We start from the raw sequence: 576,716 nt of genomic DNA on the forward strand, positions 1-576,716 counted from the left end.
AGTGTTATGAATTGATAGTTTTGAAATGCTACATATTTATTAGCCAGGTGGCACTTCATAAAATGGTTTCACAGCTTCATTTTTTGCACAGCCTTTCCAGGTCAGCTAGAAGAGCAGCAGCCTGATTCTTCCAACATAACCAGTAGGTTAATAGAGCCATATAAATTCCACATCTGAAGGGAACAGTTTCAGCCTTATTTAAGGCTGCCAAAGCTCCACCAGCAGCAACAAAGCTGTGTTCTAGCTAGTTGTAGGCCTGGACAAGTGGCATCAGCATCTAGAGAAGCAGCTCTGTGCAGCACAATCCACCATGATGGAAAGCCAGCCATGTATTTTGGCCTAGCAGGAACTTTGCAAGTCTCTAATTTTTAGTCTGAAGCTGGTAATGGAAGAATGACATATCAAGCTCCTAGTGTGCCTATTGAATTTGAATTGAATGGTCAGAAGATGTGCAGGCCTAATCCCCTATGCATATTTTGAGAAGGATCAGGAACCAATTTAACTAGTTTTCTCAAATGCTGGGTATGGGAATCTTACTGTGATTGCTAGGCGAAATAGCACTGAGCCATAAGATAGAAACTGAATGTCTGTGTTGTTTGGTACACATATTTCGACACTAAATTGCAGAGTTTAGGTCATTGGTTGCCACAAAGTAGGAGTACAAGATCTTCCTGTGGTCTCAGAAGATAGCCTACTGTAGTACAGGATGGCATTATTCCTGGGTTGAATATCAGGACTGGTTATATCACTAACACTGCATATCATCAGAAACTTTCCTCCATGCTAGTCTCTCTTCCATAGAGATGTAATTAATTTGCCCGTTGCAAGCTACATGCCCTCTGGATTTTTTTTGGAGAACAACACCCATTAGCCTAAGTCAGTGCTTGCTGGTTCGGGTTGATGGCGGTGTAGCCATAATCCAATTTTAAGAAATTATGTGTAGGCTCTGACAGGTTTAAATTAAAATCAAATTTCATTTTAAGCTTTTGTTGTTGTTGTTGTTGTTGTAAAAGGAGACAATTTTAATTGTCTGGTTCCGTTTTTGAAAAGGAAGTCAAATCTTCACTGCTCAGACAACAGAACAATTCCAGAAAATCCAAGGCAGTTCAATGTCCTAAGAAACTAAGAAACTCTTCACCCTTTCAAATCATGTGAAAGTCATTCCTAGAAATCAAAGACTGGAGCCACACTGTATTTCCTGGGGAAATGTTTGAAATGACATTCCTGGATGATGGAAACAGAGGCTTAGATCTCAAAACACCCTCATGTGATATTGGGTTATAGGTCTCTGGAGCAGGTACTGATTCTGCTTTGGGCAAATAGCTATACTATATTGGTTTCTGCTATGCTCTGCATTTGTAAACAAACAAGGTTTGCCCCCTCAAAGGCACCATAATGTATCATTGCCCCCCCCATAAAATGTCAATGGACCTGTACAAACCAGGACATATTCTCTGTTTGGGGGATAGGCAAGTGAATCGGAAGCATACTGATTAAAAAGAACATTTAATTATTGTTGCACCATCTGTTTCCACCCCTCTGTAGTTGTGTACACAAACCTCTCCAATTGTATAACAAATGCAAATTCCATTGTACTGTCACAGGCCCAATTAAACTCTCCAGTTTACTTTTTAAAAAGTTTATCTCCATATTGGTACCTGCTTGTCTATATCTCTTGAGGATTGGCTTGCAGTTCCTTACAAGGCTTTGTTTCTAAAGTAACCTTAAAGATATCTTCTTCCTCTGCTAACATGTGTAATGATTATCACTGATAGGTAGCCGTGTTGGTCTGCCATAGTCAAAATAAAAAAATTCCTTCCAGTAGCACCTTAAAGACCAACTAAGTTAGTTCTTGGTATGAGCTTTCGTGTGCATGCATGGTATCTGAAGAAGTGTGCATGCACACGAAAGCTCATACCAAGAACTAACTTAGTTGGTCTTTAAGGTGCTACTGGAAGGAATTTTTTTATTTTGATTATCACTGAGTGTCACTCAAATGGCATGAGGGCACAAATACTGTATTCATTACACAGTGTGACACTTTGGGTCCTTAGCCAACATAAGAACATAAGGAGAGTCTCTGGATGAGACCAATGGAACCATCTTGTCCAGCTTTCAGTTCTCATGGTAGCCAACAAGACCTATGGGAAAAGATTTCTTAAGATAAATATGTTAGTTAACTTGATCAACAAAGTAACATAAAAATTAAATCAACTTAAAGGTTAAAAGGTTGAGCAACATAAAGTAACAAGAAGAAATTTAGGCATTCCTCTTTGCATGTATAAATGCAATTTTGGACAAAGTTGTGTTTGACCCAGTGTATGTCGTCATGCCCAGCAAGGAAACAATGACAGGACTAAGATTCTCACCAATAACAGCCTGACTTTCAAATGGGGTTTTATATATTATTCCTAGCGAAATTTATGGCTATGACTGTTGCATTGTGGTAGTAGATAAATATGCTTGAGCGTCCTATAACAAATGTACAATGCTAGACGATCACGCATAATGTAACCCAAATATGATAGTGATAAACAGTTCCTTGGCAGTGTTGTTCTATTCATTAGACAAATTCATTGTATAAATGCAAAATAGGGTTGTCAACTATTTTTAACAACTCCCTGCTCCCCAAGCCTTTGACAACACATTGACGTGGCCTAGTTTCATATTGTAATATGGAATGACGTGGAATTTTGTATATGTTTGGTTAGGTTTTGTAATACTTATACGCCACATGAAAGGTTATAATGTAACCACGTAGGCCAGAAGTCTGTTCTGCTACTTTGCATTGAGAAGATAGCCGTGGCTGCCTTTGTAACAGTTACTTGGGTTGGGGGAGGCCTTCAAGTTGATAATGTGAGAAGATACCTTTGTTTATATGTGGGCCAGAATGGGTACTATAATACAACTAGATAGGTGAAGGAGTCAACCAGTTTTATTGGTGGTTAGGAGGTCTCTATTTTGGTTAGTCACCAAAATAAGTCCAGGGTAGTCACTGACAGGTGTACAGTGGTTCTGGAGGTCTGTTCTTAACCTGAAACTGTTCTTAACCTGAAGCACCACTTTAGCTAATGGGGCTTGCTGCTGCTACTGCGCCGCAGGAGCACAATTTCTGTTCTCATCCTGAAGCAAAGTTCTTAACCTGAAGCACTATTTCTGGGTTAGCAGGGTCTGTAACCTGAAGCGTATGTAACCTGAAGCGTATGTAACCTGAGGTACCACTGTGTAAGCATTCACAGTAAGAGAGGAAAGGAGGGGGGGAACCAGTTGGAGACAGCTTGAGTTTGAGAGGGCATTCTGGGAGAGAATCTGAGGACTGATGCTGGTGCTCATTAGGGGAAACCACATAGCTACATGGTAGAGCAAATTGTTTACATGCAGAAGATCTCAGGTACCATCCATGGCCTCTTCAAGCAGGACTGAGAAAAAGTCCTTGACTGAAGCCCTGGAAAGCTACTACCAGATGCTTTAACTGCTTTGAATATTATATTTCTAAATTGTTGTAACCCACCCTTGGACCTCATGGTGAAATTTCTTGTTGTTCTTTATATTGAGTCGGATGCTCCATTGGTCTGTCTTGGTGTAAGGCAGTTCCCTCCATGTTCTGAGGAAAGGAAGGTGGGCTTGTTGTGGTGGAGCTTCAAGCAGAGGCCTGACCACAGGGAGTATTTTATTAAGCAGCCGTTGAAATATCTGCACCACCTTAGAAGCCAGAGACAGCAGGAAGATTGTGCAGCATCTGTTTCTGGTTATGATCAGCTTGGTGCTAGGGAAAGGGGAAAGGTGGAAAGGTGTTGAATGCTTATTTGGCTGAAGGGAGCATTCTCCTGAATCTTATCAATTGTAACTAAGCACATTTAAACCTGTTTGACTAAGAACTATACATTGAAGAAATCTTTTCCTGCCCACCACCTGAAATACTTTACAGTGGCATCTCAGGTTAAGAACTTAATTCGTTCTGGAGGTCTGTTCTTAACCTGAAGCACCACTTTAGCCAATGGGGCCTCCTGCTGCCGCTGCGCCACCGCTGCACGATTTCTGTTCTCATCCTGAAGCAAAGTTATTAACCCGAGGTAATATTTCTGGGTTAGTGGAGTCTGTAACATGAGGCGTATGTAACCTGAAGCATATGTAACCCAAGGTACCACTGTATTCCCTTACGGAAACAATTATCTTAATAAACATATGAACGTTGTTCATTTTATAAGCCTGTCTCTTGGGATGATGTCAGTGCCATACCTAAACCATAGGAATGAGGCAGCTGGTCCCCATAAGGTATAAAGGGTTTATTTCAGTGGCAGCAGTTAAAAGGTTAATGTTAGATTCCCAAACTGAAAGGACTAGCTGAAAATTTCAGTAGGCGTTGTGAGATGAAGTTCCATAGACCCAAGTCCCAGAGTTAATAGAGTCAGCATAAGTGAAATATCCATATTGTTACATCACATGTGGTAGCAGAGCAATGTGATATGATAGCTGCATTTCAACTAGATTACAGCTCAGTTCTATGAGCTGATGGGCATAGTAATTAAATAATAATAATAATAATTAATAATAATTTATTATTTATACCCCTCCCATCTGGCTTGGTTTCCCCAGCCACTCTGGGCGGCTCCCAACTGAATATTAAAAACACAATACAGCATTAAACATTAAAAACTTCCCTAAACGTATAGTGCAGGATTGTACTGATTGTTATACTGAGCCAGTTTCTGACCTGGGCTGCGGTGCTGATGTCAAAAACAAATCCAAAATGGAATACGGTACAGTGGTATCCTAGTAAACATACTCTGCAAGGGGGAGAATGGGACAAGGGTAGTGAAGATTTACTGCACACTCTCTTAAAGTCTTTCTAATCATCTTAGTGACTGCAAAGCTAAGTACATAGGATGCAATCCATAAAAAGTTAGGTGGGCTCAGGTCCAATTGAAAGCACTGGCACAGGTAAATCATGACTAATTTAAATCACACTGATGTCAGTGGGATTTAAGGACAACTTTTTATGGACTGGCGAGATAGGACAGGAATTGCAACCAAGACACATTTGTTTCTTGTCGCTTCTTGTGGTAAAGGGTGAAGCTCCCCATATCAGTTTCATATGGGAAATGTAGTCTAATGTAGGGCTGGATTCAACAAACTCCAGCTGGGTATCACTTCACCTCTTCCAGATCTACTCTAGAGGGTCAGGAAAACCCACAACAGAACATATGGGGAGCAGAGATTTTTATGTTGGTCAAGCATAAATGTTTGCACTGAAAAACAAATTACTTAGCAATATATTGCATTCCAGCCCTACTATTGACCACGCAAAGGATAATTGAGACATAGGAAATATTAGTTCTGGTTTGACCATGATAAAACAGGCCAAACGTGCAGGATATTGTTGAGACCGTGTTGGTTCTGTGGCAGTTCCATACATTTATAATGACACAGTGTTCTGCTGCACTAATCTGGGGATTATAAACTAGATCAAGGATTGTCAATGTTTGGGGCCAATGGGTGTCCCTGGACTTTTGAGAAAGTGTCACAGACACTAGTCCCAAAATGGGCTCCATGGAGGTTTGGCATAACACAAAATGGCTGCTGTGGGTTGTGTGGCATTACAAAATGGCCACTACATCTAAAAGAGCAGAAAAAGATACAAGGACACAAAATGATGTGGATGTGCCTCCTCAAGCAATGAAGAAGAAAAGAGGCACACACACTAGTCATTGCAGAGTTCATTCATGGAGAGAAGCTCTTTGACCTGATCCAGGTCTTATATGAGCTCCGTCCGGGAGCATTGGCAGACTCCTGAAAGACGATAAATGCCCAATGTGGCAATCTTTTAAGTATTTCTCTGTTGAAGCTATCCTCCCAGAACTGACAGTCGGACTACAAGTAAGTGATCTGAAAATATATCCATGGCTCTGATCCAAATCTACAACCTCAGACCTCCTCATTTGTGTCAATGGACTTATGCCTTACCTGCCTTTCACTTGAAGTGAATGTGTACCTTGAGGGCAACGGAGCTTTTGCTCATGCAAGTCCTCTCATGCCCACACAAGGAACAGCTGGAAAGGGGAGGCACCAAGATTGTTCTCATTCATTTCCGGAGGCTGGTTTGTTTGGGGGCATGTGCCCTTTGCAATGGAAACGTGAAACATTTTAACAGAGAAGGCTTTTGAAAGCCAAGTGTGCCTTGAATCCACAAATATTTCTGCTATCCACAGATGACTCATTGTTTATACAAAACAGTGTTTGGATTCTGTTTATTTAAAAAAGGAAAAAAAAGAGAAATGATATTCTTTTTTCTGGAATAAAAAGCTATATTTATAAACTGTGGGTGTAGGCAAGTGTCCCTACATATCTCAACATTATACATTTTATTTTCAGGATACAAATTTACAATATGACTAAGTTAAAATTATTAAGATGGTATCACATTTGACTGAGCACCGTAAGGGCAGCTGAAACATCTGTGTGTCTTTAAATGTCATTATCATAGGTGTAACTCCACTCCCCCCTCAAAAAAAAAAAGGGGCCATGGGGGTAATCATCAGGTGCTTCTCCTGTGTATGTCTTACTGAAATTAACAAAAGTTGCGCAGGACACATTGTGCAACTGGTATTCATTCCCAGAGGTCTAATACCCAATTGTTTAAAGGAAGAGTAGCAAAAGCATTGTGCGGTAGCTAGGCCCCAATCCTGAACACACTTTTTTGGATGCTAACATTCTTGCTTATAATAAAGATGGGAAATAAGTGAGTGTTGGCAGAACAAGATTCTAATACAAGTACCAGTTTTGATGGCACTGCACACACATTGCTCAAATCACACAGCATTCCCAAGCCACCCTACCCAGAAAACAACTAAAAACTGACAATTTTTTTTTTAATGTGTGTGTGATTTGTTTTTGTTTTTTAATGTTGTGCATTGGATTCAAACAGCAAACTGTGTGCACTTCAACTGTTATCACAATGTGGTCAAGAGGTCTGTGTCTTTCATCATTTACACACATCAGTTCATGACAGTATGTTATCAGGCTAGTGGAAACCAGGGGTGTGGTATAGTAAGCGGTATTGGTAGTGCACCTAGATTTTATATTATCTAACTTGAAAATAGTTCTCTTCTAAGATTCCCCCTTTTATTTTTTTACCTTGATAAAAATAGTTTTCACCAAACGTTGGTGGTGCGAACGCACTACCAGTCACTCTTGGCACCACACCCCTGACTGGAACGCAGGTTCTTGAGATTGTTGATTTAAAAAGTATTACAAAAAATTTCCATACAAAAACTATTTTCATAGAAATCTTGCATTTCCACAAATAAACCTGAACATTTTTTCCCCCTTGCTTTTCTGGGGGGAGGGAAAAATTGTTCAAGGGTTTTGCTCATTTGAACACTGTTGACTGTTTTGAGAAATGCAGTCCATTTCAAAGTCCTCCACATTCTGTCCTTTTTTATTTTATTTTTAGACAACCCATCCTATTTCCACCAGTAGCGAGAATTCCACAGGCTCCAGTGAGTGCAATTCAAAGCAGGAACACGAGTTTTCCAAACCCTCTCAGGCATTTAAAAAAAGAAAGGGGGAAAGAAAACCCCACGCCTCCATTGTGTCTTTGCTTCACAGTTAGACAATGAAGAAATTGCTCAGAGACAAGCATCATAAGATACATCTTTCCTTTTAACTGGGGGAAACTTTGTGTATCATCTGAAGCACAGCCCCGCCTTCTTTGGGTTCTCTCACAACAGAGTTCCAGTATAGGTGAAATATTTATTTTTCTACTGCTTGACTTAAGAGTTTGTTTTTATTCAGGTCAGTGACACAAGAGACAGGTCAAGCATCATCTGTCCATTCTTCTATTACCAGGTTTCCATTTTCGTTGCATTGATTTTCCCACTGAATAAGCTCGTATCAGCTAGCCGGAACAACATCATGTAGACATTGGCCAGCAAATATAAGATCTTCGGTGCTTGGCAGTACACAGCAGCCTCTTTTTCTCCCCGCTAGAGTGCTGAGTTACTATTTTTCACAGACTCCTCCGGTAGTTAGTTTCTTTAGCTGTTCATTCCTTCTCCAGCCCCTGGCGACGGATGAACTTCAAAAGGAGCCTGCTAGTTCTCACTGCGGCTGTGTTCGTAGCCAGCCATAAAACAAATAGAACCTTTCGTTCATTAAGGAATGGTGGAACTCATGACAAATGGTGGAATGCCCACCCCCCACCCCTCCCCTCCCCTTATAAACTTGGTTGATCCGTGACGCTTGTGATTCGAGTCTGGCCTTTGCACCTGCTTAGATCACAGAGTCTCTAGTTCATAGACACAGCGGCATGAGGTAACTCATTTTATTTTTGAACAGCTTGCATATTTCCACAGGAAACATTCTCGCAAAAGTTGGTTTGGGGGGAAAAATAAAAAGGGGAAGGGGGAAAGACATCAGTTTGTGCTTGGGGTTGCTTGGCCTCCCAGCTCTATGCCATGGTTTCTTTACCTGGCAACCTTCTGTCATTAAATGTGTGCATGTTGATAACTTCTTCTGTTTTCACAATAACAGGAGCCTGTGGTTTGTGTTTTAACCGACGTTGACACTTCAGAGACATCCTCAGCTCCTCCACCATGGCACTACAGAAGGACCTCTACAGGGGAAGTTTGCAAAAGAACAAAAAAAAAGTGGAAAGAAAGTAAGAATTATTATTATTGTTGTTATTATTATTAATGCATTGATACTTCAATATCAAAATTAAAATGTGCTTCGGGACTTTTTACCATATGAATGAGAGAGGAATAGTAGAAAGGTATCTGTTATTCCTCTCTCCCCATTAATTTCCACAAACCTTGTAAAGCATGCCCATTATTCTTATTTTTAGCTGAAGTTTGGGCCACCCATGTTTGTTCATGGCTTGGCAATATAGGCTTCTCCGTTCCATTAACAACCCAAGTCTATGGACCACAGTGAAAAAAATCTGGCCGTATCACCGAGAATCTTGGCTAATATGGTTTTGTCGCTTCACAAAAGATTCTATGCTGCTGCCATAATCTCATAACAAAATTGTCATCTTTTAAATATGTGTCTCATACATGTCAAGCTGTTCTGGCTTACTGAAAACCCTTTCTTTTGAAAGTAGTGTCTAATGATTAACACTGCATTAAAAAAAAAAGTTATGTCAGAATAGATCATTCATACATGCATGTGGCTCACTTGATGACTTAATGATATGATGACTGAATGAATCACAGCTGAATTATTTTATTTAAAATATTGTGTTTGAAATGTACAAGTGATCTCTCGGTGTGCCCCTCATACCCCGCAGTGAAAGCAACTCATCATCTGATATTGCAAGAATCACGAAGCAATGAGCATACAGGTTAGCCTCATGTGCTCTTTGAGAAATGCCTTCAAATTATGCTGTTTTGCGTTTCCAAAATAATATCCATTTATTCTTAATCAATTTCTAAGTCACAATGTTAATTCCATGTCAAGTGGTGCTAAGTTCATAGTAAACAATAGTAACAAGAAATTACAGTTGAACATAGATGCAGTGGTGCAGGAGATGGTCATCACACTTGTAAAAGCCAAATTAATTACAATATGCAACAGTATTTTGTGCTGAATTCATTTGATTTAAAATACTAAGGTATTTGTTTATAAAGGAAGTGAGTCAACTTAAGACTGAGAAGGAAGCAATAAGACACACCTATGTCAGACAGTTCATATCTGTTGTGTGTTGCTGGAAGCCTCATTTATATATATTTTATATAAACAATTATATATTTTCCCTATTTCTGTATCCCAAACTGCTGACCTAGAGCTCCAAGTACAAGATGACATGAGCAGCTAACTCCATTCTGTCCAAGATCCCTCCACACATTAGGCACACACTGAGCAAAGGGACTGAGGGACCTGCAGCTCATCACAGCGCATGACAAGCAAAGTGAAAAATCTATGTGCTTGACACACTCATCCTTTACATTTTTCAGGTGTACACCACCTGGAGTTACCCTACGAATGCCACCTGAAAAACCTGTAATGCTTGAACTGGTCCCTTTTGTTGGGGCTGAAGGGTATGAATCTCCATGTTCTCATAATACACTCAATTCTATTGTCAGACAAGCAGGTTTATAATACATTAGCACAGCCCAGTGCTCTGAAGAATCTTATACCATACTTTAGTCCTCTGCCAAAAATTTCTTCCTTTCAACTATTCTCCATCAATTAATGAGAAAAGAAACTACATTCTAAAATTGCCAAAGGGCAGGAAGATTTTGATGAAATTATCATAGGTGGGCAGTTGTTGTTGTTATACTTACCATACTTTTGAGCTGGCCAGGGGGTGATTATAAGTAACTTCCTTTAATTTGACAAATAAAATCATGATTGTCATGAAGTGACTGGTATCATGCAGTTCTACCCTTATCTTCCCCAGCTCTTGTGAGATGCATATCTTGAGAGAGACCCTGAGGCAAATGACATGACCCATGACATGACCCCATGCAAGCAGCAAACTGCTCTGGCAAACTAGAGAATATTCTGAGAGATCAGGATGCTTGAGTCCAGAATAAGAGAGTAGTGTAATCCTTCCCTCATGCTAGTTTTGATGTAGATCAAATGTAGAGCAATGTTTACCTGCAGAAGAAAGATTGGTAACTGTATGGTGCCTATATGTTTTCTTCCTCAGGGCAATAATAGGTTGGTTGCAGAAGTGACAGCCCCACTAAGAAACAGCATAGGAGGAAAAGTTTAAACATGCCTTCCCCCAGAGCTGTTTCTCTGAGCCAGTTCAGTTTCCCTATGGCAGCGTTTGAACTACATGCAAACATTCACGCACACTTTGAGCTTATCCACACTTCACTTGAGCCGCACCCAGAAAGTGTCGGCCCAAGCAGTTTTCCAGTTGTCCCATGCTTTCTAGGCACAGGTTTGAGAGGTTTTCCATTTCCCCAGCCAATTTCCCTGGGAAAACCCACTCTTTACCACTGAATTGGAGCAAAACCATTGTCGTTTGCTCTGATTCAGCAGTAAAGAGCAGGTTTTCCCAGGACCAGTGGAAGTGAGCCCTTACAAACATCTAGTTTGGTCCTAGGAAGAGGAAACTCTGCCAGAGGATCCTAGCCACACACCCATCCAGATAGAGACTCGGTTATGATTATGAAACCAAATTACCTAATATTAATCCTTCAATATTCATTTAAAAGAATATGAGAACCAAAAAATCCACAAATTATCAATTCACACAGTTGTCTCAGTTATGCAATCTAAACCAAATTAATTTGCAAAGTAGTAGGCAAGCCTCTACTGAAATTTGGCAAAAACACCATTGAAGATGACATGCAGGCTGCTGGAAAAGTCTAGAAGTCAAAATGTGGGGTATAAAGTTTAATTCATAGTAGAGCAGCGTTCCAGAACAGAACAAGCCAAGCTACATGTGGGAAGGAATGTTTGGATTTTGGAGAAGAGACATTTCCAGTAGTAACCAGAAGAGGCAGAGATCTATGCTTACAAAATCCAAGCTTCATCTACAGTACTAGATCATAAATATATAGCATGTTGAAGATATTTTGATATATACTTAGTCATGTGGCAACAAAAGCCATAGAATAAACCCACTTTCTTCGGAGCAAATGTTAACATTTGCGTCCCAACCCCCTCGGTTATGGCATGCAGCCAGGTAGTTTCATGAGCATGCACAGCCCTGTTCAAGTGCTTCGCCCGCACTTCCCCATTGTGTTCCATGTCACAGGAAGTTTTGAATATGATGGACTGTGCAGGTGGTGCCTGCTTCCTCTAAGATGGAAGAAAGTGACACCGGTGCAGTATTCCACCTGAGCACTGGAGCTTGGACTTGGAAGGTCTCAAATAAGAACATCCTAAAGTAACTATATGAGACTTCAACCCTAATCCAGGCACGGATCCCACTGAATTCAGCAGATCTTACTTCTGAGAAGACATGTTTAAGATTGCATGGAATAAGTATATAATTATACAAAGAAGCTATTATGGAAATAGCTTATTTGTACAATTATATAGACAACGACAAACTAGCTACTGATCTATTACTCTTAGGAAACTACATATTTCTTAGATAATGATCATTATAGAGATATAGCTGGATCCTTAGGTGAATTAGTGCCAACAATGTTATACACAGAGTTTTGGCAATGGGCTATTATCTTAAAAACAAAAAACGGCAAATTGTTTCATAGATAGAAAGCCACAAGCTGAAGATTACAAAACGGAGCCTCCATTACCTTCCATTAACTGATTTTGCCTATCTGCAGAATGAAATTTCTTTTTTTATTAAAAAACCCCACCACATTATGGTTAATATTCAGTACAGAAGCATAGAGAATGAGAATATATTTTCTGAAATATTTTATGAGACAGGCAACTTAAGACTATTTTTGGAGAAGATGTCTAACAATGTAATCGAATCTTTTTTGACAACTTCAATTTGCCTTTCAAACTGCATTATTGTTAGAATAACTCCAAAAGGTTGGCAGGTGGAGCATCAGAAATTCGTCTGTAACTTGAGCTTGGTGAATATGTACAATACTCCCCCTTCCATTTAGTCTAGATGAAATAACCTTTTGCCCTTTACTTCCCTTCTATACTACAATGAGGTTACAAGAAAACCAACCTTTATTGAATTTTGATAAGTGCTATAAAACAGCAACTGGCTTCCTGTTATGCTTCCAGAAAGTAAATGTTGCCTGGAAGTCACTCAAGATGTAATCAGATAGCAGATAATTTTAACATTCGTTGGCCATTAGCATGTTAAAATTGCTACAGTAAAATGAAGCGTTAGTCGTTCATTTATAATCAGCATAAAGGAGCTTGCACTAAAGTTTTAATCAGCAATATCAATGCATGCCCTTAGCCCACACACAGCTGGCCTGGTGCTCAGCGCTCTCTCTCGCTCTCTCGCTCTCTCTCCACACACACACACACACACACACACAATGAAAGTGGTTTCCCTCTATCTGTCATTCTTTAACATCTCTACACAGGCAACAGTAGCCATAACAACTGTGTCTCCTATAAAAAAGGAGAAATCTATGTCATTAAAGAGGATATCTTAGGAATATCAGACTGCATTGTCCACACTGACTGGTAGCACCTCTCGAGATGGGGAGTCTTCCCCCTGTCCTACCTGGAGAATGAACCTGGGACCTTGTGCATGCAAAAAGCAGAGCTGTGCATGCTACCACTGAGCTGTGGCAGTCTGGTGCTGGAACAGAGTATCTTTACGTACTGGCATGCGTCCTTTAAAGGAAGGGCAGGAAGGGGCCAGAGCAGATCAGGGAAAAGAGACGACTGCTTACACTTCTTGCCTGAGAGCATGCAAGGGGAAACACCCCCCAACAGCAGTTTGATCCTAGCTTGGATCTTTAGCTTAGATCTTTTAGATCCAAGGCCAGCACACTTCCCACTTCTCTGGTGACTGCTGAGCTAGAAAAGGCTAATATTTAAAAGAAGGGGAAGGTAGTGGATCTTGACATTTGCCGCGGTAGGTCTAACAGCACAAATGCAATGACTGCTACCAGGTATCGAATCCAGCATCTGTAGGGTAACATAAATCATTTTACAATTGGTGAAGGATCATCGGTCAAACTGATGGAAGAGTTACCCATCTCGTGTTACTGTTCCCTTTCACTTGTTCCTGCAACTCCGTAGCCCTTGACTCCATGTCCTTCCTTCCATTCCAGCCAAGAGCGTTGGCAATTCATATAGATTAGGTGTCAAGTTTTCATTGTTTTCCCTCCCTTTACAATGTACTCAAGTTGCTGCCCAATGAACTAGATTTTCTGGCACACCCGACTGTCTGGGAAACGTAATCTTCCCTATTCGTTGCAGTGTCGTGGCAGCTCTGTACACACAGCAGGGATCATCTTATTCTTTCAAGTGGCTTTTTGAACATGTAGGAGAGCTGATGCACACCTAGCTTATACACACATACAATGGTTTTTACACGTCTCTCATGCTGAGTGAATGGGGAAGAGAAGTGACTTCATGCACCAAAACTGTGTGTGCATCTGATCCACACGTTCCACGAGTCACTTGATGGGTTAATAGCTACAGCTGAAAAAGTGGAGAGTGAATCATATGGGCATACACAAATCAACAAATTTAATAATATTTGTAGTGTGTGTGTGTGTGTGTGTGTGTGTGTGTGTGTATTTTAGAGGGCTTATACCTTATATTTCTAAATTTAAAAACTGACTTTAATCCCATTTTTGTTTCCTTGCATTATCATTATTAAATATCTATGCCTTTTTTTGCCTCCAATGATTAGTTGTGATTGGGCATTCCCACCAGTAAGTGTGCATCTCCAGTGGTGCATTTCCATCATTTAAAATGCTTTACCAACTATATTCTACAGTGGTATCTCAGGTTAAGAACTTAATTCATTCTGGAGGTCCGTTCTTAACCTGAGGTACCACTTTAGCTAATGGGGCCTCCCACTGCTGCCGCACCACCAGCACGCAATTTCTGTTCTCATCCTGAAGCAAAGTTCTTAACCCGAGGTACTATTTCTGGGTTAGAAGATTCTGTAACCTGAAGTTTCTGTAACCCGAGGTACCACTGTATTTATTATTGCAAGTGTTAGATGCCACCTCAATGATTTTTATTGTGCCTTGTATATGATAAACATCATTAAGATATTTGTGCATTTTGCTTATATTATAAAGTAGAATTTCTAGTTCAACATTCACTTACAAAGAAAATTAGCAAAATGCATATCTTGCCTAGTAGATATTACATGAAAGGGGGGAATCCAGCAAGGATTTCCCGTGCTTCTCTGTCTCTTGCTTTAATTCTGAATTGGCCTGCTATTATTTTTCCCCCTCTGGTTTTCTTAGAGAAACATATTCCAATTGTTTGCTCTGTTTAACATCTGTCTCCTCTTTACTTTGATGGAGTTCACACAAAATTGACTGTCAAAATCTAGTATGAATCTACAGGATTTGTTCAGAAGTTCATTACCTCCAGCCTTGCATGTCAGATATTATTTGAAGCCTTGTTAAAATTTCTTAACACAGTAATGGCAGTAATCCTGCAGCTTATAGCTGATGTTATGGGTCAATGTTCTAACATCTACCAGGACACGTCAATCAAAGTGCTTTTCATCTTCCTTCCTTCCTTTTTTTTCAAGTTGACTGGGAATAGATGTACAGTCCTGGCCTTAGCCTCCTTTCTAATCAGCTTCTACTTCCAAATACCATTTCCCCAAGGATATTTAATAGGGAGAGAGAGTTTGGAGCTGTCAGTCTAGGTCTTTAAACCCAAAGGCAGAAATGGACCCTAAGGCAATATTTAAATAGAAGATATACCATCTCTGATGTGAAGCATGGAATGTAAGGAAAAACTTGGCATGTGCAAGTGCCAAAAATTAGTTTTGCTTTGTAGGATTTAGTAGGTTTGATAACTCCTGCATCTGTATCAGCTAGATTTATGTTTTAGAACACTGGTGCCCATTTTCATAATGTCAGGTGATCTGACAGATGATATTCTAAATGATTTACCAAATGTGGGAATTAGAAGCACTGAAAGAGCATACCTGGGAGCCAAAGAATGTGTCGCATAGATGGACCCATCCTAAATTTCTAAACAATCAAAGATGTCACTTTCTATTCCAGCACTAACAATGAACCAAACAAATCTTCATGAGATATGGGCTGATACTCTTGTGGGCGTTTCAACTGTTTCACTTAAGGTTTTTCTTATCCCCTTGAAATTTGACTGTACTATGAGGCGAAGTAACTGAAAAAATTGACTACCCTCTTAATCCGTATAATATTAATGGAAGAAACCCAACTCCACAACAAAATAGTTTTCCTACAGCAATGCCACAATGTTCAGGCCTGCAGATGGTTGACAACCTGGGGAAGCTGCAATGATCTTTACCAAGAAGATGTAACAGGAAATTGATTCCTGACTAGTTCAGATAACTTTCTAGTTGTGTTTTAATGTGATTGTGGATCATTGGCTCATGACCTTCAGGGACGTATTCTAAGCTATCATTGGATATTCCAGAATGTTTTAGGCCCCTTTTTCCTACACCCTGCCAAAGCTTTGCAAAGGAGAATAAGACACCACATTTCCTCCACTGGAAGATACTAGACCAATTCCTAGAGAACTATGTACATTAATTTTCTGGTCTGCCGGTTTCCAGTCTCTGTCTTTCTTTTACTAACAGTGTTATATGTGAGGAGGAGAGCTGTGCCAAGGAAACTTTGGATATACCTGGCATCTTCTGATGTCAACATTAGAGTGCAAGGCAGCTAAATTGATGCCATTAGTTGGTAAGATCCTCTTACTGACTGATGCACAAGGATTTGTCACTGCTGGACAACTTTTGATCAACTGAAGACCTTAGCTGACTCACCTGTAGATCTAGGTTGGGGTTGGTGGGACTGCACTTGTGTAGTTCCATTCTTCCCCCTCAGAGAGATCTCAGAGGATGATACTGGGCAATTGCTCACCTGCCCCGTGGTCTCTCTTTCATGCGGGATTCCACAAGGTTTCATTCTGTCATCTCTCCTTTCAACATGTATGTGAGGCCACTGGGGGAAGATAATGAAACAGTTTGGGCTGTGGTGCATCAGTGGGTAGAAGACACACAGCCCATCTTTTTCTCTCTCTCTCTTGACAAAGCAGAGTGACGAGGACACTAATGCTTCCAGGGCCATACATGCAGGTCAATCCAGAAAAGATGGAGATTAGACTGAACAAGTAAAAGACGATGTGGTGGTTATGGCAGTTTTCTTAGGTTCTGGATTAAACTTTTTTTCCCCCTCTCTGAAGTTCTTCCATATTCTCAAGTGTGCTCCTGGCTGCATTAATGATGGGTAGTGTATTTTCTCTCAGGAAAGTGCCAAAGTCTTTCACATTCCACAAGGGCAACCATAAAGCCATTATGAAAATATAGCTAGGTGCATGTGGTGGCAGAGTAATAAATAACGGAACAGTGTAAAAAAAAACAATTCTCTGTCTGCTTCAAGGTGCACATCTAAGAAAAGATTCCAGTTCACCCAATGGGCCATGTTTTATCCCCATTTAAAGCAAGACTGAGAGAATATGAGATACGCCTGTAAAGGTTAAAGTCTTTTGTATCTTTAGATGTGTAGTGTGACAATTTATGGTGCTACTACTGAGCTTAATATTTTGCTAATTTGGGGGAGTGATGTTGAGACATTCATAGACATTTATGGACTGTGTTGGACAGAGGCATTCTCTTTTGAAATGTAATGCTACAACGTGCTGAGAAACGTAAAAAAAAATGTAAAAACTTTTCTTGGGAAATCCTACTTCACGTAAGAAGCTCTTCAGCAATATTTAGCTCTGCATAAGCAATGCCCGGTAGAGGGGCAATTCTGCACGCACATAATTTTTTTAATGCTTGGCTCTTTCTGTGCCACTAATGTAAACAGAGAAGCATATCTTGCACTAGGGTTAAAAGATCCTATGCTGCCTGCAAAATATTGGTATTTCACAGCATATATCAGCAGTCTATTTATGAACACTAAATTGCAATGCTATATAAATAGGGGTCAATATATCTTAAATCCATGATGGAGTTTTCTCATGTATGTTATAGATTAAGTTGGTAATATAAAACAAGGAAGCTTCATAGAATCTCTGCTCGTTTTATGTTGAGAACTGACTCTTTATCAATCAAGCCTTTATCAAGAGTCACTCGGCACACCATTGGAAAAGCCACGCTAAGGAACCAGGCAGAAGGACCACCCACATATGTACTACTGTATGTGCAAGAGTGACAGTAACTTATGTTTTTAACTTGGTTTGTGGTACACCTGCTAAAGAGATTGCTGTAAGACAATGTAGCACCCAATTCTGTTCTCAGAACAACAGTAAGCAACTTCTTTCTTTGCAGCTGCAGAGAATGTAGTCACATCTGAGACAGGAAACAGTACATTAAGCTGAAGTGAGTCCCCAGGAGGTTTAAAAGAATACAATTTGGTTTATTTATCAGACACTACGGAGCAAGCAGTTAGTTCAGTTCTGATAGTTACAATGGGAACAATAACAATACTTGGCATTTGTATAGCTCAAAACCCTTCATGTACTATATCTCAGAAGATTTTAACAGTACCATCATGTTACAGATGGGAGAAACAGTAGCTAGCCTAAGGTTATTCATTGAGTTCATGCCTGAGAATCTAAGATTTAGAGGACTTCATGCTCTTGACTAGGAACAATGCTCTTGCTCATACATATATTGAATGGATTTTCTGAACTGCAGTATGAAATAATTATTCTTATTCAGAAATAACTTTCCTGAAATATAAAATGAATGGCAAGCAGACTTTGCTGCATTCCCCCCTCCCCCTAGTTCCATTCTTCAATATCCTTTTACTAATAAGGACAAGAAGCTGGAACTCCCAGAATTCCAATGACAATGAGTAGACCGTGCTCCCAGAGTTTGATCACAACATGGATTTGTATAATTGCATTATGATCTCAACAGTTTATTTTCAATTCCTTTTCTAATGATCCCTAACATGGAATTTGCCTTTATTTCACAGCTGCCACGAACTGTGTCAACATCATCATTATCAATCATCTACTACAACCTTAAGGTCTCATTCCTGGTCAGCTATCATCAGTTCAGACTCCACAAGCGTAAGTGAAATTAGGATTTTTCGCTCCATGTTCATCACTTTACAGTTGTTTACACTGCATTTGCTATTTTACTGCCCATTCACCCAGTTTGGAGAGATCGTTTTGAATAATTTGGTATTATCAGCAAATGTGATTATCCCACTGCTTACTCAATTCTAGATAAATTATGAAGAAGTTTAACAGCACAGGTCATAATACTAATTCTCAGGGGAACCCACTTTTTACATCTCTGCATTGGGAGAATGAACTGTTCTTTCCTTTCCTTTTCTTAACCTGTTAATGATCCATCAGAGGATCTCTCCTCTCACTCCATGACTGCTAAGCTTTCTCAAGAGTCCTTGATGAGGAACATTGTTGAAGGTTTTTGGAAGTCCAAGTACAATGTCACCAGGCTCACCTCTATCTAGATGCTTGTTGATACTCTCAAAGATCTCTGAAAGGTTAATGAAACATGACTTACCATTGAAGAAGCCATTCTGGTTCTGCTTCAGCAAGACCTTTTATATGCTTCCTAATTCTATCTTTGAAAATGCTTTTTGTCAGTTTTCCAGGAACAAATGTAAGCTAACTGGCCTCTAATTTGCTAGATTCCATCTGTATCCCTCCTTTTAAATTGCTTTATGTTGGTCACTTTCTAATCTTTTGGTATGGAAGCTGATCTTAGAGCCATATTTACATTTTTTTGTAGCATTAATATACTGCATCACCCTTTTGTCTGACAGGGACTCAAGGCAATTTACCATTTGAGTTCTTAAAGCGCTCTCAGGTGGATACCAACTTGGACTTGGTGATTTCTCAAGTTTTAATTTGTCAGCAAGGCCTAGAACTTTGCCTTTAGTACCGTCTGTTTGCTCAGCTTCTCAGACCCCCCCCTTCCTGTGTAAGTTAATTTGGGCCTTGGGATCTGCTCTATATATTTTGCTGTATGTTTCTAACATGCTACTCAATGGGCACAGAAAGCAGATCATCTCTTCTTTCCCTAGGACAGTTCAAGCTAGGTGTCCAAATGTGAACTTCTGCCTGGGTAAATCTATATTACGTGAATAAAAGGGTATTATAGCCTAGTCTCGTACTAACCCTCACTTGCCCACACGTAGCAAGAAAGAATTACTCCGAGGCAACCAAGCTGAGAAGCATTTGTAATTGGGAATGAGAATTTTTAAAATCTCCTTTAGGCTGCCCAGTGTGCCACTGTCTAACATAGATATGGCTACAAACAGGAATGAGGGGGGAAATTCAGTTCAGTTTGCATTTTAGTGTATTCTTAATTTGCAATTCCCCAAAAAGTATGCAAACAGAGACTCGCCTATCCTTTGAAATTTGCACTTCTTCAATTTTTTTGATGCAGTTCATCAACCAAAAAGTAAATGTGTATTTTAGCGGAAAGTGTGTGTAAAAATGCATATATTATTGAAAACAAGTTGCAAAAATGCATTATATATGTTTTTCCAACATATACTAGGGGGCATGGCTTGCCCAAATGTGTGTTTTAGCCAAAACTGCATACAAATATATGTATATTCTGAGAAATAGGTACTGAAATGCCGTTTAATTTTTGTTGGTAAAATAAGAAGCTGAGAGAAACCAGAACTGACATACCTGTCTATCCTTATATGTGACTTAGCAGGCTAGATAATAAAAAAAAATAAATCTGTGGGTTAGTAGGTTTTGTGGTCTTCTTTAAGGCTGAGAAAGCACGATTTCAATATTTGAAAAGCAGATTGCAGGGTGGGGTTGAACTGCTACATTAGTTAGGAAACTAGGCTGCTACTGCTTACTGGGAGGAAGAGGATAACAGGGAGATCAGGGCAGTGCAAATACACTGATAGGAATGCTGGATTGGCTCCACGGGTGCTGAGCTCCTCCCTGTTGCTTTGCTCCTCCTCCTCTCATTCCTGGTAAGCAACAGTGATCCACCTGCCTGGATGCTAGCACCTGACAAACCAAACCACCGCTGATATCTTACCTATTGCTTACCTATTGCTTACCTATTGCTTACCTATGCTTTTATTGTGTCCTCCTTCAAGGCGCTCAAAGCATTGGGCATGTTTCCCTTGCAAAGTAGCCTTGACTATTAGAGGATGTCTAACCCAAAGTAAGGGATGTGGGTGGTGCTGTGGTCTAAACCACAGAGCCTAAGGCTTGCCGATCAGAAGGTTGGCGGTCGAATCCCCGCGACAGGCTGACCTCCCGTTGTTCGGTCCCTGCTCCTGCCAACCTAGCAGTTTGAAAGCACGTCAAACTGCAAATAGATAAATAGGTACTGCTCCAGCGAGAAGGTAAACGGTGTTTCCGTGTGCTGCTCTGGTTCACGAGAAGTGGCTTAGTCATGCTGGCCACATGACCCAGAAGCTGTACACCGGCTCCCTCGGCCAATAAAGTGAGATGAGCATTGCAACTCCAGAGTCGGCCACGACTGGACTTAACAGTCAGGGGTCCCTTTACCTTTAACCCAAGGTAACCCTTTCATTTCATGGCTGTGTAGAAATTTGAGCACCACTCTCCTTGTCAAACACACAGCACCACACTGGCTCGCTGTGTTAAAAGTCATGAAGTTGTATGTGCACTGTGTAGGCATTAATCCACACCACATCAAATCAGTTATATTAACAATAAACAGATTGGAAATTGTTTAACGTGGGTTTGGTTTCTCAAATTGCTTAGTCAATGGCCTCTAAGTGCCAACATAATGTTACAACCAAGGAATGGGTTGTTTGCTAACAGAAGCAATTATAAAATGCAAATGGCTCTGCACTTATTGCCAAGGTTGTCTTAGAAAACAAATGTCTGCTTAATAACGTGTCTCCAAGAAGATTACATAATTATGTGCTTGCATTATAAATGATAAGGCAAGAAGAAAATGTTGGGCTTTTTTCCTCTATATACTGTATTTGCACTTGTTTGTCATCATGCTGACAAATGCATGTGTGGTAGGAGCAAGTGAGCAGGCAGACAGGCGGCCCAAGCAGGCCTTCCTACTCTCCCCCTGTCATTGCCACCAAACTACCACCACCAAAAGCAAGCCTGCAGATGCAGACTTCTTCCTGGTGGTGGTGTGGCAGGAAGCATCTAGAGGAACACAGCAATAGAAGGGAGGTTGTGGGATCTGGGTGACTGTGCATAGGGGAAGGATGTTGGGTGAGATCTAAAGGGAGGTGAGTAGCAATGGGGTGGGATTGGGAGTAGGCAGGCTAGCAAGGAATGCAAAGAGGAGGAGTAGCCTCTTGTTGTTGTTTTTGAAGGGGTGAATGAACCAAATGTTTTAGGACATTGGCTTGGATCTGAAGTTGCTTCCAGTTGTGCAATGTGGGTTGCTGGTCTGCTCCAGTCAGAGGTGCGCAATACAGCACAAAGGAAGCCACCCACCTTGACTTCCAGTACAGATAAGAAATCAAACACCCAATTAAGAAATTCCCATTTGACATTTCATGGTTATTCATCCTCCTCTTTTCTTGCATTTTCTGCTTCAACGCAAACCATTCATTTGCCAGGTTGATTTTCATTCTGTCAACCCATAGCTTTTGTGTGTAGCAAAAAAGTGACTACTTTACTCTGCAACATTATAGTTGTTTAGGTAAGAATAAACAACATTTAGTGCTTAAGCAGCTTTTGTTTCATGGTATATAACAAATACATTCAAGTTTTCCTTGACTATAGACACAGTCCATTGGTAAGGGTGCCAGCTTGGCCCCACAACGATGGGTGCCATGTAGCTTGCATGGCCCTGACACTGTAATTTGTGGGTGTCCGGCCTCTTCATGCAGAATTCTGTGGGTGCTTGGGCACCCAGGGCCACAGGAAGTTGGCACCTATTTCCTATGTTTGCTTTAAATCACAGTAAAATCTTCTGCTATTACTGTTCTGATGCCATTAAATGCTAGAATCCTGAACTAGAGATCTGCTAGGAAAGCAGTTTTTGTAGGGATCCCTTTCCAACAGAGTAGAGTGCAGCTACATTCCAGGTATATTGGTATCATAACCAGACCAAATCTTTAGAAAGGATATTCTGCTCATTTGCTTACACCTTCTTTGATCAGGGAATTTTGAGGGAAAGGTAAGGGGATTTAATTATATCCTAAAGGTCCTACCCACTAACTCCCCCAACTTAATTTGAAAGACCCTACAGATTTCTAAAAATAGTAAGTACAGGGCAGCACAAAAGACAAGGACATAATTCCAAGATACAGTCTGAAGGCACACAAAGTTAGCATGAGTTAAGTAGGTCTGGTCAGTGCCTGGATATGTGACTGCCTGGGCTCCACATGTTTGTCCCCTTGGGTATCATGATAGAAAAGATAAATGCTCAAAAATAATAATAAATAAGGAACTTCAGCCCCCCTCTAGCCCCCCTATAATTCAAGCACTGATCAAGGGAAAGCAAGCTTGGTTTGAGTACAACTTATATCAGAATTCAGTCTTTATCTGCAAAACGTTTGATACCTTCAGATCTGAGTGTTTACACTGATCTCCCAGTGAAATAAGACCCTGCTGAAACTTTTCAAACAAACAACCTAGAAACTATGTCACAGGTTGGCAGGTTCTCTCTGATCAGGTTAGGCTTGTCTTTTCTTTTTTTAAAAAGCATTAAAATAGACATTCCTTGCTGTCTAAAGAAAGCTGTTGTCAAAATGAACATCTAAAGTGTTCATACTGATATTTGACTGCGCTTCTCACCCCAAATATTTCCCCCCATGATTTTCCTTCACTCAATAAAACCTGATGCAATAAATAAAAATAAAACTATTCAGCTGTCACTTATTCAGTCTTTTATCATGCATATGTGGGCATGTTTTGTTTACTTCCTGAGCCAGACTATTTGCCTACAACTTCTCATTAATGATGTTTTGTAATTTTGTAATGGTATATAGCAGAGCACAAAAATTATCCTATAGATTGCTGGCATGGTCCTCTGTGCCAGCACATAAGACTCTCCAGAACAGAATAAAGAGGACCATAGATAGATAGATATTTTAGAGCACACAAACAATACAAGCACCAGATCGGGGAAAAGTAAATTCATGTCATATCCTTCATAAGATTACTGACTTGTTTGAAATATGCAGCTGCATATCATGTCATATTTGGCAAACATATTGGCACTGATGCCATACAATAATCATGATTTAAAGGAAAGGAGGTATTCCACAAGCTAATCACAATAATCTCATCCATGGCAACAACACTTGCACATTTTACACCTGTAGCGGCCAATACTAGTGCAAATCAGAAACCTATGGTAGCCTGTGGTAGCATGAATTGAACGTAGTACGAACTGCAGTAGGCTGTTAAAGGCCTTTGTGAAAATGCAAAATAGCTTTCCTATTGTTGGTTCCTTTGGCCACCAGTAAGTGCAAGGACCCTCTCTTTCCATGTTCCTCAGCTCCCCTTCTGTTGGTAGCAAAAAATATTAGGATGCACTGGAGCTTAGAGAACTGCAAACACTGGTGACATGTTTGCATGTTTTCTAGGCTTAATTCATGCATCCACTGGCAAAATGACAAGTTGTTATATTTCTGATTAAATCAAACCCAGTCAACCTGCATCTTCAAGGGGAAAGTTTATAGATGCATAAAACCTGACTTGTAGTGATGACTGTTTCACTCACATGATAAGCCCACTGAGAACTAATGTTACATTGTTAGGCAAAATCTTGAGAATCAAGAAAGGGTCAGTGAAGTGGTAGATGCAAAGTATTAACATCTACAACTCCATTCATAGTTCCTGTCTTTGAAACTGACTCCACATGGTGACCAAGACAGGGAAATATCTGTGTGTACTGGCTTGTCAAATGGATATGCTTTCAGAATATTGTTTGATAAATCTAATGGGGTGTCCATAACACTGTCTAGTCCTGTTGTATTGGATGAGTTTCAGTTACTAAGGCTCGAGGATGCAGACAAGATGTTTGGATCAGTCAAGGTGGACCCTTACCCTTCTTGTTTTCCTCACTTACTGGGGTCTGGGAAGGTCATGGACCTCCCAGTGGAACCTCATGGAAATATGATGCAGTTTCTGGACAGTCTTCAAGTCCCAAGTAGAGAACACTACAGTATCAAGTAATAATTATGCTCTGGAAGCTGATCTGCATGACAAGCCAACACACATAATATTTAAGCCACCACAAGGAGCCAGCTTTGATCTATCATCATTGTCTGCCACTGTGCGAGAAACAGTCCGTGGCTAAAAGTACTCAGGCATGATCAAAGCACACTCTCCAATGATGAAATGACAAGGCTGAAATGGATATGCCACGTGCCAGTCATGGAATTTGAATAAAGTGGAAGCCAATAGTCCAGGTAGAATTCCCCATTCTCTCAACCACATGCTCACACCACTAATCTCCATACAGAATAAATCAAACATCCACACCTGGGTGCAATGAAAACAGAGGGAAGAATTCACCAAGGTGCCTAATATCAGACGTGCTCAAACAAGTCAAGGGAAATTTTAGTACAATGTCTAAACTGATTTGTAAGATTACACCACTGCAAGAGGCTGAATTTTTCCAACTTTGTATACTTTTCTGGATGCATCCAGAAGTCATCCTGTTCACAAAATGTTTCAAAATGTCAAGTAAGATGCATCTAAGCCATTTAAAATGCAATTTCAATTAGGAGTACAAAACTCACAATAAAAATGATCCAACTTTATATATAAATTAAAGTTTGTTTGTTTTTTAAAAAAAGAATACAGACCAACTGATACAAAACATGCTGCCACTCATATCTGACACATTCATTTTTCCTTTTTTTAAAAAATGGATAAAGCCATTGTGATGTACATCAATTATTTAAAATAAGCAGTCATTTTTTAAAATAAGAAATTGGTCTCAGTGATTAAAAGGAAAGCTGCAAAATTAGCTTGACAGAATTAATCATCCTACATGATTAGAGAGGAGCTGAATTTTTACTTAATAAATTCTTACTAAAGCACAGTTTAATGAAACACATACATGTTCAAAATAATCCTTAAGGAACTTGTGACCTCACCAAATCTTAAGGTTTAACATCAAAAATTCCTCTAACAATACATTATATTTTTTAAAAAATAAGATATGTATTAATGCTGAAAGTAAATTGGGCTGGATCCTACGCACATTTACTTGTGCCAGTGAAATAAGCAGGGTTACGTCCCAAATAAATGTGGTCAGGATAGAGGTTACTCTGTGGGTGCTTCCAGAATCGGACCTTACATCATGAACAGGTTGCTCAGATTCATTTGTGTCTGTCTGGCATGGAATCATATAGAGTTGGAAGGGACCCTACCATGCAGGAATATGCAGCTGTCCCATACAGGGCTCAAACCTGCAACCCTTATGTTATCAGCACCATGCTGTAACCAAGTAAGCTTCCACACATTCTCATTTTTTCAGTCATAGATATGTATTGTTAGCCTGCTACTTGCCATCCAGACCAGTGAGTGGAGTTTGATAGAATGTATCTGGAGGTATCCCCTCTCCCCTAAGTACCTCCTCTCCCTTGCCTTGTTATTCCTGTTCTGGGCATGCACAGATGTATTTGCATTGTTTGCATGCACCGTAACAAAAAAATCCAGGAAGTGAGCAAGAATAAATGTTACCAGCCTTATTTATCACGCTTTACAATGAGGAAGATGAGGAGGTTTTTTGGGGGGAGGGGTTAATAATAATAATAATACTGTTTACCTAACCAAGTCTTACACAAAAGTGTTAAGAGGTTTTGAAAACGTCCTCTGCATTATATAATTATTGCTAATTATTATTAATTAGTATTAATAATTTATTATTCTCATTCCAATGTATTATTATCATCACCCCAATGTATGCTGCATGATGTTAGTCTCTGAGGTAATTCATCCGCATGTACTGTGTGAAGACCTTGACTTAACAGCCCTTCCTAATGGTTATTGAAATTCAAGCTTGCCTTCCCCATGTGGTAATGAGTGGAGCAAGGGACACTTGATTCATTTGGATTGTTGGAAACAACATGGGTATATTGTGCATTAAATACCACCCACTGAAACACCCCCACCAATGTGATAAATAACCTCCTCCCCTCAAAAAATAATACTACAGTGGTACCTTGGTTCTCGAACTTAATTCGTTCCGGAAGTCCATTTGATTTCCGAAATGTTTGAAAACCAAGGCGCGGCTTCTGATTGGTGCAGGTGCCCCGGAAACAATAGCCGACAGCCACTTCAGATGTTCAGCTTCCAAAAAACATTTGAAAACCGGAACACTTACTTTCAGGTTTTCAGTGTTTGGAATCCTAGGCGTTTGGGAACCAAGGCGTTTGAGAACCAAACTGTAATCAGCTCCCAAAACAGCCTTGACTTCTTGGTAGTGGGGCCATCTCCCTTCAGATGTCAAAGAGAAATAACTACATAAGCTTTTAGAAGACATCTGAAGGCAGCCCTGTATTGGGAAGTTTGTAAGGCAGCCAGATGGGCGGGGTATTATTATTATTATTATTATTATTATTATTATTATTTGCATATATCAAATTATTTTTACTTATTAGATTTTCTGTGGGAAGAAGACATCTGAATCAAATGTAAGTCAAAAAACCATAGGGTGGGTTGGCATTCTGATGTCATGGTCTGGATTCTACAAAAAAAAAAAAAAACTTGCATGCATGAGCAACACTGATTTCACAATAAACTGCCATCTGGAAGCACCCTATATCAGTGCAAATTCAGAAGTCCCAAAACTATTAAAAATAGTTATGTATATTATCCATAGCATCTGAAAAAGGGGCAAAAATCTAAGCACATACAGTTCTTGGATTTACTACCAATTTGAATAAAAGTAATAGTTTTAAAAATAGGAATGTAAGGAAGTCACAAGCTCCTCAATTATGCATGACATATTTTCTCCAAGTTGTAAAAATGTATATTCAAAGTAAGGCATAAAAACAGATGACATAATTTAGCTCAGAGTTATATATTACATATATTCACATAAATATTATTAAAACATAAATTATATGGATGCTTATGTTTCAAAAAGTGGTCATCCATCCACTTGTCGATCCAGTATAGAGTAAGTTCAACATTCTGAGTTTTAAAACTGGAATGTGTCCGAGTTACAAGGTATAAAATCATAATCAGTAGTAAATCCTTCATATATTGATCTAAATGCTTTTCCAGATGCTACCACCATAAGTTTGAAGAGTAAACATCTTCCAGAAAGGACATATAGAAAGAAATTTTCTAGACTTCTGACTTTGGACTGAAAGCAGGTTGTGCCACTTAAAACCCAGATCTATCTGTAGAAGGTTAATTGTTTCCCATTACAGATTTCGCTTTCTTCTTCATCCATAAAATTAACTGCAGTGAACTTCCAGGAGCAAAAAGGTGTCTTTTTTCAAGCTTGAATAAGAGGAGAAATAGTCACTTGTCCTGAAAGCTGGCTACAATTAAAAATATTGAAGACAAATTAAAAGTTGTATAAAGATGACAGCTCCAGTGCTCATTCACTACGAACTTCAATGACGTGTGCTAGACTATTAAAGACATCAGAATGGCTTTTCAGTTGGTTGCCCAGAGGGCTACGAGTATATCATCATGGTAGAATTAATGGCGAAAAGGACAATATTTACCTTTTCCAACTGGGCATTTTTTTTGGATTTGTACAAAAACTCCCCCACTGCCACAAAGACGGAGAGAACCAATCCTGCTGCCAGTACGATGAAGATGCCACCAATGTTTTGTACTCCAAGGGCACTTGCATCCTTGCTCTCCTCTTCTGGGCAACCGTTGCCTCGCCACCACTTCTCCTTCATCATGTGGAGCTTGCCTTCTTCTTGCAGGTGGAGAATTGCGATGGTTATTTTGTCTCTGTAGGGGGACCCTGCAAGAGGGAACACACCGGTTAATGAGTCACACTTGCAAATGCTTCATCCTGTTTCATAGTTATAAGTGGGACCCTCTGACAAAATGTTGCTTTGGTATATTATTTATACCCCACCCATCTGGCTGGGTTTCCCCAGCCACTCTGGGCGGCTTCCAACAAAACATTAAAATACAATAATTCATCAGATATTAAAAGCTTCCCTAAACAGGGCTGCCTTCATATGTCTTCTAAAAGTCAGATAGTTGTTAATTTCTTTGACATCTGACGGGAGGATGTTCCACAGGGCAGGCACCACTCTATTTCACCCCCATCCCCTAAAAACCCCTCCACAGTCAGCACTCAGTCACCACTGAGTATGGTCGGTCCTTGTTCTGTTGTGAGGGTTTGGGGGGGGGCAAGTGGGATAGGATGGACACAATAATGCCCAATACCAGCTGCATTAAACTCTTGAATTTCTGCATTGGTTTCTATAGGCAACTATCACTTGCGTACTGAGGCCCCGTGACCACCCTGCTCCCTAAAGTGCAAATAACTAGACAACACATGGCGTATTGGTTTTGGGATCAAAGGCAGGGGGAGAGAATGGCTAATGGCCATGCAAGCCGGGCATTTAAACTTCCCCTGGGCATGGCACCAAGGGATACAATTGGTCGGTTGGTCCTGCGACCAGGGGAATGCCCACTAACACCTGCCGCCATTGGCCCAGTTGTGGCAGGAAGACGATCTGGCCTGCAATAGGCTGGTATACCGGGGGGGCCTGGGGCCCGCCCACAAAGCCCCCCCCCCGTTCAGTAATGGATGAACGAACTTCCGTATCTGGGGACATTTAAAGATACGTTTACAGTTTGAACTAGGAAATGGCCTATTTAGACACTGAGATTTTATCATTCCCCCTTTTTATATTTATGTGCCTCTCCCTCCTCCTATCACAGATAAAACCTTTCCATTTCTATACGGTTTCCCATTTCTGCCCCCCTTCTAACGTGAATCGGTATTTTGTGGCCGATGGGCCACAAAATTTGGCTGCGCTCTCTCTCTCTCACACATTCCCTTTAATCTGCTGAAAACTCTCTCATGCATGAGTGTTGTTTTGGCTACATAAATGTGACCAATTCAAGACTTGAGTATATAGATTTGAAACTTGCCTACGTAATACTTGGCACCAAGGGATACTTTATTTTCATATAAATATTGCTACCCGCTGTTTCTTTCTCTTCTTGACATGCGATATATCATAGGAATGGCATTCTTTGCCAATAAACTTGTAGGAGAACAGGTCATAGGAACTCTTATCTGGAGCCTCAAGCACCCAGTAATGTGTAAAAAGAATGTCATCACTCTAAACCTCTCCCAATCCGACACTGTCATCTGTCCTCCCCACCCCCTTTCCATAAAGACACTGCACTTTCTCAGTTGGATTTTTCCTTGATTTGTTTCTTTCGCACAGTGCAGTATGAGGAACTTGGGCTGGCTTAAGGCATTTTGCTGCCTGAGACACAGAGAAGAGGGGATCTCCCACTATTTCATGTATAGAAGGTGACCAGACTGGCGGCTGGATCTTATTTCATCAGTGGTGACAAAATAGCACCCTTCACTGAAATAAGGAGGGCAGGCTAGCTTAGGGGGCACGGAGCTGGCTGCACAGCACACACAGCTAAGTCCATTCACTACCTGCTGCCTTGCTCTGCCTAATAGTCAGGTGTTCCCAGTGTAGGTGTGTGCCCAAAGGCTTTTTAAATTGTGGCCTCTGCAATTCTATCAGCAAAGAGCGTTCTGCTACCTCAAGTCAGCATGCAATGCCAATCTTCCACCCCACCTCTTCCCATCTGACTAGTCTTGAAAGACCATTTATTATGTAGAGGGTTTGTTCTTAATTTTAATGAGATATTGTTGTTGAGGGCTTTTGGGCAGCAATGCCCTGAGAGTCGGCATTTTTACAAATTATATGAATTAATAATGTGAGCAAAGAAGGGTTTTATTTTTGGCAAAGCGTAATCACTGACATAAGCACTTTTCATGTTGAGACTTTGTATGGAAGCAGCAATATTTGCTTAAAAACCCGTCATGTGACAGCAGGGCAGCAAGAGAGTATGCAGAGAGGTGGTCATCAACAGCCTCTAGTCACTCTGTAAAACCCAGCACTACCTACTCTCTATAAGCATTCAGGAACCCAGAGCACTTGTAACATTGTGAATGGAAGCTAAAGGTGGCTGTCTAGGGCAGGCATAGGCAAACTTGGCCCTCCAGATGTTTTGGGACTACAACTCCCATCATCCCTGATGACTGGTCCTGTTGGCTAGGGATGATGAGAGTTGTAGTCCCAAAACATCTGGAGGGCCGAGTTTGCCTATGCCTGGTCTAGGGGTTACAACCATGTTTAGGGAGAAAATGTGAAGTTCTTAGGCAGGAAGAACCAGCTGCACAAATATGAGATGGGAGATACCTGGCTTTCCAGTAGCACATGGGAAAAGGATCTAGGGGTCTTAGTAGATCACAAGTTTAACCTGAGTCAACAGTGTGGTGCAGCACTTTGGGTTCAGTCAGTCAACCAGCTACAAATCTACCTAACAGTTACCTCATGCAGCCCACCTTTTACCAGCTTCTCTACAAGAATATCATGGGGACCCTTGTCCAAAGCCTTACTGAATCAAGATACACTACATCCACAGCATTCCCCTGACCCACCAGGCTTGTAACTCCATCAGAAAAGAAACAAGATTCGTCTGGCATGACTTGTTTTTGAGAAACTCACCACCCTGAAGCCAATACCAATTAATTAGATTATATACACCTTAATCCAAAAATTATTCTAAGAGCCACTGAGATGAGTCAGTAACTAGTGTGCAGCACATTTAGCGCAAACATAGCATAACTGGCACACTCATGTCCATAGTAAGATCTAATGCTAGGCCATCTCTTCCCACACATGAACATGTGGTACTTCGACATAATCCCAGTATATACGTCAATATCTTTTCTAACTAGCTGCATCTCTCTAAGGATTCACACATACATTTTTTCGAAGGTCTTCTAAGAACAATCTGCTGAATTAGGCCAATGGCCTGTCTAATTCAGCAACCTTTGCTCATAGTAGCTATCCACATGCCTGTGGAAAGCCTGCAAGGAGGACATGAGCCCTCAAGAAGGACATGAGCACTCTGTCCACTTGCAATTTCAGCAACTGGTATTCAGAGGCATACTCCTGCTTTAACTCTGAGAGACTAAGGATTGAACTCTGGACCTTTTACCTGCAAGACAGCTATGAGCTTGGAGAAGGACACAGTACAAGGACATTTCTATTAGATTTTGTAGGGGTAGGGAACAGATGTTTTTACCCCCATACGAACAACAGGTAAAAGGTATAAGATCTATGCTCTGTCCACAGGCTTTTCAGGCACAAAATCACATTTCTCGAATCACACACGTACACAAAGCATAATCCAGGGATAGACAGTAGATACTAACAGAAGCCCCTTATTAGAATTATTTGCAAGGGTTGGCAGTTTTTCCATGGATAATATTTGAAAGATCTTGCAGAAACATTTCTAGAAATAATCTAGTAATGCAACAACATAGAAAGATTTGCAATGCCATCAAATTTCCCCTAAAGTGAAAAGCAAATTAAACTAGGATAGATATAACTTGAAGTTATAAGAGTAGTGAAATGTTTCAGGGAGGTTTTTGCACATATCTAATGAGAGATATACCTACTGATGTATAACTAAGTGTCTCTTTCCTGCTCTGCATTTACTGATCTATTTTTAGGCATGTTCATGCTGATAGGAAACATGTTTTCTATGTTTGCAAAAGTCATAGCACACGCGATAAATAAGAATCAAAATGATGATAATCATGTAATTAGAGTCTAGCTAGCCAAGATTCTGACACAGAAGAACCAAATGGATCAGGAAGACCAGTGTGCAAACCTTGGGAGGTGCTGGATCTAGACCCAAGCTCTGGCTCAGAGTCAGACAGGAACCCTGCCAGCCAAGTGCCTCTTGAGCAGGAGCTCCAGAATCTGGGACTCCCAGAGACAACACCCCAAGTCTGAAAGATGCCATTACACCATGTCTTATGCTTTCTGTTCCTGGTGCCTTTTCACCAACACTGGCAGCGCTTAAGATGGGTGGTAGAAAGGCAATGGCGCCAGAGGGCATGTTTCACCTAAATTGCTGCATGTGCAGAATGAGGTTTGCTTGTACAATAGAATTGGCTTCCCCTCTCATTCACCCATGTACCCTACATCCTAAATCTGCTCTGGAGGGTGGGGAAAACCCAAGAGCAGGCTGGGGAGCATGTGGAGCGAGGAGGGAGGAAAGACCTGCTATGCAAGCAAACCTCATTACCCACATAAATACCCCACTTACAGCTATGCTGAAGTCCACCTAGAAGCTCTAAGCCACATGATTATTCCTTCCAAGTTATCCATGAATGGAGCAGAGCCTGGAAGGATTAGTTTGGTTCACGATGGAGTAGGCTTCAGTTGAAGTCCAGACTCAGTCTCTTCAGGCATTCCTTTCACCACAGAGTTAAGACTGCGGGGGGGAAGCATGTGGCAGTGAGAGCACTAACCTTGCTTCCTTTCAGTAGTTCAAAGAGGACTGATGATGCAAGGCCACTATAGGCTCTTGTGCCCTTTCGTACCTTGGAAAAAGCATGAAGGCACAAATAGGGGATTGGGGTAGGAAAGAGAATTAAGTTTGGCTTTCAATGTAAACCGACCTAATTTGTGCTTCCTGAAACAGTAAGTAAACTGAAGCACTGCTAACGTCTGAAATTCACACTACTCTCAATTTTGTGATGCAATTTTCCAACCAAATAATGTGTATAGAAACAGGTATAATAGCGGAAAGCATGCACAAATGTGTATTTGTTAAAATAACGTACCAAAGTGCATTATATTAGTGGAAATGGCATAAAGAAAAACATGGCTATTAGGTGAAGATCATACTAAACGCTGACAAATTTTCCCAAGAGCAGTTTTTTGTTTTTGTTTCTTAAAAAAAAATGCAAACTGATAAGGGGATCTGAACTTTAGATTTTAAAAATGGGAAATTGAAAGTGAAAGATTTCCCTATCTGGGTGATACAAGGAGCCCATGGGGTAGTGTAGATACACACACACACACACACACACACACACACACACACACAGAACCGCTGCAGAGAATCGTCTTCCAACTCGAAGACACCAAAGAAAAGATGCACTAATCTTTGCTTCATATTCCAGGGCTCTTGCTGTCTACCTGGAAATGTCCAAGGCAACTTGAGTCTCACTCTACTCACTTAAGACACATGTTGTACCCTGTGGACACCCACTTGTGCCCAAATCCAGAATGTCGTTCTGTGTAGAGAACACTGCAGACCACAGGAGTTGGGAGTTATCCCTATTTGCATCGCTTCTCCTGGAGTTTGTTTTTCTTTGGAGGAATGGGAGATTATAGATGCACAGACATAACTCCCCACAAGGTTCATTTTCTGCTTCAGATTTGCTCCTCTGAAAGCTGCTTTTCCGTGACAGAAGCAGCTGCTCAGGTTTTGTCACACACACATTTAGTAATAAATATTGGGTCTAAAAGGTAAAACCATGTTTTACCATTGTGGTCCCCCTGGATCAGTGCAACTTTCCCCTTTTCACCAATAGATAGCAATATATTATGCTGAAAGCCATTACTCTAATATATAAATACAATACAGACATTAAATATTCATTTAATCTTAATTATAATAGCTCAACATTCCCCATAGATATTTCTGACAATGTGTGTTATCCTAGATTTAATTAAGGTGCTTGGGGAGCAGAAACAGGATCCTAAAGGGAGACCAAAGAGCACATTTATAACACCTCTTATCATTATTATATATTTCAGGCCAAGGGAATGAGCTATTGGGAATGCATAAATGGTGCACAATATAAAGCTGAAGGAATCCGCAAAACCTGAGTTTCCATTTTCTTCTACTTACACCCTGTCCCCATCCCTTTTCGGTCCTGGGGGGACTGTAGCAAATTTTCATAAAACTGATTTGAAAGCAGCAGAAAGGAAATGTAATCGCAGTAATGCTGTTGCTTAAACTACTGGGAACACTGTAGCTTTGTGAAAATATGCACACAAAGCACCTGGGAGCACAATTTTGTTGCATTTGGGAAGAGAGAGCCGCTAAACATCTGTACTGTTTTTTTTTATTTTAGCACACAGGCTGCAAGCCAGTCTGCCAACATAGGCAACCCATAAAGGCTCAAATCGTTCATAGTCTGGCTCATAGCCACCAGAATAATATTTTGCTAAATGGGTATCTGTTTGGTTACTTACGATGCACTCATTTGGATAAAACCATTTTCTCTTTTAAAATAGGATGAAGTAATATTGCGGGGGGGCTCAAGCATGCTCTCACTCCTTACCACACATCTGAGAGCAATTCAGCCTGTATCAACCAATCCTGCCAAATCACATCATTCTTTAAACAGTGCTTGGTGTTGAAGCTCATCTGCATGGTGGGTATGCAAAACCAAATTATGCAGCATGTGTAATACATACTATGCTGATTTCATGAAACACTTGGCACTCTTCCAAGTGACAGAAAACATCTTTGCTCTGTAGCTTTCTGCAAATACCTCTTCTGTGTGTGGCAATGGATAGCTGTCAGTCACAAAGGTTTAATTTGGCTCTCTGAAATCCACCCAAAGGCGAATGCTTCCATTCTTTCCTATGATTATAGAGGAAACCCGTTCTGATGAGTCACTCTCTTCCAAAGTGTCTTTTTGTGTACTAAGTTCTTAAGCTCCTCTAATACAGTGGTCCTGGACTCTGACTGGAAATAGTCACTTCTTTAATAATAGGTGTCATGTCATGTCTCACTTTAACTTCATAGACCAACAAATCAATGTGCACAGCAAAGTTTCTTCTTAAAATGGTACTTAGTCACAACTGAAACTGCTGTTTGAAGTGCTGTAGTGATTAGCTGAGCGCAAGCTATCTGCCCATATACTACTCCTGAAGATGAAAAAAAAAAGTGTTTCCATTATAGGAGTGCTTTTGCAAATGCAGGTACAGAAAATACATGTATACCAAAACAAAAGTCACATTTACAAGCAGATGGCCACAGACAGGGATGTCTCAATAGCTTATCAAGTGCAATGTTTGCCAAGTGAGTTGCAAATGTACAAAGCAATACAAGTAGATTGAAAATAATAGGATGGAGATTGCTGAGTCCAACATTTCTCCTACAGTCTGAGGATGTGGCAGAAATATTAAATGTGCACAGGTCATCCCCCCCTTCAGTGTATGAGGAGCTGAGTCTGTTCACACTCAAAACAGCAACATCTGTCACCATAATTGCATGACAGTAAATAATTATGTCTTGACTGGATTAGCTGCTCTGGCATATCTCTGTCAAATGCCCAGTCTTTCTTCAGTGATTGCACTGAGCTTAGTGATTACAGAGCATCCTGTGTAGTTTAGTTTATGTATATCCACAATGAAACCATGTCTTTTCTTGTACTTTGCGTTTTCTAGGTCTGTGATTTTTCATACATATTCTCTTTGTAAGCATTTATGTGCCTTTTCATTGCATTTTTCTGCAACTTGAACTGTGCCTCCTGTATCCTCATTATTTCCCCCCCGACTCTTTTTTGCAAGGCGTATAGTTTGCTCAGTAAGATAATCCCTAATCAGCTCATCTGCCATATTTCCCAGTTCACATGTAACAATTAGTTTCCTCAGTGCGGCAATAAGTTGCAATATTTGTTCCCCGGTTTCTCTTCACGCTGGCACAATTCATAGATATCGCCAACTACCACATGCACTTTAAGCACACACACAAAACTTGAACTCTGCAGATAAACTGTGTTTGTTTTCATACCACAGACATGTATCTACTAGTGATGGCAGAATCTGTCATTTTCAGCTTCTCTCCATTTCACATTTTTTACAATCCTAATTTCAGTTTTCCGATTATCTACAGCAATTTTTGATTGTTATTTTTTAAAGCCTCATGAAAATTTAGTCTCAGTGTTTTAGTGTAAATTTCCCCTAATAAACATTTTGGCTGTAGTTTTGAGTAATATAGACATTATTGCAAGTTAATTTCTCCTAATGTAATACATTTAATGTTATCCCCATTGACATATATGGATTTTATGAAACAGTCCCCTACTATATGCATTTTGGTACACAACTGTCTCACAAATGTGCACTGCAAAAAAAAAAAAAGCAAAATTTGGAGGGGTATGAATTTGAAAGGATAGCTGTATTTTGGTTCATTTTATAAAAAGCTTTTATTAAATGTATATACTGCCCATCCTCCTAAAAGAAGCCAGGACAACAACAATCTTTGGGTTCAAGAAGTGAGAATCAGGCAGTTTCTTAGCAAAATGCGAACAAAATCAAATTTGTCCTCACCCTCACCCTCAGCATAAGATTGGAGGAAGCAGGCTTATACTTAGTTATATTATTTGTTCTCTGCCTAGTTATGTTATTTGATTTCTGCTTGGTGCACTCTGATGTATTCAGAGACAGAAAAGTCCCTTTCACTGACAGAAAGAGTCCCACTCACTTCTTGCCCATCCTACATGATTGCCATCATGCAAGGTAGAGAACGGGTTGTCTTTAGGGCTCATCTCCACCCAAACACTCCCATTCCTCCATTGTGTGTGTGTGTGTGTGTGTGTGTGTGTGTGTTGGCTATTAAGGCATTATGAAGAATGTCTTAATAGCTGGGAAGTATAACCTGCACTTTAGGCCCCAGTAAGGGAAAGGAGAATTTTGTATGTTAAAAAAAAGTATGGAGAATGTATTAGAGGAGAAAAGAAAGCTGACAAATACCTAATCCCTTTATTGCAACTGCTGAAAAACTGCTAAGAAGCAGAAAAATACAAAATATCCTAATGCAATATGGGCTATAGCTTTCAAAATAATCCTTTTATGATATCTTTTGTCTGGGTGTTTCCATAGAAATACAGATCATTCCTTTGTTAATTTGTTGCTCTGCTGGAAACTTCCGGTCCAGCAGTTGAGTTTAATGCAACAGTGTTTGTGAGGTTTATACAGTGGTGCCTCGCAAGACGAAATTAATTCGTTCCGCAAGTTTTGTCGTCTTGCGATTTTTCCGTCTTGCGAAGCACGGTTTCCCATAGGAATGCATTGAAAATCAATTAATGCGTTCCTATGGAAACCGACTTCAGACCAGGTCCGGGGACCTCTTCTGAAGGCTGGGGGGGGGACCAAGGGCTTTTCTTCCCACCCCCAGCATTTAAAAAAAACCCCGGGACAGCGGGGGACTTCTCCGCTGTCCAGGGCGATCTTAAAATGCTGGCGGGCGGGAGCGAAGCCTCCGCTGCCGCCCGCCAGCATTTTAAAAAGCCCCGGGACAGCGGGGGACTTCTCCGCTGTCCTGGGGCGATTTAAAAGCCCCCGGGAAGGCAGGCAGGGGGGGACAAAGACTTTCGCCCCCCCCGCCAGCCTTCAGAAGAGGTCCAGGACCTCTTCTGAAGGCGGGCGGGGGCGAAATTCTTTGCTCCCCCCCGCCTGCCTTCAAAAGCCGTCCGGGACAGCGGAGAAACATGCTGCGTTTCTCCGCTCTCCCGGGAAGGCAGGCAGGGGGGAGCAAAGACTTTTGCCCCCCGCCGGCCTTCAGAAGAGGTCCTGGACCTCTTCTGAAGGCCGGTGGGGGGCGAAAGTCTTTGCTCCCCCCCCCGCCTGCCTTCAAAAGCCGTCCGGGACAGCGGAGAAATGCAGCGCGTTTCTCCGCTCTCCCGGGAAGGCAGGCAGGGGGGAGCAAAGACTTTTGCCCCCCGCCGGCCTTCAGAAGAGGTCCTGGACCTCTTCTGAAGGCGGGCAGGGGGCGAAAGTCTTTGCTCCCCCCCCTCGCCTGCCTTCAAAAGCCGTCCGGGACAGCAGGAAGCGCTTCCCTGCTATCCCGGACTGCTTTTAAAATGCTGGCGGTGGGGAGCAAAGCCTTTCGGCCCCCGCCGGCCTTCCTGGACCTCTTCTGAAGGCTGGAGGGGAGGGGAGGCTTTGCTCCCCACCGCCAGCATTTAAAAGAGGTCCCCGGAGATTTCCCTATGGGCTTTCTTCTTGCGAAGCAAGCCCATAGGGAAATTCGTCTTGCGAAGCAACTCGCAAACGGAAAACCCTTTCGTCTTGCGGGTTTTCCGTCTTGCAAGGCATTCGTCTTGCGGGGTACCACTGTATATTTCAGATTCTGGCTACCTGCTATACTTGCCTATCCTGCATCTAACTTCGGCCATATTGTCCAACAGTGCACCCAAGTTCTTTTTTTAAACCACTTTGGAAACATTGATCCTTATCTGTTTTCTCAATATTTTCTGGACTTGTTTGTTTGTTTGTTTCAGCTAGCTGTTAACAACTAGCGTCACAGAGGGGTGGATTAATTATAATTCATTTATAATAAATATAATTTGAATTGGTCATTCTACGTCTCCAGCTTTGTGTTTGTAAACCTTGATTCCTAGAGATGGGGCATGGTAGAAATTTATTGTACAATCACCACCACAGATGCTATTTGAAACTCTGGTACCAATCGCTGAGCAAAATCTTCTATCCTCTCTTTCCTCCTTTTTTGGGGGGTGGGGGTGATGAACTAGTGTGGACCTACTATTTCAAATATAGCAGCTCTCTGAAATTCCAGTGACAGCAACAACAGTGATGACTTTCACAACAGCTTTGGACTTAGGCAGAAACTGGCTATACAGTTAACATAAATGTCTGCTTATGAGATATTCCTATAAAAACCATACAGGAAGCAAGAAAAGGAAGGCACTTGCTTTCCTTGCAGTATCAGTTTGCCTAAATGAAGATGCAAATCTGGAGCAGAGTTTGAAAGACGGGTACTTGGGTAAATAATGGGATGAATTCTTGAAAAGGCAAAGCTAGCATTGCACAATTCAGTATCACAAAAGCATGAAGTTTGAAATCACTCCCGGGAGGTAAAAGACAAGTAATGCCGACAGGGTAACCTAAACAGTTTATTATTGGCCATTGCATAGCATTTAAATATCACACAAAATTACACGGTGAGTTTAAAGCCTACTTGAAGCAGGGACTCCTCACACAAAGGTAGAACAGCAGCATTGTAATGCATTCATTACTGCCTTGGATAAGGATAAATAATTCATGAAGTCATATTCCTAGCAGAGGTATGAAGCAGCAGATCATTAATTATTGCCTGAAACCCCTTTTTCTGTGGCGAAGCCTTCAATTTAAGGGAAGGGAGTGTGAGATCCCTCTTTCTAGACGCTATGTCCGATGAAATAATATGAACAAGACAGGTCTTCAAAATGAGCTTATTCCAAACGCCATTTTAATCATGTGCTCCTCAGATGACTGACAACAGAGAAGGAAAGAAAAATCCCCACAAACAATACTAATAATGCTGCCAAAATAGATGCTTTAATGTCTGCCAAAGATTCCTTGAATCAAGGAAGCCGACCAATCTCTTTGTCTGTCCAATCAAGTTTATCTCTCTCTCACTCTCTCTCTCTCTCTGGTACAGATGACAGCAACTAAGCTGGAAACTGACAACAACAGCTGGAAAAGAAATAATAAAGCAATGTACAAAGAAAAGAAAAGTGGAGGTCTACAGCAGAGACCTTCACTCGATCACAGAACCTCCATAGATCACCATACAAAATATGGTGAAAATTGAATTCTAGACAGACACAAGTGATGTGAAAGCCTCGGGGTTTTAGTCTAAACTTTTGAACTTACATGAGTATGCTGGTTTCAAGGGGTTTGAGCCAGTGTAACTCTGCTGGAAGGCTGTGTATTTATTCATATTCTTTTTCTTCTGATAGATGCTGAACAACTTTTAGATGGCCTGACAGCATGAAGCTTTTCTGACAACATTATTTGAAACAAGATGGAAGCAACATTCTTAACAGAGGCAAGAGTTTGTCCACAAGGAAGAGAAGAAAGATTTCAGACCCTATCTATCTTCCACAATTACTTACATTTTAGTTCTTTTTCTTGTAAGAACTTTTGCCATAATCATGGTACAGTCAGGGGAGTGAATCCAGAATTGCTGTTGACCAAGTTATATTGGGTGTGTGTGTGTGTCAAAAGCAAATGGAAGATGTCCAGGAATCAGCTTTGTAAAACTGAAATATTGGCAAGGGTTCCTGTCCCTGTGTTGGAAAGCTTATGTGCAAATGGGTTGGTTCCCTTCAGACTCATCCAATGGTGTGTTGGCTCACAAAGCGCTGCTAATGTATGCATTAGCACCAAAGAGGTAGAACAGAAGAGAGCGCCACAAAAGGCCTTAAGTTCTAGGAGGACCCCCTCTAGAGGAGGACCCTCAAAGTAACTGGAAAATCGGTGGCATTTATGCACCTGAGGTACCTCCACGGAGTTAGGAAAGCCTAGAAGGTCTGCACAGTTTAAATGAAACATGCAAAATCTTTGCAGGCTACTTGTTGATCCTAAACCTCTGCTGCCTTGTGGGATATCTTGGGAGAGGACAAGACTAAGCAGTAAACCCTACACCTATCCAAAGTGGAGTCCCTAAGATGGTTGGATGGCCTTGTACACCTCCTTCCAGCAACTCCTGCAGCCAAGCTGGTGTCACATGTATTTCCTTTGGACCACACTAGTGAGGCCAGGGGGGGGCTTGTTGTCTGGGCAGCCCAGGGTCTCCATTTACACTGCCCAGACTTGCGCCCCAGGGGTACTGAAACACAGTGGTTTGACTTCACCCCAGGAGGTGCAATCCACTGTTTCTCAAGACAGATGGATGCCAACAGCAACTTGCTGATAAGATGAGCAGGTTGCAAGGTTTTTAGCTGGGGCAATTAGAATAAGATCCACTGTTTGACTATTGATTCAAAAACCTAAACTGTATTTTATATAATTGACTTGTTATTTCTATTCTTTGTATATCGTAATGTTGTTTTATTGCTATGGCCGGTAGCTGATACAAATATTCATTCATCCATCCATTCAGCTTGCTGATATGGGTGATACTGAGAGGTAGCTCTCATGAAACATCTGCCACAATGAAATTGTGTGTGATGTGTACCACAGATTCTGGGGTAGATAGACAGGCATGCAGCTTATATATTGGTTTGACTATAATCTTAGGTGGATTTATTTCATCCCTAGTCACACTGGACACATCTTATACAGTAGGTGGATCTGTTGCTGGTGTGAAAAGTCAATGTGTAATTTTGATTTCTCCAAATCCACCGTGGTTGTAATCAAATGACATAACCACATACACATTGGGCATTCTTACAGATCCATAGATTTCTCTCTCTATCTAGGCATAGCAGCCTAGATAAGTAGAGTGAGTTTAGTGTGCAAGCTGAAGCTAAATGTACCACAGCATTTTATTATTCTATGCACTCTGGCTCACTCTGGCAATTTCTTTCCCTCTAGCTTGCTTGCTTATTTTTCCTTGAATGGTCTTGACAAAACTTATTCACATTTTTTTTATTCAGCCAAAAAATGACTCCCAGTGGGTTCTAGATTACTTTTTTTGAAAAGCAATTGTTGCTCTCTGATGTACTATCTAAAAAGACATGACACAAACTGAAAACAGCTTGGGAGGAAGGGGGAGAAAAGCAAACTCATAGTTACAAGGTCTTCTGATGACCACCTGGGGCAGAAAAATTGAAGATAATGTGCCAAAAAAACACAGTTCTCCCTTATACTGTATCTTCCAGGCACCTCTATCTAATAGCTACCTATTGACTTGCACATCCCAGAGGCACTGATATGCAGACATGTTTATGTGTATACACAGTATTTAACTTCTCACTTGCATCACCCACCATCTATTTTCTCAATTCTGAATATTCCAGTGAAGAAGTCTATACATGGGACTTGGATACCTGAAGGGAATGTGCTTGCAGAACATCTCCTTGTCACAAATTTTGCCACTTCCATTATTACATGCTACTTCACAAAATAATACTTATTTTTGTAGCAGGCTGTCATTCACTGTGCACCAATGTGCAGCACCAGATTTAGGGTGGTGCAGGTGGTTCTCCTTGCAGGGCACTGAGCTGAGGGGTGCAAAATAGCGACAACAACAACAGTACCTATATTTATACAGGTACCTACCGAGAAGATCTATTAAAAAGCAACCGTCCCCAAATGAATTGTTGAAATATTTTGGGGTCACCAAATTTTGTCCTCACTCAGGGCACCATATTACCAAAGTCCATCCCTGCACTGTGCATCTATTCTACAGGTGTGTGAAGAAAATAGCAACCATTACTCAAATTCATTGAATAATATATTCAATATTTCATTCACAAATTAGCAACAAATTATCTATTTCCAACATTTAAGGCAAACATTTCTAATAAAATGAATTGTTGGGAATAATTTATCTTTTTATATCAAAAGATTTTTACACGTTCTGGGACGTTGATGGCTGGCTTTCCTATTCGGAGCCCTAAATTCACCTCTGTTATAACACTGCTTAATTACACCTGCTATTTTAACAGCACGGGCTATGTATCTGAAGATAAAATTCTCCCTCATTGAGTTATCAAATTTGTATAACAGTTAGCAACATATGCATGGAAATTTATTTTGGCACACAATTGTGCATAGGTGCCAGAAGATCATGATCATTCCCGCAAGCTAAGAGCAGCTAATGTTTGTTATTTGTTTGTTTATATAATGGGGTGGGAATAGAAATGGAAAATGCTTTAGCTTTACTGTTAATTTTAATGGTCAGATCAAGAGTACATTGTACATTAAAGACACAGCTTTACCTGTTTCTGACTTTGAAGTTGGAATTTCCCTTTTTTATTTGGGACTGATGAGTGGCTTTGTGGTCTTTGCAGGTGGATGTGTTTCTCTAAGCATCTTGGGTGAAGGGGGTTATTTTGTTGTGCTTTGCAAGGGCAAATAAAAGATTTAATATTTGGAGCTCAGACCCAGTCTCTAGCTCATACACAGTTTCTTGAGAATTTATTTTTACCTTTTGACAAGACATGTCCCCAGTAACAACCATTTTGTGACAAGGAAAGCCCCTCCCCCCAATGATAATCATTTTATGGTGGGGGTCCATAGTTTCTCAGGTTACCAAATGTGTCCCAAAAAGTTTGGTATCCCTGCTCTGTCTATGGTTATTAAATGATCATTCATTGAACACTGTGTATGCTGGTGTGAATCAGCTTGCACACAGGTGTTCCAATAAAGCAACTGGACTAGTCTAGATGCTATCCAGCCATGAGTTTAGATATTCCACCAGAGAGGTACATCACTGCCTGGCACTCCAGCAAGGTACTCTCTCAGTCCAAACATGCCACACAACTGACCAGGAACTCATTCATTATCACACCAGTGGGAATAGCAGGGATGGGCAATCGATGGCCCTCCAAGTGCTGTCGGGTTACAACTTCCACCATCTCCAACTAGTAGCCATGCTGGCAAGGGCTGATGAAGTTCAAAAACATTTGGAGGGCCGCCGGTTTTCCATCCCTGATCTACAGCAACCTTTGATGAAAGTTCCCTTTTCAAGGAAAATACCGTATTTGCTTCAGAAAAACACAGACCGCCCTAGAACGGGCCTTGAATTTTACAGGCAACCACAGACTTTCCTATATTACAATGGCAAGACAAATCTTGTGTGCCAAAAACATATACCACACCCATACTGATGGGGGAAAAGTAATTATATTGATGGTGATAATGGCACTCTGAGTATTTACAGCTCTTCATATATATCCCAGTAATGTTCAACATGACCACACAGCTATATAAAAAAGTAAAACTCAAGCAGGTCTTCTCCTAATAGCACTAACCTTCAAGGACTCCCTTCTTTGTAGTATGGGAAGCACCAAATGTTCTTCCAAATGGTGGCTGAAGACTCATGGGCTTCAACAGGCTTTCCCTTTCTTAAGAAGTGATTAAAGTACATTACTAGTAAAATATTTATTATATTATATGGCACTCCCGTGTTTTAGCTTCTTTAGTTTGTTTTGCTTCCTTTTGTAAAGTGCTTATATACTTCTTTATTAAGCAACATATAAATATATTAAATATGGATATATTAATAATGGCACATGGTGCTGTTTTAATCCAGCTAATACCCAGCAAAGGGAGGAAATGGTGCTATTGCTGCACATGCAATTTAACAAAAAGAGAAGAAAGGCATACAACCTACCCATAGGAGTTCCGACGCCATAACCTTTGGAGTCTATGAGGCCACCAATCTGTGTCAGGTTACAGTTCCGCTGTGTAACAAACTCAATGGTAGTTGACTCCATTAGGAAGGCATAATCAGAGGTGAGTACACGCTGGATACCTTCTTCATTACTTTTGACAAGCACCGACTGCCTCCTGCTATTCATAAAGGCCCACATTTTTTCATACGTGGCTATTCTTGATTTCTGAAACAGAAATGGCAAGATTCATGAGCACAATAGAGAGAAAGTGTTCAATAAAGAACAGAATTTATTTGAAGAGAATGGGAATAATTTCAATGGATCACAGATTAAGAAACACAAGCTGAGGCAGGATTGGACCAGGCAGCACACAGCTCAACTATAAATTTGCATTTCATATACCAGGATCAAATTGCTTTAGCTAGTGTGGCTTCAGCCAAAAGTCCCTAAGAAATATCATCTTGTGAAACTAAAGGGTCTTCGTTATGAATCTTTTGCATTCTGACAGGATGACAGTCTGCAGGATTCCTTGAGGGAAGGAAATGAAGACAAATATATGCATAATAGAAAAAAAACTTTTCTGTATGAAAATATCTTTCCTCATCAGGCTTAAACATTCAGAATAAATATTCCAAATTTAAAAAAAACCAGTTTGATGGCTAATTCCATTGGCCTAAACACTGACAAAGTAGAAAATATGCTGGGAAGCAGAAAACGTTAATTTGATTATGAATTTTTCTTCCATAGTAGTTTATTATTTGTTGGCTATATTTTCAAAGAATGTCAACAGTTGGTCATCAGAATCCAAAGTTCAGAGTACAGTGATCTGAACATTGCACAGGATAGTGCCCCCAGACCAACAGGATTCACAAAATCACATCATATGATAATTCCACTTCACTTATTGTTGACAGATATGACTTTTGCATATTGAAAAGCCTCCATTTGAGACAGATAAGATATCATATGACAGGTTATCACATGGGGATGGCAGTCACCAAATGCTGAAAATATAGCAGTTGAAATCTAACATAATAAAACAGTGTTGCAGGCTAAGAAAAAATAACCAAACCGATCACTGTAATGGTAAAAACTATCTTCAATGTGCTAAAGAGTAAAGAAAAAGTGTTTTCCTTGTGAATTACTTGCTGATGAAACCTTGTAGCTAATCCAAGATATATACAAATAGTTTTCAATTTAGTTGTCACCATGCAACTTTAAACTCCAGCAGTTCAATGTGCTTGAGATCTTCACAACATCTAAGAACTCTTCAACTTTTAAAGGATCTCTGGAAGTTGGTAATCTAATAGCATGCGTACATATTACCTTTCGTTTTAATAACAGCAGCAATGTGTAAAGTACCTAAAAACCCCAGACGAAAATTCACAGCAAGATAGCAAGCTATTTAATAAGTACATCGTTACAGAGGAAAAGGTGGAAAATAATGAAGAGGCTCAGACTATTGCAAGTTGACTTGAGCAACTATCTATTAAAAGTTTAAATATGTGATAATAATAGTAAGACAGGAGGGAAATATTTGTGCATGGATGGAGTAATGTAGTTGTAATTTTGAATCACTACATCCAGTCATAGACACAAATAAAAAGGCATGGCGAGTTGTTGTTTTTTACTATATGAAACAGAAAAGAATAGAAATACAAGGTAAAAACACAGAAAAGACAACTCACTAGAGTAGCAGTTGTACAATACTTGCCCAGACTAGTATGATGAGGAGATTATGTTTCTGTTTTGGCACTGTGTTCCCCCCTCCCCAAACAACTTGGGAAAAATCCCAGCTGTGAGTCAGTAAGGGCGGAAATGGGATGGTAATAAGAATGCCTCAAAAGTGTGCTCCCTCCCGCAACAATTTTTGAACAATCGGGAAAAGGGGTGATGATAAGGACAAAGGAGATAATAGCAAGATGCATCTGCACTGAGCATATCACATATTTTTTGGGGAAGAATCCCTGCAATATGGCACGCAGCCAGACAAGAAAAGGTTACCATATCCTCCACCCCATATTCCACTGACGCCCCTCTCAAGTGGCTGCCTGCTGTACGTGCCAGCAGGCAATGAAATAACCCAGCAGCAAGAGGAGGATTCTGACATTTCTTCCAAATTTCAAGAAGCTCTTTAAGAGAAGCTGCATGGTGACTGTACCATGTGGCTGGCAGGCAGCAAGATGAGTGACAGGTGATCCCTGTATTTCCTCCCCCACCCCAAAACGCACATTTTTTTTAAGCCTATGAATAGATGACTGCTCCACATCAATGGCAGGCAGCAAAATAAGAGAAATAAAGCTGCAGACAGGTGCATCTTCACATAATTATGTTTCCATGCTACAAAAGGCTTAACTTGTTGCATTTCTACCTATTAAAATTTACGGCGGGGAAAAGATTGCCATTTTTGTTAATTAAAAGAATTGAATAGATTTTTCATATTTGAATCATTTTATGTTCCCCTCTCTTTTTCTGCTATTTTGGAGGTAGCAACCATTTTATGTTAGGCCACACCATTTTGTGGTGCCCTTCCTCAAAATTCCAAATGTGCTCTCCAAATTGTTGATGACCACTGTTTTATCAGATGAGGCTACATGCAGTATAAATGAATATGAGAAGGATATTTCATTCTGGATCTTCTCATGTTAAAAACACAAATGTCAAGATCCTAGCTCAGCATATATCTGTTGTAGTGTTTATTATTCTATACTGTATTTTAAGGTTTGTATGTGTGTGTTTTCTGTGCCACAAGCAGAACTCAGCTTTGGGTTATAACAGAAATGCAGAAAATAAATAAAAATGAAAGTGCTGTATTATCAATTCATTTTCAGTGAACTCAACTCCAGAAAGCAATAGGCAAGACAAGATGACAAGTTTCTTCTCTCATGTGCTAATATAAACTTTGCACCTAAGTACAACTCCAGCTCTGGGACAGGGATTGAGCACAAGATTGACACTGCAGACCTTTCTAAAGTTGAGCTGACTGGCATCTGTAGCTTCTGCCCCCAAGGAGGATTAGTGGTATATGTGGGATAAAAAGAGGAACATTTATTCTGAATAAGGATAACCTAGTATCCCTGCTGAGATACAATTCAAGGCTTATTTCAATTTGCCTGGGGACTTCTGTAAATCTATCATTCAAACACTTCCAGGACCCAGTGGTAATAAAAATAGAATTTTATATCCATCTGAAAGAACTCACTGAGATGGTGCCAAACTATCATATATACTATTGATCGCAGGGACATTTGAATGAGAAAGATGAGAGAAAGAACAACATATAATGAATGGGGATCGCACACAAACAAAGGTTTGTTGTGCAAGCTGTGGTCTGAAAACAAATTGTGCTTGTATTCATTTTATATCAATATTACTCTGGAAGAAAATACACTTGAGCTGCATGCTGCACAGCAGTTTTCACAGGAGTCAAAATGAGTCTAAAGAACAGGCGAAAAAGGTCAGTGTTCTCAAATAACAAGAAAACCTATGTAACAACATACATGTGCAACTAACCCGCCCTTTTTTTGGTTAAAAGTCTGTCTCAAGTGTATACAACTGAGTTTTGCCCCCAAGGAACAATAAGTATGCCACAGAAACCCAGAAGAAGCAATAAATGGACTGAAGCATTTATAGCGCATTTAACAACTCAGTGACAACAACTAGGAAACAACAGGGGTGTTCAAGCTGCAGCCTACAATGCCCAAAACTTTCTATTGAAAACTGCAGCATTCATCTCTTTTGAAATCATAAAATTCTAGCCCTCGTGTCTGCAGGTGATAGCCAGCATAAAATCTCTGAAACAGGGCATTTTAAAGAGGTAGGGAAGAACCGTAGCTCAAGGGAAGGATGATTGCTTAGCACTGGAGCACCAGCTATGCAAGGACAAGGTCCCAGGTACCATTCACAGTATCTCCAGAAAGGACTGGGAGAGACTCCCATCTGAAACCCTGAAAAGCCACTTCATGTCAGTGTAGACAAATACTGAGGGAGATGGCCTAATGGTCGGACTCAGCGTAAGGCAATCTCACATGTTGTTGTTGTTTAATTTGTACACTGCCCTCCACCTGAAGATCACAGGGCGGCTCACAACATGAAAATACACACAAGAACAGAAAAATACATACTAAAACAAGAACGGAACAGAACCAACAACTCTCCTCTCACAAAAACACTTGAAAGGCCATAGAAAGCTCAATCAGCCAAAGGCCTGGTTGTAGAGAAACATTTCCTATGGTGGATCCACTGGCTCCAAAGCTTATGCAAGTCACAAGTTGCAGCAGGAGTTCTGGGCCGTTTTGCTCTACCAGCTTTCAGCAGGCATAGCAAAAACAACCTACCTTCCCTGACCAGAGTGAGCTCCATGGTTCCCGATGGGGCATTAAGCCCTTCTGTGGCATGGCCAGGGTTAAGACTGCACCCTAAAACCCCTACTCACCATCAGTCCCCATCTGTAAACTTTTCAAAAAATATATAAATTGCTTTGATGGTTAAAAACAACAACTATCAAGCAGTGTATACATTTTGTGAAATACTGTAAGTAATTGATAAATAAGCCATCTTGCCCATCCTTCCCTTAATTGCCAGCAAACTAGGATGTCAGCAATGGTGGCATCAAACAGAGAGCAGGAAGGAGAAGCTTCTTCCTTTCTCCTCTTACACCAAATAGGTTCTGGTCACTTTGGTTTTGAGATTGATACTGATAACACTGTTGCAGACGACACATCCTACCAGTTATATTTGGATCTGATCTAACAGGGAATAATCTGCTCAACTAGAAATGATATCTGGAAGGGAAAACTTGTGGTGGCATAATTTATTAAGCTTATTTTCTATTGTAATGCATGAGGTAATGCAGTTTAAAAGTGAGATAGTTATGATTTGTGACATTTCGCGTGGAAGAGGGAAGACAGTAATGACTCTGAAACTCTGAAGCCCATTCTGACTAGCAAGACAATTAGAGGTGAAGGGAATCAAAGAGTTCAGCTACTTGGTGCTTCAAGCCGAAAGATATCACAATGACATCCAGAGGAGAGACTGCTTTATGGCTTCCTCAGCACTCATAAATTAAAGATCACGGAAAGATAACTACGTGTCAGAGATCATGAATGTAAACGTAATGAAAGCATTGAGCTTTCCCATGGCTGTGTGAATTTAGGATGGCAGGAGGGAAGCATCTTTAAAACTGTTCTGATATTCTTATGCATGATGGTATTGCGGTAAATTCTGAAGTGTAAGAGCGCATCAGGGCAGTCCTCATTGCCACACCCTCAAAAGAAGTCCAGGAATGGCAGAAGCTGTGCTCACCATGTACATCCACTGACAGTAATAAAATAGGAAGTCACTTTCATTTTCTGACTTTCTTGGTGCCATAAACAATAGTAAAATGAGTAAGTATCATTATCACCGCATTCACTTGAAAGGAGAATCCATCCATTACCCTAGGGGATGCTGTCACAGGTTCTGCTCTGAAAAAAGTCTTAGACTGCACTCTTCCAGCTTTCCCTTCCAGTTCACTGGAAGCCTAGGTGTTTTGTATTAAATAAATGAGAACATACTCCACTCATGCTTTATCTCTGTAATCTTTAATTGGAAAACTTTAATTGGAAGATCAGGCAGTAGCCATTCCATGATGGAACAAAGGAACAAGTGTTGGCCATCAAATCACTTGATAGTATGCATGTGCTTTTCTCCCACTTTCCAATTTTGCACTGATAAATAAAATAAAACGTATAAATAAAATAAAAACGTAGTGAAGGGACCACTTCAGATTTCTTTGCAGTCTCTCTTTGCAGCATCTGGTGGGCCTGGGTGTGTGGGTGTGTGGGTGTGTGTGGGTTTGATATCTGCACTGTACAATGTGACACAACCACAGAATAGTAAGATTTGGGTATCAATGTCCATACAATTTTATATTACACAAAACTCTAATGGTTCCATCTAAGTACACCCCCTTTCACCAAATTCACCAGGCATGGGATCAGTTTGTGCATTTGTTCTTGAGGCAAATTACATCTACAAACCATTTTCGTGGGTGCAGCACTTCCACCTGAGAAATGTACAAAATACTACTTCAGAAAAATGCTAATTCACACAACTTCCCTGATGGAAAACAAGATGGTAAAGTCACTGCATATTCAAACATTTCAGAAACAAAAAGTACCAATTAGGTTGTTGTTGTTCCCAGTAAATATATTTAGGATTGAGTTTTTACTTGGCTTGTTTTAATTTTTTTTTAATCTTAAAATCAAGGAAGAGAATGATTAGTGACTTGTAGGTTTGGAAGAACTTTCCACTTGCCACTGCTTTAAAAACAACCTCAAAATAATAATAATTTATTATTTGTACCCAGCCCATCTGGCTGGGTCCCCCCAGCCACTCTGGGTGGCTTCCAACAAAGATTAAAAAGGCATTAAAATGTTACACATTAAAAACTTCCCTAAACAGGGCTGCCTTCAGATGTCTTCTAAATGTCAGGCACATCTGATGTGAGGGCGTTCCACAGGGCTGGTGCCACTACCGAGAAGGCCCTCTGCCTGGTTCCCTGTAGCTCTTCTCTTCTCTTCCACTTCAATCTGAATGGCCATACATCACTTTCCCACACTGCATCCTACACAAACAGTAAGCTAAGATACTCACCTTTAACTGGGTTTTTCATCTGACAAAATGCAGTCACAGATTGTTGGATATATTGCATGCAGTGAAACCTAGAATCCTGTTTAAAATTCCTCTCATTTTCTTTGTTAAAGACAATAAAATATTTACAGCATCATTGTAAAAAGAAAGAATAAAGTCTAGCAATGGAGGTGGAAGTCCAACACGATGTTGTATTCATCAAACATATACTCATCATAATAGGAGACATTATAGGATTTCAAGCAGACAGATGCAGTGATTGGCACTCATCAAGTGGTACTGTGCAGAAGGAAACAACCTTCAATTTCAATCACTTAAAGAAGGATTGTGAAATGATCCCGAGAAGCAAAAGCTCCAGCTGAGAAGCATGAAGTACAATGAAGTCATTCCTTGGCTTTGACCAATCTACAAATTAGGTATGTGTATATAATTTGCATATGTTCCAAATTTTCTTTTAAAAGTCATGTTTAGAAGGCAAGGATTTAAAATGGAAACATGACAGAGATAAGGCCACTAAACCTTTACCCAGTCTGCTGAGTCCTCACTCTAAATTTGTCTCCCAGGTATGTCTTCCTCCTGAGACACTGAAAGGAGAAAAGCTGCTAAGAGCAGGGGCATTGGGAGGAGGAAAAGGTGGAAGCAGGGCTACCTTCAAATGTAGGCATGGGTGGGCATCTGCCAAGATGCCATACCCGATAAGTGGCCCAAAACAGGAGCCCCCTGGGCTAGCTCTTCCTCCTCACTGTTTCTCAACTCACCTCTTTGTTCATCAGCTTTCTGGTAGCACTGGCAAGGAAGAGGAAAAGCAGCACCTGGTGACAATGACAGTGAGATGCTAGATCTACTGAGCAGGGAGGGCCCATGGAGAGTCTCTTGCCTTCGAATGGTGGGAAACTGAATCTGTCAATGTGAAGTTGCCTCAATCCCAATCTTAAATTCAGTTCCCTCAATTTTCTCAACAGCTTGCATGTTTTTAATAAAAAAATACAAAGTCAGCACAAAAATTCAAATGCATTTGTGTGTACTTCTCTTAACAGATGTGCTTTATGCATTTTCCTCGGGGATATGGAAAGCAATTTTCCTGAATATAAAACATTTGTGTAATTGATTTTTATTTGTTGCTAAGTCACTTTGAGACAGTTCTCTTTGTACAAAACAACAATCGAATACATTGTATTATTCTAATCTGTTTATTATTACTTTCACCAAGGTGGGCATGTTTGCACATCAGTAGAAGGGTGTTTCTAAATGCCAGGTGTCAGGAAACAGCAGTGGGAAAAGGCTCTTTGTCCCCTTGTCCTGCTAATGGGCTTCCCATAGGCATCTGGTTAGCCAGTGTGTGGAAAAGGATATCCCTTGATCCTAAACACTTGCAGTTGTATCAGTTGTATTATGCCTGCCACACTGGCATAATACCTGTGGCATACTGTACTGTTCTGGCGCATTACTCACTTTTCATCTTAAGCATTCATTTTCAGGCTGCAAGTCTAATAGATACGATTTTAGGGACGATCATGCAACCAACCAAGGATGGATTTCTGCACACCAGTAATATTTCAGACAATATTATCTTTCGTTAATTTGTCTTTAAAAAAAAGAAAGGGTGGACGTAACCTTCCTTTCTGCCTGAATTTGATTTCCATGCCACCAACAACTAGAGCACCATAGTTTGTCTTCAGTTTTCAAGGTAAGGGATCAAAGATGAAAGATAGCCTTTCATTTTATCTGACTGGTCTCCTCCATTCCACGACCTCGGTTTTTTCTCTCTCCTTCTCTCTTTTATCAGAACTGCTGAGGCCTGTAAAGCTTTAAGTTAACTAGCCGATTTTGTTGTGTCAGCATAAAAGTGATAAAAACACACACGCACACACACCATAGTTCATACAGTGTTCTCTCCCTTTGTAATGGCAGTTTTCATGGTCCATAGAGCACAAATGAAGAAAGGTAGAAAAGGTGTTCCTGCCAAGAATGGTGCTACATGGAATGAAAAATGCAGTGCTGGCCAGAATAAATTCCACTGTGCAGCCTGATTGTTCTGCAAAAAAGGGGGGTGGGTGGGTTGTATGTTTGGCTTTAGGAAGCTCAAGATAATTAGTGTAAGTATTCAAAATAAATACTTGATAACACTAATGAATTCACAGTTAATTCTAGATTACTCCACTATCAGTTTTCTTTGTGACAATGTTAAGTAATAAGATTTCTCCAAAGGGGAATGTTGTGGCTTAGGTTGCGTCATAAAGCAAACTTCCCATGATGCTAGTTTAGAAAGGTATCTGCAAAAAGGATTCACTATACAGCACAGCGCAACACTTGTCTACAACCTCACCATGTATTCAGTCTTATTTGACCTGCCTGAGGTTTCCCCAAAACTGTCATGTGGACTAGCTATATGTTCATTTGTGGGCTCCATTGCCTATCTAAAGGCATTTGCAGTCAGCAATCATGCAGGCATGCAAAGATGTTAACATATGTACCAATAATACCCTGTGAGAAGTGAACTGGACCAATCCTCCTAGGTGTCATATTCAGAGGGAGGCAGAGGTAGTCAAACACATAAAACAGATAATTTCCTTCCTTAGCACATGTGTCTCCTCTCCCACCCAGATTCGGTAGGAAAGCAGAGAGTAGGGCTAGGATGTGTCATAACTCTCCTCTCATAGATCCCAACAGCTGTAGTAATATGGAGTCAGTGTAGATGCGAAGTTAAAAGTATGGTCGGGATAATCAAATCCACACTTTCAAACCATCATATATCCCCACCTGCATTCAGACATGCCCTGACAGTGCCATCTTGTTTTAATTTAGCTGCTACAGCACTTGTGTAAGTCAGAAGCAGCATATGTAATGGATAGTGATTGAATCCTCTACTTCAGAAATACATACATTATCACAAACTATAGATATGCTGTTCATATATATAAATAAATCCTTCCCTCCCCCTCCTTCTGCTTTCCAACTCAGCACTACCACCTGCCATGCTATGCTGCTTTTCCATCCATTGGGGAGAGGGAGAGAGAGAGAGAGAGAGAGAGAGAGAGAGAGAGAGAGAGAGAGATCCCTATATGCTGAAAGGGTCCTGATGAGTCATTTTGATCTGAAATCCAGCTGGAGGTGATAGGGTTTGTTTTCAATACCCCTCTCCTCTGTACATTCAACTGTTCAAATTCAGCTTCCAGAACTGCTTTTGGCTTACAAATAAAAAGTAGGATGTGTGGCTGGCTGTGTCACATCTAGTTTGGGTCTCGGTCTTAAGTAGTGATGTCACTGAGGTTCAGAATTCTTTAGTTCAGAATACAATCCTCCACAATTTCTTAATGCTGTCTTTTAATGCAAACTTACTTTTGTAGGCCCAGGGTTATTCTTTGGCTCAGATTCTTTTCTGTGCCAAATAAAATTTTCCCGTCAACACCTACATATGCTATTGCTGCCTAAGAAACAGAGGGAAAGGAACAACGTTTGTGGGTGGGTGCATCTTTTAGCTTGCTTCCTACAGTGTTCCAGGAAGCTGGGGAAAAGGCAAAACAGAACCACTTCCTGCCTGCCTGCCTGCCTGCCTTCCTTGTTACCATCATGGAAGCAGCCGGAGAACAATGGCAAAGACTTGTTAGATATAGTGCCAATGGAAAGTCTCTGATCTGACTCTTGTGTGGAAATAAATCCTCTTCACCACAAGAAATAAGCTTTAAAGCTTTGCTTGCAGATCTTGGTTTTTAAGCATTTAGTTAGCACACTCTATGAAAAATACCGCCTATATGCCTAAAACCTTTTTTTTGAATAACAAATACAATGCAATTCACTACAGCATTTTATGCACATTTAACTTATAACTTCAACAAGACAATGGGGAAGATAGGGATCCCCTTTCCCTAATACTACTGCAGCAATATCAAGTGAAGTTGCAAGGTAAAAGGGGTCTGAAAACTTTGAGGAAGACAACAATTAACTAATTTAGAATTCTCATTAAAACAATTCCCCCCCCTGAGTGTTTTTAACATTGCTCAGAAACACTAGGCCAAATCAAGTTTTGGGGACAGTATTAGGATCTGAAGTGGATTCATATACCTGGGAATAAGTCCCACTGAGTTTAATATATATGGCGTAGTAAACATTCCTTACATTATTACACCCCTGTGGCTTGCCTAAAGATGAATTAAGAATAATAGACATACAAGGGACTTATTGGAATATAGAAAGCTTGCTTTCATTGTAAATCATAGGGTCATATGCTGACCATTAAACAAATGCAGGATTGCTATTGCCCAAGTAGTATTGCTATTACCCATCAGGCTGAGTGACATAAGGAAGATAAATCAAGAGAGTTGCTTCTGTGCACTGACAAAGGTCTTTTGTTTTACTCTCGAAGGCTACACAATACCACCTGCCTTTAAAGAATTCTTGGTTTCCAGATTGCTTTAGAAAGGAGAATGAAATCTTCACCTCTGCTCATTCTGCCTGCTGTCAAACACAAATTATAATTTAGGACTCAGCATGAGAACACTTAGCCCCCATTATTAGGTTTGAAAGCAGTTTCACCCCATATGGCAGAAAGACGAATCTTATAATGTTTTGTTTCACACCAAGAAGCTTGGACTACACATTGAAAATGCTAGCTTAAAAGAAAGCTTGCCTACACCTGACAGCTGAGAAATTGTCACAAAATCCCAGGCTTAAGGAATGGAATAATGTACACTGGCAAGGAAGCTCTGCATACAATATTCCATGGTAATATGTATCACACTTTACTGGAAATGCTCTGGCATGCTGTGTTTTGAAGCACATTCATCATGGAGAGATAGGATTCAAATTCAGACCACCTTTTGTTTTAACTTCATCAATCTTTAGAAGAAATGATGATGGGAGAGGGCAGCTGGTGACAATAATAGGAACCTTATACACTGCTGCTGGTGGCCACTGAGAGGCCAACTCAGCTAGGAGAGGTGAGTGGACAAATGCTTCTCTCTAATCCAACCTCCTCAAACCTGGCATAGGTGGTGTGCATGTGATTGCTCTTTAAGTTCTGATTTACAAATTTGTCCAGTTCATTTCGGAACTCATGAAGACTGAATTCATCAAATATCCCTACGTCCAAAGAAAACTTACCTCAAGAATGATCTCCACATGGCCCTATCGAGTCTTAGCTAAACAATCATTTTTGTCCATGTGAATTTCATTTCATTCAAATGCAAACCTTTGGGCCTTTCCCCTTTGAGCAAAGCCTGCAATACCATTACTGAAGGGATGCGGGTGGCGCTGTGGGTTAAACCACAGAGCCTAGGGCTTGCCAATCAGAAGGTCGGCAGTTTGAATCCTCACAACGGGGTGAGCTCCTGTTGCTCTGTCCCTGCTCCTGCCAACCTAGCAGTTTGAAAGCACAAAGTACAAGTAGATAAATAGGTACCTTCCCGCGGAGCGGGAAGGTAAACGGCGTTTCCGTGTGCTGCTCTGGTTCGCCAGAAGCGGCTTAGTCATGCTGGCCACATGACCCGGAAGCTGTATGCCGGCTCCCTTGGCCAGTAAAGCGAGATGAGCGCTGCAACCCCAGAGTCGTCTGTGACTGGACCTAACAGTCAAGGGTCCCTTTACCTTTACTGAAGGAATGCTGCAGTCATTTTTGTGTGTGTGTGTCATACTGGATCAGACAATGATCAATGCACAAGCAATTTATCCTGCCTCAAACTTTGGAGAAAGGCAAGTGTTTAATGATTCTAGAACAGACATATCAGTAATCTTCTCACATGCTAAAATGATATCTTCAAACAGCATGTTGAAGCACCTGAAATATTTTTATTACACAATTAACTCCACATTAATTCCACTTTAAGCTTCCTACAGAAGTGCATATGCATGAAATATTCACAAACTGTGATTCCCCTTAGCTATACAATTCATATTTAAAACACTTGTAGAACAGACCACGAGGGAGAGCCAAAAAAGAAAGAAATCAGTTCAAAAGTTTTAGATAACCCTAAAGATCAATGACTCTATTTTCAAATCAATCAAATCCTTGGTGGTGATTGCTGCACAAAATACCAAGTAAACATTTTATATTGTGAACCATCCTGTGATCGTCAGCTGAAGGGTGGTATACTACTACTACTACTACTACTAATAATAATAATAATAATAATAATAATAATTGTGAAGATGAAAAAGGGGTTGAAACAATTTCGACTAAGTGCCAGCTTTCTATGAGTCAACTACATCTTCTTTGGATTGGGTGCCTGAATCCAGATCCCACCTTCCATTATATTAGACCTAAGCACTTTTCTGTCACGGAACTGATTTACCTAATGAAACTTGGGTTTAGGAAGAATCAGTGAAATGCAATGTAAGTGCATTATTGTAAATCACTTCAAGATGCCTAATGTAAAGTGATAAATAAATGAAATTATATTATTATCATTATCAACAACGAATACCCCACAAGTGTCCTGGTATACCCTGTATTTTCATGTGAGAGGATGGTGGCCATTTTGAATGCTGCAATTTCACACCAAAATCTCATGCCCCCCACCAAAGCACTTGGGGGCATATTTTTGGGTGCCCTGAAAAGCGTGCTTTTGGGCCCTGTGATCTCGCACAGGAGAATGGCCACAAAGACGTGCATTCTGATTTTGGGAGTCAACATGTTAGAGAGTGTATTCTGGGAGTCAACATGTTAGAGAGGCAATTACACTAAAAGGATGCAAAGAGACAACTGTTAAATTTAAAATGTAACCCATTGTTATTGATGAGTTTAAATGTTATGTGTTACATGTTATAAGAGTCAAAATCTCAGAAATAAATAATAAAATTAAAGCAATTGTACTAAGTGGCTCAGGCTGAAGCAGTTTTCTGGCCTCAGCCACAGAGCTCCTATGCCAGTGATGGCCAAACTTGGCCCTCCAGCTGTTTTTGGACTACAACTCCCATCATCCCTAGCTAAGAGAACCAGTGGTCAGGAATGAAGGGAATTGTAGTCCCAAAACAGTTGTAGGGCCAAGTTTGGTTATCACTGCCCTATGCAGACTGGCATAAGAACTAGGATTTCCTGCCTATTTCGAATGTCCTGCTAAATCACACAAGGAGACCACAAGGTCCATCAGGTCCCTGCCTTTTTCTGAGACCTCTTGGAGTGTTCCAAATCCCCACCCCCGTACCATACACCATACTTTTCCATTTATAAGACACCCCCATGTATAAGATGCCCCCTATTTTGGGGGACTCAAATTTAAGAGTTGTTGAGGTTTTTTAGGGGAGGATTGCCCAGAGTTGTTGAGATTGCCTAAAATCACTCACCCGCCCAATTATCCGCCCAACTGCCGCAGCATCAGCCAATCAACAACAGCCATTGACGCAGTAACCAATAACACGCTCAACAGCTGCTGACAGCCGTGGCAGCAACCAATCAAACATCCACCCTATGCACTATCCATATATAAGATAATTTCTAAAGAGCGAAACCTAGTCTTATACTGTGGTGCCTCGGGTTACAGACATTTCAGGTTACAGACTCCACTAACCCAGAAATAGTACCTCGGGTTAAGAACTTTTCTTCAGGATGAGAACAGAAATTGCATGGCAGTGGCAGCGGGAGCCCCCATTAGCTAAAGTGGTACCTCAGGTTAAGAACAGTTTCAGGTTAAGAATGAATTAAGTTCTTAACCCCAGGTACCACTGTACACGGAAATGTACGGTATCTATTTTGCCTAATACCTAAACACAGCCCACTGTGCTTTAGCATTATCAACACTACCCATTTAACAAAGTGTTAAAGCTGAGCCTGGCTGACCAAAAGAAAACAAAGAGACTAGGAGTCAGACTGACATGTCCTTACCTCACCCACTACAGTAATTTATTACTACTCAGCCATACCCTGTGGCAAGTGCATATGTTTCAGAACAGTGCCTCGTGACATTCCAGTAATAAGCATAAATTGTTGAGTCAAGAGAGCATCCAAACCTTGACTAAGAGGATTGCCAAGAACAGAAGGTCACATCCTCCTCAAAGGGTCTACAACATCATTCAAATAATCACAGCAATTTTATACAAATGGTTTAACAATTGGTATTGGAAAAGACAGAAGGATAAAATGGATAGAGACCAGAATGAACTGGAAAGAAAAATACTGAACAGAAAGGAATACAGAAATTATTTTTTGCTAAATATATTTAGATCCTCTGTTACATTTTTGGTTTGACAAGAGATACAACAGGATCACATAAATCCTGGTGAAGGGGACATGTATGCTGGTGGATGGTTCCCCTAGGGGTTACAGCTCCCTATCTAAGCTTCCCAGGATCCAAGCATTACACTGGGCAACAATTTTTTACTTTGTGAATGTTGTCTAGATTTCTACAACTGATTTAGGGTATTTTTGCACTGCTGAATCAGGAAACGGCATCCGTTTCTCTCCATCAGGTCAGGTTTTTGTGCTATGTTGATCTGAAAAAAATCAGATCTTGTGACAAATTCGATTACATTTTTGTGGCATTATCAGCTGATTTTTGTCAACACATATCATCCAAAATATGTTTTTAAGAGAAAAAAATGTTTTTCCAGCAACATATATTGATTACCTGATAGAAACATTGATTGCTGTAAACTGAATGGTGGGCATTGATAAAGGTAAGTACACGTAAATTGCATGTTGCTTCACCATTTTTCACACTTCAGGGCTTGAACTTCCGTTTCTTGGAACTCCTGGAATGCTCAGCGGCAGGGAGGTCTCTCTTCAGAGTCCAACAGTAGTCAGCCATCATGACTGCGTCCCAGCAACCCTGATACCTGGTCTCCATCTCTTTCATGTCCTGATGGAATCTCTCCCTCTGCTCGTCACTCATTGTACCCAGGTTCTCAGGAAACCGGTCCCTGTGTGAAAATAGGTAGTGCATCTTGACGCTCATGTTGCAGCCCAGGTTTCTGAAAGCAGTCAGCATGTTGTTGACAAGTTCTGCATAGTTTCTGGCCTTATTGTTGCCAAGAAAGTTCTTCACTACCAGAACAAATGCCTTCCACGCTTCCAGTTCCACTTTGTTCATTGAGTTTCCGAACTCTGGATATCTGATGAGCTGACGGATCTGAGGACCGTCAAAGACGCCAGCTTCAACTTCTCCATGGTCAATCCTGGAAAAGCCTGGCACAAGTAAGTGAAGCAGTCACCATCCTTGTCCAGAGCCTTGGTGAACTGCTTGATTAAGCCGAGCTTGATGTGCAGCGGTGGGAAGAGTATTCTGTCTCTGTCCACCAGAGGGTCGTTGATGACGTTCCTTTAACTTAGTTTTGATCCCCCAACTTCATGCTTTGCCGCACCAATTTATGGAAGATTTCGAGGTTTTATGACTTCAAACTGATCCCTTTTCGACATAATCACCCAGAACTATCAGACCTGAGTACTTCTTGTCATTAAAATAATCATTTCCAATCAAAACAATTATTCGACATGGCATTTTGCCCCCACCAACTTCATTTAAAATGCTCCACATAAGCGTACATGTGAACAAAAATGTAAAAAAGACATGTGGCCATAGCTCAAAAACTAGACCTGATTGAGCAAAACTAATGTGATTTTTGGATTCAGCGCATCTGATTCGTCCTAAATCAACTGACAAAATGCAGACAACAAATTTGTTGTTGACCAGTGTTATGATAACAGATAACTATACCTACTTCCTAGGAATAGAGTGTATAATACAGGGAACCATCCTGCCCAAAAGCTTCATGTTAAACAGAAATGTGTGTGTGCACCTCATTGCTAACCCAAAGGTTTATTTGTTCATTGTGACACAACACTGACTGTTTATAACATGTTAGAAGCTTGAATATTCCACTATCAAACAGAATTCAGCAATACTTTCAAAAGGCGAGCAAGTCCCTCTGACTTCGTGGAAGCTGTCACTGAAAGAAGGGATGAAATTTGTCACCGAAATAAGGGATGAAATCCAACTTTTGCATTTTGGGGCACATTTTTTTTTTTCAGGAAAGAAGAGTTATAGGAGATTGCCAAAGCTCCGATGTTGGTCAATATTTTAGATTTCCTAGAAATCCCCATGTTGAAGGGGGTTTTTGTTTGTTTTTTGGGTGGTGGGTGTTGTGGCTGCTGTCATTTTTTTGTGTGGCAGATGGTATGCCCCACACACCACAAAAAATGTTTATCAAAATGGGATATTTTGGGAACTTAACATGACAGAAACCAGCCGCAAAGAGCTTGGAAGAGCTACAGTAAGATTTGCCTGTCCTGCCACCAATATTTTCTCAGGTGTCAAAGGCCAAGAGAGAATATTGCACAACTTATGGGCTGCCACAGAGAATTACCAAAAGCTCCTGAAAAATCAACATATTACACTCATTTCAACATGAATGGAGCTTTAAAATAGGGTGCTGGTGGTGGTTCACCTAGCCCCAAATAACAGCTCTGGTGGTGAGGTGTCAAGCAGAAAATCAGGAAAAGGGAATAGTGGTGGACTGAAGAGAAGCGGGGAAAGGCAGTTGTGTGAGAGTTAGTTTTTCCTGCATTCCCCCCCCCCCCAAGGCTACAGATTGCTTCATGGGGACCTTGCCTTGGACTCCAAATCCAAAGCAACATTCTGTGCAGATCCTCTTGAGGGGAAGCTCACCTCAGAGGGGTTCCATCTCAACCCAAATATACTGTTCTCGCCTTGGTATTCAGGCAAATTGGTTGCACAGCTTTATTGAAAACTTTTATGCCAATGAATATTATATGAAAGCAATTACAACTGAAATAAGTAGCTTAGCACTGTGAAATCTATTTATGGCTTGTATGTAAATCTGATCTTTCATAAGGAAGATGGATATTCAGTGTCAGAAATAAAACAATTCCCTAATAGCATGTGTAAAACAGTATTATGGGCAGATTTTCTCCATCTTTATTGGTTTTAGAGACTCAGATGAGCTTCATCCTCAAACTGGTATGTGAGAAGATGATAAGTTTTCATTTGCATCAGTATTAAGATAACGTTTTCCTATTTGTATCAGTGAGACCCGATTTGATCAAGACATAATTTCAAATATCTGTTCAGCTGGCCAGCCTTAGAAAGTCTCTGCTGACTTCTTTTCTATATAATTTATAACCCATGATGACCTAGTATTCAAGACTGTTATGTGCGTCACTGAGATATGGCTGGCAAAGCAATCTACAGATTAAAAGTGTCACAGATAAATAAAAATTAACAGACGTTTCAGAGTATTACGCTAGATGAATTGTATGATTCACAAAGGCAATGTGCTTTATTATTTAGGATGAATACGTCAGGTACTGCTTTGTGGCATCACAGTTCTTGGAACACAGAGTGTGTTGATAATTCTATAGAATTTCACAAACAATGACAACAGATATTTCTTGCAAGAAAAACACCATGTACCCGAAGACAGTAGTTTCTGTGCTTCTCTTGTTAAGCTGTCAATCAACAGGTCTATCAACTGACTGTCAAAAAGTCAATGGGCTATTGATCTGACATCTCGCTGATGGCAAATCAAGGTTCTGAGTGAAAGCCGGAGGCTGGGAAGTTCAATTTAAATAAGTACATTCATTAGTTTAAACAAAATCAAAAGTTAAAAACAACAACTGCCTCCTATTATCTTAACAGTTTATTCCAGTGCATGCATTACCAGTATCAATGACATACCATGCCTTTCTAAGATAATGTCTTTATTTCTTGTCTTCCTATCTATTAGGATATGCACCAAAGTGTTGCCAGCAGCATATTAAACCAGCTGACAATTAACTGTTTGCATGAAAGGTCTGTATGCACCTTGAAGTGGATCCAAACTTTGACATGCTTGGAGTAAACCCATCAAAAGCAATGGGGTTTAAGATAGTCAAAAATAGCTTATAGCCCATTGATTTCAATGAATCTATTATAAGCTTGACGAAGGCTACAATCCAAACCCTTGATCCATCATGCATGAGGGAGGCATGCCAGAGTGGTTAGAGGTCGTCCTCCCCACAGCTCAAAATCAGTTCAGCCAGCCCCTGCACATGGAGTGATGCCAGCATCCTCTAGTCTAGAGCTCTCCATTCTGCCTATCAAAAGTAAGGGCAACTGGAAGTACCACTAGCAGGATTCCAACTAGCTGCTGCCTACAAAAAGCCTGGCATCAGGGCCAATCTGGTCATGACTGCTGCTCCAGCTTGGTGTAGCATGGATCAGGGTCTTGTCTCTTCCCTGCATGCGTGATAGGGCTGTGGTACTCTGTCATGTCCTGCTGGTGCCTAACTAGGGATAGGGTCTCTCTATAAGTATGGATCCAATTTTTTATATTCATTGGGTTTCTGTATCTATTATGAACAAATGGGATCTATGTATATTGTTCTGTGCAATGGTCACCAAATATTTTGGTCCACTCACTGGGTGTATGTGTCTATTACAAAGCCATATCCACCACCAAATGCACCCAGATAGGTCACTTTCCTAAACAGCTGGTAGGTGTCAATTCTTGCATATTGTCACTGACATTAATTAAATTTATTTAACACCTTGGCTTTGAGGAACATGCCACTGCCTCACAAATTCCCAACCTTAGAGCAATTGTGTCTCTGTAAACAATTCAGTGTGGGATTTAAAATCAGAAAACGCCTTGGCATTCTAGCAAAATCATCAATCACTCAAGCTTCACCTTGTGCTTTCTGACACTGAGTCTTTTGGATGAATAATAATTGATAGCAATCTGTTCCCCTCATCCAGATGGCAGAAAATCACAAGGATTTCCAAGTGAGTCAAATCCAGCTGCATCTCAACCAAGATTTCTGTTTTGAAGTTGACCTATTAAAGTGAACTCCACAGCATTACAAGAGAAAGAAGAACGTAAGCATTGATCTGTACCAGCTTCCCACAACCTGGTGACATCCAATTGTTTCTGAACTCCATAATCTCTGACCATTGACCATGCTGGGTAGAGCTGATGACAATTGCCGTTCAAAACATCTGCAGGGAAACAGGTTGCGGAAGGCTGATTTACACTAAATTCTTTACTTTAAGAACTAATGAAGATGGCAAACAATCTTTCCTTTTCAGGGCTATTGATGAAAATGATGATAAAGATAGTAATTTTTACAATTCTGCTTGCTCCTTATAGCCCAGTCCAACACTTAAATGCCACAATGAATTGCAGTGGTAGACACAATATCCTGCCACTCTGCTGAAACTAAGCAGTACTTGGATGAGCGAACACCCAAGAGCAACAAGTACACCCCCCTGGGTTCCTTGATGGAAGAAAAGTGGCCTATAAATGTAATAAACAAATAACTAGCTTCACTGGACCAGTATCATTACAATACCCAAGATTTGGCGGCAGTAGCTAGAATAAGAGCTTCAGGGCCAGAAAAAGCCATAAAGACCAGGCAAGTCACTCAAAGCCATTCGGCGGCAGATAAATGTCTAGAAATAATCTTGGTGCAATCACATGTACACACTCAAGGTTCCTGTCCTACAGCAGTTTGTCAATATACAAATGTGACTTTGCATCATACTGCTCATGTTCTGATCCTGGAACTATTTTCTTTTTTTTAAAAAAAATTATATTTAAGTTTGGAATTCAGAAGGAGTAACGCCACGGTTCAAAACAGCAGAAAATTTCTACTCATGGACTGGAGTGGCTAGTGCATGATGGTTCTTGACAGTGTGTGCTTAAAGGCAAATGCCTGTCACAGGAGAAAGTACCCTTGGTGGTTGCCAATAGTGTACACTGGATCACACCAGAAAGGAATCCACAGGACTGTGAACCCATCTGGGCCATGATCCGGCGCATACCTAATCAGGTAAGTCCACTTTAGAAACAGAGGTTTGCCGATTCCTCCCACAGTCCTACCATAAGGATAGACAGCAGGACCCAGGCATTTTTATCTTAAACAATTACTTAAACAATCCTTAAGGAATCCCTTTACATTGTTCAGAAACAAGTGTTTCCCAATTCTGTTTCATCTTCCTCACAATTTTTCCCTTTGCTACACCAAGAATGCCTCATATCTCCAAGGTTTACTTAATCTCAATATATCACAGACCTGAGCACTTGCTACCTTGAAGCTCAGAATTCATTAAAAAAAATTGCCCACAATGCCTCAGCAATCTGATCTGGTAATCTTTATGCTTCAGTGTAAAAATTATAATTCTGTCTTAAATAGTGAGCTTAATGGGGTGGAGAGTGACTTCATTCTTATTTTAGTTAAAAGCTTCCCTATTCACCTCATATGCTTTGACCCTCACCATCATCTTCTTTGATGGATGCATCCATTAAATATTTGCTTCGGCCAGTTATTCCTCTGCTTCATTTTTTTCAGTCTTTTTTATATTATGAAGTTTAATTATAATAATTATGAAGTTTTTTAATACTATGAAAACATCTTATGATGCCCCCCCACGCCATTAAAGCAAATTTATCTAAATATAAATCATTTAATAGTACACAAGTACCCTCTATGATGGTAGCATGGGCTTGTGTGGGTGGATAGACAAAGCAGTGTTTGTTCAAGGCGATCAACCGACCAGAAAAGGATTAATATTAGCTCATCCATAAATTGATACTTCTTTGAGGTTAACTGTATGACCCCCTGTGCCAAAATGGTGATTAAGCTATTCCTTCCTGACTCTGCTGATGTCTCATTCTGATTTAAACAGTATATACCAGTTGCCTTTCTCTGCTCTTTTTCTCATATCTGCCATGAACTGGAATATTTAGTGCGGAAGAGAAAGATAAGTAAGCTAGCAAATCACGTTAATTAACAGATATGAAATGGGGATAAATCTTAACTGCAAAGTCCCGCTCCCAAGTCATAACTGTTTTTATTGTTTCAGTTTTTATGATTTTAGTTTAACTTTTATTTTGTTGTTGCATTAAAAAAAATTCTAATATTGTTTTTTTATTTTGTGTGAAATTTTCACAGATCTGTCCACTATCCTTGGATCATCTGATGAAAGGCAGCTAAGAAATATTTTAAATCAATACAAATTAAATAAATTCATGTGATTGAGAGGCATTTAACTGAAGATAGCAGCATTACTCAGGCTTCCCCCCACTACATGAAAGTGAAGCATGGCCACATTCCCTAATCCCTCTGTCACATTATTACTACCAGCTTCATTGGCCTCCACAAAGTGGAGCTAGCTTTGCTAGCTGGATACACACAGATATTTATTCCATTTCCACATTGTATGTGTGCTTTCACATGATATAAAAGCTACTTCTGGAAATACTTCCATTTGCAAATACCACTGAAATGAGCACTAAATTCTGAACTGTATTCCATTATTTTCCTGAATGTGTCTTTTAAGTCATGTGTAAGCTCAATTATAATACGGGAACTGACAGGGAAATGTCGGGGAAATGGAATAAACTGCTGTGTGGATGAAAGAAAGGGAATTGAGAGTTCTCACGTGGTATCACTAATGCCAAGAAAAAGAGGTGCCAGAACTCACTATGGGATGCCTCCTTTGTTCTCTTACAATGGCAATGGTACCCACCTGAGAGGTGCCAGAACTGAGTTCCAGCGAATTCTGGCTGGAAAAAAAGTGCTGGGTATCACTAATATGTGAGTGACTTTATGGACAGAGAAGCATGTGTGCCTACAGGAAATATGCTTTCATTTTTGTCTCCTCCCAGCATATGCACATACCATTTCCTGGCCAAAAGTCAATTAAATGGGAGGAGCTTAAAGGTAAAGGTAAAGGTACCGCTGCCCGTACGGGCCAGTCGTGACCGACTCTGGGGTTGCATGCTCATCTCGCTTAAGAGGCCGGGAGCCAGCGCTGTCGGAAGACACTTCCAGTGTGACGAAGCTGCTCTGGCGAGCCAGCACCAGCACAGCGCACGGAAACTGCCCACCTAGCAGTTCGAAAGCACCCCTAAGTGCAAGTAGATAAATAGGTACCGCTTTATAGTGGGAGGGAAACGGGAGGAGCTTACATACATGCAGCTTTCCCACTGTACAGTTATGCACATTTCTCTGCTTAAAATATGTAAGGGGGGAAAGGGAATCCACAAAGTCAGAAACAGCAATAAATAAAATAAAGTGCATTGAAGAATCCTACATCACAGTCCAACCATGCACATTCTGCAATCTTACATGGATCTCTTTCCTAATGTAGTATGACTATTTCATTCCTAAGATGAGCTATTACTAAGACCATCAGACTCTTATGTTCTTGATAATGTTGAGCCTACTTGATCCTGTCTAAGGAAAAAAAAAACTTTTTAAAAAATTGTGTAACTATGGCAGCTACCTAGCCCTTCCACTCAGAGAGGCTATTCTACCGTAGATGATGTCAGAGCAATTCCTGTCTCCAGTCCAGCATCTTTCCCGTGACATGACAAATGTCTGGGCTTCCTAGACATTTAAAAACATAAATTCGTCTGGCTCCCTTCTCTGTGCTTTTGGAAAATGACATCCTTCTCATACTAAATCCATTTTTACATTTAAATTCCTGACACAGCTCTCAACATAATGAATGGATGCTACAGAATGTAATTGGAGAGATAGAGGTAAGGCTGCGAGGCTTTTCATTTCATAAAGCACCATGTACAGGATCGTCTGCATTCACCAGGAAATATGTGCATGCTTCCCAACATTCATTAGGAAAAACAAAGCCTGGGCATAAAACAATGCACAGCTGCATTTGTGAGAGAAAATTTCAGTTACTTCTGATGAGGTATTCATTTAGTTATTTATACCCCGCACTTCCTGTACTCGTGGCAGCAAATAGCAGAATCTATTTCACAATCTCATGAAGATTCCAGAGTACAAACTGCACGTGTTCTGCATCAATAATTAAGGGCGCAAGCAGGTTCAAAAGAGTGTTCCCCCCTTCACATACAGTGATTTGGAAAAGGGTCGATTTCTGTCTTTCTTGGAAGGAGAGGCTGTGTTTGAAATGTGCATGCACAAATTGATTTAGACCTACTTGAAAGGTCAAAAAAGAACTTCCAGGTCAAAAATCTGGGAGTGGAGGAGTGTGCTTAAAAGTGGTTGATGTTAAGGTGGGGGTGGTGAAGCTCTGGCCAGAAGCACCTCTCCAGGCCTCTCTATCTGGCCCACAGAACTGCCTTGAGGTCACAAGACCCTCTTCCCAAGCCTTGCTCCACCCTTTACACCTTGAATGTTTTTGTGAGGCTGGAATGTGGTCTTGAATTCTGAAAATGCCACTTGCCTGCCTAGATGGAGGATAGAGAGGGGTGCCTGAAGAAACCAGCCTATAGCACCCAAAGGTATCATTTGTTGCTCTGTCCAACTTTTGCCACCAGCCTCATCCTTGGGACAACACTATATTCTGGTATTGGTAGTGGTGGTGTGGCTATGGCTGCCAACCGCTGTCCATCAAGAACAGTTCTGCTCTAATTAGCTGGCTTACTTGGCTTTAAAAAAAGAAATGGTCTGGAAAATGACAGTCTTCAAAGGTTATTTTAAAATCACTGGCTGTATTCTCCCTGGCCACTATGCACCCTGTTCCATCCTTAAATCTGCTCTGGAGACCTGGGGAAACCATCAGAACATATTTAAAGGGCAGGGGGTGGGGGTGGGGATGTTCCATTGCGCAAGGAGCAATCCTTATGCTGATGGAACAATCTGTTGATGACAACCCACCGTGTTTAAATTATTGCTTGTTCCGCATGGGGTCATGGAACTTTGAATTGTCAGGCATAGCCCTACTGGCTTTAGCCCAAACGTAGCAGAGTTTTCCTGCACAGCGAAGAAGCTAGTCGAGGTGGAAATGACTAGTCAGCTAGACTCAGAATAACTATTTACAGGATTTATTAAAAGGAAAAATAAAACCAGCAGAGTTTCTGCATACAAAGCAAAGCAAATAAATCCTTTCTATCTCTCTCTCTCTTAACCATACACAGCACTTCTAACTCCTAACACACCTAACACACCCCAAACTGTGCTAGCATTTCTAGATAACAGAGTTGAGTGCTGGTCGTTAACCAATCAGAGTAAGTAGTTTCTAGGTCAAGCAGACCTTGGCTTTCTGCCAAGAGTAAATTGACACTACCTTGAGTTAATTGTTTGAAGCCAGAATCTGCAAGTTCCCACAAAATCAATTAACAGAACTGAACACCCCCTCACAGATTCTGCTGGACAATTAACATCAAATAACACCTATGTAGGAGATTATTTTTCCAGCAAACCTAAACCCTTGCACATTTGCTTGTTCTTTATCTTTGCCAATGGTTTAGTTAATACATCTGCTACATTTTCTTCACTTGATACATAAGTACAGGTGATTATATTGTCTTGTACACAGCAACGTACATTTTGGTATTTTACAGAGATATGTTTAGAACGTGATTTGAAACCCTCTGTTTTACTTAAGGTTATACAAGCCTGATTATCAATGTAAACTCGTACTGGTTCTCCACAATTCACATTTAAATCTGCTAACAAATGCTTGAAATAAATCACCTCGTTGCACAATTCACTCAATGCGGCGTACTCAGATTCCGTTGATGACACACTTACAACGTCTTGCTTGCGTGACCGCCAGCTGATTAAAGCTCCACCGACCATTATGACTAGTCCTGTGACAGATTTTCTATCTGGCAAATTTCCCCAGTCACTATCACAGTAGCAACTCAACGTTTCGTCCTCGGAAGAATTTAATTGTAACATATAGCCAATTGTCTGTTTGAGGTATCTCAGAACTTGTTTTACCCCTTTCCAGGCATTTAGTGTGGGTTTTGAGACCAATCTACTTAATATGCCTACTGCGTAGCTAATATCAGGTCTGGACCACTGTGCTAGATACAATAAACTTCCAATTACAGAATGATATACATCAGGATGTTCAAATTCAGAACTCTCATCTATATGAAGTGTTTTTATGAAACCTGGATCCATAGGCACCGCTGCCCCTTTGCAATCCTGCATCCTGTATGTAGTCAGTAGTTGTTTAACTTTGTTCTACTGACTAATTAGGCAGCTGCCATCTTGGGCCCAGCACACTTCCAACCCTAGATATGTCCTAACCGGGCCTAAGTCTTTCATTTTGAACTTACTGGACAATTGCTTGGCAAACCTTTTAGTTTGTTTATCTGTTTTACAGGCATACAATACATCATCTACATAAATCAGACAAAACTCTTGATCACTGCCTGTACCACGTACATAAACACAATTGTCAGCTGTACTCTGCTTGAAACCAAATGACACTAAGGCCTCATGGAAGCATTTGTTCCAAGATCTTGCAGCCTGTTTAAGACCATATAGAGCTTTGTTTAATTTCAACACTCTATTGGAACCTGTCTCATAACCAGGCGGTTCGGCTAGATACAGGTCTTCTGATATTGATGCATGTAAATATGCAGTCTGGATATCAAAATGGTTTAACAGGAGTTTTCTCTTTGCTCCAAGCGTTAAAATCAGCCTTACACTGTCCCCCTTAGCAGTAGGGGGAAAAGTTTCATCATAATCTTTTCCAGGCCTCTGAGAATATCCTTGAGCCACTAAACGAGCTTTGTATTTGTACTCTCCTGTCACCAGAGGTTTAAGTTTGTACACCCACCTGCAGCCTACAATCTTTGTCCCCTCAGGCGCTGCTACTGGTGTAAAGACCTTGTGCTCATTCAGAGAGGACATCTCTTCCTCCATTGCCTGTTTCCAGAGCTCTGCCTCCTCTTTTGGTAACTTTAACACCTCCTGAAAACTCTTGGGTTCTGCAATTACACTAAACACATTTGCAGTATCTGGAGAAAAACGCACCGGAGGCACTCCTTTGTTTTGTCTTTTAGATCTTCTAGGAGAAAATTTTTCTTCTGACCCACTTTCCTCCTCAGAACTACGACCTCTCTTTTGTTGCTTAGCAACTGGTCTCTGGCTAATTCCACTTTCTTGAGAGCTCTTATCTGAACTTTCCTCCCCCTCAGACTCTGATTCTCTATGTTTACCTTCAGAGTCATGAAGCTCCTGGGAAGGTTCAAACCAAACCTCAGTATTGGCATGTAGCCTCTCCCAGCCACTATGTTCACAAAAACTGGCATTCCTGGAGATCACAATGCCATTTGTCCCTTCAGCAAAACGGAAACCTTTTCCCAGCTCCTGGTAACCCACAAACACTAACTGTTTGGTCTTAGGATCTCCCTTCTTTCTCATTTGTTTTGGAATTAATACCCAGGCTTTTGATCCAAACACATGCAAATGGTCAATTTTAGGTTTTTTCTGAAACAATTTAAAGTACGGGGTTGTACCTATTGTTTGATGAAAGAGCCTATTTTGGAGATAACACGCGGTGAGCATGCTCTCCCCCCAATAAGACATGGGCAAATTAGCATCATCAAGCATGGCAAACATCATATCTTGTAAAGACCTATTTTTTCGCTCTGCAACACCATTCTCCTCTGGGGAAAAAACGTTCGTTTTTCTATGCCCAATGCCACGCTTTTGTAACCAATCTCTAAAGGCATTTGACATAAATTCGCCACCTCTGTCCGTCTGAATCCTTTTGAGTTTAATGGACAGAAATCTTTCCACAGATGCCACCCAGCCTTTAAACTTAGTGAACACGTCACCCTTATTCTTCATGGGAAAAACCCAAGAGTAACGTGTGGCATCATCCACAATTGTTAGTGAAAAGCGCGCTCCACCCCTGCTTACAGCAAATGGACCAATTACGTCCATGTGAACCAGCTGTAGCGGTGACTCACTAACTCTGTCACTTCTGGGGTAAGAGACTCTGTGGGTTTTAACCTTTTTACAAACATTACAATCAAGGTACTTGTTACAACTCTTTAAATTACCCCCATCAGCCAATTCAGACATTTTTAGTACACTTTTCCAGCAAGCATGCCCCATTTTCCTATGCAATAAGTGCACACAGTTGTCATGTATAGCTTTGTTAATCACTGCAGGCTGAGATTTACTGACTACTGCTGCAACTTGAGATCCTGCTTTAAGCCAAAACAAGCCTCCCTCTGACTTAGCAGTGCCTAAAATCTCACCAGCCTTCTTAATAATGCAACTGTCTCCTTCAAAATACACTTTAAACCCAGCTTTTAGCAAACAATCTACAGACATCAGATTGCTCCTTAATGAAGGCACACAAAGTACATTTTGCAGGCATTCACGAAGACAAGGAACAAAAACTGCACCCCCCGAAATCACTTCGGAAGTACTTCCGTCTGCTAGAGCCACCTGGCTGCGCTGTGCTGAGTTCTTGGAAACAAACAATTCATCTGAATTTACGATGTGCCGCGACGCTCCCGAATCGACCACCCAGACAGCTTGTTTCTCATCAGCAATCTTGGCCACGGCGGTCACCAGCTGAGCCGACTGTTTTTGTTTGAAGAATTTCTTTTTACGCTGCTGCTGCTGCTGATCTCGTCTCTGCTCCTGCACCGGCAACTGAGACTTGACCAACTCTGGACATTGTCGTTTTAGATGCGCTGAAGACCCACATCGGAAACAACGCCTAACAGCAAACGCTGACTCCTCACCAGTACGCTGCTTTTGCTTCACCTCTGGCACGGCATGAGAACTCCTTCCAAACCGCCCGCCAGTAGAAGTCTCTGCAGCCAACGACCTTTCTTGCCTCTTCTGCCATTCTTCAATCAAACGCCCAGTAACGTAACTGACTGATAAATCACGCTCCTGTATGCCTTCTAGAGACAAAACTAAATTATCCCAGCTTTCCGGGAGAGAACTCAAAATAATAGCCACCTTCTCCTGCTGGTCTAACGCACAGTCTCTTTCCTGTAGCGCAGCAAACTTTAACTGTAAACTGTGTAGGTGTTCCTGCATTGTAACCCCAGGCTGTAACATTGCCTTGTACAATGCCTTGCGAATGAACAGCTTGGAAACCGCTGTCTCACGCACATGGAGTTCTTTAAGTGCTTGCCACACACCTCTAGCTGTCTTGATTCCCCTCACATACGGCAACTGGGAATCTTCCAGCCCCAAGACAATTGTGGCCCTTGCTCTTTGGTCTTTATCGAGGTCTTCATCATCAGGCTTCGTAGGAAACTTACTCACCACTTGCCAGAGACGATCCCTTTGCAGCACTGCCTGCATGCGTTCCGACCACAGCAAGTAATTGGAGTCATTCAGACGCTCAAAAGCCATCTGAACTGGTTGTGAGGCCATCTTGAGAGCGATGTCCCTGGAACCCGGAACCAGCTACTCACGACCACCGAGAGAGAAAACAGGAACCACAGCACCCAGCACTCACACGCTGCAGCTGTTGTCCTTGTGTCCGCTGCGTCACCAGCTCACAACAGTCAGGAACCAGCCAGTGTCCATCTGCTGCATCAACAGGAACAACAACTTCTGGGACTACTGGAACCAACACCGTTGATGCTGACACCACCACAACTCAGGCTGGCAGCACAATGCCCATAACCTCATGGAACTTTGAATTGTCAGGCATAGCCCTACTGGCTTTAGCCCAAACGTAGCAGAGTTTTCCTGCACAGCAAAGAAGCTAGTCGAGGTGGAAATGACTAGTCAGCTAGACTCAGAATAACTATTTACAGGATTTATTAAAAGGAAAAATAAAACCAGCAGAGTTTCTGCATACAAAGCAAAGCAAATAAATCCTTTCTATCTCTCTCTCTCTTAACCATACACAGCACTTCTAACTCCTAACACACCTAACACACCCCAAACTGTGCTAGCATTTCTAGATAACAGAGTTGAGTGCTGGTCGTTAACCAATCAGAGTAAGTAGTTTCTAGGTCAAGCAGACCTTGGCTTTCTGCCAAGAGTAAATTGACACTACCTTGAGTTAATTGTTTGAAGCCAGAATCTGCAAGTTCCCACAAAATCAATTAACAGAACTGAACATGGGGTTATGCATATTTCTCGCTTAAGGATTTGTCATAATTATGAGCCTTCTACATGCATTTTGGAACTGTGTAGAATAAACATGCAAAGGGGAATAGTTGGAATGACTGTACTCAGTCCACTCCTCCCCCACAACAACTGCCATTCCCACTGCCCTCCATGACTGTGTAAAGCAAGGAACCTCCTCTACACATGGAAACCACCACACACTTTAGAAGCCTGAAAAACCAGTGACTGGGAAAACAAGGGAAAACAGAGACAGGTAGCAGTGAAACTGTCAGGCTGAAACATATTCTCATTTCATGCACTTGAAATCCGCTGAATCAAATACCTCTTTCAAAACAGGGACTGCCCTCAGGAGACAAGAGGGTTAAATCCCCTTTCCACACCTCTTCTGATCCCAGTAATTAAAAAGCACATAAGTTATGCTCGTTGCATTTTTTAACACCACAGGTTAGAGACAAGGATGCATTTAACATCACATGCAGTTTAGCATCTACAGAATCACAGAATTGTAGAACTGGAAAGTACCCCAAGGGTCATGAGGTCCAACCCCCTGCAATGCGGGAATCGCAGCTGACAGGTGGCCATCCAACCTCTGCTTAAAAACCTCCAGTGAAGGATGGTCCACCTCCTTCAGAGGTTGTCCTTTCAACTGTCAAACAGCTCTTACCATCAGAAAATTCTTCCCAACATGGAAGCAAGATTGAAATGTGGGGGAAATGACACGATAGCTGCTTCTACTTCTTTACTGAAGAAGGGGAAAGCAACTGTGACCCCTCTAGAGAAACCAGAAGGCTCAGGTGAAGGGTGATCTTTCTTTCTCTTTTCTCTGAAGCCTTGGTCAGAAGGCTCTACAGCAGCGGTTCTCAACCTGTGGGTCCCCAGATGTTGTTGGACTACAACTCCCATCATCCCTGAGCTCTGGCCTTGCCAGCTAGGGATGATGGGAATTGTAGTTCAACAATATCTGGGGACCCAGAAGTTGAGAAAGGCTGCTCTACAGTAACCAAGGCCGATTTTTGTTAACAGTTGGCACAGAAAAGCCTGAACTGGACTGGGACTACTACTACCACCACCAATACTTACTATTAGCAGTACTACTGGCTTCCCAATCACAATGGGTTGGCGCCAGACTAAATTTGCTTTGCTTAGGTTCCACTTAAATAAAGTTATTAATTATTTAAGTTCCATTGGTTTCAATGAGAACGTACACAACTAACTTAAGTCTGCACCTGACCTTATCTGCTGCTTCTTTCAACCCTTTGGATTATATCACCCCTGCTTGGAGTGGCAAAGCACTTCCAGAGAAGAAGATGGGAAGATGAAAATTCCACAGGATAGACTGTTTTCGGTCCTTAGAGATCGACAGAAGCCTTCCTTTCATCTTAAAGATCCTTACCACTAAAGAACACTGTCAATAAGCAATTCATCACAAGTGTGCTTGTGTGGAGAAACAAGAGCAGCTCCAATCTGTTATATTGTCAAAATGCTGTGGACCCAGAGAATGTTGTTGAACCAGCTGTTAATGCCAAGTGTTAATGGGAGCGATAACATTCTTATTATTTTTAAAGCTCCGAACATACCACAGTAGGTCTGTCTCTCAATTGTCCCAACAGTGAGCAGACACAATGCTGTTCTGATTAGCGGTGAGAAGTCCACTAGGAGACCAACTCCAAATGCAAGTTTGCAAGCCCCAAAGCAATAGGAGAAAGAGGACCAAAGGGCAGTCTGGCGATTCTGACAGAACAAATATTCAAGATGATGTGCTTCAAACAGTTTCCAAGGTAACTGGCTGTGAGCCTGGAATCTATAAATAGGGGTACAAGCTGGTTTGCAGTTCCAAGACAGGAAAGCAATCAATGGCATTAAAGAGATAGAGAGAGGAGAAAACAAAATAAAGGAATATAAAAATGTAAGAACACTCAGCTCAATTGCCTGGAAAATCTAAAGGAGATATTAACACTAGGCGACTGGAAAGAGGTGCATTTGCAAACCAAAACGCAGAACCACACATATCTTTGATAAGTTTAATACTTCTGACTCTTACACAACCTGTCGGCTACTGAATGTGCAAACCAGAAGCTCTGGCCAAATTGCTAGCAGCAGCCTATAGTTACAGATGAGGCAAAAGTAGACTATAAGCTGATGTGTATAATGTGCTCCTGACTTCTTTCTTTCCTTTTCAGAACTGGCTGAACAACCTCAGGAGGCTGCTATCTTGAGTGAAGTTACTGGCTCCTTCCCCCACCAGGTTCTTCTACTCAGAATCACCACAGACCTTTCCCCCATGGGTGCAGTACCCAGCTTTAGAGTTCAATGAGTTTAAACAAACAGCTTGCTACACACTACTTCTTGTTTAGATCATAGCCTCCCAAGGTTCAGGATATATTATTGATCTTATCATCATCATCATCATCATCATCATCATCATCATCATCATACCATCCTTCATCCGATAACCCCAGGGCAGTTCACAACAGAAAAAATACAAAATACATTATAAAACCAAAATAAATCAATAATTCCTCTTCCACACATTTAAAAAGCCATAGAATAAATCAGTCAAATGCCTGAAGAGAAACACTTTTACCTGGTGTATGTATTATATAAAGATGTTATGTATTTGATAACCCATAATATATTTCTGTCATAATTTGGCAGAAATGCTAAAAAGTAAATCCCGTTCCCACAAAACATTATGCACCAAAAGTTTATGTGTTGTTTTGAATGTATGCAAACCACCATGAATATTTAATTCACACAATTCACACACAAAGACACCCAAACCCACCCCTTGTTCAAACTGGATGCTGGGTTTGAACTGGGTTCACAGGTGATCTTTGAACAATGAGTGAATAACATATTTCAACTAAATATGTTTTCATCTATATGCTCTGTTGGGAAAGAATGCCATAACGTGGCAATCAGCCTGTCCTTTATGCAAAACGTGGCAATCAGCCTGTCCTTAAAAGGCACACTAAAGGCAAAAGCAGCAACTGACTGACAACTGAGCAGCAAGTTCCTGCGATCATGAAACTTTGTTGAGAAACTCATGAAGATGGGGAATTTGGAAAACATAGAACTGAATAATACTTTATAACGTCCCCACCCCGCAATCAGCAATGTTAGCAGCTTTTTAAATATCCTAGGCGGTATTCTTTCCTGCATTCTTGTTTTTGAAATGCATGTGTATCTGGTGTAATCCTTCCACTGGATTTCACATTAAATAGCAGTTAATAATAATAAAAAAGACTACTCTTGTCTTTGTAGGCCTCATGCATGATTCAATCAAAAAATTTACTTCTTCAAGACCCTATCTTGCTGGAATTAACATTGCAAATTTCTAGTGCATCCTTATGGGAAATATGCACTGGGAAGTTAAATCTCATGGCACCAAGATTGATCTGGAAGTGCACAGGACTGTTCCACATGGAAACATAGGCAACTTAGTATAAGCTATGTATTTCACATTAGCTCCCTTTGTGCCTTAATCATATGAAAGCAGTCCCAAATGATGAGGGGCAGCTGGGCTATGCTTTCACAACCCTGCTTCAGATTACCTCCAGCTTCCTTGGCCCCACACATAATATATTGAGTAAGGAGATCTGTGGTGGGGGAACCGAAGCACACAGACCTTCCTTCCATAGGGTTACATGGAAGCTGTGCAGGTTTCCAGTTCTTGTGGAGGTCTACGCATCTAGGCTTCCTTGCTGCAGAGGTCTACACCCAATGTTCAGTATGAGAAGCATGGTCAACAGAGCTGTCCTGCTTGGAAGCTTACGCAGGTTGCCTCAATGAGATAAAAAAAAGCAGTAGACACATGGCCCTGAAAGACAGTTTACACATTATTATCAGTCTTTCCTGTAATGTTCACGCACAATAGGGCTGTTGCTAAATCTATACTCTGGTTTCTATTTTAGAAATAAAACACTTGTAGCAGCTTACTGTCAGGAAAAAGCAGCAATGCAAAAGCGAGCTGCAGCTGGCTGGAATGCAAAACAGGATGTTGATGTTTGGGACTGTACCGGGGAAACAAAGGGGCAGTCTATTCACTGTACTGAGCACCGGATGTTAGCTCAGAGTGTCACCTGACCTGTACTGGAAGTACAGGGGTAGAGTTTGTCTCTCTACTATTGGAGACTGGAGAGTGCAGACGCGTTTCTCTGTACTGCTGCAATGACAGAAATAAAGACATGTAAATAGATTTCTGTCTGTCTCTTTCTCCCTCCCTGGGGAGGCAGGGAGGAGGGGAGAGTGGTGTGTTCTTCTCACGCTCGAGGAGGATCGCCGATAGTGACCTTGCCTGTATCCTGCCGGGAGTCGCAGACGGGGAGGTCAACAAGGATCTCAAGCCGAGTGCTGGGAGAGTAGCCAGTTGCCTCTGATAAGGCTTGAGAATCCGACATCTACAACATATACAGTGGTACCTTGGTTGTCAAACTTAATGTGTTCTATAAGTCCGTCCGACACTAGGGATGGTTCTAAAACCAAGGCGTGGATTCCAATTGGCTGCAGGAGCTTCCTGCACTCAAACTGGTAGCCACGGAAGCCATGTTGGATGTTTGGCTTCAAAAAGAGTTTGCAAACTGGAACACTCACTTCCGGGTTTGCAGCGTTCAGGAGCCAATTTATTTGGGAGCTAAGCCATTCAACAACCAAAGTACCACTGTATTACAACAACAAAACTAACCAGGTGATGACATGAAGGCACTTTGGATATCAGTGATCTTGTTGTCGTTTAGTCGTGTCCGACTCTTCGTGACCCCATGGACCAGAGCACGCCAGGCACTCCTGTCTTCCACTGCCTCCCACATGCTTAAACAGGTTGAATGAAATCTATCCAATGTGATAGGGTTCAAAAGGACCTCTTTACCAAAGGTGTTACAATAACATCCTTTAGATTTTAAGGCTGCACTGTTTCCTAAGGAGGCATTCATCACTGTTCTTACTCACTTGGCCAGAGTTTTTCTGGCTGTTTCAAGTTGACAGAAAAGGCAAAGGAAGATTACACATGATACTGTATTCACACTTTCAAAGATTGTGTCCACATCTGCCTGATGCGCACATTTAAAAGTATCTCAAACAGCAGGCAAGCTATCACAGGCAATGCTCTTATTGATTCTGCACTAATTGTGGCATCCCACTTAAAACAAATATAAATGGCTTTATCCACAAAGTGTCTTGCAAACTGGTCACAGCAAGTCACCAAGTGACATTCTTCTCTATCTCTGGCCATTCTGAAAAACTTCACCAGATGACGGTGTGAAAATGCAATGGTGCCAGAAAAAGGTATTACTTTGCTGCCATCATCACCTTGTAGCAGATTCCTTTTCTAGGATGCACTGCCACAAACAATACTGAAGCCCAACAGGCCTAGCCACTGCCCCATTATAATTGACAACATATCCCTGAATTCTGTGCAACACACACACACACACTCAGTAGGTAAGCCAGTGCAAAAAGGGTGCCCCGTAAGAAGAAAGTTTTTCAACTACAGCTATATAACAATATACAGATGGATAATGGAAGATCTAAGGGAAGGGCACTAGACAAATCCCCAAACAGAGAACAGCACTCATCATACACACTATTAAGAGCACACCCAGCCAAGCATCAAAGAGAGATTAGACAGGCACCATTCCTTATCCATGAGGTGTTTGTCCCCAGCAAATGCATGTGCTTTGTTCCATGCAATGCAATTTGGACAGTTAAAGAGCAGTCATTGCACTGGATTTATCTGAAACCTTATTGCTTCAAAGTAGCTGACAGATTGCTAGAGTCTGCTTGCTCAAGCTCCTGCCGGGAGATAATGGACAGCAGTGGTGAGGGTCAGTAAAAGGGTGTTAGTAATAATAAAGGCAAGGAATCTATGAAGAAATGAAAGATGAATCAGAAAAATTTGTGCAGCAATTCTTTGAAATCAGCAAACATCTTTTCATGCAGCGTTTCTGCCCTGCTCTCCCTTCCGAATACCGTTCCCCATGCTTGAAAACTAGAACTGGGCCAAAAATTCTTCTGTGAACTTTTTCACAAAACTTTGAGAAGGCGGGGGGGGGGATGACTACACATCTTTGTGAGAGGCAGGAGAGAAAAAAAACATTATTTTTTTTAAGAGACACAGATATTCGCTTGAAAAGCAACATCAGTATCATAAATTAGCCAGTTAGCTGATATCAAATCTGGAAACTCTAGCCAAATTTCAATTAATAAACCAGAGGAATGACAAAATCAGATCACACAGGTGTACAAGCATACAACCATGGCTAGCTGTCTTACTTAGAATATTTCTGATGAGCATACTTTTTAGGGCTGAGACAGAAGGGGTAGCCTCTTCCATAAGGCCTTTTTTGAACATTGCCAAATCATGGCATAACATTGTGCCAGGCACACTGTTGAAGAGGCAAACATGGTACCCGCTTAGCCACCATGTTTCATTCCCAAAAATGCACCTAAAATGACACCAAGTAAGGTCATATCATGAAGTATCACTGTTCAGGTGTGGCAGTGTGAAAAAGACATTGCCATAGGCCTGCTTGAATGTTAAAAAAAAGAACATTCACACATTTTTATTGTGATGATGAGCCACTTGCAGGACATAAGCAATGCAATTTTGAAAATGTGGTATTAGACTGAGTCTTGAAGAGCGCCAGTGGCTTCTTTCAGTTGGTGATCAGTGAGGGGCTGCTGTGGTGAAAGCAGCGAGCAAAGTTCTGTTTGCATGCACTGCACTTTCCTACAGACACCTGCCCTTTCTATGGGTCTCAGCCAAATTCAGAAACCAATGCCATCCAGGTTATATGCATACATAGAAAGAATATCAATATCTTGGTGTTTTTGTTTCTATCACTTCCTTCTTGCAAAGAACTGATGTATTAGGAAATGTTTGATTCCCAACAAGAATAAATTAAAGGCAACAGAGAACTGTCAGAAGGAAAGGAACTGAAGACATTAATATGTTATTTTTATTCCTGGCTCACAATCTCTTTTCTCCTCTTCTCATTCTTCCCTCCCCCTTCCCTCTCTCTGATAAAAACAACGGAGTGAAATATATCCATTTTGGCAGCTTTCAGGCTTTTACTTTTTATCATGAGCTTAATGGAGTGAATGGCAATGAGTTTTAGGAGTGTCTTCAAGCTAGCTTCTGAATATTCTGTGCCACAGCAGACTTTAAATCTCAGGGAAGCAGCTTGCTATAGGCCTGATATGAACCAAATTGAGAAAACGGAATGGACTAAATAATAGCACAGCCTTCAAAACACATTTAGGTGCCTCTTCTCTCCCTCTTCTAGACCAATAGTCCTGGGATGCAGGGGGAGGGGGATGCACAAAGCAACCTGCTAGATCATATCAATGGCCTAACTTGTCAGGCATCTTGTTCTCACAGTGCCCAGCCAGATACGCAAGAGACACACAAAACAGCACACTGCCCACTTGCATTCAGAATCATCAAGTCTCTGGCAGTGGTAGGAGAACATAGTCATTCTGTCTAGTAGTCATTGATAGTCTTTGTCCTCCATGAATTTGTCTAATCCTCTTTTAAAGCCATCACTATCATTTGTGGGAGCAAATTCCACAGTTTAACTATGGTTAAAATAGTTAAAATAGTGTTGTCAGAAGCATAGTTCCTCTGAAACATAGGAGTTGAAGGTACAAGGAAGAAATGAAAGAAGAGCACTTCTCCATTGCTCAAAGCCCCATCCAATATTTCCAACTTCACCTGGGTTCACATTTCTTCTGTGAAACCCCTCTTAATGTGGAAAGCTCCAAAGGGTTCAAAAGGCAACAGACTCTCACCCATACAGAGAATTTCAGAAACCCACTGCAGAAATACAGCCTTTAAAATGCCAAGTTCACCCATAACCAACCCTAATCCTTGGCACCTTAATTTACTGAGAGCCTCTTGAAAAAATTCAGAGAAGCACATACACTTTCTAATGCTATAGCTGTATTCAAAGCATATTTGAGAGCATAACAACAAAAGAAGTATCATTGCTGCTTGCTATGTGAATGTTAGATAACCATGGGGGCCCAGTTTGGATATGCACTGATTTCGCAGTTTCATTTTTATGTGAAGACACTCAATCAGTTATTGGCTAGCTTGAAGTTTGAACACGGTCACTGTTGCTAGCTTTCATTTGCAATTCCTTGCATTAGCAGTCAGGTCTGCAGAAAGGTAAGGAATGGACTTGAAGTAATACACACTAAGATAAATCATCAGGTGTATATCTTAGGTTAGAGTGGAGGAGCAAACGTGAGTATCGAATTCACATTAGGCTCTTCCTATGTTCTTACCACAAGGTAAAGGGTCTTATTTAAAAATAAACATTATTACAATATATAAAGTTGTCATTTATTACCCAGTTCCTAACTCCAAGGGGCTTCAGGAAGTGATAAAGCAATGAGGTGGAAGGAAGGGTTTCTCTTTTCAGGGGGTGGGGGAGAGCACAGCTAGTGGCTTGTTCACACAATTATGTTTGTGGCAGCCCCCCCTTTATCCATTAATATTTAAAGATTCACAATAAGAACCAATTTTGTAATGTGTAATGACCGGTGATTTGTTATAATCAGTGTGTTTCTACGAAACACGAAGAAGCCAAGTCTTCTCAGGCAAAGCAGCCAACACCTACCCACCATAAACCTCTTGCTGCCTTTTAAACATTAAAAAATAGCAACATCCCAACACCATAAAAGCCCTGCTGGATTTGACCGGACCCCTTTCAAATGGCTTTCACCACACCTTTCATCACCCTAACCATTGACCATGTTGATCTAGCTGAACATTCTGTGTTTCATCATCAGATTGGGGTCAATAAAAGCTTGTAAGCAGGACATGAAGGTCACAGGACTTCCCATAGGACTTATTCAGATATATATTGTCTCTGAACGTGAAGAACACTTCAGCTAAGGTCCTCAGCCCTTTTACAGTCTCAGTGCCCTGCCAATTGTGTCCTCTGGCAGCAAACTGACAGTTCCTACCAGTCCATCACATTAGGGAGCTGCCTTGTTAAAACTGGCTTGCAACATCCTTTTCAACAGCTAAATGTATCTGTGAGAAACATGCACTATGTAGTCTTGCAAGAGACAGCCATATAATGGGTCAACATGCACTTTCTTATGTTGCTTTCCCCCATAATAGATATAAATCATTTTTCTGTATTTGGTTCAGTGAAAACCCAGTGCTAAGAATCCAGCTTTATGGATCTGCAAAGCTAAGTACAAGTGACTTAGAGAAAAAGCTCTCTAGAAACTAATTTCTCTGCTCTGTGGGATAATCCATATGCAATATATATTATCAAATTAAATGGGCTTTAGCAGTAATAGGGAAGCACAGCTCTGCACGGGCATGTTTGGAGAGGTTGGGGGAGCCAGCAGCCAGCATTCACATGCAATTTGGGAAGAGCTACCTTTTATCTAATCGGGTATTGATTAGTTAACTGTGGGCAAACTCCGATGACAGAATGCTTTACTATCAAAGGCTTGAGCAACAGCAACAGTGGCAGAATCCGCAGCCAGAGCAGCAGAAAGGCTCACAATGAAGATGCAGCGCTTGGCGGGGCTGCCCATTTCTCCAAGTTCCCCCTGTCAGAGACTGCCAGATTGCTTGAAGGCTATGACACAGAGATAGTGGGGAGATAATAAGCTGAAAGAGAGCAATTTTCTAAAAGAAAAATGAGATGAGGGTGAACATCCAGCAGCTGCCAATCAGAATTAAATGATACTATGAAGGTGCTTACCTGACAGTCTATGAATGGCAGTTCTTTGAAATTCTTCAATCAGACATTTCATTCATAAAACATCATTTTTTTTAAAGAAAGATATAAAGTACTAGAGACGTGTGCCCTTTTTTATAATGAATGAAACTGGGTGATTATATATACATGCATACATATATACATACATACATATATACATACATACATACATACATACACATAGCCAGCTTTCTGGATTAAGTTCTCTCTCCTTCACTGCAGAGTCTTACAGAACAATTTAAGAAAAATCTTCTGATGTGGTTGTTCTTGCTGACACCCATGTCAGACAAACTGGCTAACATTTTGAAGTTCCTAAGTGGAAGGCACACTTCCCTCCCTTTTAATTTCAGTAAATCCAGGGGGAAATGCACGACTGAGAGTTAATAACATTCTCTATTATTTGAAGAGACAGGTAAGCCCCCCTGACTGCAAGTAAGCAGCAATAATATTGAGCTTCATCTTCAAGAGTGACTGCTCTGCCTTCATTCAAAAAGAGTTCCATTCTTCCATGAAAATTTGTCAAGTATTTTACCCACCCCACAGTAACTATTAATATCTGGGTGTTTCTCTCAAATCACTGACCTTCTGTTCTGGAAATGCAGTAAAATTTGACAGGCCATATATTCACACACTTTAAATATTATTGTACAGAAAATGCAGGGTCTGTTCAACGGACCATGGTGCCTTAATAAAGAAGATGTCTTAATTTCTTTCTTCCAGTTTATATCACAATACTGTAAGGACCCATTTTCATAAAAGTCCTTCCTTCCTCTGCATTTCATAGAACATTCAGGTAAGTTCTGGTCTTGATCATCGAGCCTACATTTCGCATTTTCTTTTAAAATATTACAGCTACAGGTCTCCCTGAGTGTTATGGTGATTACAGAGTTCAGGGAGTTTCCTACCCCAAATCCCACAAGCATACAGTTATGAAACTTACTAAAGATGACCACAGTGGCAACAATCAGATTTCCCCCAAAAAAACTAACCACAGTAGTCACCCTAGGAAAAATGTGGGTGGGGGGCTACATCTGGGAAGTATAAACATCACCTCTCTGCCTCCTGCAATCCCTCACACATGAAATTAGAGAATAACAACACATTACGTGTTACTTATAGTTTGACCTTAAGAAACAAATAATTTGAAAGAAAACCAACACATGGTTGAGAGTTGTCCCTATGTTCATGCCCTTACAATGTGCAATATTGATTTGTTTTCATTTTCCATTACAACAGTTAATTATTTCAACTTTCTTTTCTTCATAATATCTCTGAGGCTGGATTTATCCACAGTTATTTAATTGGTGCATTGCTATATCTGTCCCAAAAGTTACTAAAGCAAATAGGTAATAGAACTATCAAGATGGCCCCCACAAAAAGTTGGGAATGTTAATTGTAATGTGGCCATAATGATGGACTGTAGTTAAATGAGATACAAGCTCCACAATGTAGAGAATTGTTGGTGATTTCTTTCATGTTCTACCACATGCCAAAGAGCCTAACCACTTTTCAATTTACAACAACAATTTATTATTTATACCCCACCCATCTGGCTGGGTTTCCACAGCCACTTTGGACGGTTCCCAACAGAATATTAAACAGAATAAAACTTCAAACATTTAAAAACTTCCCTAATGAAAAATAGTTTGTCTCTCAGCAAAGAAAAGAGTTATAACGAAACTTGAAATAAGCCTTTGCTATGCAGAGGGTGAATGCAACAGTTGAGTCCTAATATAAAAGCCTTTCCAGTACCTCCCCACACAGTATTCAACAGTATAGGTAGTAGAAAATATGTTTTGCATTGAGAAGAACCCAAATTCAATTTCCAAAAATCTCCAGGGCAGGCTGGGAATCTTCCCTGCCTGTAACCTTGCAGATCTGCTGTCAAGTCAGTGTAGACAAAGCAGCAAACTAAAATCAAAGACCACTTTGTTAGATTAACTGCATGTCTCTGCCTAGAAATCAAATTATAATTTCAAAAAAGGATATCAGATTTGTTTGGTTTGGTGGACCTTACTCCAGGATCCATTACATGGCATTTCTTTCCATATCTTTAACTATCACTAGCTTTAATATTGGGATCCTGAGTCTTACTTTTTGGTGAAGTCAACTAACATATGGGACCTGTCTATATTTTAAAAATGTATCTTATTAAATACAGCAGTACAATAACAGAATGCAGTGTACTCATCCTAGAAGTCTAAATCAAGTTTTCTTATTCTTCATTACCCATTTTCTGTTTCTTCTCCAGGCACAGTTGACAGCCCAAATAGGAAAGACAAGCACTCAATCTGACTCAGAATTAACATTTTTATTGGGCCAAGCCCGCTGCAAAAATATTGGTGCTCATTTGACCCAGATTTGGAAAATATCTCTCAATATGGAGTATCAGATGCATGTAAACACTTTCAGCATTTATCTGTTCTGCACACTGTAATGGTTTGTCTTTGAGGGTCAAGTATATATTATATTGGCACAGTACATTGAAAAACATACCAGATCTAGGTCTGCTGCAGGAAAGATAATGGCTCATTAGACGACGGAATGATTTTACACTATATCAATTTGCACAAGAGGAAATATGACTGTGTGCCGTGTAGTATCCCTTCTCAAAGAGGTGTGGTGGTGGCAGGATTGCAAGAGGCATTGAAGTCTACTGGCAGAATCGACTTGATTTTTCTCACACTGTATTTTATTGCTATTATGCTATTCTCAGTATGTAAGAGCTGCCAAGATGCCAAGAGCAACACATAAATATTGAGGCATAAACACAAGGACAATTGGACAAAACTAAAAAGCACAGAGACAAAAGACCTCCGGTGTAGCAGTCACACCTTCAGGAAGAGCAGCATCAAACATCTAATATGGTCTGGATAGTATTAGTGAAGTGGCATTAGGTTATTAAGCCAAATAGCAAGCTGTGGTTGTTCCATGCCAAAGCAAATATTGCCAAATGCTCCCTACCCTCCTGACTCTAAAACAGTACTTCCTCCTTTTTTTCAGCTGCCTACAAGCTTCTGAGCTCATGCCAACATTGCTTATGCCATTTCTGTCTAGCTTCTATTAAAGTCTTCCAAAAAAGCAGCATGTTATCAGCTGCAGAGCCACATTCCTTGTGGCGTACAGAAGGCGGAAAAAAGTACTCTCTCTAAAATGCCCAAATTGCATAATTATAGAAGAGTCTGTGATGGCACTTAAACAGGTCCTGAACTATTCTGTAAATAACATGTGTTTTAAGAGCTAATTACTCAACAGTCTCTGATTACAGGCTATTAGGTAAGTATATAATTAGGGAGTCCTTTGTATTTTTTCTGTAATATCATGATCTAAAGGCATACCTAAAGGTACTGTTTTGTTTCTACTGTGGGATGAAATGGTGAAGGCCATTCACCCACTGACCCTTGTGAAGGTGGTCATAGCTGAATGTGCTAGAAGGGAGCATCAATGCACAACTACAAAATGATAATGGTGGAGCTGGAAAATATGCAGAAAAGAGCAACAGAAACAATCAAGAGGCTGGAGCAACTCCCCTATGAGGAAAAGTTGAAATTTTGGGGAATTTTAATAAAAATCATGAGTAAGGAAGAACATGTGTATATATTTACATGGAAAAGGTAAGTACAGAGGATTTTTTCTCCCTCTTCCATGATACTAGAAACCTGGGGTTATCCAGTGAAATGGAAGATTCAGGATTCACTTAAACTATGACACCTACTACTTCAAGATGTAGTGATGGAAAATTGATGGAAAATAGATGACTTTTAAAAGAGGTTTAGAGAAATTAATGGAAGATAAGACTATCACTGGGCACTAGGCATGTGCCAGGGGATGAGAATGGAAGCATCTGCTTTAGAATTTAAAAGTGTAGTGTGTTATGTCTGAACCTTGAATTGTAATTAGCTTAAACTACTGTTTACGAGACACGCCTATATCAGAACCATAATTCAATAAACTACAGTTTAACCATTATTTGTCCTCATTACATGTCGCATCAAGCATCCTTCTGTGACTTAGCAGATGCTTCTGATCTTCTCCTACAGTGAATGGGGATTGGTTGATCTTAAGATTTGAGCAGGCTTCTTGAATAGCCCTAAAACAAATATCAGTATTATGTTTGAGCCTGACTAACTTGTAGTTGTGCCCTTTTTGTCACAGCTATACTACATGAGCTAGTTCTTTCATCACCACTATATAAAACAATTAAATAGTGTCAATTTGAAACATACTTAAAATACATATCAAATATCATTTTCTCTTGCAATTCTTCACTAGGACCATAGAAACCTATGAAGACATGGAACACATGGAGTATAGTTTTGAACTGTAAAATAAGCAATTCACCTAGGCAAGTTACACTTGTTAGCTGTGTGTGTGCGCAGATGGAAAGAAGAACGGTGCTGGAAAAAGTAAAGAAGGAAAACAAATCTATTGCAAGCAAATCACAGAAAATTCATGCCACACATAAAAAAAATGGTTTCTGGTCTGAAGCCTAGGTGCTTTGATGCCCACTGAGCTAGCCTGTGCAGACCCTTTCTGTAAATGTCTGCTGTAACATCCCCACTTGTTTCATATCAAAGCTCTCAGTTCCACCTACATTGAGTCAAACCATTGGACTATCTAAGTCAGCACTCTCCATACTATCTAGGAATGGTTCTGCAGGGTTTATGGGGAAGGTCTCTCACTGTCCTACCTGGGGATGGCAGAGAATGAACTAGGGCCATCTACCATATGTGCAAAGAAGGTGTTCTACCACTGAGCTACAGCCCTAAATCTCTATATTCCTAATTTAGAACTGGTTGTCTATGCCTATGGCACTGGTGCAAGAATTTTCAAGATTCTGTTACAGTACATGCAAAAATTTCACCTACTGATTACATTTCCCAGGCATTTTAATTCCGTCCCCTATAATTGCCATGAAATTACAGATATGAGAACCACACATTTAAAATGGATAACTAAGTATATAGTGTAGTGTACACTATTCCATTCTCAGATTCCATAGTGTAACCTGCTGTGAACCAAAAACCTTTGTTTAACCAACTTCAAACAGTCAAACTACTTGAAAGCAGCAACCGTAATATCTAACCAATCTTGCTCATCTTTGCAATTTGGCCAGGTATGGATTAAGAATCTATTCCACTCTGACACCACAATCAAAGATGGGTTCATTAAGTCTTCATTAATGAGACAGACAAAGGGCTCCCTCAGCTGGTTAAGTGATTCAGTGAGCAATGCGAACTAGGTTACCAGGCCTACTGGGAAAAAGGCTTTGGAAGGAATATAGCGCATGACCAAGTTGTCTGGTGTAGAGCCTGAAGTGAAACATAACAAGTGATGAGCCCCCATATGTTATGAAGATCACTCCAGGCAGAGAAAGTCAGGCTGTTATATGCACGATGTTTCTCTACCATAAGAAGTTGTTGGGGGAGGAGGAAAAGGGGAGAGAAGAGACATGTTTTTCCTTGGAGCATTTTTCCACCATAATTACTTTTTAATTATCCCATCCATCTTCATTTATGGGATGAGGATACACGCACATACGTTTACACACACACATACACACACAGAGAGAGAAACTTTTTTGTATCTTTAAATAACAACCTTAATAGCTATTTTTATTTTCTCTGTAGATTTTTTTTTTCATGTACAACTGCTGTATACATAGGATGCTGATTGCAAATGAAAAGAGAAACACTTCAAGGAATATTTCATCTCTCACATCAATTAGGGATTTTTCTCTTCACCTCATCCCCAAGTGCATATGAATGAAACAGGGCTACTGAAAACAAAAACAGTATTTTCTGCACAACTGGGAGTTTCCTTAGTAATCTTAGTTTGAAAACTAAGAGGGGGGAAATAACATTAGAAAACAGCAAGCAAAATGTCCCTCCCAAAGATAAGTGCTTAGTGACATCCATGACCTAAGGCAGGTGGCGGTAACTTTTTGACCTCCACACCATCAATATCCGTAGTAGGTACATTTCACTAGAGAGTTGTTTACTTTATCTCCTTTTAAAGTACTAAATATGGAAGAATAAAGAGGGGAAACACAGATTTTCTTTCAATAGAAGTAATGGAGTATTGGTAGGATGAGACATACTACAGATGTTCTATGGCAATTACCCATTTAACATTAATACTTGAGTAATTTGTTAACACTGAATGGTGGTGAATAATTAAAGCTGCCCATCATTTGATTTGAACCAGCAATTTCTACTATTTAAAAAAATTAATACATTTTTAGGCAGCATTTTCAATGTCAAAAAGTTTTCTGCTGCTGTACTTTGGAGGGCTAACCCCATATGACTTATTTTTAACTTGGTAACTGAGACTGGGATAAAAATGGAACAAGGGGATACCATTTGTTACATAAGCAAATGCATTTTCTGGCTATCCATATGCTGTATGAATGTGATCAGAAAATAACTGTGATGTTGTATCAGAAACAAATTGATTGGCTGGAGAGTCCTGGCACAAGGCGGGTTTTAGCATAGCTTGGCGGTTAGGCAGACAGCATTAGGTGTACTGTGAAGAAGTTTGGCAAAGGACTCAAGAAACGGCTCTGTAGGTCAAAGGAAGCAGAGAGAGTGAGAGATACTAAAATAGCAGGAAATGTTGACAACTGAAGAATCAAGGCGCCTACCTGGAACCTGAAATCAACTGAGATTAACGTTAAGGAGATCTGCAAGATACGAACGGAAAAGTCCAACACCTGCCTTTGGCAGAGTGGAGACAAGAGTAGCAGTGGTTGGAAACTGACCAGAATGAAGATTTCTAGTGAAGATCTCAGCAAAGCTGGAAAGGTACTTAAGAGCAGTGAATCCTGACCAGAGGGATGACTTCAAGTAAAGCCTGCGAGATGAATTAGGAAGGGTCTAGAGTAAGGTTACCAGATTTTTTTCAATGAATCCAGGGACACTGTTCAACTTCAGTGGATTTTGTATGGGGACTGATTTATAAATCCGGGGACTGTCCCCGGGAAATGGGGACATGTAGTAACCTTAGTCTAGAGCAAGTACCTAGCTGTCTTCTTAAAGCAACACCAACATCCTTATAGTCTATGCAACATTTCCTTAATGCACGTTATTAATATTAATAAAACCTTGTATCTAAAAATAAATCAAGTTCTATTTCACAACTTGCCTGCAAGTAAACATACTATAATTTTTTTACTAAATTGTGAATTGCATTTCTGAGTGAGAATCTCTGCTCTGTTTCGTCACATGCCTATATCCAGCTGCCATGTTTGTAAGATGCAAATGAATGTTGGCAGTGGAAATAGAAAAGGATAAATAAAGCTGGCATTTATGTAAATGTAAGGTTTCAAGTGGAGGCAACTGGTGCGGTAAGAAAGCACTAGGGTCACAGATAAAGTGAGCACTAAGCAGTGGGATGACCTTGGCAGATTAAAATGAAGTGTGAGTCACCAGGGCTGCCTCTTCCTGCTTTAAGGTATTTTCCAAAGCTACCCTAAGAAGAAAATCGGGCATTCAGGATAAGCTTGTGTTGCAGTCAGGAAGGATGTTAGCTTCCTGTGTTGACCCTTCCTTTCATGTGTTAGGCAAACTGTCTGAATATTTAAAATGGTGTATGTTATGAATATTCATTTTCCTTTGCCAGAGAGAGAGAGAGTAGGTGGATAGGGGAAAATGTGTTTGGGGGAATGCTATGGTGTTATGGCCACCTACCTAAAACATCACTTGTCTTCCTTTTCCGGGCTGTGGAAGGGAATGCAGCCTCAACAAGTTACAATGTCAAGGCTAAGATATCCTACTACATACTAGAAGGAACATTATGAAGCATGATCTAGTAAAATGCAAGAGATGGTGTAGTATACAGGCAGAAGTATAGTGTCCAGATCAAGGGAAGTAATAGTGCCACTCTAGGCCATAATTTAAGAAGGATGTTGACAACGTGTGCAGAGGAGGACAACCAAGATGATCAAGGGTCTTGAAACTTATGAGGAGTGCTCGAAGGAGCTGCATATGTTTAGCCTGGAAAAGAGGAGACTGAGAAGAGATACGATAGCCATCTTCTGTTATTCTATGACTGGCCAAGTTAGCAAAACTAAATGAAAAAGGGATCATTAATTAAGCAGCCAGTACTTGGCTTTTATCAGTGATCAAAGCAGGACCAGAAAAACAATGCTATTATTAGCACACTTTTAGTATCTCTAGCCTACTGTAAATTTTTTATTCCAGGTTTTAATACCTTGTTCATAAAAAAAATCCTCTCTTGGCTGAAAATTGATGGACTTAATAGGGCAGATCTCAACCAATACTTTTCATTTTAATTGTCTGAAAAAGTCAATCATACCTCATGGGTCTATTTTTAACTTTAATAAATGTTCTGTAAAATAGACGAACTAAAAGTTTATGACTACCAGATTTAACTGTTTTTCTTCTACTCCAAAATGCTTGATTTCAGAATATACATCGTGAGCGATCTAAGTTATATTACATCATCACATTTCTTTCAATATTTTGAAACGACATAAATAAATTGGCAAAAAACGACTGGCACCACTGCCATACCCTCCCCATCATGGGGGAAACTCAGCCAGTTTTGGATTTTTGTTTATTGGTTTAAGTTTATTATTGTTTATTACCATTTTTTGTTTATTCGTTTAAGTAGCTTTAGTAATTAGGGGTTGTATCCAGCAATGTACCTTAGTTGACAGTAAGGTTTTCATTAGCAGAATGAGGAGGGAAGAAATTTTGGGAAACTTTCCACTCCCTGAAAACTCCTGCCACTCCAAAATCTGCTCCAGAAGGTTGAAGGGCTTTCTAGAGTAGATCTGGAGTGGAGTAGGAATTGCTGAAAATTACTCCCATGCCTGCTGATGAAAACCATACCATCAGCCGAGTATCTCCATTGTGCAAAGTATTCCACCGATTTCAGTGGGGGGTGGGGATAGTCTTAGAAAACTGTGTCATAGATTTTCATCAAATTATTCTCATTTTCTGTACTCTACAATTCACAGCTTATTTTAGCCAAGAAACTTTGTGGTGCCAACCAAAACATTAAAAAGTCTAGAAGGGTTGTTAAACAGAACTGTTCTGAGATGTTCAAAAATAACAAACATATTTTGAGAACATATTTCCAGTGCTTCAAAGGATACTCTGGCAAATCTTTGTGTTGAAAAAATGCATGTTTGGCAGTAAATATATAAGTCCCTGCTACTCTGTTTCTGTTTACTTTGAACAGAGGCAACATGAAGCTCCACCACTGGGAGGAAGGGGGTGCAGTGGGTGTGGTCCGCTACGGGTGTCACCACTGAAGGGGGTGACAAAATTCCAGGAGGCACTCACCATGGGGCCTGCAGCACGCCCAAGCCATATGTCTCTGCTGGGAGAGACGCAGTGGCTTGGGCACACACAGGCTCCACACTGCCCAAACGGTCCCCTCGCTGTCTCCCCCCAGCTGTAGGGTGGCTGAGTGCGAGGAGGCAGGCAGACTATGGAGCCCCCATGGTGTGCCCTGCCCTTATGAGTAGCTCACCCCATCCTTGCCCCGCCTTCACCCCGTGCCACACCAAGTGCCTGAGCAGCTTCCTCCGCCTCTGTGGACATCAGAGTGGGATTAGCAGTGAGCATTCACTTTCGCATAATTTCTTGGTGTTCAATTTACGCATAAGATACACAAAAGGAGCTTAAGCATGCATCTTGCTACTCACTCAGTGAAGCCTTGACAAGCTAAATCTTGTGGTTTTGTGAGTATTTAGTCACTTATGTACCTAACATACTGCATATTAGGAAACAATGTCAGGCTCTAGCTGTGGGTTAAACCACAGAGCCTAGGACTTGCCGATCACAAGGTCGGCAGTTCGAATCCCCACGGCGGGGTGAGCTCCCGTTGCTTGGTCCCTGCTCCTGCCAACCTAGCAGTTTGAAAGCACGTCAAAGTGCAAGTAGATAAATAGGTACCGCTCCAGCGGGAAGGTAAACAGCGTTTCCGTGCGCTGCTCTGGTTCGCCAGAAGTGGCTTAGTCATGCTGGCCACATGATCTGGAAGCTGTACGCTGGCTCCCTTGGCCAATAAAGCGAGATGAGTCCCGACTTTTATTTTAGACTTTTCTACTCTTTTCATTTTTTACTCTTACCAATGGATTGTGGATTTGAAGGACAACAACAACAAATATACATCCATAGATTTGTCTCAGAAATAAAATAAGCACAAGCTAACAGTAGTTGGGCAAATGTCAGGGCAAAATTGTACTGTATGCAGAGCCTAATTAGCTAAAATTGCAATATTTAATACATGAGACACCTTCCTGCAATGGTAATGTCAACACAACACTGAACGATGCTTGGTTTACATGCTGGTTCTTATGTAGTGGTTTCCAGTATGGTAATAAAAACAGGTGTTTTATTCATGCATTGTCAGACTATGCAGAGGGCCACTAACTGACGGCTGATTCAGGACTTTAAATTGTGCTCTTATATCAAATTTCCTTTTCTGTGTATACTGTAATGTTTTATTATTGCTATGGCCATTGGCTAACGTGAATGAAGTTTTATCTTATCAGACTATGCTTAAGAGTTTTCTTTCTGGAGAGGGGAATTCTATGCTACTATATATTGTTGACAAAGCATATGCAATAAAGAGAGTAAGAATTTGCATAGATTTGTTAAGCGTTATAAATATAATCCTGATTAAAGCAAAATATTTTCATACCCTCCAGCCAGGATGCCCCGGCATAACTCACGTAACCCATACAAGATTTCAGCCCCCCCCCAAGACACTTTTTCAGGGTCATGCTCCCAAGTGCTTTGGGCCGCATTTGCGATTACATCCCTGGTTTGCCAGCGATAAAACAATTAAAACATCTTAAAAGATTCCAATACAGATACAGTGTTTATCCCCTGAAATCCAGTTTTATTTGTTTGTATATACTTGTATATGCTTTTAAACTGCAGTTTTATTGGTTTTGGGTTATACAATGGTACCTCTGGTTACAAACTTAATTCATTCTGGAGGTCCGTTCTTAACCTGAGGTACCGCTTTAGCTAATGGGGCCTCCCGCTGTCACCGTGCCACTGGCACGTGATTTCTGTTCTCATCCTGGGGAAAAGTTCTTAACCTGAGGTACTACTTTTGGGTTAGCAGAGTTTGTAACTGGAAGTGTTTGTAACCTGAGGTGTTTGTAACCCGAGGTACCACTGTATTTTATTTTCACGATATTGTTTGTTTTAACATTGTATTACCACTTAAGAGACTTTTAAAATATTAAATGCTTTATAAATGCTTTTAAAAATAAGGCTAATAAATAAAAAGCAGTTTCTCTCTCATGTTTCCAATCTTATGGTTCAGTTCACAAAAAGTCAGCATTTTAGTGTGATTCCCCCCCCCCTCACTGCACATAGGTGTGTGCTTTTTGCTTTTACACATTTTTGGGAGTATTAACTGATAAATCATCACTGCAAATCATTTTCCTTATTGTTTTGGGAAGTGCTAATTAGGAAGGTTTTTATAAAACAGTGAACTAAACAACATTTCTCTCCCATTCTTACCTGGCAGACACTTGTGTAACTCCTAGCATATTGGAACTGAAAGACAGCCGTAATTTTAAGTAAGAATTACTATGAGATATACAGAATTAAGGTAAAGGTAAAGGGACCCCTGACCATTAGGTCCAGTCGTTACCGACTCTGGGGTTGCGGCGCTCATCTCGCTTTATTAGCCGGCGTACAGCTTCCAGGTCATGTGGCCAGCATCACTAAGCCGCTTAGGTTGCATCAAAGACTTCTAATGTATTCCAAGCAACCCACATACCCGGGCAATTTAGCCTGGTCCTTCACCCAGCATTCTCAGTTAGCTGCCATTGGCATGCATACCTCCCTCACCACTGTGATCAGAAACTCCCTGGCAGTGTTTTACAAATGTTTACCCACACACACCTTTCGCTGCCTTTATGGGCTCTGGGCTGCCACATCTTTTTGTCTTCAGATAAAAAAAGCTAGCTCCTGTGTTTTAACCCATCCAGATGGGAAGGTCAGATTTAGACACACAAATAATTTGCCAGCAGATGGTACGGGACTAGATTTTAAATGTAGGGAACTGATTACAAAATGTCATGAGATCCCAATCTAAAGTTCCCAGCCCATTAACAACTTTGAACTTAACAACCAGCATACTTCAGACAAAAAAATAATATGTTGAAGGAATCTTTAAACTCACATTATCAGACATGCATACCTGAATATTCAGTGCTTTAGTGTTTCGCAGCCAAGAGATGCAACATTCAGCCAAAAGTATTTACAGCACTGTCCTTGAGCAAACCTTGGGCCAGTTAGTGTCTCTTAGTCTAAAATACCTCACAGCATTGTTGTGATGATAAATGGGGAGGAGGACAACCATGTATGTCACTTTTAGCTCTTTGGAGGAAATATGATATAGATCAATAAATGAAAATTTAAAAATAGCACACAATGAGGAAAATAACATAGTATCCAGCAGAGGTTGAATAGCAGTGTAATGAAAACAGTGCTGATAGTAATGGACAGACGTTAGAACAGCAATTACAATCTTATTGCATCCCTAGACAAAGATAGTTTCAAAATATATTCAGCAACACACTTTGTCAGAGGCACTAGAGTGGAAAATATGCTCAGGTGAATTCTCTGATACTTTGCTGATAAATAATTTTAGGTAACCTAATTTTTTTACAGATTTCAAACAAATCTAAGAATTGTACCTCAATTATCAAAACTGAGAGAATTTTTTAAAAATGGTGGAAAGCCAAAATCATCTTTGTGTGGTCCTATTATATTGAAAATAAAATCATCTTTTTTGCTTGCTTGCAATTTATATAATGTTTTACTTGGTAAAAACAACTCCTCCTCCAAAGTGTTCTCAACTATTCCTCCGCTTCCTGTTTTCCACCTTAAAATTAAACACTTATTTAACACTGCCTCTAAGTGTAAGTTCTCACATTGACAACTATTATCCATTATCTGTGCCCACTCAATATCTCTCTATTAACTGAGTTTTAAGGCCTTCTTGTCCCTGTGGGACAGTCACTCTAAATCATAGTCCTTTGATTGATAGTGCAAGACTCTCAGTTCTTAAGCTGTGGTTCTTGGACCAAAAAGAGTCTAAAACAATGATATTTGAAAAGGAAAAGTCTTTGCACATCAATGCTCTGGAGAGATGAAGTTATTGTGGCTTCCAATTCTTTGTTTCTGGCACTGGTACAACTTCATTCCTTGATTAAAAAATACATCCAAAGTAGCATTTTCACTTCTGGATAATGCAATGGTCACTGAGGGAGCAAATGTCTGGTCCTCAGATGTCCAACTGAATGAACTCTATTGGCAATAAAAGGAGTTGTGCTATTCCAGTTTAAAGTGCCCTAAAGCTCCAATCATCTACTACAATTCCCCAAACAGATGAATTTCTAACTTTTTAACTATTGAAACGACTTTGGCAGAACTGAGGTAATAAAACCCATCATATTCTAATTTTCTGACAGCTTGATAGAAGCAGCGTTCTTAGTACAGATAAAATGAAATGAAGCACTTTCTTCCCCACAGGAAAGTCTTCCACTCATATTCGTTGATGCCAACTAACCTTCACATCTGCTATTTCCCCACTGGTCCCTAGAACTTGGCATGATACGAACCAGAGTGCCCAAAGAGGAATTTCCATTATAGCATTCCACTTCCATTTTCAAACAAAAGGTAAGGTGGCATAATAAAATAGTTTGGGGAGGAGGGCTGTATCTTCAAGAGAATGGCTGTATGCAAATTTCCAAGATGATTATGTGATCATTCCTCAAGTGCAAAAAAACAGCATGTGCAGAGAGATAAGGGGTTTGATTCCTTTGTGCTAATACAAAATTAAGACTGCTTTTAATGCAGATTAGATATATGTTAATCAAATAAAGGATCACTCCAACTCTCAGGTGAGAAAGAAATCTATAATGAAATGCACAGAGCTGGAGCTGCACACTTTACAAATGAACTTGAAACCAACGACTTCCGACATGTGTTTGTCAGCAGCAAAACTCCCATGTGGTGCAATGAAATGCCTTGTTATATTTCCTAGCACTATTTTTCCCTATTAAAGAAAGAACGAGCAACACAATCAGCTTTAAAAAAAAAAAAAGCTGTGGAATAGACAAGCAATGAAATGCAGCTAATACTCAAAGATCACACAACTATTTTGTCTAGGCTTTAGACAAAGCCTATGCTTTCTTTTCCTCTGAGCCACACTCCCAACCCCCTAAAATCTCCCTTGCCTTCCTATCAAAAGTGTGTAGCACCATTCCTGTTCTTCCCTTGGAAAACCTCTACCAAATCTTTGTCTAGCATTCCTTCGCATGTCCATTTTCCAGCCAATGCCTATTTTGTCCCATATTTTTTAGCCACTTTCTTCTCCCTTGGCACACCTTTCCTTTCCATGTAGCACCTGACCTTAAGTATTGTGTGGCTATTTCAAAGCCTGTTTACTGGTTATTCCCTTCTTGCCTCAAGCCCCAAAGCGTTATGCGTCATTCACACCAACTGAGCAAGTAGATGCCTATGACCATGGGGCAAGCACAATGTAAGGTATCAGTAAGTATCCAAGAAAATAACAGAATCATCACCGCTTCCAGCTTCAAGGACAGAAACTTCAGCAATAATCTGCCTCTTCACCCATTTTCATTTCAGTGTTAACATGGACTTTCTTTTTAAGTTCCATACACTGGACTTTAAGACATGCTCTACATTGAATCAATGAATAAAAACTATAAAATATTTGATCCACAAACAAAACAGTGTTCCACACTAGCAGCTTTACAGCCCACTGTTCTTGAATAGCCATCCTTTTGTGAAAGAGGGGCGCTGCAACCTTAGAATTACTAGCTGCTCAGTTCAAGAAGGATTAGAGAGACACGAAGGCTGAAATCCAGTACCTCCTCAGCTGGAAAATCCTATACCTGGGAGAAGAGTGGCTGAATTAGCCTATTTCTGGACCATGCCACTTTTGCATTACCTTGGGTCAGATTCATTTGTTTTCTGCATTAAATTGCTATTTTAATTTTTTTTTTAATTAAACACATATTTTCAATTAAGTATTTTCCTGAATGTATTTTCTAAAAAAAGATGTAGAACTTGGAAGGAAGTTCCACTTAAGTGTGTATACAGCTTAAAGCCTAAAGTATTCCCCCCTCATACATACATACATATATATATATATATATATATTCTGCTCTGTTCCAGTAACAAGAAGCCGAAAGCACCAGCCTGAAGATGACGAGTGAGACCTCGTCGAAACGTCGCACAGACACCCCGACTCTTACACGGGAAGACACCCGAAGACACCAAAACCTGCATATATATATATATATATATATATATATATATATTTGCTTTCGTAGATTTTCACGGGTACAGGAATGCAGGTTTTGGTGTCTTCGGGTGTCTTCCCGTGTAAGAGTCGGGGTGTCTGTGCGACGTTTCGACGAGGTCTCACTCGTCATCTTCAGGCTGGTGCTTTCGGCTTCTTGTTACTGGAACAGAGCAGAATCTGGTGTTTGAGTTCCTATAAATACTGTTGAGGGGTGTGGTGTATAGCCTCCAACGTTCTGGGCAGAGAGGAAGTTCCTAGATTAGTGTGCCTTTTCTTCTTTTGTTCCTTAATTACTTGAGGGATATCTTGAGTGATTTCATGAGTGATATTCTGAATACCACTGGGTGGGTCATTAAGTGTAGATTAGTTGCTAAAGCTTTCGTGTCTTGACCTCTTGAGCTTGTGAAGAGTTTTTCTGAGAAGATGGCTGTGCTGCATTTAGTTGTGCTCTGGCTTGGCTTCGTGTATAGGGGCGAGCTGTGGTTTTGTGCTTTGTGCCAGCCAGATCTGTGTAGGGATTGCAGGGGGGTGCAGCATCCGGAGGTGCCACTATAGTTTGGCTACTGGATGGAGTCTGTAATATGTCTGTGGAGAGGGTCTGGGTTTGGGTCTGGTGTGGTTGATTGGTGACGGCGTTCTGTGTGCCTCTGGTTCTGGTGTCGGTTTTTGTGGGGAGGGCTAATTTCCAGATGTCTGGCAGGCGGGACGTGTCGTCACGCTTGTTCATGTTGTGAGGGTGTTTCTCTATCTCGATGGCTTCCATGATTATTCTCTTGTGGTGATGTTCCATGTTAAAGAGCAATTTGGAATCTGCAAAATTAATTTCGTGTCCTGTTTCTTTCATGTGTTGGAAAAGAGAGGAAGTTTTTTCTTCTTTTTTGACGGCATTCTTGTGTTCTGCGATACGTGCATTTATTCGTCTGTTTGTTTGTCCAATGTACGTGGCTGGGCAGACTTTGCAGGGTATTTCATAGACCCCTTGGTTTTCCAGCTGGATTTTGTCTTTTGGGTTTCTGAGGATATTGGCTATTTTTTGGTTGGTGCAGAAGGCTGTTTTGATATTGTGTTTGTGTTTATTGTGTTTGTGTTTATTGTGTTTATGGAGGATAACACATTAACACACACCAACCGCTACTTACATGCACAATCACACCACCACCCTGCACAAATAAACTCCGTAGCCAAGACTCTCATCTCCAGAACCAAACGCCTGGCTGACAAAGACCACTTGACAACTGAGTTACAGAATCTCTCAAATGTGTTAATCGCCAATGGATACCAGAAAAACAGGGTTACGAAGCTAATCCAAAAAGAAACACCCCCCAAAAACCAAGACACAGAAGAAAACAATGGCATGGCCCTCCTTCCTTATATCAAGGGCACTACAGACAAAATCAGCAAAATCCTCCATAAACACAATATCAAAACAGCCTTCTGCACCAACCAAAAAATAGCCAATATCCTCAGAAACCCAAAAGACAAAATCCAGCTGGAAAACCAAGGGGTCTATGAAATACCCTGCAAAGTCTGCCCAGCCACGTACATTGGACAAACAAACAGACGAATAAATGCACGTATCGCAGAACACAAGAATGCCGTCAAAAAAGAAGAAAAAACTTCCTCTCTTTTCCAACACATGAAAGAAACAGGACACGAAATTAATTTTGCAGATTCCAAATTGCTCTTTAACATGGAACATCACCACAAGAGAATAATCATGGAAGCCATCGAGATAGAGAAACACCCTCACAACATGAACAAGCGTGACGACACGTCCCGCCTGCCAGACATCTGGAAATTAGCCCTCCCCACAAAAACCGACACCAGAACCAGAGGCACACAGAACGCCGTCACCAATCAACCACACCAGACCCAAACCCAGACCCTCTCCACAGACATATTACAGACTCCATCCAGTAGCCAAACTATAGTGGCACCTCCGGATGCTGCACCCCCCTGCAATCCCTACACAGATCTGGCTGGCACAAAGCACAAAACCACAGCTCGCCCCTATACACGAAGCCAAGCCAGAGCACAACTAAATGCAGCACAGCCATCTTCTCAGAAAAACTCTTCACAAGCTCAAGAGGTCAAGACACGAAAGCTTTAGCAACTAATCTACACTTAATGACCCACCCAGTGGTATTCAGAATATCACTCATGAAATCACTCAAGATATCCCTCAAGTAATTAAGGAACAAAAGAAGAAAAGGCACACTAATCTAGGAACTTCCTCTCTGCCCAGAACGTTGGAGGCTATACACCACACCCCTCAACAGTATTTATAGGAACTCAAACACCAGATTCTGCTCTGTTCCAGTAACAAGAAGCCGAAAGCACCAGCCTGAAGATGACGAGTGAGACCTCGTCGAAACGTCGCACAGACACCCCGACTCTTACACGGGAAGACACCCGAAGACACCAAAACCTGCATATATATATATATATATATATATATATATATATATATATATATATATGGGTGGGTGCACATGCACACATTTTGAGGTGGTTTTTTAGAAGCCCAGAAAGGTGTCAGAACACTCTGGTCATTCAAAAGCCAGCATAGGTAACCAAGTTTCAATCACACACTTTAGCTCACACATGGATCATGTCAGTTCAAAGCAGAGCTCACAAAGACTGAATTATTGAAACATCCCTGTAAAAAAAGATGTTATGGCTAAGTCAGAATCCATTAAGTGTTGCAATAACTGTAACTGTAGCCTAATGAAAATGCAGGAAACAAGACTATCCCTACAAAGTGGAGAAAAGTGACTGCCAGAGGAACTGAATTGAAATGTAAAGTTTGTTCATGCAAATCTATGCATAAAAATCAGGTTTGCCACATGCTTCTAACAAAATATGGGAACTGTATTGAATTAGTGGTGCACGCATTACAAATCTGCACCTGTCACCCTAACTTAATTTAATTTTTACTTTCAAAAAAAATTACTGGTAAAACTTGGGAGTGGGGGGACGGACAAGCTTTTCCACTTTTGGCACAGCTACATTTCCCATGCTGGTGGAAGATAAATGAGATACCTGTTTTTAATATGATCAAGCAAACTGAATTATGTGGGCATACCAAAATAGCAGGCATTATGTTTCCTTTCCAGAGAGAATGGCTTACTATTGCTGCCAGTGAAATTTGTTTCCTATGGAAATAAGGAAAGAATAGACTGATGTGGATAGTTCTGACTCAGGAAGATAGGAAGCAAAGTTAAGCATAAATAGGTGTGTTTTCTAATGGACAGAGCTAAATAGTACAACTGCTCAAGAATATTCATTAGAACCAATGCTTTTTCATAAAGACACTTCTGAAGACAAGGAACAGTAAACTGGTTTTGACTGCACTGCTCTAAGGATGACATTCTTCCACTGTTAACAAAAAGGCTTCCAAGATTTGCAGTGCAGCCCTATGCATGTCTCTCGCTCTCTTCCACAATCATCTGACAGAAAACATCAGGAATAGATTGGCCCCATTCACTCCTTTTGTCCCGCATCTGTATCAATGCCCCCATCCCCTATGTAAGTGATAAATCTCAGGAATGCAATGCCAATGAAAGCTGGATTCCTCTGGTTGGTGAATCCTTTGTACCTGACTTGCTCTGTCTCCAGAGATAGAAAGAGTAAGATTTTCTGTGTTTCTGATCCTTCCCTTGAATGCCTTTGATGAATAACCTGTGATAGCCCATCTTGTTTTGCATGTCAGCCAAAGCTGCCTTTTAAGTTTATCTGCTATAGGATATATGAATATATGTTTTTTCTCTTTTTAAAGTATCTTACTATCTTGTTTCTGCTTTGTGATGCTGATCGAAATAAGTCTGTTGTGGTAATTTGGAGTTAGATTAATTTGGGGTTAGATTTTTCCTGGTAGGGACGCAGGTGGTGCTGTGGTCTAAACCACTGAGCCTAGGGCTTGCTGATCGGAAGGTCAGCAGTTTGAATCCCCGTGACGGGGTGAGCTCCTGTTGCTCAGTCCCAGCTCCTGCCAACTTAGCAGTTTGAAAGCATGTCAAAGTGCAAGTAGATAAATAGGTACTGCTCCGGCGGGAAGGTAAATGGCATTTCTTTGTGCTGCTCTGGTTTTGCCAGAAGCGGCTTAGTCATGCTAGCCACATGACCCGGAAAAACTGTCTGCAGACAAACGTCGGCTCCCTTGGCCAATAAAGCGAGATGAGCGCTGCAACCCCAGAGTCGTTCGTGACTGGACTTAACTGTCAGGGGTCCTTTACCTTTAGATTTTTCCTAGCCATGAGATTTGGTCTGCTCATGTTACCTTGCCTGTTCCTTCAAGCTCTAAGCTTTCAAGGAATCATAGAATAGAATCATAGAATCATAGAATCATAGAGTTGGAAGAGACCACAAGGGCCATCGAGTCCAACCCCCTGCCAAGCAGGAAACACCATCACAGCACTCCTGACATATGGTTGTCAAGCCTCTGCTTAAAGACCTCCAAAGTAGGAGACTCCACCACACTCCTTGGCAGCAAATTCCACTGTCGAACAGCTCTTACTGTCAGGAAGTTCTTCCTAATGTTTAGGTGGAATCTTCTTTCTTGTAGTTTGGCTCCATTGCTCCGTGTCCGCTTCTCTGGAGCAGCAGAAAACAACCTTTCTCCCTCCTCTATGTGACATCCTTTTATATATTTGAACATGGCTATCATATCACCCCTTAACCTCCTCTTCTCCAGGCTAAACATGCCCAGCTCCCTTAGCCGTTCCTCATAAGGCATCGTTTCCAGGCCTTTGACCATTTTGGTTGCCCTCCTCTGGACACGTTCCAGTTTGTCAGTGTCCTTCTTGAACTGTGGTGCCCAGAACTGGACACAGTACTCCAGGTGTGGTCTGACCAGAGCAGAATACAGTGGCACTATTACTTCCCTTGATCTAGATGCTATACTCCTATTGATGCAGCCCAGAATTGCATTGGCTTTTTTAGCTGCCGCGTCACACTGTTGGCTCATGTCAAGTTTGTGGTCAACCAAGACTCCTAGATCCTTTTCACATGTACTGCTCTCAAGCCAGGTGTCACCCATCTTGTATTTGTGCCTCTCATTTTTTTTGCCCAAGTGCAATACTTTACATTTCTCCCTGTTAAAATTCATCTTGTTTGTTTTTGCCCAGTTCTCTAATCTGTCAAGGTCGTTTTGAAGTGTGATCCTGTCCTCTGGGGTGTTAGCCACCCCTCCCAGTTTGGTGTCATCTGCAAATTTGATCAGGATGCCCTTGAGTCCATCATCCAAGTCGTTGATAAAGATGTTGAATAAGACCGGGCCCAAGACAGAACCCTGTGGCACCCCACTAGTCACTCTTCTCCAGGATGAAGAGGAACCATTGATGAGCACCCTTTGGCTTCGGTCAGTCAGCCAGTTACAAATCCACTGAGTGGTAGCAGAGTCAAGACCGCATTTTACCAGCTTCTTTACAAGAATATCATGGGGCACCTTGTCAAATGCCTTGCTGAAATCAAGGTAGGCTACATCCACTGCGTTCCCTTCATCTACTAGGCTTGTAATTCTGTCAAAAAACGAGATCAGGTTAGTCTGACATGATTTATTTTTCAGAAATCCATGCTGACTATTGGTGATCACAGCATTCCTTTCTAGGTGCTCACAGACTGTTTGCTTAATGATCTGCTCCAGAATCTTCCCTGGTATTGATGTCAGACTGACTGGGCGGTAATTATTTGGGTCCTCTCTTTTCCCCTTTTTGAAAACAGGGACAACATTTGCCCTCCTCCAGTCTGCCGGGACTTCGCCTGTTCTCCAGGAATTCTCAAAGATGACTGCCAAGGACAGATGGTGAAAATTGCAGATTGGACTCTGGTGGCATATAAAAAGACAGGAGTCCAGAATATTGTCTCCCTCTTTCAAATCAATGTAAGTACCATACATCTGGATTTCTTTCCTGCTCAGACCTAAGTAGTCTAAAAGAGAAACTGGTTTTAGACCTACCCAGAAAGGTAAATAGCCCCAAAGTGCCTCACAGCCTGACTTACCTCACAGGATCAGTGAAGATCTGCCCATATTGCAACAGCCTTGATGAACTAAATGGGACTTGCTTCTGAGTGACACTGCTAATATACTATGCTCCATTGTGAAGAAACAAAATTATTACCTGAATTTTGAAATAAGCAACTGTGAGATAGCCAAACAAAACACTATTTGAAGATCAGTTATTAGGAACAATACAACACAGCATCAAATGTTCAGCTCTTCAATCTATTCTTAAATACAGATATTGTTTAGGAACTAGAAGAATGACAAGCAGATGATTCCAAAAGCAATTACAGTTGTTGTTGGGGATTCTTCTTAACATCCTAACCCAGCTTAAAAAGTGAGCAACCCCACTAAATTCAATAGCTGATGAAAACATTAAATATGACTTTCTAAAATAACCACCTAGAAACTTCAATAGAGTGAAAGAGTAATTTCAAATATGAATTACTAAATTTTCTTGCTGTGTTCATGCAATTGGCCATTCTCTTCATCTTTTTGTCACCTTTTATTGTTTACATATGGTGCCCTGTTGTTGCTTTATTCCAGCCTTTGATTCTGGAAGTTCTATTTCTATAGCACATTGTGGTTTTCCATCTTGGAGTGAGGTTGGAAATTCAGTATTTTTGCTTTTAAAATCCAGAGTACACTCAAGTGTCACCTCACATGGAGTGCACACAGAGAGATTCCCATAGATTCAACAAGAGACCCTTAGCTCACTCTTCTCTCTGATATGCAAACTGCAAAGGCTTTACAGGGAGCTATACACATTACAGAACACTAATAATTTGAATAATGCAGAAAAGGAGGACTAGATTAGGATGAGAGACTTAGTCTGACTCAAATGAAGCGAGTGCTTTCTCAAGAAAAGAAAGAATGGAAAGAAAATGTGCCATGACTATCTACAATTGTCAAAAAGAGCTCTCCTTCCTGTTACCCTCTCTACCTCCAAAACACCCTTTCCTAGTAGCAACAGCCAATGAGAAGATGGGACAAGAACACTCTGCTATCCCTTCCCAAGCTGCCTGTTGACTTGGTACCTGCAGCAGCCGCAGTGGTGTGTGGAGATGTGGGGTGCCCTTTTCCCTCCCTGTTACCTCGAGCAACTGCACACCAGTAGGAAAAGTGTGATAGCCCTTCAGATGTGTATTGTTGTCAATGGTGCACTAAGGCATCAATGAGGAGGCAGGACAGACCCCTTTTGCTATTGCTGAGAGAAACAAGGGCAAGGAAAAAGTGTTTGGGAAGGGGAGGGGCTGACAGAAAAGACATTCTCTGTATGGGAAGCACCAGTGGAGAGAGAAGCCAGCAATTTTCCAGCTTAAACAAGAAAGAATTTTAAACTTGTAATGCTCCCCTTTTACAATTCCACAAAGATTTTTGAATCCCAGCTCAGGAGAGCACCTCCAAAATCTTTAGCTACAGGAAGAATGCACTTATATTCCATTCCTGTATTTTGAGCATGAGTGGGGAGGAAGACAGATTTATGGGAATTCACTTGTGAAATTTCAACTACACAAGTTTTCATCTCTAACATGGTGACTGTTATTTATTCTGGAATAGAAGATTATTTTTTTCTTTAAGAATGTCATCTCTCTTTAACTTTCCTGTAAAAAACAACAACCAGGAATATCTCTACCAAATCACAGGCCATCTGTTAAACAGCAATGCATATTTCTGCCATTAAATTGTCTTGTTAATATTTTATCAGCACTGAATGAGCAGGGAAATCCATTCTGAACAGTCTGAGTTAACAAAATATTCATGATAAATAAAAATTTATTGCAATATTCACCTCAAATATTTTACTTACCACTTACTGATCTTCATTAACCTGCACTTTTGTATCAGAAACAAATGTGAGTAGTTTTGGTCTGAATAAATTCAGCATATATACAAGCTAAGGAAACCATGTTCTTTATAGTGGAAAACAGAAATGTACAAGATGGTTCTCTGTTCAATGTTCAGCAGATGCAAATTCAGACAAGAATATCAACTACTAGACTATTTTGTTGAATATGTACTTTTAAGCACTACAAAGCTGTTAAGCCAGAATCAGAGCAACACTTGCTTCTCACATCAAAATCTATTATGTGCAGAAAATAGCACATTACTTAGATGTCGGTCAAACAACATACAAACTCTCTGCCCATAAAGGTTAAAAAATAGAGGTATTAACATTCTGCTCTAAATCACAGTGAATAACACAATTTCTCCCAAAAGTAACTTGCCCATGTACTCATCCAATGTGACACCTTTGTGCAATGAGTTTATGAGTTTAAATTTATTTATATTTGGTATCAATAATTTAAAATCCAATTGTCCACATTAAAAGTCCACAATGAAAGCAGAACGCTCCAGAATTTCATGTCTGATTTTTACCTCATAGTACTCCTAAATAGGTACTAGAATTCTAAATCTGGTGATAAACATATCCATGTCAAAGCCAGCTTGCACAATGACCACAATACACATGTCTTGGGAAGGTGAGATAACAGTCTGTGACAAGCATTCTGTTCAAGTCAATGAATAACAGTGGGGAGGAATGTTTTATCTAAGCTACAAAATTCACGGTGGTATTCAGGGCAGTGCTGGCTCTGAAAACATATATAACAACACAAACGTAGTACTAATGCAGTTGGACACCATCCCTCTTACACCATATGTGAACTGACAAGGTAAAAACAGAATTTCTACTAATATAGATGGAAACTCTTCCAACTTCTTTAGCTGGCTAAAGCTTAGACAAAGGCTCTGAATAATGTTCAATTCATCAGATATAAGACAGATTGCTTGAAAATACATTTCATTCAAGGAAATGGCTCGTGCTGCATTGGATCATATTTCACAACCATGGTAGTACACATTCATGATTATTTTTCAAACATTACCGTATGTGAAAATTTAGCAAGTTGCAATAATTCTGAGCAAAGTACAAACAGCCACTGTGCACTCTGGCTGCATAAACTGAAAGCATAGCTAAGAATAAAATGTTTCAATAGACCAAAAAAGAGAGAGTATTTTCATCACACATGCACAAACAAAAGATGCTAAATCAGGACCCTAATGTCCCATCATCCAATGATGTATTTAGGCCACTCCAACAACATGAAGGAATTATTATAGCACACAAAACAGGCACACAATACGGCCAACTATATCCAATCATACAGCACACGTTCTGATATGCACAATATCCAATTCAAAGCCTCTTAGTATACGGTCAACGGATCTATGTTTGGGTATAATTATATTGCAGTTGCATCCAGCTATTATCACTATGCTAGTTTCTATGCAAAGTACTACAGATTTGAAATTCTGCAAGAGCCAATTTTGAAAACATACACATATTGGGAGAAGTTTGAATTTTCATTGAGAGCATTGTGTGAAGAAAGGTTCAAATAATCCCGATCATGGTCTCCCCTTCCCCAGATGCAATTTGGAATGGGGGCAGGAAACATGAATGGACACAAGGAAATGCCATTCAGGAAGTGGTAGACTTTATTCCCAGTGACAAGCTATAGGTCACGTGACTAGAGCACAGTCTATTGGCTGAACTGGCTCTACTACAGGTGACAAATAATACTCATTCTGCATTTGTAGTGTGGCAGCACATACACTTTGGAACTCCTTTGTTGTTGTTTAGTCGTTTAGTCCGACTCTTCGTGACCCCATGGACCAGAGCACGCCAGGCACTCCTGTCTTCCACTGTCTCCCGCAGTGCCTTCCTCCTTGCCTATTGATATTAGGCAGGTGCCTTCACTGAACTCTTTTTGGTGCCTGCTAAAACAAACATTCCTGTTTAGACAAGCCTACTCAGAGGCTTAGAAAGTTGAGGCCATTTTAATCTGTTTTAGTATTTTAACTTGTGTATGATTTAAAGTTTGGCTGTGAGGGTTTTCTTTGTACAATCAAGTACTGTATAAATTTCATGAAATGAATCAATATATAGGCTATTATAGGGTTGCATAGGCTGGAGTTGTTGTGTGATACATTATCTACACCCGAAGGGATTACAACAGCAGTTCCATTGCATTTTGTTTCTTTAAGTCATATTTTCTGAGCTCCGGAAGGGGGGAGGACAGCAGGGAACAGGGAAAACATATGAAAAGGACATTTTGATCACTACACCATGTGGAGCCCCATAAAAAGTGAGTGAACAAGCTGTTCCACGGTAAATGCCCAGTATAGAAGCTGCCTAAGGGTAGTTAAAATAGCTATGTGGGGGGAGGGACAATTTAAAACATGAACTCAAACAGTCACTTCTATTGAAAAGACATTACATAAGTGACACAGGAAGCAAGAGAAGCAATATCATACATACATACTTAGCAGTAGGCAGCATCTGCTACCAGGATGTGACTAATTTAGAATTGTCCCCTACCTGTGAAGATGTTTGGTCTCTTGCCAGCTACAAGGAAAGCAGGGAGGCAAATGATGCTCATGTATCTCTTTATGTTCTTCCTCATAAGAACTGGCAGCTTCCCATTCAGGCAGCTAACTTGGGAGTAATACTTTTATTCTCTTCCACACCTTGTTTATATCCAGTGCTGCCACAGCATGAGCAGAAGAGGCTTCCGATTCTGATACAGGACTTCCACTTCATTCTCACTCACATGCAGCCCCTTGTGAACCCCCAAAATCTTTTTAAGGGGTTGGGGGACCCTCTGGAGCAGAGCTATGAATACAACTCTTTCTGTCCAGCCACAGGACTAATGCAAGCAGCCTTGCATGTTACTAGAAGCATCCATCAGTGTGATGTTAAATTAGTGTAAGTGTCCTGGGGCAACCTTGTAAATAGCAGTGAAATGATACAAACTAGAAGACTTACTCAGCAAGTTAAACAGGCAAGGATGTTCTGGTACAGTGGTGCCTCGCAAGACAAAAAGAATTCGTTCCGCGAGTCTTTTCGTCTTGCGATGTTTTTCGTCTTGCGAAGCACGGTCCGTTGCAACTGCGCCTCTTCAAGCGGCTTTCAAAAAAAAGTGCAAGACGTTTTCGTCTTGCGAAGCAAGCTCATAGGGAAATTCATCTAGTGAAGCAACGCAAAACCGAAAAACCCTTTCGTCTAGCGAGTTTTTCGTCTTGTGAGGCATTCGTCTTGCAGGGCACCACTGTACTATGTTTCTGCTTAGATTCTTTGTCAAAGCCATTCAAGCTTCTGATTGCATTCTGATCAAATAAACTTGCACATTTCCCCCCTTGACTATGATTCAGCTAAATAATTTACACAGCCAAACTCCCTCAATAGTTAATGAGTTTTGATGTCCCTGTGCCAATAAAACTATAAATTAACTATAACAGACACCTGCAAGGAAAGTACTGCATGGTTATTCCAAACTAATATATAAAATTCAGCGCCCTTTTTGTCTTTGTTCTTAGCCCATTCTTGCATGTTTTCAGTTTCTCCTATCTTTTCCCTAAAGCTTCTTTTGTCCTTCACATATGCTTCCATTGAGGTCCTTTCATATTGTCCCTTCCCCCACTTCGGCCACCTTCATTCTTGGTTCCTTGCCATCTTCCCTACATCTTTCTAATCAGCCTAACCCACAAAGCTACTGATATCCTGAGGGTAGACATATTGACAACTTTCCCTTTCCTCAAAAAAGATGGACTACAAACATTCTGATAGCTTTGTTTCCTGAGCAGTTAGAATTTGCCAGGCCATCATGCCAGCTCAGCCATGCAGTGTCAAAGGGATTACTGCCAGGAGCAGTTTAGATTCTGATCATATTCCCAGCTGTTCTTCAAAATTCTGTAATTAGCAATGAAGGATTGAAAAGCAAAGGCAGGAAGGAACTGAAAAACTTATTTATCAGATTTTTGTGTGGGTTTCGGTGAGGGTTATAACAATTATTTAAAAACCCACAAAAATATTAAAATGGTTAAAAAGAGTTCCATGTATAAAGCAACTAAAACAATTCCAAATATAAAACAGTTAAAAGTGTTCCATTACAGATGCAGGCTGGCATAAAGATCTCCACTTAAAAGGCTTATTGTAAGAGCCAGTGTGGTGTAGTGGTTAAGAGCGGTAGTCACGTAATCTGGGAAACCGGGTTCGCGTCTCCGCTCCTCCACATGCAGCTGCTGGGTGACCTTGGGCCAGTCACACTTCTGTGAAGTCTCTCAGCCCCACTCACCTCACAGAGTGTTTGTTGTGGGGGAGGAAGGGAAAGGAGAATGTTAGCCGCTTTGAGACTCCTGAAGGGGAGTGAAAGGCGGGATATCAAATCCAAACTCTTCTTCTTCTTCTTATTGGGAGAGGAAGGTCTTTCACAGGTAACTAAAAGACAACAGAGACAGTGTCTGTCTTTTATGTGATGGGAGGGAAATCCAATGCAGACATTGTAAATACTAATTATGAGAGGTGGAGGATTAAAAAACTGCTTTTTATCTCAATGTTTATGATGTCTTAACAAACCACTTCTTTTATATCAGACTGATTTAGGTAACCCTAACCCTACCACTTGGTTTGAGGTGACTGGAGAGATGAGTCAAAAAGTCTACCCACCACTTTTTCCTACACATAACGCACATTCCCTACACTGATGTATTTTTAATCATCAGAATTTGGGGAAGGTTGGGGGGTGATGAGGATGGGGATGGGGATGGGATAGTTCAGAAAGCAACAAACAGCTCAAGCTCCCAAATAAAATGTGAATAGTAAGTTTTCAATTTCTGATTTAGATGCTTCTTGAACTAATGTTAGCGTTAGCTCTTCCAAAATTTTGGCTATGTTTCAAAGACAACTTTGATAAGCTTTTTACAAAGAAAAACTGCTGTGGGAATTACTGTCAATCACAGGGATAGCTATTGTGCCTCACAGTGGTTGGCTCTAATAGCTATTACTGGGATTTCATGTTTTCATTTAACATTAAGAAACCATCTGGTGTCTTTATATTATGTTGCACTATATGCTACTGTTTTGCTCAATTCTGGCAGTTAGTTATTTTATCTTGCTGTAATGAGATATAGACATAAACACAGAAGCAAGATCAAACTCAGCACTGTCATACTTGCGCATTGTCAATAAACCTGAACTACCAACACTGTTTCATCTTCATTGCCAAATATACCAAGTGCATTTGTACAATGGTGAAGGAAGGCAGTAAAGCTTTCATAGGAGTTGTGCGTCTACACACTGAGATCTGCAAAACAAAAGGCAAGCTTGAGAAGCGACTCGTTCAAACCTTTGCATATGAAGGCAAAAGATCTGAAGGGGGGAACTTTGCATGTTCAACTGAAAGTGCTAAGAATCTTCCACATGAACAGGAACCCCAATCATACAAGGTTCTGGATCGTATGGTGGAATTGTAAGTATGACCAGCTGAAAGGATGAAAATTCCTCTCTTGTGGGAAGATCCAAGGCTGTCGCCTGTGGGGATGGTAGTGCTAGCATTGGGAGCAAGGCTAGCATAGGCAGCCATGCTCCCCACTCCATGTGTGGAGATGAACATCTAAGCAGAGCTTAATTGTCCAAGATGGAATGCGGAATCATTTTCACAAAACTCCACTTAAAAAAAAAAAATCTCAGGCAGTAAGCTTCATAACCATATTTCATAGCAACATTTTGTACTGAATGTACAACTTTTCACTCAACTATAATCCCTTGCAGATGACCGCAATACCTGGAGACAGACAGACAGGTCATGCATCCATAGCAGTGACCAGAGAAGGAATGACCACTGGGAGGAGCACAGAGAGAAGAAAAGCCATGGTGCACCTGCTGCAGCACAACTGGGTGTCTCAATCTGCCACAGCTGCAACAAAATTATGTCTCTCCTACATCAGTCTCTACAGCCCCAGCAGGTGCTATAACCTTCCAAGAGTTTGACGTTACCCCCAAAGACACACTCCTCCACTGCAACCCAAGACAGACAGATGCCAACCAATCTTATTATGATAGACACAACTGCTATTTAAACCTAGACTCAATAATTCTGTCGGTCATATGGTCACGTTCCCAGGACAGTAGGATTTTCTTTCATCAAAATGTGCACACTCTCCCAATCCTCTTTTAGATATCTCCAGGGGCAAAAGATTTCCTGGCTCTTGATCAATCTCATAAAGCACTAACACATCCAGTTAAAACGGTAATAAAAATGGCAGAAAATAAAATAGAAAAAAGTAACTACAGAAGACATTACTGAAAGCTCAAAGGTCAATATTTTATGACTGGACATGTTTCTCCAAGTTCGGAAGGCTACACTAGTTCCTTTTGCACTCATCAGGCCTGGTCACTTTAGTGCTGCTAAGGCAGCGAAAACAATGCAGGAGGCGGCAGTTACAAGTTAGCGGCCTCAGCAGCCGCCAGCAGACGCTGTGATTCTCCAGCAATGTGAGGTGCATTCCATTGTGTCTCAAGACAGACAGATGACAACAAGGCCTAATCCCTAGAACTGCATATCCAATTGCCAGGTTCCCCCTCCCCCAGTGGTGTAGCATGGGTTGTCAGCACCCGGGGCAAGGCAAGTAATTTGCGCCCCCTAACCCGTGGAGCCAGGTAGGGGCAGAGAGCTGCGAGTGCGAGCGCGCCCCCCTGATGTTGCGCCCGGTGCAGCCGGCCCCCCCCTGCACCCCCACGCTACGCCACTGCCCTCCCCCATACCCTTTTCATATTACCCAACCAGACAATATGCTAAGAAGGCATTTAATGTACATCTCTTTTTTTAAAAAAAAAGCAGTTGGGGGGTGTTGTAGTGTACAGATAGGGTGAATTAATTCATTACCACTCCATTGTTTGACCAGCAAAAATCTGCTCACCTGCCATTCTGAGTATGCAAAACTGTTAGTGTGTTTCCCTCTGCTGTCGTTTCTTGTACCAGGTTGTGCTAGGTTTAGTAACGACAGCATCTTACTTCAAAGACAAACATATAATAGACTTCCCCAAGCTGGCTGGTATCCTCCAGGTAATTTGGACTGCTGGTATTATCAGCCATGGTGGCTGATGGAAGTTGTATTCCAAAACCTCTGAAGGGGGACCAGGTTACAGAAGACTAACATATAGTGTAGGTGTAGATGGTACAGTGACAAGACTTCCTTAACTCTTGAGACATGAGGAACTGAGGGCATGCCACACCATAAGATCATAAGAAAAGCCCTGTTGGATTAGGCCAGCATCTTGTTCTTACAGTGGCCAGCCAGATTTCCATCCTGGGAGCAGGACCTCAGTGCAACAGCAATGTCCCCACTTGCAGTCCCCAGCAACTGGTGTTCAGAGGAACACAGAAGGTTCCAACAGTGGAGATAGAACAGAGTCATACATGAATAACCGGCCACACTTATTGAAGATGGACGTTTCCCAAGCTAATTGTTTGGGAAAGTTCTTCCAATAGTCAGGAATGACTCTCATTCAACTCTGTAGTGCTAGAAGGCATAGCATTTCATCCAGGGGTTGCAAAGATACACCCAGAACAAATTAACAAGGAAAATACAAAGAGGTGAAAAGTGAAATAGAAAAAGAAATATGTGCAGAATAAGAAGATATAGTAAAGAAAAAAGCAGCAGCATAACACCATTTGGGCTAGAATATTTTACTCAGAAAAATTGCCCCCACAAAATGCTTTCAAGTTCAGCCTGACAATCAGAAAGAATACAACATCAAAGTCTTCCACTAGTATCAGGCAGACATAAAATAAAATAAAGTCTTGTAGAGTTCTTTGGTAAGACTGAATAAATACTTTGTGTCATAATCTCTTTGTGCCCTGAGACTTTAATCATATTGTTTCATTTTAAAATTAAGAAAACCAGATTCTTTAAACTTTCTCTAAATTTTGTTTTGACAGATTCAAATATCCCTGCCATTAAGGCAGCTTTGATTGATTAGTTACAGTTAACTCCTACAAACTTATTACCTCTATTTCTCATACAGATTTTTGGAAGAAAAAATTCTATAATACTACCTGCATGGTAGCTTGTTTATGGTACTTTTAGCTACTGAATATTAATAAGTTCCAAATTCCATAGTGCCATCAGAACTATGTTAATGTTTACATAACATCTGGGTCTCCACAAAAATAGGAAAACACAAGTGATTATCCATGACATCTTGGAGAGATCTGAAAAAAATCTGAATTGCAACTAGTGGCTCACTGAGGAGAATAACCGCTCATCTGAGGCTCCAGATGGATGATGTTTGCCACATGGCATGGCTGTGGTAGATCCATGGAGACTGCCATCTATCAGTGAGGCCAGGGAAGAGGACGGTCACCTGACGACACTCACCTTTGGCCTCAATGACCTCTCAGGTATGTGTGGGCAGTGCCTGCAAGGCAAATCAGGGGCAGGGGCTTGGGGGTTGCACCCAGCCCACCCCAGTCTATTTAAGGGGGTGGTCAAGTGCAGGCCATCCTGTTGGATGTTCGCCACTGGATTTCCCACCCACCCAATCTGATAGGGGCACGCTCAGTGGGGAGTGGGTATGGGGCTAGCCTTGCTATTATTTACTTGGTCGTTGTATTCAGGGCCAGGGAGGAATTTTCTCCTGCAAGCAAACTGGCCAGCTTGCAGGTTTTCACCTGCCTTATAGCAACCGTCACAACTTTGGCAGATAAGGCATTGGACTGGATCCTTAGTCACAGGGAGGGGTCCAGGAGGGGTGACTCTGTCCAGGAGCCAAACAGGGAATGATGGGCCAACATATTTCACACAATGGCAGCCTGTACAGGATCATGGCACACAATCCATGTCAGGGGCGACTTCCCTACATGAGGTCAACCCCACCAGGTTCCTAACAGGTACCAGGAGGGCTGCCTGATGCTGGATACATGCCCAATGCCTTAGCCAAATCTACTCTTTCCTTAATCAATAAAGTTGTGGCCTAATTCAACCCAATACCAATCTCCTGTGTCCATTCTTGCGGGCCTCTCTGCATGCACCTGCCGCAGCCATTATGCTCCTGTGCTGGCAATGGCCCATCTTTGCAGCATTAATCCTCCCTTTCTAAATGTCAAGATAATCTTAGGTTATATGTATATTCAAATCTTACATAAATTAATAACAGTACCAGTGAATCAATTCATACTCTCAATACCTTCCTATAGCATTTAGCTGCTCACTTTCTCCTTTGATCAGGTTCTTTTTATTTAAGTCCCCCAAAAAGGAACTCACCCAAGTCCCTCATCCCTTTTCTTTTAAAGACAGCTTTAAATTTAGAAGGATTTATGAGAGGAATCCATTCATCACCCATCATTTCATTTGTTTGCTGCCTTTTCAAAGTTAAATCCATGCTCAAGGCCGCTTACAAAAGTAACCATAAACAATAAACAAACATTGGAAAGTACCGTATTTTTCACTCTATAACACGCACCCGACCATAACACGCACGTAGTTTTTAGAGGAGGAAAATCCGTAGGCATGCCACCCGTAGGCATTCCCTCCATAACATGCACAGACATTTCCCCTTACTTTCTAAGAGGAAAAAAGTGAGTGTTGTGGTGCAAAAAATACGGTATACAACCGAATTCCACATAAATCATAAGATACAAAATAAAAATACAAAAAGCATCAAAAGCAGCAACAACCTCTCACTCTCCAACAATCCACCCCCCGCATAAAAAAAACCCCAATACCCCAAGTGGCTCTCATAAATTTTAAAATAACATAAACTCATTTGTAGGTCATTTTTCTTCACCCACACCAATGGTATAAGAGACAGAGTAAGGGGCAGTGGCTGGACAGGCAGTGCACTCCCCTCCCCATTACGCTGGCAGACTGAAGAAAAGCAGGTACAAAGAGCTACCACCACTATCCGTGCATACCATTAGGACATAAATGAATTGGAAAGAATAACAACTGTTCAGGCCACAAACTGCAGTGGGAGGCAGCGAGGGTACTGCAAACCTGCCCATCATCATCTTGATCAGCAAAAACACACACAAAGGAGTGAGTACCCTCTCATTCAGAGCTACTTCCCATCTTCCACAGAAGTGGTGAATGGGGAAGCAAGAGTGATTTGAGCTTCCAGTCCTATCCTAGGATTTCTGCAGAGTCGCTCTCTGGAATGGAGAACATGTGTATGAATCTGCAGATGAAGGGCGGTATATACAAATTTATTAATAATAATAATTGAATGGGTTTTTTTGCAGGGGGTGGGGCAACTATGTACTGAATATGGTTCTTAACTCTTGGGTATTTCCCTATACATTTGTGAATCTAACCTTTAAAGCAACACAAGAAATAATGTGTCTTAACAAATTGTTTCATCTCCGACAGGGGGGGAGATGTTAACTAGCTTTTCTCTTCATACTCTTCTGTTCTCAACAGGAGTTAGGGGACTGACGAAGCTAAACCTGTTCTATCGGGAACACCTGACAGGCTCAGCTGCTGTGTTTGCATGTTGACAGCCTTGCTGCCCCTCCTCCTCAACCTCTTGGTAAGCAGCAGTGATGCAACCAACTGAAGGTCAGGTGAGCATCACTTGCCCACTACACCATTTGCTACTGCTAGTAACATGGTTGCATTTTGAAACTGTGAGATTCCTATGACAGACCTTAGCACCTGGACTGGTTTGACTTTCATTAGTACACTGCAGCAAATAAGATAGCATGAATACTATTTTAGTATATTACAAGCACAAGAAAAGTAACAAGTTCAGCCTTCCAGGAAGAGGTGCCTTAACAGCTTTTAGAACAAGGAATGACGCACCCTCAGTTTCCAAGCAATACAAGAGTACAGGTTCATTCTACTGAAATATAAATTGTTTTTTTTTATATTGCATTGCCATTAGGAATTAAAGAAAGAATTAAAGTCAGGCAAGGAAGAGTGACAATGGGCATCTTCTGTTCTCCTTAACAAAGGAAAACAAAGATATGCAGCTTGACCCTATGGCTATACTCAAAGGTAAATGAGACTTAATCCCAGTTAAGTGGGTATAAGTTTGTTTATGCAGAGAAACAAGCTTACTCTGAATTAAGGTCAGAAGCCGGAACTTGTTAGTGTTTATCATTGTCATACAGTATGCTGCATGAATAGGACATCATACTTTCTAAACCTACCAAAATATGATAATCTGAATGACAAAAGTAATTTCTCCACCTGCTAACCAACTGCACAGTAAGTAATATCCCCCTCCAATTAAATGGCAAAGGGCCTACCTTGAAAAAGGTCATTGTTGCTCCATCTTCAACTGCTCCATATTCTATCTTTGTTTGTTTCGCTAAATCATCTGCTGAATCGATGGGGGACTCCATGCGCTCCACTGTCAGAAAGGCGGCTAGATTAGCGGTATACGAGGAAATGATGATAAGTGTGAAAAACCACCAAATGCCTCCCACTATCCTGGTGGAGAGGGCTTTGGGCATGAGCTCGGAACCTAACGGAAATCAGGGGGGGAAAGATGAATCCAGTGCATAAACATTGTGTTTCTCATTCTTAGAATTCAGTTCTTTTGAGTTTGTTTGCTTTCGTCACAGGGGTGAGAATGGAATCACTGAGCAAAAATAAATAAAGTGACAGGCATACATTTTGCTTATACAGACGCAGAACTGAAACTGAAAATAAAACCAAATTCCACTCAAAAGGGAAGGGTAAAAAAGCTTTTGGCAAATCAAGCATTTATGGGACCCAAAAATATAGCAATGGGAGGTCCAAATCAATATTTGGCCGTGATCTAGTGCATAACCAGATTATTATTTTTAATGAGCTTTAAATCAAGTGACAATGAAAAAATAAAATGAGAAAGAGAAGACACTTAAGCTGTTAAAAGAGAACTAAAAACAAACAGCAGTCCTGAGCCTCCCAGTAAAGTCTTGCAGCAGCTCTTCAAAGCATTTATGAACCACTAATCTGGCAGCTCATAAAATGTTTTGACTTCTGTAACAAATAAGCTGTTGCCCCAAGGAATCAGGAAAAATGTATCAGAGAAACTCTGATACAAAGAGGATGCTACAAACCTGAAAATGTTGCCGCCTTAAAAAAGAAAAGTCACCATAATGAATCTATATGTAGCAAGCCAATGGTAAAATGAAACATCTCCCATCTCTATAGTTAGCCCCACAGCTTAAGATAAATGGGGTGGTCAAGCTACACATTTCATTTACTAGAGAGCAGTAGAACTATTACTCTTACACCTATATTATATGAAGACAGACTATAACTGCATTGCTGGAGTTGCCTGATCATGGCACTAAAACAGAAGGTGGCTTTAGTCATTAATTTGTAATGTACATAATGATTAGTGCTAATTTAGAGCCTAATAGTAGTATAGGAGGCACATAGCCTCCTTTTGTGCTTCATCATTAAAAGCCGTAATATTTTTTTTCTTAATTTGCAAAAATATAAAATTGTAAGTTGGCATGCATGAAATTCTTAAAAATGGAAAACGGAATATTTTAATTAACTAGTATTGGCAAGGCAAATATATATTTGTTCCACAATATGCAAAAGAATGTTGCAAGGCATATATGCAACAAGGTGCTTCAAAAGAAATATATCCATAGTGTCATTATGATAAAGGATTAGAAATTTTAAAAAGTTGGCAAGGGTTTTTTTTTTTTTCATTTTTGTTTTACTTGGGTAAAATGGAATGAAGGCAAGATGGACTATTTTATTCCCGATTAATTATACTGTTTATTTTGCATCAGTTAAGGAACTGGTCCAGCAAGGTAACACATCTTCCGATGAATGGAGCTTATGCCAAACTCAACATCAATTACAGAACAGAAAAAGAAAGGAAAAGAAAGGGGGGAAAGAAAAAGAAAAAAGAAGTGGTATCATAACTGGACTATTCGATCCAAAACAGCCCATCTTACCCTGCAGTTCATCTTACCCTTGCTGTTTCAAACAAAAAAAGCTCTGACAGACTTGGACATGACAGCCAACTCCAGCGCCAGACTTTGCCTAGAATTCTGCAAGGGAAAAAGTAGAAAAGTACCTTTCTGATGTAGTCGCTCCTAGGCCCTGTCAGTCAGACACTTAAAAGACACTAAAATGCTAATACTGCCAAACAGCTTTTACTGCTTTCTCAAAAAAATCGACACTTAGGAAAGTCAAACAAGACTTGAGAGAAAAGAACAGTAGAAATGTTTGCCATAGTTGCCCCAATTACCACAAGTTCATATCTTACCCAAGGATTAAGAGAGAGTGCCACCAAAGCCTGTGAAACAGAGCCTGGTTAGGGGCTGACTGTCATGTACCCAAGGTAACGTCATGTCCAGCACTATATCCCACAATTTCCTGGGAGCAGAGAGGTGTGGGCAAGGAATGAATGAGATTCCTCTATCATGTAGCCTCCAGCATTCATGGAAATGTGTTTGGGGAGGGGGGTGTCAATGATGCAGATATTAGTGTGTTTCAAAAATTATTACACCTTGTCGGGAAACTTTTCATTTGAGGTTATTACCTGAGCTATCCCATTGGCTTAGACCAGGTAAAGAGTAAAGGGGACCCCTGACCTTTAGACCAGGTAGGTAGGATAACTTATATGCCTCTCCCACACTAAACCCAATACAATGCAAGACTATGTCTTAAGGAGACTTCCTGTTTCCTGCCAAGGGAAATGTCTGAGTCCCATGAGATTGGACCCCCAGTAGTGCCAGAAATTCACTAGCCTATAAAAATGGGGCTGTAAAGCATGAAATGTCTTGCTCGTGTGTGTTTTCTCCCCCTGGTTCAATTCAAATGTAACTAAATGCTAATTTGCCACTAAATGGAAAGTGAGTAATGAAATCAGAGACTGTGAGGGAAGAAGGCAAGGAGAAATAAGTGAATGAGCACAATATAGTTTACCTTGCACCAAGCTGTGGTTTGACATTATGTCTGAAACAAACAAATGAAGGTTCTTTGCACTAATCTTTTTCAGAGGCAAGAAAATAATTATAGGAGGAGGAAGACTATGTTCTAATGGACCTCTGGGACCCATGAACATTTCTTATGAATGCCCCATTGTTCATGGTTTGTTTGGTCCTTCACTGTATGTTTGCCTTTTCTTGAGGATTACAAACCTATATGTCTTGCTACCTCCACAGCAAAAAATGCAATCAGTTCTCTTTAGATGAAACCAACTGCATTCCAGAAATGAAATATAGTGGATATTGGGCATGTGCAGGACTCCTTTCCACTCAACCTAGTCTTCTCCTTGTGGTATGGTTTGTAGATAGTCCTATGTTTCATAAAATATATTAATTTTATTTCTACTTAATTTACAGGAGTATGGCATGATATTTACCACTATGCAATATATTTGGCTTATCTATTTGTCAAGTGTTTTTCTAACTCATGATCTGATTGTCGTTTCTGTCTTTTAAAATGTTGATACATTTTGTATTACTCATACGAAAGGATGTTTAAGAATAAAATGTTCAGACTGCAAAGAACACACTGGCCATGTCAGATCCAGCCAGAGTTAAACATTTTTAATTTGAATGAAAGAGTGTATTTAACTCTTTTCTGTTGAAATAAATGGAAATTACAATTGCGTCTCTCTGACTGGATTGTGCCCACTGCTAAATTATATTTATTTTGGGTCTCCACGTATCAATAACTTCAAAAACAACAAGAATCCAGAGCAGTTTACAAGCGTGGTAGAGGTTTAATTAAAGTTGTTCTAACTTCCTGCTCCAGGGCAGTTATATCAATATGCCCTAACTTCTACATGTCTCCTAAGACATTCTGTCAAGTACATTAATTACTTTTCCAAAATGAAATGCTGTTATTTAAAATGAAAACAAAATAAATGCCCCCCCACCTGCACAAGATACCCAAATACACATGTCCACCTTCTGTACTTTTGGTTACCGAAATTAAATGCTGGTTCTAGCACCTAAATGTGTACATATACTCTCCTGCAACTGTCAACTTCTCTTAAAATATTGTTGAAAAATATGCTCAAGAAGGGGACAAATGTTTTTGGTATTCCATGGAAATGTGGGTGTAGTCTACTAAAGGCAAGCAATGATAGCATGAAGAACAATGAATTTTAAAATAAGTAATGTTAATTAGATGACAAACATTATACTGCCCTCCTTTTATATGTGTTGTATTACACTGGGGGAGAGGGGAACCTACTAACAATTTACTATAGATTATATTGTTTAGGACTACCGCTTATATTGCCCTCTTGTAATTAAACAAAATAGGCACAAGAGGAGTGCACTGCATAACCAAAATAAATAAATACCCTGTTGATGTATTATTATCTATTCTCAGATGAGCATCCCTATAATTTTAGCATCCATCTTTTAAAATGCATTTCTTTGCACATACCGTACAGCATGTGCTACGTCGTCAACGTTTGCCTTGCCTTTATTAATTTGCATTTAAGGAATCTCAAACAGAACATGGTTGCAACAATTATTGCAAACTGGGATGGCATTTATTAACCATGCAATAAATGGCATCTCATTTCAGCGCTGAATACGATAAATGAAGGTCTACATCCAAAGTAGACAATAGTAAAGAGGTAATCATGCTTTCAGTTCTTGCTTTGCAAAAATGTCACTGTTTGAAAAATACAGACTAGTGCATCAATTAATGGCAGTGAGATCTACCTATATCCAGGTTAGAGGGAAGTGTCCTGAGAATATTGAGGTTTGGATTTATCTTATTTTGCTGGGTACTCTTTTTCAGAAAGTGGGATTCAAGAATGCCTAGGTGTATTAATGTTAAAAGCTGGTTTATGGTTACATGCACAGAGGCACCCATGCAAGCAATTTGTGCCAGATAAAGAGAGAACTGTCACCCCCAGCAAAAAGTGGGACATGGCACCCAGGGGAAAGAGCAGGCTGAATCGTATACCTTGCTGCATGAGAGCTCCAACTCCAAACCAGAAACTATTTAGCAAGGTAAAATTGTTTTCCACCACGTCTGAGTCGGGGTTGCAAGGGTGTGGGTTATACCACTCATAGGGACTAAACCTGTGGTAATTGACAGAAAAAAAGAACATATTTAACAAGCAGCGAGCAGAAATTCTATCCAGCAAATTTGCTGCAAAAGAAACAGAAAAAATAAGAAAAGTTAAATAGAAAATAGAGAAAGAAAGTTGTCACAGTGCAATTGCAGAATATAAATACAGGAAGCATTACAAGGAGAAGAAAAAATACCAGTGATGAAGTACAGTTTCCTTCATTAATTAATTTGCACATTATATGGCACCAGTAAGTCTTGCAAAAACAAAACAAAGCAAAATCAAATCACAGTAAAGGACTCGGTATCACTTAGACCCCCAATAAATAGCACATCGTGTAGCTCTTAGGCATGTTGACACACACATAAAAAAGGAGGCATTGCAATATAATAATTAGCAAGTTATTACATTGTAACACTACTAAAAACTTTGTACAAAGGCTTTCCGATAATGATAATGAAAGGTAAACTGTTAAATAAATGTGTTAATATGGTTTCACAAGACTAGTAAAATAGCACCTTGAAGCCTAGAGGAATTGTTATTAAATTAAACCTCTAAATGAGCAGGATTTCACTTAATAAAATAAAATAACAGTCTTGCGGGCACAGCGAAAACTAACACATTTATAATGGTGTCAAGCTTGTGTGGAATACAAACCCCATTATCAGATGAACGTGGCTGAACTGGGTAACATGGTCTGGGGATAAGCTACACGGTTAACAGAGAACCATGAAGATGTTGGCCTACTGTTGAATTGTGTGAGTGCCTATTGCTGTGTCTCTTGACCTGATGATGTTCCCCTCAAAGCTGAAGTAATGGTGGGTGAATACAAAGAGATGGAGTCTGGTGGCTAGAAGTCCCATTATAGAATTATAGAATCATAGAATCATAGAGTTGGAATAGACCACAAGGGCCATCGAGTCCAACCCCCTGCCAAGCAGGAAACACCATCAGAGCACTCCTGACATATGGTTGTCAAGCCTCTGCTTAAAAACCTCCAAAGTAGGAGACTCCACCACACTCCTTGGCAGCAAATTCCACTGTCAAACAGCTCTTACTGTCAGGAAGTTCTTCCTAATGTTTAGGTGGAATCTTCTTTCTTGTAGTTTGGATCCCTTGCTCCGTGTCCGCTTCTCTGGAGCAGCAGAAAACAACCTTTCTCCCTCCTCTATATGACATCCTTTTATATATTTGAACATGGCTATCATATCACCCCTTAACCTCCTCTTCTCCAGGCTAAACATGCCCAGCTCCCTTAGCCGTTCCTCATAAGGCATCATTTCCAGGCCTTTGACCATTTTGGTTGCCCTCCTCTGGACACGTTCCAGTTTGTCAGTGTCCTTCTTGAACTGCGGTGCCCAGAACTGGACACAGTACTCCAGGTGAGGTCTGACCAGAGCAGAATACAGTGGCACTATTACTTCCCTTGATCTAGATGCTATACTCCTATTGATGCAGCCCAGAATAGCATTGGCTTTTTTAGCTGCCGCGTCACACTGTTGGCTCATGTCAAGTTTGTGGTCAACCAAGACTCATAGATCCTTTTCACATGTACTGCTCTCAAGCCAGGTGTCACCCATCTTGTATTTGTGCCTCTCATTTTTTTTGCCCAAGTGCAATACTTTACATTTCTCCCTGTTAAAATTCATCTTGTTTGTTTTGGCCCAGTTCTCTAATCTGTCAAGGTTGTTTTGAAGTGTGATCCTGTCCTCTGGGGTGTTAGCCACCCCTCCCAGTTTGGTGTCATCTGCAAATTTGATCAGGATGCCCTTGAGTCCATCATCCAAGTCGTTGATAAAGATGTTGAATAAGACCGGGCCCAAGACTGAACCCTGTGGCGCCCCACTAGTCACTCTTCTCCAGGATGAAGAGGAACCATTGATGAGCACCCTTTGGGTTCGGTCAGTCAGCCAGTTACAAATCCACTGAGTGGTAGCATAGTCAAGACCGCATTTTACCAGCTTCTTTACAAGAATATCATGGGGCACCTTGTCGAATGCCTTGCTGAAATCAAGGTAGGCTACTGCATTCCCTTCATCTACTAGGCTTGTAATTCTGTCAAAAAACGAGATCAGGTTAGTCTGACATGACTTATTTTTCAGAAATCCATGCTGACTATTGGTGATCACAGCATTCCTTTCTAGGTGCTCACAGACTGTTTGCTTAATGATCAGCTCCAGAATCTTCCCTGGTATTGATGTCAGACTGACTGGGCGATAATTACTTGGGTCCTCTCTTTTCCCCTTTTTGTAAATAGGGACAACATTTGCCCTCCTCCAGGCTGCCGGGACTTCACCTGTTCTCCAGGAATTCTCAAAGATGACTGCCAGTGGTTCTGAGATCACATCTGCCAGTTCTTTTAATACTCTTGGATACAGTCCATCTGGCCCTGGAGGCTTGAATACATCTAAACTAGCCAAATATTCTTGTACTATCTCCTTAGTTATTCTGGGCTGTGTTTCCTCTGCTGAATCATTTGCTCCAAATCATTTGCTCCATTAGCAATCAATATGCAAAATAATAAATGGACCAATATCAGAAATGGCAAAATGCCACTGTGGGAGCATTTGAATTGACTTTGGAGTTGACATCCTAGAACAAAGAAACTTCAAGTGAGACTGCAACATGAAACCCCTGAATTATAATACATGAAGAGGTTCAGTGCTATCACTTGTGGACTGAACTAAGTCAATGGTGGGTTTTTGTTTGTTTGATTGATTGCTTAGGACACGGCGTGTGTTCATTGGCTTACCGATGCCTGCATGCCTGGAATATCAATAACTGTTTTGTGACTTGCCAATTATACAATTATCACTTTCTGTGCTTTTCTGCATTTCATTTCCCTCCAACGTCACTGTCTACAATGCCCCCACTACCACACATCCTTAAATCATCATCAATCCCTGAATTGATAATGCCAGTAGAATCACAGTTCACTCAATTGGAGAAGGCTGTCTGGAAGTTACAAAGAGGCAAATCACAGATTCTGGGAAATGGTACTGACCACATAATGTGTGACATTTACATCACTGATGGCTTCCGGTCTGAAAACTTGTTTATCAAATTGTGGCTAAAGAATGCAGAAATGTCAACTCATTTTTCTTTGTTGTTGCCTTGATGTAGACATAAGACACTTGGAAGCAAGTTTCACTGAAATAAAATGGGATTTCCAAGCTAAATATGTTTGAGATCAAGGTGTTTGATATAGACTCCTCTGTTCTTTCCTTTTTTTGCCGTGTTTTGATAAATTACTACTGTGGTGCCATATTATTATTTGTGCTTTTGAGGACAAAACACTCACACAAAATATGCACTTCAGGCACACAGCTTAATGATAGGAGATAAACTTTCTTTCAAATCATGTCTTTTAAATTTTTTGCAGTATGTGAGGATCTTATGTTTAATACCCACAGCACATTAGAAAAAGCAAACACACACAACATAATGCACAATGGACCATAACCACCACAATAATTAAAGAACTCATGCAAGTTTAAGTGCTATACTCATGGTAATGATTTTTTTAAAAGAAAAATAAATTTCTCAAGTCTTTAAAGCCACTCTGTTTGTTACAAACCCAAACTGGAATATACACCCATTATTAAAGGGGGGAACTATCATGTAATTAATGTTATCTGAATAATATTTCTGCCACTTCAGAGAATGCAATTTTCTTCCCAATAATCTTTCCTACACATTAAAATTCAGAAGATCAAACAATCCATTTTTATCCTCTTAATACAATGATAGAACACCTCCTGTCTTAAAAGCCTGTGCTTGAGAAACAAAGAAATGTTTCATTTGGTTCTCAAAAGTAAAACTGACACGCTGCTCACGAAAGGTTGATTGGGTTATAATTAAATATTCTGACCTTATTTCTTCTGCAGCTTTCCAAGAAATCTAGACTGGTTTTACTTCTTTAGTTGTCTACTGTTGTAGCAGGAGTCTTTTTCCCCAACCCATTTCGTGTTTGATGCAGTAAATTATTCACTTGTTTAAATTTAAGCAAATGCATTCCACACACAGCTTTGCCATCTCAATTTTTAAAAGGCTGTGTCCAAAGTTTTCTGTCCTGTAGGGCAAGGGCTCTTATGGTAGCAGACAGGTGGGTTTTAATCTTAGGCAATGGTGGAATTGGACTCCACAGCTGTGCTAGCAGAAACTTCTTGCGCAACAGATTGTACAATTTGCTGCTTATGCATTCTCTTGCAGGCAAAAAACATTTCGACATTAGATGCAACCTAAAATATGTAAACTTCACAGAGAAGATGTTACAAGACAAAAAAATGTAACTTCAAAGAGAAGTTTTAAATTCAGTTTCTTTTAAAACGAAACAGGCATTGTATGTTTTAGGTACTTCCGTCTCAAGGGACACATTCCTTCTCCTCTCAATACTTCTGCTATTCTACAGAAAACTTATGAGAAGAGTAAATATAAATGCACCAGTTTTCCTTGCTTTGTACTGTAATTTGGTCAATTAACTACACCTTAATGGTAAGAAACAGTGGAAAACCATTACTTAGTGCAGGTGGGACATCCCCCCCCACTAAAACCCAATCCCCATAAAGCTATAGAATGGCTCTTTCTATGCTCCTTTCATTCATTTGCAGTACATTCCTTCCTATTTAGAGACCTGCTCCTGCTCATCTCTTGTGCTGGCCAAGCAACTCTGGTGATGATAATCATCCCTAAGGTTTCAACCCTGTCTCCATGGGTAAAAAATCAAGTTTTTGAAATAATCAATTCCAGTATGGGTGGCTTACAGAGGGTGGAGGACCCCTATGAACCTCTATTTTTTTACTTCATTTCCCTTTGAATAAACTCTAGCTGGTCAGGATTCCCTCAGAAATGCACTGAAAGTTTCACAGCACTAGAGCAGGACTCTGAAGAGCCTCTCCAAGCAATCAGATCAACCTAAGCCAAATAGATGCATCCATTTGCAAGCTGCTAATGGCTTTTCTCATAGGTGGAGCTACTTTGCCCTCCTTTTGCAAGCACCAGGAAAAAGCAACGGGAAGCACAATCTCCCCATCCCGGCATGGCTATCCAACGAGTTCACTGTTCAGCTTCCACTTTCATCACTGCCAGATATAGACATAGAGATATACATTTCAGTGAAAGGAATAGTGGCAAATGACTCCAAAAGCATGTTCGGTTGTGTATAATTTGATAAATTCAGGGGTGGTACTGGACCCTTTTTAATGCTAGGGGGGCAGGGAGGGGAGAGGAGAGGAGAGGAGAAGAGAAGAGAGAAGAGATTTGGCTGGCATCATAAAGGGGGAAGGAGAAAATCTTATTTCTGCATGGGCTGAACTGAGCCTTTTTATGGTTGAGGGATAGAAGTGTCTACAAAAAAAGTTTTTCCGTGAGCTGGACTGGGCCTCGTTTATTTTTGTTTAACGCATTTGAAAATATGATACGGGCATATGCAAGAGCGCTAACTCCCCATCAGAAATAAGAGCAATAACTTATCATAATTGCTTCAAATAGAACCAAAAGTGTTATCAGTACTTTGAAGAACACTAGATGTTCATCTTGTTTCTCAGCCCCAGACTACTGCATTAGCAGGGCACAGTTGCTCCCACACTTCCAGCTGCAATCTCACTTTGAGCGGGGAGGTGGAATGGTGTACTGACTGGATGGTCAAAAGGGAGAGGAATTCTGAGCTAAATAAATCCCTGCTTTTATAAAACTTTAAGATACTTTTTGTGAATGTCTGAGTGCCCGCAGCAACAGAGTACTGGAGAAGCTTGTGGAACTTGCTGCTATAGTATTTAGAGCTGATCCTCTGGTGTGTGTGTGGGGGGGGAGAATAATTTTTCTAACATTTTAACTTAAATAAAATGTAATAGTCCTGAACCTAATATTTACTGGAGTGATATACTGTAGTGGTAAACTATACTGAAGAGGCATAGGTTAGCTTCAGTCACTAACATAATCTCATTCATTTTAATGATAATGATAACGATAATGATGATGATGATGATTATTATTATTATTTATATCTTACTTAGAAGTAAGTCCAATTGTACTGAATTATGTGGGCATAGAATTGAAGCCTGCTCTTCCAGGTCCTAGTACAAGAGTCTTAACCATTACATGAATACAACTGCAGGTGTTCATTTAAGATATATGTTTTCTGTTCTTTTTTATTTTTAACTTGAGTTCTTGGCATGGTTTAGGGTTGGCATTGGGGGAGTGCAACCTTTAACAGCTGAGTGGCAGGCAGCAATTATTATGAATGGAAAAGTGCATTGCATGAATTGGAAGTGAACTATTTTGTTCCTTTTCTAAAATGAACATTCCAAGCACTGGTGGTTCATATATTTTATTCAGATAAAATGTCTAACATCTTTTCTACTGCCTACAAATTGTGAGTTTCCAGCAACTCTCTCTCTCTCTCTCTCTCTCTCTCTCTCTCTCTCTCGTGTGTGTGTGTTTTTAAAACAGGATTGAGGGAGCATTACCAAATGAGCACAAATTAAGTTTCTATTCACTACTGAGGAATTATGGCATAACTGCATGTATACTCATGAGAGCGAGCATAAGACTAAATCTCTGTTAAGTGCTAAGTATTAATAAAACTGCAATGTTTAAATGTCCACTGTTTCTTTGCAAAGAAGAAGGACAGAGGGGGAAAACAGAACAGATGGAGGCAACACGTCTATTCGCAAATCAGAGAAGCAACTGTGACAGCAAGGTCCCCTTTGGAACCAAATAATGTTTTCAGCTGAGGAAGTTACTATTTGCAAAACTGCAGTGCTTAAGTGTCCCCAGTATGTTTCCAAGGGGAGAAGTATGGCAGAAAACCAGAACCTGGCCATGCCCTGTGACCTCATTAGCCACACCATGACATTCTGGCAGCCCCACCAGGTTGAGCGGGCACCAATTTATTTTTAATTTTTAATTAAATATAGCATATATAAGGAGGTGTAGTTACACAAGAAAGCAGAATGAATTTTAATGTTTAAAGTTTTATAATCTAAAAAATTAGCACCTCAAACTTAATGTGAAGGACCCCATGTGGAGAGCCATATGCTCAGCAGTCCCTTGGAGATGCTGATGAAGAATCTCAAATGTTCCCACACAGCACCTGGGAGAATTAAGTTAGGGCCTCTTTCCTTTAAGTTTCAACATCGGCCATTCTAATCTTACTTCACTTCCATTTTTTTTAAGCACCAGAAACACTTTTCAGCCCTTCACAATTCAGTAACAGTACCTTTTCCTCCTGTTCTTTTCCTAATTCTAAATGCTTAACACATTTTTGGGGTGGGGAGAATCTTCAAATTCTTTTGTTCCTTCTCTTCCAAAGATTGATCCTTGTGCTCCATTGGGAGAGGGGGGTGGAATCACATAAATATGTAAGTATGTCTCCTTATGCCCATAATAGTTGACTTAATAAGTTTCTCAAATGCCTTGAGAATAAATGTGTTATAAGTATGATACGTTACATCATTTTTCTGACACTAACAAGTGTACTCCCAAACCGTCTTGACACATTCCACACAGAATTCACACCTGGAATACACGTTTGAGGTGTGTGGAGGGGTAAATTTAGTTCTCCAGCAACATATAAATGATGGGGAAATGTGATGCACCCACAACTGAAGAAAGGGGTCATGACCCCTAGTGAAAAAATCATCAACTCTTTTGATTGTAAAGAAACTATTTCCTAAGAAAGGCACTTGTTTCAGCATCCAGGTTTGATCATGTTTAGAGGATTTATTTTATTCAAGAATTAACCCAAAACTCATAACCAAATGTGGGAGTTAAAAAATTGCCTTCAGAGAAGAGTAGCAGAATTATACATGGCTAAAAGCTACTTTACTTTTAAAAATTTGTATATGCCTTCACACATAACACAACAGGATGACAGCCTAATAGGTTTCACTATTCCATTAGGTATCACATGCTTATATTAATATGTCACAAGAGACCCTACCCGTCTCACCTAAGCTTGCCCGTGAAAAATACTAAATGCAAAGTCAGAAATGATTGGATCCAGAACCAAGATGGCAAGCTGAATGTTTAAGTGTGCGTCCCTCCTAATCTCCATGGGTAGATTGTTTGCCATGAAAAAAGAGGACAAAAAAGGAGTGCTTAGATTTCCATATAAATCTTTGCTGCCTATATAATTTTCCTAGTTGCTGCTAACAATCCAGAACTATTAAAAGCCAGTTTTGCACCAAATAATTATTCCTGGATAAAAAGCATGTTCCTCAAGCTTTGAGAAGTAGACTATACTCTAAAAAAGGGGCTTAATTAAATTATATACTGACAAAGTATGGCTGTGGGACAGAACTATAAGAATTGTATTATAAAAAAAGCTTCTGATCAATCTCATCTGTGTATCTAGTAGATCATTCACAACTTAGCATATGCCTCATAATAGAAAGAAAGGGTTTTGTTTTTTATTTGTTAACCTACCATCAGATGTGTGGTGAAGGATGGTAGAAAGCTGGCTTTTCTTTTCCAGTACTATGCTGAAGGATTCTCAGGATTATTTCATTGAATAACCAGGAAGTTATCAGCCCCCCCCCCAGTTTGGATTGACATCCTATTTGCTATTGTGACTTTATGTCTGTTGGGTCACATCTTTTGAGATGCCTAAGTTAGGGCATGTGAGATGGCCTCCTCTGTGGTAGCCTTCACGCTACGCAATGCCCAACCCTCCAAAATTGTTCAGCTTCTGTTGGCAGGCAATGATGTAACTTATTCCCCAGGCTTTAGGGGATGGGGGAGTGTATTGTTATGTGATGCTGTAATGATGTGCTGCTGCTTTTATGCTACTACTATTTATTGTGGATTCTGGTACCACAAAACGCACAAGCCCTTTTGGACCAGGAAGAGGACAGAATGGGGGTGGAAAGGGGTGGGGCAGGCTTATGTATGCCCTGCCAATGCACACAGGAGCCAGGAAGGGAACCCTGGCACAAAATGGTTGCTGCCTGCACTGCAGTTTTGTATTTGACTCAATCACTGTAACCCACCTTGGGTGGAGGGTGGGTAATACATTATATGTGTGTATGTGTAAAATTATATATATAGCAAAACAAAGAACTCCACTTTCACCTTGACTGAACCTTTAGCATATTTCTGATTCTGACTTTCAGAACCATATCAACAAAATCATCTATATTGTATTTATTTTTTTAAATAAACCTTCTGTAGAGACTTTTTTCTCCATTTCATGCCTATTTATTTCCCTGTCTATTAGTACTCTGCTTTCCTAACATCATGGGTGATGTCTGAAATGTTTTTAAAATCTACAAAGGAACAGACATGATTGCATCTGAAACACAAAGATTAAACGTGAACAGGGAGCTGAACTAGAAGATTTATCTGACACTAGAAAACAGAATATTTGTATCTTTGGGAGACTGTGTAGAATTATTTTATACTTCTTAAAACAATAGCACATTGCTTAAAGTACATTGCTTGTGACTAGGGAGGGGTGAATCTGTCAATTTCAGTTTCTCATTTTTACAATCTTAAATTTAGTTCTCCACATCAGCTTGAGATTTTTTTTTTTTTTGTTTTTAAACGCCCTCATGAAAATTCATCAGCAAATTTGTCTGAATATGCACAATATCTGCAATTTTGCCTAATCTACATATTCTGGCAAAGCCATTTGCCCTGATATGATGCCTTTTAATATTATTTTCACCAGCTTTTGCATTTTTATGCCCACTTCATCATGGTATATGCATTTTTTTACACATTACTTGGCTGACGAACTACACTGCAAAATTCAGAGAAATTGGGATTTTAAAGGTTGGTGGTGATTCAGTTCATTTTGGCAAGTATGAATTAGACAGGTTCAAATTTAAATGTGAACTGCACTGAATCATTACTAGTTCAGACATAAAATTACTGCCATGGAAAAATAGACAAATTAAAAGGAAATAAAATCAGGTAATGTTTGCTAGCTTCTCCTCTCAAAAAATGAGGCACACAAATTGGAAAAACCAAACAAAAACCAAGGCTAACTCTATAAAGAGCCCCTGTGGTGCTGGAACCATAGGACAAGGAGGAATTAAGCTGACAACCCTAACATTTACTGTGATCCAATCCCATCTGCTGTTCAAGCTATAGAAAATGTTGAAGATAGTCCTGTACTTCCCAGAAAGGATAAAATTGCTTTTGGATACCTACCCATTTGTTTCCTATCAGTATTTTCTTCTTTCTTAAAAGAAAAAAGCTAGAGGGGAAAGTAGCAAAGCAAAGCAAAGAAAAAAATTATTAGGGAACTGAATGCTCACTTTATAGTAGGGGAAAGCTAGATGGGAAGAATCTGATAAATCACTACTTAACAAACACTCAGAAACTCCTAGGGTACTTAGCTTGAAATTTACTGTAGAAGGAAGATGACTGCAGTAGAATAAGCGTATCCGAAGGCTGCAGAAGGAGATGGAGCACTCTGAAACACTCCAGAAACAGAAACATACCATCTATAAATCTTTTAAAAGTTACAATTGGTTTTACAGATGGTAGAAGTTTCACTGTTGCTCTAGATAGCAAGCATGTGAAAAGAGAGCAGAGAATCCCCCCCCCAAAAAAGCCAAAAGCTGATCATATGCTTTCACCAAGAGTTTGTTGTGTTTCTTTCACCTTCAGGGTTTTTGCAATGTCGTTGCCAATTATAACAAGACTGGGCCATTTGAGGGTTAATACAAGCTATAATACAGTGGCACCTTGGTTCTCAAATGGCTTAGTTGTCGAACAAATTGGCTCCTGAACACTGCAAACCCAGAAGTAAGTGTTCTGGTTTGCGAATGTTTTTTGGCAGCCAAACGTCCAATATGGCTTCTGATTGAGGGCAGGAAGCTCCTGCAGCCAACCAGAAGCTGTGCCTTGGTTTTCAAACAGTTTTGGAAGTTGAACGGACTCCTGGAACAGATTAAGTTTGAGAACCAAGGTACCACTGTATATAATATACTGGATTTGACTATGCCTCAGATCCCAAAGTATATTTGTTTCTCTTCACATAGATCTTTCTGTGAGGCAACTTGCAGGTGAAAATAATTTCTAGACCCAGGAAAAACAAAATCTCATTTCACATTAACTCTGAAACCAATTGGCCCACACAAGTGATTCAGGTTTGATCAGCTCAACCAGACAAACATTGTTGTAATAGAGCCAAAACAAATAAATAAAGTGGAACTGACAGACTCTTTAGCATCTACAATACTTTGCAACAGGGATGGTTAACCTTCACACCTCCAAATGTTACTGAAGTACAATTCCCATCATGTCAGACTATTGGTTATCTTGGCTGGGGCTGATGGGCATTGGAGTTGATCATCTAGAGTGCCATGCATTCCCCACTCTTGTTCTACAAGCACATGCGTAACTAGAAAGCAGGGAAAGGGTGGAAGTAAATTCTCCTACTATTCAGCAAGTTTGGGCTCAGAACTGCAGGTCTTATCTATCCTAGAATCTTGGTCATTCCAAATTATGAAGGGAAATAAAAAAAACCCAGAAATGGCTTCCGTAAGTTGAAACACATTTCTACTTATGCTATGCAAACCAACAACATTCCTTTGATTACCCTGTCCTGTTGCAGTGTGCTATGTCCTATTTTGCAACACTTCAAAGAGTCCTTTGGCCTATAAAGCACCTTGTGGGGCACAAGGAGAAATTGGGGGGGGGGCAGAATCCAGGACCCTAAATGAGTCTGTCACTTCCCAAGAGGAAAAAGAAAGGGATATTATTGGGAAAAGTTCAGGACGTTCCTTTTCTTATTTCTTTATTTATTGGGCTACCTAGAGGAATTTGCTGGTAGGGATTTGCTAGAAATATCCACTCTCTATGTCCCACCTGCCTATGGCACCATCCTTCATTCCCTTCCTACTAGATTGGAGAGGATAATTTTACCATACCTGTGTTTTTCCACATTGGTAAGGAAGCACTGTAACATTTTTTCATTGCATGGACAGATACGTCGGACGAGTGGTTCCCCACATGTATATATGGTACCATTAAATATTTGGTTACTCTCATACCACTTAGATGTCCTGTAGTTTGTGTATATTCTTACATCCTGTCAGTTATAATGAACACACCAAGCTAAATATATTTTTTTTATATAATTTTTGGTCAGGCTAATTATATTCTTAACATGAACATGCTTCATTCTGCATCCTATATACAGTATACAGTGTTGGTGCATGCATCATGTCACAGGAACATGCAGGGTTCACAAGATGGTGCAAGGGCAAAATAACCAACTCTCTGTGAAAATATTTTTCCTAAAATTAAATCAGTAGTAACACAGATGTTTGAAAGCATTTAAAAGTATATGAAATATATCTGAAGAGCCTTTGTCACACATTTTGTTAAATCACAGACTTAAATGATAACATTAAGGTAACTGTTCTAGTAATGACAGATGCCACCTACATACAGCTCAGAATTGATCTGTGAAAAATGGATGGTCTCAAAATCACCAATTCTCCATGCCCTGACACACTCCTGGTGCTATTGCTGGGAGCACCATGGGTCCTAGAGTCTTTCCTAAAGCCTGCACTCCACATGTCTCAGATTGTAAAATCCACAAGTTGAGGAATCATGAGGCAGCCCCTGTGACAGATTCATAGCTGTCAACCTTCCCATTTTTTTGCGGGAAATTCCCTTATTCTAGCGCCGTTTCCCGTCGCTATCCCGGATTGTTAGATATCCCATAGACTGTTCCCAGAACAGGTGAGGCTGCTGATCCCTTATTTTCAAATCTGAATGTTGACAGCTATGGACAGATTAAGCCTAGCACAAGTCCCAATTTGGTCCATAAGGCTGCTTTCCTCATAAACAGCCACCTTTCCCACACTTGACATCATATGTGATGTCAGGTGCCGGCTGGTACTGACATAGCCTTCAAGTACACTCCCGATTGCTCCTTGGCAAGCACAGCTTGCTGTTGCAACAGCAAGTCCCAATTGGGAACTGCATAGTATAGGCAATCCCTGCCCAAAGCACGCTTGCTGTAAGTGAAAATCAGCTGATCAGCACTCACAGAAAGTTGCTTGGGATCAAAGTAGGGCTTGCTATAAGCACAAATATTCATTTGCATTGCCAGCTGGAATTCAAACCAGAAATGCAAAGGATCTTCCTTTGAAGGCTCAACCCATAACCGGGGGAAAAAAAATGTTCCTTTGCACCACTGGGTTGAACTGAAGCTGGCAATGGGAATGATCTTTCTCTAAAGGCACAGTTTAAGCTGCACCAGTAAAGGAGAGAGAAAATACTTTGGGCCATCTAATGTTAATTTGATCTTGGTGATGGGCAGGTGGGTGATATCTAGCAATAGAGTGGCTCAGAGCAGGAGCATTGATTTTAATGGGTCTATTCATAGTAGGACTTCATTGGATATCATCCATTAGTGTTGATCTGTGATCAATCTGCCAAACACAGATTGCATCAAAGAAAAATAAAGCAGCCAAAACTGTGAAAAAGCAGGTACTTTTTAATGACCGAAGATGAAGAATTACCTTGTGATCAGAGCAGCCTGCCACAACATGGCACCAACCTATCTTCTTGTTTACTCTAACCTTGCTTGCCAAAAAGCCCACCCGCTGTGCTTCAAGCTACAGGGTACTGTAAACTAATTACAACATGTCTATCATATGCATACAGAGTGCAAGAGAACAACTTCACATTCAGCTAACCTAGAGTGGAAAACAGCAGCTTGACACTTCAAGTCTTCCAACTGAAACTACAGTATTTAATATTTTAATGTATTTTCCCCTGTGGATTAGGAAGCAATGGATATGAACAATGGGCGACATCGGGTAGATCTGACAGCATCTTGACCCCAAGAGCGCCAAAAACCTGTAGTAGTGTTTCGTAGCAATGACCGCCATAATTTACAACAGCCAGGATTGTGGTAAGTGCTATATAATGCCATCAGTTCACAAAGTGAGTAAGGCTGCCAGGATGTCTAGATGAACAGCCTGAAAGTGGGAGATGGAGTAAAAAAGGCAAAAGCCCACTTTCCCCTCAACGTACAACCTCTGCCTTCCACAGCAGACACTCACACTTATTTTTGATGTCTAAGCATGACAATAGCTGCAAACATTTAATCTTTTAGACTATATAATGTATGCGTTTCCTAGAAATAAAATAATGTAACATTTTTACAATTCCCCACACATTTACATTTCTAATTCTGTCCCTTAGGTAAAAAGTAATACATATGCATACTCCAGAGTGGACACATGTGCTACTGTAATACTAGGGATCTCTTTTGGGAGCATTAAAAATATATATAAAATAATATATATAAAATATATATAATATATTATATTTATATTATATATCTAATGCCATATATATAAAAAATATATATCTTGATGTATTGTCAGTGAGACAAACATAAACCAAATGACTGAAACTGGCTTGTAAAAGATCAATAATTTTTAATGGAAGCAGAGATAAAATGGACAGCTTTGGGGGACATTTTTGCATTATGTAACTCATTGAAATAATTCCATGACTTACATAATGCTTCCATCAATAATTTTCAGAACTAAGCAATGACATGGGAAACATTTATCAAAATAATAATGACCGCTCCCCGCATAAAATGGAGGACGCCCTTTGCGTGGACGCGCGCAGCCCTTGGATCTGGAGCGGCTCCATCAGCATAGGCTTGGTTTGCATTCCCTCAGGTGGGATACCTGGAGGTCTCCACCTACCCCAGTCAGTTGTCTAATCCCACCTGGGGGAAGCGTTACCAAGGAGATCAGGCCAGGTAGGGGAGGGATTACCTGCCCACACAATAGAGGGAGGATCTTACCTGGGAATCCTCACTTGGCTCCAGAGCTTCTCCCACCCTACCCACCCTCAGTTAATGTCTTATTTTGCAGGTTAACTTTTCTTCACAGGTTTTGCAGGTTAACTTTTCCTTCACAGGTATGCGGGCGCTGCTATGTTAAGGTCGCTGTTAAAGGGCCGGAAAGGAATTTCCCTGCATTGGCAGGTTTCGCCTTTCCCGTAGTAAAACGTCACAACTTTGGCGGTATCAGGCCTTGGGCAGAATCCTTTTGTCCATCTTCCTCTTTGCAGCGGCGATACCAGGGTTCCCCCTTAAAGGGGTTTCTGAAGGGAGGTTTTGGTCCCCGGCTGGGGACTGGGGAGGGAGAACGCCCAATGCCTGAGCCAAGGTCTACCCACATTTGAAATTTAATAAAGTTGTGGCCAATTTAATCCCATAGCACGTTGTCTTGAGTCGTTATTTCACATGACAGGGGGGACCGCTTGGGATTTGGGGACTCCGCCTGCCACGCAATTATTTATTATTTATACCCCGTCCATCTGGCTGGGCCTCCCCAGCCACTCTGGGTGGCTCCCAACAGAGCATTAAAAAACAATAGTCTATTAAACATTAAAAGCTTCCCTAAACAGGGCTGCCTTCAGATGTCTTCTAAAAGTCTGGTAGTTGTTTTTCTCTTTGACATCTGGTGGGAGGGCATTCCACAGGATGGGTGCCACTACCGAGAAGGCTAAATTAGTTATACTAAATTAATTATACTAATTATATAAATTATAAACTATATAAATTAGTTATACTAAATTAGTTCCAACTACTACTGCAAATGGTTCCTATATTTATGAGTTACCCAGAATCTACTGCAGCAAGTAGGCCACTAGAATGTTGCATGGATTTGCCACAAAGCTAGTGATGCTATACATCTGAAAACCATTTAGAAGACATGCAGAGAAGCCAAATGTCCTATTGTGCTGTGGCTATTGACAGAATTTTAAAAATGCTGTATAAGTAACACTTCTAAGGGTTTTTCTCCCCATTATACACCCATTATGGAACAATCTTTCTGAATTATTTGCAACAACAAAGCTTGCACAATTTATTAAACCGTTTGGCAGTGTGTCATTTTCCAAATGTCTCCAGCTAACAACGCAATTCATATTGAATGGGCCAAGACCTAAGCTATAATACTCTCCATTAGTTTTCACTGAGAAAGTCTGAAGGGTGCTGGAAGGCTGTAAACAAAATATTAAAATGCATGAATGCCTAACATGGTAGACCGTATAATCTTGTGATAATTGCATCCATTAAAGATGAGGCATCAAAATTGCCACCTGCTCACCTGCTAAAGACAAGCAAATCAGAACCATGTGGATAAAATTTGAAGCTTGCCCAGCCGATGGACATTTTCAAAACACCCTGTGTCTAATTTTAGCTCTTATTCTCCGATAACTCGATTTCATTCTCCAAATATTATAATTGCTATTTATTGAGAAGACCAATATTTAAATGTAGGTTAGAACCAAACTATTCCCTAGTTTGCCATAAAAAAAACCACTATGGCATTTAAACTATATTAAAAATATGTTAAAAATTGCATGGGTAACTTTTCTAGTCAATTGCAAGATTCCCCCCCCCCCTTTACCACATGAGTACTACAAATCTGTATGGGGCCTAAACAGTTCATCAGCTGGAAATATATATATGCATGATATATAATGTGGGTCAGTCTTAATGACAGCAGGAGGTATTTGAGGCTATGAGAAAAGGTACTTATTAAAGTGTGAGCCTCTCAGCCCATTAGCAATCATGGCCAACTTCTTCAGTTTAAGGGACTGTTCAATATCCCTGGCCAAGATGTTCTGTCCATGTCATTAGCACACCCATTCCCATCTGCTGGAATTATTTCACTCAGGAGTCCTTGGCTTCATAGGCCTAAGAATCTGGCAAGCACATTTTTAACAGGAAATCAGATGTCAGCCCAGAAGCCTTCAAGGCAACCTCTGATTTACTGATGGGAAGAGTGCCTGTCAGATAATACAGTAGTGCTTGCACACTGCTTTTGATCTGGTCAGTGCTGCTTTCCAAGCTGAGAAATTACAATGCCTCTGGGATGACCTGTCATGAAGGGCACCTGCCATGTAGCAAGGGGGAAAGGGAAGGTTTAAGCAACAGCCAAGATCTACCACAACACAGGATAGAACACTACCTTATAAAGAATGCAATAATCACAAGTGAGTGGATTCATTTGCAGAGTCCCTTTTCTGGGAATCTCTGCGAGTTATGTGTTTTTATTTGGCTCTATGTTTATTCGGGTGTTAAATGGTCGATTTTATGCTTCTCCACTTGCTGTGGAGTTAAAGTATGTCACTGAGTGATCTATATAATACCCAAGCATTGTGCAGATACTGTACTGGTTTTTGGATTTTAAATATTTCGACTACTGTTATTCTCTGTGGTGTTCCTATTCATGCTTCTATGGTGGCCAGGCTATTAACTGGTCTACTGCTATAATTTCAGGCTTCTAGCTAACTCCATTCCATGGAGCTGCCAAATGTGTGCAGGGGGAGGGGTATTAGATAAAAATCTGCTAAGCTTCCTTTGCCTTTGCCCTTCCTTTCCTTGTGAAGTCCAGCTGCCTTCAAGTCAGGCATATATAGGTATATATAGGATTTTGTTTTAGAACCTATGGGAAGCCAGTCTGGACAACCAAGGATGGATTCATGCATATCTTCTTATTGTAAGATGATTTTTAAAAAAATATTCTATGGAGATTTAATGTACCCTGGTCTTGGTGAAATAATTCGACATATGTGCATGGCTGAGGTGCAGATGAACGGAGAAAGGTTCCAGATCATGGCTTTCTAAGTCCTATTATCCTATGAATGAAATATATTTTGCACCATCCTTTCAGGTAAATTTGGTGGTGCAAGTATCCTGAACTCATCTGAAAGTCAAATAAGCTATACTAGTGCTTCCTAATTGGCAGTCCATGGATGCCAGGGGGTCCACATAACCCACCAAGAAGGGTCCATGGCAAATAACAAAAATAGAGATATCAAAATTTTCAAAAGCACGGTCCATGGCTTAGCTTTTGAAAAACAGGGGGTCTGTAGTACTTAGTTAATTGGGAATCAGTGATCTATACTACAGTGGTGCCTCGCAAGACAAAGTTAATTCGTTCCGCGAGTTTTTTCGTATAGCGAATTTTTCGTCTTGCGAAGCACGGTGTCGGAAAAGTTTTGGAAAAGCTTCAAAAATCACCAAAAACCTCAAAAAAGGCTACCACACCGCGTTCTATGAGTTGCTCCTCGAAGTCAAGTCGCAACTGTATTAACGGTGTTAAGAAAAAGGAAACAAACTTACAAAAAATGCAAGACGTTTTCATCTTGCGAAGCAAGCCCATAGGGAAATTCATCTTGCGAAGCAGCTCAAAAACCACAAAACCCTTTCGTCTAGCGAGTTTTTTGTCTTGTGAGGCATTCATCTTGCGGGGCACCACTGTATTCTTAATTCTATACGAATTAGAACTGCTAATGTGAAAATTCATCAGCATTTTAATGTGAATTTCTCATAGTATACACCTTTTAAGACTACTTTCCCCACTATAGCATGACTGCAAGTAATTTTCCATATAATGCATTTTTGTATGTTATTTTCGTGTGTGTGTGTGTGTGTGTGTGTTTCTACACATTATGCCTGGGGAACTGAAAAGTAAAATTCAGAGAAGTGCAAATTTGGAAGGATTGTTTCACCTTTACGTGTGAGCTGAACCAAATTTCTCCCCCCCCTTTCCAAATTGTCATACATGCAAATCTCGCATTTCAACTCCTCCATCAAAAGTGTATATGGGGACCAATGAGCCTGGGGATCAAAGGAAGAAATATCAGTCAACGGCACTTGGCAGTGGGTGAATATTCCAGAAGCCTTATTCTGCCTCACTACAAATGGTAATACTCTACAACAGAGATACTTCTATAGTTTCTAAAACTCAAAATGCCACAATGTGTGCAGGTACTCTCATTTAGCTTCCTTCTGACATCACAGTGTCACTCACATTGCTTCTATCTAATCTAAGGCCTGCTGAAACAGGCCAGATTGCCTGCCAGCTCTGAGGAAAGGTGTAGAAGTGAAAAGGCCTGTAATTAACTGCAGCATTAGGTTAAACAAGACTGATCAATATCCTGCCATTGCCTTTCAGAGCCACTGCCGGATGCATACACAGCAAGTCTCCTGAAGAAATGAAAGAAGGACCCGACACTTTGCTAAGACCTACATCAAAACCCAACTTAATATATAAATAAGGACAGGGGATGCAGAACAATTAAAGCAGATCTTATACATATTTTTTGGTATTTGATAACGGCTGCAAAAATAGCAACAGCAAAAATCTGCAAAAGGAGTACTTTTTTAATTGATGGGGGGAATGATCTTTTGTGCTAATGACCAAATTAACATATTACAAGTGAATGAACCTAATAATTTTAAGAGGAAATGGGTTTTTAATGCATTGGAATAATAAGCATAATTAAAATAATAACTCCACTGTAATATTTATCTTCACAATATAATAACAACAATAACAATAGTCAGTGCTTTATTTTTCTGGGGGGACGCAGGAGGACGCATACCCCTAAACATTCTGTGAATCTAAGTTTGGCCTCATTGAGGGGCAGTATTTCAATATGAGTAGGAAAATGAGAGCACCCCTAAATGTATTTTTTTTGGAAAGAAAAAGCACTGACAATAGTAAACAAAACATGGTAATCTTCCTTTCCCCTTGAACTGTTTGAGTAACGTTTTCCCCCAACCCCAAAAAATGGCAAAATGCCCTCCCTGCTATGCATCCCCAAGGAACAGAGTGCCAAACTGTGGGGGGAATTACATTTTGCAGCAACCAAAAAATCTGCAGCTGCCCTAAAGATGCAACATTTTTATTTGTGTAGAAAATGTGGGGTAATGATACCCGGATTGCAAAACACATGTATCTGATTGCTTTAAAACTGCACATCTAGCTAGTTTTAAAGCATGGTTAGCACTGGGTCATTTTAATATCTCAGGGGAACAAAAAAAGTAGGCTATGTGGTGTGACAATCAAGATCAGGACTGAAAACATGATTTTTAAACTACTTTCTCCCAAAAATTGGCACACACAAGCTATATTCCCATAAGGGATTCCTCCTTGCGAAAATTGCACATCTAACTGTTGGAGTGATGTGGAAATTCTATCCAGACACTAGAGGGAAGCATGTATTGCTGGTTCCCAATGCATCTATGAATGGATGTTAAAAAACTCATGATGTCAAAAAGCAGTGTCGCGGCAAAAAAGTAGAAGATCTTAGTTTATTGTTCCAAAAATCCTAATAAATGTCATTAACAACATTAACGTTTACTTGCTAGAATTAATTTTGAATTAATTTTGAATTACTTTTGAATTAAATATGTAAGCACAGTTGATAAATGACTTGTAGTGATATCTATCATTGAGAAAGCAACTGAAATTAATCCAAGTTCAGAAAAACAAGAACAAAACTATGACATGTTTAAACCAATCCAGTAAATAAAGAATGCTGAATTGTAGTTTTTAAAATATATTAGTTTACAGATTTCTCCACCACACAACTCTTAGAAGATTTGCTGGCTTGCATATTGATCCATGAAAAGAAGAAATTTAATGAAAAGAGATTCTCCCGTCTTCCCCTCCATTCTTTAGCCCACTAAGCCCTCCAAATACTCTCTAGTCTAGAGGGAGACTCCCTCTTTACAATTCAGCCCCTGCCCCTCAAAACTACTTAAAAGAGTTCTACAACCCACCCAAGAGGCTTTTTGGAGGCAGAAGGAGAAGGAATGTGTCCTTTATGTTGACTTTCACCTAGTCACAGAATCCAAGCCACAATGTCCAACCCAGAGACAAAATGCTGATGCAAATTAGTGAGCTCCTTTCTTATGATATTTGGCACAATTTTTCTATTTGTTTACTATTAAAAGTAGCAGCTTTTCTATTGTGGGACTCTGGCTGACATCCTATAACATCCTTGAGTGGCTTCTATTGAAAATGATGGTATTTACTATTGAGAATAGGCGTGCATAGGGTTGCTTTATCAGACTTCAATTCTATTCCACTAACCTGGGCGCAAGCCTCACTAATATAAACGGGACTTACTTCTGAGTGGGCATCTCCATTTGGAGATGAGAAACTGATGTTGAAGCAAAATATCCCTATTCATAGCACAATATAAGAAGGTATTTCAAAATATATTGTTGCTAGAATTTAGTTGAGAACTCTTAATACCCCAAGAAGCGTCCTGACATTTAGAGCTGCACTGATACATAGTGCACTGCAGTAAACGGTGTTTCTGTGGGCTCTGGCACTTGCCAGAAGTGGTTTAGTCCTGCTGGACACATGACCCAGAAAGCTGTCTGCGGACAAAACGCTGGCTCCCTCAGCCTGAAAAGCGAGCTAAGTGCCACACCCCATAGTTGCCTGGACTTAACTATCCAGGGGTCCTTTACCTTTATGACTTTAGCATGGGAAACAGAAACATATGACTACTTTCTGAAAGTTTGGAAAACTTTATTATGCTACTGATAAAGAGTTCAGTCCTCTAATTTAGCTGTTGCCTGTCCTTAAGCTGCTTTAAATATGTGCATGGAATAATGACAGAATAAAGTAATATTAGCATAAATCACCTTGCTATTTTAGATATAAGACTATACCCACCCAACCACATTGCAGAACGCTTTCCCCTCAGCATTCATATTTAGTTGTTGGCAGAGTGGCTTTAAAGAATTTTTAAAAATGAAATTCCTCACTCTCGTAAAAACACAGAAGCTTAGATTTAATACCTACTATATTCATTTAAAGAATTACCCAGAATCTAATTTTCCATTACAGATTATTCTCAGACATGGAGATACTGAGCACAGAATCCATTATAAATTTCTGTTATGTTAAGTCCTATTGAATTGAGAGCAACTCCAAATGGATATCCTGATTCATTTCAGGGATGACTGTGTCTATGATCCTGGTCAAATGTGGCTAATATAGGCACTATTAATGGAAAATCACATCTTATACTTGAAAATAGGAGTTTCCATCTATGTTAAACTTGCAGTATTAATACAATGACTTTAGTAAACATATTTGCTGTTCTAGCATAAGTGACTTGCAGCAATGTAAAGACACACAAGACATTGTCAATTTTATATCCTCTTCATATCTAACACAGCCTTAAATCATTTGTATTTTAAACATCTGCCTTTACGGATCTTTCCTGCACTTATATAATTATAGGCATTATGTGGAAATTAAAATGTAACCACCATACTTAAATAGATACTAAACACAGTAGCCTTTTCATTTTCTGTATGGCTGAGTGCATACAGTACTGCCCTGAATTTTTAAAGTAAATCTCAAAAGGAGATATAAAAAGAGAAAGAACCAGATGATCGAAATATACACAAACACATACAGTCATGGGAAACAGGTAGAGAGAAAGTCTTTAGGAGAATAACTGGATATATTTTATCTTCAGTGTAGAAATACATTGACATTCATAATGCAACATAACTGTGGGGCAAAAGCAGTTACTGAAGGAAGGCATCCACAAAAGAGAATAAATAAGCAGATAACAATATTATGACAATCTATTTTTTGCCATTTTTCTGTTTTCGTTATTGTATATGTGTGTGTATGTGTGAAAGAGAGAAATTATTTTACACACACACACACACACACACACACACACACACACACACACTAGATTGTTAGGTCAGATATTTTTGTTCTTTGGGTTTTTTATTTTTACAGTTTTACTGTAAAATCCATGCCTCCCACAAGCTTGGAATAGGAAACTATTTCAGCATTAGAAATACCATGCAACATATTAACATTTTGATTGACTCATCATTGCTCAAAAGTTAGAGTGCTTACCTGTTTACCACTGCAATTTATAGCCACACAGTTTCAAAAGTAACAGCTGTCAAGCTTACTGCATGCTGCATAGCCTAACTGAGTAGTAGAGTTAACTTTCAACTTAAGAATTATTAACAGGGGAAAGCAGGGGAAACTTACCTAAATTCTTTTCATTTAATGTATTAAAGTAAATATTCAGGTGCATATTCTGAACCAACTTAGATGACAGTTGCAGCCCTGGATTTGGAATGGTCATAATGCCAGTAACATTTAAAAAAAAAAAATCTACAGAAAAGGCTATCCCTTCTCCATTGCTTCAAATACTAATACAAAAAACTGAACAGAAACACCTTGTTAGTCATACGTTTGTCAACTGAAACACCTTTGCCTAAAATCAGCTGCATTCAAATCCTAACCATTTAGCATCTTGGAAGTGCATACTGAAATGCAACCAACCCTGACTCAGAAAGGCTAGGCTTAGAGAGTCAAATAATAAGCAATCCAAATGAAATGCAAAGTAGGTAGGTGTGCATTTTAGTTATTCATTTATTTGAGTATCTCTATCCTGCCTTTCTAGTATTTGAAATACGGGGGGGACGGGACCAAAACTATTGTCCAGCATACAGGAACAAATGGGAAAGCAGTCATTGATAAGACTGATGTTGTGGACCAGATAAAACAGTAGATCTATTCTTTCTTCCTCTTTTATTCATGCAATAATGCTGTACAGAGGAGGAAAGGAGGGTGAGAGTGGCCCCTCCAACACTGAATGTGTTGTCCTCCATGAGTTGGAAGGAATAGTAACCCTGATCTACCTATGTTGGCTCCCTGTGTGTTTAGAGCCTGAATTTCCCATGGTTCTAAAACAATGAAAGAGAAGATTCCCTGTTACAGACATTCACCCTCCAACTTGTGAAGGCTACCAGAGGAAGTGGGGTATGTATGCTTAGACCAAAATAATATTCACAATTTTATCCCACTGCTATCAATACGGATCAGCACAGTTGTCAAAAGTTTTCTCATCTCATGCAGCATCTCACAGCCTGGCCAATTACTATTATTTTATTACTTATTTGACTGATGTGTTGGTTTCTTCCCACAATCAGAGAAGTTTCAAAGTGACTCAGAGAAACAGGAAGATAAAAAAATAAGGCAACACATAACAAAATAGATCCATTTTTAAAACACACAAAAGGGTCAACAACAAAAATCAGTCATGAAACAGAAGAATCCAGTGACAGGTAAAGCAGCAGCTGCTACCAGGGAAAAGCCACAAAACCCAAGATAAATAAATGCTCCAAAGCCGGGAAGAATAAGAACTTCAGCTGGTGCCAAAAAGATGACAATACTAGCACCAGGTCAGCCTTCCTATGGAGAGTGCTCTACCGGTTTGGTGAGGTAGCATTATTCCCATAAGGTCATTCTCAACAAGGAATACTACCAGGTGGCTGTTGCTTATTGCAGTTCTATAACAGTCCCCCCTCCCCCAGGAAAATAAAGACTGCAGCCTTCTGCCACCTCACATTTTTTCATGGTAAGGCATATTACCCCATACTTTGCCAGCTTTGTCCTCCTTAAAGTCTCCAAAAAAAAAAAAAAAAAAAACTTTCTCCCAAACAACACGCTTCCATGAAAATTTCTCTGGAAGGAACAGTGTTTTGGCTGGCACTACCAAACATATAGGGTGGCCTATAATATTCTTAGTTGTTATATGCTGGGTAGGGATTGAAGGAGCTGTCAGTTTTGTGTCCCTCAGTTCTTAAATTTCCCAATCTTAAATTCAGTTCTCTACATTTGGCAGCAATTTGAGGGTTTTAAAAAAAAATCTCATGAAAATTCATCAGTATTTTACATTAATGAATACATTTTATATGCAGTTTTGACTAATGTACACATTATGGAAGCATTTCCCCCTAATATCTTTATTTTTAAGTTTTTTAGCATTTCCCTAATATATGCATTTTTGTAAACACTAGCTGGAGAGCTGCATCACAAAATTTGGATAAGTGCAAATTTTGAGGGGTGGCTGTGATTCAATCCACCTATTATTTCAGATACAGAAAACTTAATAGATTTTGGCTTGAAATGAGTAGTGAATTTAATGTCTCCTCCATCGTTAATGCTGGGGTTGTAAGGGGGACAGGAACGTACTGGGAAAGAAACTTTATTCTCTTTTTCTTTTAAATGTATGAGTATTTTTAGTACCAGAGATTACTCAAAATGGGAGTGGGCTAGGCTCAACGTGGCAGAGGGCATCACTGGATTGTTTGTTAATTACAACTCACTTAATCTCTGTTCATATGCATGCAAATATAGATCAATCCTTAGAGTAGAATGCAAATTTGCACTTTTTCTACTATAGTTCTACTTTTAAAAAATAAACAAAAAAAGCTCCTTACCACTGCAGGTGTTGGGGAGGAATATGTGGCAGCAGAACAGAATCCAGTTCACTACCAGGCTGGCTAGCTCAGCTGACTCCAGAATTTGCAATGATGCTTCAAGGGCACCTTTTCCGGGTGTGATCATGGCATTTGTAGTTTTCTCTGCCCAGAGAAAACAACAAGAAACATGATTTCAGCTTAGGGACCATCTGGTCTATCAGCTGGCCTGTCTGGTTAGTGAGATGGTGCTCCCTTCTGCCTCTCTTCTTTAAAAAAGGAAACGTTGTGGAAGCTGGGGGTGGGGCAGAGCATGGGAGGTTTATAAGAGAAATACCAATAATTTAAAAAACAACAACCCACAGGTGACTTTAGAGATGAACTGTGAGAGGGTCACCCACTGGAGTTTATAGTAGTGTACACTGTATTATATTGTTTATACGATTGGCTTTCATAACATTTAATGGCAATAGCTTTCGCATTTTGGGTGGGCATTGCTTAAAGAAATATAACTCTTCTATATTTTAGTCTAGATCCCTCTCATTCTTCATAGCAATAAAAGAGGTAATAAAATGGGAAACATTTCTGCCTCTTAAGAGATTTACTTTCTTGCATCAAGCCAGGAGCTCCTGGGCTGCATCATACTTATAGAGCACGAATGAAGTTTCACTGAGGTCTACAAACCTATTTGGGGATCGCGCTGGGATATTTTTGTGGGGGAGGTGGTGGTGGTAATCTATAAACTTTCTTGTCTTTTCTTCCTCCTGATAAAATTCAGAACAGACAGGTACTCTCTATACATGACAGGCACTGACCCATTCATCACCTCTTGTTTTCTCATTTGGTCCCCTAAATATTCACAGAGTTACATCTGCATTATCTTCCCTTCCCAAAGTTTAGATATCAGAAGTGTGCACACACAACTTTGTAGTTAACAAGATTGAACAAAGCCGGTATATATACACAGTTGGAACATCACTTATTATTATATGGTGTAGGAATTTATTAATTACACTCATCTCTCTCTGTGTGTAATCTGCATAGTATTTCTCTGGTCCTTATGTGACCTTTCCATACCCTCTATATACTGTGAGTCACATGGTGATAGCAGTAAAACGCTTGTGCTTCTGTATCTACTGTTTCCACAGACTAAAACAATTAGCTTCTGTGATTTACTTAGCCAGGCTCTGTAGTGCTTCTAAATTGAAACAAATCGGCAGGAGCTGAGTGCAGTTCCCAGAAGCTAGTCTACTGAAAATATTTATTGAGCTGACACATTGCCTAAGACTACAACCAGTCTTCCTGCTCCAGGGAGTCTAAAGATTAAAAAAAGAAAGAAATATAGGAGCTGGAAAGACACTGGGCAGAGGAAAACAAACATCTTCTATTTTCCTCCTTGTAATGTGATAAACATAAGACAGCCACTTCACCAAAATTATTTACAACCATTACTTACACTGATATCAGTGACACAATAACCATATTTCTATGCAAGGCTGATGCTATCTGAAATTGAATTTTAAGGAACTGAGGCCGTATCTAATATCTGTGGTGTAAGTAAGTGCGAGTTTTGTTTTGTTTTGTCTATTACTATTATTACAAATCAAACTGATATTTCACCAGCGCTTTCAAAGTTTACAGCAATCACTCCTTGATAATGTATGCATGCTTCTTAAAGGAAAATTCCAAACACTTTCTTAAATTAACCTGAAGTAAATTACTGTTTTGAGTTTGAATTAGCCCATATAGGTTCAACTGTCAGCAAAAGAAGTGAAGAAGCCATAAAGGACAGGACCAATGTCATGGAGGCCCCTGGAAACACTTCCAGTTGGTGAAGAGGTCCACCATGAGGGCAGTGGGTATCACCTGCAATTCTTATTTACTAAACAAAGCTTATCAGGAAGCTATCTATTGTTGGCTATTCTGATTCGTTCAGATTTGCCTGCAAATGTTGTGTCAAACAGTTGTCACCCCACACTTTCCAGTGCCGTTTTCCTTTCACTTCCTTTCCTGTCAGTTTTCTTTACCTCAAAACTTCCAAGGTTTGTGGGGTTTGTTTCTTTTTATGAAGTGGGAATGTTGATCAAGAGCCACAAATCGACTTCATTATGCAACCTGAAATTGCCCTGTGCAATTGAATCCCACTTGGTAAAACATTAACAGTCTGAAAGCACCTTATATCCTCAAAAATGAGTGCATATCAAGAAAATAGTGGGTATTCTATACCGTTTGTGGCCTAGAAGAAAATATTTTACAGTTTAACCCTAAAGTATTGGTAGCAGTTCGGGCTCTGTTACTGACAGTGGATTGATGTTTAAACTAAAATATAATTACTAAATTATATATAAGGCCTTGGGTTTTCTTTAAAAAAAATATGGTGTACAGATTTCCAAATTCAAGGAGGAACCATTCCATGTAAAATCATACAGGAAAACAGGCATTTCTTTTCAATGTGACATCAACATTCTTGACAGAAGATTAGGTTAACACTGAGCATCCCAGCAAAACAGTTATCCATTTTAGACTGCATAATAATTCATTGTTGTCCTTCACTGTACATTAAATGTCACCCATCATACTGACAGGAATATAAAAATTATTGCACTACAGCCAGAAAGCAGACAAGAGCTGTTAATGTAGGCACTTTGGACATGATCTTTATAACCCAGTTAAATCATCAAAAAAGGGGAAAAAAGGAAGAGGAAAAAAGCCACATTTTGAAAACAAGTGTGTGTTTATGGCAGAGTTTCTATGAGAATGAAAGTCAGATGCCCTTCAAACAAATGAAAGAACTAAGAAGCCCTGTACTGTACTAAACTGATGATGCAACCAAACCAACAGCTGAGGCTAATTTTCTATAAATACAGGTGTGCATATAAGACCCTTACATGAACTTGTGTGATTTCTAGGCTATTTCATTGAATTTTTCACTTCTAGTTATGTGACAACATATTGCACACTAAACCTTGCTAATCCAGTTTGTGAACCATATCCAAATACCATAACCTTATAGGAGATGCAGAATGACTCTGAAAGGCATGGCAGCTACAGTATATGGAAGTGGCACAATAGTTGCATATTACTTTTACACGTGTTTGGTGAGTCGCTTAACATTGGGCTTTAAATTCTCAAAGCCAATCTATATGTGAAAGAAAATGGGACAGTATGACTTTTTCCAGTCTCTGCATTGCTAGCAAGGGAGTCTTCAAAAATGCTGGAAAAACAACAACATCCTTTTTATAGAAAAGGGGTCCTTCTGTGTACAATAATTTGGAAATAAGCCCTACCAATTTCTACAGAGCCCCCTACTCCAGTTGAACTCTATTACTACAGCACTCTAAGACTATAGTTCTAAACAAATTGTGCTTTCAGAATCGCCAAGCCTGATTCTGCGCAGTTTACAACTCACCATTTATACTCCTCACTTAACACTCTAAGTGAAAGGACTGGTTTAAAAGTATGAGGCTCAGAGTATGATTACACCAGTATTTCCTGTTGTTAGCTGAAATACCATACTTAGGATGGACTTTGCATCTTCTTTCCTCTTTTTTTCTTTTTGCTTTCTGAACCAGAAAAATAGATGGCTGCCTGCCTTTAAGGAAAAAAACCCAGCATAGTTCACATACACTGGATCTTCCTAACTCAGGGGTCTGCAACCTTTAAGACAAAAAGAGCCACTTGGACCCGTTTCTGAAGGAAAAAAAACCTGGGAGCCGCAAAACCATTGCGACATTTAAAACAAATATATCTCCGGAGCCGCGATCTGACAGCGGGCAGGAAGGTGACGTTGGGACGGTGCGTGACTAACGCACACACCGCCCCCATGCGACGTCACAGCCAGTACTGCGCCCGCCACAGTGGAGAGTGTGGGGGCGCACAATGTGCCTCCTCCCCTTGCTAGTATCCGCCCCGGAGCCGTGGCAAAGGTGTAAAAGAGCCACATGCGGCTCCAGAGCTGTGGGTTGCAGACCCCTGTCCTAACTGATTTATATTCTGCAGAGAAGTAATAAGTATGTTTTGCATATGGGTATTGTAATTCATGAGAAAATGCAACACAAGAAGCAGGGCTGGGAGTTCTGTCAATCTTTGCAATAGTGAAAAAGTCACAATGGATCCCCTTCTCTACATGGAGGACTTTGATATCTACATTTACAGCCTACATCTAATTAAAGCTGCATTTGAAGCAAGGTGAAAAATCCTCTCATTAACAGCAAATGAAGGGCACCCTCGCAAGGATTTTGACATGATTAACTACTGTCACCTCTACACTAACTGCCTCTTCAGAACAGAAAGACAGAAGGAAAGATAGAAATAAAAGTAATATGTGAAGGACAAATATGGCTAATTAGAGAAGGGTCTTCAATATACCCCTGCTTTTATGGCTTGATATTATCTTTGCCATGCTCCATAAGCACTATATATATATATATATATATATATATATATATATATAAATAAAATCTCTTAACTGCTCCCATTTTTCTTCCAGACAGGTCTCATTGCTTTCTTCTGTCAGCCCTGAAACCAGAGAATTTTCAGAGCTTTCGGTAGAATTTCATTACAAAGAACTTTCCAAAAACCAGATCATTTAATACAGAAGATTTCACCATCTTCACACTAAAATTCCACTAGAAAATAATAAGACCCTCATCAAATAAATTGCTGCAGTCTCTGATTTAAAAATGATGATGGCACTATCTTAGAAGAATGCATTTATGATAGCTGCAAAGGGTAGGAGACAGATCCTGCCTACGAGTAGATATGGATCTTATAGCAATACAGATCTACAGCTGTGTTTACTGTATTAAGGACAATAAAGTCCTGCTAAAGATTGGAGCTCATCTTATTCTGCTGAGAGCTGAATAGTTCAGAACCTGGAGTAGGGAGTGGGGAACAAAGGACTGTCACTTATTTATTTTTTAAAAAACAATACCAACCCAGAGCACATCCTGCATCCTCCATCAGGCAATTATGCCTCCCACAAAAAAAGAAAATTGTTTTCTAAAAGCCCTTCCACCTAGCTAGCTTATCGTGTGTGGATTGGGCAAGTACAAAAGGTGTGTTTTAAGACACACTGCGAAACAAGCATGTTGGCTTACTACAGAGTGCTCTGAAGCTTAGGAGTTCTTGTTCTGCCAAACTTCAGGGAACCCCTGTCCTTTATAGTACCATGATTCTACACTTTCCCCTTACTTAAATAAAATAAAGTAAACGTCCTGTCCTGTTGCGCTAGCTGCAGGCACTGGTTGGCTTCTCTACCACCTTCTTGGCACCTTAAGTGTTTCACTTTTCTCTGCACAATGAAGGTTTCACCCTCCCTGTGGGGAAACACTTAAATTTGCAGACTCTCATCTTCTATCTGAAGTGCTACCTTAATGGCACTTGCACAAAATTCTTGGGTGCTACTGCATCATGATCATCACCCAGTTCTGGGCACCACAATTTAGGGAGGATATTGACAAGTTGGAACATGAGCAGAGGAAGGCAACCAACGTGGATCAAGGTTCTGGAAACCAAGCCTTATAAGGAACGGTTGAGGGAGTTGGGTATGTTTAGCATGGATAAGGAGAGACTGAGGGGAGATATGATACCCATCTTCAAATATCAAAAGGGCTGTCACATGGAAGATGGAGCAAGCTTCTTGTCTCCTGCTCCAAAGACCAGGACCCAAACCAACAGATTCAAGTGACAAGAAAGGAGATTCCAACTCAACATCAGGAAGACCTTTCTGACAGCAAGAGCTTTTTGACAGTGGGATGGACTCCCTTGGAAGGTGGTGGACTCTCCTTCATTTCAAGGAGAGGCTGGATGGCCATCTGCCATGGGCGCTTTAGTTGCAATTCATACATTGCAGGGGTTAGACTAGATGACCCATGGGACCCTTCAAACTCTACAATTCCTATGATCATCATCATACAGGATTTCCCTTTGTGCCAATACACCTGCTGCTGATTTTAAATGACTTTTCAATCCTACACACAGTGTGCCCCTTAGAGGATTAATACTATATATCATCTATCTATCTATCTATCTACACTAATCCTGCCTTATCTACAAAGTCAAGATGGCTAATGAAAGGGAGGAGGAACACAAATACGATAAAAATATTTTGAAAATTCAAATATGACCAAAACAAATCCTAAAAACATTATTGGAATTTTCTTCTCTATGATTTTCATAGAACTCTTGGTATGTGTGTGGGAAGAGAGACTCTTTTCTTTCTTTCTTTCTTTCTTTCTTTCTTTCTTTCTTTCTTTCTTTCTAAAACTAAACCTTGTCTGGAAACAGCAGTGCCTATTTTCATGTTTTGTCCATTGTTGGAGGCAATATGTAAAGAGGAGAGAGAATGAAAATTGTCAGATGCTTTCCATCTGACAGGGTGCAATTTATTCAAATATGCTTTTGGCAACATATTGCTTTGTACAATCACATATGCTCAGCATGGCATACTGATGAATTAGGTTGCTACTGTTGCTGTTACTAAGGCCGAGGCAGAGTGCCGCAATGGACATGTAATGAGTGGTTTGACCACAAGAAAGTTGAATGAGCTATCCATGACACTATAAAGACTATGACCTTTAAAACCAGGACATTAACAACAATAGAAAGGGTGGAGGAGAACCACCTTGCTTTTTAAAAATTTTCACATGCAAGGTTGGCACTTATTTCATTCTCAGTGTGGGATGCCTGTGAACCTACTATGAAAATGTACATGGATTCCAACCCACATGCCTAAAAGATATCATAAATAATAATCTGCTTTACCAGATGGTGATACAATTTGATCCAAGAAAACTACTGATCTTGCAAAGGATGCTGCCATAATTTCATACAAGATTGCATCTATGCTAAGGATAACCAATTCAATGTATTTGTCAAAGTGTCAGGTAACTTCAGTATTCCTCACAATGGCAATTCAGGAACTTTGGATTACTATGAATGCCAAGTGTGGGTATTCAAGTAGTGCCTTAATAGAATAAGCAGGCATTCTCATAATTAAAATTGTCTGAAGTTGGGAGGCAGCAGACAGGACTTTATCAGAAATACTGCCCCTCCCCTCTCACAAACTCTAATATTTGGTAAGTGGTGATAGATGGTGACAGAATGTGGAGGAGTAGAAAATTCAATCAATGGTTTTAGAAAAGTACATGAAATATTGGTATGAGTGGGAGGATGAGGACTTTGACATGGCAGGTCCTATTAACTGCCCTGGCCAAAGACCAGATACAAAAGCTATTCATCAACTGAATAAAAAGTATAGATCCTGCACTGTGCTGGATCCTTTGTCTGCATACATGAAAGTATACTGTTACTCTGTTTAAGAAATGTTTACTTGCAAACAGAACTGATGTTAAAAACAAATATTCCAGAAAAACATAAGGGGTGTTTATTTTTAATATTGTTATATAATTTTAAAATTGTTTATGAGCTCGGTGGAAGAAAACAGGTTTTTGTTTGAAATAGGAGTATGAAAGATAATGAATTCCTGTATTTGCTGCTACCTTTCATTTCCAAGCTGACACAATCAAGCTATATTGCACTTCTGGATAAAGCTGAACTCTGGATAAACCTGAACTGTTCTCTAAAGAGCAGTAATCACTTCTGCACTAGGAAAGATCAATGTATGTTGGATTAAAAATGAACTAAGAAGTTCTAAATACAAACACACACACAAAAACCATCTAGCCCTATTTGCCTAATTGGCTGGATCTGCTTTCCTAATGTAAACCATTGCTATAATTTCCTTAATGGGTGGAATTACTTAAGAACCACCTGCTAGATCAGGCCAAGGGCCTACCTTGTCCAGCGTTCTGTTCCCATAGTGGCCAACCAGGCACTTATCGAAAGTGTCTGAAAGCAGGACCTGGGCACAACAGCACTATCCCCTACTTGTGATTCCCACCAACAAACATTCAGAGGTATACTGTATCTGATAGCACAGATATTGTGGCAAGTAGCTATTGAGAGCCATATTCTCCATGAATCCAGCTTCACTGGTTGTCCATGTTATGAGAGGGCAAAAAGGTTCTCCTTAATTAATTTTCCCCACACCATACAGTGGTACCTCGGGTTACAGACGCTACAGACTCTGCTAACCCAGAAATAGTACCTCGGGTTAAGAACTTTGCTTCAGGGTGAGAACAGAAATCGTGCTCCGGGGGCACGGCAGCAGCGGGAGTTCCCATTAGCTAAAGTGGTACCCTCAGGTTAAGAAGTTTCAGGTTAAGAACAGACCTTTGGAACAAATTACGTAAGTTCTTAACCTGAGGTACCACTGTACCCACTTTTATGTACCTGCATCATGTCTGCTCTTATTAGAGTTTTCTAAACTGCAAAAGCCCAGATATTGAACCATTTCTTCATAGTGGAGTTGCTCTTGATCATTTTGGCTGCCCCTTTCTTACCTCTTCCACTTTTACGATATTCTTTTTCAGCGAGGCATACAGGACTGCACACAGTATTCCAAGTGTGGGTGCACTGTAGGTTTGCATAATGGCATGTTTATAGCAGCTTTTCAATTCCTTTCCAAATGATCTCTAGAACTGAATTCACCTTTTTCACAATTGCCACAAACTGGTTTGACATTTACATTGAGGTATCCACAGCATCTCAAAGGTCTTGTTTTAGGTCAGACTAGGCCATTTAAGACCCCTTGAGGGAATATGTGAAATTAAATTTTTTTGCCCCGGTGTGCATTACTGTACACTTGTTTACAGTTAATTGCAGCAGCCAATTTACTCCCCATTCACACAGTTTGGAAAAGGTCCTTTTGGAGTTCTTCCCAATCTCTTTTTGTTTTAATGATCCTGAGCAATTTGGTATCATCAGCAAATTTGGCTGCCTCACCGCTTACTCTAAGGCATTTATGAATAAGTTAAAATTACCAATTCCCAACACCAATCCTTGGGAGACGTCACTTTCTATTTCTACTGGGAGAGCTGTCCATTTATTCTGCTCTCTGCTTCCTGCTTCTTAACCAGTTACCTCTCCTCTTATTCTGTGGCAGCTAAACTTATTCAGAAGTCTTTGGTGAGGTACTTTGTTAAAAGCTTTTTGAAAGTCTAAATACAAATTGCCAACTGAATTCTTTTTTTGAAAAAAAAGTGGTGTTACATTGGCCACTGTCCAGTCCTCAGGCAGGAGGATAATCTTTGGGACAAGTTTACATATTTTTGTTAGCAGATCAGCAATTTCACATTTGAATTACTTAAGAATTCTCAGGGGGATGCCAACTGCATCCAGTGATTTGCTCGTTTTTATTTTGTCTATAAGCCCTAGAACTTTGGCTGTCACCACTATTTGCCTCAGTTCCTTATACTGTATTCCTTTCCTGGGAAAGACACAAATAATTTATTCCAACCATCTTTCAAGCTGGTCTCCGGCTGCTAATGTATTTAAGTTTTTGTTGTTGTTGGACTTTGTTTTCCACAACGTGCTTGTCAAATGCTCTTTGAGCATCCCTAATTGTCTGCTTCCATTTCACTTGCCAAAGTTTGCATTCCTTTTTGTTCTAATTTGGACAAGACTTCCATTTTCTAAAGAAAGTCTCATTGCCTGTAATAAGTTACTAACTTATTTGTCTGTTAACAATGCATTCTAGCTCAGCTTCAAATATTGTGGCTGTCTCTTTTAATCATTTTTGGGAGTGTTTCTTCATTTGAAGTCAAATGTGATCATGTTGTATTTCCTTGGCAATTGTCCATTTACATATACATTGTGTTTGATAGCACTGTCACCACTGTTGCCAATTGGGTCATTTCATGCAATCCACTGTGCATCTGGTAAAGCTGAGGATCTTCCTCATAATATATTCAACTATCCACTGATACAGAGGACAAGAGGACAACATATGGCTGAGTTGCTAAATATATCTGCTAAATGTCTATTCTACAAAAGACAGACCACTTGATTTTCAATAATGCATCTAGGATAATGAAAAGTTGCTACTTTTTATTGGCATTAGTCAAGGCACAAACTTGATTTATTAAGATAAATGTAATTGATTGCTCTACAAATCTATGAGTATTTTTATATCTTCGACTGTGTTTTAAAATTACCCTCTGAGGTTCCATAATGGCTGCAGGGTAAACAATAAAAATGAAATTGGAATTAAACCTATGAAACTCCTTCCCCACTAGAGACTGCTGAAGTGGGAATCTGATAAATTTCCTTAAGAATGGCTTTTAATAGCCAGGTTTATGAAGTTGTGAGGTGATTTAAAGCCAAGATTTTATTCTAGTGTTATGATAGCATTTTACTTACTAGCTTTACCGATCATTGAGTTTTCTGCTGTTACTAGCCCTTGGCTCTTGGGATACACATTCTAGAATTTCCTTCACTGCAATATATTTTCTTCTTATTTAGCAGCAACTAGTTTTATGAGCCTCTGGTATCATGAGCAGGAGAAATTTTTACACATATCTTGACATGTTGCAACCAGTTCCTTCCCACTTTCTGTTTTATAATCACACTACAATATTTTATTTTAAGGGATCATCTGTTAAGAACAGTAGGGTATGGACACCTTTGAGTTGCTGTAGAGAACCCAAAAGATCTGTTTTAATAATGAGAGCATAAGAAAAGCCCTGTTGCATCAGGCCAAATGGCCACATATTATCACTACGACTGCTATTACTACTAATTTGATTTATACTCTGATCTTCCTGCTGAAGTAGCTGAAGGAAACAGATTCATCAATGACAAAACATTTTTTTCAAAAACAGTTGTAAAACGTTTTTAAGAATAGTTAAAACATACTCCACCAGTGATCTCACGGTTGCAAGGAACACTGCCCTTTAGCCCTCAAACGGCTAGGTATATTCTTGTTAAGTAAATAAAGAGGGAGACAGATGCACCTCACTAGACAGAGTGTTGCACAAATGGGGAACCACCACTGGAAAGAATCTGTCATGTGTCACCACCAACTGGGAAGTCCACAGTTGTGGCACCACCAGCAAGCCTCAGCTGCTGATCATGGGGTCCAAGATGGTTGATATTAGGGAGGCAGCTGGTTTAAATTGTTATAGCTTGCCTGGGATAGAATGAGGTGGCAATAATAATAATAATAATAATAATAATAATAATAATAATAATAATACTGTTTGCTAGTGACCTTGCAGGTAGAGGTGGAACGACTCTAAAACATTACCTTCAGCTCCCTAAGTTTCTCCAAAACACCATAGACAAAGGTGTCAAAAGCTGCTGTTAGGTCAAGAAGAACCAACAGGGTCACAGTCCCCTGTCTCTTTTCTAATATCAATCAGGATGACCATAACTGTTTCATTGTCAATATCAAGTCCGAATCCAAACTGGAATTAATATAGATAATCTACTTCCTCCATGCACAACTGCTGGCTAGCCACCACCCTTTCTATCACATTACCGAAGAAGGAAATATTAGAGACTGGATGATAGTTTTCTAAAAGCTCTGAATGCAAGAAAAACCTCTTCACGAGGGCCCACCCAACAGCCTCTTTCAAGGCACTGGGCATGACTCTCCTGTAGTGAGGCATTACTGGATCATCCAGTAAATCCCCTTCTACTCGGTTTTACCGGCCATGATGTGCAGAGATCAAGAGGGCATGCAGTCTGCCTCACCGCTGCAAACCTCCTGTCCACATCCTTGGACTGCAACAACTGAAACAGATCCCACATGCTATAATTTGACTGGGCTCAAGGGACTTCCAACACGCATGAATTGCGGCATCAAGTTCAGCACAGAGCCAATGAATTTTCCTCTCAAAGTGATTCACAAAATCTTTTGCAGCATACTATTGTGTGGTCCTCTGTTAATGATGCTACACTGGCGGACCAACTGGTTTACCACTCTGAACAATTAGAGTCCTTCAGCCTGCTCTTACAGTGGTCAAACAGTTGCCTATGGGAATTTTGCAAGCAGGATCTAAGTGCAACAAGCTCTCCCCATCTGCAAGGCATACTGCATCCAACAGTGAAGGCTGAAGATAGCCTTATCCTCCATGAAAAGAATAAAACGAAAATAACAATGAAAACATCCAAAGGCCCATTCAGTTGCTATTCATTGAATAGCAGCAAGGGGAAATACATTGGAATTAAATATTCTACAAAACATAGCTAGCCAGTACTCACAATGAAAGTGATACCTTTCCTCAGGCCTGGCACTGTTTCAAACTACTTCATATCTAAGCAGTAGCTCCCTTGATTTTAGTGAAGCAAAAACTCCCTACTTTGATCTTTCTCTGACCAAGGTTTAGAAACCAAGATCCTCCACCAGAAAAATTATGCAAGTTGCACCTTGATAATGAATTCTAACCCATAATCCAAAAGGACAATTCATTACTCAGACAGAGATAATTTGCAGGCATCTTTCAGTACTTTTGAACTGGATGAAGGAACTATTCCTAAAATGGATTCTTTTAGTGAGAAATTTTAACTTCCCTGAAACAGTCAGAATCGAAATTGGTTTCCAGAACATTGTACTTTATACTGTGGTTGCACATTTTATTACCGAAAATGAAAGCGGCTCCCTTAATAAGTAACCTTCTGTATGTGGGGAAACTTCCAATGAGTGCTGCCTTCCCTGGAAACTCCTTAGTGTTGCAGTATGCGTAGTAGGGGTCAAGGAATAATGTCAAGAAAGACCCTGTTGACTTGTATATATAGAAGAGCAAAAATGTCAAGCACACCAAGACCCTATTTCTCCTAGTAGAAAAATGATCAAATGGAAAGAGCAGGTCTCTCTCACTTTGTTGTGACCTTCCCTTGGCTAAAAGTAGCTTAAATGATTTAGGGCCCATCACAAGGAGCATAGAGGAGCTTAAGGAAGTAATCAGTGGGTGAAGGAGAACACAGAGGTGGCAGGTAATCCAGGCTGAATGACTCCTTATGTGAAAATAAGATTTGGCAGAAGAGAATTCCTGAGTGAATCACTTTGATCAGCTAGTTCTACCTGAATTAATAGCATTCTATTGTTTTACTAACTTTTTATCTCAGTGAAGATCAGGTTTTTTTGGGGGGGGGCATGGAATCTATCATCGCCCACCATATAATGAAGCAGTACAGGCTTCTAAGCAGTTTACAACTCTAAAAACCAATTGCACAAACATTAAGTATGGTAGATTTCCCCTCCCTCCTTTAATATATACTGGCAAGCAAATATGGAAAAGGAGTAAAATGGTTTTTACCTCCACATGCCGATTCCCCCACCCTCACCCCAGTAGTCTTAGGCAAGCTGGAAACTTTGTGCATAAGTGGTCCCTGAGTTTGGGAGATTTGGGTCAGTTGCCTGTTCTGGGATGGGGCTGCCCTCCATCTAAATGAATAGGCTTGCAATTTGGGAGTGCTCCCCTATTCAGCATTTTCACTGAAGCCTCAAGTGATTCCTATGTCCAAGACTTTTACCAGCCTTAGTTAGTTCACCAACTACAGCTCTTCCTGGACAGGGACAGCTTGGCCACAGTAGTCCACACACTGGTGAATTCTAGGCTTTATTACTGTAATGTGTTGCCTGTAGCCCTGTCCTTGTATTTGGTCTGGAAGCTTGCAGCTGCTGCAAAACACTGTTACCCATTTGCTCTCAGGGAAAACCTACTGTTGAAATTATTGCACTGGCTGCCAATTTGCTACCCAGCTAGATTCAAGGTTTCAATATTGCTGTATGAGGCCCAGTATTGTTCTGGACCAGGGTATCTGGAAAGCTGGCTCTCCATACATTCCACTCTGGTCACCTAAATCTGTGGATGATTCCACAAACCTCTGTGACTTGAGCATGTGCTTTTAGCACTGTGGTACCAGTTCTCTGAAAATCTCTTAGAAGTAAAGCAAGCCCCAACATTGCTATGTCCTCCAAGTATTTATAAAGTCCATCTATTTTGATTATGCTGTCTTCCATTCTTGATGGTCTTCATGTTGTTTTAAAACTGTTATTATCTGTACTAGGGTTTATAGTCTATTTCTGTATACTGCTTAGGTATTCGGTGGATACAGAGTGGGTTATAGATTCAGATTTTTTTAAAAAATAATATTTAGATTTAAAATAATATTTTAAAACTTCCTGCTATAAGGTAATATTGCAAGTCAATGGCAAACTCAGACATTTGGTGTGGATATAGGACATTTTTAAAATGTGAAAATTGTATAGATAACAAATATTGTTTCTCTTCAAGCATTAAGCAAATTATTTTAGGTTGCAGCATTACACAGTTACTCAACAAATAAGTACAATGACTTTCAGTGGTCCTTGTGGATGAAAAACTGTTCACTAAACTGAATGTTAAAAACAGAAAAAAATCCATGTATATATAAAATTCAATTTAAGATTTTACAGGAGGGAAATCAAATTTCCTTACATGTTATTCTCTGATAGTTGGCTTTCCACTAGCATGCTCTCTTTTCAGATTATAAATATTAGCTCCATCTTTCAAGAGGCAGAAACCATGTCATGAGACCAAACACAAACACTGAACAATGACTATTTGCTAGTAATCTGTATCTATTTTATACTGATTCCCTGCTACTAATGTTCATATGCCAATGTGATATTTCCAAAAAATGACAAAAACCAACAGCAACTGATTTAAAATGTCAGAGCAAGCCTGTTGTATAAATATAGCACAATGAAAAACATGAAAAATTAGCCATTGCAAAATATATGTTATAACTAGTATAAATACATATACTCATAATGTGCCTAACATAAGATAATTACAGGACTTACTGGCAGTCATTATTTTATGATTACAGCTATATAAATGAACACTGCATAGGCATGAACCCATCAGCAGCCTACTACTGTGCTTCAAAGTTAAACCATCTGTGCCACTAAGAAAAAAACCTATGCCAACACTAAGGCTGAGGTTCAAAGAAGAACCAGAGAGCTAAAAAAAACACCTGGTGGATAAAAAAAGCTCAAGAGATCCAGCGCTTAGCTGACACTCATGATGCACAGAGTTTCTTTAAAGCCACAAAGACCATCTATGGGCCAATAAATCATTGCATATGCCCCCTACGCTCAGCAGATAGTACCACACTTCTAAAAGATAAAGAAGCTATTGAACTGCGCTGGAAAGAACATTACCAACATCTCCTTAACCGCAACTCCCCCGTAGCTGAAGTCCTCTCAAAAATCCCGCAAAAACAAATTAGAGATGAGCTTGCAGTATCTCCAAATCTGGGAGAGTTGCGTACAGCTATTAACCAAATGAAAAACAACAAAGCCAGCGGACCTGATGGGATACCTGCCGAAATCTTCAAAGTGGGCGGAATTGAACTTACACAACAACTTCACAACCTCATCGAAAAAATCTGGGAAAGAGAAGAAATCCCAGCAGACTTTAGAGATGCCAAAATTATCAATCTCTTTAAAAAAGGTGACAGAACTGATTGTGGAAACTATTGAGGCATCTCTCTATTAGCTGTGGCCAGCAAAATTCTTGCAAGGATCTTAGCAAACCGTCTCGTAACAATATCCAAGGTGACCCTTCCTGAATCCCAAAATGGTTTTCAGCCTTCTAGGGAGACAGTGGACATGATTTTCACCGCTCGACAGCTTCAAGAAAAATGCAAATTGCAAAACCAACCCCTGTATATGGCGTTTATTGACCTGACTAAGGCTTTCAACACTGTAAATCGTAATGCCCTGTAGACTGTCCTTCTGAAAATTGGCTGCCCAGATAAATTTGTAAACATCATTCGGCTCCTCCATGATAATATGACAGCAACAATCGCAGATAACAATGGCTCTCAAAGTGAGCCATTCACAGTGGGATCAGGTATTAAGCAGGGTTGTGTTATTGCCCCAACTCTATTCATTATTTTCAAAGCTATGATCCTACACTTTGTTGAAGGGAAACTCCCCACCGGAGTAGAAATCATATAATGAACAGATGGAAAGCTCTTCAATCTGAGCAGGCTGAAAGCAAAGAGAAAGGATACCGTAACTTCCGTCATAGAGCTTCAATATGCTGATGACAACGTAGTGTGCACACGCTCAGAGGATGACCTCCAAACCATGTTAAATATCTTTGCAGAAACTTACCAAAAGCTTGGCCTATCACTCAACATCCAAAAAAACAAAGTGCTGCACCAACAAGTACAAAATAACCCCTCTGCACCACCACAAATCCAACTCAATGGTGTAACATTGGAAAATGTTGATCACTTCTCTTACCTAGGCAGTTATCTTTCCACAAGAGCCAACATTGATGCCGAAATCCAGCATCACCTGAGCTCTGCGAGTGCGGCTTTCTCCCAATTGAAGTGCAGAGTGTTTGAGGACCAGGACATTCGCACGGAAACCAAAATGCTTGTTTACAAAGCTATTGTACTACCAACCTTACTATATGCTTGTGAAACATGAACCACTTATAAACGCCATCTCCAACTCCTTGAAAGATTCCATCAACGGTGTCTCAAAAAAAATTTACACATCACTTGGGGAGACAGGCGAACTAATATCAGTGTACTGAAAGAAGCAAAGATCACCACTATTGAAGCAATGATTCTTCAACATCAACTTCGTTAGACTGGTCATGTTGCAGATGCCTGATGATCGTCTTCGAAAGCAACTACTCTATTCCGAACTTAAAAATGTAATGCGTAATGCTGGTGGTCAACAAAAGAGGTTTAAAACCTGTCTCAAGGCAAATCTAAAAAAAGTAGTATAAACACTGGCAACTGGGAAACATTGGCCTGCGAGCATTCCAGTTGGAGAACAGCCTTTACCAAAGGTGTCATGGGCTTTGAAGACACTCGAACTCAGGACGTAAGGGAGAAACGTGCTAGGAGGAAGGCATGCTTGGCAAATCCACACCGTGATCAGCCCCCACCTGGAAACTAATGTCCCCACTGTGGAAGGACGTGTGGATCAAGAATTGGCCTCCATAGTCACTTACAGACTCATTGTTAAAACCGTGTTCATGGAAGACAATCTTATTCAGCTACGAGTGATCGCCAAAGAAGACGACAACTATGCTTCAAAGTTAAACCATCTGTCCCAGCAATAGCTTTAAGTAGACTCCTTGGCAGAGCATTTTACATTCTCAATATTCTTCTTCAGACCATAGTGTATGGGATATAGTAGTTCCGTTTCAATTAGGGGGAAAAATCGGTATTAATTTGGTTGATCATGTTAGCACAGACAGATATTTAATTAAGTACCACCTCCAATTGGGGAGAAGAACAATTTCCCCTAAGCCTTCCTTCTGTGCATGAACTTGGATTATTTACTCATAAAGCTAAGAACCATTTTGTACATCTAACCTGCACATGTATCTGCACATCTAAAGCAGGGCTAGGATAAGCTGTGGCCTTCAAGATGTCATTGGACTCCATCTCCCACCAGTCACAGCCAGCATGGTCAACAGTCAGGGGTGATGGGAGTGGGAGTCTACAGGTTTCTCATCCCTATTCTAAAGTTACAGATAAATCAGATGATATAACTTCAATCCAGCTCCCTGTTTTAACAAAATCTATATTCTCATTGGTATGTTTTTAGAATGGTTTACAATCAGGATGATGCTTTCAACATCTGATAGAATATATCAAGAAATAAATTTTTAAAAAGAAAACACTCAACAATGGCCGTTAAAAACATGGCGTTGGTTACAACAAACATCCCACCATGCTCAGTGAGTGAGAACAAGTGAATATTTCTAAACAAAAAAGAAAACTGAAAGAGTGCTTGAATGCTCAGAAAAAAATGTGTTTCCAGCGTAAGAAAACACATTTTCAAGAAGGTGTACACAAAATCCATCAACATATCATTTTATAACATTGGTGAAATCAACCTGTTGTTTTTTTGAATCAACCAGTGCTAAACATTTTTCAACATGCAGGGAAATGTTCTGTATAGTGGAAAGGTAGAAAGCTGATTTTGCTCTTTCTAGATAGACAGGCAGGTTGTGTATGGTACGACGTGCATTTTTGTTCTGGCTAAAATGCTACACACACACACACACAAAAAAAAAAATCACCTCGGAAATAAGTTTCTACAAAGTTACAATTTATCTGAAATCTACAATAACCTTTATCTGTAAGCTTGTGCTATCTCATTATTCACCATGCTTTAGATAATTTGTGAGTAAACTGAATGCCACTAGCCCTAAAAGACAACATGTCCACACCTCATCACTTTATTTTCATTGTATGCATACTATCTACACTTTGCCTACTATCTTGCACCTGGTTACCCATCCACAGGAATGCCTTTTAACCTTAACCAAATGCAGTGCTTTTTTTCTAGAAAAATAGGTGCCAGTACACACCATGAAGTTGTTATAGTGCCACACTTTTTAAACAAAACAAAAAGAGGTGCTGATACTGCATATCCTTGAGTACCCCCTGGTGGGAGCACTGGCCACATGACTGCAAAATTTATTTGGGGGCTTGTTTGGAGAGTAGTGAATAGCTTTCTGAAAATCCAACTATACAGTGTCTGTGAGATACCTGTCTAGAAGAAGAGTTTGGATTTGATATCCCGCCTTTCACTCCCCTTCAGGAGTCTCAAAGCGGCTAACATCCTCCTTCCCATTCCTCCCCCACAACAAACACTCTGTGAGGTGAGTGGGGCTGAGAGACTTCAGAGAAGTGTGACTGGCCCAAGGTCACCCAGCAGCTGCATGTGGAGGAGCGGAGACACGAACCCGGTTTCCCAGATTACGTGACTACCGCTCTTAACCACTACACCACACTGGCTCTCACACCTGTCTACACACTTGTCGGCACCCCTAAAGAACAGTAAAAAGCTGGTGCTGGATTCAAGTAGCAAACTCACTCGTTGGCCAATACAGCATCACATAAATTATGCAGGGGTGAGCCACGACTGTCACTACTTTCAAAAGACTACTATTTCATCATTGTCCGCGGGAATAATACCATCTCTTATAAAATGGAGACAGTAGTATCGAGGAAATAATATATAACAGGCATGTCCAACAGGTAGATCGTGATCTACTGGAAGATTGCAGGGTTCCTGGTAGATCTTTGGCCCCTCAGAGAGGGAGGAAGCTGAACAACTGTGGCTTAAAGCTCAACAACTTTGGCCCATCTAACAACAATGGGTAGATCACTGCCAGTTTTTTATACTGTGAGTAGATCACAGTCTATTGGGAGTTGGATGTCCCTGATATATAATACTGATGTCAGTTCTGGCATAAGAGAAGTGGATTAAGTGGATCTCCACAGTGAACAGAGATAAACAGATCATGTAAGGCTGCAGGAATAACTCTGTGCCAAGGAAAAAAAGAGAACTAGGTAGATGGACATACAGACAGACAGACGACAGGTAGGTAGACGGAGAGACAGAAGAACACAGTTGTGAGGGAAGCAGCTAACTGTGGTAATCTTAGAACAGCAGAGCAGTATCACTGCAAATGTGCATTGTTGTTGTTGTTGTTTAGTCGTTTAGTCGTGTCCGACTCTTCGTGACCCCATGGACCAGAGCATGCCAGGCACTTCTGTCCTCATAGTAATGTGCATTACTATGACCAATTTGTTACATAAAAAACATTTTGCTGCATATTTAAGTTTATAATAAAGGTTTTCAAACTAATGTCTAATGAACCTTCCTAAGTCGTCAAGTATCCTTAGGTGTGGCTAAATCAAACCAGTGAGTAGGTAATGCTTTGTTTTGTTTGTTTTATCCTTGTGGCTGAGCCACAAGTTAAAGGCTCCCCATCCCTATTCTAAATCCCACCACCCTCACCACTGTAAGTTAGAACATTGGGTGACCAGGGTTCTAAAACATGGGCAAGACAATGCACATAGAATAGGATCCTCTCCTCAGATCTTCCCTCAACACATGGAAAGGGCAGAGCTGGCCCAGCAGAAGCTGGGCTAGCAGGATTTAGAGCACCCAAACACTGCACACAAGGGTCAAGAATTTTGTTTTTAGTTTTCTGATATCCTTATCAATATTCATCTGAATATCTGTTTCATTTGAATGCTATGCCAAGTATGATTCAGTTATCTGTTAGTAGGCATACCAGTCTACAGAGGGTTTTGTGACATAACCAGCAGGCGAAAGGCATCATGGGAGTGTAGGACCCTCCAGATCATCATGTGAGCCCTTTGTAGGACTGAGTGGCCCTCTACAGATTGGGTCTCCAAGGTGGTGTCCACAGAGGTCAGAATGCACACCCGTTTATCCCACGGTGCCTGCAAAAGGCCTCGGCAAATACCTACAGTGCCCGAGAGATTCTTTGCAGTTCCTCTTTCTACTCATTCAGCCACAGCTATACTGAACACTCACCCCTAAGCATTGCCACAATTCACTGGATGCTGCACTACGTTCCCACCCTCCCTTCTTTTCTGAAGCAAGGAGTGCTCCAAAGAGCTTCTCTCTGTGAACAAGTGCACCGATTGAGGGACATGCCTACATCATTTTGTCTTCCTCTTTTTCTGCTCTTTTAGATATGGCAGTCTCCATAGTCACCTTTTTTAAAATGCCAGATCTCTCCACACTAGCCATTTTGTGACTGGTGCCCATGATAGTTTTCAAAACTCCAAATGTGCCCATTGGCCCCCAAATGTTGGAGGTTCCTGCCCTACATATCAAAAAATGAGAACAAGAAAGTAAGGAAGGATTTGTGACTTTTGACAATTATTCTTGAGGGGAAGAAAAGGTAACAATTGCCAAAATACCACAAAGAGGTTTCACATGTTACCTGGCTATGACAAAGAGCACACAACTGACACCCAAGTAAGCCAGCAGAATATACATCCAGATATCAGGGGAGAGAGGATTCAGGAAGGAGAAGACGCCCGGGTTTGTACCATTGGGCTTGCGGTACAATATACTTATTCCGAGAGTCATAAAGGGCTTGGAAAAGTCGATGACCGTCTCTCGAACATACGTAATAGCCAGTGGTGCAACGGCAAGGTCAGCTTTCTGTTTGCAAAGGAAGAAAAGAGAGAAGGAGAGAGGGAGAGAGAAATAGGCCATAAGTCAAAAGCAGCAGACAGAAGCAAGCAATCAAATTAAATAAAACACAGACTTATACACTTTGAGAGCCCTGTCTCGGTACCAATTAAGCTGAAATTTAAAGCTCTGCTTCTGCTCCTCCTCTAGTAAAGAAGCTGATTTATACTGCTACTCTTCCTCCAAGAGTTTTGAACACTGCAGCGTTTACAGATACCATTCAAGATATGAGAAAAAAATCTGAAAAGAAGTGACCACTTGTGGAATTCCATTTAATATTTCATTTATAACATGCTCTATTTGAAGGTTGCGGGGGTGGGGGTCTCCCTTCAAAATATGTACTGGAGGGCTGAATGGATTTTAAGCATTAAAACATTCTCCATTTCATTTAACCTGCTATGATCGACACGCAACAAGAGAATTAGGCTCACATTTTAAACCCTTGAACCACAATCAATACAGAGAACCATGCAATTAGATCTGTGCTAAATAGTGGCATCTTTGACTCCCCCTGATTTTTTTATTTTAAAAAATGCAGTTGCGAATACTAACAAGTTTCAAAAGCAATTTGAAAAGCAAAGTCAGAAACTGCTGTTACTCTCTGTTGCCACTCCTAAATTTACCACTGGGAATGCAGAGGCACTTTCATATTCTTAGGGGAGCTCTCTGGATCATAGTCATGAAGTCTGATTTTCAAGTTCACTTTAAGATGTTCATTTTCCCCCTTAGCAATGTAAAAACTTTGTATTCAAATCAACTCCCCCCCTTTCTGATTCTTGAAAGAAAAGGGTTTGTCATTGACTTCAGAAGCATCAACGATACTGCCATACAGTTGCTCAAACACAGATGCTCCATTTTCAAATGGGTTAATTATTTTCATTCAATTTATTTATTATATTTTTAATCCTGCCCTCCCTTCCATAGGACCCTAGGGTGGCAAACACACCTGTTACAGAATGTAGTGGTTATTTAGTTTGACTCCACAGCCCTATTTGTATGCAGTGCTGGCATGTAAATGCTACACACAACCAGGGAGAGTGGAGGCGCTAAAGCTCTGGGTTGCTTCAACACTGCTATTCCCATCCCCCTAAAAAAAACAGCATTCTAACTCATGTGGGAAGCCTCCATAAGTAGAGGAGCTTCCCTGCTTCAGGCTCAACTTTACATTGCCTTGAGGTTTACAGGCACAGCAACACTAAGGGGAAGAGTTGAGCACATTTGTCCATGCTCCCTGAGCATATCTGTAGCACATTTACATGTGAGCAGCATGCTCTAAAAGAACTTATAAATAACTCTCATACATGGTATGAAGTAGCCGTGTTAGCCTGTTCCTCCAAAAGAACAAAGATTCTTGTGGCACCTTTGAGAACATCATAGGAGGTGCCACTGAAGGAGAAATCAGCAAAAAAAATGTCTCTTTATTCTTGCATCTTGCTGGTTGGAGCGGCCTAAGCAGAACTCCACTCAGGGAACACTACCACCAATTGTAGCACACTCTGGCTACTACTGCTTCTGTTTATCAGCTGGTTAGCCGAACACAAACAAACAGGCCCTTTCACACAGATTTGGAGAGTGGGAATCCTACAACTGGCTTAATATACTGTACCTTAATTTCATTATATTGAAGAGCATTTATGCAAGACCAAAGATTGATTGCCTAACTTGAAGAGGTGAAGTTTGCCATGCTTTCCCCCCTATGCTAACTTGACAACTCCTCCACAAACTATAGCTTCTGCTGTATTTATTGTTTTTTATTAGATACAATATGCCCGCTGTGTTAAACAGATTTTGTGGTGTATTAAAAGTTCAGAGGATCAAGCTTAAGAGCATCACTTCCAACCTCCATAGAGAACCACAACATTAACATGATGATCATTACTCCAAAGAGAATGTCTAAGTTATGCAAAATACGGTTATACCTTCAGCTCTGTGTACCACTACACATTTTTATTGCACCTCTCTTTCCAATTACAGGGCAAAGCAGCCAACTGAGATAATAAAACACGCTTATGGTTGACACTCATGAAGATGTCATGTCATCACTCTGCAAACACCTACATCTCCATAACAAATGAAATCTTTTGCATTTTAGTCTTTCAACTCTATTTGATAGAACAAAATATTATGAGTAAAAGGCTTTTACCATGGCCCTATATTTGGTGAACTTGCTACAGTAGATAAAGGTTTATTTACAGGCTGCTTTTCAGCCAACACAGTTATAATGCAAAAATAACCACAACAATCAAAATTTAAAGCAAAACCCACATATTTATACGCATTTCTGAATCTGCAACTAAAACTCACAGAGATCTCATAGAAGTTCATGAGTATCACAACTGGGCAAAGTCATGCATAAAACCACACCCAACTAATAAAAGAGGAAACCTGATATTATTTAACTATGAAGTTTCAAGAGCTTCAAGACTTTTCAATGTCTGAAAAAACTAACTTGTAGAGTGTGGCAACTTTGAGCTGGTCACTCCTTCAACAGTGGAGCCAGTAGGTTGTATTGAGGCTAGCTATGGTGCTCACCTCTGCCAACAAAAGCATATATTTAAGCAAGTCCATATATCACAACTATCACAAAGAAAACCCTATATAAGAAAACTGCTCAAAGAGTTGTCCATGCAACATATAAGTGGCTAGTTATGCTGGTCTCTATTAGACTGGAAAATTTCACTTCATTTCGTATTTATAACCCACATTCCTATCCCAAAGAAAACCCAACAAAGCAGCTAAGAGGAAAGCCAAGTCTGCAGTCTGTTAATAAACAGAACACCAAAGGGAATATCAATAGTGTAATAAACTTACCAGGCTAAGAAAAGACTCATCCATGACCATGCCAGAAATATCTGTAAGCCGTGGATCACCAAAACAGCACCTGCACCTGCAGAGACCCCTCCCCCTGCTGCAATGAGGCTTCAAAGAAGCATTCCAGCCAATAGAATCCCCTCCCCCTTAAGCCTAATTGCAATGTGGGCCATGCTTTGGGAAAGGGATAGTTAATTAGCCCTCACACCTGTGGCTTCTCACCAACTAATCCCCTCCCTGCTCCCATGCTGGAAACAGGCTTTAGCAAGAGTTTATTGGCTTCAGTAGGAGGCTTCTTTGAAACCTAATTATAACAGAGGAGAGGGGTTTGTGAGGGAAGTTGCCTCTTGGGGAGGAAAGATTATCCCTTGCTTTCCAGTGGTGCCCCTCCCATACTGAAAATGCCTTTGCTTGCCACAATCAGGGTTCTTTGAAGGAGGGGCTATGGCAGTGATGGCCAAACTTGGCCCTCCAGCTGTTTGGGGACTACAATTTCCATCATCCCTGACCACTGGTCATGTTGGCTAGGGATGATGGGAGTTGTAGTCCCAAAACAGCTGGGAGGCCAAGTTTGGCCATCACTGGGCTATGGGGTATGGTCTGTTCCCAACTGTCAAACACACCCTGGCATTTCTATCCCACAAACAGGTTTGAAAAAAAGCTTTCTATTGGCCCCAACAGATAGTAAAAATCAGTGGCATGCGGTCATTGGACTAAGGGGGCCGGCCAGTCCCCTTAGGCGAGTCCCCTCCCCAATCCCCCTCACAAGCTGGCACCTCTGGCCCTAACTCTTCCCCTATGAAAAATTTCACTGCACGCCAAATATAGTTTTAGTAAAAGTAGTTTTAGGAAATATAAAGGCTGTCCACCTGCGAGGGCTGCCTCGCAGCAAACGAGTTTTAAAAGCTCAGCTGTTGTTCCTCACAGCTTTGTTTTATGAAGTAGAGGCAACATTCTGCTTACAGTTTCAACAGGCGTTCGCCAAGGGTGCAATCAATGGCATTGTTTTTAACTGGAGGGTGACTTATATCTCCACAGCACAACCCAGAGTTTATGTACTTATGAAGGCAGAGGGAAGCACTTATTGGATTTTAACACTGTACTTATTTGTTACATTTCTTTCCTGCCTTTCTGCTAAAGAGCTTTCAGCAGATTACACTGTGCTTAACATTGGCTTCCTATACAGACATTGTCCAGGTCCAACATTGCTTCACTTAAGGATTTGCACATGACTTAGGCAAGCCCCTATCAAACTAATGGCACCTCCATTAACCGCAGTTCAAAATGTACATGGCTTTAGTTACCAGTTAATCTCACATTCAACTCCCCTATTTGAAAAGAGTCTGTATTTACATGACACTGAGCTATCCCAGTCTGACTTCTGGAAGAAGAACACAATATTATAATAATTTCTCGGAATGTTTAGCAGTGCAATCCTACACAGAAGCAATCCCATAGACTTCAATGAGACTTTTTCCCAGATATGTAAATAGTACAGAATTGGAGTACAACGTTGGTTTGGTTTTGGCTCTATATTTACCTTTCATGTTTTACATGTCTTTTTCATAATGTACATGTTTAATTAATCGCCCACGTATTTTCAATTAGTTGCTAGCTGTCTAACTTTTAAAATTGTTAACAACAAATTGTTGCCACAAAAGACACAGACAGTGCTTTTATATATCCACTGCTAGTTTGCTTGCATTAAAGTCTACAGTAAAAATGCTAGCCTGTAGTCATGGCATGCTAGCACACTTGTTTGCCTGAATGTGTTTTTTAATAAGTGCTTTATTAAATTTTATCTGGGTTGCAGGCAATGTACAAATATTAAAAGCATAAATATTAGAAAAAATGAATGAAATGAAAACTGCAGAAGTCTATAATCCATAAAGAACTTATCTTGGTTTAGACAAAGTTTCTGGGCCAGATCACACTACTATCAACCAGCAAAATGCTCATAGTTTTGATAACTGCAGGGTGGGGAGGCCTGTGTTTTACAAAGAACTCCTGTGGGCTGCAGTGCATTTGTTGAGCTCGGTTTTCTTTACTGAACATTCAAATCATGTTTGATTTCCAAGAAAAGGAAGAGAATCTGTACCAGCACAGATACACAGGTACCACCACCCTTCCCAGTCTTCTAAAAACAACATAAAATAAATACCATTTAAAATAACACCACACACCTAAAACAGCTCCCATCCTCGAGAGCTTCCCAATTCTTTGGAGCATTTGGGGAGGGGGGGGGGGTAAATACACAGGGAATGGAAAGCCAAGGTTTGAAACTGCCCTTTTCTTCGAAATCTGGATCTAAGTAATTGATTTCCAGAATTTGCCTATGCTCCTGAAATTTAGCTTTTCACAAGATATTTCATTTTACTAAGAACCTGGATAGGAGGAGATGGGATGGGATGGAGAGATGGGTGAGGAACATAGCTGTCAACTTTTCCCTTTTCTTGTGAGGAATCCTATTCGGAATAAGAGAATTTCCCTTTAAAAAAGGGAAAAGTTGACAGCTATGGTGAGGAAATGAGCATCAGATATTCACCAGTGAGATCAAGAGCACAGATTATAGAAAACAGCAAAGGATAAAAAAATTGTATGGAGCTGCGTGGAGCCCCAGAAAACACATTTCTCCCTTTTAATTTTAATTTGGGTTTGCTGAAGCCTCCCAATCCAGTTAAAAATAGAGGCAAAGTCTGCAAGCTAAACTGGAAGGGATGAATGAGAAATTTGACTCAGTACACATTTAAAGCTAATATTAAATTCACAATACACAGCTATTATTTGAAAATTTCACTTTTCTGAATTCCATTGAGTGCAAGGATTGCTTTGAAATGGTTGAGTGGTGACTGAAACTTCCCAGTAAAAATAAGTAAATTTTAAAGGACCCAGAGGGAAAATCACATTTACCATTTTAGATTAATCCTGAAAGCATTTAGTGAAAGCACTTGTTCACAGTGGCATCACATGTTCACAAGACTATTCCAGGAAGAGATGCCCAGCTGGAAGCTGGCTGCCAAGTGCCCCATATCACGGTGAGTGTGAAGGCAGATTTTCTAAACTTTTGAGAACATCAAACTCTTTCCTGATAAACCTTAGCATGAAATCTCTCAAAAACAGCTGCAGAATGAGTCAACATTTTCATGCGCCAGGGGCTGAGCCAAAGACCTCTCTGATCAGTTTGTTACAAGAATCTACCATGCATATGTGTGCTTGCTGGTTGCTTTTTAGCAAGAACACTTAATTGGCTCAAACTATGAAGTTACAAATTTCTGATGCTCTATAGCCACAGACTTCTTTTCAGACAAGTATTTATTATTCTCTCTCTTTTTTTTTTTTAAAAAAAATGCTTTTTAGTGATTTTTCAAAACAAAAATAAATAAAACATATACGAAAACATATATATATATATATACATATATATAATTTCTCTATGGCTCACTTAAATGAGTAAAATGAAGAAGAAGAAGAAGAAGAAGAAGAAGAAGAAGAAGAAGAAGAAATTTGTATACCCACTTCATCCATAGATCTCAGGGCAGTCACAACATAAAAATACATGATAAAAACCATAAAATACATAATAGAAACAAGAACAGAAACAAAAAAATAAACCCTTCCCCCATGCATGTACATAAAAGTTGGTCCAACAGATTGTGTGTTATCTAGTTGTTCAGGCTGACATGAATGATTCAAGCAAGAAATAGTACAGATTTGTTATCTTCTTCTCATCTTTAGCATGTATTGCTTTGTACAGCAGCTTATGCTCTAAATCTACCGTAGCTTAACTGAACATCAGTGCATGAAATAAAAAAAGGAAGTGAAAGTCGTATATTTCAGCAAAATACATTCTAAGTAGTTTTCTCTCCCATTTTACTATGCCATTTTCTGTACAGAAATAAATTGCTGCCTTGCAGTTTTTATTTCTGCTTTACATAAAGACGCAAGCAGACAAATGGGTTTCCACTTGCTGAATGAGATTATCTGGGTTTTGCTGCCAGAATCTTGGTGCAAGAGGGCAGTTTCGCGTTTGAAATATATGACAAAATGTAAACTAATCATTAAGATGTGATTCAGCATAGACAAAATAGAGACAGAAATAAGCCCACCTGCTTCCTGACAAGACTCTGACCTCACTTTATTTGGAGGAAATGTAAAATTATGCCTGTTTTAACACTGCACAAAATTGAGATGCTGAAATAGGACATACCCATTCCACTTAAAAACATTTCAGTGAAAATCCCTCATATGTAAATACATTGAGTATTACTAGAAAGGCAGAGGTTTTTATGTTCTTGTAGAAGACACAAAAATATATGATACTAAGTCACACCAACACATTCCTCTCACATAGGAAAAAGGCTACTGTGAGCTGGCCTAAACACTTCATAGCTCAGTCAGTAGAGCATGACTCTTAAACTTAGAGTCGTGGGTTTGAGCCCCGCGTTTGGCAAAAGATTCCTGCATTGCAGGGAATTTGGGTTAGATGGCCCTTGTTGTTCGTTCCAACTCTACAATTCTATGTGGGAAAATGAAGGCACTTGAGGAAAGTGCGGCCAAAATCATGGAAATGGCTTAAAGATCACACTAGCCTTTATCCACACAACTGTGTGTTACTGTAGCCATACCAGAGCTTGGAAGACTTGGGCAGTCTAAACTTGCTCTGTGTCAGGGATTGACCAGATGCTTAGACGGGACCACACAAGCAGACTGAACTGACGACATGGGAACATGTCTAATCAACCTGCAGCATTGCAATCTGCTTTCAGAATTTCAAAAGTAATCACTCCTCATGCTTACATGCCACTCACTATAATGTATTTATTTTATTTATTTCTACAATTTATATACATCTTCATTATAATTGTCTCTACGCAGTGTTCCAAAAACTCAGTACAATGAAAATCAGTTAAAATTATGCACTTTTATGAAATTATTTTAAAATTCTAATTATTTTCCCATTAGTTTAATTGTCTTCATTAGGGTTGGGGGGGGATCCAAATGGTGCACAGATGTACGCAATGTTGGACCAGTAATGTTGGCATCATATGGCATTATATTTCATTTAGCATTTTTTTCAAATCAGAATTTAAGTCTAATACGACTGAATTTTATATAACATTTTGTCACAGTAATTATATATTACAAGAGAAAGAATAGAATCTTAAAAGGATATGATTATTTCGCACTTCAAGTTAGTAACCAAGGTCAGCACTTTAATAGGATGCTGTCAAGGAAAATTCTGAATAGGAAACTGCAGACAGTTGGTTTTATGGCTATAATAATGCATTGCTTCACTGAAGAGATGCAAGTACTTATTGCATGAGAAACAAGATTAAAGTTGTAGCCACTCACAGCAACTGGATCCTCAACAGCTAATACAGGCAATTGCACAGTGAATTCATTAGTTTGCAGTACTTAACTCTGGTGTGGGGTACAAATCATGCTGTTGTGCAAGGGCTTCCAGTTGTACATGGGAGCCCCACTCTACCCCTTTGCCCATGTGCTGCCCAAAAATCTGCTTCAGAATAGATTTGGGAGAATGGGAGGGGAGGAGAGAGAGAGAGGCGTTCTGTTGTGCAAACAGGTTGACCTCATCAGATCCAACCCATCATTTTCTACCGTATTTTTCGCCCCATAGGATGCACTTTTTCCCCTCCAAAAATGAAGGGGAAATGTGTATGCGTCCTATGGGGTGAATGCAGGCTTTCACTGAAGCCTGGAGAACGAGAGGGGTTGGTGCGCACCGACACCTCTCGCTCTCCAGGCTTTGCGCAACTATCCGCAAGGCGCGGGAGCCCAGCACCGGGCTCCCGTGGCTTGCGGAGAGTTGCCTGTTCTGGGGGCTGGGGTCGGGGGAAGCTTGGGCTTCCCCTGCCCCAGCACTGCGCCTGGGGGGGAAATAAATATTTTTCCCTTTATTTCCCCCCAAAAAAACTAGGTGCGCCTTATGGGACAGTGCGTCCTATAGGGCGAAAAATACGGTAATTGTCATTCATTACCATTGCTGTGATAAACTCAATTCAGACTTTGCACCAAACCATGGCTAGTGCTAAGCAAGGTTAAAAAGAACCTATCCTAGAGGACTGGAGTTTCCAACTCTAAAACAAGCAAACCATAGTTTAGAGCTGTTTGCTTTTGTTTCCCATATGCTCAGTGATAAGCTTTATAAGTTCAACATCCTAGTTTGCTAATCCTTTCCAAACATTGGTATTGATCTAACCGAGACAAAGATCATGCAGTGCTGTGTAGCATAACATGTAAATGCAACCTAGTGTGACATTGCAACTTTTCAGTATATCTTCTCTTTCAGCTGTCCTGGAAATAGTATTACTGAGGGTGAGAGGATAAATGAATTCTCTAATTAAACAAACTGCCAACGCACTGGTACTAGCCAGAAAACGTGTTACAGTGGTACCTCTGGTTACAAATGGAATCTGTTCCAGAGGTCTGTTCATAACCGGAAATCGTTCGTAACACGAGACATGCTTTCGCTAATGGCGCCTCCTGCTGCGTGCACACCTTCCATTTGCATCCTGGGGCAAAGTTTGCAACCAGGAGCGGCTACGTCTGGGTTAGCGGAACTCGTAACCCGGAGTGTGCGCAACCAGAGGCATTCACAACCAAAGGTACCACTGTATTCCTGAGGAGCCCACCATCCCCTTGCATTCAAATTGACCAATTGTTGGTCAGAGAGGACAGTGCTTAGGTGATGAATCAGAGTGTTCAAGCATCAGCTCTCCACCTGGAGGCTAAGAATTGATATATACCCAGTGCCTGAGCCAAAGCCTACCTGCAACTATAACCAATAACATTTTCAAATGTTATGTGGCCCATTTTCAAATCCCAGAACATTGTCTTGTACAGTTTGTTACACCTAACAAGGCCTAGGCCTTTTGTCCCTGGGGTGGGGGGTCACTGCAAGTGAGTCCACAAGTGTTTATACTTTATATGCCACCCAGAGTCTCTGCAACAACTCAGTCAGATGGGCGGGGCACTATTATTATTATTATTATTATTATTAAACAACATATGAATTGAGTATGCAGGAGGTTGGGTATTTGAGAACAGGCACTCTGAACGCACTTTGTCGCTGCACTTTATTACGAACATAGCTTTAATACGTGTGAACGATACTCCTAAGAAAGGTGTGCATCACAAGTTCTTGCAGCATGCATGTACATCCTTACATTGAGACAGGGTCTCAATCAAAAAGACACACACCCAGAGGCATGGCCAGTGGGCGTGACCCCTGCCCCAACTGTAATGCAAAGAAGTCTGAACAAGTCTACACACACCTTTCAGACTTGGCGTTATGCATGGCTGTTCACAATGAATAAGAGCCAAGCCCATTTTAAATTACTTTGACGTGTTCTTCTGCAATTGCACTTACAATGTAACTTTAGGGAGGAACTGTTTTTGCACACTTGAAGAATTTATTCATCAGTTCTCCAAAAATAGCCAAAGAACAACGTGCCAATTTCCTTAATACAATGAGTAAAGCCATGTGGTGGGCACCTTTGCCAGCAGCACGTCGAGCTTTGAAGTTCGGCTTGAAATACAGCTGCAATTTTGGAAATGCCTTGTGAATGACTGGTAATGATCCTAAGAGCTGTACACTTCCCAGTGTTTGGTGATTTAGAGGATAGCTTAAATGTTTATCACAGTTACACTTATTGCAGCTCAGGAGCTCAAATAAATAGTAATGTATGAACAGGGAAGTTTAAAATGTTTGATGTTCTATTATGTTTTTCTATCTGTTACTTTATGCTAATGTGTACCTGGCATTAAAAAATTCTAAGTGTTCATCTATGTACTACAAGATTACTTACGACGGTTGGGTTTGGATGTACATATTTCAAACCTTGTGCCCCCACCCTCTGTCTTCAAGGAGTCCTTCCTTTCTCATTGCACACAATTAACCTAGGATGGTAATAATAATAATAATAATAATAATAATAATAATAATAATAATAATAATATAGTATTTGTACCCTGCCCATCTGGGCAGCTTCCAACAATGTCAGGTAGTTGTTTATCTCTTTGATATCTGATGGGAGGGCGTTCCACAGGGTGGGCACCACTACTGAGAAGGCCCTCTGCCTGGTTCCCCATAGCTTAGCTTCCCACAGTGAGGGAACCGCCAGAAGGCCCTCGGCGCTGGACCTCAGTGTCCGGGTTGAACAATGGGGGTGGAGATGCTCCTTCAGGTATACTGGGCCAAGGTCATTTAGGGCTTTAAAGGTCAACACCAACACTTTGAATTGTGCTCGGAAACATACTGGGAGCCAATGTAGGTCTTTCAGGACCAGTGTTATATGGTCTCGGCAGCCATCCCCAATCACCAGTCTAGCTGCCGCATTCTGGATTAGTTGCAGCTTCCGGGTCACCTTCAAAGGTAGCACCACGTGGAGTAGTCCAAGCAGGAGTTAACTAGAGCATGCACCACTCTGGCGAGACAGTCCACGGGCAGGTAGGGTCTCAGCCTGCATACCAGATGGAGCTGGTAGACAGCTGCCCTGGATACAGAATTAACCTGCGCCTCCATGGACAGCTGTGAGTCCAAAATGACTCCCAGGTTGCACACCTGGTCCTTCAGGGGCGCAGTTACCCCATTCAGGACCAAGGAGTCCTCCACACCAGCCGGCCCCTGTCCCCCAAGAACAGTACTTCTGTCTTGTCAGGATTCAACCTCAATCCATTAGCCGCCATCCATCCTCCAACTGCCTCCAGACACTCACACAGGACCTTCACCACCTTTATTGGTTCTGATTTGAAAGAGAGGTAGAGTTGGGTATCATCAGCATATTGATGGACACCCAGCCCAAACCCCCTGATGATCTCTCCCAGCGGCTTTATGTAGATGTTAAAAAGCATGGGGGAGAGGACGGAACCCTGAGGCACCCCACAAGTGAGGGCCCAGGGATCTAAACACCCACCACCACTTTCTGAACACAGCCCAGGAGGAAGGAGCAGAACCACTGTATAACAGTGCCCCCAGCTCCCAGCTCCTCTAGACGGTCCAGAAGGATGTTATGGTCGATTTTATTAAAGGCCACTGAGAGATCCAGCAGAACTAGGAAACAGCTCTCACCTTTGTCCCTAGCCCGCCGGAGATCATCAACCAGTGCGACCAAGGCAGTTTCAGGCCCATGATGAAGCCTGAATCCCGATTGGAAGGGATCCAAATGGTTCGCATCCTCCAGGCGTGCCTGGAGTTGTTCTGCAACCACCCGCTCAATCACCTTGCCCAAGAATGGAAGATTTGAGACTGGGTGATAGTTAGCCATATTGGCAGCATCTAAAGATGGTTTTTTACGAAGCAGTTTGATAACCGCCTCTTTCAGCGGGTCTGGGAAGGCTCCCTCACAGAGAGAAGCATTCACCACCCTGCAGAGCCCATCGCCCAGCCCTTCACAGCTTGCTTTTATTAGCCAGGATGGGCAAGAATCTGTTGCAAACTGCCCTGTGATCTTCGGATGAAGGGAGGTATATACGTTTAGTAAATAATAATAATAATAATAATAATAATAATAATAATAATAATAATAATGTGAAGGGAGAGGGCCAAATGGTTCCTTGGATAGAACAATAAGGATCATCATTGTGTGGCTCCTCCTCTTTGCACAGCATCTAGTGACTAGATACTGAACTATATTTGGTACTGATGTGTCAACGAGCAAGGTTTGATACATGTCGTGATTACTTTAGGGTCCCTTTGAGAACAGTAAGGAAGCACAAAAGTCAAAGACAAAAATAAAACATATACTTTTCACTAGAGTTACATTGGCGCTGTTTGAAGGAAGTTTAATAGCTGAGTGTTGCAGTAGAAGATGGATTCAGCTTGTCAGAAGCAAAACCAGGGTGATAAGGGCAAAACAAAGAAGTCATGCTTGATGTGCTCATTTGGGTCACAGCTAATAGCATTGGAAATAAAAAGGTCAGAGCGTTTAGTGCAAAGTCTCATGGGTTCAGCAATTAGACCAAACAATGCAGAAGTCACAGTGGTCTCTACTGGCATATAACAAATTTTCACAATAAATTATCTTGTGGATGGCCAAGAGGATAGGGGACAGAAAAGGGATAGCATGCTGTAATCATTTGAAAAAAGAAAATAAAAACAAGAGAATCTAGCAGTTAAGCTGCTGGGGCAAAAGAGAAAGAAAAAGGCTCACTAACCTAGTGTGATATTCAGTGTTAGGCATAGTCTGAGTAGACCCATGGAATAAACACAAGTCCATTGAATTCAGCTGAATTCTGAATGTGACCTGTACACTTTGATATGAAACAATGTTGGTACTAACCAATGTTTATTTGTTAAGCAGTGACCAAGACTGAACAAATAGGGAGGAAATAAATTATGTGCATCTAATATGATTAAATATTGTGAATCCGTATGTATGGCTCCAGAAAGGCTAGCTCTGGAGGTATGCCAAAAAAGCTTAATCAAATGTAATTGATAATGATTAACGGAAATTACTTTAAGTGAAGAGAAATGGTTCAGGCATAAAACAATAATGCTTAATCTACATGCTAAATAAATGTATGCCACAAAATAAAAATGCAGTCTGAACAGATGGTCTTCAAAGGGCTAAAAACATAAATCAGGAAAGAGCTAAATTAGAACATCCCTGTGATGTTTAAAAACAAACAACAAATGAAGAAATAAATAAGAAAATAAAGACACAAAAACAAGCACAAATCTGAGGACGAAGTGAAAACACAATACTGAACAGGACTCTGTAAATGCCTTTAAAAGCTTATCATTTAATAAATTAGAGATTTCAATTATTTCTCTCACTTTGTCCTTCATGTGCCAGGTAACAACTATTCACAGAACTATTTAAATGCCCTTGAAAGAGTTTGTAGAGAGACCTGAACTGAGTTAGACCTGGCTTTCATGTAAGTGGTGGGTTTTTTTTTTTGGGGGGGGGTTGCTTTTTAAAAAAACCATCTAGAAAACTGGCTATCAAAGGAAAGGGTTCTAGAAATATATTCAAAAAATTTTGCTCCCTCCCCCAAATCTACAGTCTGAAGTGGTACAGGCACAGGTATACTATCTCAACAGGTCTTAAGACAAAGCTTTGAATGTCTTATGCAGCCTGAACAGCCCTGTTGCATCTATTTTTCCACTTTTAGGAACATGTGTGGTTCGAGACCTTCCACTTGACTACTTACTCGTGTCTAATCATATTCTGATCTATTCCAAGCCTCAGGGAAGGAGGTAGCTTACAATATGATGGTCACACCCATCATATCCACACCACACATTTAAATCACATTTATAGCTCTGTAAGAGTTATGCCTGTTTTATTGTTGTAACCTGTCCTGGGATCTTGTGGTGAACGGCAGGTAAGAAATATAAATAAATAAATGTCTAGAGCAGGCAAACATTCACTCATTCAATGGGTCACCACCATCAATTCTGTTTTTAATTTGGGTACTGGTTTAGCTTCTTAGTCCCTACTAGAGCTTCCAGGCACTATCCCTGTCTATTGTTGTCACTATCATTGTAATAGCGACAACAGCCTATTCCATGTCTATCCCTGTCTATGTTGCCACTATCATTGTAATATTCCAGACAGCTGGATGATTGGTCCCTGCAGTAGTTTAGAATAGTGCAAAGTAGCCACCCTGTTTTCCAGTTCCTCCAAGCATCTAAGAGGGTTGCTGACAAAGCCATGAGAATCAACATGATCACATCTTCCATTTCTGTCTTAGGGTCATGTAACCTCAGGCAGAAATGGAAATCAGCCTTATCTATGAATGCCTGGAGTTGGTTGGCCATCACACACTTAAACTTAATCATATAGACCCAAAATGGCAAGCTCCTTCTTTTTAAGGTACTAAGGTGCTTTCTATCAAAGGAATTACTCAAGGTACTGAGGATTACGACATAAGGATTAACAAAAGTCCCTGCATACATAACTGAAAATGGATGGAGTATTAGGAATTTTGTCTGTTTACCTAAACTGCAACTTATTTAATAGAAGTTGGTCTGAGAACAAAATGTATGATGTGTCATGATCAGTGCATTTTGCCTCTGATCTGAGCACAGATGTATTTGTCAAATGTCCAAATGTTTACTTCAATGAACCAGCTTGAATATAACATCCTGAGAGAACACCTCATTACCGCTCTACCAGAGAGAGTGTACAGTCAGCAATGTAACGCTTGACACATTGCCCAGCATATGTGTGACAATGCTCAGGGGCTTCACAAGACCTGCAGGTGTGACAGAGTCAAGGCAACACATGTTGTGCTTGGACGAGATGACAGGCTATTGGAAAAAGCCAGAGAAGCTTTTCAAATTAATCATAGGAGCACCCTAGGAAGCAAGCAACCTATATAAATAGTACTCATTTACCAAAAACCAAATAGGAGTCCAGTTTGGGTGAGGGAAGTATTCCAAACCACGTGATTTTTCTTGAGAAGTTTTAAAAGCAGCCTTTGTGTGGGATAACCAGCCTCATATAACCAACATGCTTAAGTCTAATTAATGCATGAAGGGGTTAATTCCATAGAGTAAGCTGTCCTGCCAGGCTTAGCTAGGTCACTCTTCCTCACCTTGGTTCCTCACCATCGTTCAGCCCGGACACTGAGGTCCAGTACCGAGGGCCTTCTGGCGGTTCCCTCACTGCGAGAAGTGAGGTTACAGGGAACCAGGCAGAGGGCCTTCTCGGTAGTGGCGCCTGCCCTGTGGAACGCCCTCCCAGCAGATGTCAAAGCAATAAACAACTATTTTACTTTTAAATGTCATCTGAAGGCAGCCCTCTTTAGGGAAGTTTTTAATGTTTGATGCTGTACAGTTTTTAATATTCAGTTGGAAGCCGCCCAGAGTGGATGAGGAAACCCAGCCAGATGGGCGGGGTATAAATAATAATAAATTATTATTATTATTATTATTATTATTATTATTATTATTATTATTATGAGGGACTAGGTCAGGGGTCTGCAACCTGCGGCTCCGGAGCCACATGCGGCTCTTTTACACCTTTGCCGCGGCTCCGGGGCGGATACTAGCGAGGGGAGGCTGCGCATTGTGCGTCCCGACACTCCCCACTGTGGTGGGCGCTGTACTGGCTGTGATGTTGCATGGGGGCGGTGTGTGCGTTAGTCACGCACCGTCCCAATGTCACCTTCCCGCCCGCTGTCAGATCGGAGGGCAGCGGCGCGCATGCTTTAAATGTCGCAATGGTTTTGCGGCTCCCAGGTTGTTGTTTTTCCTTCGGAAACGGGTCCAAGTGGCTCTTTTTGTCTTAAAGGTTGCAGACCCCTGGACTAGGTAATCACACTTTTGTTCCTTCAGTCGACCTGAGAAGCTGAGTGTGTAAAGAGACTTGATTTGGTTGCTCCAAACTCAAGTGGTCTTTTTCCATGGTAAGGGAAAAGGGGAACTTTGGAAAAAAAATAGAAAGGCATATTTTGAAGACCTAACAGCTTATATTTCCACACTTTATTTTGCCGCATATTTTGTGTTTTTAAATCTCTGCTGGGGTTCTCCCACTGAAGAATACTTGCCCCAAACCTGGGTCTTGGCATCTAGGGAATTCTCTTTTTTACCACTTTGTAACTTTTGATTTAAATTTCTCTAAATATTTGTGCAAACACACGTTTTCTCCAGGTTTGTCCAAATGCAGTGCTCTCTTATTATGAAAAGCCTCAATAAAACTTTAAAAACAAAACAAATGCAGTGATACTCTTGGGCAAAGATTTCCATCTTAAAAACAAAACATAGTATTGTTTTATTCCCTTTACAAAACACCTAACCTAGCTATTTTGCAAGATTCTACACTGAAAAGAGGGGACCCTGTCAAACAGCAGAGTCTGTTCTTTTTAATGAGGAATGAAGTGCAATAGCTAGTCTGTTCAAAAGGAATGCAAAACAACAATTTGGGAATGGAAACAACATTCCTACTGCAGGAATCCTATTTTGTTTTCACATATAAGCATTCTGAAGACGAGATGCAAGACAGAAATTCAGCAAGACAGAAATAAATGGAAAGGCTTTGCACCTTCCCATTTCTAAAACACAACCCTAAAACTCAACATACAGTGGCAGGTGTGTGGGTGCGTGTTGTCCTGTGATAGCAACTGTTCACATGTCTAACAAGTTAAGTATGCAGATTACACACAATAGGAAAATACATAACCATAAACACTAGTTTAAAAAAATAAATAATTCAGGTAAACCTCCTTATCTGGTAGCACGCCCCACTCTCTTTATTTAAAAGGATTATTCCTGGACTATATATTACAATTCTTAAGAGTTTGTTTAATTGAAGAATGAGAAAATGTGTCTGTATACACACACACTTTGGAATGTCATAGGGAAGCAAAAGGGGCGAATAAAAAATGAAAACTGGAATGGAGACAAATAGAAACAGATTGCTTGCTAGCTAGGCACAGAGGCTCAGAAGGCTATACTGATGACCATCTTCATTAATCAATCCCTTGACTTAAAGCAACCACTTCAGGGCTAGATATAAATCAATTGGATTACTTGTGTAAGTGCTCACCAATGTGAGAAATTGGTTGCACAGTCTAGCCCTTCAGCTGAGTTGTATATATCTTTTAACTAAAGAGAGGCTCCTTTAAGGCGACCTATATTTCCTTGTCTCCTGGTTGTGTGAAAGAGAGGAAAATAAACCTTGTGCATGGGAGCAAGACAGAAAGAAGGACAACAGGTGTATACAATGTGGTCCTGCCCAGCAGGGCTGCCTTTCCTTAGAAATAGACTCCTGGCCCTTCAGGTAAAGTCAAACACGAACAGCTTTATTTCAGTACAGTGGACAGGGAGCCCTGCTTAATCCTCAGCCTCCACGCCCACACTGCCACCCTGCTCCCACTCTCCTCTACAGGACGTTCCCTCTTCAGGTACTTCCCCTTGACTCGGGAAATATTTACACATATAATAGACTACGAAGTCCTCAAGTTCCCCTTCCCCCGCAAAATGTGACTAAACTAAGGGTCATCAGTTTTGATTATTTCAGTCTATTTTCAGGAGGGAAAAGAATGGTAAGATACACTAGGTCAGCATAATCTGAACAGGAATAGTGGGACTCTGCTATGGAAGACGATGCAACAGGTACAGGAAAGATACAAGAAATATAGGCTCATGCCATACAATGGAATATAATTCGGGCCTCAGCACTTTGGGGCCATAATCCAAAAGAATATGATGGTAACACTCTCTCTCTCCCTCTCCCTGTGTGTATATATATATATATATATATATGCAGGTTTTGGTGTCTTCGGGTGTCTTCCCGTGTAAGAGTCGGGGTGTCTGGGCGACGTTTCGACGAGGTCTCACTCGTCATCTTCAGGCTGGTGAAGCCGAAAGCACCAGCCTGAAGATGACGAGTGAGACCTCGTCGAAACGTCGCCCAGACACCCCGACTCTTACACGGGAAGACACCCGAAGACACCAAAACCTGCATTCCTGTACCCGTGAAAATCTACGAAAGCATATATATATATATATATATATATATATATATATATATATATACAGAGAGAGAGAGAGAGAGACTACTTTCTTTAACAGTAACTGCATGACAAGAAGGCACTTTTGAAACTTGCAAGGAATTCTAAAAGCAATCTGCAATATAACATGTTGTTACTGCTTAAACTGGGCAGGGTGAGAGATCCTTAATGGGTGGGTGTACACATTCATTTAAGGGGACACCTCAATGAGCTTTCATGGATTTATGCAGAAATGGACTATGTCTGAAGCTCTCAAAATGGGGAATCTATTCTGGAAGATTGCCCCTTTTAGCAAAACCCAGAGAAACAAATCACTAGCAACACTTGAGCTAGAGAGAATGGGGACACAATATTGTAAATTACCGTATTTTTCGCCCTATAGGATGCACTTTTTCCCATCCAAAAATGAAGGGGAAATCTGGGTGCATCCTATGGGGCGAATGCAGGCTTTTGCTGAAGCTTGGAGAGCGAGAGGGGTCGGTGGGCACCGACCCCTCTCGCCCTCCAGGCTTCAGGAAGACATCCGCAGCCTAGGCAGCCCTGTTGGAGTTCCCGCAGGGCTTTCTAGGCTGCGGATAGCTGCCTGCTTCCCGGAGTGCCGGGCACGCTGAAAGCAGAGCGCCCCGGTGCTTCGGGCAGGCATCTGCAGCATGGGGAGCCCTGTGGGAGTTCCCGCAGGGCTCCCTACGCTGCGGATAGCAGCCTGCCGCCCGGCGCATAGGGTGCCCTGAAGCAGAGCGCCCCAAGCACCGGACAGACATCCGCAGACATACGGTATGTTCTAATTCCTCAGGGCCATCAATGCAGTTTATTAATGCTAAATATTATTTTAATTTTTTCTAATATATAATCTGTGGTTTTGAATGTAACTGCTTGACCCTATTTAGGATATTAAGGTACATATATTTGCCAGGGGAGCTTCTTATGGGAGCCACATAACTGCTAGGCTTCTTCCTTGGTTTCAGTTTCAGTATTTGGTGATGAGGGACATCAATAATGTTTAATATTTAAGGAAGGACAAGGCAACCTGAAGCATAAGGAGGAGGTCTCAAACTCCATTACACAGAGAGAGTCTGGAAGATATGCAAACCCTTAAACTAGGGTTCTGAGACCTGAGGTCCTCTAGGTGTTGTTGGACTACAACTTCCCTAAACCCCAGCCAGTATGGTCAGGGGTCAGAAATTATGGGAACTCGAGAACATATGAAGGGCCTCAGGTTCCACATCCTTGCCTTAAGTATATAGTTGACTGCCCTACCCCAATAATAAACTGCTTTTACTCAAGGTAAAAAAAAAAAAAAGGTAAGGAACCCCTGGACGGTTAAGTCCAGTCAAAGGTGACTATGGGGTTGCAGCACTCATCTCGTTTTCAGGCTGAGGGAGCCAGTGTTTGTCCACAAACAGCTTTCCAGGTCATGTGGCCAGCATGACTAAACTGCTTCTGGCACAACTGGACACCATGACGAGTGCCAGAGAGCATGGAAATGCCATTTATCTTCCCGCCGCAGTAGTACCTATTTATCTACTTGCACTGGAGTGCTTTCAAACTGCTAGGTTGGCAGGAGCTGGGACAGAGCAACGGGAACTCACCCCATTGCAGGGATTTGAACTGCTGACCTTCCGATTGGCAAGCCCAAGAGGCTCATTGGTTTAGACCACAGCACCACCCGAGTTACTCAAGGTTCTCCATTCTTACCAATTAAGAAGTACAGTCATGAATGACAGAACAGTCTCCCTTTCTTGTTGTGTTAAATGGCAGCAAGCCTCAGAATACTTGCTTTATTACAAGTGGCTTTGATCAGATGTCTTGCTATTGAGCGGTTTGCCAAAATAAATGCAAATTTGACAAAACACAAAGAAGCCAGAGACAATTGCATAATTTTCAAAGAGACTAAACTCCATTTCCAGGAGACCAAATTCAATTGGCACCACCTACTGAGAGAGTATGTTTTAAAAGCTATAAAATGAAGGGATGCCTGACTTAGTCAATTATAAACAATTGCCTGTAATGATATCTGTTTTGACTCACATTGAATTACCCTGCTGTTTTAGCATGCATTGATATTTCTGCCTTGCTGTCTAAGACTTCCTAGCTGATGCTTTAAACGGACAAGACAGGGCTCTTCTCAGTATATGCTAATGGAAGATAATACTACATATTTTAAAGGTTATATATGGATTCCTTTGAGATGTAAAATCAAGTCTGGTATCACAATGAGGGTTTTGATTGTTCCTGAGCTTCCATCTACAGGTTCACTGTGTATACCATATGCGTTCATGCACTTTACCACCAGAGCGACTTAAATGTAGTATGAAATGTAAAAGATTTTTTCCAGCATTTATTATCCCACTCTTCTTACAAACAATGATTCTCAGCACACCTTGCAGAAAAATAAAATAACCCCTCCCCCCCCCAAAAAAATAGGAACATAGCAGGGAAAAATACCACATAAGACAGACTTTAAACTGTGAGATCTAAAAGACCTGGGGAAATTAAAAGGGCTTTACCTAGTACCAAAAAGTTATCAGATTTGGAATGTATGTGTCAGAAAGAAGATGTCTAATGCAGTTTTCTTTGTGGTGTGTGTGTGTTTAATTTGGATCAAACATGCACAACTCCCATTCTACACACACACACACACACACACACGAAGTAGCGAATTCCAGAATAGTATTTTCCAAATATTCTTCCATTAATATACTTTACTTTATTTCCAATTAATCATTCTTACTCTTGATGGAAGAGGAGGTTAGAGAGAGAGGGGATAAGTCTGCTACCTTTGTCTAATTTATCTGAAATTGCAAATAATATTCACTAAACAACTCAATGGCAATTGGATACTAGTAAATATCAACTTTTTATTTGGGGTGAGCTTCCACAAGTCTCCTGACAAGCTCTACTGAGATAAAATGAAAATGTGGTCATTTGTGATGATAAAACTTTTAAGTAGCAACTTACATGATCAATCAGTTCACGAACCATTCCATTCCACTGTCCGCTGGCATCATCCCGGGCTCCGTATTTTCCATCTTCCACCAGCCTTATCTCATAGGTAAATCCAAGGAAAGTTGATAGTTCCCTGAGGAGGTCAATGCAATATCCCTCAAACCTATCATTCCCATACAAAGGTTTATCAGACTTCTTGAACATCACATATGGCTCTTCCTGGAAAAAAATGAATGTAGAGAGGAAGGGAGACCCTTCAGTCACTGCAGTTCAGAAAAAATGAATTGCAAATACATTTTAAAGATACAATTCTAAATCTGGAAAGATTGATTTGATCATGTTATACGGATACTATCACTGAATACACACAATAATTCATTTTTAAAGTAAGTAGATATAGCTATAGTAGTTTCAGCTAAAATGTATTTCTTTCATCAATTAATTATTGACACCAGTTGTACAGTTTGGCAATGAGCACTGGTGGAGGAAGAGGAGTGCGGGGGGAGCGCACCACCCCTGGCAGTGCGATCCTGGTGGGGTGCCATCGTGGCTGCTCTCTCATCCACGCTGGGAGCGCCACACCCCCAAAACACGTGCCACGCCCCTGTGGGCGGCACGCCAGCCCCCGCCCCCACCTGATCTCTGCCCCCCAGTGCCAAAGCATGAAGCTCCACCACTGGCAATCAGCATTAACTGGTTCAAGATGAGAACATATTAACAATATGATTACTCTGAAATTGAGTGATGTTGTTGTTATTCAAAACCCCATAATTGGAAAAAATGCACGCCAGTGGATTCCTATGTGGTATAAATATCACTGCAGGAGCCAATGGGTCAATTCTGCAAAAAATTGCCATTATCCATAAGTTCCATTCTACAGGAACTTAGCCATGTGACTAGCTGAGTCTAGTTTGCTGGATAATGCTCAATACATTTTAATCTGTATTTACCATGGCAAAAGCCATTGCTCAGTGGTAGAGCACATGTTTGGGGGAAGGGCCATAGCTCAATGTTAGACCCCTTCTTTGCATGCATAAAGTTTCAGGTTCAATCTATGGTTAATCTTGGTGGAGCTGGAACGACTTCTCTATGAAACTCTGGAGAGCCGCTACCAGTTGGTGTAGACAACTCTATGTTATATGGACACTGACATGACTTGGTATAAGACAGTTTCCTAGGTACCTATATTCTATTACAACAGAGCCTAGAATCATTCTTAAAGCTGTGAATGCCAGTGCTTTTTCAAATTATTTCAGAATACTGAGAAAACCTTCAGTTCTCCCACTGTCTTTCATGCACACAATTTTCTGCTCTGCACCATCAGTTTACGCTTCATCATTATATGAAGAAAGAAGCCTATGGACAAATTAAACTGAGGATCACACGCAACCCAGTATTTTAATCTCTTTGAATTTCCAGGAGAAGCTTATGATGCATTTGCAGCTCTCCAGAGAAATGTTTAGTCCATTAAGTAATGCATGAAATGGCAAACACATCCAACAATTGGCAGATCATTAGTAATTTGTTTCATAAGCACTGAGAATGTAAAACAAATACAGGATTTCTGCTGATTTTCCAGGACTGTTTTCAATAAATACAGTGTTCCGAGGCAATGAAGAATATAATCCAAATGAGTACTCAGTTGGTCAGCAATAACTTTTAATGGGACAACCACTTTAAGAAGAGGAAGTCCAACGCATCCAATAAATATCTTATAAAAAAAAAAGGAAGTCCAACGCATCCATCCTGTCCCACACAGATTTTATACTTTTATTTGAATTCGGAGAAGCTCTGCAAACATTTCTGTCAATCTGCTGTTCTCTCGACAATCAGATGTCTTCAACACACACCCAGTTCTAGTCTAGAAGTATACCTATAGTAAAGAGGGCTCTCCCCTGTGTCTCTGTGCAGAAAAACCATGTGAAAATTAAGTAACAGGGCTGCTAGCTTTCCAGCCCAGTTGAGAACATTTCTCTTCCTTGAAGAGCAGTCCAAGCATACTCACAGCTGTTCTCTTAAGGCCACACCATAGAGCACATTCCTATCCTGCCAGGAAAGGGGTGTGGCTACCACTTTGAGCAGCTTCCTTTTTCAAATTAATATTCAATAAGAGAGAACCACAGTAGGCAGATAGTGTGAGCATATTTCTATAACATCTATTTTTTACTTAATCATTTGTATTTATATGAATGTGAAAGGGAGATTGGGAGGAGAAATGGTGAGTTGCTTCTGTGTGCTGCTACTTTCAGTACTTGTGTTTGATTGGAAATGTAGGGTTTGTGTGTGCCTTTTAGATGTGAAAGAAGTGAGGATGTTTTGCATTCCTGTTCTTAAGAAGTGTGTGTTTGTTTGGCTACAGTGGAAACAGGATGCTGGACTAAATGAGCCTTTGGCATGATCCAGCAGAGTCTAGGGTTGCCATATTTCAAAAAATATAGCAACCCCCCCATATTGTTGAGCCTTTTTTTAGACAAACCCCAAAGTTGTCCGGGGAAATCCAGACGTATGGCAGCCCTAGCAGAATCTTCTACTGTGATGATTATTAAAACACAAGCAGAAGTTCCTTATAGGGAAGGCAGGGTCACTATTGAACGCTGATGCCATTTATTTCTGCAGCTTATAGTTCTTAATCATATATCTTCTACTCAAGTCTGTGAGAGTAAGCTGTGGTTTGCAAGGAGGTGGTGCTAACAGTTAACCCCCCCCCCCAAAAGCTTCATAATACTTTGAATAGAATATTGCCTGCACAGTTTTTCTTCCTCAATAAGTCAATTGGCAAGAATCTCCTTGTCAGTTTATACCTTTAAAAACAAGCATACCAGACAATCTGGAGATTTAACTTTAAATTCCTCCTCTGACACTGGCTCATTTTGTGGGGTTGGGTACATTACCCTGGTATCCTTTCAATCAAAGGGGTATTGAACTAGCCATAGCTAAAAGCAGAAATGAAAAAATACTCAAGTAGCAGGTTAGATGCAAAGGAAATATATTACGTCGTAACAAATTTGTTTTTATAAATAATTTTTGTTGATTTTTCCATTTTACATATCAAAACAACTGAACATGCTACTACATAAAGTAGGGCAGTGTAGAGGATGGTTCAGATGAGAACTCAACTGTGCAGGGCTTCTATGTAATACAGTGGTACCTCGGGTTAAGTACTTAATTCGTTCCGGAGGTCCGTTCTTAACCAGAAACTGTTCTTAACCTGAAGCACCACTTTAGCTAATGGAGCCTCCCGCTGCCGCCGCGCCGCCGGAGCACGATTTCTGTTCTCATCCTGAAGCAAAGTTCTTAACCCGAGGTACTATTTCTGGGTTAGCAGAGTCTGTAACCTGAAGCGTATGTGTCAGAGTTGCTCCCCGATCCTAGCTCACAGAGGATCACGCTAGCCAGCGATCATTAAGTAAAAGTCTTTATTGAGTTACAGTTCCCATTCTCAAGCTGCTGCGTGCAACTCTACGTCTTATGGTTAGATCGGCGAAGCTCCGTCTGAGTCTCCGCCCCTTGTGCACCAACTTAATATCCTAGCCCTGCTCCACCTTTTCCGCCTGACTGTTCTCCTCTGGGTCCCTCTGCCCCCCGGGGTCTCCTCCCTCCGGGACTCCTCCGACGCCGACCCCCCGGACCCTTCTGTCTCCTTGCGCCGGGCTTTAGGACCTGGCTCCCTCTCCGGGCTGCCTACTGCGTCACTTTCCTGTGCATTTGAACTTGGCGCGCGCGCCCAACCTTCCACTTTCCGTCTGACCGTTTCTTCGCTCCCTGATGGAGGTGTGGCCACTCCTGACTCGTGCCCTCCCTCCTGTTGTGAGCTGCCAGCGCTTGATCCCTGGCGCCCTTCCTCTTCCCTGCTCTCTGGCGGTGACGCTGGTCCCGATCTCCAACTGCTCCCCTCTGAGTCCCCTCTGGCCCTTTCCTCCTGGGGTGTCCCCCTAGGCTCCCCCCTTGCCCTGGCCACTGGTGCTCCTTTCTGTGAATCTTCTGATTCACTGGAAAGACTCGGAGATCTCGGGTCGTCGTCATCACTCATCTTTTCTTCTGCCTCCTCCCCCTCGCTCTCTGTTTCCTCCCTTGCCCTTGCCTCTGCTCCTGAACCCCTGACAGTATGTCACTTGAAGCGTGTGTAATCCAAGGTACCACTGTACAGGATCATGGGTTGCACTCTGCCTGCACATCCCACCTAGGCAAGCTTCTCCCAGCAGACAGCCACACATTGGGTTTTGCTGAAGACCCACTTGCAAAGCCCAATATTTATAGGCCTGAGTATCCTGATTGTGACCTAGATTCAGTACAACCAGCAGCAGGCTGGCCTAACCAGGAGGTCCAGGTTACATGTTTCACACTCACCCAGCCGCTGCTCTTTATCACAGAGCCCACTTTGCAAACAGCTCAAGATCCAAACGGCAACTATTGTTGTAACTTAGCTAACTTAGCTAATTCCTTTCTTTTCCTGCTTGCCTTGCCAGAATGATAAACCCCACTGGCTATAAATCTCATGGAGTTATGCTCTTTTGCATAAATATAAGCCATGAAGCAAGCAAGCAAACAGACAAAAAGTGAAGAATTCACTGGGAGCAAAATCCCTACTCCGACGCAAAGATTTCAAGAGTCTTGAAAAATGGCCTATAGCCCAATACAATATAAAACATGGTGCTCTAAGGCAAATATGAGATGTGTGGAGAGCCGGTAATATACCAAGCCAGGAATGCTTCATACACAAACACCCTCCAGTACTTCAGAAAAGATAAATTATTTAGAACTCCTAGTCATGTCAGCTCATATTGACTTTGTCTCCCAGTGGAGTTGCACAGAGACCAGAAGCAATCCCAGATCAGATCACTCGCAAGTGTTATGTCTGACCACATTTCTTTGAAAAAGTCGTTAGAGTCACAGAACCTACTTCAGAATAACTTCCAAAGCATTCATTCATATTAAAAGCTGACAATGCTCCAAGCAACCAACTCTATCTATTTATAGGTTACCTCAACGTTTAAACCCTGAAGATGTTTTAATCCTATAGAATTAATCGTGCTGCATGTGTGAAAAGTTGACTCCACTAAGATCAAAGCACACAAGACTTGACCAACTTAACATTCTGTAAAAAGTTTTATTTATCATTTCATCATTTCAACTTTTTTTTTAAAAAAGTGAACTCTAAACAGAATTTGTTCTCTGCTATTGTCAGTCACATTACTCTTGATCAATGGCATGCCACACTAGCGTGATTCCTTATGGCCTACTTCTTGTTTACATTATAGTTTTAATACAGCCAAAGGTTCTCTGGTTTCTTCAAATTAATATAGTAGCATCTCTAATCCAAACAGATTGAATTTTATGCATACTGAAGGTAGGAGATCTATAAATAGATACACAGATACAAACACACACGTTTCCCATAGATACTTTTAAGTTGGTGTTTATCTTCACTAATTACATTTCCTTTTCTCTGCCTGCCTCTGCACTGTGTTGTGCAGAGCTTCCCATGTTCCTATGTCACACCATTAGTCCATCTAACCCAGTGCTGTCTACACACTGGCCATCAGTGGCTCTTCGGGTTTTCAGAAAGGGTCTCTCCCAGCCCTACCTGGAGTGGCTGGGAATTCAACCTGGAACCTGCTTGTGAAGCAGATGATCACATTTAGGGTTTACTTTACTTTAGGCTTTCTTTTTAATGTGATAATCAAATTGATTATTAGTATCTAGTAAGTATGGAATTTCTAAAGAAACCATATATAGTGGTACCTCGGGTTACATACACTTCAGGTTACATGCGCATCTGGTTACATACTCCGCTAACCCAGAAATAGTACCTCAGGTTAAAAACTTTGCTTCAGGATGAGAACAGAAATCGTGCTCTGGCAGCATGGCAGCAGCAGGAGGCCCCACTAGCTAAAGTGGTGCTTCAGGTTAAGAACGGACATCCGGAACGAATTAAGTACTTAACCCAAGGTACCACTGTATTTTCTTATTGCAGACATTCTGCAGTGTTTTTATTCCATTTTAAGTGTGGAAATGTGGTACTGTTAAAAAAGAAAAAAACAAAGATGGTCATATTTGAAGCACAATTATAGCCATGTTTGTTCAGAACTTACCCTTATGTTAGCCATGGATATCCGGATTACAATCTTAGAGAAAGAAATCTACCGCTCACTATGGCTTTGAGAATTTAAAAGAGCTGCCATATCTAATTAACATTTATGTCAGATATGAAGAGTACACAAAGGGCTTTTATATTTAGCAGTTTGGACTTCAGAAAGATAGAGACCTAAAGTTGTCCAAAAACTCATACAGTCAGTCAAAACAATTTAATGTCTTACTCTGACATGCTGCTAGCCACTTGACAAGAGTCTCAGGCCAGGGGCAGACTTAAAGCAAGATGAACTGCTCATACACACTTAGTCTCTCATTGCCATGGGTCTAATTAAACAACTGTGGCTACAATTAGCAGGTTAAGCACTTTTAAGTCCCACTGATTTCAGTGTGACAGATTTGTGCTCATGTTTACTGAAATCAAAACAACTTAAAAGTGTTTTTCTGGGGTTAAGCTGTGCTTCTTCTTCTTCTTCTTTTTCTTCTTCTTCTTCTTCTTCTTCTTCTTCTTCTTCTTCTTCTTAAAATGAAATCCATTTAGAAGCAGTAACATGAACAGTCTCACCAAGTATGGCTAACACTGTGTGTGGATATTGGCGCCTGAAGGCTAGGACAAATTAGAAAGGACTGAGATGTGTGCACTATAAAAACAATGTGCAATATGAAACACAAACCAAATAAAATGGAAAGGTCAAATAATCTGGGTACATTTAGATTTCAGTTGAAGACAGATTTTGGTTGATAACTAGGAGAAACTGCTTAATGGTTAAAAAAAAATATCTTATGGGATCTTAAATATGAAAAAATCTACTGCAGCACACATTTTCATGGGCTCTAATTCACTTTATGAAAGTGAAATGACACAATAAGTCATTCAAAGCTTGACCAGAGGTTTAGGTGCTCCTTGGTCGCCTTGATGCAACCTTTCTCAACCTTGGGTTCCTAGATATTGTTGGACTACAACTCCCATTATCCCTAATTGTTTGGCCCTTCTCACTAGGGACTATTGATAAGAGGGCTCTGGTGTATTGGGGTTGACCCTTCCTGGTATAGAACTCGTTCTTTTTCTATTGTTGATGTTACCACAGCAGTGCTGTCTAGGGTTGGTTTGGATGACATCAAGGCATTGAGGTGATAGAGGTCTGAGGCTTATATGTGTAGTGGAGGGGAAGCCTGATTCTTTATGTGGTTGGTTGTTTTTTGCTCTGTTTTTAGAGCTGCATAGAGGATGTGTGGATGCTTGGAGGTGTTACTTTGTTAATACAGTCAGAGGACATCGAGATCAAGACATGGCATCCAGTTGAGGTTCTCCCAGTATGCTACTAATCCATGTTTCTGAAGGGGAACTCCATTTGTGCAGTCGATCACTGTGGTAAGCTTGCTGTCTGTGCTGATCAGCTGACTGGCACATAAAGCAAGACTGCTTTGGGCAGGGATCGGCTATACAATGGAGTTTCTGACCAGGAACTCTGTAGTGCAGCAAATGCCAGTGGGGCTTGCTGTCACAGCCTATCAAATGAGCTGTGCTGACAGAAAGGCTCCCTTGCCAAAGAACAATCAAGAGCAATTTAAGGCTCTTGATTGTTCCTTGGCAGTCACATTTCTACCACTTACCATACTTTAGATCACGTTTGAAACCAGATGTGCTGTAGTTGGGCATGGAAAATGGCCTCATGCGACACAGTAGGACCCATGCTGCAGGCTGAGGTGTCCTCATTAGTCCTGCAGGCTGAGGTAAATGATGTAAGGTAAAGGTAAAGGGAACCCTGACAGTTAAGTCCAGTCGTGGACAACTCTGGGGTTGCGGCGCTCATCTCGCTTTCCGGGACGAGGAAGCCGGCGTTTGTCCACAGACAGCTTCCGGGTCATGTGGCCAGCATGACTAATCTGCTTCTGGTGAACCAGAGCAGCACACGGAAATGCCATTTACCTTCCCGCCGGAGCGGTACCTATTTATCTACTTGCACTTTGATGTGCTTTTGAACTGCTAGGTTGGCAGGAGCAGGGACCGAGCAATGGGAGCTAACCCCATCGCGGGGATTCGAACTGGCGACCTTCTGATCGGCAAGCCCTAGGCTCAGTGGTTTAGACCACAGCAATGCAGCATCTAGCAAGGAGCACTACCGATGGTCTTCATTCGCATGCATCTGGAATGCCAGCTGCATGATGTTCCATATGATCCTTGACTTCTCCAGTTGGCAGGCTGCATTTATAGCATGCTGCTCTTCAAGGGTTATATTTTTGTTTGAGAGCACCCCTGTGAAACGGGCTAAAGCAGAAACAGCAGAAATAAAAATAATAACCCTTACAATCCTCTGTACCCTTTTGGTTACTTTGCAATGGGTCTTGTGGTGTCTGAAAAGAATCTAACTAGAAAAGTGGTGAGTATTAGCTGAAACACATTTGATTTGAGGTTCCCCAACCCCCAACCCAGTTATCCTAGAGAGCTTTATTCTGGTCGGTCAGAATACAGAACTGAGCTCCTCTGCCAATGCTTTTCTAAATTAGAAAGCACTGTAGAATGAAAAATGAAGGGGTGTTCCATTTTTCGCTGCTCAGCAAAGATGATAGAAGTGAAGCTATTAGTAGTTAAGCAACAATTGAAAGCCATGATTCAGAGCCAGAAGAATGCCATCACGTGCACACAGTTTTTTCCTTCACTGTCATCATATGAGCCTCCACCCTGCCAAAACTCTTTAGCAAACAACAACAAAATGCAAAGAACTTTGCACAGAGCTAACTTCCTCAGACGCTTCATGGTTTATGATGCTGAAGAGCCTTTTGTGGTTCTCTCTTTATCTGCCAAAGTGGGCTGGACTCTGTCTTATGCTCCTACTGTAGTTTTCTTTTTTAAGGATTGTGCTGGAAAAGCTAATCTGGCAAAGTATTGAGATGCAAAAGACTTGTCTAAGATATTTCATGCTGATAATTAAATCTTCTGTTCTCAAATAGACATATTGCATTACTTTATCCCTGCCCTGAGGGCAATTAAAAGTATCAGGACTAAGAAGCTTTACTGATACAAGCTTATTATTATTATTATTATTATTATTATTATTATTATTATTATTTGCTTAAAATGAGAGCTAAAATGGGGGGAAGGGAGTTCAGCATTCTTCTTTTTCTTAAGAGAGTAATGGGCATTTTCCCCACAATGGAAAAGAGCACATATGGGGGGGGGGGAATTAATCATACAGGTTATGTAGGATGATGCTGAAAAGTCTCACTATTGCTTTTGGAAAGAATATCCTGGTGATGAATTGATTTTAAGTTCAGTCTAAACCATGCATTGTCACACACACACACACACACACACACACACACACACACACACACACTATGTATATTACTTTCTCCAAACCGACAATGGTAGCTTTTGCCTAAACTTTAAAATGTTAAGGAACCATAAGATCGCTAAATGATTAGTCAGCTGAGATCATAGCACTTAAAATGAATTGCCATTATCATAAAAACCCCATAACTAAATTAACATTTCAGATCATTCATTATACAGTAATTGCTAAATAAATGTAAAAGACATTTGCATACTGGTCATTGCTTTGTAAGTAATATGCCTTTTCTTCACAGTTTTAATGTTCAGCTGAATTTCAAAAAAACAATTGCACATATGATTACTTACCAAGATGGTGGTTACAGTTAGGGAACGATTAGATAAGGAATCAGTAATGTTTGCTGGTTTTCCTTTCTGGTTCTCAGTCATGTTAAGTCCACTTGCAGGATCCCAAGTTCCAATCTATAAAACAGCATGTGCACTTATATGAGTTCTTTTCAGGCCACTAGGACAGAACAATATAAGATAAAAAAGAAATCTGCTAACACTTATAATTCACCTCTGGTCCAATATCTGTTACCATTTGTGAAAAAGCAGCTTGCTTAAAATAATATTCACTGTGCTTCGAAATGTGTCTCACAAAGCAAAAAATGGTGTTCAGAGTACTGAGTGCTTAATTTTCCACCTAAACATCTATCCTCCAAGAAAAGTACACATCTGCAGACTGATAGCTCACTGAACGTATATTTACAATGCACCTGCTTTCCTCTGCTTTAAATGGATCCGTCCTTTTCTCTTCCAATACTATGGAATTTCCATCGTTATATAGCAAATACATGTTGCATTCTACAAGCATGGTTAACATTTTCAGAGGTCAGTGGAAACATCATGGCCATTACCCAAATTCAAGGAAGTTTTTTCAAGTAGGAACTCCAATACCTCTCTGTCATGTTACAACGATAGATTGTTCCAAGCATAGATAGATTCCTGGCTGCCACATCTGATACACACCAGGAATTAACTAGATAACAAGTTAAAAGAAATTGCTAGGTAAAGGTAAAGGGACTCCTGACCATTAGGTCCAGTCGTGACCGACTCTGGGGTTGCGCGCTCATCTCGTTCTATAGGCCGAGGGAGCCGGCGTTTGTCTGCAGACAGCTTCTGGGTCATGTGGCCAGCATGACTAAGCAGCTTATGGCGAACCACAGCAGCACACGGAAACACTGTTTACCTTCCCGCCGGAGCAGTACCTATTTATCTACTTGCACTTTGACGTGCTTTCAAACTGCTAGGTTGGCAGGAGCTGGGACTGAACAACGGGAGCCCACCCCGTCGCGGGGATTCAAACCGCTGGCCTTCTGATCAGCAAGTCCTAGGCTCTGTGGTTTAACCCACAGTGCCACCCGCGTCCCTAAAAGAAATTGCTAGCTTTTAGTATTTTAACTAGTGAAAATTTTCAACTGTCAGTCTTTAATTTTTGAAATCTGGCTTCCGCAGGGTTTTCTGATACAGCTCGCCTCTAGAACTCTGCACGGAGCAACAATAATTGTTTGTTGATGCTCTAGGACAGCCTTTGCTAACCTGGAGTGCTCCAGATGTTGGGAATCAAATTCCCATTACCCCTGCCCATTGGCAATGCTAGCTGGAGCTGATCAAAGTTGTTATCCAACAACATCTGGCCAGCACCAGATTGGAGAGGGGTGCTTTAGGACTTCTTGTTTGAGGGACAGAGAGCAGCATGTCTTCCTATGAAACATTGTCACTTAAGACCTACAATTCCCTGCAGAGTTTCTTAGTTCATTTTTGGCATTGACAGGGCAGCCAAGCTGGCTGCAGGAAAGGGAACAAGCACAAAGAGAGAAAGACACTGATCCCAGTAAGAGTGGCAGTCATATATGCTGATAAAAAATGTACAGGCCCCAGAAGATTAAGTTAGAGTAAATAAGATATCCTTAATGTAAACAGTTATAAGCCTATCAAGGGATTTATGCCATTGGGATTTTGTGATAAAAATTATTTCCAAATTCTGGACATTTTGAAAGTAGTGCTATGTTTCCTGATCTAACACAGGTTTGGCAAATCATTATTCTGAAAACTGTATGGCAAATTTAACTGTTTTTAAGCAAAGCAGGGCAAGGTCTCAGTAAACAAGAGTACAGTACCTTTGTGGGTTTATGGTAAACTTGCCCATTGCAATTGAAAATGAAAATTCAGCAAGATTTATAAATTTTCACAAATCAACTTCCTTTATAACTAGTTATTCTCTTTTTAATTTGTAACTGAAAATGGAAATGTTTAACTTTTCACTTAACTTCAGCAGGGTGAACAAGTGAGCAGAGCTAGCATACTCATTCCTGCTGTTTATTATACACTGTTACAGAATGCTAGGAGAGGGCTACTGTTGGTAATAAATAAATGAAATACTAATGGTTTCAAAGTAGTATAATTAAAATATGTTTCCTTTGTGTGCTGAATTTTATTTGCTTAGTCCCATAAGGTCTGAGGATTTTTTTAAAAAAACAGAAATCACTTATTTTAATTAACTAGTATCCATTAGTATTCTTTATTTGCCTTTTAAAAATGGTTTAAGAAGTATTTTCAGAAGAGCACATACATGTGCTTGGCAGGTGTGCTACTGAGCAAATTATCTCTTGATGTTACAGGAGAGGTGTGAGCGGAGCTCCAGGATATTATGCCATGGATCCTAATTCACCGCTATTGTTAACCAGTGAGGCAGCATAATAATGTTCCACTAAAAGCTATTTCTCCATGAATGAAAGTTTAAGTGTAAGATTAACCTTGGCATCAAATCTGCTGCAGTCAATTTGCTCGGCACAAATGTTTTAATTCTAAAGCTGCTTTAAAAAAACTGAATAGGTTTGATAATATGTGCTCAACTGGAAGCTAGAAAACAAGTCCCTCTAGCCAAAACATGTGCTGCAATCAAACCCATGTGCTAGCTCAAATCTTAACAGCCTCCAACATTTCATAGATGAAAAACATTCCTGAACATAGGTGGTGAGACTAGGAATAGACAGTGGCAGAAACAATGGCAGAGTATTGGACAAAGGTAGAGTGAGTTAAATGTATATCACAAAGAAAAAGCAGGAACTAAAAGTACAAGGAAGCAAATAATTCTAGATTACAACAGTATACAGCAGGTTTCCTCAACCTCGGCCCTCCAGATGTTTTGAGACTACAATTCCCATCATCCCTGACCACTGGTCCTGCTAGCTAGGGATCATGGGAGTAGTAGGCCAAAAACATCTGGAGGGCCGAGGTTGAGGAAGCCTGGTATAGAGGCAAGCTTCATGCTACATAGCGGGGCATGTTGAACATCTATGTACTATATAAAGACCATCTTGTCTGGGGGACTTACTCCCTGCCCTGCAGGCCTCTTTCTCCTTCTCCTTACCATCTGTGAATATGTAGTACAGATCACATTCTATCATTCTTCTACACAACATGGAGAATATAAGCCAATAGCTATCACCAGGAATGAGTACTGATGTAGAAAGTGAAAGAATTACACAGTCATCCAAACAGCATATTATTGGCGAGAAGACACCAGGCAAAGGCCATTACCGTTTCTAAATGAAACATGTGCCTTTGTTTTTTAAGATCAAATCCCCATCTCTTCTTGCTTGAAGTGGTTCTTTGTTCAAACACACGGCACACACACAGAGTATGGCTTGTTGCTTGATTTATGGCATATGCTGCCTTAGGTGCAAAGAGCTATTACAGGGACTCGTCAGAGATTTCAGTGTGCCCAATGGATTTTTAAAAAATCTTTATGGGTGATATCCAATTTACATTACATGCCCATTGAGTTCCATGGATCTCCTCTGAGTATCACTAATCTTGACTATCACCCTAAAATTCTGAACAGAAGTTTATCATACTTTATCACATGCTGCTTTTGTAACTCTCATCAGTTTCAAAAGAGGTTCGCCAGGTGACCAAGAGAGCTATTCTCATTAACCACATTAAAGGTTTCCTTGGGTATGTGAAAAAAGTAACAGAATACTTTGGATCCAAGTCTATATTATGGCGCCAGGCAGCAAACAAACCAAGCAGACCAATAATAACAACACCCTACTTTGCATCTGGGCATCAGTCATAGCGGTTGTATTAAACTAAGTTATACTCAGAGTAGACCCATTGAAATTAATGAAGCTAAGTTAGTCATATCTATTCATTTCAATGGCTCTATTCTGAGTAGAACATTACAACCCCATAGAAGTAAATGATTTTTGTTATGTTCTTTATTAAAGCTAAGTCCAATATTCTGTCACACACAATGTAGTTCAAACTTAGCTCAAATTGATTCTACCACTAAGTATAAATGGACAAGAGTAGTATTTTGAAATGATATATCAGTTATAAGTAAATCGTATCTTAAGTACCTTTTCAAGGCCTTCCTCCTTCAAGCTAATTACATCTAAGTCAAAATCTGTCCTTAAGCCATTGGTTTTGTTGAAGGTTATCCTGCCAGTGAGGCCTTCCCAGTGAGCCTATGAAAACAGAAAAATAATAATAAATGTCATATGTAAGCAGTAAGAGAGAGTGAAGGAATGAATGAATAAATTAATATCTGCCAAAATGGAAATATTAATTATTCATTAAGTTTAAATGATTTTCCTTCTGGCCAGAGGGTTTTTTAAAGCATATTTCTTGGATTCCCAGCATTCTTTTGATAATTAAACAAACTTTTCCTTAATCTCTGCATACAATTTCTTAATTGCCTTCCTTTTCCACACACACAAAATTCATCTTGCTAGGTTGATAAAAGGCTGACATTTAATTTTTTAAAAATTTTCTCTTTAGTGGGTACAGATTTTTGTTTCACCTTTGCTATTTTGCAAGCTGCAGCCAATATGTATCTCCCAGAGATTGCTGGACTATAACTCCCATCATCTCTAACCTTCTGGCCTTGCTGGCTATGGCTGATGGGAGCTGTAGTCCAAGAACACCTGCAGCGCACCATGTTGTCTATCCTGACACTGACAATTCCACAATGCTATTTGCTAAGAAATCAAGAGCATTTATCTTTACATTATCCAAATATGTTCTTTTTACACAATTAAAATAAAAAAGACTTATTAAGTATAACATGAGAAGAAACTAATAGGTTCATAAAATGTGAATGTCACTAAAGTATAACAAATCCTTTGGTAAAGCAGAGAGCATACTATGGACATATCTGATATAGTGAAAAGGATTTCACAAAATCTGGCATGAAAGGAGTGTAGGCCAGCCTAAAAATACAGCACATAGTTCTTATATTTTCAATTGTTATGATCATTTACCCAACAGAACAGAGGATGTTGCCTAGCAAAATGATTCATTTTATTTGTTTATTATTCAGATCATTGTACCTCTTCCCCACGTTAAACATTTCAGTGCATATTGTTAGCAAAAGGTGTATTTGACTAGAATTTCAAAGCCAAAGGACCTTCAGGTCTGAACTTTCGCAGAGGGAAGACAGGGGGAGGCAAGATAAGTCACATTTGGTTAGTGAGGTACCTCTTTAATGAGATTCATGAAGCGGGTCCCAAAGCGCCATGGTTTGTGCCGATTACACTGCAACGAACTGACAGTCATCTGTGGGAACTGCTGGACAGCCACCGACACCACATGAACGGCATCATACATCAAAGCTGCATCCGTCTGCAATGAGAGCACAAACACCACTGTGAAAATAGTCCAGCTTGTCAACAGACAAGGAAAGAGGAAAACACAAATTCTCCCACCTCTGTTTTGAGGCAACAACAACAACAAGAGCTTATTGAACAAAAGCTGCATACACATCATATACTGAGAGCACCTTTAAAACATGTCCCCCTTCCCCAGGGAAAAAGAGCACTGGGAACGATAGTTTGTTAAGAGCGCTGGCAATTGTAGCTCTGTGAGGGGCAAATTACAACACACATACCGTTCTCTGTTACTGTGTAAAAGAACAGGTTTTTTTTTTAAAAAAAATGCTCAGGACAGAATTGAACAATGCTTTATTCAACTACTTTCATCACCCAAAGTTGACATAATCAATTTCTCCTCTAAATTACAACACAAAGTATCCATATTTATTTCAGCCTACCACTTCCCAAATAAAAGAGTGTGCATATATAAAGTCCCAAGTTAGTACAGTGGTACCTTGGGTTACAGACGATTCAGGTTACAGACGTTTTGGGTTACAGACTCTGCTAACCCGGAAGTAGTACCTCGAGTTAAGAACTTTACCTCAGGATGAGAACAGAAATCGCACGGTGGTGGCACAGCGGCAGCAGGAGGCCCCATTAGCTAAAGTGGTACCTCAGGTTAAGAACTGTTTCAGGTTAAAAACGGACCTCCAGAACGAATTAAGTTCTTAACCCGAGGTACCACTGTATAGTAGAGCAAACGTTTCTGCTGCACACACGTTATTATAATGTAATAAGGCATGCATTTTTCGACAGCCAGTCTGGCAGTGTAATATGCCCATTGCCTCATGCTAGAAAAGCTCAAAATGTTGATCCGGTGGGCCCTACACATCTGAAGCAATACGTGTACATAAACGTTAGGAGTGTGCACAACACCACAAGGAATCATCCCTGCCTACTTTCATGCATCTTCTGAAAACTGTCCTGTTTAGACAGGCCTTCACAATAATGAACTAGTATCTATGGAAGTTTTTAATTATTGCTTCTTTCTTTAGTGTTTTGTGGGCAATGGTTGGAAAACTGCAGACATGAGAGAGGTACCACTGAACAAGAAGACAACAACAAGTGAGTAGAGGGGCTTTTGTGCTAGCCAACTTTAAAGTTGATTAGGGGAGGAAGAACTAAAGAGGTTTTATTTTAAGGATAAATTGTTATTTTTTCTCCCTGATTAAAAGCTTATGACTGGTCACCATTAAGTGTTCCCTCCCCTCTCTTCCCAACACTCTCCCCCCATCAGTCCACTCTAAAGTTATAGCATTATGGAAATCTTAAAGCCATTATTTCTCCTTTCAGCAGACAGTTGTCTGCAGCATTTTAAAGCATTTTAAAACATGTCTAAAGATTGCCTGCTAAAGATTCAAGCTGTCTTGCAGAGGTCTTGCTGTGCCTCTGACAAGCCCAAAATAGCTCCAGAGCACCTCAGTTCACCTCGGGAGTCATCCAAATCCCAAGTGTATCCCTAATAAACAAATATTCACATGCACAAATTGTTTGTGAATACTCCGGGGTATACACTGTAAAAAGAATGAACTATACTTATAAGAAACCTTTTACTTCAACAGATGACAGGAAGCCTCTATCCATACGATGTTTTAAACTGTTCTTAATAACATTTTCACCTGCCCTGGGACCTTGGGGTGAAGGGCAGGAAATAAATAAGCAAACAAACAAACAAACAAATAAATAAATAAATAAATGATAGGGTTGGGTTAATATTCCAAAAAATATATACAGTATGTTGAAGTGTTTAATGGATTTCTGAGTTTGGGTGTGGGAGAAGAACTATTTTTTCCCTACAGGACACAACTCATATGGGATTTACTCCCACAAGATGCTGTGATGGCGACCAATTTGGACGGTTTTAAAAGAAAGATTATACAAATTAAAGCTACCATTGATGGAGACAGTATGCCTCTGAATACCAGTTTCAGGAAAATCCCATGAGGAGAGTGCTGTTGTACTCAGGTCCTGTTTGTGAGCTTCTATTAGACCGGCCAGCTGGGAAGGCACTGCCCATTTAGTGGGGCCTCTGATTGGCCTATTTGAAGCTGGTATTTTGGTGGGGGATCCCCACTCCTTGATTCTGCTGGCGGGGTAGTTTCCGTAATGACTGGCAAGACATGTGGGCCCTAGCTGCCAGGGGGATGGCGAACAGAGGTCCTCAACCATCACCCACCAGAGAAGAAGCAAGCAAGCACTGTGAGCTTCCAATAGGCATCCGAGAACAGAATGCTGGACAAGATGAGCTGTTGTCCTTATATAGGAGAGCTCTTCTTGTGTTCTTATAAGAAGGCAGCTTTGCAGAGTAGGTGAGAAGATATGAACTCCAAACCAGTTGTTCGGAAAACGGGCTTGTTGTGCCGCCTCATGGACAAACTTAGTGAGCTGTGAAATAAGTTCATTAACAATGTGGAGCCTAGTGATGGCTGCATTTGTCATAACGCAACACAATACAGAATGAATGTCTATAGTTCCTTTCATGCAGATGAATCCCAAACTCAGCTTACAATAAAACAAAACATAAAAATGCAAAAGTGCTCTCTATTGTTATAGACCGTAAGTTGATGCTAAAGAAAGAATTTAAGTTTGGATGTAAATGAGCTTCCTGCAGTGGCATTTCAAAACCAAAAAGGTGATAAATCTCAGGCTTGAAATAGCTTGTAGAACAGCATCACATAGTTTCTAAGGCATCTAGTGCTGTGCTCAGGTTTTAACTTCAGTCAAAACATCAGAGTTCCCAAATTGTTCTCTGACTTATAACTCAAAGTGCTTTTAAGGCTAATTTGATACCTTTGTGGGAGCCTATACATCTCCTGAAACCTAGCATGACATGTTGAAGCTGTTTTGTAGAAGTTAAGATTCTGGCAGCAGCATTTCATGCAAGTTAAAGCCTAGGCAGCACTCTTTTCCCAGAGAAGCCATAAAACAAAAAGCAGAGCATACCTGTCTGACAAAAAGGAATGTTCCAGGACCATCCCATAAATCTATATCATCACCTTATTTCTAACTACTTTCCTAAGCTGTATGTTCTAACAATTCCAGGTACCCAATAGATATGTACAGGATATGTACAGTGTATGCTAAAAGAAAATTTAGTCTAAATTCTGGGCAAGAAAATCTGAGCTCTAAAATTGGTATAGATTATGCAAATCAAACCATTGTGCTTTTAATCTATTATTATTATTATTAGGCTTGTTAGTAATGGGAAAGAACAATGAAGTACACTGAAATATTGAGCAGAAATATTATTCATGCATACCCTCCCATGACTTCGCTTTTTAAATCTTCTTAACCATAAGGACTACAAAACTGATTCTTTAAATCAAAGTAAGATTCTCAGAATTTTGTGGCTAATACTACATTCCATACCCAATTAGAATTGAAGAATACTCATATTCCTACTAATTGTCTGAAGAGCTATAGCAAAGCTACTACCTAATGTTCATTTTATTCTCGTGATCACACCAGAAGTCATCACACTGTCCTTGACTCCTCTTGATTCCAAAAGATTTGACTCAATTTTTTGTTCTAAATAGCCCACAATTAATAAATAACTATTTGAGATTTTAAGGAGAACAAAGAATTGCACCTTTTTGGAGAATGATAAAGGCCAGAAATAAATGAAATTATGCAAAATGAAAGTCCTGGAACTGTAACAATTGCACAAGAAGTCTCCAGAAAACCAGAGTGTTGACAAGTTCTCATCACATCTTTCAACTGTTTAATGAAAAAGAAACAAAAGAAACAACAATATTCAGCACAACTTATATGTTTATTCTGAAACAGAAATAAAACGCCACCAACTAAAGTCAAATTGCATTAAACCAAAAGTCTAATTCACAATTCAACTAAACATTGTATCTGTTTTCAAAAAAAAGCTAATAAAATTAGGCACAGAAATGGAAATGAATTTAGCAAGAAAGAGGTTTCTGTGTTTTGTGTTTCTTCCTTTGTTTCTTTGTTTTGTAGATACTGAATTAAATGTAGAACATGGATTGCTATCCCATTCAAATTGTTTAAAAGCAAAAAGACTGATGTTATGGTAGAGAAACTGAAGTGCTGCCACATTTGATAGGCTCCCAAGCAAGATGACTTCCATTCCTCCCTGCTGCTGTTCAACTCTTCTTTATTTCCTTTTAAAAACAAATATCGATAGTAGTGCTCGTTTCCTTCTTTCCTGATTGGCTAGAGAAGCGTACAAGCCTGGACCACAATATTGCACTGCAGAGTTCATCAGCTGACTCCATCCCCTAGGCCCTAGCCGCCTGCACTTTAATTTAAATAAATTCTACTTCAGGGCAAGTGTGGCACTCAGTGGCTCAGCCAATCAGACACCAATTTCGGAGAAGCAGTACCAGACAGGGTGCTTGAATAGCAAAGCGGCTGGCCAAGAGCTTAGTCTAGCCCAGTGGATCCCAAAGTGGGTGTTACTGCTCTATGGGGCTGGTGAGATTAATTTAGGGGGCACTAAGAAGCAAGGGATGCGGGTGGCGCTGTGGGTAAAACCTCAGCGCCTAGGGCTTGCCGATCGCATGGTCGGCAGTTCGAATCCCCGCGACGGGGCGAGCTCCTGTCTTTCGGTCCCAGCTCCTGCCCACCTAGCAGTTCGAAAGCACCCCTAAGTGCAAGTAGATAAATAGGTACCGCTTTCTAGCGGGAAGGTAAACGGCGTTTCCGTGTGCTGCGCTGGTGCAGGCTCGCCAGAGCAGCGATGTCACACTGGCCACGTGACCCGGAAGTGTCTCCGGACAGCGCTGGCCCCCGGCCTCTTAAGTGAGATGGGCGCACAACCCTAGAGTCGGACACGACTGGCCCGCACGGGCAGGGGTACCTTTACCTTTACCTTTAAGAAGCAAGGAGGTGGCAGGGGGCAGGCTTTGAGAAGCTGGCATCAGTGGATCAAGTTCATCGATTTTGTTGAATCAATTAAACTATATAGTTTTAACTGGATTTTAAACAAATGTGGAATTAATTGTTGCTGTTTTGAATTTTATTGTGTTATTATCTTCCTTAGTGGGTCATTCAAACTGCTGTTTTGAACAATGCATTTCTTGAGTAGGGTAGAGAGCACTGAGGATGAATTTATGGAACGAATGGATGCTGGGCTGAAAAGGTTTGGGAACCACTGGTCCAACCCAATCATTTCTGGGGGCCTCATTGGTTCTCTCCCCTCTTAAAAAAGTGACATCTGATTATATTACTTTGCTGCCACTCTCACCAGAAAAGAGCCGGTTTCAAAACCAGACCCTGTATTTTAAAGCCTCATCCAGGCATTATTACTTTCCCACATTAGCTAAATAACTCTGCAGTTGATTCCTTGCGTTTCCAGAGATGTGAAGTGTCAATGCTGTTAAATATGCTGGAAATGTATACTGGGTTTTGAGATTTCTATTGAAAATATCCAAAAAATCTGTGCATGACATTAATTTAGGATGAACACTTCTTTCAAGCTAAAATCTTTTCTTCTTTTAATACTTCAAAAGAAATGCTATTCATCAGAGAGAAAATCCTACTTTAGCTCTCACCATCACAAATCCCAGATTCTTTCAAACCGTAATCTATAAATTCTGTGTTACTGAATTATCAATATAGAAAAACAGTCCATTGTTCAGGCAAGAGATGATTAAGAAATAGCTGGAATGCAGGTTCAAAAAACCCCTATCAGTTTTCAATTAAAATGTGAATAGGCAAATGTGATTATTTTAGTTAATTAATATTTTCATTAATCAAACTCTCCTGAGACGTATGGTCATGAGTATAAAAAATGGTCCCATGGCCTATTTATAGCCATCAGGGTAATAATTTAACAGAGCTTGTGGTTAAACTCTTCTGTCAATGGGATAGATGACTTCAATAATTTAGGTTCTCCTTAGCATTTATGTTTATTAATCCAATATTGATTCCCAAGAATCAAGCCATTCTGGTACTGATAATCTGCACAACAAAGCAGATTATTCATTTGCACGCAAAAAGATTTTGGAAGGTTTGGGATATTCAGCACAACTGAAAGGGATGAATCTTGCCCTCTCCTGATTCCAAGATCAAGAAGTAAGTGAGGAGCAGATCAACTAAACATCTCCCTCAACACTTAAAGCAGGAGTGGGAAATAGGGTGCCTTCCTCATACTGTTGAATCACAACTCCCATCAGTCCTAGCCCGTACAGCCAAATGTCAGGGTTTAAAGGAGCATATTGAGGATGATGGCTTCATGTATAAATAATCCCTAGAAAGCATGATTGTATCTTCTTATTGTAAGATATATATATTTAAAGATATATATATATAAACGGTGGCCTTGCTGGAAACTAAAAATGTTGATATAACAAAAAGATTGCAATTCCTTTCATTGGTAGTTGGCAAATAAAGTAATTTGGGATATATATAATCTGGAGTAGGGGAATTCAGAGAAACATCAGCTGAAGAGGATGAGAGGAGCTCTCAGCCTCTGTCTGGTGACCTGGGTGACCTACCTGGCAGAAGGTGCTGAAAGTAAAAAACAACAACCCCAAAATCAAGCAGAGGCACAGTCTGTTCATTATTATGGTATTTTTATTGCAAGGGACAGAGAGAGGGACACTTGGAAGATTTTCTGCCTCACATACCAAAATAATTTGATATACTCAAACTTGGAGAGGGGGGAGATAATTTGCTCCTATGCCTGCAGCAGCAAAATATATTGTGCTAAATCTAAATTTACAGAGATAAATCTATAAATATGTTAACATACACTGACTTTGTGTAATTGGCATGAACACTCCATTTATTTATTCTGCATTCATCTAAGACTGGTTCTATCTAGCACTATAGTCTTTTTATAGTACTATTTATAGTAGTATCTAATACTATAGTCTGAGCCCAAATGGTTGGCCTGAAAATGAGTCAAGGGCACTCCCATATAATCAGGAAATAGTTTGGTTGTTTCAGTGTCAATCTAGTTTTGGAAATAAAGGGCAACAACAGCATAAAGCAGAATACTTTTCTGCTTCAGATTAAAATCCAAGTTCAAGAGCAGTTTAATTATCCAACACTGCAGTGATTCAGTCTCATCACAAGTAGACAACATATTAAAAGCAACAACTCAAAAAAGTACCAAAAACATAATAACCCATGATTGCAATATGTTATGACACTGAGGAAGAGGAAATAGTTGTGTGAATCCACTTCTATATTCTTTGATAAGAACCACTGACATTAGTATCCTCAAGAATATGAATGAAGCATTTTAATCATGACTTAACCGACAGGCTGACAGTTTAGCAGGAAATGATGTGTTAAAGAATGAAGTAGGAATGTATAGATGCAGCAAACTTGGAACAAAGTACAGTGGTATCTCGGGTTAAGAACTTAATTCGTTCTGGAGGTCTGTTCTTAACCTGAAGCACCAGTTTAGCTAATGGGGCCTCCCACTGCCACCACGCTGCCGCTGCACAATTTCTGTTCTCATCCTGAAGCAAAGTTCTTAACCGGAGGTGATATTTCTGGATTAGCAGAGTCTGTAACCTGAACTGGATGTAACCTGAAGCGTATGTAAAGATTAAAAGCTAAACACTGTTGAATGGAAAAGGCATAGTTAACACAAGGCTGGTTTGGGTGGGGAATATGCCCTATATCACATAGTAGCAGCTTACATAAGGTCTCCTTTCACCACCCAATTTTTGGCGATTTCCCATTCCCAACTGGAAATAATCCATTATTAATAAGATATCAGGAAGATTATTAATAACTAACAGTGCCGGATCAGTGCCCCCCCTTCAAATATTGCAAGGTTGGTTTAGCTCAAAGGCTTAATGGCAGAGACAGACTTAGACCTGATGCCTGCAAGGAATCCAGTGTTGGGACCTGGCAGACCTCTTTGTGGAAGACATTCCAGAGAGTTAGCTATTCTTTGTGAAGAAATGCAGCTTCTTTAATTGTTCATGCCTTCTTTACTGAGCTCCTCTACTCAGCAATTCAAGGTAGGCTAAAAGCTGACACCATTCATCTAATTGCTCCATCCTGCTTTCTTTAGAGAGGCCAGGGCCATTAATTTTCTCCCTACCCCACTAGCTATACTGTAACAAAAGGGGGAAGGAAACAAATATCATGAACAGACTGTTAAACATGTGAGGGAGAGCTGATCATGACAATCAAGTGAGGGGAAGAGCCTAGCTCAGGCTTCCTCAACCTCGGCCCTCCAGATGCTTTTTGTCCTACAACTCCCATGATCCCTAGCTAGCAGGATCAGTGGTCAGGGATGATGGGAATTGTAGTCTCAAAACATCTGGAGGGCCGAGGTTGAGGAAGCTCGGGAGAAACCATAGATAAAATTAACTATGGAGGAGATGCTGTTCTGCATGTATATGATCCCCTTGTGACATGGAACCCTGGGCGCTCAGGGAACCACAGTGATGGTGACACAACGTTGGTGATTGGGGTTAGTGAGTATGGAAGGACTCCACCTCTCACAAGATTGTCAATTGTGTGAGGGAGAATAGCTGAATAGGGCTACATACAGTGGTACCTTGGTTTACAACCATAATCTGTTCCGGAGGTCCGTTTGTAAACCAAAACTGGTTGTAATCAAAGGCACGCTTTTGCCAATGGGGCCTCCCAAAAAAAATTGTTCGTAATTAAAAAAATGGATTGTAATCCAAAAAAAGTTCGCAAACCGGGACATACACTTCCAGGTTTGACGTGTTTGTAATCCAAAACGAATGCAAACCAGACTGTTTGCAAACCAAGGTACCACTGTACATTCTTTTTTTTGGTCCAAAGACCGACAAAAACATTTTCAAAAGCACAATAAAACAGAAATACAGGAAAAGGATTCCACTATGTTTTATCCAGAGCCAATTATGTAGAGTGGTGCATCAGGACACCTGGTGTGGAGAATAGGGCTATTCTCTAGGTATCAACTGATATAGGCCAACCTAAAGCAGCAGTGAGAACCTGTGTCTCTCCAGTTGTGGTTGCACTCCAACCTCCATCAACCCTAATCAGCATGACCAGTGATCTGGGATGGTGGGAACTGAAGTCAAACAACATCTGGAGCGCCAAAACTTCTCCAGCCCTGCTGTACAGTTCTAGCCCTGCCTCCAGTGGTTTCATAGCAATATTGCACTTGTTTCTGTTATAGACCACTCACTCACCTCTAGCCAGAACCAGTAATAAAGGGGGTTTCCTTACATTTTGGAAGTAAACACTTTCCAAAACAAGGGTATTCCTGCCTGTAGCTCTTAGGACACCAACCTCAAGACTCTTATTTCTATGCAAATGTCTACTAGTAGTGGTTTCCAAGGTAACTGTGGGGAAAACAGCAAGAGAATTTTTCCACAGAGAAGAGGAGAAAATAGACCACCAATTATTTTTAAGTGATTGATCGTCTAATTTCTCTAACTCTCTAAGCAGGGGGAAACTGCATTTTAGGTACAAAATAATTTGGATTTTAACACTTAAATTTCACCAGTTGTGAATGACCACAACTGACCTAATGAAATAGAAAATGGTAACGTATTTTGGTCTGCCTTCTCACTATTCGGTATTTCTAGATTGCCTGAAATGGAATCACCCCATTCCAGCTAGCTATTTCACACACACCATTGACACAGCCAGCCAGTTCAGAACATCTCATTCTGATACTTTTATCACCTTAAGACCTTTTGCAACACTGAATATCAGTCGCAATTAAAAAATAAAATATTAAGTTGACCTACTTGTATGGTTCCGAGCCCAATTCAAAGTGCCAATTTTGACTTACAAAGCATTAAATGACTTAGCCCTAAATATTGGGAGGTACGCCTCACTCTATACAACCTGCCTAGGCTTTAAGGTCAGCAGGAGAGGACCTTTTCCTCATCCCCACATCAGGTAAAGTACACAGTGTGATGATGCAGGAAATGGCCTTCTCAGTGGTAGCATCCCATCTTTGGCACTGAAGTTGCTTCCTTTCAGCGCTGGCTGAAATGCATCTCTTTACTCAGACATTTGGAGGGGGATGATGTACTGAAGCTAGCGGCTTTTGGATTTATCACACTGTCTCATTATGAGTACTTAGTCATTTCCACCTCCTTCATCTTAAGCTCCAGCTCCTTTCCAATTTACTCCTCATTTTGGAGCAGGCTGCATTGCTGTTTGTTTGTTTTTTTACTTCATTTAAGAAGAAGAAGAAGAAGAAGAAGAAGAAGAAGAAGAAGAAGAAGAAGAGTTTGGATTTGATATCCCGCCTTTCACTCCCTTTAAGGAGTCTCAAAGTGGCTAACATTCTACTTTCCCTTCCTCCCCCACAACAAACACTCTGTGAGGTGAGTGGGGCTGAGAGACTTTAAAGAAGTGTGACTAGCCCAAGATCACCCAGCAGCTGCATGTGGAGGAGCAGAGACGCGAACCCGGTTCCCCAGATTACGAGACTACCGCTCTTAACCACTACACCACACTGGCTCTCTTAAACCTTAAATTAAGCTTGCTGTTATTGATAGTAATTTTTTGTAGCTTTATTTTTAGATCCTACTATGATTTATGAGGAAATGTTTCAATCTGGTTGTGCACTTTATGATTTATAAAATTTATTTTGTTATGTTTATAATCATGTAAATGTTTTCATGTTGTAAGCTGCTTTGAGCATGGTTTTAAATATGGAAAGGCAATCTATCAAATAAAATGATGATGATGATGATGATGATGATGATGATATGGAAGCTTCCATTCTGGAGTGTTTTACAGAGGGCTAATGTTAATCTTCTAAAGCACTGCAAACGAAGTTTCAAAAAAAATGGTGTTTGGCTTCGAATTGGGGTGAGGGAGGAGGATCATTGTGTGGCCTACCACTTTTCACATCCCAGACAATATCCAAAAAGAACTAAGATGTGATCTGTGATATCTACGCTGCTAAAGTTCATCCTTGATGTCACAGAATGCATAATAGTTATGCATTTATTGTTCTAAAGTATTAGCAAAAAAAAGAGCACAATTTTAAATGTTATGATGATAGCCTCCTTGCCCCCAATACAAACAATAAGTGAGTTTCCAATTGTCTTTTTCACAGCCACAGACTGCTTCTGTTTACATAATCACTTTAAGTAGGAATAGGGAACTTGAAGGGCAGAGAAAAATCTGACAACACACAGCAGTTATTTCAGGTGGGCCACCCACGTTTCAAGGGTCCTTGTTATTAAAGCTGTCTGTTATTTACCTTGAAAGGTGTCCTGTTTGTTCCGAAAACAGTATCAAGCTGACATTAAAATTATAGGATATGAACTAAGGGGATCGATCTGTCAAAGATAGGCTGATGCATATAAAGTCACTATGAAATCTATTTATAAATGTTGGCATTTTCTTGGCTCTGACAGTTAATACTGCTGTTCAGAAAACAATATTTTAAGAGTCAAATCCTGATGCTGTTTGTAGCAGCTTGGGTAGTTTTCCTTGGGTAGTTTTCCTTGCATACTCCCTGCAGAACAGAACTGGTGCAGTTGCTACCCTTTCACATTTTATTTATGTATCACATCTGTACGCTATTTAGTCACGAATCAGTCATTTTTTTCATGCTGTTATATACAATCTGTTACTTCCTATCTGCAGCTCAAAGCTTTAAAAGTGTACCTGCTGTATCCAATGTTAGCTATCTGATAAAGCAGCAACAGTTAACTCTAGTATCGAGATATTGCAGTCTTCTTTAATTGGTAGGAGGAATTGCTCGTCCCTTTATCACATCCACTGAAACACTCTTGTTCAGCAACAATGGTGTAACGTGTCTACTGAAGTACTGTAGTATACCCGGCGCTGTACTACACAACTGCTAGTGTAAAACAAAGCGACACAGCTCTGCTAGCCCCATAATGCACAAAGCATGGGAAATAAACAAGATGAGCTTGAGCTCTTGGTACAGCAAACTAAATATGACATAATAGGCATCACTGAAACCTGGTGGGATAAGTCCCACGATTGGAATGTAATAATGGGGGGATACAATCTATTTCAGAGAAACAGACCAGACAAGAAAGGAGGAGGAGTGGCGTTATATGTCAGGGATGTGTATACCTGTGAAGAGATCCAAGATTTAGATCCTCAAAGCCAAAGTGAGAGCATTTGGGTCAAAATTAAGGGAGAGAAGAATAACAGAGACCTCATTGTGGGAGTTTACTATAGATCCCCAAGCCAAACGGAGGACATAGATGATGCCTTCCTGGAACAGATGGCCAAGCATGCAAAAGGAAGGGAGATAGTAGTAATGGGGGACTTCAATTACCCGGACATTTGTTGGACGTCAAACTCAGCCAAGAGCTTAAGGTCAAACAGATTCCTCACTGGCCTTGCAGACAACTTCATTGTCCAGAAAGTGGGAGAAGCAACAAGAGGAACAGCCATTTTAGATCTGGTCCTAACCAATGTTGATGACCTGGTTAGTGGGGTAGAAGTGGAAGGATCATTAGGTGCGAGTGATCATGCTCTTCTGAAGTTTACTATACAGCGGAAAGGAGCAGCCAAGCATACTAGGACTCAATTTCTTGACTTTAAGAAAGCCGACTTCATAAAACTTAGGGAAGTGCTGGGTGAGATCCCATGGACAACAATACTAAAAGGAAAGGGAGTGGTAGTTTGTTAAGAGGGAGATACTAAAAGCACAACGTCAGGCAATACCAATGAGACGGAAACATGGAAGGTGCCTAAAGAAGCCAGGGTGGCTATCTAAAGAACTTTTAACTGAATTAAGATTAAAAAAGGATGTGTACAAAAAATGGAAAAGGGGGGAAACCACCAAAGAGGAATTCAAACAAATAGCCAGCACGTGTAGACACAAAGTCAGAAAAGCTAAAGCACAGAATGAACTCAGGCTTGCTAGAGAGGTTAAAAGCAACAAAAAAGGCTTTTATGGGTATGTTCGTAGCAAAAGGAAGAACAAAGAAACAATGGGGTCACTCAGAGGAGAAGATGGTGAAATGCAAACAGGGGACACAGAAAGGGCTGAACTCCTCAATGCCTTCTTTGCCTCAGTCTTCTCCGATAAAGAAAACAATGCCCGACCTGAAGAATTTGGAGCAAATGATTCAGCAAAGGAAACACAGCCCAGAATAACTAAGGAGATAGTACAAGAATATTTGGCTAGTTTAGATGTATTCAAGTCTCCAGGGCCAGATGAACTGCATCCAAGAGTATTAAAAGAACTGGCAGATGTGATCTCAGAACCACTGGCAGTCATCTTTGAGAATTCCTGGAGAACAGGCGAAGTCCCGGCAGACTGGAGGAGGGCAAATGTGGTCCCTATTTTCAAAAAGGGGAAAAGAGAGGACCCAAATAATTACCGCCCAGTCAGTCTGACATCAATAGCAGGGAAGATTCTGGAGCAGATCATTAAGCAAACAGTCTGTGAGCACCTAGAAAGGAATGCTGTGATCACCAATAGTCAGCATGGATTTCTGAAAAATAAGTCATGTCAGACTAACCTGATCTCGTTTTTTGACAGAATTACAAGCCTGGTAGATGAAGGGAACGCAGTGGATGTAGCCTACCTTGATTTCAGCAAGGCATTTGACAAGGTGCCCCATGATATTCTTGTAAAGAAGCTGGTAAAATGCGGTCTTGACTATGCTACCACTCAGTGGATTTGTAACTGGCTGACTGACCGAACCCAAAGGGTGCTCATCAATGGTTCCTCTTCATCCTGGAGAAGAGTGACTAGTGGGGTGCCACAGGGTTCTGTCTTGGGCCCGGTCTTATTCAACATCTTTATCAACGACTTGGATGATGGACTCAAGGGCATCCTGATCAAATTTGCAGATGACACCAAACTGGGAGGGGTGGCTAACACCCCAGAGGACAGGATCACACTTCAAAACGACCTTGACAGATTAGAGAACTGGGCAAAAATAAACAAGATGAATTTTAACAGGGAGAAATGTAAAGTATTGCACTTGGGCAAAAAAAATGAGAGGCACAAATACAAGATGGGTGACACCTGGCTTGAGAGCAGTACATGTGAAAAGGATCTAGGAGTCTTGGTTGACCACAAACTTGACATGAGCCAACAGTGTGACGCGGCAGCTAAAAAAGCCAATGCTATTCTGGGCTGCATCAATAGGAGTATAGCATCTAGATCAAGGGAAGTAATAGTGCCACTGTATTCTGCTCTGGTCAGACCTCACCTGGAGTACTGTGTCCAGTTCTGGGCACCACAGTTCACGAAGGACACTGACAAACTGGAAAGTGTCCAGAGGAGGGCAACCAAAATGGTCAAAGGCCTGGAAACGATGCCTTATGAGGAACGGCTAAGGGAGCTGGGCATGTTTAGCCTGGAGAAGAGGAGGTTAAGGGGTGATATGATAGCCATGTTCAAATATATAAAAGGATGTCACATAGAGGAGGGAGAAAGGTTGTTTTCTGCTGCTCCAGAGAAGCGGACACGGAGCAATGGATCCAAACTACAAGAAAGAAGATTCCACCTAAACATTAGGAAAAACTTCCTGACAGTGAGAGCTGTTCGACAGTGGAATTTGCTGCCAAGGAGTGTGGTGGAGTCTCCTACTTTGGAGGTCTTTAAGCAGAGGCTTGACAACCATATGTCAGGAGTGCTCTGATGGTGTTTCCTGCTTGGCAGGGGGTTGGACTCGATGGCCCTTGTGGTCTCTTCCAACTCTATGATTCTATGATTCTATGAAGTCTATTAAAGCAAGAAAATGCTCCTTGTTAGCTGTGTCTTACAGAGCAGCACTAACCAGCCCCAGCACTACCCCAGTTGAAAAGAGTGCTAAAAACTCATGCAGAGAGAGAGAGAGAGAGAATATGAAATTACTGTATTTTTTGCTCTAGAAGACTCACTTTTTCCCTCCTAAAAGTAAGGGGAAATGTGTGTGCGTCTTATAAAGCGAATGCAGGCTGCGCAGCTATCCCAGAAGCCAGAACAGCAAGAGGGATCGCTGCTTTCGCTGCGCAACGATCCCTCTTGCTGTTCTGGCTTCTGGGATTCAGAATATTTTTGTTCTTGTTTTCCTCCTCCAAAAACTTGTGGTCTGGTGCGTCTTATAGAGCAAAACAGTATTTGTTCCATTCAGGGTCTTCTCAGATGTTTTGGTAGTGCATAAGAGTGGTTTTCAAATTAAGCACAGATATCTGAATGGGAATGAAAAGTGTAAAAATGACCATTACTCCCCTAATGATGTGTAGATTCTTCTGCTGCACCATGCTTAAATATCTAATTTCTAATTAAACAACAACAAAACAAGAGTGCACCCAGGAAGAAAGCATCAGGAATAACATATTTCTTTTGCTTCTGAAACACACTCTCGTTTAATAGCAATTAGGAAGAGTTGTGTGAAATTAAAAATAAAACCAGTCGAAAGAAACTAGTCGCCCTGCACCTCAGTCAGGTAATAAAATATATAGCCCCTGAAATAATTTCTCTTAATTCTCACTGCCTCAGTCCATCCCACATCCCACTTTGCTGAGTGAGATTTAATAAATCTCCTGGTCTGGGATTAAATTTTACTGTTTTATGAACTGTTAAATTGCATTGTATGCTTATTAAAGCTGGTGTTCTCTCACTTCTTGACACATTCAAAACTCCACCCTGGGGTACAATTAAACGAGCACAGATATTTTATTTTCACCACTGCAGTCCATCTCAACTGGGACCAAAACATGAGCATCAGCAAGTCATTGAACATTAAATTTTTTTTTAATGCACACTTAATTTTCTGAATATGACTGAAGTGGCAAATATAACTATTTTTAAAGTGGGGTGATTTATCACTTTAATATTAATTTTCAGCTCATGGGGTGCACTTTTAAAAATCACCTAACCCATTTGGATGCTCAAGGCAATATCATGTAGCAGGATTCTGATAAAGGCACTACTGAAATCTACAGATTTGAGGGAAGTGAATTTGGAAGTATTGATAGAAGAACTGAGAAAAATTATGCTAAGTATTTTAAGCCACATTTATTTCAGTCGGTGGGACAAGAAAATGTGTGCTTAAATTTCTACCTTAAAATCAAGGTTGCTTAGCTCTGGAAGGATAATTTAGAATTTTTACAAAAATGTAAGCGCATGATGAGATTATAATCTGGGGAAATTATAGCTGCCTTGTTCAACCTGAGCCTTTGATATCCTATAAAATAAATGCTCAGTAGGGCATGCTCCAACATATCTACAACAGACTCTGAAGTCATAGCAGAAGACATTGGGTTATTGTCAGTGTGGATATTCAAATGGACGTAAAAAATTAAATGATCATTACTCTCCTCGGGATAGATAGATTTATTTTATGCACTGTGCTTAAATAAGTTTAGGATCACTATAGCATCTGGTGAAATAGGTTGTCACCTATAAAAAATTCTGTAGCAACAAACAGTTCTGCATTGCTCATTTACCTTTAAATAAAGGCCATTCAAGTCAGAGGGGATTCCAAGTAAACATGAATACAGTTGTACCTTGGTTTTTGAGCAGTTGAGTTCTCGAACATTTTGGCTCCCGAACGTCACAACCCAGAAGTGACTGTTCCAGTTTGTAAACTATTTTTGGAAGCCAAATATCTGACAGGGCTTCTGCGGACTCCCATTGGCTGCAGGAGCTTCCTTCAGCCAATCAGAAGCCATGCTTTGGTTTCTGAACATTTAGGAAGTCGAACAGACTTCCAGAACGGATTCTGTTTGACTTCCAAGGTACGACTGTAGTTGCATGTCTCAAAGGTGGTACTGGACTCCATTTTTGCACCATGCAGCTACACTTCACCCTTCTAGATCAGGTAACAACATCTTAAAACTAGCAATAGGTGAATTTCCCTTGGCTCATTTCAGTTTCTTTGTGTGTGTTTTTAGCTGTTCTTTCCTTATCTGTTGGGGGGAGGGAGGAAAAACCCTCTAAACTATTTGGGCCTCCTCATTGGATCACAAACATGCAACCCACTTTCCCTCAGTTCCCACCCATCCCATGGATTTGCCTACCCCATCCCTTCTCCAGAACATATCTGAAAGCAAGGCAGTGTAGGCAGCAACAATGCCTTCCTCTCCCTCTCTATCTGATGGCCCTTGTCTGCCTCCCTGGCCTCAGGAGTCCTGAAGGACCAGCATTGTCAGGACACCTACTGAAGACATTTTTATTTCAAAAGCTTTTCCCAGAGGTGCTTTTCCCTTGGGGGAAAGCTTTCCCCTGTTGCTGTAGAATTCTAACTGTCAGGAAAATGGAAGCATAATTCTCCAGGGTGAGAACAAGGAAGAAAAGAAGAGCTTTACAGATCTTGCTGCTGCTATCACTGCTCCACTGTCTGTTTGGTACATTCGCACAGTGGAAAACCAGATACCACAGGGGCAGGATGCAACTAATGAGTCGTATTTGAAGAAGCCCTGAGTATGGACTTCTCCTTGTACAGTGAAGCTTTCCCCCCCTCTCTCTCCCCCCTCTGCACCCCCCCCCCCCGGAGTAGTTAGGAGCCCAGAGCAGCACACAGGAGAGGAGAGGGGTGATCATTCCACCTGTCAAACCAAAAGGCTTGTCCTGATGAAATGATTCAGAACAACACTGAATTCCTTCCGTGGGAAGCCCACTACAAGCACCTGTGTGCTACAGTTCCAGAGAAGCAAACAGCAACTTCCAGGTTGGCAGCAGTGGTGATTTGCAAACACCGATACGAGCCAATACAAGTCCAGGCAAAATTTGGGCTCACCTTGTGTTAAAATCTTGAGATTCAGGAGTCCTTTACGACTGTGCACAGACTAGCTTCAAACCATTGTCAGAAGAAGTCTAGTATGCTAACTGCTGTTCATGCTTGGACAGCTCAGTTGATTAGAGCATGATAATGCCAAGGCTACAGGTTTGAACCCCATATGGGATGGCTGCATATTCCTGCACTGCAGGGGGTTGGACTAAATGATCCTCAATGTCCCTTCCAACTCTACAATTCTATGATTCTATGTGAACTTCTACTCAACAGCACCCACAGAACTCTACACACTGAATTTTAGCATACCAGTCAAAGAAATGTGATGTGCAGATCAATGCATGCACAGAGTTCTCTGCAAAGCACAGCATCATTACGACTGTTTCTGCAAGTGACATTGGTGGTTAGACCTCAACACAAGCAGTGATCAACATGTCATGGTGACCCTTTACTCTTAAGAAACCCCAACAGTTCAGATAAATAACGATTCTGCCAGAGACTCAGGTTACATTACTTTCAAGCTAACACACTTTTCCTTTTCATATTAGAGAAAGGAATAGTTTTGATCACATTATATGTTTTATATTCTCGCAATATATATATTTTCACTATATATCTCACTAATATCGTGCGTTAAATAATCTCACATAAACCCATTGATTTCAAATGGAACACTTTATTTGACTAGAGCAAATCATCTTCAAAGTGTGTTTATAGGATCAGGTCCAGAGCTCATACACCAATGTTCTATGTAAGAGAAAGGGAGACTGAATGATAATGTTCTTTGGTTACCTTGGAAACAAGATGCACTATTAACACTGAAAGCATTCTTCCCAATCTTACCAGTCGGTTCTTAAAATAATGGTACACACTGGAATACTGTGTAGTAAAGAATAATGTTTTGGAGTATTTTAGACTTCAATTTCACAACCTTTTATAGAATATGTAATATAGTCACTAAACAGATGTGTTTTCTTCAGGGAAGAAAAAGAGGCATGTCCAAAGATCATCCATTAAAAGCAGAGTGGACAACTTCCTTTTTTAATAGCAGGTAGAGTAGTAGGGTGATAGTTTTCCCTTGACCCTCATGATAGCTGAGTCACTGCTGCATAGTGGAAAGTAGATGGGGATAGGCAGAGAAGTAGGCATAGGGCAAGCATACTGACAAGAACACCATATTGGCTCCACCAGTGCATTGCACCGCACCAACTTCCTGCTACCTTGCTCTTACTCCTCCAAGTAAGAAGCAGTGGTTTAGCTGCAGGGATTTTGGGTGAGCACCGCTCCTCCACCATTGCCACCTACCATTGCCTTTTTTCTGTTAAAGGTTGTCTTCTCTCAGTGCATGGAGATAGAACAGCTTACAATGACCCCAGGATAAATACTATCCTGCTCCAATTTTCATCATGGATACCTCAAATTAGAGTTACCAATCCTATGCAGGTCTACTCAGAAATAAACCCTGCCATTGGAATTATTCTTCTGATAGGAAATACTCTGCGGAGAGGATACCCAAAAATGGGGGGGTCAAGGAGGGTCAGTTGCAGCGGAGTGTGAAATGTCCCTATTTTTATTTGAGGAATGTTGGAGCCAAGCCCCAATTGCACGTAGAAACTCAATGTCCCAGTTTTGGAAGACCCTTGTTTTGTTATTTAGATCTTATACATGGTTGCTGTGTGCAGGACAACGGAGAAAATATTGATGATCAGTTAATTCACTTCACCTCTTTTTCTTTCATCTCATCCCTCTTTAGCTTCCATCCCTCTGGGATAAAAGCAACATTCCTGATAGCTAAATGCAATCACTATTGCTGCACTTAAGAGACCATTGTATATCATTCAGTTGTGCATGCTTTGGTCTGGGGCTGTAACCCAGTGGTAGAGCACATTTTTTTCAGGAAAAAGCTCCCAGTTTCAATCTCTTTTGTCTCCAAGTAGGGGTAGGAGACCCCATCTGAATGATTGAAAGCCACTGCTTGTCAGTGTAGACAATATTCAGCTAGATGGAGCATGGATCTGGTTCAATATAAGGCTGTTTCCCCTCCACTATATCTACAGTATAAACCAGCCATTTCCACTGTATTTCAGTTTGACCTAATATCAGTGCCCATGTGTATGTTTAACGTATTTTATTTCCTTTGAACCAAAACATATGCTGAAGTTAACTCTTTTTCATTGAAAACCCAAGAGTAGTATTGGATGATTTTTCTTCAAGACGCTGCTTTCTTTCTTGTTCCCTTCCTCCAGTTAAGGTCTTCTCTTGTAGGTGGCCACTTTCTGCCTCAAAGAAGGACCACCCACCATCATATCAGCATTTGGAATGGATACGTCCAACGTTCTGTGCACCAAGAAGTATGAAACATTTTCATTAAAAATCCCACATTTGCAAGCAAATGTTGCAACCACTTTCAGCGTTATATGTGAGGGGTGGAGATGTTGTCCGTTTTGCTTCCACAAAGAGAAAACCATGCTGGTAATGTCAAGTTTCTTGTTGTTATGCTTGGAAGCCAATTTTATTGTATTATGTTTCTTAGGTGCTTTGGAAGGCTTGAGCTGAATACCAATAAAATGTAAAAGGATTTTTTAAATGGGCATATAAAAAGCTGAGGAATTTTTCCATGCTGCACTCATATCTTATGGTACTAGTAGGGTTCAGTTTTTATTACTGAGCAGTGTATTATTTTACATTCATATTTACACATTCATGCTTGATTGCCCTGACTTCACATTGTAAGAATGGTTGAATTATACAACATAAAATAGTTATTATGTCTTGGAAATACTCCCATAACACCACTTGAATTGTATAGAAATCCATTATACCAATGACAAACCTATTAGGCATAAGCGTAATAATTTTTCCACGTTTTATAGTTAAAGACAGCTCAACAGCATGAAAAGAAACACCAGCCATTGTTCCCAAAAACATCGGTGAAGAATATGCTTCCTGAACAAATAAATAATCCTCTGTTACATTGGCCTTCAACTGGGAATCAGGAGCCACAACTGAATCACAGCTTATCCCTAAGGTGATGTGTAACAGCAGCTGCACTACTGTACAAACGTAAGGGGGAGATAAAAGAAGTGATCCCACAAATGCATATTTGGGCCTAAGGTGGGGCCTTGGTTTGAAAAAGGTGAAGGTGACTGCTATATTGTAGATGTGTTCAAGTAGACTGCATGGAGGTTTTCTTCCCGTGCCAGATCAAATTATTCCATTACCCGCATACATACATGCATAAATATTACATTCATATATTTATCAAAAGTATTAGCCCTAATTATTTTTGTTGTTGTTTACTTCTAATAGCAGTTTGACGGGATAGTTTTGGAAACTGTTATGGGGTTTGGAAGTTTAAGCAGTATTTCCTGTATGCTTAGGCTAAGTTTTCATGAGATGTTCAAGTTGAGCATGAACACACGGTATCATATGGATAATACCAGCATGTTGTTAACATTCATGACCACCATGAAAATGCTGAGACTGTCTCAATATGGCTTATGGTTACATGCGTAATTAAGACAACAAACCTTCCTTTGATACCAGAATGCAAGTGGTGATGGCTTCACCACCTGCACTCTTAGAACTCACAGATCTTTCCTGTCAGCAAGATGGTTTGGCAGTCCACTCTAAAAAGTTAATGAAACTATTGGATTTTACAGTGCTCTGAGGAAGAATACTGTCACTCGATAGCCAACAAAGCTGTTTTCTTCCTTTGTCATTGCTCCTATTCTTGACTTTGTGCCTAAAAGGTTTTGGCAGATTTAATTCCATTATAGTTACACACATGAGCATACAAGCAACATAAATGTCAATCTCTTCTGTTTACAAAGGAGGTTTTTTGAAGCAATTAAACTTTTAAGGAGACTAGGATGACGGGAGAGAGAGCTGATTGAAATGAAAGCCAAGCATCATAATTCTCCTACATTCAGACACAATATGACTGAAGATGGAAAGAAGGGTTATTATAGTAGTATATTTATGTATTTAAATGTCCAACTAAGCCCAAGCTAAAGATATGCGGCAATGAGTAATTTAAACGAAGTATCCTCTTTGATAGGCATTAAAATAATTGCGCTTAATGCTTGTGGATGTTCCCTAGAGAAGCATCAACAGTTGCCAAAGAAAGATAAACTGTTCTGAAACTCCCCTTATCTTCCAAATGCCAGTCAATCAGAATGCAACTCTTTAAGCAGACTGTAAGGGCTGTAGAGCTGTAAGTTTTCCTTCCTTTCCTAGCAAGAGTTTTGCTTCCCCATAATTACTCATCCATATTGCCCCATTTCCTTCCATTGAACTGCTTTTCCAGGCATCAAGGTCATGTGAATGCACTGTCACGTCATCTATGAGCCTTTGTTTTGCTGTTTGGACAAAGAGCTCATAATGGTGCCTGGGGAATTTATTGGCTCAAATACACTTTATTTATTATTATTAAAGATTTTCTTGGTTTACAAAAGTGCATGCCTTTTTTCAAGTTGTACAGTCTTTCTTACAGATCAGTTACGCTTTTCAACAACAAATCTTGTCCCTGCAGAGGCCAGAGGAGCAGCTCAGGTAGGCTACTTCTTCTTCTTTGGTAATCACTTGTAGCTGAGTAAGATTGTCTTCCATAAACATGGTTTTAACAATGAGTCCATAAGTGACTGTGGAGGCCAATTCTGGATCCACACGTCCTTCCACAGTGGGGACATTGGTTTCCGGATGGGAGTTGATCACAGTGTGGATTTGCCAAGCGTGCCTTCCTCTTAGCACGTTGCTCCCTTGCGTCCTGAGTTCAAGTGTCTTCAAAGCCCAGTGTTTATACTGCATTTTTTAAGATTTGCCTTGAGACAGTCTTTAAACCTCTTTTGTTGACCACCAGCATTACGTTTTCCATTTTAAAGTTTAGAATAGAATAGTTGCTTTGGAAGACGATCATCAGGCATCCACAAAACATGACCAGCTCAGGTAGGCACTGGGAGCTTGGTAGGGGGATATACGTGGCCCAGAGGAGTTAATTTGTGATTAGTGTTTCTTAACAGGGTCATTGCTAAAAGGGGGTTGAATGCCACTGTAATCTTATCACTTCAATGATACAATAATACTTCTGCTATCTTTGGGGTTCTAAACTAGCACCACAGTTCAGTCCCTAGCTAGCATTTCGAGGCAAACATTAGGAAGAATATTGGCTATGCTCCCATCAGCAGTCACACCTGGCCCCCTCCATGAAAAGGGTCACCCCGATTCAGTCATTATTGTGACATTTGCAACTTTTAAAGATATTAATCTTTTTTCAGCATTTTTAGCAAGGTCTATTAGTAAGATGATATGGATATGTTTGTTTAAAAAACAATAATGACCATACTGAATTTGATAATGATTTTACTGAAATTGTGAAGGTTAAAATCAGAAGGAAAAGTAGCGTTGGTGTGTTCCTGTATAATGCACTGGTATATCTTCCATGTGCACAGTGAATATGTATGTTTTATAATGTGTGTTACGGACAAATAAAATATTGCATTATTAATAATATATCTTTAACATTTTGCATTAAACAAATCACTCCATTAATACATTCTAGAGGAGTAGAAAAAACTGCAGCAATAAACAAAACCAGGATAAAGTAATATATGTTGATAGCTGCTATACTATCCTAAGAAGCTTTCCTTTCTGCAAAACAGTCACGACCTGGAGAGAACTGAATTGCTTCAGCCATCTCTCCAACCACAATTTTAGTTACTTTTCGAAGAATTGGATACTTTACTTGTTTTGGTTCACTGGGCTGACTTCTGACCTTGATGATTTTACTGCGTGCGGGAAATTTCACAAGTGCTTAAGAAGCCCTTTCTAGGAAAGATCATAAAACGTCTCTCACAAGCATCTCATACAAAGGAGTCCCCATTGTTACTAGTCTTTAAAAGGGATGACACTGCAATCCTAACTGGAAGCAAATCACTTTTATTTCAGTAGAATTTATTTCTAAGTGGCAGCAGCTTCCGCAGTTACAATAAAGGCAGAAAGGAAAGTTTGAGTGAGTTGCTGTATTTGAGCTTATCATTATTTATGTATATGCACACTAAAAACATAGAACATGCAGGGATTTGGTTTACAGAAAGATGGGATATGCATGTTCAAGATACAGAAACTACTTTTTAGTGCCACAGAGTCTTCTGTAACTAGGAAAAATGTGCATTATGCTAGAACCATGAAAAGCTGAGCTTCTTCTGTGCTAATTTAATGTGCAATTTAATGTAACATAAGCAGCAGGAATTAAGCCCCTCTTTAAGCCATTGAGGAAGGCACAGCGGCAGAAGGTTCCAGGTTCAGTCCTTGGCATCTCCAGGTAATTGTGGCCCTGTCTGAAAACCCTGGCCAACCAATGCCAATCAGTGTAGACTGAGCTAGATCGACCAATGGTTCAAGTCAGTACAAGACAGCTTCCTATATGTTTCCATATACTATCATCTCTCCTGTGCAAAGCATCTTCACGACTCATGCTGTCATCTTTGTGTGGACGCAAGATCACACCTGATTATCTATCCTTTTAAGAAGAAACTATATCAAGCACCCTGTAGTAAACTTCATTGTTCTGTGATTTGCTTTTCAAAGCAGTTGCTTAATTGCAGGCATTAGAGTAGAACAGAACAGACATTGGGTAGTATTCAACCACATTTTGCTTAGAGTAGAACCACTGAAATTTAAGGAGCATGACTAAGTTGAGTTCATTAATTTCAGTGGGTCTACTCTGAGTGAAACTGAGTTGAATATCACTCAATACTCCAATATCATTCACACATTAAGCTATTCTGAGATGTCTGATATGTGTTGGAACTTAAATACAGCCAAGAATGCAAGTTCCAACAAATTCCTCAATTGCCTTGCTAACAATTATTTTCTAGAAGGTGGAAGAAGCTGGAACAGAGGAATGGACTACCTCAGAAGGTGGTGGACTCACCTTCATTGGAGGTTTGTAAACAGAGGTTGGGTCGTCATCTGTCAAAGATCTTTTTTGCTGTGAGTCCTGCATTGGAGACCCTTGGAGTCTCTTCCAACCCAACAATTATTGATTCTATGATTCAGAATTAGCACAGGCAGTCTCAGAAAGTAGGGAAAACCACCAATGGAATTTCCAGTATGTATGCCTGAATCTGCTTTCAGTTGAGGCACCATTCTGTAATAGCTTCCTGAATAACTGAATATTAAAGTGGATATCAGGACACAAATCTAACTGTATTATTAGACTGCAAGAAATATACTTCAAAGAGCATACACTGTTACAGTCACCTTTTCTGCTGCTATAATTAAATAATCCAAGTATTTATCTACAAAAAATCACCGAGTTCAACAAAGGTGCGATGTTCACACAAACTGAAGTCATTAACAGTACATCATTTTCCTAAGCAGCCTTCAGACTCATTCTTTAATTTCCCCTGTTAGCAGTAAGTGAGTTCACATAGGCTGCCAACTTCATGTTAAGGAAAATAAAATGATGTGTAATTTGCGAGCTGTACTTTTAGATCAATGAATGCCATCCTGAGCCAGGCTCTCAACAAATTGTATTTTTTTAATTTGAACATTATATTACATATTACAAGGATATATTATACTTCAAAGAGTTGGCCATAATTCACCCAGTCATCTGCCGGCAAATGGTACCCATTCCCTTTTAATGTGCGTCACAAGTTGGTCTATTTCTGTTCTTTTTCTGCATTTTAGGCTGGACTGGAAGAAGCCATGCAACACTTGGAGCACAGCCAGAACAACACTTGTCCCCCTTTTCTACACACAAAGAAAATGATATGATTAAACAAGTACACTCCTCATTTAATTTTCTAAATATATAAGCTAGCTTTTTTTTTTTTAACAAGACTGGATGATTTAGGCTATTTACACTATGAGAAAGTGCTTGACTTTATTCACAGCCATTACATTAAATATTTTTTGAGATACAGTTCTGTGTTGGAATGAGAACTAGTAGTCATGGCTACTTAATCCCACCGATTGCAGTGTGGTTACTTTTCTCTCTTTTTCAATATTTTTATTTTTATATCTTTTCTGGAATCCATTGGTACAAAAAAAGGACATATTTTCACTTGCTCATTCTGTTTCCATATGATTAAAAAAAGATACTTTGTTACTGTATTCTGCATAGTCCCATCAGAGTTGGATTTAGGTTTGATGAGGCCCTGAGCTACTGAAGGTAATGGGGCCCTTTATATGTCCAGCTGTCCTTTGTCAACAACAAATTGTCACTGTTTTTTGTGTTGAATATATGCTATATGGTAATTCATGGACCTAACAGGTATCTAAAGCCATTTGCACATAACAAAATATATATTTTACCAAAGTAGTTGTTGAACTGAAATACAATTAAGAAGAAGTATATTAATAGTGAAATGTTTTGGGGGGCCCCAAGAGAGTGGGGCCCTAAGCTATAGCTTGCTTAGCTTATACGTAAATCCGGCACTGAGTCCCATCCACAAATACAACTCTTATTTTCCAGTTCACCATTTGGTATTATTCAACGGATAGATGTTAATCAAATAGTCGCAACCTGAGTAGGAGTGTATAAGTCTGTTGCAATTTTTAGACTCCAATAATAAATGCAAACTTAATTAGGCTACATGGGTTTAATTTAATTTAATCAGTTGACGTACTTATCTTGTCACCTCCGTTTTCCCTTCCTTCTTTTTTGGTCTAGTGAGTCCCTCTCCTGCATCCATCATTTAATATGAAGCTCTTACATCTTTAGAAATAATAGTAAACTTCTCAGACTTGGACTCGCACTCCACCATTGGCTCAGTCTACAAAATGAAAACAAGTTTGGTGAATTCCGAATGACACACCACCTTCAAAATGGACTGGGGTGGGTAGGCAGCAGAACTGCACTTTGTGATTCCTGTGCATTTGAGTGTGATAAATGCATTAGAAACTACAAAACACAGAGAGGGGCTGGATATAATAGCTTGTGTGTGCCCATATATATTGTTTAAGCCTGGCGGATTATACAGGAGAAAATTAATTGGCCAGAAGGCTTAAAATTAGCCATACCTACTAGCCCCATCTCTTCTTTAGGCAATACAGGTGATATGCTGCTGCCATGGGAACTAAACAGCCGTTTAATTTTGATAGAGGGACATTTGAGGGAATGTTTTGAATTGAGAGAACCATCAGAAAAGGAAACAGAGCTTCCTGTTCCTTTAACTGATAATGTGATCTAGATGTTTTGGTGTGAAGAGAAACTGCAATGTGAGGTAGTCTGCGGAAAGGCACAGAGAGCTAAATTTATTCTGTAGAGAAGCAGCAGGCTTTGGCCATCCATTGGCGTGTTTAAGCTGTGCACCCATCAATCTACGTAGTCTACAATAAACACAAAGGGTGATACCCAACTCAGTTCTACCTAGAGTAGGCCATTGACTTTATTCACTCTGGATTCACTCTGTCACCCAGATAATACAAAGAAGCCTTCAGAGACCAATAAAGGAAACTAAATCTGAGTATGAATTGCACTCCTGAACAACTCGCTGCTCATAAAAGAAGGATGAACATAACAAAAAGATGGACGTGGGAAGGAGTGGTTTGAAAGCATGACTCACTGACTAATTTTAAATTAGCAAGGTGGTTCCAAGACAAAGTGTTCTTAAGAGTACGTACATCATTTCTTGGGGGCTGTGAACTGCGGTACAGCAATAGATATAGTGTACCTTTTCACTGCCAAAAAACATAACCCAGTACAAATCACGGCCGTTGTCAAGGGGGGCAGTGAGGGGCAGCTGCTCCCCCTAAATCAATAAAAATACATAGCAAACTACGGTTCTGCCCCCCCCTAACAAAAGCCCTGACCCCCCCCCCAAACAAAAAATCCTGACTATGTCCGTGGTACAAATACTGAACTTCAAGAATTACTGTTTCCAATGACAAAAAATGCATGCCTTGGTCTCTTGTAGTTAAAGAACAGGAAACAGCCGCTGGAAGAGGGAGGGGGCTTATCAATTATCAATGCTCATCACAGTCCTCAAGGAACTGTTCTTGGTAAGAAATCAATATCGCATTTGCCACAATAGCTCATTTAATTATTTCCCCCCTAAATATCCTGTCCGCAAGAGGAAAGTCTTCCTGATTTAAATTAATGTTGAAATCATTGATTCTTACCCCCTTTGTGTGGTGTCAAATGCAGATACAGGTTGGGGGTAGGAAAACTGCATGGAGCAACCGACCTTTAGATTTTGATGTATGATATAACCTATGTATATTGCTGTGTTATAGCGTGATGACTTGTACGCTAGCTTTGAAAGCTTTCCACCCACCAAAAACAGGAAATGCATCTCTGCCTGATGAAAACTAGATGGGCCTACCTGCGAGTGGAAAAGTGTGTTTGCTGAACAATTTTCAACAGAAGAGTGCCTAAGTGAATTGATGTTCATATCTCATATTGACATTTGCTTCACAACTTTTAGAAAGGTCACAAGTGAAATTAATTAAGAAGCAGCTACAGAATCATAATATAACTACAACAATTGGAAGTGACCAATGACCTAAAGGCTAAATGATGGGGGAGAAACCAAGAAATTTTTTGGGGGTACTTAAAGCAGAAATCTATTATTGCTCTTTTATTTACTGCGAGATGGAGCAGTGCGGGGTAGGCAGAATGCTGTCGGAGAAAGAAGAAACAGCTGAAACCAGAATGAGGGTAGAGGGCTGCAGTTGACCCAGACTGTAGGAACAGAAGAAGCCTCTGGGGGAAGTTGGTAAACATACCCTAGGACAGGCTTCCTCAACCTTGGCCCTCCAGATGTTTTGAGACTATAATCCCCATCATTCCCAAAAACGTCTGGAGGGCCGAGGTTGAGGAAGCCTATCCTAGGAGGCATCAGAGCTAGAAGGTGGCATTGAATTAGCACATTTTCTGGCCTCCCTCTAAACCAGGGTTTCCCAAACTTAGGTCTCCAGCTGATTTTGGACTACAATTCCCATCATCCCTGTCTACTGGTCCTGATAGCTAAGGGAGTTGTAGTCCAAAAAACAGCTGGAGACTCAAGTTTGGGAAACCTTGCTCTGAACGTCTGAAAAGCTATCTTAGAACATCGAACATGATATAAAACCTATCCATGAGTTATATTTACTAGGTGATACTGCAAATGCAGAGCAGCTTTCTAAAGAAAAAATAATTTTAAAAAATGTATTCATGGTACCACACTCTCTATCTGGGTACAGACATCTTCTGTTCCATTCTCAACATTAACACTAGTATAGTGAAACTAGTTAAGCAAAGCCTGCCCAAATACGATGGTGCTGCTTTCCCTAGAACTAGTCTTGGGGGGGGGGGTGGATCAGCATGGGAGTAAAATTATGAGAATCTACATCTGCAATGAAGTGGTTGCTGTAACACTATTACAACCATTCTAACATAACTGAGAGCAGCAGACTCTGTATCAAAAGTAAAATATGATCAAATGAATAAAACAGTTAGATGAAACTTTTGCTGTAGTTGAAGGAGCAGGTAGCATACTTTTAGCAGCCTGTCCTTGGGGAACTCAGCAGCGGCAGCAAGACCAAGACAGAAAATCTTTTTGAGCCACAAAACACAATTGTAAAGTACTCTACCCTATGCTAAAATTCCCACGGGAGCTGTTATGTTACTCAAACAAATCCAGCTCAGTAAAATTGACAGTTCTGCTCTGCTCTTTTTCTTAAAAGATTACATTAGGCAAAAATCTAAAGGGAAAAAAATAATTTTATGAAATCAAATAAGCCAAGAGTACATGCACACGTGTGTGTACATATGAAACTGTGCATTTAAATTGTTTTAACTGTTTTAAATTTATGTGAGTTTGTTGTTTGTGTTTGTTTTTATTGAAGGAGGGAAAATTGCATGGAGTGCTTCCATCAGCTTCAACTGGTGGCCCAGGTGTGCTCTAACTGGACAGGGGTAGCCTAACTTCTGTCATCTATGCTCTGGTAACCTCAAGGTTAGATTACTGCAATGTGTTATACATAGGGCTGCTTCGAAAGACAGTTCAGAAACTTCAGCTGGTACAGAATTCAGAAGCCAGGTTGCTCACCAACGGAAGACTGAGCATATTACATCGATCCTGGCCCAAGAGCTCAGGACCACAATACCTCAAGGACCGCCTCTTTCCATATGAAGTTACCTGTACCCTGAGATCATCAAGTGAGGCCCTTCTTCTGTGAGAGGTCCTGAGAGCAGCAACATGAGAATGGGCCTTTTCTGCAGTGGCTTCCCATTTGTGTAATGCTCTCCCCAGGGAAGCTCACCTGGTGCCTTCGCTACATATCTTTGGGCTCCAGGCAAAAACATTCCTATTCTCCCAGGCCTTTGGACAATTAAACAATCTAAGGCCTTTTAAACTGGGGGGTTGGGTGTTGTTTTCATTTGTTACTATCGTGTGAAATTTTGTATTTTATATTGTAAACTGCCCTGTGATCCTCAGATGAAGGGTAGTAGAGAAATTAATAATAATAATTAAACCTCACCTGTAATACCTCTTAAAATAAGACATTGAATAGGAATGTACAGTATGTTCTGGGTCCCGTATTTCATTTCCATTTGGATTAGCTAAGAAAAGGAATCAGAAGCAGATATATGCCATGAATTGGCTGAATGCAGAGAAGTGGTAGGAGGCAGCAATTGGGGAACCCTCTAGAGAACCCCCATGAGAAGGAGGCTCAGAGTCAAGGTGATGGGATGATGTTGAGTGGTCAGAGGAAGAAGGAGCAGACTGGGAGAAGGTTGTCAGAAACTGAATAGGTAGCAGAGTTTGGAGAGCAGGAAGAGCAGTCCAGAAGCAGAGGACGGTCAAGATGCAAAATGAGGGCCAAGAAGTCCCTCTCTCTCCTGCTGTGACCAGCTCTCCTCCCTCCTGGTCTCCCAGAACATGAAGAGGAATGAAGAGGGCAGAGCAAAGAGAGAGAAGACAAAGAGCCTCAGGTTGCTGGGGAAGGAACCAAAGGAGGCGTCTTAGAGAGCGGCGCAAAGGCAGGGACGTTCAGTCCTTGCAACTGCCTCATTGAGGCAAGACCTACTGGGAAGAGTTACTGTAATCACTAAGGCCTGAACTGTTTTGGTTTCTTTGAATAAAGAGTTAACTTCACAGATGTTTTGTTACTGACCTGCTCCTGACTCCGGTTCCTGACAATAGATGAGTTCTCTCTTATACAAACAGGACCATTTCTAGTATTAGAAATTATAATACTGAAAGCCCAATAGGCTTAGAAGCCTATTCTGGCACAGAGCGGCATATAAATGAATAAATCATTAGCAAATAATAATACATGCTAGGCTAGATAATGTAAGCCTCAACAGGCTTGAATGTCCCAAAGAAGCATTTTAAATGGTCACATTACTTTGGAAGGATTTTGCAGACCTAGAGTACAAATCCTAAAGTTCTCTAATTAAATGCATAATCATGGATGCAGATCTGAGTTACAAAGGCTAAATGGCTTCCACTTTAATGAGCCAATTGAAATGAAATGGTTGCCTGCAATTAGACATCTGCATTGGAAGGAACGCAAGCCAGCAACAGAGTCTGGCTTCCAGAATTATAGTTGCATTCCTGAGCAGGACAATGAGAAGAATGGATAACTATAATTATACCATATACATTTTTTTTAGCATTCAATATTGCAGGATGAGAATGAACAAACAACAGCTCTAATCACTTGCTTTCTAATAAGAGGCCTGTCAAAAGAGCTGCAGATTCAATGCATTCCTGTTCCATTAGCAACATCATGAACTAAGGTCATTCACAACCCACCTGAAGGCTGGCCTTTTTTAAAATCACGAAACATGTCAATTGTACACACTGGAATTGAAGAAAGTTTTAGACTGACAGAAAGTCAAAACAGGAAAAAGCACATCCAAATATTTGCATAGATGGTGCCAGCATTATTCCTCCACACACACACCATGGAAATTTGTAAATGTGCTGTGTTTTCTACTTCAAGATATGAAAGTGAATACTGAACCAAAACCATAGTACCTGGCTTTGCTGTTTAGGTATGTATATGTCATTATCAGTGAACTAAATCTACAGCTGTGACTATAAAAACAGCAAAGCTGTTAACTCCTTAGTGCAATATTTGCAACTTATCTGCACCCTACTGAAAATCTGCATTTTCTGTTAACTTCCACACAAAACTTAGAGGTCCCGTGGTACCACTCACCTGACATTAAGGTGATGTATCCTTGACAGCAAAGAAAGTGAGTGGGCACATTTTAACAAGCTATTTATTGAAGCACTCCAGAAGTTTGTTATGCTTCCTGAATTTTGAGTATAATGAAACAGTTTACAGGCAATTATTATATCACATACGAGAAGGGATTTTTTCCTTTGAGAAAACGAAGGGAAAAGATTTGTTGGCAGGAGAGATGAATTTACTATTGTTTTTTTTTTCTAATTGCCATTAAAAACTTATTCAAAACACACTGAGTGAAATCCAGTGCTGTCTGTCTGCCAGTGGAACATCCACTTGTGTGAAGAGATTTTCCCTTCCTCTTGCTAGCATCCCACCTCCACTGCACAGACCCCCAAAATCTGCTATGGAAGGTTGGGAGATTCTATTCCTCTGACACTGGATGCCACTGATGGGCACAATGTCTGAAGTACATCAATAAAATAACGTATTTTTAGCATATTTTGATATTCTCTTCACTTTCTTTGGTGGTGCTGAAACTGGCATGGTTCACCTTTTTCCTAATTAAAGCTTGCACAAATTTGATGGGATTTAAATCTGGAGCAAAGCAACAAATGTCCATGTCCAATAGGTAAAGGTAAAGGGACCCCTGACCATTAGGTCCAGTCATGGCCAACTCTGGGGTTGCGGTGCTCATCTCACTTTATTGGCCGAGGGAGTCGGCGTACAGCTTCCAGGTCATGTGGCCAGCATGACTAAGCTGCTTCTGGCGAATCAGAGCAGTGCACAGAAACACCGTTTACCTTCCCACCAGAGCGGTTCTTATTTATCTACATGCACTTTGACGTGCTTTCAAACTGCTAGGTTGGCAGGAGCAAGGACCGAGGAATGGGAGCTCACCCTATCGCAGGGATTCGAACAGCCAACCTTCTGATCGGCAAGTCCTAGGCTCTGTGGTTTAACCCACAGCACCACCCACGACCCCCCATGTTCAATACTCCAAAGTAAAAACCTTCATTTTGGGCAGTTCTTCTTGTAATTATGACCAGAGGACCACAATCAATCTTCAGTGCTTTGTTTGCTAAACAAAATGCCGCCACAGGGAAGAGTTTTTAAGTTTGATGATGCAAGTGATGCAGAAGCTGGGAACATTTAAACCTCCTTTCCACACACAATTTTCCTGATCTAAATCAACCCACACAAGCTGTGGTTTCCTCTATGGAGGGTGCCTGCCAGTTTGGGGGAAGGTCAGTAAAATAGCAGAAGAAAAAAGGGTTGAATACTCTCATACTAATGCTGCTCCCCTGATCAAATAAGCAGCCTCTGCAGCTGAATTCATTTGTTATTGTTTTTAAAAATGAGCTCAGTCATGGAGGCAAAACTAAACATAAGAGTCACCCTGTATGTAGTTTTCCCTCATATAGCCAGTGTGGTGTAGTGCTTAAGAGCAGTAGACTCGTAATCTGGTGAACCGGGTTCGCATCTCCGCTCCTCCACATACAGCTGCTGGGTGACCTTGGGCCAGTCACACTTCTTTGAAGTCTCTCAGCCCCACTCACCTCACAGAGTATTTGTTGTGGGGGAGGAAGGGAAAGGAGAATGTTAGCCACTTTGAGACTCCTTCAAGTAGTGATAAAGTGGGATATCAAATCCAAACTCTTCTTCTCTTTCCTCTGATTCCAGTGTGTCATTGAGCTACATCTTTTAATGTAAAGGGATGCAAGACAAAACCTCCTCAGGAGATAATAGTATATCTGAAAGTCACATAGTACGAGTAATTCCCTTAAATATGCTTCCCCAGCTACAGTTCACCATGCCTCATCATATTTGATTTCATGCCAGAGCTCAACATATGCAGATTAAAGTACCCCTGGCCTGGTGCAAATTATATTTTCTTTTGAGAAACTACAGAGGCTCCCTATAAGCTTTGAGGGGTTTTTTGTTCTTCAATCAAGCAGTGTTTAAATTTTATGAAATAAAATAAAATAATGAAAAACATCAGGCATAGGCAGAAAGAGTTTCCAACCAGGGAAGAAGGTAACCAGAAATATTTCAAACCTCAGCACTTCAGTTTCAAAAAACTAATCCCTGTTTAAAAGGATATCCCACAGCTTTCAATGGCAATTGCTCCTAAGGAATTATGCTTAAAATGGTGGCCTTGATCCTGATAAAGTCAACAATATTCACAAATGCTCCGGATCACACTCAGTAACAATTATCAGTATTTATGCTTTTTTAAAAAAATAAAAATCTGGCATACTTCATTCTCCACTACCTGCCTAAATAAATGCCCTGTTTATTATCAAAGCACTACTCCAACCAATTCATGAAGACATTATGCAATTTAATCCTCTTCAAGAATTAAATAAAATGTGCATCAGGCTCTATTAGCTACTCCCTTTTTCCCCACTGGATTCCATTAACTGCTGTGAACACAACATCATATTGCTTCAAAGACACAGACAGTTGCTTTCACACAGTTGTTCTCAGCTCCCTATTAAAAGTGAGGCACAGCGAAGCAGAACTGCATTTAATGAGGATTGGATGTCTTCTTTAGACACTGTTTTTGTAAGGGCTCATCCCCATATACAGGGGTCATTGCTTGATTCTATCCAGTAACCAGTGAGAGCGTTGGCGTTATCATGACTGTTCAGAGCAGAGACCTTAACGATGCAAAAGAGTAATGTCCAGAAGGAGCAGCTTGTGATATATATTTCATGTAACATTACCTCTCTAAATGACATCTATAACCAGCTTTGTTAGTTTCAAACGATTAAAACTCAGGAGAAAACTAAACATAAGGGTCACTCTGCACCAAGTTACCCCTCTTCCCTATGAAATCTAGTGCAACCTAGCTATGTGGTGCAATGTCATCCTGTGATGGTTTTCTCCATCTTGAAAGCAGGAAGTGACTGGAATAGAACAGCAGTGGGAGAAACTCAGTGTTTGGTAATTTCATTAGACATATGTGGAGTGGATGATAACTTGGTGGTCACTGTCTTCTACACCCGTGTCTGCAGCATGGTCGCCTTCTGTCCTTAGAAGTGTTGTGGGAAACCCATTTTAAAATGGGTTAAAAGCAAAGACAGTTCCTTGATTGAGAGGCTACTCAAAATATATGATTTGTCCCCACACCCAAATAAAGACACGAGGCAATATGTGGGATAAATAGGCTTACATTGTATTAATAAAACTTAACCCCAGTAAGATCATCTCTCCTTACAGTGTGGGTGCCACTCTACAGATGTGGTGACTGAATCACTAGGTGACTAAATCCTGTCATCGTCCTTGCTGAGTGATCCCACCCTTGCTCCTAGTCTGAGATCAGCCATTGTCTTATCCATATTCCTCACAGGCCACCTTTAAAGGAATTGAGGGAGCTAGAGGCAGTGTCACTAGCCTCAAGCAATCCTGCCTTCAGGTCAATGAAGTGGTCCATGCCCAAGGGAGAATCCTATCCTGGTTGCCTTGCATCAAACAGCTTTGAAGACTGGGTCAAGGTATTATTCCCTACACCAGTGTTCCCCAACCTTGGGCCTCCAGCTGTTTTTGGACTACAATTCCCATCATCCTTGACCACTGGTCTTGCTAGCGAGGGATGATGGGAGTTGTAGTCCAAAAACAGCTGGAGACCCAAGGTTGGGGAACACTGCCCTACACCACAGTGGCACCTCAGACTGTACACCAACATCCATCTATTACTTTCTCCCACCCCACAGCATCTGCCAGTTCTGACCAAATACCAGGGACTCTTTATCTCAGTTTCATCCCTGAAGCAACATATAAAAATAGGCCAAAGAAAGCAGAAGGGGGGGGGGCAACGTTAAGCTGGCAAGGAAAAAAATTCCTACAGGAGCCCTGATGTTCCCTAGGGTGGGTGACTACGTCCCACACTGAAGTACAGGGAGGAAATAGGAACTATTTAACAGTTCTTTGCTCATCCTACCACAACAGCTAGCCAGACCACTTGTGGGATAAACTCCCACCATCCATCTACCCTTCACCCTCAAGAAGTGAGGCAAATTGGTCAATCCTGACTGATGGGAGGGACAGCAATGGTATTTTAAACTGGACATTACAGGTGAAGCATATAAACTTATTATAATCTATGGCTAGTGCTCATTTTCAGCGTAAGCTCATCCATTATTTCCAAACCAATTATTCCATATATGAACAGTAGTTTAATGTCAGGTTGTCTATTTCATTCTCTATCAACTAGATCTTCTACTTACTACAAATCAAAATCAAATCAAATCAAAACTTTATTAGCAAAGCCAACAGGCCACAGCTGTACAAAAGTTAAAAATGAGAATAGGGATAAAAGGAAGAAAAGAACAGACAAAAGGAGGTCCGTCGGGTGAACAGGTCTGTCACTCAGATGGTGGCCCTCAATTTCACAGCTCTCTCGATGTACCTCGCGACCTTCTCTGTTATCTGACTGTTCGTATCAGATAATAGAAAATGCAGTGTAATGTCTGTTGAACGGCCGGGGTTGGAGAGAATGAGTGGAGTAATAATCTCATTCCTTAGGTCTTTGTAAAGAGGGCAAGAAAAAAGGACGTGGGACACTGTTTCCGTGTTACCATCTCCACATGGGCAGAGTCGTTTTTCAAATGGGGTCTTTTGGTAACGACCTTCGAGTACAGCAGAGGGAAGAACATCCCATCTAGCCAATGTAAAGGCACGTCTGTATTTTGGGATGGTTAGTTTAGACAAATATGAGGCTGGAGAGTCAAAATGAGAAGGGGGAAAGTAGGTATACCATGGGCACAGTTTCTTTAAGATAGTCAGGTTGTTTTGTCGTTCGATGTCTTTCAGGCGCTGGCCTATTAGACTCTTTGCTTTGATGAGGCCCATTGATAGTAGGGACTGTGAGTGCAGACCGCATGTAAGGAGTTTTTTATGCACAGTTTTAAACCACTTGCTTTCGTGAGGATCTTGCATTACTAACGGCAGTAGACCAGGAGGATTCAGATTAAGACGAAGCCAATAATTAAATGTTCTCTGCCAGGTCCGAGTTTCCACAGATGGAAGGCAGGCCTCGAGTCGCAATGCTGCGTTTGGAACACAGGGGGGGACACCGAGTATTTGCCTTAGAAATTTGGACTGGACAGTTTCAAGACTGGAGCAATGGGTCCCCGTCCAGATTTGCGCCCCGTACAATAACTGCGCCAGAGGTTTTGCTTGATAAACTTCAAGGGCTGCTGGGATGTATCTGCCCCCCTTCGTATAGAAGAAGCGGGACAGCATCTTGATGCTATGAGCAGCTTTTTCTTTGGCACATTTTAGGTGGACATCCCAGGACCCGGTCGACTGGAAAACGATACCCAGATATTTGAAGGCTTTGACTTGTTCAATTGTCTGGTTATCCATCCTCCAGCTGTACTGTCTGTGTTTCCTTGCAAAAACCATGATTTTGGTTTTCTGATAGTTTATTGCAAGTTGCTCTCTTCTACAGTATGCTGAGAATTCATCTATGAGCCTATTTAAACCTATTCTTGTTCGGGATAGGAGTATCGCATCGTCAGCGTACAAAAGCACTGATATTGCTTTGTCAGCCAGTTTGGGGGCGTGGAAGTCCGGAGATGACAAACAGTTAACCATATCATTGATGTAGATGTTGAATAGAACTGGAGCCAGGATACAGCCTTGCTTGACCCCCTTACTGACAGGAACTGGTCCTATAAGATGGCCATTTAACGAAGTTCTTACATGCAGCACCGTGTCTTTGTATAAACAGCTGATCAGAAATAATAGTCTTTTGTCTATGCTAGAGGTGCTCAATTTGTCCCAGAGTCTTACACGTGGAATTGAATCGAAAGCAGCCTTTAGATCAATAAAGGCTGCATATAACACCCCACGGGATTTTTTGGCATATTTGTCAATTAAATAGGCTAGGGTGAAGCAATGGTCTATGGTGGATCTGCCTTGCCTGAAACCCGCTTGCTCTTCCGCTAGAATAGCTTCAGTTTCCAGCCAGCTAGTTAGCTTGGTATAAAGATGTTTGGCATATAGTTTGCTGAGTATAGGCAGAAGGCTGATTGGTCTATAACTCGCCGGATCTGTCATGGGACCTTTTTTGTAGATTGGGATAATTATTGCCTCAGTCCAACCATCTGGGAGTAAACCCGTTGAGTCGATCCAAGAAAATAAAGACGCCAGCAGGGGGGCCCACCAGCCAATGTTGGACTTCAGAAGTTCGGCAGGGATGTAATCATTCCCTGGGGCCTTGTTGTTCTTTAATTGTACGATTAAGTTCTCAACTTCCTTCGGAGTTACTGCTGGCCAATGAGGTAGGTCCTCCAGTTGAATGCATAGTTTGTAATGTTGGGCTTCCTGGTCATAGAACAAAGATTGAAAATGGCGCAACCACTCCATTGGTTCCACTGTACAGATGGAATTAGTGCGCTCCTGGTCCAGTAGACCAGATATGGTTCGCCAAAAGCAAGTAGTATCTTTCTCGTGCGATGCCTTAACCAACCTGTGCCATGCGGCTCTTTCAGCTTCCAGTTTCTTTCTCCTTAATAATTGTTTATACGACCGTCTCAGATAAATATAAGCATTAAGTAGGAGAGCAGTCCCTGATTTCCTGTATCTCCGGTAGGCTGTTCTCATTTGTCTCCTTGTTTGCCTGCACTCCAGGTCAAACCAGCTAGCTCCGTCCTTTGCCCTCTTTGTAGCGGAGCTATGTATCACTGTTGTTAAATGGGGTTTCAATCTTTCCAAGAGTAATTTAAAGCGTTCCATAATCGCAGCTGCTGAATTTCCTGATACAATAGCGGAGCGAATAAGCTTTAACTCCACTGACTGAAGAAGGAGGGTTAGGTTTTCATTCAATATTGGGGACCATTTGAGTCTTTTGGGGGCTGGTATATCCAAATTTACAGAAGGTATATATTGTGGCTCGGCAATAGAATAGTCAAAAGGCCCGCCTGCAAGCTCTAAAATTAGAGGTAGGTGATCACTCAGAGTATTATGGCCCACTTGAAACTTCCTTATAAAGCTGTGAGCAAATCTTGAGATTAAGATATAGTCTATAACACTTCCCCCAGCCTTGGAGAAATGGGTATATTCCCCGGGGCGGTCCCCCTCTATATTGCCGTTTAATATCAGCAGTTCCCTCCGTCTAGCAGCCTGCACTAAGCAGAGACCTGGGAAATTACTTCTACTATCTTTGGACAGACGTGTCGCGCCAATATCCGTCTGTTCTTCAGTGTCCAAAAATTGGTTGAAATGAGTGTGTAGACTGTTGTCATCTGTTCCTATACGAGCGTTGAAATCTCCACACACAATGGTCAGGGCAGATGGGTAAGTAGATTCGAGTGGCTCTAAAAACGCCTCTAGCTCAGCCCATGTAGCCTTAACAACGGGTTTTTTTTGGCCTGGGGGGATATAGACATTGACCAGCAAGAGAGTAGTTCTCTTGAAGCTAAGTAGGGCGGCTGTTGCTAAAGAGTTGCAGCTGGGTAGGGCTGTTAGGGAGTGCGCTAGCTCCGTGGAAATGAAGCAAGCTAGGCCACCACTAGATCTGCCGCCCCTTTGAGATGGAGAGGCAGGCAGGTAGTGGCAGTTATACCCATTAAGAAATATAGGGTCATTCTGCCATGTCTCCTGAAAGAAGATGATGTCAAATTGCTTAAGGTAACACAAAAATTGTTGATTATTTTTCTTGGCGTGCCAGCCCGCGATATTCCAGGACAGCACTTTTAGGCCCCGGGCCCTTCGGGGGGCTGGATCTATGTCACCACCATGTCCAGCAATTCTTTGGTGTCTAAAAAAACACACCCGTTGGTTCTTTTCGAGGCTGGCTGCTTGGAGAGAGTGTAGTGATCCTCTTTTCTTGGTGATTTGGGGCTGGATTTTGGAGTTGGGGGGGAAGCTAATTCATTCGGAGACAATTTAAGATAGCTGTGCCAGGAGCTTTGAGGTTTCACACCTTGCTTTGGTCTTACTTTATTGTACATCACAGGGGGCTCTGATTGTAATTCCACGTCCACACATTTAAAGGTGCCTCCCACTGTCTTCTTATCCACCAGACATTTGGGAGATATAGGCTGCACATAAGGGTCCTTCATTGTCTCACCTTGATCATCCTTTTTTTCTAGTCTGCTTCGAAGTAAATCAAATCTTTTCAGGATCTCAGTTTGAGCTGGAGAATGCAGTGACCAGAATCGCTTTATCAGCGAGAGTTCTTCCTCCCAAACGGAGTCCTCACTGTCCCACGTGGGAGGCTCGACGCCAGTTGGGTGTGAGGCTTCCTTTTTTTCATTTGGTGCTGTTTGGTGGGGATAATCCTGCTGGAACTTATGCTTTCTATTTCGATGGTTTTGGTGGTTGGTTTTTTCCCTTTTGTGAACTTCCACTCCTATGCTCTTGGGCCCTATCAGAGGGGTTGCAGGTGCTCTATTTTCAAATATTCTTAACAGAACTATTCTTTCTTTTTTGAATAGGTTTTTAGCTCTAAAAATGAAACTGGCCAGATTATGATCTAAAAAAGTAATCAGTGCTCGTACCGAGCAAACATCTTGATGTAGGTACTCTATAGCGGCTATGTCAGTTGCTTTTACTACCCCCGGTAAAATGCCACTTATAATAGACAAAAAGTGGTCTGTACGGTCCAACCCTGCGTAAAATCTAGGCGGTTTAGGGTAATTAGCAAAGACAAGCTTTTGTGGGATTAGGACTAAACTCCATTCTCTTTTGGGACACAACATCTGTCGAACTTGAGAGGAGTGGTTCCCCTCGATAGTTTGGGTCGCCTGCTCACCTCTGTCTACTGATTCTGTGCTGGCCATGAGAGGACTCTGGGGCGATATGACTGCAGATGGATCAGTTCCTTTGTCCCAGCTCGGTGTTGATTCTTCAGAACTTGATTTAGATTCTTTTATGGGAGTATCTACTTTACGTGTCTCTTTGATGGCACTCGACTTGGATTTGTTTTTTCCACTTGTAGAAAGAGATGGAAGAAGGTTAAAGAGCTTCTGCCAATATTTTTTACAGGTACGGTGAGTTGTCTTAAGCCGCCTTAGGTTTTTCATGTTTTTGCTTTTCTTCCTCTTAGGCTCAGCTTTTTTCCTCCGGGGTTTACTGGGGAGTGGTGGATCCGGGCTGGCTAGGGGATTTGTATTCTGGTCTGAAGCGCTCACATGTTGTTTGAAGTTATCCACTAGGGTCAGGAGCAGCCCGTTTGTTATCGCTAGAAATTTTTTAACGTTAAGGAGATCCTTAGAGATCTGGTATATCTGCTCCTGAAGATGATCACCCCACATTTCTGTTCCACAGTCATTGGCTTTCACCCAGTGGGATGAAAGATTACCTCCAAGTTCCAGCGGTGACAAATGAGGATTGGCATCGGATGTGTTGGCTGTGTTAGCCTTTGTAGCATTCTCTGCTATGGCAAGTTCTTGAGCCAGATTTGTTGGATGGTTTGTCCACTTGTTGTTTGTTTGCAAGTCCTTTAACTGTGTTGACCAATCCAGCACTGTAAGTGGCAAAGGCATAGCTACATCTAGGATACTCTCATTCAGAGTTCTCTTGCTCGAGTCTTTTTGGGGAAAGTAGCTGGTAATTTTACTTTGTCTCCTTCGTTGTTCCATCGGCCTCTGTGGTGAATTAGGCAGAATTCCTTGGTCCTTGTAATTTTTCCTGGTGAGGACCATAGTGGGTATATGGGTATATATGGATGTATAGTAGGGGGGTGCTTGCTTACCGGCGGCTTATCTTTTGTTCTAAGCTGGAGTAAACAGTAGCAGAGGTGCCGATTTATGGAAGTTTATGGAAGTTGCCTCCTGAACCTCTCCAACCTCTCCAACCTGTTTAGTTCTCCAGCTATTTACATCGGGACTTGTGAGGTATCAATCATTTGAAATGTTAGAAAATATTACTGGTCTTAAGCTTCTATATTGTGCCTTGTTTCGCAGTGGAGGACAGAAGTGCCTGGCGTGCTCTGGTCCATGGGGTCACGAAGAGTCGGACACGACTAAACGACTAAACAACAACAACACCTATCTCTCCCTCACAAAGGCATTTATCCAAATGGCAGTCTAGCAACACAGGACACTTGGGCCTCTTGTGACAAAGATGTATCTGGGGTTACCAGCATGCTAGGCACTTGCTCCTTCAAAGGAAATGAAACCACACATGGAACACGGAACTTGTCTATTTCCCAGACACAGGAAACGCCCCCTGAAACTGCTTCCATCTTCATGTACTCTCATAGGTCTCATCCAATCCACCACTGCATTCAGAAAGCCTCCCAGCCTGATTCAATTCTAAAGCCAGGTCTGAACCCAGATTGTAATGGGTTGAGATAATCAATCTCATCAATGAATGCCTGCAGTATCCCAGAGTTCTGTTCTGATACGCTTCAAAAATTGCATGCTAACTTCTTTATTCCATGCTGTTCAGGAAATGGTTGCCCATAGCATAAGAAGTTAAGAGTCTGGCTGGATAGACCAAAGGCCCATCTTCTCCAGAATCCTGTTCTCACAGAAGCCAACCAGATGCCTATGTGAAGCCTGCAAGCTGGGACTGAGGGGAACAAGTGTGGGAAAGAGCAGATTGACTTCGAGAAATAAAAACAAAGAATAGGGAATATTGCTCATGTCATTTATCTTTATGAAACTCGGCAAGGGCTTAACATTTCAGCAGATGACAGTGAATTAAGCTCAATCATGTAGCCATTTCCATAATTTAAGCCAACACAAATGGCCAGCCTTGTCCATCTGTATTGCCTTATCCACCTGATAACAATTTTTGAGGGGGCATAAGTAGAAGTTGTATCTTTTGAGCAACATCCCATTCTATTTTTAAAATATAACAGCATATGTGAATAGCTTAAAATAAAGTAGGCCTGTTCAGTGCCAGGGTGGGGAGTGGGGAATAAAGTATAGCTTAGGCAGAAACATATTGCAACTGTGTGTGTCTGTGCGCGCGCAACTTGTATATAAATATCCCAGCCGCCACTTTAAAACCAAGAGATTTGTTGCTGCCCATAGCTCAAATGGAGCTGAATTTAACATAGCAAGAGCACTTGCTCTTGTGGATCAGCAACAAAACCAATTATCATGTCTCTGAGAACAAGTGGGCCCTGTTATATGAATAAATATATCAAGCAATCAGAGCACCCCCCATGTTAATATTTTCCCAGATAGGAAAATGACTGTAAGAACCTACTCAGGAAACTGATGCAGACAATCAGATTTGCAGTGTGGAAATAGTTAGAGGCCAGCCTGAGGGCCGATTCACCTTACTTTCAGCCTGCAGTCTCATGTACACTTTCAGGCAAGTAACTTTACCATTAAGCAGTCTGAAACAGTTGCCTCAGGTGGCAGAATTCTGGTGAGATCTGGAGTGGCAGATTCTGCTGCTGTGCCTGCCGTGTCTGAGGCCTGCTGCCTTGACACCAGTATAGGCGGAGGCAGTGGCTGTGGGGGCCGCTTCACCAGTCCCCTCCGGTGCTGAGGTGGCTGCTGCTGCCTCCCCCAATATGGCGCCAGGGCTGCCCTTGGGGTTCTGCTCTAGGTGCAGCCCTCCTCTGTCCTGTTAATTTTCAGTGTTCTAGTCAGGTCAGGTCACATGATTTTTGTGAACTTTATCAGTGGTGGGGACTACAGAGTGCTTTGTACTGGAGTTGTTTTTAGAATTTTGGTTTTGTACCTTTTCCAGATAAAGCAAAATTTCTTCCACACCATCGCCTCCATCTCACCAAATGGGGTGGGGGGCATTTTTTGGTCTGCCTAAGGTGCTAAAATGTATTGAGCCAACCCTGATAAGTAAGCTTCACTGAAGACAGAGACTTAATTCTGAATATTGAATTGGATTGTGCTGCACATAAGCGATCACAAGTAAGGCAACTCTGCTCCTTCAGGGAAGGAACAACCTTCCTCAAGATCTCTTGCTTACCAGTTTGAACACTACAGAAGAAATTGTAAGCTTATTCTACATGCCAGTTGATTGCAGAAAAATTTCGGGCGCAGTAGTGCATTATTACAGATTGGGCCAAATTTATCTTTTCCCCACATACGCAAGAAGATTTGCAGCAGTGGGGTAAAAAAAGGCACATAAGCAAATGTAGATAAACAGCTTACCACAAGGTAACAGCTATTACTGGAAGAGATTTAAGGTGATTACCATGTGGTCCTTTGTGTTGTTAGCCAATCTGTGTTCCAGAACAGATTATTTTTAATGAATATATAAACAAGTATGACATACATCATTATTTCAGACAACAGTGGGTGGGATTAGTGAGATCTAGTGTTATAACAAAGGGTAACAACAGTTTTTGTTTCCTCTTCACTTTTTCAAACCTATTCAGGGTATTATGTATCTAAATCAAAACATGTCTTTGCTCACTTCTTTCTAAGGTGAAGTGTCATAAAACAGATGTAAAATAAGATATGCTATGAACAAACAAAAAGGATAAGAAATGTAAATGTGTGGATCAAAAGACACTCACAGTTATAAAGGGATACATGTTCTTTAGGCCTGAGCAACCTTCCCACCTCCTGAAGTTAATACAATTTGGAGCAAAAATTGTTCAGTGTTTATAACCATTAAAATACTTTGAGGCAGGAAAAATAGAATTATATATTTCTAAAATTGAAATTTTGTTTTGTTTTGTGGTTTAAAATTGTAATCATCAGGATATAAAAGAATTACATCCTATACACACACACACACACACACACACACACACACAGTTGATAGATAGATGATAGATAGATAGATAGATAGATAGATGGATAGATAGAGAGATAGATAGATGATAGATATGGTGTACACACACACACACACACACACTTTCTTTAACCATTCTCCAAACTCTGCAACCCTCCATAGGGAACAGCAACCAAAACTGTGGCTTTTTAAAAAAAACCAAAGGTAATCAAGCAACTACTCTAGAGTAATGATGCAAGGACTAGAACATTAGCAACAAATTCTAAAGCAACATTATGTGCAAATCAGATGGAATTAAGCACCACAGAGGCATTAAAAAGGGTGCTTTTTAATGCTTTTGGGAGCCTGTGCTAGGTCATCCCTGCAAATATGTTTTTAGCTGGTATATTTGCTGTGACAGAAACCATTTCTGACAAGATAATGACAGCAGTGTCTGTCACTCTTGGCTGCCAAAAAAAGACTACAAGCTTCCTGACCTGCTCTGCTTCCTTGCTAGCCCTTGTCTTCCAGATTTAATGGGAAAGAAATCTAAATGGAAACAGAAACCACATTAATTAGTCTGAATTTTAATCCAAAAGCATGATTGAAGCAATCTCTAATTCCATTGGCAGGGTTTAATAATGTGAGAGACATCTACATATCCCTACAACCTGTTTTCAATGTCAAGAGCAAGGCTTGGAGCCTGCAGGAGAGCAATACTTCTGCATGGATTTCTCTGGCTGAAATGCTATTTCCAGGTTCTGCTTAGCAATCCCTCCTCCCCAGATAATGCTAATCTGATTTAATATCCATATGCCACTTTTCCAAGAAAACAGTTAAGCTCAAACTAGCTTGAAACAGTAACAAAGCATTAGAAAACAGTAACAACTACAAACAGTAACAACATATCAGGAAACCAAGAGACAAACAATTCAATAAACAATTATTCCAATGCAATACAGCATAATAATTAAAAACACATTATCAGAAATGGCTGCTGACAACTAGCCCAGTACAGTTTAGTGACATGAGATGCAAGGGTGGTCAGCTATTCCCCCTCCCCCACTCCCCAATACAACACCCATCTCAATGCTGATTTGTTTATTTGAGTTAAAGGTTTTTAAAAAATAAAAATGGTTTACATATATAGAAATGTATATATATTAAAGGAAGTACTGAAATAATATTAAATTTTTGCATGGCACAAATGGCCAACAAAAGGTATCTAAATCTTAACTGGATAAATGAGTGGCATTTATTAATGGCAAAGCATGCACACACGTTAAAATAATGCACTAATAAAAGGTAGGGGGAAACCCATAAAACTCCCTTTTAGGGGTGTGTGTGTGTGTGTGAGAGAGAGAGAGAGAGAGAGAGAGAATGAGATAAACAGACAAACAGAACAGAGAGACCTTAGGCAGAAAGCTAGCTGTGTCTTCGCATGCTACATAAACAGCTTGAGTTTGATTGTGAAACTAAAATAAAGAGCGCGGCCATCATGGTGGAGGTGATGCCTCTAGGAGGGAAGTCAATGGAGTATTAAATGGGAAATCATCTGTTTTCAGTTTCTCTTTTGCCACTATTACATTCCTCCGGTGAGCCGTTATCTGGTCGAGGGGACCTTAATCTTCTCATTTTCTGGCAGGGAATTTCATTGCACTTAGCACTGCTATTCATATCATAATGTGCAATCACCCCCCTCATAAGAAATTCCAGCTAAAATGTATGCTTTCCCAGCACGGCACTTCCATTAGCGCATCTAACTGCCCACTGAACTCAAAATGCTTAATGTTATTCCATTACAGCCTGTTGAAGGTCTCATTATTTAATCTTGGCCTACTTGATGGCTCGTAGCTATGCAGACGGATTTCTCCCCTCTGTTTCCTTCTATGTCTTCCCAAAGGGCATTATCCCAGTAGTATAAGCTATCAAACAAAACAGGTAAATAATATGAACTTAATGGCTAGAGAGGCCTTGAGGTCATGCATATTGTTTGACTAGTCTGAATAATATTCTTTTCTTTCTTTTTGAGCCAGCCCACGGATTCCTTCTGCCATGAAGTTAATGGGGAGAAGGAAATGGAGAAAGCATAGCATCTCAACAAATAGGCCTGCGGAGAATCTCCTTACTGGTTTCATCAACACAGCTGTTAATAAGACTCAGGGATGCTGTGTGTTTTAGGCAAATTCTATGGAGTTATGGTCTCAAAAGAAATGCCAGAAACCCTTTTCTACTGAACTGCTAATCAAACTGCATTGTCATGCAGTTTTAAAGGCAGATAAAGTGACCAAAGAGCAAGCAATATCCCGCAAGTGATTGCATCCGCTCGTCATCCTAATTGTATATTGCTGCAGCAGGGATTCTGTGAGCATATGCTGATCTGATAATAAAGTCCGAGTTACAAAATTGCAAGGGGCCATGTATGGCACTCTGTTAAGTGCACCATCAGGTCCACTTTGTACATCAGCAACAGACAAACTTATTTTGCTGCAATACAGTGGTACCTCGGGTTACAAACACTTCGGGTTACAGACTCCGCTAACCCGGAAGTAGTATCTCAGGTTAAGAACTTTACCTCAGGATGAGAACAGAAATCGTGTGGTGGCAGCACGGCGGCAGCGGGAGGCCCCATTAGCTAAAGTGGTACCTCAGGTTAAGAACGATTTCAGGTTAAGAACGGACCTCCGGAATGAATTAAGTTCGTAACCAGAGGTACCACTGTATATCACCACCACCTTCTCACACTGAATAGCCTGGTTACTGTGACACCGATCACACCAGAAAATACCTGTAAACAAGCACCTCAGCAGCTGGTGGCCGGATTAAAGGTAAAGGTACCCCTGCCCGAAAGGGCCAGTCTTGACAGACTCTGGGGTTTGTGCGCCCATCTCACTCAAGAGGCCGGGGGCCAGCGCTGTCCGGAGACACTTCCGGGTCACGTGGCCAGCGTGACAAAGCTGCATCTGGCGAGCCAGCGCAGCACACGGAACGCCGGATTGGCAACTCTCAAATCAAGAAGTTGAGCTCACCATTTTTCTCTGTTCATGGAAACATCCTTGCAAAAATGTGTTGTTTAGGTTTTCCCATTATGTAATCTTCCGTAAGTGTAGAGACATAAGCTTTGCTCTTGCAAAGCTGCCCATTCGCCACAAAGCACAGAAATTGGAGAGTACTGGCCACACTCTGGCCCTTGTTTTTTTCAACTGGGCAGGAAGAGAGGGATCTGAAAGTGAGGGATATTGACATCTGCCCTTTGTCATGGTCAAATCATTTCCTGCTGAGATTTAGGCTTTGAGCCCCTTTCCCCCTCTGCAGAGGCAGGGGACCATCTGTAAGGATGGTCCATAGGCATGGTTTTGGAATAGAAACTGCTTTGGTTGCCCTCTGTTGATTACCTCTGTTGGGAGAAAAACAGGTGAAGTGTGTCCCTGTTAATTCTCCTCAACCTCTCAGCTGCTTTTGATACCATCAACTATGGTATCCTTTTGGAGCAGCTGTCCAAGTTAGGGGTGGGTGGAACCACTTTGCGGTGGTTCCCTCTGAAGGAGTGGGTACACAGCTTGGGGGCACTTACAGATCCTTAGCTTGAAGCTCAGGTGGCCTGAGTGGCAATTACTGCCCTTTATCAGCTTTGGCTGATGGCCCAGCTAGTGGCCTCCTCTATGAGAGGTCCGGAGCTTGACAACACAAGGACAGGCCTTTTCTGCGGTGGCTCCCTGCTTGTGGAATGCTCTCCCTTGAGAGGCTTGCCTGGTGCCGTCATTACGCATCTTTAGGTGCCAGGCAAAAACGTTCCTCATCAACCAGGCATTTGGCTGTTTAACCTCCAAAACCATTTTGAATGTGTTGTGGAAGGGGGAATTATTGGTTTGTTTTTTATCTAATTTTTAATATGTATTTTGTCTTTTTTATTTTGTATTTTTATGTTGTGAACTGCCCTGAGATCTGCAGATGAAGGGTGGCATACAAATTAAAGAACTAAATAAATACTGGAAAAGCCATTCCCTCTGATTCGGCCTAGAGCTGTCAATCACGATGGAGCTCTTTTTCTGTGCCCTGTCTCTCTCTGGTGTTTTTTCTCACCTCTCCTATCAACCCACCCTGCTATCATGGTGTTATGGTAAGCTAATTTTCACACCATCAGAAAGAAAACATTGCTTTAAAATAGGATGAACAAACAAACAACAAAGAAGAATGTCACAAAGTTATGAAAGCAGATGATACCTTCTATTATTAGCCTTTTGTGAGCTAATACTACAAAGGTGGTTCACAATGTTGTGTATTCACAAACCCTTTTGTAATAGGTGCCAAGAGGATACATGAGCTACTTTTCCATATCAAAGTGGTGCACAGAAGGCACTATATTTCTGCAGTTCCATGAGAGAAAATAAAAATATTCTAAAGCTCAATTTTATATATGTTGGCAGGAGGTTACACAGCAGCAGGAGAAAACTGTCCCTACTTCCTGATGTGGTGCTTCCTCACCCGAAACAACCTTTTCCTAGATGCCTTTGCTAATTCTAATGCCAAAACTGGCTGAGCAGTTGTTACTGAGCAGTATCCCCAGAGGAGCTATTAAGTACAAGCAAAAGTCTAATAAACCTGATGTTTGGAATTCTGACAACTAAAATTCTCTCCTGATACTGCTTTACTTCCTACTGCTTTATTGACTGACTCTTTCTCTTGATCTCACATGTAAATCAATACAGGCTCCTGACACTCAAGCTACAACCAACGGGGGAGGGGGAAATCAGCTACTTCGTAGGGCACTTTGATTCACAAAATAGACATTCAGATACTTTCCAAAAATAACATTATCAGTACCAGTGACTATATTGACAGAAGAACAAAGTAATATAACCTTTTTATTGCCTGCAACAGCACATGACTTTGAACTCACTGAGTCAAGTCACCATCTCACGAAAGTTAAGTATGTTCAATACCCATTGATTTAAATGAAAAAGTTAAGCATGAACTTAGCTTTCTCCCACTGAAATCAGTGGGACTTACTTAAATTTAGCTGGATCATATACGAAAATCCTACAAACACTAGCTCAGTTTGCATGGAATGTTAAACCAAACCATGGCATAGCACAAACCTTTGAACATCTGCACTCCCAAAGAGAAGATAAAAAAATCCTGGTTACAGTTTCTGGTGTGTCTAGAATGAAAAAAACCCACAAGCTCAGGTTTAGACAAGGAGCTGATCTATGGTTTAGTACATAGTGCTGCAGCAGGAGTAAGACCGGGGAGAAGCTAATTGGCTCAGACTTTCTCTCTGGGAACCCATACACTCATTGCATGCTGCTTGGGCAGTGACTGTGTACAATGTATTGGACTGTGTACAATATCCTCACAAAACTTACACCGCGGCCACAAAAGACAAAGTACTGCTAAAGGCTGAGATAGAAAAAGAGCATAGCTGTAAATAAAATGTGAGCCTCACATAAAAGAGGTCAACATTGGGACACTACCTAAGTAACTAAAGCACAGACGATACGTTTGTATGCATGTGATGGGAATGGGATTAATTGGGAAAGGGTGGAAAACAAACAAGTATAATGCTGGGTATGACCCTATGAAGCTGAAACAGAAGCTGAACAAATGCCACCAAACTCTTTTGAAGAGACGGAACTTACAAAAGAGTGAAGGCTGTGAACTTTTGTTTGTTTACACATTTTCTATAGTTTAATACTTCACCACATATGTGGAAAGTAGTGCACTTTTAAGACTTCTATCTCTCCCAACCAGCACTGTGACTGAAGAGGGTTGGATAAGATTCTAGCCCGCATTAGAGCCTAGATCTCTCAAGGAACAAAGTCCAGCTCTCCTCCTCCCCTCCCCTGACATTCTACTTTTATGGTGCTGTAATTAATAACTGTGACAGTTTGGAGACCATTCAAGTCCACCCAACCCAGCCTATAGCAACTCATAGCTGTCTTGACACAATCTTGATTTGCTAGAAACTGGTGCAAATTGGCCTAAATCAGTTCAAGAATCTGGCAAATCAGTTGCATAGCCCTGGAAAATACTAGGCACAGATAGTGTTCAAGAATATGAAAGTGGGCTGAGTTGATCCATGTTTCAAGATGCTAAAGGGTTTGTACAAAAAACTGTGAAAGGTTAACACTTAAGATTTCATGTTGAAATCTTGATCCGTATTCTACTTGTTCAGTTTTAGTTCTACTGAAGAAAATAGGATGCCACACAAGAGAACTAATGTCCAACAGAGCCTGCAACTTAATTCAATGTGGTCTTATTTATTTACTTCAGAGTCATTACTCTGCCAAGTCCAGGTCAGTCCCACAATAGGTGAGGGGCTTGATCCAGATTACAATGGCTGAAGACTGAAGAGCTCAGATTCTAAATACACTAAATCCTAGGAAATCTTACAAGTAAACATACTTAAGGTTTCAAAGCTTAAAATAAACACAGAAATTAGTGGATTGACAGATGAAGCCACATTCAGTTTGCTATTATTTCAAAATATCTGTGCACAATGCTTTGGTAAAAACAGAAGCATAGAACATAACTAGAAGATGTGACCTGCAACCTTTTTTGCAGTAACAAACAGCACAAAAAAAAAAATTATGAACAGCAATAAAACACTTGCTCAAGTGGGCCTTGCAGAAATATCTGCAGTTGCCATTGCCAACTAACTATTCTTATTTTAACCTAAAATAACCTTGTCACAAAAATCAGTACATTAGATTGATTGACTATGTACTGACAGATATTAAAAATGCTGCTTTAAGTGCATGCAAAATGTAACTGTGATAGAACCAGGTCATTGAAACAAACGGTCTACCCAGATGGCCAATGACAATTTATTGTTTGGAATTGCTAAAATTAGCATAATAAGGAGAGCACCAGCAATTCTAAAAAGAACATAATGCTACCAATTTGTGTTTGTTTTTTGTTTTGAAAAAGTAAATATGATTTTGGAACATTTTATCTCCCTAATATATAAAATTATAAGGATGTCATCATCCTGAAGTTTGCTTGCCTACAAACAGGTGGTGCTATGAACTACAGCGTGGTGAGCTGTAGGGCTGGCTGATGAGTGAACCGGGCATGGAGAGGAAGAGGGATCCAGTAGATAGAGGTGCAGGTCCAGGTGATGGAGGGCAAAACTAGAGAGGGTGGGGGAGTAGAACTAAAGATGTGGGTAGGAGAGTGGCCCAAGGAAGATGAGGGGAAATGAACCAGAGGCTGAAGATGCAGGCAAGTGAGCCAGTGAGTAGCTCAGGAGAGCCACAGATATAAGGTGAGAGTTTTTTGGAGGGGTGAGGTATAAAGAGAGGGGGGGTTGGCCAGATGTAAGGTGTAAGGTGTAAGATGTAAGATGTAAGGTGTGTTGTCAAGGTATGAAAGGAAGGAAAGTGAGTCGGCCAGGTGTAAAGACAGCGGGGTAAAGAAATGTGGAGGGTTTACCTGACCAGATGGAAAGGGAGGGTGAAGGGGTACAGGGTATTGATGAGTGAAGTTTGCAAAGATACTGTCCCTAGTATAATAATTGGTTGAACACACTAGCTACAATAGTCAGTAATGGTTAAAATGTTTCCAGACACATTTCATAATGCAAACAGACAGACAGTATAACCTGTCAATGCAGGGAATATCTAATTAATTGCTTTGTACACTGGTCACATCATATATTAAAATAATTTGTTAATCAGAAGGCTTTTTTTTTTTTACAAAGTGCTTTTTTAAGTCCCAGTTCTACAAGTGGCTAATTTCTAAACTTAGCTATCTGTTGAAAACCAAGGCAACTTGACAGCCAGTTCCTCTAATCTGAAATTTCCGCTCATCCTCATCCACACACACACACACACACACACACACACACACAGACCACACAAGCTGTTATTACAGAGTGGCTGGTGTGAGTAAAGGCAGTTCTCCACCTGCTTAAAGGCACTCCTCCTGCTAATCTCCATGTTTCAGAGCTCAGATCTGAAATCCACAGCAGGTTCTGTCACATCAGCTCAAGCTGAGCCCCACGATTTTATCCTCAAACTTGGCCCAAAGATTTCATAGTCCACAGACTCAAATGTAAGTGGCTTGTGCAGACTGCCATAAAATACATAATTAAAAGGAGCTGGAAGTCTAAGGAAGAAACGAACTTTGAAAGGCAGTATCAGAGAGACTCTTTCTTCTGCCTCCCGTGTTGGCCATCTGGACATCACAGTTCCCTAGAAGTGCAGGGAGACAGGAGGAGGGAAAAGTCACAAGATAACACTTCCTCGCCTGAACAATCTTTAGTATTCAATGTTGCCTGTCAGCTTCTGCAGTGCACAGTGTCCACTGTTTGCCAACACCGTCACTACACTAACAGATTTTCATTCATTGATTTCTAAAGCACTGCTGGGAAAAACTCAAGTATGAAAACTGTGATACAAAGCCAACTCTGTGTAATTAGAGCTTGAAAGATTTACACAGATTTTATGTGTTTACCAACGTGTTAAGAAGACGAAGAAGACACTCATTCTGAGGCTTAAACCTATCAAATACCCATTAAAATAAAACTGCATTTTTAGTTATTGTGGGATACTGATTATTTTTATTACTAGCACACCTGCCCTATACCTTGTACCCTTGGCAATAAGGACAATGTATGAAAAATGGAAAGATGATGAAATGGGTATTTGTAGTGGAGGAGAATACAAGTGTCACCTAGCTATTTACTTAGATAGTGAGACTGAGGAAATGGAAAAGACAGATAGAAAAGGAAGGAAGCACTAATAAGTAAATGAAGCATTTCAATGAGAAGTGGAGGAAATGAGGATTTCACAGCCAACAGCAGAATGAAACTAAAGGAGTCACAGAGTTCAAGGGCCTGCATACGGTGTCAGCTGAACCAAGTGCCTCAGTAATAATGTGTTTCATGTGTCCACATGCTGATAATGATTTGACGGTATTATGTATAAGGATATTTATATTAGTACCCAGCTTCAGTCCACGCCATTCCTTATGACAGCTTCTACAAAGGATCAGCTACGTATCACAGGTAGCCAGCAAGCAAGAAGGAGTGGTACCACACATCTAGACTCCCATCGTTGTGGTGCTTATGGGGGGGGGGCAGCAGGATCCAGTGGCAAAAGAACTTGCACCATGCCAATCTCCTTGCCACATCCCCCTCTCTTTCTCCTGGTAAGCACAGTGCTTCAAGTGCTGTGTTAGATTCTACCCTATGAGGTGATATGTGGACAGTTACAAGCAGAAATTAGATCAGCTAGGCCTGACTTCTTAAGAAGTTATTAACCTATATCTTTACCATCAATTCTGTAGCAGGTTTTTTTTTTTAAAAAAATGATTTTTAGATTACATTATTTTCAAGGGTATCGATATGTAATTAAAATGGTTGTTTTTCAAGTCCAGTAAAAAGAACTTGCATTCCTCTGCCACAAAATGAATATGAATAAATCACAGAGCTTTGAATGTACATGTGCAGAGATATGTAAATTTAGGCCAAAAAACTAAAGATAGTAGCAAGAATATCATATGGCTTAATAGTTCCATTTGCTCTCATATTAATCTTCATGGTATACTCTGCCGCAAGTCACAGTTAAGTATGCATAATTAAGATGACCTACCAAGCTCTGGTGCCTTATTATCATAGTTTTCCTTGCTAATTGCTTTTGCCTATCATCTGATACAGTTATCTCCTTTCATCTTATGTTGATATGAACAGTACGATTTCTAAATATTAATGTCATACTTTAATGTTCTCTTTATTAGCAGACTATGGTAGTGTAGGGAGGCTTTTTGCTGGCTGGAAAATGCTAAAGTAGAAGGTCAATATAGAAGTATCCCCCAAGAAAAATGGGCTTATATTTTTCTAAGCTGCAGAGAGGAATTAATCATGATAGAGGCTGGTTGGCTGAGCATTAAGCCTCAAGTTCTCCTCTCATTTTCTTTATCTATTTTACCATTTTTTTTCATTCTGTCCGTATCTAATCATGTTTACCAGCTCAATTCCCCTCCCCCCCCCCGGAAAGGAAATATAATGAAATATCTTGGCACCTGAGAGCTGATCACAACAGAAATGCAGGGCACCACTAAATACACACAGGTAAAACTGGTAGGATTTGACAGACAATATATGATTGCTTAGGAGAAGAGGGATAAATATATCACTTCTGGTTGTAAATGACAACAAACAAATTAGTAGGAAAGGCGTAAAACCTGGATGTGCTGCCAAGAATCAATGTAAGCATGCAACATTCATTTTTTTAAAAAAAAATGGCATTACCCATTGTCAGGGGATGATTAGCTGCTTGTGCTTAAAATTGTGCCCCCTCAGAGTTTGTGCGGCTCCACAAACCTCTGTGTGTGACAGAGCTCCTCAGACATGTCTGCTCTAGTCACTAGTAGAGTCTGACAGTGGCTGCCTGCGGAAACGTTTCCAGCAAAGAAGCTCCTTAACGGAAACGCGTCTCCTGGACTCACGACGTGGCAGCTTCCGGCGAAGAATGGGTCTCCCTACAGTTGCTTCTGACACCTCCCCGCTATTTTCGCTGGACGTGTCTCTCACCCCTTTCTCTCCCCTGCTGTTTCCTGCCTGGGCTGCTGCGTCTCTCTCAGCATTACTGAGATCCTCCTCCAGAGACCCCTCGCTCCCCCTGCTGGTCCCTGCTTTGGCTGCTGACTCTCTCCCAGTCTCTGGGAGCCCTACCAACTCCCTTTCCTCTGATGTCAGTTCCCTGACACCCATGTAGATTCATAACTGCTTTATATGTAGGGAAATGTTAAGTTCTCTACCACAGCCATAATTATGTACCTTTTAAAGAGAAACCCCAATGATTTACTAGCTCCATGGTCTACCTATCTTTTCTCAAAAGGGAAGGAAAATGTAAAACGTCAAATTTATTTAGGGCTATGACCCAATGAATTCATTTGTATTGTTTTTTATATTGTACTTTGTGTGCAACACTGTTTACTGCATCATCCTTAGTGAATGGGATGCAGTTTTGCATAAGCTTTCTTTCATCGATAAACTTGATACACTGATTGTGAGCAGCATTGCAACTATGTTGCAGAAAAGTTCCTACAAGGGTGATATACATACAAAAACAAATTTCCATGGATAGAAAATGTCCCCTGAAAATGTCCCCGCGCATAAAGCTGAATGCTGCGGACAACTGTGCATTATATGCAAGTAAACTATGCCTGTGCTTCTATAAGACCCTGAAACTATTAACACAAGAAGAAGAAGAGAAGAGTTTGGATTTGATATCCCGCTTTATCACTACCCGAAGGAGTCTCAAAGCGGCTAACATTCTCCTTTCCCTTCCTCCCCCACAACAAACACTCTGTGAGGTGAGCGGGGCTGAGAGACTTCAGAAAAGTGTGACTAGCCCAAGGTCACCCAGCAGCTGCATGTGGAGGAGCTGAGACGTGAACCCGGTTCCCCAGATTATGAATCTACTGCTCTTAACCACTACACCACACTGGCTCTGGGGTTGTGTGGGGAAGCAACTCCTCACCTCCCGCCCCCACACAATTAGGCTAATCAAGGTTATAAGCACCCATCACCTGTCCAGGTCAGGAGAGGGAGAACCCACTCACCCACTACACCATGAGAGGACCTTTCACATGGCCATGATGTCCTGCATCAGCATTACGGCCTCCACTTTGGGACAGGTGCTAGAGTTTACTGGCTAACCTTTTGGAAGAACAAACACTGTCCATGGAGATTAAAGGTTTAATGAAAATTGATTCCGTCCCATTTAAAAAAAATCATTTAATGACAGAAGCGGCCAGACTGTTCATAAAAGTATCTAACCTTAATTTTGATTTGGTATCTTTCCATGTGTCCAGACGTCAGAATTTTATACCTATTAACACCTGGCTAAGTGACATTTAACTAATTGGCACTAGCTAAATGCACACCCATTAGGCAGATTTTTATGCTAATATTGTTCCAAATAAGCAGCCATCGGTATCATTAAGCTAAATCAGTTTCCCAGGAGACATGAAATTAAAACAACTTTCTTGATTTAGCATGTCCCAATTAAATTGGAAACATGCTCTAATAATAATTTATATTTACAGAGTGCATCCTAAACTGCTGGATATATTATGTATAGATAGTACCCCACAGGGCACTGTTCTTGCAATAGATTCCACTCACTGATGGACAGAAAAAGCATGCCCTTTGATACTGAAATTAGCAATTTCACTTATAAAATACATTATGAGATCCTGAATGGCCTCACATGTATAGAAATGGGTGCTTAGAAACACTGAGGTCAAGCCAACTAGACTTAACATTTTTTGCAGAGGTGAATTAATTCCACCTTCTTTAGAGGTGGCCAAATTAAAGAATATCTAGTTTCATACATGTTGTTCGAACTGCATAAACATGGTTATTGTTCACTTTTCATTTTCCTTTATATTCTTCCAATTGCTTTTAATTCTCCAGAAAACAGTTCTACTGAATATATAGAATTCACATTTTAATTCAAAAAGTTATTTCTGGTTACAGCTCTGTAGTTAGACAGCACTTGGAAGCATGACAATTTCTCTGACTTCCTTATTAATAATGATGCAGCGGTTTAGATTTTCTAAGTATCATACCAGCATTGGCTAATTAATCTCTCAGACATGCTGTGAAGTAGATTGAATAAGTGTTTGTATACGACTGCAGTGGTTGGGGGAATCAGAGACATGACGAAAGTGTTTAAGCAATTTGTCCATGGCAAATTAGCTTGAAAATCCTAGTTGCAAACCATTTTCTTGAATTTCCATCAAGACTTAGGTCCCTAGCATCAGCATTTTAGCTCTTTTCTGTCACAGTAATAGTGCTTCTTTGTTATAGCTGTAAGAAGAAAAATCCCCGCCCCACCAAAAAAAAATCCTAATCCGATAAGATCTTGCTAAACCCTTTGCATTGCTTTAAGAACAGGGCAAGCACCTTGTAGGAAATGTTTAAAAAGTACATTTCATCTAGAACAAATTTAATGTTATATAAAAAGCCACTGTGTGTAAAAGGCTGGTGGCATTTGACTCTTCTCTGCTCACCCCTGCCTAGTCTAAACAAAAAGTAACTTGGAATCACTTAGGTTTTGACACTTAAGGGTCATGGCTCAATGGGAGAGCATCTGATCTCTGCATGCAGAAGACCCGAGGTTCAAGCCCCCAGCATCTCCAGGTGGGGCTGAGAAAGACCCCCATTATGAAACTCTGGAGAGAGTCACTGCCAATCAACGCAGACAGTACTGAGCTAAATGGATCAACAGTCTAACCTGGTATAGAGTTGCTTCCTATGTACTTTCTAATATAATGAGGCAGAACCAAACCTTTCTGGAATGCAAACATCAGAGAGCATCATATGTTTCCTCATAAAAAGGGTGAGTGAACTGTAAACAAAGCACATCATCTGACAACGACAAAGTGCAACCGGACTCCCTCTGCCCCCATGAGATGAATGGACAGTTCACATGAAAGAAACAGCACTGTTCCACTACAATGCATCTTATGTTAGCTCCCATCTTGTTCTATAATGAAGAGCCAGGAGTGCAGGAGGAGCTCATCTAATTGTGGCTCCCTGGACTCCTTTTCCTGCAAGAGAGACCTACAGCTAGTAACAGGAGGATAATCCATAACTTGTGGCACAGCAAAGCCCACTGGCTGCTGCCACACTGTCAGCAATAGATTTGAAGATAAGCTTTCGATAGCCAAGAGGAACATCTAACAAAGCAACTTTGGAAATTCTCCCTTACACCACTGCCACCCTACTTGCCCGGAAAGCGCAAAACATTCATTACTGTGGAGCTGAATAGATGGACTCAGATGATAGCTCCTAGGAACCAATTAAAGGGGTTAACTGAGCCATGAGACTTCATAAACGAATCCAATTCCTTTTTTCTTTATTTCCTACTATAGCTCAGAGATAAAGCCAAGGGAAAAATGCATAAGCTCTAGAATCTTATATAGTGACAAATGACTGTGTTAGCACCACCAATAATGGGTCTTGCTTTCAGACACAGGGAACTGCGCCGAGATTCCTATTGCCTTACAACATCAGGAGAAAAAGAGAACATGAAATGTATAAGCAATATAAGCCCACTGCATTAAACAAATGGGAATGCTCCCAGTGTTGACAATAACCCTTTATCTAGTAAGCAAAAGTTTCATTCCCCCCACCCCCGCTTTTCTTTTCTTTCTTTCTTTTTTGCAAATGTAGAGACTTAAATGCTAAATTACAAAATCTTACCCTCTTTCAAAAACCCAATGCAGCAAAGTATATACTAAGGCTGAAAGAAGTCAAATCTAAAATAGAAGACTATGCCAATGTTTTGGCAGTGTGAGCATGTGTGAGGCTGCACAAAGATGGATGAAAACTCTTCTATTCCCTCATTGTCACCACCACAATATTTATGTACCCCTTAAGGAAGAGCCCAGCTTAAATTTTGAGAATGCTGCAAGGTGTATGTGAAAGAAGGCAGCCCCCCTGGAAAATTGCTGGATCAGAGGCACCATTTTTTAATTCCACCACTCAGTGTCATTCCTGTGAAGCCTTCTAGGAAAAATAAAGGCAGCCCATACTTCTGTGCCCACATGCCAGTACTAAACCTCAACCTTCCAATCTTAGTAGTTTTGTTTATTTGTAGTCATCTGGCCATCATGAAAGTTTAACAGTATGAAAGTAAGCCCCCATTTCACATCAGTAGAAGTTCACTCAGACCCAGATAAATTACAACAGAAACTTATAAGCCAAATTTTCCAGGCAGATTACATGAAGCCTCCTAAAAACAGATCCCCCAACCCTCTTTTAAAATATATATGTACTAGAATGAAATTCTAATCTTAGTATCTGGTGCTTCCACAACGAGTTGCATGATTCAGGCCAAACACTCTGATATATACTTCATGTGATTTGCTCAGCTTCACTTCTCAGATATCACAGACTGAGAGATGAGACATCTTGTTGAAGACAGCAAAATAAAGCACTGAGAAGGAAATGTGTAATAAAACCAACTATACAGCTAAAGGGAAGTTTGAAATACTAAAACGTTTGTAGGTCCACATGAACTAAACTGTAGATTGTGCTCCTACCGTCATAAATCCATCCAGCAAACCTGAATCAGGCTTTGGAGGTGCTTGTAATCGTTCCATGGACCACTTTTCAATGATGGATGCCACTTGGCTGTTTTCTGTATTCAAAATCCTGAATCCAGTCATGTTAACCCCACTATACCGATATGGCTCCACATCAAGAGCAAAGAGGTCCTGAAGGAAGAGAAGAAAGGATGGACATTTGTAGTAGCTATGACGCATCCTGAATCTTTTCCATTCAAACAAGTATTTATTGCCCTCTCCAATGCAATTATGGTGACTTTAGAATAATAAACAGTGCTCAAAAAGTCCAGAATACTGTGCATTGAATTAATTGCTAACAACGTTACATGTACATGAAGATAAATGACTAATTTATACTGCTTCTGATTACCTACATCTGCACTGAGAGCCCAAACAAACCTGAATAGCCATTAACAATATGCGGAAAAGTCAAGCAAAGTCAGTGAGCTGCATACTCCATTGTTTACTAAAATTCCATAAACCTGAATTAGGCAAGTGTTACGCTTTTCTGCTTTAATAAGCCAGTTTTCAGTGGTTTGTCAGATATCAGATATTATATGCAGGAACATAATAGAAAGACCCAAGTTCAACAAATTTTCTCCAGTGCTAAAATCTACAAATTCACAAGCAGAACCATATTCCCCTTTTTTGCAACATTCTGCCACTCACAAGATTGTCAGTTGTGTGAGGCAGAATACCTGAATAGGGCTACATACAGCGGTACCTTGGTTTACAACCATAATCCGTTCCAGAGGCTGTTTGTAAACCAAAACAGGTTGTAACCCAAGGCATGCTTTCACCAATGGGGCCTCCAAAAAAAAATTGTTCGTAATCCCCCCCCAAAGGGTTGTAATCCAAAAAAAGGTTGCAAACTGGGGCACGCACCTCCGGGTTTGACATGTTTGTAATCCAAAACGAATGCAAACCAAGACATATGCAAACCAAGGTCACTCTAACTAGTTTGTTCAGCATAGATATGGAAAACGATAAACATATAAACAAAATAAAAAGAGTACAATGAAGGCACCTGCCTGATTTCAACAGGCAGGAATGTCTACTTCTATTAACTGGACAAAAATTTAGCCTTTGTATGGGAAATGTGAAGTTTTATTTTTCTTGCCAAAGGCTGAAATTTTGTTATTAGTTTCTGAAGCAGCAGTGCTTTGGCAGGGATCAAACATGATGCGCTTATTTATTCAGTAAAAGGCAGGGAGAGACAGAAAGACAGACAGAACAGTGCACACACACACAGAGAGAGAGAGAGAGAACGAGAGAAGGCACAGCAGTAGCCCCCTCCCCTTCCAAGACAGTGGCATATGATTAATTGTTCATTGTTAATGCAAGAACCCAAGCTAATCTCAGAGATAGTTAACATTCCAAATTCCAATTAGAGTTTATAGTATCATTTTTCACAATGTGACTAGGTCACGTAGATGCTTCTTCTGGGTCTATGCTACAATGCACAGTGACTTTCCAAAACACTGAGCTGCCCTTCCACCTTTGTTTTAAGACACTATTTAGTTGGTGGGGGTGGGGGCAGAGAAGAAGCAGTAAGAATTATACAGTATTATCACACAGCTGAAAAGTGCCAAGACCTAATTACCTATCTGGCAAGATATAGTCCAATCACACATTAATCTTCCAGTATACATACCCACACTACCACATATAGTTTGACTTAGTCCATCTTCCTGACTATAGTGTTTTAGGAGGAGAGAACAGAAGTGAATGTGCAAAAGTGTCTGGCACTTCTCAATAACAATTTAAGAGATGGCATGACCAAGACATGATAGGAGGTGGGAAATTTCCCCCACAGCATAGGGAAACAGGTTTGGCTAGGTGCAGAACTGCTTGAAATAATGCCCCAAAGTTCTCCCCCCCCCCCCCGACTTTTTAACTTTTGGGTGGCTTCCAGACTACCTTGGACAATAGCATAAATAATTATGTAATTTAAACACATTCCTGTTTACTCAAAACTATAATAAATATGCACAACAGTTCAGAGAATTAATGAGCTATTACATTAGGCTCCAAATCAATCATGGGAAAGTACACTTCCAAACAGCACAGCTAAACAGCGTGACTAGAAAATTTATTGGACACGACTTTCGCTGTGTCAGGTAAGAAGTAATTAATAAAGCAGAGGAGCCAAAAAGTGATAGAAGTTACATGGCTCCGCTGAGCATAAAAATCTATCATCTCCTGGCATGTCCCAAATTATCCTCAGTTGTCAACTGCTGAAGTTTACATTCAATTCTTCAGGGGGGCAAAACACCCACCCTCCCACCAGCCTGCTCCCAAGACCTAATTAGCAAATGGGGATACGTAATTAGTCCAGAAGCCTGATCATGAAGTGCAGAACTTTTATGGCATGTTTATTTTATTATTTATTCGATTCATTTATGGGTTGGCCTGGCCCCTTGCTCTTTCTTCGAAGGAACTCAAGAGAGACAGACTTCCAGCAAGCCAGTTTACTAGGCTTGGTCCAATCAGCCGTAGAACTGCCACCATCTGCCTCCTTGCCATTATTTTGGGCTTAACCACTGGATCACTCAGGATCTCCAGCAGGAACATCCAGAAGAAATCTGTGCCGATAAAGTATGCAGCAGACGGCTGACATTTACAGCAGCAGCAGCATCTGAAAGTGGCTCATTTTGAAATCCACTTTAATCTGCTAGGCTTCTCTCTCCCTTCCACTTCACAGATATATCAAAACCAACAAATGCTGCTTGACAGCAGAAGGCTGCTAACTGGAATAAGGATGCATGTCCCTTTCTAGTCATCTCATTCTTTCCACACAATACAAGCCTCATTGGGTGCATGGGACTATGAGCTGCCTTTTGCCATTGGTATCGCTTCCTCACGACTGTCTACATTGACTGGCAGTGACTCTCCAAGGTTTCAGGTGGAGTTCCTTCCAGCCCTACCTGGAGAGGCCAGGGAATGAAGTTTCCACATGGAAAGCAGATGCTCTACCACTGAGCAATGGCGCTTCCCCACACAGGAAGGAATGCTCCATCAGACACTCTGGATGCAGACAGAATTTAAGGTTTAAAATGTGAAAACCCTTTGAATGGATCTAGAAACTATTGCAAAACTTTCAGGATTGCTGTTCTGTTTCCTATTGTTGTTGTTGTTTAGTCGTTTAGTCGTGTCCTACTCTTCGTGACCCCATGGACCAGAGCACGCCAGGCATTTCTGTCTTCCACTGCCTACCGCAGTTTGGTCAAACTCATGCTGGTAGCTTTGAGAACACTATCCAACCATCTCGTCCTCTGTCGTCCCCTTCTCCTTGTGTCCTCCATCTTTCCCAGCATCAGGGTCTTTTCCAGGGAGTCTTCTCTTCTCAGGAGGTGGCCAAAGTATTGGAGCCTTAGCTTCACGATCTGTCCTTCCAGTGAGCACTCAGGGCTGATTTCCTTCAGAATGGATAGGTTTGATCTTCTTGCAGTCCATGGGACTCCAAGAGTCTCCTCTGTTTCCTATAATGTATATTTATTAAAAGCCTAACAACTGCAGTTTTCTGGTTGTTTGTGAGCTCCAAGTCCTGCCTGTATGTTGGTGAGTTCCTCTAAGGGTGTGGGGCAAAAACTGGAATGCAAGAAAGCTAGAATGCAGATTTTTGGCACGATCTCATTATGACTTAGGGAGGCAAATGGTTAGAGACTTTCCTCCGTGCTCCTGTCTATTCTTTCAAGTGGCTACCAGGTTTACAAAGGGGACCAAAGCTATTCCTATTCAGATAGAACTTTCCCCCATCTAATTACAAGAGCCAAAATACAACAAGCTGTCTAAAAACCCGAAACATTACCAGGTGTTGACAAACATTTTTTTATTGCAAAACAAATAGGATCAAACAAGTCTCCTCCAAAAAGAAAGGAGAAGTGATTTGCTCGTTCTGAACTGCATGCTGTGAGTTTCTCCAGAACAAATAACTGTCTGCAAAACTGTAAAATCAGTTCTGCCCTCCAATTTCGTCGCAAGGAGTGTCAGTTTTCCAGAATAATACTTACGAACATTAATTAAACCATCCTCCAGAGCTTCCGCTGCAACTTATCAAAATCAAGAGGAGAAAACACTCAGTACTTCTTTCTCTTCTATTCCTTAGAGACCACTTTCACTTTGTCAAGCAATATAATTAAGAAACCAAAGGCCTTTGTCTGAGACCGCCAGCAGATTCCTATAAGCTACTTACCAATGTGGTAAAGATGTAATGATAGTATTCTGTCATCATTCCCATTGCTAAAGCCTAAAGGGAAGGGGGGGAATCAAACACACACATTATTATTATTATTTTAAAGTTACATAACATTGCTTTTAATATTTCTAAGGTTACACATAGCATTACTTTTAATCACACCTATATGAATAATGAAAGGCTCTTTGAAGAATACCATTGGGATGAAACTATAGGGCTGGAATCATATTAAAATTAGGTCAAGCAAATCATTCCTTAGCAGTTGGAGCAGATTACTTGCTATTAAAGGAATTTATGAAGCAAATCTGCTGATAGAAAGATTATTAGTGAACTGTTTAGGGCTGCAAATGTGAAAGAAGCTTACAGTTTTACATATTAATGGGAGCTTTCAGCTGCCAACCAAAAATCTGAATTGAGAATGGTTCCATTAATTGTATTTATTATACGTCTTCACCAGAAAGGATACATAATGAGAAAAATGTAGAGTTACTCCAAGTGAGCAATATTACTCAATTAAAAGGGAGGTTGAAGGCTGGCAGCAAACACAGAACACTTCAACACCCTACCCCACAAGCAGCACTTAAGCTTCAAGCACTGCAGGCACATTTTTTAAGCGTTAATGGCTCATATAAAGCACCAGGGCTACTTTCCAACTCACCAGTGTTATTTCCAAATCTTTCTAAGCAGCACATCAGCTTCAGCTGTGCAGTTTAGATTTTCCATAATCATTTCTTGGATTAATAAGTGAGACTGAGTCTAATGTTGCCGTGGTCAGAACTAACTTCTTTCATCCACCAAGATGGTGTCATGTAGACAAATGGATGAAAATAGGAAGAGCTATTGTGAATATATGAGCTGAAATTGAAGCTAAATAGAGCTGTAAAGAGGTACACAAAGGAGCACTGATGAGTCTTGAATGACAAGAATCAGGAAGGTGCCTTGCTTCATCCCTGTGACTGAGTCACACCTTCTCTCTGCAGTGTTTTCCCTCTGTGAGGTGGACTGGCAAAACAGAGAAGAATGCCTGAAAGATCACCAAACAGGGCAGCTCCTCAGAGGAATTAAGGCTGTTCTGAGGACCAAGAGACAATCAAACAGAAGCACAAAGAACAGCCTATTTCAGGCCTTGTTTATCAAAAGACAACACTGATACAACAGGGCAGCACTTTCAGCCCTGCTGCCAAAGTCCTGTGGTTCTTACTTCATTAGTTTAGGTTGAACACCTTCACAGCTCCCTGAGGCTCCCTGCTGCAGCCTAAATATGTGAGAGTCTGGGGAAATTGGTGTGACCTCAGAGGCTGGGGCTAAAAACATATCCCTGAAGCCTTACTGTACCCATCTTCTTTGTTTGGTAAGTAATCATAGAATTGTAGAGTTGGGAGGGACCCTGAGGATCATCTGATCCAATCCCCTGCAATTCGGGAATATGCAGCTGTCCCATACAGGGTTCAAACCTGCAATCTTGGTGTTATCAGCACCATGCTCTATGGCTAATAACTTTATTCTTCTGATATGGATTTTTAAGAATTAAGAGGAAGGGTTGAAAATCAGCATCTAGGACTGCTACACAGTGATGGGAATGTACGCCACATATAGATTAGGGGTAGGGAAGTCTATTCCATTTTGTACCAAAACCCCAGAGTGGGCTTCATTCTCCATTACAAACATGCAAGTGCATCAGACTGCCACTTTCTGGCTCTTAAGCTACAGCAGACGTAAAGGGTAATGTTCTCACCTACCCACATGGGTATGTGGGCTAGAGGTCAGATGCAGCCCAGGAACATATTAGACCCCGGCTCACAAGCCTCTTAAGATTTCAACGGAGAAGGCGAGGTCAGAAAAGGCTGCTAATTTGCTTGCTTTGATATTCCAGAGCAGAGTTGCAGCAGAATTTTTACATCTTTCTCCCCACATCAAAGACCTTGGAGCATGAGAGGGGGCAACTCAGAGGAGGCATTTATGCTGTGCCACCTCATGCTCCAAGGAAGTCAGCAAAGAGAGCTGTGTTTGTTCTTCTCTTTTCCTACACCAAAGGCTTGGGGGGATGAAAGGCTTGGTTCTAGACAACACCACTGAGTCTTAAAGGCAACTTGCATAAGATGTGTGAAAATAAATAGGAGTATTAAAATGCAACTGCCTTCATCCTTTGCCAGCTGAATGCATTGCAGGGCTCTTCATTGCAAAATATATGTAGCATGGATTCAGAATAGGAAACTCTCATCATGCTGTTACCCACATAATCAACTCAAATGCGGGTGGAAAGGTAGGGGGGGCACTTCACATATCAGTGCCAAAGCCTAGTTTTTTTAAAAAGACACAGACACTTGTGTTATTAAATGAACAAGAGTGCTTCGAGTATCAAGAGGGAAAGAAAAGAAATATTTAACAAAATAATTCATATGCAAAAAGTGCTCTCCTAAGAAAAGTAAATCCATGGCTGCATATATTCAAGTCAATGTTCCTGATCTGCTCAAGGAAGTAGCCTGAGAATTGGTTTTGTATATTTGGAGCATTAGGCAGAACAAATCCTCACCATTAATAAGCAAGATGGGAAAGAGATAATTCAGCAAAGAAAATCTTTTTACTGTGTAAAGGAGATGGGAGTGTTAAAGCCAGGGTTCCACTTTGCTCTAATACTTATATAGTACAGGGCTGTTTTTGCTGACGGAGAAACTAATAAAAGCCACAGTTGCTGCTCACCTACAGCCTATTGGTCCATTATAAATAATGCAACTTGGCTGATGGACTAACTTATTGTTCAGGTTGCTGGGTTTTTAGCTAGCACAAAACTAGTAAACACTTTGGACTCAAGTGTTTTAAAGCGTATGAATATTCAAACGACATCAGCAATTTTTGTTGCACTTTTAGGCTGCGATCCAACAAAAGTATGGCTTTGATCTTAACTTTTTGATCTGTGAACAGAGGCAGAACTGCTGAGACGATCCCTTCCGTGAGCACAATTCTCCTCCCATGAACAGACTAAAAAGTTAAGATCTCACCTGTATCTATGAACACAAGTAAGACCACGGGACAGAGGCGACAAAGTAAGTTTTCATTAGTTTCCATCTCCACTGCTCAGGTGGTTGAACAACGGCAGTCTCCAAACAAAAGCTTCAAGGAAAGGAAAGGTGCACATATTTACCCACCTCTTTGCAAGATATGAACTTCTGGCTAGAGCAGACTATCATGTCCAATAAACGAGATATCATAATAAAACCAACGTAATGCACATTTTGTGAGTTTGTGAATAACTATTTTGTAGAAAACACCAAGACTTAGGTTGACATGTGACTCAGACCCAGCCCAAATAAATCTGTCCTGCTAATTTGAATGAAGGGCTTAAGGTTTACATTGCTTTCCTCCAGCAGTGTCACTCACTTCAAGCCCAGGTGGAAATAGTTCTGCCTTCTAGTGGGCAAGTCAGTATGGGACCCAGTTCACCAATGTCATGGTGTGGACCTGTTTTCGAAAACACCCTTACCACATACAAGGCACTCTGGAGACTGCACATGTCCCAATATTGGGTCTATATTATAGACCATAATACTTTCTCAGTGCTTTTAGGTTCTGACCTCCTAGAAATGTTCTCCTCTTCACTTGGAACTCTCTGTGGTGTCAACATTTTAAAGTACTGCTGTTGTTATGATGTGACTGGGGAGAGGTTCTTGGTGAACGCTGACCACATCCAAACAGATGAAACTGTGGAGTGCAAGCAATCTGACCACACCAATTCAGATACCGTATTTTTTGCTCTATAGGACTCACTTTTTCCCTCCTAAAGAGTAAGGGGAAATGTGTGTGTGCGTCTTATGCAGTGAATGCAGGCTGCGCAGCTATACCAGAAGCCAGAACAGCAAAAGGGATCTCTGCTTTCTCTGCGCAGCGATCCCTCTTGCTGTTCTGGCTTCTGGGATTCAGAATATTTTTTTTTCTTGTTTTCCTCCTCCCAAAACTAGGTGCATCTTGTGGTCTGGTGCGTCTTATAGAGCGAAAAATACGGTATATTGAGGCTTTACATAACAACGGTTGGAAGAAGAAGAGGTGAAAATAAATCAGTTTTTCTCTAGGGTAGCAGCCTGCCAGACTAAAGTAAAGAGTCCACGTTATTAGAATACTTCTGGTAGCATATAGAGGCACCTTTCCTGCATATTATGGTTTGGAATTCAAGAGCCATTTGAGGAATGAATGTTTTCCTTTTTCCCTTGATTTGCTTTTGGCATGGGTTTAGTGCAGGGACAGGAAGCCATATATTTGTTTCTTTGCTTTCTTACTTTTATATCACAGTCTCCTATCCAGGCATAGATTCAGACTTCAACATAGTGGTGGCCTCATGTGCCATCAGACTGCACCCTGGAATGATTGAGAACTACATTCCCTCTGGGGCAACCTGCTGGGGTCCATATACTAATCAATAGATGGGGCTGAAGACACATGGGGCACCAAACCAAAGGTGGCTCAGTCTACTTTCTTTTCTGCCACCTCTTTTTCTTGCCGGCTGTCTTTCTGATTTTCTCTCCACCCGCACGCACTATCACTCTCAACTGCTCCCCACCCAGCAGGCTGCTGGAGGAACAAGAGACTGCTCTTTCCAGAGGTCTGAACTAATCACTGACAGAAGGCTTTTGAAACTAGGGCAAGGGCTTCATGAAATTAGGTAGAGGGCTTCATGCAGCACTAGGGGCCACAGGCTGACCATTCCAGAGTCAATGTTTCATGTGCCATGACAATAACTCTAGTTACTGCTAACGAGGCTCCATCATCATAACCAGGTTTCCCAAGCCTTTGCTTCAATACCGTCTCTGGCTTACCTTAGTTTTGTATTTAGGAAAGGGTTGTAATTACCTGTTTCAAAATGCCTGCTGCCATTTCATGACTGCAGTCAAAGATGACGTGGAATTCCTTGCCTCTTTTCATCTCCTTGAGCAAGGGCTTTGCATCCTTTGTGTCAGCTGGTAACTGGCGGATTTTTAGTCGCAGGTTGTACCGCGATGGAGCCTTAATAAGCTCTTGCAATCGAATGAGACCTTTTCAGCAGAAAAAGAGACAAAGGAGACCCAAGGTTAAGTTGTTGAAGCGAAAATATGATCTTGTAAGAGCAGCTGGATCCCCCCCCCTTTTATAGCTTTTACACATTCAAATTTTCCTCCTTTTTGCATTCACTGGCATGTGAATATGGAAATTCATGTTTAAAAATAAAAACCCAACTCCAAGCAGCTTCTCTGCCTCCTTCTTTCCTAATATTGATAGACAGTAAGCAGCCTGAGTTCGGATTACCTTCTCAGATATGGACAAATCTTCCTTATCTGGGAGTTAGGGTATTTTCTACTGAAGAATATGTAGCAATCCTCTAATTCACTTATACCAGTGTGCTACACTAATAGTTTGTAATCACACTAGTTACTCTAAAAGACTAATCTATCTGGTTTTACATGCAGCTTTGGTTTTGTAGACCAGCATGGACATTCATACAAAAACTCTGCACCGGTGTTCTAAATCAGTCATGGGGTTGCCTCATTCACTACAGTCATTCATTCATTAAGTTCTGCATGGAAGGAACTTCAGTCAACCCTGTCATAACATATTAAGAGGTCTTATCATGTAGATTGACTCTTTTGAGTAGAAAGCTTCTATGCCAACATCTCTCAGGAGGGTGAGGCATTTGCATGGGCAATCAAAATAGTAAGCCTCTTTACATAGATTGCACTAGTCACAAGGACCCCTTGCCATGGTGTGTGTGTGTGTGTGTGTGTGTGTGTTGATCCATAACAGCAGCAGAAGGATTAATCAGGTCTTAGCAAAAAAAGGCATATGCTGCATAGTAACAATGCTATAGTATAAAGTGGGGCCATGCAAAAACAAACACTATATTCATATTGCTAAATTCAAAGTATTGTATTCAAAGTATTTGCTTTTGTCTATGGTTTATGTGTGTAGTGAAAAAACATAATATATATAAAAAAATAAGTCTGAATTACTTAAATTTGAAATGTCACTGTTTCTATGCCTATAGGTCAAAGTATAACTCTACTATGGACTGATACTCTGTACAGATAATACTCTGTACGGATGTCTCTATTTTTGAAAATGATCAAAATCATACTAGATGAATGTGAGAAATGGCTGGAAAAGATTTTAGTTCTAAAAAAGAAATATATATTCACCACAACACTCTTAATAGATTTTAGCACCCATTTGCTTTTACCATTTTGGGGGGGAAATAAACATGACTGTCCAGGGCACTGAAAGCTATTTTTAGCTCACACCTAAAAAAATAAAAAAGGCAGGAAAAACGGTTTTCACACTAAGCTGCACAGATATTTTTTTTTACCACACAGGTTTTTAGAGCAGAATGCTAGCGGGAGAAAATCAGAAACGTTATGTGAAAGAATTCAGCCCACGTTATCTGAAAGCACTTTAGCAAGTTTACAATACAATGGATTTGAAGTGGTCTCAGTCCAGTTCCTAGTATAAGTGCTTTCACACTTCAGTGAGCCTAGAGCTAACCATTAGACATAACCAGACATACTTTTCAAAAAGAAAGAAAGAAAGAAAGAAAGAAAGAAAGAAAATCAAGAGAAATCTCAAGCTATAGCTTAATGCAATCCATGTAGTCATTGTCATGGCCATTGGCGATATACAGTAAGATCTACTGACTACTGAAATCCATGTAGGCAAGTGCTGGGGCACTTTTCTACTTGAACAAAGATGGACTGATCAAGGTGGTTCAGGAAAGTGAGCACAGACGCTCCAAGTGTCTCTATTTTCCAGGGACAGTCCTGGATTTACAGAAGCTGTCCCAGTTTCTGATTTGATCCTGGAATGTCCCACTTTTCCTTTAAAAGGTAAAGGTAAAGGACCCCTGACAGTTAGGTCCAGTCACAGATGACTCTGGGGTGGCGGCGCTCATCTCGCTATACAGGCCAAGGGAGCTGGCGTTTGTCCGCAGACAGTTTTTCCGGGTCATGTGGCCAGTATGACTAAGCCTCTTCTGCCACAATGGAACACCGACACCAGAGCAGTGCACGGAAACACCATTTACCTTCCTGCTGGAGCAGTACCTATTTATCTCCTTGCACTTTTTGGCATGCTTTTGAACTGCTAGGTTGGCAGCAGCTGGGACCGAACAACAGGAGCTCACCCCATCGTGGAGATTCGAACCGTGACCTTCTGATTGGCAAGCCCAAGAGACTCAGTGGTTTAGACCACAGCGCCACCCGCATCCCTCACTTTTCCTTAGGACGTCCCTACTTTCATAGGAGAAATGCTGGTGGGTATGGAGTTATCTGATCCCTGAGCCATCTGAAGGCAGCCCTCTATGGGGAATTTTTTAATGTTTAATGTTTTATTGTGTTTTTTTATATGTTGGAATCTGCCCACTTAGATGGGTGGGGTACAAATATCATCATCATCATCATCAAATAGGGCATTCCTATTTTCATCAGAGAAATGTTGGAGGGTACGTTCTTCAATTTGAAGCTCCTGTTCCTACCAAGGGTTTCACTTAACTTTTTACAAACATTCACAATCCTAAGCATAGTGGAAGTAATGGAACAAATCAGAAGATATATTGTGTGTAAAATAGGAGGAACTTACACATACTGCAGAAGTAGAAGGGAGCATTTGTTGATATCATATCTGGCCTTCCAATAAACCCTACACACGCTATTTCTGCACAATCTCTGGGGTTCCAACTGGCACTGCCTGAGGCTTCTTCTACCCCTATTGTTCCCACACAGTTCCTGTTGCTCAAGGCCCATGTTACTCAAAGCACATGGTACTGTTATCTGTAGAATCCCCTGCCTACTGACATATTAAACTCACTCAATCCCAAGAGTCCCTTCAGTCAACAGCATTCCCACTCCCAAACAGCCGGGAGTTATGCTGTCTTGTATTGCTGCCATAATTCTACAGGTAATAGATTCAATTATTTTACCACAATATATTTTCTAACCGCAGAGCTAAAAACAATGTATAATTCATCCACAGTAACAGGTTAGAGGAATGAGAGACTGTGAAATGGGGAGGGAAGGAGGTGGAAGTGTTACAACATATGCAAGAGCTTTTTGTTAGAAATATAACATCAATTTAGATGATTGCTTGACTACAAAGACTTTAAAAACCCTGGGGTAGAAATCCCCTCGAAAATTAAAGTAGCACTTTTAACTAGACTGAAGTAAGAGGTTGTAAAATACCATTTTAAATTCCAGAGGGGAAATAAATGGCTGCATATTTGATAGGGAGAATTACTATAAGAAAAATAAAATGTACCCTTGTAAGATGAATTGCCACTCCAAAACCATTTTTTAAAAACAGGTTAGAAAGAACAGCTGCATAGAACAGTGGTCTGTTCCCTGCCATTGTTTCACCATATGTGTCTCTTTCTGACCCTTTAAATAAGCTGTTCCTCCTCTTTAGGAGTAACTGTGCTTTCAGCTCTACAGCTCAATGGTTAGAAAAATGTGTGAATGGTAGCTCTTTTCAGAAGCTGCCATCAATTTGACTTTAAGGAGAAATAGGAGGAGCGGTTTGCAAGCACTCCAGCTGGCAACTTCTTCTAAAGAGATCAATCACATCGCCTCCTCTTCATGCTCTACTTCCGCCAGCCCTGGGAAACAAGCATCCCAAATTTGCTCCAAATACCCAGGTCTCCTGTTCAGCAACCTTACATGCCACAGCCATGACACCTGGCCAGCCTGTCAAGCTATTTATCATTCTCATTAATGCTGTACAAGAATATTTCACGTAGAACAACAGGCTGCAAACGAAGTTGCATTTTCCTGCTCATCTAAAAGCCATTTCTGCACCAGTTAAGTAGAAGTGTTACATGAAAGACGGACAACCTAGGACCCTCCAGTTGTTGTAGGACTCCAAATCCCATCAGCCCCAACCAACATGGCCAATGGTCAGGGATGATGGGAGCTGTAGTTCAGTAACACATGGAGAAGCATAGATTCCTCATCCTTGATATATGTGCCCCCCCCCACGTGATTACTGGATTGTTTTATATATTGAGGGTAAGGCATAGTTTTTGCTGTTAAATCTCATAAAACTGGTCCATAACTAAATGTACACACACATGCCTTTACAGGAGAGGAAACTTTGACCAACTGTAAAATAGTTAGGCTTCCCAAATTGATGAAACAGTTTGGCTAGTACAAGAATCAGCAAAAGATGGACATGTTTATTGTCACTCAAGAAAGCCAAACTAAATGCAATGGGGAAGTCATACTGTGTCTGCCCCATTCACAGAAAAAGCAGAACTGCAGGATGCACCAGGGGTGGGAAACCTTTTGGCTACCCTGGCCAGGTCCTTATCAGAATTCGTCTCCTGAGATTGCCTACCTGTCAGTCAACTGACATCAGTTGACGGTCAGTCAACTGACATCACAATGACTTCAAGACATGGCTAAAATGAAGGGTTTTCCCCTTCATTTTAGCAAAGGATTCTGACACAAACCCCTTCCTGAATCAGTGTATCTTACTAGTATATTTAGTTACACTAGTACACTAGTCAATAAAAAGGAAGAGGAAAAGGGCAATGATTTAGAATTATCTATACATTAATTTCTACGTGGGACAAGAAGCTACAGTTAGACCTGGATATGGAACAACTGATTGGTTCAAAATTGGGAAAGGAGTACGACAAGGCTGTATATTGTCTCCCTGTTTATTTAACTTATATGCAGAATTCATCATGCGAAAGGCTGGGCTGAGTGAATCCCAAACCGGAATTAAGATTGCCAGAAGAAATATCAACAACCTCAGATATGCAGATGACACAACCTTGATGGCAGAAAGTGAGGAGGAATTAAAGAACCTTTTAATGAGGGTGAAAGAGGAGAGTGCAAAATATGGTTTGAAGCACAACATCAAAAAAACTAAGATAATGGCTACTGGTCCCATCACCTCCTGTCAAATAGAAGGGGGTGAAATGGAGGCATTTTTGGGCTCCATGATCACTACAGATGGTGACAGCAGTCACAAAATTAAAATATGCCTGCTTCTTGGGAGAAAAGCAATGACAAACCTAGATAGCATCTTAAAAGGCAGAGACATCACCTTGCCAACAAAGGTCCGTATAGTTAAAGCTATGGTTTTCCCGGTAGTGATGTATGGAAGTGAGAGCTGGACCATAAAGAAGGCTGATCGCCGAAGAATTGATGCTTTTGAATTATGGTGCTGGAGGAGACTCTTGAGAGTCCCATGGACTGCAAGAAGATCAAACCTATTCATTCTGAAGGAAGTCAGCCCTGAGTGCTCACTGGAAGGACAGATCGTGAAGCTGAGGCTCCAATACTTCGGCCACCTCATGAGAAGAGAAGATTCCCTGGAAACGATCCTGATGTTAGGAAAGATTGAGAGCACAAGGAGAAGGGGATGACAGAGGACGAGATGGCTGGACAGTGTTCTCGAAGCTACCAACATGAGTTTGACCAAACTGTGGGAAGCAGTGGAAGACAGAAGTGCCTGGCATGCTCTGCTCCATGGGGTCACGAAGAGTCGGACATGACTAAACGACTAAACAACAACAACATACATACACTAATTTGGTGTTAACCATATCCTACATACCAGCCAGCAGATATTATCTTTTCTGGGCTGTCATTAGAAAGCAATACACAAAATGTTCTTAAATCTTAGCTACCATATGTTCACAGATCTTGACTACCATATATTAACTATCAGTTGAATCTTAGAGAAGTCTCCATAGACTTTATTTGACTATCATCTTCCATTTGTAAAAAGACTGCAAGAGGTTCTTTTTTTAAAAAAAAGCCTCCTGGGAAGCATCTAACATAATTAAGTCAAGGCTGTGGGAAGTTATCTAATGTGTTTTAAAGTTTAAACTTAGACAAGAAAGAAGCAGAGAAAGATGGTGACACAGAAGATAGGGAAGAACAGAGTTGGCAGAGGGCAGAAGAACATAGCAAGAGAGTCAAGCCATTGGTCCATTTACCTTAGTTCTGTCTATAGTGATTGGCAAAAGCTCCCCAGCATGGATGGAGAACATTTTCCACCCTGAGGGCTGAATTCTGTTCTGGGAAATCATCCAAAGACCACACACCAGTGCATGGTGGGGCAGAAGTGGAAGTGAGCTGAGCAATGATTGCAAATTTTACCTTTGTAGGATAGGCTAATTTCTACAGACATTCTTGCAGCCCTCCCTTTTCTCCATCCAGACATGCAAGAGGCATTGTCAGAGTTCAAGGATGTTCCAGGCAGGCAAGCACATCCAGGGTGTGAAGCCGGCCAGCTGGAAGGCTGCTGCACATGCATAAATTGGAACGAGAATTTCTCCGAAAACAACCTCAACAACAGCTAAAGGAAAGTACATCAAGACGTGACAAGAGTTGCAAGTTCTCCATATATTACACAGTGAATACTCAACTAATGTTCATATCCAGGTAAGACTGTTCATATCTCCTAGCTCTACCTGGACATGCTGGGAACTAAACAAGGGACCTTTGCACACAAAGCTTCTGTTTTACTGTTTATACTTGGCAAGAGGGATCTCAGCTGTCTGGTTTCCAGAGAACAGCAATGGGGAGATTTGGGCCTTTCATTCTGGAAGTATTAGCTGTGGCGTCCTCTTATGAATGAGCAGTTGTTCATACAGATCACCCCACCCCAACTTTAAATGTGAGGCAGGCCGTTTCATCCCTTGCACTTACACAGGCTTTAGAATTCTTTTGTATAGCAGGCACACTTGATCATTATTCTCCCAGCCTTCTGGAAATATTAAAATTATTTTGCTTTGGAGACCTGGGGGTGGCAGTAGGGTGTGTAGGTAGGTAGAGAGCTTGTGCTTTTCTCAGTCAAGTTCTGTCATTATGATTACTTTTTATTATATTTGATCTGTGTTTGGAGTTTGCTTTTTTTTTTGAATGCTACTTTTTGTGCCAGCAGGAAAGTGGGTTACAAATATAATATAATATAGAATTCATACAAGGTTATTGATAGTCACATAACTCCCAGGAAGAACAGAGTGAAGCTATAAAAATGCAGCCTACAACACAGAAATGTTGCGCTTAATATCATGCCTAGCAGCAAACATACACAAGACGAAAGCCAATTCATCAGATATCCCGTCTGGGAATAACTGTATTGGGGGCAACAAATAATACAGCAAGGTGAAAGATTACAAGGGAGCAGAAGAAAATGGAATACCACATTGAAAGGAGCAGGATGAATGGAACAAAGCAGAAGAAATATCAGCAGCAGAGTCAACAATCATGTAATCTCAATAACAGAGAGCATATTGTAATGCAAAGCAATTCTATATGTGATGACAGGAGTGCTCTGTGTTGAAAAACAGAGCTGCCCTAGCAATGTATAAAGAAGGAAGAGGGGATCTGATTTGAAATTGCAAAAGGGGTATGCAAGTTGCAAAACCTTCCCATTGTCTATGGTTCACATCCCTACTGTACTTTCCCTTAGATGGTTTCCAGCCAGGCCAAATTATTTCTAGTATTAAAGTTCGGCTGAGGGAATAAGTGCTTGAGGATAATACTTGTGGTTAGGTAAGCCACTGTAGAGAGGAGAATCTGTTCTCTTCACTATGCACCCCTTTCAGTGTTGAAATCAGACCTTCGTTCCTTCTTTCGATAAGAATGGGACATTAAACAGGCAACATTACATGCATATGTTGGATGATTACTTAACTGGACTGATGGCTTAACATGCCCCCCTCCTAATCCATTATTTTATGTATAAACTGACTGAGCATGTGCCTGTGGAGATGCTATAGCAAAATCGGTCTTGACAGTAAAATATATGAGGGCTGTTAACCAAATGTATGTTGTGAAAACTGTTCCCTAAACTGCCAAATGTTGAGGATGAGGATTTATCACTATGCAGCAAAAAGTGGTGCAGAATCCCAATGAGAACGTTTTCAGGCACAGAAGTTGATGGAGGGGAAACAGTGATCTTCAGAGTGGTTGGCATCCATGTGCAGAACAGCTGACTGCACGAGGAGGGGGAGCGCGAGAGGGAGAGAGGCCAAAGTCATCTGTTACTGTGACTGCAAGAAATAAAATCTCCCGAGATCTCTGTTTCCAGAGTTTATGTATTAAAAAAGAGTGAGGAAGCACATAAAATAATTCAGTCTCAGGAAACCTGCACATTAAATTTATAGTCCCAGTTAAATGAATATTGCATATTCTCTAAATGAATGATAAAAACCAAAAGCTGGAATGTGGACTTTGTGACAGCATACTGAAGATATTTAATTAATTTGCAACCTATTATTTGATTTGTTTAATACTAGTGGGGAGTTCCGGGCACTGCCTGGGAATTGTTAGAAATCAAAAATATATTGTTGTTTTTAAATGGGTAGTGTAATTTGGCGACGCTATCTCAAGAGGCAGCCCAAACTATGTCAAGAAACAGGCTCAGACACATCAAAGTGATGTTTCAGTCCACCATCTTGAATCAAAATGGCACCTGGCACCTGAATGTCAATGAAGAATGTCATCTCAGGAACCCTCATACCAGGTTTAGCAATGATATCTTGAGAGGCTGAGGCAACCCAGTCAGATACAAGGGGTGCAGATAATAAAATTATTACCATTATTATGATGATTATTAGGCACGTGAGCATCTAGAAAACAAACAGACAAACCACTTTCCAAAATATATGCTATAATATAGTTTGATGGGCTTTGTCTTTAGTTTGGAACAGTCCTAAAATACAAGTGGGTGAACAGTGCTTCCAGAGGCAAGTGGGTAGAATGGGGTGGGAAAACACTCCCCTCCCTGCCAGCAAGGACCCCATTACCCCAAGTGGTGGTGGGCTTCCTTTCCCTTGGGGCGGACTTTGGTAATAGCCATCCTGAGTAAGGACAACATTGCTGCAGTCATCCACCAGCTCAGAGGTTGAGTCCTCTTCAGTATCTTCATTTCCCAAGCCTGATAGAGGTCAACAATCAGATGAGCTCCCTTTAAGTACCTAGCCAGCTCCTCTAGGGAGGTGGAGTCAACCATAGGACACACCCTGTCAGCCTATGAAAGGATTCTGCTTCCTGCAGAAGCAGACAATGTATTTCCTGCAGACAATGTATTTCTACAGCTATGAAAGCAGGACACAGCTTCACTCAATGGAGCTATCCAAGTTCCTGCTTTTCTTTGACCTTTGCCTAAAAGAAACTCTGAATGGACTTTCCCTGTCTTGATCGGCTCTTGCCTGCTGTGACTTGATCTTGTTGACTTTTAACGCAACTTTACTTGTTTGATCTGACCTTGCCTTTTGTGCCTTGATTTCACCTGTGAGTCTCAATTGCCCTTACAAGAGATTACCGGTAACTGTTGGGTTATACTAGCTAGACTGACTTAGAGAAATGTGTGACATTAAAGATACACACACATTTGAACAGTAATATAGTGCCCTATTTAAGTTGCATATGATCTTTTTCCTTTACGTTATCAGGCTGAGCATCATCCCCCCGCCCCCTCACAATATTCCAGCTAAAGACTTTTGATGTCAAATCGGTGTCTCTGGCTTCATGGAGTCCCATTTAATTTTTTAGGGGAAACAAAATATGCTATACTTCAACAGTCAGAACCAGAACAATACACCCTTTCCATGATCTCACTTTAAAAGGGGGGGAGGGAGGTACATTCTCTGCTGTCACACAGACAATTCCTGACACTATTCAGCTGCATGAGATTCTTATTCTTTACTTTCAGAACAATCAGCCAGGCTTCTCCTTCCATCAGAGTCTCAATGAACTTCACATGATTTATGGGGATAAAAAAGCAGAATATTTAAATGTAAGTCAAATTAATGTTCACAGTCATGACAGATTCTTAATGCAGAGACGCTAAAGCCATCAAAACAATAATTAAAATATAAATTTTCTCTGCTTTTTAACACTGAGAAACAAATACAGTTAAACAATACTGAACTAATAAAACAATAGCTTTCCATTAAAAGGAAGGCACCATGCAGTAATTAGCTCTAGCACATAATTACTAATTGTGTTTGCCCTTGGCATTATTGCATAGGTCACTTAAAATATTCTGTACTGAGAGGATACAAAGCTACATGATACTACCCAGAATCAATAGCCTCACACCCTACAAAACGGATTGGAAAGTGTTATTTACTAATAGTGTGTTTTACAGTGCCTTCTGTTGAATGCCAAAGTCATTTGGGAGAGGTAAAGGTCTGAGTTCTTTGTGAAATGAAAATGCCATACACATACACATACCTTTTTTTAAATAACAAAAAACACCGTTAACATTTATATTTAGGCTTCTACCAGCATAAATTGCTTTTTGCCAATATCATCTGTAGATTCATAAGAGATGCTTTCTGCCGTACTGAGTTATTATTATTGTAATTCATGTCTTTCTAACTAGACTGCCCCTGGGCTGATTCAAGATGCAACAGTAACTGTGAAATATGTTTCCCCATCAATTTTGAATGTAGTGATCTTATGAAAGAAGCTCCATGATGAGGGAAGGCTACAAGTTACTATTTTCCTGAAAGCTGCACTATAATTGCTGGGCCAACCAAGTAAATCCATAGGTTAAAGAGTCCTGTGGATTGAGGTTAACTTAGAGGTTAAAGAGTCCTGTGGATTGGCTTCTTGGTTATCAAAAGTTCCATGCACCTTGAATTTTTGTACTTTTCGCCTGCAAGATTTAATTCAGATGCATTTAAGTGTAGTAAAAGCTGTAGTACCGTATTTTTCGCTCTATAACACGCACCTGACCATAACATGCACGTAGTTTTTAGAGGAGGAAAACAAGAAAAAAATATTCTAAACAAAACAGTGGATGTATGATTTTTGTGGTTCATGCTGTGGCCACAGACATGTGATCTGACGGTGAGTTTGGGGTAGCCCAATGCAAAAATCCTGAGGATCCATGTGGGTCCATGCTTTGTAACCACGTTTTTGCGCCATTGCGGCCCCATGAAACAGTGGGTGCGTGTGTGTTTTTTGTGCAGGCTGTAGCAATGGACATGCTATGTGATCTGATGGTGAATTTGGGGTGACCGAGTGCAAAAATCCTGAGGATCCATGTGGATCCGTGCTTTGTAACCACGTTTTAAGTGGGGAGGGAAGGAAAAGCACTCAAGGGACAAGGAGCACACGTGGGGGGGGGGTGGAGAAGGGTGCTGCTAATAATGCAGGAGAGGCTCCTCTCCGGCTTTGCTCCTTTAGAACAAGCAGGCTCTGCGTCTCTCCCTCCTCCCCAGCAAGGAAACCACGATAGTAACCACTCTGAGACAAATCAAGAAAAAGTGCGACCAACACTCTCCCCCAACAAGCACAGTGAGGTCAAAACACACACAGAGAGAGAGAGAGAGAGAGAGAGAGAGAGAGAGAGAACTGGCCCTAAAGTTGCAGGGCGCTGGAAGTCGCAGGGGCGCTGGGGAGTGAATGGGAAGCAAGAGAAGGAGAACAATCCCTCACACACACAGACACACAGAGTGTCAATTCTAAAGTCAAAGGGAGAGTGAAGGGGAAGCAAGAGGAGAAGGAGCCCTCACACACACAGAGACACACAGAGTGTGGATTCTAAAGTCGCAGGGAGAGTGAAGGGGAAGCAAGAGGAGAACGATCTCTCTCACACACACAGAGACACACAGAGTGTGGATTCTAAAGTCGCAGGGAGAGTGAAGGGGAAGCAGAGAAGGAGAACGATCTCTCTCACACACACAGAGACACACAGAGTGTTGATTCTAAAGTCGCAGGGAGAGTGAAGGGGAAGCAGAGAAGGAGAACGATCTCTCTCACACACACAGAGACACACAGAGTGTGGATTCTAAAGTCGCAGGGAGAGTGAAGGGGAAGCAGAGAAGGAGAACGATCTCTCTCACACACACACGGAGACACAGAGTGTGGATTCTAAAGTCGCAGGGAGAGTGAAGGGGAAGCAGAGAAGGAGAACGATCTCTCTCACACAGAGAGAGACACAGAGTGTCGATTCTAAAGTCGCAGGGGTGCAGGGAGAGTGAAGGGGAAGCAGGAGGAGGAGAACGATAGCTCAAGCACACACACACACAGCCCCTACAGTGGCTAATCCAAAATCGGACAGCAAAAAACTGCAGGCAGGGACAGAGAGCAGGGGTTGTTTTAAAGCAGCCAACTCCCGCTCTGCTTCTCTCCCTCCTTCCCGGCTCCGCTAGCTGACAGGAGCCTCTTACACCCGCTTTGCTGTTTCAAAGCGAGCCATGGACTGCTCACGACTGCAGCAGATTCCCCCGCCATCTGTAGGCATTCGCTCCATAACACGCACAGACATTTCCCCTTACTTTCTAGGAGGAAAAATCTGCGTGTTATGGAGCGAAATTTACGGTACTTGCTTGTCCATTCAAAATAATAACAATCATATTACTGATGTATGGTAACAGGAACCACCACAGGGCATGTGCAATTATTTTCCACAAAGCTACTTCTACTAAGATAGCAAAATACCCATGTAAATGTTTCCATTTCACATGGCTCACATTATAGGATAGCAAGAGAATAATCTACATGAAAGCAATGCTATGTCAGGGAGGGGGGAATTAAATGGCATGTGTAGCATTAGTGTGTTAATTTAAGTGGCTCTGCTAAGAGTAGAACTTACTTCAATACAACTGTGTTTAAACACACACATACCAAGGGCAGCTCACACTGTATTTTTTCATTCAAACCATCCTGACTTTTCCCAGGTACACTTTCAAAAGCCAAAAGAGAGTGTAAAACAGCAGATTCTGCACATATCCAACAGCAATTTCAATAATTTCAATATAAACGGTGACCTCCTAATTGAGAAGTCACCTTCCTCCAAGCAAGTACATACATTGGATTTTGGTTACTGGTATTTTGTAAACTGGCCCTCACAGCTACAAAACATTGGCTTATAAGTGGAGAAAGGGTGTATAATTAAGAAGTAATTGATGTTTGGATAGCTAACAGTGAAATGCTATACATATTTGCAGAAATCCTATGGAGTTCAATGACTTCAACTTCTAGGTAAATAGAAGGAAGTTCCACTGAACTGACTGGGACTTGCTTTTGAGTAGACATCTATAGAATTGCACTGAACACTTCCCTTCATTGATCAATGCACATTTCCATCCTACTCATGACCCTTGTTTATTTTGATGTTGTTTAATTATGTAAGAGGAGGGAGAGACAAAGAAAACTTTAAAAGGGGAGCCTCTGAAGCATAACTGATATTTTTTTTTTGGGGGGGAGGAGTTTTATTCCAGCACATAACCTTAAAAGCACTTCATTTCTGGAATCATATCTTTCCACCTTTGGCTTTCACTCAAAGGCACAAACAGGCTCTTTCTCGGATGCTTAAATCTTTCACCTACAACCTCAGGAAATGCTAATTGGCAAAATAGAGGAAGAAAATACCCCTTTCAACTTATAGCAACACATTTGCATATGCCATTAGATGTCACTGAACTATGTAACCAAAAGGTACTACCAAGTAATGGCTTATGCAAATCAGGAGGGAAGATAACAGGTTTCTTGTTACCCCACAGAGGCTTCAACTTGAAATCCTGCTTCAAAACTTTACTGTCTACAAAGTACTCTTTAGAACAGGACTGATCTCCTCCTTTCAGCTTAGAGAAGATTAGCTCTTGTAACTGGATTTTTGAGAAATCCAGGGGGAAAGCTGGATTTCATCTTTTTAGACCTTGGGAGGAATACAAGAGATCAAGCTTTGCCATTTGCTTTACCTGACATAAAAGAGGCAGACTTAATTAAAATGTGTGGGTATTTTGCAGGTGCACATCAGGGATGGTATAGTACATCACTAGCACAAATCAATGGATGCTTGCTTAGAATTCTCAGAGAGAGAAAAAGATATTTCCATAGCTACAGCAATGCTGAGATCTGGAGCAAAATTGCAAAGTTTGCCACAGACTGAAATCCTCTTCAGTTGTTGAGCCAAATATGCATGAACTGTGGCACCAACTGCTGAGGGAATGAAGGAGTGTGTGTGCCAATCATAGGAGCCAACTCCTAGGGGCCAAGGTCCCTTTGCCCCCTCATAAAATAGTTGAGGCCTCCCACTCAGTTGATGGGCATTGCCATTCAAATGGTGTGCATGTGTCCATCTTGTGATGGATTATGTGGGTTGGGGCTTACCTGGCCCCCCAATATTGTATTCAACTTGGCACCCCTTGTTCCAATCCTGCCCCAACAGTCCTGCATGTGCTGATCGTGTATGCTCCACCAATCTTCTCACACTGAACAAGAAAGTAGGAAGGCTGAACATGCTTTGAGGCCACTTTCAGACCTTCCCACTGCTGGAACAGACACAAACAAAACCTGCAGATTTGCAGATGACTAAGGCCCCAGGTCTTCCTTGCTGCAAAGACAATGGTCCTGAGATATGTGCTCTGCCATGAGGAAGAACATCACAGGGAAAGTGAGTTCCCTTGATATTAAGGTTTCATTTTCAGGCAATTGATAAACAATGTATCTGCAGCATGCTCATTAAAAATGAAATAGATAGTTATGAAGTACAACAGATAAAATCCCTTTTTGTTATAACTATAGTTTATCACTCCCTTAACAGGTTCTTGTTCAGTGCTTGAAACAAGTGGCCTGTAAATCAGATATTTATTGTTATTATTATTAATTATTTATGATTCACCCTTAAAGTACACAGCACTCTGTAACTGCCCAGGACTGTGCCATGCTTACAACCACCATAAATAGTTTATTATGAATGGCTTCCTATAAAGCATTTATAATATGACTTTTAATACAACATGCGGCCTGTAAATTGTGTTAACAGATTGAAGAAGTGGAGATTTTGCCAAAGGGATGCACACTTTTCAAAGGGTGTAGTCTAATTAGTTTTCCTGCATTCATGGAAACCTGTTTGATCCAGTGGAGTCCTCCTCCAACGGAAGAGATTCCATTGTTGCCACTTTCCCCTGCAGCATCATATGCCACCTTCCCCTCTGTTCTGGAGAGCCCTGCAGCTCTCTGCAGCTGATTTACATTTCCCTTCTTCACTAGGAGAGGCGCCCACTGTATTAATACACCTATAAGTGCAAACATCATAAATATAAGGGCACCAATGGCATACCACCCTTAAGATTTGAATGCCAGGGTTTGGCTAGATGAAAATCACCTAGGATCTCCCTGCTGTTAAATATCCTTCCACTTAGGTTTGTGAATTCTGGGGAGCTATTGTACATATGCACCTATGAGGCTTGGAAGCACATTGATAATTTACTGACTTATTGCTAGGGGAAACAGTGGTCAAATGTTCCACAGCTTTCCCAGTCTCCCCCATGACATTGCTAGTGCTGTATGGAACACAGGAAGTTGCTTTCTATTGAGTCAAGGTAGGTTATCAAGGTAGGCATCAGGTGGGACTCTCTGGGAGAGCATTCTACAGCCAGGGTGCCACTACTGGAAACATCCTCCATCTAGTAGCCATTCACTGTACTTGGTAGGGGAATCACAATAAGAATGTGCTTTACCTCTGAACCACAGCCCTTCCCATTTTTCTGTGGCTAGAACTCTACAGATCTGGAGAAACAAACACACCTAACCAAAATAAAGTAAGACCTATGTACTCATATTTACATCACCAGATATAACTTGGTGCAGGAGCACCCAGCAGGGAGGGCATTGCTGAACACCTGGCCTCCTGGCAACAGCATCACTGTCACTTACCTGGAGAGAAGGAGGGAGGAGAGGCTAGAACAGTGTGGATGCACTGGTACAGCTAATCTAGCACTCCTACTGGTGCACCCAAACAGTGCCAGGCTCCCCACTGCTTCACCCCTCTTCCTTCCAGTAAGCTGGAGTGACACTGCTGCTGGGAGGCCAGGTGTGTGGAACTGACCCTCCCCACCAACTGCCCATCTCAGTGAACCCTGAAAGATGTATAGTGTTCAAAACTCCCTTTGCATATGAAGTTTCTTAGTAAACTTCAGTAAGGACAGGGACAACTGCACATATACATTCAGCACACAGAGCTGATCCCAACTTTGTGGCCAATGCTTCTTAACACAGGAGCTCCTGATGTATATGCGAAAACCTGCACCCTTTGGGGTTTGTTTCCCCCCCCCAAATGTTACAGATGAACACCTCTGGTTTGCTTGCAGTCTTTATGAAAACAAATTGCAGGTTTACAACTGCAAATCTTTCTACAAAATGTAAACGGCGAGGGTCACAGAGTCCTCTGTTTAATAAAGACACCCATACATAAAACAGATAATCTTTCCTGATCTGTTTTCTACCTGGAACAGGAAAAAGGAGTTTGTCCTCATGAAATTTTCAGATGTTTTCCTTGACTTGAGATGCCTAGACAAATAATTGGATAAACCTCTAGCTTTTAATGCGGTGATCTGAAATCCTTCTCTCCCTTTTTCATTTCATTATAAATCAAATATATAGAAAAAGTGATGCATAATGAAGGAGTTGTAGGTAGGATGAATCTGTGCATTTCATTTTCTATTGTTCCGCAACAAAATCTCACAATCACATCTTATTTGCTTGTTTAGAGGAACATGACGCATTATGCATGCCCTCAAATACAGCTACATAATGTCCTACGGTGATACCTACCTGTGCTGTCATCATAAACAACCGTGACAGTTTTCCACTTGAAGAACTGCACAAGGTCAAGGATGGCGCGGCTGAGTGAAGAGAAATCTGGATAAAGACTGACATAGAATGAGTCTTTGTTGTCTGAAACCTGATGCTTCCAGCGCGTCTGTATATGTGGAACCCCTAAAGCATTGCAGATAGATTGCACTGCATTAGCTGAAGAGCTATGTGAAGGTCCAAAGATAGCTGCTACTCCAAGAGAGAGCTGATCACAAGCTGAAAGGAAAGGAAAGTATGATTAACAGTGTGCAGAGAATAACACACACAGTGATAGTTTTTTCAGGCAGTCATCTGCTCAAGCAGGCTTGCTGTTGATGCAAGTCTCTCTCTACAGGCAAAGTACAAAGTAACTACATTTTGAGAATATGTGCTTAAGTATTAAGTTAGAGATGTGCACATTGTGATCTGTCAGTGTCAACAGATCTCTGTTCACCTGTTGTTGTGGCTCTCTGGGAGGCTTAAAAAGGAGGCAGGGATTCTACCACAATCAAAACAGATGTCCATGGGGCTTAGAGGCTATCTAGTGTCCTTGCCAGCGCATCCACTTGGATTTTGGCATTTTTGGTTCCCTTGGCTTCAAACATTTGCATGATCAGTTTTGTGGACTATAGGATCCACACTGCAAACTCTCGTCTTTGCTTCAACATTAGCTTTCTAACACTCAAGCTTGTTATTAGCTAACCCTTAGCCTTGGGGCATCATGTTCACAAGCTGCTGTTTGCATTGTCTTACCTAGTCACCTGTGCATCCATTAAGACTAACCAGCACCACCCAGTTCTAAACATTTGCACACGCTTATCTGCCTGGAGCATAATTTCCCTGACATGTAAAATCAGGGCTTTTGACAATGCCCTAGTACTGCAATTAGCACAACTCATTCTGTGCATTTATTGTCTGTATTTGTTAATACGATATGTAAGCTACAAATGCTCAGTGCATCTCAACCTGCACTAGGTATCACACAAAGAGAAAAGCGATGCGGTAGAAGAGTCCACCTTGGATTGCTAAGGAATTTGATATCTAGCTTGAATTATTTCCTTTTCACCTTGTGGAGGTGAATCCACCATCACTGTGGCTACATTTGAAGCCATTGAATATTGCTTGGGAGGGATCATTTTATTGATGTGCTGTTTGCACATTTTAATGTGTCCATCTTTTCTGGATAAGGAGAATCAAGTTCAGTGAGGGTATCTTTATGCTACATTTACTCCTAAATTCCTTGCTAAGTACATGATATCCATAATCTAGAAGAAATATCCAGATAGAGCCTCTTCCTAGAGAAATAATAATTCTGTCTTTGGTGAGAGGGAGAAGGCTGGTAGTTTTGTTTTGTTTTTAAATTAATTTAGCATTGAAATGCTGTAGTGGGGTTAGCCTCTTTCAGTAATAGTAGAAAGGAGTTGAAGTAAACAATACAATACCATACAGTAAAAATAAGGCGTGCGGTGCTCTTTTCTATGCAGTTCATGCTGTGCAATACAGAACATCCTTCTATGATGTTTGAGTATAAGACACAATTCTGTAAAAGTCATTGGACGCAATCCAATTTGGGTCCATTAGAAACCAGTGGGAAGTCTGTCACAGATTTCAATGGGATACAAATTTCCCCATGAAGTTTGCCGCTTCTAAGCATGGGCACGCACTGTTGTAACTACTAAGCATGAACTTTTTTTGAAGTGTATTGTTCACTAATGCATCTACCTTTTGTACCTGTAATAAAATGCTACAAGATGGAACCTGTAACAAGCAGTGATAGCTGGCAAATTGTTCCCTCCCAGTAGACTTTTAAAGAAACCCCATGAAAGGCACATTTCTTCTGCATGTGGCTTACAATGATTCTATTCTAAGCTAACAGTGTGATCTTAAAAAAAGTATTAACAAGAATTTTGATTGCATTTCTAGCATTCTTAGTTCAAACGACATCTTCAGCAAATTCTGCTCTTGCCCAGGGATTTTTCATCGGTATGGTGCTTTTAAAATCTAATTAATTTCCCATCTGTACTCCATTCCAGGCATCCAGCTGATGGGCAGTCTGATATACAGCCAAATTAAAACTTATTGCAACAGCACTATACCAGCTGAAATCAAAGTATGTGGAGTGATTTAACTGGGTTGAGGTCTAAAATAACAATACTTTTGATAAGAACATTTGCCTGGTCACTAAGCATGAGCTACTGCCCCAGCTGAAAACATCAATATGGTTGTTAAGACTTCTGTCACAATAAAGCCACCATGGTATCTGAACTATGCACCTTTCCTTTCTAACTTCTTCCATCTTATAGAAATGCCCGGCAAAGATGTACTGCTGTTTTGAAGCCATGCAAACTACACTTATGAAAGTGGGCAAAGTGTGGGAATTGTGCCAAGGAGACCCGGGACAACAACCCCTTTAAGTCAAAAAAAGTCTTCCTGCCTCAGGTCCCCATTCCTCAATAAAGGGCATCAAAAGCCTGTCTCACAAGACTGCTGTGAAGATGGAAGAAATAATTACTTTCATTGGCATGGCTTTCAGTCATGTACCTTGCTCTACTTTGTTGCATGTGTATGCAGGCCAGGAGAAGAAGAAGAAGAGTTTGGATTTGATATCCCGCTTTATCACTACCCAAAGGAGTCTCAAAGCGGCTAACATTCTCCTTTCCCTTCCTCCCCCACAACAAACACTCTGTGAGGTGAGTGAGGCTGAGAGACTTCACAGAAGTGTGACTGGCCCAAGGTCACCCAGCAGCTGCATGTGGAGGAGCGGAGACACGAACCCGGTTCCCCAGATTACGAATCTATCACTCTTAACCACTACACCACACTGGCATGGGACTCTCACCAACAGACGTCTGTACTCATGGCTTTTGCCTCACCACTGCTATAGAGATCAGTGCCAGCCATGAATTTTTATACGAGACAAGCGTGTGGGGGCCAGGGCGGCAGAACATAAGCACAATGTAAGCACACCATGTGCGCACGCCACGGGGTGTGTGCACAGCCACCACAGAATTTTGGGAGGCACTAGCCCCCTCCTTGGAAATTTGAGGGGGCCTCACACCCCCATGGCACCTATGACAGGAGAAGTGCACAGAGCTGCAGTTAAGCAGCATACTAAGGTGGGCTTGGCTTCTGTGCTGTAACCAATGAACGGGGAAACCAAGCACCCATTGGCTAACCTCTAAAAGCAGGAGGGAAATCAGGCCTTGTGGCTAAATGTGGCCCTCTAGGCCTCTCCAACAGGCCCACTCCAGACCATGCCCCTCCACCAAGCCATGTCTCACCTCTCCAGACCATAACCCTCACTGGTCCTCCTCTCTATTTTTGAGTGCTTTTTTCCGGGCTGGAATGTGCTGTTGAACTTTGATAGTGACCCGCAAGGGTGGGTAGATATGTATGTATGTGTGTAGAAACTTCTTATTTTTGCATGGCCAGGATGTAGCTTACTGTGCAGAGATAAGTATCCCAATATCCTACCAACTTTTGCTTCAGGCCTTGCTCACCAGGTATCCACTGTGCAGCTCCCGGAAAGTTGCTCACACGCCATTTGGGACTGAGGGGAAAAGAAAGGTTCCCATCCCTGCTCCAAAACTCTTAGAAACATACCTTTTTTGGATGCTTCAAAACTATCATAGAGATTTATCTTCTGAGTATCGTATGTTAATGTAGTGTTTGGCAACAGAGTTCTGTTTCTATTGATTGTGTTCACAGCAAATCTGAAGGCCAGTTCTTCTGCTCCCATTGCTCCCGTTGGGCCAGATTCCACACATTCAAAAATACCCCCTGGAGAAATAAAAAGACAAGAGGGTGGAAATATCACTTAAAATGTCCAAGATCATCAAGTCATGACAACAGATTTTACAGCTGATGTACAGATTGCCCTGTTGAAGTCTGGTTGTAAGGGGTTGGGGGTTTTTTTGGGGGGGATGTTATGCTTAGGTCACAATGCAAAAAAAAATCCAAATACATATGTATATCATGAACTGTGGGCAAGCCGCAGGTCTTCTTGTTATAGACCTGCTGGGATTGTCAAGGCATCTGACCCTCACCTGAATCTCATAGTTCTCCTGACGAGTGCTCTGGTCTGCCTACCAGATACCAGGCACTCTACTATTCAAATTAGGCCCCAGTGTTTGTTACAATCCCCTTCTCAATTAAGTAATCAATATTAATCTAGAATTTGAATTCTTAAAGCTTTCTTATTTGTTAATTTGAGCAAGTAAACTACTGCTCTCACTTCATTACAAACAGTATTTCTACCTGCAACACACCTGAGCAAACCTGCTCCTCTTCCTTTTACAGATATTTTGTTGCCATTTGCAACTCTGATTAGTTACCATTTAACTCTTGGGGAAAATAATTAGCATCACATGTCATGTGCATGGAAGTTACCAAACCAATTAACCAACTAGAAGGATTACTGTTAATAGCACCAGTTTTCCTATAACTTGATATTGCTGGATAGTTTTGATGAACCGCAGAAGCATTTTCAGTTTGCTTTCTGTTGCCACTCTGGAACTTTTCTTTATTAGTGCCACTTTGTTTTGTACGATTCCTTGCACATGAAGGAAAACAACTTTTCTGCTTGTATATGTTGATAATATAATTTTGGTTGCTGAGGACAAACAAGATTGTACAAAAACAAGATTGGGTGCAGGCCTGGCCAGGGCACAGGTGTCCTGACTGTGACAAAGGTGACCTGTGTGTGTGCTTGCTTGCTTGCTTGCTTAACAGCTGTTGGGAATCCCTGCTCTCACTTCTTATGGTCTTTGTACTGGACCTGGAGACTCCAATAGAGAGCTTTATATTTTAGGAAGACTTTGGAAAAACTGGTTGACAAGTCTTATAAGTTGCGGACGTATGAGCGGATTTTATTTGCTGCTATTCTGGGCTCCTGGTGCACCAGCGTAATAGAGTTAGCCAGGACGCCAGAAGGGATACAATTTATGAGCCTTCTCCATTATCTGCACAGCAGGGGGTGTTCAGTCAACAGTGCAAAGGCTGAGCTGAAGCATTCCCTGCTGGTTACCTGCTTTCAGCAATAGGAATCGCTGTTTGGTAGTACCCAATTGGTTAGCTGTCAGATTCTAGATCTCCCTATTGGTGGCTCTTAGGTAATTCACAAAATACAGAGTCCATTCATAAAACACAGCGTTCATTCATAAAGCAGTAACATAAATCTCCATTGATACATATTGGGTGTATATTTCAGCGGTTGAACGTACAGGTTGATGGCCATGCTGCAGTGTAGTGCTTATGCGACTGTGAATAAAAGCTGGCAAGGCTCATTGTCTTGGGGTTTGGGGGGGGGAGAGAGGTGACAAAACTGATTTCCAATAATTTTGGGAGGAGGAGACTACCCGCTGGGGAGCGGGTGGGCTGGCGAGGCCCCCTAGATTTAGAGGCCCTAGGCTTCAGCCTACTTAACCTATACATAAACCCAGCACTGGGACCCTGTCTGTTTTCACTGGCTTTGCAACCTGTGTGTGGATTGATTTGCTTTCTTTCTTTCTTTCTTTCTTTCTTTCTTTCTTTCTTTCTTTTAGGGATCTCACATGTGTCAAGGTATCTAGTGGGTGTCAAGGCTCACTTTATAGGACGGCATCTGACTGAAATTTGGACATGAGAAACAAGTTGAAATGACATGACACAAAAAGAGCAAAGCATACAGGCAATAATGGGCACTTTGTAAGTCCCTCATCACTCTGCTAATTAGTATATTATCAAAGCCCCAGAGAGGTTTAGCTTAGCAAACTGCCTCCTTGCTTCAGCCTCCTGTCTCATCACTAGCCGAAAAGTGGAGTGTTTATGTTTGTTTTTTCTACTGCCAAACCTATAAGAACCCACCCCTTGGGAAATGGATAGTGAAATTACATGAAAGCAAAAAAAATCACATACTGTGAAAGAAAGTGAGGAAATTGCTGTTTAAAATGGTACCTCGTTAGATCTCACAAAGATCCAATGATTAGAGCATGATATTTAAAATGTGCAGATACAAACTGAGCGAGCAGGAAAAGAATTTTCTGCAAATGACTATAATGGGACAATATGAAAGGGACCACAAAAGTTATAAAGAGAGAAGGGAAAAGAAATGGGTCACTCCAGACAACAGTCAGGTGGTGTTAAACAAGAAAAGGGGCAGAGAAGCTGAATAATTGACTAATGCACATATGAATATGAGAGGAAGATGAATATGCTGCAGGTTAATGGACAGAGACATATTCAAGAATTTCTAGTCTCATTAGCAATCCTCTATACTCAGGGCTTTACCAAGGTATTTACTAAGATATTTGAAATCGCACTGCATCCTGAAGATAGATTCTGTTTTGATTTCAGCAGTCTCAAAAAAAAAAAAGTTTTGCAGCAGAACATGGGCAATTATTCCCTTTGCTAGATACCAACTGACAAGGAGAGGAAAAGCATGTTTGTTAAAAATGATCAAGACTTTTAAAAAGGGTATTTGGGGTTTTTTTTTTGAGGCAATGATAACACTGTGAATAAATAAATCCAGGCACACTGGATGAGTTATGAAATAGAATATTATATCCAAACTGACAATAGATTCATATCAACAAAAAGGCAAATTTAATGGGATTCCACACACCCCCATGAAATGTACACTTGGAAAAGCATCACAGTTCTTTTACATCTTAATCAAAAGCTCTGCACAACACTTCTGCCCATCACAAACACACAGCATTCTTCCTGCTATGGAATATATTGCTACTTCTGTGCTCCTGTTTGTATAAATTGTCCCTTAGTTGCTGGATTTAGAGAATCGCGAGTCACAAGCATTAGTAGAACTGATACTAGGCTTGACCACCATGTCCGTAGCAATATTTTCCTTCCTACGAAATGGGAGGGGGAGGGGGGAATCTATGATGCACTAAATTACCCCATACTACCAGGTCCTGCCTTCCAAAAGGCTGTTATGAGTCTTGTTAGTCGATCTAAACTTGTCAGTTGCTTTCCCTACCATTGTTGTGCCTATTCATGACAGCAGTATTAATAACCAAGTAAGGCATGCAACACATGTTCTCAGATAAACAAGGAGAGAGAAAAGTAATAAATCTCGCAATTCTAAAGTAGAAAAGCTGCCAAAACCCTGGCCTATCTCTGTCTCACAGCTTGAAGGAGGCAGAAATGTGACTTGTCCGATTTCCAGGGCATCCTTTGGGACTGAAATAGGTCCTTTATCCAAAACTGCCATGGCTCAAATAATCTAAAATAGCTACTTAAAATCCACCATTTTTACACCCGAAAACCAGGGCATTTCACTTTCCTGGTGTATGGAAAGATTATCTTATTTGCATTCAAAGCTTTGAACTTAATACATGACACTGTGGTTGCAATCAAAACCATTCAAGGACCATGGTAACCCTGTATGCTGCATTTAACAATAAAAGTTAAAAGGTAAAGGACCCCTGGGCAGTTAAGTCCAGACAAAAGTGACTATGGGGTGTGGTGCTCATCTCGCTTCAGGCAGAGGTAGCTGGTGTTTGTCCACAAACAGCTTTCCGGGTCCTGTGACTAAACCACTTCTGGTGCAACAGGACACCGTGACAGAAGCCAGAGTGCAAGGATTGCCGTTTACCTTCCCACTGCAGCAGTACCAATTTATCTACTTGCACTGGTATGCTTTCAAACTGCTAGGTTGGCAGAAGCTGGGACCAAGCAAAGGGAGCTCACCCCGTTGCGGGGATTCAAACCACTGACCTTCTGATTGACACGCCCAAGAGGCTCAGTGGTTTAGACCACAGTGCCACCCTTGAATTTAACAATAAGCAGCCAGGGACAACAGCATATGGAATGTGTCCGAGGTTTCTTATCAAGCTGGAAATTGTTAGACAAAAGATCTGCAAATTCATGCCAGAAAATACACATGCCTTAACACTGACCAAATTCTTTATAAAATATGTGCCATATTAATGAAAATAGGCTCTTCTGAAAGCAAGAATCACCACCTCCTGACTACTTATGATGTTGGGGTCCTATGTTTCATTTATCTAAGAAAATCACATCAAAATAACCGAACACCACTGTGAAGAACTGTTTCAACTGTGTTGTGTTCTATTTTGTTTGTAAAATAGTTGTCTTCTGCTTTTAGTAGATGTGTTCCAACCAAGATGTCCAACAGTTTACAGGAGGCAGCAGTGGACTTGGGGCTTTCAATTTTCAACAGCACCCTGTGCGATGCCAACATTCAGTGTGCCCTTACCTCTTGCCTTCCATTCTAAGTCATTGTTGGGGCACCCAACTCTCTGGAGCAGATTTTTGTGGGCAGCAAGGGACCAGAGATGAAGGAGAAGTCCGCTTGTTCAAGTTGAAATCTGGTCCAGTGTTGAATATAACTCAATATAACTGAGTTATATTGAATATAACTGCAGTGTAGACTGCAGACCATGTGACCACAACCACCATAAATTTTATGGTAGACACAGGACCCAATCAGCTGGGAAGCTCCTCTTGAGCATGCCCTACTGAAATGAGTAAGTGCTCACAAAACTACCATATAGTATTTTATGGATCTTCTGAGCCCATTATATCATCTCTGGCTACCTGCAATTTCACAGTAAACATACAGTAACCATAAATGGGAATTAGTTTGCCCTCTCGATGACAGGATATTCCTTTACATGAGGTAGCACAAGCTGTTGTCTTGGCACTGCCATATCTAAAGCAGATGTGTCCATGGGAAAGTTTAGTAAGACAGACTGAAGTGTTTTATGAATGCTAGTACAGAGGAAGACATGCGATAACCCATCGTCACTGACTTCCATACCATTCTTATCTTCTTGAGATACTAATAGGGTGCTGATTTAAAGGGCAAATGAATTTCCTAGTGCACCATAGAAACACGTATTTCGGGCTACCTAGTGCCTATGCAAAAGCATATCAGAAATGCATACCACATCCTGACCGCTTCTGTATTCTGCCCTCTCTAGCAGATGGGGAACATGAAATAGATGTTTCACATAAAACCTGAAAGCTGCCACTGACCACTTGAACAGTCACACTCAAATGAATTCCAAATGATGCCAGGCATGATAAAGATGGCTAAAATAACCTGATACAAATGCTAATGTATAACTCCTGGGTTCCTAATGGCATCTCACTGAAATGGCTGAAGGATTCCATCTAACCTTTGAGAAATGAACTTTCAGTATGCAATGGAACATGCACATCATGTCACATTACAACGTAATTATGAACCAGATGGATTGGAAGATCATAAATCATGCTAATTCAGTAGGTTGCCTACAGACCTGATCATATTTCATGGAGAACCAATGAAATAAAGGGGATCTCAGTTAAATGTGAATTAAAACAGTCATGTCTATTTCAGTGGGTCTAATCTAAGCATGTTTCAGTTGGGATTCAACCTACTGAATCTAAAATAGGACCTCACTTGTGTAGAGTTAAACATCCAGTACTTGTCACAGTATCTGAAAATAAGTTCGCGTTATCCGTGGTGAAAAAGAATGGTCCTGTTTAAACATATTGTGAAACTTTAGAGGAACATATTTCTAAATTCATTAAAAAGGGGTTTAAACAGAGATTTATATAACAGAGCCATTTACACCCCCACCATCCATCTTTATTTTCTGTCCGGAAGTGATTGGTATGCAAATATTTTCTCAGATACACTGATTATATGTACATAATTAAATCCTATCTTGATTCAGAAAAAGACCAGAGAGACAAAATCAATTGAGTTCTGCAGAGTCATATGCACCAAAGGAAAAGCAGTCAGCTTGCAGTAGGGCTGCTCTATTAGGGTGAATGGGGGGCACTGTCCCACCAGCCTTCATCTACCCTCAACCAGCTCACACTTGCCTGTCTTCTAAATTATAATCAGTCCAAAGAATGGAAGTGACTGCCAGCTTCCTCCTCAGTCCCGCTGTTTTCCTTGTAAATGTTTGCAGGGTAGGATGGGGGCAAAACTAGAATGAGTTGCCTCTGTCCGGCATTGGCTCTGCCGCCACCTACTGGCAGTCTCCCTGACTTCTCACCTACCACTCTCAATGGACAACAGCCGCCATGGTTGGCATGGTATACAAAAATAATTTTAAAAACTTTATTTACCAGAACCCTTTCAAGACAAAACAACCCACCCTACTAAAAAAAGGGGGGGGAATTCTGGCTCAGCTACTTTTTCACTTCTTTCTTTTTGGAAAAAGTGAATGAAAAATAATCACCCTACTTAGATTTTTCTGTATATTTTTATCTGCTAAAGTCCAGTGCTGAAATGGTGGAAAAAACTACATTCTTCCACTGAGCAAGTGTAAATATATTGCTACCATAATTTTAAAAGAAATATGGCTTTCACCACATTAAGAGTTCCTTTGCATGCTCTGAGCAATATAGAGGGACCTTGGGGCAAACTGCAATAAACATTTCTGAGAATTACTCATAATCTAAACAAGACTAATATATATGGTTTGAAGAATTTTTTTAAAAGTGGAAATTAACACACACTGATGGGAGTACGGCAGTAAGCATAATAAAACAGTATTGCAGATTTTCAGTTTTGCTAACTTTTACCATTCAACATTTCCTTCTGCTAAGATATTAATGGCCCATGACCACAAACAATCAACAAGCTCATTTACATTATGCAAAGTAGGATTACCCCAAACATCTTCTTTCTGGTCTTTCACTTTACACAGCACAGCTTGCTGGATGACATGTTTAGTGCCTGCTTTTCTGAATGACAGCCACTGATAGATAGATATATACACGCACAAACATTTTTTTCTCTTCACCCCATCCATGCTTTACAATACAGTACAGTATTCAATGGCACCACTTTTTCACATAAGAGGTGTGCGTGTTTTCACATTCAATGAGTGTAAAATCTATGTTCACAATAGTAAAGCTATACAATTTAGCAAGAGTGTAGTCTTTCACACAGACACTTGTACATGTGTAGATACAGCTTCTACTTATGTTCAGTATAACACGTGAATAAGCACAGACAGTGTATGCTGTATTTTCTCTATAAGCTGAGCTTTCCTTCAACCAGAACTCGCCAGAACTCAGTTCTGTCGTATCTCAAGTAGGCGCCATTGCCTTTCTAAGAGAACAAGGGAGATGTTCATGGTGAGTTCCAGAACCTCTTTTTTCTAGAAAAATAGCACTGTCATTGTCAACAGTTCAACAGTATCTAAAGAAGTGTGCATGCACATGAAAGCTTATACCAAGAGCAAACTTAGTTGGTGTCTAAGGTGCTACTGGACAATTTTTTATATATTTTGACTGCGTCAGACCAACACAGCTACCCACCTGAATCTGTCAACAGTTCAGTTCAGCATACTAGATATTAATATGATTTCGAGCTTCTGCTACATAATTAGCTTCTGATGTTGCTTGTTTTATTTTTTGGCATTTTTAAAGTTTTGCAGTGATTTTCTATTTGTTCGCCATCTTGTGAATCCCTGGAATTTAAAACTGAGTTCTAAAGAGTCCCTATGGCTCATATAGTGCAAAAGGAACCCAACTCTCAGTTTTTCAAGGTTTGTGTGGCAGCTCTTTTTACATGATTCTGTAAAGTCTGCTTCTGGAAAACATAACTCTCTGTATCACCCATTATTTGGGTTCTCCCCCCCCCCTTTCTTTTTTAACCAAAACAGAATAATCAGGACAATCGACAGACAAGTCATCGTACAGAAACACAACATTTACTGCTACCTGTCTATGGTACTTCTATGCACTTGCCGCAGATGTTGGTTAGCCTGAGCCATTAATGCTTACACAGAAAACAGGATTTTGATTACCAGTCCATTATGATCCTTTGGGGAGCCCTTAAGATTCAGACTTCTCTGTCAGCACAGCATTTTTCCCCATCAGTGGTGGTAAAGAGTGAATTTCAAAGCAGGCTCTGCTGAACCACTTAGCTTGGCAATCTTTTCTTTTCAGGCCATAATGGTTTTTGATATGCTTGCAAAGGGGTAGCTGGTTATGTTTTCCTTGATAGACCATTTCTCTAAGTATCCATTTCCAGGCCCATAGAGGATTCCCTAATGCTAATGAGGCTTTTTGTTATGCAGTCACAGAGTGGTATTTACATTCATGCAAATGGGAGTAATATTATCCCACACTTAAAAGACAAACAGGACCATCATTCAAAGCAAATATCTCTGTGCAAGGGTGTATACTACTGAACGCTTAAAGGTGGACATGTGAACATATGGGCAGACAAATGGCTTTCAGCTCATACATTCAGGGTGGCTTCAGACATTACTGTTTCAGAAACTTTATAGACCCATAGTGCATTCCTGTTAAAATGCTAGTGCCAGAATAGCATTATCAGTGCTATTTTTCTAGAAAAAGAGGTACCAGGACTCACCATGAATGCCTCCCTTGTTCTCATATAATGGCAATGGCACCCACCAAAGGTGCCAAAACTGAGTTCCGGATGAAAACTCTGTGCATTATAGTTATAAAGCATGGCTCCCTGCTGAGTGTACCCACAATAAACTTTAGTGGGTTGTTCTATAACAGGGGTAGGCAACCTAAGGCCCAGAGGCTGGATGCGGCCCAATCACCTTCTCAATCTGGCCCGCAGATGGTCATGGGAATCAGCATGTTATTACATGAGTAGAATGTGTCCTTTTATTTAAAATGCATCTCTGGGTTATTTGTGGGGCATTATGGCATAAACTCCCAAATCTCCACTTGATACAGTGTCTCTGGAGAGATGACTTCCCTAGCCCTTGGGCAAAAATAATACATGGGAAACTTGTGTCCATCTGAACTACTAAAATTGGATTTAATTTCTGCCATGAGAATTATAACTCACAAATTAGAGGAGATCGATTTACAATTTAATATTGCGACAAGTGGTGGCACCTGTTCGCCGATAAACCTTGGCTTAACACCACCAACGAAACTTCCATCTTATTTAACTACCTTATCTGTGGTGATGCACAGGTATGCCTTTATAAAGGCTAGATTCAATGTTTTCCCATCAAATGTGTTGGGTAACAGACTCTCCAACGGACAGATCTCGCTCCTCTGTGACTGTAAAAGTGGATCTATAGAATCGTTATATCATATAATCTTCTGTTGTCCATTACATTCGGCTTCACGGTCCAAGTTTCTGGCCCCATATTTATCGAGAATTGCTGACAGACCTCAGGAAGCCCAAATAATATACTTATTAAACGACGAAGACTCAAGTAGATCCCTTGCAGTCGCTAGATACCTGATTAATGTCTTATTTCATAAGAGGAGAAATGGATCACTGTATGACTCTGACAGCTTAGCCAAACTTAAGAACCATCAATAAGTGCCAGAACTAAGACACATATCCCCCAAAATCCGAGGGATTTGAATTGCGGTTGACATAGAGGGAGCTTATTGTATTGTACCCCCTCCCCCAAATACATTCCAGCACCCCACATGGTCTGAGGGATGGTGGACCGGCCCACAGCTGAAAAAGGTTGCTGACCCCTATTCTATAACATGGACCTGCTAAAAATATAGAGGGTGGGCTGGGCCCTTTAAAGAGTGTGTAAGGATCATACCAGGAATCCCAAAAGCTGTAAGTGAAAACGTCAGCCTTCTGCTATTCTCTTACTCTAAACTAGTGTTCGGTAGCTGTCAGGGACTGGGCAGAGGAGAAATGGTGGAGACCGCCTCCCCATCCTGACCCTTCCAGGGAGGAAAAAGAATAAGACAGTATAGATTTACAACAGGGGTTTGCGGGAGGTCACAGCTCAGAGGCAGATGAGGGGGAAAGTTGGGAAATAATGGGAGAGGAGGAACAGGCAGAGCTGGAGCAGCAGTTGGCTGTCACGTTGTCATTAGAAAGCATTCCAGACCCTCCATCTCCCAGAACCCGGCAAGCCTTAAAAGTAGGAGAGCAAATAGCTCAAAGATGGAGGGCACATAGCAGCACCCGTAGAAGTAACAAATGACGAAGTGGGAGAGACGGGGGATGAAGATTCACTCAGGAAAACGCCATTATCCAAGAGACTGGGTTCTATAGCCTCTCTCTGTAAAGACTGAAATAAAAAAGGACAGGAATAAACGTTTCCTTGTCTTTATACTTTCCTGGGCAACCAGCCAGGAGCCGCTGACAGCATCCTGACAGTAGCACACTGCCTTCAAAACCCGAGGCTCCATTCAGCCACCATAGCTAAGAGCCAACAATAGACCTAACCTCTATGAATTTACATAATCCTCACCTACATTGGTGATCATTAATCAATTCAATAAATCAACTCTATAGAAATATATAACTAAGTTTGTTCTTGGTAATGAGCTTTCGTGTGCATGCACACTTCTTCAGATACCTACCTAAAGCAACTCTGTGTTAGTCAGTAGTGGGTAACCAGTGGTCCTACATATGTTGTTGAACTTCAGTTCCCATCAGTCCCAGCTGGCATGGCAAATAGTCAAACAGGATGAGAGTTGTAGTGCAACAACTTCTGGAGGGCCACAAGTTCCACATTCCTGTGAACAAGAACTGTCTTTTGTCTGCCTGTAATCTATTGCCAATCAATTGCATTGAGGAACTGTGAAGTCTCATAAGAGGCAGGGGAATAAATCTCCCTTATCTACTCTTCCAACACCACTCATAAATTTAAGAACCTCTTTCATGCCCCCATCACTTGTCATGTTTTCCTAAACGAAAGAGATCTAAAATGCCTTGCAGGGAGTGTGTGCTCCCCTTGCGTGCTGGTTTCAACTCTTCTTTTGTGGTTTTTTTCATCCTTTCACAACTGGGAAACTATTATTTAATTTCAATTTAATGAAACTAGGAGCATCCTCTTCTAAAGCACCTGGTTACTCACATATTAATTCCCTTACACGTGTTGTAATAGCCATGTGTGTTTTTTCATCATCATCTCATCTTAATACTTTTGCATTGTTATTAGCTTCTGTAAGGTGCCTTGAGAACTCTGCAAAGGTGAAGTGTGTTGTGTTCTGTTTGTTTTATAAAGAAATAAGACTGGAGTTGAAGTTGATTTCCAAACTCCTAGTTAATAAGGACTTTATCAGATACTAGATAATGGATGGTGTACTCCCTCCATCTCCAGTCCAGAATGCATTACCCCTCACTTTCCATTCTAATGTAAGGTAATTGCCAATGTAACACTTATAACAGAAGGGAGAGGGGATTCATGTGAAATGGAATGCACAATCCCATATTTCCCTCCTGATTCCTTAACCACAAGAGTTGCCCCATAACCATGATTCCTAAAGACTACCTCTTCCTTCCAGGTATGTATTCTAGGACTGAGGTGGATAGAAGCTTGATGTTGTAGACTCTGATGCCAAGGAACCTATTCATGGATTAACCTTTTTTTCACCTTCATCTAAGTGTAATTTTTGAATTTCTAGCAACTGTGACTGCAACAACCTTCTCATTTCCATCTTGATTCTTGCTTGATGTCCTTACAGTAAGGATAGCTCAGGAGAGGAACATATGCTGTTTTGAGAACAAGAAGTCCCAGGGTCAATCACAGATATCTCTAGTTAAAAGGATCAGGTAGCAGGTGATGGAGAAGTCCTTTCTCTGCTCAAGGCACTGGAGAACACACAACGCTGGACTAGAATGGACAAATAATCTGGCCTGCATTAAGGCAGCTTTGTGGACGCACACAATGTGCTGGAAGATGTTGTAATGTGCAACTTTGAAGACAGCTTTGTATCAATATTCTGATGCAGTAAGTGGTGCGTTTTAATTGGCATCAACATTGGCACACAAACAATTACAAAATCATCCATATGTTTGGAGACACTAAACTGAGCACTCTTCTACACTGAAACAAAGGGAGTGTTTTCCCTAAACAAGGAAGAAAAATAACACGCAGTGTGCCTAAGAAGTCAAAATATGTGCTTGAGCATACTGTTGTTTTCTTATTTGCTGTGCACAATGTACAGAGAGAATAACTGCTATGCTGAGTCTTGGGTATCTTTCTTTTATTAAAACAATCTCTCTTCCTAAATGAAAACAACTTCCAAACACTGTAACATCTAATGAGCAATCACTCTTTGGAATAATAAAAGCATTTCTTGGATCCCTGGCGTGCAGAAGGATAGTATAATTGTTTTTCCCCCTATTTGGAAAATGTGTTCTTCTGACACAGGGTAGAGTATCATTCTTCTATAACAATACCAGGTGGAAAGAGTAAGTGCTGCACACAAAACAAAGGGTCAGCATTTTGTTATATACCATTTTATATACAACCAGCTATCATTCTCTAATAAAAGAGTGTGTTTCTTTTATATAGGGGTGGCCCAATACATTTGGCTGCCTGAGGCAAAGGACGTAATCCAACAGACTGACAGCTGAATCTTACTTCAACACTGGTGATGGGCACACCTGAGGACAGCAGCAGGCTAGCTTAGAGTGATGGACAGACAGCTGTCGCCCCCTGGGATCTGCTGCCTGAAGCATTTGCCCCACTCTCCCTAATGACAGAACTGGCTGTTATAATGAGGCAGTGTTTAGCAGTGGCTCTAGATTCTAGCTAATTTTGTAAAGCATATCATTGGGAAACCCAGTCAAACTAAAGTCCTTCTATTTAATGGGATGCAGCCTTCTGGTTTTAGCAGGGCTAAACTGACAAACCACATATGCCACTACCTTTTATTAAAATGGCATAATTGATTTTAACAGTTTCTCGCGGCTTCCTAAGGAAGTTGCTAGTTCAAAAATGTGTTTTAAACTGCCCTGAGCTGCTGGAAAAGTAAAGTATGTTTTTCAATAAATAAATAAAGTTTATTCAATATTTGCACATTAGAAGTCATAAAATAAGACAATCAAAACAATTCTAAAGAAAAATTTCCATCAAGACCTGAGATGTTCCTTTTAAATCCTAAAGCAAATTACGGTAGGTTTTGTTCTGGTCTAGTACTGTCTCTACATAATCTGATTTTTTAAAAATAAAGATCTTACCTCCAGCTCTTCCTAAGGCATCAAAACATTTCCAAGCTACTAAATGCCTTTTGCTTCCCTCTTATTCAACCTATTCTGTCCTTCAAGTCAATTCCTGTGTCTCCTGAAGGTGCCCAGATAAGAAATGATAAGGTTCAGAACTGCTCAAAAGTTTAATTTAATTGTATGTCATCTCCAACACACATTATAACACTTTCAGGATGCATAGAAGATGTTTGACTTCAGAAGCAAATGAATCACAAGAGATACGTATTCATACTTTCCACCCTAAAACAGATTTTCACACTTTCCCCCAAGGGGAGCAGTAATTAAAACATAATTATCATATTAGTGGTTATTACTGCATAATAATTATATATCAGCTGCTAACCATCTTAACCATTAGATTCTTAATGAAAGAAAATCTCTGTTCAAACAGGGATTAGCCTGACCATTTGCATTTATGTGGATGGCATGCAGTTCTAAAGAAGCTTCACAGATTGTTTGCAAACAAAGACAAAGCTGCAGTTCTGAGTACTAGGTACCCAAGTACTAAACCAGCATGGCAGTGTAATACAAGGCCACTATCCCTTCCACCATGCACAAAGCTTCCAGTGTGAACTTGACCTCTACCTCTCTTTCAAATTGGAAACAGTGAAGGCGGTGAAGGTCCTGTGTGAGTGCCTGGAGACGGTTGGAGGATGGATGGCGGCTAATGGATTGAGGTTGAATCCTGACAAGACAGAAGTACTGTTCTTGGGGGACAGGGGGCGGGTGGGTGTGGGGGACTCCCTGGTCCTTCACGGGCAACTGTGCCCCTGAAGGAGCAGGTGCGCAGCCTGAGAGTCATTTTGGATTCACATGGAGGTGCAGGTCAATTCTGTGTCCAGGGCAGCTCCATTGGGTACGCAGGCTGAGACCCTACCTGCTCACAGACTGTCTCACCAGAGTGGTGCATGCTCTAGTTATCTCCCGCTTGGCCTACTGCAATGTGCTCTATGTGGGGCTACCTTTGAAGGTGACCCGGAAACTACACCTAATCCAGAATGCGGCAGCTAGACTGAGGACTGGGAGTGGCTGCTAAGACCACATAACACTGGTCTTGAACGACGTCCATTGGCTCCCAGTACATTTCTGAGCACAATTCTTTTTTTAAAAAATAATATTTATTAAAAGATTAAGAATTAAAGAAAAAAGTTAAAAAGAAAGAGAGAAGATAGACAATACAAATCAATACATTACAATACATATAAAAAAGCAAAAGACACAATACATCAAAACAAAAACAAAAGCAAAAACAGTTAAAAACACATTCAAAATTTCCATATCTTTATCTTTCATTAACTTGTTTCATCGACCTCCTCACACTTCCCTTTTTGTGTTCTAGTAATTAATTATTTCAGCAAATCCTTTCCATCTTTCACTGTTTTCTGCCATTTAATTATCTTAATTTATTTTAACCTTATCTTACCATTAAAACCCTAAAACTTATTTATACTTAACTCCTTATAACATTTCTACTAAAGCCATATAATTTCATTCCAGCATTTTTCTAACACTCATTAATTTTGCAACATTTCTCTAAATAAATTTAGAGAAATTTTCTCTTCACCCTGGTCCCGGATTCTGTCAGTCCTTTCTATCAATACCATATGGTCCATCAACCTGGTGACCTTCTGTCCGAGGCTTAACTCTCCTCCATGTCCCTTCTGCAGATCTTCTTCATATTTATACATGCACTTTACTTTATTTTCTGTTGATCTTGTTCTTAATTTCCTTCCTTTGTCACTGAGGAGTAGATCTCGGGGAAACTCCAACCTAACAATGTCTTTATTTCTTCTCGACGGGTCAGCCCATTCTCCATAGTCAGAACTAAAGTCCAATAGATATTTCAGAGCACCACTCTCCCCCTGACCCAAATCCAGATCCCAAAGGCCAGAGCATCCCTGCATCTGAGCACAATTCAAAGTGTTGGTGCTGACCTTGAAAGCCCTAAATGGCCTCAGCCCAGTATACCTGAAGGAGCATCTCCACGCCCATTGTTCAACCCGGACACTGAGGTCCAGTGCCAAGGGCCTTCTGGCGCTTCCCTCCCTGCGAGAAGTGAAGTTACAGGGAACCAGGCAGAGGGCCTTCTCAGTAGTGGTGCCCACCCTGTGGAACACCCTCCCATCAGTTGTCAAAGAAATAAACAGCTATATGATGTTTAGAAGACATCTGAAGGCAGCCCTGTTTAAGGAAGTTTTTTAATGACTGATGTTTTAATGTATTTTTAATCTTTTGATGGAAGCCACCCAGAGTGGCTGGGGCAACCCAGATGGATGGGGTATAAATAATAAATTGTTGTTGTTGTTGTTAACCTGTTACACAGAGACCCAAGTGTGCTGAAACAACGTCGATTCTCCACCAGTCTTTTTTTCCCTTTCCCCAAGAAATATTTCTATTTAAATCATGAAACAAAAACTAAACAGGAAAATCTAATTGAGTTTTAGTTAGCAACACTTGCAGAGCTTCCACTTCTCCTATATTTATGGAATTTCAATAGCCATAAGTAGCCAGTATTATTTTCAAGGGCTGGTTGGTCATCACAAGTGGTCCAACATCAATCAACAAAGTCAATGGGTGATATTCAGCTAGGTTTTGCTCAAAGTAGACACACTGAAATTAATGGGCCTAACATAGTTGTGTTCATTTATTTCAGTATGCCTACTCTGAGTAAAACTTAGTTGAATACCGCCCAGTGTCTCAGAACATTCAGAATCTGGGGATGTTTGAGATTCAACAGCAAAGAGGAACTAGTCACAAGCAAAGACAAAACAGTTCAATTGAGAAGGCTACTTCCATCATCCTAATTTACTGATATTATTATTATTAGTAGTAGTAGCAGTAGCAGCAGTAAATGTATTACCCACCCTTCACCATCAGGTCCAAGAATGGGTTACAACAATTCAAAATTCAATACTACAAATAGTTAAGACAACTCACAGTCACAGGGCTATTCATTACAAAAGGTTCATGCTTTTGCCCTGTCCAATAACTGAACATCTCCCAAAGTAAAATAAAACTGCAATTTCAAGATTGACAACATTATTCAGTACACACTGTGCCTAATACATTATTTATCTAGTGCAAGAAAGGCTCTGCCTCACAGTCACTGCCACTTCATGAGCATGGTAGTTAAATGCATTTGTTTTCCCTCAAAAAAGGGAAAGGGAATTGTGGCTTATCACAAATATCTGGAGGATTTCACACCCAGTTGGCGGACAAAAAGTTTCAGTAAATATTTCTTGATGACAGAAAACTGGATAAAAATGTGTTATTAAAATTTATCAAGAAAGAAAAGGTCACACACTAAATTATATTTTGTACTTTTCAGGGATGCCAAAACATTATTCTACTTTTCCTCTATTTTTGTCAGAATGCAGATAAGATTAGGCACATTTTAATGTTTGTGCACAGCAAGCAAGCACACATTTTGACTCCTGCTTCTCCCCAGTTTTCAATTATAAATTGACCGTTTTCTCAAAGGATTAAATTACTTTTATTTTAAAAAGGAGTCTTTAAACCCCTTGATGTACTTCATGGAAGGATTGTAACACGACAGCATTAGGTTTGAAGCAGAGGACAGGGAAAAGTGAGCCTAGGGGGTGGCCCTGCCTCTTCCTTTCAGAAAGTGTGGTCAAACTGATCAAAACAGAATTTAAGACTGGCGGGGGGGGGGAGAGAGAGAGAGCAACAGAGAAACTGAAATTGACTACCGTAGTTTGTCCATAATCCATATGAAGTTTGTCTGATGTTATTAGCAGGCCCCTATCTTGAATCCAGACACCGCTATGCTCAGAATTCTGTGAGAGACTATTGTGCAATTAACACAAGGCATTCTGAAATACCGGTTTGGATCATGGAAAGGATCTTTCACAAACACTATAGTAACCATATTTATTTTGAAATTCACTTTCATTCATCAGTGAGATTCACTTCCAAGTAGGCAGAAAATGCTTGGAATGTTGCCTAAAAGCTATGTATCAAAATCCATCAAACACCGACGGACTTGCAGTAAGGAAACAAGCCTACAACGTGCCCCTCATGTATATATGGTGCAATTCTGAATTGCACCAACACAGTGCCTATGGGCATACATCCTCCACCTGCTGAAATTAGGCTTGAAACCTAATTGTGTTTTTTCAAACCTGATAGCAGCATGGTGGGAATGATTTTTGTGTTTGTGGGGGGACAGCTGGGAAAGGGAGCTTTTGCATGACATCTGCCAAGTCAAACCAGAATGCAGGTGTCCGGCTTCTGCTCATCTCAGAGTTTCCTTTCTGCATTAAAACACAAGCAATGAAATATAACTTATAGTCAACATTGTTGTTCCCCAGGGTAATATGATGCCAAGAAAAGCATCTTAGAAATAATTCCTTTTCTGTATTCCATTTCCTCCCCCCCCCCTTTTGTTATGATTTTCCTTCCACGTTACATTGGTCACCTGCTCCAAACCCATATGCTATAATTTTCTACATATTTCTAAAATTCATAAATTTGCTTAGTCACAAAACACAGGTTCCTTGACATAAAATTACAAAAGTCCGTCTTAGGAATGCGAAAATAATATAAAATTTGTTTTATTCTGATAATGGCACATTAAATAATGTCTAATGTTGTTCTAATTATAACGTGCGCACACACGAATGTATTGGCCTTACTATGAAAAGAACCTTACAAGATATTCTGCAAAATGATGGTTTTTCTAACTTTAGTAGGGAGAATTTTCTTTTAAAACACACAACAACCTGAGAGAGGCAAAATCAATGGCTTAGCTTCAAGGATGTTGAGATTACTTTGTGGTATTTATAGTTATCGAGATAATTTAAATTAGATTTAAACAAAGTCATCTTAAGTTACAAGCCAATACTTATTAGCAGCCACCCTTAAAAGAAAAGCAGGTTTTCTGATGCAGGATATTGATTTCTTCAACTACTACTCACCCCCAACCTTGTGTCTCGATAATGCAATTCCAAACTAAAATGAGTCAGAGCTGTGGAAAGGCATACTCTGAACAAGCATTGACAGGTTGCTTGATATGCTGCTCATGCTTTGGAAACAATGAAGTGTGACATTTTGTGCATTAAGGTTGGCTGCAAGTTTCCCATGAAATAAAGTCAGAATTGTCTTCCCTCTCCACATCACCCCAGGGAATATGTGAGTTGGTTTATTCAATTTACAGCCCACCCTTCCACACCCACCCACCCAAGGGGGGTTGTCCAGAAATCTGAAATAAAACACTCCAAATGCTGCTATAAAAACCCAATTGAATGCCAAACAATTACAAACAACAGACTGAAAAGTAAAAGCTGTGGGATACATCATTGACTATCATTCTTGCCCATGAATGACAGCTCCTTAAAACCTTAGCCTGCATCAGGTGTAGTCAATGTGATGCCCTCCAGATGTTTAGAGTACAACTCCTGGCTGTTGCCCATATTGGCTGGGGCTGATTAGTCCCAAACATCTGGAGGCCCCCACCTTGGCTACCCCTGCCAAAATAAGTGACAGAAGAATACAGTTGCATTAAAACTCATCACAGCACAGACAAATCAAGAAACATGCCTGTTTCTATTGTACTTGACAAAAACTTGAAATTTCTCTATATTACTAAACATAAATAATATTAGCCTCATTTATCATGCAGTTCTGAATATATCTCTCCCTTTCCCTTATGAGCACTGTGAAATCTAGCAAAGTTTCAATCAAGCCAGTCACCTTGGTTGCGGATTAAATTTTGCATGTCACCTAAGAGCTTACATGCACATTGTACATCTGCTCTCTTCTGCCTCCCAGGTCTTTTCTTGTAAGCCAGCAGGGTAATGAAATTTGCAAATTCAGCAGTAGGCTGTGAGTTGATCCAGCCTTTTTTCTCTCTCCCCTTCATCTTTTTGGTCTTAAAGAGAACAGCTGGCGGACAGAATGGTGGAACTGAAAAAGTGGCACATGGATATCCAAAATCAATTATCCATGGTACATCTAACATTCTGGACCTGTTAATGGAAAATGTAATCAGAACTAGTTTCCTACTTGGCAATCTATGTTGGTTTTTTTGGAGGGGTGAAACTTTCAACACTGATGGGTTTTGGATATCAGCCGCTTCACCTCATAATGACCATGTAAACCATGTCCAGGTACGAAGGAGGCTGTGCTCTTTCTTGGAGAATTATGGCTCACCTCATCTAGTTCTCATCATCATTGATGAGCTGTTAAAATAGAATATGTAGGAAGGCTTGCTTTTGACTAGAGGGCTCTCAGCAAGGTCTCAGCCATAGCAAGTACAGTGGTACCTTGGTTGCGGAACTTAATCCATTCCGGGAGTCTGTTTGACTCCTGAAACCATTCAAAACCAAGGTGTGGCTTCTGATTGGCTGCAGGAGCTTCCTGCAGTCAAGCAGAAGCCACGTCAGACGTTCGGCTTCCAAAAAACGTTCGCAAGCTGGAACACTTACTTCTGGGTTTGTTGCCTTCCAGAGCAGATTTGTTCAGGAGCCAAGCCATTCGACAACCAAGGTACTCTACAAAAATACACAGTGGCACCAGTGGAAATGCTAAAGGTTTATTTTGTAATGGCCAAGCAAATAAGGAAGCTAAAATTGTTTTCAGGTTGTTTAAGTGGAATAATATCCTAGCAATACCAATTTCCAGGATTGGCTTTAAAAAGATTGTTTCCATTTTAATAAGACGTTATGTAATTTACACCTTTTGAACCAATACACAAACTAAAACACAACTAGCCTACAAAATTCCCACTTCTCCAAAAGATGCAATGCAGTTCTCCAACCAAATGATATGTTCCAAAACACCATATGTTATTAGAAAGTGGACTTAAAATTGTATACATTTGTGAAAATAATGTGAAAAAATGCATATAGGTCAAAACTGAATACAAAAAATGTATATATTGGTCATAAAGGCAAGCATATGCATTTATGAATATATATATAATATTGTTTCATAAGGACTTAAAGAAACAAGAAACAGATCACTGTGGAAATGTGGAGAACAGAATTTAAGCACGGAAAAATGAGAAACAAACTGAAATTGAAAAATTTCTCCACCTCTACTTATACTACCTACAATGCTAGGTGTGAAGCATACACTTAGTGCCCAATTTTTTTGAGTGGAAAGTCTCCTTCTCTTTGGCGATCACTCGTAGCTGAGTAAAATTGTCTTCCATGAACACAATCTTAACAGTGAGTCAGTAAGTGACTGTGGAGACCAATTCTGGATCCATACATCCTTCCACAGTGGGGGCATAGGTTTCCAGGTGGGAGCTGTTCACGGTGAGGGTTTGCCAAGAGTGCCTTACTGTTAGCATGTTTTTCCCTTTTGTCCTGAGTTCAAGCATCTTCAAAGTCCATGGTACCTTTGGTAAAGGCTGTTCTCCAATTGGAGTGCTCGCAGGCCAGTCCCAGTTGTCAGTGCTTTTACTACATTTTTTTTTTTTTTAGAATTGCCTTGAAAATGCAATAAGCCCCATCCTGATACTGCCTAATATTAACTGTATCATGCATTCCCTAGCAGGTTTCTAAAAACATTAGCTAAAGAAGCACAAAAGCAAAGAGGCTTCTGTACCTTGTGCACTGTGCACTGTGTGCTGTGCACACCTAGAATCAATGTTTGTTTGTTTGGAAGCAAAGAAAGCTCTTGGGGAAGGAAAGCAGAAGGCACACAACAAAGCCAATTTTACACAACACAGCTTCTCTTGACCAGCAACAGCACTTCAAAATGACTCCCTACAGAAACATCTGTGTCACTGTGGTGTGACTTAAGCCTCTTTGGGTTGATGGACGACAGACTGAAACAGCCCAGCTAGTCTGCACAAACACACCTATAATTTCCCCACCCCCCAGTGGTTCTCTGAAGAAGAACTTTTACAAATTGTTGTAAGTGTTTTTAAAAAGAAAATAGGCTAGTTTTTTATAAGAAAACAGGTTCCTGGCTGGTGTACCTCAAAATAACAGAACATTTTTCTAAATCCCAACAAAAAAAGATGCCTTTGTGACTCCGCCGGCTTTCTGATCTTCAAAAGCACCAGGAGGTCTCCCAAGTCAGAGTTCATGCTTTGGTGACTGTAGTTTTGTCCAAGGGAAGCAGTTATAGGCAAGTCAAACAACTGCCAATGTTTACAGAAACAACATATTGAGCATCCCCACAAACAAAAAAACCCACATAATCCCATTCATGAAAATACCATGCTCATACCTTACCACACACACACACATACCAGGTTCCCAGTTTCTGTACATGTATCAAGTCAGACATGAGAACAAACTTCAGAATTACAGGTACACACTTTTTACTACAGCCATGAAGGAAAAGTGTCCTGTGTGACTGTGAAGTAGCACTTGCCTGCATGGTAAATGCATGCATGTGCACACACACACACACACACTTTAAAGCTGAAGAGAACCGACTCTACTATTGCCAGGTTTGCAAAAAATAAAATAAAATAAAAAATGACCTGTCTCTGCAATCCTTATTATGTAAAGAGTTACAGTGAATACTTTCTCAATATATTCATGCTTTTTAATGGTTGTATTTTCCTCCAACACAGTCTTAAACAGCCTTAGTTATAGACTTTTTAAAAAAGTCAATGAACCATTATTAGGGGATGATTAGCTGCTTGTGCTTAAAATGGTGCCCCTTCAGAGTTTGTGCGGCCCCACAAACCTCTGTGTGTGACAGAGCTCCTCAGACATGTCTGCTCTAGTCACTGTTAGAGTCCGACAGTGGCTGTTTGCGGAAACGCCTCCAACAAAGAAGTTCCTTAACGGAAACACGTCTCCTGGACTCACGACGTGACAGCTTCCGACGAAGCATGGGTCTCCCTGCAATTGCTTCTGACACCTCCCCACTATTTTCACCGGACGTGTCTCTCACCCCTTTCTCCCCCCTGCTTCCTGCCTGCGCTGCTGCATCTCTCTCAGTATCCCTGAGATCCTCCTCCAGAGACCCCGCGCTCCCCCTGCTGGTCCCTGCTTTGGCTGTTGAGTCTCTCCCAGTCTCTGGGAGCCCTATCACCTCCTTTCCCTCTGAGGTCAGTTCCCTGACATCCACCTCCCCTCCAGGGCCCCCTTCCCCCCCGCCCCCTCCCTCTCCTCTGGGCGGTGAGGAGCTGAAACCCCGAAACGAATCCTCTTCATCTTCCGACGTCTCGAACATCTCCCTCCATCGGTCTTTGTTCCGACTCGCTGAATCCTCCTCCACCTCGGAATCAGAGAACCCCTCCAACTCCTCTTCTTCGTCTGTGGTGGCGAAGTATTCCCTCCGGAACCTCGCCACTGGCTGGGGTTTTCGAGGGAATCTCTGATGAAAAGTTTCAATTAGAACCTCGTCATCTACATCCTCTGCTCTGACCCAGGTGTTTTCCGACTCCGGTTCCCCTTCCCACATTACCAAATACTCTACTTGCTCTCCTTTCCACCTGGAATCTAGGATCTCCGCTGCATGGTAGCTGTGTTCTTTTTCCTCCATCGCTGGTCCCCTATTGACCCTCCCCTCTCTGTCCCCTATATACGGTGACAGCAACGATCTGTGGAACACTGGGTGCAACTTCATGTGGTTCGGTAACCGGAGTCTGAAAGCCACTGGGTTGACCTGTTGCGTGACTTCAAATGGGCCCAGTCTTTTGGGTCTTAACTTCTTACAACCTCCTTTAAATGGTAACCCTTGGGTGGACAGCCACACCTGGTCTCCCACCCTAAGGCTTTCCCCTTCCCTTCTGGTTTTGTCTGCCTGCCTCTTATATTCCTCCTTCGCCCGGTTTAAATTAAGTTGGAGTTGGCGATGGATCGCTTCCATTTCTTCAACGAACTGTTCTGCTGCTGGAACGCTCCAGTTCTCCCCCTCCCCCCCTGGGAAGGCTCGGGGATGACACCCGTGATTGGCCAAAAAAGGGCTCATTCCCGTGGACACGTTCTCTGCATTGTTGTAAGCAAATTCTGCCAACGCCAGCTTCTCCACCCAATCATTCTCTCTGTCATTAACATAACACCTCAAATATTGCTGGAGGACACCATTAGCTCTTTCCGCCTGCCCGTTGGTTTCTGGATGACGGGCAGTAGAGAAATTAACCTCTACATGCAGTAAGCTCATGAGCTTCCTCCAGAACCTGGAAGTAAATTGTTTCCCTCGGTCCGAAACCACCCTCAAGGGGGCGCCATGCAACCTAAACACATTTTCCACAAACAATTTGGCGGTTTCTTCTGCTGTGACCGCATGTGAGCAGGCTATAAAGTGTGCCATCTTGGTTAACAGATCTACCACCACCATAATGGCTGTTTTCCCTTTGGACCTGGGCAGATCAGTCATAAAATCTATTGCCACTGCCTCCCACGGTCTTTCCGGCGTGGGTAGTGGTTCTAATAAACCTGCCGGTGCCCGCCTCTCCCCCTTGGCTCGTTGGCAACGGTCACACCCTCTCACATATTCACGCACATCTTCCCTGACCTTGGGCCACCAGAATTCCCTGGTAACCAGCCACATGGTTTTGTGTTGCCCAAAATGCCCTGCTGTGGGGTTATCGTGCAGTTGCTTGAGTACCTTTTCCCTCAATTCCCCTTCAGGTATGTATAACGCTCCCTTGTAGTACAACGCCCCATTTCTCTCCTCAAAACCCCCGGGTTTGTCTCCCTCCCTCCTAAGACTCCTGAGTTTGTCCTGGGCGTATACATCCTGCCCCGTTCCCTCTACCAGTTCCCTTTGCCCCACCAATGCCGCCCCACACACCCAGCGGTCCTCGGGAATGACATGGGTCTCTTCGGGTACACCCTCTCCCTCCAAATATTCAGGTTTGCGTGAGAGAGCGTCCGCCCTAACGTTCTCCGGGCCTGGTACGTAACAAATCTCAAAGTTAAATTTGGAGAACTCCTGGGCCCATCTCAACTGCCGTTGGTTGAGCACTCGCGCAGTTCTCCAATACTCTAGATTCTTATGGTCCGTGCACACTTGCACCTTCTGTTGTGCACCAATTAGTAGGTGCCTCCATCTCCGGAAGGCCTCATAAATTGCAAGAAGTTCCCGGTCGTACACCGTGTAGTTCCTCTCAGACTTGTTCAGCTTCCGCGAAAAGAAGGCACACGGTCGCCACTCCGACCCCTCCTTCCCCGGCTGCAGAAGAAGCACCGCCCCTATGGCTCGGTCCGACGCGTCTGTTTCGACCCTCAGCTTTTTTTGTAAATCCACATGTAGAAGTTGTTCGCCAGAGGCGAAGGCCCTTTTCAGTTCCTCAAACGCTCGCTCCGCCTCCCCCGTCCAAACAAACTTCTTTTTGCTGCTGAGACAGTCCGTGATGGGCGCCGTCAGGTGGGCGAAGTTGCGGATGAACTTACGATAAAAGTTTCCAAACCCTAGGAACCTCTGCACATCCTTCTTGGTCTTGGGTGTTTTCCATTCCAGCACCGCTTGAACCTTGCCGGGGTCCATGGCCAACCCTTTGTCTGACAAGCGGTACCCCAGGAATTCCACCTCCTTGGTATGAAACTGACACTTCTCCAGTTTCACCCACAGTCGGTTGGCTTGCAGCCTGCTCAACACTTCTCTGACGTCTCTCACATGTTGCTCCTCATTCTCCGAATACACCAACACGTCATCTAAGAAGGCCACGCAATTCTTGTAGAGCAAAGGCCCCAGTACGTGGTTCATGAAAGCTTGAAAACACGCGGAGCCTGTTTGTAATCCAAAAGGCATAACTAAGTATTCAAATGCCCCCAAAGGGGTGAACATGGTGGTCTTCCATTCATCCCCTTTCCTTATACGTATCAGGTTGTACGCCCCCCTTAGGTCCAGCTTTGTAAAAATCTTTCCCTTCCGCACCCTGGTCAAAATATCATCAATCCTGGGCATAGGAAAAGCCGCCGGCTCTGTCACTGCATTTAGGGCCCGAAAGTCACATACCAGCCTCGGCTTGTCCGTGTTTTTTTTGTCCACAAAAAACACTGGGCTACCCCCCGCTGCCTTGGACTCTCTGATGAAGCCCCTCTTCAGGTTCTTGTCAATGAACGCTCGCAACTCCTGCATTTCCCTGTCTGACATGGCATACAACTTGCCTACAGGAAGCTGTGCTCCAGGGAGTAAATTGATCTGGCAATCAAAGGGTCTATGCGGAGGTAGTTGGTCAGCTTCCTTCTCGCTGAACACGTCGCTGAGATCAGCATACTGTGGTGGCACCTTCCCCTTCTCCACTACTTCAGTCCCTGCCAGGGTGGCTTGGGCCCCTGCTGACCCCTTTTCCCCCCTGCAGTGTTCTAAGCAATGTGCGGAACCGAAGGAAACCACTATTTGATGCCAGCCCACCAGCGGATCATGTAGGGCTAGCCAGCTCATTCCCAAAATAATGGGAGCACCTCCCAAGGTGGCCACATTAAACGCTATCAGTTCTGTGTGCCTTGCCACCCTCATTATCATTGGGATGGTCTGCAAGCTGACTCCTCCTCCCAACAGTTCCCTGCCATCGATCGTGGTCACCTGCAGGGGGTTGCTTAAAGGGATAGTCTGTATCTGGTGTTCAGCAGCAAACTCCTTGCTCATAAAATTGCAGGAGCTGCCTGAGTCCAACAGTGCCTTTATTTTTAGGGGGTGTCCATTTTGCAGCTCTAGCGACACTTCAATCACTAGAGCCGGTCGAGGAGCTTCTGGCACTGGCACTTGGGGAAGGGGCACTTTCACTGCTCTTTGGCCTGGCTGCAGTGCCCTGATGGCAACCAGGCGTTGGCTTTTACCTGCTCCGTTTCTCCCTGCTCTTCCCCCTCAACAGTTCCCACCATCCCTTGCCATTCCTTCCTCTGGGGGCAGACTCTGGCAAAGTGGCCTGGCTGTTGGCAGAGATAGCATTTCCGGGCTCCCTTTCCCTCCTTCTTCGCCCCCTCACTGGGCTTTGAAACTGCGCGCGCGCGGGCTGTTCCGATTTCCATCGGCTCTGCCGGCGGGAAAGCTGGCTCAGGAATGTCTGGAATGCGTAACTCCTTCCAACGTTCCCCTCTCCCTTCCCGCCTCTCCAAGGCTCTTGCCTCCTGGCGCGCTCCAATGGTCAGCGCAGATTTGGTCAGCTGATCCATAGACACCGCCCTGGGGCTCCTGGCCAGCTCGTCTTTCACAGCTGAAGAAAGACCTTCTTCAAATAGCATCTGAATGGGTGCTGCCGATAAATCCCACCCCAATCTGTGAATCAGCATGGTAAATTCAGTCCAGTACTCACGGACAGATCTGCTTCCCTGCTTGCAAGCCATTAACTGTCTGCGCACCGCCCCTTCCTCAACGTCGCTGGAAAACATGATATCCATTGCACGAAAAAATTTCATAGTGTCCTTTAGGATATCGTTGTGCGTTGCCATCAGGGGTCGAACCCAGTCTCGCGCGCCCTTCTCAAGATGCCCAATTACAAAAGCAACTCGAGATTCCTCATCAGGGAACTCATCAAACTGGACATTCAGGGCATATTGCATTTCAGTCCTAAAGGCATGGTAATCCTTGGGGTCCCCCCCAAACTTCTGCACCAATCCTGGTACCTTTCTGGGGAACTGAGTGGTTCTCCCCTTCTTGTCTGCATCTTGAGCCCTCCTCTCCTCGAGCCTCGCCGTCTGCAGCGCCAGTTGGACCTCCAATGCTCGGCATCTTTCTTCCAAGCTTGGATCAGCTCCTCCCCCTGCTCCGGCTGGGTCGCTCATGATGCTTTCTCCTGCACAGGCAGCGTACAGAGACTGTCGGACTGCTATTAGGGGATGATTAGCTGCTTGTGCTTAAAATGGTGCCCCTTCAGAGTTTGTGCGGCCCCACAAACCTCTGTGTGTGACAGAGCTCCTCAGACATGTCTGCTCTAGTCACTGTTAGAGTCCGACAGTGGCTGTTTGCGGAAACGCCTCCAACAAAGAAGTTCCTTAACGGAAACACGTCTCCTGGACTCACGACGTGACAGCTTCCGACGAAGCATGGGTCTCCCTGCAATTGCTTCTGACACCTCCCCACTATTTTCACCGGACGTGTCTCTCACCCCTTTCTCCCCCCTGCTTCCTGCCTGCGCTGCTGCATCTCTCTCAGTATCCCTGAGATCCTCCTCCAGAGACCCCGCGCTCCCCCTGCTGGTCCCTGCTTTGGCTGTTGAGTCTCTCCCAGTCTCTGGGAGCCCTATCACCTCCTTTCCCTCTGAGGTCAGTTCCCTGACAACCATGTAATTAGAAGTTCGGTGGTGTTCTGCTTTAAACCTACAACTGGCCAATTATTTTATAAGAATATGTCTAGCATATCTACCCTAAAAAAAAGCTTTATTAAGTCTTACTGCATTCAAAGGTGGGGAGGTCACTATTGCTACAATCTGTAAACCATTTTTAGGGTTTACATATGGATATGCACCAAGATATATGGAGCTGTGGGTGTGTATCTCTGTATATAGAAGAAGAAGAGGAGGAGGAGGAGGAGGAAGAAGAGGAGAAGAGTTTGGATTTGATATCCCGCTTTATCACTACCCAAAGGAGTCTCAAAGCACGTAACATTCTTCTTTCCCTTCCTCCCCCACAACAAACACTCTGTGAGGTGAGTGAGGCTGAGAGACTTCAGAGAAATGTGACTAGCGGCTAGCCCAAGGTCACCCAGAAGCTGCATGTGGAGGAGCGGAGATGCAAACCCGGTTCACCAGATTACGAGACTACCACTCTTAACCACTACACCACACTGGCTCCCACACAGTACAGTCGTACCTTGGTTGTCAAACACCCTGGAACGTGGACGTTTTGGCTTCTGAATGCCACAAACCCAGAAGTGATAGTTCTGGTTTGCGAACGTTCTTTTGGAACCAGAACCATCTGACAGGGCTTCTGCGGCTTCCAATTGGCATGAGCTTCCTGTAGCCAATCAGAAGCCGCTATTTGGTTTTTGCACATTTTGGAAGTCGAATGGACTTCCGGAAAGAATTCCATTCAACTTTCAAGGTACGACTGTACTAAGTTAAACCTTATGCAGACTTTGCATACAGTTGAGTTTCATGTCACAATTCCAGTCTGTAGGCCTCTGAATGGTGGGTATTTACAGTCTTTACAAGGTTTTTTTAAAAAAATAAAAAATAAATGGGTGCAATTGCACTGGTTTTTAAAATTGGGTTAGAGCAAAGCTGTGTTTCAATCTGTATTCCTACCTAGATGCTAATAATCTGTGGTCACTTAAAAAAAAAAAGATTTTATCCTCAATACTGTTGTGGAACTAAGCAAGAAGGCAGAAGATGATGGAGGTGTATGGAGAGTGAAGGGGAACGGTGTGATCTGTAAAAGTGCACTGAGGCTCACTTAGCTGCAGCAAGTTTAGTTTTCTAACCACTCTTGCCTAAGATGTCTGTAGCAGGGTGGTTGGGGAAAATTAACTGAGCAAACTTGAATTAAACAAAAGTGGGGGGTTCAGACATTTTGACAAATCATGGTTAATGCAAGCTGAGATTCATAAGGCAACTTCAGACCATTGGTTTAAGGTCATGGTTTGTATTTGGCCAGGACAGAAAGATTACAGTTAAGTAAAACAAACTATGATTTAGTACTATCTCATCTTACCATAGCCAAAATGAATTTTGCAACCATTCATCTTTCCCCAGTCCATGGATGGGGAATCTGTGGCACTCCAGATATGGTTGGATGTCAACTCTCATCAGCCCAAGCAGTGTGGCCAGTGGTCAGATGCGATGAGAACTGCAGGAAGCTGCATCTCAGAGGTCACACATTTCCCACACCAGCTCTGCTCTACAGAAACTTTCCTACTCCATAGAAACTGTACTCTTCTATATCAGAGTGTTAAATATTCTCCTTCTATAAAATAGTGATAAATATTAGCCTAAGCAAGCAATTAAGAGTTTGTAGTGGCATACAAAAGAATAGGAGGAAAAGATTTGGGCAACAGTGGCCATGAAGAAATGATCAGCACTGGAGTCCAATTTAACAAAATTCACCATGAGGATAATGTTAACACACATTTATCATCTTTATTTTTCTTAATAAAGTACAGCAGATATAAACATATGCCATGACTCAGCAAATGTTATGCATTTTAAAATTCCATTCACATCAATGGGAGACTGTTAAGCCTCTGTTTATCTTGCCCTGAAAAATAAATGGGATTTTATAGTGCTTAACAGTAGCTGGGGGGACGCGGGTGGCGGGGGGACATGGGTGGCGCTGTGGATAAAACCTCAGTGCCTAGGGCTTGCCAATCGTATGGTTGGCGGTTCGAATCCCCACAGCGGGGTGAGCTCCCGTCGTTCGGTCCCAGCTCCTGCCCACCTAGCAGTTTGAAAGCACCCCTAAGTGCAAGTAGATAAATAGGTACCGCTTTATAGCGGGAAGGTAAACGGTGTTTCCGTGTGCTGCGCTGGTCTGGCTCACCAAAGCAGCTTCATCACGCTGACCACGTGACCCAGAAGTGTCTTCGGACAGCACTGGCTCCCAGCCTCTTAAGCGAGATGAGCACGCAACCTCAGAGTCGGTCACGAATGGCCCGTATGGGCAGGGGTACCTTTACCTTTAACAGTACAGTGGTACCTCGCAAGACGAATGCCTCGCAAGACAAAAAACTCGCTAGACGAAAGGTTTTTCCATTTTCGATTTGCCTCGCAAGACGAAAACGTCTCGCGACTTTGTTTCCTTTGTCTAAAAACAAATACATGTTTTGTTTATAAAGTTAATTTATTTTCCCTTCAATTTTTGAACTGCTCTTTACCGTATGTGTGACTTTAAAGAGCAGTTAATAAACTGTTGTTGTACCAAATTTGGCTTTGTTTGGACTTTTTTTGACCATAGGAACGCATTAATTGATTTTCAATGCATTCCTATGGGATTTCGTGATTTGCAAGACGAAAAATTCGCTAGACGACAAAACTTGCGGAACAAATTAATTTCGTCTTGCGGGGCACCACCGTAGCTGGATTGTGGCCTTATTGTGAACTCTATGACAGTCAACCACAAAAAGAAAAAAATGACTATTAAAATGACTTACAGAAACATCTATCCATAATAATCAGCTACAGGGACACAGATATTGTAAAAACAGGAGTGGTTAATCTGTGGCTGGCCAGGTGTTTCAGACTGTAACTCCAATCACCCCTGAACAAATTGGATGGGATTAATAGAATTGATGTCCAACAACCAGGTCAAAGGTTGGACACAATGACAATGAAGACCACCTTTTAGGGAAAGGCCTCATTCTCTAGCACATAAGCACAAGACATATCAAGAACCTTTTTACAGCTAGCAATGTCATGGAAGGCTTGGGTGGGGGGAGCCAAACATATCTTCATTTTTCCTGCCATCCATTGAAAATGATCTATTACTAGCCTGTGAATTGGTAGTCACGATTTCACACTAGTAACGCAGCAGATTTGTTCTACCTAAGCGTCATATATATTGTCCACGTTGCAGGAAATGTACACTTTCAATTCCCAAAATCATCTAGTGGTGTGTTCATTTAAAAAATAGATTTTCATTTGACAACTGTGGCAATGTGGCAATGCTCTCATTCTCACTCATCAGAGCCAATGAAAAGATAGGACAAACACCAGTCTGAACATAAGCAAAGGAAACTGTTCTCAGTATGGAGACAATCACCGAGGCCTATTAAATAACTTTTGAACAGCATACCTATCAGTTGACTCATTTAAAATTGGAATATAATTGTAAGCTTGATGCGGCTAACAATTTTCTGCTGTTGAGCTCTTTACTGCTTTGATTTGTATTATTGTGCCTCATTCAAATAACATAATACAGGTTCAGTTTCTAAGATTAGAATTTTCAAAATAGATTTGTTTGTTTAAGACATATGAACACTAAAGTTAGTAAAATGGGACTGATTTAGTCAAGAGAGGAAAGTGGGTTGTTGCTTCACTCAATAGTCAATGCTTGTTTGGGTTTTCTTCATTATGGCACAACCAACAAAAAAGCACCAAGAGGAAGAAAACAAGCCAGACATTGATGTGGATATGACAGACAACCCTGAACACTGGTACTTAGCTGGTACAGAACTTTGGTTGTTTGGTGTTTGCAAGTTGTTTGATGTTTGCAAGTTGCTTCGAGTTGCCTTGGGCAAGATAAAGCATCTAACAAATGTAATTGTTATTAATAAATTTTCCAGCTGCTAGGAAATACCATCAAAACACACAGAACTGAGTGCCACACAAGCACACAAGCTGCTAATGAGAATCTTCCCACCCAAATTATTCCAGTAGATTTTGCAGTTCCATCTGTAGGAGTAGTTTTTTTAATTCCTATATGGCTTATTGTGTGCAGCATCCAAACCATACCTCCCTGTGTGCTTAGACTGAGCACCGAACCATGATGGAAGCTTGCCTCCTTGAAACCTAGCTTGTACTTACATTACAACACATTGATATAAATAAGAGAGGGCTCATCCAGCTTCAGTAAACACTCAGGCTCACTCTTGATCTAAGTGGGAGACTATCAACAGTCTAATAGAGAAGTGTTAATGAGGAGGCAGAGAAGCAATCGCTTCATAGCTGTCAACATTTTAACTTTATCTACCTCGCTGAATCTGTTTTGATGCTCTGAAAGCCTTAACATCCCATCTTCTTAAGACCCATTCTTTATAGTACCCTTTTCAGTGTTGTTTATCATTTAGCACAGAGAATGCTTTACAGTCTTCTCATTGCATTCATTCTCACAAGAGCAAACAAGAACAAGGAGACTGGTTCCAATTTGATCTATTAAAAAACTTAACACTCCAGTCCTTACAGCTGTGGCAACAGAGAAAGGAGCGAGGCTCTCTGTGTCAGTGCAAAGGGCATCTCAGCTCACTCCCTTTGGTATGATGGGGACCTCCTATAATAAATAACAGCATCTAAAAAAAGCCTTGGCTAATTGGCCACTGTAGTCCATGAGCTGGTGAACTCCAGGGCTTTCTGGAGGAGACCAATTAGCAAGCTCCATTTCAGTCTGGTTTCAGGCCTAGTTGTGGGACAGAGATGGCTTTGGTCACCTTGGTGGATGACGTACACAGGGAACTGGATGGGAGGTGTGTATACCAGTTGGTTCTGCTGGACCTCTTGGTGGCTTCTGGGTCACCTTGCTGGGATGGGATGGAAGGCACTGTTTTACAATGGCTCTATTTCTTCCTGGAGGGATGAACTCAGGTGGTGGTACTGGGGAACTCCTGTTCAGTGTCTTGGCTGTGAGCCTGCAGGATCCCCCAGGGTTCTGTTCTGTCCCCAATGCTATTTAACATTTACATCAAACTGCTGGGAGAGGTTGTCCTGAGTTTTGAGGTTTGGTGTCACTAGTATGCTGATGACACCCAGCTGTTTGTAGTCCCGTCTGAGTCCCATTGCCAATTAAGTGGACTATGAGGATGAAATGGTTGTGCAAAAAGCTACTTAGTGGGCCCAACCTCCTGCACAGAGCCATAGATTATGCTAAGTGCCTCATTCCTTTCTGGACAACCTTCTGAGGGCTACATGCTAGTGGTGGTTCGGGGACGGCAAAACTGGGCAAAACTAGTTTCCACACATGCATACTATCCTCTCTAGCCCCCATCCAGGCATTATTAGAGTTCAAGGACACATTCTCATTACACAAAAATACTCATAGTAGGAATCAGGTGAGTGAGAGGTGTGGCCTGGAGAGAAGGGGGTGTGGCCTAGGGTGAATTCTGAAGGCCAGGTAGAAAAGTAACATTGCATTCAGCCCCAGGCCTGAGGTTTCCCACATCTGTCACAGATATTCAGGCAACAGAAAAAAGCACTCTGCAGACACATTAAACAGCAAAGTGACAGTCTAGGCAATAAGATCAGAGGTCTATGCTTTCACATAAATCACAACAGAATAAGATATTTGTTCTTTGTTCAAGAAGGCTGAACAGTGACCTTTTGGTACAAAAGATATGCTCAAAAATAATTTGGAGTTTTCATTGGCAACTGAAGATAAGCCATGTAGTTGAGACAGAGCATTAATCGGAAGACATAGCGCTAGACTAAATAGTCTCATTATTTAAAACTTCCTTTTTTCTGTCTCTCAGTATAATAACAGAGACATTTCTAACCCTCACAGTTTCCTATAAAGACAATTACTGAACTAATTGGGGTCAACAGAAGCTCTTACTGAAGAATGGCTTTATCCACTGAAGGCCAAGTAGCCCAGCCATCAGTGAATAGTTTTTGAGTCACAGTGGACAATAAAACAGCTGCCACAAATTACATTCAGTGCATTACAGAAGAGCAGGGGATTAAGAGTTAAGGACTGTATACTCAAGTCCAATGGAGCATGGCATAGCAAGCTTTTAAAATAATATATAAATTGTCAGTCACTGTACTCTTCTTATGGTCTTGGTTTATGGACTAATAGCTTGATTTATTGGTGTTTTTTAAGCACATGTTGGATGGCCATCTGTCACAGATGCTTTAGTTGACATTCTTGCATTGTAGGGAGTTGAAATAGATGACCCTCAGGGTTCCCTCCCAACTTTACAGTTCCATAATTCTGTGGTTCTATGGTTTGTTAGAATTGTGCATTATTTTATACTTTAAAACTGTGACTTCTTATCGTTAGCCACCTTGATAATAATAATAATAATAAAAAAGTCACAAAATGGATAAACTTTTTGACACAGGACAAGAGCTCAACAAAATATATAGCCAATTTAGAACATTTCTGTATTCCTTGTGTCTTCCCAAACCTGTCTCTAATAGGCTCATCCTTGTATAAGCCCCAACTCTTGTATTTTTACCCTCACCCTCTTGTTCCTAATGATATGTTACAGGGGAAGGGGATGCCTTTTGTCCAAGCTCTCTGTAGAAACAATCTTCTAGTTTTTGAGTTGTTTATTGTTGTTATATTGATTAGGTACTATTTATAAAGGTTAGCAATGACAGCATCTTAAAAAGCAGAGACATCACCTTGCCAACAAAGGTCCGTATAGAAAAAGCTATGGTTTTCCCAGTAGTGATGTATGGAAGTGAGAGCTGGACCATAAAGAAGGCTGATCACCGAAGAATTGATGGTTTTGAATTATGGTGTTGGAAGAGACTCTTGACTGCAAGAAGATCAAACCTATCCTTTCTTAAGGAAATCAGCCCTGAGTGCTCACTGGAAGGACAGATCCTGAAGCTGAGGCTCCAATACTTTGGCCACCTCATGAGAAGAGAAGACTCCCTGGAACAGACCCTGATGTTGGGGAAGATGGAGGGCACAAGGAGAAGGGGACGACAGAGGATGAGATGGTTGGATAGTGTTCTCGAAGCTACCAGCATGAGTCTGACCAAACTGCGGGAGGCAGTGGAAGACAGGAGTGCCTGGCGTGCTCTTCTTCATGGGGTCATGAAGAGTCGGTCACAACTAAATGACTAAACAACAATAACAATAAAGGTTATGTTCCAATATAATTCATCTTTCAGCTTCAAATATCTGGCAATGCTAATTAAGAATAAATCATGTTAAATATACTTTAGATGCTCCCCCAGCCTGGCCTAATTCATTTGTTACGTTATTCCAGTTAACTGGAAATTGCTTTCAGAATTCAAACTAGGAAGATTTGCTGGTTTCACTCAGTATCCTTCAGTGCCCTATGACTGCAAAAGGGGGAGAAAGTTCTTTAAACCAATCATTTCACTTGGCTTCAATGGAACTACTTTGGAGTATGTAATGCAAGGATTATTACATAAATGTTAATGGGTTGAATTATTTATGCCAGCATTTTTTAACATTCTAACTGAAGTTAGCTACCTTTCTTTTCTGGCTGTCATTCCTATCACTGTAGTGGCATAGCTCAACTTATCACAGTAATTCTTTTTTTTTTTTCAGAAGAGCACCAAATTTACATAGATCATGGACTAACCCAGAGTACAGTAAAACAGAGAAAAAAGAAGGTTTTGCACCACTCTGCACTTCAGGAAGTACTGAAGACTTTTTATGTCACATTTTATGTCGTGACAAATGCACATTAGTTACTCTGACTCTACAATGTAGAGTCATGCTCAGCTTACGGTTATGAGCAAATTGAGCTAGTGTGGTATATAGATAGCATGCAGTGTTTGGATGTGGGCATCCCAAGTTATTATCCACTCTCATGTGGCTCTTTGGGTTGAATCATTATTTCTCAGCCAGTCACTTGGGGCTTTTGTTCAGATAAACAATAGTGAACTCCCATGGTTGCCTCCATCTTTTTCCCCGCTCTTCATATAAATTGTTCTAAGAGCTCTCGTGGAAAATGGCATGTTTCAAAATTTACTCATATCTATCTTTTGCCATAGCTAAAAAACAAACAAACCCCTATCTCTACCTAATGTTCATTCATCTACCCTGCAGGAGACCTGTGTAGTTTTCTTATACATGTAAAGAGCTACACATGAGCAAGGCTTTATTGAGTATTAAATATTAATGCAGTAATTCTAGTTACTGAGTCAAATTTACTGTGAAATCCAAGGCAGCCTTATAGTCTCATGGGAAATGAATAATTCCTGTCTGACACCATGCATTTGCAAGTCTTTGGAGGGCCTTATTTAGCACAAATGGAAAAGCAAAACCAGAAGTTAGATTCTCATCCCTCTCTAAAGGTATTTAAGGCCTTCCACAGTTCGCATAAGCTCTAGTAAACAAGAACTGTGCCTGACCTATCCATTTTCATTTCAATAAGTAGAATGTTGTTATATTAGTCCAAATATTAAAGGAAATCAATGCTGAATTATCTAATGATGTCCAGGACATGTGTGAACCTGTCCACAAGTAACAATAAACTCCCATGTGTAAGAAAAAGAGGATATCAGCCATTTGCTGTGTTCCCATGCAATAAGTTGTAAGGTCATCATTGTGTCCAACCAGTGCTTTTTTCGGGGGGGGGGACGCAAGGGTACTCCCAAACATATTGTGAATCTAAGTTTGGCTTCATTGAGGGGCAGTATTTCAATATGAGTTGGAAAATGAGAGTACCCCAAACATTTTTATTTTTATTTATTTTTTTTGGGGGGGGGAAGCACTGTCCAACAATATTGTTTTCAAAAATCACATTTTCAGCCTGCTGTTTCCTTCAGGAGATCAGGGTGACATGTATGGTGGTTCACTGCTTTCTGCTTGTGAATTAAGTGAGAAATGGTCACTGGCCCAAAGACACCAGGAAGCCGAGGAGGAGGACTGAACCTAGGTGAGGTCTCCTCATCTAGTGTTCTACACTACGCTGGCTTTTCATTTTTCTTATTTTGATTGAAGTTCTTAGCAGCATTGAAAGACTGTTTACAGTGGAATTCTGGGATATACACACAGGTCCCACTTTACGAACACAATGTGCTCCCTGGAAATGGTTCATTAGGCAAACGTTTGCATAACAAGTCAACAATTTCCGTTCACATAACAAGTAGATGATTTCCCATTGATTCCTATGGGGAAATCCCATTGATTCCTGTGGCAAAATTCCTAACCACAGATTCTGTGGTGCATATAGTGAGATTTGGATACAATTACTTATGCTCGGATAAGTGAATTTTCGCATAGCGAGTGTTCGTAAAGCGGCACATGCGTGTACAGCTTTTAAATAAATTCGCATACACTCTATCACTGGAGAGCACCTGTTCACCCCCATTTTGTCCCCCACTCCCATTCTGGCATTTCTGTACTGGAAAACTTAGCCTGACCATTGATAATGTATTTAGACATTTTGCGGTGGGGGGTGGGGATGGGGTAGATGGCTATAACCCTAAGGCGTACAGTATTCTCTGCAGAGGCATACCAAGGTCCTCTTTACCTATTCTGTATAGCACATATTGTGGGGGGAGGGTAATCCCCTTGTCTCCTTGGCAACAAGTAATCATCTATGTGTAGAGAAGGAGATAAGTAGCTGCTAATGCAACATCAGCGAGTCAATCAATATGCACTGCTGGCTGCATACAGTATCCAAAATGTGAATGCTTCCCCCCCTTCCCCCTCTGCATAAATGACATTTTAGATTTACTTGCAGAGACCACGGAAACAGCAAAGCAGGGATAAACAAAGAAATGGCACAATTCAAGGATGAGCAGTGCCTTCAACTCACAAGCTCACATCTGCAATGCATTATGAACCAGAGGCCCACAGCTAATTTGCATATGGTAAACTCATGCATAATAAACATACTGGAAGACCACAGCAAAGCCAGGAAGATGGGGGGAAGGCTAGTTGGGCATCCGACTAGGACAAAGAGGGGCTGGGATAATAATAATAATAATAATAATTAATAATAATAATGATGATGATGATGATGATGATGATGGTTGTGATCAAGGGCTATATCTCTCAGGTTGAATAACAACAGTGGAGTAGCAGGGGAAGCAGAAATATACTTCATATTATTTGCAGACAAAGGATTGTAACCAATTAAGCCTGGGGGAGGCTTGTAGGATTGTATTTTTAAGCCTAAGGGAGCTGGCCATGTTTAGCCTGGAGAAGAGGAGGTTAAGGGGTGATATGATAGCCATGTTCAAATATATAAAAGGATGTCACATAGAGGAGGGAGAAAGGTTGTTTTCTGCTGCTCCAGAGAAGCGGACACGGAGCAATGGATCCAAACTACAAGAAAGAAGATTCCACCTAAACATTAGGAAGAAGTTCCTGACAGTAAGAGCTGTTTGACAGTGGAATTTGCTGCCAAGCAGTGTGGTGGAGTCTCCTTCTTTGGAGGTCTTTAAGCAGAGGCTTGACAACCATATGTCAGGAGTGCTCTGATGGTGTTTCCTGCTTGGCAGGGGGTTGGACTCGATGGCCCTTGTGGTCTCTCATTCACACACAGCTACTGGTGAGACTTACTCCACAATAAGTGTACATAGGATTCCAGCCTTTGCATATACTGCAGCTTGCAAAGGTCTATGTTCAAAACTAAGGTCCCATCTGCACTATTTCATTTAAATTAATAGCCAAAAACAGGCCTTTTTTCAGCCAGAAGAACTCACCAGAACTCAGTTCTGTCACCTCCCAGGTGGATGCCATTGCCATTATAGGAGAACAAGGGAGGCGTTCAGGGTGAGTTGCGGCACCTCTGTTTCTAGAAAAATGGCACTGGCCAGAAGATTCACAGGAAAAGGGAGAGCAGTACAGTGGATACAGTATTGGATTTTAAACTGTGGAAGTCCTCATACAATTCAATTGGGTCATCTTAGATGAGTTGCTGCTATCAGAAAAAATGGAGAGTCTAAGTTATGTTTTATTATTGTTGTTGTTGTTGTATTTTATCTTTTAGTAACTGTCCCTGGAAATCTTTGACTATTGGACACTATAGAAGTGTAGTTAATAAATGAGTTGCATGAAGGAAGGGAACTAATTGATAAACCAAGGACTAAGTGCTTGGTCTTATGTACACAATACCCAATAGAGACTGATCTACTGGGTCAAATGCCACACTAACCTCAGTCTGCCCTGACCCTTCCTGCCTTCTTATAACCAGTCTAGTCAGCTTCCCCAGCAGGGATCTGTGCCTGTAACTGGCTTTGGTGCCACATGCTGTTGGCCTCCATGCCTGCTGCCCTAATAACCCCAGTGGGCACCAGCAACCACTCACAATATCGGCTGCATGCAGTCCTACAACCAGTCAATACGAAAAGATCAACAACAGCTTGAGGAGCAAGACGTATACATGGGTCTGACGGGGTGGAGAGGATAAGTCCCTAGTGACTGAAGTAGACCCTTTGTCTGTGATTACACAGCATAGAAGCTTAAAGCAGCAGTGTGGAAACTATCTCAGTATTCCATTATGTGTAGCGAAACGCCAACACAGAAGGCACTGAAACCACTTCATAGCCATTACGTAAGGGGGAATGGCTTAATATCACCAACCGCCGCAAAAACGGTATTCGTTTCAAATGAGCCTCTGCAACTAGGGTCCTTTCAATGTGTCGGAAGGAGGAATTTGCACTTGACTACTAATTTATTTAACTGAATACTGCACAGGTGCTCCCAGGCAACCTAAACAGCCGCAACGTGAGATGTTGCTGATAGCTGTCTGGCTGCGTCTCATTTCAGAAGGAATCATCAGAGTTGGGGAAGAATGAAATGAGGCTGTGATCGGAGACTGCATTTCATTTTCATGCGGCGAAACCAGGCAATTATATGCCATTATTTGACAAGTCCCATATTGCTAACACACTGGGATGAAGTTCCTGTGTTTCATGAATGCTGCTCATTTCTAAACAAAGAGTTACAGTTACTGGCCATAAATATATCGTGTGTTATTGGCTTTTTTAAAAAAATAAAATAAAAATCAAGCATTGTTTCAGGTGATGTATTTGAATGCCACTCCTATTCATTTGTAGTGCGACAACACCCATTTGCTTTCACTTGGATCTGTGAAATATTGTAGGGTTACTGGGGTGTGGGGGGTGTGCTCCCTGCCCCCCCGCCCGCCCTTGTAACCTTGTGGAAAATGTGCCAGCAGAGGGAAGCTGTTTCAGCCCTAAATCATGAGTAATATGTTAATGATGTAGCATAGGGCCTGGCAAAATAATGTCAACATAATCTGCAATCTGTACAGCAAAAATGAAATGTCAGCCAATTCCACCAAATGGCAAATGATTTTTACTGTGCAAAGAAACGCCTTATAAATCTGTTAGCTCAGGCACGACAAAACAAAAATGGGAAATTAAAGACTTTCGCGGAAGAAAATCAATGCAACTACAACTTTTACATTTCCTCAAAGCCAAGGAGTAGGGCTTAGCTGGAAGTTGTTTGTTTTCACAGAGCCTCCCCCTCTCCTGCCCCTCGCCCCTTTACAGTAGATATGCTTGATTGATCTAAAGGCAGAAAGATATAAGAATCAATACTGTGTTAATGTCCAAAAATGAATTACTTTTAAGGAAAGTGTTTGTTTATTTTTCTGTACAAGTACAACACCAGAACAACGCCCTGTATGAAAGTACGATCTATAAGTATTTTGCTAAGGTGCTAAATAAATGTATTGGACCAGTAAAATCAATGGGCTGTGTCTGTAATGCTCTCAGGCAGGCTAGCTATTTCCTGGATCAAGTCCAGCTCATTTTTAAAAGGACAAGGCAAAGGAAGTCTGAATTCAACATTGTCTCTAGGATGTCACAAATGGTATCTCACATCCAGCTGAGAAAGAAGCAGGGAGGGTAACTATCACATGTCCTTCAAATATTAGAGAGAGAAGTCGATAAATTAGCAGTGCTGGATAGAAAGTACAGTGGTACCTCGGGTTAAGTACTTAATTCGTTCTGGAGGTCCGTTCTTAACCTGAAACTGTTCTTAACCTGAGGTACCACTTTAGCTAATGGGGCCTCCTGCTGCCGCTGCACGATTTCTGTTCTTGTCCTGGAAGCAAAGTTCTTAACCTGAGGTACTATTTCTGGGTTAGCAGAGTCTGTAACCTGAAATGTATGTAACCTGAAGCGTATGTAACCCGAAGTACCACTGTAGTTTTCATGGATTAGCGTCCCACCTGGAACCTAAAGTTGCAGAAGACCAGTAAAGCTTTATTACTTAATTTGGGCAGATTGTGACCAACTGGTTTATAGGGACCCAGGTGGCGCTGTGGGTTAAACCAAAGAGCCTAGGACTTGCCAATCAGAAGGTCGGCAGTTCGAATCCCTGTGACGTGGTGAGCTCCCGTTGCTCGGTCCCAGCTCCTGCCAACCTAGCAGTTCGAAAGCACAAAGTGCAAGTAGATAAATAGGTACCGCTCCAGCGGGAAGGTAAACGGCGTTTCTGTGTGCTGCTCTGGTTCGCCAGAAGCGGCTTAGTCATGCTGGCCACATGACCTGGAAGCTGTCTGTGGACAAACGCCAGCTCCCTCGGCCAATAAAACGAGATGAGCGCCGCAACCCCAGAGTCGGTCACGACTAGACCTAATGGTCAGGGGTCCCTTTACCTTTACCTTAACCAACTGGTTACTGAATATTACTAGAACAGGGATAATTCTAACCAGTTTCAGAATCAGTCATAGGAGCATAGGATGCTCTGCCGTATACAGAGTCAGACCAATGGTCCACATAGCTTAGTATTATCTACATAGTGATGAGTAGTGGCTCTCCAAGGTTTCAAGCAGAGGCTTCTTCCAGCCCTACTGTGAGATGCAAGGGTCTGAATCTGGGGCTTTCCGCATGTAAGGCGGATGTGCTATCACCGAACAATGTCCTTCCCCCTATGCTCCTATGGTTTTTGTTGACCAATGTCATCTTCAGGAATCAACCCAATGGCTGGCATGTCAGACTAGGACCTGGGAGATCAGACTTCAAATCCCCCTCAGCCATGAATCTCACTGGGGAACCTGGGGCAGTCACTGCATCTCAGCTTAGCCTACTGAACAGGCTTTTTGTGGGGAATGGGAAAACCATGTAATCACCTTGAACACCTTAGAGGAAAAGGTGGCAAAAAATTAAAATGAATAAAGTGTCTGGTGAGAGTGTACTGGTAAAGAGTATCCATAGGAGACAGCAATTGAAAGATGGGGAAGGAGTAATTGTGAGATGAGGGGTTTATGCGGAGGAAATTATAACTCCTTCTTGGGATGTAAGGATTACAATTGTCCTCATAAAGAAAGAGTAGATAATCTACTCACATTAGATGTGGTGGATATTTAAGCATTAGGTCATGGATAACCCTTTGAAAAATATAGAGTATTCTCTATCATTTGCATGACAAAATGAAGCTAATTGGGAAGAAATGCTTTTTGAATATGCACCATTGCTTCAAAATTTCAGCACGTTCTGTTCCAAAGGAAAAGGCTCTTCAGCAATTCAAAACTACCAACAATTTTCTATCGAATTTCACATTCTACAGTGAATTGCTGACAAAAAAGAAGACGTAGTAGTGAACAGTTAATTGGTCACTTCAAAAATCTCAGCCTTTCAGTAGTTTGAGAGTTTAATTATAACTGAATGACTGAAGAGTTTAATCATAAACTCATCTGAGATTCTTCAGAAGCTCTCAGGTGAAATCAAACACTGCATTTTTATGCCACATCATACTGAATAAGTAATTTCTGAAGAATGATTGGGGAGGTGGGTGTATCACTTTATTGAAAGTGTTTGCATACAGAGGTGTAGGTTACTTAGAAAATTGGGCTTAAAGAACTTAGCTTGTGCATGCGTGAGTGTGTATGAAAGTGACAGACTGCATACACATTGGGGAGGGTTGTGTTTGTTGTTATTCAGAGGCATTCTGTCTTGTCTCTGTTCCTGGGCATAGTATATTGTCCAAACCCCGTTTAGTTATCTATGTTTTTGATCATCATTACTACTTATGGAGGCCAATTGCGGTATATACTATTAGCTATATGTGTGAAGTCGTACTTCCTTTTGTCTGTCTCCCACCATTCAGATTCCCTGGATGACCATTGTTTCTAGTATTACCTACCTTCGCCACATTTTCCATAATTTTATATACTTCTATCATATTCATCCTTACTTGCCTTTTCCCTAAACAACTCCAAACATAATCTTTCCTTGTAAAAGAGTTGCACCAGCCACCTGATCATTTCGGTTGTCTTTTTCCTCTCCTGTGCCAATGGACTGGGTTTTTTTAATAAAATATAATAAAATAATTTAGCATCATTCCTGGGACAAAACCTGTGGATTAGAATAGTAGTTGGTGGGACCACAAGGATTATCTAGTCCAAACCTCTGCAATGCAGGAATCTTGAGCTCAATGTGGGGCTGAAAACCACGACCTTGACATTAAGAGTCTCATGCTCATCTACTGACTGAGCTATCCCTCAAGTGCCATTGGGAATTAAGTGTGCCATAAAGTAAAAGTATCATTGTTCAAGGCTTGTTGGGTATTGTACTGCTGTGAGGAGTAAACTACAGACCCCAGGATTCTTGGGGGGAAGTACTGTGCTTCAAGTGGCTGGTGTGGGTGTGGCAAAAGTGAGTCATTTTATCCTATTATGTCCTCAAAGAAGTTTAGAGGAAGACTACCAGCCAAAGCTCAAAGATGCCACAGGGAAAGATTTTCCCAAGATGTTCCAGTCCGGTGAGGATATAGCACATCACATCTAATGTGCTGCATATAGGGACCTCTCGATTTTTTACTTTTATGCATGATGGGTGTATGGGGGAGCGTTACTGGGAATGCAGTGCACAAGGAGGGAGGCTTATCTCTTTCCTCTGCAGTGCTATCAGAATAAAGATCATGCATGCAGCTAGAATGCTGGCAGCGTGGGGTTTCTGCTGGCAATAATGAACGAAATAAACTTTGTTACCGTATACAGTGGTACCTCGGGTTACATACGCCTCAGGTTACATACGCTTCAGGTTACAGACTCCACTAACCCAGAAATAGTACCTTGGGTTAAGAGCTTTGCTCTAGGATGAGAAAAGAAATCGTGCTCTGGCGGCGCGGTGGCAGCTGGAGGCCCCATTAGCTAAAGTGGTGCTTCAGGTTAAGAACAGTTTCAGGTTAAGAACGGACGTCCGGAACGAATTAAGTACTTAACCCGAGGTACCACTGTATTAGGAACAGGAACAGCAAGGTCTTTATGTGAACCAGAGGTTTTCAATCTTTTGAGTCCATGGCTCCCTTGACCAACTACATTCTGTCTGCAACACCCCTGTGGGGCTCAAGGGCCCACTTATGTCACCCCTTGCCTCCAGAGCTGGCAACCTCTTACCCTTTCTTGAACACCCTCCCTTGGGGAGTGTTCCCTCAGCCTCCTCTCCTCTCTCTTCTCCTTGGGAATCCTCCTTGACAACAACTGCCCTGCCACCACCCCTGGTCTCTGAGATGCCTCCCCCAAAGAGAGGTGGCTCCACACACTGCCCCACTGGGGCCTGGGACTTGTCCACCCATTCCCAACAGCAAGGGCTACTGGACTGGTTGGCTGGGCTCCCTTGCCCACTTGGCTACTTACTCCAAGGCTGCTTCAGTTCCTGGCAACCAGCATCCCCTGACCAGCACCAGAGGCGGGATTTACCTGAGGAGCTTGTAGCCAAACAAACAGCTGTGAAAGCCTTTGGGAGGCAGAGGTGTGAGAGGGCATCAGAGGAGGGAGAGAAGGTACGTAAGAGGGACAGAGGCCAGTGTTGCCCACGGCACCCCTGACCATCATTCAAGGCACCCCAGAGTGCCACAGCACACTGGCTGAAAACCACTGATGTAAACAATTCTACTGACAAGAAAAAACAGGAGGGGTGTGTGTGTGTGTGTATGTGTGTGTGTGTGTGTGTGTGTGTGTGTGTGTGTGTGTTGCTTATATGACCTGTACCCAACAAGATGAAAACACTGGATACAATACTGGAATCATCAATTCTTTTTCAATCTGATGTACAGAATTGTTAAAAAATGTGACAGACTATTAGAGTCAAAATATGTCACCACATGAAAATCCCTGGAAGATTTTAAATACTGCTGAAGGGCAGTAAAGGAATTTTAATAATACTAATACTACTAAGAATAATAATTATGCAGGTCATCATATTATTCCAGGACTGTTACATGGACATCTTGTGACTTTGTGATATAATCTCTCTTTTAAAAAATCTGTACACCAAGTCCTTGAATATTATGAAAATATGTTCTAAAAACTCTACTTAAATAATTATGTCCAATAGCTTTCTTAGCTGCTTTTCTCATTTGGGTTACATAGTACTTTTGTAGTAGCACTATGGTTTTCATGCTATACAAAATTTCTTCTGTTTGCCAGATTATAAGAACTTCCTGCTACCTGAAACAAGAATCACAGCAGCTACCACTGTAACAAACCAGGAGAGGGCAGGTGTGGATCTTGCTTTATAGGCAACAAATCCAAGTAATAAACTATAAAATGATGTGTTCCAAGAATACGCTATTGTTAGGGAAAAACAAGGATTTCCACTTCCAGCTTTGTCCTTCCAGGTCAACACTAATATGTGTATTAAAGTGAGGTGAATTATGCAGGCCAAGAGAATTCTGTGCAGAAAATGTCAGAAAGAAAAAAACAAATCGGCAGGATGTAAGTTTCCAAAAATGGCTGGTTGAAGAAAGGGTCAGCAGCCAAATCAGCCAGCCCTTAAGGATTTTGAGACTTGAACTCTCTTGACGCTCTTCTGAAAAAACATTCTCTCTCTGTAAAATTTTAAAAATCAGTCACATGTTGTAAGCAAGATATTGCACTTTTGAAAACTCACAATGTGTTCTATTGATTCTTTTTTAGGACAGGGCACATACATTTTAAAAAACAATAACATGGAAGGCTGTTATCTGGCCCTCAGGTTAACCTCCCTGCCCTAATATTTCCACTCACCAACTTCATCTCTCATCCAGGCTTCTCTCTCTGTTTAACCCCTTCCCAGTTCTACACTGTCCCTTTCCTCCTGCACCACCTGCGGTCTCTTTCTCTGGCTGCCTCCTTGTGTTTTAGAGCCAGAAATGTCCTATCAGTTTACATATTTAGCGGCATGTAATTTGCATAGAATTACCTAGGGAATAAGGTGTTTAAATGGCAAACAAACTGTTGGGCATGTAGTATTATTACACGGGAACAGATTATTCTCAAATATGGAGAGTGAGCTGCTCAGAAACTGGCTATACCAATATCAAAATCTTGGAAATGGAGACTTACACTCCTTCCCTCGTGTTCTTTGGGCTTTGCCAACATAGTTCCATTTTTTTTTCTACAACCACAGAATGCTGATATGGCTCTGGACAACTGGAAACAACGGAACATGTCTTTTTTCACTGTCAATGCTATACAGATATACGAGCTAGGTTCATCTTACCTATACCACTTAAATTCCCAGGTCACACAGAACAACTTTATACCTCCCTGCTACTTCAAGATGAAAACCCAGATGTTACATACTCAGTTGCTAGATTTTGCGCTGCCATGATGGATATTCGTTGAAGGATGGTTTGCGCCACAAACTAGGCCCAAAATGCAGGACCTGTGCTCCTTCACGCTCCCTCCTTTATAGTTGCTTTTAACTGTTTGTCCTTGTTACTATCTTTTTAAAGTATGTATGTATAATCACCTTTTAATTACTAGTTTTTATCCCTTACCTGTTTTAAGTCTTATGTGTTCAGTTTATCTGTATGTTTTATCTTATGCTGGTCTATGACTGAAATAAAGTTTGATACTGATACATACAGTGGTACCTCGGGTTACAGACACTTCAGGTTACAGACAGTTCAGGTTACAGACTCCGCTAACCCAGAAATAGTACCTCGGGTTAAGAACTTTGCTTCAGGATGAGAACAGAAATCGTGTGGCGGCAGTGCGGCAACAGTGGGAGGCCCCATTAGCTAAAGTGGTGCTTCGGGTTAAGAACAGTTTCATGTTAAGAACGGACCTCCAGAATGAATTAAGTTCTTAACCTGAGGTACCACTGTACTTGTGGTTTGTTTCATCCAAACAAACCTCAGGTTGCAGCTTGTAGTTTGAGTTACAGGTCTGGGTTTGGATGTGATGCTAAGTCAAACCATGCACAGAAGCATCAGGAACAGCGTAGGAGCAAAGTGGCTATGTGTTTACCTTTAAACCACAGTTAAATTTATAGATCACTAAAAGATCACTGAGAAAAATGCAAATAAGAGAACACAGGTCATGGTGAAGTCAATGCTAACCAATTTCAAATTCCAGTGATTTCAACGACAGTCATAATCAACATGCTTCAAAATGCTTAACTTGGCCAAATGCCCAGTTAGAAAGTATAACAGGGCTCTCTCACAATTATTCTGTACATTGCTTCTTCTGCATTGTTGCCTTCTGGATAAGTAGCATGAGTTACTTGAGTGTTTTAATTAGGTAGGCAGTTAATTATGAAGCCTTATTGCAAAGGTGATAGATGTGCTGCAGAATCAGATGGTAGAAACAGAAACAAAATTAAAACTGGCCGCCGGCTTTATGATTCACCAAATATGATCACCGTCTATGGCAAATAATTTCTTATAGTCTTTTTTTCACACTCATGCTGACAACACTACTCAGAAGAAGGGGACTACTACTGCTATTTATTGTCATAATATAGGCTTTGACATAGTTGGGATTAAAAACCTCAAAAGTCTCCAACTCAGAAGAACAGGTTAGATTTCTCCTCTCCTTCCCCCTTGGGAAGGTAACAGAAGTTGCATGGCAGAAAATCAGTGCTGATGCACACAGAACTCATGACTTTAGCCATTAGGAGCCGCAAAATATCAGCAACATCACATTTGCTAAGTCAGTTGGGAAAACTGCAGACCAAAGGCCCAAATGCACCCCAGCCTCTTCAGTTGGACTTTGGGACTTTCGCCTCCTGGCTGGACAATGTCCTTGAACATGATAATGCCTTTTGGTTGCCTGAAAGAAGGATGAAGTGATGTGTGTATATGTCTGTCTGTATGTGTAAGTGTGGGTACAGACTTTTTCATGGCTGGAGATCAGTGAGTCCCTCTGCAGCTTGGTTGAAGGCTAACACTGTATCATAATAGTCAAAGCCAACATGCTGTTAGTCATATTGCTGTAGACATGTGACTAAGGTATCAAACAGAAGTGCAGAATTTGTATGCAGGGAAACATTGTTTCCCTCTGAATTCAACACAAAAGCTAAAGAGATGGCTTGGGCACAGTTCTCTGGTAAGTTCCAGGTTAGATTATTGCAAAGCACTCTACACGGGGCTAACCTTGAAAATGGAGTTAATTAGAAGTTGAAAGTAATGCAAATTGCAGTGGCTGAAGTGACACCAGTACTGGAGGTATTGTACTGTTCATGAATATTCTTCAAAACCTGATTTGAGGTACTCGTGGTGACATACAAAACCCTAAATGAGTTGGGGCCAAATATTTTTGGCACTGAGGTGGAAGAGCAAGGAGCTCTGACAGCTGGACCTCCTCAACCCACTACCCTCCAAGGAGAAAGGATGAAGTGCAGCAACTTCTGAAGACAAAACAAGGAAGGATCCAGACACATCTCTTCTCCCCTTTTTTCATGCAGGAGAAAGGGGTTTTGTTTTTGTTTTTTTGCATGTTTACCACTCATTTATTTTTTAAGAGCAGGCAGACACCTTTGCTGTACTATTTTCAACACCTTCTAAAAGCCTTTTTGTTTAACTTTATCATACACATTTATTTTAAATCTGCTGATACTCTCTATATTCCGGTAATTTTATTGTCTACTATTTTGTTTTGTATCACTATTTTAAATATACCATTTTATGTAAACCACCTAGAGAGACATATTTTTGATTAAATTGTATATAAAACCTTGTTAAATAATATAAATAAACAGACTTAGAAACTGTATAAAATTAAAACGACTTACAACCTTTAAAACATGAAGCTAGAGCAGCCTTGCCTAACCTGGGCCTTTTCCAATGTTGCTGAAGAACAACTCCCATCATCCCTCACCATCATCTGTGTTGGTTGGGGCTGATGGTAGTTGTAGACCAGAATACCTGGAGGGAATGAAAGGCTGGAGTAGAGCTATAGAGAGGAGGAAGGATGGATGAGAATCTATAATCGAATGAATTTGGTTTTTAATCACCACATAAACTTAGTAAGTGAAGAGACATAGCAGAACAGGAATGGAATACATTAAACCAAGGAGAACATTCATTTAAAAGCAAGAGAAGCATAGCTGATGGCCTCAAAAGTAAATATCATAATCTGTGTTATTACATAATTTGTAATCTGGAGGAGGTAATACTCTAGGTGATAGCAATGCTGCTGAACATTTTAATGCCAAGATATTTTTTAATGCTGAACATATTGCTAAGAATTTTTTTAAAAGGGAAACTTTTCTTCGTGCTCAAAGATCTAGCATGCCACTGCTGCTGCACAATATTCTTGTAACTATCTAGCTGCTCCTGTCTTTTAAGAACCCATTTGAGACTTTAACACCATTTACCATCCACAAGCTACCCTCCAAGGTCACTCAAAGATCACTCAAACCAAACGTGTTTCCAGGGTGTTTTTTCAGCAATGTTTAGAGAGCAAAAACATTAGCACTTGAGCACATCCTGTGCTGCTGCATAAAAGTCTATGCCACCTCCAGACTGCCAGCATTTTGTGGGAGGCATTCCATCCCATTTTTTAATAGAAACAGACCCCAACTTTTTGTGATTAGGAAAATTACATTTAAAAGGGTTGGACAATGATTGATTGATTGATTGATTGATTGATTGACAGAAAGGTGTGTAACCTCTCTACAAACAAATTAGAATAAATGTACTATAAAGAGCAGACATCATAGAACCCCTACATCAGCTTTGTGCCAACAAATCAGTATGAATGTTCAGTAAACTAGCTGAAATTCATCTCAACATTTTAGTAAATCTTTTCGCCAACCAGAAACTACAATAACCAACAAGCTAACTACAGTGGTACCTCATGTTAAGTACTTAATTCGTTCCAGAGGTCTGTTCTTAACCTGAAACTGTTCTTAACCTGAAGCACCACTTTAGCTAATGGGACCTCCTGCTGCCGCTGCGCCGCTACTGCACGATTTCGGTTCTCATCCTGAAGCAGAGTAACCTGAAGCACTATTTCTGGGTTAGCAGAGTCCGTAACCTGAAGTGTATGTAACCTGAAGCATATGTAACCCGAGGTACCACTGTATTAATTGTCTTTCCCATGTACTTTTCAACTATTAAAGTCTTTAATCTTAATATTAATCTTTTTGAGACTAAGATCTCTTTAGAATAAGATATTCTTCCATCCTTAGAATCATAGATTGTTTTGAGGGATGACTGACGTTTAGATAATGCACTGGAGTCCAATTATATTGGAGCTCATGATTTCTGTTATATCCTATATTTCAATCCATTTAATGCAAAACCAAACCTCATTCAGCTGTTTCTTAACTGGGTGGTTAACCATACCATTTGTTCTTGCCTATGTCTGTAGTAGAAGAAAACATCATTTATTCTGGGATATAAGCCAAGTTCCTCAGTTTAATAGTGGAATGAGTTTGTGGTTAGACCAATGGACTTTTGAGCCTTAGTCAACTCTCACTGGCCTTGCTCCATGCTCTTGCCTGGCTGGAATGTATCCCTGAACTGTGACCATACCTCTTTCTTCCCTGAATGGAGATGATGAGTGGGTGTAGACCTCTGAGTTTCACATGGCTTAGATGCAGCCTCCTATACAAAGTAAAAGAGAAATCAGCTACTCTGCCCACTTTGTCCCACCCACCACTGGCATTTGGCCCTGGAAATGTGGCCTTCAAGGGAACACAGCAACCCTCAGCTTGAAAAAGGTTTCCCTCTTGGGTCACCTCAACAGAATGGAGAGATATAAAGAAGAGTCTACAAACGTCACTGGGCTTGATAAGCTCTGCTTTCTTGCTTCCTCTTCACTGCACTGAGACAATGGTAGCGTGTTTTACACAGGAGAGAAATAGCAGGCATTGTATGCACGTTTGAATCAAGCCCTTCCCTCCATCATTGATAACTGAACTCCAGCTATTTTTGAAAGGGATACTTTTTGCACTCCTAGGTTACCAGCCACATTTATTTTTTTTAAGGAAGGTCCTCCCATGGCAGAGCATACTGGATACTTTCCTTGCTGGTTGATTACATTTCTGGTTGCCACTGGCAACTATATTTGTGGACCCCTGGCTATAAAGATGCAGATGGCTTCCATTTCTACCAGAAAAGAATGCAAGTGAATGCTGCAACTGGGACCTTTTTGTTCCAAGAAGCAGAGGAATCTAAAAGGGGAAAAGAAAATACTATGGCATTACTGCCCACACTCCTCCCTTAACAGCCTTTTCAGCTACCTGAAGCAAAAGCAAGCTCCCCCCCCCCCGAAAATAGACATTGGGCGGAAAGAAACGGATGAGCAGCTGTAAGCTCCTGCCAGGGCCTGAATAATAGTGGTGAGAATCGGAACTAATGCCAAAATTTTGCAGATATTTTCTGGGGGAAATGCAGCCTCTTCCAGGTGTTCAGGAACAGTCAAATGCCCAAGATGCATGGGCAATGCCAAGCAACTTAAAGAAATCTCCAAATCCCTTTGAGAAGGGAACTGTGTGAGTTATTGATTTGCTTTCATGAGAAATTTGCAGCAACCCACTATCGACCATATCCTTTGTGTTGCCTAGACAGAATAGGACAATACTTTTTTGGGTGGCTCTGTAAGAACTATCTTTCATGCATGTATTATGCAGTTAGCAGAACTTCAGTAATATATGAAACAGATATTTGAACTGATCAACCCCTTCCATTTCTTTTCAGCTATGCAGCATCCACACTTATTCAATCAAGGTCAAAATTCCTGTATAGCAATACTACTTGCCCACCCGCTCAGTTCTTCAATATATTTTCTTACAGACAAAACAAGTTAAATAATTGCAACTGCCATCACATCCAGGAAGAAAACTCAAGAGGCAAAGTAATGGTGTCAAGGTCATGTGTATTTAAAAATATAATAATGGAGGATCTGCCCAACAATAACCAAAACTACGTGCAACTACATGCAGGAGAGTTCAAATCAAGTCTATAAGAGAAGTACTCATCGCATCCTCGTGGCATGTTAGCAGCCTCACGCTTTGGCTCACAAATAGTCTATTAGGAGAAAATTATCCCTCCTTGTTAAGTAAGCCTTGGGTATGTGAGCCCAACCTGCGCACCTGTTCATCCAGGCATGCCCAAAGCTCCCAGTTTGTAGCTTAGTCCGTTAGGTACACAACTTCCCATTTATTTACTATGAAAATCAATGAAACTAACCCATTTCCTTTACACATGCATGTTGAAACCCTTTGTTGTTGCAAGAGCTGTTGTGTTTTTATTTGAAGGCCAAACATTCCTCTGCTGTACAAGCATGTAGCATAGGAGCCAATTCCTAGGGGCCAAGGTTCCTTCACACACACACACCATGAAAGATTTGAGGGACTGCCCCCCCTCCAGTAAATGGACATTGTTGTTCAAATGGTGTGCATACACAACATCTTGTGATTTATTATGCAGGGTGGAGTTTACTTAACTCCCCTCAAAAAATTATTCAAGTTGGCACCCCTGGCCTGTAGCAAGGTAAATAAGGCCTTCTCACATGTAATGATAAACCATGGTTTAGTGCTACGGTAATGAGCCTCAGCAAGCCTTGAGTCCTGCCTTCTCCTCCTCCAGAATGGTTGTGAAGAGAACGTGAGCTTCCACTGTTTAAACTAAGCAGCATTCCTTGCTATGGTTTGTTCAAAGAAGCCAGAACAAAAAAGTGGTTTATTGTGTTGGCTTGTTAACAAGGAATTAGAAACAAAACATGGTTTTCTAACAAGCCAGATCAATAAGCCAGAGGTTGACTCTAACTTATTTGAATAAACCATAGCTTAAACAGTTTCTCCAAGTTCAGACACAAATAGGACTTTAGCTTAGCTTAAAAGCAGATGTTTGTAATCTCCTTGGGACAACGCCAAAGCAGAGGAGAGTGAAGTATTTAAGATTGTTTCTGTAGCACTAAATTAGGTTTTAGCATCATGTGCTAAATGAGCCACTGATGAGAAAATGCAAGGCAAAGTTCTGAAGAATCTTTTGTCAGTTCCACCTCTACTGTGAAACCATCTGACTATGACTGTCAAAGGGATTCCCCATACATTGGATTTTGCTATCAAAGTGAAATGCAAAAAGTCACTAGAAAGTGTTTTGACAGCCTCCAGTTCATTTCAGCTTTTTATCAGCTCTGTACACACTCTTTCTTCTATATTAGCATGCACTCATTTAACCTTTTAAAAAGCACCAAGCCCAACAATGGTGTGGCTATCCTATACCTCCTACAGTAGCAGAGTCCATTTCTTGAGCCTTCTGTCCCTTAACCACCCCCACCCCCATCCCTGAAAGCTATTGCATTTAAATTAAAAGAGATATCATGCTGTAAGGACTTGGGTGAGGACAAAATGCAGCTAGGGCACACTTAGCTTCATTGTGTGGAAAAGCCTCTTGAAGGTCTCTCTCCAGATTCATCAAACTGCATTTTAGATTAAAGTTGCCCCAGGCTGGAATTTCACCGTGAAACTACAAGCAATGCTTCAAGACTACACAGATGCATTGACAAAGCAATATCAGGATAAATAAATGAGAGTTATATAGAAGGGAAAGGATGCTGTCATGCAAGATAAATACAAGCTTGTATCAAGCTTACAGAGACTGCAGCCATAAGATTTTAAAGAAAATATTTTACAGTTGGCTATATGCAGCAGGGATGGGCAACAAGATGGGGGCATCCAAGTGTTGCTGGACCACAGCTTCCCTTATCATTGGCCATTGGTGACTGTGTCTGATGGGAGATGGAGGCCAGCAACATCTGGAGGACTGCAGATTAGCCAACCAAATATACAGAATAAGTAGCATCATCAGAATGCTGTTTTCTACAAGAGCAACCAACCTGAAATAAACCTGGCAAACCAGAACAGACCTTAGTTAGCAGTTCTCAAAAATACCATGAAATCCCATCTGTGCAGTGGTGGCAAATTTGTTAAGGGTACATACACACCACACAGTTAAAGCACACGGCTTCCTGCAGAGATTACTAGAAACTGTAGTTTGTTAAGGGTGCTTGGGAATTATAGATTTGTGAAGGTAAGTTACAGTTCCCATGATTCTTTGAGCAAAGTCATGTGTTTTAAATAGTGTACAAGCAGGAGTTTTGTGGCAATCATCATCATCTGCTGCTGCTGCTGCAGCAGCAGCAGCAACCACACTTTTGGTCCCTGAGCTGATGTGCTTTGATTGCTCACCAGCATTCTGAGGGAGTGAAAACCGGCTGCTGGATGCTGAGAGAAACTGTCCTCGGAGAGAAGGTTATTACATTTATAGGCTGCCTTTCTGCCAAAGCACTCAAAGTGATGGTAAGACTTGTGTGATCTGCTTTGTTTGACACTAGAACCCCCATGATCCACTGGGCAGAGCTGGGTGTAAAAGGTATACAAGTAAAAGTACAAAAATTCTGAGTCCAGAGGATTTCTTTTCAGAGCACAGTTCTTTCAAACAAAACAATCTGCTTCTGGTTACTCTCCCCAATAGATTTCCTAATTTAAGTAGTATACTTTAGGGGAGGAAGAAAGTCGTTTTGTTGTTGACATTGTTAAACAAACTGGAAATCAGAAATCCTTGCCAATCTATTCAAACCACCTAGGAATCTACCAGTACATCCAGTGGTGGTCAGTAGGGCAGTGTGGGCTGCACTGCTTACCTTGCTGAGAGGTGGTGGGGAGGTCAGTGCAGTGCAGGCACAGCAAGCAGCAGGGCATCAAGTTGGCGCAACAGCCCTGTACCAACGTCTCCACCACTGCTCCCTCTGAGTGACTGTCAGTGACCTCTGCGTTGAGAAGCCCGTTAAACACTGCAGGCCCACTCCACTAATCACTGCTGAGTAGGTCCCTATCTACCTTCTGCCCACCTCTGGCAGTGAGAATAAAGGGGAGGCCATGAGCTACTTGAAGGAAGAACTGGCACGATCTCTCTGAAAGCAAGGTAGCTAGGTGAAGGGGTAGAAAACTTGGTTCATGCTGCACCATAAACTTGCATTTACAGGTTATGCCTCAGGCAGCTCTGGATTGGGTTTTGCTGCCATTTCACCCTATATCTAATGCACTACGCTGGTTCTTTGTGAGTTTCTGTGTTTGTCTAAATACTTCTCTTGATTTTTAAAGAGGTCCAAATGCCTCCTTCAGGTGATGCATCTAGAAAGGAGAGATTATGACATCAGTGTCATAATGCTGATTAGCTGCTGCTATATTTGTTCTTCCTGGAACTCTTTGCTCTTAAGAGAATCAAAAGAACATGCATGAGTAATTAGAGGAGCTATGGTAAAGCACTGGTATAAGTTTTCATCAGTACAAGTGCTGTAGTGGCATTGGCACAGCTACCATGCCAACAAGCAGTAATAGTGGGAGATGATTCAGATTAAAAAAATATTATATACTCAGTTGAAATCACACATTGAAGAATGAAGCATACAATCTCCCTGTATGTCTTTGTATGTCTTTTAAAAGGTATAAGAATGTGCCTTTGCTTGATGCAAGAGATTTACACACACAATTGATACCAATTGATACCGTATCTGAAGAAGTGTGCATGCACACGAAAGCTTATACCAAGAACTAACTTAGTTGGTCTTTAAGGTGCTACAGGAAGAAATTTTTTTATTTTGACTATGGCAGACCAACACAGCTACCCATCTGTAATTGATACCAAGCAATTGATAGCAATTGATACCAAGGCAGTATCTGTTAACAAAATATTTTGGGGGCTTTCCAAAAAGATGTGCAGATAACTTAGAATTCCAAATTGTTGGCACATACCCTGAATGTTTTTGTCGGGAAGTAAATCTCAAAGAATCCAGTGGAGCTAATACCTTAGGATGCATTCTTAGAACTGCAGCCAATGCCTGTTTGACTTCTTTGTAAAAGTCAGGTGTTGAATGGTTTACTCTAACTTATCTACACATTCACAGAATTTTCTGTTTTCTTTCCTCTAAAATATATGGCATCAAGCCAAAGTGCAGGGAAATAGCAAAAAGAAAAAATTAAATAGAAAAAGCCAAGTGAGTCAGACAAGAGAGAGAAAGAGAGAGAGAGAGAGAGTTGCTGGGGTGGAGAACCAGTGGCCTTCTGAATATTGTTGGACTCCAGCTCCCATTATCCCTGACCACGAACTATGCTGGCTGGGGCTGATGGGACTTGAAGTCCAAAAGCAGCTGAGGTTCATCCACCACAATGCTTTCATTAAGAAGAAACTTAATGCTGGTCTTCAGGAGTTGTGAAACTACCGAATATCTTTGAGAACAAAGAGCTTGTGAGCAGTGAAATTCAAAGTTTGATTTTGGCAAGAAACAGCAATAGTCATGAGAGACATTATTCCATTTCCATTTGCTGCAATAAAAGAAAATAGATGTGTAACGATCCAACAAGCAAACACAAGGACCTGGATTGTATGGGATAAGAGGCATCATAACACTAAGCTAGGAAAAGAGCGTTTGGAAGGCGCCTACAATTGTGAAAAAGGATGTCATCATCAGACTTGCAGTGAGGAAAGACATTTTGCAAGGTGCTGCTAAACACCAAAGAGAGTTTGATATGGCAGCTGGTGATTGCGGCCATTCTTACACTGAAGGGACTTTTTACACATTATGCATGTACAGAAAAGTCTATGGAACCTAGAATATCTCCTGTCCCAGTATCACACAGAAATTGTTGGAGCAGGTCAGCTTCTCACAAGCCCATGCATTCTGAACATTTCACAAGCACTTACTTGATGCTTCCAGTGACTGATCGATTCAACTTGTCGCATCAGTTAAAAGCGTGGCTTAAAACCAAGCATGAGGTTCTGAGAAAAGTGCCTGGAAATGAGATAGCAGTTCAGCAAACCTTAAACATATTGGTTTGCATGTGCAGAATGCCTCCCTGTTTTGTTTTATTTTAACTTTTTAAAATAGCACTCGGCAATCAAAAACTTACAAGGGTGGGTTACAAGCATACAATGAAACAACAACAAATCAATAAACCAGTAAAGGACAGTGACAGAAACTACCAGAGGTTAAAAAGCCTACAAAATAAAAAGGCACCTAAAAAGCAGGCACCTCTGGAGGGGAGAGGGAGCTCCAAAACTGGTGTACCACAACTGAAAAGCCTGGCATAGAATAAAGTTTACAAAATCAAGTGCATGAGTACCACAAGCTAAAAAAAATATGTAAAAATTCCCTGAAAACCATAGCATTAAACATGTAAGGAAACTGAGGCAGACTTAAAGCCTAAGGAGGCCAGCTTTTATACATGTGTATTTCAGTTGGACGGTTCCTGAAGGCCCAGGAAACAGAAATCACATCTTTCAATTTACTCTGCAACCACACTCTGTCCCTTTGCATCAGTTCTACACACAATTCCCAGATGCTTACCAAGCAGAGCATATATGCAATGAATTATCCATGTGAGAGCAACCAACCATATAATCCATATGCACAGCCTGGTTAAAAAAACACACACAGAGAGAGAGGCTTCAAGATGCAACAGCAGCAAGAATCCATTTAACAGCCAGGCAGGATCTCCAGAAACAAAGTGGAAGGGAGGGGAGGCAATGAGTGCTTTCAAACAGAACTTGAACATGTAGAGCAGAGATGAGTTTTCCTACCCTCCTGCCAAGATTTTGACCTAGATCTGCCACTGATCGTACACCATGTTTGTGTTTAGCACCTGCCACCTTTCATTCCTAGGGACCCCAAGGCACACCGGCGTCCCCTTATTGCTGCCAATTCTCAGTTCCACATTAGCTACAGATTGACAGAGAAAAATGCTAAACAAAACATTTGATGTCCATACGACAAACTCATCTCATTTTGAAATGTTGAAAATTCTGTATTTAGAAATATAGCGAACACACAGAGAACTTGTTATTTGTGGAAGTAATTGCCATTTAGAGATCCACTGCATACAATGCAAAAACAGGAAACCTGCTAATCATAAACAAAATTGCTATTATGAGGCGATTGTAGAAACTCTGATGCTACAGTACTTAAGAATGCAAGTTTCACATAAATCTATTTCCAGACTGACCATGTGGCCATCTTATTTTATTCAGAATGAAAGTAAACAAAATGTTAACAGCATAATCTGTATTAATCCTTCTGAATGGCTTGTAAATAATGTAGAAATGCTGGCTGCTTTCTTCTTTTAGCGTTTAATACATGTGAACATAGCTCACATTCAAATGACCATGGCCTTTTATTCCATGTGGTCACCTTAAACAGTACTGATGCAATGATGAGGTATAGAGATGCAGCTGCCTCAGGCAGTAGAAGTCCCTGAGGTGGCACCACCATGGGTGTCCCACTCATGCTGAAGAAGCAGCACCAGAATCAGCACTGATTTCTCCTTTGCCAGCAGGGTGGCAAGGCTTTGCAAGGCCTTCTCCTGGAGGGGAAGCCCCTCGAGCCCCTAAAGCCCTCCCATTATAGGAGTAGCAGCAGGGCATTTTGCCTCAAATGCCAAAATGCCTCAGGCCACCCTTGACCTGAAATAATTCTAACACCCACTCCTACCACTGAGAAGATCTAAGGGGGTAGCACTTACCTGGGATTGGCTTCCGCTGGAATCCTACAACATTTTACAATACCTTTTATTATTTACTAAATATACAAGCTGAACACAGGTGGAGGCTTTATGTTTCAAAACCCTGGACAGTCAAGTCTACTGCCCCATTTTGAAACAACCTTCTAGACTCTAGAGGCTCAAGAAACTCAGGTGTCTCCCAGTCTCTTTCCAAAAACTGAGTTTCCTCCCTTTCATTCAAATACCCAGATTGCTTCATCCTTAGTTGGAGAGATTTATGACACCTACCATTGTTCTTTCCCCCATTCTGAACCTTCCAGAGTGATCCTGTATCAAGAGATAGCCTCCTAACAAATCAGCTGCCACTGACCCTCATTGTATTAATATCCTGGTCTATTAAGAGTCCTTTGTCAAGGCCAAGGCTCTGTCCAAGGATTATCTTAAAGCAAACTCACAGTGATTATCCGTATTTACAGAAATCTGATAGCAAAACTCGTAACATGGGGAATAAGGTAAAGGTAAAGGTACCCCTGCCCGTATGGGCCAGTCTTGCCAGACTCTAGGGTTGTACGCTCATCTCACTCTATAGGCCGGGAGCCAGCGTTGCCCGCAGACACTTCCGGGTCACGTGGCCAGCGTGACAAGCTGCATCTGGCGAGCCAGCGCAGCACACGGAACGCCGTTTACCTTCCCGCTGGTAAGCGGTCCCTATTTATCTACTTGCACCCGGGGGTGCTTTCGAACTGCTAGGTGGGCAGGCGCTGGGACCGAACGACGGGAGCGCACCCCGCCGCGGGGATTCAAACCGCCCACCATGCGATCGGCAAGTCCTAGGCGCTGAGGTTTTACCCACAGCGCCACCCGCGTCCCTCAGAATGGGGGAAAGAACATGGGGAATACTACCTACCAATTCTCCCTGGTTCCAGCAGCTCTTATACTTCACCAGCTACCTGATAATTTTAGCTGGAGATACCCAGAATTTAATAGCACCTTCTGCATGCAAAGCATGCACGCCACTGAGCTATAGCCTTACATAATTCCCACTGCACTTACAAGCATGTACAACATTTTGACTTTCTATCTAGAAGATCACAGTTCAAATCCCAGTTCTGTTTTAGAATTTAGGTAGTATTACTATCAGGTCACTATTTCTTGGTATTCATTTTGCTGCCTAATCCAACCCGTTAACAATTAAAGCTGCACTCCTAGCCCATTGTCCATTCAGAAGCATGTCCTATTGAATCCAATGGTACTCATTCCCAAGTAAGTGGAATTAGGATTGCTGGCTAAGTATGGGAAGATACCGATGCAGAACTGCATGTTAACTCTTACTGCTGCATGCATAGATCTGTAGAATGCATACTAAACAGGTGTTAGAAGAATGGAGCAGGACACATGATAAGCACACCCACCCACACCCCTGAAACCTCATAGGGTCTTATTAGAACAAAGCAGCAGTTTTTCCTATACAGTGGACCCTCCGGATACAAATTAAATTCATTCCGGGGGTCCGTCCACAACCTGAAAAGTACATAGGCAGAGGCGCTGCTTCTGAGCATGCACACATGGTTCGTAACCAAAAGTATGTATGTATGAGCGGTATGTAACGAGAAGGTCCACTATACTTACTTCTCTCCAAATCAGATCTGTGATAGGACAGGGAGAAGACTGCCATCCCTCCAAAACTGATGAGAATCAGTGAGGACCTATTCAAACATTCAAACCCCCTAGGGAGGGGGAGGGGAAAGTGGGGGGGATGTTTCCATCAACATCTGGATCCTATTCATCCCTGGAACTTGTACTCACATGTGCACATACACACTTCAGGTGCCATACCTCAAGGTGGGGCCCCAAATCTTGATCCCAGTGCAATCCAGAATCTTTACATCGCCAGCAAAAAGAAGCAACTCATTATAATTCCTTACTATTATTATTCTGCAGTCTTTAGAATTCTAGAGAATTGTTTAATGCAGCCTTCCAACCAAGGAACTAGTGCTAGCACTGAATTTCTGCTTTAGAAAGAAGAAAAGTATCGCAGCCAAAAGGAATGAAATTTCAGGATAAACTAGAACATTGCACGCTTATGCCAATAAAAGTACTCACACAGTGCATCTCATTAACACTGGCGAGATATGCAGCTGAACTGACAAAGCATGCAAGACTGGAATCAGCATCAAGTAGTTTATTCTTAATGGATTTGGCATGTTCTTCTATGAGAAAGAAACTGTGTGTGCTCTGCTGACATCGATCTAATTAATTTCTAATCAGGAGTTGTGCCAATTGCTTGACACAAGTTAGGGCCAGAGCCAGCTGTTTGGAGGTGCATGTTTACTCAGCCACATAGAACCATCTCTTGAATGTAATCCTCTGGTAAGATAGGCACCAAACTTAGCTCTGTTGGGGCTCTAACTTTTCTTTGGCCATTTATTCAAGGAGGTTCAGGAAACACAGCAAGGTCTTCAAATGATATGCCTAGTTGCCTGCATGAAATCCACACTGCCCATTCTGAGTGAGACCATTGGTCCATCTGGCTCAGGTGGTTTGAAGTGGTTTCAGGCAGGTTTATCTCCTTGTCCTGGGAGATATCCTGGAGATGCTGGGGATTGAACCCAGGACCTTCTGCACACAAAGCAGATGCTCTACCATGGAGCTCAAGTCCCTGATCAATGGGACTTGAGAACAGAATGGCAGCAGTACTGTGTTGTATCATAATAGGAGTGCACCATTTTTTTAATCTGCACCTCCCATTGTAAATATGGGGTCCACAATTTATTTTTAAAGTTGATGTGTCAAGCATAGTGGGACTTCCTGCCTGGATAGAAAACACATCTATCTGATACATTTTGCCATGCTGAAGGTTACATACAAGAAATATACAAGCTGGCGTTCCATCAGAGTCTCCTCCTTTTATTTGTTAACTCAAGCATTAGTTAAGCAACCACATGGGATATCTGCTTCTTCCTCAACTTTAACTGATTTATTTATGTCTAAAGTGCACATTTTATACTGTACAATTGTCACCCCAATGCTACACATACTGGATAAAATTTAGTTCAGGTCAAGTCCCAAGGAAAAGAAAGCAAAGGGACTTCACATCTAACTCAAGTGTGATTGATTTAAATGGAACACAAGTCCTTCCCACTCAACCCCACTCCACTATTAGGGTCATATGAGAAAGTGGACAAGGACAAGACATTGGCCCTGCCCCTCCCCCAGGCCCATCACCATTTCTGCGGTTCTTCATCATTTGGGAGCTGAATGTCAGGAGTAGAGAACATGCTCTACTTTGACAGGGTCCTCCCAGCATGATATTCTATCCTAACTTTTGCTAGATTGTGCCATAAGCATGGCAGTATATTTATTGATCTCAGTGGGTTTTGCAAAAGGGGTTCTGGGTATTCTTTCCATTTTCAGGAATGTCCCCTCCATGCACTTTTTTTAAGTGTATACACCATGTATAGGCAAGAAAAGGAAAGGGCACAAAAACCAGTATTCAGTTCACTGCATGATTTAGGCCTTCACCTACCTACAACATTCTAACTTGATTTGATTTTATCAGCTTTGTTTTGTTAGCTGAATATTCAGGTCACTGGAAGAAAAGAAAGAAAAGCATTCAGCCAAGAAGAGTTTGATGGGTTAAAAAAAAGAAATCTAAAATTTCAAAATTTTAAAGAGGCCATAGTTTTGTATGTTTCATTTTCCACCTCTTTCAAAATCCTATTTGTTGACTATACAGTGTGCCTCACCATCATACAATATAGCTGCAAGCAGTATTGTTTATGTCTGTTGTAAAACAACTGCTTTTCCCCTGCCATATTTAATAGAACCATAAAAAACCCTGTTACACTGCATGCATGACCACAAAAGCTATCCTGACACACATCAGCTGTAAAAACCTGCACATTTACAGCAGAAAGTAATGGCATGGTACGTGCACCAGCCACTAGTGGTTGAAGCTGCCTGGAAGAATGTGTCAAGTCAAATAGCACCAGCCTCTGTTTCAGGCAGTGTAATGCCAGTAATCATTCCAATGATGCTACTGGAAATAGGGTTCTTATTCTCCTTTTCCAGCCAAGCAAATGAGATATGCCCTTAAAATGCTCAAAGATAGCATTTCAGGTACATTTAAGTGGAACAGTGATATCCAGGAGACAGATAATTCCCAAGAGGCCTCTCCACCATTGCATTGGCATATGTTCCCCTCCCTTCCCTTTCTGTCTGAGACAGTCTTTAGAAGGGAGGCACAGAGCAGTGTGAATGTGCTCACTTTTTAAAATGCATGTGTTGACTGTAGCACATCAGTAAATCAAGCATTTCCATAAGCGACAACCACTGGCTGGCTGCCATGATCACCTTCTTCTTTCCCTTTTGGAGAATGGAGCACCCTCAGGCAGTTGCCTAAAGGCACTGTGCTGTGGGGCCTTTTGTGGCTTAGCAGCAGGAAGTGGGAAAAGCAACATCAGCTACCACCTGCTCCAGCTGGTCTTACAAAGCCATACTAGTGTCTCTGACCAGGATAGGAGCTGCACTGCAAAGCAGCAGAGATCAGGCTGAAAGCTCCCTCTGCCTGGGAGCTGACTCAGTGGTGCAGGGAATAAGGTGATCTGGCATTAGACCTGGGCTTAAGCCCCTGGCAGCTTGCAATCCGAAGCTGCCTCTAAAGATGGTTCAGAAACTTCGGTTAGTTCAGAATTCAGCAGCCAGCTGGCTCACTGGGGCAAGGTGGTTTGAGCATATTACACTGATCCTGGCCTGACTGCATGGGCTGCCAATTAGTCTGAACTGGGCCTGAACTGGAAACTACAGCAATTAGCTGTTTTTGTGCTGGTGTTGACCTTGAACAGCTCAGGACCGCAATACCTCAAGGACCACCTCTCCCCATGAACTGCCTGCACCCTGAGATCATCCTCTGAGGCGCTTCTTTGTGTGCCTCCTCCACAAGACGTCCAGCAGGTGGCAACATGAGAATGGGCCCTTTCTGCAGTGGCTCTCTGTTTGAGGAATGCTCTCCCCAGGGAGGTTCATCAGGTGCCTTCATTATACACCTTTAGGTGCCAGGCAAAAGTGTTCCTTTACAACCAGGCCTTTGGCTGATTGGCATTGTCAGGGAACTGACATCGGAGCTAGAGGCGGAGGGAAGGCTTTCAAATGGTGCTGGAGAAGGGCCCAGCAGGGAGAGAGGCAGCTCCGCAGATGGGGAAGCTAATCAGCGCAACACCAGGGATATAGAGGGGCTGATGGGGGAATCGGCGAGAGGGCTCCAGGACTCTTCACTGGACACCAGCGGGGAGAGCACGGGTCCTCCGCTACCCACGCCCACCCTGCACAGAAGACTTCCGTGCAGAGAGAGTAGGAGGAGACTGGGTGTCAAACAACTTTTATGTTGGAAAAGATTTAAGAAACGCCCACTGACGGATTCTGCCAGTGACTGAAGCAGCCACCATGAGAAGGGGCTGTGCAGTCAGAAAGTTTTAACAAGGCAAATTAGCCGAGAAAGGCACCAGTTTACGCACGAGTAACTCATACCCATTACAGGCATTGTATGTCCTTTAAAATGTGTTGTGGGCAGGCAGACAGGTGGGGATTATTGGTTTGTTGCTCTTATTTTTACGATGCATTTTGTGGCTTTTATTGTAATTTTATGTTGTAAAATGCCCTGAGATCTACAGATAAAGGGGGGATACAAATTTAATAAATAAATCAATAATAACAATCACACAGAAAACACTGAAGACATGGTGCTCAAAATGCAATTCATAGAACCAGAAGGTTCTTTCTAATGGAATTGGTTCTTCTCTCCAAGTACAGCTGAGAAGTATCACGATGTGTCAGAGAAGGGAAATATTGCACAGTATCTCACAGAATTACAGAGCAAAATTTGTGATGGAACCTGGACCCTCTTTATTCCAACACCAAGGAGTTCCACCACGTGGAACCCCACATGGCTTAGCTAAAGCCAACCTGGCTGGCCATTGCTCTCATTTTTAGCCAACTTCCTCAGAGCAGACATGGAATAATAAAATAAATGTGTTTGCAGATCTCTGAACACTCTCACACATGATACAGCTAGGCAAGGAAATTTATTCAAAGGTTATTTGCATATCTCTTCCCAAGACTGCAGAAGGCATATTCTAGATCTAAACACAATACTTACTACAGAAAATCTTGCATATGAATCACAGATTAGTATTCAACAGGGAGCTGCCTTTTACATATATTTCTAGCGGCTTTTAAGAACACAGATGAAGCATGTTATCACACTTAGATGCAACTAGATCAAGACATGGGCAGCTGAGAGAATGTGGCCATCAGGTATGAACAAGGTTGCCAATGGGCTAAGGGGCAAGAAGCTAAAGATTTACAAAGCCAAAGATTGCAAAGCTAAAGATTTGCAAAAGAGAAAAGAAGAGAAATACCTTATGCAATGCATAATGCATAATGAAACTATGGCACTTGCTCCCCAAGGAGGCAGTGATGGTCACCAACTTAGATGGCTTTGAAAGAGGATTAGACAAATTCATGGAGGAAAGGGCTAATTCAATGTCTACTAGCCATAATAACCGTGCTCTTCCTTCATAGTTGGAGGCAGCAATGATTCTGAGTGGCAGTTACTGAAAATCACTGGAGAGGAGAGTAGTCTTGTGATTCCTGCTTGGTGGTTATCCACAGGCATCTGGGCGACCACTGTGAAAATGGGGTGCTGAACTATTCTCAGGTTTTTATAAGCAAAACAGCAGCAATAAGAGAGACATATATTAGGATACTATGCCACGACAGCAATAACCTTCAGTATGATGCAGTTAGTTTTGCCACAACTTTATACCAGAGTTGTTGACAAACGTCAGCACAAATTTTCTGTTATTTGCTAAAAGAGTTTAAAAGGGAATAAAAAGGAACTACATTTGCCATGATCAGTGCTACAGAGTTTTCCCTTTTTTCTGATTCAGAAAGAGGCTTTCTGGCATTTTAAAAACCCATTTATAATTCAAAAAACATTTTACAGAACAGAGAGTGCACTTTTCTTCACAAGGGAAAGTAAAAATAAGACTACATAAAAGCCTACTATTTAACTATAGCCATTTTGACAGATCAGTAAAAAAAAAAATGCAGGTGATTTGCTGTAACACTGGTTGAAAATTGCAAGCAGAAATACAGCTCCATTCAGTACTGGAGAACCTGATCCCTCTACTGTTCTATTTGCTATATAACTGTATGGCATGAAGGCTGCATCAAGCAGCCTTCAACAACCAGGTTCTCTGCAGGTGTTACGCACTAAAATTATATAGCTGGCTAGGACTGATGGAAGTTGTAGTCTAAAACATTTACAGGGCACTCGGATAGCAAAGGCTTCTATAAAGGTACATACATACATACATACATACATACACACAGCCATACACACACACACACATAGACACAGCCATGTTTCAAGATAAATATTCATTCTAATGGAATTTTATCACACAATATCATGCACATACTTGAGCCAGCTCCAAAATGTAACATGTATACTGTACTGATTACAGAGATGATTACACACACCAAAAAAATCAAAAAGTGGAACAAATGACATATTTGTTCAGACGTACAGTTAGAGGCCATTCTCCTGCCTATGACAGTACTGCTGTAAACCAGTTTTACAGTGAGCTGGCTCAAACCATGGCTTATTGCAAAGCCATGAATGTGCAGGCTCCCAGAGAGGATATTGTGGCTGCTTTGCTGCTTCCCCAGTCCTCCTGATACTTCTGTGATCTAAGCTGTCTGAACCCAAGCTTCTGGTTTCCCTCCTCCAAGTAAATCATGAGCTGTAAAGGATCAGAAAACATGCTAAGCCAAATCATGTGTCACAGCAGCAAGTGGAGCAAAATGGCCCATATGCTCACACATTTTTGCACTAAGCCATTATTTGGCTTGGTGTAACATGTGAACTGTGTTTGCTCTTTGATAGCCACAAAGAGGCTATTCAGATACATACCCTGGTGGTTTGTTCCATGTATAGAAGCCTAAAGAAATGTGCTTAATTCATGCATGGCACTCAATAAAAAATGGAAAGACAGTGGTACCTCAGGTTACATATGCTTCAGGTTACAGACTCCGCTAACCCAGAAATAGTGCTTCAGGTTAAGAACTTTGCTTCAGGATGAGAACAGACATCGGGCTCCAGTGGCACGGCAGCAGCAGGAGGCCCCATTACCTAAAGTGGTGCTTCAGGTTAAGAACAGATTCAGGTTAAGTACGGACCTCTGGAACGAATTAAGTACTTAACCTGAGGTACCACTGTTTGTTGGTAACTGATTCCATGCCACCCTAAATCTGAACAAATGGTGGGGTGGGGGCAATAGTTAAGATTTTTAAAAGACTCTTATTTTTTTGTCTGGCAGATGTTTAAAGGCAAAAAAGAAGAGTATATAAGAAGCCCCACTAGGGTAGAGATGTCCAAATTCTGATCAAATGGCCCTTTTGTCACCCCCTCAAGGGATGGTTTTGATCATTCAAGGAAGCAGCCATTCAGATGCTAGAGAAAATGACTGCAGTTTTGCTTTTTAAAAAAGAAAAAGAAAGACAAAACTAGCTGATCATATATATGCAGTTATTATTCAATAAGTGGAAGGAAAATGTTTAAAAAAATTAGAGACGATTGGCAAACCGGTATAAAATTGATAGGGCAGCAATGAAAGAAATCACATGGCTACATTCAAAGGTAACTTTTATACCCCAAAGTATGTAATTAACTTTTTCTAAAACTAGTCTTGGACAAAATGTTATTTGTTATTTTGTTTGGAGCTTTCTGCTTTTATTGTCAGTCTATATTTTGGGGGACATTGTGCAAAACAGCTTAGATGATCTCACCAAGGCATGGAAACAAGCTATGCTTATCGAGAGCTAAGAATAAGAATCAGTATTTTTATTTCTCTGCATGACTTAGAAGCAAAAGATTCTGAGAGGTACGGTATACTGTAGTCACCCAAAGATAAGCCACATGTCTGGTATGGCTACAATGGAGTACAACATTGTTATTAAATTGGGAGAGAGTTGTGTATGAAACATTTAACAGAGACAGTCTCTGCTACATCTCCGTGGGTAAAGTTGGGTATCTCCTTAGCAGTCCTCGCAAAGGTCTTTTGGGCTGGCAAAAATGAATTAGTTATGCCCTTTTAGTCACCAAATGCATCATATTACAACAACAAAAACACAGATTTGGTCCAGCAATCCACCAACAGGCAAAAGACCTAACCGCCTCCGCTATCCTTACTGATGATCCCATGCTTACTAAGCTATATGGGAAGCCTGTACTAGGCTCTGTCCAAAATGTATTTTGGTCAAGACACACCTGTAAATTAAGAATGAGCAAAACCTATGAATGATGACCCATGCCTCTCCTGCTTTACCTTGTCATCGTCCTCTCCATTTTCATTTTAGATAAGTTTGTTCCTATGCCGTTATAATTGTGTTTGCTGTATTGATATACAAAACTCAATAAGACTTTTTTAAAAGACCTTGTACAGTTGCCAAGTAACGCTTTCGTCAGGGGAATTTGCTGATTGTTCTCAATAACAGGGTCTTCCTCAAGTCTTATTTTTTTTAAAAAAATTGGTATCTGTAGGTTGATCTTGGTATATTTAGGTTGTTAAGGCTGCTGGGAATTGTAGCTCTATGAGGAAGAACTACAGTTCCCACGATTCTTCGGCGCAAGTCATGTGCACTGAATGTGCTTTATATGCATGGTGTAGATCTGCAAATGAAACAGCAGAAACTTCACTTTGGGGCAGAGACTGTGCTGAACGCAGAGGAAGACAGTGAAAGAGCGGTTTCTTGGGGCTTTGTAAGCTCACAGCATTTGGGGGTACTGGCTGCCTGCCTCTGGATATCGGATGCAGGCCAGTGGACTTCACCACCTGTTAAAAGTGTGAATTCACCTGTTCACCACCTATACCTTTGTAAATAATCTCAAAGGTTGTAAAATTGCATAAACATATAGTGACCTCATTTCAAAGGAAAGAAGGTCTTGGAAAGCACTGGGTTTCTCACCATTTCTTGAAGAAATGGTACAAGAACAACAATATCATTCAGTGCTTACTCAGGAAAGGACGAGTGTTGTTGGCCATTTTTGTATTTGTTAGTGCCATCTAAGGAGAAGAATTCAAAGCTGAAACAGGTGCAAGGAAGAGAAAATAGATCATAGGTAGGCAATATGGTAACCTCCATATGTTGTTGTATAAACTCCCGTTATCTCTGGCCATTAGCCATGCTGGCTGGGGTTAATCAGTGTTGCAGTCCAGTAATATTTGGAGAAATCACGTTGAATACCCCTGAAATAGGTGATTACAGATGCACTGTCATAAGGACAAGAGTAGGAGATACTGCCAGAAAAAAAGGAAAATAATACTATTATATTAAAAACTGAAAGTTCCCGAGTTGTGTCATAGCCAGTTTATTCCAAGGAAGCACAAGAACATGGTGAGCCTCTTGAATGTCATTTGAACCCTTAGCCACATGTATCCAATGCGTCTGAGGACTATGAACCCTATCTGGTACCTATGCATGAAATCCATAGTGGTCCCCTATTTCTGAATGCTCATTTATTTGTGAATCACCTGTTACATATGTGTCAAGGTGATTTACAGACACACCACAGAAACAGCTAAAAATAATTTTAAAGGCAAACAATTGAAGATAGGTTAAAATGAAAATCAAAATGGACATCTACAGCAGAGACATTTTCATACAACTGGAAAGGTTTGTCAAAATGAAGATCTTCAGTTGTTTATATAAAAACAGGAAAGCATGTTCCTGTCGTATCTCTGTTCCACAGAACAGGGGCACAGAAAGCCCTGCTCCGAGTTACTGTGGAGTGCGCCTCTGATATTTGGGGGACATTAAGGAGAAACACTCATTCAGGATGCAGTGACCTACTGCATCTGAGAGACAAGGCGGTCACTCAAAGTAACCTGGTCCTATGCAGGGTATCTCAGAGCTTAGCACAGGTGATGTGGCCTTCATGATGCAAGCAAAGATGACCGTGTGAAAATCCCTGCACAGAGTTGGTTGGTTAATGGTTTATTCATTTATTGCCCTTCCTTAGAAAACCTCAGGGATATGCATTTTGTCTGTAAGTTTTATGTACAATAAAACATCACTAAAAAAAAAATCACTAAAAATAATAACAAAATCAATCAAAACAGAAACACATACACTGTTGATAAACTGCTATTTACAAATCCACAAAAGCCTGGGCAAATAAAAATAAAAAGTTTTCAATTGGCATCTGAAACCCATCAGTGTGGAAGACAGGCAGTGTGGCCTTCCATGTATCCCACATTCTGTTGAATGCTAATACACAAAATATTTTGATGACTGGAGGCAGATGTGCCATGAGTATAAAAGCTCTATAGGCACATACATTTGCATTGCTCACTTGAGCAAGGACTATGAGGAGTTTGAATGTGGATTTGGAGATTAAAAAACCTACAGGCTATGTGACATATTCTTGTGGTATCCAGAGGAGCATTTCACCGTGATCATCCTAAGAACATCCATGAAGTGACTAGCTAGATAATATGTATGGTGTAACAAAAATATGAACACATTGATGATCATGTGCCCAGCAGTGATAGTCATTTGAGTATGGGTGGAACAGAAGACAACTGCACGGGGAAGGGCTGAAGCTCAGAGGTAGACAGGGGCGTAGGAAGCGGCTGTGGAGTGTGTGGTCTGCCCCGGGTGTTATCCCTGAGGCACACCGCAGGGGGCGGCACTTACCGTGGGGCCTGGCCTGCAGCGCACCCAAGCCATGCATCTCTCCTGGGGGGTGACACGGTGGCTCGAGCCCCCGCACTGCCCCAAATGCAGCGTGGTGCTTGCGTCTGCTAGGTGGATTCTGTGGGCAGCTCGCCACGGTGCCCCCCTGGATGGATCGCCACAGCGCCCTCATACACAGACTGCCCCACCCCCACCGCCCCAGGTGCTGGAGTGGCTAGCTACGCCCCTAATGGTAGAGCATCATCTTTGCACGCAGAAAGTCTCTGGGTTCAATCCCCAGATAGTGTTCCTAGTTTGGAACCATAGAGAGCTACTGCCAGTCAAAGTAGACAATACTGAGGTTTGCAAGTTAATGTTATGATTCAGTATAGGATAGTTTCCTATGTTCCACTGAACATGCAAATGCTGTCTGTTCATATAGCAATAATTTAGCAACTTTCCCCATTTGTAACTAAGCCAAGTTTTACCACCCTGTGTGACTTTTTTTGACTGATGTTTAGAAAAGCTTGTGAACCTGACCTTTGAAGAGTTTGCAAGTAAACCAATTTTAACTTCATTTGGTCTTTTCCTATGCTGTCGGAAGTGGGAAGTTTTGGAACTCACAAAGGAATATTTCAAGGGTCTAATAGCTGATATTTCCATGCTTTACTTTTCTGCATATTTTCTATTTTAAATCTGTTTGGATTCTCTCCCCAAAGAGTACTTGCCCCAAACTTGGATTCAGGTATCTAGAGAATTCTCCTTGCATACCTATTTGTTCCTTGAACCACGAAGGGGAGGAGGATGTATATTAATCCTCGATTCTGCTGGTTTCCTTCATAATTGGCATTTTGTGTTTTGTTTTATGTTGCTTTAAAGTTTATGGGTTTCAGCTTTGTTCTCAAGCGCATGCATTTCCACCCTGGGATCATGGTTGAAGGAATGTTTATAAATATTTTAAGTAAATAAAGTAACAGCAAAATGTGATACAAATACAAGGCTTTCTTCTTTCTGTACACACAACTCAGGTATTTGGGGCCAATCTCAGCTTCACATATTACAGGCACTTAGAAGAAGAAGAAGAAGAAGAGTTTGGATTTGATATCCCGCCTTTCACTCCCCTTCAGGAGTCTCAAAGCGGCTAACATTCTCCTTTCCCTTCCTCCCCCACAACAAACACTCTGTGAGGTGAGTGGGGCTGAGAGACTTCACAGAAGTGTGACTAGCCCAAGGTCACCCAGCAGCTGCGTGTGGAGGAGCGGAGACACGAACCCGGTTTCCCAGATTACGTGACTACCGCTCTTAACCACTACACCACACTGGCTCTCGTTGTACTCAATTGTAACAGGTAAAAGCAACTGCTAAAGAACAGAAGCCAGGAATCAGTGTGTGCCAGAAGATTAGGCACACAATGAAGACATTTGCTCCACAAAACAATTAAAGTGTGCCTTAACATCTGTTGATGGTTGCCATGGTATTGAGTTCAAATGAGGACATAGTCATGTTTCTAATCAAACTCCCACATTAGGTCCTATTTCTAGCCAACACACAATTATATAATGTTCATACATCAGCTTGGTGTATATATGAAACTCTCTCCATTTGTTAAATATTTCATGTGGTAAATAAATTATGTGCACAGGTAAACAAATGCTAAGGGCTCCTAGAAGTAACAGTCCACCTCTCCAATTTGTAAACATATCGCACTCATCTACCATCACTCATATCACGCTCCCAGACTATAAAGAGAAAATTAAGAATGAAAGGAAAAAGCTTCCTTTGGAAGAAATTAAAAATATTATATGGGCTTCACAGAACTTCATGTATCATGCAGATGTGTATCATGCAGATGTGAAAGTAAGGCAATCCTTTGTCACATCCTCCTATCACAGGTATACACACAAGCGCCTATCCCTCAGTCCAAAAGACACTGCATGCACAGAGGAAGAAACACACAAGTGTGGAAATTGCTGCTCAGCCTACTGAGTGTACAATTGAAATCATTTATAGACCAGTATAAATCACAAAGTGGTTTACAAAACCAATACAATAAAACCACAACAAACCATGAAAACCAATATCCAGAGTTCAGTAGTACCAAGAATCAGTGTTCAGGAATGTCTGCATGAACATGGAAGTTTTTTGTTTTTTTTTTCCAGCTGGTGGAACACCTGGATTGTAGGTGCTCTAAGGTAGGGGAGTACCTCAAGTCCAGGGACCAAGTGTGGTCCTTTAGGCCTCTGTCTTTTCCACCACCACAACTTTTGAGTGTTTTTGCATGGCTTGTGTCCTTGACCTCCCAGAATGCCTCTTGTTTTCCTGGATGAAGACAATGCCCTCCACCATTTCTCCTATGAAAATAGGGATGTCCTATTCAATTGTTGTTGTTGTTGCTGCTGCTGCTGCTGCTGTTGTTGTTACTATTACCCAACCTATCTGTCTTGGTTGCCCCAGCCACTCTGGGTGACTTCTAAACTATATAAAAACATAATAAAACATTTAAAATTTCCCTATGCAGAGCTGCCTTCAGATGTCTTCTAAGGGTTGTATAGTTACTAGTCTCTTTGGCTCAAGGGTCAATATTTCTCTGATGTCAATAGGAATGCCCTAAGGAAAAGTGGGGCATTCCGGGATCAAATCAGAAACCGGGATGGCTTCTGTAAATCTGGGACTGCCCCTGAAAAATAACGACACTTGGAGGGTTTGAAAAAATTGAGAGGGGTGTGTGTAGGAACTAACCAACTGTACAAAGCTAAATGTGCATTCACTTCCCTTCCTCTTTCACTTCTAGCTCCCTTCACTGCTGGCAAGTGGCCCCTGGAATGCTGCTTAGCAGTGAATGTGGCCCTTCAGCTGAAAAAGCTTTTGCATCCTTGCTCTATGGGGACACTTTACATGGGGAGAGGGGGGAAACACAAATCTCTTCCAGGAACCAATAAGAGAAAGGTCAGCAAAATGTTAATTCAGGCAGTATCAGACACAAGAGTCAGTGGCTCTACCAGATTTGCCCTATGTCCTTAATGCACAATTCAAAAACAGCCAAATCTCTTTCATATTCACAGAGATGACTGGCTCTGCACAATCTGCCTCTAAGGAAGTTGAATGTCTCTGAAAGCTTCTGCAAAGTTTCTGGGCACAAAGCAGCAATTGCAATGGAGAAACCATGGCAGGAGACATTGTCCTGGGTTCAGGACTCTTATCAGTAAGTTCAGGTCCCTTTGGAGACCGGGGATAAAACCTGCATTTTTGCTTTTGCGTGTGAAACTGAAAGCAGCAGAGCCCTTCTTTGTCATTTGCTACCCTTTCAAAAACGCACTCTGCACAGAGGTGGCTGAACTCTGCAAAAGACATGCAGAGTCCACCAATGAACCGACCACTGCTCTAAGAACCTGTCACTTGCCTTTAAAGCTCAAAAGTGAACACTGGCAAGAGTTCCCGGTTTGATGATCCCTCTCCCTTTTTAGCAAGTGCTTTCATCTCGGTGTCAAGACTCCACTTTGATCAAAACTTTGCAGTGCAAACGCCTATCAAAACATAAGTATAATATCCACAATGCTCTCCTCACCTACCGTGGCAGATGCATCTTTGAAGAAGTCCGACGTGAACTTGAACATGTCAGTTACAAACGATAAACTACTGTCAGCCAGGCGCTGAGCCAAAAGTACATGCTAAATTGATTGCTGAAGACGTAATCAGTTGTAATAGCTACTAAGATGAAACGACAAAAAGTCTTACCAGAATCTATTGTTATCCCACATTAAACTTTTGACTGGGCATTATCTTCTTTAATTCAGCATTATTCCGCAATCTATTAGAGTTTACCATTATAATTTACTATTTAGCTAAATATATACACAGTACTGAAATCATTCTGATCAAGATCTTTAGGAAACTTTTGTGCACAATCATCCACTGATGAGTTCACTGTCAAAGAAACAGGGGTGAGATAAGATTTTAGGCAGATTAAATTCCTTTCAATAGGGATTTGTGTTGAATAACTTCCCAGCAAGGGTGCTTTAACCTTTTGCAATGGAAAAGATCAAACCATCTTTTCTCCTATTTCATCAGCCTTAAAAGTTACCCTTGACCACCATACTTTCCCACTGAATTTCATGGGGGGGGGGGAGTCAAGACTAAAGAACAGCTTCAAACTATTGAAAATAAGATAGTGAAAGACTGTTAGTTTAGAAACCAGCTGTTCTTGTCAGAGAACCTTGGTATCAAAATGGTTCTGCTTTTTGCTTGTGAGTCTGTTTTAATAGCACTAGAATGTACTATTAAAATTCAAGAAAAGGATTTGATATTCCCATAATTTCATGTCTTTGTCCTTGGGTCAGGTCAAAGAAGGCTCAGGAAACTCTTATTTTAATACTGTAAGCAAGCCAAGGAAAACAAGGAGTTATGTACTTCTTTCACTTTCTCTGCATGACATCTGTCTAAATGATTTATCAAGACTGCCACATCAGATATTATCCTCTCTCCAGGTACAATTCAGGGTCAGTCCAGCCTCTACAAAAGAGCCAGAGGTCTGAGTGACATTCCAAAGCCAGGTGGAGTTTATTCCCCAGGAAGAACATACCTAATTCCTCAGTATTTAGGAGACATTTACTGGCTTCTACCTTGTTTTCACGTTTTGGTTTTGATCTATAAAGGCCTAATGGCCTGGGATAAAGGAATCTTCAGGATGAACTGAAATCTTCCAAGGCCATTTTGAAGGTTTCTCTGCCTTCAGAGATGATGTGGGCAGCTATTGTTGAGGTGGAAGAGGAGGAATTTGGATTTGATATCCCGCTTTATCACTACTCCAAGGAGTCTCAAAGCGGCTAACATTCTCCTTTCCCTTCCTCCCCCACAACAAACACTCTGTGAGGTGAGTGAGGCTGAGAGACTTCAAAGAAGTGTGACTAGCCCAAGGTCACCCAGCAGCTGCATGTGGAGGAGCAGAGACACGAACCCGGTTCCCCAGATTGCAAGGCTACCGCTCTTAACCACTACACCACACTGGCTCCCCATGATTGCTCTTTTGTTGTTGAATTCCTTTCCCAAAATTTATCTACCTCACAGTCTCATTACTGTCTTTCAGCTCTCAACCTCAGTCTCTTTGACTGAATATTTAACTTTTTAACTTTTATTTATGGCATTTTTATGTGGCTAATTTATTTTGAGTTTGTTTATTATAATATGATGAAGTAGTAGTAGTAGTTACACTATTTTCAAATGAATGTGTAACTCGCCTTGAGGACATCTATAATGGAAAGGTGGAACATGATTCTGAACGAATGAAAATGACAGCAGAAGTGGAAAGGAAGAAAAGGAGACCTGTTTGATAACTGCTTGGGAGATATGGTAAGGAGATCTGTTGAAGGAAAAGGACTGTTGTTTTTCTTTCTGCCACTTTCCTCCCCACTCTTGGCTAATCATATACTGCATATAGAGGCCATATCATCAGCATAGTAGTAGCAGCTTATCTCCACCCCCAGTTTAACTGAATATGGAATTGCTCTGTTAAGCACCTGCTTAGCTCTTCCCCTGTGAAGTGTGGCAGCTCAGTGGTAGAGCATCTTCTTTGCATGCAGAAAGTCTGAGATTCAATCCCTGGCATCTCCCAGGTAGGCATGGAAAGAGACTTCACACCTGGAAACCTGGAGCTCCACCGCTAGTCAAGGTGGAAATACAAACCTAGATGAACCAATGGCCTGACTCAGAAAATGGAGTTTTATATGTTCTGAAATGAATTCAACCTACAACTGATTAACTTCAGTTGAATCATGCCCATATCATGTGATCAAACTACTGGGGTGAAAATGTTGTTTTTATAATTGTATTTTGTTGATAACATCTATATTGCTCCAGTCTTTTTTAGTTTGTGCTTTGTCTCTCATTTCAGGTGCAGCAGCTAAAGTCTACTTGAAAGCAGTAAATGCTATTGTGTCTCCTACCAGAGTTACAGAGCTATCCTAATAAAACGAAGGTTAAAAGCCAATAGTGGAAATTTCCCTTGTGTGTGCCATAACATCATGCTATAGGTGGCCCTTTTGTTCCTTATTACAGGTAATCAAAAGTGATTTATCTTTAGGTCACAGATATATTTTTTGAAAAGTTAGCACTGTAGCTTTCTCCCCCCCCCCCCCCCCATCTCCTACTGTTAGGTAAGAGTTTACTACACTTCAGTTTCTTAGCATAACTTTCAACAGGAAAACATTACTCTTATAAAGGGTATCTAAGAGCTGCTTCTCATTTTACATTGAAAAGACATGGGTCTGCCTTTCACAATCACATTCTCTATGGAGCCACAGTCATGGCCTTCTGTTAAGGGTAAGTCAGTCCATTCTTATACAGTACTGAAGAATCCTGCAGAGTAGGTTCTATGTCTTCTAAGTTAGAAAATGGTTGAAAACAGACTGATATGAAACTCTGCAATATAGAAGCGATATAGAAGACTTGAGGATGGGTCCAAACTGAATTAGAGGCAGAAAGACTTCAAATGGATTATTTTGAACAACAGTTAAACATTAGACAAGACACTGGCATTTCAGTCAGTGCTGTGCTTTCTTCTTCTTCCATTGAATTATCTAGGGTGGTTTTTCCAGAAAGATTTCTTCTTTTGCACTGCATGCTTTGGGAAATTGTTGCTGTTTTAGCAGCATGTACAATGACTTTCTCAAATGTACGCACCTCAGCTGAACTGCAAAGTGAATGTGTCTTGCATTTTCCTTTTGGATTGGATGTTTGAGGGAAAACAGCATTATTTTTCAAGAAACAACTGGATTTCTCTGCATCATGGGTAGCGTTGTATGTACACGGATTCAAAATCCAGCAGTGGGAGCAAACTGGAGCCAGCCAGAGTGAACAGTGATGCGTACAAGACCTTCATGTCAACATCTTTATTCAGTGGTTTCATCTGTTTAAGATGAGCCAGTCATTTTTATGATTATTCTATATTTCTGTTTATGGGTTTTTATACTTCGCAAATTTTGTCGTACACTCCCCTGATATAGAGATAGCCTATAAATTCATAGCCTATCCCATTCATAAATAAACAAACACATCTGCTCAGACTTAATCTCCCAGCATTTTTATGTGAACATGGAAAGCCCTTAATTTGTTAAACTGAAAGGTTTTCTGTTAATTGAATATCTGAAAATGCATAAAAGGGGCTAAAATTAGAACACAAGAGTTGATTTAGTATGCCTTGGGTACATTTGCCACAACAGAATGAATTCTCCACAACAATTTATTGTGTTACCAGGTTTATCTGCAAGCCTCTGTTCACTTTCCTGGGAATAAACCCACTGAACTCAATAGTCCTCACTTCTGAGTAGACATGTGTAACTGTACTATTGGTGTCTTTAGTATGAGTGGAACAGTATGTGCCTTTAATATTTGCTTCACTGACAAACGAACAAGCTCAGAATCAGTTGAGCAAAACAAGGCAGCAGACCCACTATCCTGATTCAGGTATCCAAGGTGCTTGACCTTCAGCCAGAAGCTTCCTTTCTCATTTCAGAGAGAGATGAATTTCCCATTCATGGGGTCACCTAGAGATATCCAGAAATATTAAGATTATTTTGGTAAACCCAAAGACTTATCAGGCATCACTTTAAAAGAGGGATGGGGAACCTATAGCCCAACAGATGCAGCTGGATACCAGAAGTCCCACTCAGAATGGTCAGGGAAGATGGAAATTGTAGTCCAACAACATCTGGAATGCCACAGGTTCCCCAACTGTGCTTTAAGATAAAACCATAGAGATAGATCCATTCACTGAAATCAGACAACAAGCCCACAAAACACATTTTTCAATATACTTATTACCCAATAGGTAATACACCTAATCCTCAACTGGGACACAAGAGCAGGATCACATGTAAAAATTATCCCAAGACACAAACACATTAGGGATATGCTACCCATCACAAACATTTCAAACTTCACATTGCTTTTATGTCTTATCAGGTAGGGACAGAACTAGACCATAGTTTAGCTTCATGTCATTTTGGTAAGAATTAGCAAGCTATCACTAGTACCACGTGAATCAGAAAGGATGCTTCTTCAGTTTTGATGCAGGCGTGGTTCCACTAGACCAGGGAGAGCTTTTTGGGGGGAAGAATAATCCAATTTGTTGAGCTTTTCCTGGGGAGGAACGCCCACAGTTGTTGAGCTTCTTCTGGGGAGGTTTCAGCAAAGTTGTTGAGCTTTCTTATTTTTTGTTTTTTTGTTGGTGGGCGATCTATCAGGATCACACAATCCACCAGGATCAACCAGGAACACCACACGATCGACCTGTTGGACATCCCTGCACTAGGCCACTGAATTGCCCCTGGACTTATTATATATAAAATATTAATATAGTTAAAACAAGTTCAGATATTATAGTTTCCTGCCTCTACGCTTTCACTTGCCATTATATGTAATCTAAAGGCATTATTTTTATTCACACATTCGAGTAAACATTTTTTAACAAACAAGACAGCTGGATCTCTGCACTTTAAGAGCAATAAAAAAATTTAAAAATAGCCTATGTACTTGTTTAGAGAGTAATTCTTAAACAATTGATAATGGGCTTGTTTTGAATACTAATAAAAAAAAATCAAATAAACTAGACTTTACCATGTAGTAATATTGAAAGAGATCCTCTCCAAAATACTTTGCTTCCCCCCACCCCATGTTCTTGCCATAGGGAATATGTCAAAGCCAAACTCCCTAACAAAGAAGGTAAGTATGAACAATTGAATAGCCTCCTGAAACATATGCCATACTGATTTAAAATGAACAGCATTTGGGAAGTCTCATTGCAAGAGATTAAATGCATTCCTAAGGGCTTTCCTTGAACAGTGCTGGCTTCAGTGATTAAGGAATTTGCAGTGACTCCAAACAGAGAAAAATAATATCACAGATTTCAGGTCCAAGAGAGCCTTCGACTTTCCAATATTTTTATTGGACATTAAGTAAGGCAGAAGGGTTGTTTCCCCCCCCCCCACACACACACACAAATACAAAGACAACAGTTGTTATTTTAGGTAATTCCCGAGAAAGAATCAGTCATCGTATGTTAAATTTGAAAGAATTTAAGCACATTTTTGAAATTTACAGGCATCTAAAAGCCAATTCTCACAGTACATTTTGGGGGGAGAAACTGCTCAAGGACTGCTGGCCATGCTCTAACTTGGAGAAACTAGTGACCCTATATATCATTGGATCTAGTTAGCAGCTACAGCTCCAATAACTGTAATAGATGGGGAAATGGCCGCCACTGTCATGGGAATTGTGATCTGGTAGATCTCACATGTTTACACACACAAACTTCTGGGCAAGACTGGGGCTGCTCCTATGAAGAAATTAGATTACATGAATCAGACATGTAGAAAATAGTTTAGTTCATTACTGGTTCCTTTGTTTGCGTGTCGAGGTCCCCAAGCCACCCCCCAATAACTCACACATTACACATCAATTTTGGTTTGGGTTTTTGGCACAATTTTGGCCACAACTTTATTTAAATACACACAAGTGAGTGGTTGCTTAGGCATTGGTTCCAACTATCTGTCCTTGCCCAGGGACAGAACTGACTTCCGGATTCCAGCGAAAGCCAGTGCGGGAAACAAATTTTGGGGAGAAAATGAAGCTGGGCCTCAGTCCCTCACTTCTCACCCTCATGCTCCTGGTGGCTTGCACAGCCCAAGTCCGATGCCAGGGACAAGGACGAAAAGAATGGCAAGCCCCTGGATTCCTTTAACGGAATTCCCTTTCCACACCACCACTGGAGGGGTAGGCACTTACCGCTCCACCAACCAATTTGAACCAATGCCTAACCGCCAACCTTACAAGTTGTGACAATTTGCTACGCAGTAGGCAAAAACCAAATGGCACCAGCCAATCAGCCAAATGGACAACATTCCTACCAGGCCCCTGCCTCAAAGCAGACGACCCCATGACAGGCATAGCAAGGTCAAGCGAACAACCCCCCCAATACAGGGAGGGTGGGCGGGTGATCTGGTGCAAGCAGCCAAGAGGACGACCACAGTTCGGCGACCAGTATTTAAAACCTCTGACCCCTCCTTCAAAATTGGCAACAAGCAGTTCTCCCCAGTGACCCGATTAACCAATTCACTGCCTGGATCCCTCCACAAATCCGCCCAGCAACACTGGGGTGGCTTGTATCCCCCACCGCAACACGCGCTCTCTGCTAGGGAGAACACGCTTTCCCTCTTTATGTGTGAATGCCCTCATACAGCTAACAGTTACTGATTCTTTGCTCTCAGAAAACCAAATTGATATACTAGCAGTTCATGTTTGCATGTCTCTGTGTGTGTTTACCTCAGGCACAAAATAAGCCACTAAATTGCAATATAAAACAGCGATACAGTGGTACCTCGGGTTACATACGCTTCAGGTTACATACACTTCAGGTTACAGACTCCACTAACCCAGAAATAGTACCTCGGGTTAAGAACTTTGCTTCAGGTTGAGAACAGAAATCGCACGGTGCCGGCAAGGCAGAAGTGAGAGGCCCCATTAGCTAAAGTGGTGCTTCAGGTTAAGAACAGTTTCAGGTTAAGAACGGACCTCCGGAATGAATTATGTACGTAACCAGAGGTACCACTGTACTAAAGACTTCCCATCCACCGCAAATGCCACAGTCTGAGTTACTGTGATGCTACGGAATGCTCTTAAATATTCTAACTACTAAGACAAAAGATGCCAGCAGCAGAGTGTGCTGCTGCTTCCTTGAGAAGAGAGTGTTTTGGCTCAGAGAGCAGGAGATCTATGGACAGGGGTAGCTGTGTAATACTAGGTGATCAGGGACACTGTAGGCTAGGAGGCGAAGTGGTCAGTTGAAGACAGAGAGCTCCCAAGACACTTTGGGGGAAGGGCCATAGCACTTGCTTTGCAAGCAGGTGGTTACTGGGTTCCTCTGATAGGGCTGGGAGATGATCTGCCTGAAACCCTGGAGAGTCGTAGCTAGTCAGTTTACAAAATACTTATGCAGATGTTCTGACTCAGTATGAGATAACGGCATGTGTTTCTACATGGGATCTGAAGGGAAAAGGGGAAGAAGCAGATGTCTGAGGGAAAGACTAGCAGAGGTGACACAGTTGGAGGCAGGGTAGTGGAGACAATATATGGAAAGCAGAGATATAGAAAAGCTGTGTGCAGGGCCCAGAACCATAGCTACAGGAGGGCTAGCCAGTTTTTTTGCCCCGGGTAAAGCCTCCAGAGGTGCGCCACTGAGAGCCAGTGTGGTGTAGTGGTTAAGAGCGGTAGACTCGTAATCTGGTGAACCAGGTTCGATTCCCCGCTCCTCCACATGCAGCTGCTGGGTGACCTTGGGCTAGTCACACTTCTCTGAAGTCTCTCAGCCCCACTCACCTCACAGAGTGTTTGTTGTGGGGGGGGGAGGGAAAGGAGAATGTTAGCCGCTTTGGGTAGTGATAAAGCGGGATATCAAATCCAAACTTTTCTTCTTCTTCTTTCCAGGCTCGCGCTCTCTCTTTCTCTCTCTCTCTCTCTCTCTCTCTCTCTCTGTGTGTGTACACAAATGTGCATGGGGGTGGGGAGCTAAACTGGGTCTTTGATCCAGGTGAAATAAAGCCTAGTTTCGCCCCTGCAGGGCCTAGTGTCAGGAAAAAATGCAGTATCATTCAGCAAAGGTGTGACAGGAGACGATTCCAAGCCAAGACACTAAATAGGCAGAGAGAACACAAAAGCAACAGGAGGGTTCAGCCTTCACCTCTAATGTTCAGTGCAAGCAATAGGGAACTAGATGGACCAATGGGATAAAGTAGTTGGTGTAACACAGCTTCCTACGTTCAAGGCAGTTCTTTTGTTTCAGGGAAATGCATTTTTAGGGAGAAATGGGCAGTTAAATTGTTAAGCATGGCAAAGTTGAGAGAGGGGTGTGCCTGCCATTTTGCCTGCAAACTTTTGTTTGCAGCCTGAAAGTTTCCCCAGCTGGCTCAGAAAACTTCCTGATTTTGTTGCCTTCCTTTAAAAAAAAAAAATGTGAACAGGGTTCCTACTCAAGTTTGGCTTGCTAGGTCACAAATTCTGCCAGGCCTGAAACAGGTATGTCAATTTTAGGAAAGAACTGGTATTGTTATTTTATTTAAATGAATTAAGAAATTTTACACATTTAATGTAGCACACAGAAATACAGGAGCATCTCAGCACTGCCCTTTCTTTCTGCCTGACCATTTCTTCATGCAGTCCTTGCTTTCATTCTAATTATTCTGCCAAAGAGTGGCAGGGAGAGTTGGTAACTAAACCCGGTTCCACTGCACAGAAACAAAACAGAAAAGACATTGAGAGGTGTCATTTTCTCTTCTGTGTTGGCAAGACTAGGCAGGCAAGGCAGGCCTTGCATGTGGAGTCAGATTTGTTTAGAATTTGCATGCTGACGTGCTTTGTTCCAGTTCCTTGTCATTAAATGGGCTGGAAGGTAAAGGAACATAAAAACAAACATTGTCTCCCAGTGTGAGGTATCTTCCTGGAGATACTGGAGCTGACTGCCAGTATACACATATTTTCCTTCTAAAGTATCCTTTATTGGCAGTGTGAATCTGACAACTGCTTAAGCATACCCACAATATTTAAATACCAGATGAATCAAACCTGTATGCTCGACTTTTCAAAATGAATGAAATTGAAAATCCCTTCCATCTTACTCGCTCATTTCATATTCTATCTCTCATAATTAATTGTAGAGAGAATTTTACCTATAGTACTTAGAATCATAGAATCATAGAACTGTAGAGTTGGAAGGGACCCCCAAGGATCATCTAGTCCAACTCCCTGCAACACAGGAATATGCAGCTGGTCCATACAGGGATTGAACCTGCAACCTTGGTGTTCTCAGCACCAAATCTTTTCTGCAGCAAGTGAACGCAATCACTTAGAACAAATATATTGCATGGGGTCAATTTGGATGTAATGTTTATTAATCCATAATTTATTAAGCCAGGAACAAGCATAGGGCTCACATGCTCCTTCTCTCTTCCCTTCCCTTGTTAGCATCAGCACTTTCATCCTGGTCCTAGGAACTACAGTTTCCCATTGCATCTGAAATAGCAAAGTGTGGTTTGATGCCAGTTTGCTGAACAGGATCGGAAACCATGATTAACCTGTAGCTTCAGATCCTAATTAGTAAACCACCATCAAGCTATTGGATGATAAAAGGAAACTGGTTTAACAAAACCAAGAAGTGAAGCCAACACATATAGGAGGAAAGGAGAGCATGCAGGCTTCCTTTCTGTTTTAATAAACTATGGTTCATTAAACCAGGAATGTCACATCCTTACTGACCCTTACTTAAAAAAAAGAAAGAAAACGCAGTTCTCTAAACACACTTCAAAAAGGATTTCTTATTTGTTTAAAAACATACCCGGGAGAGTGGGAAGATCACAGAAATACTAACTCTAACCAGGGCAGTTGGATTTAAAGTTGAACCCTGTTGGATATTTTTTCTATAATACAAAGTGTGGTCTGGAGGGGAAGGAATTGGTTAAGAACACTCCCAGACCTATTTTTCTAAGGCCACCATGGACAGGAAGAAATCTGTGAATTTTAACAACACTTTTTGTCCTTGCTCTTAAATACCGGTAGATCAACTATAATAGTTCTATCAATCTGACTCAGTCAGTCTTTTTAAAAAAATTAAAAAACCCAAAAGGATTTGTGCCACTACCTTTGACATGGATATCCAGAACAAAGGACCATTTAATTGCTTAGAACAATAGGCACAGCTTGATCAAGCATGTGAGATATATGTACTGACACAGACTTTGTTTCTGAAGTCAATGTGGATGTAAATTTGCATCTGAATTTCACTGAACTGGCTGGAAAGGTGAATTCTCAGCTATTAAAATGGAGGACTATTCACCTCATAAAAACATATACATTCATAACTCTGTACAGTATAGGCAGGTGAAGCCAGGTGTGATACAGTTAGGTTCAGCTGAATTCTCACTAGCAGAAACATATAAAAACCTTTCCACGTTGCAATTTTTTGTCTGAGGATGGTGATTGGCAAAAGCACAGATGAAATACTGCCAGGTGCTTTCTGAGAGATGAATACACGAAGTTAAGTGGAAGCAAGGCAAAGGCAACCCAGATTACATCTGAAATATTTCCCTAAAATGGGTTGTAAACATAAGAAAATTAGCTGCCTTTAATTTCCATGGAGCATAAAAAGGTAAAGGGACCCCTGACCATTAGGTCTAGTTGTGGCCGACTCTGGGGTTGCGGCGCTCATCTCGCTTTATTGGCCGAGGGAGACGGCGTGCAGCTTCCGGGTCATGTGGCCAGCATGACTAAGCCGCTTCTGGCAAACCAGAGCAGCGCACGGAAATGCCGTTTACCTTCCTGCCAGAGTGGTACCTATTTATCTATTTGCACTTTGATGTGCTTTCGAACTGCTAGGTTGGCAGAAGCTGGGACCGAGCAACGGGAGCTCACCCCATCGTAGGGATTCGAACCGCCGATCTTCTGATCAGCAAGTCCTAGGCTCTGCGGTTTAACCCACAGCACCACCCGCATCCCTTCCATGGAGCATACTTAGCATATAAAAAACAAGGAGTAGGGGACAAGTGAGGTGAGGAAGAAAATCTTACTTGCTCCTAATACTTAGTCTCGGCTTGCGCTCATCATTTTGACCATGTCAATTTCCCCACCCATTCATCTTTTTTGCTGGATTCCATTATCATCTCATATAAGGTTTAGTTTCCTCTTTAAAAACAAAACTATAAGCCTCTAAGATGGTATTTCTAAACATGCTTATTGGGGAGTAAGCTCCTGTGAACACTGTGAATCTTACTTCTGTGTAAACATGAATCTCCAAGTATCTCTGTTTTCCAGGGACAGTCCCGGATTTACAGAATCCGTCTTGGTTTCTGATTTGATCACAGCATGTCCCTAATTTCAACAGAGAAATGTTGGAGGGTATGGAGTTAGGCGACCCCTGAGCCAAGGAAATAAGTAACTATACGTAACTATACAACCTTTAGAAGACATCTAAAGGCAACCCTGTACAGGGAAGTTTTATATTTTTTAATATTCTACTGTTTTTATATAAGCTGCCCAGAGTGGCTGGGGCAACCCAGTCAGATAGGCAGGGTTTAAATAATACCATTATTATTATGGATGTCCCTATTTTCATATGAGAAATGTTGGAGGCTATGGGATTGTGATTGTAAATGTTTTACATAACATACAGTCTGTGCTTTGATTCCTCTACATTCTCTCAGTACTTTTAAAATATCCTATTCTTGTTTTCCTGTTTTCATATATGTCTTCAGTTCCAGCACCACAACTGTGGAATATTCTTTTGCCTTAATTATTATTATCATTGCTTTTAAAAACCTTTTCTTTCTTTTTTGCACTACATTTCTTCTTGTGAAGTTGTGGATAGCTTGGTTTCTGTTTCATCCTGATTTTATCCTTGGCTCTGCATTAATATATCCTCTTCATTCGTTTCTCCGTCTCATTAGACTGTAAACCAGCAGGCAAAGGCTTCTGTGATTCTTATGTGTGATAGGCTGCTTAGTACATGTTAAGTAATATTTTTTTTGGGGGGGGTTAGTGGGAGATAAATGATGATGAAGTGGAGGACAAATGCAAGGTTCATACAATTACAATAATGTCCATGAGATCAAATATGCATCACAAACTGATTCCTAATAATGTACCCAATAAAGGCAGATTAGCTGCATGAAACGAGCAAGACGTCAGCACATTACTAATGGAGATCAACAATTAATGATGACCTCCAGAAGATGAAAGCCAAAGAAAATGCTGCATCAGTATGCAATTTAAGTATTATTTCCTTCTCATGCATTCCCATTGAAGGCAAAAATTACAGAACTCTCACACCTTTCATAGCAACACATGCCATACATTGTACTTCCAAACCCAAGTGGATGGGACCATTGCAGATAAAGCATAGGATTTAACAACAGTCCTTTGCCGAATGTTCCAATATTCCAACACCAAGGGCCCCTACAGACAATGTTTTTATTGTGCAATCATGATGCAATCAGTGCATACCTGCTTAAATTCATACCACAAATACTCCTCTTCCCCCCCCCATTCCTGTTTCTATTCTGCTGTAGTCTGATATAAGAATAATATGGTAGTATTGGGGAAGCACTGCAGAACAACTAAGATGAAATCCACCACTAGAGTTGCCATACATCCAGAATTTCACCGACTTTTACTTCTTGAAATCCTACCTCTAATGCACTATTGCTGTGTCAAGAGCATGTTCCAAAAACCTCCCATAACAAAACACCACTCTGGAAGGACCCCAAAATTCTTAATTTTGGGAGGGAGGATCCTAAACTCAGATATTTGCCAGGACCCCCTTCCTCCAAAGAAGACCACCATGGCAAAGGGGAGGCCAACCTGTCCCAAACCATTCGCCACACAGTAAAGAGAGCTTCTCAACACCACCATTCCTCAGCCCCAATTCATATGCCTACTAGAAAGAGCTTTGTTTCAACTCTTAAAAAACAGCAACCCTGCAGGGCATCTTGAAATCACTGGATTAAAAGACAGCTATAAATAATTCAAATATTTGAAACTGAAGGCTCCTCTTTGCTATTAATGCAAAATATTGTGCTATTGTCTCTGAGCCTGTAGATGAGAGATAATAGTGCTAACCTTCCTACAGAATTGCTGTAATGATGACTGAGAAGGTATTTGCATTAAGCACTCAAAAAGCCAAGCAGTATTACATTCCTCTCACCAAGATATAATTAGTTGTCAAAGAAAGACAAAAAGGTTATTTTCTTAAAATGTCATTCATATTCCTGCTGATGCCCCAAGTTAGAACCAAACATGTTTTCTTCCATGTAAACATGATTTTTCTGAAATAGGGCTGCTTTCCCTCTGGTTGCTTAAGTCTCATCAAGTGGAGAAAATAACCTTGTGAGCATTTCTGTTTCAAAACAAAACAAATGCCCGTTGAACAAATGCTTAAACAAGTGTGATCTAATCATGACCAGAGTGGTTGTACACTAATAAATGAAGATTGTACAAGCCATTCAAAGCATGAAGTCCAAGCCTTGTTTTGAAATGACTGCATAACCTTGAACATAATTTGAGTAAAGCAGATGTAACCAACTGCAAGGAGAAAGACAGCTCTTTAAGCCTTCAGATGCAGCCGATTCCCCCCTTCCCTTCCTCATCTCCTTCATTAGAGTGCAAACATTCTGGTCATGAATAAGTCACATTCAATCATTCATTCTGCAGCTATTAACTATGCATCACATATACTACAGGCACTCCAAATAATTAAGCATAAGTGTTCTTTATAAAAGATGCAGATTTGCATTTTTTAATATAAAAAAAAGTTCTCTTGTATCATGTTTTTCCCCCTCCTAGACATGCAATTAAATATTATGTACAATGAAGAACCTTAGCCAAGGCCAGTTATATAGAATATATAATATATAGAAACTACAGTAGCACCTTCAAGATGATAGAATATCAATCACTGGGAAATCTATAGATTATACCTGAAAGCGCAACACAAAAAATATGCTATGCTAATGAGGCCCTGCAGTCTGATAGGTGCTGGAATCAATTAGTGATATGCGTATTTGAAGTTTTTTCCCCTTCCCCTTAAAGTGCAGCAATATGAAAGTCATTCTTCTTCCTACTGTTGATCATTTAAAATTGGCATTTTCACATAGCAGATGGCAACCTAGTCTCAGTGCTTTAACTAAAATTGTTTTTATTAAGCCTAAACAAGTGTTAACAGGGCTAATTCACTGCAACACACAAAATGAGAATATGAGCATATCATTATTGGAAGGCTCTTCCATCACCATATGCAAGAATCCACCATGTGCCAGTACACTGGTTACTGAATAAGCTGTTTCGTAGGGGTGTGCCAACTTGTCATAAGCTGAAGCCTTGTTTCTATCTTGTAGGACCCATGGACAGATTTTTTTCTGCAAATAGAGGACTGTCAGTTTTAGGTGCGTGTAAGAAGAGAATAGGATTGATTACAGTGTAGCCATTGCGTTGTGCCAGAGTGACTATGCAACAGGGCAGCATCCATCCAAGTTTAGTGTCAAGTCTGGGCAAAGAAACTGAAGCATAAAAGGTATTGCATGGATCCCCGATTACTTGGGACATAATTCAGGAGGGACTTAACTCAGCAGTCATCATCCTCGCCACAGACTGCTTCACTGTCCATGCAACAAAATTTCAGCCTCTCAGCTATTCCTAGGAACTTGCAGTCTTAAGACAAGAATCAGAAGTTATGGCTGGTGCTGAATATATTTCCTCTCCTTCTCCTCTTCTTCCTGTAGCAATATGACATCACCTCAATGCACATTTCACCATCCCCACAAATAGCAGCCAATGAAGGAGAATGCAATGAGGTCACTTCCTGTGTTTTGCATTACTGGGTGAGAGAGAAGAAGGAAATGCAGTGCCATTGCTTTCATTGGCAGACACAATTATAACATGCAGTAATAGTCTAAGACAGGGGTAAAGGTAAAGGGACCCCTGATCATTAGGTCCAGTCGTGACCGACTCTGGGGTTACGGTGCTCATCTCACTTTATTGGCCGAGGGAGCTGGAGTACAGCTTCCGGGTCATGTGGCCAGAATGCCTAAGCCTCTTCTGGCAAACCAAAGCAGTGCACGGAAACGGCGTTTACCTTCCCGCTGGAGCAGTACCTATTTATCTACTTGCACTTTGACGTTCTTTCGAACTGCTAGGTTGGCAGGAGCAGGGACCGAGCAACGGGAGCTCACCCCGTTGCAGGGATTCGACCGCAAGTCCTAGGCTCTGTGGTTTAACCCACAGCGCTACCCGTGCCCCTTAAGACAGGGGTAGTCAACCTTTTTATACTTACCGCCCACTAATGCATCTTTATTGATGGTATAATTTCCCTACCGCTCACCAGTGCTCGATAGAAGGAGCATTCAGCTTGTGCCATAGAACCCCTACCACCCACCTAGAATCCTGAAACGCCCACTAGTGGGCAGTAGGGACCAGGTTGACAACCCTTGGGCTAAGATTTTTAGGCAACAGTGGGAAGCAAGGTCACATAAGGAATGTAAATCTGAGAGCAAATTTAGAGAAGAAATGAAAGTTAATCTGACTGATTCAATTCTCAGAACAGATTTAGCAGGATCTGACTCATCATTCCTCCCATGGATGGTATGGAGTAGTTGGATATTGGCAATTTAGAGAAGAGAGGAACTCTGAAATATAGCATTCAGCAGTACTTAAGCAAAAGGGTGGAGGTCATTGAGAAAAAAGCAGGGAATTGCACTGGAGCAATAAAAAATTTATTAAACAAACCACAGCCAAAATATAAATATTTCATAGATGAACAGAGCCCAAAATAGCTCTGAGGAGATCTTTGCTTCCATTACTTTGTTTAAGTTCTAGGAAAGTTTGAATTCCTACCAAATTTGGTTAGCTTTTAAAACACTAAAATGAGATCCACAGTTTCTCTCTCTCTGGAAGTGGCTCTCCAAGTCTACCTCAGAAGTAGAAAATGGTGTTAAGTGCTTGAATGAACATATATGCCTTAAAGAGAATATTCAGTTAAAGATCAAGACTGGTGATTTCCTTATCTTCAAAGAACAAAAGGCCTATACAACCCAGGTTCATCAATATTTTATTTCTTGTCTACATTATTATTTATTAATTTTCATAACTGTCAACTATATATGCACTAGACATCTCCTCAGTGGCTTTGGTAAGCATGGAAAAGACACCTTTGGTTAAAAATAAATAAATTGTGGTGCAGCCCTTGTAGCAAGGGAATTTTGTAAAAAAAATATCCCAGATTAAATAAAATATCAGAATGGTTTAGGAACAAATACAGTGTGCTCCACTGCACAAGACTGCATTAAACTGATAATGAAATATTAGACAACTGAAAGTCCCATTTCCAAAGAATCCCTATGCAGCCCCTACCCACCAATATCACTGTGTGTGAAGATCCATCTTCATTTTCTCTTTAGGCAACTAGTTTAGGAGCCACAATTACTTGTCACTGGGGTGCAGTAACATTTTCAGCAAGGCATGCATTGAAACAAAAATTAATCTAATGTTCTTACAGTGATGAAACACTAAAGCAGGTGCTATCTTTCTGACAGATTTCTGTTCAAACAATAAATATACGCATGCCATTCACTTTTAATTTTTTTTAAGGATTGCAAGCCACCATTTTCTTCTAGCAAGAGCTCTTTGCTTTTTATTGTTGCAATAAACAGACATTCAGGAAGCAAGTCTTTCCCCACCACAGCATAGGAAACACCTGTTGAATTATTTCTGATTCAGCATAAAAATGAGAGAGTGTCAATCTAAGAAGAAAAAAAGACCTTGTAACTGTGTCATAGAAATGCTATAAGCCCATGGAGGCAATTTCTGCTGTTCTTGCTGAGGTCATTCTTTTTGAACTTGAAAGGCACACACTACTCTGAATGACTTTTGATCCATAGCAAAAGAGGAGGGGGAAACTAATATCAAGTGCATGTAACTCATAACCCCTGTAAAAAAAATAATGACCCGTTTGTCTTCCAGGACCACCTGCAAAGTCTCTATTCAAAGCAGATGAGTGTCAGTGCCATTTTCTCATCTAGTACATTTGTAATAAAGCATTCAGAAAAATATCCCTCTGACATTTTTCAAAGAAACTCTTAAAAAAAACTGAATTAAATACTTTTAGGGGTAATCCCATGGTCTTTATTTTTATTTTTTTATTTTTATCATACCAATGAAATTGAAACTGAAATACTTTATTGTCACTTGTACAACTTGTATACAGTGAGATTACACGAGCACCCCCCACTCAGCTCTCTTGGTCTTAATTCCCCTCGTTTACTGACACACACACACACACACCAAACCCAAAAACCCAAAGATCTGACAGGAAAGATTGCATAAACCAAAGAGAGTTCCAGGATGCAGTCCAGCTAGGCAGACACTCAATGAGGGTGTGAAGCAGGCTAAGTCAGGGACATCATCACCAATGAGTAACTCTACCAGTAGTAACGTAACGATATCTATGTGACTGAGGTGACAGCAGTCACGAAATTAAAAGACGCCTGCTTCTTGGGAGAAAAGCAATGACAAACCTAGACAGCATCTTAAAAAGCGGAGACATCACCTTGCCAACAAAGGTCCGCATAGTTAAAGCCATAGTTTTCCCAGTAGTGATGTGCGGAAGTGAGAGCTGGACCATAAAGAAGGCTGATTGCCAAAGAATTGATGCTTTTGAATTATGGTGCTGGAGGAGACTCTTGAGAGTCCCATGGACTGCAAGAAGATCAAATGTATCCATTCTTCAGGAAATCAGCCCTGAGTGCTCACTGGAAGGACAGATCCTGAAGCTGAGGCTCCAATACTTTGGCCACCTCGTGAGAAGAGAAGACTCCCTGGAAAAGACCCTGATGTTGGGAAAGATGGAGGGCACAAGGAGAAGGGGATGACAGAGGACAAGATGGTTGGATAGTGTTCTCAAAGCTACCAGCATGAGTATGACCAAACTGCAGGAGGCAATGGAAGACAGAAGTGCCTGGCGTGCTCTGGTCCATGGGGTCACGAAGAGTCGGACATGACTAAATGACTGAACAACAACAACATCATCATCCACAGGCAGGGGGATAAATAAAGGTACTCGGCTGTCTTGGTGTTGGGGTGCTTTGGCCAGTACAATCTTGCCAGACACCCTGAGTTCCATGGATAGACAGTAAGTGAGAAACAGCATATTTTGCACACATTGCTGTGTTACATGAGATATGGGGAAGGAGAGGGAGAGGGAAGGAGAATACAGCTCCAACTTTTGCCAATTTGGTGGAGTGTGCAAAGGAGATTTTTATATAGATACAAACACACACACACACATAGTGTTCTGCTCTGTCATGTTAAAATGGTCAATGTTTTCTTGTGTATCCCCCACCCCCAGCAAACTGGGGCAGGTCAGAATAAACCACTCTCCACTGAAGTGAATAATTCACAACCCATAAACACCTATTTACATTTCTTAGGTTGACATAAAGCTAGCAGAACCAGCAAAGCACCCTCTCCCAAAGATGGAGCAGCTATAAAATAGATGCAGTTAGAGCAGAGCGAAGGAGGGATAATTATTTCTGCAGAACACCCAAATGCCAAGAGGAGCAAGAAAGCAAGACAAGGCAATCAATTTAGTGAAACCTCAAGCTTGCCATAAATTGTATGTCTCATAGCCTGCAATAAATTATACTAACCCTTTTTGCTAAAGTGAGGCATCCAAGCTTTGGTTTTAATTAAATAAAACTGGCTATATTTTTAGAGGCAAGGTCTTACCTCTTTCCTGCCCTTAGTGCAATAGGAAGACACACACACACACACACAAAGAGAGAGAAAGAGAGAGTAAGCAAAGAAAAGAAGTTCAATAGGCCACAGAAACCTTCACTTTCTCTGCAGAAGAAAATCCATTTCTTCCTGCAACAAGTGAGAATTGCCTAGAAAAAGACCGAATAAAATTGTCTGCAAATCAAACCACTTATAGATGCATTCACCACCTCAGGTGTCAGACTATTTCTGTCTTCACCCAGCTCTCCCAGCAGTAAAAACTGAAAATTAATGTGACTTGTAACTAGACTGGTCTTCCGCATACAAACTCTTTTTTTCAATCTGATGGTCAAATCATTCTTTAAAACAAGCAATCAAAGAACTTTAATAAGGACAGCAGAACAAGCTGTGTAATATGACAAAATGATCGTTATGAAGGATGGCCAATCAGCAAAATATAATTGCATATTATGCCTGTTTCAATGAAACACTGACTAAAAAGCTTTCATAAAAGTGTTTGTATTCCTTATAGCAACTTTATAGATTTGTGGGGCTTGTACCTACTAGATTTCAGTGCATCAAAACACACTGCATATGTGCAGGAACATAGCATAATAAGCACTGGGTTCTAATCCAGTTTGCAAGTAGTCCATCGATAGCTTTTGCCTAACACATTTCTAACTAGTAAAAGGTGAGAAGTCTTTCACAGTGCTTTTAAAAACTCCCTATCAACAATCTAAACTTTCTGCTCAGATGGGACACAGTTTGACAGAATAACTTCTCTAGTGTATTAAAACTGCCAAATGAGAACCATTGCAAGAGGAAATCGTGGTTTAGAGAAGCACCAGCATTTTATTTTGCCCTTAGGCTTAGCCAGATACAATCTTGCAGAAACCATTCACCAACACCTGCCTCCTTCTTCCACTTCACCAGAGTAATCTATCCACTCAAAAGAAAACTAATTCCAAGCAAATCTCACTCGGTTTTCCAAACAGGCTCTAATTTTGCCCCAAAGCCTGTCACATCTGTGCTGCTGGATTTGGTTCAGACCAACTGTTTGTTAGGATCACAAGAAACAGGTACCTGGTAGGTTGTTACAGGATGGCTGCAAACTGTGGAACTTGAAACCAGTAAGCCTACAGAATCTTCATGGCTATGCGTTTCTTGATGGCTATGAGTTTCTTTTAGCATTTTTAAAGTCTGCAGATTTATTCGTTGCTTTCACAAACTCTGGTGATTGTTTAAAACGATGGCTTTAAAAGGAGATAAGACAAATTCAGGTCTATCTACAGCTACATGCAACTGTATATCAGTTGCTATTGCCTTCATATCTGTTCTTGGATTTACCTAATCTGACAGCACAACCTTAGGCATGTTTCTCAGAAATAAGTCCTGCTGCATTTGATGGGACTTAATCTCAGGGAGGCATATGATTGCCTCTGTCTGACAAATTCCACCCTTAAAGAATATTAAAATTCAGAATATTAAAATTTTATTGGCATTTGGTGAAGACGTTATTATCCCAGGCCTTTTCATCCTAAAAACTTCCAGCGATCCATTTATCCTTACTTCTGGAGTTTTCAGACCCATGGAACACTTTTGTTGCTGCTGTTTCCTTTGTTCTATTGCTTTTATCCTTTACTGCTGTTTGATGCTGCATTCAGGGCTTACAGTTTTACCTTTTTATGTACCATATTTTTCGCTCCATAAGATGCACTTTTTCCCTCCCAAAAAGTAAAGGGAAATGTGTGCGTGCGTCTTATGGAGCGAATGCGGGGGGGGGGAGGCAGGCAGGAAAAGCTATTCCCCAGGAGGGAGAAGGGACTGACACGGCCAGTCAGTCCCTTCTCCCTCCTCGTAGAAAAGCCCGCAGGAGCCTCACGCTCCTTAAAGGGTGTGCGGTTCCTGTGGGCTTTTGCGGGAGGTGGGGGTATTGCCATAGCCGCGCACAGCCTCTCCCGGCTGGAGAGGCTGCGCACAGCTATGGCAGAAGCCAAGACAGCCAGCGGGATGCATCCCGCTTGCTGTCTTGGCTTCTTTGCTCTTTGGGGCTGGGGGGGGGGACCCAGGCTTCCCCTAGCAGCCCCGAGAAGCTCTGGGAGAAGCGGACAGGCTGCACGCCTGTCCACTGCTTTTTAGGGCTGGGGGGGAAATATTATTTTTTCTTGCTTTCCCCCTCTAAAAACTAGGTGTGCCTTATGGTCCGGTGCGCCTTATGGCGCGAAAAATATGGTAACTATTTTATTGTTAGCCACTCAGATAGCCTTCAGTAATGGATGGCATAAAAATGTTGTAAGCAGGCCTGTGCGGAGTTTGTCTGAGGCCCAGGGCAGGAGTCTTGTTAGAATAAAGTTACAAAGTCAAACAAAAAATGCAGCCACTTCCTGGTGGTTGCCCAACCAGCTTAGCCCCCCCAAGGCTGGGGCAAGTGTACCTAGCTGCCCCCCCCACTCTGCCCAGGCCTTCTTCAAGAGGAGGAGCAGATATAAATTTAATTTTAAAATTGGGAGCTCATTGGGGGCTGCTAGGGGGAGAAGATCCATTTCATGAACAGATGGCCACTCATGCTATTTCTGGATCTCACCCACAAACAGAAACTTAGGTGGAATCTACACACATGTAAAAAAACCGCTGTGAAAATGCTTTTTAAAAAAATGTTTTGAAAAATACATTGGATTTTGCATAGCTCACTGTTGCCATCTAGTGTCACATTTGTATATTGCACTTTATGACACATTTAAAGTGTTTTATTTGCAGCTATGTAGCTGAGTCCCTAGAGATAAAAACATAGGATGAGCCTGCAGATTCAGGCCAATGTCCCATCTAGACCAACATCCTGTTCCTACAGTGGCCAGCCAGATACCTGTGGGAAAGCCACAAGTCATACATGAGTGCAGCTGCCCTCTGCTTACCTGCAACTCTCAGCAACTGTCACCCAGAAGGATAAAGTGTTTAATACATAAAATCTTAAATGCTTAAAACAACAGCAGAATAATACCAACAATGGTGCATAGAACTTAAAAAGCACTAGAACTAAAAGGCCTGACGGGAAATATATGCCTCCACAGATAATCTAATATCTAAGCTGAGATAGACTAGGTGTTATCACCATGGCCATGTTTAAGGTCAAGGCTCATTGCCAGTTCTTTGGCTTCCTGCCAATCATTTTCCTCTCAGCCTTTGACATGAAGTGCAGCTTTGGGAGTGCACATTCAGCGTAATGGAAGTCAGATGACAGAGGCTATGCCAAGATCCTGACATTCACCTTTCACTTCATGCTAGGTAAAATATTGGCATTTATTTGCATTCTTTTTTATATTTTTAGTTTTTGAAGTTGGGGTGGGTGGGAGGAAAGCAGTTTATTGTGATTTTCTTCAAGGGTGACTGATATAACAACAATCTGGATTAATAAATGGTTTGTTTTGAAGACAGAAGGAAATTTCAGATTTCTCAAGCTACACACAATAAAATAAGCTATTTTTAAACACAATAGATGTATATATTTGTCTCATAAACACAAACAAATATTTTGTTCTTTTATATGTCTCTTGGGTCTCCCCAACGAGTCTACAAACTTCCTGTATTTTATTGTGATGAACTCATGGTCTGTATACAGTTCTAAAAGGCACTTCAGGATCCAATCCAAGCTATTATAGAAATGGAGTGTCATGACCAACCCCCACACACTCTGAGAACACTCATGGGCATCATGACACTCTGCAGTGGAGGACCCTGATGAGGACAAAGCACAGGCTTGAGGAACCATCAGTATATTACTTGGGTCTTTCAGGACAGAAGACACAATCCTGTCATCAACCTCTGAGGATGTCTCTTATGAAATACCTCTGTCTCGCAGAAGTCATAGATAGCAAAATAAGCCAGAGGTCCTTCGACCATCCATGTAGCTCCTCCAGGGAGCCCCAGTTTTTGTCAACTTTCACAAGGTTTCAGAGGATTCTAACTGTCCACAGAGACAACTTCTTCCTGTAGCTGCCTTGGGAGTAAAGTACCGTATTTCAACAAGCAAGGCCCCCTGAAACTGCCCAAGGTCCTTTTCTTGTCTGCTCTCTGCTTCAACCTGCCTCTGACTTCCTTTAGTCGACACTTCCTGCTTCAGCTGCAAGCATCATGCTGTTAGAGAACTGGAAGAGTTCGTCATGGTGCCAACCCATCACCCCATCCCACTCAGAAGCAGCCATGTGTGTAGGCCCAGTCATACAGATCTTTTTTGCACCCTCTCAGGCCCAGCTAAAAGTGGCTATACAGCCTACTGGACAATGATTTCTCAAGCTTCACCAATGCTTCACACACTTTTGCCTCGAGTGACATGTGGCACTCATGTGGGGGCATGAGATTGCCCATGAGAGAATGTGGCCCTTGGGTTGAAAAAGGTCCTCCAACCCCATTATTGACCCCTAGCCCAGTTCAGACATTTGGCAAGTCCCACCTGATTGTCTACAGGTTTGCTTACAGGTTCGTGATTATGAAAGACAATCACATGGAAGCACTGATTGTCTGAATATAAGACCTATATATGTAGCTGCCACAATCTTGATGAGTCAAAGGGATCTTCTGGAATTACATGAATTGTCACGGCCACTTGGAAATGGTTCCACATAGAGGTACCATCTTATTTTGTTGATGCTATTGCCTCAACTTGCTGGGCCTCAAATATGTGTTGTTGCTGTTGTTTTTTAAAAGTCATTATATAAAGACAGTTCCTTCCATACCCTTTTGAGTCTATCTTGTGGATACCTTGTGGCTTGTACAGTTACTGTAATGCCTTGAATTATACCTATAAGGGCTCTTGAATACTGCACCTTCATGCAGCTCAGTTAAAAAAACAACAACACCACTATAGCTTATGTAGCATGATTCATGGCAAACTGTCATTAGCCTTCCATGCAGAAAAGACAGGCAGCAAACCATCAATCTGTAGGACAAAACGCCCTTAAAAGAATAGGCTCAGATTGCTCCAGCTGGCTTGACTTGTAAAGGCAGAGTAACACTCAGCATGGGTTTTAGAGAGAATGTTACTAGGGAATATCGATTCCCCTACATTTAAGTGACATATTGTGATTTCTGTTGGCTTGTTAATCTTAGTAGGCAATCAGATGTCACTGCCTCACGGAGACTTCGTGAGGCTTTCAGTCCATTTCACTACTCCTTTCCTCACTAGAAAAAGTACTACGTGGTCTATTGTCTCACAAGAGTATATATAAAATTGTAAAATATAGTCCTGCCATTAATCATTTGTATGACAATGGTTTACAGCTTTTCCACCAGCAGAAAGCAGCAACTTCTATACAGAAAGTGTATTCTTCTACAGCATATACATAGGTAGCTATTTAAACAACAACTCACAAATACAGAATAATGCTATATGGTGCTGAACTTGGCTGAGTCTCCCTGCATCCAAAGCATACTATTCATGAAGTCCTCTGACTGATCTGGGCTACTCACTTTCTGCCAGACTATCCTATCTGAATGAACTTGCTGTAGTTATTAAAAAAAAACAGTGAAGCCAAATATGCAAGTATGTGTTCTCAGGGTGTGTGGGGGTTGGAGATGGCAAAAGAATGTTCTTAATGTGTAACACCACACTTCATCCTGCGAGCCATTGAACATCCTTTTCCTCAACTATAACATTCAAATACACTACAGCCACCCCCGTAATCATCATGGGAGCACCCAGCGCCATATTGCACTCCAATTAACTCTCTCCTTCTTTATCAACTGGTCCCGTTGGGCTTCCCCATCCTTTATATGTTCTCTTGGTCTTAGCATCCTCCTTGCTGCTGCTGCTGAACAACATAAACAAATTGACATGGCTGATACAAGTTTGTAACTTTCTTCCTCAATTGCATATTTTTGTAGCGACATTTTTGGTTGTTTGTTTTATCCTGAAAAGACTCAGTAATCATTAAATGTTGATTCTGTTTTAAAAGTGTGATTAAAAACAACTGAGATAATATATTGTCAGCTGCTTAGAATGCACAATAAATAGGAGACTGAGCTGTGAATTGAGAAGTCCTTTGTCGAAATCTCAACTCTGCAACAAAATCACTAGGTGGCCTAAAGTAATCCATTCTCTCTCAGCCTTTGCTTCCAACTACAAACTTTCGAATCCCTGCGACGGGGTGAGCTCCTGTTGCTGGGTCCCTACTCCTGCCAACCCAGGAGTTCGAAAGCACATCAAAGTGCAAGTAGATAAATAGGTACCGCTCTGTTGGGAAGGTAAACGGCGTTTCCGTGTACTGCTCTGGTTCACCAGAAGCAGCTCAGTTATGCTGGCCACATGACCTGGAAGCTGTACGCCGGCTCCCTCGGCCAATAAAGCGAGATGAACGCCACAACCCCAGAGTCGGGCACGACTGGACCTAATGTTCAGGGGTCCCTTTACCTTTACGTTTACAAACTTTGTAATACTGACTTGCTTTTAAAGGGTGTTGTAAGGATTTCAACTAGATAACATGCATGAAGTGTGTTATACATTTGAACTACAACTCCCATTATCCCTGGTCATTAGCTATACCTGCTGGGACTGCTGGAAGTTGTAGTTCAGCAACCACCAAAGGGCCAGTGGTTCCTCACAACTGCACTATGCAAATGGTATTTATTTACTTATCATTTTAACACGGAGCAGAATCTAGCTTGGGTGCATTTTCCATTGCAAAATTTATATAGAGGTAGACCAGCCAAAAGGGATCAAAGGGATGGCAGCACATATCTAACCTCCCATCCTTGATGTCACTGTAGCCTACCAGGAGGTATAGGAGCAAAAAGTCAGTGAAGTCAGGGTGGTGCAAACACACTGGTGGAAATAAGCTGGTACTCCTGCTGATGTTTTTGCACTGCACTGACATCACTACCACCTCACCCCTCCCAGTAAGTTGCAATGAGACCAGTTAGAGAAGGTGAAAAAGTGCTACCAGCCAGTAGTAAGATGTACGACTTGATTCTAATTTATCACAAACTACATTGTAGTAAACAATGCCCCCAAATTCCAGACAGAACACCATACAATTTATTCGAATATATGTGCATAAGCTTGTACTATGAACCATCTACTGCGGGGGTGGGGCTTTTCCAGCCTTAGGAGCGCATTCCCTCATGAGCAACTTTTTTTTAGGGGGGGGAGGGCATGTACCAATGGTAGGCAGAGCCAGAGGCAAAAAGCAAGTGGGGTAGTGGATGTGATTCATCCCTTTGTCCAGTAGGCTAAACTCAAGTCTTGCAAAACCCAGTGGTTTCTTTATACACACTTCCATCCTTCAGGTAAGCAAGGACACATTCCAGTCAGACAAAAGCACTCGAGAAGGGCACAGAGCACAGCCAGTGAGGAGTGTGGGCTAAGGAGGGCTTGTAGCCTGGGAGAGTCCACAGGGTTGAATACAGGGGATTGGATAGCCACATTTGGATCCAAGGACTGAGGTTTCCCACTGCTGACCTACTGCATGGATGCCTCTCATTTCTGCTTCTTTATTCACCTGTTCTTTCTCTCTCTCATGTGCCATACTGTTTTTTCCCCTTTCATATAATTTCCTCCTTAGCCAGCTACATTATGCTTCTAGGTCTGTATGGAGATCTGGTAAATGAATTGCATTTTGCATTGATAAAATGCACCAGTCATATGGCTGACTTCGTGGAATTATGATGGATAGCACAGTTGAACACAACTGTGAGTAAACCCAACTCTTTTATTTTGTGTTTACCGTGTGGCTATAAAACCCCCCAAAAGAGTATTTCGAAGCAGGCCATGTCACTATGCTAGTTGAAAACAAGGTGCACTCCATTATTTTATCCCTTCATTTTTTGCATGAATAGCGTGTTTCAGAAATTTGTTTTTACACTACATTACTCACATTTCTGACCTCTGTGTGACTCGCTGAAAGCCTACATTTCAAAGTGCTTTCAATGCAGAATGTTTGAAGCTTGCAGGCATTAGTAAAGAACGCTGTTTGTAATGAATTATGTAAACCTTGAAAACCTGCCAAGTGAGGTTGGTGATGATATCTATGGCACATTATGTACATGGGAGGGGAGTGGGGGAATGAGAATAGCATATATCATACTGCAATGTGTTTTCTGCTTGAAACATAACACAGTATCCTATTGCATACAAAAACTACTATCAGCGCCAACAGAGTCAAGCATGTTCTAAATATGCACAGCTTAACCTGAGCATATTTTCTACAGTAGTTTGTAGCTTATTTAGTGCTGAAACATGCATAGCAACAACCCAATCGCATGATCCTGCTGATCACCCAGCCATAAAATCAGAGAAGCAACATGAAGCATGTAATACAGTTTTCCCAGAGTTGCCACATGGGCTGCACGCATGTTGACCAGCATTTTCATACATTACAGTATTTCAGGTAAACTACTGTTGCTGAAGAAGGCAAAATCACATGCTTTTCATGCTCCATATAGCATCAGGGTTGGGAAGCTTTTTCAGACCAGGGGCCACATTCCCTCCTAAGCAACCTTCCAAGGGCCACATACCAGCAGGGGGTGGAGCCAGAGTGGAAAGTGGGTGGGGCAAAGTACGCTAACTTCTACACATCCAAACACTATCAGAGTTCAAGGATGCATAGCACACAGGTAAACACTTGGGGACTCCAGAAGGACCCGTGAGGGTGTAGCTTTCATAGAGGGGATGTAACTTGAGGGCCAGACAGTGATGTCTGGGGTCCACATTTGGCCCTGAGCCTGAAGTTCATCACTTCTGCTGTATCTTGATGAAATTGGCTTTGTGGTGCGTTTGTGTGTAAGCTTCTCCCCATATTCCCGGGAGCAATGAATAAATGCATTTTTGATTACTTCATTTTAGGATTATGACCACAGGTGCCAAGTCTTCAGATGGATTTTCTTTTGGCAACTATTCTGAGCAAAAGCTAAGCAACAACATCCAGCTACCAGACATAGAGCTAGATGCTATCTTTAGTTCTTTGAAATCAGGGCATTTGGTTTTATTGCGGCCATGTCAGGGGAAAGAGAAATGCTTTCAACATATTTTTTGTGGAGGAGTTCAAATCCATAACCCAACCACACTTAACCGATAACTACATGGATCAAACAAATTGGGTTTAACGGAGCAATGAAACATTAATGCAGACAATTTAAAAGTTTATGCCTCTGAGGTAATCTGTATAGAAACATAGCCAACTACACACGTCTATGACCTCAGGCTACAAAGACCAGCTATTCATATCCCATTCAGCGCTGAAGGTAAGAACTACACAAGGAGAGATGATGAATGTATCGAATATGCCAACTAAAATGCTGCCCTCGGTGAAGGCATGGGGTTATGTGAGTATAACTGATGACTGGATACAGCAGTGCAAATTTCCATCCTATGTCAAACTGCATAGTGAATTTTCTGCCCTAGGTAATGAAATAAAGCCACCCTTGGGCTGTTAATAATAGTGGGGAAAAGAACACCTCAGACTGCTATAATTTGCCATCCTATTACTATGCTTCTTCCATTAAGCGATCTCATAAGAACACAATTTAAATTAAAACATTTCAGATGACAGGATTGAGAGCCCACTGTATTTCTGGGAACTACGTGGATGAAAACTCTTGCAAAGTAAGAACTTGCATTTAAAGAGGGAGAACGGCAGACGTCACAGCACTTCTTCCCCTACCCTCCTTAACAGTCGACATCTGCTCTATCCCATGTCTGTCCACCCGCAGGCATGCTGATAAATGTTCTGCCACCTTCATAGGAGTTTCTCTGAGCTACGGTTGCCATTTTCCCAGAGGTAAAAATCCAGACAACTGATCCGGAAACAAGGCCCAAGTCTCCTGTGCCAGAGCCAGAGCCCACACACCTACACCAGAGTCCGAAACAGAGCTAGAGTTTGGGTTGCTCGTGCCCAAACCCAAGCCACCCACACGCACACACATTTTTTTAACCCCCCCCAAAAAAACCCGGGCACTTACTTGGATCAGCATGTAGGCCCCACAAAAGAGGACATGTCTGGGATTTCCCAGACTTATGGCAACCCTAAATGAGCACATGTAGAGTGCCTTTACCCTGTGTGTGACCACATGGCAAACCGACCAACCGTACCCTCTGGCCACACAGAATCATAGAGGTAGAGGTTTCGTTGGACGTCTGAACCCACTCCCAGCTTGATACAGGAAATTCTGAGGTATAGAAACACCAGCAGACAACTGTCTAGCCTCTGCTTAAAAATCTCTAGTGAAGGTTAAAGTCAGGGAAGGTTTTACCAAATCACACCAAGGTAACAAAACAAAACAAAACGCCATATGTCATCTGTAACCACCAGTCATCCTTAGTTACAGAACTATGAAAATGTAGTATTAGTAACAGTTTATAGACCAGGAATGGATTGAGGGCCACATTTGTTTGGGTGCACAAATACCATACTTTTAAAACACATGGGCACACCCCAAAATGGTGCTGGGAAATGTAACTATAATTCCCAGGATTCTTGGGGGGGGAGACATGTGCTTTAAATGCACGGTGTGTATGTAGCCATTCTGGGCAACCTTGGAAGGCCCACCTGTCAGTGGTGGGAGAGGCCAAAGGCAAAAGAGGTGGACTAATGATTTATTTATTTTTACCCTTGGAAAGTAGGATAGTTTCTACATGCACTCACCCACTAATCTACTCTCTGTCCAGACAAACAAAATAGATTATCAAAGAGGGCACAAAGCAGGGCTAGTGAAAGATGGGATGTGGGGAGACATGGATGGATGAGGATGTGGGTAGCCTGGACAGAGTCCCAAGACCGGACAGAAGGTCCCTGAGGCTCCCCATCCCTATTACAGACAAATCGGAGGAGCAAGTTATCTTACTCTTGCTGTGGGTGTGGGTGTGGTTGTATGCAATCCTTCTGCAGTGTTTAAACAGTAATGTGTAATGAATGAATATGTAAAATTTAGATTTACATTATTTATAAAATGCACCCAACTGGCTAAGTGGGAAATATACTCCCCATATTTCATATGCAAACTTTAAAGCCTGCTCATTGAGTAGTTAAACCAAAATGACTGACCCTTGTAACGTCTTTCACTTGGCCCCTGAATAATTGAAGAGAGAGTATTGTAGCTGTCTTAATGAATCAAGGGTGACCCCTTGTGAAGTACCTAGCTTGACATACAGGAGATTTTTATTCTAACATCTCACTAGCACCAAGTTAAATATAGATCTATTGTGGCTTTCCTTGCTACATCAAAGTGAGTCACTCTAAAACTCTTATTTTCAGCTTTCTTGTGTAAAACAACAACCATACCAATGACAGATAGAGAACAAATGGGCTAAGATGCTGAAAATAGTTATTACTGTGTTTTGAAGAGCAGGGGAAAATCCTGCATTTATCTAAAAGCTCAGCCCAGGAAACTCAGGCTGTTGTGCTACTTACATGCATACCCATTGAGTCTTGGGTCCCCAGAGGAAAAAGTCTGGGACACTGGTGGAAGGGTAAGTTTCTCTGCCTTCCTCCACACTTTCCTCAGGTATGAAAGAATCCAGTCTTTAAGAAGACATTTCTCATCTCAGTTTGAGCAGGGGAGGTGATGGAGACCATCGTGTCTTATGCTCGGCAGACCTAAGAATTTAGGAGGCTACTATGTTGAAAGAAAGCAATAGTACCCCTGCCCCACTGTTGTTTGTACAAGCATAAAAGCCTCCTAATACACTTCATCTAGTGATTTTCATGAACAGGATCAAACTACGCTGCAACATTTTGGTGCTGATCCGACTTCTTATTTATACTTCTTAAGTGGCTTTGCTCAGCTCATACTAACAACTGGAAACCACATACTGGCATTTCCTTTGTCGTGCCTGAAGCAACAATTAAGACATAAAATAGACCTGTTCAAAACGTTCAGTGCTTCAAAGGACAACATTGTAAGTCATCATCTTGCTCACTTCCCCAAGGTTTCTCTTTGGAACTTAATGGAGTTGTTCTCTTCCTCCTTTTTTTAAAAAAATGGAATTTATGCAGTATGGAGAGAGCACATCTTGAGTTCCTTTTCTTTTAAGGCTGCTAACTGAAAGGACCCTGGTGCTGATAAAGTGGGGCACTACAAGGGATGAATACTTAGTGAGCTCTAAGAACTGCTCAGGGGAAACTCTTTGAGAATATGCATTGAAAATAAAACAAGGCCCCAGAGGAAATGAACATGTATATTTCTCTGAATTTCCTTGATTCTGTCTCTTCTCCCCAAAACCCACACACCTCCAACCTACTTTTTTCTAATCTCGGAAGAGACACTAGAGAAGAAAGCATTCCACCATAGCACATGTGTGGACAAAAAAGATGCTACATTTACCATCTGAGTGGTTTACTGGAAGGTAGCTGGGTATATTTCATAGAGGGTGTGGTAATGATATTCACATTTCCCCAAAGTGATCTATGGCGAAGTTACAGTGAACAAATGAAAAGCAATACCTAGTAAAAGGTTCATAGAAATGTCATTTATCAACAATTTTTAAAAAAGGTAAAGAACCCTGACAGTTAAGTCCAGACGCGAATGACTCTGGGGTTGTGGCACTCATCTTGCTCTACTGACCGAGGGAGCTGATGTTTGTCTGCAGACAGCTTTTCCGGGTCATTTGGCCAGCGTGGCTAAGCAGCTTCTGGCGAACCAGAGCAGCACATGGAAACGCCGTTTACCCTCCCGCTGGGGCGGTACCTATTTATCTACTTGCACAGTGTGCTTTCAAACTGCTAGGTTGGCAGGAGCAGGGACTGAACAATGGGAGCTCACCCAGTCATGGGGATTCGAACCGCCGACCTTCCGATTGGCAAGCCCAAGGCTCAGTGGTTTAGACCACAGCACCACCCCGCGTCCCAGTTATTAATGATAGCTGCTCCATAAAGGACAGGTGCAGATGTGTTGCTACTCAGATGCTAACTGTGGCTTAGTGCTCAGGTGGGTTCACTCCCACCTCACCTGCCGTTTTCATGCTTAATTTACCACCATCTTCCTTGCTTCCACTCTTGGTATCTACTTACTGGGAAAATGTACACTTTGTTTACTCAGTTTTTCCATAGCATCTGCATGATATAGGAATCAAAATGTGCTCTTCATAAGTTTCCCAGCTTCTGGGTTGTTTTTTTCAGAGTTCAGAAACCCCAATTTAAAAAAAAACAACAACACAGTGAAAGAGGAGCAGCAGCATTTCCTCAGTTAGAGATAACCCAACACACTGCTGTTTTGTAGCTTTCAGACCAGTTTGTACCTATAGATTTCTCTAGATGTTTCCTTATCTATGGTCTATCTCTCCTTTCTAGGAATCATCTCAACCACTTTAACCTTTCTCTTTTCAATAACATTGCATTTAGAGTGGTACCTCAGGTTAAGAACTTAATTCATTCTGGAGGTCCGTTCTTAACCTGAAACTGTTCTTAAGCTGAGGTACCACTTTAGCTAATGGGGCCCCCCGCTGCTGCCGCACGATTTCTGTTCTCATCCTGAAGCAAAGTTCTTAACCCGAAGTACTATATCTGGGTTAGCGGAGTCTGTAACCTGAAGCATCTGTAACCCGAGGTACCACTGTATATCCATTTCAATTCTCCCCCACCCTATCCAACCCTGTGCTTGGGAGTGTAGCAACATTTTCCTTCCATTGTCAGCTCTCTATCCTCTTACCAGGGGTCAGCAAACTTTTTCAGCAGGAGGCCGGTCCACTGCCCCTCAGACCTTGTGGGGGAGCCAGACTATATTTTGGAAAAAAATAATGAACGAATTCCTATGCCCCACAAATAACCCAGAGATGCATTTTAAATAAAAGGACACACTGATTCCCGGACCATCCGTGGGCCGGATTTAGAAGGCGATTGGGCCAGATCCAGTCCCCGGCCCTTAGTTTGCCTACCCATGTCTTACACCTTCCCTCAGCCTTTTCTCTTCTGTCCTTGATCACACATGGGAGCTCACTTTAAGTTCCTAGGTGTTTCTTTGGAGTCATGTTCATATCTGCAGCACACCTGACATAAAATATAACATCAGGTATGATATATGGTGGGTGTGGTTTAGGGGAAAACATTCTTGTGGGCCCAATCGCAACCTGTGCTGGATCTAAGTAGACCTGTGAGCCAGACCCTTTGGTAGAGTGGCTTGCTACTAAAAGAGAACCTAAATGCATATAACTGAACACATATCCTTCCTATATTCACCCTTGTCTTTTCTCTCCCATTTCTATTGCTTTCCCATGTCAGATTTTAGATGGTAAGCTTCTTAGGACAGGTCTTTTGTTGTTACTCAATAAATTGCCGTGTATATTGATGGCATTAGCTAAATAATAATAAAATAAGACGATAGTCAACAGCTAACAGGATTAATCTAGAGATGTCAGAGAAGCATCATCAATTATTTCCTATTCTTTTACATTGGGCCCACGCCCAAGTCCCTTGTTTTTCTCAGGAAGTTCGTCTGAAGAACTGTTAAATAAAGCTGACAAGAGATGAAGTACTAGGGAGATTTGACAAATTAAAAAGGAACATCACTGGCTCCAGACAGCAGCATTCTTTAAGAATTCAAATGTGTTGCTTTCATGCCCAGCTTCGGGTCCTCCCAGAAGCATCAGCAGAGAGGCAGCAGCCACTGATGGTAACAGGATATTGGACCAGATGGACCTGTAACCTGAATCAGTTAGGTTATTCTTTTGTTATAATAATATGACTATAGGTACAACAATGTTCTTGGTCATATTAATTTAAACTGCTGTTCTTAGGAGCCCTAAAAAAAACAGTCTAGTGCTTAAATCATTCAGCAAAGACCAGTTGAAGGTGAAATCTTTTCAAAGGCACCACATTCCTCTTGTCTGTTCTTCCTTTCTGCTTACTGCACCCAGAACACTGAGCTAGCTCAAAGATCAGCATGCATTCCACAACTCTTTGCCTCTAGCCTAAAAAGCCTGAGGCAAGAATAGGTAGTCCTGCTTTGTCTAACTCCAGTTTCAATTCACTGTGCATTTCAACAAATCCTATTAGTCAGTGTTTCCTTCCTCACAACCACAAAAGTTCCAATGCTTTTTAAAAATGACATTTTCTTACACAGCATTACTATTTATGTTCCCTGTAATATTGCTCTTGTTTATTTTACCCTGCTTTCCAGCAGGTTTTAAAAACACACCAAAAGATATTTGCTTAACGTCTGGCATAAATATATAATTTGGTTAGGCTACACAAAGAAAAGAAAGAGTTTTCCTAGACTCTCCTCTACTATTGTTGTCAATTATTTATTCATTGTTGTTTCCCAGCCACATTCAACTTTTTAAATATATTTTATCTTCTGGTTTAGGAATGCTTTAGCTTAAATGTATTCCTTGTTTAAAAATATTCTGTTCTAAAGTAAACAAGGGGTATCTTTAAAGTTTAAAAGGGATGTTATTTTCCAAATTAGAATTAAGTACCATATTGTTCTAAAAGACAAACCATGGAGGTAATTTAGTGCTAAATGCATTCTTAGCTTACTTAATGTTGAGTAATCATATGCTGAGGATTCATAAAGCATATTTCAAGGGGTCAAAGTGCTTCACGTACATTATCCCACCAGATACATCAAAGCAGTTGATGAGGGAAGCTGTCACTTATGAGTGCTCATACTTGTTCACCTTGAATTTGCCTAATCCCTCTTCTAAAGCTCTGCCCTCCCATAGTTGCTAGTCACCATCACCACATCTTGTGGCAGCAAATGCCACAACATTTTAAGACATAGGGAGAAATCCTCCACATGCTTATCTGGGACAAAGTCTCATTGAATTTGATAAGACTTAACTTCCAGTGCTTTTTTTCTAGACAAAAAAGGAGCTGGAACACACCTCCCTCAGAAGACCCTCCTCAGAACCCAAGGAGGATCTCTGTGGGCTGGTGGTGTCTCCTTGCCAGCCAGAGGCTTGTTGAGGCTGCTCTCCTGAGGTAATGGGAACCTTCTATGCCTCAGCTGAGCTGCTTAAAGAGGCCCCTCCCACCTCTCCAGCTTGCATGAACCAGAGCAGCGGGGGGGGGGGGAGCTTGCTCACCTGAGACATGGCTTTCCCGCGTGTCATCTATGAGAGAAGCCAGAATGCCGTTCTGGAATGTTCAGTCAGGAAAAAAAAAACCTGCTTACTTCTGAATAGCCATGCTCAAGATTTGGTTGTTGAAGATGCTGCAGTTATTGATTTCCCTCCCCCGCCCCACTGCAATAGAAGAGCACACCTGCATTTTTGTATTAGATCAGCTGAATAAATGGTGGGACACCCCAGGACACCTACTGAGTTCATGGTCAGTGGGGCCATGAAAGAGTGGTCTAAGGCAGGGATGGGGAACCTGTGTCCCTCCAGTGCTAACTGGTTCCCAACTCTCATCATTGTGTATTGGCAAAACTGGCTAACATGCTGTACAGTGGCACCTCAGGTTAAGTATTTAATTCGTTCCGGAGGTCCGTACTTAACCTGAAACTGTTCTTAACCTGAAGCACCACTTTAGCAAATGAGGCTTCCTGCTGCTGCCGCGCCGCTGGAGCACGATTTCTGTTCTCATCCTGAAGCAAAGTTCTTAACCTGAGGTACTATTTCTGGGTTAGCGGAGTCTGTAACCTGAAGCGTATGTAACCTGAAGCGTATGTAACCCGAGGTACCACTGTATGTGACAACATTGGAGGGGAGGGCTACACTTTTCCTGTCCCTGGTCTAAGGATAGCAGATAAATTATCTTTAAAAACTCGGCAGACACTCCTAAGATAGAGGCTTTCAAATTATTTGTGTGAGACTCCTAAGAAGAATGAATAAAGTCTAAGATAGGTTATCTGGCAATTACCTTTTATTCTAAAGCAATGCTGGAGTGTTAGTGGTACTTAAGTGCAATAGCTGCATGATGAAAAGGCCTAATTTCCATGAGTGTTTTTGATGGTGACAAATGAATGAGAAGAACTTCATTTAAAATGACTTTCACCCACACACTGCAACTTTAATGAATATAAAACAGGAAAACATATTACAATACAAAGACTCTGTTCCTTTCATACACACTCAATTTACACATTTGATATTTCACATTTATAGACACCCACTATTGAGATTGGGTCACAGGTTGCTTTTTTAAAATCGCTGAAACAGACAAAGGCTGCATACCTAAAGTGCTGGTGATGAAGGACTCCTTTATCCTGGTTATTAATAAGGCAAATAATTTCTAGTTTCCTAGACTTCAGCTTGGATTCCTAGAAGTCGGATTTTATTAGCAATTGTGTTTGGGTGGCAGGATAGTATCCTGCTTTAAAGCTTGGAATTGTTCAGAAGTTCGCGTTCTTATTATTTTTTCAAACTGGAATCCCTAAAAACAAAACCCACTACAGTTTACAGGAAAAAAGCATGTGCTGATGTCCATAGAAGAGAAGGATATCAGCTTTTACTATGGCTGTATACTACCTCCAGTATAAGAGGGGTTATATTTCTGAAGATGGTGACAGCAGTCACGAAATTAAAAGACGCCTGCTCCTTGGGAGAAAGGTGATGGCAAACCTAGACAGCATCTTAAAAAGCAGAGACATCACCTTGCCAACAAAGGTCCGTATAGTTAAAGCCATGGTTTTCCCAGTAGTTATGTATGGAAGTGAGAGCTGGACCATAAAGAAGGCTGATCACCGAAGAATTGATGCTTTTGAATTATGGTGCTAGAGGAGACTCTTGAGAGTCCCATGAACTGCAAGAAGATCAAACCTCTCCATTCTTAAGGAAATCAGCCCTGAGTGCTCACTGGAAGGACAGATCGTGAAGCTGAGGCTCCAATACTTTGGCCACCTCATGAGAAGAGAAGACTCCCTGGAAAAGACCCTGATGTTGGGAAAGATTGAGGGCACAAGGAGAAGGGGACGACAGAGGACAAGATGGTTGGACAGTGTTCTCGAAGCTACAAACATGAGTCTGACCAAACTGCGGGAAGCAGTGGAAGACAGGAGTGCCTGGCGTGCTCTGGTCCATGGGGTCACGAAGAGTCGGACACGACTAAACGACTAAACAACAACAATATTTCTGAATACCAGTTGCTGGAGAATATGAGTGGCAACTGCACTTACCATATGTCCTGCTTGCAGGCCTATAAGCAGGAAGACTATAGAAAATTTTATATTGGCATCTGGTTGACCACCTTCATAATGTTGGATGAGATGGGCTTTTGGTCTGAACCAGCAGGGCACTTATGTTCTTATTCTGTATTTCCTCTCCATATCTTTAAAAAAACACCTGTATTTTTGAAAATTTGGACTGAATAGAAAAGAGTCCTGTACTAGTCTTTCCCTTTCATAGAATCATAGAGTTGGACACGACCATGAGGACCATCTAGTCCAACCCTCGGCAATGTTGGACTAGATGTGGGGCTTGAACTCACAGCCTTGAGATTAAGAGTCTCATGCTCTACCAATGGAGCTATCCTCAGGGAGAGGTGTCTGGATAATTTCAGTAGGACAGAAAGCTGCTTTCAATGTGGCCATTCAGATTCAGGTTTACACTTGTGCTGGAAATTTAGGGTGCAGATATGTACATGTTATTTATTTTATTAGATTTACAGCTTACATTTCTTCCACAATAGAACTCAATGCAGCATACACAGGCATTCTCCCAGCCACACACTGACAAGACTAAAAATTGCTTAGCTTGTGCCTTCATCCATATCCATGCTTGGTTGTTTTTCATAACACATGGACTATATGGATCTAAATAAACAGAGCTGACATTCTACAGGTGTCCTGTCTGGTTAACAGACTCCAATATTTTGTATTATTTTAATGCCATTCACCAGACAGAGCATCTGGTGTAATGCATTCTCTTATCTCTGTCCTTGTGCAATGTCACTATGAGAAGCAGATAAAGCTGTTCGGGAGCAGTTATGATTATTAGCTCCCTTTAATCTTCAGTAATGACCATACTTCAAGCATTATCCTAGCAGTGATTTGCATAATTTCCTAGGAATTTTTTTTCATGCACAAGACTCACTTCTACTTTCTATATAGGAAAACAAAACATGAAGGAAAACGACAGCTTCTGTGTCTTGCTGGCAGACAAACGCATGAAATCCAGCTAGCAGTTAGATTCCACAGATCTGCCTGATCGTAAAGTCTATGCTGCTCTGCTTCCACATCATGTTTGCCCATACATTAAGGCTGCAGAAATTACCTTGACATCTCAAGGGGGGAAATAGAAAACATTTTAAAATATGGCGGAATGTCCGGCAAGTGAGATCTATCCAGTCCCCTACAGTTCATTGTTTTAGACAGCCAGTTAAAACATGTTTATTTAAGAAAGCTGAGGGGAGACGGAGCGTCCTTTTAGCTTTGTTTAAAGCACCCCCCCCCTTTATGACTACATTGTTTTAGTTATTGGTTTTTCCTCACACCTGTTGGCATGCCATATTAATATTGCTTTCTGTAATTGATATGCTCTCTTAAATTATCAGTTATGAATTATAATGAAGCTAGTTTATAATATCCTTGTGATCTATACAGATCCTTGTGTATATATTCATATTTTGCCTAACCTCTATAAAATTATTCACTGATTGTAAGCAATCTGGTGCATATGATGATTTTTTTATATAAAAAAGCTTCTTATGATAGTTAGTTGCTATGTATTTTTTTAAAAATATATGTTTGACATTGTAAGCCACCTTGAATTTTTTTATATATATAAACGGCAGAATATCTCCCTTTTAAATAAATAAATAAAATAATGTTTTATACCACCCTTGAATTCCCTTACTATTTCAAACCGTACCATTTTTACTTAAGCAAAGAGAGCCTGCTGAAACATTTACCGTACTGTTCTGTGTATAAGACGCCCCCATGTATAAGACGCCCCCTAGTTTGGGGGACTCAAATTTCAGAAAATGGAAGGAGATGGCACTAAGTTGTTGAGCTTTAGGGGGGATTACCCAGGGTTGTTAAGCTTTTTATAGAAGGCAATGCCAAAAATCGCTCAACTGCGCGCGTCGCAAAATCCGCCTCTCGTCTGTCCCATCACCGGCAGAAGCTGCCAATCGCCCGTCCAATTGCTGCTGACAGCGACGGCAGAAACCAATCAAACGTCCACCCTATGAACTACCCATGTATAAGACGGCCCCCATTTTTAGCATGATTTTTAAAGAACAAAACCTAGTCTTATACACGGAAACATACAGTAAGTTGTGAAATGTTCTATTTGCTTATTTTCTCTTCTCAGCTGCCAGCAAGGAACACAGCAGCACTTTGCAAGAATATAGCATTGAAGCGGAACACATTGCTCATTCTAGGTTTAGACCATCACTATTACTACATTGTATGCTTTTCATATATATTTGTTTCCTATACCAGGTGGTACCTTCCCCCACTCCGCACCCCAGGCAAACCACCCATGGACAGTTTCTGAGCCCAGAAATCTGCACACAGCCAAAGACATCCTGGATACACAACATATCAAGCTATTTAATAAGAAGCCCAGTAAATAATGATCACAATGTTGGCATCCATCTGCCTTGACAATGGAGTGCACCTCCAGGGGTGAAGTCAAACTTCTACATTCACAGCACCCAGGATACAAGCCTAGGCAGTGTGCATGGAATTCCTGCACAGACGTCAAGACCTCGCCTCACAGATGTGGTCCAAGGAAACCAGAGCAATACATTTGGCACCAGCTAGGCTCCAGGACTTGCTGGGAGTTGCTTATAAAGTGCAAAGTGGGACTTCACTCTGGATTTGTATTGGGTTTGCTCCTTAGCCTTTCCTTCTCCCAAAGATATTCTGCAAGTCAGTGGAGGTTTAGGATCAGAGTTTTCATTATCCTAGATGGGCTAGCTTCCCAGGTTGACAAGCCCCATCTGCCCCTCACTTCCCTCTACAACACATGCAGAAACCACCTTTTTGTGGATATAAAGATAGTGCATTTGTCTTCTTCCTGTTCTTTTGTATCTATTCATTTTGCCATGTGAAACTCAGCTTGTAATTATCAGTTAGACGTTTTTAAGTATTGACATGAACTAATATTTTAAAAGGAAAACAAACTTTTATAAAAGCACTAGATTACATGCTTTCGACGTAAACTTATTTTGGTACAACTACTTCATTGAAAGCCTCTGTGTTGGGTTTCAATGGCATCTGGGGAATACAGTTTTTAGCAATAGAGCTGAATTTTGCAGTCTACGAATGATGCCATCATGCCTTCCCTGAGGTTTGAAGGAAGCAAACTTATTTCGAGCTGGAGAGCCCATTATTAGCTCATAGACATGATTTCTTGGAGAAAATTAAAGCATGAACGGTGAAAATTGAAGATTCACTGCAGGCGGATAGCACCCTGCCGTTCATATATTGAACGCAAATGCAAACAGTGGGTGGTTGCCTTATCTCTTATCCCTCTATATGAAATAATCACTGAGCGTTAATATCAAATAGTTCGTCGAGCATTACAAAGAAGATGGCATACTGAAAGGTCATTCCTGTTTATTTTCAGCACGGTACAAGGAAAACAACTACACTTGTATTGTATTGGAGGTTCCCTTTTTACTAATTCACTATGGATCTGTCTTAGAAATGTTTTGGATCTCCTGGGGAGCCGGGTGTATTAAATGTGTGTGTGTTTGTGCATAGATAGATAGATAGATAGATATGCAGGCCAGACCCACTTAAATGAATGATGCTGTTTCCATATAACTCAGAGTTTCCATGAAGTTTATCAAAGGATATATGGGACCCAGCACTCAGAATATGGCAGTTTCATGCACCCACCATTGTTTAACTGGCTATTTTCCCACAAGCATCTGACAATCCAACTCTCATACTCCTGTTTCCTTCCCCTCCACACCCCTTAAAAAGCCCCTCTTGCATTTCATCAGATGGAGCTACTGGAGGAGGAAACAATGGGAATAAACTTTCTCCCTGGACTGGTGGCATATTTATGTGAAAAGAACTTTCATAGAGGTCAGTGAGAGTTACTCCCCACTTGCTCGTCTGCTTATGATTAAGGCCTACATCAAATATTTTGAGAACAGTTTCAAATTGGCCATCAGAGCTTAGTTGATTTGCGTGTGTAGGTCCCCAGGCCACCCCTCAAATAACTTCACACATAACACGTAATTTTAGTTTTGGTTTTTGGGCACTATTTTGGCCACAACTTTATTAAAATACAAAATCAGTGAGTGGTTGCTTAGACATTGGTTATGACTATCTGTCCCCCCGCCTGGGACAGAACTGACATCCCGAGGTCCGATCGGTAGCCAGTAGAAGAGAAAGTCAAACTTGGGGGTCATTTGAGCTAAGCGTCGGACCCACGCCGCTCACCCCAGCAGCTCCCCGAAAGCTTGCCTGCCCGGTCCTATAACAAGGATTCCCATAACAGGGATTGGGCGGCCCTGGTCCCATAACAGGGATTGGACGAAATCATGGCAAGCCCCAGGATTCCTTTAACAGAATTCCCTTCAGCGCAATAGGAGGGGCAGGCCCAGCCTGACCCCTCCACCACCAGCATATTATAACCAATGCCTAACCGCAACCTTACAAGTTGTGACGAATTGCTGAGCAGTAGGCAAAAACCAAATGGCACAGCTGATCACCAAATGGCAAAATTCCTACTAGGCCCCCTGCTCCAAAGCAGACGACCCCATGACAGGCAAAGCAAGGTCAACTGGAAAGAGGGCGGGCGGGCGGGTGATCCGATGCACTCTGCAAAGAGAAAGAGAAACCAGAGTGCACCAATATTGAAAGACTATGGTCCCACCCACCCAATTTGCAACATACAATTTGCCCCAGCAACCCGGTTACCCAATCATGATGCCAGGCAACAACTATTAACCTGCCTGGCAACAAGAGGCCTGGCCTGGTGGCCCACACCGCAACACGTGCTCTCATTTATTGGAGAACACGCTTTATACTGCTTATGCTTATATACTCCTTATGCTTTTAATGAGCAACTGATTACTCTGGAAAGAGTAGCGATCATGTGTCGTAAACTGCAGTGACAAAGGCTGCAATCCATAACTCATTCGTTCTCAAACAGTATCAGTAAAATCTGTGAGACTGCCATTTTGTAAGTTTTGGAGTCACGGGGATGAGATGGGATTGGATGTTGTTTATATACCTTTTACATCAGCCAACTGAGCAGGTCTGCAATCTGATCTTAATGCATAGAGTGGACTGTAGCTTTTCCCAACCTGAGATCCTCCCAAAGTTCTGGACTACAACTCCCTTCAATCCCAGCCTGCCAAACTAAACTTTTGGGTGGACTCTCGGATACAGGAGTATCCAATTTGATAATTTTAAAATAGCCCTACCTTTATCCCTCTAAAGCAGTTCCAACTATTCTGATCTACAGAAGCCGTTCTGGTTTCTGATTTGACCCTGGAATGTCCCACTTTTCCTTAGAATGTCCCTATTTTCAATGGAGAAATGTTGGAAGGTATAGAGTTATTAGGTTCTTTCATAATACTGCAAAGATCATAAACTGCTGTTATCTTTTGCTACTACTTTGCCCTACACAAATTGATCAAAGTAGTTCCAAGCCTGAGCTATTGATTCAAACTCAGGCTTGAAAAAAAAACACAGGTCAATGCTCTTTTTGATAGATATCACAGTAGTAAAAAACATTTCCACTCAGTCCATACTGAGAGCCATTTCGGAATTGTACCCATATGTCAGACTTGTATCAGATTTATTCCCACAACTGAAAGACTTTCCTCAGCCTGCAGTTTTCTGGCTGCCTCCCTGCATGCCTTTTCAGAATTTAGAGGCAGACACCTGTAGCAAAGGGCAATATTTGTTTTTATATGTATATAGCAGAGAGACCTGGAACACAAAAACATAGGAAGCTGCCTGAAGTAACTGGTAATTATATAGTTAAATATTGTCCTCCAGCTGTTATGGGTTGGAGCTAAGACTTTACGGTTTACTAGTTACTCTCATGTTCCAATTTAGTTATGAATTGGCCTCTTCATCAATAAGCAACTTAATGTTCTTGGTCTACAAAGTGAGGAACTTCTATTAAATAAGAACTTAACACTGCCTTGCACCACCTTTTATCCTGTCATACCACTGTCCATCCTTCTCCTTGCCATCAAAAAATGTCCCCAGCAGGCAAGGCCACAGTGGGCTGGATCCAAAGGTAAGTGAATGGAGGACATGGAAGGTAAGTTTGCCATCTCCTCTTCCCCTTGCAGCCACCTGTGGAACCCCCCCCCCCAGCCTCTAGAGAGGAGTGAGTAAACTTCCTGGGAAATGTGAGATAAGATGTGGGTGATGGGTCTGATCAGGGGCCAGGAATCATTATCATCACCACCCATTCAGGCAGAGCTTTGCCCAGTTTGTGGAAATGACAGCTGAATTAATATACATGGATTTAGGATGGGACAAGGTTAAACCATGAATGCAGCTGAATGTTCTTTCAGCTTTCCTGGCCCTGGCCAGATTGTGCAGGCTGGCTCATTTCCCAAGGAGTGGAAAATCCATCCCAGCACCCATTTCCTTGGGATGACATCTGAAGGCAACCCTGTTTAGGGAAGCTTTTAATATTTGATGAATCATTGTATTTTAATATTCTGCTGGAAGCCACCCAGAGTGGCTGGGGAAACCCAGCCAGATGGGTGGGGTAGAAATATATTATTATTATTATTATTATTATTATTATTATTATTATTATTATCCCACATTTCTCCTCCAAGGCAACTTTGAATGGATAATATTCAAGCAATATCAATTTTGGGTTTGTTCTGAATCTATTAAATATCTAGGTATGTTAATACCAAGAGATATAACACAGTTAGTTACAGTTAATATGAATAAATGAATAAAGAGGTTTCTTCAGATAAAGATAGGTGGGGGTCATTGAACCTTACACTTTGAGGAAGGGTGAATGCTCTCAAAATGAATATTATTCCAAGATTCATTTATATCCTGAGAGGACTTCCAGTTTTTATATCTGGATCATATTTTCAAAAGATAAACTCATTGTTTAGGAAATGCCTTTGGGGCACAGCAACAAGAAGAATATCCTTGCAGAGAATGCAGCTACAAATTAAAGAAGGCAGTTTCGGAATCCCAAATTTGGAATTATATCACTATGCTTGCCTGCTGTCAAATACTAAATATTGGAATCCCCCTGTTGGCCCTAATTTTCCAATGTGGGAAACCCTAGAATATATGTACACAGCACCTTTGGTTGGTTGGACAATACTAGGATAGAAATATTTGAAATCTCAAGGAGCTCTGGAAATAATTAAATCACTTAGAAGAATGGAGAATGTATTGGCTAATAAAAACAAATCTGATCCATTTTCACATGCTACACTTACTCTGTGGGGAAACCCCAAACTCTCTTGCATGCCTGGATGGAGGATAAAGAAGGGTGTGTGAATAAAAGTATAAAATTCATCTTCCCCATCTATCAGTTGGTTCAATGTCAATACACCTGCTTCCATCCAATTTTTCCATATCATCATCTTTTCTGCCATTTTTAAATTGGATGGAAGCAGGTGTATTGACATTGGACCAACTGATATGTAGATAGGGAAGATGAATTTTATACTTTTATTCACACACCCTTCTTTATCCTCCATCCAGGCATGCAAGAGACATAATCAGAATTCAATGATACATTTGAGCCACACAAAAACATCCCAGGCAAATCACTTGCAGGCTGAAGCAGGGAGTAAAATGCATGGAGTTGGGAAAGGCTGTGGCCTAGAAGAGCTCCAATTGGCAGATGGAGTCCTGGAGGGCCATATTTGGCCCCAGGACTGAGGTTGCCCACCTGTGGTCTAGGGCACAACACTTGCACTGGAGATTGGCATTGCAGAGAATCCTAGCTGTGGAAAAGCCAATTGTCACGTATGATCTAGTTGAGATTCCTGCATTGCATGGGGTTGGGGGCCTTCTACCTCTACAGTTCTAGGATTCTATGAAAGGGTGAAGACTGCTGCTTTAAAATTCACAGAAGTAAGCCACCAATTCTTTCCCGCTTGGTACATTTGAAGCATTAGCTTTATAATTTATTTGGGATGAGTGTGCATAGCTGAATACAAAATTTACCTTCAGATAAATTCATCCTCATAAGAACCCAGTAAAGCAAATGATCATTATTTCTGTTTTACAGATAAATTGGAAACTAAAGCAGAGAGATGTGGGACGGGAGTTGTTAAGGCCGCTATGAGTTCAAGCCTGCACTGGGGTTTTCAATGAAGATCTACCAGGTCAAAATCTAATATTTTACCCACTGGGTCACACTAAACCACATACACATTTGTCAGCTTGTTACCTTTCAATAACATGACATTAAACTTAATAAAGTGGGCCTAGAAGCATTAATCAATTAACTGATGTGATTGATCAACTGACTCATTAATCACTGCTTTCAAAATTGGATTTTATTTCAACTGTTAATCAAAGCTGTCCCCTATGAAAAGTGGTCACCATTGAGGGCACTGTTTAAACTGTTTATCTTTTTATACTCAGAGGGAGATTCTGAATTTTCAAGGAGCACAGAGTTTTCTTCTGTATTATTTAGTGTAAACATTGCTCCTATTAAATATTCTCAAAATGTGCATTGTGCTGAGATGGTGCTTTAAGGTTTGTTTAATTAAACATCTAAATGCAAAGTACTTAGCTAAATAAAATACATTTTCAGTAAAGTGAAAGTCTTAATAAAATAACTTATTTTTATGACATCTTGTTCTAGTGATTACTTATTGTCACGGTAGGCTTCGCTTTAAATTTTTAGCTTTATTGAACCACCTGAGTGTTAGACAATCTGGAATGAAAGAAAAAGGAAAGAATATGAAATAAGAAGAAGCTGGGGTTTTTATATGGGCTGCCTTCAAAGCTTTACATTGACCTTGATCATTATTATTTATTAACTTTAGCCACTGCTTTTTACAAATGTCCTAAGGCAAGTTACAAAGATGAAAATGAAAAGGCCACAAAAATAAACAGAACATTTAAAAAAAATAAAAAGCATAATACAAAAAGTGTTCATCCAACAACAACTTAACAAGGGGAATGTGTATGTATGTGTGTGTATATATACATATACATACATACATTTATTACAAAGAAGGTATCAGTATTGTGGCTTTGTAATGTACCTCTTTTGTCCATTCCAGGCTTCCAGTTTCTGCATTTATGGCTTTAAACTCTGTGAAAACTTTCTAGGGGGAATATTTCAGTGTGTATTTTCTTCAACCTAGGGGGACCAGACCTGCTCTGGCTAAGCTGCTTAGAAACCCAACACTCCCATGGCCATGACGTCACCACTGCTCCGGTATATACAAGACGTACTTAAGAACATAGGAAGAAACTGCTAGACCAGGCCAAGGACCCATCCATTCCATCACTCTGCTCTCACAATGCCCAACCAGAAGTACATGGGAAATCTTTCTTCATGAAACACATAGCTGAACGATGGAATTGGCTACCTGCAAAATGAAATTTGATATCACAGGATGCCCATGCTTCCTTGCACCTGGCTTGCTCAGGAATGAGGTTGGACAGACCTAAGCAAATACCAAAATCTCCCCAGATGCTTAGTGTCCTTCCCAGGGACACAAATGAGAAGATGTGTCAAAAGAAGCCTTTGTGTCATTATGCAGACCACACTCCTAACACTCTTTGAGCAACTAGTCTTCTAGACCGTTGGTCTACAACTGGTGGGTCAGAACCCATGAGGTAGGTAAAAGTAAAGGTAAAGGACCCCTGACTGTTAGGTCCAGTTGCAGACAACTCTGGGGTTGCATGCTCATCTTGCTCTATAGGCCAAGGGAGCCGGCGTTTGTCCTCAGACAGCTTCCGGGTCATGTGGCCAGCATGACTAAGCTGCTCCTGGAGAAACCAGAACAGTGCATGGAAATGCCATTTACCTACCCGCCGGTATCTACTTGCACTTTGACGTGTTTTCGAACTGCTAGGCTGTCAAGAGCTGCGACCAAGCAATGGGAGCTCACCCCGTCGCGGGGATTCGAACCACTGACCTTCCAATCGGCAAGCCCTAGGCTCTGTGGTTTAACCCACAGCGTCACCCATGTCCTATGAGGTAGGTACACTAGCACTATTACAATGAAATACACACATGGTAAAAATTAGAAAATGAGCCACATAATGCAAGTTTAGATTAAAGGAGAGGTTGTGAGTCTGAAAAAAAGTCGAGAACTACTGCTCTACACCAATGTCCCGGACACAGTTACATAGCAGAGTTTTACAGTGAGACAAATCCTTATTTAGCCTGGAGAAAAAGAACTTCTGCCAAATTCATCCATTCCTGTAATACTAAATGTTCCCAGAGCTTTTTATTTTGACAGTGTACCTTTAAAAAAAGCTAGTAAATCTTGGGATTTAAGACAGCATCTTTTATGCAATCCAGATTCAGCCCCAAATATAAAACTCATCACCTTGGTAAAGGATGAAATAAAAAGATAAAAAAGGAAATAACCTCCATCACCGGTATTTATGTTTAATGTTAGAAATGTTGAATTCTACACCCTATTAATTTTCCAATTAGATCCCTTTGCCTTTTTCTTTCTTTGTAGAATTTTATAATGCAACGAAAACCTGCGCTGTGACTATTGATCAAAGCAGGGATTTTTATTTATTTATTTTTACATGCTACGGAACCATTTCCCCCCTAATATCTAAAATACACATACCCGGTATGTCATTATGCTGCAACATAACCATATTATGTTGTAACTCCATGTTTTCAGCCTTAGGTCTCCAGATGTCATTGGACTGCAACTGTCATCCTTCCTGACCATTGGATAAGATAAGCTGTCTGGGGATGATGGGAGTTCTAATTCTACAATGCCTGGAGACCCAAGACTGAAGAACACTGATAGTAGCCTAGGATCTTGTGTTTTGTGACACCAACATTTTAATATACTTTCCCTACATGGTTCACAGTGACATACATTATGTTGCTGTTCTCTGCTTTAATCTTGGGGCCTATACATTTATTTGAAAAAGATCAGAAAGGAGAAACATGACAGAGGTTTATAAAACTTTGCATCACGGGAATAAAATAGATAGAGGGGACCTTTTTCTTCCTCACTTGTAATAGTAGAAATTGGGGTCACCCACGGAAATGGAATAGCATGAGATTTAGAGAGACATAAGAAACTAGTTCTTCACACATATATGAAATTTGCTTTCTCAAGATATGGCAATAGCTTTAAAGTGCAAACACTGAGACCATCGAAGGAACATTGTTGTGCTGCTTTTGTGGTGTTTTATAATTTACTGTATATATTCCTGCATACCTCAATATTATATTGAATGAATTGGTGGTATATAAATATTTTTTTAAAAAAATAATAATTTTAGAAAGGAAGTTTTAAAAACTTATGTTTTTCTTGGCTTTTTATTGTATATGCTCTGTACAGTGTTTTGTTGTTGTTGTTTAATGGCACTTAAATGTTTTATGCTAAGTCTTGTTTAATTTCATTTATTGTGTCATGATATTTAGCTTACTGTTTTGCATTGTGCTTTTACATATGTTGCACACAACCCTGATGTCTTTTTGATGAAGGGCCATGTAAAAATATTTTAAAATAAATAAATTAGCTCAGATGGGATTTAAAAGCAGGTTAAACCCATTCATGGGGGATGGGTCTAGCATATTTACTAGCAACAAACTCATTCATCAAGTGCCAAGCTATGTATAGCCAAAATAGCACCATCCAGATGCAAGAAGATGATATTAGAAGATTGGGAAAATGCCAAGGTTTGTAGAAGTGCAAAGAAAGAGAGGAAAAAACCATAAGGGAGGGACTTCAAAGTAATCCAGTAAGAAGTGACTGAGCATGCTCAGAGGGCATGGAACAATGGTTGATAACTGGATGGGGAATGAGAATTCTATGGAGGAGGAATGAAATGGAGTACCTTATATAAGGGCCTGGCTAGCTGAAACTCTGAAATGGAGTGTGCCACACAGCATAATTTTGTTGCATATCCCACCTGTTCACAGCCATTATAAAGGTAAAGGTAAAGGTACCCCTGCCCGTACGGGCCAGTCTTGACAGACTCTAGGGTTGTGCGCTCATCTCACTCTAAAGGCCGGGAGCCAGCGCTGTCCGCAGACACTTCCGGGTCATGTGGCCAGCGTGACAAAGCTGCTCCGGCGAACCGGCACCAGAGCAGCACACGGAAACGCCGTTTACCTTCCCGCTATAAAGTGGTACCTATTTATCTACTTGCACTTAGGGTGCTTTCGAACTGCTAGGTGGGCAGGAGCTGGGACCGAACGACGGGAGCTCACCCCGCCGCGGGGATTTGAACCGCCGACCATGCGATCGGCAAGTCCTAGGCGCTGAGGTTTTACCCAGAGCGCCACCCGCGTCCCAATTCACAGCCATTATAACCAAATAAATCTTGCACGTTCTGAGAAAGTGAAGCTCTAATACCAGTTCTCAAGGGTAAACAGAGGAAGGGGGTTTTCTCTGTGAGCTGCTTCTGGCTGGTCGCTGCTGGACTCAGGCTGAAGAACTACACAGGCCTTTGATCCAATCCAGCGGTGTTATTATCTTTTCAACACGGCCGAGCAGGAATCTGAAACCAGATGTCTACCATCCTTGATCTTTTGAGATGTCATTATTTCTAAAGAGGGATTTCTACCAGTTCACTGGCCTGCAAGGTGGAGAGAGGGACATAAGCTCCCCTCCATTCCCTGCTTGCTTGTATTACACTGGTGAAAAGCATGTCCAGAGGCCTTCTGTGGGGAACGCTGCCTTCCTGCGACTACCTGTGGCAAAGAGGAAAGTGCTGCCAGCAAATCTGGATGGCTGCCATGCCAGCAGCTCCTTCGGATGGGAGAAGCCTATAAAGAGACGTGACCGCTTCATGCTTTGTAGCAAGGGAGGACCAGTTGGAACGACTCTCCTTGCCGTATCGTAATTGAAAACTTCCATATGGAATTCAGAAATGCAATCGAGTATGGAAATAGAAAATTAACTGCCCATTTTAAGTATGCCTTAACATTTGGATTTGTGGCTGGAACAGACAGGGAGTCAAAGGGAGGACATGTTTCTTTCTCAGGTGTATAGGGATAGGACGCAAATAAAGGAAGCAACTTCAGCTACGGTTGGGATGGATAAGTCACCCTCAGCCTCAGGAGCTCTTCAGAGTCAGCAGAAGTGCCAGCCCGTGTTATTTTGGGGTGGCTGTTAGGAACGTAAGAAAAAGAGTCCTGTTGGATCAAACCAGACACCAGTCTATCCCACAATGTGTACAAGGAAAATAATCCCAAAAGTATCACTGACCTCTCCCCATAACTGGCATTCAGAGGCTAACTGCCTTTAAACTTGTTCTAATTATGACAGCTAATAGGTGCTGATAGGCTGAGTCCTTTGTGATTATTTCAAGTCTCCTAAAGCATTTAATTCAGGGGCTATTCATTTCACTAATGAACATTAATAGTAGTAGTAGCAGCTTGAAAGCAAGTTCCATGGGACTTATTTCCAGAGAAATGTTTAGAAATTAGAGGGGTATGTATGTGTGCTGTAAGGCACATCTTGCATTCATTCCTGCTAGTCCCTTAACAGTGCTGCTTAATATGGCAGAATCCGAGACCAGGGAGAAGAGTCGGTGGAAGAAGATTGGAAGAAATTTAAAGACTATTTACAGAAATATTGTAAAATTAATGAATGTTAGAATGATGTTGGATAGAAATTAAGGGGTTTTCAGCTGTAATACTATAAAGGAATATGAAAAATGGATTATTAAATAGGTAAAAATTTAATGTTACAATAGTTTAAGATTAAAGACTAGGATAAATAAAGAGGGTAGGATTTGCTGAACCAACAAACTGAACTGGAATACAAAAAAGGGAGGTGTGAGGAGGTCTGGGAAATAAGCTAATGAAAAATAAGTAATGGAAAGAATGAGCTGTTTTTAACTATTTTTATTTTGTATTTTCTTACTTTTTTATTTTTATTTTATAACATTTTGAAAATCTTAATAAATATCTTATAAAAAAACAGTGCTGCTTAATAATAATAATAATAATAATAATAATAATAATAATAATATCTTACCCAACCTCCACAGTAAGGTCCCAGGGTTGGTTACAGCATAAAACAACATTAAAAATAACTTAAAACAACCTTCAAACATGGGTATCGGGGGGGGCGGGGGCGGCTTGGGCTACATGCCCTTGATGAATACCCTACCTAGGTGCACACACTGCCTTTTCACTTCCTCTGTTGCTGCTGACTACTTGCTTACCTGCCTCTCCCTCTAGGCCCAATCTAAGCTACTTCTGAGAGGGGGTGGGCACAAGGTGTGGAAGTATCGCTGCTCCTTCTCCTTGCTGTCTCAGAGAAAATAAGCAGTGACAGCAAAGAGCAGCAGCAGGTCCAGGGAGGTCCCCTATTAGGAAATGGGCCTTGGCAGGGGCCCAGTCATGTCCACACCATACGCTGGCCCTGCGCTCTAATGAATATGAACCAAACATTTCCAGGGCAGTTCACAATAGCACACGAAAATAGTTACAGTAGGAAAAAAATAGTGCTAAACACACCTCTATTGTGGCTGCTTTTAGCACTATTTTTTCCTATTGTAACTATGCAGCGAGACAATTCTATGTGGTGCTGTTTGGAGTGACTAACTGGAAGCATCTTCTGGTACAAAACACATCCTGCTAGACGTATATCACTAGAAATCCATTGTACCATTTGTTCAGGAGCTGCGATGACTCCTGAGGCATTCCAATCACAGCTGGAGCTGTCAGTATCAAGCAACCCACCGTGGCTTAGGTAATTTTTATGCTTTCTGCTCTATCATTCAGATGTTATTGGCCTACAACTCCCATAATCCTTCTCCACTGGCCACACTGTCTGGGGCTGGTAAGAGTTGTAGCCCAATAGCATCTGAAGGGCACCAGCTTCATGGAAGGCCTAGCTGAAGGTTCATCCCGGGTGTTTTTTTGAGTCTAACCTACAGTGCAGTTTTAGCAGACAGTATATTATGTGTGGCTTTTATTGGGGTCTCTACACAGATTCTTCGGCTGCAATGTGTACATCTCTACACAGAAACACTTCTTTATGTTTTCTTTTACAAATGCCATTCAAATATTTGTTTTGAAGGCCAACCAAAAATATATTTCTGTATTATAAGACATTTGTTGCAGAAACCCTTTTAAACCCCTTAAACAACCGCCTCACTAAAATTGGAATCTGGAAGAAGCAATTCCCTTCTCCCCCCCCCATATTTGTAGATCAAGATTTTCATTTCCATTCCACAGATTTCATCATCCTTTATCATACGCCTCTTCAGGATTACTGTCAGCCTTAATATATACATTGGCATAGATTGCAGGTGTTCATTTTTATGGAATTTCATAGAATAACCTTGTAGAAGAACGGTGAAAAATTCTATTGGTCTGCAGAGAAGGATGCTATTTGTTTAAAACAAATTCATATAATCATGTTTGACTTTGATATGGAAAGTGTGTAGGAAGATTTATTTTTGTAATATAATTATATAGGCTTTGAAACATAGGACTGTGGTCTCCTTAAGACTGCAGGTTCCGTTTTATATTTCACCACATTTTTAGAATGAAATGGTGGGTTTCTCAAAATGCCCAGCTGTACAGTAAGTGCCGAGGGAACAGAAATATACAGATTGTTCAGACATGCAGTAGAGTGTATATTTTATAATGCACCATAGTCTAAAACAATAAACACATCCAATTTGAAAGCGTGGACAAAGTAAAACAGGCAAAAATGGATGTTCCTATCCCCAACCACATTAGAGGGGGCTATTCTTCTCAACCAAGGTTCTGTTTGTATCTTTGTACAGTGGTACCTCGGGTTACACACTCTTCAGGTTACTTACGCTTCAGGTTACAGACTCTGCTAACCCAGAACTTTGTTTCAGGATGAGAACAGAAATCGTGCATCAGCGGCACAGTGGCGAGAGGCCCCATTAGCTAAAGTGGTGCTTCAGGTTAAGAACAGTTTCAGGTTAAGTATGGACCTCTGGAACGAATTAAGTATTTGACCCAAGGTAACACTGTATATAGGTTTTATACTTGACTCATACTCTTCACCAGACTTCTCCAACCTGATGCTTTCCAAATGCCTTGGACTACAACTCCCAGCACTACTAGCCAGCATGGCCAATGCTCAGGCATGATAAGATTTGTAGTCTAAAACACAGAGGGAACTAGAGGAAGATTGCTCTTGACTACACCCTTACTCAAAAGCAAGTTCTGAAATGAGTTGTCAGATGAAGTTTACCAGCATCTGGCTATGTCCACTCCTGCTGCTATAAAAATAAATTAAAAGAAGGTCCACCTGAATAAACAGTTCATGGGGGTCTCTTCGTATTGAGGACAGTGTTGCAACAGCAGTTGCCATTGCTGAAGTTGCAAGGCAGGTGTCAATGCCCAGGACAACCTTCCCCAAACTTAGCTTCCTGGACTGCAACTCCTATCATGTCTGACCATGGCCATGCTGACTGGAATGCTGGGGTGTGTGTTATCCAATAACATCTGGAGGTGCGATGTTGGGAAGACTGGTTTAGGCCTAGACTCCTTTGCACATAAAAAGGTGCCCTGAGACATGAATTTTTCCAAGAATGGATGAGTTTCTTTCCTTGGACCATTGCAGAAACGTACCAAAAGAGATGGTGCCTCCTCTATACCCTTCATCTTGGATATGTTCCTTTGCCAAAGTCTTCAAATGACTCCTCCCCAGAAACCCCCACTTTCTAGGAATCCCACGATTAATACCATGTCAATCACAGAAGCGGCAGGAGACATACCAATATCACTGTAATGGAGACCTCAGAAACATACTTCTTTTCCCCCTTAAACTGAGAGGACGTCTACTTTGGGATGCAGGGTCAAAAATACATATACCTGTGCAGGATTATTTTAGCTCTCAGTAAGGTTCAGACCTTCAGAGAGCAGTTTTTTCCTGGTTACCTCATTTCTCACCTAGACCCTCCTACTTTGCCTTCTTTTCCCCTCCAGCCCCACAGTGGTCAATTTGAAAAGTGGTATGTGTGTGTGGCTTATTGTTATTGTTGCTGCTGCCACTGCTGTTTTTGCAGCGGGAATTACTGCAATGAAAATGGAAAGCAAAGCCTCAGCTGTATGTGTTGGGCATACTTATTTGGATTCTGGCTCTTGTGTTACATTTTTTTTATATATTGAAACATAACGCATCATTTTAGAGACACTCCATTTCAGCAATCTGACTTCATCCAAAATGTAAATATGTTTTGGTGCATCCCTGGGGGAATGAAACAGTAATCTGTCTATTGGTCTGTCCCAGGGGATGTGCAGGAATTTCACTGCAGATGGTTCCTACCCACAGAGGGAGTTTAACTTTTATACATTGCCCTGCCAAGACATACATTTTCCCTACTGCAATGTCCTTTTTAATTTAGCCACTTAAGCAATCCCGCCCCTCCCCCCGTTTACAAAAGAGCAGAATACAATTTTAAAGGCTCAAATGTTTGATGCATCTTATTTATGTTGGAGTTAGGTATATATAGAAGCAGAGCATAGAAGTAAATAGTCCAGTAAGAATTCTGATTGAAAGTATAGAGAGACTTAAGGTTTATTACTCCTGGCAAATGGCAAATAAAGCCATTCTGAGTGCAAGCTTATGTGCAGTTTTCATGGAGTCATGAGGTTAATAAAAGAAAGGTCTAATACTAACTCACAGGAGGAAGAAGAGGAGGAGGAAGAGGAAGGCAGAAAGGAAAGCCTGAGGAAAAACAGGTAGTTACTTAAAAAGGAACTGGCAATGAAATAATCGGTCCCCTTCCTGTCTATTACCACCACAAACCCACTGGGTCCAGGCAATTTATTGCAATCACTGTTTACAGTGTATACAATTGCATCCACAGCCATTCATCCTTATGAAACAAGATAATGAACTGTGGACAACTCAAAAGAGTCTGAAGCCACAGGAGTTGGCCACCACCTCTCTAAAGCTAAGTTGGTCTGGACCTAGTCAATGCCTGGATGGGTGACCACCTGGGAGCCACTTGTATTCTGCCTTGATGAGAAAAAAAGTGAAATATAAATGGGGAAAAAATAAATATTTAAATAAAGAAGGACAGGAACACGTACTGGCAACACCACCCATCAGCTGTACATGAAGGGAAATTACACACAAACACTCAGAGAAACCTACCACTGTATAATATGAGGACAGGAGAGGTGCTTTGTTTTCAGGAATCAAAGAAGCTTAGCTTCTGCCAGGGTGCAAATGCTTTCTAAGGGAATGGATGTGTTGGACAGAGAGATACCAAGTCACCAAGGTGTGGCACAGTGTCATATGAAATAGACTTTAAGGGAATATATGAGAGCCTGTAGGGAAAACACAGACATTTTTCATACAGTGTTGGAATCAGACACAAAGGCATCCATCAAATAAATGCAGCAATTCATTTCCACTGAATGTGCTGGTTTTATGTTTCACTTTTAGTGCTAGCTTATGAGAAATATCCTATGTAGAGCTATGCAAAACTGCTTTACAATCCAATTTAAAACAATACACATCTTGCAACTGTTCTGCAAGTTTCAATTTGCATGTTAATTTCATAAAAACAGCTTGGAGGAATTGCCAAAGCATTTGCTTTAAAACACGTTGGAAATTACACACTAATGAAAGCATACATACATTCTGTTTATATCCTGCTTTTTCTGTCTTTATTCTTTCTGGTGTCTTTTTTTAAAAAAAAGTGACCTCAGTAACATGTATTTGGCTTTAAAAACCTTCTGCCAAGCATTCCAAAGTGCTTTGACAAATATATACTTCTCATTATTTTACAAACAATAAGCTGGAAGTAGATTCTGCTATTTGAAAAATAAATATGATTTATGTCAACCCTATTAAAATGTCCCCTTTGCCTTTCTATTTGATTATTATCCTGCAATTCAGAGACTGGAGCCTGTGTCAATGCTGTCAAGGGATCCACATAGCCGTAGGGCTTCCAAATCTACAATCTTCAGCAACGCCTATTTTGCATACAATATTAATATGTATGCAAATCATAATTGCATAAATTTCCATTCTTCTATCAGAGTTCATTCCAAGAAGCACAATACAGCACTTATAATCAGTAACTCACTTTACTATCTTAATTGTGTTAAAATAAGCTGGAGGCATGACTTGAACTTAGACCTTCCCGATCCCAATCCAGTTTGCTAATCTTTACACCAAAGATCTCCGAAAGAGTGAAAGAAATATTTTTCTATTATGCATATATATATATATTGATATATATATTGATATATGTATGTATGTTCATATGTATCTTTAGACACTTGTCTTCCATACTTTTTCATATAAGCTTAATTCTGTAAGTACACGTGTGTTTATATGTATGAGTATATCAGGTTATGTGAACAAGTTATTAGAGGTAACCTTGCCTAACACTGTACACTTTCAAGTAGACAAGCTGCAGCTGGAGTTCTGAGATGGGCTAATTTGTGTTGCAAAGTATCTCTAGAAAATCTGGTGCTGTTTCAACATGGGGACTCCTGCCAGTTGGCATAGCACAGCTCTTGAAATCACATAAATGGCTGTTGAAGGGTTGGGAAGGAGCAACATAAATGTAGATTCTGAGCAATGAAGTAGACTTCAAATGCCCACTTATGAGAGGAAGAGAAGCTCCAGGGCAAGGGTGTATGCTAAACAATATGCATTGTAAAAGAAGGAAGCTATTGCCTACATGGAAGGTGGCAAAACAGTTGCATTAACTTATCTCAAGTAGAGCATAAAAAAGCAGAATAGTGACCGCTGCTCTCTGCTTCCTTCCCTTAGCAGTCTCTGAAGGTGCCTTCAGAAGCCTCACTCAAAGTGTTATCTTGCCCTGTGCATTGATCTGGGCACCTGAAAATCTGACAGTCAGTGAGATCTTCAGGTGCCCAGTTCAAAGTGCTGTGGAATATAGGCAAAAGGGTCACCTGGTATGACTATGATGTTCTGTGACTTGGACCATAATAGGTAGAGCAAACAACCAACTGCCCTGCTAGGTTAGAAAGGTTTCCCATCCTTGATGGGCAGTCTGAATGTTATAGCTGCTACAAAGGTGGTGAGACAAAACCACACTCATTGGGCCCATTTTGTGTAGCGAGGACAATATGAAGGCTGTTTTTCCACATAATGGTCATAATGTACAGAACAGTCCTTATGTCTTGAAGGACTTACTCCTCAACCCAAACTGTTGCCTTACAACAAACATGCTAGCAGACTTCTCCTGAGCCTGGAAGTGGTCTTGGAAATGGAGAATTTTTTAAAGATGAGTTTTTCAGGCTGTTCGGCTAAATCTTGCTCTGAGATCAAGATTAATCAAACTCCAAGACGAAGAAAGATTCCGTCCGACCCACCCTCATTCTTGCCCAGTTGGTTCAGGAAATGAACCAGTTATTTCCAGTTCAGAGGGAAATAAATTGCTTCATTTCTGAATTAATCCACTCAAAAGAGCTGTAGAGCACAGCTACAATTGTGGATACTTACCTTTGCTTGGTCCCATTGTCCCCAGATTTCCAGCAAACCCAAATGAAAGAGAAGATGAAAGCACTGTTCTCAGACTGATTAGCTTTTGTTATCAGAGTTCACCACAAGGAGAACTTTCTTACCCTTACTTCCTAGACTTTGGAACCAGCTCTTATATTTACTTCCACAGCCCAAGCCAGGTGGGTTAACCTGATCTTTAGCATCACAAAATAGTTGGACGACAGCATGATCGGGCTCAAGCTCACCTGGTGCCCTAACATTAGGAAGTGGCCTCAAGCTATGGACTTAATATGTGTAGTTTATACCTATAGTTCTCCATCAAAGTCCCAGTATTCCTGACCTACATAGGCACTGACATAATGTAACTAGAAATTGATCCTTTGGGCTCCTTTTTCCATTCCCTTATGGTAGGGCCGGCTCTGACTAATGCTACCTATGTGGCTCTTAAGTGGCCACAGATTGTTCCTTATGAGCAGCTAATATTTTTTTCAGATCTTCATATTCCATGTCTGACTGAATGGGGTATGTGTAATAGTTATACATTGGAGTGGGTAGGGTGCTAAAATCTATCAAATGAAGTTGACAAAGTAAAGAGATCACTGTATCAGATCAGGGTGTAGTCTGCTTACATCCTAAATTGCACTGTAACTCTCATCTAAATTTATGAAATGCAAATTTCAATGCCAGCAAATAGCTCAATAAAATATGTATGCTTACATTTTTTAAAGTACACACGGTCTCTTTTTATATGCAAAATATTCAAAAATAAGGAGATGTGTGTCTCCTCCAGTGCTTTACCCTCGGACTGCCTTTGATCAAAATGTCTAATAGCATGCATGTAAATAAATGTATTTATAGCATGCTAGCATGTGACGAATTTTAAACACATGAAACATTTTAATTCAAAAGCAGTTAATAAGACAATGAAACTCTTTACTATTAGGCAAAGTGAACAGCATCTATCAATTTGGACTATATGCCTGATAGTTCAAACACATTTTTGCCATATAACAGGTTTGCAAGTCTTAAATGGTTTCACATTTCTCTAAACCACACTAAGAGCATAACATGAATATTTTAAGCAGCTTAGCTTTGATTTAAATATATTTGCTCAGGATATGCTGGCAGCAACCCAAAATGCAGTGTAATACCCTCAAAGCTTGCAATCCCAAACTCAATTTAAGAAACCAGATAATATGGACTGGCAGCATTAAAGCAAATAAAGTCAATTAACTGAGGAGGGTTTTCTCCCCTTAATTTGTTTTCTCTTGCTTGAAATTGCAAAGGGTGGATATAGCTGGGGGATTAATGAAGAACGAAATTAATGGAAATGGAAGGGGGAAAAGAAAATAAGAGCTATTCATTAGTTAGATATTAGTAGTAGGTTGTGGCCTCACATTAAAATAGCATATATTTAGGGTTCTATATTTGTTTGTTTTGAACTGTCATAATTTTCCCTTTCCTTGGGCAGGTAGCAATTTTTAAACATACATCACAGGCTGCATCCCCATTTTATTTTGTGTGGGATAAACTTGTCAGGAGCTCGTTCTGCACTTGAGTAGGACCCTGGCAGAGACACATGCCCAACTGGCATGTTCTCTCCCACCTGGTCATTCATTCGGGAGCTTCAAAAGCTTTCTTCAGCCCGAACATCACAGCGACTGATGCCAACAGACATCGGCACACTTAGGGATCCACAGAGTCTTCACAGCTTGCGTAACGGACCTCAGCAACTCAGCATTTTGGCTAATCTACTTTATTTACATATAAACACACACAGAGCACTGGAACATGGCTCCCTCTCTCGCATCGGACAGCAAAGAGAAAAAGAACAAAGGACAATAGTCCCACTTCACAGAACACAGTAACACAAACATCCTGTCTCCGTCACTTCCCACTCTGTGGAGTCAAAACATACACCGTCATGTGATAGACAAAAATCCCATGACTGCAATCATGGAGCAGGAATTCTAACATAAACATCCTCATATAAGCAACACGTTTAAGTCTAATTAATGCATCAAGGGCTTAATACCATAGAGTAAGCTGTCCTGCCAGGCTTGGCTATGTCACTTCCCTTACCATGAGAGGAACTAAGTAATCAAACCTATTCCCCACCCCCTCAAGTCTACCTAAGAAGCTCAGTGTATGAAGAGGTTTAAGTTGGTTGCCCCAGCTCAACTGCATGGCTCTTGCAAGCCACTCTTGAGTTCCTATACCAATAATGTAGGAAGTTTCGCCACTTTGTAACCAAGCTAAGTTTTACTGCCTGTGAAACTTTTCTGAAGCACATGAATCTTATCTTGGGAGAGTTTGTAAGTAAACATTTTTAACTTACCAAACATATGAGGTTTTGCTATACTGGGAAAAGAGGGAAACTTTGGAAAGAAACTTTTTAAGGGGACATTTTGGAACTCACTTAGAGGGGCATGTTTTAAAGGTGTAACATTTCCAACTTTACTTTGCTGCATATATTTTGGGACTTTAAATCTCTACTTGGGTTCTCTCACCCAAGAGTACTTGTGGTGGTGCCCATGACAGTTTGTCAGATTTTGAAATGTGCCTGAGGGCCCACAAATATCCCCTGGTGATTATGACAATACAGAATGTACACAGCACCATCAAATAAGATGGCATTCTTGCGTTTGATATTACTGAAATCATAGCCCTAAGCAATTGTTTCAGTAGTACAATGTCAATTTAACATTACTGTCAGCTTACTATGGCCTATGAAAGTCATCCAATGTAATTCATAGCATACAATCATCCTATATAATTACCTTTGGGTGGTTTGATACCCACATTCATTTTCATATTTCTGTCTAAATTAGTATGGTTGGCTGGCAAACATTTTAAACAGCCTTTAAAAATATATATTATTATATTGTTTTTCCCCAGACAAAAAGCTCTCACACAGGAAAAGAGAATGTTGACAATACCAGCAAAAACAAAGATAATATTAACCCTCATCCCACCCAGCCCCCAAAGGATTCATTATGTATTACCAAACAAAGCATGTAGTACATATAAGACTTCATATTTCTCTGGTTTAAACCATCCTTGTTCATCAACATGTGCATAACTCAGATATTTCAGTGCATTCATTTTCTTCTGAAAATCTGAAGCCACATGCAAAAAATCGTTATTGCAACTTCAATGTTCTGAGTATATGCTCAGGTTTTAGAAGCCTGAGCCATTTTCTAATGTTGATTAAACATAATATAACTGCTATTCATAAATGAATTCAGGAAAGCTTTATAAAGTATAAAAACCCTACTTATTTCCAACCAACATTCAGCAAGATCAATTCTTTTGCATGCAGGATACAGGAATATCCTGGTTTATGAACCTCCTGATCTGATCCACTACTTTTTGTTAAATTCCTTCTATTTATATCCCACCCTTTCTCCCAAAGGAACCCAGAGAAGCAAACAATAAACATGTTTTTTTTAATAAATAAATAAATAAAACAAAACCATTGCAGTTGCAGACAGTTTTAACATACTTGTGGAAATGAATTTAAGGATTTTTTAAACTTATAGTATTACATCATCTGCAAACGATCTCAACTTTATGTTGCAGCGTTCTCTCATCCATCTCAACTATAGCTAAATCATGTCTGGCAACCCAAACCCTCCATTGGTTCATTTGCTATTGCAAAGAATATCCTTGTTTAATTTCTCAAAGTCAGGGGAAACTACCTAAAAGAAAACTGTGAAACCCAAATTTTGCTTTAGGTGTTGGTAAAGTAAACTGATGGTTTGCAAGCATCTTTCCAGGCTGTAACATATAATAATCTTGCTATAGTAAAAATACATAAAATCTGAATTTTCTAGGTTTGTAACGAGAGACATTTTAACAAAATTTAGTAAAACGACTATTAGTCTACAAGTTGAGCTGCTATTAGATCTATCTCCTGTTATCATAGCCACACATTTCCAAAACTGTTTTCTCGTATTACATCCCCAACACAGACATTATAAGTCTCCTTTTGTAGCTACACAAAACCAATACTTTCCATCTCCTACTTTGCTTCCATCTCCTACTTAGCCTTCCAGGACAACCAATGCTACTAGGTGCCACCATTATACAACTTTCCTTATTGTTTATTGCTTTGGAGAAAGATTAACCTAAATTGCAAATCCTATGTTAGTCCAATTCAAAACAGGCTCATTGAAATTGATGGATATGACTAACATATGTCAATCATTTTCAGTTGGCCTGCTCTAACAGCAACATCTTCTATTATTATTTGCATTTTTAGTTACTTTATTTTAAAAGATTTGTCAAACTGATTCAAAGATAATGTAAAATCAATTTAAAGCCAAATTAGAAAAAAGAAAACATACTATACAAAATTCCTAAAATGCTCATGCAACAATCCAAAAAGGACAAGTTCTGTCCCACTCCACTAAAAGATGAGCACCACAATAGAGGCTAACAACCCAATAATAATACAAAGAGCATCCTTATTATTGGAGCACCTAGTCTTATCATGAGTATAGAACATACTCAAACTTCTACGGTGGACCAAAAAGTCCTAGGATAGAAAATTGCTTAAATCCATGCATATCAACAGTTTTTGTAGCTTGGGCTGAGAACAGATTCAACCAGGTGTTTAATTTCTAAGAAGCAAAACAGTTTGTGTGGCCTTACCACTTTTAAAGAAAGAACAATTACACTAAATAAACGAGTGGATTTAAATAACGATGCTGCCAAATTATTTTGTTGTTTGCCAGTTCAGATAAGGCAAGTTAATTCAGTTCAACGTAAAATCAATTATGTACGTGAACAACAAGATATTGCTTCAAGATTGGGATAGCAGCAAGAAAAGCCAAAAAATGGTCTGCAAATGCCAACACATTTCCCAACGAAAACAAGCCATTTGCATTATTTAGTTATTGCTTGGAGGCATTTCAATCTTTGATGCCTGGAATTCACTCAGCTTAAGAGTTGAGAAAGCATGTTCTTTTTATGTTACGCTCCCCACATTTCCACTGGAGATGTTTGTGAAAAGTGCTATTGAATGGCTTGTTAATATCTCAGCAATGCTCACTGATACAATGTTTTGTTAACTACCATTTTCTTTCCAAGTAATATTATGATGCTAGCTGAAGGTCAATAGCCTTTAATTGTACCAGCACAGTATGTTGTACTTCCGCTCAGTTGCAAGACATGTTTCCTTTTGAATATGTGTTATAACATATGGAGGGTCCATATGTCTTTCTCCACATCCATATGCTTTGATTTGATTTATAGGCTTCATAATAGCATTTGATTTTGGCACACATCTTGCTTTTTGAAGGAAATTAAGTCCTTACACTATTCAATTTGGTTAACACAGGAGAATTCCCTGTCTCTGGCACTTTTTGACTGATGGAATTGTATCTACATAGTAATGGAATCACCACATTCCTTTGTATGGCAATGATAGAACATACATTCACCTATGATCAATACTGGATGTACAACTTGCTAAAATCTGTCCAATCCACAGATATTGAGATCCACTGTACATCATGGTGCTTAAGATTAAAATAAGGAATGTTTAATACTGTTCATTTTGATAAGATAAAGCACGCTTAACTTCCTTTGCATTGAACCATATGTGTTGCTATATTTATATTTTGGAACACTACAAAGACTACCTAAGTACCGGCATCTAGATAGCTAAATGGATTTTAAGCAAGCATTTTTCATACCCTATTCATTTTTGTCAATTTCAAAGCAAACGGCGATGGCTTCTGGGCTGGGAGCCAATGTAGGAAAAGGTCTGATGAGCAGACTAAAGGCTTGTGGTGAAGAGCACTAGATCAGAATACCAGGACTGAAATATGGTTTCCATCAAGCGTCATCAGCTAAAGATTGGTTGTGGCTATAATATCTCTCTGCTGTAGAGGGGGGACTTATTAGCTTGATATTTTACATGCAACTGATATGGAATCCTAGATAATCTGAAATGTAGATATTAATTTAAAAATGCCAATGTAAGATAAGAACATAAGAGAGCTGGCTGGATCAGGTCAATGGCCCATCAATGGTCCAGCATCCTATTCTCATAGTAGTCAACCTGTGATAAATCTGCAAGCAGGATTCTGTGTATGCACTGGTTCCATCACCATTTGTGGGAGAAAACCGTATCATAAACCATATTAGGATTATACATTATATGCAGAGTGGATTTGTTGATGGCATCCATCTGTCTCAAGAAACAATGGAGTACATCTCTGGGAGTGGTCAAACTGCTGTGTTAGCCATACCAGAGGGAATTCCCAAGGGCGCAAGCCTGCCCAGATGAGAATACCTCTCTCTTGGCCTCACAGATGTGGTCCAAAGGAAACCAAAGCAATATGTTTGGCACCAGCTTGGCTGCAGGAATTGCCAGAAGGAAGTGTACAAGGCACCATCCAGCCATCTTAGGGACTCCACTCTGGATTTGTGTAAGCCTTTCCTTCTCCCAAAGATATCATTCAAGGCAGTGGAGGTTTAGGATCAGAGTTTTCCTTCTCCTAGATGGGCTACCTTCCCAGGTTGATGAGCCCCTTCTGCCCTTACTTCCCTCCACAGCACATGCAGAAACTGCCTTCTTGACCATTGGACCCAGTATTGGTGTTGTCCGCTTAGTCTGCTGTAGCCTGTCTTTGCAGGCAGGGAAAGTCCCTAACTCAGGTTTTGAGACCCATCTGCTACCCTCACCTGGTTTAGCTGGCCAGTCAAAGCCATTCCCAGGGTGTGGCCACTCTCAATGCTGACAGCTTCTAGGAGCCACAGGTGAGAGCTGAGTGCAGGGTGGGGACCAAAGGTGGACAAACTACCCCAGAAGAAGCATGGCAGGATCTCCCACCAGAGGTACTACCCCTCCCCTAACACCACATACACCTTGCAGAGTGGGTACAGCTATACTTAAACCAGTGACATGGTTCTGTTATTCAACCTTATGGAAGGTGAACTGAATAATAAACCACTTAGTAGTAGTAGTAGTAGTAGTAATAATAATAATAATAATAATAATAATAAATTAATAGTAAGCTCAGATCATTGGCTCTGACTTGCCAGTTGACACTGAAATCCACATCTGTCACATTTTTAGCATGCATCTATTCCACACACACTAAACATGTCATGTGACATATTAAAATATGTGTTTGATGCATGTAGATCCCCCAAAACAGCTGCTGCTCCCACCAGAATGTACTCATTTCAGAAGACCTGGACTCCCCCATTAAGAGTATGGGAAGAAACCTTTCGATTACATTCCTAAACTTGCTTTCTTGGATATGCATCAAAATACTTTCTAGTAAATTGTCTGATTGTTTTCCCATCTCTCTGCCTCAGTAATATTTGCAAGGCAATGAAACCTCAAAAATAACTACTCTCACATTACCTATCTTACATAGCTTGCCTCATTTATTTTTATGACTCTTCAGTGCAAAGTGTAGAATTTTTAACAGATCAGTATATTATTTTTAAGTATATCATTGTTTTTCTCATTACATCAGGTCTCTCCTGGCAATGGTTCTCAAGGAAGACGTTTGCTATGTCTGTTGTTGACCTTTCCGTTTGCTGCTCTTTGCACTGCTAAATTCCTTTGAGGCAACATTCCTGCTGAGTTAAATCCAGCAAAAGGACATGCACTGTTCAGACAGAAACCTGATAAGCTGCCATTCAAAAAATTAGGCTGCTGAATCTGTGAGGCTGCAAAAGAAGCTCAGCAGAATGTAATGCATTTTGAAATAATAACTGGCTAATTGTTGTTTGTTAATGATCACATGCCTCTGTCTTTACAATGCCTGTAGCAGTTTGTGCTTGGACTCTGTTACTTAGAATCCTTGGAAGCTTAACATGGGTTTCTTAATGTGAAGATCTGAAGGAGAGCTTGTCAAGCATTACCGCTGTTCTCAAACAATATGCAACAGGAGAAGAGTCCAGGGCAGGGATAGCCAATGTGGTGCCTTCCTGATGTTCTAGACTTCAGCTCCCACCATTCTTTACCATTTGCTAAGATGGGTGGGGCTTATGGAAGTGGCAGTCCATAGCAACTGGAGGTTGCATTGTTGCCTTCACCTGGTCTACAGTGTGTTTTTGTTTCACATAGCCTGTGACTGGGATAGCCTAACAGGCGTGGCCAGCTACCTGTATGTACTGGGAATGCATCCTAGATAACATAGATGACATTGCATCATCTTAAGAGTTCTGGAACACGGAACTTCTTTTGCATGTGAAGCTACTTCCTGCTAGGAAGAAGTTTGGAAAGCACAGACCTTTGGATAATATACAGTATCTTTTTTGTCCTGAATTTTATCTGTGTCCCTCCCATTGACTTGCTGTGAACTATATACTTGCTGCTCTATTAAATTTACTGCTCTTATTAATTGCATTTTTAGCCCACCTGTTGTCCAAAATGCTCAAGGTGGTGTACATAATTCTCTCTTCCCCCCTATTGTTCTCACAACTACCTTGTGAGGAAGGTGAGTTGGGAGACAGTGACTGATGCGAGATCACTCAGTATAATAGATGGGGGGGGGATCTGAACCTGGGTCAGTCCAGTTCCACACAAACATTTTACCACTGACTCTTCCATTCTTATTTCTTACGGCTCATTCATACAGGTCTTATGATCCAACAAGTTGGGTGGGTGGGTGTCTGTGCTTGTGTATCAAAAGTAGAGCAAAGCAGTGCCAAGCTTCTGCCAAATCTGGTAAGACAATTTCCCAGTGCAACAGAGGATGCTTCCAATCTGTCACCTTTTCCAGGTGAGATTCAATTACTTCCCAGCAAATTCAGGCTGCACAATTAAAGCTGATGTGGAGATCTAGTGAAACAAAACTGCCTCCCCAAAAGATAATAATCTTTGAGACAAGGAAAGTGACAGGGAAACGCACTGGAACGTGTGGGATAACACTTCCTTGGTGCAACATCATCTAATCTCTCCACAAATCAGGATAAATACTCATTAAATAGCAGATGTCATCTAATCTCTCTGCAGACAAATCAGACTGAATGCCCATTAAACAGGAAGCGACCTGATTTGTTTCTATTATACACATTTATGGGGAAAGAGTCAAATAATTACACAGACAAGCAAGTAGTCCAAAAACCAGTAAAATAAAAATATTTGGATTTCAGCCTATTTTTTTTCTTGCGACTACAATGGGGATTAAGAGCTTAATCCACAATCTGTTTAAAACAACACACTTTCCTTAGAAAACCTGGCCTAATTCCCAGTACTTCATTTTAACTGGATTAAGGATATCTGCAAAAAAGGAAATTCTTCAGTGCAGAAAGAGCATAGTAGCCTATGAAAGATTCTTCCAGTTTTTCAGCATTAAGGGCAAATGGTGTGGAATTTTGGACAACGTGGAATTTGACTGTGAGAGGGAAGGATATAAGTGAAATGATTAATATAAGTGAAAAGATTCAATATATGTTCAATCCAAAGGATTTTTACATGACAATAATCTTTGTCTTAGGTCACTTAGGTTAAAGCACTGTTGTACCTCTTTAACAGTCATGGCTTTTCCCAAAGAATCGTGGGAACTGTAGCTTGTTAAGGGTTTTGGAAATTGTCAATCTGCAAGAGGCCTCCTAAGTACTCTTGACACCCATAATAAAGTGCAGTTCCCAGGATCCTTTGCGGGAAGCCGTGGCTGGGGGAAGAGTGCTTTAAATGTATGGTGCAGATGTGCCCCTGGTGCCTTTTAAGCAATTTATTTTTAACTTAGTTCTAATTAGCTGATAGGCCTCATTTGTCGCTATGGGTTGTTGCTACATGTGCCAGTTTATTTTATTGTTTTGAATATCATACCATATATTGGTATGAATCCAAAGTGTTTTCTTTAGCAAACAGAAGGTACATCCGTGTGTGTGTGTGTGTGTGTATGATCATTCCCCAGTGATTTCCCTCCCCTTGCTGAATCCTGACCTGCACGTATGCACTATTTCAAAGGATCCCTTTGCCTTTAAGAAATTGTGGCACTCCAGATATTGGAGTCTAGTGCCTATCAGCCTTAGCTAGCATAGCTAATGGTCAGGGAAGATCAGATTCGTAGTACGGCAACTTCTGGAGGGTCATGGGCTCCAAGCCTCTGCTTTGAAAGCTGTTGTTGTTTTCTTTTTGTAGGGTCCAATAGACTGAAATGGAAAGAGAGGACAGGAAAACCCTGCTATGCGTACGGAACATGGTTCTCTGGAACCAGGCCATTATGTTGTATCCCGTACTTTATATGTGAGCCAGAGTGGTATAGTGATAAATGTGCCAGACTTGGACCTGGGAGTCTTTAGTTCAAATCCCCACTCCAAACATGGAAGTCACTGGACCAGTCACTCACTCCATCTCACATAATTGTTGTGAGAATAAAAGGAGGGAGGGTAAGAACCTTGCGACCACCTTGAGCTCATTGGAGTAAAGGTAGCATAGTATCTCTAATAAACAAGCACATGCTGAGAACCTGCAGCCAAGCTCGTGCCAAACATATTACTCTGTTTTCCTTTGGGCCTCATCAGTGAGGCTGAGAGGGTGATCTTGTCGTCTGGGCAGACCAGGACCTCCATACACACTGCCCAGGGCTGAGGAGGTCACTCCACTGCTTCAAACGCAGCAAAAACAACATGGTACGGCTAGCTATGCCACTGGCTGAACTAAGCAGTTATGAGTTACCAGTCGTTGCAGCCACAGCAGGCACTGTGATTCTCCAGCAATTTGTCTTCACCACCGGAGATGCACTCCATTGTCTCTTGAGACAGCTGGATACCACGAATAACAAACGAATGAGAACCAGTGTGGCATATTGGAAGAGAGAGGCTGGACCAAGACTAGGGGCAAGCAGGTCAAATCTTCACACAGCCATGAAGATTACTGGTGGCCTTGGGCCAGTTGCCGCCTTTCAGCCTAGCCCAACACACAGGGTTTTATATTGGAATAACATGGGCAGGAGAGAAACATGATCACTTCAAAGGAAGGGTGGGGTAAAACGGAATGAATAAACAGAAATTCTTTTGCATGAGGATATGGGGCATTAGTTGATCACTGACTTTCTATGACTAATTGTACAGTTTCTTCTTACTTCTCTGTAATTATGGATCCGCAGGTATGGTCTGAGGCCAGATGAGGCTACCACCTAGCTGAAACCAGTGGCTGAGGAAGGGGGGTGCGGGGGGTATGGACCGCCCCGGGTATAATCACTGGGGGGTGGGGTGACAAAATGACAAAAATATAAGTTTTAAAAATAATTTTTAAAAATTGAGCTCACATATTTTTTTAGTTCAGTCAGCAAACATAACGAAACGTGGCTGGCACTGGGTGCCACACTGTGGGGGCCGGCACTTCCCATGCGGCTTGCCCAAGCCACTCATCTCTCCTGGGAGTGACATGGTGGCTTGGGCTCCTGCAGACTCTGCGCTGCCTGAAACGGCAGCGTGGGGCTTGTGGCTGCCCACCGCCTCTCCCTCAGCCGCCCGACAGCTGAGGGGGAGGCGGCAGAGAGACTCCATGCAGCAAGCCCCGCCCCATGGGTGGGCTCGCCCCGCCCCTGGCTGCAGGACACATGTGCTGCACCGGGCACTCGTGCGGCTAGCTACGCCACTGGCTGAACTAAGCAGCTCTGGGTGTGATCTGTGGCAAGATGGGTGAGCACCTCAGTACCACATGTGTCACCTTGGGTTCAAAGACAGGATGTAAATAGCAGGGAATAAAATAAACGAATAATTTGAAACAGTGAGAAAACAATTCCCTCCCCCATGTCTTATTACTTTTCACTATAGTCTTATCCTGAAAAACACATTTCAGAAAAGCATTCCATCAAGAGCTTTCACATTCTGATAGGGATTCTCCCTATTCAGTCTCCTGCAATGCTTACAAGTCTCTTAATATATAGTATGCTTAATAAGACATCAACATTCCACTGAAGCCCTCCACAGAGATGCTAAATTAGAAAACCATACTGTTTTATTTTGTTCCAACTACAGAGGCAGATTCCCTCAGGGCTTTTGGGGCTTTCAAGAAGCCAGCAGCAAGAATCATATTGAGCAATCACATTTCCCCCATGGAGGTAATGATGTAAGTGATCTATTGATATGTCCGTGACCACTGGCAGTACTTGAGTCACAATCATGCTCGATGCAGCACAGAACGTTTGACTAGGATATGAAACAATTTTCTCTATGTTCCCTCTTTCCAAAAAAATAGCAGTGCAGGTCCGGTTCTGGAATCACCAGCCAGGATGTCCTCCTATAATCTTTTCTGGATGTTGCAAACCAAGATCCCCCTGGCGACTCATTGACTGAGCTTGTTGAGGGCTGGAATGCCCAGCTCCTGGCAGCCATCGATGAGATCGCACCTAAGCGCCCTCTGCGACCCCGCAGAAACCGGGCTCCCTGGTTTACCGAGGAGCTTCGGAAAATGAAGCGGGACCTCAGACGGCTAGAGTGAGTATGGCGGGGTGCCCGTGACGGAGCCTCAAGAACATCTTATAGGGCTTTTATGAAAACCTACGAGATGGCGGTGAAGGCTGCTAAGAAGTCATACTTCTCGGCCTCCATTGCATCCGCTAGCTCTCGCCCAGCGCAATTATTTAGCATAATCAGGTCTTTAACGTCCCTTGAGGGACAGCCAAATTTAAATAACAAATTGACACACGGCTGTGAGGCATTTGTGAGCTTTTTTGCGGAGAAGGTCTTGTCGCTCCGCCATGACCTCCCTGCCAATTTGGATACAATAAAGGAACTGGAGGCCCCTCGACTGTCCTCGGGTCCAGTATTGGACCACTTCGACCAGATATCCCCAGCCGATGTGGACAGACTCCTCCGAGCTGGAAAGCCCACCACTTGTCCTCTCGACCCGTGCCCGTCTTGGCTGATTAGAGCGTGTCCAGACGAGGTGCGGGCCCTCCTGGGGGATATCATCAATTTGTCCCTTGGCACGGGGACATTCCCAGGGGAACTGAAGGAGGCAGTGGTGCGCCCGCTCTTAAAGAAAACATCATTAGATCCTTTAGATCTATCCAATTACCGCCCGGTTTCGAATCTTCCGTTCCTGGGTAAGGTGATTGAGAGAGCGGTTGCTGAACAGCTTGGTGGGTTTCTGGATGAAACATTGGCTCTGGATCCATTCCAGTCCGGCTTCCGCGCTGGTCATGGGACCGAGACGGCTCTGGTCGCCCTAACAGATGACCTTCGTAGACAGCTGGATCGAGGCGGGTCGGGGCTGCTGATTCTTCTAGATCTATCAGCAGCTTTCGACATGGTCGATCACGAACTTTTGGACCACCGCCTTACCGACGTGGGAATCCAGGGCACAGTCCTTCAATGGCTGCACTCGTTTCTCTCTGGTCGGGGACAGAGGGTGGCGCTTGGGGGGGAATTGTCATCGCGCCACTCCTTGGTGTGTGGAGTACCTCAGGGCGCGATACTCTCCCCGATGCTTTTCAACATCTTTATGCGCCCCCTCACCCAGCTTGTTCGGAGTTTTGGGCTGGGTTGTCATCAGTATGCCGATGACACCCAACTCTATCTGTTGATGGATGGCCATCCTGACTCGGCCCCAGACACACTGACCAGATGTTTGGAAGCTGTGGCTGGATGGTTACGTGGGAGCCGGTTGAAGCTAAATCCTTCGAAGACAGAGGTCCTGTGGCTGGGACGGGGCGATATGGGATTGGGGGGGCAACTCCCATCTCTTGCGGGGGCGCAATTAGTGCCAGCACCGTCCGTTAAGAGTTTGGGTGTAATCTTCGACACCTCCCTTTCCATGGAGGCGCAGATTGCAGCTATAACAAAGGCGGCATTTTTCCATCTCCGCCAAGCTAAGCAGTTGGCTCCTTACCTCTCTCGCCCTGACCTAGCCACTGTGATCCACGCGACGGTCACCTCCAGACTGGATTATTGTAACTCGCTCTACGTGGGGCTGCCCTTGAGACTGACCCAGAAACTCCAGCGGGTGCAGAATGCTGCAGCGAGACTCCTTACGAGGTCTTCGCTGCGAGATCACATTCACCCGGTGCTATACCAGCTGCACTGGCTCCCGGTGGAGTACAGGATCAGGTTTAAGGTGCTGGTTTTAACCTTTAAAGCCCTATATGGCCTAGGACCCTCGTACCTACGGGACCGCCTCTCCTGGTATGCCCCACAGAGAAACCTACGGTCTTCAAATAAAAACATCTTGAAGGTCCCAGGCCACAGAGAAGTTAGGCTGGCCTCAACTAGAGCCAGGGCTTTTTCGGCTGTGGCTCCGATCTGGTGGAACACTCTGTCACAAGAGACCAGGGCCCTGCGGGACTTGACATCCTTCCGCAGGGCCTGCAAGACAGAGCTGTTCCACCAGGCCTTTGGCCAGGGCACAGCCTGACTCCCTCCCTCGGCAATCTTCGCAGAGCTCTGGCCCAATGGTTGCTAGTGGCTTGAATTAATTAATTTTATAATGAATGATTTTAGAATGTTGTTTATGTTGTACTTTTGTACTGTTTTATTGTTGTTAGCCGCCCTGAGCCCGGCTTCGGCTGGGGAGGGCGGGATATAAATAAAATTTATTATTATTTATTATTAGTTATCTAAGACATAGCACTCCCTTTTTGAAAGGATGGGGCAGAACAATGTGATTCCGGATGATGGAAACAATGCATTATGCACATAAGAAGATCTCTGCTGGTTTAGATCAAAGACCCTTCCAGTACAGCATCTGTTTCTCACAGTGGCTAAGCTACTCTATTTGTCTCTCTGTGTGTGTTTAACATATTCAACTGTAGAATGTTTAATTCTATAGATTTGGGGGTGCTTTTAAAAGTAGTTTTATTTTCCAACTTACAAAATAATATATTTATCTTTCTCCAATGAACTTTTGAGGTATTCTTAATTGTTGAGGAATATGTTGCAGTCCTTCATCCCTTTCCTTATTTTTTGCTTCCTTCCATCTCTTCTCTCCTATAATTCTCTTAGATGGCATTTGTTTCTGTCAGTATCTTCCTAGTTACAGTCAATTCTGACCTGGTGGTGACATTTCTGCCACCTTCACAACTTTGTTGAACTTCCATTTTCACCCCTGTTGGCAAGAGACAGATGCAGGCTTTTTACAAGACCTTTCCCAAATTGGAAAGATTTAGCCGAAGGCAATTGGAAGAAGACAAAAACACACACACACCAATTTTAGCAAAAAGAAAGAGCTTGCATTAAGTGAAGCACTAAAAGAAATGATAGATTTTTATTTTATTTTTTGCTTGAGGGCTGCTGAATGGAACACACACATGTCTGCATACAGAGATGGGCAAAAGCAGGAGATGCCCTACCATTGGGTAAAATGAGGCACTTTTCTCAGCCAACCAATTTTGTGCCTCAATAATGGACAGCAATAGGTCAGTTGTTTATTTTGTTTTTATATTTTTACTGCAGTGTGTGAGTGTGGGAAGAGCTCCACCTCAGGTTCCAAAATATGCTGGCTCCAAAACTCCCCCATTCCCCCAACAGGCCCCCTGAGCAAAGGGAAATGTCTCCCAGTCCCTGGGGAAGGGGCATTCCATGCAGAAGGTCCCAGGTACGGGTTGCCATTGCCAGGTAGAGCTGGGAATGCCCCGTTCCTGCAAATCTGGAAAACTACTGCCAGTCAGTGTGGACAATACTAAGATAGATCAGCCAAACGTCTATGAGCTGGCATACTTCTTTCCCCTTTGGTTGTCTACTCACCCACCCACCAGTGTGAGATCAACAGAGCTCTAGATCTGGTGTTCCTCCCGCCTTGCTTTCATAGGCTTGCTCTTATATTTTTCCCCAGGGAGGTGATGGTGCATCAGTCTGATTTCCTGCTCAAAATGACCTGGGCTGTCAATGGACAGGAATCTGCTAGAAGTACTTCTTGAATCTGCCCTCTGACTTATTTTTTCTTTTTTTACCACCAGGTGAATAGACTGCAAGGATTCTTCTCACATTACAAATGTTAGAGGTGGCTTTTAATTTTTATTTTATGGTTGCTTGTCACTAGGAACAGTGAAAGAGTGATGCTGGTACCAGAAGGGAATAAAAATGAAGCCATTTGAAACACTTAAGACTTTTTTTCCTCCTAAGCCCTAAAGCCTTTGAGTAAAATTATGGGTCTGGCATGAAGTCACTAGAGCCTGGAGATTCACATTAAACTGTAAAACTTGAGTGTCTAGATACAAAAGGTCACTACTGGGCAATGCTCAAGATAATGTTCTGATGTGGCTAGCTAATGTTAGTTTGATCTTTAAATGTGATTTCCCCTAGCCTTAAGATGTTTAAGACAGATCCTTTAATGTCTTTTTAATGTTTTTTTTTTACTTTTTAAGATTTTTGTGTGTTTTTTTACTCTTGGCACAGTCTACAGACTGAATGAGTAGGCGGATAAGTTCACTACAAAGATTGGCAGAAATCGTTGGTGTCTGAGAATAAAAAGCCACATTACTAATAAAAATAATGTGTTCATTCCCGCTGTCCCTTTCATTCTGAAAGATTATATACGTACCGTATCCATATAATCGTTTAATGCAATTCACACACAGTTAGAAGCAGACCTCCTGAGCCAGTGTGCATTCAGGCTAATGAAGTGTACATTCTGAAAATAATTCTTAATGGGGTTCATTGTCCTGAATGTCAGTTCTTGCTGCCCCAGTTCATTCAGAATGCATTGGGTAAAATCTATCAGACACCTCTTCCTTCATATCATTGTAGCACAGTTCTTGATATATTGTGTCCATTGGCCAATCCTTTATGGGCACAATGCCAATCTTATTTAGCAACAGGAAGTACTACAAACTATGTTCAATTATTTTTCAGGGCAGCAGATGTTTCTAAAATTCAAACCACATCTCAACTGACTTGGGAGTAGTTTTGCAGGCCAATCTTAGTTGACCAGAAAGTAACTTTTTTCATATTTTAAATACATTAGTTTACAACAGAATGGGGATGGGGCAGATATAAACCAATTAATTTTTAAAAATGAACATAAATGGAAAACAGATGACATTTCAATATATAGCAGCAAATACTCATGAAAATGATGATTGCACCGGTGTCCCTGGGTTTGCTATAATCCTTACCACTTTAAATTTCTTCCAGTTTTGTTGGGAGGTCTCTGGTTCCCTAAAGCTAGACTGACTCCTTTATACTAAGTCTTTTCAGAGACTACACAGCAGGGAAAGAGCAAAGTCTGAAATGCTCCTGCATAGATGCTAAATACCCAAAGGAGCTGAGTCTGATCCTTCCTTTAATACATTTCCCAGTTATTTATGGCTCAGTGGATTTAAATCCATTGTCGCCTTTCAGCTGACAAGTCAGCTAAACCATATCATTTCCCCAGAGCAATATTCACATGTACCAATGTGCAAACAAAGCCCATTCTCATGTACTAATAACCAAATGCAAATATTTCTAGCAGCCACTCAGATCTCCAGAGGGTGGTCTGGAGACCAGACATCTGTTTCGGTGACCAAACCAACCTCTTCATGAGTGGTTCAGGTTTATCAGTTCACAACCCTGTACATTTGGGGAGGTGGGGGGAACACCTTGACTTGTAATATGCATTTCATTAGTGTAGACAGACCCTCACCCACATTCATTTACATGTACGGATTCACTTTCCTGGAATGAACAAGACTGTGGCAATCCATATATGAAGGGTTTAAAGGTGAGAGCATAGACTGGCAGAGAAGGCACTCCCTTCTCAAGTTCCCACAGATGATGTACAACTTTGGGAAGGATTCTAAATATTGTAAAACAGATCAAAACCACAGAAGTAATAATGCTGCATATTAGCTTTCCCTAGGTGCTGAGTCGTGATATTGGCGCTTGTTAAGAGCTGTAATGTGCAATGAAAAGAATGAATTATTTATGTAATACTTGATCCTGTTCTGAGCATTTCTGAAGGACTCCAGGTGAAATATATGACTGACTTTCAGCTCCTGAGATGAGCAGAATGTTTATGGGTGCAAATTAAGCATTCATTCCACTGCTAAGACACCAAAAACTGGTAGAAGTACCAGATATAAAAGAATTCCTTTAGATATAATCCATAATCTCAATTTTCTTGTATTAAAAGGCGGCTTCGATTTTGCTTTAATGTTCTAATCTGTACTTTTGCCTTCTTCTTTGAGGGTGTGGTGCATATAGGAGTTGCCTGCATAGCAAATTATGCCATCTTGTAAATACGTTGAATCTCTTTCATGGCATGATGTCTGGGAATCTTTAGTATTAATTCTTACATTAAACCCATGACCAAGCTACCAGACCAGACATGATGCTAAATGTGACATCAGGAAGCCTACCAGGGTTAGTTGGTTTTTAAAAAAGCATGCTCAAGATAAGTGAACTGCAGTGTTCAGGGAGGAGAGGCTGACTCCTTTCCTCTTCCACCACAATCTCAACAAAAACCATCCCCACATACTGACAAAAGGAGGTCATTCCCCCAGAACTATGAGTAGTATGGGGGGGCATTGATTAGGTTGGGGCAGAAGAAGCGGTTAATCTTTCCCTCCCTGGATGCTGTGGTGCCTATGGCAAGTTTGTGCTTCTTTTAACTGTCAGGCTTTCTAATTGGACTCCGAGCTTCACATGCTATAAAAAGAATGTGGCTGCATCCCGGTTCAGGCCATATGCCCATTATAAATATCCCATCTGATAACTTAATTCCTAAGCAGCAGTCAGTCATCACTTTAAAAGCTACTTGTACCTGCTTATTTAAGATTGTGGCCGGATCTACGCTGATCTGGAAAATGCTATTAAAAACACTATATAAAAAAAGACAGCTCCCAATGCAATTTCCCATTGGCAACAGATGGCTGCTCTACAGCGTCCTCTGGTGTCACTTTTTTATATTGTATTTTTAACATTATAACTCACCAGTGTAGATTAGTCCTGTGGTTTATATTGCAACATTCCAATCCAGAGACTGTATGTTCAGATTGCACACTAGTTTTTTTACATAGATCAAGGCAACAGCTTTATGTCAATGGGGAGCCAATCCAAAATGCAAAGGGGTGGCTTGTGATCCTCCACTGAAGGGGATGGGCAAGCCCTTTAGAAGAGTTGTGAGGGTGCATGCATACATGATATCCAGCTTTGTGCCACAATGCTACCCTACCATAATTGAGATAATCAGCTATAATATGCACACTTGTTCAAGAATACACCCATCAATCTTATTAGGATTTATAGCAAATCCTATAAACACTTACTCAGGAGTAGAAGCCCAGGGATCTCAAAAGGATTTCATCATAAGTAAGTGAATAGGATTTTAGCCTTTCCAAGGAGTAATGTTACAGATTCAGAAAATCTTTTGGCACAGATGGGCAATGATTCTGAGTTACTGACTAAGTCATCCATCTCTAATACCTCCTTTGCCCAGAAAAAGAGTGCATTGAACAATTTGAAAACCTGCAATCAATAATTAAGAGAAAAATGGCTTCCAACAATCCCTTTCTCTCTGATTTTTCATTCCATTTCTCCTCCACACACACCTTCCTTTGTAGCCCATTCCTAAGGTTTTTATTATAAATGTTAATAAATTTTGTCTCAGAACAAATAAATAAATAAATTTTGTCTCAGAACATGTTTGATTAGGGATTTGTTTGGATTAAAATATCTTGTGGCTATTTGCTTTTTTAAACAAACTTCCATCCATAACTTTACTCTCTGCAAATGGATAGGCTCACATAAATGCACTGAGTGCAAGACTCAAATCTTATACAGATGTACCATGGAAATCGAACGGAATCTGTTCTGGAAGTCCATAAAACATTCGGAAACCAAAGCACGGCTTCTGATTGGCTGCAGGAAGCTCCTGCAGTCAGTCAGAAGCCACAGAACCCCCTTTGGACATTCGACTTCCAAAAATAGTTCGCAAACTGAAACAGTCACTTCCGGGTTTGTGGCATTTGGGAACCAGAACTAAGCTGTATGAAAACCAAGGTACAACTGTATTATTTTCATTCATTCATGACTTACTACAAAAATGTTTCAAAGTAACTTACAATGGCCCTATATCTATGTTTTGAAAGCTACATCTTATTCAAAATGCTGGGATTTTAATGATACTGTGGCTCTGCAAAAGGAGAGGGGGAGAGATGGAGGGAGTCCTAAACTTTGAGGTCATGATCCCTCCATCAGCCAACACATGGAGGGATCTCCATAGGGCATTAAGGAGACGGTTTGCATTAACATCACTTGATGACTCTAGCAGTGCTGCTCTGAAAGTTTGTTAACTATACTTGGTTTGAAACAAGACCAAAGGTTCCTTTTGAGAATTGTTCTGCTTATCCACAGCCACTGTGTGTCCTTTTTCCATTGTCCTTTTCCTTCCACTGTCTCTCTCACCCAGCTATTCAGGGATCGTGTAGTGAGTGTGATGGAATCATGACACCATGTTGCCATTCAGCTTTGTCTACATGGAGACATAATTGAGAACAAATGAAACTTTCACGTTACCCTCACTCTGAGGAGGAGCAATTGAGTGACTTCTGTGTTGCAGAGCTTTCATCGCTGCCTTTACTGTGCAGCACAGCAAGATCAGAAATGTCACACTGCTGAAAAAGCAAGGGAAGTGTGGGTGCTTTTGATGTAAGCTTTCACAAAGAGCATCCTTAGTTTTCGGTCAGCTCCAGACTATAACATCCAACAGTGACTTGCCTCTCTGAATGGGTCACCCTAGTTCCAAAATAACTTTTATACAATCACACATACAGTGCTTTTCAGTTGAGCTAGTTTGCACATCCCGCCATGAGTTATCAAGTGTACGATAACAAAGGGTACAGAAATCAAGTGATAGCTGATGTTTGTATGCTTGGGTGTTTTCCATTTCTAATGCTAATTCTCTGGTGGACTTGGAATGCAAAATATTAGTAATATTGGTGATAGTACAGTGCAGGTTCCCTTGTTAGTTAGGATGTTGTGTAGTACCCTTTTCAGTAGAACTTACTTCTAGGTAAACATCATTTATTATTACATTTATACCTCATCTTTTCTACAAGGAGTTCAAAGTGGTGTACATATGGTTCTGCCTCCTCCCCCCCCCCCCGCATCGCCATTTTATTCTCAAAACAACACTGTTTAGGTAGGTTAGGCTGAGAGACTGTGACTGACCCCTAGTTCACCAGGTCCTAACCCAGTACTCAAGCCAATTAGACCAGAGTTAATGGAATTTTGATTGTGACTGATTGCTGTGTGTGGAGGAGCTATGGCACAACACATATGGTTTGAGGTTCAACCCTATTCCCCTCCCCACAAATACAGCATCTCTATTTAAAGGATTTCAAGTAGCATGACTGAGACAGGTGTGTGGGGCTTCTATTGCCCTCCCAACACCAGTGGGGTATAGTGGTTTGAGTGTCAGACTAGGACCTGGGAGACCAGGGTTTAAATCTCTCTTTGGCCATGAAGCTCACTACATGACCTTGGGCCAGTCATTGCCTCTCAGCCTACCCTACCTCACAACGTTCTTGTGGGGATTAAATAAGGGGGTGAGGAGAAGAGTGTTTCCCCAACTTGGGTCTCCAGCTGTTTTTGAATGACAATCCCCATCATCCCTGACTACTGGTCCTGCTAGATAGGGAAGATGGATTTGTAGTCCAAAAACAGCTGTAGAGCCAAGTTGGGGAAACACTGGTGTAGGCCACCTTGAGCCACTAGGAGAAAAAGGTGGGATATAAATACAATAAATGAATAAAATAAACTACCTCTTGACTTCTCCCACCCCCAAGCAAAGTCTACCAGAAGCCAACAACCCAAAAAGTAGCAAGAGAAGAGAGAGATAATGGAATCACTTTCATTTGCTTACTTAAACCAAACTCTCTCTCTCTCTCTCTCTCTCTCTCTCTCTCTCTCTCTCTCTGGATGTAGTCTTAAGTCCCATCTCTAAATCAGGGATGGGGAGCCCATGCCCCTCCAGATATTGGACTCCCAACTCTCATGGATAATGGCCAGAGATAGTGTCATCCAACAACATCTGGAAGGTCCCAGTGTCCCAGCCCCTGCCCTCACAGCAAGTGAGAATTTACCTCTACGTTCTTATATTCTCCTACTCCCCCCCCCATCTTTAAAGCTGTGCACAGGCACTCATCTTTGGTAAAGTGCACTCATAGGTGTTGAATAGATCAACAATTTGAAAATCAAGCAATTGTCCCTTATTGTCTCTACTAAGCAAACTTTGTATCACTGGAGTCCAATTCAACAGAATGAGAAACACAGAGCAAGTGAGGCGATGCCTTCTATTGAAATTGCTTACCATTTAACAAATTGGAAGATTAGTTTCTGGCTACGCAGAAGGTGTATGGAGGCTTAAGTGTTTAGAGCAAGAATAAAATGGCACCAAGCCATAGTCAACTAGGCAAATACCCCAAGTATTTTTGTGCTGAGCAGCAAAGCCCTGGACTTGAAAGATTGTTTACTTCTGCATAATTTTGAAGCTCAGAAGTTTGCTACCACTCCAATAAAATACATGGGCTGCCTTTCCTCATGTAACTCATTTCGAAGCAGATACAAGAATCATCATGTTATATATCTCATCCAGCGTTATCACATGGTGCTCAAAAATACTAGATTCCATATAATATTCTACATTAGGGCACAGATATGCCATTCCATCATCACTTAGCTCCATGCATGGCCATGTAGCTACATTCTGATGATGGCAAAATTAAGAAGATCCATGTACTTTGGGAGGCACAGAATGATGACTCCACTTTAACTGGCTGGCCTTTTTATCCCCCAGTTATGGAAGTGTAACTACATAATGATATGCATGGCATTTCCTCTAATCTCCCAACATGTGGGACAGCACCACATCTTTAATGGGATTGCATAGAGTCTTGAAAATGGATGAGAATGGAAACAGCAGGCTCCTCAGTTTACCTTATTTTATTTTTGCGTCATTGATGGAGCATCTAGCAATACCTCCATTGTGAGATATTTCAGGGCAGGGAAGATTAAACCACAGAAGAAAAAAGGGTTCTCTAGGTTATTGCAGGTGATGGGAGGGAGAGCAGTTTTGCAGAGAACTAAAGCAGAGTGTAAAATGGGAAATCTTTCAAGCTTGGAATCCACCAAATAAATCTATTTGCAAATTCCTTATCTCCACTAGCAGAGAGCACATTACTCACCACTCAAATTTATATTGATAGCATTAATTGAACTCTCCGTGATTTCCACAAACCAAAAGCAGCCAATAACGAGCAGCAACAACAAAATCTGTCTTATATTTCTGATCAATAGGACATCCTTACACAAGTTGCTTGGTTTTAAATGTGGAGTGGTAAGACTGAACAAATCACAGGAACAGATATGGGACAGTATTGCAATGACAGAAATGCGACAAAGGCAAATGCACTTAAAATTTAGAGGTATAGAAGAGGAGACGAACGAAAATGTTAGGGAAAAAATAACCACGGAATTAGCAAAGTGGTTAGAGGTGAAGGAGGAGGAGGTCGCATTTACGATAGATAACGCCTTTAGAATTAAAGTAAGAACATACCAGAACAGGACTAAGAAACCCCTTGGGGATTGCTTAGTAGTGTTTAATTCAATAGGAATGAGAAATTTGATACTTAAGACGAGCTATCACAAAAAATTAATAATGGGCGGTAGACCAATAATTGTACTTAAAGAGATCCCAGTTAGGTTGCTACGCAAAAGGGAGGGATATAGACACATAACAGGTGTTCTCAGAAGGAACAATATTCAATTTAGATGGGAATTCCCCGAAGGAATCGCTTTCTTCTTCAAGGACAAGAGATTTAAACTGACCAATCCATTAGAGATAGAGAAGTTTTTGAGGAGATATGAAAGGGAGTTGGGCAAAAAGGATAACAGAGTAATAGACAGAAAGGACGTAGGAAACGGGAGAGCCGAGGAGGAGGGGGGGGCGGGGTTGCGAGTGGGGGAGGGAGAGGGAGATGGGAGGAGGGAGGAAGAGGAAGGCGAGGTAGAAGAGGAGTATATAGAAGAAGAGGAAGAAGCCAGAAATTGAAAGTTAGGAATAAACTCGATATTTAATTTTAGCAATGTCTTTAACTTTTCTAACATGGAATGTTAACGGTTTAAATGAAAAATCAAAAAGAAATAAAGTAGAGAAAGTCCTGAGAAATAAAAAATGTGATGTGATTTGCTGCCAGGAGACCCATGTAGCTAAAAAACATAAACATATACTGGTTAACAAAAAATTAGGAGTGGAATTTATAAACTCAGAGGTGAATAAAAAGAGAGGCTTGGTAACCTACGTTAAAGAGAAACTGGAACCCAAATTAATTTACAAAGATGAAGAAGGGAGGATTCTGGGAGTCCAAATTACTCACCAAGGTGAAAGAATTAACGTAGTCTCGGTATACGCTCCCAACACAAACCAAGCAGAATTCTTTAGAAAATTGGAACTAGTACTACTAGAATTGGAAAATCATAATTTAATCGTACTTGGCGATATGAATGGAGTCCCAGAACCTGAGATAGATAGAAGTAGAAAAAAGAGGAAAAAGAACCAGGGGAAACTCCCCAAAACTTTTGATGACCTCCAAGAAAATCTAGATTTAATTGACATCTGGAGGTTTAAAAACCCTACAGGAAAACAGTTTACACATTTCTCGGGAGTCCATCAAAGTTGGGGTAGAATAGACCAGATCTGGGTCTCCAGAGAGCTCTCGACAAGATCGGTGAAATGCGAAATAGATCCCAGAACACTCTCGGACCACAATCTTATATTCTTGGAAATAAAGTGTAAGTCATCAGGACCCTATAGATGGAGAATGAACGACCACCTATTGGAACAGGATGATATAATCGATAAGGCAAAGAACATTTTGAAAGAATATTTTGATCAAAACCTGAATAAAGGTACAAAAATCGATGTGGTCTGGGATGCAAGTAAAGCGGTACTTAGAGGTTTCCTGATCCAACAGAATAAATATAAAAAGAACTTGAGAGAGGCAAAAAAGATGGAAATAATTAAACAGCTAAAAGAAATAGAGAGGAAATTAATAAAAAACCCTGAAGATGAGAAGACCAAACAACTCGGTAAATTATTACAAATTCAATACTCAACATTGATAAATCAAGAAATAGAGTGGGGAATAAAAATGATGAAACAGAAATACTTCGAGTCGGCAAATAAGACAGGTAAATTACTAGCGTGGCAACTGAGGAAAAGGAAAAAACAAAGAGTGATTAATAAAATTAAATTTGAAACTCAAACAATAGAAGACCCTAACGAGATAAAGGGAAAGTTCCAGCAATACTATGAAACTTTGTATAAAAAAAAGGAAGATGAGGACATAAATGAGATAAGTAGGTATCTGGAAAGCAGTGGAGGGGAACAATTATTAGAAGAAGAAAAGGCACTCTTAAATGATCTAATAACGGTGGAAGAAGTCAGGAACACAATTAAGAAAATGAAACCGGGGAAAGCCCCAGGCCCGGATGGCCTGTCTCAAAAATATTATAAAACCCTAGAGGAACATCTGGCCCCGGTTTTGTGCAATGTAATGAATAATATTCTACAAGGGGGAGAAATACCTGATTCATGGAGAGAGGCATACATTACTGTAATCCCGAAAGCAGATTCGGATGCGCTCGATATAAAGAACTTTAGACCAATATCACTGCTCAATGATGATTACAAGATCTTTGCAGGAATAATGGCTAGCAGATTAAAGAAATATTTGAACAGAGCGATCCACAAGGACCAGGCCGGTTTCCTGCCCGGCAGGCAGATTAAGGATAACGTAAGACATATAATCAACATAATTGAATACTTGGATTTTAGAATTGATATCCCCGCTGCCTTAGTCTTTATAGATGCCGAGAAGGCTTTCGATAATGTGTCCTGGCACTTCCTTATAAAGTGCATGGAGAAGGTAGGAATAAGAGGGCCTTTTCTAGAAGGTATAAAATCAATTTACTCAGATCAAAGAGCGAAAGTAATTATTAATGGTAACCTAACTAACTCATTCAAGATCACTAAAGGTACAAGACAGGGGTGCCCTTTGTCACCCCTGTTATTTATCTTGGTTCTGGAAGTTATACTAAACAGGATAAGAGAAACATCGGAAATAAGAGGTATTAGAATAGGCACAAAAGAATATAAAGTTAAGGCCTACGCCGATGACTTAGTAGCCTCAATAGAAGACCCCGCAAAAGGGATTAACACAATGATTGAGTTAATGGAAACGTTCGGTAAATTATCCGGTTTCAAACTGAACAAAACTAAAACGAAGATGTTGATAAAAAACGTAGACGAACAATTAAAAAATAAAATCGAGATGGAATCCGGGATAATGGTTTCGAAAAAGGTTAAATATCTGGGTATCTGGATTACCTCAAAAAATATAAATCTGGTGGAAGACAACTATAACAGAACTTGGAGAGAGTGCAAAAGAGACATGGATAGCTGGAGCAGATTACAACTTTCCTGGGAGGGTAGAATGGCTGCCATCAAAATGAGTATCCTTCCAAAAATGATATTCCTATTCCAAAATATACCAGTTGTTAGGGGCACAACAATGTTTAAAGACTGGCAGAGGACCCTCTCCAGGTTCATCTGGCAGGGTAAAAGGGCCAGAATTAAATATAAGCTGCTTACTGATAAAAGGGAAAGAGGAGGGTTTGCAGCCCCAAACTTGCAACTATACTACGAGGCCTCGTGCCTCTGCTGGATTAAGGAATGGATAGTACTGGACAACACTGATCTATTGGACTTGGAGGGTTTCAATGCCAGACATGGGTGGCATGCGTACCTGTGGCAGGATAAGGGGAAAATACACAAAGGATTTTCCAACCACATTATAAGAGGAGCGCTGCTGGAGGTGTGGAATAGGTGCAAAAGATTAGTAGAAAAAGATACCCCTTGGTGGATATCACCTGTTGACATCCTAGTAACTAAAAAACTAAACATGGAAGGTAAAAGGTGGACATATGTTGACCTCCTAAGAAAATCAGATAAAGGATGGGAAATTAAACCATACGAAGAACTAAAAGATAAATTAGCGGGATGGTTACAATACCACCAAATTAACGCTATCTGGAGGGAACATAAAAAAGCCGGAATGAGCAATAACAAATCTAAATTCCAATTAGAAATAATAGAAGGAAAATCTAAACTCCTAACTAAAATGTATAACCAGTTACTAGATTGGGATACAATGGATGAGGAAATCAAAGATGTTATGATTAAATGGGCCATAGACTTAGGACACCCCATTGAATACGAAAGATGGACAAAATTATGGACTAAAGATATGAAATTTTCAGCCTGCGTCAGACTCCGAGAAAACATGGGAAAGATGATGTACAGGTGGTACATCACACCAAAAAAACTAGCCAAAATGTATAAAACCGGGGACAAGACGTGCTGGAAGTGTAAGAAGAAAGAGGGAGATTTCTTTCATATGTGGTGGTCCTGTGAAGAAGTTAAAAGGTTTTGGGGGATGGTGTATGATGAGTTAAAAAAGATATTAAGGTATACATTCCCTAAAAAGCCCGAGACATTCCTTTTAGGAATGATAGGAGAAGAAATTAAAAAAGACGATCAAACCCTTTTTCAATATGCAACAGTATCCGCAAGGATACTGTTAGCACAGAACTGGAAAGTATCTAGTATCCCAACGATCAGCGATTGGCAGAACAAATTAATTGAACACATGGACATAGCAATGATGACTCAAAAGATCAGGCAACAGAGAAATAATAAATTTACTAACGACTGGAATAAATTTCTCTCATATATGGAGTTGACTTCGGGAAATGTAAAAATTACAGTTGGTATGATATAAAAACCGCGAGGTTTGAACAACGACTAGATGAAGACACTGCTGAATATATGGCTGAGTTATGGCTCTTGACGTGGTGGTGGGAAGTCAATAATGTAATGGATTTGTATAAGGTTTGTGTACTTAAGTAGTAAGGAACTCAAAATTGGTTTTGTATTTTAATTTTTTCTTTATATTTGAGGTATGGATGTTTTTTAAATGCTGAATTACAATAAAGGTTTTTTAAAATCTAAAAAAAAAAAAAATTAAATAAATGTGGAGTGGTAAGGCCCGGGGGAACCTCCAAAGATTACCCCATAGAAGAAAGCTTATTTGACTAGCCTTAAATCTTGATAATGCATTAATGAGTCTTTTAAAAAGGATAATTTTAATTCCCCTATCTCCGGCCATAAAGACTGCATACACCTAATCGGGTTTGCCCTTTCAATTAAACTTGTCCAGGACATTCTATTTAGTCAGCACCCTGAATGGGTCATTAAAATTCTTGTTCGGTAAGAGTTGTGTGCTGCGCACCGTTGTTTTTAAATTCCATTAAATCCAAATGGTCTTTATCACGCCATGACCACTGTGACTTCAATCAGCCAATTTAATTACCTTACAAAATTGTCGGCACAAGCGCCAAAGAAAAACAGGAAGGGCTGTGACGTTATCAAATTGAAATCTTCCTCTCTGCTCTTTAATCTGGACCAGTCAATAACAATGCTGTGCATTCCTTCCTTCCTTCAAGAGACTCTTAACCTTAGCTTTCCTCTAAAGATTTTTCCCCTCTTTTTTTTGGTGTTCCTGCTGAAGACTGAGTTTAAATACCTAGCTAATGCACACAGAAGGCCTCTTGCCCTCAGCAAGTGAACTTTTTTCCCCAGCTCCCGATAAACAAACAAACAAGCAGGGAAGAAAATACCCTCACTCTCAGTTCCATAGAGGCTGCAAAACTACCCAGGCTCTTTCACATCTCTCTGAAAATCTCAGAGCTACTCTCTTGCCATACAAATATCCTCCAGCACAGTTTAAGCACCTGCAGAAAAACAGGGAAAGTCGTGGTGATCTCTCCAAGTTCAATGCATTAATGCATAATTCAGTTTGACTTTACTTTCCTACTTAGAGGACTGACTGAAAGAGCAGCAAAGAATATTTTTTTTTTCCAGAAAGAGAGTAATCAGTTGGAAAGAGCACTGCCTGCTGTGGGCACAGTCAAGTAAAAGACACAGTTCCAGCACAGAAAGAGACCCTGAAAAAGACATGGATTGTCTCAATGCCCTCCTTTTTGGCCCCCTGTTACTATAATAATGGCCTTGCAAAAACAATCATCCAGCTGTCAATACCCTATCATTAAATCTCCATTAGTAAGAGCATTAGTGGACCATTCCATGCAAAAGCCCTAGCTGTGCTTCACTTCCCATCATGGGAAGCTAGGAATAGAAGGTGAGATTTAATTCAGGCTGTCTGCATAGCCATTTTCATCCCTGATTGCTTTTACACAACCTGAAGGAAGCAACAGGCATATTTAACACTTACAGCTCACCATCACTAAAATTGGAATTAAATCACAGGAATGTCATTGTTCTCTCTTTGTCTCCAAAGAGCCTTCACTTAGCTGCTGCCACCAGAGGTCATTCAAGGTTTTACTATACCTTTCCCACCCAGATACTTCTATGGTGGTCCAACTTTTCATACCAAGTGGACTGCAAGAGTACTTTGACACAGAACCCATGAGCCACACACTGCCTTGTTGTGTGTGCAGGGGTAGTGAGGCCAAAATTTCATGCCCCCCTCTCCAAGCTCTCATGTTGCCTTCCCAGAGTGAGGCCTCCCTAAGTGAGGCTTTGGGAAGGAGGCACAAGGCAATGGCTTCTAAAACCCTCCTAACTCCTTCCCAAAGCTGGGAAAGCACTAACTAGGATTTGGGAAGGAGGACTCTAGGACCCTGTCAGAGCCCTCATGCCTCCTTCCCAAAGCCAGCGCCTCCTTTGGGAAGGCAGTAGGAGGGCTGCGGTTGGCGGGGAGAGATAATATGTTGCCAAGGGTCACTGAAAAAGGCCTTGAGGGCCAAGTGTTGGACTGCCCTGCTTTTGACTATGGGAAATTCTACACTATTCTTTTAAAGCACATTCAACGTATGTTTAAGAGCATAAGTATAGCTTGCTGGAACAGGCCAATGACCCATCTGCTCCAGCATCTTGTTATCACAATGGCCAACAAGATGTCTGCAGGAAACCAGTAATTCTGGATCTGAGCAGATGAGCACTCTCCCTTCCTGTGGTTTCCAGGTATTCAGAAGCATGGGTCACCTCCAACTGAGGAAGCAGAGCAGAGCCATCATGGCTAGCAGCCATCAGTAGTCCTCTTCTCCGTGAGTTTAAAGGACATGGTTTCCCCCAAAGAGTCCTGGTAACTGGGAATTGCAGTTCTATGAGAGTGAAACTACACTTCCCAGGATTCTTTGGGGAAAGTAATATGGTCAAATGTGCACTGAATGTGATTTAAGTGTGTGGTGTGGATCTGCCCTCCAACTCCCATCATCCCTGGCATTTCGCTGGGGCTGATGGGAGTTGTAGTCCAAAATGTCTAGCTTGGGGGCTGTATCTCTTAGTGTTCTAATTGTTTCCACCTTACTAATTATAGCTCCTCATTTTATCGTTCTGCAAGAGCAAGTATGTCCTTCTTTGGCTGATACAGCCAAATGGGATGAAACATTGACAGAATTTGTTCGTGTATCTCCAACCAGATATTCAGGAGTACCATTTTAAGTTTCAGCAGAGTGGCAGGGGTGAGAGAAGCAATTAATCGGCAAGATTCAAAAGCCTTCTCATGGATATATTTAAAATTAAAGATGAGTGTTTAAAGAGTATTTTTGATGGTGTCTGAGACATACCCAGGGATATGAGTGCTCCTAAGCAATAACACCATAAAACATGGAGATGGCATGGAGCTTGTCTTTCCTCTCTCCCATTTCCCAACCTGAACACTTAAAGGGCACCCCTGTAGATAGAAAGCCAGAAACTGCATAATGTTGAAGGGACACCTAAGCAACAAAAAGTGATGAGCAAAAATGTCGATTTCCTTTGCTTTTTACTTTCTTACTCAAAAGGACTGTGTCTGTATCATTATTTTCCAGAAAGTGTAATAAATTAAAGTAGAAATTTGACTCTAGGGACCTGACTAGGATCAGAGTTTAGTAAAACACTCTTGATACAAACATGCATCTCAAGACCCTGAAAAACCACACATGATACAAAGTCCTACTGTCTCTTTATGACAAGAAAAATGGCCTTCAGCTGCCAATATTATGCCATTCAAAGAAGGATGAAGATGAGGGATTAAGAAAACGTAAAGATGCCATGCAACATTTTGTGTCTGCAATCTATATATCACTTATTCTGACTCCCATTGAAGGCAGTAGGAATCATGAGTCTGAGTACTGTAGGCTGGGTGTGGGGAAATTTTCCAGCAAACTGCATCTTCAAGTCTTAAATATGGTATGCATTCAAAGATAATTAGCATTTGGATTAGAGTAATGTTAACTAGCTGAATCCCTAAAGGCTACATCTGAGGTCTCAATTGGATCTCAAGGCTTCTTCAGAGTAAAGAGAATGCATAAGTCACAACCAGCATGGAATTGAAGGTTATGAAGTCCTTGTGCTAAAAAAATTACAAGGCTTCACACTCCTCTGATCTTTAGGCTACCCTTAATTTCTTTGCATATATTTACAAAAAGCAGACAGAAAGGCACAATGAATATCCCCAGCATGGTAACCTCATACTACAGAATAGCATGAATTGTTTATCTCCTTGTATGCAGTTTGTATTTTAGAAAATTAATAGTATGGCTGCATGACAACAACTTGCTACTAGGTTCTGAAGAAATTTGATTGAGCTTAACACATGGAGTAGTCATTCAGTTGGAAAAAGCTGCAGCTCCCAGGGAAGGGCAGGAAAAGGTCTCCTCAGGAATAAAGAAACCTGATTGGTTAGCTTGCTGGGGTGGAGAAAGGCTTTCTCTTTCCCCCAGTTTCTGCTCCACACCATCAAAGGGCTCAGTCTCCACATAAGTATACTCACAATAACATGAGAAGAGCCTTCTGGACCAAGCCAATGGCCCATCTAGCCTAGTATCCTGCTCTCACAGTAGCCAACCAGGTGCCTGTGAGAAGCCTACAGGCAGGACATAAGTGCAAGAGCACTCTGCTCCCCAATAACAGTACTCTCAGAGGGCAATATTACAGCAAGGGCTCCTGTTTGACTGCTCTACTCTATGCCATGCTTTCAACTATTGATTAATCCATTATTTTTTGTAAGCTATCTTTGAGGGCCATTTGACCATGTGCTAGGTATAAGTGCGTCCTTAAATACTGTAGTATAATAGAAAATGCCAAAGCGAAATCTAAAAATGTAATTGTGTGTACACCAAATAAGAAACAGGCAGTACTCCAAGGAGCTACTAGGTGTCCTTTTCAGTTATTACATATCCTTTCTGGAAACTGTTTGATTTTCCTGTTTGAAGTGGTGGTGCTTGCACTGCCCCTCTGACCTGTTTCAAATTTTTTACACACAATACACCATGAACCATCCACATGGGCCCCCAGAGACCTTCCCTGGTGCCCACAGGATGCCCTGCCCCTGCCCCTGCTTCAATTAAGCTTGAAACAAGCATTCTCCAGTAGCCAATCAAATAGGTTGTGGTGCATGCCTTGTTGCAGAGTGCCTGTGATAGTTTCCTCAGTTTGCCAATGTGCCCACAGGCCCAAAGGTATGGCAAACCCCTGCAGCAGACTGATTACTGAAGTTACTATTCTAATCACTCTTACCAGTAGGAACAGTGAGATTTACTGTTAAGTAGGGCAATGCTGTGGCCTAAACCACAGAACCCAGGTCTTGCTGATCAGAAGGTTGGCGGTTTGAAACCCCTGCAACAGGGTGAGCTCCTGTTGCTTGGTCCCTGTTCCTGCCAACCTAGCAGTTCAAAAGCACATCAAAGTGCAAGTAGATAAATAGGTACCACTCTGGCAGGAAGGTAAACGGCGTTTTCGTGCACTGCTCTGGCTCGCCAGAAGCGGCTGAGTCATGCTGGCCACATGACCCAGAAGCTGTACGCCAGCTCCCTCAGCCAGTAAAGCGAGATGAGCGCCGCAACCCCAGAGTCGTTCGTGACTGAACCTAATGGTCAGAGGTCCCTTTACCTTTTCCTTTAGGCCAATGTTTAATCAATTAATTCATTAAATTAATTGTTTAAAGTTTTTCATAAACTAAAAATATTTCATCCTATTAATCAGGAGGAACAGGAGAGAGTTTTTTTTTAATAGATAGATAGATCTATGAAAGCTGTAGGTGGAAAGCACAATCTTAAAAGGATCATTCACTCTTCTCTCACACACTAAAGAGAGTATGCCTGTTCCAAGATAGTGGCTACAGCAACACTTATACATCTTCCAAAAGCAAAAAAAACAACCCACAGTTTCCTATATTCCTCAGAGCTATTGCTTTACTCATATGTGAATGCAGGCAAATGTAAACATTTTCCCAATTGAATAAAATGTACACGATGAATTATGTTGCCACTGATGAAGAGGCAGCTCAAGTTTTAAGATATGCTTTTAAGATGGAAGTGCAAGTCTTGCTTGCACCCTGTGATGCTCATTTGATTTGGGCACCTGAGTGAAGCAAAGAGCCCACTGGATCCTTCCAATCAAACCAGCAGGCATAACGTACACAATAGTTACCTGGAAGAAAGTAAATATGTGTTTAGGTTTGGCGTCCCACTGATTTCAAAAGGAAATTTCTTCCAGAAGTTAAACTACTATGGCCCAAAGACTGAAGAATATAGAATTCATTAAGATATACAGCTTGCAGAATTGCAAATCCACATAACAAGAAGCTGGATGAACAAAACAACCTTTCCATAGCGAGGTGCTCAAAAGAGAGCACACACCAGGACGATCAGAAACTCCGGGAACTGACCGTGGTACTGAAACGATATCCTTGTGTGTTCAAGGCAGTGGAGCTCCTCACTAAGCGTCCTTCTGTGATGAGTAATTATTGGACAAATCAATGTTAAGGAAATGTATTCCCTAGCACATTGTGGAAGGAAAAGACCTTCCAAAAGCCTAGATTTATAAAATCAGTGAAAGTCCTTTGAGATACGGGTACTCAGGCCCCCATAGCTATGCCCCAACAGAACATTTCTGCATCCAACGCAATAAAAATAAAAATATATGCTTCCGATTTCCTCCTTATTTGTTTAACACAGGGAGCGCCAATGCAAGATTTTCACCGAAATCTGCAGCAATGCTCCTGCAATGACCCTCTTATCGGCCTCTCCTCTCACTGTGCAAAGTCCAGAACCCAAAAGCGCAGGAATCTCCATTGAAGCCCTTTTTTAAGGTATCTCTCCCTTCGGGCAGACTGTAAAGTAAGAAACTTGCCTGCGTGTCGCTAGATAATACATTTGTGCAGAGGCCGCCCGCCACAAACTTGGCCGTTTGCTTGTTGTGCCATCATAATGAGCTCCAGCAAACAGAGGCAGCGACCCAAGCAGGGTCTTCCATTGTTTCGCTTGGCCTTGCTGTGCCCGAACTGGCTGAACGCTTCTGATGGAGCGTTAATTACCAGGTAGCAACAGCTTCTCACAGATTGTGATCCACCTAAACTTTCGCGCGTAAAAGAGGCAACACGGAAAGAGACGTATACCCCGCGGGAAATGCCAATCACAGTAGCTAGAGGTGAAGAGGGTGCGGTTTTTTTGCTGGTTCTTGATCCCCTTCTGGTTCCAGAGAGGAGATAGAAAGCGGGAGCCGGTACAACAGCGGTTGATGATCTCAGAATCCAGCTCCTTGTCGCTCAGCTAACCCCCAATTATTTCTGTTTTCCATCATCGCTCCGAGTTATGCCTCTACACGCATACCACCCCCAACACACACTGGAAATCCTCGATAAAAGCCATCAGGCATTTCCTGGCAGCATTGGGCATTGGGCACAGCTGGCAATCAAAGGCCTCGCATCTCGCGCAACCTTTGCTCCCTCCCTCCAATAAAATGTAACTGCTTAGCTGGGGGGGGGGGACGGAGGACGGGACGAGCGATAAACTCTGAGATTCTAAACCTACACGCGGTCTTCAGCCCTAGCAGATTATTTTTTGGAGGAAGCAGAAAATAGTTTGGGAAGTGAGAGTACCAACCTGTTCCACAATCCTGTTAAAATGAAGCAATGGGATTTAAACTGATTTCAAACACACACGCATTTGACTCAGTGGGATTACATGGTTCTAATCCAAGTATGTCTGTGCACAATTGGGCCGTTACTTTGGAAGTAGTATATTCCTTGCCGTCTAAACTCTAGAGGGATTGATAGGTGCCCAGAGTCTACGTGTGCCTTTAGAAAGAGGGGGCGTCACCTCTACTGTCTGATCGATCAACAACGTTCTTCTAAGTCAATGTTTCATTGGAACAAACCAGCACGGGGAGAGGGGGAATTCCCGGGCAAGGCACCTTCCATTCACTCAGAGAGCATCTTTTGGGAAAGGCGTGAGGAACAGCGCACTGACTCTCACAGCCCAGCGGATCCCACCGTTCGGTCATAAACAGGGACTCGTGCCTCCTGTCACAAACAACAGACAGCTCCCCGCTGCTTTCAACGAGCTACAGGTCAGACTTCCCTGAAGTTCAACCCATCCCACCTCACCCCCCCCCCGGACCATCTTGAGCTTTATTCAAAGGAATCCAGGCATTCCTGAAGATGGTTGCTAAGAGCAACGTGCTTTAAAAATCACTGGGGGGGGGGGGGCAACTCAGAATCCAGCACAGCTGATCAATACCAACCCGCTGCTTTTGGAATCACGACCGACCTCTCTTACGACACCCAGATTTATTTCCTCCCGTTTTAAACAAGCGAAACCAAAGAGTCCCTAGGGACTCCACCGGAGTGGAAATGTTTAATGATGGTTGGCGAGAAGCATTGCTTCTATGGGAAATTAAGGACGCCTCTCGCTTGGGACAGCAACTCCCCGCGCTCTCACCACCCTCCCCTGCCCCAAGCCTCATCCATATCTCACTAGTACTTTGGTCAAACGCCACGGCATGAAATCCAGAACTGTTCAGTTCAACATTGGCTTCAGTGAGATTACACACTCTCTAGGACTGGGTCGTAAACACCTGCAAGGTTCGCTGCTTCCTGCTCTTTGTCTGCTTTAATTCTCGCCTAACTTTGGGATAACTTTCCTCGGACAACGTTGCTCTGGGAGATTCACAACAAAACCCTGACCTTGCAGCGTGGCTGGTGGACACCTTTCTCCTCTACCCTGACAGTCCACATTTTTGGGGTCCACAAAGATGGTTAAAGGACAGCTTATAAAGAAGAACTGTCGGGGAGCAAGTCTAAGATTCAGTAGTGGTATCTGAATCTCCGGCACGCTCCTGAAACTTCGAGAGTTTCTTTGGCCACGATCCATCAATCAATCACTCACTCGGAAAACACTCTACCAACCCCCATGGAACAAGAGTGGCGTGTTGAGGGCAAGAAACTTCACCCCGTTATCCACAACCCGCTTTGCGGCCACCTACTCGCGAGTAAGATGGGCGCACAAACCCCAGAGTCTGTCAAGACTGGCCCGTTCGGGCAGGGGTACCTTTACCTTTACCTTTACTCGCGAGTAAACGGGTGTGCTCGAAGATCATTCTCAGCGGAAGTTACTCCATTGACTTGGATGGGATGTGGGTGGCACCTGTAGGCATCAGTCACGCTTCTTTAAAAGCAAGACATTTGGCTTGCGTGGTGCGTGAATCGCACTCTCTGAGTCAACGAAGAAATCATTACCAGCTCCCAGTTCGCTGATCATTTGAGGAGGTCAGGGGTGGGGGCTAGAACCTGAAAAGAGGTTTCCTAATTTCCTCTGTTATCAAACGGCCTGATCCCTCCTAATTCAAAGGCCCCTTAACTGCTAGTAAACAAACGTTAAAGGAGACACAGCGCCGGAGAGACCTTCCTTCCACGGCTGTGGTCAGCAACCTTGCCCTGGCATTTGGCATCTCTGTGGGCAGAGACTGCCGGGGTGAGGATGGGGGTGGCATTTGTGGCAACTGCCAACTATGAACACAGCAACGGCCCTCCAGACTCAGAGGCTTCCCACCCGCACTGTGGCAACTCCAAAAGAGGCAGCAACAAAGCAAGCTGGGTTTAAGACCAGCCCAGACCCGCCTTGGTTGGGGCGGGCGCTAGTCAGCTCCCTAGGATTATCGAGACCGGGGCGACCGCGCTCTGCTTTGCGGCCGCTGGGAAAAGAAGGCGAAGGCGAAGGCTGGAGTTGGCGCCTTAATACAATCGGGAGGAGACAAAAACATACTCGTGTTAGCCCGGAAGTAGCTCCATCACCCACCCACCCGCGTTTCCCCGCTCCTTTCAACCTGCCCCCTCCTTCCTTGGCAAAATCCTCGGGAAACATAGAGATGCCAGCAAACGTTACGGGGGGTGGGGGGAGGGAGGGAAAGCCGCCTTACCGAATCTCAACACATGCGTGGTTCCTTGGGAATATCCAATCCACAGTAAGCAAAGCAGGAGCCGAATGGTGCCTCTGAAGACTGGATGAGTTAGAATCGGGGAAATAATCTTCATGGTGTTTCCTACGCACACACGCGCCGCTTTTCCTCTTGGCCCCCTTCGCTTCAAGCGTCCGCTTTTTGTCCCCCCCAGCAGCGCCGCCGCCGCCACCAGCAGCCGCCACCAGCCCCGCCGCTGCGGTCGGTTTCCACGAGCTTGCGGAGCCGCGGAAGTGTTTGGCCCGGAGACGCGATCACGGCATGGTCACACCGAAGGGAGAGGCTCTCCGCTTCCCAAAGCCATTAGCAATCCCTGCATGATCTTCATTCACTGCGCCAAGGAGCAACCTTCAACTGCAAGGAATGGTGGGACATCCATGGTCGTCGGGCTGAGCGCGGGGCGGGGAGAGGATCCTCGAGAAATCCAAACACACACACGCACACACGCGCACCCGAGCGCGCACACACGGGCAGGCATAGGCAGGCGCCGTGGCCAGTCGGGCGAACCTAGGAGGCAGGCGAGAAGAGATGGGGGGGGGGGGAGAGAAAGACGAGGAGCGGGGGGGGGGAGAGAGAGAGAGAGAGAGAGAGAGAGAGAGAGAGAGAGAGAAATCAATCGGCAACCCGAGCTTGCGAAACCGCTGCCGAGCGAGAGGCGGGCACTCGCCTGGCCGTTGGGCTCCCCTTCTGCTGCACTGCTGCACGGCTTCTGACGCGCAGCCAAGATGAAGTGCGAGAAAGCGAGAGAGCTTGTCTTGCCTTAAGGCTGCCAGCCGCACAAGCCTTCCCCGGGCCTCTTATGCAACCGATCCCATCGCCTCTTGGAAATTATTATTATTATTATTATTCCAACTTGGCTGCATGACGTGCCTAACATTCTGATGGTTCTCTTCCAATAAGCTCCAGCCGTGTTCTGGGAAAGGAGCAGAAGGAGGTCTGCGACTCCGTCTGGGTGTCCGATCTGAAGCCCCGGGAGTTATTGGGCAGAACGCCCATGGAAGGAGATTGACACGCACCAGGCTGGTAGCCCTAGTTAAACCCAAAAAGAATGTGGTTGGGTTGGTGCCTGGCTCAACTTCAGGTGTCCACAATGCTGGCTCCTCTGAGCCCAAGCCCCCAGTCTGGACAATGGTCCGTCAGCACAGCCCCAACAGAACTACAGGGGAACTAAGGGCAAAGTCTGGAACTGGCTGCGGATCTGTTTCAATACAACCAAATTGCATGCTGCAATCCTAACCATGGCTACTCAGAAGTAATCCCCATTCATTTCAGTAGGGCTTACTCCCAGGTAAGTGGAGTTAGAATTGCAGCCTTTGGGTGAGAGAGACAGATACTATCAGTATTAATTTTTGAATGGCTGGCTGGGGAGACAGCACTTCGTTTAAGAGCTGGAGGTGGGGGCGATGACATTATTGTTTCAAAACATATCCACAAACAGGTTTTTCTTCTTTCCATATGTCCGGACATTCTCATTCACTTTCTACTGTTTATGCCCATCAAATGCTCATTTCCTTCAATATTAACTTTATCACTGACTCACTAAACATCTAGGTTAGGACAGGAATTGTTAGGATTAAAAATTTATACTCCGCTGAAGGACCTACACAGTGCACCCAGAAATAATAATGAGTGGATGAGATATGGATTATTTTTTCGAGACGTCCCTCATTTTTAAAAATATATGGCTAATAGCATTGCGAAGGCTCTCAGTTTTAAAATGCCTCCCCTTTGGGGGGGGGCAGTACTGACAACACAACTGGAATATACAGTCTGTTGAAATGAAAGCTTTCTGTTTCCCAGTTCCCAAACTATTTACTCCCGAGTAGTACCACTGATATATAAGGACTGGGCTTGTGCCAGTGTAAGTGGTGTGCAGTTTGTAGCCTTCACTGGAGCAGAAGATATTTGCCTTCTTAAGTAGCTATCGTTTCAATCACTTTGCTTTAACTACCCACTACCACCACCACCCATTAAAATATTTATTCACTAGTGTCAATGGTGGCAGATTCCCCCCTCCCTTATTTTCTACACAAGGAGGGGGAGGTTAAAAAAAGTTAAAAAGTGGGGGATTTGAACCTTTGAGGAGTCATTAAAACACATTGGTAGAGGAGAAGCCAGCATTTTATATAACCCTAATGGAAAGTCTTCCATGAATCAGACTACTAACTACGTGAAACAGGGTGGAGGAGATCATTCCTATTATCTCCATACGAAAATGAATGGAGATTAATCTTCTGTTTGGAGGCTAGCCCACTTTAAGGCAGTAGAATGTCTAAAAGAGAGATTCTATCAATCAAGACGGCCGAGATCTTATTTAAGTGAAGCATGCACCTATACCTGCGGGAAAACTGACTATTTATCAAAATGGATCTAGGACCAAGTTCTCTAGTTCCAACTGTATCAAGAAATAGACTTACATACTTCCGATCCTACTCACTGGTCTACCGGGACTTGCTCCCAGAGAAGTCTGAATAGAATTGCAGCCTTAATGCATCTATTTTAATTTGGACCTTTGACTGTCAGAAGCTCGTGCTATGGGATGGATAGCAAATCCGAGTAACTTTCTATTGTTACAGGCACTGCCATTCCTCTGCACACGTTTACTTCGAAGTGCCGACTGAAACCTACCTGCTACTAAGGGATAACTAAACATCGCTGGGTTTTTTGGGTTTGTTTTTTTAAGATGCAAATCTAACTCCTGTGTCAAAAACAAGTATCATGAATGGCTACTTCTGCAGTCTAGCAGGCAATTCAATCAAACGATCTGACTATACTGGAGCACTTGCAGGGAGGAAGAAGTACCTAATGCTGAAAACAAGGATATCTAGCGACTCCTTCAGTGTGCAGTTGGAATATCTCGCCGGCAAACGTGCCTTTGAGATAGCCTGTTTCCTGGATTTGCTGCTCATTTGCTTTACTTGGAGCAAGATCAACTGAATAAGAGAGTGTGCAATCCAGTTTCTGAGAGTATTAAGAAGTGTCTTCATACTTTAAGGAACTGATATGAAGCCTATCAGGTGTCTCTAGACATGAAGACATTGGATCACTGAAAACTATACAAGTTCAGGATTTAAAGCTGCTCTTTTATTTTTAAAGCGTTTACCATTTCCACTGTAACCTTTGGCTTACATATCAGCTAATACTAGACTTGAGAGGGAATCTCTTGTTAAAGCGGAAGGTTTTATTCATCTTGTTTCCTTCCCCACCTCTTCCTCCCAGTCACCTGCATTTTAGGAGGTTTGCCGCATTGTCATCCAACCAGAGAAACATCGAAATAAGATATTGCATTTTTTTAAAATCTTGCAACGTTCGTCTTCGCCTCCAACCCTTGTCTGATGCTTGTGAAGCAGAAAGGTATCACCACCACCACGGACAGCTACCGAACTTGTACTGAAGAAATTTAATAGAAGAAACGGTCCCTCTCCTTTTCAGCACCACGGACAGCACCACACTCCTTTAATGGATTTGGCAACGAGGCGCTTATATCTATGCATAGCAGCGTGTATGCATTTTCCTGTCCATTTGGACAGGAAAATAAATTATCCCCCCTCCCAAGGCTTCAAAACAAAGAGACAAGCAAAATATTTTAAACCTGCAATCTGACTGCATAGTTCAAATAATTCAATGCAGTCTCTGCCTTGATTATCCTCGACTGTTTTGATTGTCTTACCTATATTTTATGAAAACTCACTTCCTTTCAGTGTGCTATAAAAACCCCAAACCCGCCAGCCCTCCCGATCTCTGTTCTTCAATGCACAGTTATACCACAATGCATGTCTTTGGTCCACCAACTGTTTAGAAAGTACAGAAAAATCGACTGGCCATATTTAGGGCAGAAAACCACCTCCCATCAATGTGAATGGCTAATGGCTGGTTGATTGTAATGGTTTCGAATTGCTCCCTGAGGAGTCAGGCCTTTTCTGAAATATATAATTAATTTCGGCTTTGGAAATTACCATCTCCATTGCCCTTTGCTAAGTAAGGCTGCAGCTGGCATTTCAGTCTTTATTTACCAACATCTATCTATCTATCTATCTATTAACAACAATGTGCATTATTAATTAAACACACACACACACACACCAGAAGTACCCAGAGTTTCCCCCTTGGCATTTTCCTTAACATAGTCCCAAGGTTTAAGAGCTTTGATTTTATGGCATTTCGCCGAGGAAGCTGATTATGACTTGGCCTGTTAATATGTCTCTTTTCTGACAGTGGTTCCCTGGAACCTATTTAACTGCGACCCCGCCCTTCACCACCAGAGAGTTGCTGGGGAGGGGGAGCTTTAAATACTCAATTTCCTGTTGTGCATCTTGATTTACTCTACCTCTTCGCCATACGTTGTCTAGCAGGAACATCTTTTCGCTATCCAAGGTCACAGCGCAGGTGAAGTGGAAATGAAAATACATATATCAAGCACGGAAAGCTGGGTGGCGAATAATATGAAACCAATCTAAAAACGCATGCCCTGGATAATAAAGCAATTCTTCTGATGCAGTATTCCTGAATAAGCTAAGAGTTTCATTGGCATTAATTGCACATTCACTAATCTGCTTCCCCCACGTCAGGTTTCTTTAAAAATACTCTTTCTACTGGAAGAAGATTTGAAAGCTTGGCGAGGGGTGCGGAGAGGCTTCCTAGCTGCAGGTCAAGGTGATTTCGTCTACCATCTGGTTCTAGGGATTGGGAGAAGGGCCTCGGAAAATTCAATTTCCCCCTCACTGTTTGAAAGCTCTCAGTGAATTTAGACAGGCCCTTTGACAAATGTTGACTCTTGAACTTCTATTCCCCACAAGCAGCCCTACTCCAACAAACAGGCCTTTTAGTTCTGCCAGCTCCCATCAGATTTCTTATCCTGCTGTTCTGAAGAAAGGCCTGGGTGGGTTTTTTGCAACACCTGACCAGCATTCCGTGTGTGTGTGTGTGTGTGTGCGCGCGCGCGCGCGCGCAGACATCTCTTGCAGCTTTGCTGAGCTAAGCTCATAGTAGGCTAAGCTGGGCCTCCCTCTGCCCCCACCTCCCCGCGCGCCCTTTGCCAAAGCACTCAAATGAATGTTGATATTATCAGTTCAGAAAACACATCCCGGCCCACTCCTTCACTCCCACCAGCAGCCACTAAAGCAAGAGGTTCCCCGGTTGCCGGTTATTAGCGGAGCCCAGATTCACAGTCCTGTTTCTGCTGCGCCGATGATTAATGGGATTTTAAGGTGGTAATTAATTTTTTAGCTGCCGAAGAGACGTGCATCCTAATTAAGGAGCCGAGGATATGATAGATTTACTTGTTCAGGCACTTTTTGGACTTCACAGCGGTGCACATCTGAGCATATTTTCAACCAGCGAATGCAAACATTTATGATTTGGTCCATATATCACTCCTCCACCTCCGCCACCTCCTCCTGATGTCTTTTCCCCACCCACCCCAACTAGGCTTTCACTTCACAAAGTTTAAAGGAATTTAAAAAGCTTTCCTTTATCCTTCATTCTTTGCCTCCCTCTATTTTTTTCTATTACATTTTACAACCATTACTAATTACACAAAGGCACGTTTCTGTCTAAGGGCGATTTCCTCGGGGAAGGGGCAATTCGGCCTTTAAGGAGAGTTTGCACTAAGGAAGCCGGTTTTGTTTGTCCCGGTTCCTTCTTAGATCATCAGGAGGAGGCTGGGGAATAGGACTGTTGTCCTGGCAGTCTAAAACCCCGATCTACAAATCAATTAAACAGGAATGCCTGGCTCTCAGCCAACTGGGGGCCGGCTGGCACATATACAGCCTAGACAAGGCGAAGTGCCTGGACTGAAGCCAACCGAGTCCCCATTGGTTTCCACTCAAGTTCTTCAGCGTAGCTGCTGGGTGCTAGCTCGGACTGGGAATCCTTTTCAAGCCCTTGGGCTTAATCGACTTGCGAATCGGGGGTGGCAAAAGAACCGGCATCTCTTTTTCTTTGACACCCAAAAAACTGCAACCCACCGACTTAAGAAAGCCCCCTTGAAATTAGCATGGCTCTGTGGACTCCACGACCAAAGGGTACAACTCCGAGGCATTCCCCAGGGCTAGGCAAATGGGAGTTGTGCCATTCACAGTCCCCATGGGCTGCGGATGGCACCCTAAGCTCCCTGGTTAAATGAGAAGTCTCTCTGTGTGTATGTATATCTCTCTTCCTTCCCCCCACCCCTTTCCAACTGGGCGATTTGATGTATTATAAACAGACACACGTCGTTGCTATGGAGAAGAAAAGCTTTCGGATCAGGGTGGGCACGGAAAAGAAGCAGAAGCAGAATCGCACCGCCTCAAGCTCCGTTTTTGGAAACCTCGGAGACTCCCCTCCGAAGCTCCGGACGAAGGGAGAGCCTCTCCGCTTAGGAAAAGGCGGCGGGAGGCTTCCCGCGGTACCACAGTCTGTTGCGAAAGACCAGTTTTGAGTGCGGGGTGGGGGTGGGGAGAAGTGTGCGACCCCCTTGCCAAAGCGCGAGTGGAGGCGATGGATAGGCAAGCAGGCAAAGTTGCATCTCCGTCCTCCTAGCCACGTTTCATTGGGAGCCCTACTGATTCCCGTTGAACTTGCTGCAAAGTAAGTGAGCTCTTAGCCCTGGCATTGAGAGAGGGGGAGATCCAACTGCCTTAAGAGATGAATGAGATAAACACCGGGATGAAAGATGTGGCTCGAAAGGAAGACAGATGCTCCTTCCGTCGGAGTTTCTGCTCGCCCCGTCTATCTTCTCGCCCGCCTGCCTCGCTGTGCTGGGGAGAGAGATCCGGGCAGCGCCCAGAAGTGCCCGCCCGCTCCCTCCCATCCATCCCGATCGCTTCGAGGTGCTGCTGCTTCCCCTTCGCTCTTTTTGTGGCGCCTCGCGTCCCAATCCTCAATAAAATGAAATAATTCGTCTGTGAAGTATCTCTAAGCCCAGAGAGCTAGCTCCACATACAAAGCGGGAGATGGATGTTTTGCCGTCCCAGGGCAGATCCGGGAGGTCTCCTTACCTTGTCCGCTGCTGCCCAGGGCGACCGGGGAGGAGAAAAGTCAGCGGAGCTGGCTTTGGACGGGGCTCTGGGGCTGAGGAGCCGAGGCGGCGCGCCGAGCTCACTGGAGAGCCGCAGCCGAGGCAGCCGAGCCGAGGCAGGCGGGCGAGCGAGCGAGCGAGCTAGAGCGAGAGACACGCCTCCTGCCGGGAGCTCCGCGCAGAGCCGGTTAAAGGCGCAGCACCGCTTTTCCCCGCCGCCTTCCTGGGCACCCCCAAGCCCAAGGCTGGAGCCGGGAGGAGGCGAAGCCGGCCGCAGAGCAAAGGGCAAAAGGACGGAGTCTGCTTTAAAGCCAGCCCAAGCCGTCTCTGCTCCCACCCAAACCCCACTCCACAGCGGATCCGCCTCTCCTAAGGGCCCCGGATCCCACACACTTTCTTTGTAACAGCGACCCGTCGATCGCCGGTCTCTTTTAAAGACCCCGGTTTGCCCTCGAGCAGCCCAGGGCTTCAGTTATGGCCGGCGGCATTCTGCTACGAAACGAAGAGTGCGCCTCGAGGCCTGGGCAGAGTGCGCTTGTCACCCAACGGATTAACCCCCGGGATTCTCAAGGATGTGGCTTCCTCCAGACAACACGGCGCAGGAAACAGGAGGTGTCTCCCTCGAAGGCAGTGGGACTTGGATCGCAATACCTCAAAGTAACTGTGCTCTGACCCGACGACCGCTCTCAACTTTCTCCAACCCGCGCGCCGCATAGTTTTCGTTTCCAAATCTGAAGGGAAATGAGTGTCCTAAGCAGCGCACGATCGGGCCTTTTCGCCACCACCTTGCGTGAATGAAGCCGCTCCCCCCATTTAAAAGCACGTCCTGGTGCCCACCACCTTTTACATTCCTGCTACCACATCCTACTAGGCATACAGCGAGGTGAACGCTCAGAGGAGGGCGATAAAACGGCGCCGATGAAGAACCAAGACCTGTTGAGTTTGCGCCTGTGGCGCTTGGGGTTGACAACTCTTTGGATGCGATGGAAAAGCTCCCTGGCAGCAGCTGAAGAAATGGGGGGAAATAGGGGAAGAGCCTCGGGGGTGTGCATGTGTGCTTGCATACAGAGAATCATGAGGACTAGCGACATTTAATAGCTTCTTAGCAAGATCTACCTTCCTCCGACGTTCAAACGCCTCTTTGCTGGGCAGGCAGTGCTATTCTCCACAATGGCTCGCGTGTTTTTTTCCCGATTGGCCAACTGAACCTCATCACCACCACCCACCCACCCACCCACTCCCCACTAACTACACAATCTGCTGCCACATATAACCCCCGCTCCCCCCCCACTTGTGGGTCAGAAGCTGTAGGTTGCACACCTCACCTCGCTCCAAGGAATTCCCCCCCTTCACTGTTTATAGGAAATGAGCGGTGTCTTCCCCCTGCCTAGCCTTGAGGTCCGCCTTCCATTAAAAGACCGTCGTGGAAATCCCCAAGCTGTCCTCTGCGCTCGACCTGCGGCAGCCGCAGCTCGAGCCTCGCCTATTGGCCCTTTTTCGCGCGCACCCCCCTCCGCCCTCTTGCTTGCCAACCGGCAATTCCCACCCAGGGAATTGCCTTCTGATTGGACAGCTCCGAGGGAACCCGCCTCTCTACACCAGGGGGATTCTCTGGCAACTCTCCTCTCTCTCAGGTGAGCCTCACGGGCGGCTGCAAGTTCTGCATCTCCTACTCGCCTCTCCTGAGAGACCTTTTGCCTCCTCTCCACAGAGAGGTGATCCTTGAAACTGGCAGAGCTAGCAAGCGGGATGGAACGCGGAGGGAACGGAGAGCCCCGACGGCAGCCGAGGCTTCGCCTTCGCAGCTCCCTCGCAGCTGAAAAGGCTCCTGTTGACAGAGCAAACAGCAGCCTTGTTGTGCGGCGTCGATAAATAGTCAAAGAAACCATTGTGGCTGCGGGAAAGAGGCGGCGCGCCCGGAGAGCCGCTGGGCTCGGGCTGCCGGCTGTGACTTGCAGCTTAATCGACCCCGGAGCGGGCGCTGATCACTCCCCGGGGCGCTCCCTCCGTCGCCAAGAGGCGGGGGACACACACGGAGCAATTAGTTACTCGTTTCCTGAGGGAGGCAGGCCAGCGCCAAGCGCCCTCACGAAGCTTCAGAGGCAAGATCTCGCCAAGAAATAGCCCTTCTTTAGCAGGAGATATTAAGGAGGGAAGGGAGAGAGAGATGTCCCCTTCTAAGCGAAATATTCCCAGAGAGAGAGTCTTTCACACAGAAAAATCGGTTTGTTTTTAAGAGGCTACAATACTACGTGTGTGTTTCAGTATTTTGCTGTAAGAGACGCACAGGGCAAGCCCTGTGGAAGTGGATTATGCTTGCATTGACCCTCCTTTCTCTTCCTTCTGGAAGACAGATTCCCATCCATGTCTTCTCTTTAATGCTGCTCTTGAAATGTACCCTGGTACCCTCTCCGGAACCACTCAGTTCAACCCTTGGCAAGGAATTGGATAGTTCTGGGACTGGATTACTTGGCCTTTGGGATCATGAGCCTACCATCCAGGGAGACTAGCGTTAATTAACTGAAAAGCATTTCTCAACCGCTTAATATTTTGAAACCTCCAACAATGTGCAAAAAGACAACATAAAAGCAATAAGACAGTATGATGCACACAACATAAAACAGCAATATTGTTATTTTAAAATGGATGAAAACAGGAATTTAGTAATAACAGGGTCAGGTTTTATAGGAAATCCTGAGCACACACAAAAAAAGATGTCTTTGGGAGACAACTGAAGCAACTGATGAAGGATGCTGCACACATGACAGAGGGAATAGCAATCCACAGGGCAGGAGTGATGGCAGAAAATTCCCATTTGCAGGGCATAGTCCTGTGACCCTCTTTATCTGAAGTAGCAGAATGAAAAAAACATCCTAGTGCTTGCTTTTCTAAATGGAGCCTTGCACCAGTGCAAGGGATCCAGTGTCTATTACAGAATTATCTATTACAAAGCAAAGGCTTTGTGCCAAAGATTTCATTGGCTACAGGCACCATACCACTGAAGAAGAAAGATGTCTATGGTCATATCAAGGATGGAGATACCTGTGGCCCTCCAGATGTTGCTGGGCTTCAACTCCCATCAACCCCAGGCAGCATGGCCAGTGGTCAGCAACAAGGGGAGCTAGAATCCAACAACATCTGGAGGGCCATCCCTTCATTGTATCAATATTTCACACTTGTTCCCATGGTTTGACTACCCTTGGTTCCAGCTGCTTCACATACCAAACCCACTTGATTCAGTGAGGAGCTAGTGGCGATACTAGAGAGGGTCATAAATGATGCAGTACTTCCCCCTCCCACTTGTATATGTATTTTTAAAACATTAACATTACTATTCATGTCATTCAGAATATGAAGATGCAAGGAATCCAGCATGCTGAATAATTTACTTTTGGTGACTTAAGGGGATTAACACTAACGATGAAGAACAAAATGGCATTTTCTATACAAGTCAAAGGATAATTTCCTATTCCAGTGATAGAAAGAAAAATACTCATTTCTAGTCCGTTTCATAGAATATTCTTTGCATCTCCATTTCTGCCTTCTCTCGTGTGGGCAATCGCTCGCTGCTGATGCAATCTCAGATAGTTAGATTTTGCAACAGGATAAAGATGCAGCTGGACTAATTTTGAGGAGCTCCTCTCTTTCCAGCTGCCACCCCAGCATTACAGTTTCCTTTCAAAAAGAAAAGAGCAGGCAAACACAATGATGAGCTCAATCCCTTGGCCTGCATGTTTTAAAAGTCAGAAAAGAAGCCACAGCCTGAAGTCAGATGCTAGGTCAGCCTTAACCAACATGGTTCCCTCTCCAGGTGCCTTGAACCTATGATTCCTCTCAGCCAAGAGCTGTAGTTCAAAACACCTGAAAGGCATCATACTGGCAAAGACTGCCCTAGGTACTACCTGTGATCACAGAAGTTGCAAATGTGTTTTGATTTTAGAATTCAGAGATCAACCAATGTCAATCAGACATAGCCATGAATACTACGAAGCATAAACACTTCAGAAATCATATGACGGGAAGCATACAATGAAATGCCTGAAACGTCCTTCAGAGCTAGAGGAGAGCTCACAGCAGTTCAGATTTTCAGGAATTCCAATGAAAGATGCCCAAACCACCAGAATGATCAGGTATAATGGTTTATTAAAGAAGGGTACAATGTTACAGCTAAGGTCCAATGGCTCCCTCCTTGCCCCTGCTTACAGCATTCCATGGGACAGACTCCACTGTGAGGAGATGGCTTGTCTGCACCCAAGTAAAAATACACACAATCTTTGTAAGCCCAGGCAGGCTATGTCACATGGGAACATAGGTGGTTAGTATTAACCATTGCCTGGGATCCTTCCCCTCTAGCTATGCCAGGAGCCTGTGGATACATGAAAGTGTGTGGAACACAGATGAGCTTGGTGCTACAGCTGGTACCAATTAGGTGAGGGTCATCCTGACCATCAATATGCTGCAAGCAGGGTTTTCAGACCAGTTCACCTTTTTGGGTCAACACAAATGCTCCCCCCCCCAACATTTTACTGCCCAAGAACAGATGATGTAAAGACAAATCCTTTTGTCTAGAATGTGTTTGCCTAAATGATGAGTAACCATCAGCCTCCATTTTGTGGGCAATCTTTGAGGGATCAGCTGTCAGTGGTGGGCAAGGCCAGAGAAAAAAGTGGAACCACCAATGTCAATTTACCTTTTACAGTAGGCTAATTTCTACACTCACACACTCACACACACTTACACACACACATTTTTTGAGCTTCCATCTAGAGAAGCAAAAGGCAATATCAGAGTTCAAGAACACATTCTAAGCAAGCAAAAGAACTCAAGTGAAGAGGGGTATGGGATGAGAAGAGTAGGTGTGGTTAGGGAGGGGATGTGGTATAGGGAGGTTCCTGAGGGCCAGGTAAAGAGACTTGGAGGGCCACATTTGACCTCTGGGCCCATGGGTCCCCATGCCTGATATACTTCCTAAGTTTTTTTTAGCTCCCACACTCCCCAGTTAAGATGCCTGGCCCTTGTACTTCTGTTTTTGTACTTCTCCCTGACTCCAGTACAGAAGATCAGACTCTGCACAGTAACATGATAATGGATAAGAGAAAACCTGCTTGGTGCAATCAACGCCCAATAGAAGCCCAGGAAAAAAGAGCTTGGGAACTGCTCTTAATAGTCTTTTGTTATCCCTTGCCAAAAAATATGGAACAATTAATACATTGCAAGCTCCCACTCATTTTTTTTTTAGAAAAAAGAAGTATTTCTCCAGTGTAAGGTTTTCTTCACAATTTAATTTAATAAATGGATAGTGTATAGATTAAAAAGCAACTCATTTGTGAGACAATGCCAAGCAGAGAGAACAATCTGGATCCAAAATGGGAAAGTGCATTTCTAATAATGGGCAAACCAAATGCAGAGCTTTCCACTTTAATTTGCTGCCAGTTCCTTTTTTTTCCTTTTAAAAAAGAATACTTTTATATAATAAAGAATATAAAAATTTAACCAGTTTCTCTGACTACATCTCTCATTCTGCATATTGCATTCCAAATGTTTGTGCTGGGAATATGATAATATTTTACATCAGTGAAGGACATCAGTCATTTATATACCAGGAAAACATATACATACCAATCTCTCCTGACTTTATAGATTGTCACTTTGCTGATCACAATTTCAGAGAGTATAAAGAATCTTTGAAGTCAGCAGGAATAAGGTTCTAAAATTTTCAAAGGAGCAAAGGAATAGAGAAATGGACATCCAAATCCGCAAAGTATTTTAACTGGAACAATTTGATTTAATTCAATTCCTCCCAGTCAATTAAAACCAAATGCTTCACTGGACTGTTTGCAGACTACAGCCATTCTGTATGCACGTTGTTTCATAATATTTCACTTGCAGCATTAGTATGAATTTTATTGACAGCTGATTTTTTAAGTATTTGTTGCAGGCATGAAGAATACTACATTGTGACATCTTCAAATACTCTTAAAAGTTAAGTTCTCTGCCATATAAATACCTCATACTTACATACATGAACTCTATTTCCTCCCTCCCTCCTTTGTATGTGACTCTCATTAAGAATAAAATATAAAGCATTCGGCAGTATTGTTACTGCTATCCACTGGAATATTCAGGTAGGTCTGGGAAATATTCCTGTCTAAAACTCTGGGAAGCTGCTGCCAATCATAATAATACTGAGCCATAGGGAACATTGATCTGTCATTCTATGGTAGCTTTCCATGTCCCCAATAACAATCTGACTCCCAGCTATACTGTACCTATGCACTGTGACTGCCCTGAGAGGCAGGTCTTAGCTGGACTTATGGCATCTACAAAGGCAAAGCAAACAAGCACATCATTAAGTGATGCTATCACTAGGCATGCATTTTGATGTGTTTTCATGGGGCTCTGAAATGTAGATATAGAGTGTTGCATATAAGGTGATACCAAACATTCAGCAACAGTGCAGGCCTAGGTCCCTCATGTAATTGTATCACCTCAGATGGCATCACATTTAAATAATGATCCATATGAAAATGTTTCTTTTTGGAGGGGGTGGGGAGAAATGTGAATCTCTTCTATTGTCTCGAGAGAAAGCTTGGGGTCCCAACAGAAGATGAAGGAAGGTGACCTGAACACCCCACAGAGCAGAGTTCTCCACTGCTTTCCAGAGATTGTACAGCGTTACCTTGGGTTAAGAACTTAATTCATTCTGGAGGTCCATTCTTAACCTGAAACTGTTCTTCACCTGAAGCACTACTTTAGCTAATGGGGCCTCCTGCTGCTGCCGTGCCGCCGGAGCCCAATTTCTGTTCTCATCCTGAAGCAAAGTTCTTAACCTGAGGTACTGTTTCTGGGTTAGCAGAGTCTGTAACCTGAAGTGTCTGTAACCCGAGGTACCTCTGTATCTAGGTTTTCAGTCAGACAATGAAGAATGCCGCACCTTGAAGATGACTTTATTCTTTCCTCAGTGGGCAACTGGTCTATTTCAAAATACTGTGCATACAGGCTCAGAGAAAAACCACACAGACCCGGACGTATCTTTTAGCCCTATTCTGTGGCAGAGGACAGAAGTGGGGAATTACTGTGGAAATCAACCCAGCTTGTGGCACTTTTATGGGGTCCAAGAGGCTGATAGTGCTTTCCATTTCTTTCTCACATTGGAGCTGTTTTGTATGCAAAGATGGAGAGGCCACCAAACCCCCCTACAATGTGGTGGTACCCCAGTCAGTACAAAGTCCCCATCCCAGTGTCTTGGAGTGACTGCCAAGAATGTCAGGCTTTGATGGCCTTCATTTGGTGCTATCTATTGTTTGACACAGGCCTCAGAGAGACCGTTTAGCTCAGTACTATCTCCTTTTCCCCAGGATGGTAACACATCAGCTGCTGAAACTCTTTCCCAAACCTGGGCAGCCAAAACACCTGCATAGGTTACAAGTCACGCTGCAAAACGTATTGTATAATCTGTTATTTTAGCTGACAGCGAACCCTACATCCCATTGTTTTACACCACACCATAAAACCCAAGCATTGGTGGTCTTTTTGAAATCTTTAATCACAATTGCCCCCAAGGGAAAAACAATTCTGATTCAAACTGTGAATAAAAAGCAATCTAAGGACATTGTGCCAAACTCTTTCTGGGTATAAAACTCCATTAGTGTCAATGGAATTTTACAATCAAAATGAATTTGTCCCACTGGCCCCATGGTACAGTTGCACATTGCTGCTGCAGAAAATAGAAATGCAGAAGGTTATCACAGAGTACAAGAGTAAAAAGGAAAAAAGAAAGGCACGTGCATATAATACAAGCACCATAGACTATATTGTGAATCACTTTATTATTAAAATTTTAATTTCTCTTACAGATTTAACAGCTTGGCAATTGGTACACATGCTGAGCAGAGAAATAGTACTCCTGACTCAGGAACTTCTTCACAATTGCCTTGGTCACCAGTAAAAGGGATTTTGTTTTGTTCTTTTGGCTTGTGTAGTCAAATTGATGTTGACAGTGCTTAAAATGCCCAATATCAGTCCTGGTTTGGCAGTTATAATATTGTAGCTTTGCACTTGTCACTCCAATCCAACTCCTGATTCCACATTTTGCAGCAGTCTTGGGTACCAAAATCTGGAGTCATATTGCTATTGCTCTGCACAAGCTAGACTCCAGCAGGTAGCCTTAAAAGGTCCTTCTGGCAGATCTAATTCTAAATTTCCATTCATAGTAGCTTTGTTTTTAAAAAAAATAAACTGACCTGATTTGCCTTGAAAATATGACCACATCACTGTGTTAATTAAGGATCTTAGGAATATAGAAAGCTGTCTTATACCAGGTCAGACCATTGGTCCATCTAGATGAATATATCTGCACTGACTCCCAGCAACTAACCATGATTTTAGACAGGGGACAATCTCCACCCGATGTGGAGATGCCAGGAATTGAACCTGGGATCTCCTGTATGAAAGGCAGGTGCTCTACCACTGAGCTACAGCCCTTGTTATGGCTCCGTCCTTATGAACCTAACAACACTATAATTTCTGCCATGTGCCAAAATTAGGGTACTCCTCCAGCATTCACTGGTGGTGGGTTTGCCCTAGCCCCTCAGCAAAGGAAGGAAGATGTGGTGGAACCAGGCTTGAGCATGCTCAGTAGAATGGACAGGGCTCCCCATGTCCCTAGGACATCCTCTCCTCCACCAGACCCTTTCTCCAAGGAGTATGGGATTAGCCACTTGCCTGTTTAAAGGGACTGAATAGGAATTTTTGAGTGTCTCCCATAATTGTCCTAAGCTACACGTTTTTCTGCCATACTCTCTAAGTATGGTGGGCTCACTCCACTGACTGGCTTCTGAATTTGGGCACAATTGGCAAGTATTGCAGGTGGAAGTTGCGGGTGGAGACAGAATTGTCTGGCCTGGTGGACACCCTAAAGCACCTGTGAAAGAGGTAAAAAAAGGTAAAGGGACCCCATTAGTTCCAGTCGTGGCCAACTCTGGGGTTGCAGTGCGCATCTCGCTTTATTGGCCGAGGGAGCTGGCGTACAGCTTCTGGGTCATGTGGCCAGCATGACAAAGCCGCTTCTGGCGAACCAGAGCAGCGCACGGAAATGCCATTTACCTTCCAGCCGGAGCAGTACCTATTTATCTACTTGCACTTTGACGTGCTTTCGAACTGCTAGGTTGGCAGGAACAGGGACCAAGCAACGGGAGCTCACCCCATCACAGGGATTCGAACTGCTGACCTTCTGATCGGCAAGTCCTAGGCTCTGTGGTTTCACCCACAGCGCCACCCCTGTCCCATCTGACAGACAAGCTACATTATCTTCTTCAGGTCCACTGAAGTTGAGGGTTTGTGGTGTGGTAGCTCCAAATGACTGCAAGTACACAACACACCAGGCCATGTACTGAAAGGAAATCCTCATACTCAGTTGGTTATGGAGTGATTGAAGGAGGAAATTACTCCATGACATCAGGTATGGTGGCCCATGAGGTCCTGAATATAAACTGGTTATACCAAGGCAATGTATGGGGTACCATGCAATGCCACTGGGCTCTAATCTCTCACTGTGCCACTCCCAGATCCCCCAGATTAAAGAGAAGAAATCTCTGATTAAGAAACGTCAGTCGTTGACTCCCTGTGAAGATATATGTTTTGCTGAAGCATCCCATCTGCTATCATATCTATAACACCAAGCCCAGAACAGCCTGCAATGTCTTCTGCCACTTGGCCCCATATGCTGCCCTTGTCATTTGCATCCTGCTTTAGGATTTTTTTAAATCATTGCTGCTGACAATGTAATGCTGAATAACAGAGACAAAACTTTATGTTTCTACACAAAATCCCTTCAGGGAGTCAAGCTGTTGACTTACTGATGCTCAGAGGATCAGAAGAAAGCGCACTGCACTTCTCTTGGCAGGCAATTTCTTGCATCTGTACTTGCTCCCAGCTATTATTATTATTATTATTATTATTATTATTATTATTATTATTCATTTAAGAAAACTAATAAAATAGGTAAATGAAATTGGGATAACAGTACTTTAAAAATATAATAGTTAAAAATGACAAAAGTAGCACAGTAGAGGCATTCAAGTGTCATAAGACAATTATATAGTACAATTATATATAGTTATTCTAATCCCCAATGGTCAACTTGATGAAAGAGCTGCCTGGGACAGAGAGTTCTGGCCATATTAGCCAAGTTGGTTTTTCATATGTTTTAATTTTTAATTCACAAATTTAACAAAATGAAAATTATATTAAATGACCATTAAATTATAATAAAATAATAATAATAATAATAATAATCAGAAGATCACATTAAGTATACAGTGATTATCTGTAAATCCACCTTAAGTTAAACATAACAAGTAATAAAAGCCCTCCAGATGTTGAACTAAGGTATCTACATGAAACTGGAGTCTATATGAAATATGTTCAAATATAACTTGGGCAGTGAGTTATTCAGATCACTGCATGATAGACAGAGGGTATCTATTCTTCCAGGCTTGAAGTATAAGTCTCAGTGACCATAATAGTCATTAATACCCACACTGCAGAAATATAATTTTAAAGTACATGAAGAAGAGAAGAAGAGGAGTTTGGATTTGATATCCCGCCTTTCACTCCCTTTAAGGAGTCTCAAAGCGGCTAACATCCTCCTTCCCCTTCCTCCCCCACAACAAACACTCTGTGAGGTGAGTCTGGCTGAGAGACTTCAAAGAAGTGTGACTGGCCCAAGGTCACCCAGCAGCTGCATGTGGAGGAGCGGAGACGCGAACCTGGTTCACTAGATTACGAGTCTACCGCTCTTAACCACTACACCACACTGGCTCTCACATGAACATAGGCTGACACCTACAAACTTCAAGGATTGTGCCAATACAAAATTGATACAGACAAGAACTTCAGACCAAAGAGACTATATCACTGGACAAGCCCACATCATATGCCTCAACAAGAAATGTTCAGCATTACACCTCCAACTATATCTATATCTATATTCGACAGTGCCTTCCTATATAAACACTGTGGAGTTCAGTGTATCCAAAATATTATTTGTTGCAGTATCCAAATCTAAAGAAACATTTCGTATAGATTCTAAGGCAATTGTTTTATTGTTTAGGCTGTATGATTCCGCACCTCTCTAAGTTCCGGAACTTTTACCTTACAAAGCTTCATTAAGCATTTAGCCACAATGTCAGTATATTCTCTGTGTGTTTTATTCATTCATTTAAAATATTTCTATACTGCCAATCATCACCATCATCTCATGGCAGTTCACAACAGTATCAATATTATTAACATATTGCTCTGCATAAAAGAACATATTTTTAATTTACCAGAAACTGTATTCACTTATATTGAAGACATCAAGGCATTTTTTGCACAGCTGGACAACAAATTGTATTCAGTACTGTACCATGAACAGATGGAAAGCTCTTGTTCCTGAACACTTTACTCCAGTTTCAAAGAGAAAAACAGAGTAGAATGTGAAGACAAAAAGAAGTAGCTATTCCCATTGCTAACCCATCAAGTATTTCATTATGTTGGATGTCTCCAGGTTCCTATGATGTACATCCTCTAATATGATAAAACAGTAAAAGGAAAAATGGTTTTGCCAATATGCTATGAAATAATATTGCTCCTATTTGATTGCCACATTAATGAAACATCAACTCCCACCCTCCTTTTCTTTTGCAGGGCAGGCAAGGTGCAAAACACACAAGACAACATTTTCAGATTTAATATCTGACTTTATAGACAATCGCCAACATAGCTATAAGTTGTAAAATTCCAACTGGGGGTTTCTTAAGAGCCAGAAAAATGTACACTGCCAGTAACTCTCATGAGGAATTATATAGGTGACTATGTAAATAGCTAGGCTCATTTAGTATTGACAAAGTGTGATATGCCCGAGACAGGTTGTGTAAATGTCAGTATATCATTAGTGCAATTTACTGGAGAGCTTGGCTAAATATAGAAATGATACAGCAGGGTATTCTTGTCTCTCACCTGGGTTGTTATAGCATGAAATAATCCAAAAAGAAGGCCAGCTCCTCAGCTAGCAAGAACCAGCCAAGCTTCATTGTGGGAAGAATCCTTAATAGACTTCTTATCTTTGAGCCATTACAGATAATAGGCTTTTATCATATGTTTAATAAATTAGATTCCCAGAAGATCTCCATCTTGTTTTGCACCTGCACCAGCGGATTAGAGCCCAGCTCTTACTGAGAGTTGGTTTTACCTCTATTAACTGCTGACAGACCTCATAATGATGGATGACGTTTACCCCAGTTTCATATGTAATGAGTGCCACAAGCACTCAAGACATATTCGTGAAAAGATGCTGGGCTTAAAATTAAAAATCTTTAACTGAAGGGTAGCAGAGGGAAATTTGGGGCAGGTGCAAGTTGGGTTTTTTTGGAGGGAGGGGTAGATTCTCCTTTTATAAAATACAATGCTGCCTTTTTGTCTTTCTTGACACCCGCCTCTTCCAGGAAGCCTTTTGGATGCTTATGGGTGGGTGGGGTGGGTGGGTGGGTGTAGCTCTGACCTTGCTGTCTTTTGGGTCTCCCCTCCTCCTGCTCCAGTCCCTTACACTGCTTGTCTGTAGCGATGGGCAGGCAATTTCTGTTTCTCTCATTTTCTCACCTTTCTGCAGCTAATTTCAGTTCTCCATAGTTCCACATTAACATCCATCCACATTTTAGTGAGAATTTCTTCTCATATATTTTTTAAAAATGCAGTTTTACCTTTGGCAAGACAATTTCCCCCAATGCAGTGCAATTTTGTATGTTATTTTCTCTAACACACACATTTAAAGCATGCCTTATCATAATGCGCATGCATACACGCACACACACCAGCCACACTACTTGACAGGAGAGTTGCATTTGAAAAATTCAGAGAAATGCAAATTTCAAAGCATGGCTTTATATTGGTTTGTGTATTGTTTTGAAAAGAGTGAATTAGGTGTGTTTGTCTTTAAATGTGAATTGAATCAAATTTCTTCCCCCATCCCTACTTGCACATGACCACACCAACAGACTACCCCTGAGAGACTACCCCAAGGGTAAAAATGTTCCTCACTCCTGCCTTTTTCCTCGCTTCCGGATGAAGCAATACCTAAGTGTGTTTCACTGTATTTATATATGTTCTTCCCTCAATCTTTTCCTAATACATCTTTCCCTCTCCTCTCTCTGTTGTATCTCCCACTGGTCCTCCCGGACATGCTAGTTCCCTTTATGTAGAAGTGGCAGTTTGCATGGAATAGCGTTCATTCAATTTCTGATCCATCCCATGAGCATTTAAAGCAGGGGAGGCTATCCTGTAGCCCTGCAGATGCTGTTGGACTACAATTACTATCATTGCTGATCACTGGTCATGCTGACTAGAATAGATGAGGGTTGTTCCATCAGTGCAAGCATTTTGGCTGTCCAGACAGAGTCTTGTCATTGCAGCCCTTCTTCCAAACCTTCCCTGAGCTGATTTGGGGGGTATGGGAAGCAAACAAGGAGGAAAACCCACTGCACAAGTTGAAGTCTTTGCACAGGGCTTCCATTGATGATACTCATTAATGATACCATGGTTTCTCTTCAGATCTTATAAATCTTTCATTAGTAGAATCCCTCACCATGTTTTAGTTACATTAAAAAAGGGGGGGAATGGCACTCAGTTCATTATGAGAATATTCAGAGCAACACACACATAGTTCAGAAGTTCGGTAACAGATAAAGACCCATCTTTAACATATATAACTCCTTTGTACAATGCGACTAGCAGGAATTCGTCTGCTGACAGTACAAACATAAAACATCTGGGATTGTGAGGCTGAAAGCTTTGTCAAGGCCTCAAACAAAGCAATCCATCTTTCTCCGGTTTGCTCTTTAACATCCTGTTGACCTGCTCAAATGGAATACATTCATCAGCTTCGTTTGTCCTCTTACAGCATTATGATAATTTTCAAGAACAGCACAATGGAAAATAAAGGGATGAAAATTATTCCCATATGCCTTACTAGGAATACTACAAATCTAGCATCTAATCAACATCTATGGTTTTTTAAGTGTTTGTTTTAATATTGGCACCCATGCAGATTCAGACTACTGAACCCAGCCAAGAAATAATTTAGTGGCATTTTCCTTAATCCGATCATCAACGTATTCTCATTGCGCTCTCAGCCTCCACTATATGTTGCTCCAGATGTTAAAATAACACGACTTCAAGAGAGGAGATGTTTTGCCGCTCTCCAGAGGCCAATTGTGGCATGCAGATCTTGCAGCTGAGCTGCTGAAAAGCTCCAAGGCAAAGCCGGAAGCCTCACATCCAGCTGTTCCCGATTATTTCCCCTGATTGCTCATAAATCCACATGCATTCTCTAAGGTAAGGAAGGCTGCTTCTAACTCAATCACCTGCCGACTGGTACAGATTTATTAATAATTATTGGCCTTGAATTAAAAGAACATTGTTACCAGTCAGGGGCAGCTCTGTGTTTGACACAAAGCTGAAAGGCTGAAGTCCCAAATGCCACTGTTGACAGGATTAGAGAGAAGGGCTTTAGGCATTTACAAGATATCCCTGTCTACTTGGATGTGCACTGCTGAATCATTGACCTTGATCACCAAGTGCTAGGGTGGCCAGATGTGAAAAGAGGGGGACACACCTGCACCTTCAATAGTTCTGCAGAAGAGGGGATTTCAGCAGGTAGAACTGGCATATCAAGCCACACCTGCCTAAATCCTCTCTTCTGTGCAACAATGGAGTGGTGTTCTTTTTGCATCTGGCCACCCTACTGAGGGTGCATGGCCTGAGTACATGGCCTGATTGTACAATGCAATATACTTTAAGATATCCAAGGTCTAATGCAGAAGTGAACTGCACCCCTATCAGCAGAGATGTTGACAGTTAGAAAAACTGTGTTATGCTGGCAGGTGGAAGAGGGTCTCTAGACTTTCCACCCTAGTGAAAGAGAGCAATATGACTTTGGGGGAAATCAGGCCATTGCAGAAACCAAAGATAATAAGGGCTCTTATTTTGCCTAAGATGCTTGCAAGGTTGCAATGGGTCTGCCTCTGAGCATTCAGAGGGTGATAAAAAGTTAAGAGAAAATGGAAAAGTAGAGAATTAGAAGGGATTGGAGCATGGATAATTCTCATCTATTTTGCCTCAGCAGATGTAAAGGATTTTGGAAGCCCCCAAGGAAGGGAAAGCAGTAGCTTCTGTTAATTTGATAATCTAATCGGGGCTCATATTTGCACTTTAGCAACCTGTTGGTCAAGGAATAAGACATAAGCAGTGAGGAAGACCACAGACTCAAAATTGTAGCTGAAATGAACTGAAAGCAATACATGATGCTTCATTTGGAGAATAATATTCTCTCTGTATAGAAGATGTTATGAGCATAGAAGAAAAAGCAACAAATTAGGAAAATGTAATTGTTTTTTTTTAAAATTAATGTATGTGTTGCTTTTTTAAATGTTTTTAGCTGTTCCTATTTGTAAGCTGCCTTGAGTCCCTGTCTGGGAAAAGGGTGGGGTAAAAATTAATGTATAGCAATGGAGTACATACAAGATATGCATTAAGAACAGCACAAAAAGAGCATTATAGTGCCCTGACAAAGCAATCAAGATGTAGTTTTTGCTCTAGGCATGAGACTTTGAATTATTGCCCTAGGGTTAGGGTTAGGGTTGTCCTCTGATGCATCATAATCTGTCTTCTGCTGCATGATAATGTGGCTGTAATCCTAATCAGGCTTACCTGAATTCAACAGAATTTACTTCTGAGAGGGCAAGGTTTGGACTGTGGCATGAGAAAGAATGGGGCAAAGTGAATGTAGACAGGACCAAATCCACTTTTACACCAATCCTTTTAGTAGGGGAACCTATGTAAATGGCAGATTAGGAGAGTCCATAATCTAAGCAGGAGGAAGTGTTAACTGGAATGCCTGCTTTTTGGCAGTACAGTGGTACCTTGGGTTGCATACACTTCAGGTTACATACGCTTCAGGTTCTGCTAACCCAGAAATAGTACCTCGGGTTAAGAACTTTGCTTCAGGATGAGAACAGAAATCACACGGCGGCAGCAGCGGAAGGCCCCATTAGCTAAAGTGGTGCTTCAGGTTAAGAACAGTTTCAGGTTAAGAACGGACCTCCAGAATGAATTAAGTACATAACCAGAGGTACCACTGTACTTTACTAAGGTCACTTTGATACATTCCAGCACATTCTTCAACACAATCCATCAATGTTCTGATTCCAAATCTGCTAAGATGCTGGTTGCATTCTTTAGCATCTTATTCAGCATGATGTTTTCTCTAACCTAATCGCCAGGTCCTTATATCCTAAAATGCCAGTATCTCACATGAATGCTGTTGTTCAGCAAGGATTCCAAACAGTTTGCCCAAGAATTCCAAACAGTGGCACATTGTCCTCCATTTTGGTCCACTGTGGCTGGTCTGTTTACTGAAGTTGGTGATTCCCTGGGCCTAACTGGGCCTGCCCTAGACAAACACATTTGATGGTTGCTGAGCTACCTAATGTCTTTGTACAAAGATCCTGAACAGCATATTTGGGATAAATTTGCATGACCCACCTATCTGGCAGCCTGTGTGACCAATCCACCCCAGCCCCCAACAATTAACCTCAGAAACAAAGCTTCCAAGGATACAAATCGCAGACACTCTTATGATAAAATAATAGTAAACTAAATATTAATTTATTTATTTTTTCCTTTTAATTGTACTCCAAAATCTGCTACCCAAAGGAGTAAGTCTTATTGATCTCAGCAGGACTTATTTTCAAGCATGAATAGGGGGGGGGACTATGTAATACATTGGGTTTCGTAACTCCACAGCCTCCTCTCTTATTCTGCTTGCCTACAGCTCTTTTACTCGTATCACCTAAGCCCAGTTATCAATATATACCTTAACTGTTCCTTTTGGGGAAACCTGGGTGTCCAAAAATTATTTTGATTTTTGGAGTCCTGCACTGTAATAATTCGTTGATCCCTTCTTTAAAGGTAATTAACTCGATTATAGGTGTCGTATGCCAGAATGGGAGGAACTGGAACCTAACAGTTATAGGTGAACAGAAATGCATAGGAATCAGGGCTTATACAGAAGGAAACAATAGGAACAGCATGGCAATAAATATTATGGGCAGCTGGCTTTGTAGAACGAAATATTTCTGTGATGATATGTTAAAAGAACATCATGCACATTTAGCCCTCTACAAGATGTAATTTTAAATTGATTCCTGGGAACTTTTGAAAAGGAACGGGTGATGCTTCTGGCTGAATGGTTGCAACAATCTATAAGACACAATAGAATTTAAGGAATACTATTCTAGGACCCATTCAATATATTTTCCTAAACTCCCAGCAGGAGGTTAAGCAGAATTTATCTGATCAGATCATTTAAAACCCGAACTGTAAGAGTATAATCGGCTGTAAAAACTCACTGTGTTATATACTACAAGATAAAGTCAACTCATTATTTTACAGGTTGGTAGTATAGCACCACAGACCTTTAGATATGTTAAGTATGGCATTTTGTTAGAAAATTGCTATATTTTACATATCTAACGGTCCATTGCATTTATTTTCTACTATTGGCTTGTCCAATCTGAGTGTGCTTTGTTTACTGAGCTTGGGCTTTGATTGGGCACAACCCACTTGAAGTTAAGCACATTAATGGGAGCGTTAAGCATATGCTTAAACATATCTAGTTCAATAGGACTTGGCCAGAGCAATCCAATACACAAATTACACTGGCAGTAGAAATATGCTACTGTTGTACTGGCACAACATCTGTTGAATCCTAGACTTACTGAGCCCAAAGCAGATGATGGGGGGGGGGGGAGAGAGAGAAAAAATATACTGCTGCAAAAATACAGGAGAGAGCAAAAATCACAGCCACACCCCCACAGTGAGCATGGCAACACTGCCCGCCGATCATGGGCCAGTCTGGTGATGCCTTCATTTCACAATCCAGACAAAGGAGGAGCCAATTCATTTAGCATTTTATAGTGTGATGCTATACTGAAGATATGTCCTTGTTAGCAGAACATAAGATGCACCACTACAACTGTTCAGATATGCCAACACAACTCTATACCACTGACTTAACACTGCATATATTAGAGAAAATAGCATATGAACATGCTTTACGTTAGGGGAAATTGCTTGGAAAAATAGACAAAACTGCATGCTAACAAATTTTAAGAAGAACCTTAAAAAATATCTCAAACTGATTTGGAAATGTGATGGAACTGACAGGAAAAATGAGAAACAGGGATAAAATGAAAGTGACAGGTCCATCCATCCCTATTGTTAAGTAATTTTAGACTAGTATAGGATACACATCTGTGTAACCTATAAGGTTAAATTAACTATTTTGAAAGCTTTAAAAATTAATACTATTGAAATTTTCAAATTAAAATATATAAAATATTCATCTTCTTCAACTCAGGTCAGATATGTGCTACAACACCCATCAACATTAGCAAGCATAGACAACAGCTAAGGATTATGCGAGTTGCAGCTCAGGAATATCTAGAGAGCCAAAGTTTCCCCACACCTGACTTAGGCAACAAGACTAAATTATCTGATGTGTTAAATGGCACACACATTCCGCCACTCGTTCAAATCCCAAGTCAGAAAGTTCTCCATCTAAAAAGGATGTGCTCAGGAACACTCTAATCACCTGGATACTTTCAGGGATACTTTCCTGTTGGTGAATTGATGTCTGTTCTGCGTGAGCAAGGGTGCTTCCAGACAGGGGCTTTGTACATTGCAAATGGGTAGTTCCGATTTTTATGTGCACAGAACTGGCATGCTAGTTTCCACACATTCCAGTTTTCCAGACCTGGATATTCACAGCTATTCCACAACCAGCTTGTCCATTCCAGTAGGAGGAGCCTAACCAAAAGTATGCGGACTGTGTTTCTTGCCCCTCTCATCAGTCTGTCTTTCCCAGCCCTCCATTCCCTATTCTCATTCTGGACATCTGGACATGCAGGTATATCCACTGCAGATGTATAATGAGTTCTTTTTACTTACTGGATTTTCCACGGTAAGGGGAAATCTGAATTAAATGTTTTTTAAAAGCTGGCATTTTGATGATGGTGAAGAAGTCATGTGTATGTCTCCCCCCAAAAAGTGTGCATGCCCCCTGTGTCAATCATACAGGTTATGTAATAATTGACATCCTCCACCAAAATACGTACTACTGCAGCTTATACATGGACACTACCCTGTCACCCAGACTGAACTGCTTTCTCATTCTGTAGACTCAAGGATGAGTCACAATGATGGAGGAGGTCATAATGGCTTTGATCTAGCAGACGCCTTTCTTTATTATGTTTGTAAGTAGCAGTTTGAACTCCAAACCCAAACCCCATTTCTAGACTTCATGGATTTCAATACCCTTTCATTTTATTCCGGTGTAAATCAAATACAACTGCAGAGATTGATCATAGTTACACTGATGTAAATGCAGCACAATTTAGATGAAAACAAGGCTCCATTCCTCCATAATTTACCGAGTCATTTGGATTTATTTTTAAAAGCACTTATTCCAAACTCTAAGTGCTTATGCAACACAATAAAATGCACAGCACTAAAACTCAATATCGCATTGCATAAACTTGGTTTTCATTTAAAGCACCTTCCCTATGCATTGCCCATAAAAATCTACCAACAATAAAAATAACTTCCTGGAACCCATTGCTGCAGGGGGACAGATCTTTGCAAGAAATCTTTTGGGCAGTGCAGTACAGAGAACAGACCACAAAATACAGTTTTGTGTGCAATCCCTTTCAGTGGGATGTATTCTCAAGTAAGGGCAGAGCCAGCCATATACATTGGTGGCACCCATGCGGTGGAACTCCTTCCCAAGGGAGATTAGGTCGGCCCTTTCTTTGATGATTTTTAGGCAGGCAGAGCCTTTAGCTTATTTTATTTTGCCAGGCTTTTAACTAATTGTAACTCTTACCTGGTTTTGGATTGGTTTTATTGGCTTCCCTTACTTAAAGCTTTCTGATTTTAATTGAATTGATATTTTAACGGTGTAAACTGCCAGGTGGAGGGTTGGGACTTTTGAGGACAGTAGATAAGTGACTTAAATAAATAACATTAGAGACATCATTCACATGCCCACTCTGTTGAAGTATTCTGTTCTACTGCAACAATAAAAGCAGCATATGAAAAAGGGGTGCTCGCTGTTCTTCCCCCTCCAGCCCATGTGCCTTACCTCCTTGCAGCCGGTTGCATTCTCAGCCGGCTGCTAATATTGGAGCTGGGAAGGGAGAAGTTTACCTGGAGCAATCAACTGCAGACAGCCAGGGCATAGGAGAAGGGAAAGTTGAACATACTGGAAAGGTGTCACTTTTAGATTTGCAGTAAGATCCCCACACTTTGTATTCATTGTTTAAATTTATCTGTGAAGGCCACAAATACATGGAAAGAAACATCTTGTCTGACCTTCAGTCTAGCTTGGCAGTCATAAGCCTACGCACATCTATTCATTAAGCCCTGCCAAATTCAGTGGCAGTTAACCCTGGGTAAATTGTCGAGAGCAGTCTTAGTATGCACTACTTGGGAAGTGTGGATTATAATTCAAGCCAAACAAATGCATTACAAAGTTACTAGTATGCAGATGATGGGGCTTCTCTTTCCAGTCCTGATACCACTTCACTACCTTGTTAGAAGGGGTGTTTCTTCTTCTTCTTCTTCTTCCTCCTCCTCCTCCTCTTTTTCTTCTTCTTCCAATTGGCCTAGTAACATTACCCTTGTGGGATTAAAAAGATGGCTTGGTATTACGGACTGAAGAAGATTACACCCTAGGGCTATTCTTTCCAATATATTTTACTTTCTGTCTGGGTTATCCCAGGAATAAACAAACTGTTTTGTTTGCCTGCAAATAAAGTGAGTAGGATAGCTAGCTAGCTAGCTATTGATTGATTGATTGATTGATTGATTGATTGATTGATACATACAAAGTCTTATAAAAAGAACCAATTTGATACAGCAATAGAATATTAGTCCTATGGGTAATGCAGAGTCTTTTATCACTTTCTTCTTTGAACTTCAATACAAATGTCAGAGGCTGGGAGGCTATTGGCAGTGAGTATCAGAGCCGAGTATTAGACCTCACTTACTGAGTCTCTTCCATTTTGACCTATAATTCCTGGCTTCTGCATGTGCAACCATGTGCAATAATGGAGCCTTTGCAAACCATTCTGGTGACATCTTCATAGGTCTCTATCCTGCTCCAAGATATGAAATGTACAGCCAGACAGGTTCAATAGAAAATATTTAAAAGAGATAGGATATATCCAGTTTTGTTTTGATTACAAACTACAAGCAGAGCTCTTCTGCATCATAACCCTCCTATACATTTCTGTGTATGTGTTTTGCCACGTCCATCTGGTGCTTCCCTAAAGCAAGACAGCAATACCCTTAGTAAACTCTCATGTGCTCAATGTGTTTATTTATTTCTTGTAAAAAAATGTGTCTGGTGGGCCTAAAATCCTGGAACCAGATGCTCAGCTAGTGACAGTAAACTGAATCTGAGGAAATGACTGCACACGCCTCAAAAGAACGTGTGTGTGTGAGAGAGAGAGTTATAGAACACTCTTTGAAATAATACAAATATAAGGTTTGCTTCAGAGGCAGAATTATCTGTAATCAAATTGCTGCTTATCCAAACATCTAGCATGGATGCATATTTTAGCAATAATGATGCAGAAGAGCCCCCAGGAAACAGATTTCAAAAAGAGATATTTCCACCTTCTTTGTATTACTAGTGCTAACAGTGTAGGGTAGATAATCCCAGATCATAATCTCTGTGCAAGATGATCAGTATGCAAACAGTGCATATTGAAAAGGTGAGCCTTCTGGCTTAACTGTAAATGAAGCACCCTTATAGAAATTGCACTATTGGCTCATCAGGTTGTGACTCTGAATCACTGCATGTACTGTACCATATGCAACAAAAGCACAGATGGTTCCAAGTCTCTTTCAGTACAACCAGCTTCTTTCATCACAAAATGTATTTTGGAGGAGCAAACTACACATTACACATGGGTTGATTGACGTTTCAATTGATTTTGCTAGTGAATAGCAGCTTCAAGAGACTGGTTGTGACTGTGGTACACTGAAAGGGAAGAGCTCAGGAGCAGAGGGAGGAAGGGGTGGCTAACTTTAACTCAGTCTTTGCCAACCTGGTGCCATCTGGATTACTTGAACCACAGCTCCCATCATCAAGATGGGAATTGTAGTCCAAAATATCTGGAAGGTACCTGTTGGCAAAGGTTGTTCTACCCTATGACTTGTTTTTCTGGTCAAAACCGCTGACCACCCCCAAGCAGTCTACAATTAGTTGCAACAAAACACCTGATCTTTCCGCTATACAGGAAGGGACATAGCATAGTGAAAGTGATTTTTCCTCATCTGAACTGTAGCTGTTCCAGAGGTGGCATTTTCTATTTGGGGGTATTACATGTTCAGCCCCACATAGTGGATGCTATCTTTAAAGAAGAGCAATTCGGAGTAGGAGAAACAGTGTGTGGAAAGGGTTAAAGAAACATTATGAAGTGCAACAACCCGAGTCTAAATCTGAGGGACAGCACTCTGCACCCAAAGTGCTTCCCCATTTTTAAAATATCATGGGAGATCAGTAGTGGGTTTCCTGACATCTCATTTGGTTTTGATAACAAGTGAGTGACCAAGCAACCAGACCCTCGATAACAAATCTGGAGGCAGCGAATGCCATCAGTGGTACCTTTAGGGCAGGACTTGAGGACTTGGAGTAGAAGTCTCAGGCCCCACACAACAGAATGAGCAGGAGGGCTGCCCACAACACAACACACTTTGAAGTCAATGAAGTAATATGCATGGCCATTTAAAGAGGGCCTACCTCACTGTACCTCAAGTCTAAAATTACCTAAGTAATATAGGGATTTTAAAAAAAGGTCATTTAAGAATGCTTTGCTTCCATATACCTGCACAAATCTGGTAAAGAGAAACCTATGTGCCACCTCCAGATTCTTACTGGAGATGTCCCCTTTCCAAATAATTAATTGAAATATTAAACAAGCAATGAGATATTCAATAACAATGACTTAACAACATTCCCTGAAAAACCAGAGCTAGATTAATGAACCTGAAGGCCACGAAATGGTACAATTTTAGGGTTTCATCCCATAATTTTAAAAGGGCAAGAAATAAGTAATCAGTGGTGTTATAGATTTAAGGGGGGACCCCCTAAAACCTAGAAATTAATAAATGCTAGGATTTTGATTATTTGGGACATGAAAGGAGAATGCAAGCTGCAGAGGAATTCCTGTGGCTAAGGAACAATACAAGATAACTCCTTCCCCTATTGCCCCGAGGTGTGAACAGTGGCTGGGGGTTCGGAAAGTTGCCAGGGAGCAAGGGTGGCTGGGAGGAAGAAGGAGGAAGAAGATCTGAGATCTATCCTGGGCAGGCTGCCTGCTGGAGGCTGCCTGCATTGCTGTGGGGTACTAACCCCTCTTGAAAGGACCATGCTGTAAGATCTCGACTCCCTCCATGCAGACTGAAGGCGTACATTGGTGAATAATTCATATTTCTTAAAGCCACAACAGTCTCCGCCATGTCTTCAATTCTCCAAAGGAAGAAAGATCGTGTATGTGGCACCCCATGGGCTCTTGCTACCACTCAGCAAAGAGAGGGGCGGGCACCTGACTTTTGTAACAGTATCTTATGTTGACCCAGCTGTCCTATTTTAAAATAGCCCACATCTAAGGACATGGCCATGACTCTTCTATGTAGTCAACATATCCCTGTTTCAGTGCTTATTATTCCTTACACCTGTCCGCCGCTTACAGGATCGCCGGTGCATAAAAGCTGCAAGCATATGTGCTGACACACAGGGGAAGGACTTTTTAATATCATGCCAACTAGGTAGGAAAGGGATTTTACATGGATAAGGGTTTTTTGGTAGCCCGCACTATCTAATTAGCACTAAGGCCAGCACATATTATCCCAGTGGCTATTGAGAAGCAGCGTATTCACAGGTTCCATTAGAAAGACATATCACTGCATTAAAACTACTGCTGTTTCCAATATGTGTCAATGTGTTGCAGTGTTAATATTCAGGTTACTGCAACCTATTTCCTGAGAGGACAAAAGGATTGTGCAAATCAGCCAAGGCTAGCCAAATTTATACCCCTGCTACACTCATCAGCCATAGCTTTAGATAATGGCTGTAATGAGTTAAAATACATATTATGGGGATTATAAACACAGGCTTTGATCCAGCCGATCCCCTGAGCTGGAATGGACAAGTGTTGATGGTCTCTAACTGCTGATAGTACAATAGCAGGGATTAATAGGTTAGTACCTTAAAGCTTAATTGTGGGTGGTGATGGAGGTGCTGCTTAGTGACCATTCGGATTATCATGATCCTTGCTGAGGTAATTCAAGTTCTGATTGGCTGGTTAGTACTGAGGGAATTCTCTTCAGTATGTCTATTTGAATTGTCTCTCTGATGAGTACAAGGCCTGAGCTGAGAAAGTCAAGATCCTTCTGTTACTTTCTCCTCAAATTATACACTGGTTTTATTCAGTTTTGCTACATCAAGTGTTACCAGGATTTCTCCCCCTCAGGACTCTGCTTTATCCAAGTGATTCTACTACCACCACTATCTCCTATCAGCCCCAGCCTGCAATGTCAATGGTCATGGATGATGGGAGGTGTAGTCTGGTTGTAAAGCCACAGGTTCCCATCCCTGCTCTGGAAGTGACATATGCTGACCCAGATTTTTAAAATCATTTTAGCTCCAACCCAATCTAAACAAGAAACGATGTTTTTCAACATGAGTAGCTACAACCTCAGCATTCTGTGCACTGGGAAGCCTTGGAAAAGCTGATCCCCTATATAAGAAATACAAAACAGCTGTCTAGAAACAAAATTTATGAGTTAGCCTGATGAGTGTTAAAACAGCTGATCCAACTCCTCAAGCCTCGGGATTTACAGAATATGTAATGCTGTCATTTTCTTGCAAATTTTGATATACATTTAGTATAATTATGATGTATCCGTTTTCTTAAGAGGGACCCAGCTGTGATTCTCTACAAGTTTTTAAGAGGAGCATTTTAGAGTGATCACATGCACCAGTCACTATAGGACAGCTATGCTGTACAAGCCCTCTTGCCAGTAAGTGTGGCAATAACACATTTGGAAACCTGCATGTTTAAACAAGAGGATGCTATGAACCAATTTATACCAAGTATACTTTCATTTCTGTCGGTCCCATCAACTTTCGGTGGTCAAATGTTATGTTTACATGTTTGCAGATTATTCCAGCTTTTGTTAATTCAGGGTCATTGCCGTGAACCATAACTCTTGTCTAATCAGATAAGGAATTTCAAGGCTTCCTGACACTCAGTAGTTCATCTTGAGTAACTTTCAGGTTACAGTACACTAGCAAAATGTTCTGAACTCTGCATACCAGAGATAATTGTCATATCCTTGTTTACCTAGTTACTTATTACAAGATACATTAGAGAAGAGTGAAGAGCCTTAATTACCCAGGGACTCATTGCTCAAAAGACTTAAGCATTTGATCATATAAATAAATCAGAAACCAACACAAATTAATGTGATATATATGGATAATTACCATGTCAACAAGCCAGAAGACCACAGTGTTAAACAGGATTAAATCCAAGTAATCCTTAATTGGTTCGTAGATTACAGCCCCAGTTCTATAGCCAAGCATTTGAAAACATATCTACAAAGTTGTTAGTATTTTCCTTGGTTGTCAGCATTTCCCAAATGGCAGACTGTTTTGTAACACCTTCAAGATCAACACATTTATTATAATAGAGCCTACTTCATCATATGTATGAAGTATTATTTGAAAATGACATGCCTGCCTACATACACTAGCAAATTTCCAGGTCATTTCACTTATAACAATAGCCCATCAATTGCTGCCATTTTGCTTCATATAGCTTGGATAATCTTTGAATGTTTGCTATACAGTGGTACCTTGGTTCTTGAATGTAATCCGTTCCAGAAGTCTGTTTGACTTCCGAAACGTTCAAAAACCAAGGTGCGGCTTCTGACTGGCGCAGACGCCCTGGAAGCAATAACTGACAACCGCATCAGATGTTCGGCTTCCAAAAAAAGTTTCCAAACCAAAGCATTTACTTCTGGGTTTGCAACATTCAGGTTCCGATTTGTTCATCAACTAAGCCGTTCAATAACCAAGGTTCCACTGTACTTCATTCCATCTTAGCTGAATCAACATTCTTTCACCATGCTTTATATTTTGAGTTCAGCAACCAGCAAATTATTTGGGAATCCCAGGCAGAGTCAGTGTGGTGCAGTGATCAGAGTGTTTGACTAGGACCTGGGAGGTCAGGGTTCAAATATCCACTTGGCCATAAAGCTCACTGAGTGACCCCAGGCCATGCACTGTCTCTCAGCCTAAACTACATCACAGGAGGGAAAACCATGTGTGCCACTTTGAGCTCCTTGGAGAAAAAGGTGGGATATTAATGCAACAAGGAAAATAATAAATAAATGGACTAGGAGACACTTCTTGGTGGCCCACCATGGTATTACCAGCACAACAAACTGTTCAGTCGCAAGTGCCAGTCACAGGCAGATAGGGTTACTGGCCATGATGTCAGAGGCAGTATGTTATGAGCAAGTCCAAGGAGATGTGGAGTGGAGAAATCAATCAAAACTATTGTAAATAAGTTATGAGAACTATATGATGTGTGCTAGCTGGGGCCAGTCAAAGGGACACTCAGATTATATATATAAAAAATTAAATAAAGTAGAGAATTAACTGTAAGGCTTCATCTATCATGTCCCAAAAATAATAGTCTTTGAGAGCACACCCAGATCATATTTTCACCTTGTAGCAGTAACTCTTAGCATCAAATGATGAGATAAAAATCATGTAGAACATCTCTACAATTCAAGTCTTTCTTTAAAAGAGAGATCCTGTGTAAATACTGTGCCACTGTAAATTTAACAGTTATTGAGACAGCGCCAGATGTAGATTTATCCTAGAGGATTTTATGTGTTTTGCAGCAGCGTGTCTCATAAAAATGGCAATAAATATGCTAATTTTAATGTCTTTATAGTTTAGCTTCATATTTTATCAACTTATAAAACAAAGATTAAATGTATATGGATATTGTACTTCTGGATATTGCTTTCAAAAGTGATATGATAAGGGGACTATCAAGATTAATATTTCAATAAAGGGGGCACAACTATTTTTTATTTGAAATTTGGCATGCCTGGATCTTGGCCTCGAGATGCTGTTATCAAGGGACATTAATGGAATTGGCCTGATATAAGGCTTTCACCTTCACTTTAATCTTTTGGCATCAACTCAGCCTGCCTCTTTTGGGGATAGCTTTGTGCCCTCAAGCATTTGATATTAGTGAGAAACTAAAACGCAGTGGCAAAGAATTAAGGTGGAAGTTTCTTTAATCAGGAATACAGAAAGACGGGACGAAGGAAGATTGATGGGTCAATCAATCAATTAAAGGGTTAGGAACCCATGGCTGTCCAGATGTTGTTGAATTCCATCTCCCATCAGCCCCTGCTAGCATGGTTAATGATCAAGGATGATGGGAGTTGTAGTCCAGCAACATCTGAAAACCTCCAGCAGCAAAATGTAGTAGGTCAGTCCTGACTTTACTACGTTTCACAATTCTTACTTCACATCTTTTTTCTTTTTTTAAAAAAAATGACTAGAGAAATGGCCACAGAATGCATTGCAATGTTATAAATGAATAGATCCAAGCATGGTGTACACATATAGCTAATCAGGAAGGTCCTTCAGGAGCAACTGTAGATCTCTTGCTTGGATCTATATGTATTTCTGAACACAAGAAGGGGATAATGATGGATGCAGCCATACGGATCACTGTTATTAATAGTTATGTGGGTCTCATGGGCTGTGCATGAGCAGCCACTTGCCTGGGAGAGCCCAATTCCCTCTGGAAACTGGAAGGGGTGAGCTTCACAGCATACTTCCACCATGCTGTTTCATATGTTCAGCAGAGGGTAGTGTTGAAACAGGCCAAGGTATTCAGTTTTGGCTGCCAAAAAACAGATGCAACCATCACCATTTGAAAGAGAATCCTTATAAATCAAGGCACCTCTAAGTAATCACTGAATTCCACTTAAAAAGAAATAGCAACACATGAACAGAAACTCTACATGCTGCGAAGTGCTTCGCTGTGATTATGAAATTACCCTTTGACAGAAAAGAATCTAAATGCAGATGAGAGCCCTGGCAGGGATTTAAAGGGTCCTTCTTCTTGGGAAAGTGCCTTGGAAATAGCATCATGGGGTTCCATGACTATTCGTCGTAGTAAACATTTCTTTTATGTCCCTAACTCCCTATTTAAAATCTATAAATAAGCTGACCTTTCCAGTTACTAGGAACACCAACCCAAAGCTTTCTTTCCAGAAAAAAGAGGATTAAAAAAAATTACAGTTTGATTACACAGAGCGCCTATCAGGCATAAGAACTGGTTTAAAACAGCTTTTCAAATCTTGTCATTTTTACAAGTGGCTTGGCAGAAAGCAGTCGCTGACTTGTGATTATGCACAATCAAGTGATTCCTAGAAAATATTCTTATTCATGTGCAAAAATGTTGGGCAGACTAGAGTCCCTTTTAGAATCTCAGTACAATAAAACTGATACTGAAACTCCACACACACAAAATGGATGTTCTCCTCCAGACATCTGGACTCTCCTTCAGTTGTAGTAATTTCAAAGCCCTGGAAAGTTTCACAACCAAAGTTCTGCAGGATCTCATAATTATTAGCAGGTAACACGGTAGGGTCATCCAGGAGAAGGAAAACTCTGATCCTAAACCACTGCTGCCTTGCAGGATATCAATGGGAGAAGAAAAGGCTAAGAAGTAAAACCTAGACAAATTTGGAGTCAAGTCCCTAAGATGGGTGGGTGGCATCTTGTATGTTTTCTTCTGGTAACTCCTGCAGCCAAGCTGGTGCCAAACGTATTGCTCTGCTTTCTTTTGGACCATATCAGTGAGGACAAGGTGCAGTGGTCTTGATATCTGTGCAGTCCAGGACCTCCATAAGGTCTGCCCAGGCTTGAGCCCCAGGGAGGTGACTTCAGTGCTGCTAATGCAGCGGTTTGACTTCACCCCCAGAGGTACACTCACTTGTCTCTTGACACAGATGGATTCCAACAACAGCTACCTTTGATTTGGAGTTAAGATGTATCCTTCCTTAAAACATTAGGATCATTATCCAACCAAAGCTATGCTGTCTGTAGGGTATGACTCAGTCTGAAGCTGTAGCTGCTCATTCTTATTTTTTCTGAACAAATTTGGATGGTGGCGGAAACATGAATTCAAGTTATAATTTGAAACACAAGGTGTGATGCAAAGCAGAGGGAGACATGAGAATTTGGACTGATCAGTCAGCTCTGCTGACAAGTCAGCTCCATCAAGCACCCTCTTCCTTCCTTCCTTCCTTCCTTCCTTCCTTCCTTCCTTCCTTCCTTCCTTCCTTCCTTCCTCTGTCCTGTCATCTTGCAACAGCCATTCTGTTGGGGTGCAAGAGAGGAGAGAGGTGGGACCACTCCATTAACCCCACTGAGAAGCCAACTTCATTAGGTTCCTTCCTCTATCAACTATCACCTGGCAGCCACTATTCCATCAGGGAAAAGGAGGAAATAAGGCCACTCCATCATCTCAGCAACCAGCAATTTTTGGCTGTCCTCCTTGAACTATTTTCATTCCAGCTGGTCATTATGAGAGCCTGGTAACTAGTAAGTTTGCTTTCCCCCTTCTCCCTCTCTATTTCTTTTCTTTTTGTGTTGTGTCTTTTAATAACACAATTAAGCCTGAAGGCAGAGACTGTTTTATTATTGTTCTTTGTAAATTCCTGTGGGAGCCCCTTTGGCAGAAGAATGGGGTAAAATGCTACAGATAGATAATATGCAGATTTCCAGTTATGCATTAATTTTCAAAATCCACATCTGAACTGCTCTACCACATTCTGATGACATTTTAAAAGCTAAAGGGTTTCTCTCCTCCCCAAACTGTTGTGATTAAATTCTGCATTTCTTCTCTGATATGCCATCCAGTTGCTTCCCGATATTTGATTTCTGCTGCTGAGCCAGTCTACTGAGCAAGTTATATTTTGCAATTTTTGAGATATTTGTGTTATGTGTTGAAACTATGGGGATGCAATAATAAAGCAACACCACAATGACGGTGGGTGAAAAGATGCCAGTCTGTGTCTCTAGGTATAAAACTCTGATGCCTTTATATTCTGGTGGTTTAAAAAACAACAACCCCAAAACTCATCTGTATATATAATCAGAAAGCATTTTGCTGTCATAGTTACAGACTGTGGGAGAGTACTCATGCTGAATTTTAAAGACACAGATGTACACTTGAGAATCACTCTCATGTCACAAAATACATGCAGATATAACACAAGGATGGCAATATGCAAACTAGTCCAGTGAGAAGGCCCCAAAGTTGCAGTGTGGCACTTAGAGCACTGTCAGAGATGATGCTAAGATGCCTCTTAGCCAAGGATGCACCGCTTGGGAGTATTGTGGAGGATGGAAAGAAGTAGGAAGACAGTTTCAAATCAGATGTTTATTTCAGACAGTGTAATCTCTAACATTCAAATTACAGATTTGGGAGTGCTAAAAAGAACAAACAAAAACCTACGTAAGGATCACTTGAAGAAAAGAATATTTGTTCAGTTGCTTGGATTGCTGCATTACCATTGCAAAGATTTGCAAATGAATACTTACTGAGATAAATCTAAAACAAAGGTTCATGACTTATTGAGATGCATCTGTTAGAAAGATTTCAGGCAGAAGCAAACATCTATGATATGCTGCTCCTGTTGATCAATACATTTCCAACTTTCTCTGACAGAGGCCAATATTTTTCTACATCGGATAACGCTAGAGGGAGGTTGAACACTCAAGCTGTGCTTTTAGCTTGGTGGCTTTTAGCAGATGAAGGGTTCTGTGTCTGAGTGTCCTTTAGTTGTTGTTATTTTTGCTCTGGAGCTTTCCCCATGAAAACCTGCTCTTTAAAGCTCAATCGGAGCACACATCAATCTGCAGAAAACCCAAATTGATATTTATTCCGATTGAACCAAGAGTGGGTTTTAGCAGGGAAGGCTCCAAGGCAAAACAACAACAACAACCTCTCCACCTGCTTGAATGCAGAGTTTTTAAGTGTGGACTTGTGCCATGGGCATTTACAGAATGCAAATGAGGAACTTCCGTATTTAATGATTCAACAACATTCCTTATTTTATGATTATCGTAATTGTGATTGATGGTTATTAAATGCTGGTTGCATATTTGTTGTCTTAATTTCATTTACATTCCTAAGAATTTGGGTTGGGATTGAAAACAACTTTACAAGCTTATTTAGGGATCAATGAACTGAGAATTTTGGGGTGCCCTGCTTTAGGGTAAGGCTACATGGGTGAAAATAGCAACCAGTCAGGAGTGCATGCATTATCCCTAAGGATATATTCTCAGTTGAACACAGATGCCAGTCAAAACCATATTCCCTTGTCAAATTTTCTTCCATAATGGCTGATTCAGGGATGTAATGCTAAACCTATAGTTTAATGTCGTGTGCACAAACCTGCTTCATTATATCCCTCCTCTTCCAGTACAAGTGCAAGAAAGAGATCAGAGACATTCACTTCTATTTCCAACTAACCACAGTGTGCCATTTCATCTCAGCTGGGAATGGCAGTTAATTTTATCTATGGTTTATTCGAACAAGTCAGGAGCAGAAACCATCATTTAATATTGGCTTGTTTGGCCTAACCACAACTTCCCCTGTTTTGGAGGAAACAGCAAGCTGCTAAATCAAGCTGCTAATCTCCTCACAGCCACACAAGAGGAGGAGGAGGAGGAGGAGGAGGAAGAAGAAGAAGAAGAAGAAGAAGAAGAAGAAGAAGAAAAGAGAACACACGAGCCCCAGGCTCACTCACATAGCACTAACATGTGGTAGCCACTGTGTAGGAAATCTTTGTGATTTTGTGACATAGACACATTGGCAGTCCCTGCCAATAACAGGTGGTGGTGGAGTTGGAGCAAGGAAACACACAAGGTGCATATGGGGCAGTATGGGAAAATATTCTTACATATTACTCAACCCAGTGGTGCCCTTTTGGAAAGGATACGTATGCCAAATATAACATGTTTTTCTGCATGCAGGCACCTATTTGCTCACTACGGGAAGCTAACATGCAAGTGAAGTGATCTCACCTTGACCCCTGCTAGCCCTGTGGACCCACTCACATGTCTGGAATTCAGAAGAATTGAAACAGTTCTGATACTGTAACTTACAGCTTTCGGGACATGCCATAAGTGGTACATAAACCATTGCCAAAAATTTCAGTGATTAACGTTTTGTTGATAGGAAGCACATTTCAGCATACTTTCTCCTGAAATAGAATACCCAGCCTATTTTTTTCAATGGGGCAAGTGAAAGAGAACTTCCAGGTTTTGTTTGTGGTTTGTGTGTGTTTGGCTCTACTAGCTGTTACTTAAATAAATTCAGGTTATATAGAATTTACTTGAAATGTTCCTTTTGTGTAAGCTGCTGAACTGTGAGTTTCCTAAGCTCTTTTGCCAGTGGCTAATATTAACAACCAGTACCCACCCCCCAAAACAAGTTCCAAATACAATAACCCCAAATCAGTTTGCATTCTCACTTCTGTTAAAGGCTAATTAATCAGCAATTAAACCAATTTGGTCTAATTGTTGCTTCCCTCTGCTACTAGGGAACTGTTAGCTTTCACTTTTAGCCCAAAGCCTTTTACAATATTGTATTTACACACCACCACTGCCGGTGCCTAATGAAAGCTCTACGTTTTTTCATGTTGTGAAGCCTGTTAACTGATATTGTTTCATCCACAGGGATTCAATTTTCACTCCACTTAACTTATACAGAGTTATGGGGTACTTGGCCCCTTTTGCTTGGAAGCAGAATGGGTTCTAAAAGTTAATCTGCTAACAAGGCTATTGAAAACAAATGCCAGAGATTTGAAAGGAGGGGACTTCATTATTTTGATGTGTGTGATTCAAATAATACATGAAAAATATGAACTTTAATAATATAGAACTGCAAAAAAGGAACAGGAAATTTGTTCCTCCACCAGAGTTGACTGAACCCTGACTTTATGGGAATTATTAATCCCTCGTGAATAGCATACTGTATTACTATGATAAGGCATATTGTGGGAAATGAGGTGCACAACTTTCACTAGAACATTTCACCAATGAAAGAGACATGAAAGCTCCTTCCTTTGATTAGACATGGGCAAACTCTTCCTAGTGTGACTTAGTTTAACTCCAAAATGAGTCAAGATTTTTTAAAAAAAGAGTTGGATGATTCTAGAGTTATATTTTTTCCAGGAATTGAAGTGGCTCAGGAAAATGATCTTCCACACAGTCCCTTCATTCTGTGCCTAACCAACACAATGGAACAAGATCCACTAAATAGAGATACATTAAGGAGGGTTGAAGGGGCAAAATAGCAACAGCAATAACTACCAAGGAGAGAAGACCATACCACAAACAGCCCTCACAAATATGTACATGTGTACATGTGCACACACCCCCAACCCTGCAACTTATTTCTTTTCTCCTAAGCAATGTAACAGAGCACATGACATAATTATGTTGCATATGAAAAGTTAACAATTCTTCTCCAGAGGATTTCAATCTGAGTCAGAGAAGAATTTTGGGGCTTGGACAGCTAGCCTCTCCTTTGAGTTGTTTTCTGAACGTGCCTTGGAAGAACTTTGACAACATCTCTAGCTATTGTGAGATGTATTATTACTAGAGCAGTCAAGCACAACCTTTTCTTATTGCCTAGACTGGACACACAGGGAATGGCTCCAGACAGGGAGGACTTCCTGTCATACCTGCTCTCGAGCTTCCTCCTCCTGTATGTGACCAGGTAGATGGGCGTGGCCCTAGCTGACCAGATAAAATGGCTGGCCATGCAGCCATCTCTTACTCTTGGGCTCTCTTATTCTCTTACATTTACTCTGGACTCTTACTCTCCTGGCTCTTAGCCAGTGAATGACTCAACCTTCACATAGGATGGAGCCCACAAGCAGAAAGTATGAGATGTAGCTCAGACTTCTTTTCACTGTAACCACAAGATAAAGCCTGCCTTCAGATTACTGCTGTGACCTGAATGTGAGTAAAACGTTTTCCTTGCTTTTAAAGAAGACTGTGTTGTGTTATTATTATTTTAATAGAGAAATAAAGGGGAAACTTACCAGGAACAATCCAGACTGGACAAGCCAGACTGGATGGCTTAATTAAAGGATTCCAATGAATAATCAACTTGCTTCCAATAAGTTGCAAAGGGAATGTGCTCTTCTGTTCACTCACTAGCGTGGCTGAGGAGGGATTATATCAAAACAATATAGCCTACCTTCCTTAACATTCCCACAGGTATGACAAGCTGTTGCTGTAGAAAAACTGGCATTTAGGATCATGGTGGCATTATCATGACCCACCTACTGCTTTTGTCAGGTATTCAAGCCCCGAAGTGAAAAAAAATATCTTAAGTGGATAGGCAAGCAGTAGTCAGACAGAAATCAGACATGCAAGAGACAGGACAAAAGGCCAGTCATTCTGTGCCCCAAAGAGAAAAATCTGATGACATCCCTCCATTAATAAGCTAGCCAATCTGATCTGATCTGAGGGAGATTTATCCCGGACAGTAGCACTGGGTTAGCCCTCTGATGTCACCCGATTTTCTGAATGCCACAACTGAAATTGCCATTAACACCAGTAGATCAAGCAGATAGTGCTTCATCCACAGAGGTTCTTGGAAATGTCCCACAGTGCCTGCCATACTTGCTCTAAAAAGGCACTAAAAAACCCTGCAAGGAGGAGAGAAAGCGTGTTCTCCAATAAATGAGAGCACGTGTTGCGATGTGGGCCACCAGGCCAGGCCTCTTGTTGCCAGGCAAGTTAATAGTTGTTGCCTGGCATCATGATTGGGTAACCGGGTTGCTGGGGCAAATTGTATGTTGCAAATTGGGTGGGTGGGACCATAGTCTTTAAATATTGGTGCACTCTGGTTTCTCTTTCTCTTTGCAGAGTGCATCGGATCACCCGCCCGCCCGCCCTCTTTCTGGTTGACCTTGCTTTGCCTGTCATGGGGTCGTCTGCTTTGGAGCAGGGGCCTAGTAGGAATTTTGCCATTTGGTGATTGGCTGTGCCATTTGGTTTTTGCCTACTACTCAGCAATTCATCACAACTTGTAAGGTTGCGGTTAGGCATTGGTTATAATATGCTGGTGGTGGAGGGGTCCAGGCTGGGCCTGCCCCTCCTATTGCGCTGAAGGGAATTCCGTTAAAGGAATCCTGGGGCTTGCCATGATTTCGTCCAATCCCTGTTATGGGACCAGGGCCGCCCAATCCCTGTTATGGGAATCCTTGTTATAGGACCGGGCAGGCAAGCTTTCGGGGAGCTGCTTGGGTGAGCGGCGTGGGTCCAACGCTTAGCTCAAATGACCCCCAAGTTTGACTTTCTCTTCTACTGGCTACCGATCGGACCTCGGGATGTCAGTTCTGTCCCAGGCGGGGGGACAGATAGTCATAACCAATGTCTAAACAACCACTCACTGATTTTGTATTTTAATAAAGTTGTGGCCAAAATAGTGCCCAAAAACCAAAACTAAAATTACGTGTTATGTGTGAAGTTATTTGAGGGGTGGCCTGGGGACCTACACACGCAAAGGATTCCAGTCAGCTGTAACTCTGCCACCACCATGGGCCAAATAAAGGAAGGAAAGCTCACTTCACAGTAACGTCAGTGAAACGTGTGGAGGCCTCATTCCTCCTTCTGCATAGGGGAAAACCCTATGACAACAAATTCGTAATCCTGATTATCTCAACGAGCCCAAAGTTTTTGCCTTCCCACAAACATCTGCCATGTGGTCACATAAGAATGGTGGCACAGATTAGCCCATGCCTGCAGTTAATGAAAGGCTATTTCCCTTGACTGCAGTCCTGAGCATATGTACAAGTCCCACTGAAGCCTACAGGACTTTTCTTTTCAGTAAGTATGTGAAGAATTGCAGAAACCATTGACAATCCACTGATGCAGATGGCTGCTTTTGCCTCAGTTGATTATACAGAGTTTGATAATATCTCTGCTGTTTTTTAGACTTATTGTACTAGAGTCATTGTTTATGTGTACAAGACCTCAGGTAAAGTTGATATTAGCTACAAATTATTAAAAGTAGGACACAGATCTCCCTCTCTCTCTTAGGAGTTCCATTTGTGCAGAAATTGGACTGAGGCATGGTAATGACATCACCAGGTAAGTGGTATCTTTGCAACTGTAGCTCACTTGGACTCATAATTTGTTTAGCTCAAGGAAACTCTTGTACAGGAAACAAATCATGAGTTGTTAACATATCAACACGATTTCCCAAAAGGGTGCTTTCAAAAATTCTGGCTAGGGGCCAAAATATGACACTGTATTGCTATTTTCATTGGAGAGAGAACAATGAAGTTATATCATACAAACCATAGAATCATAGAATAGAATCATAGAATCATAGAGTTGGAAGAGACCACAAGGGCCATCGAGTCCAACCCCCTGCCAAGCAGGAAACACCATCAGAGCACTCCTGACATATGGTTGTCAAGCCTCTGCTTAAAGACCTCCAAAGTAGGAGACTCCACCACACTCCTTGGCAGCAAATTCCACTGTCGAACAGCTCTTACTGTCAGGAAGTTCTTCCGAATGTTTAGGTGGAATCTTCTTTCTTGTAGTTTGGATCCATTGCTCCGTGTCCGCTTCTCTGGAGCAGCAGAAAACAACCTTTCTCCCTCCTCTATGTGACATCCTTTTATATATTTGAACATGGCTATCATATCACCCCTTAACCTCCTCTTCTCCAGGCTAAACATGCCCAGCTCCCTTAGCCGTTCCTCATAAGGCATCGTTTCCAGGCCTTTGACCATTTTGGTTGCCCTCCTCTGGACACGTTCCAGTTTGTCAGTGTCCTTCTTGAATTGTGGTGCACAGAACTGGACACAGTACTCCAGGTGTGGTCTGACCAGAGCAGAATACAGTGGCACTATTACTTCCCTTGATCTAGATGCTATACTCCTATTGATGCAGCCCAGAATTGCATTGGCTTTTTTAGCTGCCGCGTCACACTGTTGGCTCATGTCAAGTTTGTGGTCAACCAAGACTCCTAGATCCTTTTCACATGTACTGCTCTCAAGCCAGGTGTCACCCATCTTGTATTTGTGCCTCTCATTTTTTTTGCCCAAGTGCAATACTTTACATTTCTCCCTGTTAAAATTCATCTTGTTTGTTTTGGCCCAGTTCTCTAATCTGTCAAGGTCGTTTTGAAGTGTGATCCTGTCCTCTGGGGTGTTAGCCACCCCTCCCAGTTTGGTGTCATCTGCAAATTTGATCAGGATGCCCTTGAGTCCATCATCCAAGTCGTTGATAAAGATGTTGAATAAGACCGGGCCCAAGACAGAACCCTGTGGCACCCCACTAGTCACTCTTCTCCAGGATGAAGAGGAACCATTGATGAGCACCCTTTGGGTTCGGGCAGTCAGCCAGTTACAAATCCACTGAGTGGTAGCATAGTCAAGACCGCATTTTACCAGCTTCTTTACAAGAATATCATGGGGCACCTTGTCAAATGCCTTGCTGAAATCAAGGTAGGCTACATCCACTGCGTTCCCTTCATCTACCAGGCTTGTAATTCTGTCAAAAAACGAGATCAGGTTAGTCTGACATGACTTATTTTTCAGAAATCCATGCTGACTATTGGTGATCACAGCATTCCTTTCTAGGTGCTCACAGACTGTTTGCTTAATGATCTGTTCCAGAATCTTCCCTGGTATTGATGTCAGACTGACTGGGCGGTAATTATTTGGGTCCTCTCTTTTCCCCTTTTTGAAAATAGGGACAACATTTGCCCTCCTCCAGTCTGCCGGGACTTCGCCTGTTCTCCAGGAATTCTCAAAGATGACTGCCAGTGGTTCTGAGATCACATCTGCCAGTTCTTTTAATACTCTTGGATGCAGTTCATCTGGCCCTGGAGACTTGAATACATCTAAACTAGCCAAATATTCTTGTACTATCTCCTTAGTTATTCTGGGCTGTGTTTCCTTTGCTGAATCATTTGCTCCAAATTCTTCAGGTCGGGCATTGTTTTCTTTATCGGAGAAGACTGAGGCAAAGAAGGCATTGAGGAGTTCAGCCCTTTCTGTGTCCCCTGTTTGCATTTCACCATCTTCTCCTCTGAGTGACCCCACTGTTTCTTTGTTCTTCCTTTTGCTACGAACATACCCATAAAAGCCTTTTTTGTTGCTTTTAACCTCTCTAGCAAGCCTGAGTTCATTCTGTGCTTTAGCTTTTCTGACTTTGTGTCTACACGTGCTGGCTATTTGTTTGAATTCCTCTTTGGTGGTTTCCCCCCTTTTCCATTTTTTGTACCCATCCTTTTTTAATCTTAATTCAGTTAAAAGTTCTTTAGATAGCCACCCTGGCTTCTTTAGGCACCTTCCACGTTTCCGTCTCATTGGTATTGCCTGTCGTTGTGCTTTTACTATCTCCCTCTTAACAAACTCCCAGCCATCATGAACTCCCTTTCCTTTTAGTATTGCTGTCCATGGGATCTCACCCAGCACTTCCCTAAGTTTTATGAAGTCGGCTTTCTTAAAGTCAAGAAATTGAGTCCTAGTATGCTTGGCTGCTCCTTTCCGCTGTATAGTAAACTTCAGAAGAGCATGATCACTCGCGCCTAATGATCCTTCCACATCTACCCCACTAACCAGGTCATCAACATTGGTTAGGACCAGATCTAAAATGGCTGTTCCTCTTGTTGCTTCTCCCACTTTCTGGACAATGAAGTTGTCTGCAAGGCCAGTGAGGAATCTGTTTGACCTTATGCTCTTGGCTGAGTTTGACGTCCAACAAATATCCGGGTAATTGAAGTCCCCCATTACTACTATCTCCCTTCCTTTTGCATGCTTGGCCATCTGTTCCAGGAAGGCATCATCTATGTCCTCCGTTTGGCTTGGGGATCTATAGTAAACTCCCACAATGAGGTCTCTGTTATTCTTCTCTCCCTTAATTTTGACCCAAATGCTCTCACTTTGGCTTTGAGGTTCTAAATCTTGGATCTCTTCACAGGTATACACATCCCTGACATATAACGCCACTCCTCCTCCTTTCTTGTCTGGTCTGTTTCTCTGAAATAGATTGTATCCCCCCATTATTACATTCCAATCGTGGGACTTATCCCACCAGGTTTCAGTGATGCCTATTATGTCATATTTAGTTTGCTGTACCAAGAGCTCAAGCTCATCTTGTTTATTTCCCATGCTTTGCGCATTAGTGTAGAGACATTGAAGTCCATTAATCATTCCCCCGTGTCTCTTATTTAAGGATTTTTTCCTCCCACCACTAGGTCCGCGTGCTGTTTGCTCCATTTGGTCTATGACATTTGGATGATCATCTTCATTAATTGATAGACTCCTACCTTCAGGAGCACTGTCTCCCTCCCCCACATTAGTCAGTTTAAAGCCCTCCTGATGAGGTTTCTGAGATTTTTGGCAAAAACATTTCTCCCAACCGTTGTGAGGTGCAGCCCATCACTTGCCAGAAGTCCATCTTCAAGAAACTGCAGTCCGTGATCTAAGAATCCAAACCGTTCCTGTTTACACCATTTGCGAAGCCAGCTGTTCACTTCCACTATTTTCCCCTCTCTCCCTGGGCCACGTCGTTCAACTGGGAGGACAGACGAGATGACAATTTGTGCATTTAGTTGCTTCAATTTCCTGCCGTACGGATTTCATAAAGGTCATGATCCTCAAAATGCATTGAAAATGGAATGCATAATGCAGCTGGCAAGACTGAAGTTCTACCAAGAATGGAAGCACCAAAGCACATTTAGGGTAGAGTGCAGTCCTAAGCATTTTACTCAGAGGTTCTGCTTTAGTCGCTGAAACTAACTCTCTGGTTAAGTGTGTTTGAGATTATAGCCTAAATAAAGCTATTCACGGATGCTGAAGCAACCAAGTGTTTAGTTTTATGAAGAATTGGTTATATCCAATGCTGACATTCCATTCACAGCCTCCAGTGGTGGCTTCTGTGAGTGGAAGGGGAAAAGAAATGATTTTGGCAAATTTCCCCTAGAACTCTTATGTACCCCACATATCTGCTCCTGAGAGTTGGGAAGTGGTGCAACAAATAGTAGGAGGAAAAAAATGCCTCCACCACATTTACAGAAACTTCTGCTATATCAAAGAGCCTCCCAATGAATGAAAGTAATCAAAAGTAAACTCTAAGCATTGTTTTTTTAAAAAAAAAATAAACTTTACATATAGAAGTAAAATTAAAATGGCATATGCAAAAAAGAGGAATGAAGCAACAAGCCAAGTAACTTCCATTTCTGAAGAAGCATAGAATAAAATATTAATAGTGATATTTATTGCCTTGCTTGTTTTCTCTAATGAGTTTTCTTGTGCTGATTTTTCTGTTTTAAAATTAAAATGGTGGAATTGGAATCACAACTGAGCCAGCGAACTGTCACGTACTAAGCAGAGACCCATGAAAGCTCAGAGACATGTTTTTAAAAACCAGAAAAACTTCAGCACAATCCACGCTACTTTTGCTGGGCCATATCCATTGTCTTTTGGGTGCCTACAGAAGACCTTCCTCTTCTGTGACAGTAGAGATTTTCCTAATCTACTCTTGTACTGGAATTGTTTTTAAGTGTTTTGATTATTTTATCAGGAGGAAGGGCAAAATATAAAACAAACAAATAATAAACAAACTGGGGATTCTTCCCTACAGGACATTACGAGCCCTTCCCTCTCCACTCCACTAGCCTTCAGATGGTTGCGGGTTGTGCCTGGCATATTGCAAATCACCTGCCATAACTCTGAATTTGAGGCCTGTCCACAGAGGGACCCATACTTTTCCTCGATGCACACATGGGAGGATGTTAATAGGGACATTTGCTATAGGCTTCATGCATGGAAAAGGACACATCAGCGTTATCAAGCAACCCCTTTAACGGAAAAGATGAAGGATGGGGCCTCAAACAAACTTTCAGGCTCAAGACCCCTCAGAGGCCTTAAAAGATTCTAGACACACACAAACACTTGCTGGCATTACAAGCACTGGGAAACTGCGTACTCTAGGAGAGACATAATATGGTCTATTTAATGTAATGACTTTTGCAGACCATTTAACATAATACAGTGGTGCCTCGCAAGACGAAATTAATTCGTTCCGCAAGTTTTGTCGTCTAGCGAATTTTTCGTCTTGCGATGCACGGTTTCCCATAGGAAACAAAGTCGCGAAAAGTTTTCGTCTTGCGAAGCAAGCCCATAGGGAAATTCGTCTTGCGAGGCAAATCGAAAATGGAAAAACCTTTCGTCTAGCGAGTTTTTTGTCTTGCGAGGCATTCGTCTTGCGAGGTACCACTGTACAGTGGTACCTCAGGTTACATACGCTTCAGGTTACAGACTCCACTAACCCAGAAATAGTACCTCGGGTTAAGAACTTTGCTTCAGGATGAGAACAGAAATTGTGCTCCGGCGGCGTGGCAGCAGCAGGAGGCCCCATTAGCTAAAGTGGTGCTTCAGGTTAAGAACAATTTCAGGTTAAGAAAGGACCTCCAGAACAAATTAAGTACTTAACCCAAGGTACCACTGTACATGAGGGGCAGTGGGCTAGGGGGAGAGGGCAAGGTCTCTGTGGTGGTGCCTTTATGGATATACCCTCTTGCAGAGGCAACTCTGTGAGGGGATAGATCATGCCCTTTGAAACACTTACTCATCCTTACCCCACACAGTTTCCACAATGCACACATCCCATTCACACCCAGACAACTCACACAACAAGCTGATCACTGCTGTAAGAGTTGCCTTCCTGCTTCTGTTTCACACACGGGCTACTTGCACACTATGCATACACAGACCGCTAATGTATCCCTATTCTCAAACATCATTCATGCTACCCCATTCATTCACTCTGCCGAATGGTAGATCTCCATTCCAATGGGTGACCACTTTGCTTCTTTTCTCTCTTTCCCACCAGCAGCAGACAAGACTATTCTCTTCTTAGATCTGTTGCTCTATTAGAATGTGTATAAAACACTGGAACCATCCAATGGCTGAATGTTGAATGGGGAAGGAATGTAATCGTTCCCTCTATTTCTGATGTTCAAAGCTATGAGTTCCACTGCTTATGAAAAATCTTACTGGCACCATCTTATGTACACGATGGAGGTTCAGCAAAGGTGAGGGACCCTCAGAAGTACTGAAACTCTTTAGGAAAGAAAGCTCAAATGGAATGATCTGCACAAACACCTCAGTGTGGACTGTGTGCTCAATGGTCATGGAAAGCTATTTGACAATTGGGCTAAGAAATACCCATAACATATGAATTATTAGACATTGGGTGAGGTGTAGATTCCATTGCATGGGTTAGTGGAGAAACAACACATAGCAAATTCAGGCAACCTGCAATTTTTTGACAACCAAGATTTGGCTAGGCACATATCATGTAGTTTCTCTTGCATTAAAAATGAAGCAATTAAATGCAGGGAACATTTTTATAATAACACTGTTTAACATTTATACAGTGCTTTTTAATCTTTGAAGTGCTCCATTAACATTAACTAATTAATGAAGCTTTTTATAAAAGCTTTGATAACGTTTCCTACAGAAAGCTATTAAAGGAATTTAGTAAGCTCTCAATGAAATGCAAAACATGTTCCTTGACTGAAGATGAATTCCAAGATGAAAAACAAAGGTTAAAGGATCAAAACCAAAGTCCCAGGAGATTTTGAGGGAGATTAAGTTGTATCAAACACAATATATGGAATTGATGAATCAAGAGATAGAATGGAAAATAAAGCAAATGAAACAAAAGACATTTGAGTCGGCAGACAAATGTGGTAAACTTCTGGCATGGCAACTTAAGAAAAGACAGAAATTAAATACAGTCACAAGTCTAGAAGTGGATGGAAAAAATATATCTAAACCCAACGAGATAAGAAATTGCTTTGTGAGTTATTTTAAAAAACTCTATTCCCAAGGATTACAAAATGAAGAGGACATAGATAAATTCCTTAATAAATATGGATTACAAAAAATCTCTCATCATAGCAAGGTGGAGCTAAACCAGAGAATAACAGAACAAGAGATAGAGGGTGCCATTCAGGATATGCAATTGGGCAAATCTCCAGGGCCAGATGGACTGACTTCCAGATATTACAAATCTTTAAAGGAATGGCTAATACAACCGTTGAAGGAAGTTTGTAACGAGATCTTAGAGGGAAAAAAGGCACCCGAGTCGTGGAAAGAAGCATATATTTCACTCATACCAAAGACAGAGACTGAAAAGACTCAACTGAAGAACTACCGCCCAATTTCGTTATTGAATGTGGATTACAAAATTTTTGCAGACATTTTAGCAAAAAGATTTAAAAGAGTATTGATGGAGAAGATTCACAGAGACCAAGCAGGCTTTCTCCCAAAAAGACACCTCTCAGACAATGTTAGGAACATAATAGACATTTTGGAAAAGTTAGAGGTGAATATAAATACTAAAGCAGTTTTGATATTTGTGGATGCGGAGAAAGCCTTTGACAATATTTCGTGGAGTTTTATGAAAAAGAATCTTCATGGGATGGGGGTAGGACAAGGATTTGAGAATGGTATGGGTGCAATATATTCTGAACAAAAAGCTAAGCTAATTGTAAACAATGTAATAACTGAGGAACTTAAGATAGAAAAAGGAACACGACAGGGGTGCCCAATTTCCCCATTGCTTTTCATTTCGGTCCTGGAGGTGTTGCTGAACATGATTAGAGATGACCAGCAAGTTAAAGGTGTACAGGTCGGAACTAAACACTATAAGTTAAGAGCGTTCGCAGATGACCTTGTATTGACTTTGCAGGAGCCAAACACTAGTACAAAAAGAGTGTTGGAAATAATCCAACAATTTGGGCAGGTAGCTGGATTTAAATTGAATAAACAAAAAACTAAAGTCTTAGGGAAAAACCTAACAGATATGGAAAAGAATAAGTTTCAAGAAGAGACAGGTCTGACGGTGGTTAAGAAGGTGAAATATCTAGGGGTTAATTTAACATCTAAAAATTTGAATCTGTATAAGGATAATTATGAAAAATGCTGGTCAGAAATTAAAAAAGATCTAGAAATATGGTCAAATTTGAGATTGTCAATGTTAGGCCGAATTGCAGTGATTAAGATGAATGTATTGCCTAGAATGTTATTTTTATTTCAAACTTTGCAGATTATTGACAAGATGGACTGTTTCAAGAGGTGGCAGAAAGATATTGCGAAATTTGTCTGGCAGGGCAAAAAGCCCAGAATAAAATATAAAATATTAACAGATGCAAAAGAAAGAGGGGGATTTGCCCTGCCGGACTTAAAATTGTACTATGAAGCAGCAGCATTCTGCTGGCTGAAAGAGTGGATGCTCCTCGAGAATACAGATATCTTGGACTTAGAAGGTTTCAATAATGCATTTGGCTGGCATGCATATTTATGGTATGACAAAATCAAAGTGCATAGTGCCTTTAAAAATCATATTGTAAGGAAAGCGTTGTTCAATGTTTGGATGAGATATAAAGATCTGTTGGAAAACAAAACCCCTAGATGGTTGTCACCCTTAGAGGCTAAGGCCCACAAGAAAGTTAATATGGAGGACGGATGGCCAAAGTATTGTGAGATCTTAGAACAGGATGGAGAGAAACTGAAATTAAAGAGCCATGAAAAACTAAAACCCAAAGTACAAGATTGGCTCCACTATTATCAAATAATGGAGGTTTTCAAACAAGACAGGAAAATTGGCTTCCAGGTGGAAAAATCAAAACTTGAGACAGAATTGTTAGAACCCAATACTAAGAACTTGTCAAGAATGTATAACTTGCTGTTGAAATGGAATACAGACGAAACAGTTAAATCAGTTATGATTAAGTGGGCACAGGATATTGGTCATAATATTATGTCTGCTGACTGGGAAAGGTTGTGGAACACTGGTATTAAATTTACGGCATGTAGTGCTTTAAAGGAAAACGTTATGAAAATGGTCTATAGGTGGTACATGACCCCAGTTAAGCTAGCAAAAATTTACCATTTGCCTGATAACAAATGTTGGAAATGTAAGGAAACTGAAGGTACTTTTTATCATCTTTGGTGGACATGCCCGAAGATTAAGGCTTTCTGGGAGATGATATATAATGAAATGAAAAAGGTATTTAAATATACCTTCCTTAAGAAACCAGAGGCCTTTCTCTTGGGCATTGTCGGCCAATTGGTGCCAAAAAAGGATAGAACTTTTTTCATGTATGCAACAACAGCAGCAAGAATACTGATCGCAAAGTATTGGAAGACACAAGATTTACCCACCTTGGAAGAATGGCAGATGAAAGTGATTGACTATATGACATTGGCGGAAATGACGAGCAGAATTCGTGACCAGGGAAAGGAGACTGCGGAAGAAGACTGGAAGAAATTTAAGATTTATCTTAAGAACTATTATAAACTTGATGAAGCTTAGAATGTCGAGATTTTACAGAGAGAAAGGGTTGCAGTAATATAAGATCAGATTAAGAAAGGACTATGATGAATTAGGATGGGAAAGAACATTTATAAGTTGCTATAAAATTTGGACATGAGGATGCAGAAAGGGGAGGTATGGGGAAGTCCGAGGAAAGAAGTTTATGAAAGGATATTTTGAAATTATATTTGTTTGTTTGTCTGTTTTTCTTTTATGTTTGTTTGTTATAAAAACTTTTGTAAAACTAATAAAAATTTTATAAAAAAAGAAAAAAGAAAAACAAAGGTTAAAGGACAGAAGATTAGCTACACAGTGGAGACAATTCAGCAGGAGAGATGCCTTGGAAGAATTTGTATTTGTGAATTGCTGTGAGTGTCTGCCTGAAGTTGTGAAAAGGGAAAAGAATTTCCATACTTTTAAGCCCGCCACCCAGTGCTTCCCCTTCTCTTGCTTATATATGTACAGATTAAATGGGGGGGGGCTTAGGCCAAGGCAAATGTTTCGCTGCAAAGATAACTCCATGTAATAATGCTGAATATTAGAAGAGAGTTTCATTTGTGGTGTTGTCAGAGGCTCTGGATCTTGAGCAAGGGACACCATGGTCTGCAATTGGATGGATCCTAGCCTACTGGACTACTTGGAAAGGGTCATAGCTCAGTGGTAGATTATCCACTTAACATGTAGACAGTCACAGGTTCAATCCCTGGCATCTGGGAATTTCCTGGAGAGCCACTGCCAATCCGATTCAGATTTGATTTATTACAGCCATAGGCCCATATCTAAAATAATACATCAAGATTTCCATAAACAAACAATTTAAAACAATTCCAAGTTAAAACACCCATATAAAACCAATTTTACTTCAATTAAGTAAACACTATATACAATAAGCTCCCTCTGTGTCAACCGTAATTCAAATCCCTCGGGGATATGCGTCTTAGTTCTGGCACTTATTGATGGTTCTTAAGTTTGGCTAAGCTGTCAGAGTCATACAGTGATCCATTTCTCCTCTTATGAAATAAGACATTAATCAGGTATCTAGCGACTGCAAGGGATCTACTTGAGTCTTCGTCGTTTAATAAGTATATTATTTGGGCTTCCTGAGGACTGTCAGCGATTCTCGATAAATATGGGACCAGAAACTTGGACCGTGGAGCCGAATGTAATGGACAACAGAAGATTATATGGTATAACGATTCTATAGATCCACTTTTACAGTCACAGAGGAGTGAGATCTGTCCGTTGGAGAGTCTGTTACCCAACACATTTGATGGGAAAACATTGAATCTAGCCTTTATAAAGGCATACCTGTGCATCACCACAGATAAGGTAGTTAAATAAGCTGGGAGTTTCGTTGGTGGTGTTAAGCCAAGGTTTATCGGCGAACAGGTGCCACCACCTGTCGCAATATTAAATTGTAAATCGATCTCCTCTAATCTGTGAGTTATAATTCTCTTGGCAGAAATTAAATCCAATTTTAATAGTTCAGATGGAGATAGTCCTAAGGACACAAGTTTCCCATGTATTATTTTTGCCCAAGGGCTAGGGAAGTCATCTCTCCAGAGACACTGTATCAGGTGGAGATATGGGAGTTTATGCCATAATGCCAACCAGTAACAGAGGATGCATTTCCATAGTGTAGTTTCTAGAGATGTCACATTTAGTTCGAGTCGTATAGCTGCATTGCCTACACACCTGGGTAGTTTTAGCAACCTTCTTAGCAGTTGGTTTTGGATTACCTCCAACTGGGTTAGATTAACAAAGGACCCCCATATTGGGATTGCATATGCTATTGTTGCAATCACCTTTGCCTTGAAAACTTTTAACACTGATGGAATATGGAAAGCCCCATCTGAAAAGAAAAAACTCAGTAGCGCAAAGGAAAGGGCTTTAGCTCTATTTAATACATATGCAAGATGGACCTTCCAGCCCATGTTGTGTTGGAGGAAGACACCCAAGTATTGAAATTTAAAAACTTGGTCTATGGCTTTCCCGTCTATTCTCCAATTATAGGTTTTTCGACTCTTGGTGAAAATTAGGACTTTGGACTTTGCGTGATTAATTGTAAGAAAATTTGATTTGCAGTAAGCATCAAAAAATTTTAAGGCCCTCCTAAGGCCAACTCTTGAAAAAGATAGGATCACTGCATCGTCTGCGTAGAGTAGAAGGGGGCAACGATATTGGGCAAGACGGTGGGCGTGGATCGTCTCTTGAGAATCTATCAGAGGCGCCCTCATATCGCTTATAAATAGATTAAAAAGGGTCGGAGCAAGGATACATCCTTGACGAACACCTCTATTGATGGTTACTGGCTTTGAGAGGTCGCCTGCCGGAGTGATTCTAACCCTAGCGGCCGATCCGTCATGCAGTTTAGTTATTAGCCACAAAAGTCTTTTGTCTATTCCCCATCGTACTAATTTCCCCCAAAGTAGTCCTCTGGGGATGCTGTCAAAAGCAGCCTTTAAATCAATAAAGGCCGCACAAAGTTGGCCTCTATTTGGGGCGGAATATTTCCGGGCAAGGTGGTATAAAACTAAGACATGATCGACCGCTGACTGATTCGATCTAAAACCAGCCTGTTCAGGCCCAATCAGGTTGTTCTCTTCGGCCCACTTAGTAAGCTTAGTTAACAAGAACCGTGCATATATTTTCCCAATTATTGACAATAAGCTGATATTCCTGTAATTTCCCGGATCATCTGTCGAGCCCTTTTTATGAATTGGAATAATAATCGCATCCTTCCATATTCTTGGAACCTTCCCACTGTTGTTTACGGCATCAAAAGTAATGGCCAGGATTTTCGCCCACCAGTCTGCGTGAAGTTTTATAGCTTCCGCTGGGACTAGGTCAGGACCGGGGGCTTTTCCAACTTTGAGCTTAGAAATGAGACCGTGGATTTCTTCCGGGTCAGTGGGTGGCCAAAGAGGGAGCTGCTCATAGAATCCATCGATTGTATTAATATTAAGGTCTGGTAATGCAAAATAGTTCCTAAGAAAGGATTCCCAGACTGGGGCAGGGATAACTGTTAGGGGGTATCTTTTAGATTTTCTGTTAACCAACAGCCAGAATTTTCGGGAATTACGGGTATTTGAGGCAGCTATAAGTGCATGCCAGCGGTTCAGTTGCCATTCCTGTTTGGCCTTTTTTTGCACATATTTGTAAGCTGATTTTGCCTGATAGTACTCCATGGGGAGCATAGTCGCCCCTGAGGATTTGTAATCGTTATAAATAGCATAAAGATGTTGTTTGGCTTGTTTGCAATTACGATTAAACCACAGTGCACCTGTCTTGGAGTGGGCCCGATTTGCCTGGTGGGTTGGGACAGTAAAGAATGACGTGAGGACATTCAACAGATTGGCAAATAAATTAATAGTTTGGTCGTGTTCATATGAGGTTATGTCAAGGGCTGAATAGGTTTGTATGATCTCCTGCTGAAAAAATTCAGAATATTTTTGAGCCTGCATTGCAGACCACTTTATACCCTTCACTCGTAATGTCGTATTAATACCCTCTACCAGGTTTTCTGTGTTAGTGCCTAATTGAGTTGGATGACTGTACTTGTCCCCGTGCCAGTCTAGGTCAAACGTAGCAGCAAGTGGGAGGTGGTCACTGAGCTGAATATTGTCAATCTTAAAAGAGAGAGCTTTCGGCATCAAATCACTCGAGGCTAAAAGGTAATCTAGTACACTATTTGATTTTATGCCTAGGTGAGTGTACTCCCCCGGTATATCGGGAGGGCAGCAACCATTCAGGGGTGCTAGGTTTAAGCGAATAGCCATTTGGTAAAGAAGTACTCCAGCCTCGTTTACTTTAGAATCTTTTGAGGTTCTCCTCAAGGCATGTATCAAATCATAATTTTCGAGGCATGGAGCTGACCACCATTTAGCTTTAGTTAGATCAGCCCAATTTGCTGCTATGCGTGCGTTAAAGTCACCCCCAATTAAGGATTGGCTATTGGAATGTTTAACTCGGCATGATACTAAATGATCTTCTAATATCTCCCATCTATCATGCAGTTCAAGGGACGAACCACCTGGCGGAAGGTAGACATTGGAGATTAGCAGTGATACTTTCCCCCCCGACATCAACCCGGATAAAGCATAGGGGGGAGCAGTCAAAACTAATGACAATTTAAAATGCAGCTTCAGTGAGATACCAATTACTAGACCACCTTTCGGCCGTCCTCCTTTCTGAGAGGGGCAAGCTGGAAGAGATAGAAGTTCGAATCCATTTATAACAATTTCACCCTCCTCCCAAGTTTCTTGCAATAGAATGATATGAAACGAATTGATATACGATTGGAATTCTGGGTCACATTTTTTCCTACGCCAGCCAGCTATGTTCCAACAGAGGATCGATACTGGTGGTTTTTTGGGTTGTCCGGCTAACCGTCATTTAAATTCTTGTGGGGAGCTCTTATGCAGCAAGGACGCTCCCTTAAAGAAGTCCGTTATTTTCCTTTGCTGAATGTTGACGTCCTGGTGAGGTGAGTCTTTTGCTCTGGTGCGCGCTGGTTGTGGTAAGTCTTTTGCTCTGGTGCAATCCGGTTGTGGCACGATCAAATCACAAGGGCCAGAATTTTTGGGGGGCAGAAAAGAGTTAGCATCCTGGTGAGTAGAGATAATATTTGGCGTTTTTAGCTGTCGAGCCCAACTAGGCTCTGAGGAGGCTCCTGCCAAGTCCGCTGGAGCTATCCTCTTTGGGGATCTAACCGATACACTTGTGATCATTTGATTTATATGTCCTGCTGGGTCTTCAGTCCACACTGCGTTGACTCTCGACACTGTAGTGTCTTCCTTACGTAATTTTTGGATTTTTGGTGGAGAAGCCTGACTTGGAGTGGCCACTACCGTCACAGGTCGTGGAGGGTCTTCGATGTATGTTGATTCCAAGTCCGGCATGGAGGGATGCAGGGGCGACGATTTGTCCAAGGGAGTGTTATCCTGAGATTCATTCTTTGATCGGTTAATCTCAGAGGGAACAGTTAAGTCTATTAAAAGCAGGGATGTGTTACCAGCGTGAAGGGGAGGAGAAGAGTCTGCCTCCCGCCGTGAGACCTTCCCAACCAATGCCGATGGCACCTTGTATGCTGGATATTGGGGGCTTGTTGTTTCCACCTCCATGGGGCATGGCACCGCTAAGTTAGAGTGGGTATTCTTCCTAGGAACTCCATTGCAGGCGATACTTAGGAGCTGAAGTTTAAGTGAGTCCAGCCTATTTATAATTTCTTGTTGTTCCCGCGCTGGTAACTCTCCAAAGGAGGCAATAAGCTCTCTTTCCTCCTGGGGTGTCAACGAGTTACTGGCACAATCATAGTGTTTAGCTGAAGAAGTGGGAGTACTATGGGACTGGCCCAAACATGAGGTGTACAGCTCAGCCCTCTTTTATGGTTCAGGATGGGAAGGTTGTACCGTCTCCTTGATTAATCCCTCCGATAGGAGGGGTCTAATTATGGAGTCCATGAAAACTCTCGTTGGAAAAATGCCAAGACTATTCAAAAACAATTTTTGCTGAATAATGAGAGAGGGGATTTTTGCAGAGTGGAAAGCCAGCATTATTCTCTGGTATCTGTTCTGGTGGATTAAGGGAAGCACAGCACAAAGATCTATTTGTGATGTCTTGAGTTTTAGAAGCCATCTGAGGTGCTCTTTAGTCCCATGCAGCGTTGCCCAACTTGGGTCCCTTTCCCGGAAGGTTAGGGAAATCTTCCTTGGATGTAGAATCAGGGATTGGCGATTCAGTGAGGGGTTGATATTGTATTTGCAGTTCTTCATACGATCAGTGTTTGGAGGGGCTTTCTGCCGGCGCAATGGAACATCTACTGCCCCATCTTGGGCTGACTGAACCGACTGGTCATCCAGTTTTTGCTGCAGGCTATGCAGCTGAGAGGATAGGCCGTCAATTTTCTTAAATATACAGTTTAGAGTTCTAATTACTAGATGGAGTTGCTCACATCCTGAGCAGTCCGCAGAATCGGCTACCAACACCTCCTTCGGATAGGGACCCTCCCCATTTGTATCCCCATTAGCGTTTCCAATTTGTGGCGTCTCAGGAGCCTCATCTTTTGATGTTGTTTCAAGGGCAATTAGGGGCTCGAAACGATTTTGAGTTACTATTGAGTAGGTACATTCGTCGGTGCCTCTCCCTCCTTTAAGTAAACCCTTCCTTGATTGCTTAGGCCTCGGAGAAGATAACGCCTCGTCCGAGTCTCTTGGGCGTTTTCCATGACCCATAAATCAATTTTGCAGGGGACCCGTCATGGGCACTGTGCTGGGGAGCACCTTAAATCCTTTAGTCTTCCACACAAGAGTACTGCCTTCCACTTATCTCTCCCAGATTAGGGAGGCGGCGACAGCCGTGACGGTAATAAAAGAGATAATAATAAAAACAGCCAGCACGGGCAGCAGTTCGTTAAAACTCTCGGATAAAAAGCCAGCACAGCCAGCAGATCATTAAAACTCTCGGATAAAAAACAGGGGAAGATAAAAACCACTTAAAACCTCTTAAAACTTTGATAAGGGTAAGCAAACTTACTTGGTGACTACCTTCGTCGCCATCTTGGAAACTCTATCCCACTGCCAATCAGTGTAGTAGACAGTACTAGGTAGATGGACCAATGATCTGAATCAATGCTCAAATGTCTGGTGATGATAATGATAATCTACAATGTTTAGAAAACTTTGGGAGTCTACAGCTTCCAGGATCCTAATCACTAGGAATTGTTTTCAAACAAGAATGTCTCTTGGACTGTGGGCTAGTTTGATGACCATTGAATAATTTTATATTTTGTTTGGTGGGTAGTCAAACAAATGGAAAGTAATCTTGAAAAGAAATGAGAGAGAAATCTAAAAGTGAGTCTTGAATCAACATTAAATCTAGCAGACAGATGTGTAACACCATCCAGGTTACCAGTGACAGTATGGATAATCTGGGTTTAGTGGAAATGTGGAGTGGAATGAACCCCAACCTCCCTGCCCCTCCACTCAGCTCCCTGAAAAGCTGAAGCAGGCTTTTGGGGGATCATCTGACTAGTGATATACAAGGGTGAAATCTCAGGTGATAGGTGAAACTTTTTAAGGTTGAGAACAATATGTGCAGCAGACATTTGTATGCACTGCTCCTTGCACAGTTAGAGATATACATGCACATACTCATGCTCCCAAGCACATATAGCCATGCCTGGATTAAGCTTGCATTTATATGTTTTATAATCAGGGCTGGAATAAATGTAAAGTTATGTAACTAGAAATAATAAAAATGTACTTTTATTATGTATTATTTGACGAGGGAAAGTAACAACATTAATTCAGTCAGCAAACGTAATGAGCATGAAGAGATGTTTGTTGAAATATGACTATGTAAATTAGAAAAATAAAAGTTTGAAATATTTTCCACTTTTTGTTGTTCTGCTTATTGTGTCAAAAGTCTGCCTTCTTGAAAAATAGTTCATTTTTCAGTAAGTTTTATTTTCATTCATTAACTGGTTCTACTTTTGGAAAAGAATCTATTTTACAACGTACTGTTATTATGGCAAAATGCAATAAAAATCTAATGTGGATTGAACTGATTTTTTTTTTCATAGTGTTAAAGAGTGTAAAATAATCATGATTATTGTTCTTGTTTAATTACAAATGGTAATTATAGCTCAAGTCACAGTAAAAGCTTGAAACTTATAAATCAAAAAGAAAGCAACAATGCCACTCGCATGCCACTAAAATAGTTTCTTTACACTGCAAGCCAATTTGAAATCTTTTAACAAGCTCAGCATAGACAATATACAATACTTGCCCAAGGCACAAATGAGATTACAGAGCACTCTTTTTATTATATGAGAGACAAAATTGTTCATGTTTGATTTGCAAGTCAATCTTACTGTACCATCTTCTGGTCCCTATGCATTTCAAATGCAAAAGAAGTAAATTATCCCTAAATTAATTAATATAAGTTGAGTGCTTTCTCTATATAGGAAGCATGTTTGTTATACATGTAATTCTGGAGTCACTAATGAGTTCTAAAAGAAAAGGTTTATTTGAAATAGAAAATAACCACAATAATGGGGTTTTTTCTTGCATCAGGCTACAATCAATACACAGTTGCCTAGGAGTAAGTCCTTCTGAACAAAGTGGGACTTAGGTTGCAGTCCTAACCCATTTACCTGAAGTAACCCATCCTGGTACCTTCTGGTTAAAAAAAGAATTGTTTTTATTATTATTCACCAATATGCATGGTTGTGTGAAAAAGGAAGCCAAAGCAAACAAAATAAGTTGAATCGACAAACATGAAGCTTGTAATTAATACTGCAGGCTAAATTTGCTGAATGAGACTTGGATCAGAATAAAATATATAGAAGAACCTTTGATGTTGTTGGATGATATAACACTGTATTAAATACTATACCAAACATGCATTTGAATTCCACTTCTAGCTAATGGTGGAAAGAAAATAGCTCTGCAGAGTTAAAGGGCTCTAGTGTAGAAGCAAACATTGCCACATAAATTGGACATGGGTTTTGAGGATACCAATGAAACACTGGTCAACATGGGCTGGAGTAGCCTCGGTGTCAGCACATCATCATAATTTGCAGGTTGGTGACATCACCACAAGTTTGCAACCACCAGAGAAAAGGAAGACGTGTCGCACAAAGGCAGAAAAGAACTTTCACAGGGCAGATGTGTACCATTCCAAAGGAACTGCTGCTTTCACAGAATTAGTCACATCATTACAGTGGTACCTCGAGTTAAGAACTTAATTCGTTCCAGAGGTCCGTTCTTAACCTGAAACTGTTCTTAACCTGAAACACCACTTTAGCTAATGGGGCCTCCTGCTGCCGCTGCGCCGCTGCTGCATGATTTCTGTTCTCATCCTGAAGCAAAGTTCTTAACCCGAGGTACTATTTCTGGGTTAGCGGAGTCTGTAACCTGAAGCGTCAGTAACCTGAAGCATATGTAACCCAAGGTACCACTGTACAGATATAGTCTACTTCACAAATGATCTAAAACAGTAATTCTTTATGACAGGCAAAACAGTGTAGGAACGTAGGAAGCAGCTTTATACCAAGTTAGAACATTGTCCACACTGACCAGCAGTGGCTCTCCAGGGTTTCAGAAAGAGGTCTCTCCTAGCTTTACCTGGAGATGTCAGAGATCAAACCTGGGACCTGATGCATGTAAAACACATGCTCTACTACTGAGCCATGGCCCTTCTGAAGAATGAAAGGTTGATTCCTTTTATTTCATCTAGGATGCTTGCACAAGCTAGAATTTCATACCCTCCAAGTGTCCCTATTTTCCAGGGACAGTCCCGGATTTACGGATGTCCTGTTCCGGTTTCTGATTTGATCCTGGAATATGTCGCTTTCTCTTAGGACGCTCCTATTTTCATCGGAGAAATGTTGGGTGGGTATAGAATAGGATGTCCCTATTTTCGCTGGGTAAATGTTGGAGGGTATGCACTTTCAGCTGCTGGGGTTAAAAATCTGTTTAGGAACAAGGTCATTGTCATAAGCCATTGTTGCCTTATGTGGAATTAAGCCAAGCAGCCTTATCTTACTGGAGAGTGGGTGACGGTTTAGGGCAGCAAACACCGAGAGCTGTCCCAATGACATTTCTCACTCCAGATGCCCAGCTCTGTAATTCCATCCTTTTTATCTGATTACTCAGATGGAAGTCTCATTTATTTCAGTGGATCTTACATCCACTGGGCATATGCTGCTCACTTCCCTGAACACTGAGTGGTGTGTTTGTTTGTTTTGCAATCTGCATTCTTAATAACATCTAAAAATTGTGTGGTGAAGCTTAAGGTAGAGCCTTAACATAAGCTTGACCTAAATTGCAACCCAATGTATCTCTATAGTATCATGTGACAAAGGTATTTTGAGAGCAGAAGCAGTAAAGTGTTGGAAAATGCTGAAAAGTGCAGATTCATTCTTCTATTTGACTCACTCTGACTCATACAAATATTGTTTCAATTACAGGAAGTCACAGGGAGCCAGGAAGGATAAATACATGGGCTCAATGTGCTCCTTATTTACTTTTACTTTGCTCTCTTCTATTGTTGTTTGTAGAGTGTTTGTAAAGAAGCCTGTTTGCCTCAGTAATTTTTTTCCTTTTACTGTGAATTTTGACTCTGTGTTTTGACTTCACTTCGCGATATATAGATGCATAAATTTCACTGAACTCAGTGGAAATTACTTCTCAGTAAACTCAATGCCGAACTGGCACTGTTAAAGGTGCAAAACAAAATTCATTCGACACTTTGGAACTCCTTCCCTATGGACATGAGGCAACAGGCACCTTTGCTGTATTCTTGGTGCCTGCTAAAAACATCTTTGTTCAGCCAAGCCTAGCCAGATATGCAGACACTGACACACATTTCAATCTGTTTTTCACTAACTCTTGATTTTAATTATATTTTGATTTTTTTAAAAAATATATCTGTTTTTAGCACTGTCTTTTATTGACGAATCTAATGTTTATTCTTTTGTAAACCGCATGGAGGCTGTAATTACAATCAAGAGGTATAAAAACGTTGTATAAATAAATAAAATAAAATAAAATAAAAATAAACCTGCACAGGATGAAGCTACAAGCATGTAATATGTACAGTGTAAGAAAAGGTTCAGCCAAAGTCCTCAAAATACAGATCACCATGTTTGTTGCTACAATATCAGCTGAAACAGCAGACTTACATGTTCTTTAAAAATACACCAGAGACATTTAAGGAAGAAACAGATGGCCAGCTTTGCAGACATGCTTGGCAGACAGATGGTTGGCATGACATTCTCTTTAAAAAGACTGGCTTGCTTGTTTTCAAAAGTTTGGACTGAACAAGTATCCCCCACCCCGACTGCTACTGGCTTAAAATTAGAATGTGGATTGATAGAATGCAATAGCATATCTCTTGAGTATTTTATTTTCCTCCACCACTGGACATTCTGCTGAGCACACCCAGCCCAAGGAGGACAAACAGCCAGTAGCTTAATTCTTTATTGACAAAACACACACTCCCGAGGTGCGTTAAACACATTCAAAGACACACTTCTGGAGACCAAGTAGCTGGCATCCCCTACCCAAGATTGTGCTCCAAGCTGGACTATTGGAGCAACCGCATGACCACACCTCCAACCAAACATAAATTCAATTCTGGGTGAAATCTGAAGATAGTTCACTTGCTTTTATCCTGCTTGGCATGAGTGTATACCTCCATCCATTTCTGGGCTGTTTTTTAAATGTTATTTTTTCCTTCAAATTGGAAGCAAGCATGCCTGTCCCCGCCCCCAGTTTGGAGGCATATCAAGGACCATAATGGCTTCCAGATCCAAGCCAGGCCTCCCTCAGCATGCCCTGAACATCCCCCCTACAGCTTTTTCTTTTTTAACTACCGATATCAGATTTCTGACATTGGGTCAAGGCATTGTAAGATTTTGCTGGCAACAGGAAGCGAGGATATGACAGCAGATATCTCATTGTCCAATATCATAGATCTGTTTCCAGCAGCAGAAACTGAGACTCAAGTCTGTCCAATGCAGTGGCGTAGTGTGGGGGGTGCAGGGGGGCCGGCCGGACCGGGCGCAACATCTGGGGGGCGCGCGCTTGCACTCACACTCGCAGCTCTCTGCCCCCTGCTAAAATCCACAGGTTAGGGAGCGCAAATTACTTGCCTTGCCCCAGGTGCTGACAACCCACGCTACGCCACTGGTCCAATGGTCCTTGAGCTGCCTTTCCAAGGAATCTCAGAACAGCAGCCCCAAAGCAGCAAATCTACACCTAGCTGTGCACATATTTATTATGAGAGCTTATAAATGTGTATTCTCAAACAGGACCAAAATCTAGGGGCACTCATTCTCTGGAAGCTAGATGCATCCATCAGCAATGTTATGTGTGATTGGCATGTCATACTCCAAGCATGCCACATCACAAAGAAATATCCTGTCAATGATAACTCAGGTATTAGCTATTTCAACCATAAGCATGGCCTAAGGGGCTGCAGTAGACATGGTGAATTTCCTAATTGGAAACAGCTGTGCAAAGAGTAATATACCAGCTACATGACACAAACATCGGTTTTGCTGCATGTATACATGCTTTTCAGAGCATGTCCATCTAAGGAAATACACATGTAATTATTCCATGATAAAGCCATCACTGTGCAGATTGTTTTATGTAAAATATGTTTGAAGCGGCTGACTCCGAGAGTAGCCTATATATCATGTTTTTTAATCATTTTCCCTGCAGTAATGTTTGGAAAGCTCAATTACCTCTTCCTTACTTGGCTGGCCCAGACAAGAGTTTTCAGTTACAGCTACCTCAAGCTTACATGAAGTGGAAATTTTATCACCGTGAAAGGGTTGAGTAACTCTGACAGACAAGTTAACAAAAGGAAAGCAAATAAAATTATATGGTAGGTGAAAGATTGATGAGAGTGATTAAGCAAGGCTTTTGTGAACCTAATGTATTGGGTGAGGCTTTAAAACAGCCCATTTCATTAAATAATTTGAGTCTAGGGATGCATGTGGGCCCATTGGATGTCACTCTAACCCAGGGGTCGGCAAAGTTATTTTGGCTTGGGCTGGTTCACAGTCCCACAGACGCTGCAGTGGGCCGGAGTGCGCACGCATGCACACACACACAAATGCTATTTCCAGTGCTCCTTCCAGCGTGGAGGAGGCTTACGCAGCTTCCCATGGGTTGCAGGAGCCAGTTTAGCGCGGCACATGGGAGCCAATGCTTGTGGCCCATGTGTCTTAGGTTGCCGACCCCTGCTCTAACCAATAACTGTTCGTGAATGATAAAGCATTCTCTGTAGTTAGTTATTCATTGTTTTCTAGTAATTTGATATTTAATACTCAATCCTCTCTTGTTTAGACTTCGCTCCATTGGGCAGGACACTGTTTGATATCATCTTTAATGCTGCAAGTAGACCACCAAATAACTAGTGATAGCAGACCCTCCAAATGTCCCTATTTTCCAGGGACATCCCTGATTAAGCGAAACCGTCCCATTTTTTATTTGACCCTGGAATGTCCTGCTTGTGCTTAGGACATCCCTATTTTCACTGGAGAATATGGAGTTATCTGATCCCTGAGCTGTCTGAAGGCAATCCTATATAGAAAAGCTTTTTTTTTTTAATGCTTAATGTTTTATTATGGTTTTATATGTGTTGGAAGCTGCCCAGAGTGGCTGGGGCAAACCAATAAGTTGTGTGCGGTATAAATAGTAAAATTATCGTTATGGAATGGGACATCTTTATTTTCATTGGAGAAGTGTTGGAGGGTATGTAATAGGCCAGTGAAGCACACACAGCCCAATTAACATGGCACACTAAGACAAGACAAGCCCAACAACTGAGTATGCTGGCAGGGGATGATGGGAACTGGTGTCTAACTACAAATGCCTCTTCATTGTCACAGATGTTATAGGAATTTGTTAGTCTCGTATCTTCAGACAACAAAAGTAGCTGCACTGGTTTTATGATGCTGTGCAGCAGCCAGTCATCAGCTTTTGACCTCCATCCAGGGCTTTTTTTCAGCCAGTACTTGTCGGAACTCAGTTGGGCGCCACTGCCATTCTAAGAGAATTAGGGAGGTGTTCATAGTGAATTCTGACAACTCTTTTTCTAGAAAAATAGCATATTTATCCATGTTTCATATCTCCGCCAAGTCAGAAAACTTGGATGCACATTCATGTATTTAAAGATTTATCAGTGATAGAATGCATATGCTTTCTCTCCCGTGGCACTGAAACACCAGGGTGCATGATAGGAGTGGGGGACGACCTCAAGATTTAATATTTCCAATGGTTGTAAGTATTTCATATAGCAATAAATTAAATTACTGGTATATAGCATAAGTAGGTATTTGGAATTATGGTTCCAGAAAACAAACATAAAAACATTATTGTCAGGGAGCTGCCACCAGCTCAGACGCGAGAAATAGAAGGGCAGTTGTGTTACAGGGAGCCTCCAAAAATCTTGTGAAGCAGTTCCTCTTCCCGGGAGGAGGGAAGCTCCACCTCCAGTGGGGAAGAGGTGCAAGGACTGGAGGATGCTAGTGGGAGCCTTAACACCGCTCCTGAGCAAGCAGGAGAGGAGGGAAGCACGCCCTTGCCATCGCCCATCCTGCGCAGTAGTCTGAGGTGCAGAGAGGGGCGGAGACGGTTGGGGGTAACAAAGCTTTTATGTTGGGGGAGGTACAAAGAAAGACCACTCCCAAATTCTGCTAGCAATTGAGCCAGACATGAGCTTTGGTGCGCTTCACTGTAAATAGTTTGCACCAAAATAAAGCCTGTAAAACTCAGGTCGGAGTCCTGCCTGGTTTCTCTCGAGCAACCACAACAGCCATCTGACAATTATTTTTACACTAATCCCATTTAGATACAACATTATTCTTTTTTAAAAAAAACAACAACAATCCTAGTATGTACTACTTGCAAGCTTTTTCCTAAGTTCCATTGGGCTATTTATAATAGGGTTGCCATATTTTGAAAAGTGAAAATCTGGGCACAAAATTCTTGAGCTTTTTTGAGCAAAGTTGTTGAAAAAATAGCAAAAAAAAAAAGACGTTTCTGAGTTTCTTCTTTAAGGTAAATCGCCAAAAATGACCCTGCTGACATGGGTTGCCATACGTCCAGATTTCCCCAGGCATTTTAGCAATTTCCGCCCAGACACTGCTTGCGAATGCAGTATTCTAGCTATTTCTGGGAAATTCCAGACGTATGGCAACACTAATTTATAGTACCCTGGGAACCTTGTAAGCTTCCCATAGGCATCTAGTTGGCCACTAGCAGAATAGGATGCTAGACTAGATGTGCTGTGGCCTGATATAGATGGTCTTCTTCTTTCTAAACAAGTTCCCACCCTCTCTTCTTCTGGTGCACTCCTAGATATGTTTTGCTGCTTCAGCAGCAGAAGAAAAGCAGTCCTTCCGGCAATACAATTGAAATCTAGGAAACATAAGCAATATCCAAATCTTTTCTCTTCTGTCCAAGTGATCCACATGAGCTCAGGCTTATCTTAATCAGACCATTTCCCCTTCAATCAGGTCATTGTACACACTTTATATTACTAGAGGATCAACTGTAATAGAATTTTTTAATTATGAAGTGACCCTTATGTAAGTCCTTGAAAAATCCAACATAATAAAAAATAATTGAAACCTAGTAAAAAATTTAATGCAATTTACAAACTTGTTGATGTTTCATTTTAAACATCATTTTAGCACCTTGTGAATTGAGTCAATCATATTTAATGCATTTTAAAGGACCTGTCGCTTAACAGTCTTTAAACCAGTACCATTTTCATGGAGCTGTGCATGAATGCTAGTGCTCTTACTCAAAGAAGCAGCATCCTGTACTCTGTTTCAGGGCTACCTTTTTCTATTGTACAGTATACACATACCCTTCACTATTTCTCCGATGAAAATAGGGACGTCCAATTCCGTAATTTCACATCTTACTGGGTTGCCCCAGCACTTCACAACATAATAATAACATATACTACACAAACAGTGGCTTGGATCCGAAGATACCACTCTTTTCACCAAGTCCCCCTCCCCCTGCTACAACCCTTCTGCCATATCCCATAATGCCATTCTGGATGGTCCCCCAACCCTCTGGAGCAGCTTTCCAGAGGCCTCAACTTAGTATAGCAGGAAGTGGGAGGTTGGGGACAGTGGTTATGTGGCATGCACATATCTTAAATCCCAAAGTTAAGATCCAGGCCAGCATGCAATAACTAAATCCACACAAACACATTACAACTAGCTGACAGGTGGTTTTAAAAAAAATCCAGCTCAAAGGAAGTTATAAACCAAAGACATGACAGAAAAAAATAAATAAAAACTTTGTCACAGCCCTCCCGAATGGTGGCAGATCGAGTGTGGCCTCTCTTCTTCAGGAGAGTATTCCACAGTTGATGGGAACATTTCACATAAATCAAAAATTCAAACTGAAAGACTAAGTGATTTTTTAAACACTTATGTTCCCCCTTTCCTCCCAGGTACTCAAGGTGAGGTGCATAGTTCTTGCCCTCCCCATCGCCCTCCCCATTCTCACAATCCTGTGAGGTAGATTAGGATTAGAGTTAGAGACTGGCCTAAGGTCACTCAATTAGCTTTGCGGTCAACTGGGCATTTGAACCCTTGTCTAGAGCCTAGTCAAACACTGTTATAATCACTTCATCACAAATGTAAGGTGAGGCCCCAAGGGGTTCAAATTGGGGAATCTGGCAGCAGAGCCTTGGCACCCTTACTCTCTGCACCATCATGGAAACTTCCAGGTGAAGAAAACGACACCATCACTGTTCACCATTTAGCAACAACTGAAGACACTCCCATTTACCCATATATATATATTTAAGGAAGCATAGGCTGTAGCCTATACCTTAACTCTTGAAAAGCTTGGGGGTGCTGAAATGGAGAAGAAAGCCCCACTGCTCACAAAACTCTGGATACTGCCCATAAATAAAACTTTTCATTTATTTTTTTTAAAATAATAATTCAATTATCTTGGAAGGACCTCGTTGTTTGTATTTCCTAGCATTTTGTCCTAGCTTGGGAAAAAATCTTCTGTTTTGGGTGTTATAACAAAACCTCACACTGTCTTACATATTCTAAAGCAGATAGACAAAATGAGTTGTTGGTTTTTTTTTTCATTTTTAATCTCATACCTCTAAGATTTCAAGGGAAAAAAACTGTATTATCTTTTTTGCCCTCTTCTTTCTATAGTGGAGAAGAAAAACATATAGAGGATTATCTGAATATACCTGCTGCAAGTCATATCATATTCAATAACTAAGAAGATCAAATCAGTCTACTCAAGCTTTTAAGTGGGCTGCTACATAATACAGTTTTAAATTAGGAACTGTCTTTCCCTCTTTATTAACTCAACCTGGCAGTGATGCAACTCCTACCCATGAATTTTTATTTTCCAAACAAATTTCTAGTCAAGATACCATGAAGGAAACGCAGTAGGAAACAGACAGCTTACCTGTGTGTGGGAATAAGTATTCCCCTTGTGTGGGAGAGACTGCTCCCTACTCTTGGATGGCAAAAATGTTACAACCATATACCTGGGGTGAGAAACAGAAAGTGGATATACCAAAGGAGGCAGAAGGAAAATAGTAGCAATCAGAAGGGAGGGGCAGAGAAGCTTACCAGACCTCTCATCACTCGCAATGCTGCACTGTGAGGTTGTTGGAAGGTGGCTGTAATGCAAAAGCACTGGCAGAGCCAAACTGCTGCTCCTATTAGTGTGTTAGCACCATGCTGACCTTCCTGCCACCTGCCACCTCTGCCTCCTGGTAAGCACAGCAATCACTATGTGGAAGAGTTGTAGCAGTTATACTTTGTGGCAGGCCTATGCAGAGTTTGTCTGAGGCCTGGTACAGGAGTCTTGTTAGCGTACCTCGTGCAGGCCCCTGGCTGGCTTAGCCCTCCAAGGCCTGGAGCAGCTGTCCCTTCCTCTGCGTAGGCCTGTTTTGTGGTGTGGTTGTCTTTGCTTATTGGTGAGGACGGGTGCTCTTTCCTTGAACCTCTAGTTCATGGAGTAGAGTGGGCATTGTGCATTTGTGCCTGGAGTTCCAAGGTAAGACTCTTGTAAGGGTTCTGGAAAGAGAAGCAATATGTTCAAGACCATATGTGTGTTCTGGAGACGGGCTGTTTGTGCAAAGCACATCCTTTCTGTGTAATTTGGCCTCCTGTTTCCCCATCACCAGCGTTCCCCGTTGTGAGCCATAAGTAAGTGTGTCCTAAGGTCTGAGAAGTATTGGCCCTTGCTGCACCTCCTACTGCTTGAGGTGTGGTCTTCCTGTGACACCTATTATGGATTGGTCAGTCACCAATATTTACTTGAGGTGCTGTGTTGTGATTGAGTGTTGACTTGTGCCACATTCTGTACCAGCAGTAGCCCATGTGGTGTCCTCTAGATGTTGATCGATTACAACTCCTTTTGGCCTTAGTTAGCATGGCTAATGGTGAGGCACAATGGGAGTTGTAATATAACATCTGGTTGACCAGAACAAGATGCTGGACTACATGAGCCTTTGGCCTGATCCAGCTGCTCCTAGGCAGCAACATCTGGAAGGTGCCACCAGGGCCGTCTTTAGCATATGTGCTAAAGGTAAAGGTAAAGGTACCCCTGCCCGAACGGGCCAGTCTTGACAGACTCTGGGGTTTGTGCGCCCATCTCACTCTATAGGCCAGGGGCCAGCGCTGTCCGGAGACACTTCCGGGTCACGTGGCCAGTGTGACAAAGCTGCATCTGGCGAGCCAGCGCAGCACACGGAACGCCATTTACCTTCCCGCTGGTAAGCGGTACCTATTTATCTACTTGCACCCGGGGGTGCTTTCGAACTGCTAGGTTGGCAGGCGCTGGGACCGAGCAGCGGGAGCGCACCCCGCCGTGGGGATTCAAACCGCCGACCTTTCGATCGGCAAGCCCTAGGCACTGAGGCTTTAACCCACAGCGCCACCCGCGTCCTAGCATATGTGCTACTGGGGTGCAAATATCCGCCTAGCACCCCTTTTTAAAATTGTTGCTGAGCTTTTTCTTAGGAGGGGGAAGCCAAAGTTGTTGAGCTTTTGGGGGGGGGATCGCTCACCTGTAACAACGAGACACAGCAGAAAAAACTGCATTGTTTTATTTGACGCTACGGAGTAACAGAGCAACAGAAGAGGAGGGCAGGGACTTTCGCTCCATTGCTTTTCACTGCCACCGATCATAAAGGTGCAGCAGGTAAACAATTGCCGTCCCCCAGAATTCAGAGCCCAGGTACACCGCACCCCTTGCATCCCCAGGTAAAGACGGCCCTGGGCGCCACATTGGCTGTCTGTTCTGTACAGTGGTACCTCGGGTTAAGAACTTAATTCATTCTGGAGGTCCGTTCTTAACCTGAAACTGTTCTTAACCTGAGGTACCACTTTAGCTAATGGGGCCTCCCGCTGCTGCTGCTGTTACTGCTGCCGCCACGCAATTTCTGTTCTCATCCTGAAGCAAAGTTCTTAACCAGAGGTACTATTTCTGGGTTAGCGGAGTCTGTAACCTGAAGCGTCTGTAACCCAGGGTACCACTGTACTCTGCACTGGCTATCTGCATATAGCCATCACTGCAGGAGTGGGCCTGTTTATTTTTCCTCCCATTAAACTCAACAGGAGGAATATTCCTTGTGCTAGTGATGACGTAAAGTTGTGTTGTCATTGTGGGTGTGGTCATAGTCTCAATGAGAGACTACTGCACTGTACTGCCTTCATCCTCCCCACAGTTCCACCACATTTCAGCTGTTCCACCAGTGTGTTTTCACTAGCTGTGCACTGGATTTGGCCAGCAAGGTGTTTTGAAGCACCTTAAAGATCCACAGATTTTTCATAGCAAATTGATACCTTATTCTCTAGTAAAGTGTTAGTCTATAAATCTTCTACAAGACTGTCTTCCATTGAATCCAATGGGTCCTACAAGTGTTTCTCTCAATCTATTGGTGTGCGGGGAGGGGGAATAATGAATGCTCATGGAATCATAGAATTATAAAGTTGGAAGGGATCCCGAGGGTCATTTAGTCCAACCTCCTGCAATACATAGTTGGTGCTTTAAATTAAAGATTGCATGGGGAAAGAGGACACCTTCAAACTCACAGGCATAAAAGTACTGTCTCTTTTCATACAATGCACAATGTAAATGTATATTGCTAGCATATCTAAACTATTATTTAGCCCTGACCATGAAAAGAATGATAAACTGCAAAATGGAATTTTTTAAAAAATGTTTCCATTTTTATATGATCCTTTGGATTTATGAGCTATGCATGTGGCTCGTCTCATCTGCAAGCTAGCAGAGTTATCTCCAGTATAAAATATCAAGACACTTTAATTATTCTAAAGATTTACAATTAAAGTTCAATGTTATGAATTCACTTTGATATTCCTCCTTGTGAGCTCTTTATAACTACACACACACACACACACACACACACACTCCTTCCAGTATTATATTATAATTATGTCTTATGTAGATTTCAAGTCACTTTGGCTTTTGAGGTGAGAAGCAGGACTTAATAAAGCAAGACTTGTTTGGTTTAGTCACATCCACAAACTGCAGTTTGTTAAGTGTGCTGGGAATTGTAGTTCTGAGAGGGGTAAACTACAGTTGCCAGGATTCTTTGGGGGAAGCCAGGTGCTCTCAGTGCATGGTGTGGATGTGTTAAGAGTTTCATTTACTTATAGAACAGGTGGTCATTCATCTGAAGTGATAGTGCTTTCTTACTGACTCTCCGCCTTGCCTTTGAAGAGAACTCTGTCCACTTCTGAGGAAGTGCCAGCCCTTATGAAACAACGTGACATATCATGTTATGAATACATAAAAAGGCAAGGCAATTATAGCAGTTGTAGGGTGTGTGTTGTGGGCTCACCCTTTTGCTAAACTATTCCTGTGACCTTCATCCAGAGAAGAAAGGCTGGGCGTATCCTCTGAAAGGTATCCAATTAAGCTCCAAAGGCTGGCTAACCCTTCAAACATGAGAGCTTTTAATAATCTGGCAAATAATAATTGGGAGCGAATCCTTTCATTTATGTAGGAGCAGAACTACTGGAATAAGTAAAACTACTGCTTCGCCATGCCTGCTCAATGGGTACGGTCAGACAAGGCTTTATTTCATTCTCCCATGTTTCCATACCCAATAATTTCCACATTTTATGTTAAAACCACTTCTGGAAATCTAGCAGGATCTTGTGGAAATTTAGCCCTCATTTCCATGTCAAGTGCTTCCAGAAAACATCTGTTTGCTACCCATTAGCCCAGAAAAGTGAGAGGATGAAATTTGAGGGGTTATTCTGCCACACAGTTCTCTCCTGCTGTTTTCCTGAGTAAATCATGGGGGAGCAGAAGCACACACACGTCTAAAGGGTGACAACATATCGCCATGAGGTCTGCTGTTGCGTCACACCACACCCACTGGTATGAATGGCATTTAGCACAAGATGGCACTAGCGCAATTCATAGGCCTCAGGATATTGTGTGGCTATGAATTCTTCATAAGAAAAGTAAGTTTTCTGTGAGAAGTAGAAATATTTGTTTAAGTTCCAGCACAGAATATGCAGAGGGTAGGATTCAATGTCATGCTCTTCCAATCATTTTGTTTGCACAAGTATTTCAGCATGCTGGATGGAAGTATTCCTCCTTCCTTTGTGTGCTATTCTGGGGGTTCTCTTCCCCCCCCAACTAGTCATGGGGTGCAAAGGTGCATGGGGGAAGGAGATCAATGTAAACCACTGTGGTTTTTTTTTATGATACAGTGGTATATAAATACTTTTATAAATAAATAAATACAGCCCCGTTATGCAAGGGCTTCCATGGACGGTGCTAGTTAGCTGAATCCCACCCAAATACATAAAGATACTTAAACATATTCATAACATTAAATACTATGTACACAACAACAGTGTTGTTTTCAATACATCTTATGTACCATCATGATGCCTATTCCTAATTAAATAATATATTCATTTACATAATACTTTCTGGCTTTTGTAAAAAAAACCCTTTTCCATTCTGACTCAGTAGCAAAGATTTGACGAAACAGTGGAGGATAGCAGTAGCGCTCCCCCAAGTTTTTCAGCCCAGAGACACATTCGGAAGGCCAAGAATCTGTCCTGAGTACCACAATATAGCCATTTCATGGAAGAAAAATGAATGATGCTCAGAATCACCTATATGCACCACAAAACAAATAAAGCGCAAACAAAAGGGCAGGCACTCCACACATACACCAGCCCCAAAAACTCAGGCAACAACAGCCTGAATGAAACAACCCAAAGGGGAAAAGGGGGGACCTGAAATTGGGACGGCCAGTGGAATTTCATGGGCCCCAAAAGGAGTGTATGAGGGTGCCAGGGGAACCGAGCTGTAGAATACTGACTGAGTGGTTGAGCATCACTTAATGCTAAAAGCATTCCTCTACATTCAGTGAATCATCATCAGTGTAAATGTCTTTGGAACTGTGCTCTCAGATTTTGTTTGCAGTAATGGGACAAGTATCTTCCAAGATCATGCAAATGATCATCCCGACCCAGAAAAAGAGACGTCTGTAGCATTCTCTCTTCCAGGGTTTATGGCTGTGACAAACTTAGTTGGAACTTTCCCCCTCGTGTAATTGCTGAAACCACAGCGGCAATAAAATTCCCCTAGACCTTATTTTTCCCTAGGCTCAGATAAGTACAAATAAAAGCAGAAAGGTTTCATCCTTACAGCAGTGGCTGGGTGAAGTGTAGAAATACATGCCTGCCCAAACTCAGTACAAGTACATGCTGGTTTTAAGAGCACCTTGTCACATTTAAAGTTTTACAAGCTCATATCATGTGTTAAAGGTAAAGGTAAAGGTACCCCTGCCCGTACGGGCCAGTCTTGCCAGACTCTAGGGTTGTGCACTCATCTCACTCTAGAGGCCGGGAGCCAGCGCTGTCCGCAGACACTTCTGGGTCACGTGGCCAGCGTGACAAGCTGCATCTGGCGAACCAGCGCAGCACACGGAAGGCCGTTTACCTTCCCGCTATAAAGTGGTCCCTATTTATCTACTTGCACCCGGGGGTGCTTTCGAACTGCTAGGTGGGCAGGCGCTGGGACCGAACGATGGGAGCGCACCCCACCGCGGGGATTCGAACCACCGACCATGCGATCGGCAAGTCCTAGGTGCTGAGGATTTACCCACAGCGCCACCCGTGTCCCCATATCATGTGTTACTTGATATTATTTAGCTGACCAGAGATACGATTCTGGCTTAGCTAGCTAGGCAAGAAGAGCTGAAATCTAACACTTGGATTTATGTAAGCAGCTGCATATAGTTCCAACATTGTAGCGCACGTGGTTTCTAGACAAGAAGCAAAACATAGTGATTGAGCATCTGCTTTGTATATTTTATTTCTAAAATTCTGATGTTAAATTGTTCTCAGTAAACATTGCCCCGGAGGTCAAAGATATCTGAGTTATGTACGCCTAAGTTCTATGCAGGCAATGCCGATGGAGTACTGCACAAAGTTGGGACCTTTTCCCTTCACGTCAGCCAATGTGGTGAAGGGTGAGGCAATCCTGTTTAATGGTGCACTGCCCCATTAAGTGAGCAGGGGGCCACGTGGCTGCTGCTGCTGCCCATCTGCTTAAAGGAGAACCACAGCAAAGCACTATTTGGAACAGCCTCCCCACCTTTGAAAGAGGATAGGCTACTTCTAAGGGCACTTTGCAAAGCCACAGAGGGGAATTTTACAGGTTAGCAGGCCTCTCCATCTGTCAATCATGTGACATCACACTGATGTCACATGGGTATAGCCAGGATTTATGCTAAGGGGGCAGGCTTCATGTTAGCGGGGGACAGGCTTCATATTGTGGGGAAGCACCTCAGTTAGTTAAGTATTTTTATTGATTTACATGATATAGGGATGGCAGTTGCCCCTCTGTCCCCCTTGGCTAAACCCATGTGATGTCATGTGATTGACAGGTGGGCAGCCTGTGGTCAAATTTGACCTGTGGGGCAGATCCAGATAAGGAGCCAAAGGTTTCCCCACCCCTGCGTTACAGAAGAAAACACAATTGGCTGATTTTTGTTTTACTTAGAAGCAGAGCCCTTGAAATAAATGAGGTTTCCTTCCTACTGAGAAAAAAAATGTGACACTGCGCGCGCGCACACACACACACACACACACACTGATTTTCCATGTCCTATGCATAGTGCAGCATATATTTGTATCTGGCTTTTCCAGCCAGGAGCTCAAGGTTGGTTGGGTTCATTTTTCTTCCCTTTTCCCTTTTATATTTGCATCAGCCCTGCAGGGTAGGCTAGGCTAGATTTATATGTGTATATAAACAGCAGTTATTGGCTATAGTTTGTGTGGGGTGGGTGGAGGAGCAGGATGCAGGGGTCCAATGCACATTCAGTGTGCTAGGCCCGGGAAAGTTTGTTGGCATCCCTGTATATGTTGTTTAGTGGCGAGAAGCTGAGCCCTGGCTCACATAGTGCTTCTCCCACAATATTAGCATGCATAAATCGTTTCCTGCTTGGCAGGGGGCTGGACTCGATGGCCCTTGTGGTCTCTTCCAACTCTATGATTCTATGATTCTAAATGACTCTGACCAGTTAATGAGTCTAACTTTTATGGAATACCAGTTTTGTAGGATGGAGAAGGCTGCTGCAGCTGAGTCAACATAATTCACAGGGCTGGTTCGCAGATGCTTGTGCATCATTTGATTTCTTATCACTTGATTACTGATTACATGTTGACTCAGCACTTCAATTGGGAGAAAGGAATCCATTGAGAAGCATTGTGTTTGGGCGATATGAAAATGCTGCAATGGCTCATTCGTATACTATGCCAATAACCACTTGATGGTACAGTCCAAGAGTGACAAACATTAGTTAAAACACAAATGCAGCAGTAAGTTAAACGACTTTCACAATGGCGCTTCGCTGGGCAATAGCCAGAATACAGCATCTTTCTATCAAGGCTAATAGCTGGCTAACACAATTGCAAAAGTAACAAACAGACACATTCCTAAAAGCTTAAGCATCAAGTTGCTAGGCAAGACCTTGTCGAAGAACCTGGGGCCAAACTAGAACAAAAATTATTGTAAAAGAGTTTAAAAAGCAGAAACAGGGAAAGCATGAATACAGGCACATGAGATAATAAGGGGAAAGTAATTCGCTTTGCAACAGTAGAGACAGATAAACAGGCCACAGCTCCTAGGAATTGTTAATCTATTAAATGAACTAAAATCCATTTCTTTTCCAGAAAAATACCATAGCAGGTAGCCATAGCATTCCACAGACATTACTTAACTATTCAGCACTTTTTCTAAGTGGTCAAAGAGCTACTAAACATACGTCATGTTATTATTATCCTCATATTACAAATGGCAGAGGTGCAAGAGGGTTGCTGAGATATATGTTTTCCTGGATATTACCAGGATTTCAAAGGTGGAAGTGACATCCGGGGAGAATTTCTGGATGGCGGCTTGTCCTGGTTCTTCAGCAAGTAAACCAAAAAAATCGCTCAACAACTTTGGGGTTTGTCTTTAAAAAGCTCAACAATGTTCTGGGTGGCAGCTCCACATAATGATTTGCTGAGTTTCATATGCTAAAAAGTGGGAGAGAGGACTCTCCCCAAGGAGTTTAGAAATCTAAATTCTGATAGTGGAGATGGTAACAGAAGGAGGAGGAAGAGATGCTCCAGTATGGGAAGGGTGAATATAATCAAACACTGTTTGAGATGTACTTTGACTCCATTACAGCTGGAGATGAAGATGAAGGGACTAGCATTTCAGACCTACACCTATATCAGTGCAGAAGGAAGCCTCATTAAATTCAGTTTGCCTTACCCCCAGGTATGGGATTGCAGACACTGTTACCTTCCAACCTAATCTACTTCAAGAGGCTGCTGTGAAATAAAATGTATAAGGATGGGAAAGCACCATAAGACGAAAAAGGGAGCAGTAATCATTATTAGCACACTCTAGCTAAAATTAACAAAAATTGTATCCCATTGGTTTAAATGGGAAAGATTTAAATATGTGCCTTAACTCTCATTGGAAGCAATGGCTCTCAAAAAGTGATTCACCTTGTCTGCAATATGCCCTATCTGTATAGTCAATGATTAATTCTATCTTATTGCAATTTTAGAAATTGAAAGACTTGCTGTCCACACACTTAGGACAGCTGCACCTGTAACAGACACTGTCAGCTAGAGGTAATATAATATATGTAACGGAAGTGAGGTGCACATGGACAGTCACAAAAATAGAAAGCATTTTTTATGTAAAAAAAACAAAAACACTTCATTGCAAACCAGTGAAAATTGTTATTTGAAGAGCTATAAAGCTCGATTGTGTTGGAAATGTGATTAAACACTGCCAGCTCATATGAATCAGTTGTTAATGGGGCTATTGTCCATTCTGCAAAGTACTGTAGAATAATGCAGGCAGTTATCCCAAGCTCATCAAAGCTATTTACAAACCATTCATCAGCATTAACTCCCATTGTGGAAATACATGGTTTCCTGGTTTTTCAGAAGCAGTAGTTAAAGCTGCATACAAAAGGCAGGAATTGCAAGCTCCGATCAATTCAGATGGTTGCTGTGTACCCTGTTGCCACGATTGTATTGTTTGCTCTGGAACTAAACAGACATAATAGTATGAAAGATGGAACAGGGCTATAATAATAGTGGCAGAGAAATGGAGGCTTTCTGAGGCCTGGGATAATGGCACCAAAAAGCAGTAAGATTCTGGCATCTGGCTGAAGGCAGCAACTTCAAACGTTTGCACAACACCAAAGGCCAAGGCCAAAATTCTACTTGAGGTCCAGCAAGAAGGCTGTCAGGGGAGAGAATGGGAAGTGTGTTGTGGCAGCAAGGAGAAGCCCCTTGTGATTGCATTCTCATTGTCAGCAAAGAGATGCAATTCAATGAGCCTTCACAATCTGTGAGGCAAGCTGAAATGTTTGCTGGAATCTACCTTGAACTTTATTTGAACAGCATTCCCATTTATATTGCAAAGAGCTGTTTCCCTAGCTATTCTGAAGAGGTCTTGATCATCAATGAAGCATGCATTAAAGGCGGGAAGAAATCCCAAAGGTGGTTAAAAATTATATTGTTTCCATATACAGGAATAGACAACACAATCAGAAACATTACAGAATAAAATTTCCATTGGAATGTAGAATCCAATCCACTATATACTTACCCTTCTGCCTTTGATCACATTTCTTTCTACATCAATCACAAAGTTTTAGGCAGCTGGATGCCCTTCAGATTATTGAAATTTTGTATGTCGAGTGTGGCTTGTGAATCTGGTTAGAGAGTAGACTTTACCGGCTGCAATCACACACAATGAGATATTTGTAGAGAAAAATAATAATAAAGTCATTTTATTCTAGGAAGTACATAACTTAGATAGAAAACTTTCTAGTTCTGGTCAATTTAGAGAAGAAAAAGGCAGCCATGCTTGTTCATAAGATGCCCTCTCATCCCTAAGTCTGAAAGAGGAGTGTGAGAGGGAGGCAGAAATTGGAGGTGATGCAACCTAAGATGTATCAGTCTGGACTTCAAAGGATAGAGAGGTCATCATAGAAGTCAAATGTACAGGGATGGTCTAAGAATCCATGCAAACCCCTTTCTGTAAGCTGAGTTGCATCCCGATTTCCAATGGTTATCAATCTCAGCCAACACAACCAGAGGGAAGGGATAATGGGAACTGCAGATATGAACATATGGAGGGCACCAAGTTTGGAAAGACATACTGGCCTCCCTGGGAATACGTCTGATCGAAGATAAATAGGGGTTTACTTCTGAATAGGTATGTTCAGGATTGTACTGCCAGTTTAACATAAATAAAGCAAACTTGTGGACATTTGGTAGAGGAGCTACTATATCCCAAGTCTCACAGTGCTTGCAGTAGACAAGCCATAAGGTGGAGGAGGCTTTTAACTTTATTTTGCCTTCATTTTCTTGTTGGATTTTCCCCTTTAAAAAAATTATAATAACCTATGTAGTTTCTACCATGTCTGGGGAATGAGGGGACTTCGGATTTGGCAGATTTCAAAACCTCCCCCAACATGCCCCCCCTTTGAATTTCCCACTTACAAACCACTATTGGCAGGATAGTCACTGCAGCTGAACCAATAGTCATGTTCTAGTCCAATGCCGGAAACCGCAGGAGAAATGGCGAGGCTGGAAGTGAGGTTGGTCAAAGGTTGCTTGACACAGACAGCTTCAAGTCAGCAACAAAGGTGGCTATCACACGGAGGTGTTTTATGTCTTCACCTCCAGACTACCTTCTCCTCCTTGAGATACCTTCTCCTCCTTGACTACTTCCTTGAGAGAACACAAGACCTTTAAAGGACCAACCTTCTGGCCTGGACCAGAGATGTGTGGTGGGAGGCATCAGGCTCAGGAAAGGTGTCCCTGAGGGTCTATATAGGCTTGGGGGGTCTGGGAGTATTTCTCCAAGCACAGACACCATGATTTTCCTATCTTCCACAGTCAACTCTGAGCCCAGAAAGAGACCTGTCTCTCTCCAATCTGATGCCCCTGCAGCCTCTGTTGACATCACTGCTGGATACAGAGATCATGGCACCAATCAAATAATGATATCTGTTAGGTGATGGAGAGAAAGGTCTGCAGTATCCTACAGCCCCTGACCACCTTCCTATGGGACGTAGGATCACACCATAATACAAGTGTATTTTTAGAAAAATTAGCATTAGCAAGGTATGTCACTTCGTTTAAGGATTTCATTTTCCTTGTCAAATTTCAACCAGTTTTAAGTGCTACCAAATTCCTGCTTTGCTACCACCAACCTTGATGCATGACATATGAATGACTCCCCCGTGAAGTTCTTTGTACTTGCTTAAAACTACCCAGCATCCAAATGATCTAGAAATAGTTGCTTATTCTGCATTTGTGACACCTGCACAGACCAAACAGACATTAAAAGCACCCTAAAAGACACTGCAGTTTATCAAGTCAGTACATAAACTAAAGGCTTCTAAGTAGGTTGTGACACAAGAGACTGTGCTGGCTAAAAAGTGTTGTGATTTATCAAAGCCTTTGTCCTCTGGAACCATTAAGACATATGATCCCTCCCCTGTCCCCACACAGGGTTTGCTTATTTGTTTTGTTTTCCAGTGTGAAATTGGACACAAAATGTGCAGTTGGAAGAAAAACTGTGCAGTTGGAAAGCTGATAAAATGCAGTTGTAAAATAGGGGCCAGGGGACTAGACATATAAAGAGTATGTGTTTGTTGAGCACAGGCAATGTCTGGGCAGTATGTACACAAATCCTATAAGTGTAGAATGAGCTCAATTTTCATACTTAAAGTGCCTCAACAATCTTGAGAACTGCCACCTTCTTTTTGGCCAGAAACTTCTCTTCTGCACCTTCATCTCCAGGCAGGTAACACTTCATCTCATCCTTGTAAATATTCCTTAAAATACTCCTGGTTGTATTCCTGTGTTCCTTCTTCTGCAACAATAACAGCTGGTCTGTGGCCTCACTTAGCCAATGGTGGCATATTATGATAGATGTAAATATAGAAGTTTCAGAATCTGCTTTCACTCAAGCACAACCCTTGCACTTATGAGTCTCTCAGAACCAAACTATGTGGTTTGACAGAGAGTATGTGGACAAGGATCTTAGCGGTGCTCTTGTAATTTGGTGACTGCAAAGACTTTGACCTTTGCCCTCAAAGTGATGGAGTACAGACTCTCAACACACTCAATGCCAAATATTTCATCAATGGAAACAGATTTTTATTTTATAAATTGGTGGAGTGCTGCACTCACCATTTGCCTCCTCATCCCCGTAAACATGAGAGACAGAGCAAGAACTTCAGCTGGGTATGGGAGGCAGAGGAAATCCTGCTAGTGATCTAGTCCAGAAAATGACCACTAATTTATGGATCCCTGTTGGCTTTGCTCACTAAACTCCTCAATTTCCTAGCCAGGACTTTCATATTGACCAGATCAATCACCGGCCTGGACCAAATCTGAAACAGACCATTTAGAAACCTTTTGAAAAAGCTGGTTGGAAGCTTGATTCTGAAGACCATACAAGAACCTCTGGCAGAGAGGACCAGTTGCAGAGCACACAGCTTGGCCAAATGTCAAAAGAAATTATTCAAGTCCCTGTTTGGGCATGAAAAGCAAGTACCAATCTGACTCTGGCTTTGCCAATCTGATGCCACTGAGTTGTTTGGCTGAAGAAACAACTTGTACAGTTTCTTGCTATTTTGCTATGGTTTTTTAAAACCATCTTTCAAAAGATTTGTCTCATTTGAAGGTATTTTTCAGACAACCCATAGATCATCATATATTGTACTTTCGGAATGGGTTCAGGGAACAAACATATCTAATTGTCCTTCAGGAGGCCTTGTGTAGGTGGGTGGGGAGAATACAAATGTTTCCGACTTCCGGGTTAGCGCCACCGGTAATGGCGGATTTCCTCTGATCGGGAGGAATCCGCTCCGTGGAAATCAGGGTCTGGACCGCCACGGCGAGGCGGAGACCCATTAAAAACCACAGGTGGGAGAAGCCTGTGGACGTGGTATTCGGCTGGCACCTTTTGCACCTCCCCTACTCGCGGGGAAACCCAGTTTCGGGGTTCCAGAGCAACGTGGGGTGAGTAGCGTGAGTGCTTCGAATCAACTGCTTCTTTCACGGAGTGACGCTGCATTGCTGTTGCCGGAGAGCGCTGACTTTTTCCTGTGGACAATTGGATTTTAAACAACTACCCGTGAGTAGAATGGAAAATTGGATCTTTAAACATCATAATTTGGCATCGAAACGGGAAGGTTTCAAACAGGAAGTCCGCCTTCCCCTTTTGTAAATAGATTGAAGCAAAGACGTTGCAAACTAAAGTCTGGAAAGCCTTTTGTAAAGGATTAAATCTCCATTGGTTAAAACTACTAAACCCCCCTTGGAAGCAGGAGAAGAGGGGGGAAATCTTAGACTGCCTAAGCCTGCAGGAGAGAGAGTGGAAGAAGATAAATTAACACCGTCTTGAACCTGGGAACGGGCTGTCAGTAAGTTCATTGACTGTGAATAACGTATGCAGACAGATAGCTAAATAAGAGAAATATATTGTTTCCATTGCTTCCTTTTGCACCTGAAAAGGACCAAATGTAACTTAAAATTGAACTAACTTTGTTGCTGGAACTGTGTTTAAAAGGATGGATACAAACAGAAATTGTTTCCTCTAGAGGGAGTTTTTGAAACTGTTGCAGGAGTGGAGCTGGGGAGTTTTCCAGCTGTAGAGATTAAAGACCGTGAGAAACAGAGATTGACCTTGGACAAGAATGTTGACAGAAGAAGCCCTAGTGATTGCATTTTGCAAGACAAGTGCTTTATTGGAACAGCTTCATAAGAAGACGGATGTGATGATTATTAAAATTGATAATATGGGACAAGCTGCGAGTAATTTTTTTGTTGCCGCAGCCGCCCTTAGGTTGGTCTGGTCGCTATGAGTCTGCCTCTCAATCCAAAGCCCTTCCTAAACGGGCTGACTGGGAAGCCAGTGATGGTGAAGAAGCTGAAGTGGGGGATGGAATACAAAGGCTACCTCATCTCCGTTGATGGCTACATGAACATGCAGCTTGCAAATACAGAAGAATATATTGATGGTGCATTATCTGGACACCTTGGTGAAGTTCTGATAAGGTGCAATAATGTCCTTTATATAAGGGGTGTGGAAGAAGAAGAAGAAGAAGATGGAGAAATGAGAGAATAACTATTTTGGGGGGAAAGTTGCTCTTGTTTTTTGACTGTGCTAAGAAATTTAGTTGTCCGGTTTTGTTTGCTTGCTTTTTTTGTCAAATTTTGTCAAGTAACATTTTTTATGGCCAAACAATAAACATTTAAAATAAAAAATAATAAAAAATATGGGACAAAAAATGACTGAGTTGGGACTAAAAGTGAATACCCATACAGAAATAACTCAGGATTTGATTCAGGAATCTGTTTTGACATGGCAAGCTGTGGACAAGACGAAGGAGAAAGTTGTTGTTGAACCTCAAATAATTCAAGTGGATAGAGCCCCGGCCTTACAGAGGCAATTTGATGAACATAAGCTGTTGCCCTTTACGAATGAATCCAGAGAAAGCCAGACTTGGAGGTGGGCTGACCTGTCGAGAAGGAATAAAGACATTGTTAGGTTGGAGTTTCCCCGAGATCTACTCCTCAGTGCCAAAGGAAGGAAACTAAGAACAAGACCAGCAGAAGATAAAGTAAAGCACATGTATAAAAATGAAGAAGATCTGCAGAAGGGACATGGAAAAGAGTTAAGAGCCTCGGATAGAAGATCACCAGGTTGATGGACCATATGGAATTGATAGAAAGGACTGACAGAATCCGAGTCCAGGGAGAAGAGACGGCGGAAGAAGATTGGGAAAAAGTGTTAAAAAATTTATTTAGAGAAATATTGTTAAATTAATGAGTGTTAGAAAAATTGTTGGAATGAAATTATACGGCTTTAGTAGAAATGTTATAAGGAGTTAAGTATAAATATGTTTTAGGGTTTTAATGGTAAGGTAAGGTTAAAATAAATTAAGATATTTAAATGACAGAAAATAGTGAAAGATGGAAAGGATTTGCTGAAATAATAACTAGAATACAAAAAAGGGTGGTGTGAGGAGGTCGATGAAAAAAGTTAATGAAAGATAAAGATCTGGAAATACTGGAGGTGTTTTTAATTGTTTTTGCTTTTGTTTTTGTCCGGATGTATTGTGGTTTTTGTTCGTTTTTTCTTAGCTTTTTTTATACGTACTGTAATGTTTTGATTTGTATTGTTTACCTTTTCCTTTTTTTCTACTTCGTTTTGTAATTCTTAAACTTTTAATAAATAGAATACAAGTGTTTCCTACTCCTGACCACATGACTGTGCACAATCCCCAAATCAGTTCAGGGCCCAGATCCAGGTTAAGTCAGTCCCAGATCATCCTAGCTTGGATCAGGGCTATTCTGAAGTGCTAGATTAGGCTTTGAATTGAATTGAAGGCTCATGCACAGCTCTAGAGGATATGTACCAGTAGTAGAAAAAGTGAAATTTTCAGTGGAATCCAATGCCTGCCTACTTAAAAAAAAAAAAAGGTCTTATTGACTTCATTGAGACTTGCTCCCAAGTATGTGTGTGTAGGGTTTCAGCCTCTGTGTCCTGGGAATCCAAGAATAAAGACATAAATCCAGCCATTTTTGGCATGGCTCCACTGAAGCACAATCCTACATTAAATAGAAGAAAGCCTGTGGCTTGTGGCTGATGTTCAAAATTTCCCACCAAGCTTGGCATTCAAAGAAAACAGGACATTGAAGCTAAATCTCAGATAAATGTGTAATGCATTTTTAATCATTTCCAAGTGCGTAGGGACTATTTACCTGATGCCTTGTTCTTTACACAATTTGGAGCAGCTTTTGTGCAAAGCAAATAAAACTGAGTGTCAATATGATGGCTTTTATAAATATTACCAGAGGGAATAATCAGTTTCACACCAGTATTCCAGTATACCTGGCTGGCTTGTGGAAATCAGTGATACTCAGGGTTAAGGTAGAAAATGAAAAACAACCTTATCCTCTTTGTTTCCTATGTACTGTGAGATGCACAATTCTTTGCATAGCAAAGCAACAGGCAAAAGTGACAAGACCCCCCCTCCCTCCACACACTAAAAAAATGAAATTGGTATAAAAGTTGTGATGTGGCAATTACAAGCATTTCTCCAAACACCTCTCATTGTTAAATGCGATCTTGATTGAATCCCATTTCATAGAACAAAAAAATGGAATTTTTCTCATACAAGGCGATTGCAGATGGGGGGAGCTATTGATGGGGGGGCTTCTCTTTTTGTTTTGGTTGCATAATTCTAATTCATCGGGGGGGGGACAAAAGCTTGTTTCTGTAGTTATGGTTTCCTGCTGCATGCAAAAATATCTCTAAATGGGGGTTGCAAAGATTTCACTAGGGAAGAGAGGAGAAAGTCAATTTAGTTTGCATATAATGTGACCACCTAATTCACACTTTCCAAAACAAAATGTGAAAAGAAGCACGTCATCCTTCAAAATTCGCACTTCTCCAAATTTTGCAGCCAAGTATTGTGTACAAAAATGCATATACTAGGGTAAAGTGTGCATAAAAATGCATGCATTGGTCAAAATAACATTGCACCAGAGAAACTGCATATTAACATGCATACAATGGGAGAAATAATAATAATAATAATTTATTATTTATACCCCGCCCATCTGGCTGGGCTTCCCCAGCCACTCTGAGCGGCTTCCAAAAAAATATTAAAATACTGTAATACATCAAACATTAAAAGCTTCCCTAAACAGGGCTGCTTTCAGATGTCCTCTAAAAGTCTGGTAGTTGTTGTTCTCTTTGACATCTGGTGGGAGGGCGTTCCACAGGGAGGGCGCCACTACCGAGAAGGCCCTCTGCCTGGTTCCCTGTAACTTGGCTTCTCGCAGTGAGGGAACCGCCAGAAGGCCCTCGGTGCTGGACCTCAGTGTCTGGGTAAAACGATGGGGGTGGAGACGTTCCTTCAGATATACTAGACCGAGGCCGTTTAGGGCTTTAAAGGTCAGCACCAAGACTTTAAATTGTGCTCAGAAACGTACTGGGAGCCATTGTAGGTCTTTCAAGACCGGTGTTAAATGGTCTCGGCGGCCACTCCCAGTCACCAGTCTGGCTGCCGCGTTCTGGATTAGTTGTAGTTTCCGGGTACCTTCAAAGGTAGCCCCACATAGAGCGCATACTAAATTCATACTAAAATTATGATGAATTTTCAAGTGGATGGGTTTCATTTTTTAAAAAATGCAAAGTCATGCCAAAATTTGGAAAATGGAATTTACAATTGGTACAGTGAAAAGCAAGCAAACCTAAATTGAGAAATTCACCTGTCACTAGCTTTCATCCACAATGGGATTCTTTTTCTCTTTAGATTAGACTTGGATTTTAAAATTTAAATCAGCTCAGATCTTTATTAGTGCCTCTCTCTTTTGTAATTGCTGAACAATTGCTTCCCATCCTCATTTCAATTTATGTTCAGGTTGAATGATGGTGGTCCTTAAAACAGCGTTTTATCACAGCTTGGTTTTTTAAAAGTGATGGGCAGTGTGTAGATGGAGGCTAATGGAAAAATCCAGAAGCCAGCTGGTATAACTATTACAGATAAAGCAAAGCTTCTGGTTATCAAGAACTACAGAAAAAGTCCATGCTGCTTAGAACTAAATTATAATGTGTGGGTTGTGTGCTTTAAGGTAAAAGTTGAAGATAGGCCTGACAGCTTTGATTTTCACTTACTGTTTACAAGGAACTGATATAAAGAACCATGCAGGGGGAAGGAAATTGGTGTTAGGTATGAATTTAGGACATGTTGAAGGCTCTCTCACAAAAGGGATTTTGTAATTTTCCTAACCTTTTACAGAACAAACCCTCCTTCATGGTAAGCAAGCAATGAAAACGATCCTTAACAAGCACAGGAAACAACGATCAGGAAACTACTATTATAGCATATAGAATTAAAATTTGCAAACAAAGAAGTACCTGCAACAAAATATTTCAGTGTGGGCACTGCGGGGTGCTCCTCTTCAGGGTTCTAACAAGACAGCCATGCCCCCTTCTGGGATATTTCATTTCCTCTCCTCTACCACTCCCTTTTTTGACTGCCACCCAAAAGCCAGTCAGCATGGGTTGTTGGGGTGTTGTGTTTTTCCATTTTGTCTTTTTTGGGGGGAAGTATGTGGGTGGGTGGGTTGAACACACCATGGCTCAATCCCAGGTGCATTAGGATATTATATCTCTCATTTGATGTACTTGGGGACATTATTATTACTGTATTATTAATAATACAATTAATAAAATTTATTATTATTATTATTATTATTATTAGTATTATTATTAATTACAACCTCTACTGCACATTTTAAAAACAATTGCCAGGCATAAAGTGTTCCTTCCAAGACAAATACATATATAGATATTAAGTCTTGTATGCAGTGACCTATCCAACCTAATGTGATGGTTTATTCTGCCATTTTTGTATCAATGTCTCTGTCCCCCCCCCCTCCTTCCATTCAAGACACTAGACTCCATTCCTACTCTCACTCACTTAATAGATTTCCCCACTCAATCACTCAACACTGCATGCCATTGAGGTCTTATGGGACTCTAAGGCACCCCTCCTCCAAAGATTTTAAGGCCGTTTAAGTCCTCTCTGAATATGGAGAGTCCATATATCCATCATGACTAATAGCCATTGATTGACCTATAGCACAATCCCAATCAGAAGTCACTCCCACTGTGTTTCATAAGATTTACTCTCCGCTAAGTGTGCATATGATTGCAGCCCTGTTGTCTGTGGACCTGTCAAATTCCATGCATGAAATGGAATTCTTGTCCACCCCTGTATATATAAAAAGATGTATTTCCTCTGCGTGGTGCATAAATATCATAATTCACTTGCATATGTTGTTAGGTCAAATAGTTGCAGAGAATAAAACAAACAAAATACATTTCTGGACTGAATATTGTATTCAGGGCAATATAATAAATTCACTATGAAATCTGGGCATAAATCAAGAAGAACCTGTAAAGCTGCATTCCAAATTTGGCTTCAAATCATTGCCATAACTCTCAGTGTCAGACACATGTGAATATGATAACCTACTTCTAAAAATACCAAAATATGAAGCAGAAAAATATCCACGACCGTAAGTGACATTTCAACTCATTTATCGTAGTCAAGAGATTGAAAGCTTTGCTGACAATATTTCACTTAATAATAATGTAAAAGAGCTGTACCTAGGAGTCTGTAAAACAGATATATTAGTTTCACGTGGGCAGGAAAAGGGAGATATGTTTTAATACAGGACTTTGCAGTAGCACACCCACAGGTGCCAATTTCAATTAAGGACAACTAGCATGGATTCTGCCAATGGCTACCCATTCTTACCTTGGGAGTTCTTTGAAGAAGACGCTGCTATGCGAGATAAGTAGATGTCATACACCCTGATTTTTCAAAAGAAAGTGGGCAAGGTTCTACCACAGTACAGATGACTAATTTTCGGGTAAAGTGCTATGGGACAGCAGGTGAGATGGGCTTCTTGGCAGGGAAGAAGTCACTGAGAGTTAGTAAAAATGGCATGGAAGGGAAAATTGAAGTGGCTCTCCAGGGTTTCAGACAAGCTGAAAAGCAGAGAAGCTGAAAGGGGTTTGGCAATCTGCTCATAAAGGTAAAGGGACCCCTGACCATTAGGTCCAGTCGTGACCGACTCTGGGGTTGCGGCGCTCATCTCGCTTTATGGGCCGAGGGAGCCGGCGTACAGCTTCCGGGTTGTTAGCCGCCCTGAGCCCGGCTTCGGCTGGGGAGGGCGGGATATAAATAAAATTTATTATTATTATTATTATTATTATGTGGCCAGCATGACTAAGCCGCTTCTGGCGAACCAGAGCAGCACATGGAAACGCTGTTTACCTTCCTGCCAGTGCGGTACCTATTTATCTACTTGCACTTCGTGCTTTCGAACTGCTAGGTTGGCAGGAGCAGGGACCGAGCAACGGGAGCTCACCCCGTCACAGGGATTCAAACCATCGACCATCGGCAAGTCCTAGGCTCTTCCACAGCGCCACCCGTGTCCCGAATCTGCTCATGTAAGTAGGCTATAGCAAAATGACACAGTGTAGAGACTTTGTTCCAACCAGTTATGCCCTGTTCCGGAATATTCCATTCCATACACACACACACCAGCCAGATTTACTTGCCAAAGATCCAGGACAAACCAACACCTTCCAGAAATCCCTCCCCCACAGACATCACTTTCGCCTTTGAAATCCCAGTAATGTCTGGGAAATCCCAGATGTATGGCACCCCTAATTTCTACTTGGGATTCCCACAGACCTGGTGATTTCTCCCTCTGGTGTGTGTGTAGTGCCATTTTGGTTCCATAAAATAGGCACTTAGAGATGAGTGACAGTTATGGCTGCTCATGCCAGGGGAGGTTGATGACTAAGTCAGGGTCCTACTTATATTTTTAATTCCCTGCAAAATCCAAATCTGTAGCTTGGCAGACCTGTGAACTCTGCCCACCACCCCAAGTCATATTCTTAATTTCCCAACCACTCAGAGACACAAGATTGAGTTCAGTTAGTTATCAAGCAGCTATACTACTGCATTGCTTGAATGTCCACAGTACATTCGTAAAGGAGGAGAGGGAGAAAATCAAAACAAATTGTCCCCATCTGATCCCACCAGCCACCACTTACTGATTCTATGGAGTCAGATAGCACCCTAACTCTAGTAAACATGAGAGGGTTGATTGACCAGCTCCCTGCTTAAAATTCACCCACCCCATAAGCAAAATGCAACTTCCTCCAAAGGTGACTCCATTCTAGCGCTACTCATTTACTTCCCCTGAAACCCCACTGCGTCAGATGTGTTTAGCCCAGAAATGAGCAGTTGAGTAAACTGTTGCTACAGACAATCAGGGTGGCATTTGAATAAAAATTACTGTGCTTTTTGTACTATAAATCATCATCTGTCAGAAGATGCTGCAATTAGATGCAGCTGATGATGCATGTGCCAGGCTAAACAAAGTCCAACTCATTTTCTGTTACTTCACTGAATAATGAAAACAGCTCCAATTCACAGATCCACCAAGATCAATATGCCCAGTAATGACATGGTATTTCTGCTTACTCTGGATCGTAATTTTGATTCTCAAATATTGACATTGAATTTTCATCAACACTGTGAAATTCAGATAACATAAAATTCCACACCACTGCAGTGCTGCTACCTGATCAGCTACAGGGCTGAGGGTTTTAATTAGTAGATGAATCAGTTGCAGCTAGTTTTAATCAGTAAGGCTGAAGTCTAAGGGCTATTCAAAGGTTATTTTTTCTCTGATGAGTTATTGTAATAGGGAATTAAAGAAGGGCTTCTAACAATGAGCCATACCTTTTGATTGTGAAAATGTAAGCTCAATTTAACCTCAGCCATCAACTTCTTGTGCAGCCATAGGCATGTCACTATTTCTCATCCTCCATGTCAACACTCACGTTGGTAATACAGGAATACAAATGTGACCATGGGCATAGCCAGGATTTTTGTTAGGGGGACAGGAATTTGCTGGAGGGGCAGGACTTTTGTTTGGGGGGCAGAACTAACATGAATGGTCAGTTAGTTAAGTATTTCTATTTTTTACTTGATCTAGAGGGGGCAGCTGCCCTTCCCTGCCCCCCCCCCAGCTATGCCCATGAATATGACCATGTACTGTTGTTCAGGCCAGTGGGGATGGTATAGGAGGTGGTTAAGGGGAAATGACAGCTCTTTTCTCTATCCTTTACACCTCTGAGATATTCCCTTGCTGTGTTAGTAGGATCAGGCTGCATTTAAGAGAGTGAAATTCTTCAGGACCCAAGAACATTGGGATTACAAATGCCAATGACAGCCCATAAGATAAGAAGGGCTTCATGGAAGGAATATGTTTTGTTGAGGCTTGCTGTTCATATGCTTACTGCAATTAATAAGGAATCAGCACTACGTTAAACACAAGAGAACAGTTCCCTAGGAATTTATCTCTGATGCACGTGATCAGTTAACAACACTAACTTGCTAGCTGGAAGATTTCTTCTGGGTGATTATATATGGTTTGCATTTGCAAACTGAATGGCTCTTCCCACGCATGGAAAGATTTTGATCCAGCAGTTGGATCCTACTGGGCAGAAGAGGATGGTTTTAGCCAACATCTCTCTCTACAGTCCCAGGGTCCCACAGCCCCCGGAAGAAATTGTCAGTAAATGCAAGGGGATGTAGAGGAATATCTCCTCCTCTTCTACTGTTGAGAACAAGGTTTGAATCCAAGCCAAGGTTTTCATAGTATTTCACTGGCTTAGCATATTCCATTCACAAAACACACAGTGCGTCACATTTGTTGAAGACTTTTCAACCAAACAACATTCGTTGTTGTTGTTGTTTTATTTATAGGCAGCCCAACTGACTGTGTTGCCCCAGCCACTCTGGGGAGCTCCCAACAAAATATTAAAAGCACGATAAAACATCCAAACATCTAAAACTTCCTTATACAAGGCTGTCTTCAGAAGCCTTTTAAAAGTCAAATAGTTGTTTATTTCCTTGACATCTGATGGGAGGGTGTTCCACAGGGTGGGCAGCACTATCGAGAATGCCCTTTGCTTGGTTCCCTGCAACTTCACTTCTCACAGTGAGGGAACCAACTATCAGAAACCCCTGGAAAGCTACTGCCAGTCATTGTTGACATCACTGACTTGGATGGACAAATGGCCTGAGCTGGTATAAGGCAGCTTCCTATGGCCAAAGTATCTGGATCAGATGATGAACAGTGCATGTGCAAAGTAGCATATGGGGAAAGGATGCTCCTTAAGGTCAAAGTTTAGGGCTAGCTTTCCTTTGCCTCAGTCAATACCACCACACTTGCATCGGTACCCAAATGGCCACAGCATTGGCTGAGGTCATTTCTGCCAAGTGCATGCAGAGGTAGCTGACCATCAGAGCTAACAATGCTGAGCTATTGTAGATTGTTCCAGCTTCATTGTTACGCCTCATTGACCATTTTGTCACTTGCATTTCGTATCTGAAACGGTCAAGAAAAATATATTCCTTTCCCTCTCTTTTCTGTGCCATCAATTTAGCCTTCTAATGAGGCTAAATTGAGAACACTTGTAATCCAAGCTATAAAAGCTAGAGGGTTTTGTCAGGCTTCCAGTACTCCATGACATTCCTTTTGGTTGCCAATAAAGCCAGATGTATAAATGTCCTGAAGTGTGAGTGTGTTGCGAGTGAGCTCATTTATATGCTGAAAGAGACAGATGTCAGGGGAGGGAGATGATGGTGGAACTCATAATCTTACTGACAGCATGAGCTACGCAGTTCCAATATCTCAATATGAGTCTAATCCTGCTCCTATTACAGTCAATATGAATTTGGCTGCTGAATTTAATAGGAGCAGAAGACCAAGGTGTGGATGCAGCCAGACAACAACTTGCAGAGAGAGGAATGCCATTTTATATCTTCAACGCTTGAGTGACACAAAAGGCAGCTTTTCTTGGGTGCACTGTTGATCACAGGAAGATGTCCCTGTGCACAATAACCAGCACATTCCACCTGGACAGACGCAAGCACAACCAACTTTCTGAGGACATGAAAACAAAGCTGGAAGCTATGGGCTGTATTCAACGTAGCAAAAAGGTAGATGTTCTGTCAGCACAAGGATTCCTCCTTAGACAACGGAATGTTCTCCTCCCAACAAGTGCCTCCTTCATCTGTTTGGGGTTCCTCCTCAACCCTCTGGAGCAGATTAAGGGATGACATGGGGGAATGTCCAATTGCTTGTGCTAGCACTATTATTCAGTTGAATACCACCCTATGCCTTTACTTGCTTGGTACAGATTTGGGAAATGTTCATTTCAGTACTAGAGAGCCTCCAGACTGTCCCTACTTCACGTGAGGGTTTCAAGTGCATATTATAAATTTAGGTTTGTGAAATTAAACTGGATTAAAGTGCTATGCCACCTGTTGCACAAGAAATCCACTTTTAAAAACAAAAATAAAACAGGCTTTTTGCAGTTAGGAAAGTAACAAGGAAATACACTGAAAAGTGTAGAATGAATGAATGAATAACGGAAAGAAATATAAACACTCTGCAAGCAAATCAGCATGGATGCTTATTGTAGGATAACTGCCCCATATACAAATCAGAATGAACGCTCAATAAAGACTGGATATAGTCTATCCTTTGTAAGCTTTGTACAAGCAAATCAGGATGAATATGGGTCATTTGGAGGACCCCCTGGAGTTATTTGTGAGGACTGGTGGTTTCTCTGTGGCTCAAAAGCCGGCATTTCACATCAAAGTGATAAATACCCAGACATTGGTGTTGTTGTCCCTGTTAACTAAATATGCCAAGTTGGATTCTGAGGTGCATCAGCAGGAAGACTTCACATTTTTCTACACAGTGCAGCTTCTTCCCAGGAGAAATTCTGGGGTAGTGGTGGATGGTCAGGTCAAACAGTGTCATTTCAGAAGACTCCTTGTGTTTGGTGTAGGCACTTCCCTTCAGATGCAGGAAAATAGATGGGACAGGCAAGAAAAGAGAAAAAAGAACTCAAATCCACATAGCACATGGTGCTGTGCAATCTCTTCTTGTTATGTACTGAAGTTCTCACCCTGGGCCAGCAGGGGGATACTGTAGATAGTTATGCAAATGAAGGATCGAAAGTGACGTTCAGTGATTGGATAGTTTGTGTGCAAATGAAAGATAGAAAGTGACGTTCAGTGATTGGATAGTTTTAGAAACTTGCAACAGTTACGTTGTTCTGGAGCTCTATATAAGCAGGCTGACTGAGCTCCTCGGTTCAGTTCTGTTCTGGCCTTTGAATAAACAAGAGCTGTTTGAAGAATCACAGTGTCATCTGATATGTTCGCTCACAACTTAACACTTCTTACACGGAGTCTCTAGATGCCTGCTACATAAGACACCTCTCAACATTTCTTGCACCGCATCATCTCATAATAGTGCTTACTAAGTCTGTGTGGTGGTCCAAAGTCTTCTTCTAGCTCTTTTCTCCCAAACTGCAGAAGAGTGACACCTTTCAAATGCATTCAGATAAAAACCTTTCCATATTTCAGTGGTACCTCAGGTTAAGAACTTAATTCGTTCCGGAGGTCCGTTCTTAACCTGAAACTGTTCTTAACCTGAGGTATCACTTCAGTTAATGGGGCCTCCTGCCTCTGCCGTGGTGTGATTTCTGTTCTCATCCTGAAGCAAAGTTCTTAACCTGAGGTATTATTTCTTGGTTAGCGGAGTCTGTAACCTGAAGCGTATGTAACCTGAAGCATATATAACCTGAGGTACCACTGTATTATGTTGTCCCCTGATAATAGATGTTCAGTTCTTGTTCATTTGTTGCATAGGATTCCAATCTTCTTAAGGCAGCATTTCTGTTCTTGTGCAGTCTTCCCCCACCCCCACCTCCACAAAACATCATCTTTCTTTGACCACCTAGCCAAATCTAGTTCAGCTAGACAAGCTCCTTCTTTTGATACTCTCTCTTTTCAGATCACAGCTGAGTGTAACCCTGGGCACGCACACCCCTCCTTTTTCTCACAGTGAGCTACATTTTCTGCTCCAGAAGCAGGTAACCTGAAATCCTTTTAAGCCACAATGTCTGATGTGAATTATGCCTGGGAATTGCATCTCTGAAAGCTTTGAAATGTAGTGACCGACACAGCTGGCTGTAAGGAAGCAGGCACTTTGTAGGCTAGCTAATGACCACTCCTTCCTCCAGCAGTGTGCAAATGAGCTGATCTTTGCTCCTTGTGGTATATATTACCCGTCAACAGGCAAAGCTAAAGCTTGAAATGATCTACTTACCAGGTTTTAATGGAAGGTGCCATATGCCTCTATTTATACATTACCTGGATGGATGGAATTCAGATGTGCCTTGTTGGGAGTTGCAGTCTGATGGAGCAAGTATGCATGGGCTCTAGGATTGGCATTGATGGCTGGACACCATACATGTCGCCCTGTGTGGCTCTAGGTCAGGGGGCAGAATGGCGGTTTTACAGGCCACCTACATGAGATTTTCCATACTCGGAGAAGGCTCTCTTCTAAGAATCCTCATCCAATTCTGCATGGACACATGAACTCATGTATCCATCCCTCTGATAGATGCTTTAGTTAGCTTTCTGTTACCCACTACTTCAAAAAGGATTTGTTTACTTTAGACATCTTGGAAACTGGCCTAGCCTTTGGACTCCAGCCAGGGCTGCTGACCACATGAACACTGCTTTGGAAACCATGCCCTTGGTGCACAGCACAATCACTGCCCAAGCACCATTTCTGTGGATGCAGTACAAGTTTGTAACCCAGATTGCCTGTGCCTCCTGCCTTTGCTCATTTGTTTTGGGGAAAAGGCAAGAAAGGACTTTTACGTTTCCTCCATTGTCCTTGGGATCTCCATAGGGAGGTTGAAATGACCACCCTCCTCTGAAATAAGGTGAGCAGGGTTGCAGAGTGTATGAACTATCTTGGCTCTACACTGCATCCCACAGTCACATCTAAGCAGGAGAAACCATCCCATGCTATCCATGGGGAAAAGGTCTACCTGCATACTGGTACATATGCATGCAGCTCTTCCATGTGAAGTGTGTGACCCTAATTGGGCTAAAGTCTGCTTCCATGTAGAGGAGTTCTACATCTACAAATCAGTATGTGTGTAGAGCTCAGATGGGGAGGAGGAGAAGGAGGAGCAGGAATTTCTGCTGTATGAGTGGAAGTACAGGATGTATGGCTGTGCCATGCCATCTACAAGGCAGAAACCACCAGCCTTGTGTTCTTTCAGCATATGCAGTGAGTGTCATGTGAACTTCACTTCTGGCCCCAGTTATTACGCTGCGTGTCCCTCCATCTTTCTGCCAGTCACCCATCACATCCTGTTGGCTTCTCCTATCTGTGTGCAGCAGCTAAAGAACTTTGGAACCCAGCATTCTGGACAGAGAATATTACATAAAGAGTAACACATAGATGAGGGCCTGGGTTAATAGCTCACAGCTGAGAACTTTGCTCTGTTTAACACTGCTTCTGATTGAATACAGCAAATATCATAATATCTTGCCAACCTACACATAGAAATAAGATGGTGGTGTTTATGGTGGTGCCATTTCTATGAATCTTATATTGTTTGGAGCCATAGTCAGTTATCTTGCTTAAGTTTATTTTCTTTTATAAAATTAATATTTATTTAGAAGCAATAAGATGAACACGAGTTAATGGGGACTTCAAAATCCCACAACAAGATGTGCTTTATTCAGATTCATATATCGCATCCATCACTATGGTATCAATTTCGTACAGCTATTATTCATTGGGATGGTCTCAGTGAAGGTGAGAAGGGGCAGACACTGTATATTTTTAGGGGGGCTACAGCCACTTGTCGGCAGCATTTTAATAAGAGAGGTGGGCGCAGAAATGTCTCTCCAAGTTCACCATTTTTGCTCTCTCTTCCAGCCCATTTTGATTTTATGCTATGTTTCCCCTTTTAAGCGATTTGATATCAGCTACTTTTCAACTGCATTGCAGTCACTCCGCTTCACAGTGTAACACAGCATGATGTAATGGAGCTTAAACAATCCTATTCTGTGCTGCCATACAAAGAAGTTCTATGGTCATTTCCAAAGTGCGGCTGTAATGCTTTCGAAATATCCCATCCTTCTTTGTTTTGTTTGTTTGTTTCTAAATGCCATCCATCTGAGCTATCCATTCCCTGTCCCCAGAAGAGGACAAGAACCTCTTCTCCTGATCTAAACAGCTGTAGAGACAGACTGAAATGATAACTAGTTTTCCACCAGTCTGAATTATTTAGTCATCTGTAACTAAACAAAGAGATTCTACAGAAATACATGACATATGACCTGAATGACCAGGTGTTTATTTACTGAATGCATTTTTTAAACATTGCTTTTCCTAAACATAAGAAAGGGGTGGGGAATCAGGGGTGATTTTTAAAGTATTTTTCTGAAGATGAAGGGGGAGGTAAAGGGAACGTTGATGTTTGAACAGCTGTATAAAATAAAAATCTTCAGTTAGAAGACTGAATTATTTAGTTGTTTGCCGGATTCAGATTCAAGTCTGATGTAAAGCAGGCAAACTAAAATCACTGACAGTTGATGGTTTGTCACGACCACTGAATTTGGCCTCCTGTTTTGACTATGCCTTTGGAATTGTTCGAATTAAGAATGCCATCATTGTGTTCAATGTAAATGTGGGGAGTACATTTTGGATGAAATAGCCCATGAGAGTCAATAGACTTATTCAGAGGATACAGTCATCAATCATGTCTGACTGAAGCAACTTGAATGTCCAGTGTGGTTACCACTTGAGAGTCAGTCAAAAGTCACATGAATATGCAACCCTTATTTTCAGTAGCTGATTATTTTTTCCCATCTCTTAAAAAAAAACACCCTCCAATTTTTTGAATCCTGAAACTTTAATAGCTGCATGTCACCCTAGAACCATTGCCTAAGTTCGTTGATGCTCCAAACACACTTTAGAATTTAAAGGCATTTCCTTTTCTCCTTGGAGCTGAGACAGCAGAGTTACTTTCTCGTTAGCTCCGCCCCAGCCAATATTCGGCACACTTCAGAGTCATAGAAGTGATGCTGAAACCATTTCATGTTAGAAGAAGGGTTCCTTGGGGAATGGAAATGCGTGAAACCCACATAAATTAGGTAGGGTTTTTTTTTAAAGTAAGTGGTGCCAAAGTGATTTGTGAATCAAATCCTACTTCATCAAATCTCTATGCTAGTCCTGTTAAGGCAGAATTAATGGTTGACTGGTTTAAGAAGCTAATTTTTAAAATATGTATTGCAGAGTCTGTAGTTCCTTCTGCTGACATTTGCTGTTTCTGTACTATATGCCACTGTTAATTTTTATTTGGCTACAGTGTGAGTGTTTTAGTTTTAATAGTCCAGTTTTAGCTTTCAGTTCCTCATTAGGTGAATGCTAAAAAATGTAATGAAACTAAACACAGTTTAGCAAAACACCCTTGTAATCCTTTCAATTAATCCTTGATCACACCACTTAAAAAAAAACAAGAGAAAGAAACCACTGCTGTAAACCTGAATAACTTAATTTTAAATCCAACCATTTTATATCACATTTCTTATGAGCAAAAATTATTTGTGTGGGAAATATTACACATGCAAAGAGACTATTCCGACACACATAATAAGAGACCTGCTGGATCAGGCCAAAGGCTCATCTCGTCCAACATCCTGTTCCCATAGCTGCAACAGAGAAGCCTATGAAAAAGCCCAAAGCAACTCCTGAGCATAGCAGCATTCTCCTCGCTTGCTATTCTTAGCAACTGGCATTCAGAGGCATACTGACTCTGACAATGGAGGTAGAACATAGTCATCATGGCTAATAGTCAATGATAGCCTAATCCTCCATGAATGTGTCTAATTTTCCTTTAAAGCCATCCAAGCTGGTGGGAACAAATTCCATATTTAAGTATGGCTATGTGAAGAAGTCCTTTGTTTTGTTTGCCTGAACCTTCCAACATTCAACTTCATTGTACGGCTTCAAGTATGATGAGAAATGGAGATGTACTCCTCTCTATTCACTTTCTTCATACCATGTGTAACCTTATGCACCTCCATCATGCCCTCCTTTACTTGCCTTTTCTCAGAACTAAAAAGGCTCAGATACTGTAAACTTTCCTCCAAGAGGAGTTGCTCCACCCCTTGAACATTTGAGTTGACATTTTCTTAACCCTTTACAGCTCTACAATATCCTTTTTTAGGTGCAGTGACTAGAACTGTACCCAATATTCCAAGCATGGCCTCACACTAGATTTGCATAACAGCATTATAAGCATGTGTAGCAACAGAATTCTGCCAGCATTCATTACACAAGACATAAATTAATAGATTATTTAGTTATCTGCTGAGGCCTTATCAGTTTTCAAGGGTATGTTCAACAATAGAAAGGTACATGCATGGAATAAATATTATCTAAAGCTGCACAAAATCATTAGTCTGTCTCTCATGAAAAAGAACATTGCTATATGTTAAAATACAAAGGACCTGATGTCTTATGGACATCTGAATTATTTGTATCTACGATGTCCAATCAATGGTTAATGGTTTGTTTATTCCTCATTTTTCATAATGCTTCTGTCTAACCTTGAAGTCATATCTAGTGAATCATATTCTTCCCAATATGACTAACAAGAGCAGTGTTAGCTATTTATCTCCTTAAATGTATGAACCACTAATCATTGGGGATTTCACATATCCCAGGCTACCTTGAAGAGTAAAATAAACACTTTTATACAATAGGAAAACTTTCATGGTACAATTAGCCAACCTCTTCAAAAAGTAGAGGAGAATGATTGCCTGTTAGGAACATGGGATGTTTTCCAACCCAGCAGTTTGTTATGGGCATGGTGCTGTTTTCTGCAGGAAACCAGCTAAGCAAAAAGGGGGGCAGGGTTAAAAAGAAGTGGTAAATCCAAATTCAATGGGTGTGTGAGGATATGAAATAGCATCTTGTTATAGGCAGAGTTGTGCAGTAAAGGTAAAGGGACCCCTGACCATCAGGTCCAGTCGTGACCGACTCTGGGGTTGCGGCTCTCATCTCGCTTTATTGGCCGAGGGAGCCGTCGAGACCCTGCAAAAACTTTGATGCATGAGTAGTACTGAGTCTACAATATACTGCCACCTAGAAGAACCTCTGACTTTACATAAATTTCACAATGGCTCTTTAGAAGACACTACTTGTCTTTCAAGAATGTTAAAGTACAATAAATTTCTACTGGATAGTATATATTCTGAACAATGAAGTAATCAACACGTGGATACCCAATGCGACTATGACTGCTAATTTGCTAAATTATATGTGCAAGAATCCACAAGAAATGTGTGGCATCATCAACAGATATTTATCCAAAGATCTAAGGTGACCATGGTACTCTTGTCAAGAATTATATAGCTTTATACACCAGTAGTAAAACCTTTAATCTAGCTTGGCAACCAGTGCAACACTTTCAACACAGGTGTTAGATGTTGGTGATAGGTTACTCCGGAAAGCACCCATGAAACTTCCTTACTGAATTCAAGGACAGTACCCACATAAAACTAATTACATAATCAAGTCTACTTCATACTGAATTTGCCAGTAAGTGTTTGAATCCCACTTGAAAACAGTACTAGTCTAGAACTGACCATACAGACTATACAAGAGATCAACAGGGGAGGGAAGGATTAGATTACTGCAAAGTGCAGTAAGCATATTTAATTTCAGAGGGCCAGAATATCTGATGAAATCATGTGCACACATAGGATCACTTGTTGCAAGAACAGCCACTCAGAGATACTAATCTTTCCTTAGGCACATGCCTGACTTGGTTTACAGAAGACTTTAAAACCAGACTAGGAACCCTGAGAGTGCAATCATTCCTTGCTGTGCAGATATCAGATGGGGGTGAGGGGAAGCATTAGCCAGATCAAAGCAATAAGAAGTAAATCAGGGTCTTGTACCCATAGTGAGCTACATCTACCACAGCTTGCAACACAAACAGAAAATGGCAAAACCCCTCGCAGTTGGCGAGCAACATGTACATTATGGTAAACCAAACCCATGGCCTTTCCAAACAATTACTCCAATTTCTTGACTGAAGCACGTCTTCTGTGTGCCTTTAAGTACCAGTAGCTATCAAGTTTCTTTGAAATTTGTAGCCATACATTTTTCTTGTAAAGTTAGACTTCATAGTTGTTTTCCAGGCGGATCCCCAATCACAGGTACACAAACAGAATATTACATTTCTACAACTCATCTCAGTCACCTCTTTTCCAGGCTAAACACACCCAACTCCCTCAACATTTCCTCATAACGTTTCATTTCCAGATCCTTGAGCATCTTGGTTGCCCTCCTCTGCACAAGGTCCATCTTGTCAATATTCTTCTTAAATTGTGGTACCCGAGAGTATGGCATAGACCTTGGGTAGGCAAACTAAGGCCCAATCACCTTCTAAATCTGGCCCACAGATGGTCCGGGAATCAGTGTGTTTTTACATGAGTAGAATGTGTTCTTTTATTTAAAATGCATCTCTGGGTTGTTTGTGGGGCATAGGAATTCGTTCATTTTGTCCCCCAAAATATAGTCCAGCCCCCCCCCCCCAGTCTGAGGGACAGTGGACCAGCCCCCTGCTGAAAAAGTTTGCTCATCCCTGATAGACACTAGTTTCCCTACTTTGATCTAGTGAGAACTAGATCAAAGGAACACATAGGCAGAAGGTAGGCCCCGCTCCTATTCAGTCTGGAGCCATTAAACCAGCCTTCCATAATATGGTGCACTCCCATTACCCAAAACCATTGGTTCTGCTGACTGGGGCTGTAGTTCAATGACACCCAGAAGGCACTAAGTTGGGGGAAGCTGCTTGATGCAGGATGTGATTTTGGTGGCCATCACAAGGTCAGACTCTTCTTTCCAACTCCCTTTCTGACAAGTGTCCATGAGGCCTATGTGAGGAACCCTTGTGCTGCTCCACAAAGGCATGAAGATAAACACTGATACATACCCTAATGGGAAAAAATGCTGCACTGAGAGCCTGGGGTTAAGTCACGAGTCTCTTTAGGAGAGGGGAACAGAGGCACCACCTTGGGCCGAAGATTGGGGATGCAGCAGTGCATAACAGCACATGCACGGCATCGGGAGCAGACCATGCCCAGCATGCACAACCTGAGTGGCCACAGCTCCTCCTTTCTCGCACTCAGGAAGAGCCTGATGTGCTGTGCTGCACTCGGCTCAGCAATTCTGCCTCCTCCCTCCCCTTAATATTGGGGGTGGAGGCTGAGCCCGCCACTAAGGAATATTGAGGGGAATGACGCTATCTCCGCTCCCTACAGTTGGCGTGCCTTGAGAGAAACCATCCTCAAAGCATCTCTGCACAGAACACCAGGCTACAAAATAGTTTACCTGAAAACACTGCATATGCCTGATGCTCTTCAGTGTTACAGACACTCCTTTATTAGATGCAGCTAAAATTAACTTCATAGCTACCTTCCTGATTTCCACAAACCAGATTACAGGTGCACACCACTGATTGCAAAACTCAGATACTAGAGAGTTAGTCATTGCCTGATTAATGTGACTGTACAGATTTCACTCAGCCTTTTTGAACCTCAATTGCATTTAATTACTTTACACCCACCTACATTTGCTCAATATTTCTTCTGTAGGAGGATAAGTTCACAGAGTAAGGGCAGCTATCACTGTAACATCTCAATTCCACCCCCACCTTGTACCGCACACCACCCAAACATGGCACTGAATTGCTAACATTCTCCTATTGTTTTGTGTGTTCTTTGGCAGTGTTTACCACTGCAGAATATATCTTTCAAACACATATGTGAACTAAGGGAACTAAAAACATTAATTGAGGCTGAAAAGTGTAATTTTGGCTATTAGCTTGGTACGCCCAGGGCCAGGTTTTCCCTCCCTCCTGTCACATATTTAATTTTTCTTGCATGCTATTGTTTAGAAAAACCCCCACCACCATCAGTCTGAATCATTACAAATGTAAGCACATCTGCAGAAGAACATCATATCCAGGGTGAAAACTGATTTAAGGAACTCTATCAGCATCACATTGTGACCAAAATAGGATAATATCTACCAAAAGGAAAAAGGTAAAGCAGTCATCTGTCTAGAATAGATCTGCCAATCAAAGCAGTACCCAGGAAACCTGTCAGACAGTCTACATATTCAAATTTCAGGTTTATTAATAAGGCAGCCAAATACAGATTGTAGCCAACTGTCTACATAAGCAATACAGGTCTGCTGGATAGCCTCTGCAGTCTGTCAAAAGATTTGATTTAACACTTTTATTCCTTTCAGGCGCGACATTTGTACTCACATGTGTACCCATGCAAAGTCTTCTTGACTGCAAGTCCATAACGAAAGCAAAACACAGCAGGCATATCAATACTATACTCTGATTATATGGGGTGGTAGGTAGAGGAGGGGTGAATCCACTCTGTCAGCAGAGAGGCCATCATATTCTACACAGCGTGGGAGTTTAAACTTTTGCCCATCAGATGTTTCTGAACTTCAGTTAACACAGACCCTGACCATTGGCAATGCTGCCTGGGTGTGATGGGAGTTGGAGGTCCAATACATCTGAAGACCTACAGTTCCCCATCCTTCCTGCATGCCCTCAGCCTGGGAGGGTATGTCCCCATTGAAGCACAGCCAAAGCCTACTGATCAGGGACTTTTGTAGCAACAATACCCATATCCCCCCCCACATGGACTGAGAACAGTGAGGACACACTTCCACCAGACCTCTCTATATCGCCCCCTACACATACCCCTTAACATCCCAAAGCACCCCTACTCCATAAACCTCAGTAGCACAGTCAACAATGTCCCCACTACTGCCCAGTCTCCAGGCAACCCTACAGGTAGAAACTTAGATCTCCTTGTGCTATTCATAACCACCATTTTGAATCACAACACACAATGGGAAGGAAGGAGAGCACACGCAACACAGGATCCATACAGCTACCTGGGCAGGAAGCCCACACAATGAATACATAGCTCTCCTGGGTCATGGCTGCAAGACCCACTGAGGAATAAAAGGACTCTTTGACTAGTGAAAGGGAGAGACCAGGACATGCAACCAGACCAGACACACAATGACAACAGCATCATGACTCACTGTGTAAATCAAGGATGAGAACTTCATGTTGTGAACCTGGACTCTGATTTCTCATCTTCAGAGGAGGAGGAGTATATGAGCTCAGAACTGGAGGAAAAGCAGAAATTTCCTCAGGTGGTTGCTGTAGGAAGTCAGTGGACAAGCCTGGGCCTTGTAAGCAGAGCAGCATCTGGTAGCACAGGTGTGGCTAATGATTAGGCTGCAGTTGCAGCTGCTGCTAAAGAACTGCTAGAATACAGTTCCCCTTCTTCCTGTTTATTGGCTGTGCTTGTTGGGGCTTTTGGGAGTTGGAGTCCAGCTATGTCTAGAGGGCCACAGGTGCCCTATTTCTGGCACAGGACACAGAGTTGGGAAGCCAGACAGGAATTCATCCCCACCAGGGTGGAATCCAGTTCCATCCAGCTTTGGAATGCCTGCTCAAAAACATTGCAACAGAGGCAAATGAAAGCAGTTACCCAGCCAATGAGCCACAACAGCAGGTAAGAGCTGCACATCTAATGGGAGTTGGATATATCATAGGTGTTTGTGAGAAAAGAGGAAAAGCAGTGTTAGCAAAGTTCCTGTGTGTATTCTGAGGCCAGGTTGTTCACACAAAGTTCTCCCTCTTTGTATTACGTCTCCTTTCCTCTTGCTTTGCCTCACTAGAGTTTCTCCTTGTGAGCTCAAAGTGCAACAAAATACCATATTTTTTGCTCTATAAGACTCACTTTTTCCCTCCTAAAAAGTAAGGGGAAATGTGTGTGCATCTTATGGAGCGAATGCAGGCTGCACAGCTATCACAGAAGCCAGAACAGCAAGAGGGATTGCTGCTTTCACTGCACAGCAATCCCTCTTGCTGTTCTGGCTTCTGAGATTCAGAATATTTTTTTCCTTATTTTCCTCCTCCAAAAACTAGGTGCGTCTTATGGTCTGGCGCGTCTTATAGAGCAAAAATTCACGAGATGGTAAAGTAATGTGGTAGAGAGACTACCTGAGATAACACAGCAGCAGACTATACCACTTCAGCACTCCCTGATTCATTATGGGCAAACATACAGGAGAGGTGGGCAAACATTCTGAAGCTGAAGATTGCATTTCGTCAAGGAAAAGTATTCAGAACTCAGAGCTGGCAGAGGGCAGGTTAAAGCCTATCTCTCTTCTTTCCTCCCTTCACCATCCATTCACTTTCTCACCCATTCACACAATCACACCAGTGTGCATCCCATTCATGCATCATCTGTTGGCATTCATTCTATCTGTTTCTCTCACATTTCTGGTACTTGTCTGTCACTGTCCCCCACCTATTCACCACTGCCTGCTGTACCTTTACAGAAGAGTCAGGAAGAGCAGATTGGGTGCTTGCAACCCAATCACAGAGTGAGGTGCTTAGGGTGTCACTATGGAGGCTATCTAGCTGCTGTGCTTTGTGGTAGGCCAAATGACAGCTTCAGGTTGTCTGTTTCTGGCCTAAAGGGGTTCCTGGCCAGAACCAAAATCCTGTTTTGCTAAGCAATAAAGTGCTTCTGGTTCTCCAAGGAGGCTAAAGCATTAGGTCATCACCCAAAGGTTGCAGCAGAATCAATATTGACTACAAAGGATAGTACAGTACTATTCAAATTAACAGAGTGGCAGAAATTGGCCCTGCTAAGAACCCTTCAAGCCACTCTGGACCAGTTAGGCAGAGGTGAAACTGCAGTGCCTACATGCATTACCTAAAGCAGTAATAATGGATTCAGTTGGTGGTCTTGTACCAGTCAGCTTCAGTTCTCTGTTCACAGAAATTGTATAAAATGGCCTCCCAAAGGGCTTGCTGTGATGAGTGAGATAAAGGAAGTCTCAGTTTTCCCGAAAAGATGCAAAGGTGAAAACTGGTAAAGTGTAGAAATGATTTAATGCCAAGCAGATTCCTAATGCATTTTGGGCATGCTACTCCATTCTCAGGGGAAGCTGTGCAACAGTTATAAAGATATGAAAATAGCATCCTGCTTAGGTTTGCTATCCATAAAACGCTGTTATCTCTAAGTATAGCTGAGATCTTGTGGTGGAGTAAAATTCCCTCTTACTGGGACTCCACAAATGTTCTGCCTAGTGTTTAACTACAAGAATATTGATCCTGTGAAGAGCCTTCTTTGACCTGGAGGGTAAATAGAGCAGATGAAAAAGCTGTAGAACATCTCTAAATTAGTAAAGAATGAAAAGTATGAAAGGCACTGTCAGTGGCGTGGGGTGCCCTCCATTAGCTTTGGCTGGTGGCCCAGCTGTACCCCTATCTGGACAGGGGAAGTCTAACTACTGTTGCCTATGTTCTGGTAACCTCTAGGTTAGATTGCTGCAATATGTTATACGTGGGTCTGCCTCTGAAGATGGTTTGGAAACTTCAGCTGGTGCAGATTTCAGTGGCCAGGTTGCTCACTGGGTTTGAGCATATGACACTGATCCTGGCCCAACTGCTCTGGCTGCCAATTATTTTCCAGGCCCAATTCAAAATGCTGGTTTTGACCTATAAGGCGCAAGACTGCTTGGAACCCCAATACCTTGAGGACTGCCTCTCTCCACATGAACAGACCTGGACCCTGTAATCATCATCTGAGGTCCTTCTTCATGTGTCTTTTTCGAGAGAGGTCCAGAGGGTGGCAACACAAGTATGGCCCTTTTTGTCAGTGGGTCCCCACTTGTGGAATGCTTTCGGAGGGAGACTTGCCTGGTTCCTTCATTACATATCTTTGGGCACCAGGCAAAAACATTCCTCTTCTCCCAGGCCTTTGGCTAATTAAACAATCAAACTGTTGCAGGCGTGTTGTTTTTGTATGTTACTATATTATGTATTTTTATATTGCAAACTGCCCCGTTATCTTCAGATGAAGGATCATATAGAAATAATAATAATAATAATAATAATAATAATAATAATAATAATAATAATTTAATAATAATGTTGCCTTCTGCATATTGTCTTGACTGAGAGATAGAGTGCATGCAAAAAAAAAAATAAGAAAAGGCTGTTTGATTATTTTGGGGTATCATAAAGGGTAAAGTGTATCTAGAGCCCCTTCCCATTTTAGCTCTAGTCTAGACAAAAAGTTGCTCCTAACTCTGACACAGTCTCTGATATCTGCTGCCACATCATATTTATTCATAGGATGTTGAGATATATTTTGAATAATTTCACATGCCTCACTGTCTACAATTGTGACAGGCAGCCCACTAACACACACTTCATTACTTTGTACTAATTCCAATATGACTAGTTTCTGTCAACACACCCATAGCAAACAATAGCAGGCTCTCTTTACACTTAACTCTGTTTTCCTTTCCACTCAACTGCAGCAGAGTCTGAGAGCTGGCCTTCTTCACTAAAGAATTCTAGAAACTTCCATTTCTAATAGCCCGAAGTGCCAAACGCTATATAATGTTAAGTGTAAGATTTGTGTGTGAGCCCTTTTTCAAAAAAAGTAGGAGTCGTGCAGAGTGGAAAAGAGGGATTCAAATCCATACAGGTACAGTGAAGGGGGTGGAAGACAGATTAAATGGAAGATACAATTTGTTCTGTGACATTATAATCATTTTAGATAAGTCACAGTGAGAATATTTGATAGTGAAGGGTGGTCAAATGCTGAAAAAGAATTACAAGGAAGATATAACTAGCCCATTGTGTGTAACATGAAAGCAAATGTACTATTATGGGTTAGTGAGGAACAGGGGCTGCCCAGAGCCCTGAGTGTCAGGTTCCCCCACCCTCTAGATTCTTGGGTGCTGGGGTTTTAATCAGAACTTTGATAATGAAGGTGAGCTGACAGGCTGAGTTTGTTTTTTCTGCCAGACAGAGGGGCAGAAGGAGATTGTGGCCCTGCCATTAACCCATCACAAAAGCAACCTGCAAGACAAAAGACCCTAGCAGTAACTGAGAGGGAGGTTGCCAGGGCAATGTGGGAGTGGTGTGGCACAGGAAAATGCTGTTCTTTAAAAAAACCACACAAAAATCCAGAGGTTTGGTATAGGAAACAAATAGACAGATGGGGTGATTCCCAATGAAACACAACCCTGGCTAAGTGCCTGGAACTCCCTGGAATCATGCTACCACTCAGCAGAGATTGGGGTGTGTGCGCACAACAATACATACGTGTCATTTAGGAGGTGCTTCAGCTCAGTAGTGCAGCATCTGCTTTGCACGCAGAAGATTCCAGGTTCAATTCCTGGCATCTCCACATTAGTCTAGGAAGGACTCCTGTCTGAAACCCTGGAGAGCTATGGTCAATCAGGGTAGACAATACTGAGCTAGGTAGACCGATGGTCTGATTCAGTGTCATATGTTCCTGCATGTGCCACTGATTCAGTCACCAAAGTACCACGTGGTCAGGGTCGACCACTCATTGGCACTCTCTTAAAATGCCCGACCAGAGTAGTTGGGACATTTAACAATGCTAGCATCAAAAGGTATTTGATATTCAGGAGCTGTTAAGCTCCAGAAATACTTAGCTGCCAGGAAAACCCAAATTAAAATCTAGATTGAGACTTATAGGGGAATATATTCAGTGTGTCCTGGCCAGTGAATGTTGTAGATCAATATGTTTGATTCTTTGGCCAAAACCTAATTTGAATTTAACAAACCTAATTTGCTGTATAGAAATGCCAAGGATATTGATCTAATCATTTACTGGCATAGAACTAATAATAGTATTTGTACTGAGTGTTACATAGTGTTCCACCCCCCCAAATGCTTAAAGTACAGGGGTACCTCGGTTTACGAACTTAATCCAGTTCGTTCTTAAACTGAAACCGTTCTTAATCCGAGGCGTGCTTTCCCTAATGAGGCCTCCAACTGCCGGTACCCTTCCACCATCCGGATTCCGTTTTTAGACAGAGGTAAAGTTCGCAAACCGGGACACTACTTCTGGTTGTGCGGAGTTTGTAAACCGAATAGTTTGTAAACGGCTGTTCTTAAACCGAAGTACCACTGTACTTCATATATGTTACCTAAATCATTTTTGCAATGCCCGTATAAGGTAAAGGCATTATTATTATCATGAATTTACATCAGCAGGGTTGGGAGGTTGAAAGATAGTGGCCACTCCTTTAATTGATGGTAAAATTCAGATTTGTACCAGGAATTTCCACTACATTCTGCACTGCCTTCCTAGGTTGCAATGCTACTCACAGTTTGATTGTTTTAATCAACACAAGCCCTTCAGTGTTTTTAAGCAGCTGAACTGCACAGAAAATTACATTCCAAATCATTCCAAATGTAAGCAGTACATATGTGAGGTCTATATACTACAGTGCTTTTTGCCTTGCCATGATGTTTCCTGAGAGAGCCTGGGATGTGGCTAATTAGGCAAAATTGTGAATTAGCTCCCTAGTTTATCTTCAAATCTATTAATAGTGGAGTCTCTAGAGAGAAAACCAGATAAGGTTATCTTTCCACCTTGCTATCAGTGAGTACAGTGGATGTAAGGGCCTAAAATACTATCCTTCAATAAACAATAAGTTAAACCTGAAGCTTCTCATCCTCCTATTTAGCCACTATGCCACAAGAGCATCACAGCTGCTTATAAACTATTAGCATAAAAAGTAAACACGTAGAATAGCAGTGCAATTCTACACTTGTGAATTCAAAAGTAGATTGTGTAGCTCTATATCATGGATGGGGAAACCTGTTGTTGGACTGCAGCTCCACCAGCCTCAGCCAGCATAGCTATTGGTCAGGAGATCAGTTGTGCTCCAGCAATATGAGGGTGTGAGGGCTCAGGTTTTCTGGTTCTGATCAAGACAAACAGCTATCCATTTTCAATTCAAAGCAAAAAAGATGCTGAAATGCGATCTCCAAAATCCTAAATCAGGGGTAGGCAACCTAAGGCCCGGGGGCCGGATATGGCCCAATCACCTTCTCAATCTGGCCCATGGACAGTCCGAGAATCAGCGTGTTTTTACATGGGATGCAGGTGGCGCTGCGTGTTAAACCACAGAGCCTAAGACTTGGTAATCAGAAGGTCAGTGGTTCGAATCCCCATGACGGGGTGAGCTCCCGTTGCTTGGTCCCTGCTCCTGCCAACCTAGCAGTTCGAACGCACGTCAAAGTGCAAGTAGATAAATAGGTACCGCTCCAGCGGGAAGGTAAACGGTGTTTCCGTGCACTGTTCTGGTTCGCCAGAAGCGGCTTAGTCATTCTGGCCACAAGACCCGGAAGCTGTACACCGGCTTCCTCAGCCAATAAAGCGAGATGAGCGCCTCAACCCCAGAGTCAGCCACGACTGGACCTAATGGTCAGGGGTCCCTTTACCTTTTTTACATGAGTAGAATGTGTCCTTTTATTTAAAATGCATCTCGGGGTTATTTATGGGGCATAGGAATTCATTCATATATTTTTTTCAAAATATAGTCTGGCCCACCACATGGTCTGAGGGACGGTGGACTGGCCCACAGCTGAAAAAGGTTGCTGACCCCTGTCCTAAATGATGCTTTTTAAGCACAAGGATAAGTTATGAAGATAAACCAGATGTTCCTTTATTATTCCTATAGAATAAATAATTTTAGCAGGTACAGTTTCTTTTCACTGCAACCTCCCTCTGCCAAAATTCACTCCACAACAGAAAAGGAAAAGTACCAAATCTCTGCTGTCCATTGCATCTGCTCAACATAGTGATCACCTTTCCACATGGTACAGATCTATGGGTGGAGCCCAGCACAAAAGTTGTCTGTTCATCTAACAAGAAAATAAAAGATGAGACAAAATAGACTTTGCAGGCCATTGTTGTTGTTTTTTACCCCTACAGACACAAAGCTTACTTAGATTTTTATTTTTAAAACTTCTAGGCACGAGATCCTGTTCAAAAAGTGGCTGTTAATTTGTAAACCGAGTAGAAGTATTCAGGACTTAATTAAAATACATACAGTTTAACAGAAATTTCATGAGTTACAAATAATAAACAAAAAAATAAAATCACAAAATTGCAGAACATGAACCTATTTTATTCAACATTGTTGTTGTTTTTCTGGTGAGTTGGCATTACTGCCAGTCACCCTATACAAAGAACATCCCTTCTAAAAAGTTGAGTGTGTCCTTAACTTAACCAGATTTTCCCCCTTCCAATCCTGAAGCCATTAACATCAGCAGAACTAATGTGTGTTCAAGAGGATTGTATTGTAGAGATCTGAAGGTTTTTTAAAGTGTTTTATTTCAGTGCAAATGCATAAGTAAGAACAAGTTATTAAATGAGTCATTGTTTGCTGAGTGAAACACTGCAAAATTGTTAATAGTTTTTGCTCACTGTTTAGAGCCAATGGTGGGAAATGGTAGTTAAGGAGAAATCCTTCTCCTAAACCTAATCCACTTGTTTGCCATATTATTATTTTTACAATTATTTCAGGTCTGAAGAACAATGAGTAAAGAGTAACTGCATTTCATCCCAATAACATTTCTAATGGGCATTCGGGCCCAAAAATGGGCAGTTACAGGCAAAAACTGGCAGCTCACAAATAACATTTGGAGGGGCTCAATAATTCAATTCATGCAAAAGTTTCATTTTGCTAGGTGACATAAAAACTGACTTTTTTCAAGTAAGTGGGATAGGACTGCAGCTTTAATCACCTTCATTTGCAATAGCAGCCAGATGTTTGTTTTTCATTCCAAAAGACAGGTGACAGAACACCAAACAGAAATTGTTTTAAAATTAAGATTTTCACAGCTTGCTTTGGAGGAAGAGTTGAGCAAGATAAACTTGGCCACCCCATTTTTGCTTCCTTGTTCTCCTGTGCTAGAGATAAATGCATGGGAGGGACCCCTGCTGCTGCTGCTTCTCATATTCCTCACTGTTGTCACCATGCCATTGTTACCTAAGGACCAAAAAGACCATGAGTAAGAGTTGTGCTCTTCTGGATATCCCATCCATCACGAAATTTGTTTCAGTATCATTGAAGAGGTCTCTTTGGTAATTCCTTTGTCTCTGTGGGGACTTGACAGCAGGGGATGAAGCAGAGAGCAACTGTCTTCTCCTCCTTTGCCACTGAGCACTGATGCCACCAGGGAATACAATATTAGCTCAGAGAGTTTCTGGTTTATATCCCCACCTTTCTACCACAAGGGTGGAATCCAAATCTGTGTACCTAGAACTGACAGGTGCTATCTTCTCAAAGCACTCACAAAACCCAGGCCTGAACATTTGGGGGTCATGGTTTTTCATGCAGAAGGTCCGAGGTTCAATCCATGGCATATTCAGGTAGGGCTAGGAGACAAGCCTACCTGCTGAAACCCTGGAAAGCTTCCACCAGTCAGTGTGCTAGATGGACCAATGATCTGACCGGGCAACTTCCTATGTTCCTTCATTCGTAACCTAAGAGTAGCCCTGCTGGATCAGACTGAAGGCCCATCTAGTTCATCATCCTGTTCTCACAATGGCCAACCTGATGCCTATGAGAAGCTTGTAAGCAGGAGCTGAGTGCAACAGTGCTTCTCCACTTCTGGTTCCCGGTAATTCCCTCCAGCAGTGGAGGCTGAACAAAGAATTCATGGCCAGAGGCTACTGACATTCATAGCCACCTGTGTAGCTTCAGCAAAGTGTCTGCATCAGGTGCCCTGAGACCCTTCTAAATCCATCTTTATAGAAATGTATCTGGCTTTTGTAGGGAAGGATGTGCATACCTGCGTGCAGAAGCTGTAATTCCTTTTTACAAAACAGCGTTTTCCCTCTTTAGAACAATGGCATGTGAGTTTATTTATTCCACCTCGCCCCACAGTGTAATGCAAGCGCATGTTTTTCTTTCAAAGCAAAGAAGAAAAATATGCCTCCTTATTGAAAGAGCTCTCATTTCCAACATAAAACACGTACGGATGGTTTAAAATAAACAATATTCAAGTGTTGCAATATATCTGTTTTATGTTTGTGCACAGACAGTGTGCATTTCATGTATCTGAACAATAGGAGGGTTTAAAAAAAAACCTAAACCATACCTGTCCTGAAGAAATCTACATTCATATGCTACAATAAATCTGCCTTTCTATTGATGTGGCATAAAGCAGATAAGGGAAGCACTAAAATGTATTTTATTATTTCCTTGCTGTAATAACTTGGTATTTATATCAGGATGGTCAAACTTGGGGTGCTTTTTCTTTTGCATGTTTTGTGCTCTTTCCTGATGCATACAGGTAAAAATTTAACAGCTGGACCTTTTTCTTGCTCCAGAGATACACTGATGGGGATTTATGCCTCAGTCATTAGCACAATGTGTTTGTGGCTGGGAATAGGCTACTGAAGACTCCAATGACTGGACGTACATGAGTCATGTTCATTTATTTCAATGAGCCTACTTTGGGTATAAGTTAGGGCCCATCTGTGCTATATACTTAAACCAATAGCATACTACTTTAAACAGTTATGGCTTCTCCCCTGCCAAAATAATAATAATAATCCTGGGGATTATTTTAGTTTGTTAAGGATGCTAAATGTTGTTAGGAGACCATTGTTCCCTTCATTGAGCTACAATTTCCAGAGCGGTTTATTATTCCCTCTTGCCAGGGAACTCTGGGAATGGTAGCTGTCTGAGGGGAATAGGGGTCTCCTTACAACTCTCAGCACCCTTAACAAATTACAGTTCTCAGGATTCTTTAGGGGAAACTATGCCTGTTAAAGTGGTTATGTTGCTGCTTTCAATGCATAGTACAGTTGGGACCTTAGTTAGATAGAAACTCAAATGTAAACTTGAAAAAAGAAAGCCCACATAAAAGCTCATAAATACATTAATAGGTCAAAATGAAGATTTGAAATACGAATATCTGAATAATCCCTTTAAGCAGACATGCTTAGATTTGCAAAAAAACCTCTGGTTTGAAATTTGGTACTATCGGTATCCCAGAGTCTTCATTCAACTTGCATTAGATTCTCCCCAGGCTATAGTCCCATTGTAGGCCTACGCCACCCAGGAAACATATGCCAGTATTGCAAGAGTTTGTTCTCATACTATATGCTCCTGCTGTTTTGAAACTTGTAATGCACATGATTGTGTCTTCTCAGCACAGAAACAGCTGGAGGTAACTGACACATTTCCTATAAAAACACAACCTGCAGAGAAGCGATCAGTGGATGTGTTCACGTATGAGGCTTAGAGTGGTTTTTGTCCAAATCAGTAATTCTGTTCACACAACCAAGCAGAGGTTTTTGAATGTGTGGAGGAGGGCAGTGACATCATTTTCCTGTCACTTTCCTTATTGCAAAAAGTCGAAGCTTTGTTTGGTGGGGGGTTGTTGTGAAAGGCCTCCTAATAAATTGTAATTGTACAACCTGAATTTGCTGGTATGTTTATTTATTTTGACAATTTATATGTCACAC

The 576,716-nt window shown here is 41.4% G+C and overlaps 1 protein-coding gene, 1 long non-coding RNA gene and 1 pseudogene across 6 annotated transcripts; 1 reads left to right on the plus strand and 2 right to left on the minus strand.

Annotated features, from left to right (window-relative positions):
* Window positions 1-6,231: 6,231 nt before the first annotated feature.
* Window positions 6,232-469,216, minus strand: GRIK2 (glutamate ionotropic receptor kainate type subunit 2). 4 transcript variants are annotated; one of them, XM_082216616.1, is made up of 18 exons: window positions 468,990-469,202; window positions 461,974-462,519; window positions 294,062-294,238; window positions 290,438-290,695; window positions 273,735-273,916; window positions 268,890-268,943; window positions 264,671-264,844; window positions 205,018-205,161; window positions 203,898-204,005; window positions 199,840-199,953; window positions 190,122-190,328; window positions 168,616-168,839; window positions 122,808-122,926; window positions 118,169-118,386; window positions 44,590-44,815; window positions 28,200-28,450; window positions 16,364-16,541; window positions 8,500-8,614 (listed from the first exon to the last, which is right to left on the minus strand). In XM_082216616.1, the coding sequence occupies exons 2-18, from the start codon at window positions 462,086-462,088 to the stop codon at window positions 8,601-8,603; spliced, it is 2,763 nt and encodes a 920-aa protein (XP_082072742.1). In that variant the 5' UTR covers window positions 462,089-462,519; window positions 468,990-469,202; the 3' UTR covers window positions 8,500-8,600. The 4 variants fall into 4 exon arrangements, with proteins under 4 accessions (XP_082072743.1, XP_082072742.1, XP_082072744.1 ...); XM_082216617.1 differs by lacking the exon at window positions 16,364-16,541 and having other exon boundaries at window positions 6,232-8,614; window positions 468,990-469,197; XM_082216618.1 differs by lacking the exons at window positions 8,500-8,614; window positions 16,364-16,541 and adding an exon at window positions 27,068-28,010 and having other exon boundaries at window positions 468,990-469,201.
* LOC309529037 lies at window positions 285,377-286,198 on the minus strand. Its single transcript, XR_014218053.1, has 2 exons — window positions 285,882-286,198; window positions 285,377-285,462 (listed from the first exon to the last, which is right to left on the minus strand). It is a non-coding gene; the product is annotated as an uncharacterized lncRNA (long non-coding RNA).
* Window positions 469,217-545,586: 76,370 nt separating the features above from the next.
* Window positions 545,587-546,019, plus strand: LOC309530024 (small nuclear ribonucleoprotein F pseudogene; annotated as a pseudogene). The gene has a single exon. The product of its transcript is annotated as a small nuclear ribonucleoprotein F pseudogene (transcript).
* The last annotated feature ends 30,697 nt before the right edge of the window (window positions 546,020-576,716 follow it).

Source organism: Podarcis vaucheri (genome assembly GCF_965113315.1).
Source record: "Podarcis vaucheri genome assembly, chromosome: 3".
NCBI lineage: Eukaryota > Metazoa > Chordata > Lepidosauria > Squamata > Lacertidae > Podarcis > Podarcis vaucheri.

Bases quoted from the DNA above. Each gene is read 5' to 3' on its own strand.
- GRIK2 (XM_082216616.1), bottom strand. From the start codon at position 462,088: ATGAAGATTATTTCCCCGATTCTAACTCATCCAGTCTTCAGAGGCACC. The intron at 205,162-264,670 runs GTAGGAGCACAA...CTCTCATTGCAG, and splicing joins TGCTGGATGGATTTATGACG to ACGGATGCAGCTTTGATGTA. The intron at 28,451-44,589 runs GTAGGTTGTATG...TCCCTCTTGCAG, and splicing joins TGGCGTCGGAACTCCTATGG to GGTCCCCCTACAGAGACAAA.